The sequence below is a fragment of the Lissotriton helveticus genome, chromosome 10 (assembly GCF_964261635.1).
Source record: "Lissotriton helveticus chromosome 10, aLisHel1.1, whole genome shotgun sequence".
Lineage (NCBI taxonomy): Eukaryota > Metazoa > Chordata > Amphibia > Caudata > Salamandridae > Lissotriton > Lissotriton helveticus.
Window position 1 is genome coordinate 702,097,765 of NC_136071.1, and position 576,716 is coordinate 702,674,480.

Below are 576,716 nucleotides of genomic sequence, written 5' to 3' on the forward strand. Positions count from 1 at the left end.
GAGCACCTCGCGCCTGACTCATATTGACTCCACAGCTGACTAGAAAGCTGCCGCTGGCGAGGGTTTGTTCCTGCTCTCCCTGCCGCCATCGCCCAGGACTCAGGCCACGCCCATCTGGTTAGGCCACGCCCACCCCTCGCAATCTCGCCATATAGTGCGCGCTGACTGCTAGCACTGCTTGTTAAAATTGGAACCTCCTGAGGCTTGAGCCGGGAGTAGAGCTATTTGCATTTTAAACAACATATTGAACTGACTTGTGTTTTTAAAACTTCACTCACCTCCTGAGCACCTCGCGCCTGACTCATATTGACTCCACAGCTGACTAGAAAGCTGCCGCTGGCGAGGGTTTGTTCCTGCTCTCCCTGCCGCCATCGCCCAGGACTCAGGCCACGCCCATCTGGTTAGGCCACGCCCACCCCTCGCAATCTCGCCATATAGTGCGCGCTGACTGCTAGCGCTGCTTGTTAAAATTGGAACCTCCTGAGGCTTGAGCCGGGAGTAGAGCTATTTGCATTTTAAACAACATATTGAACTGACTTGTGTTTTTAAAACTTCACTCACCTCCTGAGCACCTCGCGCCTGACTCATATTGACTCCACAGCTGACTAGAAAGCTGCCGCTGGCGAGGGTTTGTTCCTGCTCTCCCTGCCGCCATCGCCCAGGACTCAGGCCACGCCCATCTGGGTAGGCCACGCCCACCCCTCGCAACTCCTGCCCCTATAAATCATGTGTCTATACAGGAAGCGCAGCGGACGATCGCAGCGGGCGCGACGATTGCACGCCGAAGGCGCGCTTAAGGCAAGCCCGTCTGCGCCCGTCCGCGCTCGACCGGGCTCAGGGCCAGAACCTATGCCAGATCCTTCTCCCACAAGGGTAAGCTATTCCCGTCGAGACCTTCTTAGTCTCAGACCTGCTAATGATAGCACTTGCAACTATGTACACGACCTAAACGGTCCTTTTACTAGCTGCAGTATCTGCAACCCAGTCCAGTTACAACTTCCCAAACTCCCAGTTCCCCCCCCGGGCCTTAAACTAGCCACATTAAACTGCAGGTCTCTACCCATGCATGCTATGCTCATTAATCATCTCATAGTAGACCACGACCTGGATATTCTGTTCCTTACAGAAACGTGGATCACCGACCACTCGGATTCGGATATAGTTATGGCCCTACCCCCGGGCTTCCTTATCCAGTCTCAACCACGCCCCTCCGGCAGAGGAGGTGGACTAGCCATCATCTTCCGGGATCACTTATTTTGTAGATCCAGCGATGCCCAAATCCTGGACTCCGAAAGCTGCTTCTTTACCATCCAGCTAGCCCCGACAAGTACTTTGTCTGGCCTATTGGTATATCGTCCCCCTGGCCATTTTGGCCCTTTTGTCGCTCTCCTTGAAACCATATCATCCATGGCCCATCTCACCTCCAATTTTTCCATTCTGGGAGACTTAAACATCCACTTCGACGACCCTCTGGACACAGGGGCATCGGACCTGATCAATGACCTGGCTGCCTATGGCCTCCATCTTATTAACTCCGGAGCCACGCACATTAAGGGACATTTGCTAGACCCAGTGTTCACTAACTTCCCTTCCCTACAAACCATAGAGTCCCTCCCCCTCCCGTGGACGGACCATTTCTTGGTCACTATCCACTTACCAGGGTCATTCAGGAAACCCCCAAAACCAGCCACCTATACCAGGGACAGGGCATGGGCCAGACTTTCGGCAGAGGACTGGACTAAAGCCCTAAACTCAACAACCCCTAGCCTTCCTGACGACCTGGCCACTGCCGACAAACAGTTCAGGGAATGGATTTCCACCTCCCTCGACTCCATCCTCCCTATAAAAACTCGGGTGGAGAAAAACAGGAAAATTGGCTCGGCACCCTGGTACAGCCCTGAACTCCGATCTCTCCGCAAAGAGTGTAAAAAAGCAGAGAGAGTATGGAGAAAGGACTGGCTCCATGCCAGTAAGGATGCCTACCGCAGGTCGGTGAGAATTTATAAATCCACCTTGAAGCTTACTAAAGCCGCCTACTATGACGCCAGAATACAAAATGCTACCAACTCGGCTAGAGAATCTTACCTTATCGCCAAAGAGCTGCTTAAAATACCAGGGCCATCGTCTTCGCACCCACCCCCACCGGACAGAAGTAACGAACTGGCATCCTACTTCGACTCCAAAATTGCCCGGATACTAGCCTCCCTTCCACCTCCTAGTCCATCCTACCACACAGACAAAGAGGCGGCCGCCATTCCTTTGGGCAACAACCTACATCCCCAGCTGTCCACTTTCAGAGCGATATCTCTGGACGAAGTAGTCTCAACACTGGCCAAGATGAAAAGCGGCTCTCCTCTTGACCCGGCCCCTGTGAGATTCCTAAAAACTGTGTCCCCTAGCATAGCTCCCACTATCAGGGAACTAATCAACATCTCTCTTTCACAGGGCTCTGTTCCCTCGAACTGGAAGAGCGCTGTTGTCAAGGCCCTGCTCAAAAAACCTCAACTGGACCCCGTGGACATGGCCAACTACAGACCGATCTCGCTTCTCCCTTGTATAAGCAAGATGGCTGAGAAGTTGGTTAATGTGCAACTTTCCCAGTACCTCGAAGTCAACAATCTACTGCGTCGGTCCCAAACTGGATTCCGACCCGGCCATGGCACGGACACCGCACTCCTCACTGTCATCGAGGAGGCAAGGTGCATTTTGGATTCAGGAGGGTCAGTGGCGGTGATCCTCCTGGACCTCAGTGCAGCCTTCGATACGGTAGACCACCGTGTCCTTCTCCAACGGCTGGCCATGGCAGGAATCGCGGGTACTGCGCTCGCTTGGATAGACTCATTTCTATCAGGCCGCTCATTTCAGGTTTGGGACGGCAACTCACACTCTGCCCCCCTTCCACTCTCTAGCGGAGTCCCCCAGGGGTCCTCGCTTAGTCCCACCCTGTTTAATGTCTACATGGCCCCCCTCGAGGATGTCGTTGCCCCCTACGGGATAAAAATAGTGAGCTATGCGGACGACACGCAATTGGTCGTCTCACTATCCCACCTTGACAACCACCCAGATAACCTGTTGAACTGCCTCCAGGACATTTACAACTGGATGAGCGAGTCCTCCCTGAAGCTCAACGGAGCGAAAACTGAAATAATGCTTATGGGCAAAAAATGGACAACCATCCCTCTTTCGGTCTGGCCAGACGTCCTCGGTGAGGTGCCAACCCCGAAAAAGGAAATCAAGACACTGGGAGTCTGGCTAGAACCCGAGTTGACCATGAAGACCCAAGCAGCCAAAACAGCAGGAATCTGCTTTGGGCTCATGCGATCCATCCGCAGGATCCTCCCACTTCTTCCTCCGTTATCAAGGAAACTACTGGTTCAAGGTCTTATTCTTGCCCGGCTTGACTACAGCAATGCCATCTATCTTGGGGCCCCTGAATCCACCTTGGCTAAACTCCAACGCATCCAAAATGCGGCGGCGCGGCTCATAATGGGCCTCCTCACCAGAGCATCGGCCAGACCTGCCCTCAAGGCTCTTCACTGGCTCCCAGTGCGGCAGAGGGTAGAATTCAAGGCCCTGTGCACTGCCCATAAACTCATCAATGGTGTTGGCCCAGCTGCCCTGAAGGATATGGTCACTCCCTACAAAGCGCCCAGACTCCTGCGCTCGGACAACGAACGCTTGGCCAGTGTCCCTAGATTCAGGAAGGTACGCACCGGTGGTCGACGCTTTTCGGTCAAAGCGTCCTCAGGATGGAACTCACTCCCCCGCAGCCTGCGCCTGGAACCCTGTTACCCCCTCTTCCGTAAAAGACTGAAAACTCTCCTTTTCCCCAAATAGTACCTCTCCTCATTACCTCCGGTCTCCATTAAGTTTCACAGCGCGGGGATGCCTCCGGGTCACCAGGCGCTCTATAAATCGCTAAATAATAAATAATAATAATAAATAAAAAACGAAGAAAACCAGACCGCTCGGCAAATCGGGCGAAATCCGGGCGTCTCCCGGTCAGACCGGGTTCCGCGGCTCCCTCCGTCTGGAAGATCCAGCAATCATGCACCGCCGCTTCGCCAGGATAGGCCACAGCCTCCGCACCTCCACCGAGAGGCCCGGTATGCCGCCGACCCCCAGTCGTTCGGGGAGCGCTCCTCCGCTCAGCGCTTCACAGGGCGGGAGAGGCGGCTCACCTGCGGTCGCAGCTCCAGATGTCCGCTACGGTGGGAAAAGGTGGGGGGGATATCCACAGGCGATGGTGCTTCTGCACTTCACCCCCACCTGCCGGCCCCCAGGCTTTGTTCCGACACCGGACACAGGCGAGCGTCCAACAGTGCGGCCCAGCTTCTCGTGGTCAGCCTTGGCGTGTCCCAGAGCGCCGCAGCCGGGTCTCTGCGCAGCCGGGCTCCAGGCTCCCTCCGGCGTAGTCGGGATCGGCGATAACTGCGGTCTCTCCCCACACAGCGGCTCCAAACTTGGAGCGAGTGTTGCAGTCACCTTCCTGCACCTTACACCGGACGTCTGGTACGGATCGTCACCCTGTGGCGAAGGATATTGGTAGGATAATTTGCCAAGGCGCGGGAGCTACCAGCCTAGGCAGCCATTCCACTTGTGCGCCCTCTAGCGCCCCACGATCAAGAATAGCTTTACGCAGGATCCAGGGGGTGGTTAAAAAATTGACCAAAACTTGTAAATCAATTGGTGAAAGGGTTACGGAAGTTGAGGCAAGAGTAATGACTACGGAAAATGAAACACAAGCAAACGTAGAGAAGATCAAACTCCAAGAAGCTGAGCTAATGGATATGAAATGGAAGCTTGAGGATTTTGAGAATCGTCAGCGCCGCAACAATCTACGTTTATTGAGAATTCCGGAAAAAATGGAGGGGGAGAATGTACGCGCATTTGTGATTAAACTATTCAAAGAGTCTATGCCCAATTTAACTAATTGGAACTGGGAACTTGAGATTCAACGAGCTCACAGGATGCCATTTAACCCCCCTGCTAAACCTGGCCCCTATCCACGTGCTATCCTAATTTACTTTGGGAACTTCTTATTGAGACAATTAGTGGCCGAGAAGGCTAGACCTGATCATAAACTTACATGGAATGAGGTTTCCTTTTTCACTAGACCTGACTTCTGCCATGCTACAGTGGAGAGTCGGTGGCGGCTGCGATCTTTAATTAAACCCTTTCAAGAAAAAGGGGCCCTGGCCTATTTAAATAACCCCGCCAAATTAAAGGTTGTATGGGCAGGGCAGGCTAAATTTTTCGTTTCAGAAATCAAAGCAAAGGCTTTCCTTGATAAGATTAATAGATAGGGGTTAGAAATGTTGTAAAAATCGAATATATAGTTTCTCGCTAAGCCACTACCATTGATTGATTATTGCTTGATTATTATTATTATTTTTTCTTTTTTTTCTTTTTGGTCTATTGTTTAGTATGCAACTCTTTATTCCTATAGGCTTAAACATGTACTATATTACTAAATGGATACGGTAGCTCAGACGCTGCACTGCTAGCATCACCAGGACTCTGGCAGAGTCCGATTGCTCATCAATTGTAGGGGGGGGGGTCCCTAGAGGGGGAGGGACCTGCAGGGGGGAAGGGGGGGGGGGTTTGTGGGGGAGCTGGAAAAAAGAAAAGAACCCAATCCAGAGGGTGAAATCTTGTTTTGTGTAGATTTTAAGAAGTGTATAAATAAAGTAAATAAAGTAAGCAGCTGCATGATAAGGAAATCAAAGATCCGTGATAATTACAATAAAAGAAATTGAGAGTTTTCTATAATTTAAAGTGTTGAAGTGTTTTGTTATTGGTGTGATGTCATAGGGTAGGATATGAAATAAATACATTTATGTATCAAGCAACTTTTTTGTTTGTAAATATTTTCTAGGTTAATTAATTATTTTTTTAAGTATTTTTTATTTATTTTTACATAATTTTAGGTATTTGGTATATGTAAGTATTGTTATAATATGTTTTCTTTTTATATATTTATTAGGTTTTTTCCAATTTTCTTAATAATATTTATTTATTTGTATAATTGTTCTTAATTATACATATATATATATATATAGAATAGAATTTTGCGGATTTCCTTTGGATAATAGGTCCTAACTATAACTACCTACTGGGAACCGCCAGTAGGTAATGTATATATATATATATATATATATATATATATATATATATATATATATATATATATATATATATATATGCTCACATAGTTCCATTTACTGGGGGCCCGACCCTGCAGGGTGGGCTCTTGTGGCAGGAATGGAGATCCTGTCAATGCAATACCTCACAAAAAACAACGGAGCCCAACTCCGAATTATGGATCAGCTGACTTTATTCGTCTTCAGGCGCTGCAGCACAAGTCACAGTCATAATATTCCTTATGCGTTTCAGCATGTCTCTGCCTTGTACACAGGTGAGTGTGTTTTATAGTTCCAAGTGGTCATGTGCCCATAGCCATTTGACTACAGGACCCAGCATGCACCAAGTAGGTCTTCTTTCACGTGCACTGGAGTGCGTTCTTTTCTGCTTAATAGCGTTTATTATTTCCAATGTCCTGAAATTCAAATCATCTTTTCACAGATATATATATATAACCTTGCTACTTGCTACTTAGCATTTCCTTTGTGGCTATGTTTCTACTATGTCTATGATTGCATTTTAGAAAAAACTCATACAGCTGTAAATGGTATGCAATCAACCGTTTTAATATATATACCCTCTTCTATGTCTGTCATGTGATCAAGCCTCTGTGGGAGGTGAAACGCGTCATGGCATTTTGCTGGCTGAACTATATGCACGGAATAAAGCACTGAAAATACTGCACGCATTTGTGGTTTCGTTCCGACGTTGTTTGCCCGAGTGGTAATGGAGCGTGATGGATGGCGTCTGTTGAGCATATATATATATATATATATATATATATATATATATATATATATATATATATTGTTGCTCCAAGTCCCACTACGTCAATCCGGGCACTCGCGGGTGGGTGCTGCCTGCGGCAGTAGGCCCCGCAAATATTACAGCTCCAGCTCCTAAACCATCTTTTAGGAAACGGCACTCGTAGACACGACGATGTACACACTCGTGTTTATTTTTCCACAGAGCAAACGAAAAGACGCGTTTCGGCTACAAGCCTTCGTCAGTTTCAATTACACCGCGCAAGCCAGACATAAGTTATAGACATTGCTGTGGAATAAACATTAACAACGGACTTTTAGCACCAATGCAACTGAGCGCGCCATTTTGAAATGAGTGAATCTCATTGATTTCAACATCATGTCGGTACTTGTATCAAATTCATTAAGTGCGCAAACAGCAATTTTGTGGAATTTAAATGTATTGCCGTGTATCAGCATATCACCCCAGATGTCAGTTAAATCGGGGGTTTCATTAGGATCGGGATTGTCGCGTGTGATTTCAGAACCCCACAATACACATAAAGATAAATTCAAAGTTTTTAGTTTTTGGAAACAATCTCAAGAGTGTGTGATGTGCTATGTATCCCAATTTTCACACACTTATCAAATTTGTATTATTTATGGGAATTCAGATATCTTGCCGTGTATCGACTTATGGCCCTCAGGTTGCAGTTCCATCGAGGGCATGTGTCATCGCAAGATCCCGCCCTAATTTTTCTTTCCATTATATTATCCACTAGGTGTCAAATCCCAGATTAGCCTATGTCCAATCTGATATGTATTTAAATACATATCCTCCACTTCAAACAATTTCATTTCTATCATATAACAATAATCCCTGGTATTAGAAAACATAGTTGCAATTCTTATATAAATCCTTTACACAATATATGTGGTCTAATAAAGGCCGGAATATCTCCTAAAAAGATCGGAAAGTTCAGGAGCCCATGAGCTATTCAAAGTTTAAATTATTCAGATTATTTCATGAAGTTACAAATTACTGAGACAACAAAAACCAAATTGATCAACGTTCTCCATATCAAATATCTAAGCACAGTTCAATATGTCAATATACACCGGTACATACTTTATCCAATCTTAACTTCAGTAATTTTGCTGGAAACTGCAAACGTTTTTGGTGACAGCAATAGTTGTTTCTATTGAGTTAGTTTCTCATTTTTTCACATTTTATATTATATTTTCACATTTTACAGTAAAGAGTGAAAAGTAGTGGTGATAGGATTCTATTTGCCTAGATGTACGGACAGCTCTTCCCCGCTGTTTAGCCCCAATGGTACCATTGTCATTAGGTCTATTATGTACCTGGACTCCAGACGTCTCAATTGTTTTAACCTATCTCCACCCCGGACACTTGCTGGAATACTGTCTAATCCAAAATATTGCAATTTACTTCTGTCCCTCTTGTGTACTTCCTCGAAGTGTCTTGCAACTGGATAAGATAGATCCACCTTTTCAATTGCTCTTTGGTGTTCCAGGACCCTTATCTTAAGTTGGTGGATTGTGCTGCCTATATATCTCAAACCGCATGGGCAGACAAGGCAGTATACCGCATATGGGGTACTGCATGTCAGAAACTTCCTTATAGGTTTTGTTATTTCTGCCCCTGGTATCCAGTAAGAGAGTACCCTTTTACTCCCTGCGCAAGCTTTACACTTGCCGCAGGGGTAGAAACCCCTCATTTCAGTCAACGTGCTTTGCTGATTTTAGGGTTTTTCTTTTTCAAAATGGCTTCTCACAAGTGAGTCCTTCAATGACCTTGCTTTACGAAAGGTAACCTGAGGTCTAGGCGGGATATCTTCCTTAATTGTTGAATCAGTTTGAAGGATATGCCAGTTTTTGGCAAATATCCTTTTAAACTTGCTGGATTTTGTACTGTATGTTGTTATCATACAGAATTTCCCCCCTGTATCATCTCTAGGTTCCTTTTGTTTAGTTTGTAGTAGACAGGTTCTAGGGACCTTCCTCACCCTCATCAAGGTTCTAGTAAGTGAGTGTATGTCGTACCCTCTCATAGTGAATCTCTCAATGCTGTCACTCGCTGCCAACTCAAAGTCCCCATCCATGCTGCTGTTTCTTTTTAATCTTAAAAGTTCCCCTTAGGGGATACTCTGTATGAGTTTTGGGGGATGGTTACTGTCTGCCCTTAAGATGGAATTCCCTGCAGTGGGTTTCCGGTATAGTGAGGTGTGAAGTCTGCCCTTCTCAACAAACACTCTCAGGTCCAGGTAGTCCACTGCCACTGGACTAACTGTACCCAAGAAGTGCAAGTTGCAGGTGTTGTTGTTCAAGACCTCGATATATTTCTGAGCCAACTCCATCGTCCCTTGCCATACAGTTGGTCATCAAACAGGAAAATGTTATTTGTCAGGCAAAATTCCACAAATTCCAGCAGCATGTAGTTATGTAAGGCGAATCTTGCTGGTCTCTTATTGAGAAAGTGTTCCACCGCAGTCACCCCCAACTCATGTCTGATGTTTCTTGTTTGATGACCAACTGTATGTATAGGTGTCTGGGAGTGCCATGGGTACCTGCTTCGCCCCCAGCTACGCAAACTTGTTCGTAGGCTGGTGGGAGGAGCGGGTGCTCCTTACAGACGAACAGGAGGAAGGCAGGGTAGTGAGGTGGTACCGGTATATAGAGGACCTCTTCATCGTGTGGCAAGGGACGATGGAGTTGGCTATTAAAGGATTGGTCACCTGTCTTTGTAGGGTACAATACAGACAATAAAGATGATGGTCACCCTTACTGTGAACTACGTGTTGAGCATGTTCCTTATTAGAATGTCAAGTGATTTATTCAAAGACATCAATTTCTTAATCAGAAAAATGCATGAGAAATCCAAGTAAGATTCAGGAAACATTTGGGTGGTTTAAACTTCACCCTTTATCAAACTGCTAAATGTATACATTCTTGGTTACAATCATGATAATAGAAAAGGAGCTCTTAGCTTCCGGACATATACTACCAGATGTTACAGTTCATAAATGGAAGAGACCACATTCACACTGTATGATCTTGGATACTATTAATGCACTAGTATGATGGGCAACTCCATGCTGATCTTCATTGACATAGTAGGAAATCAAACTTGCAAGATAAATTTAAATTCAATGTTTACAGAATTTGCATAACTATCCAGGCTGGGCCAACTCCATGAGGCCAGATCTACCGTACACCTTATTGAGTCTTTCCTCCTATGATCCCTAAGGTTTAAAAAATATCATCACTAGCCCCATCCAAACTTAATACAAAATGCAGTAGGAATGCGAAGTGGAATTACAGTTACTAAATAGGCCAATTGTTACTCAGATAAATGTTTACTTATATGGAAATTACCTTATGTTTTGAAAATCACCCACTTACTAACACATACTAGACTTCTGTCTACAGCTGCACCTTTTGAACTCTGGTGAGACTGAAAAAGTTAATCAGTGTCCCTACTGATAAATGCATAATTGTCAAGAAACAGGGATGAACTAAATGTAAAGAGGTTCATACTTTATGGGTCAAAATTACAAATGTATTATTGTTATGACTATGATCTCTGATATGAAATTGCTCAAGACCTGATTTCTGTCAGCTGGTGAGTTTTAATTTTTCAAATAGCTTGCTAATCTAGGTATTAATGATCTCATGTTAATCAGCTACTACTAACCATCAAGACAATCTTATCTAACAGTACAGCAGATAATATAATTTCCATGCACATTTGCCGGGCATGGATATGTGTCTTGCTTATTGTGCAGAATACTAAGGTGAACCAGTAAATGTTGCCTAATAACAGGAGATTGCAGACTAAGCTTGATCTCTCTTAAAAACAAACAATGTGATCCTCAAGATTCTAAGCTCTAGTTTATTTGGAACTCATATGCACTTGTGCTACCCTCAGAATATGTGGAATCTCTAAAAGGCTAATTGACCAATCTGTCAATATATACTATATGTTATAGGAAAAGCATTATTGCAGGAAACACGCGGTACCTGCCACATGGTGCAGGGAAATGTACGGGGCACCATAGGTGCCCCCCAGTGCATAAAAGAACCACCTCTGGTCAAGGGGGGCCCGCAACGGGCCCCCCTAAGTCCATCCCGCCAGCCTTTCGATCGCAGTTGAACCGCCATTGGAAGGCTGGCAGGAATCCAGCATCTTAATCTGGCAGACGGTGCCTGCTAGGCACAGCCACCATTTTAAGGATGCGGGTGGTCTGAAAGGCAATCGTAACGATTGCTTCTGTTGGACGCGTGGAAGTCGGGCTTTCCACCCACCAGCACACCGGCCACCATCACAATCTGGCGGGTGGAAAATGGCTGCACAATGGCGGTGAACACACCACCGGCAAGCTGCCGACGACGGGTTCACTGCCATCGTAATCAGCCCCAATCTTTGCTTGTCTATTGTCTCTTACACAACATGCATTGTTATTGATAACGGACTTCATAAGACTGTATACAAATTACTCAGAAAAACAGCAAAGTTGGGGTTCATCTTTATTATATTTTTGCATTTGTTCGATGAGGAAACATTGTTTTTAACGAAATAGGATATTTTATGCAGAGGACACAGCCTCAATTAACAAAGCCAAGTTTGCAAACAAGCATGCGCAAATTGCAATCCAACTAATTTTTGGGCCTGCACTTCTTTTTGTGATGCGACTGATGTACCAATCAGTTGTGTTGATGAAAGGGAATTCGCAGGAGGGTGCAAAACCTGCCTCTTATTGAACCCCTGTGAATGCACAGGTAAGGTGGGGGCCTGCAAGGGACAGTAGACATCCATTCCTGTATTCACATTCATTCAAAGTGAACATTTTTCTATAATGCATACTGTATCCCTTAAAGGAAAAGACTTCTTGATAAAAAGTTATATTAGATTGGGGAGCACACACTAATCCTCTCCACCTCTGTCTGCCCCCACTCACAAGTTTACCTGTTTTGATTCCCAGTGAGGAAGCTGTACCTGGAGACAGCTATCTCTTTACAAATTAGTTACCACTCTAGCTGTTGGTAACTGGTCATTGGTTTGCAACCTCGATTACATTTACAAACCACTGATACATTGCAGTCTGAATAGCATACATGAGGAGGCTCCTTGCATGCCTCATCTATCTGTGAATGGTTTACAAAAGTTACTGTGTGAGTCAGTTTGAGATGTCATCAGTGATGTCATGAGTGATGTCACTGACCATGTCATGAGTGATGTAATATGTGACGTCATCAGCAGTGCATTGCGGGCGCGCGAGTTATAGTTAGCTGAACTAACTATAACGGGGAAATTTCAAAGGTTTGTATGAGTGAAATGTCAAGGTAACTATAACATGTGTGGAACCTATGATTTTTTCAATGAATTTGCAAGGTTTTTTAAATGCTAATTCCTAACTATAACGTGTTTGAAACCTATGTTTTTTTCAGTGAATTTGCAAGGTTTTTTTAAATGCTAATTCCTAACTACAACGTGTGTGAAAGCTATGGTTTTTTCAGTGAATTTCAAAGGGTTTGTAAATGATAATTATTAAATGTATTTATTGTTATATTTTTTTATACCGATTTACTACATTATTTTAAACTATTTGTTTTGAGATATTTAATTTTTTAAATTACATTAAATATTTTTAATATAAATTGAAAAAAAATGTTTCTACAAATATTTAAAGTTTAATATATATTTTTTAATGTAATATTTTTTTAATTTATATATATTTTATATAGCAGGCAATGATATTCTATGGAAGAAAATTCAATTTACTGGTAATTACAGTTAAATTTACTTTTCAGGAATAGTAGTGAGCTAGATTGGGGAATTAATTCCTCTTCAATCCTGAGGTCCCCTGTGAGCCAACTAGCCCACTAGGTACCTCCGGTATGCGCCAAGCAGCTGTGTTGCAGAGAGGTGTTCAAAGGGCACTCCCCCTTTTTACAACACTCTGCAGCACAGCTCTGTGGCGCTTACTGGAGATACCTGTTGGACTAGTTGCCCCCTAGGGGACCTCTGGATTGAACAGGAATTAATTCCCCAATTTAACATGCACCTCAGGGCATGTTTGCACTCACACCACCTCAAGCCCCGCCCCCTACCTTCCCTACTGTGCTAACACGCCCTGTAGAGTGTTCTAAGTTGGGGGATTAAGCCCCCTTACATACTGGGGGTCCCTGGGGCCCAACTAGCCCACCGGGAACCTCCAGTATATGCCAGGAGGCTACGTTGCAGAGAGGTGTAATGAGGCCACGCCCCTTTTTACACCTCTCTGCAACGCAGCCCCCGGCCACGTTTGCAGAGGGAGAACTAATTCCCCTTGCATACTGGGGGTCCCTGGGGGCCAACTAGCCCACCAGGAAGCTCCAGTATGCGCCACGGGACTGCATTGCAGAGAGGTGTAATGAGACCACGCCCCTTTTTACACCTCTCTGCAACGCAGCCCTCTGGTGCGTTTGCAGAAGGGGAACCAATTCCCCTTGGAACCTCTAGTATGCGCCAGGGGGCTGCTTTGCTTTGCCGCGGGGGTGGCAGTCTCCGGGGCGTTGTGGGGAGGGTTGGGCCCCCCCCACACTTCTTTTTCACTATGCCCCCGCGATTTGGTCCCCCCGGGGGGTAATTTGATAAAAAGCAGACCGGGCTTTTTGAAATTTTTTTGGGGGCCTTGTGGGGCCGTGTGGGACCACCTGAGCAGGCCTAGAGGATCAGGGTGTTTCTACCCTTCCCCCTTTTTGCATTCTACATGTTTGTTTTTCTGCTTTGACCGTGACCGTCCTGACGCTCTCAGTAGCGGTCGCTCCCCCACGCTCCCTGCTCTCCTTTGGTATCGTTGGGCTGCGCTATTTGCTCTGATCTGCACATTTAAAAACTGCTGCCTGCTGTCTATCATAGCGCTGTAGTGCGATAAGCATTGTCGAGAATTTGAAATAATTATAGCGCTTTAGCTGACTTAAGCACTGTTTTATTCATTTGCGCTGTCCCAGTTGTAGCGCTCGCTGTGTTGCTTTGACTGGAAATTGCATTGCTTGTTGTGTGCATCGATATTTGTAGCGCTTTCATCACAGATTGTTTAAGTTCTTTAATTAGTCTTTGTGCCCCAGCCTGTTTCTAGTTTCACTTTTGCTGCCATTTTGTTGTGTTGGGCCTCGGAGCCCGTCCTCTACACCCCGCCCCCGCCTCCCAGCTGATCCCCCCTCGCCCCTCCCCCCTCCACCATCCACTTATGACAGATGCTTTTACGCGCAGCGTTCACGCGCAGCGTTCACGCGCAGCGGTCGCGCCCCATGCGCGCCGAAGGCGCGCCAAAGGTAAGCCCGTCTACGCCCGTCCGCGCCTGGACCGCGCCCAGCGCCCGTCCCCCTGGTCTTCGCAAATCCCAATCCACCCGCATAACGTATGACGCCGCCACCCTCCTTGCCCTTAACTCCGGACGCACATCACAATGCTGCGAAGCTGCCCCAGGACACACCCATGGACCCTTCGCCTGCCACTCCTGCAAGTTCGCCTGCATCAGGACCCACACCAAACCCACTAACTCCAAACACAGTTCCGACTCTAACCACCTGAAATGCATCCTGCTGAACACCCGCTCGGTCCACAGACATGCCACTGAACTCTGGGACCTACTCGACACTGCATCACCGGACGTCGCCTTCCTTACAAAAACCTGAATGAACTCCTCCTCAGCTCCAGACATCGCCATAGCCATCCGGACGGCTACAAGATCATCCGAAAAGACCGCACCAACCAAACAGGAGGAGGCATCGCCATCGTCCATAAGAACACCATCCGAATCACGACCAGCTCCTACGACAACCTCGCCACCGCCGAACACCTCCACTTCCAGAACCACACCGACCCCAGGACCACACTTAGAGGCACCCTCATCTATAGACCACCAGGAACCCGCACACAATTCAACGAAGACATCACTGACTTCATCAGCCCACATGCCCTCAACTCCGAGAACTACATCCTATTGAGAGACCTCAACTTCCACCTGGAAAAGAAAAACGACAGCAACACCACCACCCTTCTGGACAACCTGGCCAATCTCGGACTCAAACAACTTGTTGACACCCCCACCCACCTTGCCGGACACACGCTCGACCCTATCTTCACCTCCAGCAAACACATCTCCTTCGACCACACCACATCTCTCCATTGGACGGACCACAGATGCGTTCACTTCAACTACAAAAAGACCCCGCCCCACAACCCCCCACAACCTGCTCCTCGAAGAAACTGGAACAGAATCACTACCGACCAACTCTTCACATCGCTTAACCAAAACCCTCCTGCCATATCATCGGACCCAAACCAAGCTGCCACCAAACTCACACAATGGATCACCCACAGCGTTGACGAACTAGCACCCTTGAAAAACCACCAGATCAAACAAGGTAGCAAAAAGGCCCCCTGGTTCAACGATGACCTTAAGAAATCCAAGGCGTTATGTCGCACTCTCGAGAAAACCTGGAGAAAAAACCCAACCACTGACAACCTGACCACCTTCAAGGACGCCACCCGCAAACACTACCAATTGATCCGATCCACCAAGAAATCAGCATTCAAGGATTGACTCGACAACAACGCCTACAACAGCAAGGAACTATTCAACATCGTCAAAGAATTTACAAACCCCACCGCCAGCACAAACGACATCACTCCCTCCCAAGACCTCTGCGACTCTTTATCCTCTTTCTTCCACAACAAAATTGCCGACATACATAACAGCTTCGAAAGCCAGTCCGAAGAACAGTCCACTCCACCCACCTCCGAACCAAAACAGAACTCTCACAACCTTTGCGCCTGGAACCCAATAACTACTGAAGACACCATCCGCCTGATGAACTCCATCCACTCAGGATCGCCAACCGACCCATGTCCCCACCACATTTTCAACAAAGCAGACTCCATCATCGCACCCCATCTCCGCGATGTCATCAACTGTTCCCTCAACTCCGCTACCTTCCCAGAAAGCTGGGAACACGCCGAACTCAGCGCCCTTCTGAAGAAACCCACAGCAGACCCCTCTGAACTTAAAAACTACCACCCCATCTCACTCCTCCCATTCCCTGCCAAAGTCACTGAGAAAGCCGTCAATAGTCAGCTCGTCGCCTTCCTTGAATCCAACAATTCCCTCGACACCTCACAGTCCGGCTTCCGAGCCAAACACAGCACCGAAACCGCCCTCATCGCAGCTACAGACGATATCCGAACGCTACTGGACAACGGAGAAACAGTTGCCCTCATCCTACTTGACCTCTCCGCCGCCTTCGACACAGTCTGTCATAGCATCCTCATACAACGCCTCAGCAACGTCGGAATACAAGGAAAAGCTTTGAACTGGATCATCTCGTTCCTCGCCGGGAGAACCCAGAGAGTCCGCCTCCCCCCATTCAAATCAGAGGCCACCGAAGTCATCTGCGGAGTACCACGAGGATCATCACTCAGTCCCACCCTCTTCAACGTTTACATGAGTTCCCTCGCATCCATCGCGCGACAACACAACCTCAACATCATCTCCTACGCAGACGACACCCAACTGATCCTCTCCCTCACCAAAGACCCTAACACCGCCAAAACCAATCTACAAGAAGGAATGAAAGAAGTAGCCGAATGGATGAAGAACAGCCGTTTAAAACTAAACTCGGACAAAACGGAAGTCCTCATCGTAGGATCATCCCCCTCTGCCTGGGACGACTCATGGTGGCCACCGGCCCTGGGTACAGCACCCATACCTACAGACCACGCACGTAATCTGGGCTTCATCCTAGACTCCTCACTCTCGATGACCAGGCAAGTCAACCCCGTCTCATCCTCATGCTTCAACGTCCTTCGCATGCTCAAAAAAATCTTCCGTTGGATCCCCACCGAAACAAGAAAGACTGTCACCCACGCACTGGTCACTAGCCGACTGGACTACGGAAACACCCTCTACGCCGGAACAACAGCCAAACGACAGAAAAAACTCCAACGCATCCAAAATGCCTCAGCCAGACTCATATTGGACATCCCCCGTCAAGCTCACATTACCGGTCACCTGAAAGACCTTCACTGGCTCCCCGTCAACAAGAGAATAACGTTCCGTCTCCTCACCCACGCACACAAGGCCCTCTACAACCTAGGACCCGAATGCCTCAACACACGACTGTCCTTCTACACACCCACCCGCCAACTACGATCATCCAATCAAGCCCTCGCCGCAATTCCGCGCATCCATAGATCCACCATGGGAGGAAGATCCTTCTCCTACTTAGCGGCCAAAACCTGGAACTCTCTCCCCACTCACCTCCGCCTTACACAGAACCACCTATCCTTCAGAAAGCAGCTAAAAACCTGGCTATTCGATATGTAATGCACACACCCTCCCCCAAGCGCCTTGTGACCCTCCGGGTGAGTAGTGCGCTATACAAATTCCTGAACTTGAACTTGCTTTCTTGTGCCTTGGTCTACCGAGCACAAGATGGCTGCCAACACTTCCTGGTTTGGAGTGTTGAAAGCCAATGAGCATGCAGCTCGTGCTCGGAAAGGTACGCGTACAGTACCCGTACCCCGTGATTTAAAAAAAATAATAATTTGGGTGGGGTCTTGGGGTCCTTGTGGGACCCCCTAAGCAGGCCTAGGGGGTCAGGGTGCTTCTACCCTGCCCCCTTTTAGAGTTCTAAACGTTTGTTTTTCTGCTTTCTTGTGCCTCAGTCTACTGAGGCACAAGATGACTGCCAACAATTTCTGGTTAGGAGTGTTGACAGACAGTTGACAGCCAATCTGCATGCAGCTCGTGCTCGGGAAGGTACGCGTACTGTATGCGTACCATACACGTACTGTATGCGTACCATAGATATATATATTTCTTTTCTTTCGATTTTCTCAGGAACTACTGGAGGGATTTACACCATATGAGCAAAAGCGTGATCTGCGAATCAGACTCTAGCATTTTGCCAAATTTCTTGTAATTCCGTTCAGCCGTTCGGGCTGTAGCCGTGTCTAATCGTCTTTCGGAAAATAACATGGGGAAAACACGTTTTGGGACCCCCCTTTTTTCTCAGCCCCTACTTGACAAATCCCCCCAAATCTTTCAGGGAAGGAGCGGAGCGGAGCAGGCCATCTTCATTTAGAAATTCACGAAGATTTATTAACCGGCGCCAAAGTTATTCCCAATAGAATGTTGCTGATTTTCTATGGAAACTAGGTCCTAACTATAACTACCTACTGGCGACCGCCAGTAGGTAATATATATAAATAGATATATATATATATATATATATATATATATCTATATTACCTACTGGCGGTCGCCAGTAGGTATATATAGTTAGGATTTTTTCTCTATGGGATTTTTGAAAATTCTATGTCTAATAACTTTGGCGTTTGTGGACGGAATTGGCTGAAATTTTCAGGAAAATGGAACATTTTGTTTCTGAGCAGCCCTTGAAAATTTGGGGGGGGTTCGTCAAGGGGGGGCTGAGAAAAAAGGGGGGTCCCAAAACATGTTTTTAACATTGAGTTTTCCATAGGGCGGTTGGCCTCACTTTTAGCCCGAAGGGCTGAATGGATTTGCATGAAACTTGGCAAAATTGTAGGGACTGGTAGCCCGATGTGCCTTTTGTAGGTCTCAATATATGTGCTACAGTGGATTTTGAGAAATTAACGTTTAAAAAAAGATATATATCTGTAACAGCGGACCGGGCAGCGCTCCAGGACGCGTACTTTTCGCGCAACGGAGCTTTGTGAAGCGAAGCTGATTGGTTCTCCGGCGTCTGTCAACATTCCAAACAGTCCGTAGCGGCCGCCATCTTGTCTCTCGGTAGGATCGAGAGACAAGAGGAGGCCAAAGCGAAGGGGCAAATGACCATAAGGGGGAATAGTAGATCCTCGCTGACCCCGTAGGTTTGATGTGGAGGTTTTAAAAGTGCCCCGCGGGGCAAAAAAAAAAAATAATAATAATAATCGAACGGCTGAATGGATTTGCACGAAACTTGGCAAAATTGTAGGGACTGGTAGCCCGATGTGCCTTTGCTAGGTCCCAATATATGTGCTTCAGTGGATTTTGAGAAATTAACGTTCAAAAAAAGATATATATCTGTAACAGCGCAGCGCTTCGCGTACTTTTCGCGTTACGGAGCTTTGCGAAGCGAAGCTGATTGGCTCTCCGGTGTCTGTAAACATTCCAAACAGTACGTAGCGGCCGCCATCTTGTCTCTCGGTAGGATCGAGAGACAAGAGGAGGCCAAAGCGAAGGGGCAAATGACCATAAGGGGGCATAGTAGATCCTCGCTGACCTCCTAAGTTTGATGTGGAGGTTTTAAAAGGGCCCAGCGGGGCAAAAAAAAAAAATAATAATAATAATCGAACGGCTGAATGGATTTGCACGAAACTTGGTAAAATATTAGGGACTGGTAGCCCGATGTGCCTTTGCTAGGTCTCAATATATGTGCTTCAGTGCATTTTGAGAAATTAACGTTCAAAAACAAGATATATATCTGTAACAGCGCTCCGCTTCGCGGAGATAAAATTATATCTGTATTACCTAGCTGTTGCTAACACCAGTTAGCGACGGCTAGTAGGAGATAGCGACCATCTTGGGCCCCACTTTGCATGTGAGTGATGTTTATCACTAATGACATGCAAAGTGGGCATGCCAAGATGTTAGCGACTGGAAACAGTCGCTAACATCGCTATCTCCTATTATCAACTTTTGGAAATATTCGAGATAAGCGCGAATATCTCCAAAAAGTAACAGCTGCCCTGAGCAGTTCTTAGCCATGTTATCCAATGGGAGGTGGATAACATGGCTAAGAGCATTAGCTCGGTAATGCATGAATATCGCGGAGTTTTCAGCGATATTAATGCATTGCGGTCGTTTTTTATCGTATTTGCGATAAACCTTGATAATAGCAAGGTTTATCTGCGATAATTTCTGACGGTAAAAAAATCTTTGCAATGCATCGTTAGGGATAAATATCGTTTAACTTTGGTAATATGCCCAAACGTCTGTTAACGTTCGATTCGAAGGAAATCAGGAAGTGTTGAAAAACATTGTCTGCGCCATCTTGTCTTTTTTCAAATGCCACACTTTTGTCGTGCATGGCAGCCATTTTAGATGCCTTGACCAGACCCACTCTGTGCACGCTGTCGATCCTTAGCATGGCTCCCCACCCTCGCAAGCATCTCACCCAGGCAGTGGTCACCCCCGCTGTCTGTGTTATGCATGGGTAATAAACCTCCCCCCATCTGCGCTGCTCTTCCCTGAGAATCACACCCTGTGCCCGCCCGACACCTCCCTTTCGCCCTATTCACTACCGCACCCTCTGACACTCCTTTTCCTCTGTGTCCGATTGTCCAGGCCGGTCCTAGGCTATCAGCTAGCCCTGCAGATGTAGTTTATGGCCACAGCTATAAAGAATCACCCCTCTTCAAAGGAGTTATAGTAGATCAAGGTCCACACTCGATGAGATCCGTCACAGCAGAAGCGTTGCTATTATCTGAAAACCATCCTGTATTGTGATTGGGGAGGGGACCGAGCGTGAAGCGGAAGATTCCAGGGATGACTCTTTGTACATCAAAGTTTTTACAATTATGTGTCACATTAAAAATATATAGCACTCCGACAAAGTAGTAAGATTATAAAACTTTAATAATTTATAAATATATACAAGAAAACAAAAATAGTAATAACATATAAACATTTTTAGGGAAAAACAACGAAGTAGCGGTCGGCTGTGCGAATAGTCCCAACGCAGCACAACGTCCAGATTTCCGGCGTGGGGCGTCGCGGGGGGTGGGTCATCAGTAGCAAACTGTTGTGCGAATAGTTCCAAGGCAGCAGAACGCGCCGAAATCTAGATGACACGAAAGTGATGTCTAGTAAGTTGCCACCCAGCAAATAACGGCGTGGGGCGTCGCGGGGGGTGGGTCATCAGTAGCAAACTGTTGTGCGAATAGTTCCAAGGCAGCAGAACGATGGCACCAAGGTGATGTCCAGTAAGTTGCCGCACTGGTTTTGGTATCCTACAATGCTGCTCCGAATAACGGCGTGGGGCGCCCCGGGGGAGGCGGCGTGAACGGGCCTCTCCAGGTGGAGTCTCATCTGTTGTAGTGGGGCGCCCCTTTACCGTTTCAGTTGCCATTCCGTCCGTTTTTGGTCCACTGTGTCAAAAGCCGCAATTCAGCTGAGTTGCGCCCACTCTTGCGGTGCAGCGATAGGCGGCTGTCACAGGACTCTCAAAATGGCGGCAGGCTCTTTCCTTTTTGGGCCTGGTGCACTGAAATGGCCCTGGGACACCTTGGAAATCGGACGCTTGTCTGCTAGGTCTTGGACCCCATTCTCGAAAGCGTCCCCTCCGCCTTGAGAATTCATCAAAAGTTTTGGGGGCCCCGACTCCTGCAGGCTTCTGGTGGGGAGCGGCTGCCATGATTGCTCGCGGAATGACCACGACGGAGCTACGAGATGGTGGTGCTCTCATGCTGACGCCAGTTTAGTCTGAAACATCCAGAAACAAGGTGGGGCTTTCATCGTTTAGGGAAAAAAAAAAGTTTTCATCCAATGAAAAGTGTTGTTTTTAGGTCATATGATCAAGCCTTCCATCATTAGGAAACCAAAAGTAAAATGAACCAATGAAAAGTTTTATAAACAAGTCACATGACCTGTTATGCGGCATAGGGTATAAAATGCGGAGAAAATACGTTGGCACGTCAGGCGGCGTCAGTAGCGGACCGATGTGCGAATAGGCCGAAGGCAATACAACGCGTCAAGATCCGGATGGCACCGAGGTGGTGTCCAGCAAGTTGCAGCACTGGTGTGGCCATCCTATAATGCTGAAAGTCGGCGTGGGGCGCCCCGTTGGCCTGTGAGTTTGCGTCAGTAGCGGACCGATGTGCGAATAGGCCGAAGGCAGCACAACGCGCCAAGATCCGGATGGCACCGAGGTGGTGTCTAGTAAGTTGTCGCACTTCTGTGGCCATCCTACAATGTTGAAAGTCGGCGTGGGGCGACCCGTTGGCCTGTGAGATGGCGTCAGTAGCGGACCGATGTGCGAATGGGGCCAAAGGCAGCGCAACAATATTTTCTGACTGACACCACAAGGCGCTGAGATGCCAAGATCCGGATGGCACCGAGGTGGTGTCTAGCAAGTTGTGGCACTGGTGTGGCCATCCTACAATGGTAAAAGTCGGCGTGGGGCGCCCTGTTGGCCTGTGAGATGGTGTCAGTAGCGGACTGATGTGCGAATGGGGCCAAAGGCAGCGCAACAATATTTTCTACAATATTTTCGGAGTAGAAGACACCACAAGGCGCTGAGATGCCAAGATCCGGATGGCACCGAGGTGATGTCTAAGTTGCGGACTGATGTGCGAATGGGGCCAAAGGCAGCGTAACAATATTTTTTGTATGGAAGATACCACTAGGCGTTGAGATGCCAAGATTCGGATGGCACCGAGGTGATGTCTAGCAAGTTGCTGTACTTGTGTGGTCATCCTACAATGCTGAAACTCGGCGTGGGTCGCCCCATTAGCCTGTGAGATGGCGTCAGTAGCGGACCGATGTGCGAATAGGCCGAAGGCAGCACAACGCGCCAAGATCCGGATGTCACCGTGGTGGTTTCATAGTTGAGAGGCACTTCATCTGCAGTGGGGCGCCGAGATCCGGATGGCACCGAGGTGATGTCTAGCAAGTTGCTGTACTGGTGTGGTCATTCTACAATGCTGAAAGTCGGCGTGGGGCGCCCCATTAGCCTGTGAGATGGCGTCAGTAGCGGACTGATGTGCGAATGGGGCCAAAGGCAGCGCAACAATATTTTCTGAAGAGAAGACACCAAAAGGTGCTGACATTCCAAGATCCGGATGGCACCGAGGTGGTGTCTAGCAAGCTATGCAGTTGAGTTGTGTGCGCACTTGCGGAGAATAGGTCGAAGGCAGCATAACAATGTTTTCTGAATAGAAGACACCACAAGGCGTTGAGATTCGGTTACCACCGAGGTGATGTCTAGCAAGTTGCCGCACTGGTGTGGCCATCCTACAATACTGCTCCGAATAACGGCGTGGGGTGCCCGAAGGGGGGGGGAGCCGGCGTGAATGGGCCTTCCTAGGTGGAGGCTCGTCTGCTGTAGTGGGGCGCCCCTTTACCGTTTCAGTTAACATTCAGCTGAGTTTTGGCTGCTCTTGATGCTACAGCGACAGGCGGCTGCAAGAGGACTCTCAAAATGGCGGCCTGTTCTTTGGATTTGGGCCTGGTCCACTAAAATGGCCCTGGGACACCTTAGAACTCGGACGCTCGATTTTTTTTTCCTTTCCTGTACATGCAAAAAAAGGTAAATGCCCGGTACGTTACACGCTTCATCTGCCACGATGAACTCTCCAGAGGAACCGAAAAAAAATATAGTTGTGGTAACTATAACATGCATCGTCATATGGAGAGGTGGCACCAATTAATTATAGTGCTGCATAAAAGAGAGATTTGGAGGAGAACCCCTGACCTGCTAGTACATTCATCAAAGAAGTGGCACTGAGAGCTTCAGAGGCAAGGGAAACGGTCTCAAATATTTAGAAGAACTTTGGAAAGATTAAAATGACATGTTTAGATTGTGGCAAATTAATTTCATGTGGACAGATGAGTGTTACTCTAATAAATACAGCATATGAACATCATCATAGTCGATGGTTGGTAGAGACATTTTGACTATATCCTGGACCTGCCCGTCCTCGCCCAAAATGGCGCCTGGAATAAATGGGACTCGTAACTCCTTGTTGTGTACTGGTTGCAGAACCTTGAAATCACGAGATACGTATGCAGTTTTGAAGCACATGGCGGGCGGGGACGAGAATTGATTGAATATTTCGACATCCCTATTGATATTAAGTTCTGATGTGTTATTGATTACTGTACTGTTGAAAGTTCGAATTAACGTCACCCATGGTACTTGCCCGCAAATGTATATCTAGATAATTTTATTGTAACTGGCCCTGTTGTATTTTAATTACAAAATGTACGTCCACCGATTCCGTAACTGTTAGACACCTTAGTTCTTGCAACCTAATGGCCCGCCCGTTACGTTCCTCTACAGTATAAATGTCTATTCATCATATACGATTACAGTTTGCTCTGTGGCAGGCCCACGTGGTTATAGGCTCGTATTTGTATAATGAAATTTTCACAATAAATGTTTTTAAAAGAAAACATGGTAGTAGTATATACATTGGTAAAGTTTTTAATAATAGTGACTGTTTTAGAATCATTAAAAGGCAAGTGAAATAAAGCAGACCAATTACATGAAGGGTAAAAGGTATAATACGAAGGAACGCAGTAAAGATAAATGGTCAAGGGCTGTTGTGTTTTCTATTCCTGCAACATAAAGTGATCGATAAGAATCTCATATTCAGGCGTATCGGCGACTAAGACAGCAGGTCGACCCTCTTTTGCTCAACGGCTCCGTCATGGGACGAAGAAACGCTCTTTTTCTCGAAAAAAGAATATATTTTACTTGCAGGACAGTTGTAAAATTTCCGGGAAAGTACATTAGCCTGGAACATTATAACATATATTTAAGAAAAAATAATGTTCGGAAGTAATGAAAAGCGTAATTTTTAGGTCATATGACCAAGCCTTTTTATCATTACAATAAGAAAAGTAAAATGAACCAATGAAAAGTTTTATTAACAAGTCAAATGACTTGTTATGCTTACGTTACGCGCTGCCCGCCCCGGATGACTTCCGGATGCGCTAACGCGGCGCGTCATATGACGCATTACGCGACAACGCAGGTACAGAATATAGTCAAAATGTCTCCACCAACCAGCGGTCGGAACACAACCCCTTTCAGCAGGCTAAATAGTTCTGTTAAATGACAACAGAAGGGACAGGCAACAAGAACCATCAGTCAAAGAGGGGAGGGCTAGTTCTTCTCTACCGGGTTACATTGGGGCGCTACCGGAACTGATCGAATTGGTAGTCTACAGTGTTTCTGGATGTTTCAGACTGAAGCTGGGGTTAGCATGAGAGCAGCACCATTTTGTAGCTCCGTCGTGGTCATTCCGCAACCAATCATGGCAGCCGTTCTTTATCGTTATTTTGGGCGGGGTGGGTGGCGGAGCCGAGCTGTTTTGCAGCCATCATTGTGTGGAGTTCAGTTCATCTCACTAGTTTTGTATTTGTCATGAGGGGTTGTTCCTAATGTTTCTATTTTAGCGAGGTCAAAAAGAGATCCCATTAGTGGCCTACTGATTTTGCTCGATTCCTTTTCATTTTTTTTACACGATTTTTCGTTATCTGCAAAGACTAAACAGAGTATTGCGACTCTGTGTTTGTTTGTAAATAGAGAATGAACCAAAGAGAACTAATTCTAAAACAGTAAATACTTGGATAACAATCAATCAAATGGAGAGAGAGGCAGGCACGACGGATTACAACGGGGGCAAAGGCCTGCGTTAACTACCTTTCACTATCTGCAAAGAGAGAGTACTCCTAATAGAAATGAGGGGGGGGGGCACCATTCAAAGCAGATCAGTGTGCATAAACACGAAAATGTTTTCACTTACCACGTACTTGACATTCGACAGCTTATGATATTTGCTATTAAAAAACCATTGAAATTCACTGAAAAAACCATAGGTTATAGACCATATATAGTTAGGAATTAGCATTTACAAAACCTTGAAAATTCACTGAAAAAACCATAGGTTATAGACCATATATAGTTACGAATTAGCATTTAAAAAACCTTATTTTACTCACACAAAACCATTGAAATTCCATATATAGTTAGTTGCACTAACTATATATCGCGCACCCGCAATCCACTGCTGATCATGTCACATATTACATCATTCATGACATGGTCAGTGACATCACTGATGACATCTTAAATGACATCATTCTTGTGCTAATACGATAAACCTCTTCAGACTCTAATATAACCTTAGATACACTCAGTGTATACAGACACTCACACACTGCCACTCATCCATGGAGTTACTCACACACCCAGTCAGTCATGCAAAGAAACAATCTCACCTCCATTTCTTCAACTATACAGTTAAACACACCTTACTTATTGAAACATATACTAACACATATTTACTCTCTTATACAATCCCTGATACAAGTTCACAATGATCGATACAACCACTCACTCATTCAGTGGCTCTCATGCACAGTTATTTATATATGCCAACTCTCACATGTACTGTGTTTTACATATGTACTTACTATGACATGTAGCATTGAGATATCCATTCACTCATGCACACAGTCAACTGCCTATGTAGCTGTTTCCACATGCACTCTTGAACTCATACACCTAGTGAATAAACTGCTCACACATCTATGCATAGAGTCACACACCTTCCAGCCACCCCCACACAAACTCAATCTCCCATATAAATACTTGGGCAACCAATTAATAACACATATAGCCTCTCGTATAGCTAATGATCAACACATGCAGCAGTTTACAGAACAACAGACATAATGATGCACAAATTAAGACAGTTTAGTCACTAACCCATGCATTCAGTGAGACACATTTAATCACTCACTCATACAGTCAGTCACGCACCTACTAAATCCTTCATCCAGACACTTATACATCCACTCATTCTTCAATATGTAAGACATATTTTAACTTTACGGAAACATACAGTCACTGGATGTTGTCATCAGTGATGTCATCAGTGATGTCATTTGAGATGTCATCAGTGATGTCATCAGTGATGTCACTGACCATGTCATGAATGATGTAATATGTTACATGATCAGCAGTGGCTTGCGAGTGCGCGATATATAGTTAGTGCAACTAACTATATATGGAATTTCAATGGTTTTGTGTGAGTAAAATAAGGTTTTTTAAATGCTAATTCCTAACTATATATGGTCTATAACCTATGGTTTTTTCAGTGAATTTTCAAGGTTTTGTAAATGCTAATTCCTAACTATATATGGTCTATAACCTATGGTTTTTCAGTGAATATATATATAGATATATATATATATATTTATTTTTCACAAAAGATGCTCCTTCCGATTGCTCTTGGGCCCCGCGGGAATTGGCGCACACGCAAGCGGAGCACCCCGGAAATCAAAGTTTCCTACGAAGTCCCAAATAACGTACACTCTCAATAACGCAAGGAGACGCCAGCAGTAGTTTCAGGGTGTTTATTCCTCCAACAACATGTTTTGGCTGTAAAGCCTTGCTCATGTCAAAGGGATTGTGCAACAAACATACTGATAAAGCATTTCAAAGCCCCCTGTGTTCATAAACAAAAACATAGGACTGCAATCAAAACTTGTATTTACAAAAGGCAGCGGCAGACATCTTGTAATGTGCAAAAAATCATTATAAACTGTTCAAATACAAGCATATTTATGTATATTGATTCATGAAAATTCATTAGCCAAAAATACATTACGATTGGGGTATTCCAGCAATTCGTCCACCGGCGCCAAAGTCCCAATAGAATGTTGCGGATTTCCTATGGAAACTAGGTCCTAACTATAACTACCTACTGGCTATATATATATGGCGGAGGTGTGGGCGTTTCTGAAATAAACCTGCTTTGCACAGAATCTGGGTCTGCTTTTTCATCCTTTTGATGGTTAAAGTGGCGATAATCATTGTGGATATGTATATATATATATATATATATATATATATATATATATATATATATATATATATGTGTGTATATATATATATATATATATATGTGTATATATATCAAACACGCTGTCACCAGGGTGAGAACTCACAGGATTTACGCAGAGTTTCCAACAAAGGAGCCGTGGCCACAATTACAGCAGTGCAGAAGTTTATTCAGGCACGATGTCCAACGCGTTTCGGAGTTGTAGTCACTCCTTCATCACGGGCAATAAACAATGTTAAAGTGAGAGTAAATAAAGTGAAAAGTCACATGATCATGAATGTGGAAAACAGACTCCCTCACAGGGGATTTAACTGTGTTTGTCGTCTTGGTAGCGAAATTAAATTAAACATTCCATGTACATTGCAATACTGTAATTCATGATAAATATTGTAGTATAGTCGGAAATTATACATTACTAAGTTGGTAATAATCAAAAGAAAGTTAGTCACGTGATTTGGTTCTAAACGTGAAGTACAATGCAAAGGTTGCATATGTGATCTTATTCACACCCAAATAATTGTTTCAGGGTTTAAACATTAAATACCAAAATTAATCATATTGTTGAGTACTGGCAGTTTTACAAACAAAATTGAACCAGACTCGGGGCGCGAACTCTCGTGGCCTGTACAGTTCAAAAAATCATGCGCTCACAGTTCCCTTGCGCTATCGGCTTGCATGATAACCTCAGCACCTATTTCAGCACTGTAATACTCTCACTGTTGATAGAAGTGCTCAGCCTGTGCATACTCGATAAGTTGTGCAAAAAGTAAGGGTTGCATTGCCCAAGTGGGCTTGAAATAACTAACAACGGGCAATCGACTGTGTGATCTAAAGATGTGGATAGACATATTTATCACAACACCAATTCATAATGGTATGATTAATCAAGGGGATGTATTATTTCCAAATTATAATGAATCAAATACTGTTTGTATAGCCCCGGTGGGCATCAATCGAAATTGTTCGTGATCTTGTAGTTTTCCATTTGAGCCATTGTGACTAACCAAGTCTGACATTTTTTAAGGAATATGTGATGTACTCATATATTCCTCACAGTAGGAAGGGCAATTGTACATCTGTAAAAAACCAGAGACGAAACGTGAATTAAAACCAAGAAAGTGACTTAGTGCATGAAGTGCTCAGTTAACAAGTTTAAAAAACAACATCATGCGGAAGATATCATTTACAATGCAGCAATGTGACAACTAGATATATAAATGTGCTGACAATGCTTTGTCCTTGTTAAGACCATTAGGTGCCAAAGTATTGAAACTAATAATGAGCTTGGATTCTAGACATCTCAATTCAGCTAACCTGTTCCCTCCTCTGATGTTAGGGGGTATGCAATCGATGACTGCAAATTTTACTAAGTTAGGGTTGCTTTTGTGAAATTCCAGAAAATGTCTAGCCACCGGATACTTCTTGTCGTTCTTATTGATGGCTCGCAAGTGTTCAAGTACTCGTTTCTTGCCCTTGTGAATAATACTGCCAATGTAGTACTTCCCACAAGGACACTTCAGTGTATATATAGCAAACTCTCAAATTATGTGTATATATATATATATATATATATATATATATGTGTATATATATATATATGTGTGTATATATATATATATATATATATATATATATAGATATATATATAAATATATATATATATATATATATTTTTTTTTTCAAAGCTCCAAAGTTCCCCGCTGGTAAGGTCCCACTCTCCAGCGACTTGTCAGAAGCCTATGTCTCACAGCAGCTTTTCAGGGTAAAAGCAGCACTCCGTTCTTCTGTGATTACAGTCCTCGTGTTGGCAATATTGAATCCTGATGTGTTTCTGGGCTAATGACCTCTTCAGATGGTCGACAAGAGATTTGTGGAGTAGACACGCCCACACCTTTTATAATTAACCGCCCTCAGATGGGCTTCTCCCAAGTGAATTACCGCAATGTCTTATGGTCTATGTAGTGCGTGTCCGCCACGATAATTTCACTGTTGTAGGTACCCTGGATGGACCCAGAGGGGCGGGTCAGCCATAGATCCCCTGCTGCTGGTCCCTTAATGGATCTCAGAAGGTTCCGAGTTCCGTGGCCCCCTTTGACAGGGGGTGGTGCGCACCTTCACGGCCGGGTCGCAGCGTTAATATTCAAAGCTCCAAAGTTGCCCGCAGGCAAGGTTGCACTCTCCAGCTGCTTTTTATGAGCCTACAAATATATATATATATTTCGCACACAGGAGCGATGGAGGCTGCAGAGAACCACGGCTCTGCGTAGTCTCCCGTGACCTGAAGGCTGGACTCCACCCCCTAATGGCGATAGTGAGACGAGACGCTAGCTGAGCTCTCCCGCTCGAAAAAAACCCGCTCGTAATCCAGGCAGTGGCAGAGGGATTTGCCACATAAAATATCGGACATGGGTGAAAAGATGAACGCAACGCTGCTTTGTTAAGAGAAAATGCCGTGTTAAAGCGTCGATCCAGCCTCCAGCCATCTGTCATCAACCGGAGCTCCCAGGTTAAGGTCAGACAGAGTGACAGAGTGATTGATCTGCAAAAACGCTTTGGGGGCTTGGAGGAGGACTTGGAGGAGGTTAAAAAAAAAAAACAAAGTTGCTGCTGCAGCTTTTTCTTTTCCGGACTGTGGTCTATGGAGCAGCATTGTTTTTAAGCTATTAGCTTAAACTCGAGTACATTTTCTGTCTTCTGCCTCTGAAAATGAGCAGCTGTCTGAGGTGGTGGCTGGGGTGATTTTGTGGACTTGCTATGGTCAGCGGCTACTCCCAAACCGGCTAGACCACTTGATCTCTGGATCAGGACTAGAGTGCACCACCTGGGTTCAGCCAAAACCCGGCGAGGACTTTTTTTTCTCTAACCTGAAACAGAAATAACCTTGCAATCCTGCAGTGAAGGTAAAAAAGGGTGTAAGGAAGGTGTAAAGGAGAGACCACAATGGGCAAACCCATGAAAGAGGGAGAGGGAGAGGAGGTGGTTAAATTAAGCAAAGTCGAAATGGCCGCCCGCTCAAAGGCAAGGACACGACTAGCTAAAGCCAAGAAAGCCGCACGTAAGGCAGCCAAAGCTGAAGAGGAGAAAGGGAAAGATAAGATTAGAGAGGGTAACTCTGCTGAAGATACTACGCCGGAGTCCTCGGAGGGCGAACATACTTTCTCCTCCCCCTCCCTCCCTCCCTCCCACCCTCTCCCCCTCTCTCCCTCCCTCCATGATGAAGATCACTTGAGAGTAACCGTACAGGGGCGTAAAAGTCTGGGCTCTCTGGCGCAACCTCAGGCAGGGGCTCAAGAACAGAACCCCACCCCTACCCCCACCCAGGTCTTAGTCTCAATCTCAACACCATCGCAGCTAACGGAGGAAATAAGGAAGAGTGATAATGGTGCAAATGGAGCTAATGGAGCAAAGGAACTGAGACACTTCCCTCTTTTTGCCAAGAAGGTGTCCCCGGAATCTCTAGTGCCACCACCTCCTCCACAATCTTCTATTGTTTCTATTGACATTGCTGATTCTAGAGACTCTGCTCTATTGGAGGGGGGGGCCTAAGCTCTGAGGCTCTTTTGATATCTGGACCCCAAACCCCACAAACCCCCCACTTGGCAAGGGAGGAGTCAGCCATGGAAGGGGAGACCCCACAGAATGAAACATCAGGAGCAGAAGCGGCAGAAATTGCTAGTATACCCACGGAAGTAAGATATCAGCTAGATATCCGCGAAATGTTAAATCTGATCCTAGATGAAATTCGGGAAATAAAGAACAACCAGCAAACTGAGATAGCCGCTCTCCATGCTAGGATGGATAAATTTGAAGAGCTATACATGGTGCTCCCGAGCAGGATTCAAGAGGCAGAGGGGAGGATTTCTATCATCGAGGATCGTATGAATCTAGCCTCGGAGGGTGCCAAGGAAGCAGTAAAGAAGAGGATCATCATGGAGAACAAGCTCGAGGAGCTTGAAAATCACTCTCGAAGATCAAATCTGAGAATTGTGGGAGTTCCGGAAGGAACAGAAGGCTCTGATACTGTCCAGTGGGTCAACTCATTCATCCAGAAGTCAGTTCTACCCGATTTTGAAGGAGACCTGACCATAACTAGGGCCCATCGAGTTCCAGCTCAGAGGTTTGCAAACTCACCATTCCCAAGAACTATTCTACTGAACTTTGCAGACTACAGGATCAAGGAAAGGATTCTTTCGAAGGCCTATCAGCAACGCCAATTTGCAGTGACTGAGACTACAAAATGCAGGATCTTTTCCGATATGACAGCGGCAGCTGCAAAAAGAAGGAAAGAATTTGTAAAACTTTTACAGCTATTCAAAGCAAATGGGGCACAAGCCTCGATTGCTCAGCAATCGAAGCTGAAAGTTTTGGTCAGGGGGAAGTTTTTCTTATTTTCAGATTTAGATGAGGCACAGTCTCTCTTGAAAGAGATATCAGGGGGTAGGGAGTGAAATGGATCGAGAAGAATTTGCTTTCTTTCTTCTTTCTTTGGCGTTTTTTTTTTTTTTCCCCTTCCCCTCCTACCTCAATGGTTTTTCTCTCTCTTCGTCCTCTCTTGGAATCCTGTGGGCTCCGTGTAGGGAAGGAGGGGGCAAAAGGGTGAGCTAGCGTTTTATAAAAGGGGAAAACACATTTCTTGGGTAAAAAACAGGGTGGGTCCAGTCAGTCGGGTCACCCAGGGTGTAGGAAGAAGACACCCAGTTGAAAAGGAAGGGAGGGAGGAATGTGGTCAGCGTGGAAGTGCGGGGTGTTGCCACATTCCTGGGGTGGGGGGGAGCAGGGGGTGAGAAACGCAGTAAAAAGATACATAAGCAATGGATGTAATAGTTATTTTCTCAGTATTTGGTACTTGACAAGGATAAGATATTTCAGTTTAATGAATCATGATTTATGTAAGATACTGTCAATCAATGCTAATGGTATGCTGAACAAACAAAAGTATGGGGCTCTCTTAAAGTGGGTAATCTCACTAAATCCTCAAGTAGTATACTTTCAAGAGACACATCTGAAACCAACGACCCTAACTTATTTATTCCGAGATAATTTAGTCAAGCTGCTTTTTCATCTGCGGGAGTTGCCCAGAGAGGGGTAGCAATTTATTTCTCTAGGAATCTACCCTGGGAGTTTATTCAGACCAGAAGGGACTCCAAAGGAAGGTGGCTTTGGGTTAGAGTTAAACTTCACGGGAAGCCCTTAAACTTCGTGAACTACTACGGCCCAATTCTTGACGATGTTTCTTCTTTGAAAGAAATTCATGAGGTGTTAAGAGGTGTCCCAGGACAAATTATTTGTGGAGGGGATTTTAACTTTATTCAAGATCTGAAAAGGGATACTTCAAATAAAAATAAAAAACAGTTGAAGCCCAGAACTAAAGGCTTTCTCGGAACTTTTGTAGATGAATACCAACTTCGGGATCCCTGGCGCTCCAAGAATGTAGAGAGGGAGCTGTTCACATGCTATTCTCATCGTTTCCGGACTGCATCCAGAATAGATTTTTTCTTGATATCAAGATCTTTGCAGATCTCAAATAATCTAATTGGATGCAATCCTTTCTCCGACAATGGCAGAATTGAACTGGATCTTGTTTTGGGAGGGACCAATAGGGTGCGCCCAAGATGGCAGTTAGATCGCACTTTGCTTCAGGACCAAACCTGGGTATCTGGATTTAGATCATGGATTGTGGAATATTTCGAAATAAATCAAGACTCAGCTGAACCCTTCTCAGTTTGGGGTGGGTTTAAAGCAGCAGCACGGGGTAAGATAATCGCGTTCACAAGTGCTCAGGCGAAGGAAAGGAAACTAAAAATAGCTAAATTACAATCTACTGTCGAGGAGCAGTATTTATTACAGCTCCAGTCTCAACCAAACCACTTGGAGCAAGCTAAAGCATGTTTAAGGGATTTTTTTACTCTCGAAGAAATAAATAACTCAAAAACTTTCCAGCAAAGAATCTATGAAGATAGTCAGATGGTTGGGAAATTACTAGCCAACTCTGCAAAAAAAAACAGGAATCTTCCCATATACTTAAAATCCAGGATCCTCTGAGTGGGATCGAAGTGGTGGAAAATGAGAAGATCTCTGGGATTTTCCTAGATCACTTTGAGAGAATCTATTCCACAAACTACCAGGTAGAGGAAGAAAAGATTCACGAATATTTTGCGAATTTAGAGATTCCTAAAATCTCGGAATCCCGGAAGATACAAATAGATACAAATAGATAGGGAATTAACTGTATTAGAAATTCGTACAAGTATCAAGGCGACCTCTGGTGGAAAGGTCAGGATGGGTACCCTATAGAGTTCTACAAAGTATTTCTTGCTGAATTAGAACAACCTCTATTAAAATTATTTAACCATATAAAATTAGGAGGTTCGGTTCCTGGGGCTTTCAAAGAATCGACAATTATATGTTTTTTAAAAAAAGATTAAAAAAAAGGATGATGTAAATTCATACAGGCCAATTAGCCTCTTGAACTCTGATTACAAAATACTTATGAAAATATGGGCAGAAAGATTTGTTCTGGCAGCTCAGGAAGTAATCCATCATGACCAGACCGGGTTTATTGCAGGACGTTATATGGCCACAAATACGGAATACCTAATTCAGGCCTTGGACTATCTGAACACCAATTCGCTGCCAGCTTGTATTTTAATGGTTGATGCCGAAAAGGCATTCGACTTGGTAAATTGGGACACCCTATTTTATTCCCTTGGACAATTTGGATTCCCGGTTCAGATAATTAAGATGTTACATAATATATATTCTGGAGCCTCTGCTCAGGTAATAATTAATGCACAACAGGCCGGCAGGATTAATGTAACCAGGGGCACTAGGCAAGGCTGGCCTTTATCTCCCCTGCTTTTTACTTTTTTCATTGAGCCCTTGGTGGCAAGGATTAGGGATAATGTAGCTATCACACCCCCCATCCTCGGCATGTCTAAACTAAAACTTTTTGCTGACGACATTATTCTTTATCTTGCTCCTGAAAAGGGGGTGGTTGAGAACTTATTGAAAGAGTTTAAAGCTTATGAAAAGATAGGGGGATATAAGATAAATGCTAAAAAAACTGAAGTTCTTGCTTTAAATACAGATACAGGATTTCTCCCTAATTTCTTGCAAGCTCAAGCTGCAAAAAGAGACCCAATAAGATATCTGGGTATTTTTGTAACTGCAGAGTATGATAAGCTTCTAGAACTAAACTACATAAGAATGAAAAATAAAATCAAGCATATGTTAGATAAATGGCTCTTGTTACCCCTGACAGTGATTGGTAGGGTGTCAATGGTTAAAATGTCAGTTCTGCCTCTACTTATATTTTTGTTTACTAATGTACCGTTAAAAATTAATGTGTCTTTCTTTAAAGAATTAGAAACAATGTTAAGAGGATTTATTTGGGGTAATAAAACTCCTAGAGTTAAACTCCCGGTGGTGCAACTCACAATAGATCAAGGAGGGCTAGCGCTACCCCACTTAAAAACATACTATGAAGCTGCATTCTTTGATATAGTGGCAGGTCTTTTAAGGATGTATCAGACAAGAGACAATTTCTTTTTGGAGAAGATGGTCCAAGAAGCAGGGTCTCAAATCCCTATTTTTTTAAAGACCGCAAAACTCCCCAAAAAATCGAGGTATAAGACGCTGAAAGAATATACTACGCGCTTATTGCTGCTTTTTAAAAAACATGGTTCGGATGGTTCCCAATATCTAAGTTTGTTTGAATGTAGTAAAATAGGACTTCCGTTAAGTTTCTCGAAGATTAAAAAATGGGAATTGTGTGGGTTTCGGGAATTGAGAGACTTGCTAGTCCAAAATAGGGTTATTAGTTGGCAAGAGGCGATAACTAGATCCAACATTTTAAGGCGACTGTCCTTTTTTGAATATCTTCAGATCACTCATTTTATTAAAAAGGAAGGAAGTGGCTTGTTGAATACCCCTGATAATTTACTAAACAACCTTTATGGTAGGAAGAGCAGCGGGATAGGGCAGTGGTATAAATTGCTCCATGGCTCTGGCCAATCCCCACTCATTGTTAAACATCTGAACAAAGTAAGTCTCTCGACCCAGTGCTTTTTTTCCTTCAAAGATTGGGAGGCTCTCTGTTTACTGGGAAACAAATCCTTGCGTGCTGCCAACTATAAGAGGATGGCCTTTCTGTCTCGTTGGCTAGCCTATTATACGCCAGAGGCTTTGGAAAAAATGTTTCCTGGAACAGAAAATAAGTGTTTTAGATGTTTAGCACATGGCCAGGGGGGATGGTATCATATTTTTTTTGCCTGCCCGATGTTGGAGCCATTCTGGAAAGAGATATTCGCGCAAATTGAATTGGCCATTGGAAAACCATTTCCGCCAACGGTAGAAGTAGCCTTGTTTGGAATAAGCAAGGATAGAAGCAATATCAACAAATCGGAGGAGGTATTTATATTTATATCATGTGCGATTGCCCGCTCTTTAATATTACAAAACTGGAAATCAAGGGAAATTCCATCACTTATAAAATGGTTCAATAAGATGAGGAGAACCTGTCTTTTTGAAAAAGCATATGCGGGCAGAGTAGGTTCTATTAAGAGATTTGAAAGGAATTGGAAATATTTTGGGGATTTGGTTCAACTGAAGGAGGGATGAGCAGCAAAGGAAGAATAAAGATAAAGAAAGGGTTAGTACAATTAAAAGCACTCGCACTTTTTTTGGATATCGCTGTATCATAGTTTTTTGCACATGCAGTAGCACTTTATTGTAGGCTTTTGCACTTTTTTACAACGTCACTTTATAAATTGCGGATTTTGCACAGTCCCTTCTAGATTAAATCGTTATCTGCATTCCCTTTTTGCTGTGCTCGATGAATCTCTTCCCCTTTTCCTAATTCTCATGTCTGATATATATCTGTATATAGATGTCTTTCTTCTTTATTTATTTATTTAAAACTGTAAAGATGCATTGTACCACTGATTAACCATTGCTATGTTCAATAAAAAAAAAAAAAAAATATATATATATATATATATATATATATATATATATATATATATATATTATATATATATATATATATATATATATATATATATATATATATATATTAATATATATATATATATATATATATTAATATATATATATATATATTACCTACTGGCGGTCGCCAGTAGGTATATATAGTTAGGATTTTTTCTCTATGGGTTTTTTGAAAATTCTATGTCTAATAACTTTGGCGTTTGTGGACGGAATTGGCTGAAATTTTCAGGAAAATGGCACATTTTGTTTCTGAGCAGCCCCTGAAAATTTTGGGGGGGTTCGTCAAGGGGGGGCCGAGAAAAAAGGGGGGTCCCAAAACGCGTTTTTCCCATGTTAATTTCCATAGGGCGGTTGGCCTCACTTTTAGCCCGAACGGCTGAATGGATTTGCACGAAACTTGGCAAAATTGTAGGGACTGGTAGCCCGATGTGCCTTTTGTAGGTCTCAATATATGTGCTTCAGTGGATTTTGAGAAATTAATGTTCAAAAAAAGATATATATCTGTAGCAGCGGACTGGGCAGCGCTCCGCTACGCGTACTTTTCGCGCAACGGAGCTTTGTGAAGCGAAGCTGATTGGTTCTCCGGCGTCTGTCAACATTCCAAACAGTCCGTAGCGGCCGCCATCTTGTCTCTCGGTAGGATCGAGAGACAAGAGGAGGCCAAAGCGAAGGGGCAAATGACCATAAGGGGGCATAGTACATTGTCGCTCACCCCCTAGGTTTGATGTGGAGGTTTTAAAAGGGCCCCGCGGGGCAAAAAAAAATAAACATAATAATAATCGAACAGCTGAATGGATTTGCACGAAACTTGGCAAAATTGTAGGGACTGGTAGCCCGATGTGCCTTTGCTAGATCTCAATATATGTGCTTCAGTGGATTTTGAGAAATTAATGTTCAAAAAAAGGTATATATCTGTAACAGCGGACTGGGCAGCGCTCCGCTACGCGTACTTTTCGCGCAACGGAGCTTTGTGAAGCGAAGCTGATTGGTTCTCCGGCGTCTGTCAACATTCCAAACAGTCCGTAGCGGCCGCCATCTTGTCTCTCGGTAGGATCGAGAGACAAGAGGAGGCCAAAGCGAAGGGGCAAATGACCATAAGGGGGCATAGTACATTGTCGCTCACCCCCTAGGTTTGATGTGGAGGTTTTAAAAGGGCCCCGCGGGGCAAAAAAAAAATAAAAATAATAATAATCGAACAGCTGAATGGATTTGCACGAAACTTGGCAAAATTGTAGGGACTGGTAGCCCGATGTGCCTTTGCTAGATCTCAATATATGTGCTCCAGTGGATTTTGAGAAATTAACGTTCAAAAAAAGGTATATATCTGTAACAGCGCACCGCTTCGCGTACTTTTCGCGTTACGGAGCTTTGCGAAGCGAAGCTGATTGGCTCTCCGGTGTCTGTAAACATTCCAAACAGTCCGTAGCGGCCGCCATCTTGTCTCTCGGTAGGATCGAACAGCTGAATGGATTTGCACGAAACTTGGCAAAATTGTAGGGACTGGTAGCCCGATGTGCCTTTGCTAGGTCTCAATATATGTGCTTCAGTGCATTTTGAGAAATTAACGTTCAGAAACAAGATATATATCTGTAACAGCGCTCCGCTTCGCGGAGATAAAATTATATGTGTATTACCTAGCTGTTGCTAACACCAGTTAGCGACGGCTAGTAGAAGATAGCGACCATCTTGGGCCCCACTTTGCATGTGAGTGATATTTATCACTAATGACATGCAAAGTGGGCATGCCAAGATGTTAGCGACTGGAAACAGTCGCTAACATCGCTATCTCCTATTATCAACTTTTGGAAATATTCGAGATAAGGGCGAATATCTCCAAAAGCTACCACCTGCCCTGAGCAGTTCTTAGCCATGTTATCCAATGGGAGGTGGATAACATGGCTAAGAGCATTAGCTCGGTAATGCATGAATATCGCTGAGTTTTCAGCGATATTAATGCATTGCGGTCGTTTTTTATCGTATTTCCGATAAACCTTGATAATAGCAAGGTTTATCTGCGATAATTTCTGACGGTAAAAAAATCGTTGCTAAGCATCGTTAGGGATAAATATCACTTAACTTTGGTAATATGCCCCAACGTCTGTTAACGTTCGATTCGAAGGAAATCAGGAAGTGTTGAAAAACATTGTCTGCGCCATCTTGTCTTTTTTCAAATGCCACACTTTTGTCGTGCACGGCAGCCATTTTAGATGCCTTGACCAGACCCACTCTGTGAACGCTGTCGATCCTTAGCATGGCTCCCCACCCTCGCAAGCATCTCCCCCAGGCAGTGGTCACCCCCGCTCTCTGTCTTATGCATGGGTAATAAACCTCCCCCATCTGCGCTGCTGTTCCCTGAGAATCACACCCTGTGCCCGCCCGACACCTCCCTTTCGCCCTATTCACTACCGCACCCTCTGACACTCCTTTTCCTCTGTGTCCGATTGTCCAGGCTGGTCCTAGGGTATCAGCTAGCCCTGCAGATGTAGTTTATGGCCACAGCTGTAAAGAATCACCCCTCTTCAAAGGAGTTATAGTAGATCAAGGCCCACACTCGATGAGATCCGTCACAGCAGAAGCGTTGCTATTATCTGAAAACCATCCTGTATTGTGATTGGGGAGGGGACCGAGCCTGAAGCGGAAGATTCCAGGGATGACTGTTTGTACATCAAAGTTTTTACAATTATGTGTCACATTAAAAATATATAGCACTCCGACAAAGTAGTAAGATTATAAAACTTTAATAATTTATAAATATATACAAGAAAACAAAAATAGTAATAACATATAAACATTTTTAGGGAAAAACAACGAAGTAGCGGTCGGCTGTGCGAATAGTCCCAACGCAGCACAACGTCCAGATTTCCGGCGTGGGGCGTCGCGGGGGGTGGGTCATCAGTAGCAAACTGTTGTGCGAATAGTTCCAAGGCAGCAGAACGCGCCGAAATCTAGATGACACGAAAGTGATGTCTAGTAAGTTGCCACCCAGCAAATAACGGCATGGGGCGTCGCGGGGGGTGGGTCATCAGTAGCAAACTGTTGCGCGAATAGTTCCAAGGCAGCAGAACGATGGCACCAAGGTGATGTCCAGTAAGTTGCCGCACTGGTTTTGGTATCCTACAATGCTGCTCCGAATAACGGCGTGGAGCGCCCCGGGGGAGGCGGCGTGAACGGGCCTCTCCAGGTGGAGTGTCATCTGTTGTAGTGGGGCGCCCCTTTACCGTTTCAGTTGCCATTCCGTCCGTTTTTGGTCCACTGTGTCAAAAGCCGCAATTCAGCTGAGTTGCGCCCACTCTTGCGGTGCAGCGATAGGCGGCTGTCACAGGACTCTCAAAATGGCGGCAGGCTGTTTCCTTTTTGGGCCTGGTCCACTGAAATGGCCCTGGGACACCTTGGAAATCGGACGCTTGTCTGCTAGGTCTTGGACCCCATTCTCGAAAGCGTCCCCTCCGCCTTGAGAATTCATCAAAAGTTTTGGGGGCTCCGACTCCTGCAGGCTTCTGGTGGGGAGCGGCTGCCATGATTGCTCGCGGAATGACCACGACGGAGCCACGAGATGGTGGTGCTTTCATGCTGACGCCAGCTTCAGTCTGAAACATCCAGAAACAAGGTGGGGCTTTCATCGTTTGGGAAAAAAAAAGTTTTCATCCTATGAAAAGTGTTGTTTTTAGGTCACATGATCATGCCTTCCATCATTAGGAAACCAAAAGTAAAATGAACCAATGAAAAGTTTTATAAACAAGTCACATGACCTGTTATGCGGCATAGGGTATAAAATGCGGAGAAAATACGTTGGCACGTGAGGCGGCGTCAGTAGCGGACCGATGTGCGAATAGGCCGAAGGCAACACAACGCGCCAAGATCCGGATGGCACCGAGGTGGTGTCCAGCAAGTTGCAGCACTGGTGTGGCCATCCTACAATGCTGAAAGTCGGCGTGGGGCGCCCCGTTGGCCTGTGAGTTTGCGTCAGTAGCGGACCGATGTGCGAATAGGCCGAAGGCAGCACAACGCGCCAAGATCCGGATGGCACCGAGGTGGTGTCTAGTAAGTTGCCGCACTGGTGTGGCCATCCAACAATGCTGAAAGTCGGCGTGGGGCGCCCCGTTGGCCTGTGAGTTTGCGTCAGTAGCGGACCGATGTGCGAATAGGCCGAAGGCAGCACAACGCGCCAAGATCCGGATGGCACCGAGGTGGTGTCTAGTAAGTTGCCGCACTGGTGTGGCCATCCTACAATGCTGAAAGTCGGCGTGGGGCGCCCCGTTGGCCTGTGAGTTTGCGTCAGTAGCGGACCGATGTGCGAATAGGCCGAAGGCAGCACAACGCGCCAAGATCCGGATGGCACCGAGGTGGTGTCTAGTAAGTTGCTGCACTGGTGTGGCCATCCTACAATGCTGAAAGTCGGCGTGGGGCACCCCGTTGGCCTGTGAGATGGCGTCAGTAGCGGACCGATGTGCGAATGGGGCCAAAGGCAGCGCAACAATATTTTCTGATTTGAAGACACCACAAGGCGCTGAGATGCCAAGATCCGGATGGCACCGAGGTGGTGTCTAGCAAGTTGTGGCACTGGTGTGGCCATCGTACAATGGTAAAAGTCGGCGTGGGGCGCCCTGTTGGCCTGTGAGATGGTGTCAGTAGCGGACTGATGTGTGAATGGGGCCAAAGGCAGCGCAACAATATTTTCTACTATATTTTCGGAGTAGAAGACACCACAAGGCGCTGAGATGCCAAGATCCGGATGGCACCGAGGTGATGTGTAAGTTGCGGACCGATGTGCGAATGGGGCCAAAGGCAGCTCAACAATATTTTCTGAAGAGAATACACCACAAGGCGCTGAGATGCCAAGATCCGGATGGCACCGAGGTGATGTCTAGCAAGTTGTGCCACTGGTGTGGCCATCGTACAATGGTAAAAGTCGGCGTGGGGCGCCCTATTGGCCTGTGAGATGGTGTCAGTAGCGGACTGATGTGCGAATGGGGCCAAAGGCAGCGCAACAATATTTTCTGACTGACACCACAAGGCGCTGAGATGCCAAGATCCGGATGGCATCGAGGTGATGTCTAAGTTGCGGACTGATGTGCGAATGGGGCCAAAGGCAGCGTAACAATATTTTCTGTATGGAAGATACCACTAGGCGTTGAGATGCCAAGATTCAGATGGCACCGAGGTGATGTCTAGCAAGTTGGTGTGGTCATCCTACAATGCTGAAACTCGGCGTGGGTCACCCCATTAGCCTGTGAGATGGCGTCAGTAGCGGACCGATGTGCGAATAGGCCGAAGGCAGCACAACGCGCCAAGATCCGGATGTCACCGTGGTGGTTTCATAGTTGAGAGGCACTTCATCTGCAGTGGGGCGCCGAGATCCGGATGGCACCGAGGTGATGTCTAGCAAGTTGCTGTACTTGTGTGGTCATCCTACAATGCTGAAACTCGGCGTGGGTCGCCCCATTAGCCTGTGAGATGGCTGTTCTTTGGATTTGGGCCTGGTCCACTAAAATGGCCCTGGGACACCTTAGAACTCGGACGCTCGATTTTTTTTTCCTTTCCTGTACATGCAAAAAAAGGTAAATGCCCGGTATGTTACACGCTTCATCTGCCACGATGAACTCTCCAGAGGAACCGAAAAAAAATATAGTTGTGGTAACTATACCATGCATCGTCATATGGAGAGGTGGCACCAATTAATTATAGTGCTGCATAAAAGAGAGATTTGGAGGAGAACCCCTGACCTGCTAGTACATTCATTAAAGAAGTGGCACTGAGAGCTTCAGAGGCAAGGGAAACGGTCCCAAATATTTAGAAGAACTTTGGAAAGATTAAAATGACATGTTTAGATTGTGGTAAATTAATTTCATGTGGGCAGATGAGTGTTACTCTAATAAATACAGCATATGAACATCATCATAGTCGATGGTTGGTAGAGACATTTTGACTATATCCTGGACCTGCCCGTCCTCGCCCAAAATGGCGCCGGAATAAATGGGACTCGTAACTCCTTGTTGTGTACTGGTTGCACAACCTTGATATCACGAGATACGTATGCAGTTTTGAAGCACATGGCGGGCGGGGACGAGAATTGATTGAATATTTCGACATCCCTATTGATATTAAGTTCTGATGTGTTATTGATTACTGTACTGTTGAAAATTCGAATTAACGTCACCCATGGTACTTGCCCGCAAATGTATATCTAGATAATTTTATTGTAACTGGCCCTGTCGTATTTTAATTATAAAATGTACGTCCACCGATTCCGTAGCTGTTAGACACCTTAGTTTTTGCAACCTAATGGCCCGCCCGTTACGTTCCTCTACAGTGTAAATGTCTATTCATCATATACGATTACAGTTTGCTCCGTGGCAGGCCCACGTGGTTATAGGCTCGTATTTGTATAATGAAATTTTCACAATAAAGGTTTTTAAAAGAAAACATGGTAGTAGTGTATACATTGGTAAAGTTTTTAATAATAGTCACTGTTTTAGAATCATTAAAAGGCAAGTGAAATAAAGCAGACCAATTACATGAAGGGTAAAAGGTATAATACGAAGGAACGCAGTAAAGATAAATGGTCAAGGGCTGTTGTGTTTTCTATTCCTGCAACATAAAGTGATCGATAAGAATCTCATATTCAGGCGTATCGGCGACTAAGACAGCAGGTCGACCCTCTTTTGCTCAACGGCTCCGTCATGGGACGAAGAAACGCTCTTTTTCTCGAAAAAAGAATATATTTTACTTGCAGGACAGTTGTAAAATTTCCGGGAAAGTACATTAGCCTGGAACATTATAACATATATTTAAGAGAAAATAATGTTCGGAAGTAATTAAAAGCGTAATTTTTAGGTGATATGACCAAGGCTTTCATCATTAGAATAAGAAAAGTAAAATGAACCAATGAAAAGTTTTATTAACAAGTCACATGACTTGTTATGCTTACGTTACGCGCTGCGCGCCCCGGATGACTTCCGGATGCGCTAACGCGGCGCGTCATATGACGCATTACGCGACAACGCAGGTCCAGAATATAGTCAAAATGTCTCCACCAACCAGCGGTCGAAACACAACCCCTTTCAGCAGGCTAAATAGTTCTGTTAAATGACAACAGAAGGGACAGGCAACAAGAACCATCAGTCAAAGAGGGGAGGGCTAGTTCTTCTCTACCGGGTTACATTGGGGCGCTACCGGAACTGATCGAATTGGTAGTCTACAGTGTTTCTGGATGTTTCAGACCGAAGCTGGGGTTAGCATGAGAGCAGCACCATTTCGTAGCTCCGTTGTGGCCATTCCGCAACCAATCATGGCAGCCGCTCTTTATCGTTATTTTGGGCGGGGTGGGTGGCGGAGCCGAGCTGTTTTGCAGCCATCATTGTGTGGAGTTCAGTTCATCTCACTAGTTTTGTATTTGTCATGAGGGGTTGTTCCTAATGTTTCTATTTTAGCGAGGTCAAAAAGAGATCCCATTAGTGGCCTACTGATTTTGCTCGATTCCTTTTCTTTTTTTTTACACGATTTTTCGTTATCTGCAAAGACTAAACAGAGTATTGCGACTCTGTGTTTGTTTGTAAATAGAGAATGAACCAAAGAGAACTAATTCTAAAACAGTAAATACTTGGATAACAATCAATCAAATGGAGAGAGAAGCAGGCACGACGGATTACAACGGGGGCAAAGGCCTGCGTTAACTACCTTTCACTATCTGCAAAGAGAGAGTACTCCTAATAGAAATGAGGGGGGGGGGGCACCATTCAAAGCAGATCAGTGTGCATAAACACGAAAATGTTTTCACTTACCACGTACTTGACATTCGACAGCTTATGATATTTGCTATTAAAAAACCATTGAAATTCACTGAAAAAAACATAGGTTATAGACCATATATAGTTAGGAATTAGCATTTACAAAACCTTGAAAATTCACTGAAAAAACCATAGGTTATAGACCATATATAGTTAGGAATTAGCATTTAAAAAACCTTATTTTACTCACACAAAACCATTGAAATTCCATATATAGTTAGTTGCACTAACTATATATTGCGCACCCGCAATCCACTGCTGATCATGTCACATATTACATCATTCATGACATGGTCAGTGACATCACTGATGACATCACTGATGACATCTCAAATGACATCACTGATGACATCACTGATGACATCTCATTTGACATCAATGACCACATCACTGATGATATCATTCATGTGACAATACAATGCATCTCCTCACATTTTAATATAACCTCTGTTTCACCCAGTGTTAAATACAGAGTATAATTTTTGAAACCATTGACACACCAATACTAGTTACTACATACGTACTCACTGATTCCTACGTCTACACACACATTCACTCATTCACCCATACAATCATTCATACATACAATCACTCATCTTTACAACACTATCATATGCACTCATACACCTATACAGACACTCACACTCTGCCACTCATCCATGGAGTTACTCACACACCTAGTCAGTCCTGTAAAGAATCAATCACACTTCCATTTTCTTGTCTATACAGTTAAACATAGAGCACCTTACATTTTCAAACATATAGTAACACATACTTACTTTCTTATACAATCATTGATACAAGTACACATTGATCTGCACAGAGTCACACACCTCCCAGCCAGCCACACACACACTCAGTCTCCCATACAAATACTTGGACAATCAATCAATAACCCATATAGTTAATCATATAGCTACTGATCAACACATGCAGTAGTTTACAGAACAACAGACATAATGATGCACAAATTAAGACAGTTTAGTCACTAACCCATGCACTCAGTGAGACACATTTAATCACTCACTCATACATTCAGTCATGCACCTACTAAATCCTTCGTCCAGACAGTTATACATCTACTCATTCTTCAATATCTAAAACATATTTAAACTTTACAGAAACACACAGTCACTGGATGATGTCATCAGTGATGTCATCAGTGATGTCATTTGAGATGTCATCAGTGATGTCATCAGTGATGTCACTGACCATGTCATGAATGATGTAATATGTGACATGATCAGCAGTGGATTGCGGGTGCGCAATATATAGTTAGTGCAACTAACTATATATGGAATTTCAATGGTTTTGTGTGAGTAAAATAAGGTTTTTTAAATGCTAATTCCTAACTATATATGGTCTATAACCTATGGTTTTTTCAGTGAATATATATATATATATATATATATATATATATATATATATATATATATATATATATATATATATATATATATATATATCAAACCAAAGAGTTCCTCGGTAGAAGAAAACGTGCAACGACACACCAGGAATTGCTGTGCTGTAAAGGTTTATTCGGCAGCAAAAAACAACAAACAACGCGTTTCACCTCTCGGCTTGTTCACGTTTGCCGTGGACCCAAAACAATAGTCCTTTTACGTTCTCAGTGATTTGGTCTAAACATAGACAAAGGACTTTTTTGTGCACACCCTTTAGTGTCATAAGTGTAGCGGACATATTGGAGTGGAGATTTCAGCATATATCACGTACTTCATTAGTTAAATTCATGTCTGATCATGCACTTAGGTTATGGCAACAAATATCAAAAGTATTTGCGGTTTTTGTCTGAAGGATAGCTTTTTCAAAGCCAATCATTGTTTACATATATTAACATAAATTGTATATAAATGTGCACACCCCTCAACGACATCAGTATAACAAACTTGTTGGAAAAGAAATTTCAATGTATATCATATAGTCCATAAATTAAATCCATGTCTGATCAGACACTAAAATGTGGCAATAGGTTTCTGGAGTATTTACACAGTCTATATTATGATTGGCTTATTCATAGTAAATCACTATTAGCGTGTATTTACATTAATTGTGTGAAAAATGCATGAGACAACCAAACTTCAAAATAAATTGATATTACTCGATGCTACATTGATGTAATAGCTCTATTACTTCCATAGAGCGTCTTTTAGCTTATGCCCCAGTGGGCAGAGTGTCAATAGGCACAAAGAGACTAAGCAGGTCGGTGAAGTATCAAAGTCCAAAGTGGACACATTTCTATCACATAATTAGAGCCCAAGTGGGCATATAAACAACAGGAGATATACATGCCGATATATAGTCATCTACATTTAGTTGTGTCTCTGAAATATTGGTTTAGCCTCATTACGTCCCAAAGTCCATTAAGACTGTAGCATATCCATATTTGTTGGTTGCGTTTAAGTCTATAAAAACCATATCAAACGACAAGTTTCTTCTGTGCCACTCCAAATTAATTTTCTAATGAATTTTCTTGATCTCGTTCTCCAGTGTCCAAAAATTACAAAATCAGTTTCTGTGAATTAAAACATAAATGTACATTTTGTTTAAAAAAAGACGACTTCAAGTTATGACAGCTGACAATTTACATACAGATTCTCAATAGTCCCATTCTCGATATCATATGTTATTTGTTAAGATGAACTGACAATTCTTCATGGTTATTCAAACCCTGAGGGAACGTACATTCAAAGTCAATGATAAATCTAGATTCTAATTTGCGGAGGCATGATGTTCTATCGCCTCCACGTATTCCCATGTCTATTTTATCTAGCACCACCATTCTCAACAAATTTTCATTTTGGAAATGCTGTTCAAAGAAATGTCTAGCCACAGGGTATTGAGTGTTATTGTTTTTGATTGCTCGAAGATGTTGTAACACTCTATCCTTGGCTTTCAGAGTGGTGCTCCCCACATACCACTTATCACAGGGGCATATGAGTAGATAGACACAGTACATGGTATTACATGTTAAGGTCTTATTTATTGTGAAAACTTTTCCTGTACTAGGTACAGTTACTTCTTTGCAGTTGCTGCTGTTGCGGCATGCCTTACAAGACCTACAGCATCTAAAACCAGGTATATCCTTTGATTTGATAGAGCTTGTTACAGAATTAGGACTCAGTTCATCTCTAAGAGACCTGTTTTTCCTAAATGTCACTTGTGGAGTATGGTTTAAATGTGATTTCAAATGTTGGTCAGTCAGCAATACATGCCAATGTTTGTTTAAAATCTTCTTTACATCACTTGCTTGGCCTGAGAAGGTTGTAATGAATCTAATTTTGGATTCTGCATCTTTCTCCAAATTAGTATTCAATAGATCCTTCCTCTCTTTGGTGTCAGCTCTCACAATGGCCCCTTGTATGGTTTTGTTGTTATAGCCCCGTTGTTTAAATCTTTTGACCATTGTTTCTTTTTCACTTTCAAACGCCTCAGGTGTACTGCAGTTGCGTTTGGCCCGTAGCAGTTCCCCATAGGGGATGCTGTCTATCAGGTTTCTTGGGTGTGCACTTCTTGCATTAAGGAGGCTATTGCCAGCTGTGGCTTTTCTATGTAAGCTGGTGACCATCTCTGTCCCTTTTATTTCAATGACAACATCTAGAAATTCAATCCTGGACCTTTGTATGTGTTCAGTAAAACCAAGATTGAGTGAGTTGTCATTCAACTTATCTACGAATTGCTTCGCAGATTCCTCATCACCATCCCAGCTTTTCAAAAAATGTGTTGTATCTTTTAGATATGTAGGCAGAGATACCACAAATGGTCTCAGATAGTAATCGATATACTGTGAAGTTTTCTCCAAAAGTGCACCTATAGAAGACACTATAGGTCTCCCTGGTGGATCAGTGGCGTTCTTGTGTATTTTGGGGAGAAGTTATAAAATAGGGATTTTTGGATGATCACATTTAAGGAACAAATATTCCTCCCATGTGAGTAAGCCTTTGTCTCTATAATCCTGTAACTTGGTGTCAAATGTGTTTTTAGTTAGTCTTAGATCGGAAAAGGAGCTTGGTTCATAACAGTTGCAATCTCCCAACTGCCTACGCCCTTCTGCCAAATATCTCTCTTTGTCTAAGACCACAACATTTCCACCTTTGTCCGCATGGCGGATCACAATGTCATTATATTCTTTCAGATTTTTAATAGCTTTATGTTGTTCAAATGACAAGTTTTTCTTATTGTTAGGCATACGGGTTGATCTTAATTTCCTAAGATCCTGTAATACCCCCTTCTCAAAAACTTCCACTGCCTCACACACAACCTGAGGAATAAATCTCGATTTTTCTTTAAACTTACTTCCTGGGTTCAAGTGAGTATCAACCTCATCATCCATTAAATACTCATTACCATCAATAGTACCAGAGGAAATAATTTCCATTAGTTCAATATCATTCAAATCCAGATTACTTTCTTGAATGGTTCCCCGTGTAGGTGGAGGTTTCGGGGGATGGGTTTCAAACCATTTTTTTAGTTTAAGTTTTCGTGAAAAATAAAACAAGTCAATCCTTGTTTGGGCGTAATTTAGGTCATTAGAGGGGCAAAATGATAAACCCAAAGAGAGTACATCATGTTCATGAACAGTTAAAGATCTAGTGGATAGATTTATTACCGTCATAGTTGTGTCTTGCTGCCCCTTGTCATCATTCCCACGGGTTGTTTTGCGGCGTTGTTGCCTGATTTTGGCTTTCTTGTTCCTTTCGGTCTTCCCCGATTTCCTCTGCCGCGGCCTCTTTGACCTCCCTGGTCTTGTTGTTGTTCTGTCCTTCCCTGATTTAATACCTGGAACTGTAACAAAAAACGCTTCCTTATTTCTTCTTGGTCATCTACCGCAATTTGATTAAGATCAGTAGAAGACAGATCCTGCAGACTTCCATCAGAAACATCGCTTTCTTCAATTTCCAAAAGCACGGGCTTTGTTGCGTTTTTTGTTGGTTTTGGAGCTGATTTATCAAAGAGATGATCATATTTGCGGTGGAATGTTAGGGTACGGCCAGCCTGATAATCTTTGTAATCCCGCAAGAATTTACGCTGTTTTTTCGCGGTTATCTCCTCTTCCAGTTTTAGAATCTTGACCTCCAGATTTTTTGCATATTCGTCAAAGGCATCTTTCCCCATTATTGGGACTATTTCAGCAATTAATAGTTCAATCTGATCCAAAAGTTTTTTCCGGTCTTTCAGCGCATATTTCACCAGAATGCGCATCATTATTTCTGAACACGCAGCGCTGTTTTTTGACCACTCATCCAGCATGTCAGGATCCGGGTCCTCAAAAGTGGGGATGGTAAATACTCTAAGACCTCGCGGTACTCTTCCAACGTCAATGTAACGTTGAAGGGATTCTGCTTCCCACCATTTTCCAAGTTCTTTTTTGTACAATTTTTCTAATTTAGAAAGTAAGGTGTGAACATGTACTTCCTTGTTGATACTGACTGCTTGGGTCTTAGGATCAGTTGAAGTTATATCTTGCATAAAAAATAATTTGTCAGCTGTTGCTTTGCGTCTTGTATCCATTGCTGCCATTGTAGATGTATTGCAAAGGACGCCTCCTCTTTTTAATAGTCGGAGTTCATGCAACTTGGGTCTACAGGCAGTAAGACACTTCCTCAAATCTAGGTCTATCATGCACCTTGAACACTCTGAGATGTTGTTAGAACTAATCAACTTCTGTCTCGAACACAACTTTTTCATCTTTGATGAATTGGTATACCGACAGTCACAGGGCACGGCGATGGGCACCTGCTTCGCTCCCAGCTATGCCAACCTTTTCATGGGTTGGTGGGAGGAGCAGGTGTCCAACGAGATCGCCGAATTTAACAACCAGGTTGTCCTGTGGCTTAGGTATATCGATGATATCTTCCTAATCTGGGATGGTGATGAGGAATCTGCGAAGCAATTCGTAGATAAGTTGAATGACAACTCACTCAATCTTGGTTTTACTGAACACATACAAAGGTCCAGGATTGAATTTCTAGATGTTGTCATTGAAATAAAAGGGACAGAGATGGTCACCAGCTTACATAGAAAAGCCACAGCTGGCAATAGCCTCCTTAATGCAAGAAGTGCACACCCAAGAAACCTGATAGACAGCATCCCCTATGGGGAACTGCTACGGGCCAAACGCAACTGCAGTACACCTGAGGCGTTTGAAAGTGAAAAAGAAACAATGGTCAAAAGATTTAAACAACGGGGCTATAACAACAAAACCATACAAGGGGCCATTGTGAGAGCTGACACCAAAGAGAGGAAGGATCTATTGAATACTAATTTGGAGAAAGATGCAGAATCCAAAATTAGATTCATTACAACCTTCTCAGGCCAAGCAAGTGATGTAAAGAAGATTTTAAACAAACATTGGCATGTATTGCTGACTGACCAACATTTGAAATCACATTTAAACCATACTCCACAAGTGACATTTAGGAAAAACAGGTCTCTTAGAGATGAACTGAGTCCTAATTCTGTAACAAGCTCTATCAAATCAAAGGATATACCTGGTTTTAGATGCTGTAGGTCTTGTAAGGCATGCCGCAACAGCAGCAACTGCAAAGAAGTAACTGTACCTAGTACAGGAAAAGTTTTCACAATAAATAAGACCTTAACATGTAATACCATGTACTGTGTCTATCTACTCATATGCCCCTGTGATAAGTGGTATGTGGGGAGCACCACTCTGAAAGCCAAGGATAGAGTGTTACAACATCTTCGAGCAATCAAAAACAATAACACTCAATACCCTGTGGCTAGACATTTCTTTGAACAGCATTTCCAAAATGAAAATTTGTTGAGAATGGTGGTGCTAGATAAAATAGACATGGGAATACGTGGAGGCGATAGAACATCATGCCTCCGCAAATTAGAATCTAGATTTATCATTGACTTTGAATGTACGTTCCCTCAGGGTTTGAATAACCATGAAGAATTGTCAGTTCATCTTAACAAATAACATATGATATCGAGAATGGGACTATTGAGAATCTGTATGTAAATTGTCAGCTGTCATAACTTGAAGTCGTCTTTTTTTAAACAAAATGTACATTTATGTTTTAATTCACAGAAACTGATTTTGTAATTTTTGGACACTGGAGAACGAGATCAAGAAAATTCATTAGAAAATTAATTTGGAGTGGCACAGAAGAAACTTGTCGTTTGATATGGTTTTTATAGACTTAAACGCAACCAACAAATATGGATATGCTACAGTCTTAATGGACTTTGGGACGTAATGAGGCTAAACCAATATTTCAGAGACACAACTAAATGTAGATGACTATATATCGGCATGTATATCTCCTGTTGTTTATATGCCCACTTGGGCTCTAATTATGTGATAGAAATGTGTCCACTTTGGACTTTGATACTTCACCGACCTGCTTAGTCTCTTTGTGCCTATTGACACTCTGCCCACTGGGGCATAAGCTAAAAGACGCTCTATGGAAGTAATAGAGCTATTACATCAATGTAGCATCGAGTAATATCAATTTATTTTGAAGTTTGGTTGTCTCATGCATTTTTCACACAATTAATGTAAATACACGCTAATAGTGATTTACTATGAATAAGCCAATCATAATATAGACTGTGTAAATACTCCAGAAACCTATTGCCACATTTTAGTGTCTGATCAGACATGGATTTAATTTATGGACTATATGATATACATTGAAATTTCTTTTCCAACAAGTTTGTTATACTGATGTCGTTGAGGGGTGTGCACATTTATATACAATTTATGTTAATATATGTAAACAATGATTGGCTTTGAAAAAGCTATCCTTCAGACAAAAACCGCAAATACTTTTGATATTTGTTGCCATAACCTAAGTGCATGATCAGACATGAATTTAACTAATGAAGTACGTGATATATGCTGAAATCTCCACTCCAATATGTCCGCTACACTTATGACACTAAAGGGTGTGCACAAAAAAGTCCTTTGTCTATGTTTAGACCAAATCACTGAGAACGTAAAAGGACTATTGTTTTGGGTCCACGGCAAACGTGAACAAGCCGAGAGGTGAAACGCGTTGTTTGTTGTTTTTTGCTGCCGAATAAACCTTTACAGCACAGCAATTCCTGGTGTGTCGTTGCACGTTTTCTTCTACCGAGGAACTCTTTGGTTTGAAATATTGGGTTTCCGAGACCCTGACAACGACCCTTTTGTGAGCGGGTACTGGCTACAATACGGGAATCTGGTGTGTGTTTATATATATATATATATATATATATATATATATATACATATATATATATATATATATATTAACCAACATCTTCCTGGTAGAAAGAACTTAGCCGCACACCAGACAACGGAGCTTATATCTTTATTTCGGAATTTCAAGTCGGCAATCCTGACATGTTTCGTTCCTCCATGGAACTTTCTCAAAGGTGCGCCGATTGGTTTCTGTTGTTTGCAATTAGTGTAACCACGAGACTTGCACTTGTTTTAAAACGTTCGTCCTCGTTGGCACGCCCCAGTGGCCGCAATGTCTTTTGGTACTCGTGGTCCACTTATTTTTGAAGTTTGTTATTTGTTTTCAAACCTGCCAATAGGTCATATACAGAAATTGGTTATATTTGTCTATCCTTATTATCCAGATGTAAAGTCAGTTGTGCCGTAGGAAACCCATTTTCGAGGCTCCCCAAGGTCCAAACCAAAGACAGTCTATATAAATATATATATATATTCACAAGAAACAAAATGTGGCGAAACAGATTGCTCGAGCCCACACGATCAATTTCAGCAGGTAAGTTTATTTCTTTTGCAGATAAGGACGGCGTGTTTCGACCACGTCCTCGTCTAGGTCACGTGACCCCCACCTCCATTTAAAATCTTTTTAAAGGTGCAGTCTTAATTGTACAGTCATAGACATAAAGAAAAAAATTAATGTTTTATGTTAAATTTAAATTCAAATTAGTGTCAAAAAGTTTGCGTGCATTGGTAAAATTGACTGCAGACTGAGCAATATTGTGTGCATATTACATGTGTATTTCTACATGGTTTTAAAGGGTAGAATAAAACGTTTTGTGGCTGTTTTTTAAAGCGACATCATGAATATACTGGTGCTATTTTTTTGCCGTCTCTCAAGGATGAGAGTTGCATTTGAGGGTCAAGTGGCCATTTTGTTCTGTTTTTCAGTGTGGAGAGGTGGCGTGTTATCTATACAGCAGAAATGTACAGTGAAGGTATAGTACCCTATTGTGATGTGTTCAGCTATACAGGTGACTTGGAGTAGATTGGATTTCTACCCATGACTCCGGTGCTCATATTGTTAGCATTGATGTGACCTTTCGGTGATAAGCAGCACCTCTCTCCTAAAACAAAACACACAAAATTAGACATATGGCGATTGTCATCCAAGCTCCGTGTTCAACACATCTTGTATTCAACAAAAAAAGGCATCCTACATAATATTTTGCACAAGCCTGGAGTCTGCAGTTGTAATGGTTAAAATTAAACAAGGATGTGAATTGGTGACGGGGGAGGGGAATGGGTAGTAGAGCAAGGCAAATTAGTGCCTTGTTAAAGATGGCTGTACAGTTCCTCATCCTGATTGAGACCATATGGGAATTTGGTGCCTGCTAAGAGGATGAAGCGTGATTCTTGTTTGCGGAGGGCAGCAGTTCGGTTGCCTCCCCTAGGATTGGGGTTGACTGTATCCAGTCCAAAGAAGCTGGCTTTGGTCCAGTCAGCCCCATGTTCCTTGGCAAAGTGCCTGGCAGTACTGTAGTTTTGATCACCATTGGTGATTGCGTGCCAGTGCTCCAGTATTCGCTTCTTCACTGCAAATGTTGTGGACCCAATGTACCAGAGGCCACTTGGGCAGATAATGGCACACTCTGCATTCTCTGTATTGCAGGTAATCAAGTGGGGTATCTTCCATTTGGTTTTGGTCCTTTTTAGGATGGTTTCAGTGACGTTGTTGCAGTGTTTGCAGGCTTTACATTTACCACATTTATGGAAGCCCTTGGTTTGTCTGAGCCAATTGTTTTCTTAGGGATGGAGGTGGCTGTGCACAAGTATGTCCCTCAATGATGCATTTCTTTTGTATGTGATGGATGGGGATGTACTTATTTCATTATGTAGAATAGGGTCCTGTCTCAGAATGTCCCATCTATTCTTTATAATTCTACGTATTTGTTTGGAGTGACTACAGTACTTGGAGATGAATCTGGTAGGTTCCTATCCCCTGTCTTTGTGTGTTCCCTTGGTTTTACTCTTTTCTAGAATTTCTTCTCTACACTGTGTTTCCACTCATTTCTCAGCTTGGTGGAGTGCTTTTCTAGAATACCCTCTTTCCTTAAATCTCTCCTTCATTTCCTGCTTGGTTTGTATGTATGCTTCTTCAGTACTACAGTTGCGCTTGGCTCTTAGGAATTTGCTATAAGGAATTCCCCATCTGAAAATGGGAGGGTGAGATCTTGTGGAATGTAAGATGGAATTTCCTGCTGTGCTCTTTCTAAACAGATTAGTGCTTACTCTTCCATTCTCCACAGTCAACTTTAGGTCAAGAAATTCAATGGAACTTTGGCTGTAGTGTCTGGTGAATCTAAGGTTGACATCATCCATATTCAAACAATCAATGAATAAATTAAGGTCACTTTCGGTTCCTCTTCACACAAAGAAAATATCGTCAATATATCTCAACCATTTTGATACATTGTAGATCAAATGTCCAATTTATAGGTACACACACACACACATGTATATAATTCCTTATTCAAACTGTACATATGAACTATTTGGAATTTGATAAGAAAGGGTACTTCTCGGATGTACACTGGGGCTAAGATCAAACATTAAGTTTTAGAATATAATATTTTTTGTAATTTATGCAATTATATAATGTGGTGCCCCAGATTGTGATAGTTATTAGTACATGCAAGACTGGTATTCATTTCAACTATGAAACTCCTCAGAATTTGTGAACTCATCAAATTAGTGTTTGTTATGGGACTTCTGACAGTGAAACTGAATTAACCTTGGACAGAACTGGGCTCAGTCTGTCTTAAGGAAATTCAATAGTACGGATTTATAACATTATTATTTTTAATTGCACAATTAGCACTTTACCAACACTTTATGAAATTGTAGCACTACAGGTACTGGTTACAAGAATGAATAGATTGTACTGTCAGGTACATATTGGGATTTAACCCAGAATTGTTATTTTATCACCTTTTATTTGTGATAGTGAGGCAGATGAACTTGTGACTAATATGATCATTGTCACGTGTTTTTTTTACATTTTATCAGCGTTATTTGCATAAATGGTAAAGGTAAATAGGAATATGTTGCCAGAATTGACATGATGGTGATTCTGTGGATTTGTACCAAATTACAGAATATGTATATATATATATATATATATATATATATATATATATATATATATATACGGTTCAGCCTCTCCTCCTTACGGTGCAGAGGACCACAGGACACAGCAGGGTTTCTTTAGTTGTTTTATTCCTTGAGGCTTTGCATGACCGGTTTCGGCGCAGTGCCTTTTTCAAATGCGCTCTCAAGCAGGGTGTTTCCTCTTACAATTCTAAGTAAGCTGGCTCCTCCTTCCCAAGTGGTGGTTGGCCCACCTGCACCACGTTCGCCCAGCTTGCACAAATAATCTAGGGACTACCAGTCCCATGGTGCTGCAAGCTGCCAATCACGGTGCCGGTGAAAAGGAAAATCACATTGTTTTTAAATGAAGTTCATTTTCAATCCCTTTCTTTCGCCCATCATGCTCCGTGTGTGAACAATTGTTAGGATGCAGGTACACTCACGGCGCCCCTTTCCTCGGAGGTTAATGATGGTGGGTCAAGTCAAAAATCCGATACCTCGGCTACAACAAAAAAGTTCCCATGTTGCCTTGACCTACTTCTCTGAAAGGGTCCTGTGTGCGCGCCATAGGCAGCGCGATTTAATACGGTTCAGCCTCTCCTCCTTACGGTGCAGAGGACCACAGGACACAGCAGGGTTTCTTTAGTTGTTTTATTCCTTGAGGCTTTGCATGACCGGTTTCGGCGCAGTGCCTTTTTCAAATGCGCTCTCAAGCAGGGTGTTTCCTCTTACAATTCTAAGTAAGCTGGCTCCTCCTTCCCAAGTGGTGGTTGGCCCACCTGCACCACGTTCGCCCAGCTTGCACAAATAATCTAGGGACTACCAGTCCCATGGTGCTGCAAGCTGCCAATCACGGTGCCGGTGAAAAGGAAAATCACATTGTTTTTAAATGAAGTTCATTTTCAATCCCTTTCTTTCGCCCATCATGCTCCGTGTGTGAACAATTGTTAGGATGCAGGTACACTCACGGCGCCCCTTTCCTCGGAGGTTAATGATGGTGGGTCAAGTCAAAAATCCGATACCTCGGCTACAACAAAAAAGTTCCCATGTTGCCTTGACCTACTTCTCTGAAAGGGTCCTGTGTGCGCGCCATAGGCAGCGCGATTTAATACGGTTCAGCCTCTCCTCCTTACGGTGCAGAGGACCACAGGACACAGCAGGGTTTCTTTAGTTGTTTTATTCCTTGAGGCTTTGCATGACCGGTTTCGGCGCAGTGCCTTTTTCAAATGCGCTCTCAAGCAGGGTGTTCCCTCTTACAATTCTAAGTAAGCTGGATCCTCCTTCCCAAGTGGTGGTTGGCCCACCTGCACCACGTTCGCCCAGCTTGCACAAATAATCTAGGGACTACCAGTCCCATGGTGCTGCAAGCTGCCAATCACGGTGCCGGTGAAAAGGAAAATCACATTGTTTTTAAATGAAGTTCATTTTCAATCCCTTTCTTTCGCCCATCATGCTCCGTGTGTGAACAATTGTTAGGATGCAGGTACACTCACGGCGCCCCTTTCCTCGGAGGTTAATGATGGTGGGTCAAGTCAAAAATCCGATACCTCGGCTACAACAAAAAAGTTCCCATGTTGCCTTGACCTACTTCTCTGAAAGGGTCCTGTGTGCGCGCCATAGGCAGCGCGATTTAATACGTTCAGCCTCTCCTCCTTACGGTGCAGAGGACCACAGGACACAGCAGGGTTTCTTTAGTTGTTTTATTCCTTGAGGCTTTGCATGACCGGTTTCAGCGCAGTGCCTTTTTCAAATGCGCTCTCAAGCAGGGTGTTTCCTCTTACAATTCTAAGTAAGCTGGCTCCTCCTTCCCAAGTGGTGGTTGGCCCACCTGCACCACGTTCGCCCAGCTTGCACAAATAATCTAGGGACTACCAGTTCCATGGTGCTGCACCATATATAACGTCCTGCCGCGATGGATGCACCATCCCGGTAAAGTGGGGGCCACGAGACTTTTTGATACACGGGGTCTCCTTGTGGAACAGCACCTCGAGATAAGAGCGAAAACGGATGTCGGGGCTCATCCAGAGCCTTGAACGTACCAGCAGTATCAATTGTGCATCCATTAAAGGACCCTGGCACTACAAATCCCAACATGCCACGCGTCCTATCCAAGGGCGTGGTATTGACTGCTTAAAGAGTGGGTGTGTCAGGCTATGCACTTCCTGACCTGTCGGTGCCTCTGAGGAAGGAGTTTGACACTCTGAAACGCGTCAGGCAAGAACGACGGGAAAGCTGCCAAAAGGGACGACATGCCAGTTCTCGCCTGTACTCAATAAATACAGCTTTGTCTGCAGATACTGTTTGAGTGCATCTATGTTTGCATGGACAAACTGGGAGCTTGGATATATATAACTTTGTCCAGTATTAAGTATACTAACACAAAGTTCAAAACGAAATGGTATATATATCTTTTTAAATCTGTCTTTTAAGTTCATTCCATGTGACCTAATTAAATGGTAGCACTTGCACTTTAAATACTGAAAATGCACTGTGTCACGCTGTCATGTGATCAAGGCTCTACGTATCCGAAACGTTATGGCGGCAGCACTGAAATAAAAATTCGGCATCCAAATATCGTGGTCCGTGTCTGTTCCTGTTCGCTGCTGGGAGTTAATGCTACAGCGTGAGGGAGACGAAGTTTTTCATTCATAAATATATATATAAGTATATATATATATATATATATATATATATATATATATATATATATATATATATATATATATATATATATATACCTCAACGCACTTTCACCAGTCGTTGCTCCACTTTGTTACGGGTGCTTCGTCGGCGAGTGGTGAGACGCGCAGTTATACTCCCAACCCTGGTCTGTAATTCCAACACACCAATATACTCGAGTGCACGTAAAAAGCCATCCATCAGGGATTAAAGTAATTTTGATTTCTTTATTTCGCGCTTCTGCAGCCATATGTATAATTTATTTTTTTCGAACATCAAATAAGGAGCTTAACAAGACTACCCTGAGCGGCTAATCACCCAATAGGGTATCTAGGAGCAAGCAGGTCCCGGTGTCTCTTTTGAACAGTCAGGTCTTGAGGGCCCTTCTGAATTCTGGAAGTGAGATGATGGTCCGGAATTGCTTGGTGAGGCTCTTCCAGGCCTTTACTGCGATGCGAGAGAAGGAGCAGCCTCCATTTCTGCTTCGGTAGATGCAGGGAGTGTGGGCAAGTGAAAGGGAGGCAGTTGGTGGAAGTTCAGGCAGTGGTTAATGTAGGTGGGTCCTTGGTTGAGTAGAGCCTTGTGTGCATGGGTCAACAGCTTTAATTGGCCCATCTTCTGTGTGGGTAGCCAGTGGAGTTGCCTGAGGTGGGGTGTGATGTGGGTGCATTGGGGAAGGTTGAGGTTGAGTCTGCCTGCGGCGTTCTGTATGATCTAAAGTCTCTGAAGAAGGTGTGCAGTGATTCCTATGTAGAGAACATTACCACAGTACTGTAGGCTGGTGATGATGCACTGTGTCACAGAGTGTCTCATGTGCAGGGGTAGCCAGTTGAAGATCTTATGTACCATCGCAGCGTGAGGAAGCAGGCAGAGGACACTGTGGTGATCTGTAATTTCATGGAAAACATGTTGCCAATGATGATTCCAAGGTTGGCATGGTTGGAGGGAGTGGGTGAGGGTGAGGGTCCCAGGTCTGATGGCCACCTGGAGTTGCTCCAAGTGTTTCAGTTGTTGCTGAAGATCAGTACTTTCATCTTGTCCGTGTTCAGTTGCAGGCTGTTGTTCTTGACTCACATGAGAGCCTTCGCCCTACTAACACCTTTCTGTCACAAACAGTCATCATATAGACATATTCTAATATTCATCAAATTACAGAGCTACAGTAATAATCAAGAGAGAAATACGAGCTTTCACATGTAGGCGTGCCCATGAAGGTTCATTTCCAGCAGAAACGCCTCAAAAAGCACCAAAGTAATACAATGTAATAATTAATGTAATATTATTTGTAGCTTGAAATGTTACCTGAAATTGTTAGCTCTATTTTAGTGTTATTATCCTTGTTTATCTGGCAGGTGTCCTTTACTCGCACCCATTACCGTTGTAATACCCCTTGTCTGTTAGGACAGCCTTTTTAATCCTCCGTATACTCAGTTATGTCAACTGTAATTGGATAATGCGTGGAAACTGCACTTTTGAAGAGATGGATACAATCATGATCGATTACTTGATGTAGTAACATTTACTATTCAAATGTTAAATCTAATTTCACTTTCTTGTATAGTGTTATTATCTTTACATTTGTATTTTGAATCTTTATTGGCTGCGCCTTTGATTTAGATTTCTTTGCTTGGTTTGCAGTTTGTATTCATGTCGGCCTTGCATCCATTTTCTTGCCCACAGGGCTGTGCTTAATCATGCCTGCTACAGTCAGTTCTAATTCACTCCAGTACAGCAAGTGCCTGTCACACGAATATCCTATTAACACAAATCCAATATACTTCCTCAGTCCACTACACAAATCCACTTAGTTGTAGCTGAGCCACAACCGTGCCTAAACTGCTTTAGATTAGCACTGCTGTAAAAAATATATAGCCACGCAATTCTTTAAAGGTATCTAATTACATCGAGGGCTAGAAACTAAAAGGAAAAGAACAGTGTTATGATCCCCTGCACTTCCCCAGAGTGCTAAACCTATACAAGTATAAAAGTAACACCAAGAACCTGATTCTAACTTCATTGATTTATTTAATTGAATAATTTTGTGGTTTCCAAAACCCTAGAGGAGTCCTGGGATGGCGTCATAAAAGTGCACATTGATCCAGGTAGCACATGAAATGCATTATGTGATTTCACAGTAAAATAAATAAAACACGCTTTGGCAATATGTCTCGCCTTTGTCACCTATTGGCTTTGCCTCCGGCTTTTGGCGATGTGGTACACTATGGGCAAAATGCAGTACAGCAAGGCCAAAGGAGGAAAAAAAGAACAAGAAGGTAAAAACGAAACAGCCGCAATTGTGCACACGTGACATTATACATACTTGCCTACAAAAATGGCACAGGAATCGTTTTCTTTAGTTTACTCTAAAAAGATGGCTTGGTAACTAAAAAGGAAATTAAAAAAGAAGTAGCACAAAATAATTTCTCTTTTTAAGAAGAAGGGTCTGACACCAATGTGTCCTTCCTCAAAAACAATGCAAATGAAGGTGAAAGCAAAGGAGTGTTGGTGGGCCAGGAGAAAGAAACACACAAGGGAGAGCAACAAAGGGGATTGGAGAGAAGCAAACAAGTGAGAAAGCAACAGGGGGTAGGGAGGGATTTTGGTGGAGGAGAATCACATGAGAGAGTGAGACGTTGCAACATGAGGGAGACAGCAGCGCAGAGTGCAGGTGGCAGGTACTGGGCAAAGGAGAAGCACACGAAGGAGCAAGCTAGAAAACACCTGCACTTTCATGGAGCGAAAAGCAAAAAGAAACAAGCATTAGCAATGCAATGGGTCTCGCCTTTGTGGCCTTATAATCATTTAGCCAGGCAGCACATTTTTTACAGCTGGTTGGCCAGTAGCGTTTCCACCGGGAAGCATGGAAGGAAAACAGTGCTCTGAAACGGCCATGCTTTTTGTTTTTAATAGTCAAATAAAGAAAGGAAAATATGAAATGCAAGGCTGGAACAATGACAAGGGAGATGGATGAAATGTTTGAGTCTGCAGTGGAAAATCATCTGTCAAACCACAGGGGGGTCTACCAACCCATCCCTGATATCTGAAAAACAAAATAAATGTGTTAGCTACAAAAGTAGATTGAAAAGTTCACTAACCTGAATGTCTAATTGGCTTTACAGCAGTACAATATTGCATTCAATCTGCTTGCAGAACCTCTGCCAAAGCCATGCAGGGTGATTGTAAAGAAAACCTTGTAAATGCTACAGGCTGTAAATGAAGCTCGTTGACTCCAAATACCTCTGAACCATCTGTCTGGTGTTTCGTGAAAAGAACAGGGGCTTCAATAACGGTGGTCACAATTATTAACATTCTATGGAAGGATGGAAGGCTGTGCATTGGGCATATCTCCGTAGCAGGCACATAACCCGCTGAGCAGCCTTGCTACCCAGCCTATAAATCTGCAACAGTTACTTCCACCCACCTTCTCCTTTCCCAATGCGCACAAGGAGTCCAGAGGTGAGGCAGGCTCAGCCAATAGCTGTGGAGATATTTTTTTTAACAAACAAAAAAAAGTTAACATTTGCAACGCCAATTGCTCAAACATTCTCTAATGCGAGACCGATTGCATTGCAAATGCTTGTTGTTAAATGCGGAGCACATCCGCTCCAGCGTCTGGCCACTTGGCCTTGTGGCTAGGTTGAACTTGAAACTCTTATGCACTTCACAGGGGGCCCGTTTACCGTGAGGGTACTTCCACCCTCCGGTTACTCCTGTACGCTCTATTAACTCCATTAAAGGGGGCCCTTGCCCTGTGCCATTTACTGGCGTCATTGTGCACGTGCGGGGTGGCCAACCAGCCTAGAGAAAGCGTGACTCCCCACTCCCCCGCACCCATGCAGCCAACACGCTGTAACTGCCCCTGGAGTTCTGGGAGAGACCACTTTTTGCTCCCATTGGGCGACCCCATTCAAGAATGGCGCCGCCCTCTAAGGACCCAAAATGTACTGCTCACCAATCATGACCTTACTGCCTGACCAAGGAATAGCAATAAATACGATGATTGATGGCCTGTAAACAGGATAAAGTTCTAAGGAACAAAATGTATTAGTCCGACACTCCTGTCATCTATAAACATTTGTAACAAACCTGTGAAAACCTTCATAACACACAGTACCAATCATCTGCTTCAGGGGATGGTGGGTGGGGAAAAAGAATTACAGCCTCCTAGAGGCTGGAGGGGCAGGCCGTTGAGCGCGGAGTCAAAGAGGCAGACTCCCGCACTCCCCGGCCTTTTAACCCCTCATCCGCCAGGCCGGATCTAACCGGCCTTGCCTTCGTTCCATAGTCACCCGGAAGTGATTCAATCACTTCCGGGTCACTAGGAGACCCGGGGTCCAATCCATGTTGAGGCGAGCCCGCCGCGCCATGGTGACGCGATGGGGGCGTGCCCCACCTCCGAGAGCGGGTAGCGGGTGAGGGCCGGTGCGCCCCGCCATACCTGCGGCGGGGCCGATGTCGGCCCGCCTTTCTTTATAGCCAGGGACTGCCGGAGGCCCCCCCGTTCCGTTAACAAACATTATTAAAAGGACATGAGAGGGATTTCTTTTCTTTGGAGGCGGTGGTCGTCCAACCCCCGGCCGTATTTATTAAAACATAAAATTAAATTAAAATTGAAATAAACAATATTTACACAATTACGCAGAAAACGTTCCATAACATTTGATTACAATTGATATATACAGATATCAGATGGCTAACCTTAACATAATTCTAGTACAAGATATTTCCTATCCGAATCCAACGTATCAATCTCAATTATACAATATTTCTTTGCTGTGTATCCTATTTGGGCCTACGGCAAGGTCACTAACTGGTGTCAGATCCTTATGACTTAAACCACGCCCTCCTGTTGGAGTGCGCATGCGCAGAGGGCCCGGTTACCCCCATACACCCTATTAACCATGCCCTTCTGTCGAAGTGCGCATGCGCAGAGGGCCCGTTTACTGTGTGGGTACTTCCGCCCCCCGGTTACCCCCGTACGCTCTATTAACTCCATTATTAAAGGGGGCCCTTGCATCTCTGCGCCGTTTACTGGCGTCATTGTGCACGTGCAGGGTGGCCAACCATCCTAGAGAAAGCGTGACTCTCCCGCACCCATGTAGCCAACAGGCTGTAACTGCCCCTGGAGTTCTAGGAGAGACCACTTGTCCCTCCCCTTGGGCGACCCCATTCAAGAATGGCGCCGCCCTCTAAGGACCTTAAATTTACTGCTCACCAATCATGACCTTACAGCCACAGGCCAGCGTAGTTGACCGACTATCTGGCCCCTCTCCCCTCCTACACTGAAAGGTCATACCATGTCCTTAAACATCACTAGCCAAGCCCTTATATTTACTAGCCCGACTATGAGGCCCCCAAAAAACTCACTGAAAGCTTGGGTCCTGTCCCTATACACAACTAACTAGGCCAAAAGATTCTCTGCGAGGATTTCCTTCCCTGATTTGTACAAATGGACGCCGTCTTTTTAAGAATCACAACTCCCCTCAGCTGCACCCCTGGCCTATAGTCTGTAGGTGTGAAGCACTAGATTGCCTCACCAGTTTGTTACTAGTTATTTTCTGGGTGGCTTAATGGCCTCCCAGACTCACTTTCCTTTGGAATCTCTGGAGTCTCTGCGCCAGGGTGTACCCGGGCCCAGACATGTTGACCCGCCTTTCTACCCAGGCATACCCAGTAATTCCCTCTCCCCCCTTCCCAGTGTGGAATAGAGATGCTAGGGCTGTCTGACTCAGGGAAAATGGACATACCGTCTTGGGGCCACTATAGGGGCTCAATTGATGGCCTCACGCTGTGCCCGATAAAAACGTCGCCCCTGACACCGACACTCATTGCTGGTGCATTTTGAAGGCTACCCAGGAAACCACAGGCCCCAAGATCTCCCTTAAGCATATCAAGAAAACCGTGAACCACCTATACCTGACCACTATGTTCAAGGACATGCTCTGTGTATGCCTACCCCTACTACGGAATATACCAACCACGCAGCGAGGCACCGTAAAGGCAGAATACTGTTACCCGACAAGGGGTGTTGAGGTTTTGCCTACGCCTGTTACCCCTAAGTTTGGTCAAGCCGGCAATACATATACCTGTGAAGCGGCGTACTGCTAAATTACTACGGTTGGCAACACAAATGGTTAACACACCTATACACGACGATGACGCGTCCCCCCTTGGGACTCTCCAGCCTGCCGGCCACCGATCCTTGCCGACTCTCGTCCACCTCCTTACCAATCCAAGGCTGCACTCTACACAACGTAACCTGCAACAAAAATGAAAAATTACAGCCTCCTAGAGGCTGGAGGGGCAGGCCATGGAGCGCGGAGTCAAAGAGGCAGACTCCTGCGCACCCCGGCCTTTTAACCCCTCATCCGCCAGGCCGGATCTAACCGGCCTGGCCTTCGTTCCATAGTGACCCGGAAGTGATTCGATCACTTCCAGGTCACTAGGGGACCCGGGGTCCAATCCATGTTGAGGCACGCCCGCCGCATCATGGTGACGCGATGGGGGCGCGCCCCACCACCGAGAGCGGGTAGCGAGTGGGGGCTAGTGTGCCCCACGATATCTGCGGTGGGGCCAATGTCGGCCCCACCTTTCTCTGTATAATGCACATGTGTTTATTTAGAAAGCACCTGCTTTTGACCAGAATAAAAGTCACCGACATAGAAAGCCAGAAAAGTTGGCTAGTGATATCCAAAAGTTACTGGAGAAGCAAGAATCCGAAGCTTTACTTGGTATAATCGATTTCGGCTACTTTTATTATTCTGCTGGCCATGTCCCTGACAAAATTAGAGCTTTTTCCATTGCGTGAAAATACGTACTTGGAAAAACACTGCACATAATTTCAGCCATGTTTTTTTATTTATATATTTGTCATGAACAAGTAACTTTTTCCCATGGTAGGGCCTGTCAAAGGGTGGAATTCAGACATGTCTGCAACTGAAGAAGGACAGTGCATCCTGGGAGGGGTGTTCCTTTCAGACGCAGCTGACAAAGCCAAAGGTTTGGCGGCAGAAGGTAGGAGCTGGGTGACAGGCCCAGAGAGGTCGAAAGTGCACGAGGGGCTGCCCTGAGGTTTGGCAGGAGGAGCGGGGCTAGCTGCTGCGGCGCTATCATTATGTATTTGTGCAACAATTCCAATCGGGAGGCGGAGGAATGCAGGGCATGCCGTCTGGCCCATGCCGGGGTGGATGGAGTTCAAGATTGCCAGCTATTGCGCATCAGAGGTCCCCAGCGGAGGGTGAAGCCTGCAAACAGCAGGCACGTCCTAGGGCAGGTCAGGCAGGCGGGGAGGTCGGTATATTGCCTGAGTGCTTGGCGCTGCTGCAGCCGCTGCTCTTGGCCAGACTGGCCATAGCGGGCACCGGGCGTTTCCCCAGTGGGCCACCAGGGTGGGGGCCAGTTTTGTACCCCTGGGGGATCGTTCTTGTTACTGGGTCCGCAATATTGGCCACCTGTAACAAAATCGGCAGAAACTGGCACTTTCAGACAGCTCGGCTGCACCCCCCTGTCCCCCAGGGGTGCCGGCCGAGCAGTTGCCAGGGCCGATTTCGGTTTCCAGTCCGGCCCTGCTGCTGCTCACGCCAGTAGTGCCGTTTGTCATGCTGAACATGTATGAGGGCCGTAACGCGACCCCTGAGGTGCAGCCCAACACCCCCCAGGGGCCCCAAACTTTCACAGGTCCAATCTGGCAAAAGACCAATGATTTTCCGTCAGATATAGGAGACTCTTGGGCCCGCAAAACATTTTGTAAAGAAGAGGGAGCGGGTGGTCGGGAGGCTTATTTTTTCACGCTTTGCCCTTTCACGAGGAGACATTGGATTTGAAATGCTATAGAGACAAGCATTGGCAAACTCAGCAAGTCAAGTGGGCGCCTACTAAAATATTAGGCATGGCGCCCGGGATTCTAATGGTGACAGTTTAGCGCAATGCCCAGGGCCATGATGACAGCACTGAGATGAAAGCGGACGAGCTGCCAACCAAAAAAGAAGCGTAGGGGGCGGCCGCAAGCAGCGTGTGCGTCCTTGCTCACTCCCAAAGCAATACTCAAGGGGAGGGAACGCACGAAAAAAGGTGGGCCATGCAGCCACCATTAGCCATTTGCAGGCTACGTTTTTAAAGGACAACCAGACAAGACAATCCACAGCATGGGAGGAGTCAGACCCCACAAAGTAAAGATAGCAGATCGCCTACAGCGCTAGCGCTGTTTAGGCTCGACCAAAAAAGTAGTTTCCTAAAATTGAGCAGTAGAAGGGTAGAAGCAAGACAATCAAAGAGATGCTAGAGAGCCTATGCACCATTTGATGGTAAAAAAGAAGATGGACAATCTGGGACAAGTAAAGCTGTTGAATAAGAAGCAGGCAAAGGAAAGTCACAATAAAACCAACCAAAGGTAAGCAATGGGCATACTGTAGCCCCTGTAAGTTCTTGATAAACCAGCAATAGGTCATTTGCAATCAGAGAGCTTGTGCTGCCTGGTAGGGTCAACCTAATAAAACACCAACAAGCATCTCAATCTTTAGGGTTTTCATTCTTATCACATGGTACTAAGTCTACGGTTAAAGGGCTGTTTATGAGTGGCCTGGTAGCAAGGTGCACCAATACCTCACCTGGTATTTCCGATACGGGCAGCTTTATCTCTTTCTACTGGGGGGTTTTGACTTTTAACATCTGGAATGATGAATACCATGAGGAAAGTGGTATTTATCACATGTTTTTAGGCAATCTGCACAATTTTCAGTCACATTTGCAGATGCATTAATCAAATAGATATGTGACCAAAAATATTAGGTTACTCAAAATACTAGAGTTTTCACCTGTAAAACACTACACCTGGCCACTGTCGTCGGGCCACCAGTGTTCCGAATTAATGACACGTTTGTAGGTCTACCTTTTTAAGAAGAGGGGGGCATATATACAATCCTTATGTGCCACTGGAACACCCCTTTTTGTGCCCTTCTGTTGGTGCACAGGGCTTAGCCATATCTACAAGGCCATGCATAGCCAACCTGCGTGGTATTTCATGGCCATGTATGGATATATAGATATGGAGTCGCAGCCTTGCATTACTCTGCATGCAAGAGGCATTCCATGGGTGTTGCTGTGAGTGTTCCCACTCAACACTCGTGGAATTTGATGCTGCCCCAGATTTACAACATGAGGTAAACCTGGGTCAGCAGCAATAGCTTGTCCATTCCTAGAGCAGGTATAACAACATGAAATGTTTATATTTCTCCTCGTTTTTTCCTCTTACCACATGTGCTGTATTTTGCAGCACACATAGAAAGAGGAAAATACCTCTTGTGATTGTTTTTGTCCAGAAAGGTGCTCCTTCCTGCATAAAAACAATTGTGCCCGCAACACAGACACCCTTGCAACACCAACAGCAGCACCAATGGAACGCCTCTTTCATGCAGAGGCAAGGCAAGGCAAGGCAGCGACGTATTCCATATCTACATGGCCATGAAAATACATACAGGGTGGCTTTCCCTGGCCTTCTAGATATGGCTAACCCCTGTGGGCCACCAGAACATCACAGATAGTGAGGTACCAGTGGCGCACAGGTGTTGTAAATATGCCCCAGAGTTTCTTGCCATATCAGAAATACAGGAGATGCAGGAATACCTCACTCCTAGTTTCTTCCTGCCTAGATATTTCACCAGAAAAAATGGTGAAATATCCAGATGGCACAGATGCCAAAATGGAGGAATTCCATATAATTAGATCAAGTAATCCTGATTACCACTGTAACTGTTAATTTCTCAGGACTCAATTAAGGTTCTAATTGAAACAGGCAGGCGTCATCTGGATAGGAAATTATGAGTGATGGATTAGCACATTACATGAATTGGTGTCCAATGTGTCTATAGTGGTGGTAGTTGACATTGAAAAAAATGAGCAAACAGAACAATTGATGGACGGAATGCTGAACAAAACACCTTTCATCCCCAGTCATAGATCTAGGTTTAATCCATTGTTGTTTTGCTCACCATGACACTCCAGTTTGGACCCAGCTATATCCAATTCAGTCTTTACCCAGCTTATAGTGAGAACAATCCAGCCCGAACTACCAAGCCAGGTCCACTCTGGACCAGAAACAAGCATTCTGGGACTGGCGTTGGGGTATCATCCCCTCATCAGCCTGGTTATCTTGATTCCAGTGACACAGTGAGCATGGGACTCACGTCTTGGCATGCTGTTCCCATGTAGGGCGACAAAAGCAAAAAGAACAAATGGTGGACGGAATGCTGGATAAATTAAACACTCACCCCCAGTCACAGAACTGGGTTTACCTATCATATTTTTGCTCACAACGCCACGCCAGTTTGGGCCCAACAATATCCAAATCAGTCTTGACACAGCTTCCAGTGGGAACAGTCCAGCCTGAGCTGCCAAGCCATGTCGTCCTTGAACCTGAAACAAGTATCCTTGGACCCGTTTTGATGTCTCATCCCTCATCAGCCAGGCTAGCTTGAATCCAGTAACTCAGAGAGCAGAAGACACACACCAGTGATGTCACTGAGCATGTTATGAGTGATGTAATATGTGAGGTCATAGTTAAAATTAGCATAACTGCTAAATTTCACTGGTTTTGTATGAGTAAAATCTCAGCCTTACTATAATGCTCTGTAACCTTAGTTTTTTTCAGCGAATTGCTAAGTTTTTTAAAATTCCATTTCCTAACTATAGGATGCCTGTAAACTTTGATTTTTCAGTGATTTTCTACGTTTCTTTTAAACATTTTATTTCTTAACTATAACCTGTAAACTTTGAGAATGGGTGTGTGAGTGGCGGTATAGGTGAATGAGTGGGTGTATGAGTGGGTGTATGGGGCTGTAAGTTGGTGTGTGAGTGGCTGAATGGGTGTGTGGGTGGCAGTATTAGTCTGTGAGTGGGTGTGTGAGTGCCTTTGTGGATCTATGAATAGGTGTATGAATGCCTTTGTGGGTCTGTGAGTGGTACTATGGGTCTGTGAGTGGGTGTGTAAGTGCCTGTGTGTGTCTGTGAGTGGTTGTGTGTGTGCCTGTGTGGGTCTGTGAGTAGATTTGAGACTAGGTCTGTGAGTGGCACTATGGCTCTGTGAGTGGGTGTATGAGTGGTTGTGTGGGTCTGGGAGCGGCTGTGTGAGTGTCTGTGTGTGTCTGTGAGTGGCGATATGAATTTTGTGCATTTGCATATGTAGGGTATTCAAAAGGGAGAACCATGGACCATTGTCACCAGGAGACGACAGTAAAGAAACCTTGTCACAGTCACTACAGATCAGATTGAGCTCCATTAGATGAACGATGCATTCACCTCCATTAAGGATTTTAGACTGTTTTCCAATTTGGAATTCAAGAGGAAACACATTTGATTTGCCTTCACCAAGCCCAAGAAGTTATGCACATTTGTGCTTTACTGAAGTGGGTCTTCACCTGGGGCACCTGCTATGTTTATATTTATAAGTGCTTCAATTGAGGTTTAATTTCTGTGAAATGCACCCCAGGGCCAGGCTGGAATCTCATTTTTTTTCCAGTAGAGTCCCCAGTTTCTACCGAAAACGCCTACCCAACTGGAGTACTTTCATCTGGTTATTTAGTAAGTGCTTCCTCATTGGATAAATGTCTTGTGCATAATCTGCCTTACAGTTGTGTAAAGGACTACAGGGTGATTTTTCCAGTGAACTTGGGTGCAAGTAATTTCGGCAATGTGATTGTTTCCCGACCATCTTCATCCACAAATCTGTGATATTCTGAGCCATCGTCAAGAGATGACGATAAGACTACAAAGAGGTAAATATCCACCAAACAGGGGTAGTTCCCCTTAACTAAATGAAGTAGGTGATTCTTTGTTTGGTGGATGTCCTCATATTCTTCTGCATTAATAACTCGTCACCAAAATCAGCTGTAAACGTGCTTGAGGGCCTTTTGTTTAGCTGTCCATAAACATGTGAAAAGGGGGATACCTTTGCATGTTACTAATGAAAACGGGGAGGGGGCTGTGTGGCCTCCAATCCGATTTCGGCCCCGAGGACTCCATCATCTGGGGCATGGCCAAAATTGAATGGGAGGGGGAGCTGCACTGTGCCTCTCACTGAGGCAATTTCAACCCCCCAGCCACCGCTGACCTGGCGGGGGCAATCCGCCCGACATCTACTCCCAAATTCCCCCCCCGCCATATTAGTATGGCAGGGGGGACCGCGGCAGACAGAAAGACCGTCCGCTGCTTTTCCGCCCCGGTCGCCTTGCGGCCGGGGCAGAAAAGGATTAATATGGTGGCGGTGTCTAATAGACACCGCCAGCCATAATATGATGGGCCAAATGGGATGCCTTTCCGTGGCGGCTGGCATGCGGTCTTCACTCTGGGGGCCCCCTGCAGGCCCCCAGAGTAAAGGAGGGGTGGCGGGTGCACACAGGGTTTACCTGTGGTACCCCTCAGCATTTGCATAAACAAAGCGTCAGGCACCGCGTGGTGCCTGCTGCTTTGTTATGCAAATGCACGCATACATTTTTAACATTGTGGTGGGCGGTGCTCACTGCACCGCCCGCCCCATTTTTAAAAATGGGGGATGCGCCCGCCACACATCGGGAGTCCCGCCCTTGAGGTGGGCGGTTCCGTTTTCTGCAAGGGTGGCAGGCAGGCAATGTCAGGGTCTGACTAAGGTGCCTACCTAGGTGAGAGACTACATCTCCCAGAATGCCTAGCATGAAGGGGATGGCCTCAGAAGGCATATCTTCCCATGGATGCCTGCTATTGGTGCTTGTGATTTGTCCATTTGGAGCTGATGTCTGCGGACGCCCTGTCCCCGCGGAGTTGCTGGGGAGGTGTGGTTCGTTTTATTTGTATTTATTTTAATTTCTTCTATAGCGCAGGAATCAATCCCGTAAGGGTATCTCCGCTCTGTGCCAGCAATAGGAAACTCAGCCAGTAAGTAGGGGAAAATTAAATTAGTTTGGCAAAAATGCTTCTTGATAAAGGATGGTTTTTAGTATTTTCCTAAAGGATAGGTAGTTGGTGGTTGTTCTGGCATCAAGGGGCAGTCTGTTCCATAAGGCAGGTCCGACTGAGGAGAAGGCCCGGTCTCCTTGTCTGGACTTCTTTGTGGACGGCGGTTTTAGCAAGGCTTGACTGCTTGAGCGAAGGGACCTACTAGGCTGATATGGCACCAAAGATTGAGACAGGTATTTAGGACCTATGCCATAGATGCATCTATGGACCGTGCAGCAGATCTTAAAATCGATGCGCTGTCTTATTGGGAGCCAATGCAGCTCCCTCAGCAAGGGTTTAGAGGGGGTCCTAGCTGGTGCACCCATAACCAGTCTTGCTGCCGTGTTCTGGACCACCTGCAAGCGACCTACTGCGTCAGCGTTTGCTAATGTCAGCAGGCCGTTGCAGTAGTCCAGACGGCTGGTCACTAATGCCTGCACAAGTGTCTTCCTGTAAGAGGCAGGAAGATACGGAAAGACACGTCTAAGCAGGCCAATAGTGTGAAAGCACAATCCTGCAATGTGGTTGGTGTGCTCCTTCAAGGTCAGCTTTTGGTCCAATTTCACCCCAAGATTCTTCACATGATGTTTAGATGAAGGTACTGGGCCAAGATCTATTGGCCACCAGTCAGGGGACCAAAGAATACTTGCTTTGCCAAAAAGCATGACCTCAGTTTTTGTGACATTGCATTGGAGGCAGTTCTTCGCCATCCAATGTGACACCGCCCTCATACCCTCAGCAAAGTTCTCTTTGACTTTAGAGTCAAGGGAGCTGAAAGGGTAGAGGAGCTGGGTGTCATCAGCGTAGGAGATCGGTGTGAACCCATACTTCCGCACAATCTCAGCAAGGGGGGCCACATATACATTAAACAATGTAGGGCTAAGACATGAGCCCTGTGGCACCCCCTTCGTGAGCCCCCTAGAGATGGAACAGAAGGGGCCCAGGCTGACGGATTGTGATCTCCCGGAGAGGAAACTCTCCAACCATGATAGTGCTAAGCCTCCGATTCCTACTCCTTGCAACCGGCCGAGAAGGATGTTATGGGCCACGGTATCGAAGGCTGCAGACAGGTCCAGCAGCACTAGAATCATGGAGCCTCCTCTATCCTGCGACATTTTGATCTGATCCGTCACAGAAAGAAGGGCTGATTCCGTGCTGTGGTTGGGCCTGAACCCAGATTGTGATTGGTCCAGGCCCCCTGTCGCCTCGATAAAGTTGGAAAGAGTGGTATTTACATGCTTCTCTGCCAGTTTGCTGATGTAAGGAAGGAGAGAAATCGGGCGGAGGTTGGAGAGTTCAGACCAGGGCAGGGTGGAATTTTTGCGTATAGGGTTCACTACCGCTTTCTTCCAGGCTGATGGGAGCATGCCCTCAGCGTATGAAAGATTGAGCAAGTGCTGGATGGAAGGTCCTACTATGTCAGTTAGAGGGGAAATGAATTTAGCAGGTAGCAGGTCAGTGGGGGAACCAGTCTTTATTTGATTAATCAATATGGTCAGGTCCTCAGTAGTTATTTCTGGGATAGCCTGAAGAGTTATTTCAGAGGTCAGCATAGGGGATATTTCAGGAACTTCATTTCCCGGAGGGTCTGAGACAGCGGTGATTTTTTTATATATCCATTCTATTCTGTCTTCAAAATATTGGGAAATATCGTCACACAGAACCTGGGTAAAAGTGTTAGGGCTCTCGCACACCTCAGGGTTAGTGAAGGTCTGGATAATTTTAAAAAGTTCTCTTGTTGAATTGCCTGCCTCTTCTATTTGGGTTGTAAGGCTTATTTTCCTGGCCTTTTTTATGTTTTTATAATAGGAGGACATTACTTCCAGATAACGAATCTTATCTTCCTCCTTACCTGTTCGTCTCCAAAGTTTCTCTAATTTTCTGCATCCCTGCTTTTCAATTTTTAGGGCCTCAGTGTACCAGGCTTCCCTTTTAGCCATGGTAGATTTTTTAAAATTTTTCTGAGGGGCAAGAGTGTCAATAGCTGCCATCAGAGTGGAATTAAACTTGGAGAGAGCAGTGTCGATGCTGTCGGAGTTGGAAAGTATTGGCTGTTCCCATACGTGCACGAGCTTAGCAGAAGTTACTTTATGCCAAGGTCTGCGTTTAGTGTACTGGGTGGGCAGGTGGTTCAAGGGATAGGTTGTATGTGTAAAAGAGAAGTTTATCAATTTGTGATCAGACCAAAAGATGTGCTTAGGGGGGTAGCAATGAACATTTGGATGGGAGGTAAGAATCAAATCCAAGATGTGACCACCTGAGTGCGTAGGTTCATTATTTCTTGGGTGTAGACCTAAAAGAGCAAGGTCTGAAAGAAAAACTTCAGTATCCGGATGATCACTAATATCCACTAATTTGCTCTGTGGCTGTAGAGCAAGCTGTGTTCTATCGAGCAAAGACAGTTACCGGCTGGTACTGTCTAGTGTTTCTTCTCGCAAGACGCGTGAGACGCTTGGATTGCTCCCTCCGCGTTCTTGTGGTGCAGTTCTATCCTGGATGGTGAGTGAACAGGAGACGCTTGGATTTCCCCCTCGCTGTCACTCACGGGACGCGGCTCTCATCGGCGCTGTAGACACCGGCTGGTGCTGTGACTCATAGGTGGCATGGGAGACGCTGGATTTCACCCTCCGCGCTTTTGATTTCCTTTAGACTTTTCTTTTGTGTGTTCGTTGGAGACGCTTGGATTTCCCCCTCCACGCACACCAAGACTTAAACGGTGTTCTCGGCTGAGAACATTGTACAGGAGACACAGGATTGCACCCTCCTGTTGTTGGCTATCGACCTCGTGTCATTCCTCCCCTTTTGAGCAGGAAGAGCCGTCTGGCTACTTTTGGGTTTTCATTTCTTTTCTTTATAAAGAACAGTGGTTGCTGTCTTATCTAACGATAAGGTCCTGGGAGAGACATTGATCTACCAGACGCTTCTTAATGAACCATTTTCAGTTCCCCTTCTTTTGGCAACTAGTGAGTGAATGCGGGATGTGAAGGCGGGTGAATGTTTCACATGACACTAGTAGGTTGTAGAAAGGTTATAACGTGTATGTATTCTCCTTAGCCTGAGAAAGAACACAACAGAGGGAAGGGTCGTTTTCTCCTGAGTCTTATCAGGTGAGGGTCCATAATAGCCCTTATGATATGATCAAGGGATTTAGAGTGTTGTGGGCTAACTTGTCCCTTCTTGTCATTTCAGGTCCCTATCCCTGCTGTTCCTATCCCTACCCTGTTTTCCCTCGCCTGATTGCCTTTACACTCTGGACGTTAAACAGTCAGAGTGCGGGGACGTCAGGAGGTGGACCCCATTTGAGCATCGTTCCGACCCTGAGGAATTGCAGCCGTGACAGAATCACAAGCCCACGTATACACTCCTCCTGGTCGGAAAGAGGCTCAAACCATGGCATCTATGGATGACGTGATGCAGGCCCTGGTGTTAGTTCAACGGGAACTGGCAGCTTCTAAAGCAGAGACCACTGCTTTAAAGGAAAGGCTGGATCGGCAACAGGCCAATCCTTTTGACGCTGCAACAGGTGGCCGAGCTATCCAAGTAACCGTTCCTTCACCGATACCGTTAGCTAGCCCAGAGAGATATTCAGGCGACCCTCAGAAGATTCAAGCTTTTCTGACCCAAGTCACCCTTCATTTTTCGTGTAGGCCGGCGTCGTTCCCTAACAACAGTTCCCGAGTAGCGTTCGCCATCTCCTATCTATCAGGGGATGCGGCGAACTGGGCAGTTCCCTTTGTCAGAAATGACGATCCCATTTTGAATGACTGGACAGCTTTCCGCCGAGAGTTTGAACGGGTGTTCGACCGGAGAGCAACAACACTGAGCGCAGACAGGGAGTTGCTGGGACTCCGACAAGGGAGGAAAGATTTGGTTTCTTACATGACCACTTTTAATCGTCTTGTGGCCGAAACTGCATGGCCCGAAGAAAAAAGGATGGCGTTGTATTACCAAGGCCTGTCGGACGAGTTGAAAGACGTAATAGCTCAGATCGACCCACAACCGCAACCTGTGTTGATTTGATTAACCTCACGCTCCGCCTGGACCATCGTCTGGGAGAGCGAGGAGGCAATCGTAGAAAACATGACGGGCCTTCTGGAACCATGGGACAAGAACTTCCGTCCAGTCCACGGACCAGTGATAGTACTCCAGAACCAATGGATGTTGGAGCCATCAGGTCCCCCCTTACCAGAACATAAAGAGAAACCCGTCGCACACAGGGACTTTGTATGTATTGTGGGAAGAAGGGACACTATGTCAAGGAGTGTCCCTCTAAACCCAAAAGATCCAAGACCTTTTTCTCGGGAAAGAAAGTGGCTCTCACCACTGCCGATCCCGAAAGAAACGCTGAAAGCATTCCTTCCAGTAAAGGGCTGGAAATGAAGGAATGGAGGCTGACATCGTTGGCTTCGGTTGAGGGTGAAGCCCCTGTTACGCACGTTGCCTTGCCCACTTCCCTACAGTCTCAGGGCAAGGTACATGCCGTGTGGAGCATGGTGGATTCGGGGGCTACGGGGAATTTTGTGGACGAGGGCTTGGTGCGCCGTCTAGGGTTGGGAAGGGTGTCCATCGCCAACCCAGAAACCGTGTTGGCTGTGGATGGTACTCCTCTCAAATCCGGTCCCATCATTGAGCGTACGGAGGAATTGGTACTGGTGTTGGAGAACAGTACCATTACCCACGTTGAGAGCATAGTACTGAATATAATAGAGGCTCCACAATATGAGCTAATATTGGGTATCCCATGGTTGGAAAAGAACAACCCTTCTATCGATTGGAGGGAGAAAACATTAGCCTTTCGTTCTGATGAGTGTCGGAGCGTATGCTTACATACATCCACATCACACACTGTAGCTCTGACTCAGACAATGTACATAGCTACTGCGGTGGAAAAGGTAACCATCTTGCCTACAGAGTATCACAAGTACAGTGAGGTTTTCAGTGAAAGTCAGGCCGAGGTACTGCCACCACATCGGGAGTACGACTGCCGAATAGATCTGGTTGAAGGAGCCGTTGTTGAGTCTTGCAGAGTGTATGCCCTGTCTGAACCCGAATCCAAACACTTGCAAGAATATCTGGCTCATTTCAGTGCTATAGGCTTCATTAGGCCCTCCAGGTCCCCAGCAGCGTCCCCTCTGTTTTTTACGTCGAAGGCCAATGGGGAGCTGCGCACCCTCATTGACTATCGCCAGCTAAACAAACAGACTATACGGAACCGGTACCCTCTTCCACTCATCCCAGTGCTGTTGGACCAGGTGAAGGAGGCAGTGATCTATACACGGTTGGACCTCCGTGGTGCCTATCACTTGGTCAGAATTCGCAGCGGTGATGAGTGGAAGACAGCCTTCAAAACCAGATATGGCCTTTTCGAGTATCTGGTAATGCCGTTCGGGCTTTGTAATGCCCCGGCGGCATTCCAGTACTTTCTTAATGATGTACTGAAAGAGTACCTGGATCAGTTTGTCATCGTGTATATCGATGACATACTGGTCTACTCTGACACACGAAAACAACACGCCAGTCATGTCCTCCTGGTTTTACAGAAGTTGCTGGAGTACCGGCTCTACTGTAAACTCAGCAAATATGAGTTCAGTGTGGAGGAGGTGGAATTCCTGGGGGTTATCCTGACACCGAGAGGATTTCACATGGCGGAGAGAAAGATCGATGCGGTGCGTGCCTGGCCAGTGCCAACCTGTCTGAAAGAGGTGCAATGCTTCCTAGGCTTCGCCAACTACTATAGACGGTTTATCTCCCAATTCTCCTTGTTGGCCTCTCCCATCACTAAACTGCTGAGAAAAGGGGTTCCATTCCAGTGGAATACGGAAGCCATGGAGGCCTTTGAGTCACTGAAGGAAGCGTTTGTTACTGCCCCAATCCTGACACATCCTCAACTGGACCTGCCTTTCATAGTAGAGGCGGATGCCTCAGATACAGCAGTGGGGGCTGTTCTATCACAAAGAGACAGGGAGACAGGTCAAATGCATCCAGTTGCCTTTCTATCCTGGAAATTGAACTCTGCCGAGGCCAACTATACTATATCAGAAAAGGAACTGCTGGCCATTAAAACGAGCATTTCAAGAATGGAGACATTACCTGTGGGGATCACAACATCCTATAACTGTGTACTCCGACCATAGAAATCTGCTGTTTATGAAAACTGCTCGCCATCTGTCTCAACGACAAATGAGGTGGATGCTGTTTTCGCGGAATACAATTTCATCGTCACGTTCCGTCCCGGATCAGAAAATAAGAAAGCGGATTCCCTCTCTAGACAAGGGGGAGACATGGTGCCGGCGAAGGAGCAAACTAGAGCAATAATCGACCCTGAAAAGGTGGTGTGTCTGATAACTGCTGATCGTTTCATCGACCAAGTACAGAAAGACAGAGATCAGGTCCAATGGCGGAATTGGGCAAGCCAGAACAGTGTCCGAACCATCCACCATGGAGTACCCTTGCACGGTGGGAAGTTGTTTTTACCCTCTCATGACCTGCGTCTCCAGGCGTTCAACTGGTGCCATGGGGAAGCCTTGGCAGGACATCCTGGGGTGAGAAAGACTGTCCATCTCGTGAGACGCCATTTCTGGTGGGACACTCTGGCAAAGGACGTAGAGAGATGGATAGGACACTGTGACACCTGTGCAAGAGCGAAGGGGGATCATTCCATGAGTCGTGGGAAGCTCAGACCGTTGCCCACTCCATCTCGTCCCTGGCACACAATCAGCCTGGATTTTATCGTAGGGTTGCCCATGGACCAAGGGTACAACGCGATAATGGTAGTAGTGGACAGCTTGACAAAAATGGGGCACTTCATCCCATGCAAGAATCTTCCTACTGCCAGCCAAACCGCTCAATTGCTCTTAACACAAGTGGTTCGGATTCATGGCCTTCCGCGGGTGATTGTCTCTGACAGGGGGCCGCAGTTCGTGGCCAGGTTCTGGCACATGTGGTGTAAGGCACTGAGGGTGGAAGACGCTCTGTCCACCAGTTTTCACCCTCAGACAGATGGGCAGACAGAGCGGCTTAATCAAACACTCAAACAATATCTGAGGTGCTATTCAGAAGAAGCTAGTCGCTCATGGGTCTCTCTTCTCTGGTTGGCGGAGCTTTCGTACAATAATGCATGGCACTATTGCCATAGGAGAATCTCCGTTCAAGGCCAATACAGGCTTCCACGCCAACACCTTGCCTTTGACCATACCCGGTGATGTCCAGAATCAACCCAACATGGCTGCGCATGTGAAGGCTTTGTTGGAAACACATCAGCGGATTCAAAAGACCCTTGTTCATGCAAAAGGCTCGTACAAGAGGTGGGCAGACAAACATCGACAGGAGAGTCCTGTGTACGAGATAGGGGACAAGGTCTGGTTGTCCACCAAAAACATTCGGTTCAGATACCGCAGCATTTTCCATCCCCGCTTTATCGGTCCTTATGCCATCATCAAGAAAATCAACCCGGTGGCGTACAAACTGAAGCTGCCTATGTCTATGAGGATACACCCGGTGTTTCACAGCAGTTTGTTGAAGCCGGCTGGCTCAATGCGACGCAAGGCCGCTCCACCGGTTCTGAGGGATGGACAATTGGAGTTCGAGGTTCGGCGCATCGTGGACTCGAAGTTCCGGCGGGGGAAGCTGTGGTTTCTTGTTTCCTGGAAAGGCTATGGCTCTGAGGACGACTCGTGGGAGCCTAGCCGTGACGTCCACGCCCCGCGCCTGGTCCGCTCCTTCTTTGCCCGCAACCCGAGGAAGCCGGGCGCTAGGAGGCACAGGGCAGGGGGGCGTACTGTCAGGGTCTGACTAAGGTGCCTACCTAGGTGAGAGACTACATCTCCCAGAATGCCTAGCATGAAGGGGGATGGCTTCAGAAGGCATATCTTCCCATGGATGCCTGCTATTGGTGCTTGTGATTTGTCCATTTGGAGCTGATGTCTGCGGACGCCCTGTCCCCGCGGAGTTGCTGGGGAGGTGTGGTTCGTTTTGCTCTGTGGCTGTGGAGCAAGCTGTGTTCTATCGAGCAAAGACAGTTACCGGCTGGTACTGTCTAGTGTTTCTTCTCGCAAGACGCGTGAGACGCTTGGATTGCTCCCTCCACGTTCTTGTGGTGCAGTTCTATCCTGGATGGTGAGTGAACAGGAGACGCTTGGATTTCCCCCTCGCTGTCACTCACGGGACGCGGCTCTCATCCGCGCTGCAGACACCGGCTGGTGCTGTGACTCATAGGTGGCGTGGGAGACGCTGGATTTCACCCTCCGCGCTTTTGATTTCCTTTAGACTTTTCTTTTGTGTGTTCGTTGGAGACGCTTGGATTTCCCCCTCCACGCACACCAAGACTTAAACGGTGTTCTCGGCTGAGAACATTTTACAGGAGACGCAGGATTGCACCCTCCTGTTGTTGGCTATCGACCTCGTGTCATTCCTCCCCTTTTGAGCAGGAAGAGCCGTCTGGCTACTTTTGGGTTTTCATTTCTTTTCTTTATAAAGAACAGTGGTTGCTGTCTTATCTAACGATAAGGTCCTGGGAGAGACATTGATCTACCAGACGCTTCTTAATGAACCATTTTCAGTTCCCCTTCTTTTGGCAACTGGTGAGTGAATGCGGGATGTGAAGGCGGGTGAATGTTTCACATGACACTAGTAGGTTGTAGAAAGGTTATAACGTGTATGTATTCTCCTTAGCCTGAGAAAGAACACAACAGAGGGAAGGGTCGTTTTCTCCTGAGTCTTATCAGGTGAGGGTCCATAATAGCCCTTATGATATGATCAAGGGATTTAGAGTGTTGTGGGCTAACTTGTCCCTTCTTGTCATTTCAGGTACCTATCCCTGCTGTTCCTATCCCTACCCTGTTTTCCCTCGCCTGATTGCCTTTACACTCTGGACGTTAAACAGTCAGAGTGCGGGGACGTCAGGAGGTGGACCCCATTTGAGCATCGTTCCGACCCTGAGGAATTGCAGCCGTGACAGGCAAAACCCGCCCGCGATCCTAATGGGGGCCTATGTCTCCCTGGGTACCCTGGACCCACCCTAGGCACCCAGTGTGAAGACTGTGTGGGGAGTCTTAAGGCCCGATAACCCAGCCAGCTCCCTGCCACCTGCTGGAGTTATCATTGCTCTTGCACACAGGGAGCTGCTAGAAATGCAGCTTCCTGTATGTGAGAGCAGTGCAGGAGTAATACTTTCAACGCTCTCCCTGCCTGCATGTCCACATGGACCTCCTGCCAGTTTTTTAAGTTATTTGGTCCCGGGGAGGTGGTGGTTCCCGGTACCTGGAGGGTCCATGCAGCCCCCTGCACTAATGGTAATTTAGCCCAGAAGAGGTGGTGCTTACTTGGGCTTCAAACAGATAAGGAGGGGAGTCGATGCGCCCCCCTCCATCAATGAAATAAATCCCTGGGGAGGTGGTGGTTCCATGGGCTATTTTGAGCCCTTGGAGGGGGGCCCTGTTCGCCCCCTCCTTTTATTTTATATATATTAGTATGTCCTCTGGGCCGGGGGGATTTTTTTGAAAACAAGTGCAGAGACCACACTTTTTTTACTTTTTAAATTGCAGCAGATTCACAACCGCATTGTGATTTCACACCAATTTTTCTGAAACCATTTTTTTTTGCATTGTCAGGCTCAAGTTTTTGGGGTACCCAGCTGAAGCTGAGTTCAAAGATGGCTACCAACACTTCCGGTTTGAAGTGTTGGCAGCCAATCAGATTTCAGCATGAGGACTCTCGGATCCTTGGGAGATCTGCGTCCCTAGATATACCAATTTGGTTTTCCTTTAATATCTCAAAAACGACCAAACAGATTTACAGCAAATAACAAAAAGCAATCTTTTTGGACCTAGAGCTAATTTCTGCCAAATTTGGTGTAATTCCTTCCAGCAGTTTGGGCTGTAGTTGGGTCTAAAATCCCCATGGGAATGTACATGGAAAACAGACTTCCCCCCCCCCATCCCTTTTTCTCGCCCCCCTGCTTGACGGATCACCCCAAAATTTTCTATACACAACTAGAAGCAGTGGGGCACTCTTTGCGGGAAATTCCTGTGAAGGCCAATGGAGTTTTTAGGGTTTAGGGTAGGTGTGGGTTTTTGGTTGGTATAAGTATTTTAGGGTTTAGGGTGGATGTAGGTTTTTGGTGGGGAAGGGTATTTTTAGGGTTTAGGGGGATATAGGATTTTGCGTGGCAAGGGAACTTTTAGGATTTAGGGAGGGTACGGGTTTTTGGCAGGCAAGGGAATTGTTAGTGTTGAGTGTGGATATGGAATTTTGGTTTGCAAGGGGATTTTTAGGGTGGGTTGGAATCTTGGCTGACAAGGGAGTTTTTATGGTTTAGAGTGGGTAATGGCAAATGATAAACTTTTCATGACAAGCAGAACCTACCTTGACACTTTTTTGGGAAAATGTCATGAAGATTGGTAAAACAATGCCAAAGTTATAGCAAAGTCAAAAATGTGTTACCGCCAGTAGGTAATATATATTTCATTAGGGCAAACTCTGTGATGGATATGAGGCAGTTTGTTCAGCCGCGAGAGAGACCCACCGCATGAATGCGGGCCCGCGATGAAACCAAACAGCTTCAGGGGTTTAACAGGAGGAGATGTTTGACGGGACAACTGCTATTAGCTGCTGAAGGGTAGCTTTGTCTTTCATCAACCCACTGTCGTAACAAGAATTTTTTATGACTGCACATTGAACGGACTCACTTGAGAGGTATTGAATCCCTGCACTACATGGACCACAAGGCCATAGAAATGGCCCGCCCACTGTGGCTGGTTCCCGGATAAAAGATGGTGCAAGGTATGCTGTTTAATGATTGCGGTTGACGACGCCACTAAGGAAGAGTACTTGATTCCCGAAACGCGTCTGGCGTGGTAGTAACCTCCTGATGAACTTGAATGTGCCTTTGCCTACAGTAAGCTGTCCTGAATACATTTCGAAAATCTACACTTACCAGTGGCTTCTCTCATTGGGGCAAACTCTGTGATGGAGATGAAATGGCTTGTTCAGCCGCGAGAGAGGCCCACCGCATGAATGCGGGCCCGCGATTGAACCAAACAGCTTTATCGGTTTAATGGGAGGTGACGTTTGACGGGACAACTGCTATTAGCTGCTGAAGGGTAGCTTTGTTTTTCATCAACCCACTGTGGCAACAAGTATTTTTTATGACTGCACATTGAACGGACTCACTTGAGAGGTATTGAATCCCTGCACTACATGGACCACAAGGCCATAGAAATGGCCCCGCCCACTGTGGCAGGTTCCCGGATAAAAGATGGTGCAAGGTATGCTGTTTAATGATTGCGGTTGACGACGCCACTGAGGAAGGGAACTTGATTCCTGAAACGCATCTGGCGTGGCAGTAACCACCTGATGAACTTGAATGTGCCTTTGCCTGCAGTAAGCTATTCTGAATACATTTCTAAAATCTACACGTACCAGTGGCTTCTCTCATTGGGGCAATAGTGTTGTATCCCTTAACCTCCAGAGCTGCGAGAAAGAATGCTTGAACTCCTCTTGTATGTGCAATAAGATTTTTATTCTTTCCTCATCGTAGTCATGATGTGTTTCGGCCGGTAAAATGGCCTTGATTACATGTTTATATTTTTTTTAGGGTTTATACTAACCTCCTGTTCATTTTTTTACCACACATCTGTCTTTACCATGCATATTTTTACAACGGACAATTATTATTCCTGGCCGATGAACTCCGCTACTTTTGCGGAGTTTGGTAATTTTCTGTACTCCATGGAACCAACTAGCCCACATGTTATCTCCAGTAAGCCTCACACAGCTGGATTGCTGAGAGGTGATCAGCGGCCAGGCCTGAGGCCTCCTTTCTCCACTACTCTGCAAACGCACCTCCTGGTGTACTGCTGCTTGGGGGATGAGGTCCACAATAGTCCTGAGGCCCTCAGGAGGCAAGGTGACCTCATTCCCCCACCAGCTGTGTACCGAGAGGTGTGTTTACAGAGTGGTGTAAAAAGGGGCATGGCCTGCGACCACCTCTCAGCAATACCACTATGTGGGGCTTGCTGGAGGTAACAGACAGGCTAGTTGGCCTTTAAGAACCCTCAGCAACAAAGGGGACTTCATTCCCCAACCAAGAGCACGCAAGGAGACGTGTTTGCAGAGTAGTGGAGAAAGGGGGCGGACCTCTGGCAAGTTGCTGGCTTCCAATTTTTACATTTATCATTTCAGGAAGGGGGACTGTTTGACCCCCTTCCATTGACGCTTTTGTGACCCGGGGACCCCATCACCCAGGGCCTGAGCCATTAACCTATTAATGAAATTAAATGGTAGGGGGGCTGTGCGACCCCCTCCGAGGTCGATCTCGGCCCCAGGGACCCAATTCCCCGGGGCTAGGCCTATGATTTAATTGAATGTTTAGAGGGGAGGGGTTCGTGCGGCCCCCCTCTCCAGGTGATTTTGGCCCTGGGGCCCATCCACGGGGGCAAGGCCAGCTGGTCAGGGACCGCGGGAGAGCCTGAAGGTCTGCCTACAGGAAACGGCACTGCTTTTTACCACAAGGGAGCTGCAAAGTTCAATATTTCCCTGCCCTCTGTAATGAGCAGAAAGTAAATCATATATGTACTTCAACACAAAATTAGAGAGCATGTGGTGTGAAACAGAAGAATTTTAGTATCTATAGACTTCTATTGTGAGCTGTCAGTGAATAATGAAGCTGCAAAAGAAAAGTAAGGTTTAAAACATGTTGGCAATGGATTATTGTATATGCTAGTTCATATGAGTCTCTAGAAAGATACACTTGAAGTAGGCCATATAAATATAGGTGTCTGCTTTAAACGGAAAGTGCACTCTGTCAAGTTTGACTATCTGTTTGATATCATGTCTGAGGAATGTTTCTACTTCTTAATGTACTCTGACACATGTGGTGCTGCTGATGACCCTAACTTAAAAACTAGGTAGCTTATCATACAGCTGGACAAATGTTTTTAGTCCTACTACAGCATTCAGTCGCTGAAGTATAGATCCTTTACCTAGGTAGGCATCAAAAGAAGCACTGAATTAGAGTTAAAAATCTGCCTGCCCTGTATAATAAGCAAAACGTAATGCATTCACCTTCTTCTATACAAATTTACAGTAATTTGTCAAAGTTTTCTGCCAGAATTTCAACCATGTACAGCTTTCCTAATGTGAATAATGGGATATCCTACAGATTTATTCTTAATGGAGACAATGGCAATGTAATTGTAAATAACAGCTCATCGATTATTATGAATATTATTATTAATTTTAAAATTATTAATTGATGTAGGAAAGTATTAAAACTGTTCTTTGATTTTTAGATATTTACTTTAGTTGAAAAATTAAGATGGCAAGAAAACATGAAAAGAGAAGAGAAAAGAACAACAAAACAGTACTACTTAACGAAGAGTGAAAAGAAGAATTTAGATCATACGCACAATGTTATACAGAATAAAACTTCTGGTAAGAGATCTAAACAGTTTCTAAAAACACTTTTACGAAGAATGATGAATGTGGAAAATGTTGAAAAGAAAAGTTTAACAACAAATCACATCAAATCAGAGACAAAACAGAATGTGTCATGATGAAAGAACTTCAAATTATAGAAAAACAATGCATCTCACAAGACGGCAGAAAGAGTATAATGATATAAGAAGAAGAATGTTTAGAAGTAGAGTAATTTAAAATGTATTAAACATTAAAAAAAATAAAAGATCAGCAGCTTATAACAAAAAGCAACAGATTGAAAGTTTAGTACAGCTTTTAAATTGAAACAAAAATAATGTATATTAATATTGAAGAGAATGAGAACATTGGATAAAACAATGTTGTTTATGAAGGAGAAAAGCAAAAGTAAAAAACTTGTTAATAGAAGTACCTTTTGTACAACGTTTACAGGTGAATGGAAGTACACTTCCAGTACTTAGCCTTTCTTTAATGAAGAAATCTATTTTCAAGAGAACACATTAGTACATGTAGTTGATATTAGTGGTCGATGTTATGAGGTGAAAGATGGCTTTCCCATTCCAAAGGAAAAAATGGTTCCTATACTAAGTTGCAAAGTCATTCTCTAGCTTGTCTTTTAAAAAAAGTATGCCAAAATACTTTTCATCATTTAAGAATGTTAGCTGTATACCACTCTGAAATGCGGATGTTAGTAAGGAGACTTTACTATGTAAAAACTGTGTTATATTTAAGTGAAATAATTACAGCCATTTTGCATGGTTCTGTATCAGATGTATAGAAACTTTGTGATGATGTACAGTTTCAGTTGTTTTGGTTCTGAAGAGGAGTGAAGAGAAACTGAGAGTGTGATAAGTGTTGGCGTATTAGAACAGAAAAAAGAGATTAGTATTGATGATTTTGCAGGAGAAATTCCAAAGTTTAACACAGTTTCCTCTGAAATTCCAAACTAATGGGCCTATTATCATGGCGGGCGGATCGCCACCGCCCGAAAGGTGGTGGAGATCCGCCCGCCAAAACTCACCGCCGGACAGCCATTTACCCCTGCCACATTAGCATGGTGGGGGTACCATGGTGGCTGGAAAGTCCATCTGCCGCTTTTCCGCCCGCAGGCAATCGTCACGATTGCCTGCCGAGCAGAAAAGGCCCATAATCCATCCATATTATGATGGGTGCGGTAGAATGCCTTTCCATGGCAGAGACTCCGCCATGAAAAGGCATGCAGTCTTTGGCTTGGGGGCCCGTTGCGGGCCCCGGGGTGTTCAGTGTGAGGGGGTACATATGTGGGGAACCCATGGTACCCGCTTAATTGGCATGCACATGGTGGCAGACACCGCGCGGTGCCTGTCACGTTGTGCGGGCCAATGCACAACATGCCTTTGTAACATTGTGGCGGGAGCTGCTTACAGCACCGCCCGTCACAATGTTAAATATGAGGGATGTGACTTCCAGGTTGGCGGTCGTATACTAATAGGCACAGCGGGACTGCTGCACGTCTGGCGGTCGGTACCGTTTACCATTACGGTGGCAGGCAGACTTTGTCCGCCCACCATCGTAATAGGCCCCTAAGTTTGTAGTTATTGTTGATGTTCTCACTATAGAAGTCAAACTACAAATGTTAATTTCTATTTAAAAAGTGAAAAAGAGAACCATATTAAGTAGCCGCAATTGTGTTCTTTATTTATTTGTAGAAGGACAATTTGAGTTGTCTAGTAATCAAGTTATTTGTAAGTACTGTTAAAACAAATTAGAAGAAAACAAAATGCCAGCTAGAGCAGTACATAAACACTTAGAGTTGGTACTTATTCCTCAGGAACTGACAGATTTGAATGTATACAAGTCTATTCTTATTCAATCTGAACACCCATTTCAGGCCATAGTTCGTATGGAGCCTTAAATAGGTAAGCTGCCCCCAACAGATTTACAAAAAGGTCTCAAAGGAAGAGTTGTGTACTTACCTTTAGATTTTAAGAAAAACATTAAAACTGTTGGTTTAGAGAGAGATTAAAATGAGCCAATAGTTATTCTAGTAAATTGTGTACCAACAAAGAGTAGAAAAATCTGGCAAGAGATTGTAGATATTAATACACTTCAAAGTGCTACATTATTCCTGGTACAGAATACTATTTATTATAGGAATGAAAATGTTGATGAACAAGTAATATGCTTACAAGATGAAACAATAATCTCAACTGGCCAAATTGAAAAAGTGGACACATCCAGTAGTGAAGAGATTTATGAACATTATACAATACATCCTCTGCATTTGAAACAAATCATTGGAAACAGTATTTTATTATTTCAAATGAAAGAAGCAAAGAGAACCACCATGAGTGTATGGGAAAAAAGTTGAGAAGTGTGGCGGTTCAGAAGGAGGGACACGTACAACTGAATGGGGTAAATGAGGTTTTACTTGAATAAACGTTTTCTTTTTCCCTTGAGTTAGTCTTTCCCGTGCAAGGGTCGCCGGATTCAGGGACTCCGTCAGGCTCCGGGGTCTTCTGGGACTTGTTCCCCTTGGTCTATTCTCGGCGGGGTCCTCGTCCTTGGTATTCGCCCACCGCCACATGCAGGAAGGAAAAGAGAGCTCTTAATGTATTGTTCAGGTTGTCTGTACCCCAGGGGGACCAAGGACGTGAAGGCACCGGTGAGCTTTACAACTGTATCCGAGCGTGATGGACAAGTGCAAGGGACTAAGGTGAGGAAAGGAGGCAAGGGGGGGTTGAGGGGAAACCGGTAGGGAAAGAGATACGCTATTTACACTATCTACAAGGCGTTGCCACGCCTTGCAAGGCAGCCCGCCACACGTTGACGCACCTCAGTGAGCCACACTCCTCCGTGAGTGTGGCTGGGCGATTCGTGTAAACATTGGCCTCCTGGCACTGCTTCACCTCTCCTCCACTCCTCTGCCGTCTCCGCTCCTCGTCTCCGCTCCTCGTCTCCGCTCCTCCGCCGTCTCTGCTCTCGGTCCTTCCTCCTCATACCTCACACGCTCTCCACTCTTCTCCTCCCAGGTGTCGGGACACCCCGATCTCTCTGCTTCCGGGTTTTTGTCCACTCCTCTCATGCGTCACAGAGGGGCGTGACTACTTGCTCCATGCTGGATCCGCGGAGGCATACCAGCGCGTCACAGGGGGCGTGTCTTCTCTGTCTTCCTCTTTTGTATTAAAGGAACAGTCCTCCTTTCTTCTGTCCTGCCGGTTCCACCATTCTTCGTACTCCACTTCCCAGGAGTTCTGCAGCAGAGAAGGGGCGGGATGGTTATCAGGGTTCCACCAGTCGGTGTTGTTATTGATACCCTCCACCCTGCTACAAGAAGCTTGTTGTTTTTCACAGCTATTCCCCACTGGAGAAGGTGGATAATTTGATGAATGAGCTGTACGGTTTCCAGCATCAGAATACCAATCAACAAGATTGTATTGTGAAGATCCAAGATTTTGGCAGTGCATTCCACATATACTTTATCTTCTGTATGACAGTGATTTGCATGCCATTTCATATGCAGTAAACCATACATTAAAAGCAAATTCAAATGTTAAAATCATTAAACTGAAGACAGCTAAAAATCTCTATTCCTTGGATCCTGTAAATTTCTGCAGATATTTTAATCATAGGTTCCAAGGTATGATGTCATTTATCTGCAATAAAAAAATAAAAAATTCCATCTCTTGGAGAAGTAACTGATCTCTTTTGGTGAAAAAAGTACCGAGCCAGAGATGCTCCTCATATACATATGCTATTTTGCATAAAGAATGCACCAACATTTGGAACAGATAGTGATGAAGTTGTTCTGTCATTGAACAGTATGTTACATGTGCTTTTCCAAGACAAGGAGGAAACAAGAGATTGACACAGCAAGTTTTACAGTTTCAAAGTCATAGATGTGGGAAATACTGCTGACAGAAATATAAATGTAAAGGAAAATGTTATACAAAATATCATTTTGGATTCCCACAACCTATACATTTCTAAAGGAAGAGTAAATAGTTTCTTCTCAGCAGTAAAACATACAATAACTAAAAAATCTCACAAGAATACATACAACTTAGGAAGAACGGAAGCTTCAAACTACATTAATGTCTATAATCCAGTAATTTAAAAAAATATGAAATGCAAAGATGGATATTAAGTTTGTTGCCAACAATTCAATTGCTGTCGCTTGTTATGTCACATCATATATTACAAAATCTGAAAAGTCAGAGATGAAAAAAGTGTGAGAAGAAATTTCTGCAGAAAAGAGTCTTAGCAAGAAATGTTACAGCTTCAGCTTGAAAATGCTTTCCCATAGAGAGATAGGATCCTACGAATATTCGGAACGCTTGAGCTCATCCAGTTTGTATTCAAAGTCAAGAGGAATCATTTGGATACGTCTAGCTTCCACACGAAATAGAGTATTGAAATCTTTACAAGAAATCCAATACTTAGCACAGTCTGAGCCAGAAAGTACTGATATTATCAAAACTAATATGTTAGATACATACTATCTCAGAAGGAGCCCACATCTTGAAAACCTATGTCTGTATGAAATACTACAACATTAAAGGTTTAAAAAGAATGTTAGAGAAAATATAAAAGAAGAAAAATATGCAGTAATTGGATGTGATGGATATTTAGGGAAACATGTCAAAAGGAATCTTGTTAACCAAAGAAAACTGAGTTGTGAAACTGCAGATAAGAGATTTTTCTTTTTAGCACTTCTGCCACTATTCCAGCCTTGGCATAGGGAAACAGAATTACTTGGAGATTTTGACTGTTTTGAAAATTCTTTTAATGTAACTAAAGACGATTCAGTGTATGATTTTTTTAACGTACTTACAAATGTTAAATGATGAGATTGTACAAGGAGGAACTATTGCAGCTGAAATAGCTAGAGAAAGTTCACAAAGCAGTCAAAGCTCAGGTCAAATCAATGGGTCAACCAATTACTGAAAATGAAACAGCAATAGCCATGAAAGAGGTAGAAACTGCAATGCAGCAAGCACGACAGGATATTATTCAGTTTGAAAAGTTAGAGGAACAACTAAATATTGAACACAAATAAATATATCTACAAGTCACACAATAGGTAGAACATGGTTTCCTCCATGAAAAAAAGAATGCCAATTGTCATCATTTGAACCTATTCTATTGTACATTAATGGTCCAGCTGGAACAGGAAAAGGTTTCTTAATTCAAATTTTGACCAGTTATCTACACAAAGCTACAGAATCACATGTATTTTGTGTTGTAACAGCTCCAACTGGATTAGCCGCACATAACATTAAAGGTATTACTTAACATTGATTACTTATGCTACCTTTTGAACATGATAGTAAATTAGAATTTCAAAAGTTATCGGGAAAGGCTTGTTATGAAGTTTCAAGAGTACTAGAGAGACTAACGCTTTTAATCATTGATGAGGGGAGCATGGTCTCAAACTTAATGCTTGCATTTGTACATTTGCAAATGCAACATATTTAAAAAAAGAGTATGATGTTCTGTTTGGAAAAGACAATTTAATTGTATTTGGAGACCTACTGCAACTTACTCCTGATAAAGGACACCCTGGGCCTTATTTATGAAGGCCTTGCGCTACCGGTGCGTCACTTTTTCCCATTTTAAAAGTGACGCACCGGCGGCGCAAGGCCTTCATAAATAAGGCCCCCTGTATTTAAAACCCTTCTCCACAATGACACAAGGAAATCTTCGAGAAGTACTGGCAATGTAAATATTTGTTTAAACTTTGAATGTAAAGAACTTGTTAAGAACATGTGACAAGCAGGTAATGAAGATTATGGAAATATTCTTAAAGAGATAAGAATTGGTATGTTGACGGAACATGATAAATAAGCTTTAGAAAGTCGACTACTAAGGAACTTGATTACATCTGAAAAAAATAGGCTTGTAGAAAATAAATCTATAGTTTGCCTAATGCCTACTTTGCAAGAGCGTTCTACATATAATGAACAACTACTCAAACTGGAAAAACAACAAGTTCTGAAAATTAAAGCTATTGACAAGATTGAACAAGAGTGAGTAAAAATTCTTCTCACTGAGAAACTACAGGCTAAATTGGATTCTTTGGAAAATATTCTATCTAAAACTGCAGGATTAGAAAAGGGTTTACATGTATGTAAAAACTGTTGAGTAATTTTGCAGTGTAATTTGAATGTAGAAGAAGGATTAGTAAATGGAGCAATGGGAAAAGTTGTTGATATTGTAAGTTCTCAAAATAGAGATTGAATAGAATTTTTTATTATAAAATGTGACCAGATTGATGAGATAAGACAGATTGGGCTTTGTGTTGTACGTTTTTTGCTTGTAAAGGGCTTGTATGTTCGAAGACAACAGTTTGCTCTGTCTCTAGCATATGCAGTAACTATTCATAAATTTCAAGGTTTAAGTTTAGACAGAACTTTTGTAAATATTGGAAGTACTGTGTTCAAAGAGGGAATGACATATGTTGCATTGTCTCTAGTTAGAACCTTGTCTCGTTTTTATTTGATATATTTTGATGTGAAAAAGCATAGTGCTGATGCAAATTGTGCAAGAGAGTACAATCGTTTAAGAAGACTTTGTGCTCCTCATTTAGGTGAATATCCAAAACATGAAACCGTATACTTTGTCCCAAACAGAAATATATCATACATTCAACTATAGTTGAAAATAGGAAAACAATTGAAGAGAAAAGTTGAAGGCGTACAGAAAAAAAATGGAAAGTGATGATGACATTGTAGGATACCAGCTGGAAAACAGTTCAGGTATCAACTGTTATGCTAATGTGATTCAGAACGTAGTGTTTCATTTACCACATCTTCATCATGAAATCATGGAAAATCATGAAAAAAGATTCTGTTCTGCACTACATCATTTATTTCAACATTTGGTAAGTGACAGAAGTAAAATACATACTGCTTCTGGAATGCAACATCCTTTACCTATATGTACTGGTTAATTGACATTTACTCCAAGCATAGAAAATGATGCACAAACATTTCTAATGTTCATGTTTGGAGTATTAGAAGATGAAGGAATGCACATTGATAACATATTTGGACTAAGTTATAAATGGGACCATAAGTGTGAAGATTGCTTATTTACTTCTAACACTGAAATATGTCAAGAACAATTCTTTTACTTAACAGACTGTAAATCAGTACCTTTTAACAATCTGATTAAAATAGCAAATCAGGATATGACATGTTCACATTGTAGATCATACATTTTGTCTGCATTACATATAGAGAGATTAGGAAAACATGTAATTTCAATGTTACAATGCTGAAAGAAAATTGGAAACAAAAATTACAAATTTTAAAGGAAGTCAAATATCTATTTCAGGAAGAACTTATACAGCAGTGGCTATTATTTTACATGATGGACCTACTGCAACATCTGGACACTATGCTGTTTATTTAAAGTGTTACAAAGGATGGACACATTGCAATGATGCCATCTGGAATTCAAAGCTAGGTTGCCTTTTCAATTATCAAGTTCTTATATGTTATTTCTCCAGCCAAAGTTTTGAAAACATCATTCGGCCTATTGGGGAAGATGTTATTAGAAATCAGAAAGCACTCTATTAGTGTTTATAATTAGTGTTTTAAATATTGTTTTGCCTAAAAGACTTAACAGTTTGAAAATGGTGTTTGAAAAGTAAATAGTTTATATATCTCATGTCAATATTGTACCATATGTAAATGAAATTGTACATTTTTAAAAATGTATTTGTGATAAATAATAGATGAAAGAAGTGATAAACAAAGTGTAGATGGAAAAAATCATAGTTACACTGTTTGATAATGAAGTTCTATGCTGATTTGGATTTTTTGTACAATCAATTTGATTGTTTTTTCCCCGCTGTTCAATGATGAAGCTACATTCAAGTCACTGTGAATGGTGAAGTTATGTGCAATCTGAGAACAGCAAAAAAAGGGAAACTGAAAATGTTATCTAATTATAAAATATTGTTATGTTTCCAAAAAGGTAATATTATACATGATCTAATATATCATGGTTAAATAATAGTTTTTCTTTTTCTTCTTAATAGTAGGTACTGTTCAACATTTAATACTGTTTAGGACAATACTACTCTAAAACAGATTTACTGAATGAGGTATCTAAATTCCTTCAAAGGTAAGAATACATAATACAATATTCATGATAAACTGGAGAATCATTTAAGATATACGAATATGTTATTTGTGTCTAACATGAACAATCATCATTTAAGATGTACGAATATGTTATTTGTGTCTAACATGAACAATCTACTACTTTAAGACCATTTGAAAAGTTTCATCCTACTGAGAAGCAGTAACACACTCACTTTCGGAGAAAATGCAGATACCAATCAAAGTGGTATAATAATAGTTGGCCTTTTCTTTTGAGTTACACCTTCTGTTGCAAACTGCTTCTGTTTCAAGAAACAAGTATTGCTATGTGACTTTTAAAACATGTTGAAAACAGTATTTACCTCTATGGTAGCTTATATTATTCTCCACAAAGGTACACTTGAAGTAGTACATAGATTGAGATATCTATGCTTGAAACTGAAAGTGAATTTTGTTACATTTGAAAATTTGACAGTTTTCGAGTCCGACATATCTTCTCATTTGATAAAGGATTTTAACCTATATCATGGAGTTATTAGGCCTAACTTTAGAACTATAGAGGCTACTATATATGGCACAACCCATGCACTCATCCAATCACTCAGACGGTACCCATGGTCTCATTTGTTCGATAATACTGTATCCATGCCGTCATCCACTCATCCACTCACCCAAGTGCTGCACTTGCACTTGTCCAGTCACCCAGTCACTAACTATTTACTCATTCATTCACCCAGCTACTATCAATGCAGTCACCTAATTACCCAGGTACTGTCTATGCACTAATACATTCACTCAGGCACTACCCATGCACTCACCCAATCACCCAGGCACTATCCATGCACTCATCCATTCACTCAGGCACAACCCATACACTGATCAAATCACCTAGGCGATACTCTAGCACTCATTCTTTCAATGAGGTGCAACCCATACGCTCATCCATTCACTAAGCAACTACCCATGTACACATCCTTTCACATAGGCACTACCCATGCACTCATGCATTTACTCAGACACTAACTTTGCAGTCATCCATTCACTCAGCTTCTAACTGTGCACTCATCCGTTCACTTGGTTACTACCATTGCACTCATTCATTTACCCAGGCACTGCCCATGCACTCATTCATTCACCAAGGATCTGAATTTATTAACTTACCAAGAAAGCCTCCAAATATTACATTTGCTGACTTTGATGAGTGCACTTCGCCTGGGGGCAACTCTGTTGCACTGCTGTGGAACAATAACGTTTTTATGGCCGTCGTCTTACCTACTGAGGGGTTAATGGTTGTGACAACTACCTTCTAGTTGTGGGGTCCCACGTTTGCACCGTTCGGTTTCTTCTTTCTCTTCCTCCATTTCTACGGCAGTTCTGTTCTAAGCAGTGGCAGCCTCCGTCCTTTAAATGAATATTCGCTCAGTTGTGATCCCTCAGGATAGATCCGGCACTCTCTATATGGGTGGTGCCTATCTCCCGGCAACGTCAAGCTGGTAAATATTTTCTCTCGTCCTTGCACGGAGTGCGAATAGTGAGAACTCACTCACAGGAATGTTGCTGCAAAATACTTTCATTGTGAAAAGAACAGATACAGCACCCAACGCGTTTCGGTCCTCTCGTCAAACCTTGCTCACGGGTTAAGCAGCACTTAACAGGGGGCAATATTTATTTCCACTACTGCTCTAATTTCCTGTTACTCCGCACTGCATTTTGGAACATGTAGTTTGGAAATAATTAAAGTGACTGTGTACAGATTTTCAAAAGTGCCTAAACCATCAATATAAAGTGCCAGAGTACTAATGTGCAAAAATACTTTTTAAGAAATAAACTTTGTAAAATTGTTCTTTAAAAAGTTCATTTTTCTTTTTACCAATACTCGAGGCAAATCTCTATGGCCATAACAGTCTTTTGTGTACAATTGTACTTTTTTCATGGTGTAAATATAATTCCATTCTCTTTTTTCCCTCCTAGTGAGCCGAGTTATTTTTATTCCTCATTTAATCATTTAATTTTCTCCAATTTTGAAGTTTCATCACTGGTTCATCACTGGTTTCATTTACGTATTGCATGTTATGGTTATCAAAGTCATTCTTCCACATTCTTTTCAGCATTTCCATTCTTAGCTCTCCAGTGAGCATTGTTGTCCTCATTCAATCTGTGATAAGTTGATCTGGATTCTCTTTTAGTACATTAAAAATATCCAAGACCTTAACTATTTGACCTTGCTTTCATAGGTGCACATAACATTCCTCATCCTGGTTCAAGCCTTTTGGAGTGAGAATTCTCATTGATAGGATATATCTGGAATCCTTCTGTTGTAGAAGTTTTTCACAATTGCCACTTCTCTCTAAAACTGGTATTTGTTCAATTGCATAATACTGTAGGTCTTCCCATTTGCAGTAGTGATGTTCTACCACATGTTTTACAAGTGCATTGCTGCAGTCTTTGTTTATTGTAGCTGTAATGTGCTCCAATATTCTCTTTTTGATTTTACATCTAGTGCTTCCTATGTATTTCATTTTGAATGGACATTCCACTACATGAACTACGAATTTACTCTTGCATGTTATGTGCTGTTTTATTTTCCATTTGGTGCCATTTTCCAATGTCAATGCCTTTTTATGCATGGCTATCTTGCAAGCTTTGCAATGTTTACACAGCCAGAATCCACAAGGTTTTATCCACATATTTTGTTGTTTTTCTCTGAAGTGACTGGATCCACATGTTGCCTAGTATGTGCGCTCTTCTCAATGTTATATTTGGAGGATCTCCCATAATTGCTGCGAATGTGGAGTCCAACTTTCAAATCCCCCAATGTTTTCATATTATCTGAGTAAGTTAACTTGTTTCAGCAAAATAAGTTATCAATCTTATTTTTTTCTGACTTGTTTTTTTATTTTATTGTTTGTACCCTGTAAGCTTTGTGTTCGATTAACTGTTTTTGCTCTGTCAAGACCTCTTTCAATGATCTTCTTAGGATATTTATGATAATTGAAATGTTGTTGTGCCTCTTGATATGTTTTTCAAACTTAATATCAGATGAGCAATTTCTTTGGATTCTGAGAAATTCCCCATAGGTGATGCTCCACTTCAGGCTCTTCTAATGGAAATCCTATGCTTAAAGATTTTGCTGTAGAAATGGCAAAAGATATTGTCCCTTTCTATCTCAGCGTGGATGGCACTCTGCTGATCCTATGCTTACAAACTTTGTTAGAAAAGAGTGTCTCTGGTGTTGCAGGGTGCTCTATACAGGAGCTGCTCTTCGCCTAAACTTGAGAACTACCTAGAGTTTTTGCATAGTATATGTGGGACTCTATACCTGCAAGGGCATTGTTTTGATTGATATATATATATATGTATATATATATATATATATATATATATATATATATATATATATATATATATATATATATATATATATATATATTCACTGAAAAAACCATAGGTTATACACCATATATAGTTAGGAATTAGCATTTACAAAACCTTGAAAATTCACTGAAAAAACCATAGGTTATAGACCATATATAGTTAGGAATTAGCATTTAAAAAACCTTATTTTACTCACACAAAACCATTGAAATTCCATATATAGTTAGTTGCACTAACTATATATCGCGCACCCGCAATCCACTGCTGATCATGTCACATATTACATCATTCATGACATGGTCAGTGACATCACTGATGACATCACTGATGACATCTCAAATGACATCACTGATGACATCACTGATGACAACATCCAGTGACTGTATGTTTCTGTAAAGTTAAAATATGTCTTACATATTGAAGAATGAGTGGATGTATAAGTGTCTGGATGAAGGATTTAGTAGGTGCGTGACTGACTGTATGAGTGAGTGATTAAATGTGTCTCACTGAATGCATGGGTTAGTGACTAAACTGTCTTAATTTGTGCATCATTATGTCTGTTGTTCTGTAAACTGCTGCATGTGTTGATCATTAGCTATACGAGAGGCTATATGTGTTATTAATTGGTTGCCCAAGTATTTCTATGGGAGATTGAGTTTGTGTGGGGGTGGCTGGAAGGTGTGTGACTCTATGCATAGATGTGTGAGCAGTTTATTCACTAGGTGTATGAGTTCAAGAGTGCATGTGGAAACAGCTACATGGCAGTTGACTGTGTGCATGAGTGTATTGATGAGTGAATGGATATCTCAATGCTACATGTCATAGTAAGTACATATGTAAAACACAGTACATGTGAGAGTTGGCATATATAAATAACTGTGCATGAGAGCCACTGAATGAGTGAGTGGTTGTATCGATCATTGTGAACTTGTATCAGGGATTGTATAAGAGAGTAAATATGTGTTAGTATATGTTTCAATAAGTAAGGTGTGTTTAACTGTATAGTTGAAGAAATGGAGGTGAGATTGTTTCTTTGCATGACTGACTGGGTGTGTGAGTAACTCCATGGATGAGTGGCAGTGTGTGAGTGTCTGTATACACTGAGTGTATCTAAGGTTATATTAGAGTCTGAAGAGGTTTATCGTATCAGCACAAGAATGATGTCAAATGAGATGTCATCAGTGATGTCATCAGTGATGTCATTTGAGATGTCATCAGTGATGTCATCAGTGATGTCACTGACCATGTCATGAATGATGTAATATGTGACATGATCAGCAGTGGATTGCGGGTGCGCGATATATAGTTAGTGCAACTAACTATATATGGAATTTCAATGGTTTTGTGTGAGTAAAATAAGGTTTTTTAAATGCTAATTCCTAACTATATATGGTCTATAACCTATGGTTTTTTCAGTGAATTTTCAAGGTTTTGTAAATGCTAATTCCTAACTATATATGGTCTATAACCTATGGTTTTTTCAGTGAATTTCAATGGTTTTTTAATAGCAAATATCATAAGCTGTCGAATGTCAAGTACGTGGTAAGTGAAAACATTTTCGTGTTTATGCACACTGATCTGCTTTGAATGGTGCCCCCCCCCTCATTTCTATTAGGAGTACTCTCTCTTTGCAGATAGTGAAAGGTAGTTAACGCAGGCCTTTGCCCCCGTTGTAATCCGTCGTGCCTGCTTCTCTCTCCATTTGATTGATTGTTATCCAAGTATTTACTGTTTTAGAATTAGTTCTCTTTGGTTCATTCTCTATTTACAAACAAACACAGAGTCGCAATACTCTGTTTAGTCTTTGCAGATAACGAAAAATCGTGTAAAAAAAAAGAAAAGGAATCGAGCAAAATCAGTAGGCCACTAATGGGATCTCTTTTTGACCTCGCTAAAATAGAAACATTAGGAACAACCCCTCATGACAAATACAAAACTAGTGAGATGAACTGAACTCCACACAATGATGGCTGCAAAACAGCTCGGCTCCGCCACCCACCCCGCCCAAAATAACGATAAAGAACGGCTGCCATGATTGGTTGCGGAATGACCACGACGGAGCTACGAAATGGTGCTGCTCTCATGCTAACCCCAGCTTCAGTCTGAAACATCCAGAAACACTGTAGACTACCAATTCGATCAGTTCCGGTAGCGCCCCAATGTAACCCGGTAGAGAAGAACTAGCCCTCCCCTCTTTGACTGATGGTTCTTGTTGCCTGTCCCTTCTGTTGTCATTTAACAGAACTATTTAGCCTGCTGAAAGGGGTTGTGTTCCGACCGCTGGTTGGTGGAGACATTTTGACTATATTCTGTACCTGCGTTGTCGCGTAATGCGTCATATGACGCGCCGCGTTAGCGCATCCGGAAGTCATCCGGGGCGCGCAGCGCGTAACGTAAGCATAACAAGTCATGTGACTTGTTAATAAAACTTTTCATTGGTTCATTTTACTTTTCTTATTGTAATGATGAAAGGCTTGGTCATATGACCTAAAAATTACGCTTTTCATTACTTCCGAACATTATTTTTTCTTAAATATATGTTATAATGTTCCAGGCTAATGTACTTTCCCGGAAATTTTACAACTGTCCTGCAAGTAAAATATATTCTTTTTTCGAGAAAAAGAGCGTTTCTTCGTCCCATGACGGAGCCGTTGAGCAAAAGAGGGTCGACCTGCTGTCTTAGTCGCCGATACGCCTGAATATGAGATTCTTATCGATCACTTTATGTTGCAGGAATAGAAAACACAACAGCCCTTGACCATTTATCTTTACTGCGTTCCTTCGTATTATACCTTTTACCCTTCATGTAATTGGTCTGCTTTATTTCACTTGCCTTTTAATGATTCTAAAACAGTCACTATTATTAAAAACTTTACCAATGTATATACTACTACCATGTTTTCTTTTAAAAACCTTTATTGTGAAAATTTCATTATACAAATACGAGCCTATAACCACGTGGGCCTGCCACAGAGCAAACTGTAATCGTATATGATGAATAGACATTTACACTGTAGAGGAACGTAACGGGCGGGCCATTAGGTTGCAAGAACTAAGGTGTCTAACAGTTACGGAATCGGTGGACGTACATTTTATAATTAAAATACGACAGGGCCAGTTACAATAAAATTATCTAGATATACATTTGCGGGCAAGTACCATGGGTGACGTTAATTCGAACTTTCAACAGTACAGTAATCAATAACACATCAGAACTTAATATCAATAGGGATGTCGAAATAGTCAATCAATTCTCATCCCCGCCCGCCATGTGCTTCAAAACTGCATACGTATCTCGTGATTTCAAGGTTCTGCAACCAGTACACAACAAGGAATTACGAGTCCCATTTATTCCGGCGCCATTTTGGGCGAGGACGGGCAGGTCCAGGATATAGTCAAAATGTCTCTACCAACCATCGACTATGATGATGTTCATATGCTGTATTTATTAGAGTAACACTCATCTGTCCACATGAAATTAATTTGCCACAATCTAAACATGTCATTTTAATCTTTCCAAAGTTCTTCTAAATATTTGGGACCGTTTCCCTTGCCTCTGAAGCTCTCAGTGCCACTTCTTTGATGAATGTACTAGCAGGTCAGGGGTTCTCCTCCAAATCTCTCTTTTATGCAGCACTATAATTAATTGGTGCCACCTCTCCATATGACGATGGATGGTATAGTTACCACAACTATATTTTTTTTCGGTTCCTCTGGAGAGTTCATCGTGGCAGATGAAGCGTGTAACGTACCGGGCATTTACCTTTTTTTGCATGTACAGGAAAGGAAAAAAAATCGAGCGTCCGAGTTCTAAGGTGTCCCAGGGCCATTTTAGTGGACCAGGCCCAAATCCAAAGAACAGGCCGCCATTTTGAGAGTCCTCTTGCAGCCGCCTGTCGCTGTAGCATCAAGAGCAGCCGAAACTCAGCTGAATGGCAACTGAAACGGTAAAGGGGCGCCCCACTACAGCAGACGAGCCTCCACCTAGGAAGGCCCATTCACGCCGGCTCCCCCCCCCTTCGGGCACCCCACGCCGTTATTCGGAGCAGTATTGTAGGATGGCCACACCAGTGCGGCAACTTGCTAGACATCACCTCGGTGGTAACCGAATCTCAACGCCTTGTGGTGTCTTCTATTAAAAAAACATTGTTATGCTGCCTTCGACCTATTCGCCGCAAGTGCGCACACAACTCAACTGCATAGCTTGCTAGACACCACCTCGGTGCCATCCGGATCTTGGAATGTCAGCACCTTTTGGTGTCTTCTCTTCAGAAAATATTGTTGCGCTGCCTTTGGCCCCATTCGCACATCAGTCCGCTACTGACGCCATCTCACAGGCTAATGGGGCGCCCCACGCCGACTTTCAGCATTGTAGAATGACCACACCATTACAGCAACTTGCTAGACATCACCTCGGTGCCATCCGGATCTCGGCGCCCCACTGCAGATGAAGTGCCTCTCAACTATGAAACCACCACGGTGACATCCGGATCTTGGCGCGTTGTGCTGCCTTCGGCCTATTCGCACATCGGTCCGCTACTGACGCCATCTCACAGGCTAATGGGGCGACCCACGCCGAGTTTCAGCATTGTAGGATGACCACACCAGTACAGCAACTTGCTAGACATCACCTCGGTGCCATCCGAATCTTGGCATCTCAACGCCTAGTGGTATCTTCCATACAAAAAATATTGTTACGCTGCCTTTGGCCCCATTCGCACATCAGTCCGCAACTTAGACATCACCTCGGTGCCATCCGGATCTTGGCATCTCAGCGCCTTGTGGTGTCAGTCAGAAAATATTGTTGCGTTGCCTTTGGCCCCATTCGCACATCGGTCCGCTACTGACGCCATCTCACAGGCCAACGGGGCGCCCCACGCCGACTTTCAACATTGTAGGATGGCCACAGAAGTGCGACAACTTACTAGACACCACCTCGGTGCCATCCGGATCTTGGCGCGTTGTGCTGCCTTCGGCCTATTCGCACATCGGTCCGCTACTGACGCAAACTCACAGGCCAACGGGGCGCCCCACGCCGACTTTCAGCATTGTAGGATGGCCACACCAGTGCTGCAACTTGCTGGACACCACCTCGGTGCCATCCGGATCTTGGCGCGTTGTATTGCCTTCGGCCTATTCGCACATCGGTCCGCTACTGACGCCGCCTCACGTACCAACGTATTTTCTCCGCATTTTATACCCTATGCCGCATAACAGGTCATGTGACTTGTTTATAAAACTTTTCATTGGTTCATTTTACTTTTGGTTTCCTAATGATGGAAGGCTTGATCATATGACCTAAAAACAACACTTTTCATTGGATGAAAACTTTTTTTTTTTCCCAAACGATGAAAGCCCCACCTTGTTTCTGGATGTATCAGACTAAACTGGCGTCAGCATGAGAGCACCACCATCTCGTAGCTCCGTCGTGGTCATTCCGCGAGCAATCATGGCAGCCGCTCCCCACCAGAAGCCTGCAGGAGTCGGGGCCCCCAAAACTTTTGATGAATTCTGAAGGCGGAGGGGACGCTTTCGAGAATGGGGTCCAAGACCTAGCAGACAAGCGTCCGATTTCCAAGGTGTCCCAGGGCCATTTCAGTGGACCAGGCCCAAAAAGGAAAGAGCCTGCCGCCATTTTGAGAGTCCTGTGACAGCCGCCTATCGCTGCACCGCAAGAGTGGGCGCAACTCAGCTGAATTGCGGCTTTTGACACAGTGGACCAAAAACGGACGGAATGGCAACTGAAACGGTAAAGGGGCGCCCCACTACAACAGATGACACTCCACCTGGAGAGGCCCGTTCACGCCGCCTCCCCCGGGGCGCCCCACGCCGTTATTCGGAGCAGCATTGTGGGATACCAAAACCAGTGCGGCAACTTACTGGACATCACCTTGGTGCCATCGTTCTGCTGCCTTGGAACTATTCGCACAACAGTTTGCTACTGATGACCCACCCCCCGCGACGCCCCACGCCGTTATTTGCTGGGTGGCAACTTACTAGACATCACTTTCGTGTCATCTAGATTTCGGCGCGTTCTGCTGCCTTGGAACTATTCGCACAACAGTTTGCTACTGATGACCCACCCCCCGCGACGCCCCACGCCGGAAATCTGGACGTTGTGCTGCGTTGGGACTATTCGCACAGCCGACCGCTACTTCGTTGTTTTTCCCTAAAAATGTTTAAATGTTATTACTATTTTTGTTTTCTTGTATATATTTATAAATTATTAAAGTTTTATAATCTTACTACTTTGTCGGAGTGCTATATATTTTTAATGTGACACATAATTGTAAAAACTTTGATGTACAAAAAGTCATCCCTGGAATCTTCCGCTTCACGCTTGGTCCCCTCCCCAATCACAATACAGGATGGTTTTCAGATAATAGCAACGCTTCTGCTGTGACGGATCTCATCGAGTGTGGGCCTTGATCTACTATAACTCCTTTGAAGAGGGGTGATTCTTTACAGCTGTGGCCATAAACTACATCTGCAGGGCTAGCTGATAGCCTAGGACCGGCCTGGACAATCGGACACAGAGGAAAAGGAGTGTCAGAGGGTGCGGTAGTGAATAGGGCGAAAGGGAGGTGTCGGGCGGGCACAGGGTGTGATTCTCAGGGAAGAGCAGCGCAGATGGGGGGAGGTTTATTACCCATGCATAAGACAGAGAGCGGGGGTGACCACTGCCTGGGTGAGATGCTTGCGAGGGTGGGGAGCCATGCTAAGGATCGACAGCGTGCACAGAGTGGGTCTGGTCAAGGCATCTAAAATGGCTGCCGTGCACGACAAAAGTGTGGCATTTGAAAAAAGACAAGATGGCGCAGACAATGTTTTTCAACACTTCCTGATTTCCTTTGAATCGAACGTTAACAGACGTTGGGGCATATTACCAAAGTTAAGCGATATTTATCCCTAACGATGCATTGCAAAGATTTTTTTACCGTCAGAAATTATCGCAGATAAACCTTGCTATTATCAAGGTTTATCGCAAATACGATAAAAAACGACCGCAATGCATTAATATCGCTGAAAACTCAGCGATATTCATGCATTACCGAGCTAATGCTCTTAGCCATGTTATCCACCTCCCATTGGATAACATGGCTAAGAACTGCTCAGGGCAGCTGTTACTTTTTGGAGATATTCGCGCTTATCTCGAATATTTCCAAAAGTTGATAATAGGAGATAGCGATGTTAGCGACTGTTTCCAGTCGCTAACATCTTGGCATGCCCACTTTGCATGTCATTAGTGATAAATATCACTCACATGCAAAGTGGGGCCCAAGATGGTCGCTATCTCCTACTAGCCGTCGCTAACTGGTGTTAGCAACAGCTAGGTAATACAGATATAATTTTATCTCCGCGAAGCGGAGCGCTGTTACAGATATATATCTTGTTTTTGAACGTTAATTTCTCAAAATGCACTGAAGCACATATATTGAGACCTAGCAAAGGCACATCGGGCTACCAGTCCCTAATATTTTACCAAGTTTCGTGCAAATCCATTCAGCCGTTCGATTATTATTATTATTTTTTTTTTTTGCCCCGCGGGGCCCTTTTAAAACCTCCACATCAAACCTAGGGGGTCAGCGAGGATCTACTATGCCCCCTTATGGTCATTTGCCCCTTCGCTTTGGCCTCCTCTTGTCTCTCGATCCTACCGAGAGACAAGATGGCGGCCGCTACGTACTGTTTGGAATGTTTACAGACACCGGAGAGCCAATCAGCTTCGCTTCGCAAAGCTCCGTAACGCGAAAAGTACGCGAAGCGGTGCGCTGTTACAGATATATATCTTTTTTTGAACGTTAATTTCTCAAAATCCACGGAAGCACATATATTGAGACCTAGCAAAGGCACATCGGGCTACCAGTCCCTACAATTTTGCCAAGTTTCGTGCAAATCCATTCAGCCGTTCGATTATTATTATTATTTTTTTTTTTTGCCCCGCGGGGCCCTTTTAAAACCTCCACATCAAACCTAGGGGGTCAGCGAGGATCTACTATTCCCCCTTATGGTCATTTGCCCCTTCGCTTTGGCCTCCTCTTGTCTCTCGATCCTACCGAGAGACAAGATGGCGGCCGCTACGGACTGTTTGGAATGTTGACAGACGCCGGAGAACCAATCAGCTTCGCTTCACAAAGCTCCGTTGCGCGAAAAGTACGCGTCCTAGAGCGCTGCCCGGTCCGCTGTTACAGATATATATCTTTTTTTAAACGTTAATTTCTCAAAATCCACTGTAGCACATATATTGAGACCTACAAAAGGCACATCGGGCTACCAGTCCCTACAATTTTGCCAAGTTTCGTGCAAATCCATTCAGCCGTTCGGGCTAAAAGTGAGGCCAACCGCCCTATGGAAAACTCAATGTTAAAAACACGTTTTGGGACCCCCCTTTTTTCTCGACCCCCCCTGGACGAACCCCCCCCCAATTTTCAGGGGCTGCTCAGAAACAAAATGTGCCATTTTCCTGAAAATTTCAGCCAATTCCGTCCACAAACGCCAAAGTTATTAGACATAGAATTTTCAAAAAACCCATAGAGAAAAAATCCTAACTATATATACCTACTGGCGACCGCCAGTAGGTAATATATATATATATGTGTGTATATATATATATATATATATATATATATATATATATATATTCACTGAAAAAACCATAGGTTATAGACCATATATAGTTAGGAATTAGCATTTCCAAAACCTTGAAAATTCACTGAAAAAACCATAGGTTATAGACCATATATAGTTAGGAATTAGCATTTACAAAACCTTATTTTACTCACACAAAACCATTGAAATTCCATATATAGTTAGTTGCACTAACTATATATCGCGCACCCGCAATCCACTGCTGATGATGTCACATATTACATCATTCATGACATGGTCAGTGACATCACTGATGACATCACATGAGAAATATGAAACTAGTGAGAGGAACCGAGCTCGACGCCATGATGGCTTCAAGACAGCTCGGCTCCGCCGCCCACCCCGCCCAAAATAACGACAAACCCTATGCAAATATTATAAATATATACAACACACCAGCAAAGTAACAGGGTAAAACGTTTTATTAAATAACTATTTACATGGCAGCCTGCTGCAACATCGATCCAAATGCATGACGCTGTTCCTGTCCCTCCTTCCTTAAAGTAGCAATGTTGGGCTACTTTGGGCTACTTTTTAGTAGGATTTGGGCTTTAGAAAGTCTACAAAGGCCATCAGCCGGCGAGGTAGCATAGGTGGCGGCCTAGGGGTGGAGGACCGTTGTGCAAATAGCCCGGGGGCGACACCACGCGCCAAGGCTCGTCCCCAGTACATCCAGAGGTGATGTCCGACAAGTTGTGTGGGGGGATGCCTTGCTGATGCCGCCACCCCCCCCCACCTTCTTGTTGCCTGATCCGGCCAGCTCAATCGATCAAGCTTGAGACTCTCAAACCCAGGGTCGTAGGCCCGGCCATCTTGTGGGGTGCCCGCAGGAGAGACGGCGCGGACGGCCCCCTCTCCCCTCACCCCCAGGTGGAGCTGCAGCAGGGTGACCCTTAGCGTTTCACTCACCGGTCAGCTGAAGCAGGGCGACCCTTAGCGTTTCACTCGCCGGTCAGCTGAAGCAGGGCGACCCTTAGCGTTTCACTCGCCGGTCAGCTGAAGCAGGGCGACCCTTATTGTTTCACTCCCCGGTCAGCTGCACCAGGACTGCCATTGGCGTTCCACTCGGTTGGATGGCCGGGGACCCGCTCCGGTGGCCGGGGTGAAGAGCGGCTGTTGCTGCGGAACGCTCAAAATGGCGGCCGGCTCCCCGGATTTGGGCCTGGTCCACTAGAACGGCTCTGGACTACCCTGGAACTCGAATGCTTGCCTGCTCGGGCATGAGCCCCACTCTTGAAGACATCCTCTCAGTTTTAAAAGTTCTACGAGAGTCGTTGGCCCTCGACTCCCGCGGGCTTCCGATGGGGGCAACCGCCACTGTTGCTCGACTATCCCCCATGGATATACCGCTGTCACGGGTGTCCGCCGCCTTATCCACATCTGGTGCCGTGAGGGAGGCTGATTCAGTGCATCGGCGGAGGGATACGCCTGCTGTCCCGCTCTCCGGAAGTGGCCACAACATTGTCACAGGATGGTAGTGCTCTCATGCTGACGCCAGTTTTTGTCCGAATTACTAGGAGACACTGTAGACTGCCAACTTGATCAGCTCAGGTGGGACCTCAGCGTGACCCGGTAGGGAAGATTTTGCCTCCCTCGCATTTGAGTCATGGTTCATGCTGCCTGTTCTTGCTGTTGGCGCTAACGAACTTTTTGAACTGCCGAAAGGGATTCTGGTCCTGCCGCTAGTTATTGGAGACATTGAACTATACTCTGGACTGTAGAAGTTACAAGAAATTAAGAATATAAATAGGGAAATTGCTATAGTTTGAAGACAATTCTGAGGATTTTGTGATTATCAAACAATTTCAGGAATTAATGTAATTTATTGCTTTCCAGGATTAGTGGCAGAGCGTCCAAAATCCACAAAAAACACCACTGCCAACTCTTCAATAACTTCCATCACCCAGCACTGCATTTACAAAGAAACAGCTGTTCTGCTTGGGTTCTCAGATTAGATAGAACCAGCTCATCAGAGCCTCACTAACCCAGCCAGAACGTTACCCTCTGCCCCTCCCTAGGACCTATTCACAACAGGTATCTACCCCCTAAGGACAGGGAATTCCTAAGATGCATACCATGTACCTCCTATAATATTAGCAATCAGTGGCCTCGCGGTCCCATTCAAACCCAGACCTCTCTACCCAGACGGCAGTATCAGAATCGGCGATCTCGCGGTCCCATACGAACCCAGATCTCTCTACCCAGACGGCAGTATCAGAATCGGCGGCCTCGCGGTCCCATTCGAACCCAGGCCTCTCTACCCAGACGGCAGTATCAGAATCGGCGATCTCGTGGTCCCATACGAACCCAGATCTCTCTACCCAGACGGCAGTATCAGAATCGGCGGCCTCGCGGTCCCATTCGAACCCAGACCTCTCTACCCAGACGGCAGTATCAGAATCGGCGATCTCGCGGTCCCACACGAACCCAGATCTCTCTACCCAAACGGCAGTATCAGAATCGGCGATCTCGCGTTCCCATACGAACCCAGATCTCTCTACCCTGACGGCAGTATCAGAATCGGCGATCTCGTGGTCCCACACGAACCCAGATCTCTCTACCCAGACGGCAGTATCAGAATCGGCGATCTCGCGGTCCCATACGAACCCAGATCTCTCTACCCAGACGGCAGTATCAGAATCGGCGATCTCGCGGTCCCATACGAACCCAGATCTCTCTACCCAGACGGCAGTATCAGAATCGGCGATCTCGCGGTCCCACACGAACCCAGATCTCTCTACCCAGACGGCAGTATCAGAATCGGCGATCTCGCGGTCTCATACAGACCCAGACAACCTACCCAGACGGCAGCTTATCCTATGATTACCATTGTATAGAGGGATCGATCTCACTATTCATCAGGGTTATAGAACTACAATGTCCCGGATCACACAACAGTTGCCAATTTAGATAATGTGCAGTGGGGTCGTTAATTCAAGGGGCTCCTCTCTCCCTTATTCAGTTACCACTTACCTGATCAGGGTTAGCATCTGTTCACATAGCAGCATCTGACTAGAAGAATAGGTTACCCTCTCATACAAGAACACACGGCACATGTCGGTTCACTAAGAACTGGGGTACTTTATTTCCCATTATGCAAAACAAAAATATAACACCATACTACAACACATAGCCTGCAAAGAAAAGTAAAAGATTAGGTTGTACGCTCTACTAAGAAAGGGTCGACATCACCTTATTAATATGCAGTCCACACTCAACAGTCATCTAGGTTCCCCTCTCGTCTGGGGCTTGGCTCGTCTTGAAGTCACACCTCCGCAATCACGGGTACACGGCTGCACCGCTATGCGCTGTTCCCTTCACCCTTCTCCAAGCCCCTGGGACCTTCCTCTCATCGGCTACTCTCCTTCCCTGGCTGTTCTGCTAGGAGAGTATCTGTCTCTTGATTCTTCTCCGCTTTTAGAATGGTGTCTGTCTTCCCTGGAATAAGTAATAGGTTTGCTACTAACGGCTAGATGCCGCCTACGAACTGACTGCACAACTAGCTCGGGCTTTCACTAATATAGAAGCGTGTTTCTTCATGGAAAATTCCAGCCAGTAACCTGCCGCCCACCAAATTCTTGTACCTCCCCGTACCAAGGACACGTTCCCAGCCGGCCGGCCTGATGTTGTGTCTTCGGCATGAAGAAAAATACAATCCTTCGACAAGGGCCGGCCTGAACCGGTTCTCTCCAAGCGAACAACACCTCGTAACTAAAACATTACACTTGACCTAGAAGCATCCCAAGCTGCCGGGGCAGAAAGAAAGATGGAGTCTCTCCCGTTTGAGGCCTACCAGGCCCGAATCCAGCATAACTCCATGGAAAGTATAATAATACCCTAACTAAAGGACGGATTATCCCTGATACTAGCGAATCTATCCCCCAGCCTATAGGTATAAGCTCTAATCTAGGGAGGAGGATGCAGAATTACATCAAAGTGCCTCGTAAATAGGCTCTATCCACTACTCTGACCCTTGTACTGGAATGATAAGAGACTGAAGTCACCATCAATCACCTTTCCTCAAAAGAGGGCCGGGAAAATCGAGCAGAACATTTCACCCTTGACTTCAGTCTATTATACATTCATCAAACAGAACTAACATCTGTGGAAGAATAATAGGAAACAAAACTAACTGATCTATGTCTAGTACCAGGTTTGCAGTATTGAAGTAGAGAAGGAATACACTGAATAAAGCAACAGATAGCAATCAGAATGCTAATAGTAATTAAGATCCCCCCTAATATTTGACGCAACATATGTAAATCAGGTAGCCAATTAAAGAGCCAGTCAAACCAGCCCTGGTCAATGTGTTTTCTAACCTCTTCCGTCAAGTCATGAAGTTTGTCAATATGAGCCTGAATGGATTTTGTATGGTCAGACAGGTTAAAACAACAAAGACCCTCAAAATCAGAACAATCATGTCCATGTTTAAGCAAAAGATAATCAATAGCCGCCCGGTTCTGCAATATAGCTCTACGTTCACCCTGGGCATCTAATAGTATGTCAGACAAAATCGTAGAAGTATGATTAATGGATTTTACCATCCAGCAGGCCATTTTCCCAATAGACTTGGCATTATAGACCGCCAAGGCAGGAACACCAACAATTGAGAAAGCTAAGCTAAGGTATTCAGATTTGGAATATAAATGCATAGACGAATCACAGTCCTCCTGTAACATTACAGCATCTCGGATCACACGGGAATTAGCATGAGGATGTGAGGAGAACATCAACAAACTCAGTCTGGTAATGGCACAAGGGCCTCCGGAAATGTTCGCGGGAATATATGGCCAGGATGTATTACCACAAGAGAAGAGCCAACCAGATGGTAGCAGCATTGTACGGTAATGACTGGGGGTCACCACTAAACTCTTACAAGTCATATTATTTTGAACAGAAGTACATAATTTCGGTGATCTTCGAAAGCACAAAGTCCTTTCATGAGCCGTGAATGATGTAGCACCTTTCAATCTTAAACGCACACACTCAGAAATAGCATTAGGATCACAAGAAAGAAAGAAGCATAAATCACCCTGCGTGATATTATAAGTTATTATCTGGGATTGGATCAAGGGTGTTGAATCGGACAACTCAGTACATAAAGGGCAGTATTCATGTGTAGCAACGTCTCCCAAAAGGACATTAGGACGGGCATTCGATACATTGAAAATATGGGCCAAAGTCTCCAATGAAGCAGGGACAGCAACTAAACAAGTCGCTAGAATGTCAGTCACTGACCGCATCGGCGTTAAACAAAAATGAGGGGCATTGGTTACTCGCTTGGCCAAAGTAGTCCAAAAGTTCGATGATGAATCCCACGCAGCAAAGGAACGCGGCATCCGGGTTCTCAAATCAGCCCGGGTTGATGGGTTCCCTCCTTTCCCGTCGTAGCAGTCCAAAAGGAGTCCAACGCCGACACATCCTGCAGCAACAGTCCAGAGAATGATCTGAAAGAAAATCAAAGACAGGCATTATTCATTCTCGTAGGTAACATTTGTCAGCTGGGACAGCTTCCCAGCTATCTTTCCCTGGCCTCATGACTAGAACAGTATTATCATGACCGGTTGCGATAATCTCAGCTTGTTCAGGGGGATTCTTAGGCGATTGCACCCAAACTCTAGCTCCAGGATTATCCGTGGAGCCGAATCCTTTTTGTCCTCGTACAGTTAGCAACGTTGGGGCAGTGCCTTTTGTGATCTCACCACTGAAAACAGGCATTATCAATAATTGAGCAATTCGGTCAGTTTTATGAATCGGTAAATCAACCTCACTGCTATTCAGCAGGAGCACCTTAATCTCTCCCTGATAATCACTGTCAATGACTCCTCCGAGCACTTGAATACCTTTTACAGCCAGCCCCGATCTAGGGGCGATTAATCCAAAATTTCCAGTGGGTATACAGACACCAACACCGGTTTCAATGATGACTCGATCTTTACTTTTTATAATAGTATCATTCATGGCATGCAGGTCTAGACCTGCCGACCCCGGGGTCGCTCTGCATGGAGCCAGTGCTCCGGGGGTAATTTCCCAGTATATCACAGGGTCACCAATTTGATTGGGCTTTGCATCGACATTTGGAGGAAACAAACGCATCAATGGAGATTCAGCACTTAGAAAGGGACGATTATTCAAAATGAATAAGGCCTGAAATAAATAGTCCCTCCAATTCCTATAGCGGTCGCCGGTTAGCTTACACGGTTGATTTTTCAGCAAACCGTTCATCCTCTCAATAAGGCCCGAGGCCTGAGGATAATATGGTATATGAAACACCCATTCAATATTATTCTCCACACAAAATTCCTGAACCAATCTTCCACGAAAATGAGATGCATTATCAGATTGAATTTGGAAGGGGACACCATAATACAGCATAATCAATTCCAATGTCTTAATTGTATTCACTTGGGTAGCTTGTTTACAGGGGAGGGCCACTAACAGGCCACTGTATGTATCCACAATGGTGCAAATGTATTGACAGTTTTTACTCATAGGAAGTGGACCAATATAGTCAATTTGCCAAATTTGAGCGGGCAGTTTCCCGCGATGTAAATGACCTTTAACAATTTGAGGCACTTTCCGCTGTCTAGCATGCTGACAAATGGGACAATGCAAAATAATGTCTTTGATTAAATCTAAAGGAATATAAATTCCTCGATCAGCGGCCCACCTGCTAGTGGCTTTCTCTCCATAATGTCCTGCTTTCTGGTGGGCCCATTTCGCCAATCCTTCCATATCAGAATCCTGCATGTCCACCATTGCCTCAGCAATTTTAGATTGTTCATCTGCAATATTATGAAAAAATTTGTCAAGGGAGTCTATTGGGGTATGAGCATCCACGTGAAAGATTGTAACAGTACTTTGCGGGAGCATGTCCCAAATCTCTTGCCATAATTCTTTCCCCCACAGTTCTTTTGAATGCAATTCCCAATTATGGGAATGCCAAGTCGGTAACCAAACTGCCAATCCATTGGCAGTGGACCAGGAATCAGTAAAAATATGACATGTGCCAGGTAACTCTTGCTTCAGAACTTGATAGACAGCATAAAGTTCAGCAAATTGGCTGCTCTTTCCCTCACCAGTTGTACTCAGCAACTTTGTGTGATCGGATTATAGGACACTGCCTTCCAATGTCGTTTTGTCCCTATGAACCTTGCCGAACCATCAGTAAACCAAACATGGTTTCTGTCCTCCAGGGACAAATCATCAAATGGCTTACCCCACTTGACAGGGGATTCCTGTACTAAAGGTACGGAGCATTCACTTTCTGTCTCAACCGATGGCGCCCGCGCCACCTGCTCATGCAAGGATGCAACTCCCTTTGGTCCCACACGTGCCCTGTCCTGTATGTACCATTTCCATTTAATCACACTCGCCTCCTGAGCATGTCCAATTCTGTGAGTTTTCGGCGAACTCAAAACCCACTGCATGATAGGAATTTCAGGTCGCAGGACCACATCATGTCCCAAAGTTAATTGCTCGGTATCCACCAGAGCCCAATAACATGCAAGCAACTGTTTCTCAAAAGGTGTATAACGCTCACCAGCATCGGGTAACTTTTTAGTCCAAAAACCTAATGGTACTTTACTTCTGCCTTGTTTTTGCCACAAACTCCAATTTACATAAAGGCCTTGCACAGACACATTCAAATCCACATCACCATCTCACACAGGCCATAAATCCAAGGCATACTGAATCGCTTCTTTTGCCACACTAAACGCATCTTGCTGTGGTTTACCCCATTCAAACGCATTCTTTTTACGAGTGACTCGATACAAGGGGGCCAATATTTGACTCAAATGAGGAATATGCTGGCGCCAAAAACCAAATAAGCCGATGAAGCTTTGGGCTTCTTTCCTATTCCTCGGAACTGCAAAATCAAGAATCTTTTGTTTTACTTGTGGAATCACCTCTCTGTGACCTTCATGCCAATTAATACCCAAAAATGTTACAGTCTGGGAGGGACCTTGTAATTTATCCGGGTTGATTTCCCAACCTTTCTCACGCAAACACTCAAGGATTTTATCTAATTGGGTCTGAACTTCATCTTGTGTTTCACCTTGAATCAGAACATCATCAATATAATGACATATCTGAATTTTTGAATGTACAGGTACCTCAGCCAAATGCTCTGCCACCAGCCGGTGACATATCGTAGGACTATGCACATAGCCCTGGGGAAGACTTCTAAACGTCATTTGACGTCCGTTCCATGTAAAACTGAATTGTACCTGGCATTCAGGGGCAATCGGGATTGAAAAGAAAGCATTAGCAATATCAATGGACGCATACCATGTACCTGGATGCTTTTGGATTCTTTCAATTAAAGTAATGATATCCGGTACTGCGACAGTCAAAGGGGGCGTATACTTATTCAATTCTCGATAATCAACAGTCATGCGCCAGGAGTTATCACTCTTACGCACGGGCCAAACAGGATTATTCCAGGCAGAAGTAACCGGAGTTATAACTCCTGCATCCACCAAATCCTAAATAGTGGTACTAATTTCTTCATGACCACCTGGAATACGATACTGCTTCTGGCAAACCACTTTTGTCGCCTGGGGAATCTTTATGGGGGGCATTCTTAAACGACCAACCCGTACGGGTCTGGACGATATATTATGTTTAGTTCCAAATTGATAACATCCATCATCCAAATGTAAAGTCATTCCTTTCAAAATATCAATTCCAATGATATACTCTACGAGGGGCACAACTAATACAGAATATTCTTTTCTAGGAATTCTGCCTATTCTCATTTCAATTGTAGTTTGTACTGCGGGAGTTTCCTTCCCACCTAACCCAGTAATTGTAAAAAATTGGCCTTTAAATTTCTTTGATTTTCCATGAATAAGAGTGGCCTCCGCTCCTGTATCTACCAATTCTCGGGCCCTTTGAATATTACGATGTCTCCAAAAAATTTCAATATCTACATAGGGTCTATTATCTCGGTGAGCCCATCTGTGTACGGGAGCTTGACCTACTTCCTAGTCATTTTTACTGCGTTCTATCATCCAGGACAAATCAGGATAAAGGTTCTCACGTTTCTCAGGTATCAATATATCATGTTCATATCCATCTCCCTTACGAAATGCATTCCTGTCCTCCGCATTATACTGTGAATTTCGATCAGAAAATCTGTGTCGATCCTCCCTCCTCCTCAACTCAGGGGACTGATCTCTTTCATCTCTACGTCGGCTGTTACCATAATCATCTCTCCCCCTTTCTCTCTCCCCCTCTCTCTCTCTCTCTCTTCCATGACGAGGGGACGCATCACGTACATATTGTCGATCATCACGACGATCAGAACGCACACGTCGGTTGTCCTCACCGCTGTCATCAGAATACTCACGAGCACACTCATTCGTCCGCACACGCCGGGCACCCTCCTTTCGATCCAAACCGCGCTTGCGAAACAAGTCCCACAAACGAGAAGTAGTTTCACCATCAATATCCTCCTTCCTCACACCATCAGCCAAAAGTGCCATAAACATGTCACGTCTAGTAAGCTTATTGTCTCCAGGAGTACGAGTGTCAGGCCGAGACTGACGGTCAGGTTTAAACCAGTCACCCAGCTCACCGAGCTGGCGCACAGATTCCAGAACCATAGACAACGCATTACCAGTCTGATTGATCAATAAGGTCATCATGACCTGCTTATAAGCAACCGGGGAAGAACGAATAATACGATTCCGCACAGAAGACGTCAACAAACCATCAAGCAATCTGTCAGCAGTACTCAGAAAAATCGCAGTTTTCATCACCTCCTCTTTGAGACGTTGTGCAGCATCGCGCAATGTATACCACGGCTTGTCATTCACAGGCCAGTCAGATTCAGTAGGGTACTTTTGATTACACCCCTCAGTCGCCAACTGAAGCAAACTGATTTGACCACCACCATTATAATTACGAAAATGATCTTGTACAGTAGAATCCGAACTCAAGGAACAGAATTTCAAAGAATCGCCAGCATCCAACATAATGCCAGCAGCGCCCAGTTCATAAAGGCGCACCATCCACGTAAGCAAGGTCTCACCAGCGCGCTGTCGAAAACGCTGCAAAATATCACTAATTTCCTGTTGAGTAAAATCCTCCAAAGAATCCAAAGGAATACCGTTCGGATTACCGGGAGCCTGCTGCAACTTTCTACGAAAAACAGGATGTGCAGAGACCGCAGGAAGTGCACCAGAAGGAGCCTGAGCAGTAAACCTAGGGGAACAATCCGTGTGAGAAGTATCAACAGAATGCAAAGAGCGAACGCAGTCGCGGGACTCAACATCTGTAGCACAAGAAGCAGATTTAAAAGTCTGTCCGGAGCGAGAAGACTCGCGATTGTTAGACTCCTCATCCGAGGAACGAGAATCACTCGAATTCCAGATATTACCATCCCATTCATCAGGATTCCAATCCAGTCCGGCTTTCGCCACGACCAATCGCACTTTCCGTTTAGAAACGTGACCCCGACGAGTCTTGTATTTATAACGTGCAATCCGCACAGCCGCCCGTTCGGCGATAGTCTGATATGTCTCAAGCTTGTCGGCAAGCAATTTATTTTGACACCGCAACAAAGTACGATCATTCTGAATTTCAACAAACGTCCGTTCCATGTCTACATGCTCCTTCTGCAATGTCAACAACCTCTCATGTACAAGTCTGTACGCAGACAAGACAATCCAACCCCTGCGCCCCAAAATAGGAAGCTCATCACCCTTCGCAACTGGCGCCTTCTGCAAACAGGAAATCACATCATCCGGCTCCGCCAGCCCCAGACAAGAATTCCAATTTTCACTCAACCCAGTAGAATCAGCCCACTCGCGGGCCAAGGCCTCATAAGGCGTTGAATCCCAGCCGGGAATATCAACAGGCAACTTAAAAACAGATTTCGACTTTCTCAAAAACATTTCGACAAAACAAAACTACACACACAAAATAGAAAAAGAATACACAAACGAAAGCACGTACACGCCGAGGACAAATAGAAAGACAACAACGACGCACACAGGTTTCGTAAACGGTTCGTGACGCCAAATGTTCTGCTTGGGTTCTCAGATTAGATAGAACCAGCTCATCAGAGCCTCACTAACCCAGCCAGAACGTTACCCTCTGCCCCTCCCTAGGACCTATTCACAACAGGTATCTACCCCCTAAGGACAGGGAATTCCTAAGATGCATACCATGTACCTCCTATAATATTAGCAATCAGTGGCCTCGCGGTCCCATTCGAACCCAGACCTCTCTACCCAGACGGCAGTATCAGAATCAGCGATCTCGCGGTCCCATACGAACCCAGATCTCTCTACCCAGACGGCAGTATCAGAATCGGCGGCCTCGCGGTCCCATTCGAACCCAGACCTCTCTACCCAGACGGCAGTATCAGAATCGGCGATCTCGCGGTCCCATACGAACCCAGATCTCTCTACCCAGACGGCAGTATCAGAATCGGCGGCCTCGCGGTCCCATTTGAACCCAGACCTCTCTACCCAGACGGCAGTATCAGAATCGGTGATCTCGCGGTCCCACACGAACCCAGATCTCTCTACCCAAACGGCAGTATCAGAATCGGCGCTCTCGCGGTCCCATACGAACCCAGATCTCTCTACCCAGACGGCAGTATCAGAATCGGCGATCTCGCGGTCCCACACGAACCCAGATCTCTCTACCCAGACGGCAGTATCAGAATCGGCGATCTCGCGGTCCCATACGAACCCAGATCTCTCTACCCAGATGGCAGTATCAGAATCGGCGATCTCGCGGTCCCATACGAACCCAGATCTCTCTACCCAGACGGCAGTATCAGAATCGGCGATCTCGCGGTCCCACACGAACCCAGATCTCTCTACCCAGACGGCAGTATCAGAATCGGCGATCTCGCGGTCTCATACAGACCCAGACAACCTACCCAGACGGCAGCTTATCCTATGATTACCATTGTATAGAGGGATCGATCTCACTATTCATCAGGGTTATAGAACTACAATGTCCCGGATCACACAACAGTTGCCAATTTAGATAATGTGCAGCGGGGTCGTTAATTCAAGGGGCTCCTCTCTCCCTTATTCAGTTACCACTTACCTGATCAGGGTTAGCATCTGTTCACATAGCAGCATCTGACTAGAAGAATAGGTTACCCTCTCATACTAGAACACACGGCACATGTCGGTTCACTAAGAACTGGGGTACTATATTTCCCATTATGCAAAACAAACATATAACACCATACTACAACACATAGCCTGCAAAGAAAAGTAAAAGATTAGGTTGTACGCTCTACTAAGAAAGGGTCGACATCACCTTATTAATATGCAGTCCACACTCAGCAGTCATCTAGGTTCCCCTCTCGTCTGGGCCTTGGCTCGTCTTGAAGTCACACCTCCGCAATCATGGGTACACGGCTGCACCGCTATGCGCTGTTCCCTTCACCCTTCTCCAAGCCCCTGGGACCTTCCTCTCATCGGCTACTCTCCTTCCCTGGCTGTTCTGCTAGGAGAGTATCTGTCTCTTGATTCTTCTCCGCTTTTAGAATGGTGTCTGTCTTCCCTGGAATAAGTAATAGGTTTGCTACTAACGGCTAGATGCCGCCTACGAACTGACTGCACAACTAGCTCGGGCTTTCACTAATATAGAAGCGTGTTTCTTCATGGAAAATTCCAGCCAGTAACCTGCCGCCCACCAAATTCTTGTACCTCCCCGTACCAAGGACACGTTCCCAGCCGGCCGGCCTGATGTTGTGTCTTCGGCATGAAGAAAAATACAATCCTTCGACAAGGGCCGGCCTGAACCGGTTCTCTCCAAGCGAACAACACCTCATAACTAAAACATTACACTTGACCTAGAAGCATCCCAAGCTGCCGGGGCAGAAAGAAAGATGGAGTCTCTCCCGTTTGAGGCCTACCAGGCCCGAATCCAGCATAACTCCATGGAAAGTATAATAATACCCTAACTAAAGGACGGATTATCCCTGATACTAGCGAATCTATCCCCCAGCCTATAGGTATAAGCTCTAATCTAGGGAGGAGGATGCAGAATTACATCAAAGTGCCTCGTAAATAGGCTCTATCCACTACTCTGACCCTTGCACTGGAATGATAAGAGACTTAAGTCACCATCAATCACCTTTCCTCAAAAGAGGGCCGGGAAAATCGAGCAGAACAACAGCATAGCAAGCTTTCGTGGCCTTTAGAGTTTTCGGAAGCAGTTTCCCAAGACCATCACTGCAGCCATTGCAATCCAACAGAGGAACTTTTTCCAAGATCGGCATATTAACAGGGCTGCTGGTGTAATCGGGGCTCTTGCAGCCATTCAACTTAATTGAAGCTTTCACAATGACAGACCGACCACTGAACTTCGTGCCATGACATTTACTTATAACATTCTGCTGGGTCTTTGCCGAACTGAAGTCTACAAATGCAAAGCATTTCATTCCTCTTTGACATTTCTTGGCATGTAGTGGGTTGAAGTCTTTAAAGAGGTCCACAATTTGCTCCTCAGTCACATCACTTGAAAGATTCCCCAAGCCAGGCAGGTCCCACACCACTTGAAAGGACCTGCCTGGCCTCGACCAAAATGGCGCCAGTATGGGAGCGACTTGCAACTCCTTATGACGTTCTAGTTACTTAGCCGTGACGTTATGGGGGATGTATGCGGTCTTTGTGCACATGGCGGGCGGGGAAGGGTACTAACTGAGCATACGGACAACCCTATTGATGTCGGTTTTTCATTATTGATTATTGTATTATTAAAGCTTCGAAGTAATGTTACCCATGATACTCGCCCTTGGTGTGCGTATGGACGATTTTATTGTAACTGATCCTGTTATACTTTCAATTATAAAATCAACCTTCACTGATCCTGCAACCGTTTGTCACGTTTATTTTTTTCAATTAAATGGCTCGCTTGTTACATACTCCTATACCCCTGGCTTTTGACCCTTTCCTACGCGCGGTCTGTACTACCGCCCTCGGGCGATCTATGTAATGAACAGACTACCATTGCCGAGACACAAGGGAATGCATCTCAGAGAGATAAGTCAAGTACGTGGTAGATAAAAACATTTTCGTGTTTATGCACGCTGATGTGCTTTGAACGCTGCCCCCCCCCTCTTTTCTTTTTCTGCAGGTTACATTGGAATTTCAGCTGAAGTATGGAGAAGACCTAAACCGCACCGTGTTCCACGCGAGGAAAAATAGGCTAGCTCTGTGAGACGGTACATTAAATGTACGAGCTATCTCTGGGAGCGTGAAAGATTGTATGGTATGAATGTGCGCATGGGCCCTGATTTGTACGGTATGAATGCGTATGTGTGGCGCACGACTGGGTCAATAAAAGAATGCTTTTTGTATGACTGAGGCGTTGATCGAACGGTTAATGGAATGAGAAAAATAAGCCCGAACATGGTATCCGCATGTGAAGGACGAAAAAGAATATAGCACTTTCCTTACTTAGGAACAACTCTCTCTGGAGCTAGTGAATGGGAGAGTAGCCTACACCTGAAACTTGAAGGGTTATTTCAGTACGACGAACCCGACCCCAACCGATATCCCAAATCTACACCCAAAATAATGCGCACCAGTAAGTCAATTTATGTGCTGACTAAATAAGAGAAGTTAGCTCGGCTCCGCCGCCCACCCCGCCCAAAATAATGACAAACCCTATGCAAATATTATAAATATATACAACACACCAGCAAAGTAACAGGGTAAAACGTTTTATTAAATAACTATTTACATGGCAGCCTGCTGCAACATCGATCCAAATGCATGACGCTGTTCCTGTCGAGGTAGCATAGGTGGCGGCCTAGGGGTGGAGGACCGTTGTGCAAATAGCCCGGGGGCGACACCACGCGCCAAGGCCCGTCCCCGCGGTCAGCTGCAGCAGGGCGACCCTTAGCGTTTCACTCCCCGGTCAGCTGCACCAGGACTGCCATTGGCGTTCCACTCAGTTGGATGGCCGGGGACCCGCTCCGGTGGCCGGGGTGAAGAGCGGCTGTTGCTGCGGAACGCTCAAAATGGCGGCCGACTACCCGGATTTGGGCCTGGTCCACTAGAACGGCTCTGGACTACCCTGGAACTCGAATGCTTGCCTGCTCGGGCATGAGCCCCACTCTTGAAGACGTCCTCTCAGTTTTAAAGGTTCTACGAGAGTCGTTGGCCCTCGACTCCCGCGGGCTTCCGATGGGGGCAACCGCCACTGTTGCTCAACTATCCCCCATGGATATACCGCTGCCACGGGTGTCCGCCGCCTTATCCACATCTGGTGCCGTGAGGGAGGCTGATTCAGTGCATCGGCGGAGGGATACGCCTGCTGTCCCGCTCTCCGGAAGTGGCCACAACATTGTCACAGGATGGTAGTGCTCTCATGCTGACGCCAGTTTTTGTCCGAATTACTAAGAGACACTGTAGACTGCCAACTTGATCAGCTCCGGTGGGACCTCAGCGTGACCCGGTAGGGAAGATTTTGCCTCCCTCGCCTTTGAGTCATGGTTCATGCTGCCTGTTCTTTCTGTTGGCGATAACGAACTTTTCGAACTGCCGAAAGGGATTCTGGTCCTGCCGCTAGTTATTGGAGACATTGAACTATACTCTGGACCTGCCTGGCCTCGACCAAAATGGCGCCAGTATGGGAGCGACTTGCAACTCCTTATGACGTTCTAGTTACTTAGCCTTGACGTTATGGGGGATGTATGCGGTCTTTGTGCACATGGCGGGCGGGGAAGGGTACTGACTGGGCATACGGACAACCCTATTGATGTCGGTTTTTCATTATTGATTACTGTATTAATAAAGCTTTGAAGTAATGTTACCCATGATACTCGCCCATGGTGTGCGTATGGACGATTTTATTGTAACGGATCCTGTTATACTTTCAATTATAAAATCAACCTTCACTGATCCTGCAACCGTTTGTCACGTTTAGTTTTTTCAATTAAATGGCTCGCTTGTTACATACTCCTATACCCCTGGCTTTTGACCCTTTCCTACGCGCGGTCTGTACTACCGCCCTCGGGCGATCTATGTAATGAGCAGACTACCATTGCCGAGACACAAGGGAATGCATCTCAGAGAGATAAGTCAAGTACGTGGTAGATAAAAACATTTTCGTGTTTATGCACGCTGATGTGCTTTGAACGCTGCCCCCCCCCCCCTCATCATTTAGATTACCACCGCCCATTGCACAAAAGCGTACCGGGCGCTCCCCACGCAAAAATTTTTTTTTTTACAGTTTTTTTATTTTTATTTTTTATTTATTTGCCCCTCGGGGCCCTTTTAAAGCCTCCACATCAAACCTAGGGGGTCAGGGGGGATCTACTATGCCCCCTTATGGTCATTTCCCCCTTTGTTTTGGCCTCCTCTTGTCTCTTGATCCTACCGAGAGACAAGATGGCGGCCGCTCCGGACTGTTTAGAATGTTGACAGACACCGGAGAGCCAATCAGCTTCGCTTCGCGAAGTTCCGTTACGCGTCAAGTACGCGAACCGGAGCGCTACCCGGAGCGCTGTTACAGATACATATTTTTTTGGAACGTTAATTTATCAAAATCCACTGGAGCACATATATTGAGACCTAGCAAAGGCACATCGGGCTAACAGTCCCTACAATTTTGCCAAGTTTCATGCAAATCCATTCAGCCGTTCGGGCTAAAAGTGAGGCCAACCGCCCTATGGAAATTACCATGGGAAAAACGCGTTTTGGGACCCCCTTTTTCCTCGGCCCCCCCTTGACGAAGCCCCCCCAAATATACAGGGGCTGCCCAGAAACAAAATGTTCCATTTTCCTGAAAATTTCAGCCAATTCCATCCACAAACGCCAAAGTTATTAGACATAGAATTTTCAAAAATCCCATAGAGAAAAAATCCTAACTATATATACCTACTGGCGACCGCCAGTAGTTAATATATATATATATATATATATATATATATATATATATATATATATATATATATATATATATATATATATATATATATATATACATATATATATATATACACATATATATATATATATATCCATCACAAACTTCGTCCACAAAAGAAAGGGCCCACAGCAGGTAAATACACCTCAAACTCTTTTATTGAAGGTTGCTGTCTATAGAAACAGATTGCTGCTCAGCTGATTGTCTAGTACGCCCGACGCGTTTCATGCACAGCATTTCATCAGGGGCTCTTGGTTAACTGCAAAGCGGCAACATCGTTTTTGAAGACCTTTCATTAATTGTAATCCCCGCCCATGAGGGCGTCGCCATTCGCATGGCATCTTGGTATTTGGAGTGTTCCTCTGTTACCCCAGTGGGAAGTGCACCACAAGCAGTTCAATACAGGCAAATGTTACCCAGGTGGGTTGCGGCATGCAAGCATGTCTCTGTACCGGCACATTAATACCTTCATTGCCGGCTCCTGCTCCATTACCGTCACACCGGGTGGTGTAACAGCTGGTCCGTCACACAGCGGGGCTCCTTTCGCGGCCCAGGCGTGGCCGCTCCATATCCATCACAAACTTCGCCCACAAAAGAAAGGACCCACAGCAGGTAAATACAGCTCAAACTCTTTTATTGTAGGTTGCCGTCTATAGAAACAGATTGCTGCTCAGCTGATTGTCTAGTACGCCCGACGCGTTTCATGCACAGCATTTCATCAGGGGCTCTTGGTTAACAAACTGCAAAGCGGCAACATCATTTTTGAACACCTTTTATTAATTGTAACTCCACTCATGCTTCAACCCACTGGGGCTTTTATTACTTTTATCAGGAGGACCGGCGCCACCCACTTGGGGAAAACAGAAACTACAAAGACCAAGGGGCAATGGGCCTGAGTGCCGTGCCCAGGCCCAGAAGGGTGGAACTTTGAGAATAAGAAGACACGAGTCATTTGCTTCTGGTGTTCTCGTACTAGTGAGCCTGTGAACAAGGACGAGAGGCATCTGAAACGCGTTAGGCTGTGGATATCATGACGCGCGGATGGAAACTGACACGCTGCAGTCTTCAATAAAGAATGGAACTAATTCCCTGTGAGTGGCATTTTCATTGAGGGCGACCTTGAACTGTGTGGATGTTAGCGGCTGCCGAGCCGCGAAAACGCCCCGCTGCGAGTGCGGATCCGGCGAACCTAACCAGGTTACGCTATTGGAACAGGGAGTCCGCTTTTGAAGACATCATATTGTTAGTGTGCAGTAGCTCCACTCACGCTTCAACCCACTGGGGCTTTTATTACTTTTATCAGGAGGACCGGCGGCACCCACTTGGGGAAAACAGAAACTACAAAGACCAAGGGGCAATGCGCCTGAGTGCCGTGTCCACGCCCAGAAGGGTGGAACTTTGAGAATAAGAAGACACGAGTCATTTGCTGCTGGTGTTCTCGTACTAGTGAGCCTGTGAACAAGGACGGAGGCGTCTGAAACGCGTTAGGCTGTGGATATCATGACGCGTGGATGGAAACTGACACGCTGCAATCTTCAATAAAGAATAGAACTAATTCCCTGTGAGTGACGTTTTCATTAAGGGCGACCTTGAACTGTGTGGATATATATATATATACACACACACACACACACACATACATATACATATACACATAGATATATACATGTATAAAAAGTGTTTATTCATACCTGTAAAAGATTTATATTTTCGCTGTAAAGCCATGCATGGTAAAGGCATAGTTGTGGTAAAGATATATGTGGTAAAGAAGCATGGTAAAGGCACATGCATTGTAAAAATCGCATCTTAAAGGCATGCGTGGTAATGGCATGCATGGTTCCATCATACAACCAAGATTAAATATTGGAGCAATCAATGTTACCATAAAGTATTCCTACCATTACATTGTATACTACTTCACAAAATATTAGGGCAGGTACAGTCTGAAAGGCAGCCGCAGCTGGTCCATTGAGGCTGAGGGGCCACTTCCCGCCGCCACATTTTGCCCCTCATGATCAGTGTCTGTCAGGCTGAAAAAAGGTCAGCCTGACTGGCACTGCTCATTTTCCAGTCAGGCAGCTAGGAGCTAGACATGCGCTAAATTTGCAGGCTCCTGCCTGTGCTGAAATTTGCTGGGCTGAGGAAGTCACAACTCCTGGGGGTGTGAACTCCTCAGCTCAGCAAAGGTCCCTGAGGCCCTCCCCTCAGTGATGAGGGGTAGCATCACTGATTGCCTTGCACCTGCATGCTTCAGTTTTAAGCCCTGAAACACCCAGGGTCGAGTGTGAATCAGTGACACTTCGTCAAAGAGTGGGGTGGGGTCAGCAGTCTTGCTGACCCTATCCCACACTGTGATGACATTGGAACTGCCGCCTTCTCTGACCTTGGGTCATCCAATAAGGGAAGGCAGCAGTCCCAAGCCTCCTGCCTGGGACCTCCAAAGCAGAGCTGCAGGTAAGCCTGTGCTTTTAAATTAATGTTTTGCATGCAAACGTATATGTATGAATGTTTGGTAATGTGTGTTGTGAATGGATGTGTTTGTGTGTGTGTGCGCGTGTGTGAATGCATGGCTGTGAGTTTGTATGTGTATGTGTATGTGTATGTGTGCGTGTGTGTCCTGTCCGCCCCTCCCTCCTAAACTTACCCGCCGCCACCGCTGAAAGGCACACAGAATATCCGTAAGAACCTAACAATATACTAGGAACAGTTTGAATGCATTTCATGGGCTCTTACATTAACAAATATTTTTTGTAAAGTTACTTTTTTACAACTAATCCTCAGTATTAATATAAACCTACACCTCTCAAACAAACAGAAGGAAACATTCTTAGTAATTAGTTCTATAATGTTCATTAAAAAGGTCAAAAGATTTTGTGGCAGATTTACAAGCCCCTTGCGTCACTTTGTGTCTGTCAGGCTTTTAACTAGGTCCCATTCTTCCACCTCTAGCCTCATGTCTTTCATAGAAGCACCCCATGCGTGAAAGACATACTCATTGATTACCAAGTACTGCTCAAACAGACGCTCAAGCATGTAGAAGGTTGAGTTCCAACGTGTTGCCACCTCCTGGATGAGTCCTCTGACTGGCACTCTACGGTCACGTTGAATGAGCCTCAACTGCTTCCGGGCCTTAAAAGAATGGCTGAAATGTGTGCAGATTCTTCGGCAGGTGGTCAGTAACTTGCTGACTGTGTTTTCTTTTTTCAAGAAATCTTGAACAATAATGTTAATGCTGTGCGCCAAACACGGCACTCTGAAATAGCCACAATCAGCCATGGCCTTAACTATATTACTGCCATTATCCATGGAAACATAACCAATCATGCGCCTTCTTGGCTGCAGCCATTGAAAGACCTTACTGTTAAATTCCTCCAAAATGTTTACTGCAGTAAGAGATTTCTCCATGGCAAACATGGCTACTGTTGCATGTTTCCGAGTAGCTTGAAAAATTGTGACACTGTCAACACCTGCAGCTATCTTCTCTCTAACCCCCGCAAAAGAGACCCAGTGTGCAGTGATACACATGTAATCAATGGCTTGGCAACTGGTCCACATGTCTGTTATCAGGTGGATAGCACTCTCCTGCAAATCTGCCCCAATCACGTCCAGCACATCTTGATGTAGTGCTGGAACTGCAAGTCTGGCAAAATAGGACCGGCTAGGAACCTTCCATTTAGGGCAGACTGTTGCCACAAATTCTAGAAAACCCACCCCTTCCATGTAAGAAAAAGGGAGAAGGTCCAGCGCTAACATTTTAGCCAGCATTGCATTATACAGATGTGCTGTTGGGTGGTTGCGTTCAAATGGCGCCTCCGACCAAAACATGCTTTTAATGGTGGTCTGGACCATTTTCATATGTGATGATGATCCAGACTTCTTCAACCCAGTTAGGCTCATTGGTGTACTTTTGCGCATTGGTGTCTCTACCAGACTCTTACTGTGCCTCCTAGATGTTGCTGGGGTAGAGGGTGTGGGCGCCACCACTACAGTGCTGCTGCCAGGGGTACTGTGTGTACCAGAAAAAATGTCTCTCGCTTCTTCACCTCCCCCCTGCACGATCAGCTCTTCGTCATCAGATGCAATATCAAGGGTTACATTTGGATTTGTACTTTTGGCTTTCCGTGTGTTACTTAGGTGTGCCTCCCACTGGATGCTGTGGTGTTTTTGGAGATGACCTCTCTGGCCTCGGGTACCATAGTTGGTACCAAGCTTACCCCGACTAACTACTTGTTTACAAATCGAACAAATAACTTGGTTTTCCGCCTTTTTGCTAATACTAAAAAAGTCCCAAAGAGAGGAGTTGTGATTTCTGGTGGTGGTGGAGGTGCCACTTTCAATGCCAGATAAAGTGGAGGATGGGCGTGGCGGAATTTGACTCTGTTGTGCTCTTACACCACCACTACTTGAGGTAATGGAGGTCGAGCTGGATGGAGGTCTCTGCCGGCCCTTCTGAAGAGAAAATATGGAAGCTGTAGGTCGTGTTAGTGTAGTAGTTACCTGTGTTGGTGGTGGTACCAGTGCCATGCCGCCCACATCCCGCGCAGCATTTCGGGATAGGGTAAAAATGTCTGTCTGCTGCATACCCGCTAGGGCTGGAGTGACGACTGTGATGACTGGGTCGTCATCGTCAGACTCTTCATCAGCAGCAGAATACACCACTTCTACTTTTTCTACGTCAGACTCATCATCACCCATAACTGAAAGCCTTGCGGGAACCTTCCTTTTACCTAGCTTTGTCATCCCATGGCATGCCTCCCTCTCAGACTGAATTGGTGGGTGCCAATCAAGATCTATATCATCAGAAGGAAGGGGGCTTGAAGAAGAAGTTGTACTAGCCCTCCTTTTCCTTGCTGGGGATCTGGAAGACAATGCATCATCAGGAGTGGCTTGCTCAGCTGATACTTCCGCATGAATCTCGATTTCCTGATGTGCCGCTACTTCTGGAGGAACAAGTATTGTGGGCAGTTGTGCCTCTCCTCGTGCCTCTCCTTGTGCCTCTCCTTGCGCCTCCCCTTGGGCCTCTCCTTGCGCCTTTACATGCGCCTCTCCTTGCGCCTCTCCTTGCACCTCTCCTTGCGCCTCTACTTGCGCCTCTCCTTGCGCCTCTCCTTGCACCTCTCCTTGCGCCTCTCCTTGTTGCACCTGTGGTTGTCGTTACGGCTGTGGTTGAACACTCGTCAGATGAGTCACACCTTGCGTTGATTGGATTCTACTTTGCGATTAGTCAACGCCAACATCACTGGTCGATGGTGAAAGAGCAAATAAAGTGGCTGCCTCTGCGGCACTCATGGGTTTGGGCCTAACTTGGCGTGGTGGCACTAAGACCATTGAAGCGGAGGTGCTGCTACCAGCTTGGTCCCCGGCAGACACCGCTGCTGCAGGCATTAGTTTTTTATCCCAAAAAAAGTGTCGGTCGGCACACCAGTCTCCTTGGTAAGTGGCGCCACTTGCTTCTGCTGCTCCTTCTTACTGGCAGTGGCACTGGCAGCTGTCTTGGTAGAGGAGCTACGGCCATCTTTCTTTGGGCAGATCTTCTTCAGATGTCAGAACAGCAGGACGCAGTTGCACGAGTTGCAGAGTTGTCTGTGGCCATATGTGACGTCACGTGACGTTGTGCACACACTGCAGCAGGACTTCTTCCTGGCACTACAACAAGTGATGAGGATGATTCCTGGTTCTCAGTCTTTGTGCACATAAAAGCAAAGAAGCCAGAGGAACATCAGGTAAATAAATGTTGCATATGTCGTGCTTCAATTAATACTATTGTAACTAGGCATTTATTATTATTAACACAACACACCCAAAAACGGAAAGACCCAAAATAAAAATTGCAATTCTAATCAAAAATGAATGTTTAAATTATTAGAAGAGAGACCACACAGAGAGAGTTGCTTCATGCACCCATTCATAAACCTAGGCAAAAACTGCCTGGCCTCAATATGTACCCCTCCCCCACCCACATGGCCAGGCCCTGGACCAGGCCCCAAAAACACCCACAAAATCGAAATACACACAAAAATTACCCCAATTCAATGTCATCCATGCCCTAAATGATGTTTAAATCCAAAAGACCCCACAGAAAGACTTGGTCCATGCACCACTGAGTACACCTGGGCATAATGGATGAAAGCAAAGCAGACTGGGTGCAGCCCTATGGCACAAAGCACACTTTCTGGCTTCAAAATGGCCCCTAGACCCCCACCCACATGGCCAGGCCCTGGACCAGGCATCAAAATGGCCCCACCCACATGGCCAGGCCCTGGACCAGGCCCCAACAACATGTTTAAATTCAAGAGCCCCCACAGAAAGACTTGGTCCATGCACCACTAAGTACCCCTGGGCATAATGGATAAAAGCAAGGCAGAGTGGGTGCAGGCCTATGGCACAAAGCACACTGCCTGGCTTCAAAATGGCCCCTAGACCCCCACCCACATGGCCAGGCCCTGGACCAGGCCCCAACAACACCCAAAAAATCGAAATACACACAAAAATCACCCCAATCCAATGCCATCCATGCCCTAAATGATGTTTAAATTCAAGAGACCCCACAGAAAGACATGGTCCATGCACCACTGAGTACCCCTGGGCCTAATGGATGAAAGCAGGGCAGACTGGGTGCAGGCCTATGACACTTAGCACACAGCCTGGCTTCAAAATGGCCCTTAGACCCCAACCACATGGCCAGACCCTGGACCAGGCCCCAGCAACACCCAAAAAATCGAAATACACACAAAAATCACCGAAATCCAATGCCATCCATGCCCTAAATGATGTTTAAATTCAACAAAACTCACAGAAGCAGTTGTATCATGCACCCATGACTAACCCTGGGCATATCGGATACTGTGGCTACCCACAATATATATTTTTTAAAGTTGTGAAAAAGTTCCCGAGGTTGCCATCTGAACACGATAGACTCCTTTTAGATCTCATGCTCACACTTGCATGCAAAGTAGTTTTAAATAAATGGAAAAGTGCCTCCGAGATATCGTTCAAAATGTGGCAGGAATGGCTAACCTCTCTGAGGCGTGCTGACAATGATGCCCTACACTCGTCACCATGGTGGAAACCTCATACAAAACTATGGAGCTCACTTAACTCAAGGGAGACATGCTACGATCCGCCTTAGGCCAGTATGGGATACTATTCACTGTTTCACACCCTGTTTTGATCTACCAATTGTATAGCAATGGATTGCTTGACTTGGACAATTAGATGTTGCTAGGGACAAGTCTATGATATTCTGTTATGCTACTTCTGCACTCTGTAATCTATATTCCTCCTCTTTTCTTTTTCTTTTTCTTTTTCTTTTCTTTTTCTTTCTTTCTTCTTTCTCCTTTCTCATCCTATTCTTTCCTCATCTTATACCATATTGGTGTATTAGGAGTATGGAACCATATAAGGGAAATTATCTGACGTGTACCTAATGTGTATATTTTATGCCCACATGATGTGAACCGGAAAGATTATCGTCGGAAAACACCCTCTGTATCAAATTGTGTATTGTTTTCGGTCTCTTTCTCGTTTATTTTGTATTGATTTTGTATGCCTTTAAACCCTTAATTAAAAAGATTTGAAATAAAGTTGTGAAAAAGTTTATAAATTGTAGTTGCAGCAACTGCAATGCCCCAAACAAACAACACCAACTTACTTTTAAAATCTCAAATCCAAAAGGGATCCAAACAAAAAGTCCTCAAATACAAATATCCAGCACCAGCCACAAAGAGTAATCCTTCCAGCTCCAGATCCAAATGAAAAGTGACCAGGACATTGACAAAGCACTGGGAGGAGCCTGCTGGACAGGATCAGGAAGTTGGAGACTCTGGGGGCACTTCCTTCCTCCCACCCCCCAAATAATGGATTCCTTGCACAAAAAAGTGCAGCCAAATGTCAATCTGAGGAGTTATTCTGATCCAAGTGATCATTTTCAGAAGGTTTATGCTGCCAGCGATAGATTTCTTGTGCAGAATTGCAATTTTTGCTACTTCGGGAAAGCGAGCTGCAAGGGCATCTACATATTCGCTATTGTTTACTCTCGCGATGCATGATTGCGGGCCCTTATGACGTATTCGCGTTCTCAAAGTCTCGCAGTGCAAGATGGCGGGACTCCATGACAGACTCGCGGTCAAAAAGTCTTGCGCAATCACGCAGCCAGATCCAAAACTGCGCAGCGCACACAAACCGGGAGATTGTAGTTTTTGAAGGGGGACCAAGCAAAAAAAATTGCCAACTCGCGAATTGTGAATTGTTTGGCAATTTCGTGCGATTCGCGGACCGCGAAATTGCCAAATAGTCACAAATTCCGCTAGCGGAACGGATTTTCAGCCCATGCTTACTTGCGACACGACTCTAGCATTGCATGGCTTTTCCGTCAATAGATGCGCCAGAATTTCTGATACATCTGTCAATCCTTGTGCGATGGTGCACCGTATTGTAAATACGGCGCTTCCATGGTGACGCAAGGACTTTGCATGGTGGCGCAGGGATAGTGACGCATCTCTACAGATGCGTCACTTTCTTTTAAATCTGCTCCTTAATTTTTCCATTTCAAGTCACTTTTCAGCCATTCAAATTATAGAATCTCTTTGGAACTTTCGAGCAGTGTGAGCACCTTCATGATTAACTGCGAAGCAATGTTGTATTTTTAACTAGACCCATGCCTAATTTTATCTATGCTGGGGAAATGTGTGAAATATTCAAATTTCACTCTGCAATAAATTCACAGCTTTCATAATATGATATTTCACCTAGCTTTTAACTTTCGGGAGGCTGGTTCACGTAGAAAATTCATTTTGAAACGGTAAAACGGTTATGAAAGTTACTTTTTGTTTGAACTAGTGTCATGGAGTTATCTTGTGGGACTTTTGTATGTGCTATAAGCTATAAGCCGTGGCATAACATTTTCACTTGCGACATTGGCAAACTCATTTTTGTGTGATTGTTCATAGTTTTCAAATGTTGCGAAAAAAGGTATGCAACATCACTAACTCCCCTACGTTTAACCTGCACAACTTTTGAGTTTGTTCGTTTTATATTTATCCGTGATTTGAATATTTACACTCAACAATCTGGCAATTTATAGTTTCAGATTGAGTAGGAGTTTGTGCTTGCTGTACCATCCAGTGAGGTCTCGTGCCTCAAACAGAAATGAATAAAATACGTATTAAATCATACATACATCAAGGAGGCATCTTGTTGCTAAGGGAGTGGAAGGAGAAGAGGAGCAAAATATTTGCATTGTCTTACAGACTATTTGGAACCGATCTTAAGAGGTAAACTAAAAATTGTTTTTATGTTTAGACAAAAAGATAGGTTTATAATTTTTTGTGATAGACTTTGTAATGCACAATTGTTGTGAGGCCACTCTGTGGTTGGTTCAGCACCATAGTGGCTTGAACTGAAAAAGATTTTACTGAGTTAAATTATAGATTTGGGTCCAGTCAGAACATTTCACAAAGAAAGTCGCTTCCACCGCATACTGTGGCGTCAATTCATTTGTGATGTGCCTAAGGCCTTATTTGTTGCAATGGGTACTGTCGAAGAAAGTAATGTTCATGCTTGGAGAGCGAGTTAAGTGTAATTCCAAGTGTCAAACAGACCATCTGCAAGCACATGCGAATATAAATAGGGCTCATTTTCGTGTTCTTCTTTCATATTTAATGAACAATGTTAACATAAACTCACTGGGTTGATCGACAGTTATAGAACGTATATGCTCACTAAGAAGATTTAAAGTCACGAAAGAAATTACATTAAAACGCTGGGGTTGAAGGGTAATCTTTTAAATGTTATGACTTTTTTTTATTGCCGCAAAAGGATGACACTTTTACATCTTTTGGTGGAAGAAGTCCGAGCTCTGAATTGTTGCTCATTTTAAGCTTCTTACACTAAAAAGCTTCTTATATTTCTTTGATAAATTCCCGGACATAGAAGGCTGTGGTTACCTCGTGTTTCATGCCATTTTATATATGTCAATGTATTTGATTTACAAAGAAATAGAAACATCTTTGATAAACTCAGTCAATCAATCAATCATTTGTAAAGTGCAGCACTGTCACCCTGGGGGTATCATGGTGCTGTTTCTCTGTCGAAGAGCCAGGTCTTGAGTCTCTTCCTGAAGTCTGCCAGCGAGGAGGCTGTACAGAGGGGAAAGTTGTTCCATGTCTGGGCAGTGATGTAAGAGAAGGAGTGGCAACCACTGTGGCTGCGACAGATGCAGGGTGTGTGAGCAAGGGCAAGTGAAGAGGAGCAAAGGTGTCTGGAGAGCTGGTGGAAATTCAGTTGATGGTTGATGTAATCAGGTCCTATGTCATGGAGGGCTATATAGGCGTGCGTGAGGATCTTGGACTGACATCTCTTCTGGGTGGGGAGTCAGTGAAGGTCTCTCAGGTGGGAGGCGATGTGGGTTTGTTAAGAGAGGTCCAGGATGAGTCTGGCTGCAGTGTTCTGTATGGTCTCGAATCTTCTGAGGAGCTGGGTAGAGATGCCAGCGTAGAGGGTGTCGCCATAGTCAACGCGGCTGGTGACAAGGGCCTGAGTAACAGTCTTTCTGTGGTTGGTTGGGATCCATCTGAAGATTCTGCAGAGCATTCGAAGTGTGTGGAAGCAAGAGGAGGTGACTGCATTGACTTGTCATTTCATGGTCAGTTTGCTTTCGAGAATGTTTATGAGGTTACATGCATCGTCGGTTTGTCTGGGTGTGGGTCCGAGTTCTGCAGGCCACCACCTGTGGTCCCATGTGGAGGTATTCTTTCCAAAGATCCTCTGGGTTAAGTTAATCATTCTTTTGCTCACCATGCCACCCCAGTTTGGACCCAACCATATGCAAATCAGTCTTGAGCCTGCTACCCATGGGAACAGTCCGGCACGAACTGCCAGGTCAGGTCTTCCCTGGACCGGAAACAAGCATCTTGGGATGGGTTTTTGGGGTACCACCTCTTATCAGCCAGGCTAGCTTGAATCCAGTGGCACAGCGAGCAAGAAACCTACGATTCAGCACTCCATCCATCATCTTGTTGTGTATGCTATGTTTGTCCTAAGTGGCCAAGGGTATGCCCAGACATGGGTTCCTTGCTCGCTGTGCGACTGGATTCAGGCTAGCCTTGCTGATGAGGGGTGATACCCCGTAATCGGTCCAAGGATGCATGTTTCTGGTCCAGGGAGGAATGGTCCTGGCAGGTTCAGCTGGACTGTTCCCATGGGGAGCAGTGTCGAGACTGATGTGCATTTGGCCGGGTCCAAACTGAGGTGGCATAGTGAGCAAAGGAACGATGGATTAAACCCAGATCTCTTGACTGGGGGTGAGTGGTTGAAAAGCTTCAGCACTCCGTCCATCAGCTTGTTGTGTTTGGCATGTGTCTATTCACCAATTACTGCCAAAACAATGTCAAAAGTTTTTGTGTTTATTTTGGCTGTTTTAAATGGTAAAGTGTCTGTACGGTTATGTAATTTCTTGTATTCATGGTGTTTCAGTACATGCGCTTTCACTAGTTTTACTGGCTTGACAAATTGCATGCAGAAAAATTGCAAATAATGTGAAATAAAATCCGAGCTGTAAAATAAATACAGCAGGATTGGGAGAAGACTCCTAATCGAGCGATTTTTTTCAGGAACCACAAATGGTTTTACCAGCCTCTAAAGATAAAGCTACCACACATAAGTTTACCATCTGGCGTGCAATTAGGGCCTAAGTGTTTCACATGAAATTAGTAGGTAAAACCCTCCTATAGATTTTTCTTGCTGATTATGTGCTTTTGTTACAATGGTTGAAGCAACCCATTTTTGTGATTCATGCACTCTTTTTATTATTGCATTTGTTTTATCTTCAGTTTATAACCTATTTCCAGGGTGTAAATAAAAGGGACAAAGCAGTGTTACAGTTCACACGTAACTCACAATAGTGGCATATTTATCAAACATTGGCAAAGGCACCAGGTTTCACTTCTAAGGCAGACCTCTTGGATTTACCAGTGTATGGCAGCAGGATGAAAGGAGGCCACCAGGACCCTTGAAGACAGCAGCAGCCCGGAGAAAGGATGATGCGAAGGCACACTGAAAACCAGAAAGGGACGGCTCAAGCACCATTTCACTTCTAGATGTCACCCAAACAATATCTATCGTTTGTCACATAGTCGCTGAAGAAAATTGAGCCTATTAGCATAGTTCGGCAATGGAAAAATGCTGTCTGGTGACCAATTGGAACTCTTTAGCAATTTGATGCTTGCCACTAACTCTCAGCCCCCTTCTTTACAGGAATAAAGAGGATATGCATAAAGATAGTAAAATACCTTGCTAAAATAATGGACTTTGTTTGATTGGTTTAATGTGTGAATTTGAATTCCCTTTTTTATGAGAGCAACACCCAGACATGTATGTTTATTTTTTCTCCTACATTGGTACGCTATTTTTATTATAGATATATTCTCTCTTCAGAATTTTTTGCTAAAATAGCATTTTTAGTTTCTGCTTTGGGTAGATTTAGATGTATGCTAGAGCGCATGCCAACATAAAATGCAACACACAATATATAAATAGGGGATTTGAGTTAGCCTTCTTCAGTCACTTTCTCATGGGTGGGGTGTCCATAATGTTCTGATATAAGCACATGGCATCTCTTAGATTTTTAAACTTTCATTGGTACTGTCTGCATGGTGACTAGATTAAAATGTGTTTGTCTCTAGAATTGCTGTTGTCCCATGCATTTGGGCTTGTATTGGAGTGCAGGAGGACATACACCTGCTGATATTTTATTGCAGTGTCCGGTGGAGCAGAAGCCTGGTAGCAACTGCATGGAGTCACTGTCAAAAAGAGCACAAGAACTACAGTCCTGCATTTGCAGTTGGAAATACAATATTAGCACTGCTAATCAAAATAGTCACACTGCTAATCAAAATAAGACATTAGCCAACTGCGCAGAAAGAGTCCCTCGAAACACTTTTGAATAAGTTGTGTTTCTCATTTAAAACCACCAGAAACACCTTCTTGGGGCCAGGGTCACAAATCACCCTCATACTTTATTGCACATTGGGTATCCCACATTTGTCAGTGGGACATAATAGACCCCCCGGGTCATAAATCATCGGGGTAACATAAATCATTCTGCCACAATCAGCCATCATTTTGTTGTCATAAATCATCCTGCCTGATCATCATAAATAAGCAGCCATAAATTATGGGTCATAAATAATCGTGGTATCATAAATCATGCTGTCACAAACGGTTATAATTTTTGTCATCATAAATCATTCGGCATGATCATCATTAATCATCAGCCATAAATCATTGGCTGGTCATAAATCACTTGTTTGTCTTTGGCTCATTTGCATCTTTTAGGGTTGTAAATCACCCTGACAGTTCGTAGATTGTTCTTTGTTGTTTTCCACGTCCCTTTGCGTGTGAGGGTTAACCTTTCCCCTGGAGTTAGGCCCTAACTTTCTACCTTTCTTGTATCTTTGTGCCCTGCCATGTGGCAGGGCCTGGCCTGCAAGTGCCATCTCCCTTTGCTACCCCTTTTTTGCAGGCTTACTCACCCTGCAGTACGGCATCCCAGAGTGAGTGGCTGCACACCGTCCTATCGGTGTGTTTCCATAACCAAATCAATACACCTTTTGTTTCCACCACGCCACCAGGGAGGCTTCCGCCTACCTGCGGCTCCCCCTCCCTGTGCCTGTCGTTTTCACCTCCCGCTGGTCCTTCTGTGCAGCCTGCTGATGCCATAGTTTTTTTGGTTGCTTAGGGTACCAATCTTAGCAGTGGCTCCAGGAGGCCGGTGAGTGGTAGGCTCCAAAGAGATCATTCCCCAACTACCATGGTGCCCTCCGCTCCATTCTTGCAGTTATGTAGTGGCAAGCTTGTGTACTTTTTGCCTCTTCGTGTATTGTCCCCGCTCATCATGGGTCATACATGAAATCCCCCAAAAATTGGGAGACAGTAGGATACCGCTTCTTGAGGCGTGACACCGCATACAGTACCAAGTAACATTCTCTTGCTTTATGCACAGCTTAGGTGAAGTTACAACATGTATTGCAATAAAAAGGAGTCAGGCCTGTCTTTGTTTACACTCACTCCTCTCCTTTCAAGCTGGGTGAAAATTAATAGTATGCACCTTTGGAAATATTGCTTCCTTTCCATCCTGCACATAGGACCAAGTGCCCCCTGCGCCGGTCTATCGCTTAGCATGGATGCCCCAGAAGGCACTCTCGTCCCTGTCCCTTGGAAGCTGCCTTTGACCTTCCCTATTGAAATTGTAAATCATTTCCCTCTCTTAGGGTGCGCCTTGGCAAAGCCTTTTGCTAAATATTTGTGAGCGCGCGCATTCATATCTAATATTTTACAAAAATGTTGTGTCATTGTAGTGCTGTCAGCTTGGACAGTTATAATTTCCTTACCGTGCGACCCAACTGTACCTATTTTCTACTTGGGAGGGATGAATATCAGGAGTTGACCCTCCCTTGGTGCAGGAAAAATAGCATACGTATTGTTAACACGCCTGTGATCCCAAGGGAAACCTGGCGCTGGATAACCATTGTTTATTGTTACCCACTCAATTGTACCTATTTGGGGGGGCATTTATTGCAATAAAGTGAATCAGTGCTTGCACTTATGTTTGCACTGTGCTCACGCTGCCCATTTCTTCTCAACTGAGACTCTCCCAGGACTGACTGGAAAGCACACCCACCCACCAGCTGCAGCAGATAAGGAAGACGTGCAGGGCCTTAAAAAAGCCCCCAAAGAAGTCAAGCATTTGACATATGAGAATTGTTTACTCTCAAGGATGGACAACTAGGCTGGACCATGGGGCAGGAGTCCACTACTCCATCAGAACACCAAGCATGCAGGAAACATAAAGTCTAAGCACCCACCCAACCTGAATACACTAAATACTGTCAGGGAAGTGGTTACACCTCCCTGTGACAGGATGCCTATTGTTCTGCCTTCCCCTGCTCAAGCTTGGCTCAGCAGCAGGAGGGCCGAAATGTGTCTCCGGTCAACAGCAACCACTTTGTGCTGTCCGGGACTAGAAGGCTGGTACCGGGAACCCCAGAAGTCCCACGATGGATGCTTCTGAGGGGTGGAATCATACCTCCCATACCGGTTATCGGTGTGGGGAATGATTCCAACATGTTTGACACCGAACACGATAAGGTTTGTTTCAGCCATTTTAGAGTTGGTCGACACACGGTTGATTAATGCCCCTCTATATATAGTATATGGCTGTTTCACTGACAACCCGGGAGAATGGACTCCGTAGGCTGCAGGGGTGTCCTGCTCATGCAGGGGCACCCTCTCACTTAGAACCAAGCACCCTGCCCTCAAGATTGTAAAGACCTGCTATAGGGGTGACTTATAGGTTTTAAGTGCAGTGACCCTTAATTATAGTAAACCTATAACTTAAGTAAGTGGTGCACGCACTGACTTACACAGGCTGCAATGGCAGGCTTGTAGTTCCATTTTGAATGGTCTCCCATGGGTGGCATAATACATACTGCAGCCCATGGGGGACGTCTGGGGTACCTATGCCCTGGGTACATGTGTATCATATTCTAGGGACTGCCAAGGGCACCCCAGTATCCAATGCGGGGTGTACCTAAGTACATGCATAACAGTTTTAAGGAGAAAGCAGATAGACTGGGGTCCTGATTAGTAGGATCCCAGTCAGACTAGTCAAAAACAGCATCACATCAAGCAAAAGGTGGGTGTAACCATAAGAAGCTGATCCTACTTTCCTACAAAGGCCGTCCCAAGTCCCCCCATGAACTGCTTGCTTCTGTGATACATTCAAGCTTTTTTTATGATGGACCTAAATTCTATATGAAATGTTTCTATGAAACACTTTAATACCTCAACTCCTTAATGAGCTGCTTTCTATTTTAATACAATTAAGATCTTATGTATGACATAATAAACAAATACTATTACATGTTTTATATCTGCATACCTGCAATGGTTTTTACTAACTGTGCATTAACAATAAATAAATACTGGTGTTCTTCAGGCACGCTTGGCAATGTTATGCCCTCCTGCACCTCTGCACACGTTAACTGCCTCTGCTACCTGGTGTGATCCTGCTCATGCTTAGACGTTATGTTTCCTGCATGGTTGATGCTCTGATGGAGTAGTGGCCTCCTGCCCCATGGTCCATCTTAATTGTCCATCCTTGAGAGTTAACATTTCTCACATGTCAAATGCTTGACTTCTTTGCTGGCTTTTTTAAGACCCTGCACGTCTTCCTTATCTGCTGCAGCTTCACTCGATGGTGCATGCAGACTTGACTCTTTTGACTGTGCAGCAGATACGAAAAATGATTTCCAGAAACACCCTCTTAGGTCGCCTGCTTCTCACAAATGGGGCTACTGCCTCTAGTTGCCAGGAAGAAATATTGCCTACCTGATTCTGGCAGCCAATCAGAAAGGAGAGAGGCATTTCCCTTTTTTGTATTTTTATTAATCCATTCACACCCCTTCAAATTGCCATAGCCTTACTATACAGTTGCTATTAAAACTTATTATATGGTAAAGTGTTCACTTTTTTTCTTTAAATAATCACTCCCTGCAAAAAAACAAAAAAAATGCCATTTACAATGCCAATAGCTCCAATTCCAACAAATGTGAGACCTATTGCAATGCAATGCTTGTTTTAGTTTGGAATGCCGGCGGAGTGATCGAGAGCTGCTTTCCATTTGAAGTTGTGTCATCATTACACAGGAGAAATTCTGACTCTATCAGCAAGAATATTATTCACAATCACCAACGCATTCTGTTCTGCTTTCTCTGTTTTCGGCTCATCAGCATACAGGCTTTCCATTTTCAGAAAGGTGGTCACTGACTCGTCTGTGACAGGATATGGCATATTAAAACGCACAAACATATATCTTCATCAGAAACGTCATATAATTTGCACTTTTAATATTTTAATGAACGTTCTGAGAACTTAGGTTTTGGAGAGCTAACACAAAAGGAAAGGTGGAAATAGGGTAGGAAGGGAAATCTATGGTGTGGTTGTAAATCTTGCTTAAGGTCGTTTCACGCCTATTCTTAAAACAATGACGCCTAAATTAATCTCACTTTGTTTTATTCACAGACCGACGTTTCAAAATTAAAAACAATGTTTCCATAAGACATACATCATCATCATAAGGGGCTGTTCTGCTTGGGTTCTCAGATTAGATAGAACCAGCTCATCAGAGCCTTACTAACCCAGCCAGAACGTTACCCTCTGCCCCTCCCTAGGACCTATTCACAACAGGTATCTACCCCCTAAGGACAGGGAATTCCTAAGATGCATACCATGTACCTCCTATAATATTAGCAATCAGTGGCCTCGCGGTCCCATTCGAACCCAGACCTCTCTACCCAGACGGCAGTATCAGAATCGGCGGCCTCGCGGTCCCATTCGAACCCAGACCTCTCTACCCAGACGGCAGTATCAGAATCGGCGATCTCGCGGTCCCACACGAACCCAGATCTCTCTACCCAGACGGCAGTATCAGAATCGGCGGCCTCGCGGTCCCATTCGAACCCAGACCTCTCTACCCAGACGGCAGTATCAGAATCGGCGATCTCGCGGTCCCACACGAACCCAGATCTCTCTACCCAGACGGCAGTATCAGAATCGGCGGCCTCGCGGTCCCATTCGAACCCAGACCTCTCTACCCAGACGGCAGTATCAGAATCGGCGATCTCGCGGTCCCATGCGAACCCAGATCTCTCTACCCAGACGGCAGTATCAGAATCGGCGATCTCGCGGTCCCACACGAACCCAGATCTCTCTACCCAGACGGCAGTATCAGAATCGGCGATCTCGCGGTCCCATATGAACCCAGATCTCTCTACCCAGACGGCAGTATCAGAATCGGCGATCTCGCGGTCCCACACGAACCCAGATCTCTCTACCCAGACGGCAGTATCAGAATCGGAGATCTCGCGGTCTCATACAGACCCAGACAACCTACCCAGACGGCAGCTTATCCTATGATTACCATTATATAGAGGGATCGATCTCACTATTCATCAGGGTTATAGAACTACAATGTCCCGGATCACACAACGGTTGCCAATTTAGATAATGTGCAGCGGGGTCGTTAATTCAAGGGGCTCCTCTCTCCCTTATTCAGTTACCACTTACCTGATCAGGGTTAACATCTGTTCACATAGCAGCATCTGACTAGAAGAATAGGTTACCCTCTCATACAAGAACACACGGCACATGTCGGTTCACTAAGAACTGGGGTACTTTATTTCCCATTATGCAAAACAAACATATAACACCATACTACAACACATAGCCTGCAAAGAAAAGTAAAAGATTAGGTTGTACGCTCTACTAAGAAAGGGTCGACATCACCTTATTAATATGCAGTCCACACTCAGCAGTCATCTAGGTTCCCCTCTCGTCTGGGCCTTGGCTCGTCTTGAAGTCACACCTCCGCAATCACGGGTACACTGCTGCACCGCTATGCACTGTTCCCTTCACCCTTCTCCAAGCCCCTGGGACCTTCCTCTCATCGGCTACTCTCCTTCCCTGGCTGTTCTGCTAGGAGAGTATCTGTCTCTCGATTCTTCTCCGCTTTTAGAATGGTGTCTGTCTTCCCTGGAATAAGTAATAGGTTTGCTACTAACGGCTAGATGCCGCCTACGAACTGACTGCACAACTATCTCGGGCTTTCACTAATATAGAAGCGTGTTTCTTCATGGAAAATTCCAGCCAGTAACCTGCCGCCCACCAAATTCTTGTACCTCCCCGTACCAAGGACACGTTCCCAGCCGGCCGGCCTGATATTGTGTCTTCGGCATGAAGAAAAATACAATCCTTCGACAAGGGCCGGCCTAAACCGGTTCTCTCCAAGCGAACAACACCTCGTAACTAAAACATTACACTTGACCTAGAAGCATCCCAAGCTGCCGGGGCAGAAAGAAAGATGGAGTCTCTCCCGTTTGAGGCCTACCAGGCCCGATTTCAGAAAGTATAATAATACCCTAACTAAAGGACGGATTATCCCTGATACTAGCGAATCTATCCCCTAGCCTATAGGTATAAGCTCTAATCTAGGGAGGAGAATGCAGAATTATATCAAAGTGCCTCGTAAATAGGCTCTATCCACTACTCTAACCCTTGCACTGGAATGATAAGAGACTGAAGTCACCATCAATCACCTTTCCTCAAAAGAGGGCCGGGAAAATCGAGCAGAACATTTCACCCTTGACTTCAGTCTATTATACATTCATCAAGCAGAACTAACATCTGTGGTAGAATAATAGGAAACAAAACTAACTGATCTATGTCTAGTACCGGGTTTGCAGTATTGAAGTAGAGAAGGAATACACTGAATAAAGCAACAGATAGCAATCAGAATGCTAATAGTAATCAAAATCCCCCCTAATATTTGACGCAACATATGTAAATCAGGTAGCCAATTAAAGAGCCAGTCAAACCAGCCCTGGTCAATGTGTTTTCTAACCTCTTCCGTCAAGTCATGAAGTTTGTCAATATGAGCCTGAATGGATTTTGTATGGTCAGACAGGTTAAAACAACAAAGACCCTCAAAATCAGAACAATCATGTCCATGTTTAAGCAAAAGATAATCAATAGCCGCCCGGTTCTGCAAGATAGCTCTACGTTCACCCTGGGCGTCTAATAGTATGTCAGACAAAATCGTAGAAGTATGATTAATGGATTTTACCATCCAGCAGGCCATTTTCCCAATAGACTTGGCATTATAGACCGCCAAGGCAGGAACACCAACAATTGAGAAAGCTAAGCTAAGGTATTCAGATTTGGAATATAAATGCATAGACGAATCACAGTCCTCCTGTAACATTACAGCATCTCGGATCACACGGGAATTAGCATGAGGATGTGAGGAGAACATCAACAAACTCAGTCTGGTAATGGCACAAGGGCCTCCGGAAATGTTCGCGGGAATATATGGCCAGGATGTATTACCACAAGAGAAGAGCCAACCAGAGGGTAGCAGCATTGTACGGTAATGACTGGGAGTCACCACTAAACTCTTACAAGTCATATTATTTTGAACAGAAGCACATAATTTCGGTGATCTTCGGAAGCACAAAGTCCTTTCATGAGCTGTGAATGATGTAGCACCTTTCAATTTTAAACGCACACACTCAGAAATAGCATTAGGATCACAAGTAAGAAAGAAGCATAAATCACCCTGCGTGATATTATAAGTTATTATCTGGGACTGGATCAAGGGTGTTGAATCGGACAACTCAGTACATAAAGGGCAGTATTCATGTGTAGCAACGTCTCCCAAAAGGACATTAGGACGGGCATTCGATACATTGAAAATATGGGCCAAAGTCTCCAATGAAGCAGGGACAGCAACTAAACAAGTCGCTAGAATGTCAGTCACCGACCGCATCGGCGTTAAACAAAAATGAGGGGCATTAGTTACTCGCTTGGCCAAAGTAGTCCAAAAGTTCGATGATGAATGCCACGCAGCAAAGGAACGCGGCATCCGGGTTCTCAAATCAGCCCGGGTTGATGGGTTCCCTCCTCTCCCGTCGTAGCAGTCCAAAAGGAGTCCAACGCCGACACATCCTGCAGCAACAGTCCAAAGAATGATCTGAAAGAAAATCAAAGACAGGCATTATTCATTCTCGTAGGTAACATTTGTCAGCTGGGACAGCTTCCCAGCTATCTTTCCCTGGCCTCATGACTAGAACAGTATTATCATGACCGGTTGCAATAATCTCAGCTTGTTCAGGGGGATTCTTAGGCGATTGCACCCAAACTCTAGCTCCAGGATTATCCGTGGAGCCGAATCCTTTTTGTCCTCGTACAGTTAGCAACGTTGGGGCAGTGCCTTTTGTGATCTCACCACTGAAAACAGGCATTATCAACAATTGAGCAATTCGGTCTGTTTTATGAATCGGTACATCAACCTCACTGCTATTCAGCAGGAGCACCTTAATCTCTCCCTGATAGTCACTGTCAATGACTCCTCCGAGCACTTGAATACCTTTCACAGCCAGCCCCGATCTAGGGGCGATTAATCCAAAATTTCCAGTGGGTATACAGACACCAACACCGGTTTCGATGATGACTCGATCTTTACTTTTTATAATAGTATCATTCATGGCATGCAGGTCTAGACCTGCCGACCCCGGGGTCGCTCTGCATGGAGCCAGTGCTCCGGGGGTAATTTCCCAGTATATCACAGGGTCACCAATTTGATTGGGCTTTGCATCGACATTTGGAGGAAACAAACGTATCAATGGAGATTCAGCACTTAGAAAGGGACGATTATTCAAAATTAACAAGGCCTGAAATAAATAGTCCCTCCAATTCCTATAGCGGTCGCCGGTTAGCTTACACAGTTGATGTTTCAGCAAACCGTTCATCCGCTCAATGAGTCCCGAGGCCTGAGGATAATATGGTATATGAAACACCCATTCAATATTATTCTCCACACAAAATTCCTGTACCAATCTTCCACGAAAATGAGATGCATTATCAGATTGAATTTGGAAGGGGACACCATAATACAGCATAATCAATTCCAATGTCTTAATTGTATTCACTTGGGTAGCTTGTTTACAGGGGAGGGCCACTAACAGGCCACTGTATGTATCCACAATGGTGCAAATGTATTGACAGTTTTTACTCATAGGAAGTGGACCAATATAGTCAATTTGCCAAATTTGAGCGGGCAGTTTCCCGCGATGTAAATGACCTTTAACAATTTGAGGCACTTTCCGATGTCTAGCATGCTGACAAATGGGACAATGCAAAATAATGTCTTTGATTAAATCTAAAGGAATATAAATTCCTCGATCAGCGGCCCACCTGCTAGTGGCTTTCTCTCCATAATGTCCTGCTTTCTGGTGGGCCCATTTCGCCAATCCTTCCATATCAGAATCCTGCATGTCCACCATTGCCTCAGCAATTTTAGATTGTTCATCTGCAATATTATGAAAAAATTTGTCAAGGGAGTCTATTGGGGTATGAGCATCCACGTGAAAGATTGTAACAGTACTTTGCGGGAGCATGTCCCAAATCTCTTGCCATAATTCTTTCCCCCACAGTTCTTTTGAATGCAATTCCCAATTATGGGAATGCCAAGTCGGTAACCAAACTGCCAATCCATTGGCAGTGGACCAGGAATCAGTAAAAATATGACATGTGCCAGGTAACTCTTGCTTCAGAACTTGATAAACAGCATAAAGCTCAGCAAATTGGCTGCTCTTTCCCTCACCAGTTGTACTCAGCAACTTTTGTGTGATCGGATTATAGGACACTGCCTTCCAATGTCGTTTTGTCCCTATGAACCTTGCCGAACCATCAGTTAACCAAACGTGGTTTCTGTCCTCCAGGGACAAATCATCAAATGGCTTACCCCACTTGACAGGGGATTCCTGTACTAAAGGTACGGAGCATTCACTTTCTGTCTCAACCGATGGTGCCCGCGCCACCTGCTCATGCAAGGATGCAACTCCCTTTGGTCCCACACGTGCCCTGTCCTGTATGTACCATTTCCATTTAATCACACTCGCCTCCTGAGCATGTCCAATTCTGTGAGTTTTCGGCGAACTCAAAACCCACTGCATGATAGGAATTTCAGGTCGCAGGACCATATCATGTCCCAAAGTTAATTGCTCGGTATCCACCAGAGCCCAGTAACATGCAAGCAACTGTTTCTCAAAAGGTGTATAATGCTCACCAGCATCGGGTAACTTTTAAGTCCAAAAACCTAACAGTACTTTACTTCTGCCTTGTTTCTGCCACAAACTCCAATTTGCATAAAGGCCTTGTACAGACACATTCAAATCCACATCACCATCGCACACAGGCCATAAATCCAAGGCATACTGAATCGCTTCTTTTGCCAAACTAAACGCATCTTGCTGTGGTTTACCCCATTCAAACGCATTCTTTTTACGAGTGACTCGATACAAGGGGGCCAATATTTAACTCAAATGAGAAATATGCTGGCGCCAAAAACCAAATAGGCCGATGAAGCTTTGGGCTTCTTTCCTATTCCTCGGAACTGCAAAATCAAGAATCTTTTGTTTTACTTGTGGAATCACCTCTCTGTGACCTTCATGCCAATTAATACCCAAAAATTTTACAGTCTGGGATGGACCTTGTAATTTATCCGGGTTGATTTCCCAACCTTTCTCACGCAAACACTCAAGGATTTTATCTAATTGGGTCTGAACTTCATCTTGTGTTTCACCTTGAATCAGAACATCATCAATATAATGACATATCTGAATTTTCGAATGTACAGGTACCTCAGCCAAATGCTCTGCCACCAGCCGGTGACATATCGTAGGACTATGCACATAGCCCTGGGGAAGACTTCTAAACGTCATTTGACGTCCGTTCCATGTAAAACTGAATTGTTCCTGGCATTCAGGGGCAATCGGGATTGAAAAGAAAGCATTAGCAATATCAATGGACGCATACCATGTACCTGGATGCTTTTGAATTCTTTCAATTAAAGTAATGATATCCGGTACTGTGACAGTCAAAGGGGGCGTATACTTATTCAATTCTCGATAATCAACAGTCATGCGCCAGGAGTTATCACTCTTACGCACGGGCCAAACAGGATTATTCCAGGCAGAAGTAACCGGAGTTATAACTCCTGCATCCACCAAATCCTGAATAGTGGTACTAATTTCTTCATGACCACCTGGAATACTATACTGCTTCTGGCAAACCACTTTTGTCGCCTGGGGAATCTTTATGGGGGGCATTCTTAAACGACCAACCCGTACGGGTCTGGACGATATATAATGTTTAGTTCCAAATTGATAACATCCATCATCCAAATGTAAAGTCATCCCTTTCAAAATGTCAATTCCAATGATATACTCTACGAGGGGCACGACTAATACAGAATATTCTTTTCTAGGAATTCTGCCTATTCTCATTTCAATTGTACTTTGTACTGCGGGAGTTTCCTTCCCACCTAAACCAGTAATTGTAAAAAATTGGCCTTTAAATTTCTTTGATTTTCCATGAATAAGAGTGGCCTCCGCTCCTGTATCTACCAATGCTCGGGCCCTTTGAATATTACGATGTCTCCAAAAAATTTCAATATCTACATAGGGTCTATTATCTCGGTGAGCCCATCTGTGTACGGGAGCTTGACCTACTTCCTAGTCATTTTTACTGCGTTCTATCATCCAGGACAAATCAGGATAAAGGTTCTCACGTTTCTCAGGTATCAATATATCATGTTCATATCCATCTCCCTTACGAAATGGATTCCTGTCCTCCGCATTATACTGTGAATTTCGATCAGAAAATCTGTGTCGATCCTCCCTCCTCCTCAACTCAGGGGACTGATCTCTTTCATCTCTACGTCGGCTGTTACCATAATCATCTCTCCCCCTTTCTCTCTCCCCCTCTCTCTCTCTCTCTTCCATGACGAGGGGACGCATCACGTACATATCGTCGATCATCACGACGATCAGAACGCACACGTCGGTTGTCATCACCGCTGTCATCAGAATACTCACGATCACACTCATTCGTCCGCACACGCCGGGCACCCTCCTTTCGATCCAAACCGCGCTTGCGAAACAAGTTCCACAAACGAGAAGTAGTTTCACCATCAATATCCTCCTTCCTCACACCATCAGCCAAAAGTGCCATAAACATGTCACGTCTAGTAAGCTTATTGTCTCCAGGAGTACGAGTGTCAGGCCGAGATTGACGGTCAGGTTTAAACCAGTCACCCAGCTCACCGAGCTGGCGCACAAATTCCAGTACCATAGACAAGGCATTACCAGTCTGATTGATCAATAAGGTCATCATGACCTGCTTATAAGCAACTGGGGAGGAACGAATAATATGATTCCGCACAGAAGACGTCAACAAACCATCAAGCAATCTGTCAGCAGTACTCAGAAAAATCGCAGTTTTCATCACCTCCTCTTTGAGACGTTGTGCAGCATCGCGCAATGTATACCACGGCTTGTCATTCACAGGCCAGTCAGATTCAGTAGGGTACTTTTCGCCAACTGAAGCAAACTGATTTGACCACCACCATTATAATTACGAAAATGATCTTGTACAGTAGAATCCGAACTCAAGGAACAGAATTTCAAAGAATCGCCAGCATCCAACATAATGCCAGCAGCGCCTAGTTCATAAAGGCGCACCATCCACGTAAGCAAGGTCTCACCAGCGCGCTGTCGAAATCGCTGCAAAATATCACTAATTTCCTGTTGAGTAAAATCCTCCAAAGAATCCAAAGGAATACCGTTCGGATTACCGGGAGCCTGCTGCAACTTTCTACGAAAAACAGGATGTGCAGAGACCGCAGGAAGAGCACCAGAAGGAGCCTGAGCAGTAAACCCAGGGGAACAATCCGTGTGAGAAGTATCAACAGAATGCAAAGAGCGAACGCAGTCGCGGGACTCAACATCTGTAGCACAAGAGGCAGATTTAAAAGCCTGTCCGGAGCGAGAAGACTCGCGATTGTTAGACTCCTCATCCGAGGAACGAGAATCACTAGAATTCCAGATATTACCATCCCATTCATCAGGATTCCAATCCAGTCTGGCTTTCGCCACGACCAATCGCACTTTCCGTTTAGAAACGTGACCCCGACGAGTCTTGTATTTATAACATGCAATCCGCACAGCCGCCCTTTCGGCGATAGTCTGATATGTCTCAAGCTTGTCGGCAAGCAATTTATTTTTACACCGCAACAAAGTACGATCATTCGGAATTTCAACAAACGTCCGTTCCATGTCTACATGCTCCTTCTGCAATGTCAACAACCTCTCATGTACAAGTCTGTACGCAGACAAGACAATCCAACCCCTGCGTCCCAAAACAGGAAGCTCATCACCCTTCGCAACTGGCGCCTTCTGCAAACAGGAAATCACATCATCCGGCTCCGCCAGCCCCAGACAAGAATTCCAATTTTCACTCAACCCAGTAGAATCAGCCCACTCGCGGGCCAAGGCCTCATAAGGCGTTGAATCCCAGCCGGGGATATGAACAGGCAACTTAAAAACAGATTTCGACTTTCTCAAAAACATTTCGACAAAACAAAACTACACACACAAAACAGAAAAAGAATACACAAACGAAAGCACGTACACGCCGAGGACAAATAGAAAGACAACAACGACGCACACAGGTTTCGTAAACGGTTCGTGACGCCAAATGTTCTGCTTGGGTTTTCAGATTAGATAGAACCAGCTCATCAGAGCCTTACTAACCCAGCCAGAACGTTACCCTCTGCCCCTCCCTAGGACCTATTCACAACAGGTATCTACCCCCTAAGGACAGGGAATTCCTAAGATGCATACCATGTACCTCCTATAATATTAGCAATCAGTGGCCTTGCGGTCCCATTCGAACCCAGACCTCTCTACCCAGATGGCAGTATCAGAATCGGCGGCCTCGCGGTCCCATTCGAACCCAGACCTCTCTACCCAGACGGCAGTATCAGAATCGGCGATCTCGCGGTCCCACACGAACCCAGATCTCTCTACCCAGACGGCAGTATCAGAATCGGCGGCCTCGCGGTCCCATTCGAACCCAGACCTCTCTACCCAGACGGCAGTATCAGAATCGGCGATCTCGCGGTCCCACACGAACCCAGATCTCTCTACCCAGACGGCAGTATCAGAATCGGCGGCCTCGCGGTCCCATTCGAACCCAGACCTCTCTACCCAGACGGCAGTATCAGAATCGGCGATCTCGCGGTCCCACACGAACCCAGATCTCTCTACCCAGATGGCAGTATCAGAATCGGCGATCTCGCGGTCCCACACAAACCCAGATCTCTCTACCCAGACGGCAGTATCAGAATCGGCGATCTCGCGGTCCCACACGAACCCAGATCTCTCTACCCAGACGGCAGTATCAGAATCGGTGATCTCGCGGTCCCACATGAACCCAGATCTCTCTAACCAGACCGCAGTATCAGAATCGGCGATCTCGCGGTCCCATACGAACCCAGATCTCTCTACCCAGACGGCAGTATCAGAATCGGCGATCTCGCGGTCCCACACGAACCCAGATCTCTCTACCCAGACGGCAGTATCAGAATCGGCGATCTCGCGGTCTCATACAGACCCAGACAACCTACCCAGACGGCAGCTTATCCTATGATTACCATTATATAGAGGGATCGATCTCACTATTCATCAGGGTTATAGAACTACAATGTCCCGGATCACACAACGGTTGCCAATTTAGATAATGTGCAGCGGGGTCGTTAATTCAAGGGGCTCCTCTCTCCCTTATTCAGTTACCACTTACCTGATCAGGGTTAGCATCTGTTCACATAGCAGCATCTGACTAGAAGAATAGGTTACCCTCTCATACAAGAACACACGGCACATGTCGGTTCACTAAGAACTGGGGTACTTTATTTCCCATTATGCAAAACAAACATATAACACCATACTACAACACATAGCCTGCAAAGAAAAGTAAAAGATTACGTTGTACGCTCTACTAAGAAAGGGTCGACATCACCTTATTAATATGCAGTCCACACTCAGCAGTCATCTAGGTTCCCCTCTCGTCTGGGCCTTGGCTCGTCTTGAAGTCACACCTCCGCAATCACGGGTACACGGCTGCACCCTCAAAAGAGGGCCGGGAAAATCGAGCAGAACAGGGGCACATACTTAAATGTGTTCCTCCTATTACCCAAATATTTGCCTAGGGCATATGCCATATATGTAAGGGATAATAGAAATAAGATTGCATTAATAATGACAACTCGCCTTGCACCTTTGTGAAGGCACTGAACAGTAAACACTGTGAGGGACACTCCTATTTAACAAGAAGTTGATGCTCTCATCACTTACAGTAATCAATATTGAATGGATGTAAGCAGGGCTTTAAGTGGGCTGGGTCTCACCGGTGCTGAGCACCGGCAGTTTTTTTAAAGGGGGCCTCGAAACGGGTCTCTATCGGGCTCTGTTTTGTTCTCTGGCACAGGCGGTCGGTTTTTTTATGGACTGCAATGACAGCAGGCACATCGATGTGAGTGTGCTCACACTGCTCACTTCTCACTAGTGGAGAAGTTATGGCATGACCTCATGCCATGTGAGCAATGTAGGGGAAGGGAAATCCTTTAAAGAGAGTAATTTTCAAACTAAGACAGAGCAAGCTAAGAATAAGGTTGTTTGTATTGACCATAAAAACCCAGCGGAGAATGGGTCTGAAGAAGCCGTAATAAAACAAGAATTCCACACTTTTTTCTCAGATCTTTACAACGAGGACTGTAATCCCAAATTGGAAGAAATAAAACATTTTTTGGATCCCCTAATTCTTCCAACCTTATCAATAGAGTTGAGAGAAGAACTAAACTCAGAAATCTCGTCCCAGGAAGTAGAAGAGATATTAAAAAACCTTAAGAAAGGCAAAGCGGCAGGTCCAGATGCTCTACCTAACGAATTTTATACAAAACTAAAAGAAGCATTACTCTTACCCCTAACCACACTATTGAACAAAATATTTATAGGAAAAGAGGATCTTCCAGACTCATGGAATGAAGCGACAATTACCATCCTTCTAAAACAGGGAAAAAGCCCCAAAAAATGTGAATCCTACCGTCCAATCTCGATCTTGAATTGTGACTACAAGATCTATACACAGATTATGGCAAAGAGACACGGAAAAATAGCGGGACTTCTAATAAACAACAACCAGAAGGGCTTCATACCCAGAAGACAACTACAAGATCTAACGCAAGAACTATTCGCAGCTATAGATCTCGCCACCATCGAGAAAATCCCTCTATCAATAATCACCATCGACGCCGCCAAAGCGTTCGATAGAGTTAACTGGGTATATCTATGCGAAGCTCTGAAAAAATTTAATCTAGGGGTAAATATCCTGAACATGGTCACAAAAATATACTCCTCTCCTAGAGCTCATATCTTAATTAATGGAAGCCTTACCTCTAATATACAGATAAAGAGAGGAACGAGGCAGGGATGCCCCCTCTCCCCCCTGCTCTTCAACTTTTATATTGAGCCTATGGCGGAACATCTCAGAATTGATCCCTCTATATCTCCTTTTTCCTTCCAAAACTGGACTAAGAAGATTGCCCTATATGCAGACGACTTGATGATTTTCACAAACAACCTCAGTGGATCAATAACAACAGTCGAAGAGGCCTTAACCAGCTTTGGAAGTATTTCTGGTTATCAAATCAACCAAGATAAAACGGAAACTATGAGTTGGAATGATAGTTCAATTAGCCCTTACAATAAGGTTAAAATCAGATATCTTGGTATAGATTTAGTAAAAGACTTAGACAGGGTGACTCTCATTAACATACAAAGAATAGAAAAGGAAGTGAAAAGGTTACTGAAGGTATGGGAGGGACTCCCCTTGACCCTATTAGGTAAATCGAACTTAATAAAGATATCAATTCTACCAAAATTTACTTTTGCTTTTGGTGCCATCCCGCTGGAATTCAAGAAAGAAGTAATAAAAAGAATCCAGAGCGAAATCGCAAGTTTTATCTGGTCTTCAAAACCCCCCAGAATTGCCTGGAGCAAACTAAGAAGGAAAAAAGTGCAGGGGGGGATCGCAAGCCCTGATCTCTTTGAGTACTGCAGAGCTTTTCAATTTAAGTCAACCAGAAAGCTCCTCAATACATTTGAAACTTATCCGTCGTACCTTCAAACAATGACTAATAAAACCAGCCACTTCCTATATAAATTTGGGCATCCCAAATTTTTCAAAAAAATTAAACTTAAGACGCTGAAGTTTGCGGCCAAATCTTGGTTCGGTATAAGATGCACATTGAACATTCCTTACCACAGCGACTTGGCCCCCATATGGGACTCCCCTGGCACCCCAGAGTGTCTTAAAGACAAACTAGCACTCCCGATAAAATCAGCAGGAATAACCAAGTGGGGTCATCTAATGTCTGAAAAACATCCTTCTGGACTGGAACACCTTGTATTCAAAAACTAATGGCCTATTAGCAAAATTTAAGTTTTATCAACTATCTAGCTGGGCTAAATCTCTTAAAGAAGTTAAAGCGGGCAATCTAACCTTGGAAAAAGAAATGCAGAAAAATGAGACTATAAAAAAAGAAATTTCGCTTTGGTACTGGGCCTTGATTCTGGCAGGTGAAGAAGAATTTCGGATTCCGGAGAGAGTATGGGGGAAAGATCTGCCGACGCTGGAGTTGAACAACTAATGGCAAGTATCTATGAATAAATGCTGGACAATTGTAACATCAGCTGCATTAAAGAGAAACCATCTGTTCACTTCTCATAGAGCCTACTGGACCCCAAAAAAACTGTCGAAATTTGCTGGGACAGTAGTGAAAGTCTGCCCAAAATGTGGATTGGAAAGGGCCAACGACTTACATATGTTTCGGCAGTGCCCCCTTCTCGACGGATTCTGGAGTGATGTGGGTAAGACACTTGAGGGGGTCCTAGGAAGACATCTAAATGTAAGTATTGACTTAATTATATTTGGGGTAAGGAATCCAAATGTCTTAGAAAAACTTTCTATAGCACAGGAAAATTTACTTTTCATGTTAATACTGCTGGCAATGAGAGAAATCTGTGTGAATTGGGTAAACCCAGTCCCTCCATCCCATAGTGATTGGTTAACATCGATTTTAAGAATATACAAATTTGATAAAAGAAAAGCCCCAAGTAAAAAGCTTACATTTTGGGACATCTGGGAAAATTACCAGATAAGCCTAAGCTAATTTGTTTGATTAACTGTTCTTATATTTGTTTTGATATTGCTTCTAAGGCTGATACGGCGCATAGAGACCAATACAAAAGTCCAATGATTATGTGTAAGCAATAGAAAATCAGGAAGAAGGCCTGTTTGAGTAGCCAAAATGGCTAGCTCTCCCCCCTACACTAAATCCTTCTACAAAGTAATGGAAATAAGGGAATCCTCCTCTCTTTCAAACGCTCCAGGGGAACTGTCTAGATATATACACTCGGATATATGACGGTGAAGGCTAAAAATTAAAGAGAGTTTGGGGCCCCGACAACTCCTTACTAATAAAATTGCACTAATGAGGACTATGACTATGACTAAGAGAGTAATTTTCTCCCTGGATTTCCCTTCTCCTTCTGAAACTCAGAAGCAGCAACATCGTAGTGGTATCACCAGGGCTTTACGTGGAAGCTTTTTCAATATTATATACAAACCATAGTTGCTGATTATTTATCGTATGCAACTAACAACCAATGACAAAGCCAATAGTCCTGACTTGTAGGTATGATGTTATTTGTATCATATATCTGGATGCCATGACAGAAACAGCAAACTACAAGTCAGGCGGCACACTATGCTACGCACAGATGTTTGGCTTGCATGTTTTTAAGCCACGCCCTTCATTATATTGGCCACGGCCCTTTGAGAGACCCCCCCCCCCCAGTTTTTTCATCCCACTTAAAGCCCTGGAGGTAAAGCATACAGGTTTCACACATGGTCAGTCCCTTGATTAAGTACTTTGGACATTTGTGGACAGGGAGAGACACCATTTGAATCATGAGTAGTTCTCAATATTAGTATTCAAAACTGTTTGTAACTATAGGAAGGGTCCTCCACCCTTCTCCCTTCTCTCCTTAAAATGTGACACCTATATAAATAGGGGGAGTGAAATGACAATGAATGTATGAGATGTGAGGGACACATGGGTGTCCCTCACAATGTTCTGCGTGCAGTGATATTTCAAAGGTGTAAAGCATGTTTTGATTTTTTAACCATAGAAAAATTGCTTTAAGCAGTCTTATTTCTAATATCCCTTCTTTAAACGGCGGTAGGCATCAACTACAAGTGATATACCTTGCCAGACAAGATGAACTTGCATTTTGGTGTTGAATTGTATTAATCGAGTATAACCATGGATTCTTATCATTGTGTCCTAAAGAAATGGCTAAAATAAATTTCTGAAACATGTATACACTAATGTTTCTAGATGCAGGCAGATTAACTGTGTATGAAAACATCTGTTTTTTGACCTTTGAATCCCGTCTCAGCTAACCATTATAAAGAACTATAAGGGATAGACATAATGGAATTCTGAGCCTTATATACACATGAATATTGATCCGATCCCCCCCGTATGATATCTTGAACTTCCACATCTTTGGTTGAGCCAACTCCAGAAATAGTTTCCCTGTGGTGTGATAAAACTACTTATGGTGAAGCATGCCACGAAATGTGAGCTGAAGTAGCAATTAGTAGGCTTGGCAGTCTTGACTCAATTTACTGTTGGCCCCTTTTGTTTGTGATTTAGTAGTGTAGGGAGTGTAGGCTGCCTGGGGGACCATGGGGCATAGTGATGCTGTAAAAATCCAGGACCAGGAGCTGTAGGAGAAAGCAGTAGTGACCAAGGGCTGACACATGTGTGTTTAAACGGTTCCAGAATAACAGTGAATATTTTACCTGCCAGGAGACCTTAATTGTTCCCCCATGGACATAACCAAGAGAGGTGGGAAGGAGCCGGTATTCGAGTTTGAGATCACGTCTGGAAAGAACAATCCAGTTTTGCTGTTTACTGTTAGTGGAATATTTTGGTGAAAGCAATGGTTATATACGTGCATACATCTGGTACTATATTAACCCCTTCCATGCTCATGACGGAACGGTTCCGTCATCAGCGTCGGTGCTCCGGTGCTGATGACGGAACATTTCCGTCATGAGTCAATGTGATTTATGACCCTTCAGCACTGCAGCGAAATTCGCGCAGCACTGAAGGGGTTAAATGTATTTACATTAGTGAAAACTTTGACAACTGAAGGACTTACGTTCTATTTTTGATGTATATGAAGATATCCTGGACAAAGCCAGTAGGCTTGCCTTTATGTTAATGCATTCCAAAAATGTGTGTTAGCATTTCGTGATGGGGTATTGTATTTCTAGGTGTTAGGTCCTGCTGTTGCTCAAACTGCTAAAGACGCCTCTCGTGCAAGACGTCCAGTTTACACTTAAAGAGTTATTAGATCTGTCTCTTTCTGCTCTTTTTCTCTTGTTTTCCCTCTGCAGTTTATGATGCTCTTAAAAATGTGTCACCGTAAATATTTTCAGTTACCAGCTTGTACATAATTGGTAATTTGTGCATCACATTGCGTGTAATAAAGGATTCTAAAAAATATAAGGGAAAATTATAGACTGGATGACTCAACAGCATTTTATCAAGTACTGTTTGTTGTTTGCTGACTTTTGAGCCTCTAGACCAGGTCTCTTCCTCTGAGTAAGCCTTGGACTGCTCTTCCTCACTAGCCTCAAAGTGAAGTGCTTAAGGGTTTTTGGTTCCCAATTTGGGGGGCCTTAGTACAGGGGCCCCAGACACCGACAGAAAAAGTGTTCAGTTTTTAGGTCTCGCACCTGGCGATGCAGCGTGAAGCACTGTCGCCAGCAAGAACTATTGTTGCTGACTTGGCTCTCAGGGAGACAGGAGATGGGCATGCGCAGGCTGCATGCCGGACTGGAAATGTGGAGGCGCACGTGAACACGCGCTAGCATCCACTGTGAGCGTTGCTGTTAATTAAGTTTCAGTTTCATTGTTACAGCTTGCACGTGTTCGCTGGTACTTGTAAACGCACACACACACACATGTAGCAGCCGCCCCCAGGCAGTGCATGCCTACTCAATCACAAAAAACAAACACACGCACCAGCCCCCACGGTACAAGTAAGCCCCACTTACCGGGCTCTTTTGTCGCTGCTACAGGATTTCCCTGGTCTCATCTCCTCCGCATGACCTGGCACATGCGGGGCTTCCCTCATGCATGGAAGCCCCGCACTTGCATCGGCGGCCTCAGCCGCCACTTCTGACCCTCCTTACTTCTGCAGCCACAGCGGGGCTCTCCCTCAGGCATGGGAGGCCCGCGTCACCACTGCTCCTCTTGGCCAGCCACTCCGTGGGCTTCCCGCAGAAGGCGGAAGTCGTGCCCCACGACAGGCGTGCGCTCCCGAACTTCCATTTTTCGCACCGAATTGGGCAGGCGGCGGTGATATCTTCACTCCGAACTTAATGAAGGGTAGGCTCCCTCATTAATTACAGAATTGATTTGCCATTCAGCATAACAAAAGCTAAGTAGGTCAACACAATTGCAGGCAGATATGTGGGTTATTTGAGAAGAGGCACATGGGACACCTTGATTGCTGTGGTCACAGTCGTGCTCTGTCTCAGATTAAAGCGATCTCTCACTAAGGTTTGTAAAATAGTGTTCTCACGTGGTCATAAGAACCATGGGTGTGAGAGGCGTTGAAATACCAGAGCTCCCTGATATTTTGCGGGTGCTGGAAAGGATTATAGGTGTTTGTGAGTGGATGAGTGGGGGCATAGTATAGGGTGCTTCCTAGCTGTCAAAGTTGCATGCTTGTATGCAAGTGCATGCAAAAAGGATCAGTGCGCGTACAGGGCAAAAATCAGGAAACGAGGTAATTTGCACCAGCAAGGGGAGGAGTGATGGCACGATGACTGGTGGCACCTACATTTTGTGAGGAGCAAGGGTGTAAGCCTAGAACAGAGCACGTGGTGAGGCGATTGCACATGTGCGCCCTTTCATAATGACAAACCAGACTTTACACAATTGCATGATGCCCTACTATTACAATATAAGAGGAAATTGATCCATGTAATACACATGTTTTCCAGTTTAAAAAAAAATCGATAACATAATACAGTTTTTCCGAAATATTACTTTGTTTTGCTCATATTTCTGCCTCACTTTTGAGTGATATTTTTCTACTTTTTCTAATCTGTGAACTACAACTACATTGTTTTGTCATTAATGTATTTACTTGTTGCCAACAATGAGTTTCATTTAAAAATTGCATGCTCTCAACGGTGAGACATTTGGTGGCTCATATGAAATGATGCAAAAAAATTGCCAAAACTTTTCCCAGACCCATACTGCACATTATTACTTCTAGATGATCAACATTTTCACCTGTGAATCCAAAACCTAATTCTCTTTTAACAATATTTTCATTAGAAAATATTTCTCCTCCTTGCGCAATTTTTGCACTATTTGGAAGTGATTCTTCTGGCCTGACAGTATTTCTTTGGGCTGTGCCACTTGGATTCTCATTAGACAATCTTCCTTCTCTGCACAATCGTTAATGACCCTCGACAGTCTTCCTCCTTTAGAACAATCATTCTTGTCTTTGAACATTACTTATTGGCATGTATCTCTTTCCCTAAAAAGCAGCACCCCCTCTTTTTCGACAGCAGTTCTACTTTTGGTTTACTTTTAGGCTCCCAGTTTTATGATACTTATTTTTTGACGTTTCCATCTACATTTATCCACGTTTATGTTGTATCTATTTTATTTATATTTATCCACAAATATTTTTGTAGACAAAAGAGGAAGTTGCAGCTGATTTTTTCCACATTTATTTAAACATAAAATGGCTCTGTTGAATATGGACCCAACCTACCTACACTTTTCACCACAGCCCTTCAATGCAATAGGTCTCGCAGTGACGCAAGTTTATGCTATTGGCATTGTAAATTACAATGCCTTTTATTTATTTTTTTAAAAAGAAAACAAAAATAAAAGGCATTGGTATTTAGCAATGCCAATAGCTCAAACTCAGAGGAGTACGTGACACCCCGCAGCCCCTGCAGTGCCGGAGGGCCCCAGTCTTCTCTACATGAAGGCCGCCCCCCTGCAGCATGTCTCACTAAAGCAGCAGCAGTGTGCAATGGATCCTCAAAATGGTCAGCTTCCATGGTGTATTAAACAGAATGGAAGATTGGACAGCATTCTTTTGAGATTTTTTGACGAGTACGAGGTATTTTCCCTGTGTGAGCCTAAAAATACATACGTTCGGTTCATTGTTGGTAATGTCATTATACTACAAACCTATGATTACTGTCAAACATTCTTTCCCTCAGTTTCTATGTAATTCTTCATAATTGTGGGACGACAAGTCACCCCCATCACCGGGAATGTACCACCTCAGTTATTCCGAGGCTTTACCAACTCCCCCACTTTTCCGACACTTGCCCGCACTTGACATGGCCCAATATTAATGAACTTTTCAGATTGTTTATGATATACCCCCTCGCTTGCCCCCCTTTATGTGTGAACAGAACACAACTATTACATATACGGGTTAAAGCACCGATCCAATATGGATGACATTTTCTTTTCCTACTAACAAACACTTATGCTAGTTCTTCTTCCATTTTCTCAATTACATATGAGCTGCACGCGCAATCACTAATGCAACACCTTTGTGGTTGAGTACTCAGGCAACTTGCCACTAAATATTGGAGGTAAGACACATTAAGACTCTGTGAGCATGACTTTACTGAATTTTATGCTTGATTGTAAATAACACCATCACCCTTTCTATTTATTACCCTTTCTGTAGAACTAAAACATTTGGGATTGAACAGTATGGCTTATTAAGACTTCCTGGATGTTTGTACCATAACTTTGATGATCTCTTGCCAAAGAATCTGGAAATTGTTGTTGATATTTACTCGCCCCACTTCTGAGCTGTCCGTGTATAGGACCAGGTTAAACTTTGAGAAGTACGAGCACCATTTTGAACAATACCCTTGTTATGTATGTCTTTTTACATGTTGTAGGTTTCTTCTACTGATCGATAACCTTGATCCATTGTCAGTATGGGACATGCGTTACTTTTTCATTGTTAGTCTAGCGTAAATTGGCCTCCTCCACTTGATATTGACATCAGAGGTTCTCTAATAGAATTTCTCATGATCACCAATACTTGCTTTTACATGTGGTAGGGTCAAGCACACCGCTATTCCCACATTACGAGTTGTGGCTCACAATTTCCATAGTATATTTGTTGTGTTGACTTGCATGATGCATGGCTTGGTGTAGTGTTGATCTCGACATTCAATTTTTGCATGCACTTGCATGGCATGCAGAATTGCTTTTATATGGGCCTATGGGCCTACTCTTTCTGTGATGGAGCGCCACAGCGTAGCTACTGCTTGTAGATGCATGGTATTGTTTATTTCCACACTACTACTCAGTCCAGTGCTATTTTAGATCAGTTTCAGGATATTGCTCACTCGAACAGGCAAAATTAGCATATTCACACGTCACTCACGTATTACTACTCTTACATGCTATTGTTCTGAGGTATTCTTTAATTCCTTTTTTTTTACTAAGGTATTTATTTCTGTTGTCATGATGATGAACCTGTATTCATAATGAATCGCAATGTTGTTGACCTAAAAACACTCAGACCCTCTAAATGTGTACATATCATTCTTGAGTGCAGCAGTGTTCTGTTCTATGAATAAGTGATCTTTACTGTGTACATTATTGATGGTCAGACAATGTTCCTTGCCTGTTTTCTAAGTGGTGTTAACACTTGTTGAGAATTACCCCCAGTGGTGTTGATTTGTTATTGTTAAAAATTAAAATAAAATGTCCGATTGGTTAAATCCTGCATATTATGTTTTTCTTTCCAGAGTATTGGTTCTTATTTAATTGCTTAGGGATCGTTGTTCCTGAAACTATTGAATACGGTGTCAGGCGAAATATTAAAGCAACATGCAGTACATAAAGTGAAAAAAGAATTCACAAATATGTAGCAATAAACGCATAACATTGAAAAACAAAAGGGACCAGCTTTACTTAAATATTTCCAAGTGCTTTGTGTATTTTTTTTTTAAAACCAAAGTAGTCTACAAAGCTGATTTCCTTTCTGTTACATAAAAAGATTAAGGGCATTCAATATTTTTTGTGGTGGATCCCCACACATTTCACCACGCTCCTACCCTACATCCCTACGACCCTGATTTCTCACAGCACATAAAGAATTTTACGTTTTTAAATACATGCAGAAGCCACATTTCCATCCATCACAATTTTTCTCTGAAGCTCTGTTCTGACAACTCTTGAGAATATCTAATCGAGCGCATAAAGGTTTATTTATTGTTATAGTCATGACAGCTGTCTTTCACAATCCTAGAAGGGATTGAGTGTTCTCTGTCTTTGAACTAAACTTACTTGCACCTTTAGCTATGTTTTCTGTTGAAAGAAAAGTATAGTACAGGGACAATCAAAGTATGACTCAGAGGCAGCTTGCAGCTAACATTCGGAAAGCAGTAAAATCGGCAAGCATTAATGTACAGGTTTATGGAAGTAAAGGAAAAGTTGCAAAGAAGACTTTCTGCACCACATCTTTAAAAACACCTTCATCTTTAAAGAAATTGTGCAACAAATGAAAAAAAATGATAACATCTCTTACTCTTCAAAATAAAAAAACGGTATTTCATAAAAATGTAAAGGCATTTTACTATAGTATTTCAAAGTATATCACTGCATTGAAGGGCTTTTATTAAAAGTGTTAGTTTTTAAACATGAACATAAACATTCATGCCTTCTCTTTTTCTGACAATAATTCCTTACGTATCCAAAAGGCAAGGCATTTGGTATGTGCATCCTTCGGGTGGCTTTGGTTGTTAATATAAATGGAACCACATTATCTATACTACTATTATAAAGAGAGAACACAAACCTTTGAGCCAGGTAAACTCGGGTTTTCGAGTTTCACATTGTGCTATTCAGCCACTGGATGGGTATCTGTTTCCCGCTCTCATTTTACAAAAACAAGGTAATTATTTTTCTTATTTTTTTGGTGCAAGAAGTTTGAGAGTGGGTGACACAGAGAAGGCACATGAAGGCTCATCTCATTTTGGGTTTGAAGAGCCAAGAGAACCTTTATCTGTGCCAGAGTCATGGATCTGGCTGAGGCTTGGCTGGAATGTTCACTGGCTCTCCACCTCTATCACATAATGGTAATTAAAGGAAAAAAAGTGTAGGAAGGATATGATTTGACTATCAAAAACAATTTAGTGAAGCAACACCGTAGTGCAGGACTCCAGGTTTCAAGATTCATAAGTTTCTCACTACACCATATTTGTATAAAAGGGCTATGAGAGTGGGTGTTCTCTCACCATTGGTAAAATCAAATGATCATTGTGTTACAATCCTGTTTTTTCATCCTATACTTACTACCAGTGGTTAGTTTGAATTAAGTTTACCCTATCTCTGTCAAAAATATAGCTGAGTAATATATTCAGATAGGGATTACCCAAGAGTGCACCGTTTTTTACAAAGAGACACTGAGATTAATACAAATATGTCATACTTCCATAGTTTTCATTTTGCTCATTACACAGCAGTGGTGTGAGTGGTTCCAATGTGAAAATCAGGTACTACTCTCACCAAAGAAAAGCCACTATGTTGGGAGTACTGCACAGACTTTAAATACAGAGTTCATAACCAGCATATTGTGGCTAAATGGTAAAGGCAAGATTAAACGTCTAGTCTCATAGTGCTAGGTTAAAACGTTTCCACTGTCCCTTCTCTAGTAGTTGATGTTGCCTGTTTGAGTTTACCCAATTCGGTGACTTGCACACCTTGCTTGGGAGACATTGTTAATAATTTTGATAGCACTTGTTATCTTAACAGAGCCTATTTTTTTAAGCATACCTAATGCCAAATGTTTACAGTTAAGAGACTAAAGGAATACGAAGATTATGAGGCCTAAGATTCTTTTTCATTCTGATAGACCTGACAGCCATTGGTGTGGTCTTCATCCAAACATTCTGCCTTCTCTCCTACTTTTTGCTCATTTAGTTTTTGTATGCTTTAGAACTCTTTGCACTTTACCACTGCTAACCATGCTAAAGTGCATGTGCTCTCTGTCCTCCTGCCAACGAGGTAGCCCTGAGGATGCACAGAGTTCCAGAGGAGGATTGGGGCGGTAAGGTCTGTGGAAACACATATTGACAGTAAGGAGGTATATACTCCTTACACTACACATGGGGCACTAGATGAGGTATGCTCCCATGAAAGCCATTCTACTCACTAAGAGGGGGCTCACCTCAGAGAAATACCACATTAGGTTCAGGGACAGCCAGAATTTGCTAAATCAGTCTTGGGTAGATGTTGTGGATGACTCCAGCAAGGCACTGAGTGGTTGGGTGAGAGACAGTAAAGTAAATAATTTCAGTTGGCTGTATAACCTCATTTTGAGACAGCACATGCTCATTACTTGCTTTACAGAGTTACCCCAGCACCTCATTGACAACAACCTCACTTCACCTAGGGAGTTTGCCAAAGGGGCAGACATGTGGGTTACCACCACGGTATCCAAAAAGGTATCAGGGGACCACCAAAAGGGTGGATAGGGTCCCTAGCAGAAGAGAGTGGGGTGACAAAAATAAAAATAGGTAGTTCTTTAAAGATCCCCAAAATATTTCTCGGAGTAAGGAAATCCAGCTCCAAACTTACCAGAAAATGAATGGGTTTATTGAAAAGGAATCAGGGTAGATTGTCCCCAAGTGCTATAAGTGCGATAGGTGTGGCCTCTTGAAGGGAGATGTCAAGTGTCCCAAGAGGACCTGTCCCCCCACTTGTGGGCAGACACCAGGGTTGGCCCTTGTAGCACTTGGAAAGAAGATTTCCCCAGTAGCATGGGTGTAGAGAAGAGGTTATCTTAGTGTCACTGGGTGACACATAGATGGTGCCGAAATCCTGCATGACTTCAAATACTGCTAAGTACAGGGAGTGGGTCACCATCTTTAGGCAGAGGGTAGAGCCTCTGAGGGACACAGAAGCCGCTACGCTATGGCGTTGGTTCCTTTTACATGGGGGGATCTAAGGTTATCTAAAAGTAGCTGTGAGTCCTCTCATGCATATAGAGTGTCTGCTAAGGAATATTCTTAAAGCAAACCCTTTGGGAGGACATGGAGCTCCAATGTCACCAGGAGATATTAGGGTTAGCTGCGTGGGTGTGCCTGACCACATGTTCCATGGCAGTCCGAGAGGGTAGTCAGGATGACCCGGAGACAAAAAGAGTAGCCCAGTCAGCTGCCAAAAGAGAAAGGGCAAGGGGCATGGTAAACCAGCCAGTGAAACTCCCTCAGTCTGGGAGGTGGAGGAGCTTGAGACAGATGCCATGGACCTGACAGGGAAGAACATTGCTGGCCTGCGAGACCTGCCTGAACTAGCAGGATGACAAGCAGAGTGATGGCCAATAAGTAAGGAGTTCTGTAGAGCTAAAAGGGAGTGTCCCACACCTGAGGGCTTAAGGTAGCACGCTGAGGCCCAGGCAGCTGGTGACACCTCTAGAGATCACCTGATCAATTGGGAGAATGACCTCCTGTATAGTGAGTCTAAGGTTCCTGAGCATTGGGCAACCCTAGTGCTGGAGGCCATCCCTCTGAGGTCTGTAACTGCTCCTGCAATTGCCAGAGCCCTTACGGGTATTTTTACCCAGGTAGGGTTCCCCAAAGAAGTAGTTTCTGACAGGGACACAAACCTCATGTCTGCCTACATGAAGTATGGGGTGACTTACAAGTTCCTCTCACTCTATCACCCTTAGAACAATGGAATTGTTGAAAGATTCAAGAAGGCCCATAAGGGTATGATCATGTGTCTACCAGAGCTCATGAGGCAGGAGGCAGATGTCTCTAGCTATGCCTTGTTTTCACCTACAGGAAGGTAGCACGGAAATAAGTTGGTTCCAGTCCCTTTGAGCTCAAGTATGTCCACTCTGTTAGGAGACCTGTCAGTCTGGTGAAGTTTGGGTGGGAACAAGCTCCCAAGAATCCCCACCAAGATATAATTACCTACATGTTGGTTCAGAAATCAGATGCAGCACTTCTGTAAGAAGGCCTCTGATAAACTGGAAGCCAGCCAGGAGGTAATGAAGCCCTGGTATCATGAGATAGCAGCTCTGGTATGACCAGAAGCCACTCTGGTTGAGTTTCAGCCTGGTGAAAAAGTGTGAGTTAGGGAGCCAGTGGAGTGCATGGTCCTTCAAGATGGCTGGTCATAGTCTGAGGAGGTGAAGGAGAGATAGGAGGAGGTCACCTCAAGACCCTCAGGAACCCCGTAAGGGTCATCCATGTTAACTGCCTTAAATCCCACTATGAGAGTTCTGAGGGTAACATTCTCCTGGTGGCAGATGATGGGGTTGAGGAGGAGAGAGAACCTCACCCCGACCTCCTATCTCCCAACAAGCAGGATAGGTCAGTGGAAGGTGTCAGCCTCTCACCTACCTTAACGGCAGAGTTGCTGAGGGACTGTCACCAGTTACTGGGGCAGTTTTCCTCTCGGTTCTCCCTCTCCTGGGCTTCCACACTTATGTACCCATGATATTGATGTCCAAACCAATAACACGATGAGGGCAACGCACTTGTTTGCACAATGAGATGTTCCTAATAATCTCAGCAATCAATACCACTAACAACTTCCCTGGTGCTTAACTTCTTACAGCCCACCGTTAAAGCCACTAATACTAAAATTCAAACAAAAGTAGAAGGAGCGTCTAAGTAAACAATATTAACTAGCATCAAAATATACTGCAGTCCATGAAAAGTCAAAAAGTTCCATGCAAGCTTCCTTAGTACTTGTATTCTGTTCTTTTATTGAAGAAGGGTGCTCAATCAAAACAGTCTTTCTTGATGAAGGTATCAGACATGAAGATATTCAAAACATTGTACAACAAAGATTTTTTTTTAAATCCACAGCCTACGCATTTCCTCCCATCTGAGACATCATCAGGGCTCTATTCTATATCCACATCTTGATTTGATGGGCGATGTAGCTCCCTAATTCTTAGTCTTATCTCAATCCCAGTGCTTGTGATCAATGCCTCTCCTACTGTTCGACTATCAATAATATTTTTCCACTTTTATTTCCGGCGATTTCCACATTGTGCAAATTCCAAGGTTTACTATTTATTAAAACAAATATCTCCTCAACTTGCTTCTACTCCGCAAAAATCTATAGTCCATCTTCCTTAATTCCAATGCATCTGTATTCATTCCCTTATTCCTCCATTAATGCCTGTAGTATGTCTCTTATACACGGCAACAAGGCCCGATAAATCCTGCCCCTCCTAATCAGCAAAGACCACCATCCATCTTCCTGCAGTCAACTACGGAATTTATCGGGCCTAGCTGTTTTGGAGTCAGGACACACCACAGACACACCACAGAAGTTCATGGAGGAATAAGATAATTACTGCAGGATGACTGATGGTGGTCTGTGCTTTCATCATTTAGGTGCTATTTTATTTTATTTTTATTTGAAAAAATCATAATTCTGGTTCTACAGATTGGATTTAATTCATTTCAGTGTAATTATTTCATTACATTCTTCTCTATTTTTCTATATTTGTGTGGGACTTTTATTGTGTTGTGTTTTAACTTTATTACTGTTTGTGTGCTGATTAAAGGCTTAACACAGTGCCCCTAAACTAAGCTTGACTGCTTTTGTGCTAAACTACCAGAGGGTTAAGCACAGGTTGATTTAGTTACTTTTTTTTCAACCTGACAGGGATTGTGGTTGTTACTTGAGAAGGGTCTTCACCTACCACTATCAAAAACCCAATTTCCTCCATACTTCAGTTCACTATTCAAGTTACTTGCTTTGTACGCTTGTCTTGCCAAGGTAGCAAAAGGAAACAGAGAGGGTCTAACTCAAGGTGCAGCAAGGTAATAGCAAATCAGATACAGCATAATATAGTATTTTCGAAACTATGACTGTTCTAGTGACTTGGGATTTATTATAGAAGTTAGTGTGGAATGAAACCCACAAAATACCTCCATGTCTCACTGCTTTTCCTATGCCTATCTTTAACCGCCTGCCTGCCAGCCCCCATCCTCCTGGCATCAATTCCGCCCCCATACTTTTTGGTCCCTGAGAAAATATTGAGGATGGTATGATGAATTCCTGAAAACGTTGTCCCAAGTAATCATACAAAAAAATCAGCATCTAGACTGATCTCACTGCTGAACCAATGCAATACATTTTGTAATTGCAAAACCCAATGCATTATGAATCACTGTTGTTTCCAACCAGTGGGTGATGAATGATTCTTGCAACAACCAATAACTGAGATCATTGTCGTCCTTGTATAGATTACATGAACTCTGGCAAAGACCTAAAGCTGTCTGAGGCTAACATAATGTTACATTTCAAAAGGGAGTCTGACCACACTACACGATTTACACAATGTTTTTTAAGCTATACACATGGTTGTATGTCATCTACGGAAAAGCAACATTCTCATACACACCTCTTTCACATTCAGTGCATTCTTCCCCCATCCCTCATGTAGAATGGATGGGCAAGGCCCAGTGCAGGTGTTATTTGAGCAACAAATTCATTGGATGGGTGTCAAAAAGTCCATCTACGAAATACACTGATGCATGCTTATTTACTTGACCTCTTTTAAAAGTTCAATTGGATCAAAATGTATTATTTTTTGAGAATTACTACAGAAGGTAGTGTCTACATACAGACTGGTTAGCATTTAGACAGCGTTCTTGTTGTTTCAGCAGTGCTAACTAGGATCTGGTAGGGATTATGCTGGAAACAGCCATTACAAGGGGGTTGTTTACCCGCATGCCATTACATCGCAAGCGTTACAACACGTAGCCCTTACTATGCATTTTTTTACATCGCATACGCTTTTATAACACATGGGATGTAATGGTGATCCACCTTGTTGTGAGGAAACTGAGGCACTTCTGTGTTTCCTCACAGTGACGTGCACCGTGCACTGCCCATCAGCTGACGTTATGAGGAGAGAGGAACCACAAGGAGAGAGAGGTAAGGGGGATTGGGCCTGGGGTGGGGGTTACTTTTTAAAAGGTTTAGGGTAGTGTCGGGGAGTTCTGCAGGGTAATGTTTGAGTGTTCGGACCGGAGGTAGTGTTTTAGGGTTGAGGGTTCTGTTGTGGTGTGTGTGTAGTGCAGGGTAGTGTTTTTAGGGTTTGGGGTACTGTCGGGGGATCGTGCTAGGTAGTGTTTAGGTGTAGGGACCGGACTGGGGATCGGCAGGGGGGTTGTGTTGGGGGTAGTGTTTTAGGGTTTAGGGTAGTGTTGTGGTTTGAGTGTGTAGTGCAGGGTAGTGTTTTATGGTTTAGGGTTTATGGTTTAGGGTAGTGACAGGAGGTCGTACTAGGTAGTGTTTAAGTGTAGGGAGCGAACTGGCGGTTGGGGGACGGTCTTGCTGGTGGTAATGTTTTATGGTGTAGGGTAGTGTTGTGGTGTGTTTGTAGTGCAGAGCAGTGTTTTAGGGTTTAGGGTAGTGTCGGGGGTCATACTGGGAAGTGTTAATGTAGGGAGAGGACTGGGGGTCGGGGGAAGGACGTGCACGGGTACTAAATTAGGGTTTAGTGTAGGGTAGGGTAGTGTCACTTACATTTCAACTTTTACCATGAGTGTACCTTTACCACGCATGCCTTTGCATTGTAATGGCATGCGTGGTAAAGGGATACTCGTGGTAAAAGTTTGCGATGTAATGGCATCGTTGTAATTGACAGCACGTAGTAATACCCACGTTGTAATTGCACGCGTGTTATTGGTACGCGTTGTAATGAGACATATTCGCATCTTAGTGATGCTCAATGATGGAACTTTCCTTGGTCAATTAACATCCCCACTGCAACAAAAATTAAAACCATGCCGATTTAGATCTCATCTGCTGATATGCATCACAAGCGACCATAGAGAATTTACAAGCTGTGTACGTTAACATTTTTTTACTTACACTTCAGTGATCTTTGGGAAACGAAAGTTGAACCCTCAGGTGGCTGCACATACATTCAATAATTATAATTCTCTTGGCAATAAACTTGTCAATAAATGAATGATTCATTAATCGTGGTGAAATTATTATAATTACTGCTACAGTTCGCTATTGACTGTTTCGTTAACGACTATCACATCCAACATATATTCCTGTTTGTTGGGCATACGAAGGGCAGATGACAAGAGTATTTTTTCAGACAGAAGTGTCTCTTATTCCCGGAATAGATTGCAGTTACCACATGTGTCCCTCCAGCGTGACACACAAAGCACAGAAATATGCTTGCAGAGGCGCCATCGCCTCATGTATAAATTTTGCAGTCAACAATCAATTGCATACTTGTGAGTTCTCTGCTGATGTGTGTCGAAGTACATTTCCCCATGTGTCAGAGTGGTTAGGGAAATTCGTGGTTTAACATGTGAACTACCACACAATAACAACTTTTCACTTTTCACAAATAACTTGAGGTCCTTTTCTAAACGTATAAGGATATCTAACTGATCCTGTTTAAACAAAAGAGTGGAATGAGCATCAATATACTTCAATAATAATATTTTCATGAAGATCAAAAAGAAAAAAACACATTTCTCTGATTTCTTAATTGTACATATTTGTTAGCTGTGCGCTGCATAATCTCCACACATGTATTACTATGCACGTATGTTATGTGTGATCTTATGCATATTTAAGACCGATAGTTTTGTAAAGTATCCAGACAGCTGTAAATTATGACAATATGTTATGCAGATACGAAGTCATGAGTATTTTTGTGATTTAGGTCTTTACATCAGTGGATTTTAACCTTTCGACATATCTGGATGCTCACTTAGTCATTACTGAAATCAGGAGAACCCCACTGAATCTTTATTGCAAACTAGGGGACCTAGGGGCATATTACCAACGATTAGCGATGTTTATCGCTAACGAGGCTTAGCAACGAATTTTTTTACGCTAAGCATCGCCGGAAATTATCGCAGAGATAACTTGCTATTAGCAAGGTTTATCTCAGAAGTGATAAAAACTGCCAAATGAGAGATTATCGCTGGAAAACCAATGATAATCTCTCGAAGTTTGGCGTTAGCTTGATGATAGGGGCTCACAAACTTAGCCATGATATCCACCTTCCGTAGGATATCATGGCTAAGTCAGGAAAATACCAGGTGTAAAAAAACAGTGCTAACCGCGGTTAGTGCTGCTTTTTTTTATCACTAACAGGGTTAGCGAAATCCTTGATAATAGGAGAAATGTCGCTTAACAACATTTCTCCTATTATTTTTCTCTGGAACGCCCCCTTTGCAGCTCATTAGAGATGCAAGGGGAAGCGTAGAGAAAAAGGGTGCTAACATGCGAATTTGCATGTTAGCACCCTGTTGTTGATAGGGAGATAATTTTATCTCCGCTTTCTTGGCTTTTACAGCCAAAAAAGAGGAGATAAATCCCTTGATAATATGCCCCCTAGAGAGGGACGAGCCAACAAAAACACAGGGACAGCCAATACAAGGGTCTGGTTTAGCTACTAGAGCACATGCACGCCCCGAGCCCTGGAAATGTTTGCCATGTAAATCGAAAGAATGTCAATTCGCCTAAAGGCTAAGGTTAGTGGAAGAGACTTCACATGCCATTTGACCTGTATGCACACTCACACACACACATGCTTACTTATACACACACATACACACTCTTTCACATAAATACACTCTCACCTGCACACATGCTCTCAACATACATTTATAAGCATTTTTTGCTTACCTCAGCTGCTAGGGTGGGTCATATTCCAGTTGATTGCACTCCATTTTTATTACACTAATAGTGGATAACATATTATCATTCATTTTTAGTGTTATACAAATTGAAAAAAAGCAAGGAGGTTGAAGCCCTAACTAATCTCCATAAGGACAAATTGTACCTGTGTTTCTGGCACTGATATTGCCACCTCTGAGGCCAGTGGTTGCAAATGCAGTGCCAGTGGTTGGGATGGGCAAGCCTGGGTTCCCTGCAGCTACCTCTCACGACCCCTAAATGATGTCCATGGTAAATCATACCACAAGCATCACATGATATCTCTTGAAAAGTGAAAAAAAAAATTGTTTTATTTAACACATGGAAGCTTTGACATTAGTACTGCACGTTACAGCACCACACTGAGAAGTACTTCTTAAAAGTGATAGTTTATAGACATGAGCTTAGAATAATTCCTTCCCACACCCACCCTGTTGTGGATGCCATTAGGAAACTAAGAGGCAAGACAGTTGTCATGTGAACACTGTGGGGCCTATTACAATGCCGGTTGGAAAGCCCCCGATGATCGACACCTTCGGTTTAGATTCCGACCGCCTAATTACAATGTAGGCGGTCAGATTTGAAACCAGACGGTCATTCTGACTGGATTCCGATGGGCTCAAGAAGGCTGTCGGCCAGTCTGAGACCAGCCTGTAATAGCAATGTACGGTGTTTCTGCCATTGGTATTACGGTGCTCGGTTTCCGACTGGCTTTCCATGCTGGGCCTTCCGACAAGAAAAGCCTGTCATTAAGAGTGAGTTTGGGGGCCCCTAACAGGCCCCCCTTCTCCTTGCAGCCTCCAGTTGATCCCTGCACCATGTAGCAGGCACCGTGAGGTGCCTGCCAGGCGGTGCAGGGATGAACACAACCTCACATTTCTCTATGGGAGCTTGTGCTATGGCCTGTTTATGGCTATAGCACGAGCTCATATAGGGAAATGTGAGTATGCGACCGCACCATGTGCGCTTGCATCATGATTGGGCAGTTGGGACCACCAACCGGAGGTCGGTTGGTCCCAATTCCGCGATTATGTTGTTATGAGGCAAATTCGACCAACATCATAACTGACCGCTGTGTGTGGCCCAAATTGTTATAAATAGAGCAACAATATAGTCCAATAAATGAAACACAATAGTTTTTTGTATAGCTGGCAGGGCCGGACTGGGATCACAAACCAGCCCTTGCAATTGCGTTTGATCGGCCCGGGGGGATGGGCTGGGGGGGCTGTATGGCAACACTGTTGCTGCGCTTTTGTTACAAGGGGATGATGTTGCAGCACTGCTGCCAAACCAGCCCCAAGAAACAAAAACGTCTCCCACCCATTCCAAACCGACACCCACCTTTCCGGCACACCGGGGAAACGCCTGGTGCCCACAAATGCCAGTCCGGCCTTGATAGTTGGAATTCTGAAGGTGCTTTTCAGGTATTTGAAGGTGCTCTCATATGAAATAGTGTAGAAAAAGGAAGATTGGTGAACAAAATATATCCCTAAGATCATACAATTAACTAACTTAAGGGAAACACCACATTCAATCCAGGTTTTCTGGCTTCCCTTTGTATAAAGTGGCCACCAAATGGGTACATATTTATTTTATTTGTTGCTTTCCTGAAGACAATATTAACAAGGACAATATTAACCATCTCTGAAAGCAAAACATTAAACTTACACAGTGAAAAAGCCACCTAGTAAACACAAGAATTATATGGCCTCCTCGATGTCAGACAACTCATCTGCTTTATATTCTTTGCCTAATCACACCATTCAAACAGGACTTTACAATGTTAATTATATACAGTGTATTTACATAGATTGGCATTCTTCCTTCACATTCACAAGTGACAAGTGCATTGCAAGGACAACCATAGAAGCCTAACATGACGGTAGTACAGATTATTGCACTTTACCAAGTACAATGAGATAATGCAAGTCACATTAAAGGTCATAATACAGCCCTGAAAATTAGTTTTTCTTATTTTTTAAGGACACTGATTGACAACTACTTATGTGCTCGAATTTCAGCTCAGGCTGCTAAAAGTCAACCTTGGAATGCTGCAGGAAATGCGTTCCACTGCCAATAATTGTGATGAGCTTGTTCCAGCAGGTGCAAATGTGTGCAAGATTATGGCCCCGTTTTAAGATGGGTCACTGTGAAGGCGTTACAGAATTCCTTTGACTTGTGGGACACTTAGAGGAGTTTACTACAATCCACGGGTGTTCCATCACATCCTTTAAAGACAGCCTTTGGTATGGATTATGTTTCAACAGCTTTGAGATCAGGTCACGAGCGCCATCAGACACAGATGAAGGAAACTGATATTCAACCTTGGAAATGCGCCGGTAGGTTTCCTGATGCGAGTCAGCTTCAAAAGGTGACTTTCCAACAAGAAATTCATAGCACAGCACACCAAGGGGCCCATTACGATGTCAGGCGGATTGCCCCTGCCAGGCTGGTGGGGGCAATCCACCCGACATCGTTGCACTCAAGACTCCTCGCCATATTAGGATGGCGGGGGGACCTCGGCGGACGGAAAGACCGTCCGCCGCTTTTCCGCCCCGGTCGCCATGCGACCGCGGCGGAAAAGGAATAATATCTGATAGACACCTCCAGCCATATTAGGATGCCCTTCCTGACATGCTTTTCCGTGGCGGCAATGCCGCCACAGAAAGGCATGCAGAGACTCCCTGCGGGGGCCTGTTGCGGTCCCCCCGGGAGTCTGGGGGGTGGGAGGTGCACATGGGGGGGTACCATAGCCGCATTTCAAAGTGCAACATGGCGGGCACCGTGTGGTGCCTGTCATGTTGTGCTTTGAAATGCACAACGTGCATCTTTACCATTGCCGCGGGCGGCGCTTTCTACACCGCTTGTCGCAATGGTAAAAACACAGGATGCGCCCGCCTGTGTGGGGGGCGCATTCTAATGCTCAAGGCAGGACCGCCGCTCCTATGGCTGGCGGTCCCATTTTGCACGAGGATGGCGGGCAGGCAAAGTCCGCCCGCCATCCTAATGACCCCCCAAGACTCCAGAGATCCACTTTATCGTCATGCATTTTAGCTTCAATCATCTCAGGAGGCAGGTAGTCTAAAGTACCGCAAAGGGTACTTAACCGGGATGAGGGTGCATGCACAGACCAACCAAAGTCGTCAATCTTCAGCTCTCGATTTGAGCCAAGCAGTACGTTCTCAGGCTTGATGTCCCTGTGAATGACCTTCTTCGAGTGGCAGTAAGACAGTGCATCTGCCAGCTCTGTGATGTACGCAGCAGATCTTTGGTCATCAAACATCTTATTTTTCTGGAGCTCTCTGAATAGCTCTCCACGTGGTGCATATTCCAAAATAAGGTACACTCTGGTAGCATCATGGAAGTAACCATACAGCCTTAATATGTTGGGATGCCTTAAAGGAGACTGGATTTCAACTTCTCTCCTTAGCTGATGTTCAACTCCTGCCTTTTCCAGCTGAGATTTGAAGAGCACCTTCAATGCTAGAATGAATTTGCTTTGCTGCTCACTGGCAAGATACACATTGCCAAACTTTCCTTTACTCAATGGACGTCCTATTTCGAAATCTTCCAAACACCACTGTTTCTTTTTTTCCTGGTCACAATGATGGTCAGTGCCTTTCAGATCAGCCGATTTAGGATTCTGAGTAGGTTGTTGCTTTTCCTGTTCTGTTGTTTTTGAAGGCGGTCTACATGCTTGTGGATTTGGAGTAGTCAAGTGGGAAGGCTGAGGTCGCACTTGTGTTACTGGTTTGGTGTCCTGCTGACTTTGTGTCACTTTAGCCTGAACAGTAGGTTTCTGATTGACAGAGGCAGTTTTTTGAGTTTGTGGATAGGACACGCTGTGCACCATTTGATGAACATAAAATCCTCTGTGGTTGAAGCGCCCCACTATGGCCACTACTTTGAGGCTTGTGCGTCACAGGTACACGTTTTGCATCACCACCAGCTGGTGGCATATTCTCTGCAACTCCGGTAGATCCATTTTGATTTTCCTTGCCATGCCGGTCCATGTAAGCAGGCTACAACGTAACTTGCGGGAAATTAGAAGCCCGCGTCTTGATCAATATTTTAATCCAAAATTTAGAACACGGAAGATGGCCGCGCCTGGTCCGCTGCCTCTCTCTCTCAAGGCCGCACCAAGGGTACCTATTTGTCGCTTCTTTTTACCTCAAAAGTTAATACTTCATTTTTATCTCGTTGTGCATGGGGGTAGAGAGAGATTGGCATGCAAAATCCATATGAAATCTCCGCCCATTATGGGCTTGAGGCTCCAATTGGACCTTCGAGCTGAGAGCCAGACTTCAGGCTCAAAACTAGCTTAAGCTTTCAGCAGTTTGCCCACCAGTAAGGAGATTCCTCCTAAGTCATTATCGATATTTGGGGACCCCGTCCTAAGCAATTTCGATGATTTGACCAGCAAAACAATACACAAAAATATATATACACGCATTCAGCAAACAAATTATCAAATAGAAAAAATGTAAAATGTATATTTTAATGGGAAGGTTAGAGGGTTTTTAAATTCGATTGAGTCCATCCATCATTTTTATTATATTCTGTGTTATACTGAGGATACTAACTTCATTTTTAGTCTCCAATTTCAACTTCCTTCACATTTGCCATACTTTTTAAACTTTTCAATATAACATTTTGCTTTTTATTTATATACACTTTATTATTCTGTTAATATTATTTAATTTTCAAATCAGTCCCGGACCCCCTGAGTAGATGTCTGAGAATGCCAAAGATCCCTGGATCACAGGTTAAGAACCACTGCTTCAGATCAAAGTTTGATGTTGCTGACACGCAAGTTAATTATTATATTCTGTCAGTTTATCACACTCGTCCAAAGTAGGTGGTGAAAGCATGTTAATGTTATGAATCTATTGTGGTAAACTACGATCAGAGAATTAGGGCAGGATTACCATTTTGCTAGTGAAGCTTATATCCACCAGTGTGATGAAGATCGGCCTGCCACCACACCGGGAGTGGAAAATATGGCACATTTTGATTCCCCTGCAATCGAGGTAGAGGTTTGTCTAACAAAGTGCCTGTCTTTGGTGGATGAGTCACTTTGAGGGGTATACCTTTACTTAAAATTTCTGAAGTGCCATATAAGATGCTTGAATTTCCACTACCTAATGTGGGCACTTGTGACATACTCACAGAGTAGGGGTACATTATCAGTGGCCACACATCTTGTCTACCTAATATAGTGGTGTTTTTCCTAGCACATGGAGCGCTGTACACAACTTTTTGTGAACGTACACCATGCTATCCATGGTGATCTTTCACGGTGCTAACTCTGCCAAACTTGATGGGGGATTTGCCATTTTACTTGGGGTGGCTGTATCAGCATGACCTTCCATAGATTTAATAAAACAGCTAGTACTGAGCCAAATGTGATCCCTCATTTGGGGCAATTTCAATGAAAGGACCTCCTAATTGAGCAGGTAAGCCAGCAGAGTGGATGGAGGGCCCACCGTGTTTTTGTGGAATTTCAGTTACTGACCTCTTCTCAATCAAGCCATAAGCTTTTTTCAGTAAAATGTGACTGTGTCTACTTTACAGTCTTTCTATTTTAATACATCGGAGTTTCTAATATTCCTTTAGCCTCATTATATTTTAAGAAAAGGGACCAGGATTTTTACGCTTTTAATAAAATGGGATGGAATGAGAGAAAAGATTTCTGCTGTGTTAATATCACCACCCTTCACTTCACACTTCTTTATAATGTTTACTTCATGCCATTCATTTACATCCCATGGGTCTTGGCCCTTCATGACCTGCTGATTAACCCGAGCTCAAGGTAGAGCTGAGCCAAGTGCAGTTTCAATCAGGAGAAGGACAAAAAGCAGAACATTGCTGCATTGCTTGATACCTGACCCTCGAAATGCCAGCCATTAGCAAAGTTACTGCAGGATGGATTTAAGACGATAATATATTCTGACAGAAGTGATGACACGTTCGAAGGTGACGGTTTCTGTTATATTTTTCGCTAGATTGCATTTTGAAGCATTGAATAATATTGTTTCTTTCATAAAAAATAGTATAATAATGAATTTTTTGGCCATATACCATTAAATCACTTTGACACTTTTCACGCACTCTAGCAATGTCTGGTGACCTCTTGCTATCGGGTTATCTAAATGCATCAATCTTAGATTCTCCAATGTTTGAGAAGGTTATTTGCAAACAGCTTACTCTTTCATCAATTCTGAAGTTTTTTTAAGCATTGGCTCTGTCATATGGGAAATAAATCATCACGATTACTATTATACATCGATTGACATTGTTTTATGCTACTTTTGACCTTTTCGTTAGCCTTATTAAATTGTAACCTATATTTTGACCTTCATCGTCCTTCCTTGACGTCTTATTCTATATTTAGAGAGACTCAAGGTAATAGGATCCGATTCATTCGATATTGTTTTCCCTGCTCAATTGCCCCTGCTTTTGTAGAATGTTTAAACTAATGGTGTTCATACTTGTTCACGTCGTGGCACACATTGTAAAAATAAATAAGTGTGCCCCTTAGAATGACTAGCACATTTTCTCACAAGGTTTAGTTATGTCTTTTAGAAATGCAATTAAATACATGATTGCCCATGAGCTATTCGCAACCCAGACCCCCAAAAGTCTAACAGTATCCACAGTGGATGCTTTAGCCGACATGCCGAGAGGGACCTTGACTAATATTGGATCTCCGCTCCCACTCCCACTTTGACACCTACAGGACAAGAGTGACAAAACATTGCTGATGGCCCTTTAGAAAGTGTCTCCGTTTAACTCTGTTTTCTCTCACTGAAATACACCACTGCTTCCAGTAGGCGCTGGCCTTGACAAGCCCCCAGGGTATAGTAAATGCTCTTCTTGTCCAGAGCCCCTCCCCTGTGATCAATTCACTCCCACCCCTACCACCAAGGGAGGCCTTACCCACAGTTTGAAGGAGTTTGGTTTAAGGGCACTGAATTAGTGATTACCTACACAGAACTTGAAAGAAACTTGTGTACTAATAATATTGTAAATTCTCAGGCAACCTTCCTTATAATTCTGAGTACACAGGGAGAAAGCTGGGGCATCCTATGTACTCTGACCAAAGGAGAGTATTGTGTAACTGAAGAATATAGATTTGTATTCATGGTTTTTGTCTGAAAAATGTTAGGAAATTTGTGTCCAATAAGTGTGATTAGCTTGTGTAATTAGACTTCCAGTTTATAAACAACACATGTATCAACGATATTGGAAAATACGGATGTCTCACAGCTTTGATATTTTGGAAGAGTATGGGTTATGAGTGGTATGAATGAATGAATGGTATACGAATTTGGCATACATCTTTAATACATATATGCATATTTATGTTGTGGAGTTCATTAATAAAATGTATGAATTTTTGATAATTTCCCATATAATTATGTGAATTAAGCCTTACTATACCATCATACACAGAATTATAAGGATGTTGCCTGAGAATTTACAATATTATTGGTCTCTTTTCCTGTCTCAGGAACTGATCCTTGAGAGCAGGGGTCCCCTCTTATGTACATTAGCAACTTGTGTTCTTACTTTGGGGAAAAGTATCATCGTTTTTGCATTTTTAAAACACTATCCAATCCCATGTGGGCCAAAGTTAAAAAAGCACTCCTGACATGTTTCACTCTCATTAGACTTCAGCACGGGACAATAGCTAAGTCCAAACACAAGAAAGCACATTCAATGGCATTTGGTTTCAAACCGCATTTACAAAGATAGGAAATATTGACCACACTAAAAATTATATCCAGATGCCAATAACATCTGCATAACTATGATATGTTATAATAATCAGAGTGGCGAACAGAGAAATTCAGCTAACTTATTTCCCTCTAGCTTGACAAGTAATCAAAACTGACAATGTTGCCTTCCTGGCATCTGGAAAACCATCTGATGTATGTGCACTCAATAAGTAGAACATATCATAAAAAAACATAAGATAACATAACACAACCTGACATAACATAGCATATATTAAGGCTGATCAAATACAAATGTAGGAAAACATTGAAGGGGTAAGAAACAGTGGCAGTGTTATAGTACAAGCATGGGTATAGGTTCATCCAACATAGACTTGCAAATAGCTCAGGCAAGTATGGTAATCAAGGGCTTAGCTCTAATATGTGTAGTCAACTAGTAAATATAGCATAAGCTAAGGTGCATGTATACACAAACATAACTAAAATGCTGGGGTCAAGCACATAAACCTTGATTCTAGACTACAACCATAATCAGTCAAGCAGAGTTCACATGTTACTGTCGCTCAGCAAAATTCTCATAAATTTGTCCTAGTGGAATGTCTAACAATCAAAATCCTGGCCTCATGAAGGAGCCGGAAATGCTAAAAATTCAGGAATTCCCCACCTTACTGGAAAAGCCAGAATCCAATGTAAATATGTAAATAGCAACAGGATTTTGAGAAAAAAATCTTGTTTTCTGCTCTTTATATGTAAAGAGGTTTTTTATTCAAACTTTGTACTTCCATTTCTTTTTAATCAATTTGTTGTTATTCCAGTAACATGATGATTATACTGAGGCATACAAAGTGCTGTTCTCTTTAGGATTACATAGAGAATGCAGCTGTTTGCCTTATGGTTATATGAATTGCACTGAGCAACAAAGGAATTCCCCAAAGGAAATGTGTGAACTGTTTAACAACTCAATCAAGCACGAGTACAATCAAAAGATGAACGAGACAAATGGAGTGAAAAATAAACAAAAAACAAATCTGAAGGGTCATAAATCATGGTAACAGGAAAAGGTTCATTTTGGAAAGCGATGGTAAAAATCAAGAGAATGAAAATAACAAAGGGATATTGAAAAATAGTGAAAACATGGCAGACAGAACAAGTCTGGAAGCTGTATCCATACAGTGCTCATGAGTTGAATACATGTCATGGGAGCCTTTTGGTAAATGATAGGTATAAGATTAAAAGAAGGCTCAAAGAGGACCAATGGCTGGAGAGCGGCAGTGAGACTCGTGACCAGCCTGAATTTACTGAGTGCTCCTAGTCAAATGTTTGCCTTCAAACTTGAAACAAGTTGTAGAGCTTTATCTTATGAGGAGACTACAATTTGGCTTGGTAGGAAGCCTCAATGAACATCTTTTATTACTAAATTTGACAAGCTCTGAGCAGTGCAGGTCCATGTGATTATCTGACACTATCTTACCCTTGGTAGATGGACGATACTCATTCATTTAATTCCTCCAGAACCCAAAAATATGAAGCTTTTCTCCTACAAAAACACAATTCACAAAGTCATTTATCCTGCCAAAACTCATTTCACAAAGCAAATTCACAAAGCCACTTATAAGTGTGTGTAGTAGTACTCTAGAATGCTAGTACACATACTCATAAATGCAATCCATAAAGGGCAGTAATCTAAAAATACACCAATACTATCACTGATGTGCAGAGTTCTCTTACGAGAATATATAGAAAATAGTTCGATGTTTTATTTGTAAATGTGGATTGGCTCTGCAATTTAAAATCTTGTTAGGTATTCTGTAGTTTACTCTTCATGATTCTGACGTCCATTGAGGAACAGATTTTGCAACCATTGAATGTCACTAGTGCTTTGTGCTGCTTGGTGGTAAAATACCATATCTCCAGTTCCCCTTTTTGCATTTCTGTCATTTTGATGTCATTTTGTTTATGAAATGTTACTCTATTTTTCTAATTTTGTTTGATAATTTTATTATTTTGAATTTTGACTTAATTATTGTTATGGTACTACATAAAAACTTCACACATTGCTCTACAATAAGTCTGTCTACCCTATGCCATGGCTTCAAGGAGGTTGAGCTCAGGTGCATTTACAGATTTTAAAGGTTCACCCTAACAGTAAATGTGATTATTCCTTGAGATGGGAAGTTACCCACTAACCAAAAAATCCAGGTTCTTACAATCTGTAAGGTGTGGTACATTTCTTACAGCTACCTCTTTTAAAGAATAAAAAGTACTACCTTCTGTTGCTGCTTCGGAAAAAGCAGTAATGTAAAAAAGATGGATCGGTTGAATAACACTGGTAGGTGACAGCGGGAGTTGGAATCACTTTAATGATGTTGCTTTGGCAGGTAAATGAGCAGAAACACAGTAAGGATGTGTCATAGTTCGCAACAGGGAACCTTCATCGCCCTTCACTTTGAAATTATCCTGAGGGCTAAGAAACAGATATACTTACCATACAATACTCTGAAGGTACGCAGTTTTCTTATTTCCCTGCGGTTCAGAATATTTTCCTGGAAACTTTAATTGTGCATTTCAAAAGCACATATGTACGATTGTAAGCTATAATTGACTCCGCAGTAAGTCTTAAGTTATTTTAAGAATAATCCTGCACCTTGTTTGAGCGAAGGCCCGGGCAAGGTTTGAGGAGTTCTGGAAGCTAAAGATCAGACTTTCAGAGAATGGGACCAGTGGAAGGGAAGTAATAAGAACATTGGGCCTGATTTAGATTTTGGGGGGATATAAATCTCATTATGGGATATATTATATCCATAACCATTATAATGGAGTAAACCGTCCACCGATATCTAAATCAGGCCCATAGTTTTGTGTTATTATTTATCACACAAGCCATATTTGTTAAAACATTTGTTTCATTCGTGTGGTTAGCAAAAGTCAGGCTATGTCAAAAACACAATATTAATGAAGACGTTTTATGAGAGGCTATTTTACGGAAATCCAGATTGCCAGGATCCAGTAGGATCTACATCCGGCATGTTGGGTTTTGGTATTACAATCTTCATTTCTGTGGCCCATAAATGATGTTAAAATAGCTTGGGTCTGAGGTACAGCGATTCAGAATGGTAAGACTTCACTAGTTCACATGATAGGCAAAAAGCTTGAGATTAGAAAATGAAGTGAATCTACTGAACAGTAATATGTGCTTCTTCTGTGAGATAGAAGATAATTAACTATATATGCTGCATTTTCATGCTGCGTCGAAAGTTCTCTGTGTTTTTGTATCACGATGAACTCATACTTCTCACTGAATTCAATGGTTCTAAGGACAGGTTGAAGGTCATGCCTGAATTCACTTTAAAACATCATCATTCTTTGCGTTTTGTAATTATAGCGGAACCATATAATCTATACGATTATCCTGAATACTCTTGTCAAATAGACATGTCTAATTTGTATCTTTCAGCACTCTACATTTAGCACCATGCCTGGATATATGATAAAAGGGCTACCACTGTGGTGTAGCTGCCCCCCAACCCCCCGCAGAATGTGATGAGAAGACCTGTAGTCTACCATACCTCACGTATATTCATTGGTCTTGGTGCCACTGAGGGTCTGCTCAAGGGTTGGGGGCAGCTGCTGTACCGCAGGTGCTGCTGGGGGACTAGTTACACCCCCGTCATGGTCAATCAGAGACATAGGGTCCTTCTTTACACCCCTAGGCGACCAGTCAGTTATCTTTCTTATTAACAACCTGAAAATGTGTACCTCTAGAAGAAACAGGAGCCGTAAGTATTGGACCCAGTTAGGTTAAGGGACTGCGTTACGATGATGGATGAGGTGCTCCTTGAAGATTGGGTTTTAGTGCTATTATTCTAACTGCATGAACCATAGGCCATATGTTTATGCTGAGGAGAATTGGTAGTATTGTTGTGCTATGGTATATTTTATGGTTTTATCCTGTGCATGATCTTCTTATATGGCTTCATGATGCTGAAAAATAACTGATAACTAGAATCAAAGACAGTGGTGCCTAAACGATCAAAAAGTACATAATTGCTGAGAAGTAGCTTAAGGAAAAAGCAATGTTTAAAGTTTGTTTGTGAAGGGTGGTAGTTTGCTAGTTAGCTTTATTTCACGGGGGTGCATTTTCATAATTTGATTAGATATTGGAGAATACTCTATCACCTGATTTTGTAATCTAAAATGTCTTAATGACAAACAGGCAGGAACAATGTGAATGGAAAGTCCTGGGGAGATGGTAACATTGCACATAATCTGCCATAAATTGGAGAAATCTGATGTGCTGACGTAAGACTTTTGAAGTGGATATGTTAATGAAGACATAATAAAGGAGTAGTATGAGTCCTGGGTTCAGATTTAGAGGCTCATTAGGATGACGGGGGGACTTTGTCCGCCCGCATCCTGTCGGAATTCGGGACCACCCGCCATAAGGGCGGGGATCCCGTGGGGGGTATAAGAATGTGCCAGCCATAGTGGTGGGCACATCCTGCATTTTTAGCATTGTGGCGGGCGGTGCTCTCTGCACCGCCTGCCACAATGTTAAAAATGCATTGATGCATTTGCATAAACAAAGCGGCAGGCACCGCACTGTGCCTGCCGCTTTGTTTATGCAAATGAAGGGGGGTACCACAGGTTCCCCCGTGTTCACCCCTCACCTCTCCTTCTCTCTGGGGGCCCGCAGGGGGCCCCCAGAGTGAAGACTGCATGCCTTTCCGTGGCGGCATCGCCGACGCAGAAAGGCACCTAAAGACGCCCTTCATAATATGGCTGGCAGTGTCTATTAGACACCGCTACCATATTAAACCTTTTCCACCGCGGTCGCAAGCCAACCGGGGCGGAAAAGCGGCGGACGATCTTTCCGTCCGCCGCGGTCCCCCCCCCGCCATACTAATATGGCGGGGGGGAATCTAGGTGCGGATGGCGGGCGGATTGCCCCCTCCACGCTGGCGGTGGCTACCGCCAGCCTGGCGGGGGCTATCTGCCCGACATCCTAATGGGCCCCTTAGTTCCTAATCTTGAAACCAGCATTTAGTGAAGGATTTCTTGATGAGGCAGCAGTTGACAATGGCTTGCTATAGGGATTTTTTTTCCAGTCTGTCAATGTCTTGGCTACTTCTGTTGTGTTAGTCCAAAAAACATGCAGTTCACTAACAAAGGTGGAGTTTTGTTTACCTCTAGATATTATGGGGTATATTCACAAGAACATGTGATAACTACCGCAAGAGTAGCGTAAAGCAACTTTCAACATCGCAGCCTATCACGGGAAAATAACCCTGTGTCAACGTGGAATTCACAACATGGCAGTAGCATGCGATAGACACCAGATAATGTGGCAAATGTCCACATGAAAATCAACACCACGCCGCAAAAATGCGGTACGAGAACACAAAAAAACTTGCGATGAGGCCATTGCGGTACAAAAAGTAGCGAAAACCAGCCACAGGCCTGCAAATCCCACATGTTTGGCAGGACAATGCACCATAAAAGCCAAAGAAAAAATACACCAGAAACAAGCCAAAGCACATAACAACATGGATGCACCCTGACCCAGCGCAGAGGTGTACTCGAACCCCACAACCCCCACAGACTACCAGCAAGGAACAACTGGGTCGGGGAAGGCCAAGGAGAAGAGGGAGAGGAAGACGGGTGCAGACCGCAGGAAAACAAGACCAGAGTCACAGAGATGACAGAACACTACCAGCAACTTACCCACGAACAGACCACCTGGACTGCAGTCGGAGTGCAGAGGAGGCCAAACCAGGAGGCCAATAGGTGCCGGCATGACGTGACTACCTAAACCATGCACCAACCCGCTGCAAGAACGCAGCAACGGTGACAGGAGGTGGCAGTCCTGCACCACTGGAGTAGCAGGAGGAAACCCAGTCCACAGTCATCAGTGAGGAGACGGTGCAAGGAGTAGGGAGCATGGACACAGCTCGAGAGGACCTGACACAGCCTTAACAGGGAGTACAACAAACAGGGACTGGAGTGACGGGGAGATGGGCACAATGGCATACATGCACAACGAGGTGTAGCACACTGCACACCCACAATCACCCAGAATGATGTTCCAGATCCCCTTGGCACACTGCAGCACACACACATAGCACAAACAGCACACCCACATTGACGACAACGTGGAACAACGCGCATAGCCGACACTGCAGAACAGAGGACACAACTGGTTTCGCACATGCACAGAAACATGCCTACTACATCTGACAGAGCAGAGCCGGAAACTTTGAAATGGAAATGTACGTGTACAACCTCACATCCGTCATGTAGTCCAAATTTACGCTGTCCCGCAGAAGAATCCAGCACCCCCAAACAGTCACAATGTACATTGCCATATAGTCTGCATGCAAACCAGCATAATTCGCAAACATACATGTCAACACAAAGTCAACATGCACCTCCCCTTCACATCGCAGAGGGGCACATAACACCTTCAGCAGAGCGCAGAATGCAACACATCAGTGATGCCTGAGAGGACCACCACACCATCAACACCCACACCCTACAAAAGCCCATGGATATCTCACGCAACTCCCCACCAGGACCCGGCCAGGCAAGCTACTCAGGGGGGAACACTGAGCCTGCAACATACCACACAGCAGGAAGCACCCGCAAGCACAGCTGGCTCACCACACTTCACCCACCCACACATGGCACCAAAATGCCATGTGTCAGCACGCCAAAAGGTGGTCGCCCCGCAGGTGTGATCCGAACCCATGGCATGCCAACCAGGACACATACGTAGGTGTCTATCACCCTTCAGGGCCCACCCACACCCCACTAAGGAGACCCACACTGCCATAGAGATGCATGCAGATTCATATTCACAGTACGAACCACACCCAGGGGTGCTCAAATAGCAGTCACACACCCATGTTGGCTATGCATACAACGGCCTTAGCCACTCCCCTTACAAATTGAGTGGGTGACGACAAAAGCTACATGTCCAAGCTCCAACCCGCTGCCTGCAGTGACATGTCTGGGTCCAGGACCCTCAAGCATACAACAAAACCACAGGGACGCACGCAGATATCATGTTGAACTGACTACGGGCATATGCACCCGGCCCCTTTATTAGCAGGGCCACATGTACAGTGACACCTGTGCTGGATGTGTGTGGGGTGAGTGTAAGCCATTCCGCATGGAATGTCATGTGATGGCAAACACTTCAACATTGGACACCAGTGCAATGGAAACAGAAAACAAATGCATAACAGAGTAAACTGCTGAGCAACATGGAATGAGCCGGACAAAGTCCAGAAGACAGCCAACATGCAAACAGAAAAGCCCGTGAGTTTCAGTGCACTGGGGTTGGGACACTAGAGATGAGCGCGCTCATGTGAAGAAACGGTCTCGGCTGTGTCCCTTCGATATGTTCCTGATGCAGAAGCAGTGTGGTGTGTTAGACTTGGATCATCTTCCCCATCAACGTCTCAGGGGCCCCACACTGTTTGAGGTGACATAGCTGCGCATCAGCTCCACAGCGCAAAACACATCGCAACGGACAATGGCCTGTGGTGCACTGAGTCACTGGCACCTGGAGTGCTGAGCAGGGTATCAGGCTGATAATGGCATCCACGACAGGCCTGAACCACTCCGTAAGTCTGTCAGGACCACCTTTTCAACTCTGGCAGATGGCGGTTGGTGGTGGTCCTTGCGGTGATGTTATGTGCCTCCTGCAGTGATGCGACGTCTGGGTCGGTTTGGATTCGCTTTGGTGTGTGAGAACTGGTGGGACACATTTGGCCCCGGAGGCTGCGTACAGCACAAGGCCACAGAGAAATGTTGTTGATGACCCCAAGGCCTTCGCTTCAGGGGCCATCCAATGTCTCCGGAGAAGGGGTCCCGGACCTGACCAGCACAGAGTTAGCGGCTTCGGATGCACTGCAGCCGGCAAAGGCACCCCGCCACGAGACGCTGACATGCAGTGCAGTCAGATGGGCCATGCGACCTGAGCGGGTCACCATCAATGTCCGAGGTGTATGTTGCGGATGGTTGCGTGGGACAGAGGAAGGTGCCCTCCAGGCCATGATGCCGAAAGGTTTGATTTCATCTAAAAGCAGCAAATGGAGGAGTGAAATGTGACAGCCTCGTCGCCACCGCCAATTCAGTATCAGCTACATGAGGATAAAAACTGACCCCTAGTTCATAGACTCAGATGCCACCAAAGTTTGACCAGAGAGTGTACATGAATGTCGGGGAACAGACTTAGTGGTCCCAGGGATGAAAGGGGATACAGTCTGCAATGATGCCGTAACACTGATATGAATTCCACCATTAATACATCATGACTCTGTGACCTACTCGACCGCAGTGTAGGCCAGAGGCAGTGGTCAGCAGTGGCCCACAGCCATGTGTCGGTGGCTCGTGATGCACAGCGCTAGTGACACCAGGGCAATTGTCGGTAGTGTACGAACACCTACGTAACGGCAATCCTTTGCTCCTCGTCAAGATGCAAGGCATCATCCTCTGTTGCCTCTCCTTGCGTGCAATGGTATGTAATCTGCCTTTGCATACTCAAAGTTCCGTTTCTAAATCTGTGACCTACTAGAACGCAGCCTAAGCCGAGAACAGTGTAGACTGGAGGCAGCGGTCAACACAGCCATTCACCGAGTGTCACCGGCATAGGTTGGTGGCCCCACCGGCCTGTGTAGTTTAGGTTCAGTTGCACCACATGTTCGGTCACCTCTGTGACTGTGACCTGGCTTTTGTCTGGACTGAGCTGCATCTTCCTCTTACTCCTCTCCGTGCGACCACTGGTGTGGACTCTGCCATTTGTGATTCGTGACTAGGTGCTGGATGTGTGACCTACTGGTCTGCAGAGTAGTCCTGGTCCCTCGTCCATGTGTTGCCTGCTGGCATTGAACAGGGTTTGTGGCAGCATGTGTCGATGGCTGGCGTTGAATGGGGGTTTGTGGCGACATGTGTCGCTGGCTGGCGTTGAACAGGGTCTGTGGCAGCACATTTCGCTGACCAGCGTTGAACAGGGTTTGTGGCAGCACGTGTCACCGTCTGGCGTTACAGGGTTTGTGCCAGCACGTGTCACCGGCTGGCGTTGAACAGGGTTATTGGCACCACGTGTCGCAAGATGCCCATATGGAACTATGCCTCACGGATTGAAGGGAGTCTGGTGCTGTGGCAGCTGGCCCGGATTTGGGGTCACTGCCATTCATCCACTGTAGAATATGTCAATGAGGAAGGAGTAATGTGGCCCAGCGTTGGGGGGCCAGTGATGGTCTGAAAGGCTGGCAGGGTCGTGGGCCTCGGGCTTGGAGATTACACAGGCACGTGGTTGGCCCTCTTTGACACAAGCCAGTGTCGGCTGCTGATCAGTGTGACCTGGCTACACAGGGTTGGGCCTGACGGGTTTGTGGTCCAGCATCCCGGGGTATGGCAGGCGCACAGGATCTCAGGCAACTCTGCTAACAAGGACAGCATCAGCCTCATGGCGGGTTAGGAGGTGCCACTCTAGCAGAGACGTTGGGCATTTTGGAACAGGACCACGCCCAGGGCTACGTGCTTTTTATTCACACCCCTACACTGGCCTGGCGTACGCCGGGCCATCCCACTCTGCTCACGCTTATGGGGGCGTAACAGGCAACATTTATGCGAGGACCCCCACTGGCTGGGGTGACATGGTTGCTTCCACTGTCCACAACACTCCATACACCAGAGGTGTATGTCGGCCTGGATATGGGTGTGTTCTGCATACTTTGGTCTGTCCAGCACATCACCGCCACTCTTGGCATTGTGTACTTTCCTAATCATGGGTCTACTGCATCCTTCACACATACCTGGTTGCCACCTCTCCCCACATTCTGATATTGTGTGGCTGAGGTGCCATGCCGTTGTTTGGTCATGTTCACGGCTTGCCCAGGTTACCATTGTAAGTAGTACTATTGTGTCTGGTGGGTGGGCATGTTATTGTGCATGTTGGTTGTGAAGATCCCACAGTGTTGGGATGTTGCCTGCACATTGATGTGTGATGTGCGCTTCCTGTTGCGCTTATTGTGTGCTGTGTCACCAGGGGGCACAGGTGGAACATGTGTGCAGTGGATTTCCCCCAACACATACATGCATCCGGCTATGGTGTATGGTCCTTGCTTGGTCTCTGGCGGTTCATGTGCATTGTGTTGGACGTATGGGACCTGGAGTGCCAGGGTGATGGTGATGTTCAGGACAGGTGTGGGGGACTTGGATGTGGCTCGCTGTGAGAATCCTCTGACTCTGGCAGGTGTTGGTTGGGGTGTGCCAGGGGCCAACAAGTACAGCACAGCCAGCAGCTTGGTGTAGGGTGGGATGTTGGTTGCCTGCTGTGTTGGTGCCGTTGCCCTGCTGGGCAATGATGGCCAGTATGCATCGGATGGTTGTCCATTTCAGCCTGTAGTGGACAGTGACATTGTCAGATGTTGGGCCTGTGAGGCAGGTGCATTTCCTATGGGCCGCTGTCTTTGTCTGCCTACCTCTGTGGTGGTCCCGGGGGGGGTGCTGGGTGGGTGTTGTGGCCCTCTTGGGTGCCTCGGCTGCGTGATATGTGGCTCCATGGCATCTGTTGCCCTTCCGATTGCGCCCTGGGCTGTGCACCCTTTTGTGGTGCAGGCTGTGGTCCGACTTTACACCAGGTCATAGTAGGTGTTAATTTTCTGCTGCTAACGTGCCTTACCTCGTGTTTTGTGTTCTTATCGCCTATCTGGCTGGTCGTTGTGAATGTTGAGGTGTCGTGTATTCACGGCTTTTTGCACGGGAATGCTTACTCTGGACCTTATTAGCGATGGTTGAAGAGGTCCTCTGTGGCGATGGCTTTTGCGGCTGCTATCGTGGGAAAACTGGCGCTGTGGGCTTTTAGCATCAGCTTGTGAATGGTGTAGTACATTTATCACGACTTGGGCTGTGCTAAAGTGCCGTTAATTCTGCAATAGCTCCTTTTGAATATGCCTCTGTGTGTTTTAATAGTTGCCTGACAAACTATTGCCAGCAAAACCTTTGGCAACAAAAATATTGCCAAAGAAATAATGAGAACACAAATATTGGTTGGGTTGTTATTTGTGCCTGACATGAGGCCCGAGCAAGTAACAGGTCCGCAATTCTATCCTTTCTGGGACCAAGTACTCCATTGTAGCACTTAACTCTCTCAGGGTAGCAAAGCAGAGCAGAGCAAGGCCTACTCAGGGGAGGTTGTGTCGGCTAGTAAACCCATTGCTGCTACCAATGTAAGAATTTGAAGCATTAATTGTGGGGGTGAGAATGCACTCAAATATTAATCACAGTATTTGTCTGGGTGAACCACTGAAGTCACTAAATAAACCAGTACTTAGCCCCTTTGTACCTTGGCACAAGGCAGTCAAACTTAACTTAAAGGTAATGTGTAAAGTATTCATGCAGCACTCAAACAGTAATAAAATAAACACTCAACATAGGAACAATCCCAAACCATTTACGAACAATAGAGAACATGTTATAAATAAATTAACACCAGAATGACAATAACCCAATAAACAGAACTAAAGATATAGATGTTTAAAGTTTAAATTGAAAATAGCTCCAAAAAGCACAAAGCACCAACCACAGATATCTGGTTGTGCTAGACGAGATCAAATTGAAGAGTTGAGGCTGGCTGCGATGGAGAGCGGATCATATACAAGATCCAGGGTCATCCCAGTGCAAAGTTATTTCTATGACTTAGAAACGTTTATAGAGAAAAAATGTTTGTTGATGAGTCATCACAGGGGCAAACTTCAAGCTGGATCCAAAGTGGGCTTGATGACGGCGGGTTGGGGAGGTCAGTGACCAAGGGTGGAAAGCTCTGAATGGGTGAAGTTTGAAGTGTGAACCCAGAGTTGAGGCTGGCTGTGATGGAGAGCGGATCATATACAAGATCCAGGGTCATCCCAGTGCAAAGTTATTTCTATGACTTAGAAACGTTTATGGAGAAAAAATGTTTGTTGATGAGTTATCACAGGGGCAAACTTCAAGCTGGATCCAAAGTGAGCTTGATGACGGCGGGTTGGGGAGGTCAGTGACCAAGGGTGGAAAGCTCTGAATGGGTGAAGTTTGAAGTGTGAACCCAGGAAGGCCTCCATGGGTTTCTGCTCAGCGTTGATTTTGATTTAGCCCTATAGATTTGCACTTGGAAACTTTTCTAGGAGTCAGATTTCCTTCAGCAGAGCAAACCAACAAGCTGAGGTCTACCGGTGATTTGACTTCGACAGCAGTAAGTCTTGACAGCAATCCCGATCTCCGTTTGTTCTTCAGGGAGACAGTTGGCATAAAGTTTCTAAAACCCAGCTTATGCAGTGTCTAACACCAGCCATGGTTTCAGGGCCTGGGAGCCACCACTTGGAGGTTAGGACTCACTCCAATAAGAGACCAGTAGCAGGCGAGTTGGTACTGGTTAGCTTGGTAATTACAGTAAATGGGCCTCCAGAAGTCTGATGTGTCCTTGTAGCTCAAACAGAAGGGTAGTCAACTATCCCTTCAAGTCACTTCTGGACTCTCCAGTTCTAGGCAACCAAGTAGGCCCAGTCTTTCTTAAGGTTTTTCGGACAGCAGAAACAGTCCTTCTTCTGATTCATCATAGTTCCAGGCATGTTCTGATTATAGGTCTGTGGGGTGCAATTTTATGCCCAGTGATAGCCAATGGGTGGAGTGATGGCTGTAGTCCACCCCCTAAACAAGTTCTGGTCAGTTCCTCTACCCACAGTGGGTTTGGTGCAAGCTTGACTAGAGAGATAATAAACTGCTGTTTAGCGCCAAGATACCTTTCGGGGTGAACGTGCGCTTTACAAATACACATGTAATGTTATGTTAGAGATAACAGGGAGACAGGCCTAGGTATGAGCATTATCTGCCAGTGACAGGGTAGGAATCCTTTGAATTTCAGGAAGGGGATGGACAAAGAACTCAGGTGATCCTTTCAAGGGAGGAGTCTGCCTCCTAAACTCTACGGTCCCTTCATTGACTCTCTGTGAGAAATACACATCTCACCACAGAGGAGCTATCAGTGGCCACAAAACGGCTAGAGACTGTCAGGAAAGCCGTTTGGATTTAGGCGGGAAAATGAAAACCTGCTAATAGTGTTAATTCTAATACATTAATAGGTTCACCGATAAAATATCGATGACATAAATATTGATGTTCAGAATATCGAAAAATATATATAGTCTACAAAAATATTGACTCTCATACCTAAACAGGTAAGTACAAACATATCAAATCAAAAATATGGATGTAAAAAGCATAGATGTCAAAAATATGGATTTAAATATATATATAAAATACAATAATATATCTATATTAAATATTAATATTAATGTTAACAACATTATTTAAATTCAATATACATTTTAACAGAATATAACACATACAAATAATTTAAAAAGATAAACACACAAATGTAATAATTTATACATATCTATATATATTTACTTTAAAATTATGAATACACTATTATCGTTCATTTAGTTTAAAATCTTAAAATTATATATAAATACTATATATATATATATATATATATATATATATATATAAATCAATAATTTGAAATATATAAAAATTATTCTATGATAAATAAAAAAATTAACTACAAAAAAATATTTAAACATACATTTCCTAATACAATCAGTGCAACAGTAGGGAAAGTATTGCATAGCAAAATAATTAGATTTACTATTTCAACTCCAGTGAGTGCAACAGTAGGGAGAGTTTTGGATGGTGGATGGGTAAGAATTACTATTTCAACTCCAGTGAGAGGAAAAGTAGGCTAAGTGTTAGATAGCGGAGTGGAAAAAAATGCTATTCCCACTCACAAGAATGCAACAGTAGGTAAAGTGTTGGATAGCAGAGGAGTAAAAATTACTAGTTCCACTCCAAAGAGTGCAACAGTAGGGAAAGTGTTGGATAGCGGAGGGGTAAAACTTACTATTCCCACTCCAGTGAGTGCAACAGTAGAGAAAGTGTTGGATAGTAGAGGTATAAACATTACTATTTCCACTCCAGTGAGTGCAACATTAGGGAAACTGTTGGATAGTGGAGGAGTAAAAATTACTACTCCCACTCCAGTGAGTGCAACAGTAAGGAAAGTGTTGGATAGCGGAGGGGAAAAATTACTATTCCCACTCCAGTGAGTGCAACAGTAGGAAAAGTACAAGATAGCGGAGAGCTAAAAATAACTATTCGAACTCCAGTGAGTGCAACATTAGGGGAAGTGTTGGATAGCGAAGACACAAAAATTACAATTCACACTCAAACAATTAACACAAAAATAAAAACCAAAAAATTATTACAAAATCATGAAAATAAATAAACAATATTTAGAAATGAAAAATTAAATATATAACATCATAGTATAATATTAATTACATATAAAAAACCTACAAATAATAGATAACATCAAATATAAATATATGTATATAAAATCTTTTAAACTAGAAAATATTTGCAAACAAATAAATTAATTAATAAATACATTTATTTATTATATTTCCTACCCTATGACACCACACCAATCTCAAAATAATTCAACATTGTGTATAAATGTTCCCCCCAAAATTAACATAATTATTAATCAATTTAAAAAATATTATTAATTAACAAGTAAAATATTAATTGACTACACACACTTCAACTCTATGATAATCACAACAAACATCTAAAGTAAAATCTAAAATAATAAAACACAATAAAACGTATTTATAAATGTAAAATTATTACTATTAACAACTGAAGATAAACTAATTAAAATGTTTTTAATATCCACCCTTTACCCCTTTAAAAGTAAAAACAACAGGCAAAAAAAGAAACAATTACCTAAAATACGTATCAAATAATTAATATTAATTAACAACTATATATTAATTAATTAAATACAAATTACTTCCCACCCTTTACTCCTATAAACAACAAAACACACACCTAAAATGAATTACACAACTACCATAATTAAGTACCAATTATTAAAATGAATTAACATCCAATTATTAATTCATCAATTAAAAATGAATTACTTCCCACTCTTAACACCCATAAACACCACAACACCCACCTAAAATTAAATACACAATTACCATAATTAATTACCAATGAATTAATTAAAATTAATTAACAACCATGTATTAATTAATTAATAATAACTTTACACATTTAACACTATACATCTCAATTAAACAAATATTCATGAATAAAAAATAATAAATAAATGTAATATAATTAAATTACTTTCCACCCTATTCCCGTATAAACCCACAACCTACTACAGAACTAAAAACAGAAACATTCAAATAAAAAAAAGTAATAACCTCATAAAATTAACACTTACATTAACAATGCAAACAATTCTTATACAAAAAAACATACAACCCATATAAAATATATACTAAAATACATACCATTATTAAACAATCAATATTTTTAAAAACTATATTTTTGCAAACAATATTAAACACTTCGATATTACTTACCTTAAGTTGATAGTCTTGACCGCAATATTCTTGCCGTCGATTTTCTGACGCATGATATTTGCAACTCCATATTTGTGCAACCCGATATTTGTGATTCGATATTCTGTCTCTGCACCATACTAAAATAAAGTCACACTTGACCAATAGGATGGGAATTAAATTGCTATTAAAATGAGTCCCTAATCCATTTATTGAGTAGTTCCCAACCTTAATTTAGCAGGTATTGAAGGTAATTGTGTAACCAAACTATGAGTTACCCTTCCTTGACACAGGGAAAAAAAACGTTGTATGCTAGGACATTTAAAAAAAAATATATATACATCCTCCTATTTACATACCATGCACCATGCCCTATGAGTATTTTGGGTCTCGTTATGGAAGGTGTAACTTTAGGTCTGGCATAGGGTTTGTTTTTCCAGGTCAAAATAACAGTTTAAATCTGCACATCAAGGCTGCATTGGCAGGCCTGAAGACATGTTCTAGAGTGCTACTTTAGAGGGTGGCACAATTAATGCTGCAGTTCACTGGTGGCAGTTAGTTTACAGGCACTGCACACATGTAAAACCATGTTCTAGAGCTCTATAAGTACATTAAATGTGCCAATTAGGTATATGCCAGTTTTTTCCATGTTTCGAAGGGAAAGCACAAGCACTATACCACTGGTTAGCAGGAGTGAGCAGAGTCTTATGGCCAACAAAAATGGGTACAAAAAAGGACACACAAATATGGGGAATAACACACAGAGGAGTGCCATTATCAAAACACAATATTGTCCCACAATCTTGTCAAAAACTGGAAATTAGGTTTGATATACAATAGATTATCATTAAAACAAGCAGCTTACAGGGGGTCTCTCACACTGCAGTCCATGCAGCAGCGGTGCGCTTTTGGGCGAGGCAGCCTTTTAGTAGTGAATGTACAGTTCCACTGTGACCCTCTGCAGAAGGATAACGGACAATCCACCAGCTTGGTGCAAATCAGTTGTTTAATGCCATAACAGTGATTACCAGCCATATGGTACAAAGAAACACACCCAACGCATTTCAGCAAACCTGTCGGCTTGCTCACAGGTGAGAAGTTATTCTCTCTGTGGGAATTTTAAAGCATAACATGTGATAAACAGTGAAATCAACAGCAGGACATGCAGGTTGAACATACCTAACATATTACATGATGGCCATGTTAAGATGGTGATAATTGTGTACAGAGTATATCGCAATCCTCCTAATAGTCATGATAAAATGATACACCCATAGTGGGATGCAGAGAACAACATAAAGTAAACATAACATACAAATCTTAAAGTCTAATTACCATCATTGTCAAATTGAGCCCCAGTGAGCAATGCTGCGACCATCTTCCAGTGCCTAATCGATTGCCACATTGATGTACATGTGGTTTATTGCGTAAAGTATACTTTCTATGCCTTACATACTAAGACGGAACTCAAGGATCTGTGACCCTGTCATGTTAGCTCATACTGGCCCATAAAATTACGGTGTGGGCAGACGGTACATAGCACACAATAAGGAGATTACTGATTTTACAATATGTTGTTTTACTGTAGATTCATGGTGCAACCTTTGTCCTGATGATGGTCTCGTTTAATTGCGAAGTGTGAGACCGAAACGTCGACGAATCAACACTGTTTTGCGAACACCATCAGACTATGTATGGCATAAATGTATATAGTTGGTTAATAATGTATATATGGCATAAATTGTATATATTGTCCATATAACTTGCAAAAGTGTCAATCATTACTGCTCATACGAAGAATTGAAGTAGCAGTTTTTTTTTGTTTGAGTTGCCATTCATGAATTGTCATATGGATGTTTACCTATGCTGATTGAATAGGATATATTTGTGTATATATCTTATGTCATTATATAAATTCACTGATCATATAAACACATTCTCCGGTTGTTTATTGAATTATGTTCATTTCTATGACATCTATACAAGTTGTTAAATAATTTGAAATAATTCCTTCAGGAACTTTTTGGTTTATGTTATTGATAATACCCAGTTCCGTGGGAATATTGGGTTGCCCTATTCTGTTAGTCCATAAAATTACACATCCTGTATGGGTACATAATCATCTTGATACAGATCAAGAAAACGAGCAAGCGATTTTCCAGTAGCTAATAATGTAGGACTATATTATCAAAGAACGGCGATAACATGATCATCACTTTAGCGGCAGGAAACTGCTCCTAAAGCGACGATAAGAGGTTGATAATATGCCCTTGTGAGTTCCCATAGAAGCCCAGGTTCACACCAGAACCTGGGCTTCTAATAATCTCTGGCCTCATGTATTTAATTTTAAGGACTTGCTGAACCAGACTCTTTCTCGCAGACCCCAGCGTCCTAGACAAACGGGTGATGAAGGGTAAACACTAAGGGCTGGGTGCAATAGGCCGACGCTCTTTCTCCTCCTCCCTCTCTTTGTAATGATTTCCAGGCAGGTTCCGCAGGAGCGTCAGGGATCCGAAGATAAACCACAGCCTTCCCCTACGGCCTTACAATTCTATCAAACACTAGAGTATCGAGAGGCTCGCCAGGGGAAAACAGGGAGACAAAACAAGGAAAGGTTGGGAAGGGAAAAAGAAATCTTGACTGAAATCTTCTGCTTGGTCGTGCACACACTGTACGGAATTCTGATGGACGTAGGGCTGAAACAAATATACACGTTATGAAACAACAGTGTCTTATACTTATGTCTCTATGTTTCCCTGTGTCAATAGTACATACCATCAATGTTTTGTCTAAGCCTCAGAACAGATGTGTAGGAAGTGTGGAAGGTCGTCTTGAACTATGACTAGAGTGAATAAACAATAATTAATGTCAATTCTCCTACAACTTGAACATGTACTATTAAGCACCTAAACACAATGTTCTTACTTGGATTAATGTGCAAGATTGTCCAATGAATGTAGTAAATGAAATACACTTGGCGATAATCCAGAGCCACTTCCAATGCTGAGTATGCAAATCTATAATACGAAACACATGTATAAGGAAACTATAACCTTCAAACACTGTTACATAATCAAGTGGGCAGCGCACTGCGCTGTTACCGTAATTCTTTGATGTGTAGTTTCTGGTATTCTGCACCCCGATTAGAGTCCACGCAAGTTTTCCCAAACACGAACTTATGCTGGCTCAGAAAATAGAAGTAGAAGGAGCCAGTCGAATACAGCCAAGTCAGCAAGGAAAGGACCAACTAATGGAAAGGCGGAGAACAAGCCCGGCCCTAGAGCAGTATGTAAAACACAAGAATAATAAACCTAAATACCTAAAAGAGGGAAAGGGAGACACACACCACCCGGCCGGACGGCGGAGACCAAGCCCGGCCGTCGGGCGGAGCAGCGAACTGGTGGTGGAGTGAGTAGGGATGTGTAGCCCGGCCGGACGGCGGAGACCAAGCCCGGCCGTCGGGCGGAGCGAAGGGCAGGAACGGGTGCAAGAATAAGTGTGCCCGGCCGGACGGCGGAGCACAAACCCGGCCGTCGGGCAGAGCTATGGACGGGAGCAAGGGTCAAGGAAATAGTGCCCGGCCGGACAGCGGAGTGCAAACCCGGCCGTCGGGCGGAGCAGCAAAAGGCGCGAAGGCACCGGAGGAGATCCTGAGTAGAAGCCGTAAACAACACGGTAAACGCGAAGGACAGAGGACTCCGAACTCAGTCAGCAGACGGAAATAACCAAACAGGAAGTCAGGCAGAAGAGTTAAGACGGAACTAAGAGCCACGGAGCTAGACGCAAGAACGTAAAGCGTCGCTCCAAGGGCTCAGTCAGGATTTATAGTTGTAGGTCTTAAAGGGACAGTACTTGAGAATCTCGGGGCATGACAGTACACTCCCCCCACAAGTCCCCTCCCCTGGTTTGGGTTTGTCAGGATGCTTCTGATGGAATAAACGTATCAGACGGGGTGCATGGATATTAGACACAGGTTCCCACGTCCGTTCTTCTATTCCATAACCCTTCCAATGGATCAAATATTGAAGGTTCTTTCCTACTGTACGGGAATCCAGTATCGCCTCCACTTCATTCTCCTCCGAGTCTTGGAGAATCACAGGAGCAGGCTTATGGGGCAATTTGGTACCCGGTTCAACCGGCTTCAATAGCGAAACATGGAACACAGGGTGAATCTTAAATGAAGGGAGAAGTTCCAGTTTCATGGCCACAGGATTAATCATTTTCACCACCTTATACGGGCCAATGTATTTGGGGTTAAACTTGCGTGGACCCCCCAGAGCTATGTATTTTGTGGAGAGCCAAACCTCATCTCCTGGTGTGTAAATGGGTTCTAACCTCCTGTGTAAGTTAGCCCCTTCTGTGTACCTCACCTTTGCCATCTCAAGACAGTCTAATGCATCTTTATGTACCTTTTGTAATCTCTCTATTCTATCAGAGGCAGCGGGAGTGGAACAATCAGTAGGGGGTCCTGAAGGCAACAACTTGGGGTGATACCCATGAGAACAAAAGAATGGTGTGATGTTGGTAGATGAGTGTGGACTGTTATTGTAGGAGATTTCAGCTAGCCATACAAACTCATCCCAATCTTTCAGTGATTGCAATACTTGATTACGTATGTATTGTTCAAAACACTGGTTAACTCTTTCTGTTTGTCCGTCTGTCTGAGGGTGATGGCTTGAGGACAATCGGACCTCTATTTGGAATAAAGAACATAAACACTTCCAAAAACGTGACACAAATTGGGCACCTCTGTCAGAAACTAAGATGGAAGGAAACCCATGGAGTCGGATTATCTGTTGCATGAATACAGACGCTAGTTCTCCTGCTGAGGGTAATCCCTGTAAAGGCACGAAATGGGCCATCTTCGTGAACAGATCTACCACTACTAGCAGGGTGTTGTTCTTCATCTTAGTGAGAGGTAACTCTACTATGAAATCGAGAGACACGGTATGCCAAGGGCCAGGAGGGGAAGCTAGCAGCATGAGTAGGCCCACCAGATTAAGGTGTGATATCTTAGTCTGAGCACAAACAGGACAAGTCTTAACATAGGATTCGATATCCTTGAGCATGTCAGGCCACCAAAACCGGTCTCTCAAAGCCTTGGTGGTTTTCTTAATCCCTGGATGGCCTGCTATAGGATGAGAGTGGTACCACTGCATAGCCTGTTCCTGTAACTCTTTGGAGGGTAGAACCACTCCCTCCTGTACGCAAATCAAGCCTCCCCGTAAGGTCACTTCCCGGGAACCCACCAAGGATGTCATGTCCACCGCTTCCTGACTCTCCTGCACTCTAGTTAGAAAATCATCTTCAGTCGACATCCCTCCTATTATACTGGTTCTGGGGATGATGTAGGTTTGTTCTACCTTCTAACCGTGATAGTGCATCTGCCTTGCCATTTCTTCTCCCAGGCCTATATTGGACGGTGAAGTCATACTCGCTGAAGAATTGTGACCATCGCAATTGTCTCATTGAAAGAGCCTTGGCGGTTTTAATGTATTGCAGGTTGCGGTGATCTGTATACACCACAGCTGGATACCTGGCCCCCAGTAAATATTGCCTCCATTCTTCAAAAGCCTTCTTAATGGCTAGTAATTCCTTGTCCCCCACCGCGTAGTTATATTCAGCAGGGGTGAACTTATGTGAGTAGTATGCTACTGGATGACACTCGCCAGATTTCGTATCAATTTGGGACAGGACTCCTCCCACCGCCACTTGTGAAGCATCCACCTCCACCACAAAGGGCAAGGCAGGATCAGGGTGTCGCAGGACAGGGGCACTGGTGAAGGCCTTCTTCAGGTGACGGAAAGAGTCCTCAGCCTCTGGGGACCACACAAAAAGAACTCCTTTCCTCAACAAAGTGGTAATGGGCGCCACAAGGGTAGAAAAGTCACGGATGAACCGTCTGTAAAAGTTAGCCAGTCCCAAAAAGCTTTGGATATCTTTCACAGTACGAGGGGCTGGCCATGCCAATACCGCTTCCACCTTAGAGGAATCCATACGAAGACCCCAAGGAGAGATAACATACCCCAAAAAGGGAACTTCTTGAGTATGGAAGGTGCATTTCTCTAACTTACACTATAGGCGATTATTCAATAACCGTTCCAATACATTGCGTACGTGCTGTATGTGTTCCCCCATTGAAGAAGAGAATATCAAAAGATCATCTATGTAGGCAATGACATATATGTCCAGCATATCTTTCAACACTTCATTTATAAAAAATTGGAACGCTGCAGGAGCATTGCATAGCCCAAAGGGCATCACGAGATATTCAAAAAGACCGAATTTGGTACAAAAAGCGGTCTTCCATTCGTCCCCCTCCTTGACCCTCACAAGATGGTAAGCGCCACGTAGGTCTAGCTTGGTGAAGAATTGGGCATTGCGGATTCGGTCAAGGAGAGAGGCGATCAGAGGTAATGGATATCTATTCTTGATCGTGACTTCGTTCAGTTTCCTGTAGTCGATACAACAACGAAGACCCCCTTCCCTCTTGGGGACGAAAAAGAGAGATGATGAGGCTGGGGATCGGGAAGGTCTAATGAAGCTTTTTTCTAGCATGGTGTCCAAATATTCTCTTAAATATGCATTCTCCTTTTCTGTGAGAGCATATACTCTACTACAAGGGATTCTTGCCCCTGTCTCTAGGTCAATACGGCAGTCATAAACCCTATGTGGAGGGAGAATCTCGGCTTCTTTAACATCAAAAACTGCCTGCAAATCTTGATAGCAAGACGGTAGTTCTGAATCACTTTCCTGACTTGGAATAACAGAGGGTACCTTGTCAACTGCGGCTCCTACCACGTGAGCCCCTGTTGTCTGGGGAAGAGTGATCGTAGAGGTCTCCCAGTTTATTTCAGGATTTTGGGATCTTAACCACGGAATACCAAGGAGTACCGGGAATTGTGGAGAACAGATGAGATCAAACCTTATTTCTTCATGATGTTCTGGTTCTAACGTCATATGTAGTAATGTGGTATGATGAGTTACAGGACCTGAAACAAGTGAGCTGCCGTCTATAGTGGTAACATGACTGGCTATCTCTTTTTTAGTGTAAGGAATTATATTTTCTTTGGCCCACTCCTCATCCATGTAGTTCCCTGATGCACCGGAATCCACCATTACTAACACATGTATGCCATGCACTCCGTGGGACAGAAAGGCTGACACATAGAGGTGATTTGTGGGAGAGTGTTTGTAATCTGAGGAAGTGACTGTCAATCCAGACCTACCTGGAATCCTTGTCTCACAGGACTCCAGGCTTCCTAGTTTCCCGAATACTTAGGTTGTGCAGGCTTAACAGGACAATCCTTCAAAAAGTGACCCGCCTTCCCACAATACAAGCAAAGTCTAAGTGTTCGTCTTCTCTGTCTTTCTTCTGGCGTAAGGGGTCCCCTTACTATGCCTATCTGCATAGGCTCACTCTCATCACTGGTTTTGTCTGTGGCACTTTTCTTTTCTCTAAGAGGCAGAAACCTTGCTTCATGTTTGCCCCTCTCTTTCTTTCTTTCCTGGATGCGATGATCTATCTTAACCACTAGATCAATGAGATCAGTACAGGAAGTAGGTAAATCAACAATTTGTGAAAGAGCATCCTTTAAGTCTTCTCTTAAGCCTCTGTAAAACATTGTACTGTGCTTCTCTTCTGGCCAGTTGGATTCTACTACCAGTCTCCTGAAGGAGGTAATATAGGCTACAAGATCTTGATTACCCTGCTTCAGGCTCAGTAATTCCGTATCAGACGAATGGGTATAGACATGTCTATCGAACAATTTATGAAACTCCCTCCTGAATGCAGTGTAGCTATGTAAGAGCGGATCATCACGGTCAACTAACGGAATGGCCCAATCAGCAGCCGCCCCACTGAGATAGGAAATCACAAAGGCTACTTTTGCCTGCTCAGAAGGAAAACAATTAGCTTTACAGGAAAAATGAAGCTGACACTGACTAAGAAAAGCGGCACAACGGGCTGCGTCTCCTGCATATCTTTCGGGGGTGCTAGAGGTAGGGAAGGAGGTGTGGTAACCTGTACTACTGATGTACCTCCCCCCGTAGCCCCGGCAGCATGTTGACGTTGTAACGTGTCCACCCTAGAAATTAATGCCTGGGTCTCAACCTGCAAGTTCCCTAACATACTAGCTACATCAGAAAGGGAAACCGTTTCAAGATCCATGACGCTCAGGCAGAACGAACCACGTGAGCTTTACGTTCTGTAAAGATTTCCAGGCAGGTTCCGCAGGAGCGTCAGGGATCCGAAGATAAACCACAGCCTTCCCCTACGGCCTTCCGACTCTATCAAACACTAAAGTATTGAGAGGCTCGCCAGGGGAAAACAGGGAGACAAAACAAGGAAAGGTTGGGAAGGGAAAAAGAAATCTTGACTGTAATCTTCTGCTTGGTCGTGCACACACTGTACGGAATTCTGATGGACGTAGGGCTGAAACAAATATACACGTTATGAAACAACAGTGTCTTATACTTATGTCTCTATGTTTCCCTGTGTCAATAGTAAATACCATCAATGTTTTGTCTAAGCCTCAGAACAGATGTATAGGAAGCGTGGAAGGTCGTCTTGAACTATGACTAGAGTGAATAAACAATAATTAATGTCAATTCTCCTACAACTTGAACATGTACCATTTAGCACCTAAACACAATGTTCTTACTTGGATTAATGTGCAAGATTGTCCAATGAATGTAGTAAATGAAATACACTTGGCGATAATCCAGAGCCACTTCCAATGCTGAGTATGCAAATCTATAATACGAAACACATGTATAAGGAAACTATAACCTTCAAACACTGTTACATAATCAAGTGGGCATCGCACTGCGCTGTTACCGTAATTCTTTGATGTGTAGTCTCTGGTATTCTGCACCCCGATTAGAGTCCACGCAAGTTTTCTCAAACACGAACTTATGCTGGCTCAGAAAATAGAAGTAGAAGGAGCCAGTCGAATACAGCCAAGTCAGGAAGGAAAGGACCAACTAATGGAAAGGCGGAGAACAAGCCCGGCCTTTGAGCCGTTTGTAAAACACAAGAATAATAAACCTAAATACCTAAAAGAGGGAAAGGGAGACACACACCACCCTGCCGGACGGCGGAGACCAAGCCCGGCCGTCGGGCGGAGCAGTGAACTTGTGGTGGAGTGAGTAGGGACGTGTAGCCTGGCCGGACGGCGGAGACCAAGTCCGGCCGTCGGGCGGAGCGAAGGGCAGGAACGGGTGCAAGAATAAGTGTGCCCGGCCGGACGGCGGAGCACAAACCTGGCCGTCGGGCGGAGCTATGGACGGGAGCAAGGGTCAAGGAAATAGTGCCCGGCCGGACGGCGGAGTGCAAACCCGGCCGTCGGGTGGAGCAGCAAAAGGCGCGAAGGCACCGGAGGAGATCCTGAGTAGAAGCCGTGAACAACGCGGTAAACGCGAAGGACAGAGAACTCCGAACTCAGTCAGCAGACAAAAATAACCAAACAGGAAGTCAGGCAGAAGAGTCAAGACGGAACTAAGAGCCACGGAGCTAGACGCAAGAACGTAAAGCGTCGCTCCCAGGGCTCAGTCAGGATTTATAGTTGTAGGTCTTAAAGGGACAGTACTTGAGAATTTCGGGGCATGACACTCTTCTTTTGACTCTCCCTCCCCTTCTCTCTCTCCCTTCCACCCACTCCTCCTCCCTTCCATTCTCACTATGGTCCTTTCATTCGGCCTACTTTTCTTTAGCTCTTCCACATACCATACATACTTATGTTTCATTTTTGTCTTACAGCATTCCTACGCTGCTTCCACTGGAGTCCAATCCACTTTTTCTTTTATTATACTGTTCTATTAAAATTTAATTTCTATTTATTTCTGTTTTAATAAAGGTTACTTTTTTTCAAATAAATAACTGAGTGTATAGGTCTTCTTTTTCACTTGTCTATTATTTATTGTGAAAATCATCTGTTTATAGGAGATTTTAAGGACAACATTATTTAATATTAGAGTGCACCTACCAAACATAATCTAACTGACTATTAGACAAATGAAGCCTGGGTAATTGTACAACTGCAAGAGTTCTATGAGTGTATCACTTTATAACACTATAAATACTGCCCGTGTGATTACAGAACAAATAAGGCTCTGCCTAGGACCACCGAGGCTTCAGGTACTGCTGAGACCCAACCTGCATATTTAAATTAAAGACCCGGAGTGTGGCGATCCCCGGACTTTAATTGGCCTTGAACCCACGAACAATTAGTAAACAATACCCAGGAAGGTGGCGCTCCCCAAGGCTGAAAAATGACTCTGTGCCCTTCCGCGCCTAATATACATGTGACATTAAGATCCCCAGTCCTACAGAGACCCCACAATATAATAATTGGATTGGCCACGGAACATTTTCCATCAGGGGCCTCATAAAAAAGAACGGGTGAGACCCCGCTTTTTGTTGTTGTTGTTCTTTTCTCTCCATTTTTACCTACCGCATCCCCTCTATTACAGTGATACAAGGTTTTCCTCCTCTCGCTTCAAGTAGTCAAACAAGTATTTGCTATCACAGGGTGGAACCATGCACCACCCTCTAATAGCAAACACAAATGTCCCGCGAATGGACACCGAGGGACATTGTATGAGCTGCGCCTGAGAGGTCACCCTCCCTAGGACCATGATGCAGTTGTTAGTATAAACGCATACTAACACTACTTACACATGTGTAGTACAGCGACCAGATGACATAGTTCAATGAGCCGATGACCCTGGCATGAGTAGAAACAACTACATGAAGAAAACGGGTCTTCAGACCAATGCAAGCAATTTTGAAATATTGGTGAGTGGTGCCTTCTTTTTGCCTTCTCCCACTCGTTGCCTAATTCATGTAGTGAAGAGGCAGACAGCAGTGGATCCAATAAGTAGATTTATTACAAGAAAACAAGACACCTGAAACAACCACCAACACAAACTTAAAAAAAAATTTGAATTTAAAATAATTGGAAAAATATTCATTATAATGTCTAACGCTAAATATAAAAAAATCAACAGTATGTAAATATGTAATAAACAACTTACAAATTCAATAATACAAAAATTATAAATATATACAGGCAACAATGAATGTAAGCATTATTTAATCCTCGAATAGATCCCAAAAGAACTACACATGTTTAAAGATAGCCGCCATGGAAACTGACATTGTGATGACAAATGAATCCTTTTTTGATTTCACTGAAATTCCTGAATGTACTTTGTTAACTTTATTTAAACTAATTGAGAATGAATTGATACAATTGACATTGTGGAAGGCGACCGTGCCGAAATGCGTCAACCTGGTATGCTGTGAATTAAATACCATTGATCAAAATTGCTTATCCTAAAGTCTTTCCTCACCAGAAAAGAACAACGCTGAGTAAGCCCAGATTTGGTGAAAATCTTCAGTGATTTATTGTGCAAATCATTCGCCAGCCATCCGCCATGACGTGTTTCGCCTCCAAGTCGAGGATTGATCACATATATATATTCACAAAAAAAACGTAGGTTTTAGGGATGTTTTAGTTGGTTGAACATTTGACTCATATAAAACCAGATAAATTCGCCTGTTATTGTTAGTTGAGCTAACTATAACTTGCGTGCCCGCAATGCACTGCTGATGATGTCACATATTACATTATGATTTAATCAAAAAGAGACTAGCTCACGATTTACGAAAATTACAGGGAGTAAAAGACTCGAGTATGTTTCGTCATGGGGTGGGAACACCTGGTGAGTGTGTTCATAAAGCCCTCACCCACCAACCTAGTTGGTGTCATGCTTCATCATCGGACCCACCCAGTGACACCTAGCGTGTCCCGGGTGTGCTTCGACACCCGGGACACGCTTCGACGCCTGATTACAGCGGAGCAGGTATATTGCTGAGTGTGCAGTATATTGCTGAGTGTGCAGTGAAGGGTGTTATGAAAGTGATGTTAAAACGGCATGGCAGGGGACCCAGTACCCGAGGGTAAATTAGACTTTAATACCTGGGCCTCCGTCAGCGGTTAAAAATAAGGCTGTTGGATGTTAGAGGCGAGTTACGACCTCCCACATCCGGTGGGTCAACATGTTTCAGCCAGTGCCTTATGTATATGCTGGCTTTCTTCAGGACCTAGATAAAAAGGTGAGTGTAATTAAACTAGTGGGTGTGTAATTCAGACTATGTGTCTTCACGCCCTAAAGTGTTTATCTATGTGTGAGAGGGGGATTCCCTTCTCAAAACACGCTAGTTTTAGCAGGTTCGGACTTCAAGGTTGAGAGGTGGCAGGGGGTTGACCAGCTTTTCTGGGCAGAGCCTGCTCTGGACCTGTAGTGCCTCCTTCGCATACCGGTGAATATTACATTACTCATTACATGGTCAGTGACATCACTGATGACATCTCAAATGACCACTGATGACATCACTCATGACATCATCCAGTAAATGTGTGTTTCTGTAAAGTTTAAATATGTTTTATATATATATATTACCTACTGGCGGTCGCCAGTAGGTATATATAGTTAGGATTTTTTCTCTATGGGATTTTTGAAAATTCTATGTCTAATAACTTTGCCGTTTGTGGACGGAATTGGCTGAAATTTTCAGGAAAATGGCACATTTTGTTTCTGAGCAGCCTTTGAAAATTTGGGGGGGGTTCGTCAAGGGGGGGCCGAGAAAAAAGGGGGGTCCCAAAACGCGTTTTTCCCATGTTAATTTCCATAGGGCGGTTGGCCTCACTTTTAGCCCGAACGGCTGAATGGATTTGCACGAAACTTGGCAAAATTGTAGGGACTGGTAGCCCGATGTGCCTTTTGTAGGTCTCAATATATGTGCTCCAGTGGATTTTGAGAAATTAACGTTTAAAAAAAGATATATATCTGTAAGCGCGGACCGGGCAGCGGCCTAGGACGCGTACTTTTCGCGCAACGGAGCTTTGTGAAGCGAAGCTGATTGGTTCTCCGGCGTCTGTCAACATTCCAAACAGTCCGTAGTGGCCGCAAACAGTCCGTAGTGGCCGCCATCTTGTCTCTCGGTAGGATCGAGAGACAAGAGGAGGCCAAAGCGAAGGGGTAAATGACCATAAGGGGGAATAGTAGATCCTCGCTGACCCCCTAGGTTTGATGTGGAGGTTTTAAAAGGGCCCCGCGGGGCAAAAAAAAAAATATTATAATAATAATCTTACGGCTGAATGGATTTGCACGAAACTTGGCAAAATTGTAGGGACTGGTAGCCCGATGTGCCTTTGCTAGGTCTCAATATATGTGCTTCAGTGGATTTTGAGAAATTAACGTTCAAAAAAAGATATATATCTGTAACAGCGCACCGCTTCGCGTACTTTTCGCGTTACGGAGCTTTGCGAAGCGAAGCTGATTGGCTCTCCGGTGTCTGTAAACATTCCAAACAGTCCGTAGCGGCCGCCATCTTGTCTCTCGGTAGGATCGAGAGACAAGAGGAGGCCAAAGCGAAGGGGCAAATGACCATAAGGGGGCATAGTAGATCCTCGCTGATCCCCTAGGTTTGATGTGGAGGTTTTAAAAGGGCCCCGCGGGGCAAAAAAAATAAATATTAATAATAATAGAACGGCTGAATGGATTTGCACGAAACTTGGTAAAATATTAGGGACTGGTAGCCCGATGTGCCTTTGCTAGGTCTCAATATATGTGCTTCAGTGCATTTTGAGAAATTAACGTTCAAAAACAAGATATATATCTGTAACAGCGCTCCGCTTCGCGGAGATAAAATTATATCTGTATTACCTAGCTGTTGCTAACACCAGTTAGCGACGGCTAGTAGGAGATAGCGACCATCTTGGGCCCCACTTTGCATGTGAGTGATATTTATCACTAATGACATGCAAAGTGGGCATGCCAAGATGTTAGCGACTGGAAACAGTCGCTAACATCGCTATCTCCTATTATCAACTTTTGGAAATATTCGAGATAAGCGCGAATATCTCCAAAAAGTAACAGCTGCCCTGAGCAGTTCTTAGCCATGTTATCCTATGGGAGGTGGATAACATGGCTAAGAGGATAAGCTCGGTAATGCATGAATATCGCTGAGTTTTCAGCGATATTAATGCATTGCGGTCGGTTTTTATCGTATTTGCGATAAACTTTGATAATAGTAAGGTTTATCTGCGATAATTTCTGACGGTAAAAAAATCTTTGCAATGCATCGTTAGGGATAAATATCGCTTAACTTTGGTAATATGCCCCAACGTCTGTTAACGTTCGATTCGAAGGAAATCAGGAAGTGTTGAAAAACATTGTCTGCGCCATCTTGTCTTTTTTCAAATGCCACACTTTTGTCGTGCACGGCAGCCATTTTAGATGCCTTGACCAGACCCACTCTGTGCACGCTGTCGATCCTTAGCATGGCTCCCCACCCTCGCAAGCATCTCCCCCAGGCAGTGGTCACCCCCGCTCTCTGTCTTATGCATGGGTAATAAACCTCCCCCCATCTGCGCTGCTCTTTCCTGAGAATCACACCCTGTGCCCGCCCGACACCTCCCTTTCGCCCTATTCACTACTGCACCCTCTGACACTCCTTTTCCTCTGTGTCCGATTGTCCAGGCTGGTCCTAGGGTATCAGCTAGCCCTGCAGATGTAGTTTATGGCCACAGCTGTAAAGATTCACCCCTCTTCAAAGGAGTTATAGTAGATCAAGGCCCACACTCGATGAGATCCGTCACAGCAGAAGCGTTGCTATTATCTGAAAACCATCCTGTATTGTGATTGGGGAGGGGACCGAGCGTGAAGCGGAAGATTCCAGGGATGACTCTTTGTACATCAAAGTTTTTACAATTATGTGTCACATTAAAAATATATAGCACTCCGACAAAGTAGTAAGATTATAAAACTTTAATAATTTATAAATATATACAAGAAAACAAAAATAGTAATAACATATAAACATTTTTAGGGAAAAACAACGAAGTAGCGGTCGGCTGTGCGAATAGTCCCAACGCAGCACAACGTCCAGATTTCCGGCGTGGGGCGGGTCATCAGTAGCAAACTGTTGTGCGAATAGTTCCAAGGCAGCAGAACGCGCTGAAATCTAGATGACACGAAAGTGATGTCTAGTAAGTTGCCACCCAGCAAATAACGGCGTGGGGCGTCGCGGGGGGTGGGTCTTCAGTAGCAAACTGTTGTGCGAATAGTTCCAAGGCAGCAGAACGATGGCACCAAGGTGATGTCCAGTAAGTTGCCGCACTGGTTTTGGTATCCTACAATGCTGCTCCGAATAACGGCGTGGGGCGCCCCGGGGGAGGCGGCGTGAACGGGCCTCTCCAGGTGGAGTGTCATCTGTTGTAGTGGGGCGCCCCTTTACCGTTTCAGTTGCCATTCCGTCCGTTTTTGGTCCACTGTGTCAAAAGCCGCAATTCAGCTGAGTTGCGCCCACTCTTGCGGTGCAGCGATAGGCGGCTGTCACAGGACTCTCAAAATGGCGGCAGGCTCTTTCCTTTTTGGGCCTGGTCCACTGAAATGGCCCTGGGACACCTTGGAAATCGGACGCTTGTCTGCTAGGTCTTGGACCCCATTCTCGAAAGCGTCCCCTCCGCCTTGAGAATTCATCAAAAGTTTTGGGGGCCCCGACTCCTGCAGGCTTCTGGTGGGGAGCGGCTGCCATGATTGCTCGCGGAATGACTACGACGGAGCTACGAGATGGTGGTGCTCTCATGCTGACGCCAGCTTCAGTCTGAAACATCCAGAAACAAGGTGGGGCTTTCATCGTTTGGAAAAAAAAAAGTTTTCATCCAATGAAAAGTGTTGTTTTTAGGTCATATGATCAAGCCTTCCATCATTAGGAAACCAAAAGTAAAATGAACCAATGAAAAGTTTTATAAACAAGTCACATGACCTGTTATGCGGCATAGGGTATAAAATGCGGAGAAAATACGTTGGCACGTGAGGCGGCGTCAGTAGCGGACCGATGTGCGAATAGGCCGAAGGCAGCACAACGCGCCAAGATCCGGATGGCACCGAGGTGGTGTCCAGCAAGTTGCAGCACTGGTGTGGCCATCCTACAATGCTGAAAGTCGGCATGGGGCGCCCCGTTGGCCTGTGAGTTCGCGTCAGTAGCGGACCGATGTGCGAATAGGCCGAAGGCAGCACAACGCGCCAAGATCCGGATGGCACTGAGGTGGTGTCTAGTAAGTTGCCGCACTGGTGTGGCCATCCTACAATGCTGAAAGTCGGCGTGGGGCGCCCTGTTGGCCTGTGAGATGGTGTCAGTAGCGGACTGATGTGCGAATGGGGCCAAAGGCAGCGCAACAATATTTTCTGACGAGAAGACACCACAAGGCGCTGAGATGCCAAGATCCGGATGGCACCGAGGTGATGTCTAAGTTGCGGACTGATGTGCGAATGGGGCCAAAGGTAGCGTAACAATATTTTCTGTATGGAAGATACCACTAGGCGTTGAGATGCCAAGATTCGGATGGCACCGAGGTGATGTCTAGCAAGTTGGTGTGGTCATCCTACAATGCTGAAACTCGGCGTGGGTCGCCCCATTAGCCTGTGAGATGGCGTCAGTAGCGGACCGATGTGCGAATAGGCCGAAGGCAGCACAACGCGCCAAGATCCGGATGTCACAGTGGTGGTTTCATAGTTGAGAGGCACTTCATCTGCAGTGGGGCGCCGAGATCCGGATGGCACCGAGGTGATGTCTAGCAAGTTGCTGTACTGGTGTGGTCATCCTACAATGCTGAAAGTCGGCGTGGGGCGCCCCATTAGCCTGTGAGATGGCGTCAGTAGCGGACTGATGTGCGAATGGGGCCAAAGGCAGCACAACGCGCCAAGATCCGGATGGCACCGAGGTGGTGTCCAGCAACTTGCCGCACTGGTGTGGCCATCCTACAATGCTGCGCCGAAAGTCGGCGTGGGGCGCCCCGTTGGCCTGTGAGTTCGCGTCAGTCAGTGGGGGCTGTTTGAGGATCTGACTGCATTGGAAAGCAATGTGATGCTGTGCGTCGCCCCCAAGATGGAGGTTCCTCGGCTGCAGTGGGGCGCCCCTTGGTGTTTCACTCGCTATGCAGCTGAGTTGCGTGCGCACTTGTGGCGAATAGGCCGAAGGCAGCACAACGCGCCGAGATCTGGATGGCACCGAGGTGGTGTCCAGCAATTTGCCGCACTGGTGTGGCCATCCTACAATGCTGCGCCGAAAGTCGGCGTGGGGTGCCCCGTTGGCCTGTGAGGTGGCGTCAGTAGCGGACCGATGTGTGAATAGGCCGGAACCAGCACAAGGCGCCAAGATCCGGATGGCACCGAGGTGGTGTCATAGTTGAGAGTTCTGAGCAGCGCTTGTAACACTGTCTGAAGCTTATTTGCACCTGCTGCAGCTTCACTATTGCCCTGGTGTGGCCTAAGATCGCCCATGACATAGGCGGCCACCTCCCGGGGTCCGGCGGAACTTTTTTCCTTTTCCTTTCTGCATCTTGTCCCAAATTCGTTTGACCTGAAGACACGACCAGGTCCCTGAATGTGTGCAGGGGGACGCTATTGATTGAATCAAAATGGCGGCTTCACACAAAGCTGACTCAAGCGTTTTCTGGTGGTTTCATAGTTGAGAGGCACTTCATCTGCAGTGGGGCGCCGAGATCCGGATGGCACCGAGGTGATGTCTAGCAAGTTGCTGTACTTGTGTGGTCATCCTACAATGCTGAAACTCGGCGTGGGTCGCCCCATTAGCCTGTGAGATAGCTGTTCTTTGGATTTGGGCCTGGTCCACTAAAATGGCCCTGGGACACCTAAGAACTCGAACGCTCGATTTTTTTTTCCTTTCCTGTACATGCAAAAAAAGGTAAATGCCCGGTATGTTACACGCTTCATCTGCCACGATGAACTCTCCAGAGGAACCGAAAAAATATATAGTTGTGGTAACTATACCATGCATCGTCATATGGAGAGGTGGCACCAATTAATTATAGTGCTGCATAAAAGAGAGATTTGGAGGAGAACCCCTGACCTGCTAGTACATTCATCAAAGAAGTGGCACTGAGAGCTTCAGAGGCAAGGGAAACGGTCCCAAATATTTAGAAGAACTTTGGAAAGATTAAAATGACATGTTTAGATTGTGGTAAATTAATTTCATGTGGGCAGATGAGTGTTACTCTAATAAATACAGCATATGAACATCATCATAGTCGATGGTTGGTAGAGACATTTTGACTATATCCTGGACCTGCCCGTCCTCGCCCAAAATGGCGCCGGAATAAATGGGACTCGTAACTCCTTGTTGTGTACTGGTTGCAGAACCTTGAAATCACGAGATACGTATGCAGTTTTGAAGCACATGGCGGGCGGGGACGAGAATTGATTGAATATTTCGACATCCCTATTGATATTAAGTTCTGATGTGTTATTGATTACTGTACTGTTGAAAGTTCGAATTAACGTCACCCATGGTACTTGCCCGCAAATGTATATCTAGATAATTTTATTGTAACTGGCCCTGTCGTATTTTAATTATAAAATGTACGTCCACCGATTCCGTAACTGTTAGACACCTTAGTTCTTGCAACCTAATGGCCCGCCCGTTACGTTCCTCTACAGTGTAAATGTCTACTCATCACATACGATTACAGTTTGCTCCGTGGCCGGCCCACGTGGTTATAGGCTCGTATTTGTATAATGAAATTTTCACAATAAAGGTTTTTAAAAGAAAACATGGTAGTAGTATATACATTGGTAAAGTTTGTAATAATAGTCACTGTTTTAGAATCATTAAAAGGCAAGTGAAATAAAGCAGACCAATTACATGAAGGGTAAAAGGTATAATACGAAGGAACGCAGTAAAAATAAATGGTCAAGGGCTGTTGTGTTTTCTATTCCTGCAACATAAAGTGATCGATAAGAATCTCATATTCAGGCGTATCGGCGACTAAGACAGCAGGTCGACCCTCTTTTGCTCAACGGCTCCATCATGGGACGAAGAAACGCTCTTTTTCTCGAAAAAAGAATATATTTTACTTGCAGGACAGTTGTAAAATTTCCGGGAAAGTACATTAGCCTGGAACATTATAACATATATTTAAGAAAAAATAATGTTCGGAAGTAATGAAAAGCGTAATTTTTAGGTCATATGAGCAAGCCTTTCATCATTACAATAAGAAAAGTAAAATGAACCAATGAAAAGTTTTATTAACAAGTCACATGACTTGTTATGCTTACGTTACGCGCTGCGCGCCCCGGATGACTTCCGGATGCGCTAACGCGGCGCGTCATATGACGCATTACGCGACAACGCAGGTCCAGAATATAGTCAAAATGTCTCCACCAACCAGCGGTCGGAACACAACCCCTTTCAGCAGGCTAAATAGTTCTGTTAAATGTGAACAGAAGGGACAGGCAACAAGAACCATCAGTGAAAGAGGGGAGGGCTAGTTCTTCTCTACCGGGTTACATTGGGGCGCTACCGGAACTGATCGAATTGGTAGTCTACAGTGTTTCTGGATGTTTCAGACTGAAGCTGGGGTTAGCATGAGAGCAGCATCATTTCGTAGCTCCGTCGTGGCCATTCCGCAACCAATCATGGCAGCCGCTCTTTATCGTTATTTTGGGCGGGGTGGGTGGCGGAGCCGAGCTGTTTTGCAGCCATCATTGTGTGGAGTTCAGTTCATCTCACTAGTTTTGTATTTGTCATGAGGTGTTGTTCCTAATGTTTCTATTTTAGCGAGGTCAAAAAGAGATCCCATTAGTGGCCTACTGATTTTGCTCGATTCCTTTTCTTTTTTTTTACACGATTTTTCGTTATCTGCAAAGACTAAACAGAGTATTGCGACTCTGTGTTTGTTTGTAAATAGAGAATGAACCAAAGAGAACTAATTCTAAAACAGTAAATACTTGGATAACAATCAATCAAATGGAGAGAGAAGCAGGCACGACGGATTACAACGGGGGCAAAGGCCTGCGTTAACTACCTTTCACTATCTGCAAAGAGAGAGTACTCCTAATAGAAATGAGGGGGGGGGGGCACCATTCAAAGCAGATCAGTGTGCATAAACACGAAAATGTTTTCACTTACCACGTACTTGACATTCGACAGCTTATGATATTTGCTATTAAAAAACCATTGAAATTCACTGAAAAAACCATAGGTTATAGACCATATATAGTTAGGAATTAGCATTTACAAAACCTTGAAAATTCACTGAAAAAACCATAGGTTATAGACCATATATAGTTAGGAATTAGCATTTAAAAAACCTTATTTTACTCACACAAAACCATTGAAATTCCATATATAGTTAGTTGCACTAACTATATATCGCGCACCTGCAATCCACTGCTGATCATGTCACATATTACATCATTCATGACATGGTCAGTGACATCACTGATGACATCACTGATGACATCTCAAATGACATCACTGATGACATCACTGATGACAACATCCAGTGACTGTATGTTTCTGTAAAGTTAAAATATATCTTACATATTGAAGAATGAGTGGATGTATAAGTGTCTGGATGAAGGATTTAGTAGGTGCGTGACTGACTGTATGAGTGAGTGATTAAATGTGTCTCACTGAATGCATGGGTTAGTGACTAAACTGTCTTAATTTGTGCATCATTATGTCTGTTGTTCTGTAAACTGCTGCATGTGTTGATCATTAGCTATACGAGAGGCTATATGTGTTATTAATTGCTTGCCCAAGTATTTCTATGGGAGATTGAGTTTGTGTGGGGGTGGCTGGAAGGTGTGTGACTCTATGCATAGATGTGTGAACAGTTTATTCACTAGGTGTATGAGTTCAAGAGTGCATGTGGAAACAGCTACATGGGCAGTTGACTGTGTGCATGAGTGTATTGATGAGTGAATGGATATCTCAATGCTACATGTCATAGTAAGTACATATGTAAAACACAGTACATGTGAGAGTTGGCATATATAAATAACTGTGCATGAGAGCCACCGAATGAGTGAGTGGTTGTATCGATCATTGTGAACTTGTATCAGGGATTGTATAAGAGAGTAAATATGTGTTAGTATATGTTTCAATAAGTAAGGTGTGTATAACTGTATAGTTGAAGAAATGGAGGTGAGATTGTTTCTTTGCATGACTGACTGGGTGTGTGAGTAACTCCATGGATGAGTGGAAGTGTGTGAGTGTCTGTATACACTGAGTGTATCTAAGGTTATATTAGAGTCTGAAGAGGTTTATCGTATTAGCACAAGAATGATGTCAAATGAGATGTCATCAGTGATGTCATCAGTGATGTCATTTGAGATGTCATCAGTGATGTCATCAGTGATGTCACTGACCATGTCATGAATGATGTAATATGTGACATGATCAGCAGTGGATTGCAGGTGCGCGATATATAGTTAGTGCAACTAACTATATATGGAATTTCAATGGTTTTGTGTGAGTAAAATAAGGTTTTTTAAATGCTAATTCCTAACTATATATGGTCTATAACCTATGGTTTTTTCAGTGAATTTTCAAGGTTTTGTAAATGCTAATTCCTAACTATATATGGTCTATAACCTATGGTTTTTTCAGTGAATATATATATATATATATATATATATATATATATATTACCTACTGGCGGTCGCCAGTAGGTAGTTATAGTTAGGATTGGCTACCATAGGAAATCCGCAACATTCTATTGGGAATAACTCTGGCGCCGCGTAAGGAAATTGTGTGTAGTTTTCCAAAATTTTGGCCAGCTCCGCTCCGCTCCTTCCCTTGAAGTTTCGGGGGGATTCGTGAAGTGGGGGATGAGAAAAAAGGGGGGTCCCAAAACGTGTTTTCCCATGTTAATTTCCATAGGACGGTCTGACAAGTCTACAGCCCGAACCGCTGAACGGAATTACGCCAAACTTGGCAAAATTGTAGGGACTGGTACGCAGATGTGCCTTTGCTATATTTGGTGAAAAATGCTCCAGTGGTTTTTTTTTTATTAACTTCAAAAACACATATATATCTATAAGCGCTCTCCGAGCGCTCACAGGTGCGCGTACCGGGGAGCGCACCCGGCGTGCTACGGGAGTGCACGAGCGGAAAGCTGATTGGCTGTCGGGTGTCTGTCAACATTCTAAACAGCCCGGAGAGTCCCCCATCTTGTGTCTCGGTAGAATCGAGACACAAGAGGTGAAAAAGAAAGGGGGATATAATTAAAAGGGGGCAGAGTAGACACATCCTGACCCCCTAGGTTTTCTGAGGGGGGCCTAGAAGGATCCTGAAGGGCAAAAAACCTTTTTTTTAAAAACAAATTTCGCTGGGTAAGCGCTGGGTGCGTTCCCAGGTGCGGGCTCCAGTACGCGCACCCTGAGCGCACCACAGGGAAAAACAGTGTAAAAAATGATAGTAAAAAAAAGATTTAGAGTGCTTAGAGGTAGGGTAGCTCTGAAAAGAGCTGTTGTGTTATGTGGGTGTTTTTTTGTACCTACAAGTAGGTACCAATGCAGAGTCTTATATTCAAGAGGAAAACTCTATTCCCCTCATCTGTAAAATGCACACCATCTCTCCTATAGATGTCTTGCATGTTGTAACGCAAGTTGTTGTGGTAAATGGAACCCATACCATAGTCTCTGAGGAAAGCAGAAACAGAGTTATTCACATGTTTCCTTGCTTTCTCAATCTGTGGCCAAAATTGGTTGGACCAGTTCCATTTTGGCCTTTGGCATATATTAGAAAATACCAAGGCAGTTTTTGGAAAAAGTGACATCAATTGCCCAAAGATGTCCTTTAAAAGCATTTCCAGACCTCCCCCAGTCAAAGTGCCCAGGTCATTGCCACCACAGTGCACAATTATGAGGTCAGGGTGTGGTAGATGCATAAAGGATTTTACCAATGGTATCAATTGGTGACTTCTCAATCCTCTCTGTCCAATCCATACAATGTCCACATTTGGTAAATCAAGATTGTAAATACCTCTGTTAGCTGTGTATTTTTGACTCCGGTCGACAAAGCTATGACCCACAAACCAGACTTTTGGGATCTTGAAGGTAGATGTGCTTGTATTCAGATGAGTTGTGGAAATGAAATGGCAGTTTGAAAGTAGGAGTTATGTAAAAAAGTGGTTGAGATTCAGTGCACTTCAAAAACAAAAAATGATTGGTGCTTTCTTAACATGCTCCACTGAAAACAAGGGTGCAGGCTTTTATTTTTTTAAAGAAGTCATTTCAATGGTTGAGGAAAAGTCATTTCAAGAAACATTGCACATGATTAGCTGGTACATTGAGTGGTCAAACACCCTTGCTGCTTTTTTTTTGCAACATAGTATGATGAACTTCTGAACTGTGTGCTGGGTGAGGAGGGAGTTACCATGGTAACAGGGGAATGCGCACTGGGGGGATGGGTGAATGTTATGTGACTTTCAAAGTGTTCAAAACCAATTAAAATGTGCAGTTTCTTACTCCACTTCATTAACTCCTTCTCTTACTCCTTCTGTCCTCTTACTTCTACACTCCCCTTCCCTCATTCTCTCTCTGTTAGCCTCATTCTCTCCGTCCCCTTAGTCTCTCACTCCTTTTCTATCACGCTCACTCCCTATAACTCAGCCATACTCCCACACTCACCTTCTTTGAAACCTTCTCCTTTACTTCCCTTCCTCTCTCTTCCCATCCTTTGCTCCTTCACTCTTTTCCCTTCTCTTACTCCCCTTACTCCACATCAGTAACTCCTTTTCTCAATCCCTCTGTCCTCTAACTTACTCACTCACCTTTTCTCACTCTCTCTCTGTTACCCACATTCTCTCTGTCCTCTTAGTCTCTCACTCCTTTTCTATCACGCTCACTCCCTATAACTGAGCCGTACTCCCACACTCACCTTCTTTCAGACCTTCTCCTTCACTTTCCTTCCTCTCACTTCTCTTTCTTTACACCTTCACTGTTTTCCCTTCCCTTACTCTCCTTACTCCACTTCACTAATTCCTTATCTTACTCCATCTGTCCTCTTACTTCTACACTCACCTTCCCTCATGCTCTCTCTGTTAGCCTCATTGTCTCCGTCCCTTTAGTCTCTCACTCCTCTTCTGTCATGCTCACTCCCTATAACTCAGCCATACTCCCACACTCACCTTCTTTCAGACCTTAACCTTTACTTTCCTTCCTGTCTTTTTCCTTCTTTTGCTCCTTCACACTTTTCTCTTCCCTTACTCTCCTTACTCCACTTCACTAATTCCTTCTCTTACTCCCTCTGTCCTCTTAGTTCTACACTCCCCTTCCCTCTTTCCCTCTCTGTAAGCCTCATTCTCTCTGACCCCTTAGTCTGTCACTCCTCTTCTATCACGCTCACTCCCTATAACATGTTGCATTTCTATCTAGGACCCTAATTCAATATTCCTAATTTATGCCCTTGTATGGCTATAATATATAATATCCTTATAAAGGCATAATAATCATATCCATATTTAGTCGTAGCCCATGTAGTCCAAATAAAGCAAGGCTACTTCCCCAGACTCCTAGAGAGTACAACACGTTCTTTAAACAAAGCAAACCTCCAGCAACCTGGGAAATCCCCATGCTTCTGTTTTGATTTGTCCAAGAACTCCTGTGAGCACTGAAAGAACAGCCAGTTCTTACTGACATCTTTATTGACGTCTTATGTCCAACCTTACGTCTAACCCGGCATCTTTCAGGTATAAATATACCAACGTTGCTTTAAGCAAACACACGGTGGTTTGGAGCAGAGCGGCTATCTACTTGCCCGAGAGCCCAGCTGATGCGAGAGCCCACGGACGCCGCCCCTCCCTTTTGACGCACTGAGAGAGACGCTGTCTTTTCTCCAGCCGAGAAATCCAGCTCCGGTGTTTCCAGCCGCCCTTGCGGGTTGCTGGGATATCGAGTCCTGAGAGAGAGATACCAGACCTCCTGCTTTCTATTACCCAGGTATGGAGCAGACTAAACCCTTAAAGAGAATTCTTGATTCAGATTCTTGGCAAAACCAACTTAACTTAAACTGCTACTTACTTACTCCTTCCCACGTATTAGGCTTAGGTCAGGTACACCGGGGTAGGCGTATTTAGAAGCACCAGTTGAGTACGTTAGTCAATGTATTTATGTATGTATATGTTTTATCTATTTTAAAGTATCATATGGCTAAGAAAGCATATCAATGCTTTTACAGTATTATTTTATAATACTCCTTTTACTGTACGCATTTTACCTTATACTAAGTATTGCAATTGTGGCAATTAATTTCTCTTGCATGAGAAAGAAGACTGCTCAATAAATAACACCTTTTATTGAAAACGCCCGTCTCTCTATTCTCTGCACTCCGGTGAAACTAAGTATGCACGATTGACTGAGTAAAATAGCTGTCTATTGTTTTCACACGACTCTAGAGATACACTCTTATTCTGAGGGAGCAAAGTTGTCATGTTTTATGGTTGTCAGAAGCTAATCCCTTCTTGTCTATCCAGGGAAGTTAAACTCCTCCCTGTTTATTCGAGAAAGATTATAGTGACCTCCGAGCTAGCTGGCAAAACTAATTAAGTCTAATATAGTCAGTAGAGACCTAGTCGACCTCAGTCCTACGTCTACACTGCTGAATATATTATTCCAATGCGCAGAGCCTATTGGAAATATAGGAACTACACTACATGGCGCCCAATGTTTGGTAAGGCGATAATCTAACGCAAGACACTAAAGTAACTCAGTCGTGCTTTTTCACACAAACCCTTTTTTCCCGTAAATACTCCAAAAGACGTCTGGAGTGGGTAAAAGGTTCAAATCCGCCGGAACTTTGTAGGAAGAGATTCCTATGTATAGTTTTTGGTTTAGTCAACGTTGAAGGATACAGTGTTCCAAAATATTGTGCACCTAATCTTTGTTTCCTTGAAACTTGATCTGCAACAAAAAGCTTTCTGTTAGTAAAAATGACGGAAAGTGAAGACGAAAGGGAGACAGCTAGAATAGCAGCTCAACTCCTAGCGGATGACACAAGTCTCCAAGAAAATGACCCGAATGTTATACTCATTCCGGCAAATATAAGAAGAACTATAACTATTAAACTTATAGAAAATGGACTGACATCACGAGGTGGTACAGTCATATTCGTGGTAGAGGCCCATGAATATCGGCAGACAGAGGTATTCTATTCATGGATAAACTTTCCAGCAGCAAACGCTGTAACAAAAGAATTCCACTATTACAAAATAGAGGAACCTCCGGATGAATACACTCCTTTCGAGGATGTTGAAATCCCACTAAATTACCAAGAGCACCTGCTCTGGTTTAAAGGCGCCCTAAAACATCAAAATTACATCACCAGGCTCGGTCCACTAGGCAGACCAGGAGCCACATGGCCGGTTCTAGCCACCTACACTTCACATCCAGACATTGATAAAATGTCAGACCGAGAGCTCTTAGCTCAACTAAAACTGTTAATTAAAATACACAGACAATTGGTCCAATATGTCATGAGGACTTCAACAGTCCAACCGGCAATAACAATTCTAGAGACCACCCCTCACCAGGGGAACACCAATAAAACCACACCACAAAATATACAATCAGCCATTGGCAAAGTACCTAAAAAACTGGAACAAATTCCATTCTGGTTAGCTAAGAAAATCACTCAAATAGAGGCAGTATTTCCTGATACTACCCCTACTGAGAAACACAGAATTCTGACTATCTGTATTCCAATGGGGATCGCACCACATGTGGAGGACGGTGACACTTGGGGCACAGTCTTTGCTTCAATTTACACAAAAACACATGGTGTTCCGTCCATGGCGGTTATACCAGACGTACTAGGACAGATTCAAAATGAATACGGTCCAGAACCTCTTTTAACTCTGGGTATGAAATTACTGAAAGACTTCAAGCAGGTCTCGGCTATATTATTAGCCAACATAAAAGGAGAAGCAGCATCTGTGGCGATCCGCCAGAGATTGAAAGAAACAGATATAGCAGACCAACCATTTGAACTTGCCAGAATTATAGAAAAATCCTATGAAGAACTAGGTAGAGATAGTTTGGGAGAGAAACCAGTAAAACCCAAACTACTTGAAAATCCTGAAAAAACATTTATTAAAAGTAATCTAAACACTCCTAAAAAGAGTTGGGAAGGAAATAAACAATCCACTCCCAAAGAGAAACAATTCCAGTCCAGAGGAAGGTCTCCTCAATGGAGAGAAAGATCTCCAGACCGAGGAAACAAGTCTCCCCAGAGGGAGCCCTCTGAGAAAAGATACAACCTTAGAGATAGGGATAAATTGAGAAAACCTGACAGATATCAAGATATTGATACACGTCCCTCTCGATCTTTTCAGACTTCCTCGCAGAAATCGGAAAGAAGAGGACGGTCAGAACACAGGGAAGAGCACGTCAAGTCCAAAGACAAGGAACCTGCTCATCAAAGTAAAAAGTTACAATTTCCAAAAAAGAAGGTAGCCAGTATTAAAAATATTAAACATGCCGAGGATACTGAGGACACAACTGAAAAACAGAGAGTGGGCCCAGACAATGCTAGACAGCGCAGCAGAAGTGACCATAGCTCGCAAGATCTTGATGAAACTTCTGGAGACAGTGGACACGAATGAATACATTCAAGTGGAAACTGCAGATACCAGCGTTAGCAAACCTCATAAAATATACGAGATAACATTGCGTATAGAGGGAGATAAGACTAGGAAAGTAAGGGGTCTCTTTTGGGATAACCTTTCGAAAGGCTATGACATCCTTTTAGCTGAGAAAGACTGGCCACCAGAGTTTGTCAGGGAATTTGAATTTGAATTTAAACATATTTGTATAGCGCGCGTATACCAGACGGTTTCATGGCGCTGTGGAGGTGGCTCAAATTCAGATTACAGACTCAGAACCAGCTCAGGCTGGGAATGCCTGACGGAAAAGAAAAGTTTTAAGTCTCCCTCGAAACTCAATATAAGAGGCTGAGGAACGGATGGGTAAAGGTAAGGAATTCCAAAAGGAAGGGGCAAGGACAGCAAACTTGCATCCTCCCGACCTCTTCCTCCTAAAGCGGGGAACCACCAGGAGAGAGAGGGCGGAGGATCGCAGATGTCTGCTGGGAACATAAGGGTGAACAATGGATGTAATAAAGGCCGGAGCTGTTCCGGCCAGGGCTTGAAAAGTGAGGCAGCCAAGTTTGAACAAAGCTCTCTCTTTAATTGGGAGCCAGTGAAGGGAACACAGGGTGGGGGTGATGTGCTGGGATCTGGATAAACCAAGGACCAACCGGGCCGCTTGGTTTTGTACAAGCTGAAGTCGACGCAAGGCATAGTTGGGGATACCGTTATAGAGTGCATTACCATAGTCTAAACGTGAAAGGACCATTGCCATAAGAACAAGTTTGAGGGCTGACAAGGAAAAAAAACGTGAAATTTTGCGGATAGTGCGTAGAATAAAGAAACAAGCCGAAACCACCGTGCTCACATGTGAATGGAGAGTAAGATGTTGATTCAAAGTGATCCCCAAGGTTTTAACAGAAAAGGAAGGGAGAGGGGGAGGGCCAAGTGAGGGGGGCCAGAAAGCAGAGGACCAAGGGTTGAGTTGCCCACCAGTCAGGACAAGCTCGGTCTTGTCAGGGTTGAGTTTTAGATGATTAAAGTTCATCCAATCCCTGATGAATACCATCACTGACTGGAAGCTAGAAATAGAGAAAGAGGAGTGAGATAGATTAAAGATGAGCTGGAGGTCATCAGCGTAATTAAACACTGTGACCTCCATCTGCTGTAACGCAAAAATAAGAGGGAAAATGTAAAGATTAAAGAGGAGAGGGGAGAGAGAAGAGCCCTGGGGAACACCACATTGTACCTTGTGAGCTGTGGAGGAGAAATCCGCTAGATGAACAGCCTGGGTGCGGTCATTGAGAAACGATCTAACCCAGGACAGGGCTGAACCCCTGACGCCTGCCGCCTCGACACGGGAAAGAAGGATGGTATGATCAACCGTGTCGAAGGCGGCAGAGAGATCGAGAAGGATCAGCGCCTGAGGATCAGCGCCCTCATGGCGAAGAAATGATTATGCCTGCCTTCTCAAATCATATTTCAATTCATAAAAAATCCATATATGCGAGAAAATGGGCAGTAGCCCAAGCTCCTGCATTATATAAAAATCATGTAGGATGGGATGAGGACTCTCCTCCTCACAAAATCCAGTTAAAATGTCAACCCACTGCACAAAGGCAGTACCCAGTTAAACAAGAAGCTAAAAAGCAAGTCAGGGAAATCCTAGATCAACTTGAATACCAGGGGGTGATTGAAACATGCACCTCACAAATGAACAATCCTTTGTTTCCTGTCTCCAAACCAGACGATTCATATCGTCTAGTTTTGGACTACAGACACCTTAACTCATGTTGCAAAACATTTGCAGTACAAAACTCACACAGTGCAGCACTAATGAATAACATAATGTGCAAAAAATATAAAACGACACTAGATATCTCTAATGGATTCTTTTGTCAAAACATAGCACCTGAGAGCAGGTATTTGACCGCGTTCTCAATAATGGGGTCGCAAAAACACTTCTGTCGACTCCCACAGGGATTGAAGAATAGCCCAGGATTATTCTCAGCAAGGGTGACAGAGTTACTACAAATATATGATGATAAAGCATTATCGTATGTCGATGACATCTATCTCACAGATGATGACCTGGATACTCACTTAAAAAGAGTGAACACCATAATACTTGGGTTCGCAGCTGAAGGTTACAAATTCAACTTTAAAAAGTCACGAAATGCCCATCTTACTGTCCTGTTGTTAGGATATGAATTATCAAGTGAAGGCAAAAGCCTGGCTGACAACTTCTTAGAGAAGTGCGCTGTACTCCAAGCACCTAAAACGCTGAAGAACTTACAATCAATACTAGGTTTCCTGAATTTCGGAAGAACATACATTCTAAATTATGCAGAGAGAGTTAAACCTCTCTATGAATTAATAAAACCCGATTTCAAACCAATCAATTGGACTCAGAAACACACAGAAATTTTAAGATCATTGCAAACAGACATGTTAGCTAAAACAAAATTGCAAACACGAGAAAACATACGCAACCTTGTAATCCGAGTCATCCCACGAAGATGCGGATTTACGTACCTGACCTCTAATCAGGGAGAAACGGTACCATAGCTTACAAATCACACTTGTACACACAAGTTGAAATGAAATTCAGTTCTACTGAAAAAATTCTAATAGCGGTTCAAACTGCTGTAGCAAAAGAAAGAGCCCAAGCCCAAGGCAGAAGGCTAACTGTTTTAACAGCAGAATCAGCCCTTGAGGCATTAACGAGTCCACGCAATTTGACTACTGTGGCATTAGATCCAAAATGGATACAATGGGAAAATTCTCTTGCTACAGAAGACGTGAAGTACTATTTTGACCCAAAAATGAAAAAACTAGAAAATCTAGAATATGAAGAAGAATATCCTCTGCCAATCGGAATTCTGCCTCTCGAACAATACACATGTGTAATCTATAAGGACAGATTTGTACAACACTACGATGTAGAGAAAAAATCCTACAACGCAGCGTGCGCGATTGTTAAAGGTCGCTGGCGCTTGGGTAAATTCAGACCATTAATTACCAAAACTGAATCACTCAGAAACTGTTCAACTTAGCGAGCTGGAATAAGATCTTTAAAGATGGCGCTTGAAAATGCCGATCGCGAATTCCCCACACTAATAGTGTGCGATACGTAATACTGCGTCAAGTCTTACAATAATGACTTGCAGAATTGGGTTCAAAACGACTACAAAGATGACACAGGTGCCACAATAAAGCATAAAAAGCTTTGGGAACAGGTAGTTCTTTTGCAGAAAGAACTACAAAAGACTCACGTGATACATACACTGAGTTATCAACGTGATGGCGTTCACGTTGCAGGGAATTCATTGGCTCACAGAGCCACAGCGGACGCAGCTCAACCGGCTTCTGTAGCCACAAAAAAGCGTTCAGAAAAATACATAGACGGGGAAACAATGCTGGCGGTAAAAGTGACTTTGAAAGGCGACTGTGCAGCATTACCTGTGAACTATCCACTCAATTATACATACATAATTGATGCAAACTCCGTTCCTTTTGCTCAAATCCCTGGAGTGGGGGATAGAGTAATTCCAAACACGAACAGGAGAGTCTTTAATAGCAGACGCACACATGGGATTGGGTCTAAGCCACTGAGAGATCAAGGAATATCTGAAAGAATTACAATCAGAACACTGGAGGCCGGGGATGAGCCTACAACATAACACATTTGCAACGGGCTGTCCAAACTGCAACAGAGATCGCAGTCGTGAACCGACCGGGGTATTGCCAGGACCCTTCTTTTAGAAAGCATAAGGCTATCTATAGGCAGAAATCCAGTAGGAGAAATGCGTCCCATTTATGTTTAAGACTAGATTCACTTAAAATGTAGATACCAGCGCTCGGCTGACGCCAGAACTGTTATAAAAGATTTGCGAGTCTTTATCGACACATATGCAATTGGCATGCTACATTCTGACCAGGGTCCTGCTTTTAGCTCTCAAGCTTATAAGGAGGCCATGACCAGCATGGGCATTGCATTGCGGTAATCTTGTCCATTCCATCCTGAGGGAAATGCGGTAGTGGAAAGAAAAAACCGTGACATAAAGCAATCTATAACGGCGAGGGTATTAGGTGTCCTCGGGGACCTCAACTTCCACCTGGAGAACAACAATGACCGCAATAACACCACCCTGATTGACAACCTCGCCAACCTCGGACTCAAGCAGCTGGTGACCACCCCCACCCACCTCGCCGGACACACACTCGATGCCGTCTTCTCATCCAGCAAAGACATCGCCTTCAGCCACGCCACCGGACTCCACTGGACGGACCACAGCTGCGTCCACTTCAGCTTCAGAAGGACCACAATCCACCACCACCAGCAACAGGTTGCACGAAGAAGCTGGAACAAGATCACGGCCGACCAGCTCACCGCAGCCCTGAACCAGCACCCTCCCGCCAGCTCCGCGAACCCCAGCCAGGCCGCCGACAACCTCACGAAGTGGATCAGCAACTGCGCAGACGACCTCGCCCCACTGAGGACCCCGCCCAGCAGACCCGGCAGCAAGAAAGCATCTTGGTTCACCGACGAACTCAAGAGCTCCAAGAAGAACTGCAGAGCTCTCGAGAAAGCATGGAGAAGAGACCCAACACCGGACAACATGACCACCCTCAAGCTCGCCACTCGAAAACACCATCAACTGATTCGCGCCACCAAGAAAACAGCATTCAAGGAAAGACTGGACAACAACGAACACAACAGCAAGGAACTCTTCAACATCGTGAAAGAGCTCTCCAACCCCAACGCCGGAATCAACGACATCACCCCATCACAAGACCTCTGTAACTCCCTCGCCTCCTACTTCCACAACAAGATCGCTGACATACACAACAGCTTCAGCACACAACCAACGCTCCCCACGACCGCACCAACGCCCCCCACCACCACCCTCAGCGCCTGGACCCCTATCAACACCGAAGACACCATCCGCACAATGAACTCCATCCACTCCGGATCTCCAACCGACCCCTGCCCTCACCACATCTTCAACAAAGCCGACGCCGCCATCGCACCCCAGCTACGGGACATCATCAATGCCTCCTTCGACACCGCAACCTTCCCTGAGAGCTGGAAGCACGCTGAACTCAGCGCTCTACTAAAGAAACCAACAGCAGACCCCACCGAACTCAAGAACTACCGCCCCATCTCGCTCCTCCCGTTTCCAGCCAAAGTCATCGAGAAGACAGTCAACAAGCAGCTGGCCGCCTTCCTCGAGACAAATGGATCCCTCGACCCCTCACAGTCGGGCTTCAGGGCCAACCACAGCACCGAGACCGCCCTCATCGCTGCCACCGATGACATCCGTGCCCTGCTTGACAACGGAGAAACAGCGGCCCTCATCCTCCTAGACCTCTCCGCGGCATTCGACACTGTCTGCCACCGCACCCTAGTGCAACGCCTCAGGAACGTCGGAATCCAGGAGAAGGCACTGGAATGGATCATCTCCTTCCTCGCTGGAAGAACACAGAGAGTCCGCCTACCCCCGTTCAGGTCAGAGGCCACCGAAGTCATCTGCGGCGTTCCTCAAGGCTCCTCGCTCAGCCCCACCCTCTTCAATGTCTACATGAGCCCCCTTGCGGCCATCGCACGCCAACACAACCTCAACATCATCTCCTACGCCGACGACACACAGCTGATCCTCTCCCTGACCAACGACCCCGCCACCGCCAGAGCCGACCTACACGAAGGGATGAAACACGTAGCCGAATGGATGATGACTAGCCGCCTGAAACTGAACTCAGACAAGACGGAAGTTCTCATCCTGGGCTCCTCGCCCTCCGCCTGGGACGACTCCTGGTGGCCACCCACCCTGGGCTCCGCACCCAAACCAACAGACCACGCACGCAACCTGGGCTTCATCCTGGACTCCTCCCTCTCCATAACCAGACAAGTCAACCCCGTCTCCTCGTCTTGTTTCAACATCCTGCGCATGCTACGTAAGATCTTCCGGTGGATCCCCACCGAGACCAGGAAGACGGTCACCCAGGCCCTCGTCACCAGCCGTCTGGACTACGGCAACGCCCTCTACGCCGGAACCACCGCCAAGCTCCAGAAGAGACTCCAGCGAATCCAGAACGCCTCAGCAAGACTCATCCTCGACATCCCCAGACGAAGCCATATCTCCAGACACCTGAGAGACCTGCACTGGCTCCCAGTCAACAAGAGAATCACCTTCCGCCTCCTTACCCACGCACACAAAGCCCTGCACAACCAAGGCCCGAGTTACCTTAACAGCCGCCTCAACTTCTACGCTCCCACACGCCACCTTCGATCGACCAGCCACACCCTCGCCGCCGCCCCCCGCATCCGAAGAGCCACAACAGGAGGAAGATCCTTCTCCCACCTGGCCGCCAAGACTTGGAACTCCCTCCCTCCCGACCCACCTCCGCCTGACCCAAGACCACCCCGCCTTCAGGAAGCAGCTCAAGACCTGGCTGTTCGAGCAGTAGCGGACCCCCCCTCCCCAAGCACCTTGAGACCCTCCGGGTGAGTAGTGCGCTATACAAATGCTATGATTGATTGATTGATTGACAACACTTGTCTATTATTTATTGTGAAAATCATCTGTTTATAGGAGATTTTCAGGACAACATTATTTAACATTAGAGAGCACCTACCAAACATAATCTAACTGACTATTAGACAAATGAACCCTGTGTAATTGTACAACTGCAAGAGTTCTATGAGTGTATCACTTTATAACACCATAAGTACTGCCCGTGTGATTACAGAACGATTAAGGCACTGCCTAGGACCACCGAGGCTTCAGGGACTGCCGAGGTCCAGCCCGCATATTTAAATAAAGACCCGGAGTGTGGCGATCCCAGACTTTAGCTGGCCTTGAACCCCCCGAACAATTAGAAAACAATACCCAGGAAGGTGGAGCTCCCCTAGGCTGCAAAATGACTCTGTGCCCTTCCGCGCCTAATATACATGTGACATTAAGATCCCCAGTCCTACAGAGACCCCACAATACAATAATTGGATTGGCCACGGAACAATATCCACCAGAGGCCTAATAAAAAAGAACGGGTGAGACCCCGGTTTTTGTTCGTATTTTCTCTCCATTTTTACCTACTGCATCCCCTCTATTACAGCGATACAAGGTTTTCCTCCTCTCGCTGCAAGTAGTTGAACAATTATTTGCTATCACAGGGTGGAACCATGCTCCACCCCCTAATAGCAAACACAAATGTCCTACGAATGCACCCCCCGGGACATTGTATGAGCTGCGCCTGAGAGGTCGCCCTCCCTAGGACCATGATGCATTTGTTAGTATAAACGCATACTAACACTACTTACACACATGAAGTACAGCAACCATATGACATAGTTCAATGAGCCGATGACCCTGGCATGAGTAGAAACAGCTACATGAAGAAAACGGATCTTCAGCTCAACGCAAGCAATTTTGAAATATTGGTGAGTGGTGCCATCTTTTTGCCTACTCCCGCTCGTTGCCAAATTTATGTAGTGAAGAGGCAGACAGCAGTGGATCCAATTAGTAGATTTATTACAAGAAAACAAGACACCAGAAACAACCACCAACAGGAGCAGACAGCAAAGCAACCGTCTAATCCAGCACTGTGTACAAACTCTGCAAGGTTCCCCTTTTGACAGCATTACATTCTGACATTACATGCTGAGGGGCTCATTATCAAGGAACGGCGTTACAATTATAGTCGCTTTAGCAGCAGGAAACTGCTGCTAAACCGGCGATAAAGGGCTTGATAATATGCAGTTGAGAATTCCAAAAGAAGCCCATGTTCTGGTGTTAACATGGGCTTCTATTGGAATTCTCTATGGCATACTATCAAGCCCATTATCGCCGTAAGCGGTGATAATTTTAATGCTGTTCCTTGATAATATGCCCCTTAGATTCTAGTAGAATTACATACTAACGTTCTACTATGACTTACAATGGAATACTACACAGAGCACATGACTTTACAGCAATGAGGTCTTAGTTTCATCCGCGAGTCTTGAGACCGGTAGGGGTAAGTCTTTAACTTCCCACTCCCTGTATTGTATAAATGTAAACTAACACTTCTTCCACAGGTATGCTACAGCGCCCGGAGCACATCACTTTACAGCAATGAGCTCACAATTTAGGCTCAAGGTTTAATCCCCGAGTCTTCACACCAGTAGGGATGAGTAGTTTGCTTCCCACTCCCTATATACTATGAATGCATACTAATACTACTTACACACTTATGCTACAGCGGCTAGTATCCTACAGTGCCCAGAGCCCATCACTTTAAAGCAAACAGCTTGATTTCATCCCACGTCTTCACACCGGTAGGCGTATCTACTTTGCTTCCCACTTCCGGTATACTATCAACACACAGTAGCGGTCAGTAGTTCGCTTCCCACTCCCTGTATGGTATAAAAGTCTACTAACACTACTTGCAGACGTATGCTACAAACACCAGACCACGTCACTTTACAGCAATGACCTCGCGTTTTGGACTCTCGGTTTCATACCCGAGTATAGCACCATATCATATCACCACCATGCCTCTCTGAGCAACACCGCACTTTCAGACTGTTAACAGTGATAACTACCTACTGGCGACCGACAGTAGGTAATCAAGAACAAATTACAATAGTTCCTTGATTCTTTTAGCTTTGCAACTTCTCCCTATTACTGTCTTTTTACTTTTCCATATAAATAGTTTTTTAAATATTCAAGTACACTTCAAAGTCAGAAATGCAACGTATTCTATCAACACACTTTCTAGAACATTCTACAATACGTGGAGGATAAAAATTCATACATTTTCTAAAACCTAACAACATTTTTTTGCAACATTTTCTTGAACATTTAACGGCACGTGCAGGTTATAAGTTCACGATTGTTTTACGTTTGAACAGTGCCTTGCAAATGCAAGTAGCAGGTGTGGTTGAGTTAAGCAAATGTTATCCTATAATATGTACTCCACGTGCAAACTGCTTTTTCTTAACCAATCACCAAGATACTTTTCCACAAAACAAATGTGCACCCTACTTTAAAAAAAAAAAGCTTTTCATCTCCCAATCAGGTACCGTTTTGTATTTGAAAAGAAACTAGTTCCCATCTTTAAACATATCTCCTATTCTACGAAGGAACTGCATGAGCTACAGACATCTTTCCATACCTTCCAGCCATACCTTCAAAATGCTAGTGTGGATCGTAGGACATAGCTATGTTTTCTGGTGCAAGAGGTATGCAGAACAGAGACGTATTGACTTAGAACTAGGTTTACAAAATGTGGACATCAAATGGTTTGGACAGAGAGGATTGAAGTGGCACCAATTGTTACCAATTGTTACCTTTGGTTAAAACCTGTTTGCATCTCCAACACCCTGACCACATGATTGTGCACTGTGATGGAAACTACCTAGGTACCTTGACTGGGGTAGGTTTGGAAATGCTTATGAAGGACACCTTTGGACAATTGATGTGACTTTTGCCTCAAACTTTCTTTTTATATTCAAATATATGCCAAAGACAGAAGTGGAAATGGTCCAAACAATTTTGTCCTCAGATTGATAAATCTCAGAAAAAAGTCAACAAAGCTGTCTATGCATACCTCAGAGACCACAAAATGGGGCCCATATACAACAACAACATACATTTTGATATGGCAGATATATACAGAAGTGATGGAGTACACTTCATAGATCAGGGAAACCAAGTTTTCCTGAATAACCCATAGCAGCGCATCCGCACTTATAAGTAGCTCCAACTAATGAACACAAGGGCTTTTTTAAAGCCACCCTATTACTCACATCTTAGGCCCGCTATTTTAGGGCCATATAACGCCAACTCCTGCACCCTCGCCAACATTTATTCTCTACACAGCTGTGGTGCAGCATCCAGACCATCTCACTTTGCAGCACAGACCTCTCACTTTGATCCCCAGCTCTACTCACCCATAGTGGTTTGTAGTTTGCACTTTACAAATACCATATTGATTTACCTTTGCACTCCCTATACAACTCCACCTAAGCACCATACACAAGTTACAATGTTCTAAACAAAAGTTCATCCAAGTAGCCATAACTACATGCTGAAACTACTCGCACAGATGTGGCACAGTGGCCAGAGCACATGACTTCACAGCATAACACACACAGTTTGGGCTCACGCTTTAATCCCCGACTCCGGCAGCAGCTCAGCTTAGCAGCATGATACTTTAGACAATACCTCACCAGTATTCCGTTCCCCAGGACTTTCATACCAGTACAGGTCAGTAGTTCATGCTGGTAGTTATAAACACATCCGGACACTCCTTCCACAACTGTAGTGCGGCCACGGCACATGACTTCACAGCATAAGACACGCAATTTGGGTTCACGCTTTAATCCCCGAGTCAAGCACCAGCTCACCTTACCCGCATCAGATTCTACGCAATACCTCACTTAATTTCCATAGCCCACCACTTATAGATCGGTAGGGGTAAATACTTTGCTTCGCACCCCCTTCTATAGCACACGCTAAACACCCCACAGAGGTTACAGTGTTCCTACCCTCCTATTTCCCACTTTCTTCCCCCTTTTTTTACCTAACTCGCTTAAACGGAATCTCAAAATGGCGACCAACACTTCCTAGTTGCAACTGCTTGCACCAATCAGCAACACGCTTGTGCTCTTAACGCCTCAGCCAATCAGATGACAGAATTCCCAAACATCGATATCTGTAAATTTTGATATTTCTCAAAAACTACTGAATAAATTTACACCAAATAAACAAAAGCGTGATTTCTAGACCAAAACCCTTCTCCCTGCCAAATTTGGGGTAATTCCGTTCACCTGTTCGACCTGTAGCCTTGTCTAAAGTTTCCTATGGAAATTAACAAGGAGAAAACACGTTTTGGAACCCCCCTTTTTTCTCAGCCCCCCTTGCCGAATCACCCCCAAACTTTCAACATCTGAGCTGATCTCAACAAAGAATTAGTTTTGAAAATGTTGCCAAGATTCGTCAATCATCGCCAAAGGTATTGGGAATAGAATGTTGCGATTTTCCTATGGTAACTAGGTCCTAACTATAACTACCTACTGGTGACCGCCAGTAGGTAAAATATGTAAATATATATATACAGTTATTTTGCCAAGTTAAAGTGTGAGCTTCTTTTCGACCAAGCAACTAGAGAGAAAAAAACAAAAAATGGTGTTTACAGTTCAAAAATGCATTTATGCATAGTATTTATTGTGCAAGAATTTCAAATTGTTGTTTTATTACATAATTGCTTTTAATTTTGTGCAATATGGACATATAAAAACAACTACGCTTTCTGACATTGGACTCAGGCAAAAACAGTCTGTTGTTTGTGTTTGTAGGTCACTTGACCTTTCAGGAGGCGGGTAGTAGGCGGGGCAAAATGCATTTTAAATATCAATAAATTCAGCTACTCCTTGCATGTGAACAAGGGCTGCATAGCCCGAAACGCGTCATGGTTATTTGTACCACTAAGATCTGCAAATAAAAAATCAGTTACCTGAGAAGTTCGTGGTCTGTCTCCTGCTTCGCCGGTCCTGGGGGATTAGAGGTGGTAATGCGGAGTTTCAGCACATATATATATATATAGATATGCAGTTCCACAGGTTACCCCAAAGCAGGGCGCACTCACTCGTTGGCGCTACATCAGGACAAGGAAGAGTCGGGTACATCCAGCGTCCACAGCAACCTGACGCGTTTCGAGTATTGCACTCTTAATCATAGGTTTTCACTGCTGCTCACACAAACAAACTGCCTGCCAAAATGGTTTCCAGCAATCGCCCTTTATTAAACAATCAATCCATCTCAGGTGAGTAAAATTTTCAAATTGCATGCTGGGACTGGAAGTCCATATACTCATTCCCCAGTGGGCTGCAGGCAGTTTTTGCGTGAATATTAATGTCCATCACGGATGCGCCCGGACACACCCTTCCATAATAACCATGCGCCTGCAAGTTCTGAACCGCCGAATGCCAGCGTCAGAGCCGCCTGGTTTGCGGCGGTGCACCCCCCGGCCGGGTCGGCCGTTATGTATGCAGTTCCACAGGTTACCCCAAAGCAGGGCGCACTCACTCGTTGGCGCTACATCAGGACAAGGAAGAGTCAGGTACATCCAGCGTCCACAGCAACCTGACGCGTTTCGAGTATTGCACTCTTAATCATAGGTTTTCACTGCTGCTCACACAAACAAACTGCCTGCCAAAATGGTTTCCAGCAATCGCCCTTTATTAAACAATCAATCCATCTCAGGTGAGTAAAATTTTCAAATTGCATGCTGGGACTGGAAGTCCATATACTCATTCCCCAGTGGGCTGCAGGCAGTTTTTGCGTGAATATTAATGTCCATCACGGATGCGGCCGGACACACCCTTCCATAATAACCATGCGCCTGCAAGTTCTGAACCGCCGAATGCCAGCGTCAGAGCCGCCTGGTTTGCGGCGGTGCACCCCCCGGCCGGGTCGGCCGTTATGTATGCAGTTCCACAGGTTACCCCAAAGCAGGGCGCACTCACTCGTTGGCGCTACATCAGGACAAGGAAGAGTCAGGTACATCCAGCGTCCACAGCAACCTGACGCGTTTCGAGTATTGCACTCTTAATCATAGGTTTTCACTGCTGCTCACACAAACAAACTGCCTGCCAAAATGGTTTCCAGCAATCGCCCTTTATTAAACAATCAATCCATCTCAGGTGAGTAAAATTTTCAAATTGCATGCTGGGACTGGAAGTCCATATACTCATTCCCCAGTGGGCTGCAGGCAGTTTTTGCGTGAATATTAATGTCCATCACGGATGCGCCCGGACACACCCTTCCATAATAACCATGCACCTGCAAGTTCTGAACCGCCGAATGCCAGCGTCAGAGCCGCCTGGTTTGCGGCGGTGCACCCCCCGGCCGGGTCGGCCGTTATGTATGCAGTTCCACAGGTTACCCCAAAGCAGGGCGCACTCACTCGTTGGCGCTACATCAGGACAAGGAAGAGTCAGGTACATCCAGCGTCCACAGCAACCTGACGCGTTTCGAGTATTGCACTCTTAATCATAGGTTTTCACTGCTGCTCACACAAACAAACTGCCTGCCAAAATGGTTTCCAGCAATCGCCCTTTATTAAACAATCAATCCATCTCAGGTGAGTAAAATTTTCAAATTGCATGCTGGGACTGGAAGTCCATATACTCATTCCCCAGTGGGCTGCAGGCAGTTTTTGCGTGAATATTAATGTCCATCACGGATGCGCCCGGACACACCCTTCCATAATAACCATGCGCCTGCAAGTTCTGAACCGCCGAATGCCAGCGTCAGAGCCGCCTGGTTTGCGGCGGTGCACCCCCCGGCCGGGTCGGCCGTTATGTATGCAGTTCCACAGGTTACCCCAAAGCAGGGCGCACTAACTCGTTGGCGCTACATCAGGACAAGGAAGAGTCAGGTACATCCAGCATCCACAGCAACCTGACGCGTTTCGAGTATTGCACTCTTAATCATAGGTTTTCACTGCTGCTCACACAAACAAACTGCCTGCCAAAATGGTTTCCAGCAATCGCCCTTTATTAAACAATCAATCCATCTCAGGTGAGTAAAATTTTCAAATTGCATGCTGGGACTGGAAGTCCATATACTCATTCCCCAGTGGGCTGCAGGCAGTTTTTGCGTGAATATTAATGTCCATCACGGATGCGCCCGGACACACCCTTCCATAATAACCATGCGCCTGCAAGTTCTGAACCGCCGAATGCCAGCGTCAGAGCCGCCTGGTTTGCGGCGGTGCACCCCCCGGCCGGGTCGGCCGTTATGTATGCAGTTCCACAGGTTACCCCAAAGCAGGGCGCACTCACTCGTTGGCGCTACATCAGGACAAGGAAGAGTCAGGTACATCCAGCGTCCACAGCAACCTGACGCGTTTCGAGTATTGCACTCTTAATCATAGGTTTTCACTGCTGCTCACACAAACAAACTGCCTGCCAAAATGGTTTCCAGCAATCGCCCTTTATTAAACAATCAATCCATCTCAGGTGAGTAAAATTTTCAAATTGCATGCTGGGACTGGAAGTCCATATACTCATTCCCCAGTGGGCTGCAGGCAGTTTTTGCGTGAATATTAATGTCCATCACGGATGCGCCCGGACACACCCTTCCATAATAACCATGCGCCTGCAAGTTCTGAACCGCCGAATGCCAGCGTCAGAGCCGCCTGGTTTGCGGCGGTGCACCCCCCGGCCGGGTCGGCCGTTATGTATGCAGTTCCACAGGTTACCCCAAAGCAGGGCGCACTCACTCGTTGGCGCTACATCAGGACAAGGAAGAGTCAGGTACATCCAGCGTCCACAGCAACCTGACGCGTTTCGAGTATTGCACTCTTAATCATAGGTTTTCACTGCTGCTCACACAAACAAACTGCCTGCCAAAATGGTTTCCAGCAATCGCCCTTTATTAAACAATCAATCCATCTCAGGTGAGTAAAATTTTCAAATTGCACGCTGGGACTGGAAGTCCATATACTCATTCCCCAGTGGGCTGCAGTGAAAACCTATGATTAAGAGTGCAATACTCGAAACGCGTCAGGTTGCTGTGGACGCTGGATGTACCTGACTCTTCCTTGTCCTGATGTAGCGCCAACGAGTGAGTGCGCCCTGCTTTGGGGTAACCTGTGGAACTGCATACATAACGGCCGACCCGGCCGGGGGGTGCACCGCCGCAAACCAGGCGGCTCTGACGCTGGCATTCGGCGGTTCAGAACTTGCAGGCGCATGGTTATTATGGAAGGGTGTGTCCGGGCGCATCCGTGATGGACATTAATATTCACGCAAAAACTGCCTGCAGCCCACTGGGGAATGAGTATATGGACTTCCAGTCCCAGCATGCAATTTGAAAATTTTACTCACCTGAGATGGATTGATTGTTTAATAAAGGGCGATTGCTGGAAACCATTTTGGCAGGCAGTTTGTTTGTGTGAGCAGCAGTGAAAACCTATGATTAAGAGTGCAATACTCGAAACGCGTCAGGTTGCTGTGGACGCTGGATGTACCTGACTCTTCCTTGTCCTGATGTAGCGCCAACGAGTGAGTGCGCCCTGCTTTGGGGTAACCTGTGGAACTGCATACATAACGGCCGACCCGGCCGGGGGGTGCACCGCCGCAAACCAGGCGGCTCTGACGCTGGCATTCGGCGGTTCAGAACTTGCAGGCGCATGGTTATTATGGAAGGGTGTGTCCGGGCGCATCCGTGATGGACATTAATATTCACGCAAAAACTGCCTGCAGCCCACTGGGGAATGAGTATATGGACTTCCAGTCCCAGCATGCAATTTGAAAATTTTACTCACCTGAGATGGATTGATTGTTTAATAAAGAGCGATTGCTGGAAACCATTTTGGCAGGCAGTTTGTTTGTGTGAGCAGCAGTGAAAACCTATGATTAAGAGTGCAATACTCGAAACGCGTCAGGTTGCTGTGGACGCTGGATGTACCTGACTCTTCCTTGTCCTGATGTAGCGCCAACGAGTGAGTGCGCCCTGCTTTGGGGTAACCTGTGGAACTGCATACATAACGGCCGACCCGGCCGGGGGGTGCACCGCCGCAAACCAGGCGGCTCTGACGCTGGCATTCGGCGGTTCAGAACTTGCAGGCGCACGGTTATTATGGAAGGGTGTGTCCGGGCGCATCCGTGATGGACATTAATATTCACGCAAAAACTGCCTGCAGCCCACTGGGGAATGAGTATATGGACTTCCAGTCCCAGCATGCAATTTGAAAATTTTACTCACCTGAGATGGATTGATTGTTTAATAAAGGGCGATTGCTGGAAACCATTTTGGCAGGCAGTTTGTTTGTGTGAGCAGCAGTGAAAACCTATGATTAAGAGTGCAATACTCGAAACGCGTCAGGTTGCTGTGGACGCTGGATGTACCTGACTCTTCCTTGTCCTGATGTAGCGCCAACGAGTGAGTGCGCCCTGCTTTGGGGTAACCTGTGGAACTGCATACATAACGGCCGACCCGGCCGGGGGGTGCACCGCCGCAAACCAGGCGGCTCTGACGCTGGCATTCGGCGGTTCAGAACTTGCAGGCGCATGGTTATTATGGAAGGGTGTGTCCGGGCGCATCCGTGATGGACATTAATATTCACGCAAAAACTGCCTGCAGCCCACTGGGGAATGAGTATATGGACTTCCAGTCCCAGCATGCAATTTGAAAATTGTACTCACCTGAGATGGATTGATTGTTTAATAAAGGGCGATTGCTGGAAACCATTTTGGCAGGCAGTTTGTTTGTGTGAGCAGCAGTGAAAACCTATGATTAAGAGTGCAATACTCGAAACGCGTCAGGTTGCTGTGGACGCTGGATGTACCTGACTCTTCCTTGTCCTGATGTAGCGCCAACGAGTGAGTGCGCCCTGCTTTGGGGTAACCTGTGGAACTGCATACATAACGGCCGACCCGGCCGGGGGGTGCACCGCCGCAAACCAGGCGGCTCTGACGCTGGCATTCGGCGGTTCAGAACTTGCAGGCGCATGGTTATTATGGAAGGGTGTGTCCGGGCGCATCCGTGATGGACATTAATATTCACGCAAAAACTGCCTGCAGCCCACTGGGGAATGAGTATATGGACTTCCAGTCCCAGCATGCAATTTGAAAATTTTACTCACCTGAGATGGATTGATTGTTTAATAAAGGGCGATTGCTGGAAACCATTTTGGCAGGCAGTTTGTTTGTGTGAGCAGCAGTGAAAACCTATGATTAAGAGTGCAATACTCGAAACGCGTCAGGTTGCTGTGGACGCTGGATGTACCTGACTCTTCCTTGTCCTGATGTAGCGCCAACGAGTGAGTGCGCCCTGCTTTGGGGTAACCTGTGGAACTGCATATATATAGATATATATATATAACTACCTACTGGCGGTCGCCAGTAGGTAGTTATAGTTAGGATTGGCTACCATTGGAAATCCGCAACATTCTATTGGGAATAACTCTGGCGCCGCTTGAGGAATTTATGTGTAATTTTCCAAACTTTTGGCCAGCTCCACTCCGCTCCTTCCCTGGAAGTTTCGGGGGGATTCGTGAAGTGGGGGCTGAGAAAAAAGGGATGTCCCAAAACGTGTTTTCCCCATGGTGATTTCCATAGGACGGTCTGAGAAGTCTACAGCCCGAACCGCTGAACGGAATTACGCCAAACTTGGCAAAATTGTAGGGACTGGTACGCAGATGTGCCTTTGCTATATTTGCTGAAAATTGCTCCAGTGGTTTTTTGAAAATTAACTTCAAAAACACATATATCTATGAGCGCTCTCCGAGCGCTCACAGGTGCGCGTACCGGGGAGCGCACCCGGCGTGCTATGGGAGTGCGCGAGCGGAAAGCTGATTGGCTGTTGGGTGTCTGTCAACATTCTAAACAGTCCGGAGAGTCCGCCATCTTGTGTCTCGGTAGAATCGAGACACAAGAGGTGAAAAAGAAAGGGGGATATAATTAAAAGGGGGTAGAGTACACACATCCTGACCCCCTAGGTTTTCTGAGGGGGGCCTAGAAGGACCCTGAAGGGCAAAAAACTTTTATTTTTTTTTATTTTCATGGGGTAAGCGCTGGGTGCGTTCCCAGGTGCACGCTCCGGTACGCGCACCCTGAGCGCACCACAGGGAAAAACAGTGTAAAAGTTATAGTAAAAAAATAATTTAGAGTGCTTAGAGGTAGGGTAGCTCTGAAAAGAGCTGTTGTGTTATGTGGGTGTTTTTTGTACCTACAAATAGGTACCATTGCAGAGTCTTATATTCAAGAGGAAAACTCTATTCCCCTCATCTATAAAATGCACACCATCTCTCCTATAGATGTCTTGCATGAGCAAAGCAGAAACAGATTTATTCACATGTTTCCTTGCTTTCTCAATCTGTGGACAAAATTGGTTGGACCAGTTCCATTTTTGCCTTTGGCATATTTTAGAAAATACCAAGGCAGTTTTTGGAAAAAGTGACATCAATTGCTAATGATGTCATTTAAAAGCATTTCCAGACCTACCCCAGTCAAAGTGCCCAGGTCATTGCCACCACAGTGCACAATTATGAGGTCAGGGTGTGGTAGATGCATAAAGGATTTTACCAATGGTATCAATTGGTGACTTCTCAATCCTCTCTGTCCAATCCATACAATGTCCACATTTGGTAAATCAAGGTTGTAAATACCTCTGTTAGCTGCGTATTTTTGACTCCAGTGGACAAAGCTATGACCCACAAACCAGACTTTTGGGATCTTGAAGGTAGATGTGCTTGTATTCAGATGAGTTGTGGAAATGAAATGGCAGTTTGAAAGTAGGAGTTATGTAAAAAAGTGGTTGAGATTCAGTGCACTTGAAAAACAAAAAATGATTGGTGCTTTCTTAACATTCTCCACTGAAAACTAGGGTGCATGCTTTTATTTTTTGAAAGAAGGCATTTCAATGGTTGAGGAAAAGTCATTTCAAGAACCATTGCACATGATTAGCTGGTACATTGAGTGGTCAAACACCCTTGCTGCTTTTTTTGCAACATAGTATGATGAACTTCTGAACTGTGTGCTGGTGAGGGAGTTACCATGGTAACAGGGGAATGAGCACTAGGGGGTTGGGCGGGATGTTATGTGACTTTCAAAGTGTTCAAAAGTACAACTAATTAAAATGTGCAGTTTCTTACTCCACTTCATTAACTCCTTCTCTTACTCCTTCTGTCCTCTTACTTCTACACTCCCCTTCCCTCATTCTCTCTCTGTTAGCCTCATTCTCTCTGTCCCCTTAGTCTCTCACTCCTTTTCTATCACGCTCACTCCCTATAACTCAGCCATACTCCTACACTCACCTTCTTTCAGACCTTTTCCTTTACTTTCCTTCCTCTGTCTTCCCATCCTTCGCTCCTTCACTCTTTTCCCTTCCCTTGCTCCCCTTACTCCATTTCAGTAACTCCTTCTCTCAATCCCTCTGTCCTCTAACTTACTCACTCCCCTTCTCTCACTCTCTCTCTGTTACCCCCATTCTCTCCGTCCTCTTAGTCTCTCACTCCTCTTTTATCACACTCACTCCCGATAACTGAGCCATACTCCCACACTCACCTTCTTTCAGACCTTCTGCTTTATTTTCTTTCCTCTCTCTTCCCTTCCTTCACTCCTTCATTGTTTCCCTACCCTTACTCTCCTTACTCCACTTCACTAATTCCTTTTCCTACTCCCTCTGACCTCTTACTTCTACACTCCCCTTACCTCATTCTCTCTCTGTTAGCCTCATTCTCTCTGTCCCCTTAGTCTCTCACTCCTTTTCTATCACGCTCACTCCCTATAACTCAGCCATACTCCCACACTCACCTTCTTTGAAACCTTCTCCTTTACTTCCCTTCCTCTCTCTTCCCATCCTTTGCTCCTTCACTCTTTTCCCTTCTCTTACTCCCCTTAATCCACTTCAGTAACTCCTTCTGTCAATACCTCTGTCCTCTAGCTTACTCACTCCCCTTTTCTCACTCTCTCTCTGTTACCCACATTCTCTCCGTCCTCTTAGTCTCTTACTCCTTTTCTATCACGCTCACTCCCTATAACTGAGCCATACTCCCACACTCACCTTCTTTCAGACCTTCTCCTTTACTTTCCTTCCTCTTACTTCTCTTTCTTTACACCTTCACTGTTTTCCCTTCCCTTACTCTCCTTACTCCACTTCACTAATTCCTTCTCTTACTTCGTCTGTCCTCTTACTTCTACACACCCCTTCCCTCATTCTCTCTCTGTTATCCTCATTCTCTCTGACCCCTTAGTCTGTCACTCCTCTTCTATCACGCTCACTCCCTATAACACAGCCACACTCCCTCACTTATGTTTCTTTCCTCTCTCACTCAGAGCCTCATTTATGAGAAATGACGCATCGCTGCGTGAAAGCAGCGATGGGTCACTTCTCAGTGCGCTCTCCTTGCGACATTCCTGATGCGTCATATTTAATGTATGACGCCTCATGTCGCAAGGAGTTACAGATACGTCAGTATTTCTGACGTATCTGTAAGCGCAAAAGTGACGCATTGGTGGAGTGTGTCACAAAAGTGACGCAACTCCAGCAATGCATCCTTTCACATGGGGCAAGCCCCATGTGAAAGGGCCTGCGTAAGTCTTACACCTGCTGTGAGGCAGGTGCAAGATTTTGATGCAACGGTGTCCTAAAAGTGACGCACTGAAATCTCATAGATTTCACTGCGTCACTTCTACGACCCTTCCTTGCGTCAATACGCCCCCTTTGCATACATTATACCTGGCGCAGGTATAATGTGGCGCAGGGGTTTACAAAGTGACGCAGCTACCTAGATGTGTCACTTTGTAAATATGACTCAACAAGGTGCATTTTTTACACCACTGGTGCATCACAAAAAGTGACGCACCGGCGGCGTAAAAGTGACGCATGGCCTCATAAATGAGGCCCCCAGTCTTCTACTCTCACTTTTTCTTTCACTTTCTCTGTCTCTTCACTCCCTTACTCACCTTGTCTCACACTCTCTTGTCTTTATCCAGTCTGTATCTCCACTCTTTCCTAAACATCACTGCTCTTTCCTTACCCTTCCACACCCCCGTTCCTTTACTACATTTTCTTCACTTATCCTCATTCCCCATGTTCACTCTCCTTCTCCTCACTCTCCTTCCCCACACTCACCTTCTTTCAATCCCCCTACTATACTTCCCTTCCCCTCTCGTCCCTTTCTTTGCTTTCTCACTCATTTTCCTCTCCTCTCCTCACTCACTGCACTCCACTTCAGTTACTCTTATTCAATTTTTTAAGAATACAGCACTTTTTTGAGAATTGGAGGTAGTTCTAAAAAGAACTTTTTTTTTCTTCTTTTTTCGTTTTTTTCTCAACAAAAACAAAAACAGGGAATGTGAAACTGCTCAACAGGAGCAAAAAAAAAAATCAAAATTAGGGCTGGGGCCGGCAGCGGTGGTTCTCTATTGCTCGAACAATGTTCATAATACTTTGTTCCCCATAACAAAGTAGTGCATCACAATGTTTGCATTTGTTTGTGGCCTCATTAAAAACAGGCTGAATATTTGGTATTAGCTGTTCTGGTCGCCCCCTCACCGATGCAGTTGCTCCTCCAGTTGAAGTAGAAGCACCTTCCCCTGGAGCCTCTCGTGCCAGAGCACTGACACTCTCCGGGCATAATTCTGAGGGTATCTCATCTGGACGTGCCGAATCATGGTTGAATTTCCAAATGAATATTTTCTGGTAGGGTCACCCCGTGACAGAACAGTGTGACACATTCGGCACTCCACCTTTGGAGCATTTACTTTTTTTTTTGTCTGCAGGTATTGAAAAAAATTTCCATATGAAATGCTCCTTTACTCTAGGCTGAGGAGCCTCTTCCTCTATGAACCCATCTCAGTCCTCACTGCTACTGGTGGGTCTAGCAGCCATGATAATCCAAAAAAGATTAAGCAGGAAAAAGACAGGTCTTGCAGTCACAAAAGTGAAAGAAGAAGTGAAAGAAATGGGTGGGAACTTCATTCTTTGTAAAAAAAACTGTTAGCAACCAATGAAAAGTGTTATTTCAAGGTCACATGACTTGACACGCTTACGCTGCGCACACCAGAGTGCTTCCGGGGGTGCTTACTCGGCGCGAACGTAGGCGCTTCCGGGGGCACTTACGCGGCGCGCCTGAGTGACGTTTTCGTAGCTTTACGGAAATGCAAAATCATTTTCATTCAGAAAATCAAAAATACTGCATTTATAAATATGGTACTGGATGTCTTGCATTAATATTTAGTTTTCATACATTTTTTTTTACAAACGCAGAATTAGCGCTCTCGGGAGAGCTTACCGGTGAGCGCACCCTGAGCGCTCCAAGACAAAATGATACGGGTAAGCTTACCGGTGCGCACACCCTGAGCGCACCTGGAAAAAATGATAAAAAAATATATATATACATTGAACAAATAATTTAAAAAAAATATATATATAATTAATAGTTATATAGTTAGAAAAAACAGCTAATAAAAAAAATTGTAGGTTACAAAGTCGATATACAAAAGAATTAGCTTTTAAAAAAACTATGAAATTCACTGAAAAAACCATAGGTTTCACAAACGTTATAGTTAGGAATTAGCATTTAAAAAACCTTTGAAATTCACTAAAAAAACTATAGGTTTCACAATCGTTATAGTTAGGAATTAGCATTAAAAAAACTTTGAAATTCACTGAAAAAACCATAGGTTTCACACTCATTATAGTTAGGAATTAGCATTTAAAAAACCATTGAAATTCACTGAAAAAACCATAGGTTTCACACCAGTTATAGTTAGCTGAACATTTTACTCATACTAAACCATTGAAATTCCCACGTTACAGTTAGTTGGACTCACTATAACTCGCGCGCCCGCAATCCACTTTTGGCATTGAGGAGGATATCTGTTGGCGAGTTACACGTTTGAAGGACTTCCAATCCCAGAATGTTGTGCGGATATACTCACCTGAGTGGAATCTGCGAAATAAAAAGAGGAAAATATTAGTGCTTCCTTGTTATCATTTCCCTGCAGCTTACCTTTGACAAAGGGTGTCGGCCCGAAACGCGTCAGGACTGCTGAGGCGTGTTTCATCACGGAGCCCTCCCTGCTCTTAACTGTCTGACTGCGAGTGCATTCTATCCGGAGGGCAAACTCTTTCTTCTCATTCCACAGCGGCCGTGCCCAGCCGCGGGATACACCACCGCGTCACCGTGGATCTGTGACAGCTGATGGTAGGCTGTGTTATGCAGAGCAGAGATAGGCTGTGGGCATTGAGGAGGATATCTGTTGGCGAATTACAAGTTTGGAGAACAATCTACCATGGAAATGATTGCAGCCCACATGGGTTTGATGTTAAAAGGACTTCCAATCCCAGAATGTTGTGCAGGTATACTCACGTCGGCCCGAAACGCGTCAGGACTGCTGTGGCGTGTTTCATCACGGAGCCCTCCCTGCTCTTAACTGTCCCTCTGCGAGTGCATTCTATCCGGAGGGCAAACTCTTTCTTCTCATATATATTCTTCCAGCAAGGGATCACGCAGACACGGACCAGTTAAGTGCTAAAGTTTTTTATGTAGTGCAAGTTAGCCCCATGACGTTTCGGCTCAAAGGAGCCTTGTTCACATGACAGTGATCACAATCACGACGAGTTCTTTTAAAGTGCCAGTAATTGGTTCTTGCCTAGTCACGTGCAAGGGCTATAAGTAAACATGGTAGACATACTGGGGTCTTTATATCGTTCAACAGCGTTAAACTCACATCCAGTTGAAAACAGTATAAATTACATTTTGGTTTAAATGCAATAGAAAAATATGCTGATAATTTGGCTAATTGACAAAATACAAATCATGGTAAAATACCTATAGATTCTGCATATACGTGTATGTATTCGGTTTACACAGTTTGACATGGCAATATATAAATAATAATAGTTTGCCTATCCAATATTCATGTTGATAAAACCAAAGTGCTAGTGCTTGATATAAATGTGCAAAATACGCATTAGTGCAAATTTCAAAACTTCGGAAATGTGATTCCAAAAACATTTTTTGTGCAAAATACGCCTATGTGCAAAATAGAGTGTCAAACAATTAAACACCGAATACCTGATTTCATTATGAATAAGTATAATCATGTTAATGTCCATTTTATATATACATTGTCAATCACATCAAGTTAAGATTGTCCATAGTCGCATAATTACTGAAAATGTATACTGTACCATTGTAATGACCCCTAATTGGCAGACCTTGTAGTGTTTAAATAAATGAAATAAAATATAATTGAATTTGCATCATACAATCTGAGCATCAACTATTGGGGAATAAGGACCCTCCTAGTTTAAACAGATATGATGTGCCCTCATTGTGTACAAAAATGTCAAATCTTATAGCAACAGCTTCAGCAAAAAGTCCGACCTGTCTAATATAATTATTTTATCTGTGTTCCCAATCGTGGTGTTTCCCAGCCGGGCACAATCTCACGATGGGACATTGTTCCCATTGTGTGTAATTCAAGCTCAATATTGTGAATTAAATCGTTATTAAATGGCTCATGAGAGACAAGTGTAAATATCCTCTGTTACATTCAATCCACCTGGGGCCTTCGTGTCAAGTAAGAGAATGTAGCGAGTTTCCATGAATTTTCTTAGCTTTGCCTCTCTGTCACCGCCTCGTCTACTTGCATTTATCGTGTCTATCACAAAGTATTTAAGTGAAGTATTGATACTCTGGTGGTGGTCAGGAAAGTGTCTCGCCACCGGATAAGTATTATCCTCATTAGTGATAGCTCTCAAATGTTGGAGAAACGTATTTTAGTAGACAGGGGCATTGTAATACATAAATGGCATATTCAGTTTTACAGGTTAATACCTGTGTAATTGGATGTTGTACCTCACTAAAGCCATCAGTATAGGTTTTGGTATTGATTCCATGATTGCAGGCCTTGCAGGTCTTGCATTTGAAGAACTCCTTGTTATTTTGCCACCATGTGGTCTTCATGATGGGTTCAGGATTAGTTTCTACTAGTTGGTCTCTGAGGGAGGGTGCCCTGCTATATGTTAATGACACCCTTTTAGGTAGACCAGCACCAATAATAGGGTCACTTTTCACTATGGGCCAATGTCTGTTAACTATCCTGTAAATTTCACGGTGTTGTTTGCTGAAGCCAGTGATAATTCTAAAGTTCTTAGACTCCTCTGACTTCTTTTCACTCACATCTGGCTCAGTACCAGGTTGGTGTCTGATACTGTTAGTAAGGAGTTCCTCTCGGGTGAATTTCATGGATTTAACCCTGGCTTTTTCAATAGTCTGAACTGAATAGCCCCTTTAGAGGAAACGCTTTCTACTTTCCAATTGGGCTTTTTCCAGGTCTATAGGATTGCTGCACACACGTCTCATCCTTAGCATCTCCCCATAGGGGATGCTTGATATGAGATGCATGGGATGTGCACTGGCCGCATGTAAACTGCTGTTACCAGCAGTGGCATTGCAGAAAATCCTGGATTCAAGTAGATTTTTGTCAATATACAGCTCAGTGTCTAAAAATGTGACTGCACTCTGACTAAGTGTAGCAGTGAATTTGAGATTCAAATCATTCTGATTGATGTTATCAATAAAATTCAACGCTGCTTCCTCACTGCCTCTCCATATTACAAGTAAATCGTCAATAAAACGATACCAAGCGATCACATTATTTTCAACAGTTTGTTGGTGTGTAGCCCTGAGTACCAGCTCCTCCCAAGCTCCCATGTGCAAACATGCGAAGCTCGGGGAGAAGCTGGCCCCCATCGCCACCCCTTGTAATTGCCGGTACATTAGGTTGTTAAACATAAAAATGTTGTTTGTTAAACAAAATTCTAACATATCCAATAACATTTCATTATGATCTCCAAATATAGGGGCACGTCTTGATAGATAATGTTTTACCGCTGACAGTCCATGTATATGTGCAATACTGGTATATAGCGAAGTAACATCCAACGCTATTAACCAATCACCAGGTACCCAATCAGTGTGTTTCGTTTTCACCAAAAAATCACCCGTGTCTTGCACATAGGAATCAAGGGGCATATTATCAAGGGGGTTTATCTCTGCTTTTTTGGCTTTAAAAGCCAAGAAAGCGGAGATAATATTATCTCCCTATTACCTAGCTGTCGCTAACACCAGTTAGCGACAGCTAGTAGGAGATAGCGACCATCTTGGGCCCCGCTTTGCATGTCAGTGAACTTTATCATTAATGACATGCAAAGTGGGCGTGCCAAGATGTTAACGACTGGAAACAGTCGCTAACATCGCTATCTCCTATTACCAACTTTTGGAGATATTCGCGCTAAGCGCGAATATCTCCAAAAGCTAACACCTGCCCCTGAGCAGTTCTTAGCCATGTTATCCAATGGTAGGTGGATAACATGGCTAAGAGCATTTGCTCGGTAATGCATGAATATCGCTGACTTTACAGCGATATTCATGCATTTTGGCCGATTTTTATCGCTTAGGGGATAAACCTTGATAATAGCAAGGCTCCTAAGCAATAAAAATCGCCGCAGCTCGGCGATAAAAATATTGCCGCTAAGCCAACATAGCGATAATTATCGCCAGTTGTTGGTAATATGCCCCCAAGTTTTTGTACATAGACTTGTAAAAAGTAGTCCATGTATATCGATGTATGTTCAAGCAGGCTGCCTCTTGCAGAAATGATCGGCCTGCCAGGCGGATGTAATGGATTGCACTTTGGGGATAAAGTGCATGATGGGTGTAACTGGATTATCGACTTTAAGGTATTTGTACTCAGCATCACTGATTAGTTTTGTTGATTTCCATATATATATATAGATATATATATATATATATATATATTTTTTTTTTTCAGGCAGCGACCCGCGGCAACCACTCATCCACCAAGAACCCCAAAAGGAAAACGAGGAGGGGTAAGCGGGGGAGTGCAAGGCAGATCCACCCCAGTGGTGACGAGGAGTACTCGAGGCAAAAATTGGAAATAAGTGTAATGACGCCAAAAGAAAACACCATCATTAACTTATCAGATTGTAAATTGACAACCAAGGAGGAAGATTTATTACAATTAGGATTATCTTTTTGCCCAACTCCAACGTTTGATTATACACAGACACGGATAGATTTGTTTAGGTTTATCAGGAAAATGAAGCTACAGAAAATACACACCCTGAACCCGAAGACTGACACCAGACATACAGCAGGTGCAGTTGGTGAAAGTGATCCACTAGCAGTAATAACTGGGAAAGATTTACAAGCCATTGCTGTGGCTCAAACTCTGATTGGAACCAGTCATTCTCAAGATTGGGAGGTTCAACCCACACAAACATTGGAAGAGTGTGGAATAACGCAACAGGGCTGTAAAAGCGGAATGACAATCAAATCCAAGATCAATCCAAGGACACCTCATGATGGAATTGATACATTCCAAGAAATAGTCATTGAAGAACTCAAAAGTCTACAGACTGAAAAATTCAATTGGAAAAGAAGGAATCTGAGTAAGGATGATTGGGCCACTATTCAAAATCTCAGAGAGGATGAAAATATTATTTTTAAACCCAGCGACAAAGGTGGGAACATTGTTATTTTGAATCGCAGCCAATACGAGGATGAAGCATTCTCCCAATTGAATAAGAAGGAGCACTATATTGAGGTCAGAAGAGAGAAATACACTGAAAGTATAAAGGCCTTCAATGACATGATTGGAAACTGGAAAGACAAAGGGATCTTGGACCTGAAAGATTGGGAAAATCTCAAATGTGAATTCCCTCAAATCGCAACATTTTATCACCTACCGAAGGTTCACAAGAGCAAAATATGGCCTCCTGGTAGACCTATTGTGTCTGCGAAAGACAGCCTACTAGAAAAAACCTCAAGCTATATTGACAGTTTCATTGCCCCATTTGTGAAAGATCTCAGCTCGTATCTTAAAGATACGAAAGACTTTTTAAGGATCATACAGGATGTCAAATGGGAAGAGGACATGGTCTTGATAACATTGGACATTGCCAGCCTGTATACTTCCATTAAGCACGAAGATGGCCTGCTGGCAATGAGGAGTTTTCTGGATAATAGACCGATTAAATTTCGAAGCCATAACACCATGCTGTTAGAATTTACAGACTTCTGTTTACGAAATAACATTTTTTTGTTTGCAGGCAAATTGTATTTGCAACTCCAGTGGACCGCGATGGGCACGTGCTTCGCCCCCAGCTACGCGAATCTATTCGTGGGGTGGTGGGAGAAGCACGTGGCCTGGGCGGGGGAAAATGAAAAATGGATGAATAGCATCATTTTGTGGACCCGCTACATCGATGATCTTTTCTTGGTGTGGCGTGGTCCACAGTCTGAAGCTGAGGAATATATTGCGGAATTGAACAACAATAGTTTGAATTTAAAATTCACCAGCAATATTAGTAAGAGTGAGGTTTTCTACTTGGACCTTCGGGTCTATGTGGAGAATGGTTCTATTGAGACAGCGGTTTACAGGAAACCCACCGCGGGGAATACCATACTACACTCACGTAGCTATCATCCACGCAGCGTCATCAATAATATTCCCCTTGGGAAGTTCTTGCGTTTAAAACGCAATTGCTCAACTGCACAGGAGTTCCATACAGCAAAGGAGCAGTCGAGGGAGAGATTCTCACAGAGAGGCTATGGGAAAGGGATCTTGGATAGAGCCGCAATGAGAAGTGAGTTAGTGGGGAGGAAGGACCTATTAAGTGATAAGGTCAAATCCACAGATTCTAAGATCCGACTAATCACGGACTACTCAGACAAATCTCCAGAAATCTTTAATATATTGCGGAAGAATTGGAGGATTTTGAAATCAGACCCTGTAATCGGGAAATCTATATCAGATTATCCCCTTGTTACTTATAGGAAGGGAAATTCCTTTAAAGATTTTCTGGTGAATAGCCACTATGACAAGAAGAAAAAGAGGAAAATCACTGCTTCTGGCTTCTATCCTTGCATGAAGTGCAAGGCCTGTAGGAATTCACAAAAAGTAAAGGAATACTCAATTCCAGGCAAGAAAACAAAAAATAAGATCACGAAACTGCTTAACTGCAATTCTGACTATACAGTGTATTGCTTGATGTGTCCTTGCGGACACAAATATATAGGGAGCACAATTAAAGCTACTAAATTGAGGGTCCTTGAGCACATGAGGGCGATCACTACAAAAGACCCTAATTACCCTGTAGCACGCCACATCGAGCAAAAACACAACAGTAACAGCAATTTACTGACATACTTCATACTGGATCAGTTAGTCAGAACTGAGAGAGGGGGCAACTGGGTGAAAAAGTTGAGAACTCTGGAATCGAGATTCATCATCCAGCTACAGACTAAGACCCCGGGTGGGATGAATAATGAGGAAGAGATGTGGACACATATATGATTATCCCACCTCACTGTGTGTTGTTTTCTTAGGAACCTGGATCAAGAAATATGCATATATATTCAGAAATGTTTGCCCTTTTTCCCTTTACTTTGAATATATCGTGTGAATGAATTATTGGAATAACGTCTAGCCCATTCAGGGCGTGATAGCAGTATAGGTTGCACATATAGAATTTCAATTGTGAACCTTTCTTGAGAGAACTCATGTATGGAGTATTATGAGTTACTAGTTTTGAGGGCACTCGAGGCGCAATAAGACAAGAGTGTACGAGAATGTACATTATAAAGTACTGGGTAATTCTTTTGATTAAATTTGTAAATAGTGTGAATATAACTTTCACTTAACCCAAGCATTAACACTATATACCTGTATGTAATGCATTGTGAATATTGATTTACATTTCGTTTTTACCATTATAAGATGGCCGCCGTGTAATCACATTGAAAATAATATGTGCCTTCTTTTATGTCGTTGATTGGCAACACGTGACAGATGGTCACTATGTTGGTGTTTAAATAATGTTGAAAAGCCAACGCCCGCTTACACTGACGAAGGCGGTAACGCCGAAACGCGTTTGTAAGCTAACCTTATTTGCAGAGAATTAACTTTAATAAATCACTTGGCTAACCCACGATATACTGGCTCTGAGTGCTCTCAATTGTGGTTAATCCCGAGGATTGGGGGATTCCGGTGTTCGCAATATATATATATATATATATACCTCTTGTAAAATAAACTCTGGTGTTTCCAAGTGCGAGCACTTCTTTGAAGAAGATTGTTGTGCAACTTAAAATTTACCGGGAGACCTGCCTGGCGTACTCTAGCCACCTGTCCATGGACTTCAGAAAATGGGGTAATTTGTGCGTAAATTACCGAACGGCTGAACGGAATTACAAGAAACTTGGCAAAATGGTAGAGTCTGATTCGCAGATCACGCTTTTGCTCAAATGGGGTAAATCGATCCAGTAGTTCCTGAGAGAATCAAAAGAAAAATATATATATGTATCTATAAGCGCGCACCGTGCGCCCACCCGTGCGCGCATGGTGCGCGAATCGGGTGTGCGCGAGCGGAATTCTGATTTGCTGTTAGACGTCTGTCAACATTCCAATCGGTCGAAATCAGGAAGTGTTGGCCGCCATTTTGTGTCCGTGACAGAAGAGTGCCTAAAACAATAGTGGAAAACGTGAAAAGGGGGCAGGGTAGAGACTCCCTGACCCCCTAGGTCTTCTCAGGGGGTCCCTGAAGAAACCCATAGGCCAATTTGTTTTTAATTTTTTTGAAAAAATTGCGAGGTGCGCGCACGTTGCACGCACCCTCGAGGCAGAAGTGAGTCAAAAACAAAAGTGGAGAACATGAAAAGGGGGCAGGGTAGAGACTCCCTGACCCCCTAGGGCTTCTCAGGGAGTCCCTGAAGGACCCCGAAGGCCTAAAAAAACATTTTTTTTTATTAAATCACGAGATGCGCGCACGTTGCACGCAGGCTCAAGGCAAAATTTCGCGAGGTGCATGCACGTTGAGCGCACGTCAAAAAAAAAATAATACAGTTAAATAACAAGTTTGAGTGTTTAGATGTTGGTTGGCTCTAAATAGAGCTGTTGTGTTTATTGAGTGTTTTTGTACCTCCAAGTAAGTACCGATGCAGAGTCTTAAATTCAAGAGGAAGACTCTGTTTCCCTCATCTGTGAAATGTACACCGTCTCCTCTATAAATGCCTTGCATGTTGTAACGCAAGTTGTTGTGGTATATAGAACCCATACCATAGTCTCTGAGGAAAGCGGAAACAGACTTATTCACATGTTTCCTTGCTTTCTCAATCTGTGGACAATATTGGTTGGACCAGTTCCATTTTTGCCTTTGGCATATATTAGAATATACAAAGGCAGTTTGTGGAAAAAGTGGCATCAATTGCCCAAAGGTGTCCTTTAAAAGCATTTCCAGACCTACCCCAGTCAAAGTGCCTAGGTCATTGCCACCACAGTGCACAATTATGAGGTCAGGGTGTGGGAGATGCAACAAGGATTTTACCAATGGCATCAATTGGTGACATCTCAATCCTCTCTGGCCAATCCACATAATATCCACATTTAGTAAGTCAAGGTTGAGAAAGCATCTATTTGCTGCATACCTTTCACTCCAGAAAATATAGCTGTGTCCTACAATCCACACTCTAAGTATCTTGAAGGGAGATCTGGTTGTACTCAGATGGGCTCTGGAAACGAAATGGCAGTTTGAAAAGTTGGAGTTTAGAAAAAAATGTGGATCAGATTCAGTGCACTTGAAAAAGAATAAATGATTGGTGGTTTCTGTAAATTCAACATTGAAAACTAGGGTGCATGCTACTGTTTTTTTTAAGGAGAAATGCTAATGGCTGAGAGAAGGTGATTGAAAGGAACATTGCACAGGATTCGCTGCTGTTTTGAAAAGTCAAACACCCTTGCTGGTTTGCTTTGCAGATGAACTTTTCACCTGTGTGTTCAGTTAGGTGTTCTATGGAGTGTTACCATGGTAATGGGCAGAGAGAGCAGTGGGGAAAGGTGGAATATTATGTGAGATTGAAAGTGTTTCAATGTAGAACCAATTAAAATGTTAGTTTGGTTTTGAATTTGTGTGGGAAGATATTTGATTGGTGATCTACAAGAATATGAGTGTAAAATGAGAGGGAAGATATGTCATTCTATGATTCCAGTGACTGGTGCACAATTCAGAGATTCTGCTTAAGAAAATCTGTGTGTGTGAATGACACTGTTCTAAAACTACAAAAGCATTTTTAAAGGTGAGTTGTTAATTTGTAAGGGGATCTATGTTGTGCAGTTTAAGTTAAATTGAAAAATGTATTCTAATGTGGAAGCAGGAGTTTATTTGTACAGAGTCTGATTTTGAATTTGTCAGATTTGGGAAAAACATTGTGAAAGGAACATTTGGTATGTTGATGTGTTTGAGGAGATTTTTTTTGCAGTACAGTGCTGTTGTTAAAAATGATATAATAGTTTGCTTAGTTGATGTGTTTTAAAATATGTCAAAAGATGTAGTCATGGAGTGAGTCATTCCTTAGGACAGTTAGTGCTATAAAGTCCAAATCGTACACAAATAAAGGTGTAGGGTCCTGCAACTGACCAACCTGGACCTCAATATTTGAGAAACAGAACAAAATGGCTGATCAGGGTAATTGGAAACAAAGTATATAACCACACAACCAATGAGTTTCGTGCAGCCAAGGGTATAGATATTCCCAACAACTTAAGTATTTTTTTAAAAAGCTTTTGTATTACTCCATAAAAAATGGCATCAAATAAACACTCCGTCACAACAGTTCGTGCAAAAACACTGAAGAATATATACAAATATCTACAACAAATATATATACATTACATTGAAAGCAACATATGCATGAAAAAATGATGAATAACAATATAATACAATTATTGTGATGACACCAATTATAGTATACAATGTGAATTCAAAAGCACACGTTTGCAAATTGAACACTTTTTCTACAATTCAATAAAGAAATAAACCAGTCCTTTGGTAACAAAACATGTGAACAGGGCGGACACTGAGGTGGAATGGCCTGCCTGTCACACAACACCTGTGAATAGTAATTTTATAAGGAATTGCAGGTAGGGCCCACAGAAGTGGTATGAATTTATCCCTAGCTGCACCCTCCGTTCTTGACACAGGCTGGGGGTCAACGCGTTTCGAACCTTGTTTGTTCTAGGTTCTCCTCAGGACGAGGACTGGGTAAGGGATTACCTTCTCAGCCAACACGTTGACTGCGTGGAGAGAAGGGAGAACACCGGAATGAATCTGAGTATGGTGTCAAAGGTGCCGCTGTCTGGGGCACCAAGGGCGAGCTGTTTTTATCATCCTGGACTCACATCCTCCCTTATTGGTGTATTATTCAGACGGGGAGGGCTGCACGTAGTGCGATGTTCGAGGGAAAAGGCCCACAGTGAATTTTCAGGCTTGCGAGGCGGAATGAATCTCTCGCTGTCTATTCAAGCCTTGCTTGGATGAGTCCGCGATGTTCGTCTGCCGGTAGGGTCAGTGCCCCTACCGGCAGACGAACATCGCGGACTCATCCAAGCAAGGCTTGAATAGACAGCGAGAGATTGATTCCGCCTCGCAAGCCTGAAAATTCACTGTGGGCCTTTTCCCTCGAACATCGCACTACGTGTGCAGCCCTCCCCGTCTGAATAATACACCAATAAGGGAGGATGTGAGTCCAGGATGATAAAAACAGCTCGCCCTTGGTGCCCCAGACAGCGGCACCTTTGACACCATACTCAGATTCATTCCGGTGTTCTCCCTTCTCTCCACGCAGTCAACGTGTTGGCTGAGAAGGTAATCCCTTACCCAGTCCTCGTCCTGAGGAGAACCTAGAACAAACAAGGTTCGAAACGCGTTGACCCCCAGCCTGTGTCAAGAACGGAGGGTGCAGCTAGGGATAAATTCATACCACTTCTATGGGCCCTACCTGCAATTCCTTATAAAATTACTATTCACAGGTGTTGTGTGACAGGCAGGCCATTCCACCTCAGTGTCCGCCCTGTTCACATGTTTTGTTACCAAAGGACTGGTTTATTTCTTTATTGAATTGTAGAAAAAGTGTTCAATTTGCAAACGTGTGCTTTTGAATTCACATTGTATACTATAATTGGTGTCATCACAATAATTGTATTATATTGTTATTCATCATTTTTTCATGCATATGTTGCTTTCAATGTAATGTATATATATTTGTTGTAGATATTTGTATATATTCTTCAGTGTTTTTGCACGAACTGTTGTGACGGAGTGTTTATTTGATGCCATTTTTTATGGAGTAATACAAAAGCTTTTTAAAAAAATACTTAAGTTGTTGGGAATATCTATACCCTTGGCTGCACGAAACTCATTGGTTGTGTGGTTATATACTTTGTTTCCAATTACCCTGATCAGCCATAAAGTCCAAATCAGCATGTGTGTCAGGCCTCTGAATTCCCAAATAGTCTCCATGCTGTGTAATAAAGATCCTGGGTGTGCTGTAGAAATTGCATACCAACTTTTTCAGTAGCATGTAGAAATTATTTCAGTGACTTCTCATTTCTACATTCTCAGTCCCACCTTGAGCCCCTGCACTGCCTGTACACCACTGCACGGGAAACAACCTTTACAACGTAACTTTTACAACGCACTACCATTACAACAAAACTTTTACAACGCAACATCCATTGCATAGCATGCCATTACAACGCAACCATTACAACGCATGACACTACAACGCATATCATTACAATGCATGTCAATATAACGCAATCATTACAACGTATACCATTACAATGCATACCATTACCATCCAACACTTACCCTACTGTTGTACCCCCTGGAGTTAGAATATTAATTTTTACCCCTAGACTATCCAACACTTACCCTACTGTTGTACCCCCTGGAGTTAGAATAGTAATTTTTACCCCTACACTATCGAAAACTTACCATACATGCAATGTAATGCTATGCATTGTAATGGTATGCGTTGTAAAGGTAGTATGCTTTGTAATGAAATGCGTTGTAAAGGTAGATTTTAAAAACTTCATTGTAATGGTATGCGTTTTATTGAAATGAGTTGTAATGGATGTTTTGTTGTGAAAAATGCGTTGTAAATGTGTGCGTTGTAAAAGTATGCGTTGTAACGACATACAACCCCACTGCACTGTCCTAAAATCTAAAACAGCACTCTCAGCAAGACTTTCTTTCACTGTAGTAATCATTTTTACGGAAATGCAAGGCATACCTTCATGTGTCTAAGATCACAATGTGAGTCAGAATTCATTTCAGAAAAATGTGGCGGAATAATTTGCTTAGTTGATGTGTTCTTAAATTATGGTAATACATGTAGTCATGGAGTGAGTCAGTCCTTAGGACAGTTAGTGCTATAAAGTCCAAAGCAGCATGTGTGCCAGGCCTCTGAATTCCAAAATAGTCTCCATGTTGTGTAATAATGATCCTGGGTGTGCTGTAGAAATTGTATACCAAATCTCTCTGTAGCATGTAGAAAGCATTTCAGTGAATTCTTACTTGTACATTCTCAGTCCCATCTTGAGTCCCTATATTGCCTGAACACCACTGCATGGAAAACAACCTTAACAACGCAACTTTTACAACGCACTACCATTACAACAAAACTTTTACAACGCAACATCCATTACATAGTATGCCATTACAACGCAACTATTACAATGCATGACACTACAACGCATACCATTATAATGCTTGTCATTACAACGCAGTCATTACAAGGCATACCATTACAACGCATACCATTACCATCCAACACTTACCCTACTGTTGCACCCCCTGGAGGTAGAATATTCATTTTTACCCCTACACTATCCAACACTTACCCTACTGTTTCACCCCCTGGAGTTAGAATAGTCATTTTTACTCCTACACTATCCAATACTTACCATACATGCAATGTAATGTTATGCGTTGTAATGGTAAGCGTTGTAAAGGTAGTATGCGTTGTAATGGAATGCGTTGTAAAGGTAGTTTTTAAAAATTCATTGTAATGGTATGCGTTGTATTGAAATGAGTTGTAATGGATGTTGCATTGTAAAAAATGTGTTGTAAAGGTGTGCGTTGTAAAAGTATGCATTGTAACGTCATACAACCCCATTGCACTGTCCTAAAATCTGAAACAGCACTCCCAACAAGACTCTCTTTCACTGAAGTAATCATTTTACGGAATCGCAAGGCATACTGTCATGTGTCTAAGATCACAGTGTGAGTCAGAATTCATTTCAGAAAAATGTGGCAGAATAATTTTCTTAGTTGATGTGCTTTTAAATTATGGTAATACATGTAGTCATGGAGTGAGTCAGTCCTTAGGACAGTTAGTGCTATAAAATACAAAGCAGCATGTGTGCCAGTCCTCTGAATTCCCAAATAGTCTCCATGCTGTGTAATAATGATCCTGGGTGTGCTGTAGAAATTGCATACCAATTCTCTCTGTAGCATGTAGAAATCATTTCAGTGAATTCTCATTTGTACATTCTCAGTCCCATCTTGAGTCCCTATACTGCCTGAACACCACTACACGGGAAACAACCTTTACAACGCAACTTTTAAAACGCACTACCATTACAACGAAACTTTTACAACGCAACATATATTACATAGCATGCCATCACAACGGAAACATTACAACGCATGACACTACAGCGCATACCATTACAATGCATGTCATTACAACGTAGTCATTATAACGCATACCATTACAGCGCATACCATTACCATCCAACACTTACCCCACTGTTGCACCCACTGGACGTAGAATATTAATTTTTACCCCTACACTATCCAACACTTACCCTACTGTTGCACCCCCTGGAGTTAGAATAGTCATTTTTACTCCTACACTATCCAATACTTACCATACATGCAATGTAATGTTATACGTTGTAATGGTATGCGTTGTAAAGGTAGTATGCATTGTAATGGAATGCGTTGTAAAGGTATTTTTTTTTAAATCGTTGTAATGGTATGCGTTGTAATGAAATGATTTGTAATGGATGTTGTGTTGTAAAAAAATGCGTTGTAAAGGTGTGCGTTGTAAAAGTATGCGTTGTAACGTCATACAACCCCACTGCACTGTCCTAGAATCTGAAACAGCACTCCCAGCAAGACTCTCATTCACTGTAGTAATCATTTTACGGAATTGCAAGGCATACTGTCATGTGTCTAAGATCACAGTGTGAGTCAGAATTCATTTCAGAAAAATATGGCAGATTAATTTGCTTAGTTGATGTGTTTAAAAATATGGGAATACATGTACTCATGAAATTGATAAAACTAGTTTTGTATTATCTATTAGTAAAAATAATAAAATGAAATGTTTATATTTTTCTGCTAGGTACAGCAACATAATAAAATTTATTATGGATCAAAATCAGAAGAACATTGAAGTCACTTTTGAAATTTCTAATACTCTAATATAGGACTTAAATGTACCTTTTGTGGATAGCAGCAATGAAGAACAACCTATTGGTGCAGGGTATATAACCTGTGATTTTTTGGATGAAAGTTTAGATAATGAATTAATTGAAGCATTGGATGATATTGAGTTTAATGTGTCAAATTCAGAAGTTGATGAAGATGTTACTGAAATTGCTGATAACATCATGCTAGATGTTCTATTACAATATGAAATGTCACAAGAATAAATTTATGATTACAAATTAAAAATTATTTGAGAGAGTCTTCTTGTACAATTGTAATCTTTGAGCTAGTAGCCAAGTTCTTGCGGTATAAACTGAGTCTTACAGCATAGTTTTTATTTCCAGATGTATATTGTTTGACTTTTAGCAAAGTCTCTGTGATTGTTGATTTCCTATTGTACAGAGGTATTCAAGAGAATGTCTGTATGCACTGTGGTAAGAAAAATAAGACTATTTGTGATCTTAGACACATGACAGTATGCCTTGCAATTTAGTAAAATGATTACTACAGTGAAAGAGAGTCTTGCTGGGAGTGCTGTTTCTGGGTTTAAGAGTGTGCAGTGGTGTTCAGGCAGTGTAGAGGTTCAAGGTGAGACTGAGAATGTAGAAATTAGAATTCACTGAAATGATTACAACATGCTACAGAGACAGTTGCTATGCAATTTCAACAACACACCCAGGATTTTGATTACACAGCATGGAGACTATTTCGGTATTCAGAGGCCTGGCACACATGCTGCTTTGTAATTTGTAGCACTAATTGTCCTAAGGCCTGACTCATTCCATGAGTACACGTATTCCCATATTTTTAAACACATCAACTAAGTAAATTATTCTGCCACATTTTTCTGAAATGAATTCTGACTCACACTGTGATCTTAGACACATGATAATATCCCTTGCAATTCAGTAAAATGAGTACTACAGTGAAAGAGGGTTTTGCTGAGAGTGCTGTTTCAGATTTTAGGACAGTGCAGTAGTGTTGAAAGAGTTTAGCAGCTTTTGATAGGGATGGTGTATTAGGGTTTAGGACAGTGCAGTGCTGTTCAGGCAGTATAAGGGGTCAAGGTGGGACTGAGAATATAGAAATGAAAATACACTGACATGATTACTACATGCTACAGAGAGAGTTGCTATGGCATTTCTACAGAACACACAGGATCTCTATTACACAACATGGATATTATTTGGGAATTAAGAGGACTGACACACATGCTGCATAGATTTTTATGCAAAAAACACAGTTGATGGACAGAATGTAGAACAATGTCATACATTCACCCCAGTACAAGGATCTGGGCCTAAATCCATCGTTTTTTTGCACTCCACACCACCCTGGGTTAGACACTGGCGATATGCAAATCAGCTCTGACCCTGTGCCTCATGGGAACAGTCCAGTCCGAACTACCAAGCCATGTCTTTCCCAGACCGGAATCAATCATCCAAGGACCGGTTTCTGGCTATCAGCCTTCATTCAGCCTGGATAGCTTGACTCCAGTGGTATGGAGAGCCTGGGACTCACGTCTGAGCATACCCAACCCACTCTGGGTGAAAATTGCAAAAAACACAGTTGATGGACAGAATGTAGAACAATGTCATACATTCACCCCAGTACAAGGATCTGGGCCTAAATCCATCGTTTTTTTGCACTCCACACCACCCTGGGTTAGACACTGGCGATATGCAAATCAGCTCTGACCCTGTGCCTCATTGGAACAGTCCAGTCCGAACTACCAAGCCATGTCTTTCCCAGACCGGAATCAAGCATCCAAGGACCGGTTTCTGGGTATCAGCCTTCATTCAGCCTGGATAGCTTGACTCCAGTGGTATGGAGAGCCTGGGACTCACGTCTGAGCATACCCAGCCCACTCTGGGTGAAAATTGCAAAAAACACAGTTGATGGACAGAATGTAGAACAATGTCATACATTCACCCCAGTACAAGGATCTGGGCCTAAATCCATCGTTTTTTTGCACTCCACACCACCCTGGGTTAGACACTGGCGATATGCAAATCAGCTCTGACCCTGTGCCTCATGGGAACAGTCCAGTCCGAACTACCAAGCCATGTCTTTCCCAGACCGGAATCAAGCATCCAAGGACCGGTTTCTGGCTATCAGCCTTCATTCAGCCTGGATAGCTTGACTCCAGTGGTATGGAGAGCCTGGGACTCACGTCTGAGCATACCCAGCCCACTTTGGGTGAAAATTGCAAAAAACACAGTTGATGGACAGAATGTAGAACAATGTCATACATTCACCCCAGTACAAGGATCTGGGCCTAAATCCATCGCTTTTTTGCACTCCACACCACCCTGGGTTAGACACTGGCGATATGCAAATCAGCTCTGACCCTGTGCCTCATGGGAACAGTCCAGTCCGAACTACCAAGCCATGTCTTTCCCAGACCGGAATCAAGCATCCAAGGACCGGTTTCTGGGTATCAGCCTTCATTCAGCCTGGATAGCTTGACTCCAGTGGTATGGAGAGCCTGGGACTCACGTCTGAGCATACCCAGCCCACTCTGGGTGAAAATTGCAAAAAACACAGTTGATGGACAGAATGTAGAACAATGTCATACATTCACCCCAGTACAAGGATCTGGGCCTAAATCCATCGTTTTTTTGCACTCCACACCACCCTGGGTTAGACACTGGCGATATGCAAATCAGCTCTGACCCTGTGCCTCATGGGAACAGTCCAGTCCGAACTACCAAGCCATGTCTTTCCCAGACCGGAATCAAGCATCCAAGGACCGGTTTCTGGCTATCAGCCTTCATTTATGGGGAAGCTCGCTGAGAGATACGTAAATCAGCATTTGTCAAAGTTCATTGAACATGCAGGTGGGCTTGATCCCTCTCAGTCGGGCTTTAGGCCCAGGCACAGTACTGAGACCGCCTTGCTGTCCGTCGCTGACAATCTTCAGATGTTACAGGACAAGGGCTATTCCGTTGTCCTTGTACTCTTAGATTTGTCAGCGGCGTTTGACACTGTGTCACACGACATCATGACCGCCAGACTAGTTGACATCGGTCTGGAAGGCAAGGCCCTGGCCTGGCTAAGGAGTTTCTTCATCAAACGCACCCAAAGAGTCATTCTGGGACCATATCAATCTGAGGTGGTGGCGATCTCGAAGGGGGTGCCACAGGGCTCTTGTTTGAGCCCGACGTTATTTAACATCTACGTGGCACCCCTAGCTAACATCATGAGATCCCATGGGTTCATTCCAGTATCATACGCGGATGATACCCAACTCCTCTTCCCTTTTAAAACTATGACTCCTGAAGTGCGTGACTCCTTTGCCCGGGGGATGAAGGAGGTGGCATGCTGGATGGCAGCTAACTTCCTTCAGTGCAACGTCTCCAAGACCGAGGTTATGCTGTTCGGAGAAGCCAAACGCCTGTGGACTCCGGACTGGTGGCCTCAAGATCTTGGCCCCGTCCCTGAGCCCAAAATGGTGGTAAAAGACCTTGGAGTGAAATTGGATCATGAGCTTGCCCTAACACAGCAAACAAATCAAGTGGTAGGCTCATGTTTTCATGTCATTGGGCTTCTCAGGAGAGTATTCCCTCTGTTGCCGGATACAACCAGGAGAACGTTGGTCCAGTCACTGGTGCTAAGCAGGCTGGATTACTGCAATGGGTTGATGCTAGCTGCCAATGAGGGGATTTTTGCCAGATTGCAGGTGGTGCAAAATACTGCTGCGCGATTGGTTTTAAATGCCCCGCCTCGTACTCCCTCAAAACCGTTGCTGACTAAACTCCATTGGCTTCCAGTGAAGCAGAGGGTGATGTTTAAGATCTGTTGTATCATCCACAAATGCCTCACTGGAAAAGGTCCTAGTTACCTTACGGAAAAATTCACCCCTTATGTTCCATCTAGATCTCTAAGATCAGGAGATCAGGAATTGCTATGTGTTCCCAGGGCCTTTAAGGCAAGAAAGGGTGGAAGGGCTTTATCAGTAGCTGGCCCCAAGTTGTGGAACCAACTCCCAAAGGATATTAGAATATGCAGGGAACATTTCCCTTTTAGGAAAAAACTTAAAACCTTCCTATTTAATTTTTAGCTGGCCTTAGTGCTTACTCATTAAATCAGGACTAGTTTGCTGTCTTCAGATGCTGCCTAAGGCGCGGAGATACTCCTTCGGGAGTCGATTCCCAGCGCCATACAAACATGCAAATAAATAAATAAATAAAATTCAGCCTGGATAGCTTGACTCCAGTGGTATGGAGAGCCTGGGACTCACGTCTGAGCATACCCAGCCCACTCTGGGTGAAAAATGCAAAAAACACAGTTGATGGACAGAATGTAGAACAATGTCATACATTCACCCCAGTACAAGGATCTGGGCCTAAATCCATCGTTTTTTTGCACTCCACACCACCCTGGGTTAGACACTGGCAATATGCAAATCAGCTCTGAACCTGTGCCTCATGGGAACAGTCCAGTCCGAACTACCAAGCCATGTCTTTCCCAGACCGGAATCAAGCATCCAAGGACCGGTTTCTGGCTATCAGCTTTCATTCAGCCTGGATAGCTTGACTCCAGTGGTATGGAGAGCCTGGGACTCACGTCTGAGCATACCCAGCCCACTCTGGGTGAAAATTGCAAAAAACACAGTTGATGGACAGAATGTAGAACAATGTCATACATTCACCCCAGTACAAGGATCTGGGCCTAAATCCATCGTTTGTTTGCACTCCACACCACCCTGGGTTAGACACTGGCGATATGCAAATCAGCTCTGACCCTGTGCCTCATGGGAACAGTCCAGTCCGAACTACCAAGTCATGTCTTTCCCAGACCGGAATCAAGCATCCAAGGACCGGTTTCTGGCTATCAGCCTTCATTCAGCCTGGATAGCTTGACTCTAGTGAGATGGAGAGCCTGGGACTCACGTCTGAGCATACCCAGCCCACTCTGGGTGAAAATTGCAAAAAACACAGTTGATGGACAGAATGTAAAACAATGTCATACATTCACTCCAGTACAAGGATCTGGGCCTAAATCCATTGTTTTTTTGCACTCCACACCACCCTGGGTTAAACACTGGCGATATGCAAATCAGCTCTGACCCTGTGCCTCATGGGAACAGTCCAGTCAGAACTACCAAGCCATGTCTTTCCCAGACCGGAATCAAGCATCCAAGGACCGGTTTCTGGCTATCAGCTTTCATTCAGCCTGGATAGCTTGACTCCAGTGGTATGGAGAGCCTGGGACTCACGTCTGAGCATACCCAGCCAACTCTGAGTGAAAATTGCAAAAAACACAGTTGATGGACAGAATGTAGAACAATGTCATACATTCACCCTAGTACAAGGATCTGGGCCTAAATCCATCGTTTTTTTGCACTCCACACCACCCTGGGTTAGACACTGGCGATATGCAAATCAGCTCTGACCCTGTGCCTCATGGGAACAGTCCAGTCCGAACTACCAAGCAATGTCTTTCCCAGACCGGAATCAAGCATTCAAGGACCGGTTTCTGGCTATCAGATGCCTGTACTGGGGTGAATGTATGACATTGTTCTACATTCTGTCCATCAACTGTGTTTTTTGCAATTTTCACCCCGAGTGGGCTGGGTATGCTCAGACGTGAGTCCCAGGCTCTCCACACCACTGGAGTCAAGCTATCCAGGCTGATGAAGGCTGATAGCCAGAAACCGGTCCTTGGATGCTTGATTCCGGTCTGGGAAAGACATGGCTTGGTAGTTCGGACTGGACTGTTCCCATGAGGCACAGGGTCAGAGCTGATTTGCATATAGCCAGTGTCTAACCCAGGGTGGTGTGGAGTGCAAAAAAACAATGGATTTAGGCCCAGATCCTTGTACTGGGGTGAATGTATGTCATTGTTCTACATTCTGTCCATCAACTGTGTTTTTTGCAATTTTCACCCCGCGTGGGCTGGGTATGCTCAGACGTGAGTCCCAGGCTCTCCACTCCACTGGAGTCAAGATATCCAGGCTGATGAAGGCTGATAGCCAGAAACCGGTCCTTGGATGCTTGATTCCGGTCTGGGAAAGACATGGCTTGGTAGTTCGGACTGGACTGTTCCCATGAGGCACAGGGTCAGAGCTGATTTGCATTTAGCCAGTGTCTAACCCAGGGTGGTGTGGAGTGCAAAAAAACGATGGATTTAGGCCCAGATCCTTGTACTGGGGTGAATGTATGACATTGTTCTACATTCTGTCCATCAACTGTGTTTTTTGCAATTTTCACCCCGAGTGGGCTGGGTATGCTCAGACGTGAGTCCCAGGCTCTCCACACCACTGGAGTCAAGCTATCCAGGCTGATGAAGGCTGATAGCCAGAAACCGGTCCTTGGATGCTTGATTCCGGTCTGGGAAAGACATGGCTTGGTAGTTCGGACTGGACTGTTCCCATGAGGCACAGGGTCAGAGCTGATTTGCATATAGCCAGTGTCTAACCCAGGGTGGTGTGGAGTGCAAAAAAACAATGGATTTAGGCCCAGATCCTTGTACTGGGGTGAATGTATGTCATTGTTCTACATTCTGTCCATCAACTGTGTTTTTTGCAATTTTCACCCCGCGTGGGCTGGGTATGCTCAGACGTGAGTCCCAGGCTCTCCACTCCACTGGAGTCAAGATATCCAGGCTGATGAAGGCTGATAGCCAGAAACCGGTCCTTGGATGCTTGATTCCGGTCTGGGAAAGACATGGCTTGGTAGTTCGGACTGGACTGTTCCCATGAGGCACAGGGTCAGAGCTGATTTGCATTTAGCCAGTGTCTAACCCAGGGTGGTGTGGAGTGCAAAAAAACGATGGATTTAGGCCCAGATCCTTGTACTGGGGTGAATGTATGACATTGTTCTACATTCTGTCCATCAACTGTGTTTTTTGCAATTTTCACCCCGAGTGGGCTGGGTATGCTCAGACGTGAGTCCCAGGCTCTCCACACCACTGGAGTCAAGCTATCCAGGCTGATGAAGGCTGATAGCCAGAAACCGGTCCTTGGATGCTTGATTCCGGTCTGGGAAAGACATGGCTTGGTAGTTCGGACTGGACTGTTCCCATGAGGCACAGGGTCAGAGCTGATTTGCATATAGCCAGTGTCTAACCCAGGGTGGTGTGGAGTGCAAAAAAACGATGGATTTAGGCCCAGATCCTTGTACTGGGGTGAATGTATGACATTGTTCTACATTCTGTCCATCAACTGTGTTTTTTGCAATTTTCCCCCCGAGTGGCCTGGGTATGCTCAGACGTGAGTCCCAGGCTCTCCACACCACTGGAGTCAAGCTATCCAGGCTGATGAAGGCTGATAGCCAGAAACCGGTCCTTGGATGCTTGATTCCGGTCTGGGAAAGACATGGCTTGGTAGTTCGGACTGGACTGTTCCCATGAGGCACAGGGTCAGAGCTGATTTGCATATAGCCAGTGTCTAACCCAGGGTGGTGTGGAGTGCAAAAAAACGATGGATTTAGGCCCAGATCCTTGTACTGGGGTGAATGTATGACATTGTTCTACATTCTGTCCATCAACTGTGTTTTTTGCAATTTTCACCCCGAGTGGGCTGGGTATGCTCAGACGTGAGTCCCAGGCTCTCCACACCACTGGAGTCAAGCTATCCAGGCTGATGAAGGCTGATAGCCAGAAACCGGTACTTGGATGCTTGATTCCGGTCTGGGAAAGACATGGCTTGGTAGTTCGGACTAGACTGTTCCCATGAGGCACAGGGTCAGAGCTGATTTGCATATAGCCAGTGTCTAACCCAGGGTGGTGTGGAGTGCAAAAAAACGATGGATTTAGGCCCAGATCCTTGTACTGGGGTGAATGTATGACATTGTTCTAAATTCTGTCCATCAACTGTGTTTTTTGCAATTTTCACCCCGAGTGGGCTGGGTATGCTCAGACGTGAGTCCCAGGCTCTCCACACCACTGGAGTCAAGCTATCCAGGCTGATGAAGGCTGATAGCCAGAAACCGGTCCTTGGATGCTTGATTCCGGTCTGGGAAAGGCATGGCTTGGTAGTTCGGACTGGACTGTTCCCATGAGGCACAGGGTCAGAGCTGATTTGCATATAGCCAGTGTCTAACCCAGGGTGGTGTGGAGTGCAAAAAAACGATGGATTTAGGCCCAGATCCTTGTACTGGGGTGAATGTATGACATTGTTCTACATTCTGTCCATCAACTGTGTTTTTTGCAATTTTCACCCCGAGTGGGCTGGGTATGCTCAGACGTGAGTCCCAGGCTCTCCACACCACTGGAGTCAAGCTATCCAGGCTGATGAAGGCTGATAGCCAGAAACCGGTCCTTGGATGCTTGATTCCGGTCTGGGAAAGACATGGCTTGGTAGTTCGGACTGGACTGTTCCCATGAGGCACAGGGTCAGAGCTGATTTGCATATAGCCAGTGTCTAACCCAGGGTGGTGTGGAGTGCAAAAAAACGATGGATTTAGGCCCAGATCCTTGTACTGGGGTGAATGTATGACATTGTTCTACATTCTGTCCATCAACTGTGTTTTTTGCAATTTTCACCCCGAGTGGGCTGGGTATGCTCAGACGTGAGTCCCAGGCTCTCCACACCACTGGAGTCAAGCTATCCAGGCTGATGAAGGCTGATAGCCAGAAACCAGTCCTTGGATGCTTGATTCCGGTCTGGGAAAGACATGGCTTGGTAGTTCGGACTGGACTGTTCCCATGAGGCACAGGGTCAGAGCTGATTTTCATATATGCAGTGTCTAACCCAGGGTGGTGTGGAGTGCAAAAAAACGATGGATTTACGCCCAGATCCTTGTACTGGGGTGAATGTATGACATTTTTCTACATTCTGTCCATCAACTGTGTTTTTTGCATAGATTTTTATAGCACTACATGTCATAAAGTCTAACTCACTGCATAAATACATGTATTCCCATATTTTTAAACACATCAAGTAAGAAAATTATTCTGCCACAATTATCTGAAATGAATACTAACTCACAGTGTGACTTTAGACACATGACAGTATCCCTTACAATTCAGTAAAATTATTACTACAGTGAAAGGGGTTCTTGCAGGTAGTGCTGTTTCAGGGTTTAGGGCAGTGCAGTGGTGTTTGAACATTATAGTGGCATTCACTGAGGATGGTGATTCTGGATTTAAAGCAATGCAGTGGTGTTGAAAGAGTTTAGTAGGTTTTGCTAGGGATGGTATATCAGGGTTTAAGACAGTGCAGTGCAGTTCAGGCAGTGTAGGGGGTCAAGGTGGGACTGAGAATGTAGAAATGAAAATTTACTGAAATGATTAGTACATGCTACAAGAGAGTTGCTATGGCATTTCTACTGTACACTCAGGATCTTTATTTTATGTAGTGCTACAAAGTCCTATGCAGCATGAGTGTCAGGTTTCTTAATTCCCAAACATTCTCCATGCTGTGTGATAAAGATCCTGTATGTGCTCTAGAAATGCCATTGCAACTCTCTCTGTAGCATGCAGTAATCATTTCAGTGAATTGCATGGGATATTTTGATTTCTCTAGAATCAGAATGTGAGTCAGTGTGTTTTTGGGAATATTGTGATAGAATCACTTGCTCGATGCATGTGTTTGCAGATTTGAGAATACATGTACTCATGGAGTGAGTCCAGCTTTAGGACATACAGTGCTTTACACTCCCAGCCCTTACATGATACCATACACTGACCATGCACAACTGCATTGTTCTAAACTCAGAATTATCAGTCCCACCTTGAACCTCTACAGTGCCTGAACACCACTGCACTGTCCTAAACCCTGAAATACCATCCCTAGCAAAACCTGCCAAACTCTTTCAACACTACTGCACTGCTGTAAACCCTGAAACATAATTTTCAGCAAATGCCCCATATAATGTTCAAACACCACTGCACTGTCCTAAACCCTGAAACAGCACACCCTGCATGATCTCCTACACTGCTCGAATTCTGCTGCTGTGCCTTAAAATTACTTATGGAGTGAACCAGACTTAACAACATATAGTGCTTCTAATTGGTATGTAGTATGCTAGTAGTGGTCAACAATTGTAAAAAAAATAATTAAATATGTTGTTTTTTCTTCACAACAGATTTTAATAACTACAGAAAGAAAAAACAATTTGCCGTCTAAGAGTGAGAGAAGAAAAAGATATAAACAGGCTTACATTTCCAAGAAAAAAGAAGTACTAGATTTATCTAAAGAGCAATGTCTGGAAAAAACAAAGAAAGCTCCTGGTAAGTCAACAAAGGATTTTATAAGGAAAATTACACAATTTAAAAAGACTGTGGACAATCAGGAAAAAAATATATATATCTGTAACTACAAAGAAAAACCAGAAAAAAACGAAAAATGATGGGAAAATATGTGGGAAACCAAGGGGCAGATTTACAAGCTCCTTGCGCCTCTTTTGCGCCGATGTTGCATCACTTTTCTGACGCAGCGGTGGCGCAAAAGATGCACCATGGTGCGGGGTATTAACAACGTGTGACGCATCTGGGAGATACGTCACGTTGTAAAGCCCTGCGCCGTAAGGAGGCGTTCCTGCGCAGGGGGGCGTTCCTGCGCAGGAACGGCTCCTAAATGTGGCTGAGTGAAATCTACAAGATTTCACTCAGTCACTTCTAGGCCAATGCTGCGTCAAAACCCTGCGCCTGCTTGAAGCAGGCGTAAGGCTTGAGGCAGCATTGAAAGAATAGGCCCCCCCCCAGAGCATTGCTGGTGCTGTGTCGCGCTTGCCACGCAGCTCCAGCAATGCACCGCCTTCACGCCTTCACGGCACAGATGCGTGACACATCTTTGCCGTTTTGGCCCCGTGGTGCGCCGCATTGTAAATGCCGCGCATCATGAGTGACGGAGCTGTGGCGCACAATTACTGGCGCATTCCTGCTAATTTGCAGGGATGCGCCAGTAGTTGTAAATTTGCCCCATAGTCTTTATAGTAATAGGTGAAAAAATCAGTTTGTTGAGATTCAAAGTAAATGTTTCATAACAGAGTTGTTGTAAATGTATTAAAAAATTTTAAGAATTGTAAAAGAAAAACAGCTTTTTATAAGAAAAAAACATATACAGACAATTGTTGACAAAGCTTTTGAATTAAAAACAAAATTGTTTGTTTTAGTAATCAGTAGGATTCGAACACTAGATAAGCCAATCAATGTTATGAAGGTCAAAAGTAAGTGGAAAAGACTAATTAATAGAACTAATTTTTGTAATATTTTTTCTGGAGAATGGAAACATAGTTCAAGTTGTGAGCCGTTTTTTAATGAAGAGAGTTACTTTCAGAGTAATGATTTGTTGCATGCAGTTGACACCAGTGGTCGAGCTTATGAGGTTAAGAATGGTCCGATTGAAAAAGAGAAAATTGTCCCTAAAACGCAGAAGAGGTGTTAGCTGATGAAGTTTTAGGGAGACGTCCTAAGGCTCCAGTGTACACTTGGAATTGTAGTAGTATTTGTAGTGTACCACAGGATTCAATTGATTTTTTTCGGAATTAGTATACTAAGAAAAGTGTTAAACAGAAGATTAAGATGTTTCATGAATTAGACCCCTGCAGAGTGAGAGAAAAAACGGGTTTGCAAGGTCATTCTTTGGCTTGTCTTTCTAAAAAAGTATGTCAGAGTGTTTTTCACCATTTTAGGATGTTAGCAGTGCATCATACTGAAGTGAGGAAATTAGTGAGAAGGTTGTATTATGCAAAAAGTCCAGCACTAATGCTAAAAAAGTTGAACAGTGCTCTTTTGCGTGGATCTGTGTTAGATGTGATCAACATTTGTGTAGAAATTGAGGTTAGTGAATAGAAGGAAATGTGGAAGAAATTTACAGAATTTTCGTATAGAACATTTTGAGCAAGAAATTACAAGGTTTAAGGTCATTTCAGATGAAAAGCCAAACTTTTCTTGTATTTGTTGTAGACAAATTCATTATAAAAATCAGACCAGGTTAGTTAATCTATATTTAAAAAGTGGAAAGTAGAATAACAATGAGTGGAAGGAATTTGCAACTTATTTGTTGGTAGAGAATTGTTTTGATTTGGGTTCTGATCTACGTATTTGTAAATATTGTTATAATAAATTAGATGAGAATAAGATGGCTTCTAGAGCTGTTCATAATAATCTTGAGTTGGTAAATATTCCTTCTGAACTGATGGATTTAAATACTTATGAGTCTATTCTCATTCAATGTGTGCATCCATTTCAGGCTATTGTTTGCATGGAGCCTAAGACAGGGAAATTGCCTCTTTCAGATTTACAGAGAAGATTAAAGGGAAGAGTTGTTTATTTGCCTCTAGATTTAAAGAAAAATATTGAAACAATTGGTGTAGAAATTGTGGAAGAGGAACCTCTAGTTATTCTAGTTAATGGCGTTCCTACGAAGAGTAAGAACATCTGGCAAGAATTAGTGGATGTTAGGAAAGTGAAAAAGGCAACGTTGTATTTGGTAAAAAATAATCCATACTATAGAAATGTATATGTAGGAGAAGAGGAAACAACTGTAGAAGAGGACAATGATTTGCCAACTGGATAAATTGAAAAAGTGGATGTGTCCAGAACTGAAGAAATGTATGAACATTATAGTGTGCATCCACTTCACTCTTAAGAAGTGATGGGGAATGCTATTGAGTTATTTCAAATGAAAGAAGCGAAAGGAAGTTCCATTAGTGTATGGGAAGAAAGCTTGGAAGCTCGTTGTTTCCCTCAGGTATTTCCAACAGGCAAAGGTGGACGATATGATGAATGACCTGTGCAGATTCCTGCATCTGAATACCGGACTTCAAGATTATATGCAGAAGATCCAAGGTTTCGCCAATGTATTCCATATTTGTTTCATCTTCTGTTTGAGAGTGACTTGTCTGGACTTTCTTATGCAGTGAACCATATACTAAAAAGTTGAGTATATTTGCAAAATGTTTCGGCAAAGGACTTATGGATGAAGTGCTTCAGAAAAGGGGGTGGTGATGAACAGAGTGCCTGAATTAAGCAGACCACTCTTACCCAGTCCAAAGATCAGGGCTTGATCCATCACCGTTTTTTAGCTCACTGCACCATCCCAGCTCAGAACTTGGCTATATGCAAATTAGTCTGTTCCTGTCCCAGTGCATGATGGGAACAAGGCAAACCAAATTACCAAGCCAATTCTTGTACTGGGAAGGAAACAAGCTTCCGGGGACCGGTTTCTGCCATTTCAGGCGTCGTCGGCCCGGCTTGCTTGAATCCTGATGGTGCAATGAGCAAGGGACTCACATCTGAGTATACCCTTCCACGCTTATGGTGGACAAAATGATTCAGAAAAGGGGGTGGTGATGAACAGAGTGCCTGAATTAAGCAGACCACTCTTACCCAGTCCAAAGATCAGGGCTTGATCCATCACCGTTTTTTAGCTCACTGCACCATCCCAGCTCAGAACTTGGCTATATGCAAATTAGTCTGTTCCTGTCCCAGTGCATGATGGGAACAGGGCAAACCAAACTACCAAGCCAATTCTTGTACTGGGAAGGAAACAAGCTTCCGGGGACCGGTTTCTGCCATTTCAGGCGTCGTCGGCCTGGCTTGCTTGAATCCTGATGGTGCAATGAGCAAGGGACTCACATCTGTTCATCACCACCCCCTTTTCTGAATCGTTTTTGGCCACTATTGGATGTGGCAGGGTATACTCAGACATGAGTCCCTTGCTCACTGCTCCATCAGGATTCAAGCAAGCCGGGCCGACGAGGCTGAAATGCCAGAAACCGGTCTCTGGTAGCTTGTCTCCTTTCTGGAGAAGAATTGGCTTGGTAGTTTGGTCTGCCCTGTTCCCATGATGCACTGGGCCAGGGACAGACTAATTTGCATATAGCCAGGTTCTGAGCTGGGATGGGGCAGTGAGCTAAATAACGGTGATGGATCAAGCCCTGATCTTTGGACTGGGTAAGAGTGGTCTGCTTAATTCAGACACTCTGTTCATCACCACCCCCTTTTCTGAATCGTTATGGATGAAGTGCAGCAGAAAGATACTGTTTTGGAATCTCAGCTAATTATACTCATGGCAAGTCAGCGTGGTACTAATGAGGATTGGTACCGTCGTCATGGGGAATTTAAATCTATGCTAAGAAACTTAGGAACTCCTACATGGTTCCTTACTCTAAGCTGTGCAGAGTATGCTTAGGAAGATTGACTTCAATTTCTTCGAGAGGCAAATGCTAACATAGAAAATATAGAATACAAGACACCTGGAGAACTGTGCTCTTTGGATCCAGTATGCAGGTATTTCAATCATAGATTTGAAGCTATGATGTCTTTTATCACAAACAAAACAAATCCTCCTCTTGGAGAGGTTCTGGATTTCTTTTGGAGAAAGGAGTATCAAGCAAGAGGTTCTCCTCACATACATATGCTCCTATGGATCAAAGATGCCCCAAAATTTGGAACAGATTCAGATGACACAGTGATGAGTTTTATTGAACAATATTCTACATGTGCTGTACCCAAAAGTACAGTAGAAAACAATTTAAGACATCAAGTCTTACGGTTTCAAACCCATCGTTGTGGAAAATACTGTCGTTGAAAGTACAAATCTAAGGATAAGTTCTACACAAAATGTTGATTTGCATTTCCACGTCCAGTATTATCAAAAGGAAGAGTGAACAATTTTATGTCATCTTTGCGGCACACTCTCGCAAGAAAATCACTGAAAAATACCTACAACTTAAGAAGAAATGAAGAGTCAACATACAGAAATGACTATAACCCAGTCATTTTGTCCATGTGGAATGCTAACATGGATATTCAAAATGTTGCAGGCAACTCCATTGCTGTGGCTCGATATGTAACGTCTTACATTACTAAATCTGAAAAGACAGAACTAAAGGAAATGTGAGAGGAAATTTCTCATGAAAAGAGTCTAAGTAAGAAATTGTACAGCTACAGTTTGAAGATTTTGTCTCATCGAGAACTTGGAGAATATGAATGTTCAGATCATTTATCATCTGCAAGTCTTTACTCCAAATCTAGAACAATCATTTGGGTGAGTTTAGGTCTTGCAAGAACACGAAAACGAGTTTTGAAATCTGTACAAGAAATTGAGTATTTAGCAGAGAGAGAACCAGACAGTACATATATCTTGAAGACAAATATGTTGGATACATACTATCCAAATAGAAGTAATCATCTGTAGAGCGTTTGTCTCTATGAAGTACTGCAAAGCTATATTTTTAAGAGGAATATTACAGAAGATATCAATAAAGGAGTATATGCTGTGATTGGATCTGAAGGATGTTTAGTGAAACAAAGAAAAGGACATTTGATTAATCACCGAAAACTGAGTTGCGAAACTCCTGACAAAAGGGAATTTTACTATTTAGCTCTTTTGCAACTCTTTAAGCCATGGCGAACAGAACTGGAACTACTTGGAGATTTTGACTGTTATGAAGATTCATTCAACGCAACTAAAAATACTATAGAATGTCCTGCTTTTACCAATTATCTGAAAATGTTGAACGACGAAATACAGCAAGAAGCTACAATTGCAGCAGAGATTGCTAGAGACAGTTCTCAAGACAGTCAAAGTTCTCCTTCGTTGAGTCAGGATCCATTAGGAGAACCAATTATTCAAAATGAAGCAGCAACTGCCAAGGATGAGGTGGAAACAGTAATGCAACAAGCTCAAGAGGATATAATAAACTTAGAAGAATTGGAAAAACAACTAAATGTTGAGCAAAAACAAATATACGATCAAGTGACAGAACAGATTGAGCATGGTTTATATCATGAGAAAAAAGAGTGCTGATGTACGTCATTTAAACCTGTCCGACTGTACGTGAGTGGAGAAGCAGGAACTGGAAAAAGTTTTCTAATTAAAGGAACTGCAACTTATCTACAGAAAAGAACTGAGTCGTCATCGTTTTTGGAGATCTACTACAACTAACTCCTGTGAAAGGACAGCCAGTATTTAAAACAGTTACACATGAAGACACCAGAAAGTGCCTGGGAAGCATTGGAAATGTTAATATTTGGTCATATTTTGAATAATCAGAACTCATTACAAATATGCGACAGGCAAAGGACGCTGATTATAAAAGTATTTTTGAAGATATAAGAATTGGAAAAGTGAGTGAACACGGCAAAGAATCTTTACAGGCACGATTACTTACAGATTTGTTTCCAAACAAAAATATTCTCCCAGAGAATATATATAGACAAATTGCAGAAAAGAAATCAGTGATATGCGTGATGCCAACTCTGCAAGAATGTTCAAGATTCAATGAAAAAATGCTAAAGTTAGAAAATCAAGAAATTATAAAACTGGAAGCTATTGATAGAATAGAGCATGAAGGAGCTACTATTATTTTGTCAGAAAAGTAGAAGTCAAAATTGGATTCTTTAGAAAAATCAATATCTAAAACTGTTGGTTTAGAAAAGAATCTATATGCAAGTATAAATGTCGGATAATTTTATGACGCAATTTACATGTGGAAAGAGGTTTAGTAAATGGAGCAATGGGTAATGTTGTTGATTTTGTGAATTATCCAAATAGAGATGAAATTGAATTTTTGAAAATCAAATTTGATGAAATTGAAGAAGTACAACAATTGAGTCGTTGTTCAGCTCGATTTTTGCTTGTAAAAGATTTACATGTCCGCTGAAAACAGTATCTTGTATGTTTGGCATATGCAGTGACTATCCATAAATCTCAAGGTTTAAGTGTAGATTGTGCTTTGGTGAATATTGGAAGTACTGTGAGAGGGTAGGACATATGTTGCTTTATCTCGAGTCAGAACTTTATCTGGATTATACCTGATTGAATTTGATGACAATATGATTAGTGCAGATGTAAATTGTGTAAGAGAGTATAATAGGTTAAGAAGAGAACATGCTCCCAATTTACCTCAATATCCAGTATTTGAAAAGCGTGTGGTAAGTCGAAAAAGAGGATATGAGAAAAATTGTAGTGAGGTTGCAGATAAAAGAAAAAAACTAGATGAACCAGTGATAGTAAGCAAAAAGGAAAAAGGATTCTATTGAAGAGGTTGTTGGTTTTCAGTTTGAAAACAGTTCTGGTGTCAACTGCTATGCTAATGTAGTGGTTAATGTTGGTTTTTTTCTTGAAACATTACTACAACAAATTGTTGAAAATCGGGACAAAAGATTTTGTTGTTTGTTGAATTCTGTGTTTGAGAAATGTAGTAGTGATAAAACTAAAATAGAAAGTGTTTCTGATATTCGAAATGTTTTAGACATATGTTCTGGTTTAAATCAATTTTCACAGAATATTCAGCAAGATTGTCAGGAATTTTTAATGTATATGCTTGTTGTATTACAAGATGAAGGTATAGAAATTGAACATCTATTTGGCCTTTCTTATAAATGGCAACATGACTGTGACAATTGTTTGTTTTCAAGTAGTACTGAAATAGACACTGAAAGATTTATATATTTGACTTTAACAGACTGCAAATCAGTGTCTTTTAATAATCTAGTTAGAGAAGGAAATCAAAACATGGTCTGTACCCAATGTAACTCACAAATGTTATCAACATTATTTATACAAAGATATGGACAGTATGTAATTTTAATGCTGCAACAATGCAGACCTGATGGAAGAAAACTGACAACTTTAATTAAAAATGTTGTGGCTTCTCAACTATCAATATCAGGAAAAACTTTTGTAACTGTAGCAATTATTTTCCATGATGGTCCTTCTACAATATCAGGAGATTACACAGCTTATTTAAAATGTACGAAAGGCTGGACTCATTTTAATGATACTCAATCGATTTTTAAACAACGTTTGCCTTATGACTTACCAAATTCTTACTTGGGGGTCGATTCCGATCCGGTAAAAAATACGTCCGTATGAATCGTATCCGGAGCCCTCGCCGTACGACTCGTACACACGCCGTACGACCCGACGAGTACGATCCGGACCGGGGCATCAGGACGCGATCCGTACGGTCCACGTCAGGTAAGGGCGATTCGTACGGAAAAGCGCACAATCACATACACACCGTATGGTGTGTACCCCCATGATCGCAGGGGTATGCCCCGTACACCCAGCGTACATGGGGTACAGTGCGTACCCCCCATGATCGCAGGGGTACGCCCCGTACACCCAGCGTACATGGGGTACGGTGCGTACCCCTGCGATCATGGGGGGTACGCACCATACCCCATGTACACTGGGTGTACAGGGCATACCCCTGCAATCATGGGGGGTAAGCACCGTACCCAGGGGGGGTGTTTCATACCTGTTTCAGCACAAACTCTGCTTTTAAGACTGTTTTCAGCTCCCATAAAAAAAGGTCGTATGGTGCGTACCCGACACCTATCGTACTTGCTGGGTCATATAAACCAGCCGCGAGCCATAAAGATGTCGCGTACAGCGGGTTCCGACGGAGACTCGTACGGGTATTCGAGTCGTACGGTCTTTGTACGATTCGTACGGAGTCCGGCTCCTGGTAGGAATCGTACTTCGACGTACGAACGCGGGACGTTGCAGGGTATGATTCGTACGGGAAAAACGCTCCGAACAGCTATTCGGAGCGTTTTTTCCCGATTCAGAATCGAACCCCTAGTGTTTTTACAACTCAAATTTTATGGAAAATAATTGGCCTGGGAAAATTACTGCTGTTAAGAAAGGGTTGTCTGGTGTTGAAAAGTACTTTGAGAGTGAGGGTGATGAGGTTAAAAAATTCTTGTAGTTGACGTAGAGGTAGTGTAAGTGTATCAGATAGTGGGTGATGTGGCTATCACAGGAGATGTTAATCATCAGTGAGGCAGAGGTGTTTTAGATTTGTTGTAATTGTTGGAGATGTTGCTGACATTTTTCATTCCCTTGTAGAGGTTTCTTTTAATGGTATACAGCTCCTTGGTAAAATAAAGTATGAGCAGAGTGTGATCGGTATACCAGATGATGTAGAGGTTCTGATAGCATGCTAGTTGTTTAAGGTTCTGTGTACATGATAAATAGAATCGGGTGGAGGTATAACCATTGTTAGATGGTACAAAAGATGTTGGTGCTTTTGATTCAGAAGGTTGGGAAACGGACGCTTAAGAGTACTATTAAGTATGTTCCAAACTAAGGATTTCACACATACTATTTGGCCTTGAGGAATGGTATTTGAAACAAAAAATGACTATTTCGGGTAAATGTTGTTAGCATATGTTTGTACATTCCTTTCTTTAGAGTGTATAAAAAAGAAGTAATAATGTTTTGTTACTTTGTGATTGTTAGTGATATCCTTTACTTGCGCAAAAAATTGTGGTTTGAAAAAGACATTTAAGATATGTTTTTTTCAAATTGTTACATTCTTAATGAAAATGTTGAATGGGTTTTTTAAAGACAATCTTAATGATTGTCTTTTTTTTTGCCCGCTGTTATATGATGAGTGCTATTGAATTCAGTGAAATTCAATATATTCTGAGAACAGCAATATTAAATACATAAGATATTGTACAAATTATTTTGTATTGTGAAATATATATTATAACTCAATTGTTTCTTCTCTTCCTCAGATATTATATTTATTAAAAATAGATTATTAACTTTTCATTACTTATAAGGTGAGTATGACAAACAAAAAATACTTTCTCATCACTCTCTTACTTCTCTTTCCCTTTTTCACTTTCTTCACTTTGTCTCTTATTCCACTTCCTTTGCTCATGTTACTCTTTTTCCCTCACTCTCTTTACTCCTCTTAATTCACCTTTACACTCCTTCTCTCACCATCAGTACCCTTTCCCTTACCCTCACTTACCTTCTCCTGCTCCCTCTTTCCTCTCTGTGACCCTCACTTCTGTTTTCTTTCCTCCTCTATGACTACCCTTCTTTTGCTCTATCCCTCACTATTTTCTCTTTTTCCCCCCTTACTCTCTACCCTCTCACCATCCCTCACTCACTTTCAGTCACTCCCCTTCTCTTATTACTTCACTTCCTTTTGCTCACTCCCCTTCCTTTATTCCCTCGCTCACTCCCCTTTCCTCCATCTGTCTCTAAGTCTCTTCCTCTGTCTCAGTCACTATAACTGCCTCACTCTCTCACAGTCCCTCCCTCTCCCTCTCTTTCTCTCATGTTTCGCGCACCCGCAATCCACTGCTGATGATGTCATATATTACATCATTCATGACATGGTCAGTGACATCACTGATGACATCACTGATGACATCACCCAGTGAATGTGGTTTGCTTCGTTATTTAAATATGCATTATGTATATAGAAATTTGCATTGAAGAATGAGTGGCTATATAAAAAAAAATATTTGAATGGAGGATTTAGTAGCAGTGTAATTGACTGTTTACTTTAACAATTTATAGTGTCTCACTAAATATAGTGGATAGTGACTAAACTGTGTGAATATCTACATCACTTTGTTAGTTGTTGTATAAACTGGTTGTCCAGTTGGTTTCTTGCTATGTTTAAATCTATATTAGTTATTGATTAGTTAACTGAGTTTTTGTATGGGAGAGTGAATGTGTGTGTGGTTCGGTGGGGGGTGTGTGACTGCAAAAGATGAGTGAATAGTTGATTCAGCTAATTTCTAACTATATAAGGCCTGAAACCTATGGTTTTTTCAGTGAATTTCAAAGGTTTTTTAAATGCTAATTCCTAACTATATAAGGCCTGAAACCTATAGTTTTTTCATTGAATTTCAATGTTTTTTTAAATGCTAATTCTTAACTATATCTGGTCTGAAACCTATGTTTTTTCATTGAATTTTGAAGGTTTTTTCAAAGCTAATTCCTAACTATAACGTGTGTGAAACCTATGGTTTTTTCAGTGAATTTCAAAGATTTTTTAAATGCCAATCCCTAAATATAATGTGTGTGATTTCTATGGTTTTTTACATGATTATAAATACAACAGCTAAACACTCTAAGTTTTTTATTTTTTTTGTTTGTTTTTTGACGTGCGCGCACCTCGCGATTTTTTCAAAAACAAAAAATGATTTTTTTTGCCCGTTGGAGTTCTTCTGGGACCCCCTGAGAAGGTCTAGGGGGTCAGGGTGTCTCTACCTTGCCTCCTTTTCACGTTTTGAAACTTTTATGAAAATCGGGCAAAACGCCATTTTGAAGCGACGTGCGCGCCCGGGTGCGCGCACCGGAGCGCGCACGTCAAGTCATGTGATTTGAAAAAAACACTTTTTATTAGTCAAAAGTAGTTTCTGTTCTAGAACCTTCAAAAACCCAACCCACTTCCCTCACTATCTGTTTCACTCTCTTGGGAGAAGGAGCATTTCCAGCTTTACAGAGAAAAACAGTATTCTTGGCAGAAAATGGCAGAAAGATCGGATTCTTCTTCAGAATCAGATGACCTTGAAAATGAGATTCCACCTGCTGTGGCCAGCACATCAAGAGGAGCACTTAATGCCTCACCATCCACATCAGCGTTGGATATACGCCCGTTCCTCAGCAAAGTGACCATGAGATGCAATATCTGCAACAAGATCCTCTGCTACGGGGAGCAGAACCTCAACTTGATTGAAATTAGAATTATGCAGCACCAATGCTCCTAGAGGAGATTATTTTTTTTTATTTGATTTAATTTGTTCCCGTTTTTCATTTCCTGTTTCCTGTTCTTGAACAAAAAACACAAAAAAATATAAAACTTTCAACAACAAAAATATATATAAAAGAACAAAACAAAAAAAAAGTTATTTTCAGAACTAACTTCAGTTTTCCAAAAAGAGCTGTATTTCTTAAACACTGTGCCAGTCTTTTTTGAATGAATGTGTAGTGTATAAATAAATGACTGAAATGACTTAGTGAAGGGGAGGAAGGGACTGAGGGAATAAGTGAGGAAAGGAGGGTATGGTGAGTGAGAAAGGGGAATCAAAGAGTGACTGTAAAAAGGGGACTAAGGGTAGGGGAGTGAGTTAGGGAGAGTGAAAAAGTAAGGGACGGCCAGTAAGGAAAAGGGAGTGAGGGAGCCATAGTGAGAGAAGTGGAGCGAGGTCAGAGACAGGGAAAGGGAGTAAGGGACGGAGAGGGAGAAATAGAGTAGGGTAAGGTGAGTGAAGGTAAGACAAGTGGAGTGATGTTGACAGAAGGGGTATGAGGATGATAAAAGGGAGGTAAGTGAAAGTGAGAATTGGGGAGTGAGAGAGAGAGAAATTGAGTGAGGGAATGGAGGGACTTAGGAAAACGTAGTGAGGGAAGGGGACTGAGGATTTACATTAGTGTAGGAGAGTGAGGGAGAGTGAGGGATGAGGGAGAGTGAGGGAAAGAGAGTGGTAAAGAAAAGAGGGATAAGATAGAGACAGGAGGAAATGTAGTGGGGGAAGGGGAGTGACGGTGAGAAAAGGGCAATCACAGTTAGAGAAAGGGTATTGAATGTATTATGTAATATGAAACAGCACATGTATTTTTTATGATTTCTATGAAGTTGAACACTATACTCTACATCTTCAATCCACATGTAAACAGTTAATTTTTTATTTTATTTTTGTGTTTTTTTGACGTGCGCGTCCGGGTGTGCGCACCTCGCGATTTTTTATTTTTTTTGCCCATCGTGGTTCCTCTGGGACCCCCTGAGAAGGTCTAGGGGGTCAGGGGGTCTCTACCTTGCCTCCTTTTCACGTTTTGAAACTTTTATGAAAATCAGGCAAAACGCCATTTTTAAGCAACTTACGCACCCGGGTGCGCGCACCACGTGCGCGCACCACGTGCATGCACCCGAGCGCGCACGTCAAGTCATGTGACTTGAAAACAACACTTTTCATTGGTTCATAGTAGTTTCTATCCTAGAATCTTCAAAAACCCCACCCACTTCCCTCACTATCTGTTTCACTCTCGTGGGAGAAGGATCCTTTCCAGCTTTCCTGAGAATTTTCAGAAATGGCAGAAAGACAGGATTCATCTTCTGATTCTGAGGAAGAATATCGGCTACCTAAAAGAAAAGGGAAGGAATCATTCATTTGGAAATTTTTTACTATACCAGAAGGGCAAAAAAAAGTGAATGCCCCAAAAGTCACATGCACTATATGTGGCACTGTTCTCTCAAGGGGAAATCCTTCAAAAAAATACTCCTTCTCAATACACACAATGATAAGGCATGTTAGACAAGTGCACCCTGTGCAATTTGCACAGGCATCAACAAGAGCCCTGGCCACACAAATGCCACCAGCTGTGGCCAGCACATCATCAGCACGACCACCTGCATCTCCATCCACTGTAGAAATAGACTTAAGACCATTCTTCAGAAAAGTGCACATGAGATGCAACAAGTGCTTTGAAATATTTGTGTATGGAGAGCAGAGCCTCACTCTGATTGAGAGGAGAATTAATGAACACCAATGCTCCCAGAGAAGATGATTTTTTTAAAAAATTTTGATTTATTTTGTTCTTGTTGAACAGTTTTGTAGTTGAAGATTCCTGTTCCCGTTTGAAAATATATATATATAAAACTTTCAAAAAAGAAAAAGAAATATATAAAACAACAAAACAAAAAAAAAGTTATTTTCAGAACTAACTCACGTCTCCAAAAAGAGCTGTATTTCTAACACAATGTGTCATTATTTGTTTGAATGAATGTGTAGTGTATAAATGAATGACTGAAATGACTGAGTGTAGGGGAGGAAGGGACTGAGGGAATGAGTGAAGAAAGGAGAGTGTGGTGAGTAAGGAAAGGTGAGTCAAAGAGTGACTAAAAGAAAGGGACTAAGGGTAAGGGAGTGAGTTAAGGGGAGTGAAAAAGTAAGGGAAGGGCACTAAGAAAAAGAGAGTAAGGGAGGCGGAGTGAGAGAAGGAGAGCGGGGGCGGAGACAGGGAAGGAGTGTAAGGGACAGAGAGAGGGAAATAGAGTAGGGTAAGGGGAGTGAAGGTAAGAGAAGTGGAGTGGTGGTGAGGGAAGGGGTATGAGGATGATAAAAGGGAGGTAAGTGAAAGTGATAAGTGGGGAGTGAGGGAGACAGAAATTGAGTGAGGGAATGGAGGGACTTTGGAAAGCGTAGTGAGGCAATGTAACTGAGGATTTAAATGAGTGAAGGAGAGTGAGGGAGAGTCAGGGAAAGAGAGCAGAAAATACAACAGGGGTGACATAGAGACAGGAGGAAAGGTAGTAGGGGAATGGGAGTATGAGTGAATAAAGGGCAGTGACAGTTACAGAAAGGGTATGAGGGTGAGGGAAGGAGAATGAGGGAGAAAGAGAAGGAGAGCAAGTGAGTGAGAGAGAGTGAGGCAGTTAGACTGAGTGACACAGAGAGAGGGAGAGTTAAATGGAGTGAAGGGGAGTGGGGGACTAAACGAATGGAAGTTAGCAAAAGTGAATGAGGAAAATGAAGTAAGGGAAGAGGATTGACAGATGGAGTGAGGGAAAGAGAGTAATGGGGAGTGAGAGAATAGAAGCAGGTGAAAGAGAATAGGTGTGATGCACAGAGATAACAATATGAAGTAGGAGAAGATGAGTGAGAGTTAGTGAAGGGCAGTGACAGGGAGAGAAAAAGAAGCATATTAAGAGACAGGAAACAGTAGTGAGTAAGAGAGAAGGATTTATGGAAAGAGAGAGAAAAGAAAAGGAAGACTGGTGGAGAGAGAGGCAGGCAGTAAGAGAGACAAACAGAGAGACAGAAGAAGTGTGAAGGAGTAAATCAGTTATACTGACTGAGACAGAGGAAGAGACTTAGAGGCGGGTAAAGGAAAGGAGAATGAGGGAGAAAATAAAGGAAGGGGAGTGTGGAAAAGGTAGTGAAAGAGTGAGAGAAGTGGAGTGACTGAAGGTCAGTGAGGGATGATGTAATAGAAAGAGAGTAAGGGGGGAGTGAGAACAGATTGAGTGATACAGCAGCACAAGGTAGTGATTGAGGAAGATAGGAAAGAGAAGTGAGAGACAGGCAGTGGAAAAAGGGAGTTAGACAAGGTCAGTTATGGTGAAAGAAGAGAACTTTTGAAGAGAAAAGGAGTGTAGAGGTGAATAAAGGGCAGTAATGACAACAAGAAAAGGAGAGTAAGATCAGTAAAGGAAGGTTAGTAAGAGAGAGATTAAAGAACGTGAAAGAGAGAAAGAAAAGTAAGAGACTGATGAGTACGTATTTTTTGTTTGTCAAACTTACCTTATAAATAATGACAACTTTATAGAATATTTTTTACAAAAAATATACTATCTGTGGAAGAAAAGAAAAAATGTAGTTATAATAAATATATTACATAATATAAAAGAAAATAGGAGTGAAGGAAAGAGAAAGAGAAAGAGAGGAAGGGTGAGGGTGAGGGAGTAAGAAAGAGAGAGAGAGAGAGTGAGAGAGAAAGAGAGGGAGAGCAAGTGACTTACAAGAAATGAAGTGATTACACTAAGTGAGACAAAGGGAGAGAGGGAGAGAGAAATGAACTGACAGAAGTGAGAGAGTAAAAGAATAAAAATTAGCAAAAGAGGTTGAGGAAAGGGGAATAAGGGAAGGGGATTGACAGATGGAATGAGCAAATGAAAATGAGGGAAAGCTAGGAAATGGGTGCAGGAAAAAGGGAATGACAATGATGCACAGAGAGGAAAACATGAAATGGGAGAACACAACTCAGATTGAGTGAAGAGCAGTGAGAGTGAGAGAAGGGATATAAGTGTAATGGGAGGTCAGAAATTAAAAAAGAGACATTTTAAGAGAAAGGAAAAAGAAGTTAGTGAAAGACAAGTATTTATGTAAAGAGACAAAAGAAAAGGAAAAAATGAAGAGAGAGAGAGAAAGTGAAAGAGACAAACAGAAGGAGACTGAGGGAGTGTAAAAGAATAAAACAGTTATAGTGACTAAGACAGAGGACGAGATTTAGACATGGATGAGGAAAGGGGAGTGAAAGAGGGAATAAAGGAAGGGGAGTGAGCAAAAAGGAGTGAAGGAGTGTAAGAAGTAGAGTGACTAAAGGTCAGTGACAGATGATGTATTTGAAAGAGAGTAAGGGGGAGTGAGAACAGATTGAGCGATACACCAATACAAGGTAGTAATTGAGGAAGATAGGAAACAGAAGTGAGAGACAGTGGAAAGAGAGAGTTACACAAGGTCAGTTATGGTGAGCGAAGAGTACTTTTGGTGAGAAAAGGAGTGTAGAAGTGAATGAAAGGCACTAAACACAGCGAGAAAAGGTGAGTAACATGAGTAAAGGAAGGTTAGTAGGAGAGAGATTAAAGAATGGGAAAGACACAAAGAAAAGTAAGTGAGTGATGAAAAAGTATTTTTTATTTGTCAAACTTACCTTAAAAATAATATAATGACAACTTTATAGTATATTTTTAAAAAAAATATACTATCTGTGGAAGAAAAGAAAAAATGTAGGTATAATATATATTTCGTAATAGAAAAAAAGTAGAAGTCAAGGAAACAGAAACGGAAAGTGAGGAAGGGTGAGGGAGAGAGAAAGAGAGAGAGAAAGTGAAAGAGAAAGAGAAAGAGAAGGAGAGCAAGTGATTTACAGGAAATGAAGTGATTAGACTGAGTGAGACAAAGGGAGAGAGAGGGAGAGAAATGAAGTGAAAGAAGTGAGAGACTAAAAGAAAGGGAGTTAGCAAAAGTAATGAGGAAAGAGGAGTAAGCGAAAGGGACTGACGGATGAAGTGAGGGAAATAGAGTGAAAGAAGTAAAGAGACTGAAAGAGAGTGAGGGAAGATGAGTAACGGGAGAGTGAGAAAAGACTAATCAATACAGCAAGACAAGGGTATTGATGGAGGAAGATAGGAAAAAGAAGTGCGGGACAGAGAGGGGAAAGAGGGAGTTGGATAAGGTACTTCAGCGTGAAGGAAGAGTACTGATGGTGAGAGAAGGAATGTAAAGGTGAATATAGAGGAGTAAAGAAAATGATGGAAGAGGACTAACATAAACAAAAGGAAGGTGAGTAAGAGAGAGAGTGAAGAAAGGAAATAAGAGAAAAAGAAGTAATAGAGTGATGAAAAGATATTTTTTTGTCATACTTACCTTATAAATAATGGCAAATTATATTGTATCTGTGGAAGACAAGAAAAAATGGAGTTATAATATATATTTCACAATACAACAGAAAATAGGAGTGAAGGAAACAGAAAGTGAAAGAAAGTAAGGGTTAGGGAGAGAGAGAGAGGGATAGAGCGACAGAAAAAGAAAGGGAGAACAAGTGACTGACAGGAAATGAATAGGTTAGACCGAGTGAGACAAAGGGAGTGAGGGAGAGAGAAATGGAGTGAAAGGAGTAAGACACTAAAGGAATTAGAGTAAAGAAAAAAAGATTTAGGAAACGGAAATAAAAGAACTGGATTGACGAATGGAGTGAGCAAAAGAGATTGAGGGGGAGTGAGGGAATGGGAGCAGGACAAAAGGAATTAGAGTGCTGCAGAGAGAGGAGAACATGAAGTGGTGGAAAAGAACTATGATTGAATGAAGCACAGTGTCAGTGAGGGAAGGGATATAAGAGTGAGATAAGAGATACGATAAAAAAAACAAAATAAGAGAAAGTAAAAAGAAGTAATGATAGAGAACCATTTATGGTAAGAGAGAAAGAGGGAGACAGTAAAAAAGACAAACAAATGGAGATTGAGGGACTGTGAAGGACTAACTCTGTTATAGTGATTTAGTCAGAGGAATAGACTTAGAAACGGATGGAGGAAAGGGTAATGAGGGAGAAAAAAGGAGAAAGGGAATTAGCAAGAGGGAGTGAGGAAGTGAAAGGAGTGGAATAAGTGAAGGTGACTGAGGGATAATGTGAAGGAAAGAGAGTAAGAGGGCAATATAGCAAGGCAAGGGTAGTGATAGAGGAAGATAGAAAAGAGAAGTGAAGAGTAGACAGAGGAAAGAGGAAATAAGTAGAATAAGAGAAGAGGAGTACGTTGAGGAATGGTAAAGGAGTAAAAGAGAGAGTGAACAAAAAGAAAGAAAGAAAGAGAAGTAAGAGAGTGTTTTTTCTTTGACGTACTTACCTTATAAATATAATATCTGAGAAAGACAAGAAAGAATTGAGTTATAATCTATATTTCATAATACAAAATAATTTGTACAATATGTTATATATTTTATTTTGCTGTTCTCAGAATATATTGAATTTCACTAAAAACAGTGAGTCCAATACTATTCATCATATGACAGCTGGCAAAAAAAAAAACACAATCAAAAAGATTGTGTTTAAAAAACCCATACAACATTTCAAAAATTAATATGAATATTTGAAAAAAACATATCTAAAATGTTTTCTTTCAATCAGGAATTTCTTTCATAAGTACCCAATATCAACAACAATATTATTACTTCTCATTTATACTCTCTAAATAAAGTTATGTACAAACATATGCTAACAACATTTACCCGAGATAGTCACTTTTTCTTTCAAATACTTTTCCACATGGCCAAATAGTATGTGTGACATCCTTATTTGGAAGTTACTTAACAGTACTCTTTTCCGTCCATTTCCCAACCGTCGAAATCAAAAGCACCAACATCTTTTGTACTATCCAAAAATGGTTATCCCTGTTTTGTTTTTCAACTTGATCACCCTTACTCACAAAGTTATTCTCAACAGCAGATTAACCTTACTTAACAGGACTAAACTGCCTACATCAATTATTTCCTCAAAAATGTGGGTTTTAAAAACACTAGGTAAGAATTTGGTAAGTCAAAAGGCAAACGTTGTTTAAAAGTCAATTGAGTATGATTACATTGTGTCCAGCCTTTTGGAGATTTTAAATAAGCTGTGTAATGTCCTGATGTTGTAGAAGGACCATCATGGAAAATAATAGCTACAGTTACAAAAGTTCTTCCTGAAATTGATAGTGGAGAAGCCACAACATTTTTAATAAAAGTTGTCAATTTTGTTCCATCAGGTCTACATCGTTGGAGCATTAAAATTACATACTGTCCATATCTTCGTATAAATAATGTTGATAATATTTGTGAGTTACATTGGGTACAGACCATGTTTTGATTTGCTTCTCTAACTAGATTATTAAAAGACACTGATTTGCAGTCTGGTAACGTTAAATATATAAATCTTTAAGTGGCTATTTCTGTACTGCTTGAAAATGGACAATTGTCACAGTAATTTTGCCATTTATAAGAAAGACCAAAAAGATTTTCAATGTCTACACCTTCATCTTGCAATATAGCAAGTATATACATTAAAAATTCCTGACAATCTTGCTGAATATTAGAGACACTTTCTATTTTACTTTCATCACTGCTACATTTCTCAAAGACAGAATTCAACAAACTACAAAATCTTTGGTTCCGATTTTCAACAATCTGTTTTTGTAAACTTTCAAGAAAAAAAACAACATTAACCACTACATTAGCATAGCAGTTGACACCAGAAATGTTTTCAAACTGAAATCCAACAACCTCTTCAATAGTATCCTTTTTCTTTTTGCTTACAATTACAGGTTTATCTAGGTTGTTTCTTTTCTCTACAACCTCACTACATATTTTCTCATATCTTCTTTTTCGACATACCACAGGCTTTTCAAATAAAGGTTATTGAGGTAAATTTGGAGCATATTCTCTTCTTAACCTATTATACTCTTTCACACAATTTTGATCTGCACTAATCTTTGTTTCATCAAAATCAATCAAGTATAATCCAGATAAAGTTCTGACTCGAGATAAAGCAACATATGCCATACCCTCTTTGAACACAGTGCTTCCAATATTCACCAAAGAATTATCTACACTCAAACCTTGCGATTTATGAATAGTCACCACATATGCCAAACAAACAGGAAACTATTTTCGGCAGACATATAAATCTTTTACTAGCAAAAATCGAGTCAAACAAGGACTCAATTGTTCTACTTCTTCAATATCATCAAATTTGATTTTCAAAAATTCAATATCATCTCTATTTGGGTAATTCACAAAACCAACAACATGTCCCATTGCTCCATTTACTAAACCTCTTTCCACATGTAAATTTCGTCGTAAAATGATCCGACAATTTAAACATAGATATAGATTCTTTTCTAAACCAGCTATTTTAGATATTGATTTGTCTAAAGAATCCAATTTTGACTTCAACTTTTCTGAAAAAATAATAGTAGCTCCTTCATGCTCTAATCTATCAATAGCTTCCAATTTTATAATTTCTTCATTTTCTAACTTACACATTTTTTCATTGAAGACTGCACATTCTTGCAGAGTTGGCATTAAGCATATCACTGATTTATTTTCAGCAATTTTTCTATATATATTCTCTGCACCAACATTTTCCTTTGGAAACAAATTTGAAAGTAATCGTGCCTGTAAAGCTTCTTTGCCATGTTCACTCACTTTTAATTCTTATATCTTGAAGAATACTTTTATAATCAGCATCCTTTGCCTGTCGCATATTTTGAGTTAGTTCTGTATATTTGAAATATAACCATATATTAACATTTCCAATGCTTCCCAGGCACTTTCTGGTGTAACGGTTTTAAACACTGGTTGTCCTTTCACAGGAGTTAGCTGTAGTAGATCTCCAAAAACGATGATATGTTTGCCTCCAAATAACACATAATACGCTGTTTTAAGAATTTGTTGCTTTCTTAACCCCTTCCACGCTCATGACGAGCTGGGCTCGTCATGAGGTAGCCTCCTCGCACGCTCATGACGAGCCCAGCTCGTCACGTAACATGCGATTTAAAAAATCTCAGCGTGCGAGCGGAATTCCGCCCGCACGCATGCGGTTAAATGCACAAAGGCAAGCATTAAATTTGATACCATGCTTACCTCATCAATAATGAGAAGTTTCATTTTTTCAGGACTCTGGAAACTTCACAACAAGCTTCTCTAGATAGCTTGTGGTATTCTAATTTATTTCTGTGCTCTACTGACAGCATCAACAAACGTTGTAAAGTAATCCCTTTAATATTATGTGCTGCCAACCCAGCTGGAGCGGTAACAACACAAGAGAGTGACGACTCTGTTCTTTTCTGTAGATAAGATGCAATTTCTTTAATTAGAAAACTTTTTCCAGTTCCTGCTTGTCCACTCACGTACAGTCGGACAGGTTGAAATGACGTACACGAGCACTCTTTTTTTTCATGACTTAAACCATGCTCAATCTGCTCTGTCACTTCATCACATATTTGTTTTTGCTGAACATTTAGTTTTCTTTCCAATTCTTCTAAGTTCATTACATCCTCCTGAGCTTGTTCCATTACTCTTTCCACCTCATCCATGGCAGTGGCTGCTTCATTTTGGATAATTGGTCCTCCTAATGGATCCTGACTCAACGAAGCAGAACTTTGACTGTCTTGAGAATTGTCTCTAGCAATCTCTGCTGCAATTGTAGCTTCTTGCTGTATTTCCTTGTTCAACATTGCTAGATAATTGGTGAAAACAGGATATTCTATAGTATTTTTGGTTGCGTTGAATGAATCTTCATAACTGAGAAAATCTCCAAGTAGTTTCTCTTCTGTACGCCATGGTTTAAAGAGTTGCAAAAGAGCTAAATAGTAAAATACCCTTTTGTCAGAAGTTTCGCAACTCAGTTTTCGATGATTAATCAAATGTCCTTTTCTTTGTTTCACCAGACAACCTTCAGATCCAAGTACAGCATATACTCCTTTATTGATATCTTCTGTAATGGTCTTCTTAAAAGTATAGCTTTGCAGTACTTCATAGAGACAAACATTCTCAAGATGATTACTTCTATTTGGATAGTATGTATCCAACATATTTGTCTTCAAAATATCTGTACTGTTTGGTTCTCTCTGTGCAAAATACTCAATTTCTTGTACAGATTTCAAAACTCAGTTTTGTGTTCTTGCAAGACCTAAACTCACCCAAATGATTGTTCTAGATTTGGCATATAGACTTGCAGATGATAAGCGATCTGAACATTCATATGCTCCGATTTCTCGATGAGACAACATCTTCAAACTGTAGCTGTTCAATTTCTTGCTTCAACTCTTTTCATGAGAAATTTCTTCCCACATTTCCTTTAGTTCTGTCTTTTCAGATTTCGTAATGTAAGAAGTTACATATCGAGGCACAGCAATGGAGTTGTCTGCACCATATTGAATATCCATGTTTGCGTTCCACATGGACAAAATGACTGGGTTATAGTCATTTATGTACTTTGACTCTTCATTTCTTCTTAAGTTATAGGTATTTTTCGGTGATTTTCGTGTCACAGTATGTCGCAAAGATGACATAAAATTGTTCACTCTTCCTTTTGATGTTACTGATCGTGGAAATCCAAAATGACATTTTGTGTAGAACTTGTCCTTTGATTTGTACTGTCGACGACAGTATTTTCCACAACGATGGGTTTGAAACTGCAAGACTTGATGTTTTAAATTCTTTTGTTCTGTTTTTTTTGGAACAGCACATGTAGAATACAGTTCAATAAAACTCATCACTGTATCATCCGAATCTGTTCCAAATTTGGGGGCATCTTTGATCAATAGCAGCATATGTATGTGAGGGGCACCTCTTGCTTGATACTCCTTTCTCCAAAAGAAATCCAGAACCTCTCCAAGAGGAGGATTTTTTTTGTTTGTTGTAAAAGACATCATAGCTTCAAATCTATGATTGAAATACCTGCATACATTAACTGGATCCAAAGAGCACAATTCCCCAGGTGTCTTGTATTCTATATTTTCAATGTTTGCATTTGCCTCTCGAAGAAATTGAAGTAAATCTTCCCAAGCATACTCAGCACAGCTTAGAGTAGAGAACCATGTAGGAGTTCCTAAGTTTCTTAGCATACATTTCAATTCTCCATGACGACGGTACCAATACTCGTTAGTACCACACTGACATGCCATGAGATTAATTAGCTGAGATTCCAAAGCAGTGCCTTTCTCTTGGACTTTATTTATAAAGTCCCTTGCCGAAATATTCTGCAGATGTACTCCACTTTTTAGTATGTGCTTTACTGCATAATAAAGTCCAGACAAATCACTCTCAAACAGAAGGTGAAACAAATATAGAATACATTGTCGAAATCTTGGCTCTTCTGCATACAATCCTGATGTCCGGTATTCAGATGCTGGTATCTGCACAGGTCGGTCATCATATCGTCCACCTCGACCTGTTGGAAATAACTGAGGAAAACAATGAGCTTCCAAGCTTTTTTCCCATACACTAATAGGACTTCCTTTTGCCTCTTTCATTTAGAATAACTCAATAGCATTCCCCATTACTTCTTTGGAATGCAGTGGATGAACACTATAATGTTCATAAATTTGTTCACTTCAGGACACATCCACTTTTTCAATTTGTCCAGCTGACAAATAACTATCTTCTTCTATAGTTGTTTCCTCTTCTCCTACATATACATTTTTGTAGTATTGATTATTTGTTACCAAATACAACGTTGCCTTTTTGACTTTCCTAACATCCACTAACTCTTGCCAGATTTTCTTACTCTTTGTAGGTACGCCATTAACTAGAATAACTAGAGGTTCCTCTTCCACACTTTCAACACCAATTGTTTCAATATTTTTCTTTAAATTTAGAGGCAAATATACAACTCTTCCCTTTAATCCTCTCTGTAAATCTGAAGGAGGCAATTTCCCTGTCTTAGGCTCCATACGAACAATAGCCTGAAATGGATGCACACATTGAATCAGAATAGACTCATAAATATTTAAATCCATCAGTTCAGAAGGAATATTTACCTACTCAAGATTATTATGTACAGGTCTAGCTGGCATTTTGTTTTCATTTAATTTATTATAACAATATTTACAAATACGTTGATCACAACCCAAATCAAAACAATTCTCTACCCACAAATAAGTTGCAAATTCCTTCCACTCATTATTATTCTCCTTTTCACTTTTTAAATTTAGATCAACTAACCTGGTCTGATTTTTATAATGAATTCTTCTACAACAAATACAAGAAAAATTGGGCCTTTCTCCTGAAATGACCTTAAACCTTGTAATTTCTTGGTCATAATTTTCTGCACTAAAACATTGTACATTTTCTTCAACATTTCCTTCTATTACTGTATCAGTTTCTGCACTGCCCTCTTTTTCACAAAAGTAACTAACCTCAATTTCTTCACAAATGTTCTTTACATCTAATACAGATCCATGTAAAAGAGCACTGTTTAACTGTTTTAGCTTAAGTGCTGGACTTTTTTTGCATAATACATCCTTCTCACTAATTTCCTCACTTCAGTATGATGCACTGCTAACATCCTAAAAGGGTGAAAAACACTCTAGCATACTTTTTTAGAAAGACAAGCCAGAGAATGACCTTGCAAACCTGTTTTTTCTCTCACTTGGCAGGGGTCTAATTCTTGCAACATCTTAATCTTCTGCTTAATACTTTTCTTAGTATAGTTACGTAAGAAATTGTGGAAAAAATCAATTGAATCCTGTCGTACACTATAAATACTACCACAATTCCAAGTGTACACTGGACCCTTAGGATGTCTCCCTAAAACTTCATCAGCTAACACCTCTTCTGAATTCCTTGGGACAATTTTCTCTTTTTCAATCGGACAACCATCCTTCACCTCATATGCTCGACCACTGGTGTCAACTGAATGCAACAAATCATTAGTGTGAAAGTAAGCCTCTTCATTAAAAAATGGCTCAGAACTTGAACTATGCTTCCATTCTCCAGAAAAAACATTACAAAAATGAGTTCTATTAATTACTCTTTTCCACTTACTTTTCGCTTTCAAAACATTAATTGCCTTATCTAGTGTACGAAGTCTATTGATTACTAAAATAAACAATTTATTTTTTAATTCAAACACCTGATCAACAAAATTTTCTATTATTTTTTTTTTGCTTATAAAAAGCTGTTTTCCTTTTAGAAGTCTTTCCACTTTTCAATAAATTTAATACTACTCTGTTATAAAACATTCTCTTACGAATTTCAACAAACTGATTTCTGCGTCTATTACTAAAGCCATTTTCATCGCCAGACACTTTTGCAACATTTTTCTTTTTTAAGTCCTTCTTCTTTCCTCTTACGGATGATTTGTTAATCTTTTCCACATTATCCAGATTTCTTTTTCTTGCAGTTAATTTCCTAATAAAATCCTTTGTTGTCTTACCATGAGCATTCTTCTTTTTCTCTGTACAATGTTGTTTAGATACATCTTGCAATTGTGTTGTCTTGGAAAAGTAAGCCTGTTTATATTTTCTTCTTTTCGCATCCTTGGTAGGCATCTTGGTTTTTCTTTCTGTAGATAATAACAATCTATTATGAAGAAAAAAAACATGTTATAGACCACTACTAACATACTACATAGCAATTAGAACAACTATATGATGTAAACACTGATTCACTTAATAAGTAAGTTGAGGGTACAGCAACAGTGTCTGAGCAGAGTAGGAAATCATGCAGTGAGTGCTGTTTTTGAGTTTATAGAAGCGCAGTGGTGTTTTAAAATTGTAGGGTAATTTGCTAAGAATGGTGTTTCAGAGTTCAGAAGAGTGCAGTAGTTTTTAGACAGTGTAGAGAGTCATGGTGGGATAGATATTTCTGACTTTAGAGCAATACAGTTGTGCTTCGGCAGTGTATGGTATCATGCAAGGGATAGGATTATAAAGCACTGCATGTCCTAAAGTCTAACTCACTCCATGAGTACATGTATTCACATTTCTTAAAACACATACACCGAGGAAGTGAAATGATTACTACATGCTACGGAGAGAGTTGCTATGGCATTTCTACAACACAGTCAAGATCTTCAGTACACAGCATGGAGACTATTTGCAAATTAAGAGCCCTAACAGACATACTGCATAGCAGTTTCTACTACTACATACCGTAAACCATAACACACTTCATCAGAACATGTATTCCCATATTTTTTAAACGCATGCGTGCGGGCGGAATTCCGCTCGTACGCTGAGATTTTTAAAAGCGCATGTTACGTGACGAGCTGGGCTCGTCATCAGCGTGCGAGGAGGCTACGCCATGACGAGCCCAGCTCGTCATCAGCGTGGAAGGGGTTAAACACATCAACGATCCAAATGATTACATTAGTACAAAAAGACTCACTCGAATAATTTTTCATTATAAATTATACATTTATTCATCAAACTTTTCGTATTCCAATAAAACCCCCAACATCACTTCATCCGGTATTTCATTTTGATTTTCCTCAATTTCAAAATTTTGATCTTCAAATACAATATCTTCCACCGCTTCCAGAAATTCACTGTCCAAAGTCTCATCAAATAAATCTGTATTTTCTTTATTAATTTCCTCTGCAAATGGTCCATTTAACTCCTCTATTAATTCATTTGAGATGTCAAAATTTAAAGCAAAGTTCTCCTGATGCTGTTCCATTGCACCAATATGATAATTTTGTTGCACCTTGCAAAAAATATAAACACTTAATTATATCATTTTCACTAATAGATAATAAAAAAATACCTTTATCAATTTTATAAGTACATATATTCCCATATTTCTAAACACACTAACTACACAAATTATTCTGCCACATTCCTCTTAAATAAAAATAGTCTCACACTGTAAAATGATTACTATAATGAAAGGGAATCTTGCTGGAAATATTCTTTCAGAGTTAACAACACTGCAGTTGTGTTGCAAGAGTTTACAATATTTTTCTAGGAATGGAGTTTCAGGATTTAGGCCAATGAAGTGAATTTAAAGCAGTGTAGTGAGTCAAGGTGTGACTGAGAATGTACAAATGAAATTCACTGAAATGATTACTACATGCTACAGACACAGTTGCTTTTCCATTTTAACAGCACACCAAGCATCTAAATTGCACAGCATAAACACAATTTGAAAATTAAGAGGCCTGAAACACATACTGCATAGGACTTTCTACAACTACATCACCTCTGTGTCTCTACTTCAACTATTTCACCCTCTCTCTGCACCATCTTTTCTCTGACTGCACCACCTGTCCCTCTGCCTGCAGCCCTACACCATCTATCCTCTAATTGTAACAGTTTACTCTCTGCCTGCATTATCTAATTTTCAGTCTGCACCAACCCTCTCTCACTACCTGCACCCTCTCATATGCATCTACAGAGTCCTATTATGATATACCTGCTGGTATATATTACACAGCGACACCATATTAAATCTTTCCCTTCAATGCCTGTTGTGTCATACCTTGTCTGAGTCTGCTTGCACTATCTGTGTCACTTCTTGAACCATGTCACCCTCTCTCTGTACCATCTTTTCTGTGACTGCACCATCTGTCCCTCTGCCTGCAGCCCTACACCATCTATCCTCTGATTGTAACAGTTTAATCTCTGCCTGCATTATCTTATTTTTTGTCTACACTAACCCTCTCCCAGTGCCTGCACTCTCTCATCTAACATCTGCACGGGCCTATTAAGATATGGCTGCTGGTGTGTATTACACAACACTACCATGTTAAATCCTTTCCTTCTCTGCCTGTAGTCTCATACCCCCTGCATGTACCATTTCATCACTGTTTTCACTATCCCCCCTGTGTGCTCAATTAGACTCTGCATGTAACATTTCTCAAACTGTTTCCAGCATTTCTTCTCTGTTGGACAATTCTATCCTCTGTGTGTATCATGTCGGTGTATGCTTGCACTATCTGTGTCTCTGCTTGAACCATTTCACCCTCTCTCTGCACCGTCTTTTCTATGACTGCACAATCTCTCCCTCTGCCTGCAGTCCTACACCATCTACCCTCTGTATGTACCATGTTTGTGTCTGCTTGCACTATCTGTCCCTCTGCCTGCAGCCCTATACCACCTACCCTCTGTGTGTACCATGTCTGCTTCCACTATGTATATCTTTGCTTGAACCATCTCATCCTCTCTCTGCACCATCTTTTCTGTGACTGCACCATATGTGCCTCTGCCTGCAGCCCTACACCATCTGTCCTATGTATGTACCATGTCTGTGTCCGCTTTCACTATCTGTCCCTCTGCCTACAGACCTCCACCATCAAGAGTTTTGAATATTTTTCTAGGAATGGAGTTTCAGGATTTAGGACAATGAAGTGAACTTAAACCAGTGTAGTGAGTTAAGGAGAGACTGAGAATGTACAAATCAAATTTACTGAAATAATTACTACATGCTACATACACAGTTGCTTTAGCATCTCAACAGCACACCCAGCATCTAAATTGCACAGATTACACACAATTGGAAAATTAAGAGGCCTGAAACACATACTGCATAGGACTTTCTACAACTACATCACCTAAACCATGACTCAGTTCATGAATTAGGTGATTTAGCACACAGAGGGAGACAAAGTACAAACAGAGACAAAATGGTACCCACAGAGGGTGCAAGACTACATGCAGAGAAGGTAAAGATTTAACATGTAAGCGCTGTCTAACACACACCAGCAGCCATATCATAATAGCCTCTGCAGATGAACATGAAAGGATGCAGGCAGTGGGAGAGGGTTGGTGCAGACAGAAAATTCGATACTGCAGGCAGAGAGTAAACTGGTACAATCAAAGGATAGATGATGCAGGGCTACAGGCAAAGGAAGAGATGGTGCAGTCACAGAAAAGGTAGTGCAGAGAAACGGTGAGATGGTTCAAGCAGAGACACAGACAGTGCAAGCAGAAACAGACATGGTACACACAGAGGATGAAATGGTACAACAGAGAAGAAATACAGGAAACAATAAGAGAAATGTTACATGCAGAGACTAATTGGAACATATAAAATGTCCTCTCCACTGTTCTTCACTGGATAGACTGTACTATGATATCTGTGACATCATAGAATGCCTGTGTAACTCTCTGGCTCACAGTGTCTCTCTCTACCTGACTCTGGCAGTTGATCAACTCAGGCTGAGCTGCTAACAGCTGGCTCCTGGTGGGGTTTCACTTCTGTACTTCTTATCTATTTGTCTTGGAAGGAACTTACAATAAAGGATCTTAACTTACACAGTGGACTACACTTCTTTGTTTACCACAGTTTGGCGATGATTTAAAGAGGATGAACCTGCGTGTGCACTAAGGACAAAGGTCAACTAAGGATTTAAGCAACTACAAGTAAAGGAACTTAAACTTTAAATTTGAAACTAAAAGGTAATGCCCAGCTGACCCCACCAGGGTCCTGTTCCACCTGGACAGCCTGCAACCTGGGAGTGTATCTTCACTTTGAAGTTTGCTTGTGTCTGAACAGCATACAACCTGGTCGTGGGTGATTTTTGCTCTCTCTCATGTCATCTGGAAGATTTTTGGAGGGACCGATTGTGTGTAGGAATTGCTCCTGCCTGTGTCTGCCTTGTGTGTAAAAGCCGGCGTTTACTGGACTGAGCATCACATGTACCCCGCACATTGGTATATAGCATCGGTCTACTGAGAGACGTTACATCTGTTTCACTGCTCTGGCAGCACTATTCCAGGTGAGCGTTGTGAGCGCATTCAAGCGGGCGCTTACTGAAGGGAGTCTTGGAGCTGTGCCGTGCATTTTGGAGGAGGGCATCGGCTCTCTTTCTTACTGGTACGAACTTTGGCATATCGCTCTGTATGTGAGCTGTTTTGCATCTCGTTTAAAGTCGGACTGTATGTTCCCGGTGAGTGAGGGACATTTCGATGTGTTTTGCGCACTCGCAACGGGGTTTTGGCAGTGACAGTTAAACTGCTGCATTTTAAACGAGCCACTGTTCCTTGCAAAGTTCGTCAACTCACCTTCTGTTGTGTTTGTGACGGTTGGGCAGCAGAGCTCTTCTCAGTTCCCCTGCCAGCATCCAATTGATGACGGATCTGGAATTCATCTGGTTGTTAGTGAAGGTCTTTGCTCCTGTGACCCTTGTGACCTCTGAAGACATGTCGAGCTTGATTCTCACGCTGCTTACGCCGCTACGGTCGACGTGGCGGCCATTTTGTCTTCAGCTCAGTTACCACGACAACAGTTTATATGCCAGTCTCTTGACAGTTTCAGTGGCATGCGGAAGGGGAAGATTTTGTCTCAACGGAGGATGATTCGTTTGCCAGCGGCAAGCGTATGGTGAGAAATGGAACTCGTTGGTCCACTTCACAGTTTTTTTTGTGACTATTCAGTTTTTGAACACTTCAAGCCTTTGGTGTGCACTGCGCTTTTGGTGTTTGTCACTATCAAAAGAAGATGTCGATGGGAATCCGGATGAGAGATCGCTCACCGGAGCTAACATTATTAATGTATTTGTGTAGCAGTTTTCACTGCATATTATTTAACACAGTTTTTCTATGTTTACCACAGAGCACAGAGAGGGAGATAAAGTGAAGACAGAGATAAAACGAAACAGACACAGAGTACGAGAATACAGGCAGGAAAGGAAAAGATTTAACATGTAAGCGCGGTCTAACACACACCAATAGCCATATCATAATAGGCCTCTACAGAAGCACATCAGAGGATGCAGGCAGTGGGAGAGGGTTGGTGCAGACAGAAAATTAGATAAGCAGAGAGAGACAGACTGTGAGGAGAGACAGGGGAGATTATACAAAAATATGCAAATATAATTCTTTAATTTACACAGACACTCAGTGTGATCTTAGTCAAAAATGTTAAAATCATAGATTTCACCAAAACGCATATACCACAGAAAAAACTTTAAGAGACAGAACAGTATCCCTTCCAATTCAGTAAAATGAGTACTACAATGAAAGGGAGTCTTCCTGGGAATATTCTTTTAGGATTTACAACTCTGCAGTTGTGTTGCAAGAGTTTTGAATATTTCTCTAGGAATGGAGTTTCAGGATTTAGGACAATGAAGTGAACCTAAACCAGTGTAGTGAGTTAAGGTGAGACTGAGAATGTACAAATCAAATTCACTGAAATAATTACTACATGCTACAGACACAGTTGCTTTATCATCTCAACAGCACACCCAGCATCTAAATAACACAGCTTACACACAATTGGAAAATTAAGATGCCTAAAACACATACTGCATAGGACTATCTACAACTACATCACCTAAACCATGACTCAGTTCATGAATTAAGTGATTTAGCACACAGAGGGAGACAAAGTACAAACAGAGACAAAATGGTACCCACAGAGGGTGCAAGACTACATGCAGAGAAGGTAAAGATTTAACATGTAAGCGCTGTCTAACACACACCAGCAGCCATATCATAATAGCCTCTGCAGATGAACATGAAAGGATGCAGGCAGTGGAAGAGGGTTGGTGCAGACAGAAAATTAGATACTGCAGGCAGAGAGTAAACTGGTACAATCAAAGGATAGATGATGCAGGGCTACAGGCAAAGGAAGAGATGGTGCAGTCACAGAAAAGGTAGTGCAGAGAAACGGTGAGATGGTTCAAGCAGAGACACAGACAGTGCAAGCAGAAACAGACATGGTACACACAGAGGATGAAATGGTACAACAGAGAAGAAATACAGGAAACAATAAGAGAAATGTTACATGCAGTGACTAATTGGAACATATAAAATGTCCTCTCCACTGTTCTTCACTGGATAGACTGTACTATGATATCTGTGACATCATAGAATGCATGTGTAACTCTCTGGCTCACAGTGTCTCTCTCTACCTGACTCTGGCAGTTGATCAACTCAGGCTGAGCTGCTAACAGCTGGCTCCTGGTGGGGTTTCACTTCTGTACTTCTTATCTATTTGTCTTGGAAGGAACTTACAATAAAGGATCTTAACTTACACAGTGGACTACACTTCTTTGTTTACCACAGTTTGGCGACGATTTAAAGAGGATGAACCTGCGTGTGCACTAAGGACAAAGGTCAACTAAGGATTTAAGCAACTACAAGTAAAGGAACTTAAACTTTAAATTTGAAACTAAAAGGTAATGCCCAGCTGACCCCACCAGTGTCCTGTTCCACCTGGACAGCCTGCACCCTGGGAGTGTGTCTTCACTTTGAAGTTTGCTTGTGTCTGAACAGCCTACAACCTGGTCGTGGGTGATTTTTGCTCTCTCTCATGTTATCTGGAAGATTTTTTGAGGGACCGATTGTGTGTAGGAATTGCTCCTGCCTGTGTCTGCCTTGTGTGTAAAAGCCGGCGTTTACTGGACTGAGCATCACATGTACCCCGCACATTGGTATATAGCATCGGTCTACTGAGAGACGTTACATCTGTTTCACTGCTCTGGCAGCACTATTCCAGGTGAGCATTGTGAGCGCATTCAAGCGGGCGCTTACTGAAGGGAGTCTTGGAGCTGTGCCGTGCATTTTGGAGGAGGGCATCGGCTCTCTTTCTTACTGGTACGAACTTTGGCATATCGCTCTGTATGTGAGCTGTTTTGCATCTCGTTTAAAGTCGGACTGTATGTTCCCGGTGAGTGAGGGACATTTCGATGTGTTTTGCGCACTTGCAACGGGGTTTTGGCAGTGACAGTTAAACTGCTGCATTTTAAACGAGCCACTGTTCCTTGCAAAGTTCGTCAACTCACCTTCTGTTGTGTTTGTGACGGTTGGGCAGCAGAGCTCTTCTCAGTTCCCCTGCCAGCATCCAATTGATGACGGATCTGGAATTCATCTGGTTGTTAGTGAAGGTCTTTGCTCCTGTGACCCTTGTGACGTCTGAAGACATGTCGAGCTTGATTCTCACGCTGCTTACGCCGCTACGGTCGACGTGGCGGCCATTTTGTCTTCAGCTCAGTTACCACGACAACAGTTTATATGCCAGTCTCTTGACAGTTTCAGTGGCATGCGGAAGGGGAAGATTTTGTCTCAACGGAGGATGATTCGTTTGCCAGCGGCAAGCGTATGGTGAGAAATGGAACTCGTTGGTACACTTCACAGTTTTTTTTGTGACTATTCAGTTTTTGAACACTTCAAGCCTTTGGTGTGCACTGCGCTTTTGGTGTTTGTCACTATCAAAAGAAGATGTCGATGGGAATCCGGATGAGAGATCGCTCACCGGAGCTAACATTATTAATGTATTTGTGTAGCAGTTTTCACTGCATATTATTTAACACAGTTTTTCTATGTTTACCACAGAGCACAGAGAGGGAGATAAAGTGAAGACAGAGATAAAACGAAACACACAGAGTACGAGAATACAGGCAGGAAAGGAAAAGATTTAACATGTTAGTGCTGTCTAACACACACCAGCAGCCATATCATAATAGGCCTCTACGGAAGCACATCAGAGGATGCAGGCAGTGGGAGAGGGTTGGTGCAGACAGAAAATGAGATAAGCAGAGAGAGGCACACTGTGAGGAGAGACAGGGGAGATTATACAAAAAGGTGCAAATATAATTCTTTAATTTACACAGACACTCAGCGTGATCTTAGTCAAAAATGTTAAAACCATAGATTTCACCAAAACGCATATACCTCGGAAAAACCTTTGAGAGACAGAACAGTATCCCTTCCAATTCAGTAAAATGAGTACTACGATGAAAGGGAGTCTTACTGGGAATATTCTTTTAGGATTTACAACTCTGCAGTTGTGTTGCAAGAGTTTTGAATATTTTTCTAGGAATGGAGTTTTAGGATTTAGGATAATGAAGTGAACTTAAATCAGTGTAGTGAGTTAAGGTGAGACTGAGAATGTACAATTCAAATTCACTGAAATAATTTCTACATGCTACAGACACAGTTGCTTTAGCATCTCAACAGCACACCCAGCATCTAAATTGCACAGCTTACACACAATTGGAAAATTAAGAGGCCTGAAACACATACTGCACAGGACTTTTTACAACTACATCACCTAAACCATGACTTAGTTCATGATTTAGGTGATTTAGCACACAGAGGGAGACAATGTACAAACAGAGACAAAATGGTACACACAGAGGGTGCGAGACTACAGGTAGAGAAGGTCAAGATTTAACATGTAAGCGCTGTCTTACACACACCAGCAGCAATATAATAATAGGCCTCTGCAGATGCACATGAGAGGGTGCAGGCAGTGGGAGAGGGTTATTGCAGACAGAAAATTAGATACTGCAGGCAGAGAGTAAACTGGTACAATAAAAGGATAGATGATGCAGGGCTACAGGCAGAGGAAGAGATAGTGCAGTCACAGAAAAGGTGGTACAGAGAAAGGGTGAGATGGTTCAAGCAGAGACACAGACAGTGCAAGCAGACACAGACATGGTACACACAGAGGATAAAATGGTATAACAGAGAAGAAATACAGGAAACAGTAAAAGAAATGTTACATGCAGAGACTAATTGGAGCACAGAGAGGGAGAGATAGTGAAGACAGAGATAAAACGAAACACACAGAGAGCGCGAGACAACAGGCAGAGAAGGAAAAGATTTAACAAGTAAGCGCTGTCTAACACACACCAGCAGCCATATCATAATAGGCCTCTACAGAAGTACATCAGAGGATGCAGGCAGTGGGAGAGGGTTGCTGCAGACAGAAAATGAGATAAGCAGAGAGAGGCAGACTGTACGGAGAGACAGTGGAGATTTTACAAAAAGGTACAAATATAATTCTTTAATTTACACAGACACTCAGTGTGATCCTGGACAAAAACTTTAAAACCATACATTTTACTAAAACACATTTACCACACGAAAAAGAGACAGAACACAGCCTATCTATTTCTGAACTACAATACAGTGCAGAAACCTGAGTCATTATCAAAATACTTTTCCAATTTACAGCATTACTTTTTTGACAGCATTACATCCAAACATGAGACACAATTTCAGAAGAAAGAACACAGGATAAGCAGAGAGAGGTAAACTGTGAGGAGAGCCTTAGGAGATCATACAAAAAGGTGCAAATATAATCCTTTATTTTACACAGACACTCAGTGTGATCCTTGACAAAAACTTTAAAACCATACATTATACCAAAACACATTTACCACACAAAAAAGTTTAAGAGACAGAACACAGCCTATCTATTTCTGAACTACAATACAGTGCAGAAACCTGAGTCATTTTCAAAATACATTTCCAATTTACAGCATTACTTTTTGCCAGCATTACATCCACACATGAGACACAATATCAGAAGAAAGAACAACACAGTATAAGCAGAGAGAGGTAAACTGTGAGGAGAGCCGTAGGAGATTATACAAAAAGGTGCAAATATAATCCTTTATTTTACACAGACACTCAGTGTGATCCTTGACAAAAACTTTAAAACCATACATTATACCAAAACACATTTACCACACAAAAAAGTTTAAGAGACAGAACACAGCCTATCTATTTCTGAACTACAATACAGTGCAGAAACCTGAGTCATTTTCAAAATACATTTCCAATTTACAGCATTACTTTTTGCCAGCATTACATCCACACATGAGACACAATATCAGAAGAAAGAACAAAGTATAAGCAGAGAGAGGTACACTGTGAGGAGAGCCGTAGGAGATTATACAAAAAAGTGCAAATATAATTCTTTATTTTACACAGACACTCAGTGTGATCCTGGACAAAAACTTTAAAACCATACATTATACCAAAACACATTTACCACACAAAAAAGTTTAAGAGACAGAACACAGCCTATCTATTTCTGAACTACAATACAGTGCAGAAACCTGAGTCATTTTCAAAATACATTTCTTTTTTTTATGTTTGAAAGCTTTATTGAAGTAAAGTTGTCAATACAATAAGGTGACATCAGCAGAACAACAAGAGAAAGGGAAATTATGGGAGAGATGAAACATAAGCAGCCGTTAGCACAATGAAAACATCAAAGCATTTTTGAATTTTAAGGGGGGGGGGAGGAGAAGGGAAGGGAGGGAAATAAAACCATGATAATATAATACAAGAATGAAACAGAAATAAGCATAATGAATGTTGGCAATAAAGTACAGTAAATGCACAAATATCTAGCGAATATATGGAATAAGAACGTTAGAAAAACATGAATAAAGAAAAGAAACTGCATTAGTGAAATTTAAAACCTGTAACTACAAGCAGGAGTACAAATGTTCAAGGGGGCTTGAAATTATCAGAGGAAAATGGAGAGTATTTCTTTTTGGTGGATTGATCCAAATATAGGGTAAGAGGTAACCGAAAGAGTTCAACATTGCGAGAAGGTTTGCAGGAGGATGCAAAAGCAACATCAAGTCTATGGGAATGACATAGAAGGTTCCACCAGCAAATTAAGGAAAGTTTGGTCAGAGACTTCCAATTAGAAGCAATATGTTGTAGTGCAAGGGCTAGCATAAGGTCAAAAAGACCATGTGAATGTGGGGGGAGGTCAAAAGACTCTGAAAGGCTACCCAAAAGCACCAAAGAAGTAGAAAAAGGAATAGAGAGACTAAAAATACGGGAAATACGAGACCATATCTGTGTCCAGAAAAGTCGAACTGAGGGACAGAGGAAGAAAAGATGAAAGAGATCAGCATTGGGAGCATTACAGGTCCAGCAGTTAGCAGTAGAAGAAGAAAAAAAAATGAAAAAGAGAAAGGGGAGAAAGGTAGAGTCTATGGTAGAAGAAAAATAGGGATTGAGTGAGAGATGCAGTACGGGAAGTCTTCAAGGATTTAGCCCAGAGTTTGTCCCAAAGAGAAGTCGGCCAGGAGTGACCTAAGTCTTTTTCCCAAGAAAGTTCCAGTTTTGATTTGGGACGATCAGGAGCAGGAGTTGAGAAGTATCGATAAATAAGAGAAGCTTTAGGAATAGTAGAAAGAATGGTAAGTAGAGAGGAAGACGATGCGGGTAATTCATCAGAAATAAGAGAATAGTATCGATCAAGAACGATTTCCATAAGAATGAAGTATTTCTTTGCGAACGAGGAAGGACAGTGAAATTGGGATTGAAATTGAGGAAAGGAACAAGGAGATGAACCGTCAAAAAGATGGTGAACCCAGATGATACCCTTCGATCTCCACGAAGGCCAGGCAATAGATCTATTGCGTATTAAAATGAGTGAGTTATACCAAATGGGTAATAATAAGAAGGATTCCCGAGAAACAGAAACTGTGGATACCAAGGGCCGCAAAAGAGAAGAAGTGTGTTTGAATAATAGGGGATTAAGACATGGAGCCTTAGCGGTGAAGCGAGTTACCTCCTGAAAAGAGTAAGGGAGCAATAATTCATGCTCAACAGAAAGCCAAAGGGGAGAAAAAGGGGAGATATCTTGTGATAACCAGCGAGAAACTTGGCGAAGAGTGAAAGACTTATGATAAAGACGGAAGTCTGGAAAATTAACCCCACCATTTGATTTAGACTTACGAAGGGCTGAGAGAGATATACGTGCTTTTTTCTGCTTCCAGAGAAACTTAAATAAAACAGAGTCAATACGACGGAAGTAGAGAGCTGGGATATGAATTGGGAGCATGAAAAGTAAATAGATTAACATCGGAGCAATCATCATCTTGATGGAATCAAGACGACCCCACCAGGAAAGATAGAGAGGATTCCAAGAAGAGAGCAAATAATCTATTCTAGAGATGACTGCATTCATGTTAAGTTGGATAGAGGATGAGATAGAGTTAGAGAAAAGAACACCAAGATACTTTATTTTCTTACTATTCCAACCAAAGCCAGTGGAGGTAAAGAAATGTGGAAGGCAAAATTTAGTTATAGGAAGAATCTCCGTCTTGTCCGAATTTATTTTATATCCTGAAACCAGGGAAAATTTCTCAAATTCATCTAATAAGGAAGGAACAGAGGTAACTGGATCTGAAATGAATAAAAGTATGTCATCCGCATAGGCAGATAGTTTAAGATGATGATCGCCATACGGAAAACCAGAGATGGAGGGATTGTTACGAATAGAAGATATGAAGGGTTCAAGAGCCAAAATAAACAAAAGAGGTGAAAGAGGACAGCCCTGACGAATTCCACGTTTCAGTGTAAAAGGGGAAGTAAGTTGACCGTTGACGAGAACTGATGCCTTGGGCATAGAATATATTAAAGAAATATAAGAAATAAATTTAGGACCAAAGCCATGCCATTGCAGTGAAGCCATCAAAAAGGACCAGTCAACCCAATCAAAGGCTTTTTCAGCATCAACTGAGATAGCTGCAATGGGAATAGACAGAGAGGGGGCCTTACTTAAAACATGAAGGAGGAGTCTGGAGTTGTCTGAGGTGAGGCGGCCCTTAACAAAACCACATTGCTCTTTCCCAATGAGATGTGGCATGAGTGGGGCAAGGCAAAGAGCTAATAATTTTGCAAAAATCTTATAGTCTACATTAACCAGAGATATTGGCCGATAATTCTTACAAAATTTGGGATCCCGACCCTCTTTAGGGATGAGGCATATGGTAGCATCTTGAAATGATCCTTGGGCCAGACCGGCGGAACAAAAAGACTGAAAAAGAAAGAGAAGTTTGGGTAATAGGAGATCGGAAAAGTGTAAATAAAATTCAACTGGAAAGCCATCAGGCCCTGGAGTCTTGCCCTTGGTTAGAGAAGACAAAGCAGTGGATAACTCAGAAAGTGTAAGATCTGTATTAATGTCCGAGAAATTAAGTTGGGAAGTATCTGGTTTAGGCAAGTTCTCAAAATATGATTGGAGGAGATCTGGGGTAGGGGGATTTTCAGGAGAGTATAAAGACTCATAAAAAGATTGAAATTGCTCTAAAATTTCTTCATCTGTGTGTAAAAGGACATTAGAAGGGGAATAGATAGAGTCTATGATAGTTCGCTCTTTACGCGATTTTAGATAGCAAGTAATTTGCCCGATTTATTGCGACCTCCATAGTACCGTGCACTACTCCGAAGAAGAAAAGAAGAAGCTGTGTCCGTAGTGAGCTTGTTAAATGCAATTTTAGCTTGAAGAAGGTCAGGAGACATATGATTTGGAGAGGAAGTATAAAATTGATGTTCTAATGACTTAATATGCGCAAGAGCAACCTTACGTTTTTGAAGGAGCTTTTTCTTTTTTTAGAAACAAAGTCGATAATAAATCCGCGGGCTGTGGCCTTGAAAGAATCCCAAAGAACATGGGGAGGGGTATGAGGATCAGAATTGAGTTGGAAAAATTCAGAGGTGAAAGAGCGAAAAGAGGAAGAAAAAAGAGGATCGGTGAGAAGAGAAAAATTAAAGCGCCAGCGAGAAGATTTAGGAATAGGAGGAAGAAGATCAAAAACAGTGATAATAGGAGCATGATCAGAGATAACAATAGGTTCAATAGAAGAGGATAAAAGATTTTGAGATAAACAGGAGGAAAGAAAAATATAATCTAAACGAGAAAATGAAGAGTGTGGAGGAGAGAAAAAAGAAAAATCTATAGTGTCTGGGTGAGTGAGCCTCCATGAATCCACAAGATGAACCTGAGTAATAGTATCAAGAAACTGTTTATGGGGCTTGTGAGGGGTGAAACGAACAGAGGACTTACGATCTAAAAAAGGGTCGATAATCTGATTACAGTCTCCGCCTAATAAGAAAGAATCATCTTTGTGTTGGATACATTTTGCAGTAATCGAGGGTCAAAAAGAGGAGTCAAAGCATGTAGGGCCATAAACATTGAACAGAGTAATTGGGATAGCATTAATAAGCAATTTAGCTAGAATCCAACGACCCTCATCATCCTTTTCTTCAAGAATTACTTTACATTTGAGACGTTTGTGAATCAAAATAGCAACACCATTCTTTTTATGAGAAGCTGGAGAAAACAAGACAGTACCAACCCATAGTCTTTTTAGTTTCATAGATTCAATATCTGAAAGGTGGGTTTCCTGAATGAGAACAATATCAGGATTGTAAGAGGAGAGGTGTGAAAGTACTCTCTGCCGCTTAATAGGATGGTTAAATCCTTTCACATTCCATGAAACAACTTTGAAGATGAAAACATATTAAACTGTTCAAAATTGAAAAGTGCAAAAATATACTGTAAAAGCAATAAGTCAAACCGTAAAGAATTAGAAAATAAGCGAACCATTAAAAGATTAGAAGGAAGAATAGGAGGAAGGAGAAGAAAAAATGAGAGGGAAAGGAAAAAGAAGAAGGGAAAGGAAAGAGGGTCAGCAAAGGAAGGAGAAGAAAGAAAAGAAAGAAGGCATAGAAGACAGTACAAATCCGTAAGGATGACTGTAAGAGACATACCTGAAGGGGGAAATACACAAAGGGAGGTGGGGAAGTGGTGATGCATTACAAGACGGGTAGACCAGGAACAGAAGCACAACCGCACCGAGACCTCACAAAAATTACAAAGGGTGGAACATGATGATGAAGGGAACAACCGATATATATCTGCATGGGGAAGAAAGAAAATAATTAATACACCATGGAACATGTGACACAGCGCATATAACCAAAGACAGGATACAAATATAAAAGAAGTCAAAAATAAGAAGACCAGTTGAGAACCTGTTTCGAGGAGATACAAGAAAAAGAAGAAGGCCAAGTTGACAACGGGGAACCTTGAGCAGTAACAAAAGAATGAAAAAACCAAGAGAAGGATTAGATAGAAGTACAGAAGACCAGAGAAAACAATTAGAGATCATTACAAAAATACAACAATAACATTTCAGCCACTGTTTGAAGGAGAGGTTTCCATTCCCTCTTCACTCTGTAGAAGGAGGAAGTTTCATAGTTCACCAGGATCTTGAAATGACCATGTCTTATTCCGATGAGTAACTCGGAAGGTACACGGATGGAACAAGCCATATCGTGCTCCAAGGGAGCGCAAAGAAGGGCGGAGAGCTAGAAATTCCTTACGCCTGGAGGCAGTAGCATTAGAAACGTCTTGAGACAGGTAGACTCGTTGACCCAGCCAAGATATTTGTCTCTTGGACCTTGCTGCTGAAAGAATTGAGAGAAGATCTGTGAACTTCAAAAAGAGAATAATAACACCACGAGGTTTTGTAGATGAAGTTGTTCGTGCTCCCAGTCTATGAGCTCTTTGAATACTGATGGACGTAGAAGGGGGCATGTCTAGAAGTTTCGGGAGGAAGGAGGTAAAGAAATTCACTGGGTCCTCACCCTCAAGATTCTCTGGTAAACCATAAATACGAAGGTTGTTTCTTCTGTTGCGATTTTCCAAATCCTCCGTATGTTGCTGTAGAGAAAGGACAGTCTTTTCCAATGCTACAATGCGTTGCGTGTTGGATTGAACTTCAGGGATCTGTTGTTCAACTGAGGATATTCGAGCATCCATGGTCTCGCATTTATCTTTTAAAAGTTGCATATCCTTGCTTGTCTCCTCGATGAAAGGACGCATTGCACAAATTTCTTCCAAAATTTGATCAATGGAGGATGAAGAAGAGGATTTATCTGGTGTAGGAGACTCGTGTTTAGGTCGTTTGCTGGATGTAGCAGGAGGGGAGGATCTATTGGACGGCGATTGCCCCGAAGGGGAGCGCTGAGAAGATGGAGTCGCCATCTTGGAAGATTGAATAGATGTAGATGCACCAGTTGAAGAGCTCACAGGGGTAATCACAGAGGGAGTAAAAACAAACTTAGGTTTACGTAACCTCACCATAGGAAGTCTGCACTCTAATCCAGTGACTAATCTCAATGCTCTGAAAAACAGTCAAAAGTGCGCGGAAAGCACAAGCTCCTGTAAGTAAATTAAATGTGTCTCAGAGGATCATCCCAGTACAATTTGGGCCAATATTATTATACTGCAAGATGCTCCATAAACGTAACACACTTAAATATCCATGAACAACTCCAGCAGGAAGAGAAATGTCAGTGTGTAAAACCAGGAGTCCATAGCAGGGAGCACCAAAACACCTCCAGTGGGCCACAGGGATTGTGCGTGTCATGAGATCCGGCTGTGCATATATTGAAAATAAAGTACTTCAAGGTGCAGCAGCATGGGGTGCACGAAGTGTGTCAGGAATAATTATTGTTCCTCAGGATTCACTTGAAAGTTGCACCAGAACACCGCCAGTGGGCTGAATAGGTTGTACGCTAGGAGAGCCAGCAGCGCTGAATAGGCAGAGCGCTTAAAATGGCGGCAATGCGTGTAAATGCTGGGGATAGCGTATTATAAGGCGCGGTAGCGTGGGGCACCTGAGGCTTGGCGACATAAAACATTTAATCATCAGGAATCCATTACGAGTGGCACCAGAGCACCGTCGGTGAGCAGGAGGGCTTATAAGCTAGGAGAGTCTGTAGCGCTGAAGAGGCGGAGCCTCTAAAATGGTGATTTCTACACAGGCGGCGCCATGACGCAGATTCCAAGTAGCCCCTCCACAGAATAAACAGAGCAACAAAAGGCACAGGAAAAGTTAATGATATTCCCGGTTGCTCACCCCAAAGTCCGTTGATGCAGGATAACAAGCGTTGAAAGAAATGTATCCTGGCATGTCAGGGAGGCGGAGGTCCGGTAGCGTGAGGAGCGCTGAAGATGGCGGTTCAGTGAGGTGCGACATCCACGTCGCGAATTTAGATGAAATGCGGCACTCTGGAAGCCGCAAAGCCGCTCCGCTTGTTCCCCGCGAGTTCCGGTTATGAAATCCGGCAAAGAGGTGTAAGAACAGTACCCTTCACATCGGGAAAGCTACTCTGAGGCGATATGGTGCGGCGGAGTTCAGCACCTAGCCGGCCATCTTGCGCGGCACCCAAGCCACGCCCCCTTCAAAATACATTTCTAATTTACAGCATTACTTTTTTGCCAGCATTACATCCAAACATGAGACACAATATCAGAAGAAAGAACACAGTATAAGCAGAGAGAGGTACACTGTGAGGAGAGCCTTAGGAGATTATACAAAAAGGTGCAAGTATAATTCTTTATTTTACACAGACACTCAGTGTGATCCTGGACAAAAACTTTAAAACCATACATTATACCAAAACACATTTACCACACAAAAATGTTTAAGAGACAGAACACAGCCTATCTATTTCTGAACTACAATACAGTGCAGAAACCTGAGTCATCTTCAAAATACATTTCCAATTTACAGCATTACTTTTTTGACAGCATTACATCCAAACATGAGACACAATATCAGAAGAAAGAACACAGTATAAGCAGAGAGAGGTACACTGTGAGGAGAGCCTTAGAAGATTATACAAAAAGGTGCAAGTATAATTCTTTATTTTACACAGACACTCAGTGTGATCCTGGACAAAAACTTTAAAACCATACATTATACCAAAACACATTTACCACACAAAAATGTTTAAGAGACAGAACACAGCCTATCTATTTCTGAACTACAATACAGTGTAGAAACCTGAGTCATCTTCAAAATACATTTCCAATTTACAGCATTACTTTTTTGACAGCATTACATCCAAACATGAGACACAATATCAGAAGAAAGAACACAGTATAAGCAGCGAGAGGTACACTGTGAGGAGAGCCTTAGGAGATTATACAAAAAGGTGCAAATATAATTCTTTATTTTACACAGACACTCAGTGTGATCCTGGACAAAAACTTTAAAACCATGCATTATACCAAAACACATTTACCACACAAAAATGTTTAAGAGACAGAACACAGCCTATCTATTTCTGAACTACAATACAGTGCAGAAACCTGAGTCATTTTCAAAATACATTTCCAATTTACAGCATTACTTTTTTGACAGCATTACATCCACACATGAGACTCACACTGTGACCTTAGACACATAACAGAAATCCTTGCAATTCAGTTAAATGATTACTACAGTGAAAGGGGGGAGGAAGAGTGTAAGAGCAGGAGAGTGACTAACTTCCACATTGCAACTCATTTTTATAATTAACATAAAATGCACAATATATATCCCCTCACAAATTAATAACTCACCTTTAAAAATGCTTTTGAAGATTAAGAACAGTGTCAATCACACACCAGATTTTCTTAAGCAGAATCTCTGAAATGTACCTCAGACACTGCAACCACAAAAGGCCCTGATTCCCTCTCATTAAACACACATATCTCTGTACATGCCCAATGAATTTTCTTCCCACACAAATTCAAAACCAAACTAACATTTTAATTGGTTGTACATTTCAACACTTTCAAACTCACATAATGTTCAACCTTCCCCCACTGTTCTCTCTGCCTGTTACCATGGTAACTCTCCATACACCACCTAACTGAAGTCAAAAGGTGAAAAGTTCATCTCTCAATGTTGCAAACCAAAGCAGCAAGTGTGTTTGACTTCTCAATATTCCAACTTATCCTGTGCAATGTTCTTTTCAATGACTTTTTCTGAACCAATAGTATTATTCCTTTTAGAAATCAGTAGTATGCACCCTAGTTTTCAATGTTAATTAATCAGAAACCACCAATCATTTCTTGTTTTTCAAGTGCACTGAATCTCAACCACATTTTTTTCTAAACTCCTATTTTTCAAACTGCCATTTCATCTCCAGAGACCATCTGAGTACAACCAGATCTGCCTTCAAGATGCTTAGAGTATGGATTGTAGCACACAGTTATATTTTCGAGAGTGACAGGTATGCAGCAAATAGATGCTTTCTCAACCTTGATTTACCAAATGTGGATATTATGTGGATTGGCCAGAGAGGATTGAGATGCCACCAATTGATGCCATTGGTAAAATCCTTTTTGCATCTCCCACACCCTGACCTCATAATTGTGCACTGTGGTGGCAATGACCTAGGCACTTTCACTGGGGTAGGTCTGGAAATGCTTTTAAAGGACACCTTTGGGCAATTGATGTCACTTTTTCCACAAACTGCCTTGGTATATTCTAATATATGCCAAAGGCAAAAATGGAACTGGTCCAACCAATATTGTCCACAGATTGAGAAAGCAAGGAAACATGTGAATAAGTCCGTTTCTGCTTTCCTCAGAGACTATGGTATGGGTTCTATATATCACAACAACTTGCGTTACAACATGCAAGGCATTTATAGGAGAGACGGTGTACATTTCACAGATGAGGGGAATAGAGACTTCCTTTTAAACTTTAGACTCTGCATCAGTACTTACTTATAGGTACAAAAAACACTCAATGAACACAACAGCTCTTTTTAGAGCCAACCAACATCTAAACACTCTAACTTGTTATTTAACTGTATTTTTTTTAAAGTTTTTTTCTGACGTGCGCGCACCTAGCGATTTAAAAAAAAAAAGAAAAATGTTTGTTTTGCCCATCGGGGTCCTTCAGGGACCCCCTCAGAAGGCCTAGGGGGTCAGGGAGACTTTACCCTGCCCCCTTTTCACGTTCTCCACTTTTATTTGTCACTTTCTTTCAAAACTACTCAAAATAGCGGCTATAGAGTGCGAGCACCGTGCGCGCACCTCGCAATTTAAAAAAAAAAGAAAGTTTTTGGCCTTCATGGGTCCTTCCGGGACCCCCTCAGAAGGCCAAGGGGGTTAGGGAGACTCTACCCTGCCCCCTTTTCATGTTCTCCACTTTTATATGCCACTCTCTTTTAAAACTACACAAAATGACGGCTATAGGGTGCGAGCACCGTGCGCGGACCTCGGGATTTAAAAAAATAATAATATTAATTTTTGCCTTCAAGGGTCCTTTAGGGGCCCCCTCAGAAGGCCTAGGGGGTCAGGGAGACTCTACCCTGCCCCCTTTTCACACTTTCCACTTTTGGCCTCTGCCTCCGACAAAAAATGGTGGCCAACACTTCCTGATTGCGTCCGAATGGAATGTTGACAGACGTCTAACAGCAAATCAGAATTCTGCTTGCTACGGTGTCGTGGAGGGCCTTATGAGCATGGGTTAGCATCTTGAAAGTGACACTAGCTTCGATGGGGAGCCAGTGGAGTGTGCGCAGGTGCTCGGAGATGTGGCAGTGTCTTGGCAGGTTGAGGACCCGTCTTGCGGCAGTGTTTTGGATGTTCTGTAGCTTGCATGTGAGGTCTTTGTTTATTCCGGCATAGAGTGCATTGCCATAGTTGAGCTTGCTGGTGACCAGGGCATGAGTGACGGTCTTTCTGTGTTCGAGGGGGATCTATTTGAAGGTCTTATGTAGGAGGCGGAGGTTTTGGGAGCATGAGGATGAGACGGAGTTGATCTGGCGGTCCATTTTGAGCTCTGAGTCCAGGATGATTCCCAGGTTGCGTGCGTGGTCCGTGGGCGGGCTTCCGAGGGCAGGGGGCCACCAGGTGCCGTTACAGGCATCAGGGTAAGGGCCCATGATGAGTATTTCCATTTTGTTAGTGTTTAGTTGTAGGCAGCTAATTTTCATCCATATGGCGACAGCTTCCATGCCTTCTCGAAAGTTGTGTCTGGCGGTGTTGGGTACGTTGGATAGGGAGAGGATGAGTTGGGTGTCGTCTGTGTATGACACAATGTTGAGTCCTTAGGTTCTGATGATGGGGGTGAGCGGAGCCATGTAGATGTTGAAGAGCGTAGGGCTGAGAGACGACCCCTTGGGGACTCCGCAGGTGGTAGGTGTAGGGTCGGAGAGGAAAGGGGGGAGTCTGACCCGCTGCGTTCTGCCAGAGAGGAAGGATCAGATCCAGTCGAGGGCATTGTCTTGGATCCCTGCATCGTCGAGTCTGCGAATTAGGGTGCGGTGAGAGACTCTGTTGAACGCCACAGAGAGGGCGAGGAGGATGAGGGCTGCTGTTTCTCTCTTGTCCAGTAAGGTATGGATATTGTCTGTTGCGGCGAGGAGGGCAGTTTCCGGGCTTTTTTTTCTGAAGCCGGATTGGGAGGAGTCGAGGATGTTGTGCTCTTCGATCAATGTGGCAAATTGGCTGTTGATGACTTTCTCAATTACTTTTGCTGCGAACAGGAGCAGGGAAAGAGGTCTGTAGTTTTTGAGGTTGGTGGGGTCCGCTGAGGGTTTCTTCAGGAGGGGGTTGATCTCAGTGTGTTTCCACTTTCAGGGAATGAGGCAGTTGCCAGGGAGCAGTTGATGGTGTGGCAGAGCTTGGGTGAGATGGTGTCTGTGGCTCTGTTGAAAATGTGGTGGGGACAGGGGTCCGTGGGGGCCCCGGAGTGGATTGACTTTATTGTCTTCAGTGTGTCTTTATTGGTAGGGCTGTCCAGTTGTTGATCACTGGCTTCACGGTGTCAGGGTGGTCGGTGAGGGTTCAGTGTGTTGGTTGTCTTTGTTGAAGTTGTCATAGATGCTCTTGATTTTGTGGTGGAAAAAGATGCTGAGTTTGTTGCAGAGGTCAGGCGGAGGGTGAATTTGTGGACCATGTAAGAGCTAAGGAGGACTTTCTTCTCCTTGGAGATTTTAATATACACATGGATAATCCTGAAGATCATGAATCCATACAGTTAACAGCAGACCTGTCTAATCTCGGATTAGAGATAAAAAATAGGGGAGCAACGCATACAGCTGGTCATACCCTTGACTGTATTTTTACCAATTGCACCAAAATAAGGTGCCTCCCTGCTACAGAGATTTTCTGGACCGATCACTCCTTGATTAAGTTTTACTTGGCAAGATCCAGTAAACAACAATCTAGAATACCACCTCCCCCTATTTTACGACGCCAATGGTATAAAATATCAGCTGAAAATCTGCGCCAACATTGGCAACAACCCCAATTTTCCGAAGGTGATTCTGCTGAAGAAGCACTAGGAAAATATAATGAATCCCTTAAGTCTGCTATTGACTCTCTTGCCCCGCTAAAACTTCATAGACAGTTTCCTCCCACTAAACAAGAAAAGTGGTATACTCTTGACCTCAGGAAGGAAAAACAGAAATGTAGGAGGTTAGAAAAAACTTGGAGGAAATCAAAAAATGAGCAGGAAAGGAAAATGTTTTTAGAGGCCCAGGCAAATTATTATAAAAATATAAAGCTTGCTAGAAAAAATAATCTATCCTTACAGTTGGAAGAGGCAGGTAATTGCCCTAGGGAATTATTTAAAATCTTGCTAAGCTTTGTAAAGCCATCAGCTAGTGAGAGCCCTGATGAAGCCTCACAGACATTGTGTGAGGAGATCTCCAAGTTCTTTGAGGACAAAATAAACCTGATTTATGATAAAATCTTGGCCTCACAAGGCGCAGTAATAGTGTCCCACCCCCCATGTACACCTCCGGCACTGTCCAAAAACACCTTTCTTGCTATTCCACCAGTTAGTGATTTAGATCTTCCCCTCCTCATTAACCATATGAAAACTGGCTCCCCAAGCGATCACCTTCCTGCTAAAATGGTGGCCCCTCTTATTTCCATCTTGGGGCCTTCCATTCAGTCAGTTATGAACACCTCGCTGACGAAAGGACAAGTTCCGAGAGAATGGAAGATAGCGGTGGTAAACCCTATCAGGAAGAAGGCGGCCTCCCCCTGGACAGATCTGTCCAACCTTCGGCCTATTTCCCTCCTACCCTACATCGGAAAGATGACGGAGAAGCACGTAAACACCCACCTATCGAGCCATCTTGAAGCAGTAGAAGGCCTGGACCCCTCCCAATCTGGGTTCAGGCCAAATCACAGCACCGAATCAGCCCTACTGGAGGTCACCAATAACATCAGGTTGACACTAGACAGTGGGGGCTCTATGATTCTGGTGCTGTTGGATTTGTCTGCTGCTTTCGATACGGTGTCCCATGAAGTGCTTCTCGGTCGTCTGAGGGGTGTAGGGTTGGGAGGGACAGCCCTGTCTTGGGTGGAAAGCTTTCTTTCCTGCCGATCTCAAGAAGTCAGGCTGGGCTCCCACAAATCCATCTCCAGGGAGCTCACCAGGGGTGTGCCACAGGGCTCATGTCTTAGCCCCACATTATTTAATGTGTATGTGGCCCCCCTGGCCGACTTAGTGAGGCCATACGGGTTTACCCCGATATCCTACGCTGATGACACCCAGCTGATGTTCCCCTTCAAAATCTTCTCACCTGCCCTGCAAAAATCCTTCGCGGAGGGCATGAGGGCTGTGTCATGCTGGATGGCTGAGAATTGCCTACAATGCAATGTGGGCAAAACAGAGGTGTTACTGTTTGGGGAGGCAGCAAAACTCTGGTCTGGGGATTGGTGGCCCACAGAATTGGGTCCTGTTCCGGTCCCAAAGCAGACTGTCAAAAACTTGGGGGTGTTATTCGATCAAGCCTTGACTTTTAAACATCATGTCGACCAAGTTGCTGGCACCTGCTTTGGAGCCATTGGACTTCTGAAAAGGGTGTTTCCTCTTATACCGGATGGTCACAGGAAAACCCTTGTGCAGGCTCTGGTGATCAGTAGATTGGACTACTGTAATGGCCTTCTTTTGTCAACCAATGAAGGCCAATTAAAAAAACTACAAGTAGTCCAAAATACGGCGGCGAGGCTTGTTCTCAACCTTCCATCTAGAACTCCCTCCCGCCCTTTACTAGCTAAACTTCACTGGCTACCAGTGCGGCAACGCACAAAGTTCAAAATTCTGTGCACCATTCATAGGTCTCTGATAGGAAAGGGTCCTAAATACTTGACAAAAGCTTTTTTACCTTACGTCCCAGCCCGATCACTTCGATCGAGTGATTTGTACCTTTTACAGGTCCCTAAAATAAAAAAATCCCGCCAGGGAGGCCGTGCTCTGGCATACGCAGGTCCCACCCTTTGGAATTCCCTTCCCCTCCAACTCAAACTCATCACTAACCATTTATCATTTCGTAAAAACCTCAAAACCCATCTTTTCACCACCATTTAATCAGCTTGTGTCTTACCTCTCTGTTTATGATTAGCCCGGTGTTTGGCACGCTCGTTCCATCTTAAGCGCAGAGATATCCCTCCGGGGATCGATTCAGGCGCTATAGAAGCACATAAAATAAATAAATAAAATAAAATAAATAAAAATTGCGATTCCTCCTCTTGGGCAGGTGGGGCGCTCCTTCCTGGAGATCTTGTCTTCTTGGGGAATGGCAATGGCAATGTCCGGTCCCGAGGTTGTATTGGTCCAGGTTTCGGTGAAGAATGCTAACTCCGGGGTGGTGCTGTCGAGGAGGTCCCAGATTTCGGAGCCGTGTTTGTGAAGGGTTCGGACATTGAGGAGGATGCATTGCAGGGTCTTCGGTTTGGTTGTGTTCTTGTGGGTGGGTTGCACTGGGTCAGTGGTCTTGGCGGTGCTGCAGGTGTGCCAGCAGTGGTGACAGCTGAAGGGTCCGTGCTTGTCGGCTGGTGATGCTAGCGTGCAGTTGTTGCTGTGGCCTGGGTTGAGAGTGTGGAGTGCCGCTGGGTCATAGCATTGGCAGTGCAGAGATCCAGGGTTCCTGGTGCTGATTGAAGTCAGGTCTCAGATGGGCTTCCCTTTAGCGCGCCGGCGGCACGGCTGCAGCGCAGGCGCACAACGGCTGCCATTAAGTAGGGGTCGGGGAGGGCTGGACAGCTGGGAGGTGGGAGCGGGGAGGGGAGCAGGATTGGACTGGTCGCACTAGTCGTGCTGGGGGGAGGGGCAGCGAGGGCAGCAGCAGCGGGGAAAATGGGCTGAAAAAGGAAAAAGGCAAAAAGAGATTGAAAACTGCAAATAAGGCAGCAAAAGTGCAAGAAAGAGTGGAGTAAAGACACAGAGGACACATAAGGAGAGTGAAAGGGGGAAATTGAGATGAGGGTAAAAACGAGGGAAAAATGGAGGAAAGACACAGAAGAAGAGTGAAGGGGTGAGCTTGAAATGAGGGGAACAACAGAAAATGAAGGGGGAGATGGAAGTGAGGGAAAAAAGGAGTGAAAAAGGAGAGAAAAATCGGAGCGAGAGAATGGAGACAGAGGTCCACTGGACCACCAGGGATGAGATGCAGGTGAAACCTGCGGGTGGAGGAGGGCCTCAAACACCAACATTCGAGAGTGCAGGGGCTCGGGGAATGGTGGAGCTGCGAGGGAGGGAGAACAATTTCTCTGACAATGAGTCAGTGGTCTTGCTCGCCTGTCCCCGCAGCGGCTGCCATTGAGTAGGGGTCAGGGAGGGCTGGACAGCTGGGAGGCGGGAGCGGGGAGGGGAGATGGATTGGGCTGGTCGCACTGGTCTTGCTGGGGGGAGGAGCCGTGGGGGCAGTAGCGGCAGGGAAAAACTGACTGAAAATGGAAAAAGGCAAAAAGAGAGAGAAAAATGCAAATAAGGCAGCAAAAGTGCAAGAGAGATTGGAGGAGAGACACAGAGGACACAAAAGGAGAGGGAAAGGGGGAGATTGAGATGAGAGTAAAAAACTAGTGAAAAACTGAGGAAAGACACAGAAGAATAGTGAAGGGGGAGCTTGAAATGAGGGGAAAACAACAGAAAATGGAGGAAAGACCCAGAAGGAGAGTGAAGGGGGAGATAAAAGTGAGGGAAAAAAATGAGTGTAAAAGGAGAGAAAAAGCAGTGTGAGAGAATGGAGACAGAGGTCCACTGGACCACCAGGGATAAGGCGCAGGTGAAACCTGCGGGTGGAGGAAGGCCTTGAACACTAACACACGAATGTGCAGGGGCTCTGGGGAAGGCCTCACTTAATGGTGGAGCTGCGAGGGATGGAGAGCAATTTCACTGACAATGAGTCAGTGGTCTTGCTCCTCAGGAGCCCCAATGGACCCCTGCCCACCGCACATCTTCCAATGGGCTGATACTATCATCGCACCCGAACTGGGACGCACCATCAATGCCTCCCTCAGATCAGGCATCTGCCCAGACAACTGAAAATGGGTGAAGGTAAAACCCCTCCTCAAGAAACCAACGGCCTACCCAATGGGCCTGAAGATTTACTAGCCCATCTGTCTCCTCCTCTTTGCGGCCAAAGTCACGAGAGACTGGTAAACACCCAGCTGTCCACCTTCATAGAAGAGAACTCCATCCTTGATGCCTCCCAATCTGGATTCCGCAGCAACCACAGCACCTAACCGCCCTCCTCGCCGCCACCAATGACACCCCCATGCTACTAGATCAGGGACACACCGCGGCCCTCATCCTTCTAGACCTCTCCGCAGGCTTCGACACCATCTCACATCGCACGCTCGCAGCCAGTCTGCACAATGCGGGAATACAAAGAACCGCCCTTGACTGGATCCAATCCTTCCTCTCCAGCAGAACCCAGTTGATCCAACTCCCTCCCTTCCTCTCCAACCAACAGAAATCAACTGCAGAGTCCCACAGGGATCATCACTCAGCCCCAAGCTCTTCAACATCTACATGGCCCCCTCACTGCCATCGTCAGACAGCATGGGTTCAGCATCATATCCTATGCCGTCGACACCCAGCTCATCTTCTCGCTCATGAAGAATGCGGAAGACACCGGACTCTGTTTCCAGGAAGGAATGAAGAACATGGCAGCCTGGATGAAGGACAGCTGCCTGAAACTAAACTCAGAGAAGACCGAGGACCTCATCCTCGGTCTGTTGTATAGCGTTTTAGAAACCGAGCAAAATGTACTGATTCATGCCCTTATATAGGTACAATTCACATTGCCATTATATAGGCATAGAAATCATAACCATATTTAGACATAGCCCATGCAGTCCAAATACAGGTATGGCTACTTCCACTCGTTCCAAAAAGCCACACCGATTTCTTGGAAAACTCGGCTTAAGCAGTCAGGGACATCCCCTTGCTTGAATATTGATTTGACCAAGAAATAATGGAGTTTTCAAAGAACTACCATTCCCTTTCTTTGATGACGTTATTATGTCCAACTTTACGTCAAACTAGGCACCTTCCAGGTATAAATATGCCTACACTTGCCCTAGCAAACACACGGTGGTTCGGAGCAGCTCGACTATCTACTTGCCCGACGCAGCTCGCTACAGCAAGTGCCAAAGGAAGCCGACCCTCCAGCTGACGCACTGATCGAGAGGCTGCATTTCTCCAAGCGAGAATCCAGATCCAGTGTTTCCAAGCTCCCCTTGCAGGGTGTTGGGAAATCAAGTCCCGAGACCGAGATACCAGACCTCCTTCATTCTTAAACCAAGGTATGGAGCTGATTAGACCCTTAGAGAAATCTTGGTTAGATTCTTGGCAAAGAAAAACTAAACCTATGCTGCACCTCACTTACTTCTTCCCTCGTACTAGACTTAGGTTAGGTACATTGGGATAGGGGTATTTTAAAAGCACCATTTGAGTACTTTTAGCCTTTGTTATTTATGTATGGATTAATCTCTGGTTTAGAAACCATAAAATGCTCTTACAGTAATATTTTATAATACTCTTCCTACTGTACGCATTATACTTTGCAGCCAGTATTACGATTGTAGCAGTTCACTTTACTTGCATGAGAAAGAAGACTGTTCAATAAATCATTTTATTGAAAACACCCGTCTCTCTATTTCTCTGCACCTCTGATGAAACGAAGCATGCACGAATGACTGAGTAAAATATCTATCTATTGTTTCCATGACTCCGAAGATACGTTTATTCTTAGGGAAACAAAGTTGTCATGTTTATGCGGTTGCCAGAAACTAATCCCTTCTTGTGAATTCGAGAAAGTTTCTAGTGACCTCTGAGCTAGCTGGCACTCACAATTAAGTCTAATATATTCAATAGAGACCTAGTAGACCCAAGTCCTACGTCAAATCTATAGGATATATTATTCCAATGCGCAGAGCCTATTGGGAATATAGGAACTACACTACAGATCCCTGCACCTCCACCTGGGACAACACCTGGTGGCCCTTCACCCTCGGGAGCACACCCACCCCTACAGACCACGCTCAGAACCTCTGCATCATTCTTGACTCCTCCCTCTCCATGAACTGCCAGATCAATGGCGTTGCCTCCACTAGTTTCAACTGCCTTCACATCCTCCGTAAGATCTTCAAATGGATCCCCCCAACTGCAGAAGGACTGTCACCCACGCACTCATTACCAGCAGACTGGACTACGGCGATGCCCTCTATGCCGGACTCAACAAAACTCTTCTACACAAACTTCAAACAATCCAGAATACGGCAACCACAGCCAAACTCGTCCTCAGGACACCGCGCCACGAGCAAATGACCCAACATCTACGAGGCCTCCAATGGCTCCCCGTTGAGAAGAGGGTCACCTGCAAACTCGTCATCCATGTCTACAAATCCCTCAACAACATCAGACCGAAATACCTCAACGAGAGACTATCCTTCCACGTGGGACCTCCGCTCTGCCGACCTCGCCCTGGCACACATCCGCAGAAACAGAACTGGCGGGAGAGCTTTCTCCTACATCGCAGCCAAAACCTGGAACAAGCTACCGTGAACATCAGATGCTCCCCGACCCTGCACACATTCAGGAAGGACCTCAAGACCTGGCTCTTCAACTGATCCAGAGCCATCCCCCCAGCGCCTTGAGACCCTCACGGGTGAGTAGCGCGATATATAAACCCCTGATTGATTGATTGATTTCATTGTAAATATCAGACCCTATATGTGTTAATATGAGATATCAATCTCAAACAATAGAGAGTCTGTATAGTACCATCCAGCGATGGAAAAAATTTACATCTTTTTGGAAAATCTGTGTCACGATTTCTGAAATTGCAAACACAACAGTGATGGACAGAATGTGGATCAATGTCACAGATTCACCCCAGTCCAAAGATCTGGGCCCAAATCCATCGTTTTTCCACTCCACACCACCCTGGGTTAGACAATGGCGATATGCAAATCAGCGCTGACCCTGTGCCCCATGGGAACAGTCCAGTCCGAACTACAAAAGCCATGTCCTTCACAGAACAAAAACAAGCATCCGAGGACCGGCCCGGTTTCGAGGTAACACCTCTCATCAGCCCGGCTAGCTTGATTCCAGTGGTGTGGAGTGCCTGGGACTCACGTCTGAGCATCCCCAGTACACTTAGAGCGGTAATTGCAAACACAACAGTGATGGACAGAATGTGGATCAATGTCACACATTCACCCCAGTCCAAAGATCTGGGCCCAAATCCATCGTTTTTCCACTCCACACCACCCTGGGTTAGACAATGGCGATATGCAAATCAGCGCTGACCCTGTGCCCCATGGGAACAGTCCAGTCCGAACTACAAAAGCCATGTCCTTCACAGAAGGGAAACAAGCATCCGAGGACCGGCCCGGTTTCGAGGTAACACCTCTCATCAGCCCGGCTAGCTTGATTCCAGTGGTGTGGAGTGCCTGGGACTCACGTCTGAGCATCCCCAGTACACTTAGAGCGGTAATTGCAAACACAACAGTGATGGACAGAATGTGGATCAATGTCACACATTCACCCCAGTCCAAAGATCTGGGCCCAAATCCATCGTTTTTCCACTCCACACCACCCTGGGTTAGACAATGGCGATATGCAAATCAGCGCTGACCCTGTGCCCCATGGGAACAGTCCAGTCCGAACTACAAAAGCCATGTCCTTCACAGAACGGAAACAAGCATCCGAGGACCGGCCCCGTTTCGAGGTAACACCTCTCATCAGCCCGGCTAGCTTGATTCCAGTGGTGTGGAGTGCCTGGGACTCACGTCTGAGCATCCCCAGTACACTTAGAGCGGTAATTGCAAACACAACAGTGATGGACAGAATGTGGATCAATGTCACACATTCACCCCAGTCCAAAGATCTGGGCCCAAATCCATCGTTTTTCCACTCCACACCACCCTGGGTTAGACAATGGCGATATGCAAATCAGCGCTGACCCTGTGCCCCATGGGAACAGTCCAGTCCGAACTACAAAAGCCATGTCCTTCACAGAACGGAAACAAGCATCCGAGGACCGGCCCGGTTTCGAGGTAACACCTCTCATCAGCCCGGCTAGCTTGATTCCAGTGGTGTGGAGTGCCTGGGACTCACGTCTGAGCATCCCCAGTACACTTAGAGCGGTAATTGCAAACACAACAGTGATGGACAGAATGTGGATCAATGTCACACATTCACCCCAGTCCAAAGATCTGGGCCCAAATCCATCGTTTTTCCACTCCACACCACCCTGGGTTAGACAATGGCGATATGCAAATCAGCGCTGACCCTGTGCCCCATGGGAACAGTCCAGTCCGAACTACAAAAGCCATGTCCTTCACAGAACGGAAACAAGCATCCGAGGACCGGCTCGGTTTCGAGGTAACACCTCTCATCAGCCCGGCTAGCTTGATTCCAGTGGTGTGGAGTGCCTGGGACTCACGTCTGAGCATCCCCAGTATACTTAGAGCGGTAATTGCAAACACAACAGTGATGGACAGAATGTGGATCAATGTCACACATTCACCCCAGTCCAAAGATCTGGGCCCAAATCCATAGTTTTTCCACTCCACACCACCCTGGGTTAGACAATGGCGATATGCAAATCAGCGCTGACCCTGTGCCCCATGGGAACAGTCCAGTCCGAACTACAAAAGCCATGTCCTTCACAGAACGGAAACAAGCATCCGAGGACCGGCCCGGTTTCGAGGTAACACCTCTCATCAGCCCGGCTAGCTTGATTCCAGTGGTGTGGAGTGCCTGGGACTCACGTCTGAGCATCCCCAGTACACTTAGAGCGGTAATTGCAAACACAACAGTGATGGACAGAATGTGGATCAATGTCACACATTCACCCCAGTCCAAAGATCTGGGCCCAAATCCATCGTTTTTCCACTCCACACCACCCTGGGTTAGACAATGGCGATATGCAAATCAGCGCTGACCCTGTGCCCCATGGGAACAGTCCAGTCCGAACTACAAAAGCCATGTCCTTCACAGAACGGAAACAAGCATCCGAGGACCGGCCCGGTTTCGAGGTAACACCTCTCATCAGCCCGGCTAGCTTGATTCCAGTGGTGTGGAGTGCCTGGGACTCACGTCTGAGCATCCCCAGTACACTTAGAGCGGTAATTGCAAACACAATAGTGATGGACAGAATGTGGATCAATGTCACACATTCACCCCAGTCCAAAGATCTGGGCCCAAATCCATTGTTTTTCCACTACACACCACCCTGGGTTAGACAATGGCGATATGCAAATCAGCGCTGACCCTGTGCCCCATGGGAACAGTCCAGTCCGAACTACAAAGCCATGTCCTTCACAGAACGGAAACAAGCATCCGAGGACCGGCCCGGTTTCGAGGTAACACCTCTCATCAGCCCGGCTAGCTTGATTCCAGTGGTGTGGAGTGCCTGGGACTCACGTCTGAGCATCCCCAGTACACTTAGAGCGGTAATTGCAAACACAACAGTGATGGACAGAATGTGGATCAATGTCACACATTCACCCCAGTCCAAAGATCTGGGCCCAAATCCATCGTTTTTCCACTCCACACCACCCTGGGTTAGACAATGGCGATATGCAAATCAGCGCTGACCCTGTGCCCCATGGGAACAGTCCAGTCCGAACTACAAAAGCCATGTCCTTCACAGAACGGAAACAAGCATCCGAGGACCGGCCCGGTTTCGAGGTAACACCTCTCATCAGCCCGGCTAGCTTGATTCCAGTGGTGTGGAGTGCCTGGGACTCACGTCTGAGCATCCCCAGTACACTTAGAGCGGTAATTGCAAACACAACAGTGATGGACAGAATGTGGATCAATGTCACACATTCACCCCAGTCCAAAGATCTGGGCCCAAATCCATCGTTTTTCCACTCCACACCACCCTGGGTTAGACAATGGCGATATGCAAATCAGCGCTGACCCTGTGCCCCATGGGAACAGTCCAGTCCGAACTACAAAAGCCATGTCCTTCACAGAACGGAAACAAGCATCCGAGGACCGGCCCGGTTTCGAGGTAACACCTCTCATCAGCCCGGCTAGCTTGATTCCAGTGGTGTGGAGTGCCTGGGACTCACGTCTGAGCATCCCCAGTACACTTAGAGCGGTAATTGCAAACACAACAGTGATGGACAGAATGTGTCCTCGGATGCTTGTTTCCGTTCTGGGAAGGACATGGCTTTTGTAGTTCGGACTGGACTGTTCCCATGGGGCACAGGGTCAGCGCTGATTTGCATATCGCCATTGTCTAACCCAGGGTGGTGTGGAGTGGAAAAACGATGGATTTGGGCCCAGATCTTTGGACTGGGGTGAATGTGTGACATTGATCCACATTCTGTCCATCACTGTTGTGTTTGCAGTTACCGCTCTAAGTGTACTGGGGATGCTCAGACGTGAGTCCCAGGCACTCCACACCACTGGAATCAAGCTAGCCGGGCTGATGAGAGGTGTTACCTCGAAACCGGGCCGGTCCTCGGATGCTTGTTTCCGTTCTGGGAAGGACATGGCTTTTGTAGTTCGGACTGGACTGTTCCCATGGGGCACAGGGTCAGCGCTGATTTGCATATCGCCATTGTCTAACCCAGGGTGGTGTGGAGTGGAAAAACGATGGATTTGGGCCCAGATCTTTGGACTGGGGTGAATGTGTGACATTGATCCACATTCTGTCCATCACTGTTGTGTTTGCAGCACGATTTCTGAAATTGCACAGATTATATTAAATAAATGTCAACAGTATCTCAAGTAACAACTCTGCAATAGCATAGCTCACACAGAAAGTCAAATGAGATCCTGCAAGAGGAGGAAATGCCTCTTAGAGAGAGGTTTCTACTTGAATCGGTCGTCTATTGGCAAATATACCCTAACTTTAACAAAGTAATGACATTGTCACACATTTCGCTTAACCCTATATTCCCGAATTAGGCAAGATTAAGCTAGTGAACCAAATATTTCTCAATTGTTTAGCCCCATTTGTATATGTGGAAATATGTTAACTTTGCCCTAAAAAATAAGATTGTTTAATGATTCTGATTGTCTCCAGTGTTATTCAGGAGTTTAGTGGTATAATAATGTAACACTCTTTGGCCATATCACAAAGATGTGTAGGCCAATGAATACGCAATTAACAATTACATTGCACGGAGTACAGTGCCAGCATGCGCTTGTAAACTTCAAATGTGATCGCACAAGTGATATACTGAGTTCAAAGTCTTCATTTGATTCACTTCATAATTGTTGAGAGCCTGCAATCCTTGTTTAAAAGCTTGTCTCTAATGTCCTTATTACAGTCGTGTTGTGTCCTCTGTTGGCACCTTTAATATAGACATGACGTAACTGATCAGCTGTAATAAGTCAATATATTTTAAATTGTGCTGTCATAATGCATGCTGCCAGAACCAGCAGCCACGATGAAATACAGGGCGCAGAGCATAATTATAGCTGCAGTTTTAACTATGAAGGTATGGAGTCGGTTTTTCTAAATGCGCAGTGATCATCAGAAAGGATATATGTATGGCAACATGTTTACCTGTATGGCATTAGAAGAAAGACAGAATCTCTTTGACTATTTTTTACATACTTTGAGCTACTACGTTTTCTTATTTGACACGTTAACTTGATAATAACATATGTTTGCAACATATACCTAAATGCTTTTTGGTGTGTTTAATTTTGCACTAGAGTTAGCTTTTACTATTAATTTCTGCACCCATACTCTCTCTTTCATATAAAAGAACAAGACTCCTAGGATTTAGGTGGTTTGTGATAAGGACCATAGTGCGACCATGAATGACAAGAAATAAAATGTCGGATGTCCGCAGAGTTTCACGCCTCTGCCTAGGCTCCTGTGAGATCCTCGACCCATGGCCCCGCCCCTGTAATGGCGTATGCAGTGAATGCTGAGACGCTGAAGCGCTGATACTACCGCTGATACCGATACCGAGACCAAGAGCCAAGGCCGGAAAGGAGAAGGTGTAATGCGGCGCCGAGCTGAGCAGAGCAGAGGAATTCCGGCGGGCGTTAGAATGCGCCGAGAAAGATGACGATACCTCACGCTATCTCGCCGCTGCAGTAGCTGTTTTTTTTGATCCGCCAACCAGACAGACAGGGGCTCAGGAAAGCTCAATCCATACAGGTAATGCCGTTCATTTGTATTGCGGCCGCTCGTCTGTTCCTCCCCGAGGTGAGCACATCATTAATAGCGGACTAGTCAAGGAATCTTATACCGGTCTGCTTTAAGTGCATTTCTTTAGGCTGTGGGAGACACGGTCAATTACAGGACAGCTATGGAGTGATTCTACTCACAGACTTAACCATATTGGGCTGTGCTAATTCTAATTCTCCACGGAGGAGTAGCTGCATTGAAGTGCATTGCATTGTAGTGATTGAACACAAAAAATTCGCTGGGGGTTCCTGAATTCACTGGAACATTAAAAAAAAACTTTTCTCTTTATCAAAAAAATAAAAAAAGGGATAAAGGACAAGGGGAGTTTACTTCTTCTAAAAAAAAAAAAAAAAAGAAGAAAAAATGGGCAAACTTTTGAAAGATGATGACACGGTAAAACTCAGCAAAGTGGAAGCAGCGGCCCGCCAGAGAGGTAAGACTCGCCTCGCCCTAGCTCTTGCTAAAAAAGCTGCACGAAAAGCGGCTTGTGAAAAAAATAAAGACACCAATAAGGAGGAGGCAGGGTGCTTAATAACAGATGATACAACACCTGAATCCTCAGATATCGAGTCGCCCTCCTCCTCTACTTCCGTACAGCACAGCGAACAGCAAGAAGCGGCAGAGGAGGGAGATAAGATGAATGATGTTATTTCAGTAGACGTACTTACACAGCCACAAGCGGAAGTAGAAATCCACCCTCTAACTCTTAATCCCACCCCGGCACAGGCTATTACAGCGCCTCAGGTGGTAGAAGAAGGGGGAAACAGTGGGACGAGAGGAAAGGAGATGAGAGATTTTCCACTGTTTACAAAAAGAACTACTCCGAAATCTCCCCTCTCTAATTCTTCACAGCCCCTGCTGGTCTCTTGTACTCTGGATCCCCCAGCCTCGAATGTGTTAGCTACGGGCCCTGACTTGACTGCATCTCCATCCCCATCTCAAACTCAGTTTCCTTCAATAAATGTAACAAATTAAGTGGTTCAAGAAGGGGGGTGTATGCAAGACAAGACTCCCGGGAACGAAGAAACTCCAGGACTTGATTCTAGTCTCATCGATAAGGAAGCAAGATCTGAGGTAAAATTCCAGCTTGATATTCGCGAGATGCTCAATTTAATTCTCGATGAGATCCGTGAAATCAAAAACAACCAGCGAACGGAACTTGCTGCTATCCACGCTAGAATAGACAAGCTGGAGGAATTGACATTGGCGCTCCCCAATAGGGTCTCGGAAGCTGAGTCACGGATAGCTATCCTTGAAGATCAGATGAATCTGGTTTCAGGAGAGACTAAAGAGGCCTCGAAAAAGAGGATTTCTATGGAGAACAAACTCGAGGAGTTGGAAAACCACTCCCGTCGATCTAACCTGAGGATCGTAGGGGTTCCTGAAGGAACGGAAGGATCCGATACAGTGCAGTGGGTTAACTCTTTTATACAGAGGGCAGTTTTGCCAGACTTTGAAGGAGACTTGACAATAACAAGAGCCCACAGAGTACCGGCTCAGCGCTTTGCGAACTCTCCATTTCCTAGAACTATTTTATTAAATTTTGCGGATTTTAGAATCAAGGAACGTATACTCTCCAAGGCATATCAACAACGCCAGTTTTCTGTTTCTGAAACCACAAAATGCAGGATCTTCTCGGATATGACAGCAACTGCGGCTAAAAGAAGGAAAGAGTTTGTAAAGTTGCTGCAGTTATTCAAGGCTAATGGGGCACAGGCCTCGATTGCACAGCAATCAAAACTGAAGGTTCTCGTTAAGGGAAAAAAAATTCTGTTTACTGATTTAGAAGAGGCACAGACCCTTCTAAATGAAATATCAACAAGGGCCTAGACTTAGTGGTCTAACTATATTAATGTTGAATATGAGGAATCCATGTTACAATCCTGTGCTATAATTAAGAGAGGAAAAAGGAAAAAAAAAAAAATAATGAGAGTTTGAAAATATCCAGGCGGGGGCTCTTGGGTTCAGGGTCGCACCGGAGTCACACCGGGGTGTAATAAGAAGACACCCGAAGTAGAAGAAAGGGAGGGATGTGGGCAGCGTGGACAGGAACGGGGGTCCTGCATCCATGGGGGGGTTTTCGGTGGGGGGTGAATGCAGTAAAAAAATACAAGAGAAGTAGGTTTTCTGTTTTTAATATTGGTTGGTACAGAAGAGGTTTAGTACTTCATAGCCTTATCAATGACAATTGACTTATGTAATATCCTGTCCATTAACGCGAATGGGCTGTTAAATAAACAGAAATATGGAGCACTTTTGAAATGGGCAATTACTTTTAAACCCCACTTGGTCTTCCTTCAGGAGACGCACTGGAAATCAAACTCCCCAAAGTTGTTTCTTCCTAGATATTTTTCCCATGGGTTTTTTTCCTCTGCGGGTGTTGCCCAGAGGGGTGTTGCTATTTATTTTGCAAGAAATTTACCCTGGGAGATTCTACAAATGCAAAGAGACTCTAAAGGGAGATGGCTTTGGGTGGCAGTGAAATTGTTGGGGAAGATATTTAATTTTCTCCACTATTATGGCCCGATTTTTGATGACACCTCGGCCTTGACTGAAATTAGTGAAAAACTAAGGGGTACTGCAGGACAAATTATAGTAGGAGGTGATTTTAATTATATTCAAGATTTAAAGAAGGATACCTCCAATAAGAACAAGAAACAACTAAAACCAAAGACCAAAAGGGTATTGGAAAAAAAAAAAAAAAAAAACATTTTGCACATAATAATATTTGCAATTTTAAGCGTTGTTTTTTTTTTTTAATATACTCTTCGCTTAGCACTTTATAAACAGTATAGTATTATTATTACTGTGTTACTATACATTGGCACTTTATTGCATTAGTCACTTTATATAGGCTATATTTTGCACATAATGGTATCCTCTAGCGTTGGCTCTTCTTTTCTTGCATTTGCATTAGCACCTTAGTAACGATATAATAATATTATTCTTGATGCTGCCCAAACCAACTGCTGCTGTTTATAGGTTGGGCAATCTAATCTGTTTTGGAGTTATTATTTTGATTACGGTAATGATAATGATTTTCTTTCTCTTTGATATTATTATTGTATTATATCAATTGGTTTACATTTTGAAGTATAATATTGGTTATTTTCTTGTTATTACTGTGGCATTCTATTGTCTAGGTTTGTCTCTTGGAGTTTGTCATTTTCTGGGTTAATGTATGTCCAATTATGAAGAATTTAATGTACCAATGTATTTTTCTTACCTACGGCTTGTAATTAAAAAAATAAATAAAAAAAAGAAATAAAATGCCCTCTGACGTAAACTAAAAGGATATTGTAAGTCAACTTGGAGTTCCTTGACCTGATAAAGAAATCAGCCTTTCCCCTCATTCCTGTATATGTTCATGGAACTCCTTCCTCAGTGACGTGCATTATTCCTATATTGTATGGCATGGGGTATTTTAGCCCATAAATAACTAGGCAAATTTTGAAATCAATCATTAATTGCCAAATGTATTTTGCGGACAATGGTTGCTTCATGAGGACTTTGACACAATTTAATAATCAGTCAAATCAAATCAAATCATCTTTATTCGGTTTCCATAATTCGTAGAAAGCCATAAAACTACACATAAAACATATTTACAGTAAAAATCTTTAAAAAGTTACATGATTTGGTGTAAACTTAGATAATAGCAGCATTTAGTTAGAATTAAGATTGGGACGGTGGTTGACACAGAATTTAAAAAAACAAGCAATAGATTTAGCATATATTTAATTGTCCAACAATTGCAGTGCAAAAAAGGCGGGGTGGCAGGTTCGAAGTCCCATTATTCTTAGTATTGGAATGATCCAACGTCTACGTGGGATTTCGTTGAACTTGCAGAAGAGGAGTATGTGAATTGAAGATTGTCGGGAGTTATAATCACACGGACAAGGTGGTAAATTCTTAGACCAATCATTCTGTTTGGGGAAACAAAATCAACCGATGGAAAACATCTAATCTGAATTGAGTTAGCAAATATTTTTCAAACTGATTCAAGTTGTATATTAAATAGAGTTGGATCTAAAAGGTGGTTTGAATGGCTAACAGGTGTTGCACTGAACTTTTCCCTATTTCTTGGGTCAGTCGAAGTTCGCCTAAATGTAGAAGACACAATTTTTTTAACTCCTTTCTTGGCACTTCGGAAATAGTAAGTTGGTGAGTGAAATACCTCAAAACGCCCAAATCATCAAAGAAGGACTTTGCATAGGCTAACCATCTTATCTTTCGCATATTATCGAGTGCCATGCATTCCTCAATGAGACTGCAGGTTAACTCGCACTGTTTAGTGGTCCGGATACACCGCCATAACATTATTGGTTGAATCTTTAAGATGTCTGAAATGTTATCCAGCCCTAATTCTAAATGGCATCCGTATGTCGTAGTGCCTTGGGGGACTGGGAGAAGGTATTGCAAAAAAGAATTCTCTACTCTCTGTAGATCGTCCGTGTTTAAATGCCCCCATAAGCCTGAACCATAACTTGCAACACTGATGCATTTTGCTTGGAAAATCTTTAACATTTCTTGGGGAGATCTCTTTCCTAACTTTTGCGCAAATGCCACCAGTGCTGTTGTAGTCCTTAAAAATGCTAATTTCCTGGCTTGAATGGCCATTGTCCACTTAAGCTTATTATCTATTAGGATAACTAAATAGGGATAGGATGTCGTACACTCTAGGCTAGAATTATTAACAAATATGATTTTAATTTTTTTTTATCTCGGGCCAGCATGCATGGTGTATGTCTTTTTTATATTAACTTTGAGATTCAGGGAGCTCATAAAGTTACAATAGCTACTTAGAGATCACTGTAGCTGGACGGGGGTTCTTGCCAGGATGACAGCGTCGTCAGCATACAGTAATGCTGGAATTGGCCGACGACGTATTGCTGGCAGATCTTGACTGCCTTTCACCATCTCTAATTCCAGCCCGTTGGTGTATAGTGTAATTAGGAAGGGGGCCAGAACACACCCTTGTCTGATCCCCCCTCTCTATCCTAAAAGGCTCAGTGAGTTCTCCCCCTGCCCCGTGTCTCACTCTAGCCGAGGCTTCTGAATAGAGCTCCCGTACAAAGTTCACCAGCGGAGGATACACCCCATTGGCTAAAATAATTGCCCACAATTTAGAATGACTGACACAGTCAAAGGCTGCTGTCAAGTCTACATAGACCATATGCAAAAATCCTCCCTTCGCTGGTACATATTTCCCCATTAAATAAGAGAGGTTCAGAGCTTGGTCCACTGTGCCCAGACCCTCTCGGAAGCCATATTGTAGATCTGATATTATACTATTATCAGAAGCCCAGACCTGGAGACGATCAAAAAGGATTCGGCCGGCGACTTTACCGAGAGAATCCAGGAGCGATATGGGCCGATAGCAGGCCGGACAATGACGATCGCCTTTTTTAAAAATCGGCACCAGGATTGATGTGGACCAAGATTCAAATAATCCAATCTTACTGGCTGCTTCCAGAACTCTCATTAAAATAGGGGCCCATAAGTCTAATTTGTATTTGAAAAGGTCCACTGGAACCCCATCGGGGCCTGGTGCTTTTCCTGATTTTGATGTTTTGAGGGCGTTTATCACTTCTTTGTGGGCAAAATTTAGCTGAATGGGATAACTTGTTTGCTGCAGAGCCTCAACTGGACCCTGAATGCTATCTTATTCTTGCCTAAAAATATTTGAAAAGTGTTGAACCCAGGCATTTGCAAATACTGCTACCTCTAGTTTTGGAAGATCACTAACATCACAGAGAAAAGGTGATTTAACTATTCTCCAGAAAGTGGCTCTATCTTTCATGGAACAGCTCTCATGCAATTGCTTCAATAAAGTATCTTTAATCTGGGCTTTGCAGTTTTTTAGCGCTAAGTTGTAAGCTTTCCTTAGTTCAACTATTTCATTCCTATCCCTTATTTCCTTGGTCAGTGCTACTTTTAATTTTGTGTAGGATTTTGTGCAGTCAGTATTAAACCATCCCCTCCTAGTGGTCCCTTTCGGTTTGCTTTTACAGAATAGTTCATTTCTAATTGTTTTAGTAATGATAGCATAACTGGACAGAATTTTCTCAGGGGTGGCAGTGGAATCAAGACAGGTATACAAGGAAGGCAAATCTTGCTTTTTCACATTGCCCGTTACTAGGTCTTGGTTTACCTTGCCCCATTTAAAGGAAAAACCATTAAGTCTGTCCAGTTTCAGAGATTGTTGGTCCAAGAGGCTCCAATAAACTGTCTCAACCATGGTAGAAGGACTACCTATTGACATGCTATTAGGAAAATGGTCGCTAACTGCATTGACAATTGTCTCGAATTTACACATTATTGATGCAATACGCTTGGAAACAAGTATAAAATCAATTGTGCTGTTTAATCCTCTCCCATTAAAGGTAGTAGAAAAAGGGATCGGGGGACTAACTAATTCATTTGCAAACCCCAAATCTGTGGCAGCCATTATTTCATTCATACGATCGCACGCGGTCGTATGTGCAAAATGGGTTGAATTATCCCCACCATCGTCCTGAATACCGCAATTGTTAGTGCTACTTCCTTTGCACAATGACAAATTAAAATCACCACCCCAAATCAGTGCTACGGATTTGTTAATGTACTTCACATGTAAATCTTGCAATGAAAGGGAAACCTTAATTAAAACATCAATTAAATCAGTTAGTTTCAGATTATTATAAAAATGTATCATAATGTAAATTGACTCCTTGTTACGAACAAACATAAGTACCTGATAGTTGGTTTCTAATCTCAGGACTTCAATTTTATCAACCAACAGAACGTTGGATATATATATATATTAGACCCCCTTGGATCTTCCAGAGGGAGATGGAACGGCCTCTGAAAAATAGGTCTTATATCCCACCAGGTGAGCAGGGGTATGAAGCCATGTTTACTGTAAACCTATGATGTTATGTTTTGTTGTTTGTGCCAGCCAGTTATTATTTGTAATTTTAGTCTGCAATCCAGCCACATTCCAAAAGACGATATCAAGCATTGGGCCCTTAGTTTTTGTTTTAAAATAAGCATTAAAATTCTGCGGGAATGTGCTCTCTGGGTGTTCAAACTGGAATAGACCATTCGACTGCGCCCTTCCCGGGAATAAGCGCCGGGTCTGCATGTGATGTTGCACTGTTTATATCTTGAAAACAGGAAAAACCTGAGGTGAATTAACTCGAGTAACCCCAGTAGATGTTAAGTCCTGTTGAAAGGTTAAGTTCATTGGGCTTACTGGTGATGGGTCTACCGGCACCGAGTCCAGTCATTCAATGTCGTCTAAACCCGACAGTGCGCTGAACCTATTATAAGTAAGAAATACCTGTAATGGCCACTGAGGCTTATAGGGATTTCGCAGGGGCGTGGGGCGGCAGTTCGCACTCGGTGGAGGATAAAAAAAGTCTAATGGCAATATGTTGATCCCTTCCATAGTTGCAGTATGATTTTGCCCGATGTTCAAAATTTCCTTTACTAATCGTGGCGTTCAAAATGTCATGACTACACAATCCCCCATCAGATCCTTCTCCCTCACCCCTACCCATTGAACTCGTCTGACCATCTTGAGATGATGAAACAGTTGGCAGTTGGCTGTGGAGCCCTGTCCTGTTACTTAACCAGTGTAGAGACTTATTTTTTAATGCTGTCCAGGTTTCTTCTTTAGGGGGTTGATTAGCAGGTACATTTCCTAGGATGATGACATAGGGGGTGGCTTCTGGCGGAAGATGTAGGTGTGGGTCTGCAGTCCTTTGATCAGCAAGAAGAGGAGCAGGAATATGACCTTGGCTAAAATGCTGAGGACAGATAGGCATTGGTGCTTGAATTGTTTTTGCCTGTAAGTGTGGATTCAAATGTGTGTTAATGTGCCTTGATGACATGTGGGATGCCCCTTTTCCCATTTGGTTTGAATGCGCTTTCTCTGTCAGTACTGTAGGAGTATCTAGAGGGGCTGGCCTTTTCATTACATGCCTCCCAATATCCAATACGTTTTGATTCCCTGCCTGAGTGTTTAGTGATTATATTACCTGTGCGACTGGCTCTTTGTTTAGATTGATTTTTAGGGAGTTCTACTTGTTTCTTCTTAGATAGAACACTTTTCTGATGTTTAGGATCACTGGGGGAGGGATGGACTAAACCTGGGCCTGGATCTTTGTGAGAGTTTTGGACACCGGGGACTCCTGATCTAGGTTTCCTCTGCTTTTTTTGGGGGGGTTGAGTAGGTGACTCACTGCCGATAGACTGAATTTCGTCAGTACATGGTTGAATACAACTGTTTACTTTGATGACATTTCCCCCCCTGGATTTGATTGAGTTGAGTCTTCACTCCGGGGTATCGCCTGGCTTGACCCAGAAGACGAACCCACAATGGATTCTTCCACTGAGGGGATCTGTTTATCCAGGACATCGACTGCCCCAGTTAAATAACTCAGTAGAGTCTGCTGAGTATCAGAATTAGGCCTATTTCCCCTAGGGCTCGCTAGTTTCCTTTTACCCATTTCCCAGAAATATTACCTAAAATATCCAACCTGTTGGAATAATGCTTTCAATAGTTACACAAACAGGACGGCCCCCAAAGTATTGTTCACAGTAAGGAGATAAAAGAACACAAAACCAATAACTGGGCCCAGCCCAGCTTCTACCGGCCGATGACGGGCAAGGACGGGCCCGCCCTTGGCCCGCCCACGTCCCACGGTGTGGGAGGACGCGGTAGTTTTTAAAGGTCCCGGGGGGGCGAGGCAACTGCTGGGCGCCTTTCGTGAGACCGCGCTGCCCCCCTGGATGGTGTAGTCGGGGCAGCGGTCCGGGGGTCACACAGGGCGCAGATAGCAGGCAAACCCCCCCCCCCCTCTGGCAAGCAGTCAGTCCCTTTGATGCGGCAAGTATGGGCGGCAGCCAAAAAGGTTCAGGTACAGATTTGATTCCCAAAGCGTCAGTCAATATAAGAAGCTTAATTTGCACATATTTTGACCATGCAGAGAACTGTTTATCGTTATCACATGTCAGTTCTGTAGCATCAGGGTATATTGTTGTCAGTGATGCTAATCCAGTAAAAATAAATATCAGTATTTGAACTCACGGTAGTATACGAATTTCTTTACAGTGTCCACTGGTGATAGATCCACAGCAGCCATCTCAGTTTAATTTTGATTAAAATGGCGCACAGCCCCCCTGCAGCCGCCACCAGCCACGAAATAAGCTGCGGGTCTTCAAGATTCAGTCCCTGATGCGTTTTCTGCAGAAATATTAAGAAAGTGTTCTGTTTATGATTTGAATAAGTGCACCTCACGGAACATCCCCCCTGGACAATAACAACAACAAAAAAATAATCTATGTTAAAATATTTATCCTTTGGCAAACAGCAGTACAAAAACCATTTTCCAGGAACTATTAATTTCGTTGGACAATTTGAACATTTCGTTCACCGCGAAGTATAAATATATTTAATGTTAATAAATAAAAGAGTTGCTTGCTTCCGTTGGTGATGTATAAGTGAAACCAGCTTGATACAACCAAAACAGATCTGAGTGCTTCAGGGAATGTAACAAATTATTTATTGGAACTGGAAAGAGCAATTAGAGAGTAACAGTGAGGCAACATCTCTTTTGAATTAATGCACCTAACTATGCCATACGAGCTGCGTTCTCAGTACATGATGAATGTCTCGGCTATTTGCTCTTCCTATTTTACGTGGAAATAAGGGCTTTTTGATATTGAAGTTGACTGTAATTAAAAATCCATAACTAAATCTGCCATTACTTAAAATAATGTTATTGTAATGTTTAGAGGCCGGGAAAAGGTTTCCTGAAATGGAGGAGCAGGACTTTCTTTTGAAAGAAGCCGTGAAGAAAAGCAGTTCTTTCCTCTTTTGTCACAAAAGAAATCGAATTACAAGATAGCAGATCACCCGCATGTTAATAATATAGTTGAACCTACAAAAAAGGGAATAGCTGGCAATATGAAAATCTCCTGAATAAGGGGTAATTGCATATAACGTTCCTGTAGATTGCCGAAACAGCAGAAATGCCCAGCAAGGTTAGTGTAAACTTCTGCCGTTTTCTTGTCTTCTTAAAATCTCACATGTTGCCTTTTACCTTTTGCAGACCAACATTTTCCCTCAGTGTATTTAACATTCATATAGTCCCCTGAGGGAGCTTCATGTTTTCCACCAGAAGAGCACAACCATCTGAATCCTGTCCCCAAGCCCATATAAAGGCCCATCACCACCAAGGGGCCACAGATGCAGCTGCAGTGAGGGGCGTTGACCTTTTACCAGTATCTTTGGTAGATAATTCTACAACCATCTCAATGTAACTCCACTAAGTCACAATAATTGGAAGGCGCCATGTGCCCCTGCATGTATTGGATGAGTTGTGACATCTGCCATACTTACAAGTCTGGAATGGCCGTAGCAGACATCAGGTATTTCCCTGCCAGGCTGAAATGTTGGGGGGCTGGGTAGAATTTGCCCACCAAACTACACACCACACAATGTCCTGCCCATCTTAGCCCCGGTCCCAAATCACCCCACCCATACCCCCACAGTTATTTGTGCAGCCCCGAGTGATACTCCAGACTGTACATTCCGGCCCCTGATGAAATGTTTGTGAGTACCCCTGGTGTAAAGCATTGCCTGGCACACCACCTTCCCATAGTCGCTGTGATCATCCACCTACTTCTGATACTGGCAATACTATCAGAGGAGTAGCAACATGTGAACCTTATGGATCATTTACCACACCAGCCCCAGGGAACCGGAAGGCTGGTGCAAAGGCACAAATCTGCTAAGAGTAACTCCTGTGAAAGCTTCTCTTATTTTGTCATCTTAGAGGTAGAAAAGAGCCTGAACACAAAGTTGGGTACACAGGCGGTGTTTACAGAAAAATTGTCCTTGACAAGCTTGGGTTATATTTCATACTACTGTAGACATGCACATATCTTTTACTGAATTTCTGTGGTAGCCTCTCACGGAGTTAATTCTATCATAGAAGGCGGTGGGTCATTCAGACTAAATCCTGTATCCTGTTTTTCCTCTCTCATAATCAAATCATGAACTAGATTGAGCAGATGGCAAGGCTTGGCACATCACTTCCATGGTCAATAGGCCATGGATAGGACCCTGTATAGTTCAAATTGTCTTCAGCTTCTTGTTGCTAATAAATGCACAGAAGATGTGGCAGGATTCACATCAAGGGAATAATATAAAGAGTGCTCATACCTCCGTAGGTGCAGACAGGGAATCTGCCTTTTGCTGATGGATTCTGTGTTATTGCATCCTCTAAATCACGTGCTCACAAACTGGTTTACAGGTAGGGTTACGTTTTTACTATTTACCATTTTGAGGGACATACATACCCAGCCAAAGTTGCAGCTGAAAATCCACCACGTTTAGAATTGCCGGGTAAGATACTCCATCAAAGTGGCGGGATGTGTTTTAGGACTAATCATTTTGTCAGACAAACATGTTTGAGGGAAATACACCAGTATCCATAAATGCTGGTGAAAATTCCACCAACGAATGTAGACATAGCTTTTTCTACAATAAGAGGCACACATTCAGTGCTCACATTGTGGCCTTTCCATCGTGCAGTTGGTGATTTCAGCATGCTGGGAATACTATATTTACTTTTTTGGGAAGTTTGCAAATATTTCATTAGAGACCTTACATGCAGTTAACTCTTGGTGCTGGACCAGGAATCCTAGATTGTGTGGCTGTTCCATCACAATATCTGTGTGGGGCAACTTGAGACCATGGCAAAGTGGAGAGCAGAGCTGGGGTGTATTTAATGGCAGTATGAAACCCTCTTACTGTGCACTAAATAAGAAGGTCGTACAATTTTGTTTGCAGAATGATTAGCATCTATCTTTTGTAGATTGTGTATTTCCTCACTGCAAACAAAAGCTTTTCCTTTGGGTTTGGGAAGATTGGATGTTAGAAACTGAGTTGTTGGTTGACTGGGGTGTGAGCCCTGGGCATGGCAACAGCCACAATCCCTTGCAGGTTGAACCACAAAAAGTCACTGAATAAACCTGTGCTTAATCCTGGGTAGCTTGGCATAAAAAGCAGTCATGCTTATCTTAGAGGCAATGTGTAAAGTATACTTTAGCGCACAAACAGTAATAGAGTGAAAACACAACACTAGAAATATCCCAAAACAATTTAAAATAATAGAGTACATTTAAATAATTAAAATAACATTTTTATATTGTTTTTTTATAAACATGCAACATGACTCAGATTATCTGCCATATCATACACAGTTTGCTTAAGTACACCATTGAGCAGTCACGAGAAGGCGAAGGTAAACCCAATAGCCCACAAACACAGTTTCCACTAATGGCGTCTCCCCGGCCTGGTTTGTATGTTGTAGTCAGTATAATTAAGATCCCGCACACAACACATCCCCGCCATCCACCAGCGGCAAACCTAGTTCTACGACCAATAAGTATGTGTGGCCCGTTGCAGTGATCACCCTAACAGAGAGTTTAGACGGGTGTCCCATTACCTCTACTATCAGAATTAGGGCAATAAATATTGTATAATTCCCAAAAGTTTGTGGGCCTATTGCGTGGGGGAAGGAGCTCACTAAAAACCTCTGTCTGCATACTACAGTATGCCATGTCATTCTTCCATTGGGTAAGCGTACGGACCCCTGGACCAGTTGATAGCAATTCGGCGCTTGGCCATCAACATACCCATGTAAACCAATCTACGGGTCACCTTTGGAATGCTTTTAGAATAACCCAACAATGCAAGAGTAGGTTGTGGTTCTAGGGTAAGATTCGTGATCTGACCTATTTCCTTGAAGACTAAGCCCCAAAAGACAGCTATGCCTGGGCATGCCCAAGCCAGGAGTAAGAAGTCTGCAAACTGAGCATGGCACCTGGCACAGTTCTCGTCCCTACGTAGACCATACCTATGTAGCCTCTCCGGCATGTAGTACACCCTGTTGCGGTATTTGAAGTGTACCAAACGGTGCCTGCCGTTGAGTGAAATGCTCCATGTGTTGATGAAGCAATATGTCCACATGGTGTCTGTTATTTCTATGTCTAGGTCATGCTGCCACGTTAATCGTGCCTTAGTGTAATGATTGGCTCTGTATAACATGGACAACGCCTTATAAATAGTTGTCACTGTACGTTTGGAAGATTTTGTACATATAATGAGTGTTAGGGCCAGTAGTTCCGGTGGTTCTAGATATTCGCTCCCCCAGTAACTCCCTCAGTGCATGACGCGTTCTGTGGAATTGGTATCTCGTCAGTGCAGTTGGGACAGGATCAAAATTGCTAAATTCCTCCCATTTTCTAGCAACCCCACCATCATACAACTCCCCAACAGTGCTAACACCCAGGGTGCGAAGCGCTTGCGTGACCCCTTTTTCCCTACAGGGAGGCAACCACAAACACCAATCCAGCAAAGCTGCAGGGGAATAAAGAATCGCACCCGCCCGTAACTGCAGTAAATAGTTCTAGGCATGCGTTGTGGCATTAATAGAATCCAATATGCATGTCCGACGATCCGTGGCCTGACACAGCAACGAGGGGAGAGGCTGCGGGGCCGCCACCTCCGATTCAATGCGTAGGTGTGGTATGTCCGGGGAGCCATGCATCCAAAAATAGGCATGTGCACCCTGCGCAGCTCTGTAATATAAATTAAAATCTGGAGCTCCCAACCCACCCATGGAGTAAGGTAGTACCAATATCTGCCATTTTACCCGAGGTTGTTTACCAGCCCATGCCAATCTAACCATGAGAGACGTAAGGTGGTCAAAGAATACGCACGGGAGAACCATGGGTATTTTATTAAATAAAAACAGAAGGCGCGGGAACACAACCATTTTCATGATGGATATTCTACCAAGAAGGGAAAGCGGTAGCTTTATCCACTTCTCAAGGTCATCTTCTAGCTTGCTGAAAGATTTCCCATAATTCTCCCTGAAGACCATGTCGGAGTCTGTGTGCACTTCAATGCCCAAATATCGTACAGCCTCCGTATACCAGAGAAGAGGGTATTCCATTTCGAATTGGGGGGTGTTCGGAGTAAGAGGGAAGATAATGGACTTAGACAAATTGACATGCAGCCCCGAGAGACCACCGAAGCGCACCACTTCCTGTACGACTGCCGACAGATTAGATTCCAGGTGTCGAATATACAGGAGAGTGTCATTGGCATATGTGGAAACTATGATTTTATAATGCAGGAAGCATATACCCCCATGCTGATGGTATTCCCGTAGTGCACAAGCTAGGGGCTCTGCGACTAAAGCGTAAAGCAGCTGAGAGAATGGGCAGCCCTGTCTCGTGCCGCGGGTAATGGTAATAGGAGCAGTCACTACATTGCCTATTTTTATATGAGCCGTGGGCTTACTGTAGAGTGTGCCCATTAATTGTAAAAATACCAGACTAACTCCCATCCTGGTCAACACGTGTGTCATAAAAGACCACTCCACCGAATCAAATGCCATTTCTATATCTAGAAAGACCGCCACCGCTGGTGTCTCTGGCTTAACATGCTGCAGGTTTCCAAAAACAGTCTGCAAGTTATAATTTAAATAACGGCCGGGGACAAACCCCGCTTGTTCCGGAGCAACTAAAATTGGTACTAAAGGGACCAGGCGATAAGCTAGGATTTTAGCAAATATCTTTGTGTCCACATTAAGGAGGGACAATGAACGATATGAGGCACATTCCTCTGAGGGCTTTCCAGGTTTAAGGAGTGCAAATATCACTGCCTCGGACATGGAAGGTGGCATCCGTCCCGTAACACACATGCCGTCGAAAAGCGCAGCTAGTTGCGGGAGCAATAAATCCAAGAATCCACTGTAGAATGCAACCGTGAGACCGTCGGATCCTGGAGCACTCCCTGCCCTCATGCTTGTTAAAGCTAGAATAATTTTGTCTCTTTCTAGGGGCCTCATAAGAAATTCTCTATGTACATTAGAAAGCCAAGGGAGGCGTATATGTGCCAAGTAGTCCAGAATCTCTTCATCCGAGGCAAGCTTTCTGGAGGCATATAAAGCTGTATAGTATTGACGAAACCTCTCAGAAACTTCTGTGTTTTCAGTTAAGAGCACACCCTCAGCAGAGTTGACTGCCACCGTGAGCTGGACCTCCCTACGTTTCTTAAGCAATTGTGCTAAAACGGTCCCAGGTCTCTCACTCTCTCCATACGACCTAGCAGTGGCATATTTACCCAGATGTTTGATCTCATCATCAGCTGCTGTATTATATTCTCCCAGCAACACCGATAGCTGTACACTAGCCGAGCTGTCCGCATCAATGAAAAGGCTACGCTCAAGAATTTAGATTTTTCCCTCTAAGTCCTTCAGGCAATTTCTTATAGAGCGAAGAACCCACGAGTGCTTTGATATGGTGATCCCCCTGACATAGACCTTAAACGCTGCCCAGACAACTTGATAGTCATCCACAGAGCCCACATTCTTATCAAAAAAGGTCTCAATTGCTTCTGCTAATTCTTCTTTGAATACAGCGTCTAGAAGTGAATAGTGGGGAAAGTGCCAAGTGAATGTGGGTATACGCTTGCTGGGAGAAACCAATGACAAAAGGATCGGCGAATGATTGGAAAGTGTACGTGGGAGGACGTGGTACGACCGAACCTTGTCGCACAGAAAGCTAGCCGCAAGCCAGTTGTCTATACGTGTGGACAAGTTATGATATCATGCGTAGTGCGTGAAGCCCCCTAGATTAGGATGCCTCGAGCGCCACATATCTCTCAAATCAAACCAAATAAGTATACATTCCACCTCTCTGGCTGCAGCCATAATGTGTCTCATAGGACCCCTTAATCTATCTAAATTGGGGTCTCGTGCCAGATTGAAGTCGCCACCCCACAGCTGAATTGTGTCGTTCTGGTCCCTCACTCTGCGCGCTAGTGTAGAAAAAGCTCAGGGTTATCAAAATTTGGGCCATATACATTCACAATAACAAAAATCATGCCTTTCCCGCAGAACCTAGTTATTACATATCTGCCTTTGGCATCCGTGTGCAATGGATGAATGGTTAGCGCTGATTTAGGGTTAACCCATGTGAGCACACCCGCGCGTGTGGTGAAACCCGCAGCATGAACGTTTCCCAGCAAACCCTTACTGCTCAGCATGGGAGAAGTGAGAGGGAGGTGTGTTTTATGCAGGAGGGCCACGTCTATATTCACCCTAATCAGATAAGAAAGGACTTTTCTAACTTTCCTGTGGTCATTCAAACCCGAACATTCAACGTGAGAGCTCTAAGTGTGTTGATTGAAGGATTTTTCTCACACCCATGTAATTGCGGTTCAGAATCGTTCACATTCGCCATATTACATTAGTGCATGAATTTGTGATACCACATAGCAACTGTGATTGCTCGAGCTCAAGTACATATTAGCTTCTGAGTCTCAATAACCCCACACCCCCCACCCACATCAAGGCCCCCCCAACCAGGACCTGACGAAAAAGTACCCAAAACTCTTCCCGAAACTGAACATACATTAGATAGCAGTAAACAATAGAGAACAGTCCCGCCCACCTGTAAACTACTGATGCAGTGCCCCCCACTGCTTCAGTAGTTACCAACTATGCCCCGTCTGTTTACATAATCAACAATTAGCAACCCTCCACATTCTCACACGCAAATGTTTTGCATTAGCAAAGAACACACGCCCCTCCATGCACATCATGTAATAATAGAACTTAATACGCAGTCCAGTCCGCAACACCTTCTGTCATCAGAAGTTAAATACACTGAAGTATTCATTATAACGCAACAATTAATCAAGCAAGCACTCGTGAACAACAAATTGCTCTTAAAGGTGCAAGAGCAACTTGTTATTTTAACAATCCTGTTATTGTAGACAAATCACATAATCTCCGCATGCCTGAAAATTTACTGTAAATACGGTGCTCATGTAAACCGCTGAAATAGTTTTGGGTCGACTTCACGCTCCATAAATATGCTACAAAAAAAAACTGCAGCAATTGCAGACACTTATTCATTTACAATACACTTTGCTTGCAGTACTCTAATGATCCAGTTTCTACGTTTGTATTTGTAGAAGGAGCGAGAGAAAGTTACATAACCAAAGTTTTTCCTACTGCCAAAGGTAAGATGGTTGCATACGCTGTTTACAGCACAATGTAATGTGGTATGGCCCAGGGGCAGCATTTTACAGATATAATGAATACACAGACACAGATAGATAGTTGAAGTGGGTACGGGCACGTGCACTCGACTCCATTTTATTACCGGAGTCACATGTCCAGTGATGTTTGTGGTGGGCGAATGTCGGGTGAGTGTTAGCCAAGTACGATAGTAATCATCATATCATACACAGATATTCCATTTTTAACGGTTTATGACTTGTGCTGCACAAAGGTAGGAGCACTATATGTGAAATAATACACAACAGATTCTATTGTAAAGAGTTCATGACTTGTGGTGCGTTGTGGTAGGGGCGGCATGTGTGGTGCTTGCGATGATGCGTGGTCCGGGCAAGCTGCACTGGAAGCAATGTCTTTTACCTACTGAATTTTGCCTTAATAAGGCCACGTGGCAAATATTTATGGTGCACTGAGTCAGTGGTACGTCTGATGCTCAGCGTGCACGCAACATGCGACGATGCACGGTCCGAGCGGGCTGCACTGGAAGCATTGTTTGTTGCCTACTGGACTGCATCATCAGTAATCTCAATTCAAATAAAACATGAAACATGTATGGAAAACATTGTCGAAATATGTAGGTTTCAGGGACATTATAGTTCAAATTGTGAGCTGTGCTGTCCGCAGTGTAGACTGCCATTCAGTGTTCCTTTGGACTTGCAGGATGAAATTGTTTATTGTAGTAAACCTATAACTGATATAAAAGAAGTTCTTGAAGGAAGGATACTAAAGGTATCTTGTGTAGCTTTGAGGAACGCTATACTTAGTTTGGTACTACACTCAGCAAATAATGAATGAAGAGTCAATTTAATTGTGAGCTCTGATGACTGAAGTGTAGGCAGGAGGCAGCGGTTAGCAAGGGCCCACGACCACGTGGCATTGAGGAGAGCTGCACAGTATTGATAATTTAACGTGTGTGCAGCCAGCGATGATAACATTGAGTTAGTGGCACTTAAAGCAAGGTTCTGTGGAGCCTGAGATGATGCGTGGTCACGGCAGGCCACTCTGGTAGCAATGTTTTTTGCTTTGTGAATTCTGCCTTAATAGGGCCACGTGGCGATGATTTATGGTGCACTGACCTAGTAGTACCTTCGGTGCTTAACGTGTACGTACCTTGAGATGATGCGTGGTCCGGGGGGGACCGTACTTGGACCAATGTCTTTTGTCTATTGAATTCTGTCTGAATTTGATTTTTGAGTGGTAGTATGCGTCATTGCTGGCATAAAACTGTTCACTCTTCTTTGCGATGATTTATGGTGCACTGGGTAAGTGGTACCTCTGGTGCTCAGTGTGCTCACACCCTGTGATGATGCGTGGTCCGGGCAGGCAGCACAGGGAACAATGTCTTCTGTCTAAAGAAGTGTGCCTTAATAAGGGCACGTGGCAATAACTTGTGGTGCAGTGAGTTAGTGGTACCTGAAGAATTCAGCGTGTGCATACCCTGCGATGATGCGTGGTCCGGGCGGGCGGCACTGGTTCAATGTGTCTTGGTTACTGTACTGCACAGTTGGGGGACTAGGTACTCTCACGGTCTATAAACAAACTCCCCTAGGACCCTCCACCACTCCTTTTGTCTTTTTGTTTACTGTACTGCACAGACATTGAGGAATGCTTTTTGTCACATCCTTTAACAAAATCTGAGGACATAGAGTACAATTACCTCTGCATTAAATAAAGCAAGGCTGAATTCCGTGCTGTCCGTAGTGTAGATCCAAAGCTGAATTCAAGTTGTGAACCTTGCTGTCCACAGTGTAGATCGAAGGCAGTAGCCAGCACAGACATCGAAGAATACTTTTTGTCACATCCTTTAACAAAATCTGAAGACATATAGTATAATTGTCTCTGCATTAAATAAATCAAGGCTGAATTCCATGCTGTCCGTAGTGTAGATCCAAAGCTGAATTCAAGTTGAGAACCTTGCTGTCCGCAGTGTAGATCCAAAGCTGAATTCAAGTTGTGAACCTTGCTATCCGCAGTGTAGATCGAAGGCAGTAGTCAGCACAGACATCAAAGAATACTTTTTGTCACAGCCTTTAACAAAATCTGAGGACATAGAGTACAATTGTCTCTGCATTAAATAAATCAATGTTGTCTGTAGTGTAGATCCAAATCTGAATTCAAGTTGTGAACCCTGCTGTCTGCAGTGTAGATCGAAGGCAGTAGTCGATACAGACATAAGTCTGCGGTGCTGTGGTGCTGAGTTTGAAAGGGGCCTGTATCGAGGAGGCACGTGCTCATGGCGGCAGCCACATGGCAGGGTGAGGAACTTAGCTGTGGCAGAGTCTTTTTTCGTCGCACAAGTGCACCACGCCCAAGGTGTGGGCTATGTATTTATACACTTACGCTGGAGTTGCGTACGTTGGACCAGCCCACTCAGTTTCTGCTTCAAGGGGGGGGGGACAACACAGCTACATTACCAAGATATTCCCCAGTGTCTGAGATAATATGGTTGTGTCCACTGTGCAGTACAGTACACGTGTCAATACTATATCTACACACGGAAAAGTTTTTTGTTTGTATAGTGAGTTGTGTATAGCATATCACCGGTACTCTTGGGATTGTGTAAATTATTGTTGATGTGCGAGTTCCCTCCCTTATACATAGTTGGTTGCCACATCTCTGAACATTCAGCTAGTGTGCTGGTGAGGGGATACATTATTTTGGGAGGATCCATTGTCCTGTTTTGCGCTGCCTCTGAGGTAGTAGGGGGAGAGGGGTCAGGAGGGGTTGTTGTAGTGGTGGTGGCGCTAGGTGTTGTGATTTTGTTGGGTGTCAGAGGTGCATAATTGGTACCTCTATCACACATTCGTCTATAAATATGGGAGTGAGTTGGAGTTAATTCACCCAGAACATAGTCGACCTCCTTACACCAATTAAATGTTGGTGTTAATTTGTTAGTGGTAAGTGGTACCATCGCCTGTTTTCTTAGGTAGCATTGCAGATTTGGCTGGTTGATGACAATATGGGAAAGTGGTGTTTTTGTGTTTTTTTTCTACTGGAATGCCTAGTTTGTATATCATTAACATTAGTTGTGGTTCTGTTTGTGGCGATTTTGTTGGCGGAAGGAATCAGCTGAAGAGTGGTGATATTTGCAGTTTTTAGTAGGTTGAGAATGGGATGATGATTAAAAAAGATAGAAAAAACAGATATGCTTAATGAACATTATAATAAGAAATTAGCATTTAAAAAACCTTTGAAATTCACTGAAAAAAACATAGGTTTCAGGTATGTTATAGTTAGGAATTAGCATTTACAAAACCTTAGAAATTCACTGATGTCATCAGTGATGTCATCAGTGATGTCACTGACCATGTCATGAATGATGTAATATGTGACATCATCAGCAGTGGATTGCGGGCGCGCGAGTTACAGTTAGTACAACTAACTATAACGGAGGAATTTCAATGGTTTTGTGTGAGTGAAAAGTCCAGCTAACTATAACACACCTGAAATGTATGTTTTTTTCAGTGAATATATATATTTTTCTGTATATATATTCACTGAAAAAACCTTAGGTTTCAGGCACGGTATAGTTAGAAATTAGCATGTTCCGTTTTAAAAAACAAACGTGATGGCAGAGGTGTCATCTTTCGTGAGTGGCAGGACAATAAATTACTATGCACTACACAAAATTGATTTCCTTGAGGCAATGAGAGTAACATATTGACTAGCACAAACACAATGCACTTTGGATACTGTGTTCCACAAATGGTATGTCATTAAATTGGAGTGATTCTAAAAAAGTATCAGAATATCTCTACATTAATTAAGAACTATATATGAAAAATGAGTCACTGACCACAGATGCCTGCTTTAGAAATTTACTGTTAATAAATATACCTAGCATTATTTTGATGAATTTAATAATAAGGAACTCTTTCTTCAATATCTATGTATCAGGTGCGTAAAAAGACAATTGGTTAATACCATGCTCTTAGCAAATAATTAGGACCCAGGACAGTTGAAAGATGTTATGGCGCATCGTGCCTTGACTAAAATAAATTAAATTGCCTTATAAACAAACTTGTGGGCTGTCTGTGCTTCTGCAAGAAGAGTGTGGTTAATTTGCATTTTATATATATATATATATATATATATATATATATGTGTTCCACCAAAGTGCGCTCGCGCTCTGAAAGGTCACTCTTGACACCCCCGCTATCCAGCTTGCTTGCCTTGAGACAGCCAAAATGCCCTTTCTCCAGTTATACTTCTGATTCCCAACGCGTTTCAAAGCAACTCCGCTTCTTCCTCAGGGGACAAACACACGAGCACACTTGAGGCTCACTTTCACGTTTCACCTTTATTTCAGTAGAAACACCGCCCTCAGTGGGTGGGGCTTAGCGTTATGCACCGTCAAGCATGATGGTATACGTAGTCCATAGGTGAGCGCCCATTTACATATTCCTTCAGTAGGTTGCAAGCTCGTGTATTAAAGAGAATGCCCAATTTAAATCCTTTAGTAGGTAAGGAGAAACAGGGCAGGTTGGCCAGTCTTACATTCGGGATGTCGTGCCTTCGGAGAAAGACCCGTTCTTAAACCAAGGCATCTCTGCGTCGTAGTGGCGTATCAGCGAGCAGAGCGGTGCTCCATTCCACGGCCGGGCAGCCGTGCATCTATTAGTTCCACCAAAGTGCGCTCGCGCTCTCAAAGGTCACTCTTGACACCCCCGCTATCCAGCTTGCTTGCCTTGAGACAGCCAAAATGCCCTTTCTCCAGTTATACTTCTGATTCCCAACGCGTTTCAAAGCAACTCCGCTTCTTCCTCAGGGGACAAACACACGAGCACACTTGAGGCTCATTTCACGTTTCACCTTTATTTCAGTAGAAACACCGCCCTCAGTGGGTGGGGCTTAGCCTTATGCACCATCAAGCATGATGGTATACGTAGTCCATAGGTGAGCGCCCATTTACATATTCCTTCAGTAGGTTGCAAGCTTGTGTATTAAAGAGAATGTCCACAGACCACAGATGCCTGCTTTAGAAATTTACTGTTAATAAATATACCTAGCATTATTTTGATGAATTTAATAATAAGGAACTCTTTCTTCAATATCTATGTATCAGGTGCGTAAAAAGACAATTGGTTAATACCATGCTCTTAGCAAATAATTAAGACCCAGGACAGTTGAAAGATGTTATGGCGCATCGTGCCTTGACTAAAATAAATTAAATTGGCTTATAAACAAACTTGTGGGCTGTCTGTGCTTCTGCAAGAAGAGTGTGGTTAATTTGCATTATATATATATATATATATATATATATATATATATATATATATATATATATATATATATATATATATATATATATATATACATATATATATATATACATCAAAACAAGAGTTGCCCCTTTGGAAAAGCCACACAAAGGTAGGTATTTCTTTCGTTTATTTCAGGAAGTTCCCATATATTTGTATGGGAGACTGAGTGTGTGTGTGGCTGGCTGGGAGGTGTGTGACTCTGTGCAGATCAATGTGTACTTGTATCAATGATTGTATAAGAGAGTAAGTATGTGTTAGTATATGTTTCAAAATGTAAGGTGCTCTATGTTTAACTGTATAGATTAGAAAATGGAAGTGTGATTGATTCTTTACAGGACTGACTAGGTGTGTGAGTAACTCCATGGATGAGTGACAGAGTGTGAGTGTCTGTATAGGTGTATGAGTGCATATGATAGTGTTGTAAAGATGAGTGATTGTATGTATGAATGATTGTATGGGTGAATGAGTGAATGTGTGTGTAAACATAGGAATCAGTGAGTGCGTATCTAGTATTGGTGTGTCAATGGTTTCAAAAATTATACTCTGTATTTAACACTGGGTGTAACAGAGGTTATATTAAAGTGTGAGGAGATGCATTGTATTGTCACATGAATGATATCATCAGTGATGTGGTCATTGATGTCAAATGAGATGTCATCAGTGATGTCATCAGTGATGTCATTTGAGATGTCATCAGTGATGTCATTTGAGATGTTATCAGTGATGTCATTTGAGATGTCATCAGTGATGTCATTTGATATGTCATCAGTGATGTCATCAGTGATGTCATTTGAGATGTCATCAGTGATGTCATCAGTGATGTCACTGACCATGACATGAATGATGTAATATGTGACAGCATCAGCAGTGGATTGCGGGTGCGCGATATATAGTTAGTGCAACTAACTATATATGGAATTTCAATGGTTTTGTGTGAGTAAAATAAGGTTTTTTAAATGCTAATTCCTAACTATATATGGTCTATAACCTATGGTTTTTTCAGTGAATTTTCAAGGTTTTTTAAATGCTAATTCCTAACTATATATGGTCTCTAACCTATGGTTTTTTCAGTGAATTTCAATGGTTTTTTAATAGCAAATATCATAAGCTGTCGAATGTCAAGTACGTGGTAAGTAAAAACATTTTCGTGTTTATGCACACTGATCTGCTTTGAATGCTGCCCCCCCCCTCCCCCTCATTTCTATTAGGAGTACTCTCTCTTTGCAGATAGTGAAGGGTAGTTAACGCAGGCCTTTTCCCCCGTTGTAATCCGTCGTGCCTGCTTCTCTCTCCATTTGATTGATTGTTATCCAAGCATTTACTGTTTTAGAATTGGTTCTCTTTGGTTCATTCTCTATTTACAAACAAGCACAGAGTCGCAATACTCTGTTTAGTCTTTGCAGATAGTGAAAAATCGTGTAAAAAAACAAAAGGAATCGAGCAAAATCAGTAGGCCACTAATGGGATCTCTTTTTGACCTCGCTAAAATAGAAACATTAGGAACAACCCCTCATGAGAAATACGAAACTAGTGAGATGAACTGAGCTCCACACCATGATGGCTGCAAGACAGCTCGGCTCCGCCACCCACCCCGCCCAAAATAACGATAAACTCTATGCAAATATTACAAATATATACAACACACCAGCAAAGTAACAGGGTAAAACATTTTATTAAATAACTATTTACATAACTATTTTATACTTTTTGTTGCCCGATCCGGCTAGCTCAATCGATCGAGCATGAAACTCATGCACTCTGATAGTTCAAAGTTTTGAGGAGTGCTTGTAACACTGTCTGAAGCCTATTTGCACTTGCTACAGCTTCACTATTCTCAATGTAAGTGGGGGCTGTTTGAGGACGTGACTGCATTTGAAAACAATGAGATGCGGTGCCACCCTGAACCGCTTGACGGAGGCCCCCGAGGGACGGTGTGATGGCGCGGACTCGGAGGGGGCGCTTGGCTCCGGCCCCCTCCGCAAGTCGTGTTGCCCTGGTGTGGCCTGAGATCGCCCCCGACATAGGTGGCCGGCTCCCGGGGTCAAGCGGAACTTTTTGCCTTTTGGTGACTCTTCCATTCTTGACCTTGTCCCACAATCCGTTTCACCTAAAGACACACTGTAGTGGGGCGCCCCTTTACCGTTTCAGTTGCCATTCCGCCCGCTTTTGCTACACTGTGCCTCTTCCGCTATTCAGCTGTTTACCGCCCGCTCTTTCGACTACAGCGTCTCGCTCACCATGTACTTGAGTGGCTCCCGCTCTTGTGGTGCAGCGATAGGCGGCTGCCACAGGACTCTCAAAATGGCGGCCGGCTATTCAGATTTGGGCGTGGTCCACTAAAATGGCCCTGCGACACCTTGGAACTCGGACGCTTGTCTGCTAGAGCTTGGGCTCCATTCTCGAAAGCGTCCCCTCAGCCTTGAAGATTCTACAAAAGTCTTGGGGGCCCCCGACTCCCGCAGGCTTCTGGTGGGGAGCGGCTGCCATGATTGCTCGTGGAATGGCCACGACGGAGCTACAAAATGGTAGTGCTCTCATGCTAACGCCAGCTTCAGTCTGAAACATCCAGAAACACTGTAGACTACCAATTCGATCAGTTCCGGTAGCGCCCCAACGTGACCCGGTAGAGAAGAACTTGCCCTCCCCTCTTTGACTGATGGTTCTTGTTGCCTGTCCCTTCTGTTGTCATTTAACAGAACTATTTAGCCTGCTGAAAGGGGTTGTGTTCCGACCGCTGGTTGGTGGAGACATTTTGACTATATTCTGGACCTGCGTTGTCGCGTAATGCGTCATATGACGCGCCGCGTTAGCGCATCCGGAAGTGCTCCGGTGCGCGAAGCGCAGCTTCCCGGAAGCGATCCGGGGCGCGGCGCGCAGCGCGTTACGTAAGCATAACAGGTCATGTGACTTGTTAATAAAACTTTTCACTGGTTCATTTTACTTTTCTTATTCTAATGATGAAAGGCTTGGTCATATGACCTAAAAATTACGCTTTTTATTACTTTTGAACATTATTTTTTCTTAAACATATGTTATAATGTTCCAGGCTAATGTACTTTCCCAGAAAATTTACAACTGTCCTGCAAGTAAAATATATTCCTTTTTCGAGAAAAAGGGCATTTCTTCGTCCCATGACGGAGCCGTTGAGCAAAAGAGGCTCGGCCTGCTGTCTTAGTCGCCGATACGCCTGAATATCAGATTCTTATCGATCACTTTATGTTGCAGAAGTAGAAACACAACAGCCCTTGACCATTTATCTTTACTGCGTTCCTGCGTATTATACCTTTTACCCTTCATGTAATTGGACTGCTTTATTTCACTTGCCTTTTACTGATTCTAAAACAGTGACTATTATTAAAAACTTTACCAATGTAAATACTACTACCATGTTTTCTTTTAAAAACCTTTATTGTGAAAATGTCAGTATACAAATACGGGCCTATAACCACGTGGGCCGGCCACGGAGCAAACTGTAATCGTATATGATGAGTAGACATTTACACTGTAGAGGAACAAAACGGGCGGGCCATTAGGTTGCAAGAACTAAGGTGTCTAACAGTTGCGGAATCGGTGGACGTACATTTTCTAATTAAAATACGACAGAGCCAGTTACAATAAAATTATCTAGATATACATTTGCGGGCAAGTACCATGGGTGACGTTAATTCGAACTTTCGATAGTACAGTAATCAATAACACATCAGAACTTAATATCAATAGGGATGTCGAAATATTCAATCAATTCTCGTCCCCGCCCGCCATGTGCTTCAAAACTGCATACGTATCTCGTGATATCAAGGTTCTGCAACCAGTACACAACAAGGAGTTACGAGTCCCATTTATTCCGGCGCCATTTTGGGCGAGGACGGGCAGGTCCAGGATATAGTCAAAATGTCTCTACCAACCATCGACTATGATGATGTTCATATGCTGTATTTATTAGAGTAACACTCATCTGTCCACATGAAATTAATTTGCCACAATCTAAACATGTCATTTTAATCTTTCCAAAGTTCTTCTAAATATTTGGGACCGTTTCCCTTGCCTCTGATGCTGTCAGTGCCACTTCTTTGGTGAATGTACTGGCAGGTCGGGGGTTCTCCTCCAAATCTCTCTTTTGTGCAGCACTATAATTAATCGGTGCCACCTCTCCATATGACGATGCATGGTATAGTTACCATAACTATATTTTTTTTCGGTTCCTCTGGAGAGTACATCGTGGCAGATGAGGCAGGTAACGTACCGGGCATTTACCTTTTTTGCATGTAGAGGAAAGGAAAAAAAATTCGAGCGTCCGAGTTCTAAGGTGTCCCAGGGCCATTTTAGTGGACCAGGCCCAAATCTAAAGAACAGGCCGCCATTTTGAGAGTCCTGTTGCAGCCGCCTGTCGCTGTAGCATCAAGAGCGGCCGAAACTCAGCTGAATGGCAACTGAAACGGTAAAGGGGCGCCCCACTACAGCAGACGAGTCTCCACCTGGGAAGGCCCGTTCACGCCGCCTCCCCCCCCCCTTCGGGCACCCCACGCCGTTATTCGGAGCAGGATTGTAGGATGGCCACACCAGTGCGGCAACTTGCTAGACATCACCTCGTGCCAACCGAATCTCAGCGCCTTGTGGTGTCTTCTATTCAGAAAATATTGTTGTGCTGCCTTCGGCCTATTCGCCGCAAGTGCGCACGCAACTCAGCTGCATAGCGAGTGAAACACCAAGGGGCGCCCCACTGCAGCCGAGGAACCTTCATCTTGGGGGCGACGCACAGCATCACATTGCTTTCCAATGCAGTCAGATCCTCAAACAACCCCCACTGACTGACGCAAACTCACAGGCCAACGGAGCGCCCCACGCCGACTTTCGGTGCAGCATTGTAGGATGGCCACACCAGTGCGGCAACTTGCTAGACACCACCTCGGTGCCATCCGGATCTTGGCGCGCTGCGCTGCCTTTGGCCCTATTCGCACATCGGTCCGCTACTGACGCCACCTCACAGGCCAACGGGCGCCCCACGCCGACTTTCAGCATGGTAGGATGGCCACACCAGTGCGGCAACTTGCTAGACACCACCTCGGTGCCATCCGGATCTTGGCGCGTTGTGCTGCCTTCGGCCTATTCGCACATCGGTCCGCTACTGACGCGAACTCACAGGCCAACGGGGCGCCCCATGCCGACTTTCAGCATTGTAGGATGGCCACACCAGTGCGGCAACTTGCTAGACACCACCTCGGTGCCATCCGGATCTTGGCGCGTTGTGCTGCCTTCGGCCTATTCGCACATCGGTCCGCTACTGACGCGAACTCACAGGCCAACGGGGCGCCCCACGCCGACTTTCAGCATTGTAGGATGGCCACACCAGTGCGGCAACTTGCTAGACACCACCTCAGTGCCATCCGGATCTTGGCGCGTTGTGCTGCCTTCGGCCTATTCGCACATCGGTCCGCTACTGACGCCGCCTCACGTGCCAACGGATTTTCTACGCTTTTTATACCCTATGCCGCATAACAGGTCATGTGACTTGTTTATAAAACTTTTAATTGGTTCATTTTACTTTTGGTTTCCTAATGATGGAAGGCTTGATCATATGACCTAAAAATAACACTTTTCATTGGATGAAAACTTTTTTTTTCCCAAACGATGAAAGCCCCACCTTGTTTCTGGATGTTTCAGACTGAAGCTGGCGTCAGCATGAGAGCACCACCATCTCGTGGCTCCGTCGTGGTCATTCCGCGAGCAATCATGGCAGCCGCTCCCTACCGGAAGCCTGCAGGAGTCGGGGGCCCCCAAGACTTTTGTAGAATCCTCAAGGCTGAGGGGACGCTTTCGAGAATGGGGTCCAAGACCTAGCAGACAAGCGTCCGATTTCCAAGGTGTCCCAGGGCCATTTCAGTGGACCAGGCCCAAAAAGGAAAGAGCCTGCCGCCATTTTGAGAGTCCTGTGGCAGCTGCCTATCGCTGCACCGCAAGAGTGGGCGCAACTCAGCTGAATGGCGGATTTTGGCACAGTGTACCAAAAGCGGGCGGAATGGCAACTGAAACGGTAAAGGGGCGCCCCACTACAGCAGACGAGCCTCCACCTGGGGAGGCCCGTTCACGCCGCCCCCTCCCCACCCCCCCTCCCCGGGGCGCCCCACGCCGTTATTCGGAGCAGCATTGTAGGATACCAAAACCAGTGCGGCAACTTACTTGACATCACCTGGGTGCCATCCACATCTCAGCGCGTTCTGCTGCCTTGGGACTATTGCACAACAGACCGCTACTGACGAGCCACCCCCCGGGACGCCCCACGCCGTTATTCGGAGCAGCATTGTAGGATACCCAAAACCAGTGCGGCACCCAGGCAACATCACCTGGGTGCCATCCAGAACTCAGCACGTTGTGCTGCCTTGGGACTATTCGCACAACCGACCGCTACTGACCATTGTTGCTTCTTTTTTCCTAAAATTTTTTAAATGTTTTTACTGTTTTTGTTGCGTTGTATATATTTATAAGTTATTAAAATTTTATAATCCTACTACTTTGTTGGAGTGCTATATATTTTTAATGTGACACATAATTGTAAAAACTTTGATGTACAAAGAGGCATCCCTGGAATCTTCCGCTTCAGGCTCGGTCCCCTTCCCAATCACAATACAGGATGGTTTTCAGATAGTAGGAACGCGTGTGGTGTGACGGATCTCATCGGGTGGGGGCCTTGATCTACTGTAACTCCTTTGAAGAGGGGTGATTCTTTACAGCTGGGGTCATAAACTACATCTGCAGGGCTACCTGATAGCCTGGGACCGGCCTGGACAATCGGACACAGAGGAAGAGGAGTGTCAGAGGGTGCGGTAGTGAATAGGGCGAAAGGGAGGTGTCGGGCGGGCACAGGGTGTGATTCTCAGGGAAGAGCAGCGCAGATGGGGGGAGGTTTATTGCCCATGCATAAGACAGAGAGCGGGGGTGACCAGTGCCTGGGGGAGATGCTTGCGAGGGTGGGGAGCCATGCTAAGGATCGACAGCGTGCAGAGAGTGGGTCTGGTCAAGGCATCTAAAATGGCTGCCGTGCACGACAAAAGTGTGGCATTTGAAAAAATGCAAGATGGCGCAGACAATGTTTATCAACACTTCCTGATTTCCTTCGAATCGAACGTTAACAGACGTTATCTCTCCCACACTACCAGTCCCCCTGGGCTTAAACGCCGAGATGGTAGGGACTGCATCCCGTGGAGATAGGCCGAGACGTCACTCAGCAGAAAAAAAAGAAAAAAAAAAGTCTATAAACATACAATAAGTTAAAAGTCAATCATTCTTGTTTCCTTGTAGTACGCTCCCCAGTCCGCTTCCCGTTACGCTAACCGGGCGCACCCCACCAAAAAAAACGTTTTTTTTTTTTTTTGCCCCGCGGAGCCCTTTTAAAGCCTCCACATCAAACCTAGGGGGTCAGGGAGGATCTACTATGCCCCCTTATGGTCATTTGCCCCTTCGCTTTGGCCTCCTCTTGTCTCTCGATCCTACCAAGAGACAAGATGGCGGCCGCTCCGTACTGTTTGGAATGTTTACAAACACCGGAGTGCCAATCAGCTTCGCAAAGCTCCGTAATGCGAAAAGTATGCGAAACGGAGCGCTACCCGGGACGCTGTCACAGATATATATCTTTTTTTGAACGTTAATTTCTCAAAATCCACTGCAGCACATATATTGAGACCCAGCAAAGGCACATCGGGCTACCGGTCCCTACAATTTTGCCAAGTTTCATGCAAATCCATTCACCCATTCGATTTTTTTTTTTTTTTTTTTTTTTGCCCCGCGGGGCCCTTTTAAAACCTCCACATCAAACCTAGGGGGTCAGGGAGGATCTACTATGCCCCCTTATGGTCATTTGCCCCTTCGCTTTGGCCTCCTCTTGTCTCTCGATCCTACCGAGAGACAAGATGGCGGCCGCTCCGTACTGTTTGGAATGTTTACAGACACCGGAGAGCCAATCAGCTTCGCTTTGCAAAGCTCCGTAACGCGAAAAGTACGCGAAGCGGAGCGCAGCCCGGGACGCTGTCACAGATATATATCTTTTTTTGAACGTTAATTTCTCAAAATCCACTGGAGCACATATATTGAGACCTAGCAAAGGCACATCGGGCTACCAGTCCCTACAATTTTGCCAAGTTTCGTGCAAATCCATTCAGCCGTTCGGGCTAAAAGTGAGGCCAACCGCCCTATGGAAATTAACATGGGAAAAATGCGTTTTGGGACCCCCCTTTTTTCTCGGCCCCCCCTTGAACAAACCCCCCCAAATTTTCAGGGGCTGCTCAGAAACAAAATGTTCCATTTTCCTGAAAATTTCAGCAAATTCCGTCCACAAACGCCAAAGTTATTAGACATAGAATTTTCAAAAATCCCATAGAGAAAAAATCCTAACTATATATACCTACTGGCGACCGCCAGTAGGTAATATATATATATATATTTCTATTTTTTCGGTCTCAGATTATGCGAATACCCACACAGGGTGACAATATCAACAGTGTGCAATAATCATGTGGTATTGAACATGAATTATTTGACTGAAATGATTACTCATGGTTTGAGTGAATTGAAGATAACATGTTGTATATATGTATATATGTATATATGTATATAACCAATTGAAATTTGTGATTATCTATGCATCATCGCATCGAATGGTTGATGATGAATTACTTGAAAGACCTTCTAATATGGCCGCCATACTGATTTGAAAATAACATTTATTTTTGTCCGTCATTATGCTGTCATTTCTATGAACTGTGAAGTCCTCTCTTGATTTTTATGATTTGGTGCTTACATTTTCTTAATAAAGTTAAATCATTTTGAAATGAGTTTTGTGACATTGCGTAAGGCATATCCGAAACGCGTCTGTCCATACATTCGAGTAACTAAGAAATCTTTAAGAAGCTTACTGTGTCAGTGCGCGTCTCACCAACGTGGAGGAAGAAGCACCCGTGCAGAGTGGAGCGACCGAAGGTGAACGAGCAGGAATCAGATATTTCGGTCTGCCCCGCCGCTCACTGAGTTTGTGTGTAATTTCGAACGCCATTGGGAGTGAAGCATTGACAAGGAAACCAGACGGGGTGTACGAACCACGGGAGGACGCCGGAAGCTTCAGTCGGAGGACGCAAAGCGATCAACAGAGCAACGCGGGTGAGTACATGCCCATGAAGATATCCTTGTAAACTTTTGCGCAACAAGCGGCAGGCATGTAGACACGCACAGAGTGAAAATTACAAGAGTTACTCGTTTGCCAGGAATATCGAGTGATGTTTACAGATCGAGAGAGAGAGGAGGCAGTGGAGGGGTTATTTGTTAAAAGCAAACGCAATGTAAACACTGAGCCAAAGGGAGCCTCGGGGAGCTTATCAACAGACAACAACTTAAAAAAAACCCTCTTTAATAAATTGGAAAAAACATATGAAAAAGAAACAAGAAAGTGGTGGGAGGCAACCTCACTACAGAGGTACATTGACTGTGACCGCATTCCGAGGGGTTTGCTCATCTATACAACACCCTCCTACGAGCACCCTGACCTGCTGTTGCTATAAGAATGGGCAGAGTATACAGCGGAGTCAGCCAAGGGAATGGTTAAAATCCTCATTAAGTACGCCTGGAGCGATAGGCAGAAATTATTGGAGGAGATCAAGCAAATAGAAGCTTTGATAGCTTTGGATAATGACAGCAAGCTAAAAGAAGACCTACAACAACAGATGAAAAAGAGATTGGTGGATTATGAGGGCGTAATAAGACACAGAAAGCAAACAAAATTCTTACGCGATGAAGAGGACTATGAATCAGGCCGGATCCTAAAGTTTGCTGCAAAATATGATGTGCCAAGAAAGCAGCTGATGCTCCATTGTGGTGGTGATCCTCAACAAGGCCTACCAGTGCAAGGGGTTTGCCCTTCTCTGCACAAGTCCTCAGACCAATAGGATAGAAGTTAGCACAGAAACTGGAATAGAAAATACTAAGTTTATTAACCTCATGAGGTGGAACTACAGTGACATGACACCCTTCGGTAGTATATAAAGTAGCACACTGAATGGAAGGAGCTTGGTCCTTTTATACCCACACAGGGGCTCAAAAGAAGGCAGTACAAGTACAAGAAGTAGGTTTTAGGTACATATAAGGTCTTACAGAAAATGCACTGTCAACAAGTGGGAGGAGCTAACAGTTGCTAATCCTGGTGAACAAATCCTGACATTTACAGACTAACAGCAGCTGCATGGACAGCTGCAAGCTCAACTGAGCATGTGCAAAGTGGAAGAGGCTAAATATAACCTGTCTCTAGGCAGATTTCAAGAGCAGACAACAGCAAGGTAGGACAGAGCACATGGTAGCACATGGCAAACAAAATGCCTGCCAGAAATACAAAATGGATTCCGCAAAATGGACAAGATAGCCTCTAAATACAGGATGGCTTCTGCTAATGCTAACCCAATCTCTGCCAAATTACAACAGACGACCCTTTTAGCATTAGCTGAAGACATTCGTTCATCTGGGGTAATCTAGATATGCATCCTGTACATCGATGCTCATCAGTTCAGTGACCTCTTTATTTAGCGTGTGTTGGGCTTTCATTTCTGCAACATTTCTTTTAGCAGGTTTACAAGCAGTGATGCAAATAGAGCAAAGCATGGTCCCACATTGTATACATATAGAGCATGTACATAGTATCACCAATAGTATACATAGCATAGTCAGTAGCCTCCAGCCCTAAGTAATAAAGAGTGTCCACAACCAGTTCGAAAAAGTCCATGTACCAGTCTCTGGGTGAATCTCCGCAGCAATCTTATATAGTTTAGAGATGGCATCATATACTGAAGGCGAGTGATCTGGAATGAAAACACAACAGCTGCTGCCAATGATGCGACATGCACCACCTCAATCAGCCAAAATCACATCAAGTACCATGTGATTTTGGAGTGCTACAATCCTCGCCACTTGCAGCTCCTCTGTAATTTTCCCAAGTGCCATTGCTGTCTGAGTGGTAACAGCTTCCACAACACAAGTCAATCGCCTTATCTTTCTACTGTTCAATGCAGCACCCACGAAGAAAAATAAGCCCAAGTTAAAGTCGACATATTGTTGCAAAGCGGTGTCAGTTTGTTCAACTTCATCCATACTTAGTGTCCTCTTATTTCTATTCTTGGAAATATCATTGTAAAGTTTAAAGTTACGGTGATACGATGCAGGTGCCAGAAACACAGGGGGCAACAGAATGGACACATAGCAGACCCCTGACCACCCAACAGGTAGTTGATAATATCCCTTATTTCCGCACACGAAGTAAGTATTATGTGAAGACATAAAACTGCTGTCATTAGCAGCTTCAATGGTTAGAATTGCAGTACATTCACTTCTTCCCACTGGAATTCTCCCAACACTACTAATACATAATTCTGCGTTAGCTCTACTTACAGAAATTACAAAAGGTCCATTGTTCTTTTTAGTCCTTGTATTTGTAAAAATATGTGGCATGGAAATATTGTCAGGTTGGTACTCCTCCCATTCCCATTTAGTTCCTCTAGCTTGAGGGTAACCATTCTCATCAGGATAACACTCTTTATTAAGGTGATAATTGATTTGTCCTACTGTCATCTCTGTAATGTTGGCCCTTTCAGAGGCAAACAAAAGTGCAAACCAGGCTTGACAAGAACCATTATGTGAAAAAGGAAGAGGAATGAAAGGTGTTCCTCCTTTCTTTTGGTGTGCAGGTATCATCCCACACACCCAACAGTTGGTAGTATTCGTGGCATTATGAGTATGATGCAACATCTGGATGAACGTATTGTTTAGGTAGGATTGTCGATCCTTCTGCTCATGGTAGGGAAGCGTAAATTAGTGGTGTTCAACTGGTACTGGAGTAGTGGCGATCAAAAGCTCTCGAACAGGAGCCACTTTCTCAACATACCATGTCATTGCTGCCATAACCACCATAACACCAACAAATCCTACAGCACAAATGATTTTCTTATTGCAGATCTTAGCAACTTTTGATCTTTCAGCAGACATGATTATTTCGTCGTCCTCGTCGTAGTAAAAAAAAAACCCATTAGTTTGAGCTCTTATTCCTGGGCGGCCGTTGATTTCTTCACCGAGGGTCAAGAAGAGTGTCACTTCGCAGGGCTGATTTTCCCCCTTGCCACATCGGCACTCCGTTTCACCAACCCAGGGTGGTAGCTCAACCAGTCCTTTTCGACAATGCAGGCTCTTTCCTTGGTCTCAGTTGGTATCGCGATGCTCCAGAAATCGTGTGGTCCGGGAAGACTTCCTCAGATTCGTCAGGTGGGACAGCTTGGTTTTTCTCCGTATCCAGGATCTCTCGATGATCGGTCAGCACAGCAGGTTCCACCAAGGTAGGCGACAAACGCTTGCAGTGTGTGCTATGTATCCAGTTCTTTCTGTTCGACACTCAAACTGCTGTCCTCGTAGCCAAAAGCAGTTTTTCTAGTCCTCGCCACCTCGGCTCTAAGCTGTTTGACCTCTCAAAAATTCTAACCATAACCTGGTCACCAGGTCAGAGATCATGGACCTCACCTGTAGATCTGTCAGGAAGAGCTTCTCGAACCTGTTGATGAATAGAGATCAAACTGTTGGTTAACTGTGCCAGATAATAATTCATCAGAACACAAGGTACATCATGTATGGGGCGTGGCTTAGGAACTCCCCAAATGTTCATTGGTCTCCCAAATACCACTTCATATGATGTAAGCCCAGATCCTGAATGTGGCACCGATCTTATGGACAACAATGCCAAGGGTAGTGCGTCTGGCCATTTCAAAGACGTGGAAGCAAGTATTTTAGCTAATTTCAGCTTTAGTGTAGCGTTGTACCTCTCCACTAATCCTGCTGATTGTGGGTGGAAGACTGCATGGAATTTCTGTTTGATCCCTAATACTTTCAGGACATGCTCAACAACTTGCCCAATAAAATGAGGTCCGTTGTCACTCCACAAAAGTTTGCAAACACCATATCTAGGGAAAAACTCCTTTGGAAGCACCTTTGCTGTAGTGATAGCTGTATTATCCTTTGTAGGGTATGCCTCTATCCATTTACTGAAGGCACATACCACCACTAGGATCTACTTTAAGTTATTGCAGCGTTCAAGTTGGATGTAATCCATCTGCAAAACTTCAAAAGGTGCAGTCGGTGTAGCAAACTCTCCTGTAGGAGTTTGTGTCCCTTTACCAGGATTATACTGCCAACAGATCAAACAGGACTGTACTATTCTTTTAGCTGTATCAGCAATCTCTGGATGCTTCCAGACTACTGTGAGCAATTTCGTTATTGCTAGTGCTCCAACACGTGCCGGCCCATGTGCCATTTGAACCATAGGCTGTAAATAAGCAGCAGGCAATTTCCACTTATCCATTTCTTTGTTACGCCAACATCCCTCATCGTCTAACATTCCTTCTTTAGACCATTGCTCCAGCTCTTTCACAGAGGCAGATCTCTGTATATCTAATACTTCTTCTCTAGCATCATGCCAACGTTCAGCTTGTAATTTCACTACGTACATGGATGTAGTGCTTCGTTTCATTGCAGTCTCGCGATCTACGCGATCTGCAAAGGCGTTGCCTTGTTCTATCTTATCAATGACTTTCTTGTGTGCGCTACACTTAATAATAGCAATTTTCTTTGGATATGTAAGTGCAGTCAAAAGATTATGCACTAGTTCTCTGTGCATTATCTGCATCCCGTGGGATGTAAGAAAGCCTCTTTCCTTCCAGAGTAGGCCAAAATCATAGGCCACCCCAAAAGCATAGCGGCTGTCTGTATAGATGTTCACACACAAGTCAGTGCTAAGTTCACACGCTCGTGTTAAAGCTATTAGCTCAGCTGCTTGAGCCGACTTCTGTGGTATGCGAGCTGTCTCCACTACTGTCTTAAGTGTCGTAATTGCATATGCAGCTGAGGTCGTACCATCTGGTAACTTCAAACAGGACCCATCAACCCACGGTTCCCCATCTACATCGGAAAGGGGCGTATCTTGCAAGTCGAAGCAACCCTTTGTCTGTTCCTCAGTAAGGAAGATACAATCGTGATATTCTTGTGACTGAGCCTGAGTCGCTGGATATGGCAACAAAGTAGCTGGGTTCAGTGTTGCGCATCTCTTCAATGTAATGTGAGGGGCTAACAGTGTCAACTCGTATCCTGTTAAACGAGCACTAGTCAAATGTTGCGTCTTCGTCTGATTCAAAAGGGTATCAACTGAATGGGGTACTAGCACCAACAGTTTATGTGTCAAAACTATCCCTTCACTCTGACGTATGGACACAGCTGTTGCTGCAACTGAATGAAAGCACCCAGGCAATGCTCAACAACAGGATCTAGAACTGCTGAAAGTATGCACAAGGACGTTGCTTGTCACCGTGTGTCTGTACTAAAACGGACAATGCACACCCATCTTTCTCGTGTACATAGAGTGTAAAAGGCTTTGTGTGATCTGGAGTACCTAACACTGGTGCAGAACAAAGTGCTTAACGCAACTGACGAAAAGCATCCTGGCATTCATCTGTCCATGGAAGGGGCATTGGAGTGTCTTTAGTCAAATGCGCTAGCAGGGGTTTAACAATGTGTGAAACCCCTAATATCCATTGTCTGCAGAACGAAGTTAAACCAATGAATGGACGGACATCTTTCTGAGTAGAAGGTACTGGTGTATCTAAAATGGCGTGAATGCGATCTGGTGTAAGTGCACAGCCCTCCTTAGATAGAAGGTGACCTAAATAGGTTACCTTCGGTCTACAATATTGCAATTTCTTCTGTGACACTTTATGGTTGTGTGTAGCAAGAAAAGAAAGGAAGACAAAGTACATTTTTCACACTGCTCAGGCGTATCTGCTGCCAACAAGATGTCATCGACATATTGTATGAGAGCCATTCCTTCAAACAAAGTAAAGGAATCAAGTTGTTGTTTCAACGCTTGACTATAAATGCTCGGACTCTCAGTGTACCCTTGAGGAATCCTACAAAATCTGTACGATTTATTATTCAAAGAGAAACCGAACAAATATCGGCTATCAGGATGAATAGGAATCGATAAGAAAGCATTCTTTAAGTCAATCACAGTAAATGAAGTTGTTGTTGGAGGAACTAGGGTAAGCAATACCATTATATCCGAAACGACAGGGTACTGCGGTACTACAATCTTGTTGACTTCTCGCAAATCAATGATGAATCTGTAAATCCTAGTGCCGGTATCTTTTTTCAAGATAGGAAGAATAGGACTGTTGCAAACATTGTAAGGAACTTCTTCCACAACCCCCACTTTAATCAAATCATGAACAATACGTATAAGTGCTTCTTCTCCTTCTCGAGAAATTTTATATTGAGGTAATCGTGGCAATGAAGCACCCTCCTTGAACTAATATGAACTGGTGGAAAAACCATTTGCCCTACATCGGTGTCTGAAGTAGCCCAAAAGTACTAGGGAGTGAAGCTAATGCAATGTCCTCTTTAACAATTGAGGATCTCTCCATCACAGGGTAGTTGTCATTTAAAATAACTCGTACTCCTTCTGGAGAACATCGTATCGTAGCCCTGAAATGCTTGAGCATATCAAGTCCCACAATATTGTCTGGTGTATACAGAGAAAGCAAAAATTGACATGGAGCAGTAAACCTATCAACATGGAATGCAAGTGATTGTGATAACGGGCTAAGGGAAGGTGTTCCATCGAAACCTATCGATGTAATAGTTAAGCCAGACAGGCGAGCCCTTGGAACCAAGTGTTTAGATATGGCGTTACGAGTAGCTCCTGTATCAACCAGAAACTGATCAGTAGAACGAAAACATGTGCTGTAACATAGGGACCCTTCTGATCTACTGGAACTTCAACTGATTCCTTACCCCATCCTAGGCAATCCTATGCATAAGCAGAATCTTTCAAATCAGATGGCACATATTCAGACATTTGATATCGACTTTGTCTATCAAAAGTGTTAAACACATCCTGTCCACGTGTATTAGCATCAAACCTAGCAGATCATCCATGCTTCCTCTAGGCCCTGAATATCCTGAACGATTTCGCATTTGTCCCCGACCACGTGGATACTGCTGGGCACGTAGTGCCGGACAATTAGAAGCCCAATGTCCAAATTCCTTGCAATACGCACACTGATCAACCGACAAATTCGAACGAGTATAAAAGGAAAAGGACGAACCATAAGATCCATGTCCACCTCTATCAGTGCCTCTAGAAGGCGGACCACAAGCCTGAGCCAACATAACCTTTGTTTTGAATTCTTTAGTCTTTTTATCCTCATTGCCTTTCGCTTCTAATTTCTGTCGTTCGTAATACTGAGCAATAAAAGAGAAACCGGAGAAGAGGTAGTCCATGAACTCTTGTTGGCCTTTAGGCGACTAGCTATTCCTGGCAACAGATTTGCGACATATTTATCGTCGAACAGATGCCTGCCCGTGTCATCGGTCAATGACTGGCCACTAAAATCATGGAATGCCTCTTCAAAACGCGTGAAGAAGTCAGAAACCGATTCATCTGTCTTTTGCTTACAAGACGCTAATACATTCCAATCTATCTTTTTAGGGGGAATAATCGTTTTTAATTTTACTATAATAGCTGCTGGAAGATCTAGAATTAACCGACACGGTTTCTGCGCAGGTTCTCTTTCTTTATCTAATGGTTCTAAATCTTTCCATAATGCCCCAAAAGTCACACGATCATCAACTTTACGCACAGTTCTCCACATATCAGGGGGTAATATCAGACCGAAAAACAGGTCAATATCTGGTAAAGTCATAGTACAAGAGCTAATAGCCCCATCAACTTCCTCATAAAAGGCTGTTGGATTTTTGTGTGGATCAGGTAATGCAGTTTTAAGAGCCATAACATCCGCTCTATTCCAAGGACTGTAAACCCAATTATAAATAAAATAACCCTTTGCATCAGTAGAAGCCTTATCATCACTTGTACCCACTCCTTTAGGAAGAACATACACAGGTGCGGCTTCCCGCATAGGTTTCGTATGAGCTATCATAGTCTTATCTGTTCCGAAGATAGAAGCTTGGGCCACGCCGGTCTGAGATGTTTGTGCAGCTGCGTCTGCTGCCTTTTTCTCTTCCCGCAAACGGACTGTCTAAACACGTAATTTAACCAAACGCCTGATTTAGTTAGCCACCTGAAAAGAGGCAAAAAGACCATCACGCATTTGCTTACAATCATTTGCTATATCAACAGGCTCCAAATTATCAGAATGTTTCCTAAACCGTTCAATAAATTCTGCGGCAAACACCTCTGTAAAATATACTTGCTTCCTTTCCTGCCAATCCTTTATGTTATCTAAAAGTTCAAAAGCAGGAGCAATATTACGGGCGGCTTTACGAGCAGCAGATCTAAGCTGAGACGCACGCTCAGCGGACAACATAGAACAAGTTTCCCGTGCTTTCTCCTGGTCTGCAGGAGAGTCCTCATCTGAGTCATGAAGAGCAGAAGGAAGAGTATACGGAGGTGGAGAACTATCTAACAAGAGAGAATCATCTTGGGGTTTATTAAGAATGGGCTAAAGAGGTCTACGAACAGTGCATTGGCCATTTACCTGTAAATGAGGCTGCCTATCTTCTCTCTGTAAATGATGCTCCCTATCTTCTCTCTCTTTAAGTTCTTACATTTCTTTATTTTTCATTTCCAATGCTTTCACATGAATGCTCTTACGCAGTTCTTGCTCACGCTTCATTCGCTCACGCACTTCTTTCTCCCACATTCGTACACAGTCAAACATGTCTTGTCTAGCCTTTCGCTTAAACATTTGTTGTTCCACATACTGAATCTTTCACAAATCAAATGACCCATGCATAGTCCAACGCAACTCAGGATCCTTACGAGTATATTTATTCCATAACGTGCTGGACATTATAGAAGAAATACCATATTTAATATGCATGTCCCTATTATGGGTCCCCTCTGGGAGGGCCGGTTGTGCTTCATCGAGTCTCAAATTGGTACCGCTACAAAAGCAACAAATCCTACGGAGTGTACTAGAAACAGGAATGCCAAAAATAGTGCAGAATATGCAGTATTATAACCAAAGTAGAACTTAAGGTACTGTAGTAAGTTGTGCCGTTCAAATCAATTAAAAAACAGAGAAAATTCTCCTCATTACCTGCCTATATAAATTGCAATTTATATATCAATCCCATACAAATCCAAAGTTGGCCAACACAAATTCCAAAATTCCAAAGCCACAGTAAGCGCTACCAAACTACCTTACCAATCCCAAGCATCAAACCAACAGCAAGTGTTGCAGCACAACAACTCTCACTAATCACTTGGTGTCCATATTCCAACTGCCAAGTTCATAAATCAACCAAACGGTCACTGCACGGCGAATCAACAGAAGAGATCTCAGTGGAGGACCGGCACCACCTGGATGGTCAGATCAGAAAGAGAGGAAAAACGCTGTGGTTTGCCAAGACGCGGGCAATGATCCTCCATAGGGAGATTCCAATCCTTTGTTTCGACCACTCCTTCGGGCATCCGACTTCCCGATGAGCCCCACGTGTCGGGTGCCAATTTGTGGTGGTGAGCCTCAACAAGGCCTACCAGTGCAAGGGGTTTGCCCTTCTCTGCACAAGTCCTCAGACAAATAGGATAGAAGTTGGCACAGAAACTGGAATAGAAAATACAAAGTTTATTAACTTCATGAGGTGGAACTACATTCACACAACACCCTTCGGTAGTGTGTGAAGAAGCACGCTGAATGTAAGGAGCTTGGTCCTTTTATACCCACACAGGGGCTCAAAAGAAGGCGGTACAAGTACAAGAAGTAGGTTTAGGTACATATAAGGTTATACAGAAAATGCACAGTCAACAAGTGGGAGGAGGTAACAGTTGTTAATTCTGGTGAACACATCCTGACATTTACAGACTAACAGCAGCTGCATGGACAGCTGCAAGCTCAACTGAGCATGTGCAAAGTGGAAGAGGCTAAATATAACCTGTCTCTAGGCAGATTTCAAGAGCAGACAACAGCAAGGTAGGACAGAGCACATGGCACGCACGTGGTAGCACATGGCAAACAAAATGGCTGCCAGAAATACAAAATGGATTCCACAAAACGGACAAGATAGTCTCTAAATACCGGATGGCTTCTGCTAATGCTAACCCAATCGCTGCCAAATTACAACATCATCACATGACACATCTGAATCTGAAGTAGAGCTATCAGAGGGAGAGCAAACTGGTAGAAGAAAGGAAAAGAACACACAGGTTGCGAAAACTACAACCACTTTTTTTTCACGAATACCAACTCCTAATAGAGGCGAAACAGCGCCCATCCCCAAGGGCACATCCCCCAGAAAGAAGAAACGAAAAACCCAACGGGGAAGGAAAGGGAAAGGATTTGTCACCAGTGGGACGACGAACAAGGAGCAAACGGGGGGGAATGGAATTAGAACTAGAAGAAGGAATGGAAAGAAAAAGACAGTAATTAACCTCTCAAGTAGACCTATTACATCTGAAGAAATCAAGGTTTTAAAGTTGGGCCTTACATTCTGTCCGACCACGCAATTTAATTATACACAGGCCCAAATAGATCTATATAGATTCACCTGAAAATTGAAGCTCCCTAAAATACATACAATGCATTCAAAGAACTCACAAGAGGAAGGAAATATTATAAGTATGGAGGAAGGAGGTGCAGTCATTGGAACAGAACTAAATGCTCTAAGAGCAATGAGAGAACTGGAATTGGAATTGAGCAGCAGTCAAAATGACTCAATGGTGACAATTGACCTCCTAGAAGAAATGGGAATTACTCAAAAGGGAGCAACAAGCACCTTAAGAAAACGTTCATGCTTCATACCACAGATGGCACATGATGCCATTGACATGTTTCATGACCTGGTCAGAGAGGACCTCAGGAAGATGCAGGCGAGAGGCCCGAATCTGACAAAAGAAAATCTGACAACTCAACAAAAGAAAATTTTGAAGGACGTAGGCCATGATGACAACCTTGTAATAAAAGCTTTTGACAAAGGAGGAAACGTTGTCATTATGGACAAAATGACTTACTCGCAAGAAGCACGGAGACAATTATCTGACACTCAATGCTACACTGTATCTACAAGGGAGAACTATGAAAGGAGTATCCAAGAATTTTACAAACTGGCCAAGAAAAGGAGAGATAAAGGAATACTGAGGCAGGATGATTTCAAGTTTATCTATTGTGAGTCCCAAGAATTACCCACCTTTTATCATCTCTCAAAAGTCCACAAAAGTGACACAAATCCGCCGGGAAGGCCAATCGTATCATCCAAGAATAGCCTACTGGAGAACACTTCCATCTATATTGATTGTTTTCTGAAGCCACTAGTGGTCGACCTCTGCTCCTATGTCAAGGACACCAAAGAATTTTTGGGAATAATTGCCAACATTGAGTGGGAACCGGATATGCTACTACTGACCCTGGACATAACGAGCCTCTACACGAGTACAGTACATAGAAAAGGTGTAGAGGCTGTGGAGTTTTTTCTTAAAAAGAGAGAACTAAAATACTTTGAGCACAACGTTATGTCAATTGAATTGATCACATACTGCCTGGAGAATAACATATTTTTGTTCGCTGGTGAACTGTTTCAACAGCTTCAGGGCTCCGCGATGGGCACGTGCTTAGCTCCCAGCTACGCAAACTTGTTTGTTGGCTGGTGGGAGAAGCACGTGCCTGGGCGGGGGGGAATGAAATCTGGTTAGACAAAGTGATACTGTGGTCAAGATATATTGACGACGTCTTCATTATATGGAGAGGGTCAATGGAGGAGGTCAGAGAGTACATAGCAATACTTAACAACAATGAGGTCAACCTTAAATTTACTGAATCATTAAGTATAAATAGTGTGCCCTACCTAGATCTAATGGTGTTCATTGAAAAAAACATGATTGAGACCACACTGTATAGAAAGCCCACAGCGGGAAATAGTGTTTTGCAGGCAAACAGTTTCCACCCCAAAAGTGTAATCAATGGAATCCCTTACAGGGAACTGATTAGATTAAGACAGAACTGTTCACTTGATCAAGACTTCAAGACAGAGAATGAAAAAGCATTTGATCACTTTTACTAAGAGAGGGTACAAGAGAGGAACTCTCAAAAAAGCCAGTGATAAAATGAAACAAGTAGTGAGGGAAAATCTCATATCCACCACAGATGATATCAAGAAAACTGAAGTTACAGGACAAGTAAGGATGATAACTCAATACTCAACAGGGTCCACTGAGTTGTTCCAAATATTCCAAAGGAATTGGAAAGTTTTGAGAGCAGATCAGATCATAGGCTTGCTAATTTCAAAACCCCCCCTTGTCACCTACAGGAGAGGTCCAGCATTAAAAGACCAGCTGGTGAAAAGCCATTTTTCTAAAATAGCAAGGAGAAAAGATATGGTCACTGGCTTCTATCCCTGCATGGCCTGCAAGTCATGCAGGAATAGCGGTAAAGTGAAAGAATTCCCAGTATCGGGGAGGAAGAAAATGCCCAAGATCAACTAACTGATGAACTGTAATTCAGACCATACAATTTATTGTCTTATGTGCCCCTGCAATAGGAAATATGCGGGAAGCATGATTCATCCAACAAAAAAAAGATCCTGGAGCACATGCGTGCTATAAAAAATCATGACGCAGCATATCCTGTGGCAAGGCATTTCGAAGAGCAACACAAATCGAATGCCAATTTGCTCAAATTCTTGTGTTTGGATCAGGTCACCAAAAAAGAAAGAGGAGGGGATAGAGTCAGAGCATTGCGCAAACTCGAATCCCGGTATATCATTGAATTGCAAACTAAAGCCCCACGGGACCTGAACAATGACAAGGAGCTTTGGGTCCATGTAGAATAGAGATGAGAAACCAAAATTAACCCACAGGACCAATATCAGGACAGTAAAAAGAATAGGAAATAGGTCCCCAGGCGAAAGTGTGACCATGAAGCCTATTCAGGGCACAATTATGTAGAGGGACCATGATAGGTCTCAGATTATGCGAATACCCACACAGGGTGAAAATATCAATAATGTGCAATAATCATGTGGTATTGAACATGAATTATTTGACTGAAATGATTAAACATGGGTTGAGTGAATAGAATATAACGAGTTGTATATATGTATATATGTATATAACCAATTGAAATTTGTGTGTTAACGGTTCGCATGCAGCTTTGTGCTAAAACCACTTTAATTGTCTCTCTGGTTATAAGGGAGTCATGTATATTATCACTTATTCCCAAAATATTGTTTTCAGGTACCATATGTATATGAAAGTATTGTATATAGCCCTGTTGTTTACCTCGCTATGTTTTTTTCCGGTGGTTACATTTACCAATGCTTGTTGGGTTACACTGAGTCTTGCTGGTTCATTTTGTCTCCCTTGAAAGTCCTCACTTGGAGTACCCGCCTAACGGTATCGTCTACTCCACGTGAGATGCATGTAAATGAGAGTGCCAAAACTATAAAAGAAAATGCTCGACTCGTGACTGTGCTTCACTTTCCTGCACAGCGTCACCGCGAGCGTCCCTGACCTCTCCGACTCTGCCGAAGAAGACGCCTTGATTCCAGTGCCTATTTCCCTCAGCTTCGGCTCTCTTGTTTTCCTCGTTTCCCAACAACCCTCCGCCCATTAGAAAACCCTCACTTACCTGTTTTCAAGACTCCCGGTTTCCCTCCAGACGATCGTCTGACTCCGCTTCCAATTCCGGTTTCTTCTATTACAGGACATCCGGTTTGCTGCAGTCGACCAACGAGCTACAAAGAAAAGTAAGGATTATAAGTTGCTAAGCAACCACACACAGATTGTTTAAAAGGACTTGGGAACATTCGATGATTCAGTATTTTAGAGGATATAATTACGTTGTAAACTCTTGGAATTAGGAATGTAATTGACTATTGGAATTTGATTTTTGGACATTGAGTAGGCGATAATTGGCAAACAAACATTGCAAGGACAATAGAAAATAACCTGTAAACAAGCATTGCCAATAGAAATGTAAAGACAATTCAACAATCATTGAAAAAGCAATTATTCAATGGAGAATTTGAGAAACACTTGAACACTGTTAATTGAAGTAGATGTGTCATATATATTGTTCTTGTTGAATGAAGGATGAAACATTATAGAAGCCAGACTCATAAGTTGTGCAATGTTTCTTGTATTGTTCTCCTTTGAGTATCTTTTACAGATCAGAACCCCACATGAAGATTTCCACTTAAAGCTATCAGGTATGACCTCTTGACTGGGTTATGAGTTTTATTTACTGAACTTTACTAAACCTATTAACCAGTTGATCTTTTCAGTTGTTTACGTGTAAGAATATAACCTAATCTTCACAAATGTGCTAATATTGTTTTATGTTATTTAAGGTTTAATGATCAAAGTCAAGGATCAGATTTACCTGAAAACTGTGAAGTTATTGCATGGGCCTCCCAAAAAGTGGTATGTAAGAATATAATTGTGTGATTATTTAATCGTGATTACTCTGATGAAAGAGTGAAGGTTCCTTTCATTGTGTTAAAGTTAATACAAGTGAAGAAGACGCCGGCTGGCAGAATCTTCACAAGGCCCAGAGAACTTCAGTAAGAAAAACTCACATCTGGACCCACGAGACGAAGATCCAGTGTTTTGTCTTGTTTCTCTCTCCACTTCCCCTTTCCCTTGGAGACAAGCTGGTTCATCAAGTGTTACCTTCCTTGTTGACTAGCTGGTTGACAGGGGAATTGGAACCTTACAACATTAAGAAGGAAACAACCGGAACGCTGTGTGTGATTGCGTAACATTGTGATTATCTATGCATCATCGCATTGAATGAGGAATTACTTGAAAGACATTCTAATATGGCCGCCATACTGATTTGAAAATAAAAAAATGTTTGTCCCTCCTTTATGTTGCCATTTCTCTGAACTGTGAAGTCCTCTCTAGATTTTTATGATTTGGTGCTTACATTTTCTTTATAAAGTTACATCACTTTGAAATGAATTTTGGGACATTGAGGAAGGCGTAGCCGAAATGCGTCTGTCCATACATTTAAGTAACTAATAAATCTTTAAGGAGCTTACTGTGTCAGTGTGCGCCTCAATTGGTGACCATTGGATTTGATCACACTCTGGGAACATATATATATATAAATATATATAAATATATATATATATATATATTTTTTTTTTTTTTTTTCAGGGCGTAATGAAGACACTGTTGCACTTTAATGAATGAGAACAAATCAAAAATGAAAGAAATATATCTTCTTAGTGCTACTGAATTCAATATAGCAAAAAGTGATTCTCGCTGTGTGTATGAACTAAATGAATTATTGTACATAGAATGGTTAATCCATATGTTTTTAAACACGCACTATGCACTTTTCACTGCACTCGCCACTTTCGAGCCAATAATGTGAATGCGATTTGCACGTTACAAGATGGCCACTGTAATTCTGCAGAGTTGTTGTCCTTCTTTTATGTTGATCAATATGAACAGGACAATTGGCTTTATAAATGGCGACTTTAACCATACACTGTGTTACACTGACGGAGCCTGCGAAGGCGAAACGCGTCTGTAAGGGGTGAGGGGGGCTGGTGCTATTAAATTTTGTAAACCGGATTCCAGTGTGCCTGCCTTCTTATTTCTGCAACCCATAGGATTGGATACAGAAACGTGCATTTATATTCAGCGTCTCACCAGCGCTGGTGTGTGGCACCCGGGGAGCTGAGGAGCGACGGCGGTGAACCCAACGTGCTGCAAACTAATATGGCCGTTTGCCCCGAGGCATACTAAGTGAAGGAAGCAACGAAACATCGGACTAAAGAGTGGCGGTTGACACATCCGACCACACACGGAAGCGGGAACAAGCGGGTCTGCCCCGGGTGATTGGAGAACTCGTCGGCTGCGGTTCGGGCGACTGACGGTTACCAAGAACCGAAGGCGGAACCGGTGAGTGAACGCCGAATGCAAAACTTTATAAAAACGCTTAGCCTCATCCCCGAAGGTTCCGTAACCCAAGCACCTGACCCCCAACCATAGTGACTACGTCACCACCCCTGCTTGTAAATTGATGTACACAGCTAAAAACGGTTTAGACACGGGAATGGCCGACTTAGATGGTATCACGGGAGAGAGAGAGTCGGCGGCTAACTTTATGTTTAAGAGTTCCGCTACGAGAGCAACGCAACCTACCAAATCAGCAATTCGTAATGCCCCTGCAAGTACTTTGAAGATACTATTTACCAAACTTGAAAAGGCACAAGAACGCGAAGTCCGGAAATGGTGGGAGGCCACCTCATTAGAAAGATACATTGAGTGTGGCAGAATACCAAGAGGTCTACGCATTTACACAGTACCTTCTTATGAGAACCCAGATCCGGAACTGCTGAAAGACTGGGCTGAGTACACGGCAGAATCAGCAAAAGGAATGGTGCGTATGCTAATAAAATATGCATGGAGCGACAGAGATAGAAGTCTGAAAGATATAACGGACCTGGAAGAGCTAATAGCCAAAGAAAAAGACTCCAAAGACAAGGATGACCTAAGAGATACCATGAACAGAAGAATTAAAGATTACGAACTGACAATCAGGAAGAGGAAACAATCGAAATTCCTCAGAGACGAGCAAGATTACCTCACAGGGATAATATTAACATTCGCCAAAAAATTTGAGGTCACAAGAAAACGGATGGCCCAAACAAATCCAATGTCTGTGGAACAGGACACTGAGGAATCTGAAGTCTCTGAAGGTGAGCAAACCGACGGCACAAAAGAAAAAACAAAGGCAGCTGAGGTCCCTTTTTTAGACGAGTTCGAGGTGATCAAGTAGACTCGTCTACGCCCCCAACAGAGGAATCACCCTCCGGCGCCACAGCAAAATCAAAGAGGAGGACGCGGAGGGGCAAGAGGAGCAAGAGGTGTGGGACAACAAGCAATGAGCTCCCCGAGAGTCAACAGGAGCGGATTGAACCGCAAGAGACAATAGACAAACAAGAAAACAACATCATTAATCTTTCTAAGAGAATACTAACTGAGGAAGAAATGTCTATTTTGAAAAAAGGCCTAAGCTTTTGTCCAGCCAGTGACTTTGATCCTGTGAAAGTGCGAATCGACTTATTCAAGTACATTAGGAAACTTAAGTTCAAGAAAATTTTCCTTCAATCTGGGAAAAGGAATATCACTTCAGTGAACTCTAATGTTTCCAACGCAAGTCAAAATGAAACTCAAACATGCGAAGTACTGGCAGAATTTCTCTTAACGTCTACCCAAGAACTAAGTGGGAATATGCCAAATGCCGAGACACCATCACAGACCATCGTCACACAGAAACGTGACCCCAGCTCTATGAAAAATAAATCAAAAAAGTTGCCCATTACAAACTATGATGCTATTGATCTCTTCAATGAAGCAGTTCTGGAAGATCTGGACAGGATTTCATCAGAGACAAGAAAGAAAATAAGTCAAAAAACATCGAACATTTCAAAAAAAGAATGGCAAGCCATTAGGTCCTTGAAGGAAGACACAACAATTGAAATTAAACCTTCGGACAAAGGAGGCAATGTGGTTATTTTTGATCGTGAGCATTACCTAATGGAAGCGCATAGACAATTGAAGGACAGGGATTGCTACGCCCCCATACAAAGAGCGGAATATAATAAAAGCATCTTGTCTTTCCACACTATGTTAGAGAACTGGCAGAAGGAAGGTATGCTCACAATGGATGAATTTTTATTCTTGAGATGTGAAGCGCCAATTGTACCAACATTTTACCACCTGCCAAAGGTACATAAACATGCGAAAAGACCTCCCGGACGCCCAATAGTGTCCAGCATCGGTAGTCTTCTTGAAAACACATCCAGGTTTATAGACTCATATCTGGCACCCTTTGTTAAAGATCTTTCATCTTACCTCAAAGATACTCAAGATTTTTTGAGTGTCATGGACAGTATCACCTGGGACCCTGGAATGTTGTTGATCACACTTGATGTGGTCAACCTTTACACATGTATCGACCACGAACAGGGTCTGGTTGCCATCAAATGGTTCCTGGATCTCAAACCTGAACAATTTTTGAACCATAGTTCGATGATATTGTCTATGATTAGATTCTGTCTGTTCAATAACAATTTTTTATTTGATGGGACAATGTACAATCAGAAGAGAGGTACCTCCATGGGTTCGTGTTTCTCCCCCAGCTACGCGAATTTATTCGTAGGCTGGTGGGAGAAGCACGAGGCCTGGAAGGACTCTAACCAAAAATGGACCGAAAAAATCTTGATGTGGACTAGGTACATAGATGACCTGTTCATAATATGGCAGGGTGATCGTCAGTCAGCAGAAGAGTACATCACAATCTTGAACACAAACATTCTCAATTTAAGGTTTACCAGTACCATCAGTGCCACTAGCATTAACTATCTGGATTTGGAGGTGTTTGTACATAACAACATCTTACAGACCCGCCTGTATAGAAAACCTACGGCGGGGAATGCTGTTCTACACGCCAACTCTTATCACCCCAAAAGCTTAGTGAAAAATGTACCTTATGGCGAGTTTTTACGTCTAAAGAGAAATTGCTCTCTGGACCGTGATTACAGCCTCGCCATAAGGGAAGCACAAGAGAGGTTTGAGGATAGAGGGTACAACAAGGAACTCCTCAAACAAGCAAAAACAAAAGCCTCTGGGGTTAACAGGAGGGATCTCCTAACTCCGAAGGTGAAAGAGAAGGCAGCCGACGAGGTGCGAATGATTACGGAATTCAGCACCAAATCGTCAGAGGTAGTTAACATCTTCCAAAAACACTGGCACATACTAACTGCTGACAAAACGTTGAAAAATAGTCTGCCCAAGAGACCCCTGATAACCTACAGGAGATGTCCTTCGTTGGCAGACCACCTGGTCCACAGCCATTTCAAACCATCGGTCCAACCCATCAAGGTGACAAATATAGTTGGTTTCTTCCCGTGTCTAAAATGTAAGGCCTGCAAATTCAGTAGCAAAGCACAGGATTATCCCAATAGAACAGGGGAAAAAAGACCCAATATCAAAATCAAACAGTTGCTCAATTGTAACTCTGAGTATACTGTATACTGCCTGACCTGTCCCTGCAAGCTGCGATACATCGGCAGCACAATAAAACCGGCAAAACTAAGAATTCTTGAGCACATGCGGGCCATTACAAATAAAGATAAGTCTTATCCTGTTGCCCGCCATTTCGCTGAGTACCATCAAAGCAAATGGGAAAAACGTAGTTTTTATTGCATGGATCAGGTACCCAAATTAGAAAGAGGAGGAGATAGGGAAAAATCCCTTCGAGTACTAGAGTCAAAGTACATCATCAGTCTTAAAACCATGACTCCTTGGGGGCTTAACAACAATGAAGAACTTTGGGTGCACTTGTAAGTACGGTACTTTAGGTATCAGTAGAAAACATCCACTTGCTTTGCTAATCTGTATATAGAGAAGAAGTGTTTTCAAAAAAAGTGAATTTGTCCTTACTAGAAATGTTTCTATTGCTTATGGAATTGCCCATTCAGGGCGTAATGAAGACACTGTTGCACTTTAATGAATGAGAACAAATCAAAAATGAAAGAAATATATCTTCTTAGTGCTACTGAATTCAATATAGCAAAAAGTGATTCTCGCTGTGTGTATGAACTAAATGAATTATTGTACATAGAATGGTTAATCCATATGTTTTTAAACACGCACTATGCACTTTTCACTGCACTCGCCACTTTCGAGCCAATAATGTGAATGCGATTTGCACGTTACAAGATGGCCACTGTAATTCTGCAGAGTTGTTGTCCTTCTTTTATGTTGATCAATATGAACAGGACAATTGGCTTTATAAATGGCGACTTTAACCATACACTGTGTTACACTGACGAAGCCTGCGAAGGCGAAACGCGTCTGTAAGGGGTGAGGGGGGCTGGTGCTATTAAATTTTGTAAACCGGATTCCAGTGTGCCTGCCTTCTTATTTCTGCAACCCATAGGATTGGATACAGAAACGTGCATTTATATATATATATATGTATATATATATATATATATATATATATATATATATATATTCACTGAAAAAACAATAGGTTTCAGGGACGTTATAGTTAGTTGGACATTTCACTCATAGAAAACCATAGAAAATCCCCTGTTATAGTTAGTTGAGCTAACTATAACTCGCGACCCCGCCATGCACTGTTGATAATGTCACATATTACATCATTCATGACACGGTCAGTGACATCACTGATGACATCACTGATGACATCTCAAATGACATCACTGATGACATCATTGATGACATCATCCAGTGACTATGTGTTTCTATAAAATGTAAATATGTTTTATATATATGCCAAGGTGTATTGAAGAATGACTGGGTGTATAAGAGTCAAGATGGATGATTTAGTAGGTGTGTGACACAGTTTAGGTTGTCAGTTGGTGTGTAAGCGGTCGCATGGGTTGGTCAGAAGCTAAATTAGGATCTATATGGGCTATTGATTAGTTGTCTGAGTATCTGTATGGGTGCCTGAGTGTCTGTGTGGGTGTGTGGGGGGGGGGTGACTCCGTGCATAGATGTGTGAGTGGATGATTAACTGGGTGTATGTGTTCAAGACTATCTGTGAAGGGCTATATGGCTGGGTGAGTGTGTGTATGGGTGTGTTGGTGAGTGAATGGATGCCTCAGTGGTACATGTGTGAGTAACTGCATATGTGAAAGGCTGTATATGTGAGCGTTGGAGTGTATAAATGACAATATGTGAGAGTGAGTGATTGTGAGAGTGAATGTATGGATCAGTGTGTGCCTCTATTAGTTATTGTATTAGAGTGTAAGTATGTGTTAGTATATGTTTAAATAAGTGAGGTAGTATGTGTATAACTGTGCAGGTGACTAAATGAAAATGTGAATATTTCCATGACTGACTAGGTGTGTGAATAACTCTATAAATGAGGCGGCATGTGAGTGTCTGTATAGTTATGTGAGTGCATATGATGATGCTGTATTGATGGCTCACTGTATGTATGAGTGACTGTATGGGTGAATGAGTGGATATGTGTATAGAGCTAGGAATAAGTGAGTGGATATGTACTAACTGGTATTGGTGTGCTCATGGTTTTGAAAATGATAGTCTGTATTTTAGAGTGGGTGCATCAACTGTTATATTAGGGTGTGATGAGGTGCATCAGATTTTCATGTGGATGATGTAATCAGTGATGTCACCAGTGATGTCATTTGAAATGGCATCAGTGATGTCACTGACCATGTCATGAATGATGTAATATGTGAAGTCATCAGCAGTGCATTGCGGGGGCGCGAGTTATAGTTAGCTCAACTTACTATAACTGGAATTTCTATGGTTTTCTATGAGTGAAATGCCGAATAACGTCCCTGAAACTTATGGCTTTTTCAGTGAATTTCTAAGGTTTTTTAAATGCTAATTTCTATTTATAATGTTCATTTAACCTATCTTTTTTTCTGTGTTTTTTCATTATCATCCCATTCTCTACCTGGTGAAAACTGCTAATCTCACCACTTTTCCATCAATACCTTCCACCAATAAAATCGCCACAAACAAGAGCCACAACTAATGCTAATGATGTGCAAAGCAGGCGTTACCGTGCAAAAAAACCACGAAAACACCACTTCCCCATATGTTCAACGACCAGCCAAATCTGCAATGTGATCCAAAAAGCAGGCGATAAGCCGAGTTAGCAGTAACAAATTAACATCACCCTTTAACTGGTGTAAGGAGGTCAACTATCTACTGCATTAATTGGACCCAACTCACAGCCACATCCAAAGACCAACACGTGATAGAGCTACTGATTATGCAGCTCCAACACCCAACAAGACCACAACACCCAGCCCCACCACCACCAGAATCTCCCGCCCGGACCACCCCTCCCTACTACCACCGAGGCAGCGCAAAACAGGACAACAGACCTTCCCAAAACACCATGGCCCCGTAGCCGCACAGTAGTTCAATATTGGGAGATGTGGCAACCAACTATGTATGAAGGAGGCAAGTCACCCATCAATAATAATGCACACAATGCCAAGTGTAATGCTGATGTGCTGAACAGACCTCACTGTGCAAAGCACAAACCTCTCCATGTGGAGATATACTATTGATACTTGTAGTGTAGTGCACAGGGGACGCAACCATGTTACCTCAGGCAGTGGGGGAGATCTCAGTCATGTAGCTGTGTTGTCCTCCCCTGGAAGCGGAAGTAGAGTGGGCGGGTCCAACCTACGCCACTCCACCGTAGGAGTATGAATAAATAGGCCGGGCCCTGGGCATGGTTCACTTGTGGGAAGACCAACGAGTCTGCCAGAGCAGCAGCCCTCACCCTGGAACTTGGCAGCCGCCATGACCACGGGCCTCCTCCACACAAGCCCCCTGCGAACCCAGAGGCACAGCACCGCAGACTTATGTCTGTACCGACTACTGCCTTCTATCTACACTGCGGACAGCAGGGCTCACAATTCAGATGCAGCGGGGATTGCAGATGACGCAGTCCAGTATGCAAGATAGATTGCTCCCAGTGCGGCCTGCACAGACCACGCATGATCGCAGGCTGCGTACACGCTGTGTACTTTAGGTGCCACTAACTCACTGCACCATAAGTCATAGCCACGTGGCCTTATCACAGTAGAATTCATTAGACAAAAGACATTGCTCCCAGTGCGGCCCACCGGGACCACGTATCATCGGAGGGTGCGCACACGCTGAGAGCTTTAGGTGCCACTAACAATGCAGCTCAACTCCACGCCACGTGGCTGTGCGCCCATCCTGACTGCTGCCTTCGCTCTACACTGGTGTTAGCACGGTTCACAATGCTGCTCAAGTCAACGTCACATGGCTGTGTACCTTTGCTGACTGCTGCCTCCGGCCTACACTGTGGAAGACCGGTGACACGTGGTGCCATCTAACCCTGTTCAACACAAGCCGATCCTGCATGTGTAACTGTGTCCTGAGTCCTGAATGGCAGCGAGCCCAACTTTGTGGCAGCGACCATAGCACCAGACTTCCTTCAATCAGTGAGGGATATTTGCATATGGAAGACTGGCAACACGTGGTGCCACTGAACCTGCACTACGCAGGCCGGTGGGGCCACCAACGTATGCACGTGGCTGTGGGCCCTTGCTCGCCATTACCTCTGGCCTACAGTGTGGAAGACCGGTGACACATGGTGCCACCAACCGTCTTCAACACAAGCTGATCCCACATGCGGAACTGTGTCCTGAGTCCTGAACGGCAGTGACCCCAACTCCATGAGACAACCACAGCAGCAGACTCCCTTCGATCAGTGAGGCATATTTCCATATAGAAGTCCAGCGACACGTGCTGCCACTAACTCTGTTCAACACAAGCCGATCCCACATGTGTAACTGTCCTGAAAGGTAGTTACCCCAAGTCAGTGGCAGCGACCACAGCAACGGACTCCCTTCGATCAGTGAGGCATGTAGCCATATGCAAGGCCGGCGACATGTGGTGCCACTAACCCTGTTCAACACAAGCCGGTCCCACATGTGTAACTGTATCCTGAGTCCAGAATGGCAGTGACCCCAAGTCCGTGGCAGCGACTACAGCACCAGACTCCCTTCGATCAGTGAGGCATATTACCATATGCAAGATCGGTGACACGTGATGCCACTAACCCTGTACAACACAAGCCGATCCCACATGTGTAAATGTGTCCTGAGTCCTGAATGGCAGTGACCCCAAGTCCGTGGCAGCGACCACAGCACCAGACTCCCATCGATCAGTGAGGCATATTTCCATATGCAAGGCCAGCGACAGGTGGTGCTACTAACCCTGTAGAACACAAGCCGATCCCACATGTGGAACTGTGTCCTGAGTCCTGAATCGCGGTACCCCAAGTCCGTGCAGCAACCACAGCACTAGACTCCCTTCGATCAGTGAGGCATATTTGCATATGGAAGGCCGGTGACAAGTGGTTCCACTGAACCTACACTACTCAGGCCGGTAGGGCCAACAATGTATGAACGTGGCTGTGGGCCCTTGCTCACCGCTATCTCTGGCCTATCACTACAGTCAGCAGGCCTCACAATTCAGATAGAGTGCCTATTACACATGACGCAGTCCAGTAGGCAAGACACATTTCTCCCAGTTCGGCCCGTCCACACCAAGCATCATCACAGGCTCATACAGTCTCAATGCTTCTGGTGCCACTAACCATATTCAACACAAGCTAATCCCATATGTGTAACTGTGTCCTGAGTCCTGAATGGCAGTGACCCGAATTTCGTGGCAGAGACCGCAGCACCGGACTCCCTTCAGTTTTATTTCTTGTTGTTTTCTTTAAATATTTCTTTTTATATGTAAATCTATACATGACTAAGATTCTTCTTTGTCCAACCGCACAGGGACACTTCCAGGCCCAAGAAGGTTGTTGGGGGTATGTTGGTAATGTGGGAAGAGGGTGTGTTACCTGGTGATGTGGGGAGAGGGAGCGTCAAAGGGGTATCTCGCACAGAAAGAAATCCGATATGTTTTCACAAATGCCTCGGACAGATGCCAGCTGACGGACTGAATCACAAAATGATTTTTCAATACTTACGTAGCGTGAGTTATGAACAGTTCGCACCCAGGCTCGCAGAGGGAGAGCTGTGACCCATCCGCTCAACTCACATACGCATTACTACGAGCCGTCCGTATCATTGTGGCTATCTCTGCCCTGTTCCGCCGTACGCCACGCCACTCAAATTACGTTCCGTCGTTGGCCCCACATAGCTACCTGTCGCAGGCGTACTCGCTGTTGGTGTGCAGGTCAGTGATCTAGTTCTCAACATCTCACGGCCACTCCCTGAGGGCAGGTTTGCACACACACCACACCCATCCAGCACATGCCTCACAGGCCATGTGACCACGCAAATATAATGGATCGACAACATCACATCCTTTATTTCCGGTGCTGAATGAATGGCGGACGCTCCACGGGTCTCAATCATAAAGAGTCCATGAAAAGTTGCGCAGAAGATTAGTAGCACCCTGAGCTGTATGGCTGTCAGGGGCCTACCACCATGTGGCACGGACTTTAAATGCACAGGGTTAGTGCTACCCCAAGCTCATGTGGCCATCAGGGGCCAACCACCACGTGGCACGGAGTTGAGTTCTACAGGTTTAGTCACACCCTAAGTTCAATGGCCGTCAGTGGCCTACCACCACGTGGCACTGACTTGCATTGCAAAGGCTTAGCAGCACTAAAAGCTGATGTGGTCCCTGCCATTGATGACTCAGGACTCAGCAACATGTGTGAGATCTGCCGGGCTGTGGAGAAGCTGATGTGGTCTCCGCCACTGATGACTCAGGACTCAGCGACATGTGTGAGATCTGCCGGGCCGTGAAGAAGATGATGTGGTCTCCGCCATTCATGACTCAGGACTCAGCAACATCAGTATGGGCGAATTTTTGCGAACTTGCGGATTTTTTATTTTTGCATGTTTGCGGGATTTTTTTCAGCGCGGCTACCGCAAAGTTACCCATGCGGTTGTACATGGGCGCGGCCATCTTGTTTTTCAGTGTTCGCGTTGAGTATTTCCATTTCCGGGCGCTAGTTTCATGCTCGCATTGTGCATTCCCTGCGTGCGGGGCGCAATTGCATGTTCGCGTCCGTTTTTGCGTGCTCGCGGGGGAAATATCGCGCAAACTTACCCACGTGGTCGCAATGGGCTCGGCCATCTTGTTTTTCATTCATTACTATGGTTCTGGGCATTCTATTTCAATCCTCCTTCAATCTTTGTAATCCTTTCTTTGTTTGAACTTTTTGAAAATATTTTTTACTCATTATCTATCACTCTATTTTTGTACATCTATATTTTGTGTTTTTTTCAACGTTTTCGTTACTTTAAAACTACTTTTTTTTACTCTCTTTTCTTTTTTCTACTTTTTCCAATTCTTTCCAATTTTATTTTCCTTTCACTGTCCAGGACCACGGCAAAGGTAGCCGGCAAAAACCTGAAGGGGAAGGGTCCCGCACCCCGTAGCCGACTCCCTTGGAGGCACTTAAGGGGGGAGGCTGTAAGTCCCAGGGAGATCTTCAGCGCAGTGGAAGTGGCCACACTGGTCTTCTTCATGCAGCGACACCTCTCCAAGACCGTTGCGGCAGGCGGCAGGCTGGGTACCGGGTACGGCCTCCGGAAGCGTCGCCAGCCATAGGGGAAGGTGTGCCGGGCCATGTATCGGGAGTCTGGGTCCGGCGCACCTACAACCAGGTGACGCACCGGTGGTCGGACATACTGGACCGGGAACACGACCTGCTCGACCTGCTTGGCGTGGAGATCCCTGGGCTTGGTGAGTACTAGTAGCTATTTAATCACTACTTTGTTGTCTTCTGCTCAGTGTTATGATATTGCAAATATATTTTTTTTCCGAAGAGAAAGAATGCTGCCGATTAAATTGCAGGTAAATTATGTTTCAAAAGCTTCTGTGATTGCAGGTGCTCGCATGCTCACTGGCGATGCTACTATGCTTACTTGTTTTCAATTTTGTGCTCATTTGGCCTGAGTGATTATGTATGAGTGTACTTTACAGAACTTCGTAATGCTAGACACTAGAGATTACATTGCAGGTAAATTATGTTTCAAAAGCTTGAGTGATTATATATGAGTGTACTTTACAGAACTGCGTAATGCTAGAAACTAGATACTCAAGTCCAGTCCTTCCTTTGTACTCCTTCCACCAAATAGAGATAGTGGTGGTGGATTGATAGTTTGAGTATATTATGACTGGTTATTTAGTAGGAAACTTTTTAGTGGTCTGCAATCATGACGGACTGCGTCTGACACTTCGCATTCTGTGGAGTGCTGCCTGCCAGTCCTAGTAGAACCTTTTTGCAGTTGGTTTAGTGAGTTACATAACTTTCCAAGTAGACAGTCCATGAATCCAGCAATACTAATATCCTAATAGACCACATCAGATAGGTCAATAAATTTAGTGCATTTGTTGTCTATTCCCCGAAATAATTTGTTATTGTTTTTTTTAAATGTTTGATTTGATTGACAACAATCAAACATGTTTGTGTCTTTCTTTTATGTACATCAGCTCCTACCAGGGGCAAGAGGACAGAGGAGGTAGTGGGGCCGGCGGAACAGGAAGGCCAGGATCGGTCTGCCGAGAGCACCTCTGCTGACCCCTGTAAGTTTTTCTGTTAATATTAATAAATATACTTCCCTAACTTTTACAGCACCTATTTATTCCAAACGTTAATCATAATTCTATTTTTTCCTAAATCGTCTTTGATCTTCTTGTAGACTGTTTCTAAATTCTTATACTGCCTCTATTATGATTCTGTTATTAGTCTGTCTGTGTAGCTAGCTAAGCTTGCACAGTTGGCAAAAGGTGTTAAAACAAAACTCCTATTCCGCAATAGCTCTAGGCACTGAGTGCAGTCCTCTGGGTTGTCCATAATGTCTACTGAAGTCTTCTTAATGTTTATGCTTTGACAATTCCCAACAATAAAATGTCAATGGCCACCAAGAATAAGATACTAGTTACTTTTTGATTGGATAGGAGGACATACTACTACTGTTGCAGGGACTGTTCTGCACAAACAGAACTATGGACAAGAAATAGGGCATTAATGATAATAGGCGCAGTTAGACTTTCCACATACCTCAGTCATAACAGAAGTTGAACCCCCAATCTCCTTACTGACTAGCTAGTGTATCAGAGTCATTATTTAGTTCCCGAATGCAGCGATGATCCCCAATGATTATACAACCCAGAACATAAGACTACGGAGTCAGAGTCCCGACTAAGAGTCACAGACTCATGCTTGCAAATTGCAAACCCTTTCGCTCACTCACTCATGACCAAATACCACAGAGTCTATGAAAGTTTTAAAGCTTTATTAAAAGTAAAACAACTAGCTCTGTGTGTACTATATTAAATTTCAATTGTGTAATACATAAAAACATTTATTAAAATCAACTTCATATAAGATAAACAGTGAACCCTTGAAAACTCAACAGTGGCTTATTTTACACATTAATTGTGGGAGAGCCCTCACCTGGTTGGAACTTAAAGTCTTGGTGGTGATGATGACGACTCTGAGTAACATGTTGCTCTTGTTCGTAGAATGGAATCTTCTGTCTGTTATGAGAAAAATGGTGCATGTTAAAATGCAAGCATTCATCAGTTGCGGCAAAAAGTGTAGCATGTTTCATAAATAAAAAACACCCTCCCCTTACGAAAGGGGAATTTTCAGTTTAGACTAGAGAGTCACAAATAATTAAATTTGTTTATTTAGCAACATATTTTTTAATTCCTAGACAGAATAGGGAGCGGTGTATATGGCATCTAAAAATATTAAATGTATTTTCTAGGCGTAACACCATCAGCACAGCCCACCACCAGAGCCGGGGCCAGCGCGGAGGTGGTCACTCCAGGGGCAGATGCGGTGCCAGCAGGAACTGTTGTGGGGGATGCTACGGTAGTGGCGGGCAGTGGTAAGCTATTATATTCCTTACTGATTGAGATTGCAGAGTAGGCTGGTTGCAGGGGTGTATATGTTGTACAGTACAAGTACACTTTACTGTTAAGAAGACTTACAAATTTAGAACTAAGTTTTTGTCAACCAGGTAGAAGACAGTCACCCTTGACTTCGCATTAGCAATAGCATTAGCGGAGGGAGTTGACGAGTAACCAATGGCCTCCTCTAAATTTGACTTCAACTCAGCTGTGAAAGTTTTATCGAGAAGCAAAGTCAGATCGGAGATGAACTTGATAAATGGGATGAACAAAAAGGGAAAGAAGGGTGTAAGGAAGGATGAGCGAGTTAAATTAATGACTGGCAAAGTATGATACATGTTTTTGAATGCAGGCACAGGTGGCTGGGAATCTGATGCATGGCCGGTTGAAGGCTGAAGCAAGGATGGGTGGAAGGAGAAACAAAAGAGGACTGCTTGGGTGGGTGAAACAGAAACTGTATGTGTGCGCAATATATCCTTTAGTTCAAATTCAAATGCAAGTCAAGCATGGATGCATGGCTGGTGGTTTACAAAAGGGTTTTTTTTGGTGAGAAAAAGTAAGGTTTGTCCAGTTGAGACATTAAGAAGAATGATTGACATTTACTTTGAATGGATGGATGCCTGGATGGTATCTTCCTCATAGATAGCATAGGTGTATGTAGACAGAGTAGACTGTCACTGGATGAAGAGTGTTACTTTGAAGAGCATGTAACACCACACGTCCGTGCCAGAGTGGCAAAGCAGAGGAAATTAGAAGTTGGAATTTTTCAGAATACTCCCTTGACTAACAGTAGTTTTCAAGCACAGCATATATTGTGTATCTATATTGTATAGTTCACATTATCAAGTCAAGTCACAACTCACAAGTGCCTTCCTCCGGCGATTACGGTGACCACTCACTACCTCTGTTAATAATTTTTTTTCAACTGTCATTCATGTGTGGCCTATCAGTGTACTGTTCACTCAACCAATAAAAACAAAGCACCTAAAGTATCCCTTATATAAGCAAATATCCTGTGAAGGGATAGATGATCATATTATTTCTCTTCTTCATTTTCCTTTTGTAGTAGTCAGGGGCAGGGTGAAAGTTAAATTAATTGAACAGTAGCCCTTGTAACATAGTATGGCCAGTGCCACCCGTAATAGAAAAGTAAGAGCTTCACCACCTGCATGTACTGGACTGGTAACAGTAATGCAAGTCTGCGTCATCATGGCTTGCGTCTGTTTTTCTTGGGTGCAAACTGACTGCGCTGGCATTTTGCCGGCTTCCACAAGTTTACGTACTAATTTTGCTAAACAAGAGAGAAGAAGAAGACTGGTGTACTGTCTGAGTCTAATGTAGTGAGTCCATATAGTTCGAGTAGAATTCCTGAAACTCCCACTAATGTTAGAGCAGAGGCCGACAAAGTGGGAGGTTAGATAGATAGATGCCGCAAATGGTATATACTGTGCTTGCAAGTTGCTAGTGCTACTGTGACACAACTTTCTGTCGAATTATTTTGTGTTAATCTTAAAGAGTATTGGTTACAGTATGTTTTTCTTTCTTCATATAGATACTCCTTCTAAACTAACAAGGAAGGAGTTGGCTATCCGGGCCCAGCAAAGGAAGCTGGAGGCAATTGTCGCCGAATATCGGCGGATGGTGGCTCAGGAGGAGGAGGATGACTCGCAGTCGCAGTCAACATCCGCAAAAGCAGCATCCTCCTCCGCTGTCCCTGGTCAGTCAGCGCAATCCTCCAGCGGTACGCCGCCGTGGCCTGGCAGCCACCCGTCGCCGCCGAACAGCAAAAACAACAGCTGCCCCCCACAGTACCTGTAAGGCGCGTATGTACCGACTGACCCTGCGACTGGCCTACCTTGAGCAGGAGGTGGCAAGGCAGAAAGCCCTGCTCAAGGACCTCCGGAGAGAGTTGCGTGACCACCTGGCCACAGGAGGACGAAGTAGAGAGACTGTCCCTTGCCCCTTTTTAAAGTCTGGGGGGGGGAATTGGGCGCTGGGGTTTTTGGGCTTTTGGGACATTTGATTTCGTGGACATTGGTTGGGATTAGGGAGGGGGGTGGGTCGGGTCTTGGGGGATAATTTTTTTTTTTTTAGGGATCAAAATACGTATTTATTTTCTACTTAAACATAGCATACGTGTTTTTACTGTTTTGTTGGGCGGCAGGAGGGGTGTTAACTGTACATTTGTTTTCCTGAAACTTAACTGGCTGCTTGATTCATATTGTATAAATAATCGCCCAAATTTGGTCAAAAGGGCCACTGACAGAGTTAGTGAATTCAATTGTCCTACTACTTTACTAGTACTACCGTCAGTCTCTCCTCTCCTCCTGCTCCATTATTCTTCCTCCCCCAAAATGCTTATCTCACCTGTGATTCGTGTTTGAGAATAGGGCTAGGCACAGGGCTGGCTGCATGGCAAATGGCGATTAAGGTTGGCCATGGAATCCTGGACGGATGAAATGTCATCGTTGTGGTGGTAGTAGTAGTGGTACACACTGGCAGTAGCAGCATATGAAAAAAAACGAAATGAAACATTGAGTGGCCTGAGAGGAGCATTAGAACAGTACGATAGATAGTACAGTACACAAGAACAGTGCCATAAATTGCAGCCTAAGCAATGCTAAAGTACTAGTTGCGTGGAGTATGGCTGCTACAAGAAATAGTACTGAAGGTGAAGGACACAGCAGCGTAAGCATTCGTCACGTGTAGGAGGAGGATGTTGTTGATGATCAATCCACTTGATGGCGCACATGAAATTCTGATTTCATTTGCAAATACTCATGGGTGTGTGTCAAGCAGAAAAAGAATACGCAAATATCCTCGGATTCCTTCACCAGTCTTGAAATAGATTTTCTGTTGCTTTGACCTTATCCTCCCCAGCAAGTGTGTGGATTTATTGTTGTCCTTTAGTCACACCTCAATGAAAAGCACACAGCCCGGGGGAAGAGGGTTAGGGTTTGAAAATTGGATGGGAATGGGAGTTTTTGTGAAAGTTTTGTGGAGAGAGAAAAAAAACACAGCATGGACGAAATGAATAAAAACAAATCTTTGGATACAAAGATATCCATTAATATTTTAAGGGACATAAAGGAAGTGCATGCATGAAGTTGTTTGCTAAATGGATGGTTAGGTTACTGAAAAGTAGTACTTAAACTCACTAACTATGAATAAACAATTTGACAGTACAGGGCTGCAGTAATTACGCAATTTCACTTGCCTATCTGCCCTCAGAGAGAATAAACACTTATTAGTACATTAAATTAGCTTTGAAAATAGCAAAGAAACTTATCAAATAGCTGTAGGGATGAATTTGAAGCAGAGAGCAAACGCACAGAGTCGCACTGATAGAAGTTCACAACAATAACATTATTTAAAAGATAAGGAGAAGTGAAGAGGATACTGTAACTGTATGTTGTAGTTGTCCTGTCCCATTTGGGAAGTTGCATGCATCCAGCCATTCCTCTTAATCGCAGTACTCCTCCATTCCATTTGATGCTCCGTCAATCAATCTTGGTGACCACACTCTCCACTGCCTGCCTGGCGGATGCGGAATTATGGATTGCCTGAGTTTATGCTTTTCCCATCGCACAGGGTAAAAGCCGGCCTGTAATTGTCGATGGAAAAACAGGAAGGGATATTAAAACACCCCGGAGGAAAAATATAAGGTACGGTGTGTAGTGCAAAAATAACACTTTCACTTTCAGAGGCGACAGTATTACATACAAGCATCATTTCCAAAGTGCGTACTCTGAGTCTCCTTTTCAAGGATAATAATTAGCACACAGCAGGCCAGGGCCATGCAGACGGTCAAGGCAGGCACCACTGAGTAAACCAACCTCCATGTAGCATACCTCTTTGACACAGACAGACAAAGCAGATCTAATTTTATACAGCAAGCCGCATAGCCGCAATTTTACATGAACTGCTGTTTGGACTCTGGCATAACAACGCTACACTGGCTCGACCACTCCATAACATGACTAGACAGACATGTAGTTCGGCTGTGGTTGTTGTTGACTTGTTTACCTGTTTGCCACTCGCGAAATGGCCATAGTTCTTCCATAAACAGACGATGATGATCCATCCATCCCAGTGAGTGACTGTAAATATATTATGTAACTTTGATCAGATTCAAAACTCATCATCATCATCATGGTATTGGCAAACTCAATGTTGTTCATGCAGTCACAGTCTACACACAGTTAGTCCAAGGACATTTTCCATATTGAAAAATGCAACGTAGTGGCCCCTGCAGTAGAAGTACAATTTGTATTAAACAAGGTAAAAACAGAGTAGACTTGAGTTACATTTAGTGTGTAAAAGATTAAATAATAACAGAACACATAGGATTCATTTCATGCAAAACAAACAAACAGCAATTGCTTTCATCAGAGCCAGACAGCCAGTGTTGTCCACTCTGCATGCCCTCTTACATTCTCATCATTCATTACCTGTTCCACTTTTTGTCAGCATCTTATTCTTAAGTGAAGGGCCACAGGGCAGCCTGTCATGTCAATTTCAGAAGTAACAGTCAACATAGCGACAGTTTCTTGATTCTGCGTAATTCGGCCATCTGCCGTGAGGGAAACAAATGGTTAGGGGGGGTCTGGAGGAGGAGGATAGAGGAGCATGACTGAGTTGTGAACTTGTGAACTTCAGAAATGCAGACAGCGTCACCTTCAATATGGAAATAAGACGAAGACAGTGCTGCTGATGGATTTGTTGTGATTAGAGTGTTGTTGTGCTCAAAGTTGCAAAACAAAGAAAGACACACAGAAATAAAAGTGAATAAGGATGAAAAAAAAAGGTAAGTTTTAAGCCTAGGTGTCAGGGAAGTAGAGCTCGTCCTCAAACTCTGTGAATTTAACCTGGAGTAGGTCAGCTAACAGAGAAGAACTTCCGTCACCTAAGTCGGTGTCCTCTTCTTCCTGCGTGGATTCACGTATTTTGTAATATGGTGGTATGAAGTGCTGATTCATCTTGATCAGTGTTAACCTCTCCACATTTTTGGGCGAGAGGCAGGTCCTTTTTGAAGTTACAATGGCACCAGCAGCACTGAAAACACATTCAGAAGACACGCTTGCGAGTGGGCAAGCCAAATAATTTAGAGCCAGCTTGGTGATCAGTGGCCATTGAGGCCTTTTCCCATACCAATACACCAATGGGTTCTGATCAAAGAAGACCTCTGTTGGGTCATCCAGATAGGCATGCACCATCCACTCAAGGTCCTCCATGGGTGCTCCACTTTGCGTACCATCTGTTGCCTTTGCATCAACACTGGAACGAGCAAACCCACGATGAGTTATCCAATCCGCTTCCGACAATATTATGGCTGGGCTTGGTGCAGGTGATGAGGATGATACGGTTGCTGCTGTCGGTAACAGCTGTGAGGGAAAGTGACTGCCTTCAGCCACAGAAATGGACCTTGATACCGGATGGCCTGCTGCTTCATTAGTACTTGTGGTGGTTCCTTCAATTTCCTGCCTCTCTATTTCGAACCGAGTGGCTGACAGCGCTAGCCAATGTTTGTACTTGGAAACATCTGCTTCATAAAAAGGAATTAATGTATTGCTGGCAGGTGCCTTTTTGTACCGTGGATCCAGAATAGTGGCAAAAATGTGATGTTGTTCTGCATGTATTGCTTTAAGCCTTTCATTGTCAACTAGGCGGCTTAATAAGCTCTCCGTCAACCGATATGCGTCATGTTTTTAAGCATCAACTCGGAACGTTTAAGACACCGCCTTCAGTTGGTGCTCTAGCATGCGCAACAATGGGATAGCTTTGCCCAAGTACAGTCCTCTCAGCTGACTTCACGCGCTAACACCTCAAAAGGACGAAGCATGTCTGTCATTCTTTTAACTAGGTCCCATTCATCCAACGCTAGCCTCATGTCTTTCATAGAAGCACCCTGTGCATTAAAGACATACTCATTGATTACGAAGTACTGCTCAAACAGACGCTCAAGCATGTAGAAGGTTGAGTTCCAGCGTGTTGCCACCTCCTGGATGAGTCCTCTGACTGGCACTCTACGGTTACGTTGAATCATCCTCAGCTGCTTCCCGGCCTTAAAAGAATGGCTGAAATGTGTGCAGATTCTTCTGCAGGTGGTCAGTAACTTGCTGACTGTGTTTTCTTTTTTCAAGAAATCTTGAACAACAATGTTAATACTGTGCGCCAAACACGGCACTCTGAAATAGCCACCATCAGACATGCCCTTAACTATATTACTGCCATTATCCGTGGAGACATAACCAATCATGCGCTTTTTTGGCTGCAGCCATTCAAAGACCTTACTGTTAAACTCCTCCAAAATGTTTACTGCAGTATGAGATTTCTCCATGGCAAACATGGCTACTGTTGCATGTTTCCGAGTAGCTTGAAAAATTGTGACACTGTCAACACCTGCAGCTATCTTGTCTCTAACCCCCGCAAAAGAGACCCAGTGTGCAATGATGTACATGTAATCAACGGCTTGGCAACTGGTCCACATGTCTGTTGTCAGGTGGATAGTGTGAACAGCACTCTTCTGCAAAGCTTCCCCAATCACCTCCAGCACATCGTGATGTAGTGCTGGAACCGCAACTCTGGCAAAATAGGACCGGCTAGGAACCTTCCATTTAGGGCAGACTGTTGCCACAAATTCTCGAAAACCCACCCCTTCCATGAAAGACAAAGGGAGAAGGTCCAGCACTAACATTTTAGCCAGCATTGCAGTATACAGATGTTCCGTTTGGATGGTAGCGTCCAAATGGCTCCTCCGAACAAAACATGCTTTTAATGGTAGTCTGGACCGTTTTCATATGTGATGACGATCCAGACTTCTTCAACCCAGTTAGGCTCATTGATGTACTTTTTCGCATTGGTGTCTATACCAGACTACTGTGCCTCCTAGATATTGCTGGGGTAGAGGAGAGTGTGGGCGCTACCACTGCAGTGCTGCTGCCAGGGGTACTGTCTGTACCAGAAAAAATTTCTCTTGTTTCTTCACCTCCCCCCTGCACGATCAGCTCCTCATCATCAGATGCAATATCAATGGATACATTTGGATTTGTACTTTTGGCTTTCCGGATGTTACTTAGGTGCGCCTCCCACTGGATAATGCGGTGTTTTTTTTAGATGACCTCTTTGGCCTCTGGTACTATTGTTGGTACTAAGCTTACCCTGACTAACTACTTGTTTACAAATCCAACAAATGACTAGGATTTCAGACTTTTTGCTAATACTAAAGAAGTCCCAAACTGGGGAGGACAGGAGATTTCTGGTGGTGGTGGAGGTTCTACTTTCAGTTTCAATGCCAGATGAAGTGGAGGATGGGCGTGGTGGAATTTGACTCTATTGTGCACTTACAGCACCTCTACTTGAGGTAATGGAGGTCGAGCTGGATGGAGGTCCCTGCCGGTCCTTCTGATGAGAAAATATGGAAGCTGTAGGTCGTGTTGGTGTAGTAGTTAGTGTTACCTGTGTTGGTGGTGGTACCAGTGGTGCCACGCCGCACACATCCTGCACAACAGCATTTTTGGATTGGGTAAAAATGTCTGTCTGCTGCATGCCTGCTGGGGCTAGAGTGACGACTGTGATGACTGGGTCGTCATCGTCAGACTGTTCATCAGCAGCAGAATACACCACTTCTACTTCTTCTTCGTCATCACCCATAACTGAAAGCCTTGCGGGAACCTTCTTTATACCTAGCTTTGTCGGCTCATGGCGTGACTCCCTCTCAGACTGCATTGGTGGCTGCCAATCAAGATTTAGATCATCAGAAGGAAGGGGGCTTGAAGAAGAACTTGTACTAGCCCTCCTTGACCTTTTCCTTGCTGGGGATCTGGAAGACAATGGATCATCAGGAGGAGTGGCTAGTTCGGCTGATACCTCTGCATGAATCTCGATTTCCTGATGTGACCCTACTTCTGGAGGAACAAGCTTTGTGGGCAAATGTGCCTCTCCATGCGCCTCTCCATGCGCCTCTCCATGTGCCTCTCCTTGCGCCTCTCCTTGCGCCTCTCCTTGCGCCTCTCCTTGCACCTCTACTTGCGCCTCTACTTGCGCCTCTCCATGCTCCTCTCCTTGCGCCTCTCCTTATTGCACCGGTGGTTGTCGTTGCGGCTCTGGTTGAACACTCGTCAGATGAGTTACACCCTGCGTTGATTGGATGCTACTTTGCGATGAGTCAACATCACTGGTCGATGGTGAAAGAGCAATTAAAGTGGCTGCCTCTGCGGCACTCATGGGCTTGGGCCTAACTTGGCGTGGTGGCACTGAGACCAATGAAGCGGAGGTGCTGCTCCCAGCTTGGTCCCCGGCGGACACCGCTGCTGCAGGCGTAGTTTTTTTTCTCCCAAAAAAAGTGTCTATTGCCACAGCAGTCTCCTTGGTAAGTGGCGCCACTTGCTTCTTCTGCTCCTTCTTACTGGCAGTGGCACTGGCAACTTTCCTGGTAGAGGCGCTACAGCCACCTTTCTTTGGGCCCATCTTCTTCAGATGTTAGAACAGCAGGACGCAGTTGCACGAGTTGCAGAGTTGTCTGTGGCCACACGTGACGTCACGTGACGTTGTGCACACACCGCAGCAGGACTTCTTCCTGGCACTACAACAAGTGATGATGATGAGGATGATTCCTGCTTCTTCTCAGTCTTTGTGCACCTAAAAGCAAAGGAAGCCAGAGGAACATCAGCTAAACAAATGTTGCATATGTCGTGCTTCAATTAATATTTGCAACTAGGCATTCATTATTATTAACACAACACGCCCAAAAACGGAAAGACCCAAAATAAAAATTGCAATTCTAATCCAAAATGGATGTTTACATTAATAGAAGAGAGACCACACAGAGAGAGTTGTTTCATGCACCACTGAGTACCCCTGGGCATAATGGATGAAAGCAAGGCAGACTGGGTGCAGGCCTGTGGCACAAAGCACACTCTCTGGCTTCAAAATGGCCCCAGACCCCCACCCACATGGCCAGGCCTCAAAATGGCCCCCATCCACATGGCCAGGCCCTAGACCAGGCCCCAACAACACCCAAAACATCGAAATGCACCCAAAAATTACCCCAATCCAATGCCATCCATGCCCTAAATGATGTTTAAATTCAAGAGACCCCACAGAAAGACATGGCCCATGCACCACTGAGTACCCCTGGGCATAAAGGATGAAAGCAAGGCAGACTGGGTGCAGGCCTATGACACAAAGCACACTGCCTGGCTTCAAAATGGCCCCTAGACCCCCACCCACATGGCCAGGCCTAAAAATGGCCCCCTCCCACATGGCCAGGACCTGGACCAGGCCCCAACAACACCCAAACAAATCAGAATACACACAAAAATCACCCCAATCGAATGCCATCCATGCCCTAAATGATGTTTAAATTCAAGAGACCCCACAGAAAGACATGGCCCATGCACCACTGAGAACCCCTGGGCATAAAGGATGAAAGCAAGGCAGACTGGGTGCAGGCCTATGGCACAAAGCACACTGCCTGGCTTCAAAATGGCCCCTAGACCCCCACCCACACAGCCAGGCCTAAATATGCCCCCCACCCACATGGCCAGGCCCTGGACCAGGCCCCAACAACACCAAAAAAATCAAAATACACACAGAAATTACCCCAATCCAATGCCATCCATGCAATAAATGATGTTTAAATTCAAGAGACCCCAAAGAAAGACTTGGTCCATGCACCACTTACTACCCCTGGGCCTACTGGCTAGTGTGGCTTTAACACGCACCCCAAAATTTAAAAAAACTTCCGCATATAACAGTGAGCTATTCAATTCCATGCCATCCATGCCGTAAATGATATTTAAGTTCAACAAAACTCACAGAAACAGTTGTATCATGCACCCATGACTAACCCTGGGCCTACTGGATACTGTGGCTACCCACAATATATATTTTTTAAAGTTGCGAAAAAGTTTATAAATTGTAGTTGCAGCAAATGCAATGCCCCAAACAAACAACACCAACTTACTTGTAAAATCTCAAATCCAAAAGTGTTCCAAACAAAAAGTCCTCAAATACAAATATCCAGCAGCAGCCACAAAGAGTAATCCTTCCAGCTCCAGATTCAAATGAAAAGAGACCAGGACATGGACAAAGCACTGGGAGGACCCTGCTAGACAGGAACAGTAAGTTGGAGACTCTGGGGCACTTCCTTTCTCCCACCCCCCCAAAAATGGACTTCTTGCACAAAAAAGTGCAGCCAAATGTGAATCTGAGGTCCAAATCATCAATTTCAGAAGGTTTATGCTACTAGCAATAGATTTCTTGTGCAGAATTGCAATTTTTGCGATTTCGGGAAAGCGAGATGTTTAAATCTCCCGCCGTATGTCAGCTGCGCGACGCATCTACGTGTTCGCAATTGTTTACTCTCGCGATGCGTGATCGCGGGCCCTTATGACGTATTCGCGTTCTGAAAGTCTCGCATTTCAAGAGGCGGGACTCCATGACGTACTCGCGGTCGAATAGTCTTGCGCGATCACGCCATGATGTACTCGCGGTCGAAAAGTCTCGCGCGATCACGCAGCAAGATCGAAAATGGAGCAGCGCAGGCAAACCGGTAGGAAAACAACTCGGCGAACTCAGAATCACGGAAAGTCAAAGCAGCGCGCGCAAGATTGTATTTTTGAAGCACGACCAAGCAAAAAAATTCGGCCAACTCACGAATTGCGGATTCTTTGACAATTTTGCGCGATTCGCGGACCGCGAAATTGTCAAAAATACACAAATTCCGCGAGCGGAACGGATTTTCAGCCCATGCTTATGTGAGATCCACGGACAAGCTGATGTGGTCTACGCCATTCATGACTCAAGACTCAGCAACATTTCTGAGATCTGCGGAGTGCCCACTGCTGCACACTCCGGTGGCACCAGGTAATTATTTGCTCATGGATGCGCAGGGGGGGCAGTCTCCCTCTCTCTCTCTCTCTCTCTTTCTCTCTCTCTCTCTCTCTCTCTCTCTCTCTCTCTCTCGCTTCCCTCTCTTCACTCTCTCTCTCACTCTCTTCATTCCTTTCCTTCTATCTCTCTCTTCCTTCTTTATCCCTGTCTCACTCCCTTTCTTTTCTTCCCTCTCATTTTCTCTCTGGCTTTTTTTCCTTCTCTGTTTCTCTGTGTCTCACTCCTTTGATATGCGCATTACACACGTCCTTATTTTGTGCTTTATTTTCCAGGCTCTGTCGTCGACAAACATGATCCCCACAGGAGTGTTTCGCCTTGTTGTTTTGTATTTTTTTTGTTACATTTTCTTTATTTGTTTATCATTTATATATATATGTTTATAAAACAATAAAGTTTGAAAAAAATAACGTTTTTGGTTGTTTTCTTAACTGCTGGGTGACTCTTTCTTGTTCTTCTTACTGTTATTTGGTGGTGTCCTCCAAGGTGTTACATTTTGGGGCAGTTATCGCGGGAATACTTGTGATGTCTGCAGTTTGCACCAACCTCTGAATAGTGTGTTAGATTTATCTCAACTTTAGTTGCATTAAAGTGCTGATCATGCAATGCAGAGTAGCCGTTCCCGTGCAAAAAGATATGAGGTGCACCTTTACGATTTATTCTAAATACCAAAATCCTGTATTGAATTGCACTGTGGTAGTGGGTGCACCTACATTGTACACACAAAATCAATGAAGAAATCTCATTGTATTTATATTGATTGGGAATAGTGCATCAGGTGTTGGATCTTGACAGGATACACTGCCCAGTTTATTTATTGTTCTGCACATGAAAAAATCACAATAGCTCACTTAATTTCCTCGCCGGCCCCCAGCGCCTGAAGACCCATACGAGTGAGTAGTTTGCACTTTACAAATACCGGATGAAATGGCAGAATTGAACTTCATACTCCCTCTGTAGCACTCCCAATCACCCTACAGATGTCACACTGTTTAAAACAAAAGTTTCTCCTAGTATGTATGCACACATGCTGACACTACTTGGACATTTGTGCCGCAGGGGCCAGAAAACAAGGGGTCAGAACGCAGGGCTCACGGTTTAATCCCCTGTTCTGGCAGCAGCTCAGCTCAGCACCATGTGACTCTGGGCAAAAGCTCACTTAATAGCTCACATAATTTCCACGCCGGCCTCCAGGGCCTTCAGACCCATAGGGGTGAGTAGTTTGCGCTTTACAAATACTGTATTAATTTACCTTCGCACTCCCTGTATAACACCACCTGAGCACCATATACAAGTTCCCATGTGCCAAACAAAACTTTCTCCTACTACGTATAAAATATTGCTGACACTACTTGGACAGGTGTGGCACAGCGCCCAGAGCACATGACTTCACAGCATAGGACACACAGTTTGGGCTCACGGTTTCATCCCAGAGTCCAGCAGCAGCTCAATTTACCAGCATGACACTCTAGGCAATACCTCACTTAACTTCCGTACCCCGCACTTTCAGACCGGTAGGGGTCAGTAGTTCAGCGGCTTTATCCCCAAGTCCGGCAGCAGCTCAGCTGATAGCCCCAGTGCCATCAGACCCGTAGGAGTGAGTAGTTTGCACTTTACAAATAAAAAATTGATTTCATACGTGCGAATTTACCTTCGTACATCCTGTATAACACCCCTAAGCACCATACACACGTTACAATGTTCAAAACAAAAGTTCCTCCGAGTAGGTATAACTACATGCTGACACTACTTGGACAGATGTGGCACAGCGGCCAGAGCACGACTGCACAGCAAATGACACACAGTTTGGACTCACGCTTTCATCCCCGAGTCCGGCAGCAGCTCAGCTTAGCACCATGAGACTCTAGACAATACCTCACATATTTCCCATACCCAGGTCTTTCAGACCAGTGGGTATCAGTAGTTCGTCCTAGTAGGTATAAACACATGCTGACACTACTTCCACAGGTGTGGTGCGTGCAGTGTCCAGGGCACATGACTTCACAGCATAGGACACACAGATCGGGCTCACGCTTTAATCCCTGAGTCCCGCAGCAGCTCACCTTAGCAACATCAGACTCTAGGCAATACCTCACTTAATTTCCGTAGCCCAGCACTTTCAGACCGGTAGGTATGAGTAGTTCGCACCCCCTGTATAGCACACCCTAAACACCCCACAAAGGTTACAGTGCTCCTAACCTCCTCTTTCCTACTTTTTTCGCCCTTTTTTTCCATTACACACTTCAACAGAATCGCAAAATGGCTGCCAACACTTCCTAGTTGCAACCGCTCACACCACTCGCAGCCAATAGGCAGCAAGCTTGTGCTCCTAACGCCTCAGCCAATCAGATGGCAGAATTCCTAAATATCGATATCTGTATATTTCAATATTTCTCCAAAACTACTGAATGGATTTACACCAAATAAACAAAAGCGTGCTTTCTAGACCAAGACCCTTCTTCCTGCCAAATTTGGGGTAATTCCGTTCACCTGTTCGACCTGTAGCAGTGTCTAAAGTTTCCTATGAAAATTGCATGTAGAAAACACATTTTGAGACCCCCCCTAGACGAATCACCACTTTCAACATAGGAGCTGATATAAACAAAGAATTAGTTTGGCAACTTTCATGAAGATTCATTAATCGACGCCAAAGTTATAAGCAAAACAAAAAATGCTCTTCCTATGGAAACTTGGTCTTAACTACAACTACCTACTGGCGACCGCCAGTAGGTAAAATATATATTTATATATAGGTGTGTTAACAGCTGCACCGCAGCACAGCAAGCGGCTCCACAGCTGTTCTGGTGGATAGCGCGGCGGAACAAACAGGCGAGAGGCTGAATGAGGGAAGGGTGTTAGCAGTGTGCCCCCGATTGATGAACTTTATTTGCTTAAGAAATGCCACCAGCCCACTTGGGTGTTATTTGGACTTCCAATACCAGGATTCATTGCGTAGATACTCACCTGAGTATGATGCTTGATTAAAGGAAATATGTTGGAGAGTCACGTGTTGCCATTTCTGAGCGGCAGCTTATAACCTCTGAGGAAGGGCAGAGCCCAAAACATGTCAGGTTGCAGCAGGCATAGGGCATGTCTGCGACCTTCCCTGACCCGATGGACGCCGAGTGTGAGTGCGCCTTGCTGTTGTGGGGCAACTTGTGGACATTGTATAAATACGGTCGGCCCGGCCGGGAGGCGCACCACCGCACAGCAAGCGGCTCCGCAGCTGTTCTGGTGGATAGCGCAGTGGAACAAACAGGTGAGAGGCTGAATGAGGGAAGGGTGTTAGCAGTGTGCCCCTGATTGATGAACTTTATTTGCTTAAGAAATGCTGCCAGCCCACTTGGGTGTTATTTGGACTTCCAATACCAGGACTCATTGCGTAGATACTCACCTGAGTTTTATGCTTGATTAAAGGGAATATGTTGGAGATTCACGTGTTGGCATTTCTGAGCGGCAGCATATAACCTTTGAGGAAGGGCGGAGCCCGAAACATGTCAGGTTGCTGCAGGCATAGGGCACGTTTGCGACCTTCCCTGACCTGATGGACGCTGAGTGTGAGTGCGCCTTGCTCTTGTGGGGCAACTTGTGGACATTGTATGAATACGACCGGCCCGGCCAGGAGGCGCACCACCGCACTGCAAGCGGCTCCACAGCTGTTCTGGTGGATTGCGCAGCGGAACAAACAGGCGAGAGACTGAATGAGGGAAGTGTTTTAGCAGTGTGCCCCCGATTGATGAACTTTATTTGCTTAAGAAATGCTGCCAGCCCACTTGGGTGTTATTTGGACTTCCAATTCATTGCATAGATACTCACCTGAGTTTGATGCTTGATTAAAGGAAAAATGTTGGAGAGTCACGTGTTGGCATTTCTGAGCAGCAGGATATAACCTCTGAGAAAGGGCCGAGCCCGAAACATGTCAGGTCGCTGCAGGCATAGGGCATGTCTGCGACCTTCCCTGATCTGATGGACGTCGAGTGTGAGTGCGCCTCGCTCTTGTAGGGCAACTTGTGGACATTGTATAAATACGGCCTGCCCGGTCGGGTGGCACACCGCAGCACAGAAAGCGGCTCTGCCGCTGTTCTGGTGGATAGCGCGGCCGAACAAACAGGCTAGAGGCTGAATGAGGGAAGGGTGTTAGCAGTGTGCCCCCAATTGATGAACTTTATTTGCTTAAGAAATGCTGCCAGCCCACTTGGGTGTTATTTGGACTTCCAATACCAGGATTCATTGCATAGATACTCACCTCAGTTTGATGCTTGATTAAAGGAAATATGTTGGAGAGTCACGTGTTGGCATTTCTAAGCGGCAGCATATAACCTCTGAGGAAGGGCGGAGCCCGAAACATGTCAGGTCGCTGCAGGCATAGGGCATGTCTGCGACCTTCCCTGACCCAATGGACGCCAAGTGTGAGTGCACCTCGCTCTTGTGGGGAAACTCGTGGACATTGTATATATATATATATATACATATATATTATATATATTTCACTGTACACCAGTATCGTACATTCAGATGGTCTCAGAGCACTTGATTTTTATTTGGAAAATCCTTGAGAAACATGCCTAAACACAAACATACGGAAATGGTGGAATTTTGTCTGAACAATAATGTTTTTATGTTCAATAATCTCCTGTACAGACAGTTGCACGGTGTTGCCATGGGGGCCAACTTCTCCCCCAGCTACGCATGTCTTCACATGGGTTGGTGAGAGGAGCTGGTCCTCATGATGGAACACGCAGAAACAATAACTTCCAAGGTAAAAACTTGGCTTCGTTTCATAGACGATTTATTTGTAATATGGGACAGGAGCTTGGAGTCAGCAGAGAAATTTGTACAGGAAATCAATGTCAATAACCTTAACTTGCACTTTACTGCCAGTATAAGTTCTACAGCAGTAACTTTTTTAGATACTGAGGTTTTTATCGAAAAAATAAAATTGAGACAAGGCTCCACCGAAAATTAACTACAGGAAATTCCACACTCCATGCCAATAGCTCACATGTAAAACATTTGGTTAGCAGCATTCCATATGGAGAAATGTTGAGGTTGAAATGCATCCATAGCAGGGAATGTGACCTCATAATAGCCCAGGGAGAGAGTAAAAAGAGATTTAAAGAAAGAGGCTATTCTGACAAAATAATTGATGCTGCTATCTCCAAATCTATGCAAAAGAACATATATAGTTAGGACCTAGCTACCATAGGAAATCCGCAACATTCTATTGGGAATAACTTTGGCGCCGGTTGAGGAATTTGCGTGTAATTTTTCAACATTTTGGCCAGCTCCGCTGCGCTCCTTCCCTGAAAGTTTCGGGGAGATTCGTGAAGTGGGGGCTGGGAAAAAAGGGGGGTCCCAAAACATGTTTTCCCCATGTTAATTTCCATAGGACGTTCTGACAAGGCTACAGCCCGAACCGCTGAACGGAATTACACCAAACTTGGCAAAATTGTAGGGACTGGTATGCAGAAGTGCCTTTGCTATAGTTGAAGAAAATTGCTCCAGTGGTTTTTATGAAAATTAACTTCAAAAACACATATATATCTGGGCGGAGCCTAACCACACATCTCATCGTGAGATCTGATTGGCTGTCAGCACTTCATCCAAGAAGTGTTGGCAGCCATCTTGGGACCAATATACATGATAGCACCTCATTAAAAAGCATTGTAGTTAATAGAGGCTTTTAGGACTTTAGTTACATTATAAATCATTTGTTGATGGTACCATACTCATTTTAGGAATTGTGGTGTGTTCTAAGGTGATTTTACCATGTGAAAACGCCTTCTGCTGGGATATCATGAATCATATTTGAAAGAAAACTATTATCTCATGTTTTTCCCACAGTGGTTTGGAAGGGGATCTATAAGCTAAACTGAAAGCATATTTTCTGTAAATTCACATTATCTTTCTCAGTCATGTGAGAATGAAGTCTGACATTCTCAGTAAAACATGTACATCCAACAAGGACAGAGACTGTCAGTTGATTCCTTTGTGTTCTAAAGAACAACTAGAGCGCTAACAGTCCTACTTATTACAAAGGTATGGCACACATGAAGCCATCTTGATTGGAATAAAGTGGTAACTCTTAAAACATTTAATTTAAAAAGGAACAAAATTAGGGGGTATATTTTGCCATAGAAAGTATGATTAGTGCTGCAGAAAGAAAAATTAGGGCACATTTTGAGTGACTTCCCAAATCCTCTTCTATTTCATTAAAAAATTCTGACATGCAGTCTCCCAAGATGGCCACCAGAGACAAAAGAGCCCAAATGTAGCCCAAATATCACCCAGATGTAGCCCAAGTATAGCCCAATGACAGAATGTCCCAGAGTGTTCTAAAGAACAACTAGAGCGCTAACAGTCTTACTTATGACAAAAGTATGGCACACCAGAAGCCATCTTGATTGGAATGAAGTGGTAAGTCTGAAAACATTTAATTTAAAAAGGAACAAAATGAGGGGGTTCATTTTGCCATAGAAAGTATGATTAGCAGCAGACTTCCCTGGTGAGCAGTAGCTTTACTACAGTGATCTAATGAGCAACTAGAGTGCTAACATTCAGAATTTATGGCAAATGTGTGACACATCTGAATGCCTTCTTGATGGAACCAAAGTAAACAAGCATTGAAAATGCAATAGATCTCGCCCTCGTTTAAGTTAAAGCCATTCTGTTGGTAATGAGGTGGCTTTTTAGCTTTGCTTTTATTAGTGGTTTTAAAACTTTCATGTAAATAACAAGCATATGTGTGCATATATGTATATGTATGCATGCATTTATATTTGTATTTATATATATATGCAGATTATATATGTATGTATATATATATATACACATACATAAATGCATATGCATATATATGCATATATATGTGTATATGTGTGCGTGTAGAGAGAGGTAGAGAGGTAGAGGTGTAGAGGTAGAGTGGTAGAGGTAGAGAGGTAGAGACTAGTAGAGAAAGAAGTAGAGAGAGGTAGAGAGGTAGAGAGAAGAGAGTGAGTAATAGAGTAGAGAGTGAGTATTAGATAGTAGTAGAGAGAAGTAGAGAGAGTAGCAGAGAGTGAGTAGTAGAGAGTAGTAGATTGAATAGTAGAGTGAGTAGTAGAGAGTAGTAGAGAGTGAGTAGTAGTGAGTGAGTAGTAGAGAGTAGTAGAGAGTAAGTAGTAGAGTGAGTAGTAGAGAGCAGTAGAGAGTGAGTAGTAGAGAGTAGTAAAGAGTGAGCAGTAGAGAGTAGTAGCGAGTGAGTAGCAGAGAGAGAGAATAGTAGAGAGTAGTAGAGACTGAGTAGTAGAGAGTAGTAGAGAGTGAGTAGTAGAGAGTGAATAGTAGAGAGTAGTAGAGTGAGAGTAGTAGAGAGTGAGTAGTAGAGAGTAGTAGAGAGTGAGAAGTAGAGAGTGAGTAGTAGAGAGTAGTAGATAGTGAGTAGTAAAGAGTGAGTAGTAGAGAGAGAGTAGTAGAGAGTGAGTAGTAGAGAGTAGAGAGTAGTAGAGAGTGAGTAGTAGAGAGTTGTAGATAGTGAGTAGTAGGGAGTGAGTAGTAGAGAGAGAGTAGTAGAGAGTAGTAGAGTAGGAGAGAATGCGTAGTAGAGAGTGAGTATTAGAGAGTAGTGGAGTAGTAGAGAGTAAGTAGTAGAGAGTAGTGGAGAATATTCCAAAGTTTGGCACAACACCACTTGCACAATAAGTCCAATCAAATCATATCACTTAGAGTCCTTATTGAAGCGCTGAATCTTGGTGTATATTCAAATGCTTTTATTTTCCTTAAGTTTATGTACCACAGCCAGCTGACTCGTTTCGTTCTGTACAACAGAACTTCTTCAGGGCGTTCTTATTTCCTTCAAGTTATGTCGGTATCCTGTTGTCATATAACTAGATATTTCTTCCAAATCTTAGACGAGACGTAAGTACATTCTTATTCAAAGTGACTAGTTATCAATTTTACCCACACAATTCGGGCAGACTTGAGTAGTTTATAGCATCCTCAAAGTCAGTCTTTCAAAAATTCCAAAGTATAGGACATGATAATCCAAATCCAAATGTTTCTCAAGAAAAGTCATTTTCAATCGTTCGGAATTTCGGCGTTTGGGCAGATATGACCCAGGGACCCCCAGTATGCAAGGGGAATTAGTCCCCCCTCTGCAAACGTGCCAGTGGCCTGCATTGCAGAGAGGTGTAAAAAGAGGCATAGCCTCATTACACCTCTGTGCAATGCCGCCCCCTGGAGCATACTGGAGGTTCCAGGTGGGCTACTTGGCCCCCAGGGACCCCCAGTATGCAAGGGGAATTAGTTCCCCCTCTTCAAACATGCACGGGGGTTGCGTTGCAGAGAGGTGCAAAAAAGGGTGTGGCCTCATTACACCTCTCTGTAATGCAGCCACCTGGCGCATACTGGAGGCTCCTGGTGGGCTAGTTGGCCCCCAGGGACCCCCAGTATGCAAGGGGAATTTGTTCCCCCTCTGCAAACGCGCCAGGGGGCTGCGTTGCAGAGAGGTGCAAAAAAGGGTGTGGCCTCATTACACCTCTCTGCAATGCAGCCTCCTGGCGCATACTGGAGGTTCAAGGTGGGCTAGTTGGCCCCCAGGGGCCCCCAGTATGCAAGGGGAATTAGTTCCCCCTCTTCAAACATGCACGGGGGCTGCGTTGCAGAGAGGTGTAAAAAGGGGCGTGGTTTCATTACACCTCTCTGCAATGCAGTCCCCTGGCTCATACTGGAGATTCCTGGTGGGTTTTCAGGTCTTATATAGTTAGGAATTAGCATTAAAAAAACATTTGAAATTCACTGAAAAAAACATAGGTTTCAGGCCTTATATAGTTAGGAATTAGCATTTAAAAAACCTTGCAAATTCACTAAAATAAACATAGGTTTCAGGCCTTATATAGTTAGGAATTAGCATTTAAAAAACCTTTGAAATTCACTGAAAAAAACATAGGTTTCAGGCCTTATATAGTTAGGAATTAGCATTTAAAAAACCTTTAAAATTCACTCCAAAAACTATAAGTTTTAGGGGTGTTATAGTTAGCTGGACATTTCACTCATACAAAACCATTGAAATTGCTCCTATATAGTTAGTTGTACTAACTATATTTTGCGCACCCGCAATCCACTGCTGAAGATGTCACATATTACATAATTCATGACATGGTCAGTGACATCACTGATGACGTCTCAAATGACATCACTGATGACATCACTGATGACATCATCCACGTGACAATCACATACACCTTTTCATACACTAGTCAAATCTTTCATCACTCTTTGTAAAATACAGAGTATCATATTTGAATCCATTGCTACAGCAATACAAGTATCTAAAAACCCACTCAGTGATTCATAGATGTATACACACATCTAATCACTTACCTGTAGATTCACTCATACATGCTGTCAATGAACAATAGAACACTATCAAAAATACTTATACACCTAAATCGACATTACACACCAGCACACATCCTATTCACATATGAAGTCATCCTACTCACTTATGCAAACAATGGATCATACTTACATATTTACTTAGCTACACACTTATACAAACATACCTTCATCTATTCATTTAGATAGTAAGTCATACTTAGTGAATTATAAAATCATTATTACAAGTATAAAGTTATCCATACAGTCACTCACACAATCATTGAGTCTTATGTATACTTATTAATATACAACAACTGACACATACACTGCCTTTTATTTTTCTAGTTTGTTGGACATGTACCATTGAGAAATATATTTGCTCATCACCACACCCATAAAGATATTCACTCACCCAAACAACTGTTAGAACATATAGTTTTAACTTCATATATCTAGTGAATCAACTATTCACACATCTTTGGGCAGTCACACCCCCCCACCGAACCACACACACATTCACTCTCCCATACAAATACTCAGTTAACTAATCAATAACTAATACAGACTTTCACATAGCTAGTAACCAACTGGAGAACCAGTTTACACAACAACTGACAAAGTGATATAGATATTCAAACAGTTTAGTCACTATCCACTATATTTAGTGAGACACTATAAATTGGTCAAGTTAACAGTCAATTACACTGCTACTAAATCCTCCATCCAAATATTTATTTTTATATATCCACTCATTCTTCAATGCAGATTGCTATATATATAATGCATATTTAAATAACGAAGCAAACCACATTCACTGGATGATGTCATCAGTGATGTCATCAGTGATGTTATTTGAGATGTCATCAGTGATGTCACTGACCATGTCATGAATGATGTAATATGTGACATCATCCGCGGTGGATTGCGGGTGCGCAAAATATAGTTAGTATAACTAACTATATAGGAGCAATTTCAATGGTTTTGTATGAGTGAAATGTCCAGCTAACTATAACACCCCTAAAACTTATAGTTTTTTTAGTGAATTTTAAAGGTTTTTTAAATGCTAATTCCTAACTATATAAGGCCTGAAACCTATGTTTTTTTCAGTGAATATATATATATATATATATATATATATATATATATATATCCAACAAAGAAAGCTCCGAGCTTTTAAAGGCGCACTTCACAGAGACAGGTTTAACAAAACCTTTTAATGACAAAGCGGCATCATGTGGCCCAACCAATATTTATCCCTGACGCGTTTCTGTGCTACAAGCACCTTATTCATAGGGCGGCACCGTTTGGGAAGACATAAAATAAACTGCCATCAATTTTTCCTTTTGTTGCGTCCGCCTTCCAGTAAGCGGAATGCTGGGAGTGGAATTCCAATAAATATGCCGTCTTGGTACGGTTATGTACAACCCAAACCTTCGTTTCATGCTGATGTCAATGAAAGCTTTAAAGCCCTCCAGTGGGCCTCAGGTCACATCCCCGCTGTAAATCTTTCATGTCTCCAAAGACCAAAGTCCGGTTATGATGGCGGTGCGTCCTTCCACGGCCGGAGACGCCGTGTAATTATTCCAACAAAGATAGCTCCGAGCTTTTATATATATATTTATATATATATGCACTTAAACTCTTTTGATCTATCCCTGTTACACTTATGACATCATTGTCCAAACAACTACACCCACCTGCATCCATCCATCCACGTGTGTGTGTGTGTCTGTGTGTGTGTGTATGTGTGTGTAAGTATGCATGCATGCTTGCTTGTTGCAGGTGACTGTACGTATGTCTGAATGCATGCTTCTAATATGTTTCTGCGTGTCTTTATTTTCCCTACCCCCTGTTTTGAGAGGTTGTTGCTCTCTCTTGGTCTTCCGCAAGAAGCTGAAAACCTGTTTGTTTTCATTCTGGTAATGGGAGTAGCCCATGTTGTGATTATTGGTACCTCAATGTGGTGTATCATTGGGAAACCCTTTTGGGGTTTTCATGAGCTGTACAAATCTATATAATAACAAATAATAATAAAGCATTTGTTGTCTATGTACATAGGTGACAATATATGTGTTTTCTGTGTTTGCATGAGCATTTGAATTTCTTGTTTTCTCTGCATGTTGCTCTGTGTGGATCAGTGTCCCGATCAGCAGTGGCCGCGTGCAGGTAAGCAAGGTGGGGCAGGACTGGGGTGTTGTTGATAGATGACGGGATAGGTCAAATTAAATAAATAAATAAATACTATTCTGCCAACTGTCGACCCCCCCCCGCCACGCCCCACTGTGCTTACCTGCACCGGCCGCTGCTGGTCTCCATGCATCTTGCTCAATCCATTTGCTATTTTTTAGGTTTTCCATGGTATGGGTCTGGTCCTTTGGGTCGGCAGAGTGCTGTACCTGAATGGTCACTGGAAATACTGCTCCTATGTACTGTTGGTTCAAAGGAGGAAAGGGGACAAGCTGACAGACCAAAGTAACCTAGAACCGATTAAAAGTCATGTTTTAGATTTCTCTCATAAATATGGAAAAGGCACAAAGTAGATAAACGAGCTGACTATCAGAGCTGTGTAGAAAAATATAAGATAAACAATATTCAGCTCTAATTGTAGGCGGTTTGCTGTGTCTCCATGTACATACTTAAGGATGCATGTTTCGCTGTATGGAGTGCCTCGCTGTGTCATGCCTGGAGAAAATGAAAATCTACTGGATTTGCCAATGCTTTATTTCCGTTACTCACCTCCCCGCTCTCTTATAATGCAGTTCTTCTTTTCCTGTTTCAGGTTAATTGAAAATATATAAAAGCTATGGAAAGTATCCTTTGTATTTTTCCCCAGTGTCCATGATGATCATCCTGACCGGAAAAAAAACGTCATTTTCTTTTTTTTTTTTTAAATATCATGATCATAATAAAAGTGGTTCTGGGGAATCAAGCATCTAATCATGAATCGCTCACATTCTCACGCTGCGAATTAAAGCAATAAATGTCCTAACCCTAGAGAGACGCCAGATTGATTCATGGAAAGGCCCTCAAACAATTCGAGGACTTTAAACATCTTTCAGTGAGACACCCACATGAAGGCCATGTAGCACAGAGTGCTTTTAGCGCAGCTGTGCATGCGCTGGCATTTTTAAGACCTTACATTTTCAAATGTATTAAATATTGATTTCTACTTTGTGCAAGTTGCTGAACAGGCAATATGATATTGCTTTCTCTATCTGCGTTGTTCTTGTGTGTGTAGATTGAATGTCAGATACTGAAATGCGGCTCTTTTGTGGGTTGTCCGTTTCAGTAATTCATGTACCAGAAGATGCACATAACTCAATGTGTGAAATGCATCTCGCTGCTCTTTATTATGAAATGTTTTTGTAAATAGTAAAATGTCCAAATATATTCCTGCAGTCCTCTATCCCTTTTTTAATAGAATACAGCTTAAGCACATAAAACACCTGGGTTTTAGACATAAAAGCTGAGCAATTAGGCAAAACAGTCACTATAATTATAATAGAACATTTCAGTGTGTGAAACATAAGCAGTGGTTCATTTCTGAAGACGTCACGCAGTGCAGCAAGTCACCTTGCTGTGCTGCGCTGTGTAACAGGGAAAGGGCAGGAATGTGCCGTATTGGGGAAACATCCTTTACAACGAAACTTTTACAACGCACTGCTTTTACAACGCAGGTTTTACAACGAAAACCATTACAACGCATTGATTTAATTTACTATGCAACACCTTCCCTAGTGTCCACGGGGACTGGAGTTGGAATAGTAAATTAAACTATTCACTATCCAGCACTCCAAAGCGCTATGCGTTGTAATAGTATGCGTAGTAAAACCTGCGTTGTAACAGCATGCGTGGTAAAAGCATGCGTTGTAACGTCATACATCTGCCGTATTGAAGGCAATACAGCACATTCCTGCCCTTTCCATTTGCTGGAACCCTTTTGGCAGCCTGGCGTCAATGCTAACACTTAGCGTCAATGCAGGCACACTTGCACCATGGAGCAAGGGTGCCTGTGATGCATGTAGGATTATTTTTGTGCAGGAAGGGGTACATTCTTGCACAAAAACAATCCTGGGAGGCATATTCCTCTTTCTATGTGTGAAGCAGGATGTAGCACATATAGAAAGAGGAAGGAACAAGGAGAAATAGAGTTATTTCTCCTTGTTACGCCTCCCCTGGAATGGCATACATTTCTGGAACATTCCAAGGTTTACCAGTACTGGGTAAATCTGAGAATGTGTAAAAAACCATGGGAGCTGCATGGGTGCGCCAACGCAACTCACATGGAATGCCTTCCCAGGGCTGAGTAACATAATGTAGCAGTTTGTGCTGCGTTTTTAACTTTTTAAAGTGTTTTTTAGACATGGATTAAAACATTTATATGGTGGATATTATATTTAAAATTGGTTTTATCTGATGTTTTTTATATTTATAGTATTTGTATATCATATTTGAACGCTTTGAAAATGTAACTTTCAATTTTATGTGGATCTCCTTAGAGTTCCAAGATCATAAATAAAATAAACGTGAAAACTTATGCTGCGTTGTGTTACTCCAAAGTTAGGAAGCCAATCAGGGACACTCAAAGTGGCTTTGCATAGCATCATAAATCGTACTTTACGAGGTGCAAACACAACGCAAATTTCCTCATAAATAAGCCACTTAATCTTTTTGTAGCTGAACAGCAAGACAAGAGGCTGAAATTCATCTACCATGTTTTATTCAGTGTCATATCAAAATAGTAAACAATACAGTCATGTTTTTGTATTAGTACTAAATATGAAGAGAATTGCCAAATGTGATGATAACTTTACCTTCTGACATTGCCCATGATCTAGTTTTCCAACAATAAAAATGTAGAATGACACATGGGAGAATGTTGCTGCTTGTTTTTCACCTGCTTGTTGTACAGTTACCACTGGAGATAATGGTGGTAATGCCAAGGAATTTTAATGTCTGCAGTGAATAAAGCAGTGAAACCACACCGACGAAAGGTATTTTTGCTATGCTTTAAATAGGAAAAATGTGCAATAATAATTACTTCACTACAGGAATGCGTAGCTTTGACTCATAGGAATGAATATGACAGCGTAGCTCTCCGGCTCCGCTCCCAGAAGAATATATTATTTTTTGGAACAATGGTCCTTAGTAGAACTTGTATAAACGAAAACAAATACAATATAGGCTTTAATGGGTACTATATTTTTTCACTGCCCAGCCGGGCAGAGAATTTTAATTTTCAAATTAAGAGGAATTTATTTTACAATAAGAACACAAACAATATAACGGGACACAATCCTGCACCCGAAAATTTGAAAAAAACAATAAGCATACAATACAAAAGGACACAGGCAGCAGTTTGAGCAATGGGAGCTTGATTTAGTCATACAATGAAGCAAGCTAGCCCACATAGTAGCCACATTAATCATATGTAGAATAGAAATTAGTGGCACTACTCAATATGTCGACGGCGTTTCGATCCCATGCTCACAATAATAGGGATCATCATCAGGACTAAAACAATATTTTGCCTGGAAATTAAGAACAAAAAATTGCCTCGAGGGCTGTGTTGCAGACCCTTCAAGTAGAGAGCGGTATGACGGTTGGGTATCCGGTGATAAATCCGATCTTACACAACGAAGAAGGAACCTCGGAGATTGGGAGGGGTGTTTCCTTAAAGGTATGGAGGAACGCAGTGGTCCCAGAGTGCCGCGATCGGCAATTGAATTGAATCCGCGTTCGAGGTGGTGACGACGATGCATCCAGGGTTCCTTGCTGAGTGACCAATTCCTGCCACTCAGCAAGGAACCCTGGACGCAGATGGGGTGGTCTGTCCCAGTATTTACACTAATAATTTAAATAGCACTATTTTATTTCTTTTATAGCGCCACGTTGTGACGTCATGTGCTGTGATGGCATGCGTCATGAATCATGATGCCACTTGCATAGCGCCTAACTTGGTCAGTCCCCTCACTTCTTTTTATGGGACTTGTGCCCTGATGTAGGTTCTGAACTCCATTCGGCCGTAATCCCGAGTTTACTATCCCCCACCCCACTCCTGCCCTATTGCCCGCAGCACTCCCTCCAGGAGCCGCTACTCCCTCCGGGAGCCGCTACTGTGTATTAGTCTCTACACCTACACTCTACAACTACACCTGGAACACTTAGAGAGAATATAAGGCCAGGTCTCCCGACTATAAGAAATACCATGGCAAAAAAGAAAGCTAAGCGAGCCCATAAGATGCCAAAGGCTGACCCACCTAACCTGGAACCCCCAAATAATAATGCCACAAAAGACATCATTTTGAAAAAGCTTGCTGATGTGCATGACTTAGCTAGATCAACAAAGGCAAACACGGACGTAATACAAATTGACATCTCAGCAATCAGATCCGACATCAAAGTAATAAACAACAGAATTACCGAAGCAGAAGACATGATCAGTATCACGAAGACATCCAAACAAATGCCAAAAATGATATCACTATCATCGATAATATATCATCATCGATGATATATCTATTATCCCGGCTAATTCTGGCCTGGGATAATAGATATCGGACTATGTCTCCTGATGCACGTTATTTGTGTCACAGTGCTGTGTTTAGCAGCTCGTGAGTGGTGCTGAATACCACCTCGGCTTTTCCACACTCGGTCTGTCCTGGGTCCTCGTCTGGCAGTATAGTATGGCCAGACAACAAAGCTTCGTGTGAGTCAGATATAATTTATTCCACGTACAATGGGAGACATAATCCTATATCTATTATCCCAGGCCAGAATTAGCCGGGACGGAAGTACAACCGGCAGGAAGGCAGCTATAACTACACTACAGTGACACAGCCGTGAGGAAGTCGCAGGTGACACACCCATAGCGACAAAACACATGTTGGCGGGAGCTACTGGAATGAACATTAAACAAGCATCGCCAACTAATATTCCTTTGTTTGTTATAAATTTTGTGCACTGCGAAATGTGTATAAGGAACTCACTTGTTTATATGTGCTAGGGCTTGGCAGTATCTCCCAAGACAAGTCCTTCCTTGCTTCTCAGTACAAAAAAATATTGATATAACCAAATTTTAACCATGCGAGAAGGGATTTGGATTATTAAACAAAAGAGTCCCCAAGACTGTAGGACCCGAAAGAAGCTGCCATCCTACCTAAAATATAAGCACCAGAGGAACTGTATCATGGCAATCAAAGACAAGAATGCTCAAATCTGAACCAATCAAGCAAAGTGAATAGAGACCTTTAAAGAATATTATGAGGCAGTCTATTCCTCACCAAGGAGATTGCAGAGAGTGAGTGTGAACAATACATGAATAAACTGTACCTCCCCTCACTTAACAAAGAAGAAGCACACACAGTCGAATTCCCTCTTACCAACCAAGAAATTGTAAGTCATTAAATCCTTCAAAAGCAGTAAAGTCCCCAGCCCAGATAGCTTATCAGCTGTATTCTATTAAACTTTCTAAGAATCGCTATGCGGCCCAATGCTTCAATTGTGCACTCAGGGACACATTTATGACCCATTTTGCATCTCTCTTGCACCACGCAACATGGTGCAAGAACAACGCAACCACAAGACAAATTTTTTAAGTGACGCAAAGTCTCTTTTCATGACTCCGAGTGGCTCCAAAGATCTGGAGTAACACAACGCAGCGCAAAATGTTGCGTTGCATTACTCTACCCTGGAAAGGCATTCCATGGACGTTGCATGGGTGTTCCCATGCAACTCCCATGATTTTTGACTCATTCCCAGATTTACTAGAACTTAGCAACTTGGGAATGCGCCAAAATCTTACAGCTTCCCAGGGGAGGCGTAACAAGGAGAAATATCTCTATTTCTCCTTGTTTCTTACTATTTCTATGTGTGCTGCATTCTGCAGCACACATTAAAAGAGGACAATGCCACCCAGGATTGTTTCTGAGCAGGAAGGTGCCCCTTCCTGCACAAAAACAATCTTGCATGTAACGCAGGCCCTCTTGCATTATGGAGCAAGGGTGCCTGCGTTGGTGCTAGGCAGCCAAAAGCTGCCAGCACAGTATGGGAATGTGCTGTTTTGCCCAAAATACAGTGCATTCTGGCCCTTTCTGACTTGCTGCACTGCTTGACTTGCCCATAAATATGGTCCTTAAATTGCAGACTAGTACACGATCTCTGGCATCCACGCTGAAGCCATAATTGCTGTCAAAACCAAAGAAGGGAAAGGCCAAGTACTGACTAAAAATTATAGACCATTATCCCTGATTAGCATTGACTGAAAAATGTACTCTAAAATACCAGCATCAGAATCCAACAACACATGCCAAATTAATTCATCTTTCCCAAGTGGGCTTTCTAAAAATGTGTCTCTCCAGTGACAACACCAGACTACTTTGCCATGTGATCAACAATGTCCAAACTTTATTAACCGCAACAGCTGCCATTACATTAGACGGATACAAAAACATGGAAAAAGAGGACTGGAGATACATTAAACCAGTGTTACATAAGTTCAACCTTGGCACCTCTTTCATACCAATGGCAATGTCCTTGTACTCTAACACCAGTACCAGAGTCCGATAGGGCGGATTCCTCTCAGAGGCATTTTCACCGCGACAAGGCACTCAACAAGGCTGCCCATTGTCCCCTTCTCTTTTTCTTCTGACCCATGAACCCCTATTGTATAGAATTCATAATAATGAAGGAATAACAGGAATTAGATTTGAAAAGTTAACTGTGAAAACAGTGGCGTAAGCAGACAATATTTTGATCGTCATGGAGGAGGTGGACCAATCAATCTCGCAAACATTGACTTCCATTGCTGAATTTTCCCAAATCTCAGGATACTCTCTTGAGATAAATCTGAGGTCATCCTATTAAACAGCATAGGTACCAAAGAGTCATTGGGGGACACTGGACAAGCCTGCCAAACATATACCTTTAAATACCTCCGCTTAGAATTGTCCAGCAATATCATTGACTCGCTCAGACATAACGAAACGTTGAACTTCACGAAAATTACTGACTTTTTGGATGGCTGGCCATCTACATTTCTAACATGGAGGGGAAGGATAGAGACAGTGAATATGAGGACCGCACCCATAATAAATTATTTAGGCAGCATGTTACAACTCACACACTCTGATGACTTTTTAAGGAAAAGAGACAGGGCCCGATGTAGGTAAATGGCATTTGCCGATTCGTAAATACCGAATTTTACCGATTCGGTATTTACAAAGCGGTAAATGCTATGTAGGTATTTTTATTTGGAAGAAAAATAATTAGGAACTGGTTTGAAATAGAACATAAAAACGGACAAATGACAGCAAAAACTATTGTATAAACAAGGTGTGTGATACAAAAATATGGCTTTTATTTTATTTTTATTCAAATATTATTCTATACACAATATCGTTATTCTGTTACAAGTGAATTGTCCTGTGTATACCTCCACTATACATGTGACTATCAGTCTACATATACATCCTATACAGATTTCTAGTGATTGGTAAGGGCTTGGAGGTTATGTGGAAGATTCTTTCAACACACAATACATAAAAACATGGCTAGATATGACATCTACGCGCGTTTCGGCTGGGGGCCTTCATCAGGGAGCCATGTGTGTATCCCAATGGACCTATACAGATAAGGAAATAAGTAGTAACAGTGCTTGTCATTGTCCGTAATTTGTCTACAATATTTACATGTTAAAATACAACGAAAGAACATTATGATACATTTATACAATAATACATAGCATGACAATAGAGTCTATGAAGATTCTTGAACCTGTCCTATTATTTACAGTTATACATAGTGGGATGCCCATATGGGCTAATACATTGCTGGTATCATTATATTTCTATGCAGTAAACTACAACATAGGGGCGATGAAAGATACAGACTGAAACAGACTTTCCTATTATTTACAGTTATGTACAGTTGGATGCCCATATGGGCTAATACATTGCTGGTGTCATTATATTTCTATGTAGCAAACTACAACATAGGGGCGATGAAAAAATGAGGGGGTACACATGGGGAAATTGTCGACACCATATTTAAACAAATCTGGGTGCTAACTGCCCAAATGGGCATAAGACGATAATGTTGTACAGATAGCCATGAAAGAGGGAAGGGGAAGAGGAGTAGTGGAGGATAAAGAGAGTGTCAATGATGACACAAGGTCAAAGGGAAGGATTGAGACCCTGGAAGTCCAGGGGAAGAAAGGGGGGGCAGAGCAGGGGGGATAAGTGAGGAGCAATAGTTGTACCTGGTTAAATAAGAGAAGCTGGTTTTCCCAGGAGGATAGAGAAATTTGGACCTGTGATGGGTCTGACTCGGAGACGTGGGCGCTGCAGGGGGACATGGTTAAAAATGAGATGTTTAATAATTCAGAACAGATGGATTGTCAAAAGGAAAGTATCGCAAGGCAATAGAGAACTACCTGTAGATGGAGGAGACATGGGAAGGAATTATGTAAGTATCTCTTTTGACACACAGATAGCCAGCGCTATAAGAAATGCTCAACGATCCTTCCCAGAGCACTTATGACCTATAGCTACAGGTATTTATTACCATGATTGCCCATATCCTCCCCCCCTTGGATATGCATAACCCATAGTTTACCGATAATCAGGCTAACTATACCATATTTCCTCTGCACCTAGAGCGCTCTATTAAGCAACTGTACACAACCACCTGTACAGGCAACACCCCTGCTACGCTCCTTCAATTAAGCCTCCAGATAATAATTTGACTTACATAATTCCTTCCCATGTCTCCTCCATCTAACAGCTCCAAAGTCAAAGTCTGCCGCTAGATAGCAGGATATTGATTGAAAGAGAGATATAATACTCAACACGACTAACCATACAGGTAGTTCTCTATTGCCTTGCGATACTTTCCCTTTGACCTTGTGTCATCATTGACACTCTCTTTATCCTCCACTACTCCTCTTCCCCTTCCCTCTTTCATGGCTATCTGTACAACATTATCGTCTTATGCCCATTTGGGCAGTTAGCACCCAGATTTGTTTAAATATGGTGTCGACAATTTCCCCATGTGTACCCCCTCATTTTTTCATCGCCCCTATGTTGTAGTTTGCTACATAGAAATATAATGACACCAGCAATGTATTAGCCCATATGGGCATCCAACTGTACATAACTGTAAATAATAGGAAAGTCTGTTTCAGTCTGTATCTTTCATCGCCCCTATGTTGTAGTTTACTGCATAGAAATATAATGATACCAGCAATGTATTAGCCCATATGGGCATCCCACTATGTATAACTGTAAATAATAGGACAGGTTCAAGAATCTTCATAGACTCTATTGTCATGCTATGTATTATTGTATAAATGTATCATAATGTTCTTTCGTTGTATTTTAACATGTAAATATTGTAGACAAATTACGGACAATGACAAGCACTGTTACTACTTATTTCCTTATCTGTATAGGTCCATTGGGATACACACATGGCTCCCTGATGAAGGCCCCCAGCCGAAACGCGCGTAGATGTCATATCTAGCCATGTTTTTATGTATTGTGTGTTGAAAGAATCTTCCACATAACCTCCAAGCCCTTACCAATCACTAGAAATCTGTATAGGATGTATATGTAGACTGATAGTCACATGTATAGTGGAGGTATACACAGGACAATTCACTTGTAACAGAATAACGATATTGTGTATAGAATAATATTTGAATAAAAATAAAATAAAAGCCATATTTTTGTATCACACACCTTGTTTATACAATAGTTTTTGCTGTCATTTGTCCGTTTTTATGTTCTATTTCAAACCAGTTCCTAATTATTTTTCTTCCAAATAGTATACCTATCCCGAATTAGGAACTCTAGTCGGGGATACCCCTTTTTTCTTACACATGTAGGTATTTTTACCAAATTTTTTACCGAATCTGTAACATTCGGTAATTACCCATAGGAACCAATGTCAATTACCGAATCGATAAATACCAATTCGGTAAAATTGCCGAATTTACAAGGGGGACAGGGTGTCACTTTGACACCCTGTTGCACCCATGATTCAGGATTTTGTGCCATGTGACACACATACATGCCCTCAGGGCATGTATGTGTGCCACATGGCACAGGTGTACATGCACAGATGTGCATGTACACAGGAATTCGTTATTTACCATGCAATAGTATTACATGGTAAATAACGAATTCTTAGGGGCCTGTGGCACTGTTTCCAGTGCCACCTAAATATAGATTTACCGATTCGGTAAATTTACTGATTCTTTATTGTACAGAATCTGTAAATATACCGAATCGGTAAATTTACCGATTCTGTACAATATAGGCCCCCTACATCTCAATCACCAAATACCGGTCGGTAATGGACGAAATCAGCTGTTACTGACCGGTATTTGGTGACCTACATCTGGCCCGCAGTCTCATTAATAAATTCCTCTAGCAATGAAAAAAAAACTTTCTTTAAAAAACTAATAATGCCCAAAACTCTGGAAAGAGTTAACCTCCCATATTTTAAAACATACAAACAGTCTTCCTCTTTAAGCAAGGCATGCACTGGTTAATCTAAAGAGGGAAATTCACAACAGTATGGCTAGAAATCGGAGCTGCTATTATTCCCTTTGAGAAACTTATCTCATTTATTTCAATGAAAAAAGCGAACTCGGTACTCTCAAAATATATAAAGAAACAACACAAAAGAGGTCATACTGCAAATCGATTCTCTTATACATAACAAAATACGTACCTCTAATCTAGCTTCCATTTGGAACAACTCCAGGATCAAACTGGAAGGTCAAACAATCAGATGGCAGGACTGGGCATCTCTAGGAATTTTCACTATTAATCAACTGAGATCGAACAAACTCCCCTTAACCTTTGCTAATTTGTAACAAACGCATTCCTTCACTAATTTGAACTTGTATAACTTCTTGAAACTTAAGGCCTGTATTCGGAAACTAACCTATTTGGACAAAATCCCATTGCTGCCTCTTTTTGCTCACACCCGAACCAGAGCGGGACATGAAGTTTCCAAAATATATAAATACTTAAAGCATACTTCCTCTAAACTCCTAAAATCCACACATGATAAATGGGTAAGAGAGGCCCTGTCAACTTAGTGTAGCATGTTCTTGACTAAAATCCTACACTCTCCCTTCTTGTACAAAGTAACCCCAATTCTTGCCCAAATTAAATTCATCTTAATTCATAGATCATTTTAGCCCCCCATCCCATCTACACAAACTGAAACGTAGAGAAACACCGAACTGAAAGCAAGGTGTTGGTGACCTGCCACATATGATTTTTTTATTGCCCATCCTTGTCAAAATTCGGGAAAGACATTTCCGTGTTCATCAGTGCCCTCTTTCAAATCCACCCCAGTGAACAATTCCTGTTCCTAATAATGGGTCTCCTTGATCGAAGCTCGAAAAATGAGGATTAGAGATATTTACAAGATCTTTTACTCACACTAGCATGCAAAATCATTATTTAATAATTGGGAAAATACAGCTGCTCTTAAATCAACGATCTGGAGGAACTGGATTTCCTTCATCAGCTGAGCCGACAATATTTTGCTACCGCCTACCCCCTGGAAATCCCCCCCAGTCAAATCAATTTGGTCCATGCTAGACAATGTTATGGCTATCACAAAACCCCCGTGGATAACTCCCATCCCTGGTCAGCAGAGGTTGGTGAGCCCATCATAATGATTCTAGTGGTATTATTGATGCACACAACATTATTTGCTCCAGGTCTCCAACACCAATTCAACCCCTGCGTTCTACTGCTCCTGAGAAGGGTTTTTCATAAAGCACTTGGGGTGAATTTCAAAGAGGCCTCTCCTTTCACAGGCAAATGATAGCTGACAGATGGGCAGGGCCCTTCCTTTGTCCCGACAGCTAGGCAAGCTCCAATTAGAGTGGGCCTGATTTTGACGATGCAGTGCCAAAACCTGCTTGAATGTCAAATCCTGCTTAAGAGGTCTGCTGGGGATATATGTATATGTATGACCCTTGGGATGCAGTTCAAAGGGAAAAGACATGGGTGCTAAAACAGCTATTGTGAATCTATTTTCTGACAGCTATTGTGAATCTATTTTCTGATTGCTGAAAATCCTACTTTTTTTCTATCTGACTTCTGTCTCTGGATTTATTGTGGGTATTGTGGATGCTTCAAAATGGATTTTGGTGTTAGATGTGGGAAAGAACTAGGATTATCACAGAACACTCCCACACACCCACAGTCCCCAGAACCTAACTTTAATGTAGCTGATTCATTTTTGCCATGTTAATAATGCCCATGGTAGTTTAGCTTGGTCCAAGGAACTTTACCCTATTTGTTAGAAAATGCCCAAGAGTCATTCCCACAAACCAGCTCATTTCAGGCATACATGTTGCTTCCCCAGGCACCCACTTCAGAACACTCCTAGACCTGTGGAAGGTAAGCAGAGGGTTGAAACCTGCTGTATGAGAACTGCTCTCCCTCATGCACCCAGGACAAAGAAATGGGCTCCAAGGGTCATGTGGTTGGGCTTCTGTTAAAGATTCAGGTACACACAAGCTACAAGTGGCTTTTTCCTGCAACTGCCCAGCTGACCAGTCGCAACTGGACCTGGAATAGACCCAGCTGTTTTAGCTGTGTTTGATACCCAGTGAGTCTTAAAGTGCCCCTCGTTTAATGTATTGATGGCCATGGAATATTCTTACAGGAATTGGGACCCAACGGACAAAAGTCAGAAAGAGAAATATTTGACCAGGACGCACCTGGTTGGTATATCTTAACTGTGCTCCATCGCAGTCAGCATCAAATTGTGCTCAGGTCCTGGTCTACAGCAGACTATTGACTATCATTTTCATTTTGTGCCTCATGATTCTATTTTTACTTAAAACATTAGAAAGTAGCTGCTCTAGTTCCCTATATTGGATTTCTAAAATGTTGGTGTCATTTGGCTAATGACATTTTACTCTAAGTTAAGCTTGTCTGCTCTGTGCCATGGATATCAGGGGGCTGAGCTTTGTATTCATTTAGTGACTTTAAGGGTTCACTAATAAGGATTGTGATCGTTACTGTAGGTGGATGCTTACTCACCTCAACTACTACTCCAATGTCTTATAGTAATACTATACTGATTGTAGCAAATGTGGTGAATTCTAAAGTGATTTCGCTCTTTGAAAAATGCTGATTCTCTGCTGGCATTTGTTGAATCATGTTTGAGAGAAAAATGTTTTTCTCTCAAGGTTTGCTCACAGATATTACGGTTAGTACTACAGAAGCTTAAAAGAGAAAACTTTTTCTAGCAATTCACACATGCCTTCATCATCCGTGTGAGAAAAAAGTCTGACATGTCTGACATCCTTCCAACAGCCGAAGCAGCTGATTATTTGATTTTTCACTGTCCCACTGTAGCTTCACTGTAGGGTTCTAATGAACAGCTAGAATGCTAATATTCTATATTCATGCCAAAAGTGATGCACGCCTCATTGCCACGCTGCTGAAATAAAAGCGTAGAACTGAAAGCATTTTCAATGGAGGAAACATAAAATAAACACACTGTTGGGTTACAATTTTTATCAAAGAAATTGTGGTTGTTGTTCCAGAAAGCTATACAAGTTTCTATGCATTTTCAAATATATTCTTTATCCATGTGCGAAATGAATTTGGTATGCTGAGTGAAACATACTTCCATCAGCAGGGGCAGTCTAGCAATTGATTCCCACAGAGTTATATTGAATAACTAAAGTGCTAACATTCTTTTTTGATGGTACAAGTAAGACTTATTGCTGGAATACGATTTGTTGAATTTAAAACCTTTCCTATGGAGCTAGCAGAAGTCAATGACTATTAAAGGTAAAATGCACCTATTGAATTGGAGAAGTGTGGCTCAATGATTAGAGCGGCAGACCCTGATGCCGAGGTCTAGCCCGGACCAGGGTTCAATTCCCGCCTCTCGGGGCTTGGGTTCAATTTCCCCGGACCAGATAATTCTCGCCTCGGTGCCTATTCTAATCATGGGTCCCAGTCTGCAACTCTGGGCAATAGCTTGCTTAATCTCCACAACAGCGCTAGGATGCCTGGCTTCACCTTGGGGGTGCCCAGGAGTGGGCACTTCACAGGGAAAGGCCAGGAAGGGTTCCACAGTGGTATATGTACAGCGCCTTGAGACCCCTTCTACAATTAGCTGTTTTAAAACAAAATATGGTAGAAGTATGGTATTTAGTCAGCTATGGCATAATATGTTTTAAAGGGCTAGAATGAGTTAATGAGGGAGAACCCTAACTATGATCAGCATTAATTTCCAACGGAGGTTTCTTTTGAATATCTATTGTCATTTAATTCCTTAATTTGAAAATAGTAACATTTAGTTCAACCAAACATTTTTTTTAATCTTTCATATAAACACATGGGAGTAGATTCTTAGAGGTGCAGGATACTAATTGCAGATAAATCTCATAATTTAAACCGATATGTTTGTGCCCTTCTTGGTAATGAGGAATTCTGAATAAATTACAGTTTGAAAATGTTAGTTTTATTTTACTTTTCCACTTGCTTTTGTCAGTAGTTTCATGTCAGTGACATTCACTGACTTCAAATGTATTTGTTATTGTGACAAAAAAATAAGATAATGATAATATGTGTATACTTTTAGAGATGTTTCCTTTTGTAACTTATAAATACCTATATATTTAAATAAAATATGTCTTAAAATGGGATTCGCCAGGAGGGGCATAGCTGGCAACCAAGATGGCCGCGTAGGGAGCCAGCTCCGCCGACCGCCGTTCCCTGCCCGTATATCCTGCACAATATCCTGGACCCCGGCCCCACTCCCTGCATTGGGAGCAGAAGCGACGTCTAACGGTACGGCCACTGGCAATTTCCATGGCTCCGCCGTGCCGGAAAACCGCTCGTAAGCTTGAGGCCTGGTCCGGCGTGGAAGCCGGGGCCTCGAGTACAGTAGAGGCCGCCCAGGAGTGCATTAACAGTGGGGTCCCGAGGACCAGAAGTGAGGGCCCCCGGGACCCCTGGAACCAGCCGGCATTCTGAGGAGGCACAATCGCGGACGAGACACAGCGCAGTGGCCGCGGGTACGCTCCGTGGCTCCGCTGTGCCCGAACACTGCCAGCAAGTTTGAGGCCTGGGCCAGCGTGGAAGCCGGGGCCTCGAGTACTGCAGAGGCCGCCCAGAAGTGAGTCAATAGCGGGGGGCCGCGGACCAGTTGCCATCGGTCCGGCCCCATGCGCTTGGAGTGAAGGGCCCGGGACCCTTGATGCACATCGGCAACCTGAGGGGGCAAAATACTGACGGGGGTTGCAGGGGTTGATCCCCCAGCGCGCCCTTAAATATAGACTGGGCTTGTTGTGGAGCCGACACAGCCCCGGGGGACATCTATTCGGGCATGTGGAGGACCCGCTATTGTCCGGGCTGAGGAAAGGACACCATCCGGTGACATCTGGTGCCGATCATAAATAGGTGAGCAGCAGTGCAGAGGGGGAGAGTTGCTGGTGTCTTGTAGAGACTGCTGACTGAAGAATACGCCGTGTGATTGTGGCCCAGGAAATAGGGGAGGCATTGTCGACCAGCTACAGTTTAGATCGCTTAATGGTAAGTGGGGGCAGAGTTGGAGAGGAGGCCTGCCTGAGCCATGTTGGAGGGGGGCCTGCCTGGCTGCCAGTGACTGGAATGCGGCTGGGTGTCCCTGTGAATGACCGCTGGTGGCACTGTTTCTGTGCAATCGACTCTAGTGACTGCGACGCAGCCCCCGGTCAGCATGAAGGTCTTCGTGGGAATCATCCGCTGGACAGGGTTGTATCACTGGAAGCCTATTGAGGAGTACACGGGTCAAAACTGCGCCGATAGGGTTGGCATAGATGAACCATGGTGGGAACTGCTCGCACCGGATTCGTGTGGCCCTGGGATCAGAGGTGAGACTTTGAGAGGGTAGTGAAGCCCTTAGGCTGCTGTTCCGCTCCCCTGGAGCGGCAAAGATTGTTGGGCGTGATTTTGGCAAGGAAAATCGGACGTGCCTCGGTGGGGACCTGGGGGGGTTGAATCTAATTTCCCCCTCTGAGACTGGATTGGGACGGAGACTGGCTTCGGGGGAAAGGTGGTGAAATGGTGTCGAAAGCGGAGACGGACAAGCCCCTGCCCCGGTCCTCCAAAGGGGCCAGGAATATTCAATCAAACCGGCAGGACTGTTACACCTTCCCAAAGGGGTCCCCCGGGAGCAGAAGAAGACCCAATCCGGAAGTGAGGAAGCCACTCCTGCCCTCGCGGAGCCAACGCTGACAGATCTAATGGCGGCCATTAATGGGGTCCAAGCAACATTGGGCCAGAAAATGGAAACCCTGGACAATAAACTGAACACGGTTACGATCGAGATGGGATTGATGCGAGCGGATCTCACAAAGGCCAACGAAGACACTGGAGATCAAGACTGCCAGCTTGATTGACGATGTGAACTTGTTACAACAAGAAGTACGAGTCCTTAAGGCCTCAAGCGTCCTCATTGGTCGCAAGCTGGACAACTATGAGGGCAGGGCTAGGCGCAACAACGTCCGCATTCTTGGCGTGCCCGAGAAATCTGAAGTGCAAAACACCGGACCTTTTTGTTGGAAATATTGTCCTCAATCACCTCAAACCTAAAGGCCTTAGAAATGTTTTCACAGTCGAGCGTGCACACAGGGTCCCCGGAGGCAGGCCTTGCCCGGGGGCGCGCCCTATGATTACCAGGGTCCTGAACTTTCGTGACCGAGACGTGATTTTGCAGGCGGCTCGAGTTGGGCCCCCCTTCAAATTCGAGAATGTGACTCTCTCATTCTTCCCGGACTTTACCCAGCTGGTACAAAAGCAACGTCAGGGCTTCTTATCGGTGAAGAAGAAATTAAGAGACAAAGGACTAAAATATGCTATGATGTTTCCGGCCCGGCTCCGGGTGGAGCTCAATGGCAAGGCCTGGTTCTTCAACAACCCTGAGGTGGCTACAGACTGGTTGGACAGCAAACACGCGACGGAGGTGGGAAGCAGAGACCGGGGTGAAGCGGGCGATCAATAGACCAGTACATAATGGTGTTTGTTGGGTGTTACAGTAGTATGTTATTAACGTGGGTGGGGAGGGTTTGCCTTGCCTTGATTTGCCGCAATAGTAAGATATTATTCTAGCCTGATCTGCACATTGTAGCGGTGCCCAATGGGCAGGGCAGCAGGGAGGGGGGTGTTGGGGGGGCAATGTTTAATTTTTATGTTTATGGTTTTGTAGTTCACATCAGCACTGTGTATTGGCTTTATAGTCGAATTGTGGGGGTAAGCACGCAGTTTTGGGTTAGCGATGGGGGTAGCAAAATAAAAGTATTGAGTTGGAACGTAAACGGGTTGGGGGATAAGATCAAGCGGAGTGTTGTCCTTCAGTTTCTCAAACGACAGGCACCAGACGTGGTTTTGCTTCAGGAGACTCATTTAATTGGCAACTCATGTAATGCTCTGCATAGGATGGGATATAAATTGATTGCACACTCAAGGTTTACTTTAGGCTCTAGAGGGGTTGGGACTCTGGTCCACAAAGCGTTTCCGCTGGAAGTGGCCTCGACCTGGGAAGATGAGAGGGGCAGATATATTGGAGTCACGGGCTCTTGGGAAGGACATTGTGTAACCTTTCTTTTCATTTATGTCCCCCCCGGACTGCAGGGCACGACCTTGTTGGATTTGGGATCGGTCTTGCTCTCGCTCCCCGAGGGACTCTTACTCATGGGTGAAAACTTTAATGCCGTTGTCTCTGGTACTATGGATAGGCACCCCCCTAGAGAATTGGGTCGGTCGCTGCTATGGCTACTGGACTTTATGGAGGCAATGGGTCTTGTGGACTGCTGGAGACTATTTCATTCTGATCGGAAGCAATTTACTTTTCACTCTGGTGTGCATGATAGTCTCTCATGACTAGACTACTGTTTGGTCCCAGCTGCTCAAATGTCATGTGTTGCTGAGGTCGTCTACTTGGCTAAAGGTATATCAGACCATTCTCCACTGTGGATTCATGTAGTTGTGGGCCGTGGCTCGGCGGGCCGAGTGGCCCTGATAAGCCCATGGTATCTACGCAATCCCAAGGTTAGAAAGGACCTTATTGCCCGGTTGGAGGAATACTTTGTCACTGATGTGGGGTCGGTTTCCTCTTCAGTTTCTCCCTGGGAGGCTTTTAAAGCGGTCATTAGATGCAAAGCCCTGTCACTGATAGCGGGTTCTAAGAAGGAAAAGCAGAGGGAGGTCGTGACGTTGGAGACTGAAATCCGGAGTTTGAGGGAGACTTGGAACGGGATGTGACACCGGATAAGCTCCACCAGCTGTGCTTGAAGCATGAATTTAAGACTCTGGTCACGAAAAAGGGCCAAAGCACTTGTAGGGTGCAACAGGGTAGGCTTTATGACTTGGGAGATAAGGCAGGAAAGCTTATTGCTTGGTTGGACAAGAAGGAGTGGGCCTCCAGATTGGTTCCTGAGCTCCTGACGGAGGAAGGGGAAACACTCACTGATCCACAAGCGATTGTAAATGCATTCGCTAAATACTTCCGAACAGTGTACACTTCAGTCTCATCTTGCTCGGAACCTGACTCTTGTTTGATGCTCCGAGACATACAACTTCCGCATGGATAGTGAGCTGACGTCAGATGAGATTGCCGTAGCTATCTGCTCCTTAAACTCTGGCAAGGCATTAGGCCCCAACAGACTCCCTATAGAATTGTATAAGCTTAAGTCAGACCGTGTTGCACCTTATTTGAAGGAAATGTATTTGGAATCCAGAGAGAAAGGATCACTCCCCAGAGACCAGAGGGTGGTCGTTATACACAAGGAGGGCAAGATTAAAACCGATTGTGCCTCGTGCAGACCTATCTCTTTGCTTAATGCTGAGCCCAAGATTCTGGCCAAACTTTTGGCAAATAGGTTAATTAAGGTCATTACCGATCTATTACATCCCGGCCAGTCAGGCTTTATGCCCCATAGAAATACGGCATTAAATCTACATAGACTCCACGGTGTACTGGCCAGGGCTCAGACATTGCAGGAACCAGCTATAGTTGCGTCACTTGACGCAACAATGGCATTCGATACGATTGAATGGCCTTATTTATGGCCGGTTTTGGCTAAGTTTGGGTTTGGCCCTGGATTTATTGGTTGGATACGTCTGCTATACTTGGAGCTGCTCGCCCAAGTTGTAGTAAACAACAGAGTCTCTACCTCCTTCGTGTTGGGGCGGGGTACCCGACAGGGTTACCCGCTGTCCCCCATTCTCTTCTCTCTGTCTATAGAGACCCTTGCGGCTTGGTTGCATTGAGAGCCTTCGATTAGGGGTCTGCGGTAGTCTCATGCTTGGGAGGACCGCATTTCTCTATATGCTGATGATATTTTGCTTTATTTGGCCTCTCCCGCCAAGTCACTTATAGTGGTTTTTTACGTACTGGCATCCTTTGGGAGGAACTCCGGGATTTCAATTAACTGGAAGAAGTTGGTCCTGTTTGTCTTAAAGGGTGACCCCCCAGTACCTCCTAGAAACTGTCCCATACGGGTTAGTGCTGAGGGGTTTAAATACCTTGGAATTTTCGTGTCCCTAGAATCCTCCGTCAGATATTCTCGAAATCTTCTTCCCCCTCTTAGGCGGCTTGGGAGTGACGTTTCCAAATGGAAGAGGCTTCCTCTTTCGCTGCTGGGCAGAGCTGCCCTCTTTAAAAATGATGGCTCTACCATGTTTTCTCTACCCCCTACAAAATACCTTGGATGTAGTCCCGTCAAGTTAATTTCGTGAAATTGAGGGCCTACAGCGTGACTTGTTGTGGGAGGGTAGGCCGCGAATTGCACTACATAAACTGACCCCCTCTTGGTATGATGGAGGCATATCTCTCCCGGATATCAAGAGGTATTATTGGGCAGCCCACCTGGCAGCTATTAACCACTGCGCATATGGCCGAGTTGATGACCCGGGCTATGCCATGGATAAATGGCTTCTTCCGGCCAACAATTACAACAGAGCCTTATATTCTCGCCCGAGCAAGATACTGCTATCGGGTCCCACTGAACACCCTACACATATTTGGCATGTGGCCACGGGCTCCTTAGGCTGGAAAAATAGATTGACTATGGCAACCCCATTATGGGATTCCGAACAGCTTGGTAATTTATGGAAGACGAAGGGCTTTGATAGGTGGGAACTCATTGGCATCTCAACGGTTGGAGATATCTGGGGGAAAGGGGATATCAAATCGTTCGAGGAACTGCAGAAAGAATATAAACTCGCACACTCAGAGTACTTTCGGTATGGACAAATTCGGCATTCTCTCAGCTCGGCCCTGCCTGGTGAGGCAGAACCCTCAGAGGCTTCCCCTCTGGAGGATAGAATATTAGATGGGCACCTTCCTGTTAAAACAATGTCTTTAATCTACAGAAAACTGATCAATCACAGGTCTGACTCACTTCAAGCCTTACGAGATAAGTGGGTGCAGGACGGCTTAGAGCTGGATGAGGAAGACTGGCAGACAGCTGTGTCCTCACCTAGGGAGGTTGCAATTCCAGCTCGCCTCCGACTGGTGCAACTTAAGATTTTACACAGAATTGTCCTTACGGGACCCAGAATGGTGCACATGGGGCTATCAGATGCGGGACTATGTAAAAGGCAGTGTGGTCTGGTTGGTACCTTCATGCACATTATTTGGGAGTGTGAGCGGGTAACCACCTATTGGAGTAACATACATAACATTATACATGAAGTACTTGGAGTCTCCCTGTCTCCCGAGGCAAGGAGGTGTTTGCGTAACATATGGGAACCCACTGATTTAAACACTTTGCAGACACAATGGGTCACTCTATTCTATATGACTGCCAAGCGAAATATTGCCCAGTTGTGGGGAGCAGAGCAACCCCCTTCAGTGGAGGGGTGGGAAAGCAATTTGGATTGGTCTATGTTTAGGGAAAAAAAGGCATATCTGGCCAGGGGGCGCCCTCGGAAGTGGTCATTGGTGTGGGGGCCCTGGAACAGTTACAGGGGAGAGATTTGTACACCGCCCAGGATTGCCATGCCGGAGGATTCCCCCTCCCAGTGAGGTTCCAATGTAGATACGTGTTGTATCTCCTGTATCCAACGATGTATGCTCAGCTGCTGTGATTGACACTCTGTAATGTATACTATTGCTGATGCCTGTGTTAATAAAAAGAAATATATAAAAAAATAAAATGGGATTCGCTCACTTAATTGGCCAACAGTTAGGGAGCACATTTCCTTCAAGGTTTTGTACCTAGCCTTTGAGGCTCTACACTAGATAGACCCAGGCTAATCGAATGCACTGTTTCATTGGTACACTCCGAGCAGGCCACTTAAATCTTCATGCTGCAAAAAACTCATGATTCCCAGATTTTGGAAGACCAGATGGCGATGGCGTTCTTTCTCGTTTGCCGCCACCAAGTTATGGAACACACTGCATACCCACATTTCTGAAGCAGATTCCCTTATCCCTGATTTCTTGGCTGCTCTCCTCGTGTTGATCAATCTGTCCTGGTATAGTTCTTTGTCAATTGCGGGCTTTAATGCGCTTTATAAATTCTATCCTATCCTATCCTTAATTAAATAACATTGTAAATCATATCAAACAATGAAGTCCTTACTTCAAAACACAGTGAAAACAGTACAGAACCGCACAATTTTTACAAGATCTTGTTCAGCATTCTGTCTTCCAGTTTAGGCACATTACGTGAACTATGTGAACAATACAGTTCTTAAATGGAAATCAGTGATCTTCATAGCCAGTTGCGCAGGGAAGATGACATAGTGATATGTGGATTGATATAGTAATGAATCTTGTACTGGGTAGATAGAAAATGGCTAGTAGAAAATCAAAATACAGATTTGTTTCAATGTACAATTGTCTCATTTACAATTTATGATTTCAGACTTATCTTCATTAATTACTTCAGAGGTTATAAATTCCAGCACCTGACTATCAATAGCCACACGTAAGATCAACTATTCACTATCTTTCCCTGGACTCATTTTCCTAATAGATCAGAAGTTACCCCTCACAGTAACTTCCAACTTTTCTCAATGTTACTTTGTTGATTCTATAACAGCTTTCATTGAAAAATAGAGAAATATTTAGTCCTCTTCCCCAAGTTAACCTGTTCTCAAACAAACTGATGGTAGCCTGATTAGGCCTTACAAGCATTATCTCTCAGTATTGCTTCCCTCTTTTCCCCACCCCTAGAACGTCTGTGTGAGTGACCCTCCAGCATAGGATTACTAATAAGGTTCTATGTCCTATTACTTTTGTTCTATAAGTTGTGCATTTTAGTCATAATGTAAGTGCAACATGACTTAACATGGCCATATTCAAATGCATTACACAAGGCTGGTTCAGCTGCATGCATACCCTTCCCAGTTTCCAGGAATCTTTCACTTGCTACATTAATTTTTTGTACATAATTATAAATAAGTTGTGCAACAATGTACAATATACCTTTAGTCACAAATTGATGCATATATTCAATTTCACATAAAAGATCGGTACTAATCATCAGCACGGACCTTTGTAATGGGAATTGACAGCTTCTCTGGAACCGTGTGTGTAATACTTTATTCGATATTTTCATATCATAAAAGTGCAAACATACATTAATCATACAATCAATATACAAAAAAGTATCACATACATATTACAAATTGTCTAAAATCAAATTTTAAAAACACTTTTTGCAGTTAAATAGTTTAAAAAGTCTAAAATACATTTTCAATGGGAGAAATCAATCGAAAGGAAGTTCATATTTCTGTTTTTGTGGGGTCCAGCAACCTAGTCCTTATGAACCAAGCGCTAGAAATGTACTTTGCAATACCACAAACAATAAACGTAGAGGATTTGTCGGTTAGCACAATACGTAATGCGATCCTAAAATCTCTAACACCCACCTCTCTACACACAGGTTTTAACCACCTAGCTCGGGGTAACCTGTAGACCCTGCAGGCAAACAAAAAATGTGGTAAAGTCTCCGTTTTACATGAACAGCCTGGGCAGTTAGCATCATGATCTCTCACACCTTTCCATCCTGCTGTAAACTTTTTCAACGGCAAAGTACCATATCTCATTTTCAAATAAAGTGATCTATCTCTAGGAATTTGGATATAATCCAAAAGCGGCTCTAATTTCCTAGTTGTTTTAAATTCCAGAAATTGGTTGGTCAATGAACCATACTTTGTACTTTTCAATTCCTCGGCCTCCACCCACTCCCAGTAGATTTTTTTAACAATTTGTTTGTGAGGTGGTGATTGAGAGGCCCAAAATTCTTTCATTCCTAGATTCATCACCAACTGTTTTAATTTGTAAAGCCATTTTATTTTATTGGAGATATTCAAAGTGATTAGTTCATCCAACACCGAGGCGTAATTAGCCAAATCAGGTGTTCTTCTTAGACGCACCCAAAACAGCAAGGGGCGAAGTTGGAACCAACCCCGGATACCCCAGAGAGCAACTCATCAACAAGAAAATCTTATGCTGCCGATTACATTTCCAGCTCCTTCTTACGGGCCCAGTCATTAACAGCTTCTTTGTCTCCCACCCATGTCTTCCTGGCAAAAAAGTGGACTTGAACATCAGTATTTATCCCCATGCTCTACTGTAGGCAGGTGAAATGTGGGTTGAGAGTTGAATGAAAGGGTCGGTGGGCAAACTTCATGGGGCTTTCAAGGTTTTTTCAGTAGCTACAGCTTGGTGATCCCTTCCACACTGCACTTCTCAATTCATTCAATTAGGGGTCTATTAGGATGGCGGTCGGAAAACCACCCGACCGCCATGGTAGCGGAAATCAACTGTCCGCCAGCACCGCGGCAAAGCTGGCAGTTTGTTCAGGATCAACCACCCAAAAAATCCAACCGCGGCGGAACAAGGCCACCAAAGACTACCCGTATTGGGCGGAGCAGGCGAACATTTGTCCGCGGTGGTCGCATTTGTGGTGGAAACACACCAAACTGCCGCCTGGACAGTGGAGAGACCGCACGGAAAATTAGGATATCCCCGATGTGACTGCGGTATGTTCCTCTGTTTCCGACCCCCGCAGTCACAAACAGTGATGAACGGTTGATCCGGCGGAAGGGCTGTAGCATAGCCATCACTTCGGATGCTTCATGAAAAAAATGGCGGCTGACTAAAAAACAATCACAACAAGGCCACCAAGTGCACACAGCAAACTAGCCCTGCCCCCAAAAACACGTAACACATCCCATTCACACACCCCCATGGCAAATTCAAAAAGTACAAATCCCAGCACAACACACCTGACAGCAATACTTCATCTTGACACACCCACATAGCTGAGCATAAACCAGCCCCATCCCTGACCAGAATCTTTTGCAATACTCCACAACTGAAGAGCCCAACACCAAAGCACAAAGGAGAGGCAACCCTACACACATCACACCAGCACAACAACACCCTCACACACCACCTACACCACCCCCACCACCCTCACAACTGCACCCCAAAACATTAGCACATCACACACCCTGGCACCACAGAAAATGCCTACATTTACAGAGAGCGAGTTGTCAGTCATGGTAGATGAGATAATCAGAGTAGAACCACAAGTGTTTGGTAGCCTGGTCCAACACACACCATCAGCCGCAAGAGCACAAATGTTGACAAGGATAGTTGACAAGGTCAATGCAGTAGTGACCACCCCACGCTCCAAAAATGAAATCATGAAGCAGTGGCTTGACCTGAAGAGGCTTGTGAAACAGAAGAAGAACAAGAACCATGAGCTGGCTCAGAATACTGGCGGTGGCCCTGATGCAGCGGTTCTCCAGAAATAATTTCTAATACCATGTCACCTTTCCCTGAAGTCCAGAATTATACATCTAGTCATCAGTGGGGCCCATAACACTGTGAGTCACTTACAAGACACTTCCATCCAACTTCATGGATCGGTGAGATTCAAAGGAGAGCCGCTGTATCATAGTGGGGTGTCTAAACTAAAACTGGATATTTATATTATTCACACCTGCAGTTTAAATGAGTTTACCATGGTTTTCCTTAACAGGACATTTATTTAGACACACCACCACTGTGGTCGACGAATCTGCTAGTAAAAAATGCGGCGTAGGAAAACTCAAGACCAGCTTAATTCTCCATTTATCTAATTTTTATTAAAAGCAAATTTAACATGTCTAAAAGTTTATTCAGTTTATTTATTTCTTTATTCAAAACGACATTTTAAAAAGAATATAAGAATTTTATTTCAAACAGTTAATTTCTTTTCTTTAGGAAAATTCAGAAATATTATTTAATTTCCCTAATTAAAACACTCACCTAAAGTTCAGCCCTCATTCAGAAGAATAGGAAAATTATTCAAAGTCTTACATCTCAGGAAAAATCAGCATGCGGACAGCATCTCTAGAGGAATTCGAAAAGAAGTTTTTTCCTCACTAAAACCAGCACTTTTTATACCTTTTTTCACTCGCTCTATCTATCTAGAAGAGTAACTTTTAGCCTAAATTCAAGTTCTGATTGGACAATTTGGGCTGGATGAGCATCACCTAATCATTACAATATTTATTTTTCTTCCGTCAGCTAGATTTTTAAAAGGGTCATTGTTTTGGGCCATGTCCGGCCTAGTGCTGTTCTCAACTAGCAACTTCATGAGATCTTCTCACGTTCAGAACCATTGTGCTCATTCTTTTTGGCAGCCATATAGACTTCTAGGCCTCACCGTCCTTGAACTGCATTCACTCCATGCACCAGCAGCTCGCATTCGAACTCGGACTTTGGCTTGCGCATGCTCAGTTCATTTTCTATTCGCAGTTTAATAAGACAGACATCTTTTCACTAGGCCTCACAGGCCAGAATGGGAACTATCATAGAAACAAACACAAACAAACGTTAATTTTGGAAATTTAACCCTTCTGTTTACCTCCCCCTTACTAAGGTTTTCCCTATTAGTAGTTACCTAGCAAATAAGCAACATTCAAGCGTAATATACTCACCTGTTTTCACGTTTTGCCACAAAATACGTAACAAAAAGCACATTTATGCCGGATTTCATTACTTCAAAGCTGCTTATTAGTTTAGGACACGACAAAATCACATAATAAGTTAATTATGATTGCCACATAAGCAAAATTAGTAGTTCCCACGTGTACTTGTGTAGGTGTATTTCTTATTCTAAGTTGATTAATTACACACATCACTTACTTAGTTCAAGTTATGGTTATGGAAATGTGATTTTGCAAGGGGTACACAAAATTTTGTTTCTCCACCTTGTTCCATCAGCCCTCCCATCCCACCAAAAAAATTCACTGCATGGGAGGAGAAGGTGCTCGCCATGCTTCATCCAGAGAGTCTCACAGGAATAGCCGGGGGATTGCAGGTTGATAAGGTCAAACAAATGTAAACCATCACACTGCTATGTACTGTCTTGCACAACTATAAAGCAACACCCCCTAGGCCCAAGTACATTCATATGCACCACAATACCCAACATAGGTACCACAGATGTAACATCCACTCCATCTAAACACCCCAAAGGTAGCCTTCAACATTCCCAGGGTTGCATGTGTACAGGCATCCAGCACAACAACTCCCACCAGGCAGCCCTGTCCCACCCCTGAGCAGGATGGAGCAGCAGCCGTTGCATTGTTCACTTTAAACTAACAGGTAGGTATCCATTTTCCAAGGTTGTTCTGTTTGTGGGTGAGAGGCCTGCACTACTACTCCCTTCATGCCCCCTTGTTCCAAAGCTCATCAAATTGGAGCACTCCCTCACACCAAGATGCATGTGTCAGCCATTGCATTGTTCACTTCAAACTAACAGGTAGGTATCCATTTCCCATGGTTGTTCTGGTTGTGGGTGGGAGGCCTGCACTACCAATCCCACAATGCCCACTTGTTCCCCAGCTCATCAAGATGGAGCACACCCTCCCACCCAGATACATATGTCAGATATTGCATTGTTCCCTTCAAACTAACAGGTAAGTAGCCATTTTCCAAGGTTGTTCTGTTTATGGGTGGGAGGCCTGCACTACTACTCCCACCATGCCCCCTTGTCCCCAGCTCAGCAAGACGGAGCACTCCCTCCCACCCAGAAGCATGTGGCAGCCATTGTAATGTTCACCTTTACCTAACAGGTAGGTAGCCATCTTAACAGGGAGGTGTGTGTGTGTGTGTGTGTGTGTGTGTGTGTGTGTGTGTGTGAGGCCAGTACAACAACTCCCAACACTCCCCCTTGACCCACCCCTGAGCAGGATGGAGCACTCCCTCCTACCCAGAAGCATGTGGCATCCATTGTAATGTTCACCTCCACCTAACAGGTAGGTAACCATCTTAACAGGGAGGTGTGTGTGTGTGTGTGTGAGGCCAGCACAACAACTTCCAAAAGTCCCCCTTGACCCACCCCTGAGCAGGATGGAGCACTCCCTCTCACCCAGAAGCATGTGGCAGCCATTATAATGTTCACCTTTACAGGTAGGTAGCCATCTTATGCTCTCTTGTCCCACACCTGAGCAGGATGGAGCACCCCACCACACACACACACACACACACACACAGAGGTGTGTCACAAATTCCACCCAAATGTGACAGCAAAACAGGTAAGTAGACAGAGCATGCACCCAGCCATTCTTCTAAAAAAGCATGATGCCATATGACAACACCAGTCCTCTCATCCCACTAAAATTCACACAGATCCAAATGCCACTTACAATGTGGAGACAGCTAAGCAAATGTAACTTTCACAGCAACCAAAGTGTGACTCACTAATTCACATGTCGAAAAAAGTCTGTGCACAATCATGCACAGCACTAAATGCTATGTGTAAGTGCCATGTGGGCAGAGCATCAAGGACCATATGAAAACAAAGCAAGCATGGTCTGTAGTACACATTGAGATTTGCACATGACATGACAAAGGCATGCATGAGATAACAATGGCTAGTCCATGGTCAGATGTAACGTCTGCCAGGCAGAGTAATCAACAAAGATGCTTCACATAAATTCATTGTGGCGCTAGTCGTTAGATGACAGCATGTTCTTGTAATCACAAAATATGCACATGGCGCATGGTATGTATTGACATGTCACACCATGAACAAGTAATGCATGTACCTCCACATGATGTCATGATGCACAGTAGTGTGCAGACATGCAATGTGATAACTAGTAAACAGTGTGGTGTATAACCTGTGAATAAGATGCATCTAACATCAAACTTGAGGGGTGCACTTCAATGACCATTTCCCCTCTGTCCCACAGGTGACCAAGAACTGACTGCAGAGGACGACAACAGCAACCTACAGAGCCAGTCTCCCCCCTGCCCAGAATATGGACTCTCGGATGATGACTCCCTGCATTTAGAGGACAGGGAGCTCAAAGCCGGCCCATCTGGCGTGCCAAGGCGCAACATATCCCAGGACCCCTTTGCCCCCCCACCACATCTGCAGCAACACCAACATCTACGCAGACCCCTGCTGTAACGGCCTGATGCTTGTTTTCGGTCCAGGGAGGACCTAGGCCTGGCAGTTCGGTCTGGACTGTTCCCATGGGGCACAGGGTCAAGACTGATTTGCATATGGATGAGTCAAAACTGGGGTGGCGTAGTGGGCAAAAGAACAATGGTTTTAACCCAGATCTTTTGACTGGGGGAGAATGTTTGCATTGTCAGCATTCCGTCCATCATTTGTTTGCTGTAACAGCATGTGCGGCCTCCACCACCACCACCACCAGTGCTGACTGCAACACTCTCCCTGCCACAGAGGATGACCACCCCACCCCACCAACTGAGGAGGGCAGGGAGAGGAGGTGGGTGCCTACAGTGATGAGGCAACAGGTCCGTGACAGCAGGGCAGGTGGGAGGGCAATGGGTAGTCGAAGCCAACTGGACACTGGGACCGAAGCCCTGGACAACATCAACAGAGTTCTTGGGGCTGATGAAGGGCCCAGGGACAAACTGGCCAGGCTGAGGAAGATTCATGTGAGCTCAGCCTGCTGCTGAGGTCCATCGACACCCGCATGGGCCAAATTGTGGACCTCTTGAGCCAGCTAGTGGCGGTACTGAGGGACAGGCATGCGCCACAACCAACACCTCTACCTCCCTCGGGTGGCCCACAGGATGACAGTTCACCATCCTCCCCTGCGGCCACAGAGAGGGGGGAGTCCTCAGATCCCACTGGCCCGCAGCAGAGGCCCCCCTGCCAAACAATCATGGGGTCATCCTCAAAAAATCCCAGAGAGGATACTGTGGCAAAGCACCTGCCAAACGCCAGTCACGGAGCCAGCCATGATGGCAACCCTCTTCACTACTGCATTGACTTTTTGGACTGTCCTTCTCTACACTGCCTTGTGAATGGCATCGGTCTGTTGGACTGGGTCGCCACATCAATGTGGTGACTACTCGATTGTCTCATGTACCATCACTTACAACTCACTGCTTCACTACTCACCTTATTGTAAATATTCACGCCCTAGCACATGTCCCGATTGTAAATAAACACTCCTTACCCACACATGTCGCTGTGTCTGCTCCATGTTTATTCCTGGATGTGCAGTCTTCACCATGATTACAATGTACCTGGAGTATGGATTGTATGTAGGCAAGGAGAGGTTGAAGGGACCTAGGAAAACACAACAGAACAAGATTCACTAGTCAGGTGTTGGCATCACAGCCATCACACAACACTTGTCATCAAGGTACTCTTATCTGCACACATTACAATGATCAACAGTACTGATATAAACATCCTGTAGATGCGCCAAACTACCCTGTCCCAGAAACATTTGCAACCAGCACTGAGTCAACAACAGGCTGCAGTCACAAAACTCACATCAAACTTGTGGACAACAACGACATCAGGAGACAATGACTCCATTGTACATTGTCACTGACCTTCAAGTGAAGTAGCGGATGATGTGCTGTTAACGCAGGTCAACACCTGCCACCTCTCCACTATCCTCGTCACTGGAGATGGGTTGGTTTGCAGGCGGGGGCCTTGGCTGCTCATCAGCATCCAGGAGCAGGGGGATCTCCTTGTACAAGGCCAGGTTGTGGAGCATGCAGCATGCAACTACAATCTGCCACACCTTCTTGGGAGAGTACATCAGTGCACCTCCGGTCTTGTCCAAGCAATGGAAACGTGACTGCAGGAGATCGAAAGTACGCTCCACCAGACGACATGTCCTCCCATGAGCATCATTGTAGCTCACATCACTTGGGGTCCTGGGATTCCACAGTGGGCTCAGCAACCAAGGACAGTTAGAATATGCTGAATCACCTAGGTATGAGATACACAGAGCAACTTTGCAATGTAAATGTGGCAGAGGACAGCATGTCACACACATATTATGCTACTGGACTTGTTGTACTCACGCGCAATCCATGCATGCTCCGGAAGCAGATTATCCATCAGTTGTGGCACAATGCTGTTACGCATGATGTACGAGTCATGGGCCGATCCTGAGAATTTGGCACAGACGTGTGAGATGACCATATCCGCCTGGCACACCACTTGCACATTGATGGAATGGACATGCATCCTGTTCCTGTAGATGTGCTCACGTGCCTGTGGTGGAACCAGGCCAACATGTGTGCTGTTAACGGCACCAATAACATTGGGGATGTGCCCAAGTGCATAAAAATCTCCCTTCACAGCCGCCAATTCATGCCTCCTGGGGAAATTGATATCTCTGTCCTTGTAGATCATCAAAGCAGACAGGACATCACGTAGCACCATGCTGAACATAGGTTGCGACATCCCACCTGCGCTGGACACTGTGTACTGGAAAGATCCTGAAGCTAAAAAATGCAGGGCCACCATCACCTTGGACGTTGGTGTGAAAGCACCCGGATATGTCCTGCGAGGCTACAGGTGGGTCTCCAACATAGCACATAGGTCTTGTAGGGTTGCTCGATCCAGACAGAATTTCCTTATGACCTCCTCCATGTCTGCCAGCACTGTGAAGGGATGATGTACATTTGTCCTCCTCCTAGGTGAGATTGAAGTGGACAATAGTCAATGCAATCCACCAGGAGATATGTCCAACATTTTACGTTTTGACAGACACAACGCAGACAATGACTTGCATCACAGTTCAGCTTACGGCCCAACTTATATGTAGGGACACCCTTAGCTACACCATCCGTACACCTGTCTACTTTTCACACAGCTAGCACCTCTCAAACAATATCCGACTATGTGAATGCACAAAGGGATATGGCCACATCTTGCATTGGCAGCCCTGAGAGTAGTACCAACTGCATATGTGTGAAACTACCACACTACTGTCACCTACCTAGCTGCTGTACCTGCCACACCTTCTTGCGTAAGTCGAACCGTGCACACATCAACAACGAAATGAACCCAGTCTGTGTGTATACAACAAGTCTGGGCATGAGCCATGACAAGTAGACAGTCAAATATGCACAATGGCTGGTCAGACATTCATCACTGTGAGTTGCTCTGCTCCTTCACACATTAACATGTGTACCCATTGTAGAGTCCATCACAACAGGGTTCTGTGTACATGCCCAGCAATATCACTAGTGACATGTGAGGGAGTACATGCCAAGGTTTAAAATTATATACACAAACATGCCATGTGTAGTCATCAGTGGGGTAAATGATACATTGGCAGTGTGCACAATAATGTGCCATTAATCATGTGGCCACTGTGCACTGTTGAAAACTGCCCATTGGACATTGACACAGCATGATGTGTCCACAGGTGCTGTCAAAGTGCTCCACCACCTAAATTGTGTTCTTTCTCAGCAATGTATGCACCCATATCGAGGTAGCTACCGCCTGGCCCCTGCGGTGTGTCACTGGCAATGCTAAAGCCACACTCGCTGTAGTGATAGGCATATACCCATGGTCAAATTGCAGTCTGCATGCTCTGCCACCCAATTCACGGTCATTCTTAGCAATGGATGGCACACAAATCACGGTAGCTACTACCTGGCCCCTGCGGTGTGTCACTGCCAATGCCAAAGCCACACTCGCGGTAGTGATAGGCATATACGCATGTTCAAATGGTGGTTGGCATGCTCTGCCACCCAGATCATGGTCATTTTTAGCAATGTATGGCACCCATATTGCGGTAGCTACCGTCTGGCCCGTTCGGTGTGTCACTGCCAATGCCAAAGCCACACTTGCGGTAGTGATAGGCATATACCCATGGTAAAATGGTGGTTGGTATGCTCCGCCGCCCAGATCACGGTCATTCTTAGCAATGTATGGCACCCATATCGCAGTAGCTACACCCTGGCCCCTGTGGTGTGTCACCGCCAATGCCAAAGCCACACTTGTGGTAGTGCTAGGCATATACCCTTAGTCAATTGGCGGTTGGCATGCTCCGCCACCAAATCATGGTCATTCCCAGCAATGTATGGCACACATATCGTGGAAGCTACTGCCTGGCCCCAGCAGTGTGTCACCGCCAATGCCCTTGGCCTTACAGCCAATGGGAACCATAATCGCGATAGACTAATGACATTTTGAAAATTGCAGTAGGCGTGCTCTGCCAATGCGGAGCTGATCATTGGATGCAATTGAAATATGCACGATTGTGGTAGCGAGCGCCTGGCTCCTGCGGTGTGTCACCTCCAAGGCCCATGCCCTACAGCCAATGGGAACAGCAATCGCGGTAGACTAATACAATTTTGAAAATTGCGGTAGGCGTGTTCCGGCACGGCGGAGCAGGTCCGTGGATGCATTTAAAAAAGGCTGACCTGGAACACCAATTGCAGCAGCTTAGTACCACTGAAAGTGCCCCAGGGGGCTATTTATGTGTGGAAGAGAGCCTCACATTTCCACAGCCTGCTGCCTGACACCCCTCACCACCTCCTGCTGCTGTTGCTGCTCCTGTTTTCCGAGCCTGCTGCCTGACAACCCTCACCACCACCTGCTGCTGCTCCTGTCTCCAGAGCCTGCTGCCCGACACCCCTCACCACCACCTGCTGCTGCTGCTGCTCCTGTCTCCAGAGCCTGCTGCCTGAAACCCCTCACCACCACCTGCTGCTGCTCCTGTCTCCAGAGGCTGCTGCCTGATACCCTCAATACCACCTGCTGCTGCTCCTGTCTCCAGAGCCTGCTTCCTGACAACCCTCACTACCACCTGCTGCTGCTCCTGTCTCCTGGACCCAGTGATGTTGAGGATTGCGAAGATCCGTGCCCGTCCCTTCACCACCAAGGAGCTGGAGGTCCTGGTGGAAGAGGTGCTCACACAGTATGGGAGGCTATATGATGTTCCAAATGTCGTGGTAACTGTTTAAGAGTGGAAGTGAGAGTGCAGGGAGTGCAAACATGACGTTGCTCTGCTGCAGTATGTGCCTGTAAGTGTGGGGTTGTGTCATGCACTGCCTAGCATACTGTCTCCAGGGGAAAGGGGTGTGTAGCCTATTGCACACGTTTCCCTGCCGGTATATCAGAATGGGAGGGGCATGCATTCTTTCTTCAGCCATACAGTGACGCAGCCAGTTGGTAATCCAGGAGTCAGAACAGAAATTGCCTGTGTGAATGGATGCGTGGGTCCCTGGTGTTTTTCACAGGCTCATCTGTGGCCTTAGCAAGGGTTCACGTCCATAGGGTACTGATGGAATTGTGTCTGAGTCAAAATTTGCATCATGTATAGGTTAGCACTATGCTCAGGACTTTGATACCAGAGGGTGACACTCTTGGCGGTAAATCACCTATGACACAGCAGATTGTAGTACTTTGATGCACAGCCCATTCCATTTCCCCCAGCATGTGTACTGACTCACATGTGTAGGCACTGTTTGCGCTATCAATTTCTCCCTTCATGTGACATTTCTGATGCCCCACGTTGGACCTCAGTGTGAGCCCACCTGGCCTGCACAGTCACAGCCCAATCTGACAAGGACGCATCACTGAATGTACAGAGTGAAGCATGTGTGTTTTTTGCTAGACTATCCATCAAAGAGCCATCTCTGCCCTATAGATTGCACACAACAGGCCTTGTGAGGGGGTGTGAGTTTGTAAAATCATGTCCCTCAATGTGACCTCCACGCCACAGTGAGCCATTCACAGGGCAAGGGCATTGATGGCTGCGCAGTGTTGGGCACAGTGAGTCTGCCCATACACATGAATAGCAATGTGATGTATGTCTTGCTTACCCACAAACTGGATAGTAGATGTGGGCAGCCTACACATTGCTCTCTGTGCTGGCACCCTGCATGTGTATGAGATGGGCAGATACTGGTCCACCCTCCTACCTGCATGAATTTTCTTATTATCTTCCCATGCTAATGTACAATGTGAGATGCTCTATTGTCTCTGCTAGACATATCTGTGAAGTAGTGCTGAGTTAGTATCATGCTCCTGTATTGATAGATAGTGGTACATAGCCCAGTGTCACTGCAAGGTGCCGGCTCTGGGTGTCTCCAACAGACGGCGCACACACTGTCACAAGAGATGGGATGACATCTGCCGACTGAACAAGAAGATGGCAGAGATGACGCTGGGGCTGCTCCCTCAGACTGGCAGGTTGGCGGGCAGGAGCATGACACCACTAATGGCCCGCATCTTAGCTGTGACTCAGCCTGAGCTGAATGCACGTTTGAAGGAGCATCAGCAGCAAGCTGGGGGTGAGTATTCTGGGACGGGTGACTTTTGTTGTGAGTGACTGCATGTGTTCCACGCCTGGACCAGTGCTGAGCTCAGTGATGTTGCTAGTGTGATGCAATGGCTTACAAGTGGCCTCTGTGTTGGCGGCAGCTGACATGCATTTTTACTACTGGTACTTTCTCATGTCATTGGAGTACTGGCCCATGACATTACATTCTGAGTTGTGTCCTTCTGGCATCGTCTGCATTGGGCTAGTCAGGGACGTCCCATGGAAGGGAACTGCAGTGTGCATCATCTGAGTGTGCTTTCATCAATGTGTGGATTGTCTGACGTCGGACTTGAGAGAACTACACATCTGGCACCAATGTGCATCAGTAGTTGTGGCCCGCATGGTGGATGGCATGGGCTCATGGCCATTGCGGATTATGTTGTCCACTTCTGCTGCCTCAAGATGTGACAATGGCAACATGTTTGGAGGTACATCTTTTCCCCCCTCAGGGCCCTAGGTGTTCTCAGAGTGATCTGTGTGTCTGGTACACAGAGCCACCTGCAGGCTCTTTGGCTGTGTGGTCATCACATGGGTCGTTAATGTCATGTTTGCATTATAATGCGCAAAATTGAGGTTGCACAATGTTACTGCACAGCGTGATGTGCAACATGGGGATATCATCATCCTGTTTTGTGCTTTGTTTGTGTTAATACCACTGAACTAACCATACATCTCTATCTCAGCAGCATCTTCTGTGGGATCAGAAAGACAGGGGAGGGACACCAGTGGTGAGGCATCAAGCATGACTGCTACACACGAGCACAGTGACACTGATGTGACCAGCACCTCGGAGGGGGACATGAGTCTGCTTGAGGAATCGCAGCCAGAGACACCAACCTCAACAACATCTGATGCCAGTGGTGACGCATCTATGTTGGCGGGCACAGGGAGCGGGGATTCGGCCTCCTCTTCCACCACACAGTGTCCAGTGCCCACCCTCCCACCTACTTCCACTAGTGCTGCCCATGTTCGCACCAGTAAGAAGGGAAGAGTGTCCTTTATCCCAGGCACCGCTGCCCTTGCCCCTGTCATCCCTGCTGCCATCAGTGTTGAGTCAGTGGACCTTTTGCGCCAGCTGTGTTTGGGCCAGATAACTCTCATCAATGTCTTCATAGACCACGACAAGAAGTTGGCACAGGTCCTTGCTTTCATGGAGGGCATTCATTCAGACGTGGATGTGCTAAGCCGGACTGTCCAGTCTTTATCCTCTGCAGTGAAGGCAGCCATTCAACTGTCACAATTTCAGAGTCCAACTCCAGTCCCGTCGGCTAGCCCCTGCTAGTTGTCACATCTGACGATAGTGGCCACACACCCCTGGCCTCAGGCTCAAGATACAGCACACGCAGCACACAACTGCAGCAGCCCAAGTGGTCCAGAGTGCAGACACCATCCCCCCAAAAAAACAAAGCCACCCCAGAGAGCAAAGGCAAAAGCCCTTCAGGCGACACTCAGGGGCATAAAGCCAAGAAGCAGGCCTCAGGCTCACATGCCTCAGAGGCATCCCCTGCCAAGTACTCTCCTGAACCCAAAATAGTCTTGCAAAGACAAGCAGACAGTTGCCGTGCCCGCTGAGAGGTTGGTGCCTGCTAAGAGTCCACATAAAAAGAGCTCCAAGGCAGATTCACCCATAACCTCATCTCCCATCCACACCCCTGTGAAGCAGGGAAAGGAGGGCACTATAGGGGGGACACCTGGTAAACAGGGGATGGAGGGGCAAAGACAAGGCCAAGCCAAGCGTCCTGCTGGATCCAGCATGGCCCCAGAGGCAAGGCCACCGGCTGCACCTGATGCAGCTTTGGTGGGGAGTGTGCCAGTTGTGTCCGCCCCAGCTCCCACTTGTACCAAGATTGTAAGGCCATTTTGAATCCCCAAGAAGTGGAAAGGCACCCCTCCACATTCTCCCACCCACACTGTATCTCAGGGCAGCATGACTCCACCTCCATGTGCCCCAACACCACCCGGTCCAAGCAGCTCTCTGGCTTCCAAAGGCACTGATACCTCTACCTCACCCCGGTCCAGTCCTCCATCTGTCCCTACACTCAGCCACCTCCCAGTCCAACTGACAGCCAGTCTGAGTCAAAGTTTCCCTCACACTCCTGTCTCTCCCACTGTGGTGCCCAGACTGCCCATTGTCATCTCCCGAACTGTAGTGCTGACCATGGCAGGGTAAAGTCTCACCCATTCCCTGTGCGGGATCTCATGTACCAACTCTGTACCTTTGACTGGCCACAGGCCTTGTGTTCAATGCTGTTTGCCCCTTCCCTGTGCAGCTTCTCATGTACTTACTCTGTACCTTGGACTGGCCACTGGCATTGTGTTCATTGTTGTTTTCCCCTTCCCTGTGCAGGATCTCATGTACCTTCTCTGCACCTTGAACTGGCCACTCTCCTTGTGTTCACTGCTGTTTGTGGATTCCCTGTGCAGGATCTCATGTACCTCACTGTACCTTGTACTAGCCACCTGCCTTGATGTTCACTGCTGTTTGCCCCTTCCCTGTGCAGCTTCTGACGTATATCGACTTTTCAGGAACCTTTCCTGCGTAACGTATGCATCGCATGGAGCCGGATTCTGAGAGCTCATCTTTATCCCTTCATTTGAACATCGTTTTCAATCCTATGAAGAACGTCATGTTTTACACTTGAAAGAGAGACTTATTAAATCACCAGCTTGCTGCCACATTCGGCTAGTTATATCAGGAGTTCACCACCAGCTCGTTGTTTTTTTAAAAAAGCCAGTCCCATATATTTGACCATTAATTATCTCATGTACAGTCAAATTCAAGCACAACATATGCCTGACAGTCTGAATGAGGACACTATTTCATGATTAAAGGAAGTCCAGACCTTCAGTCATATTTTTCTTCAGTACTTCTAAAGATTTTAACTGAGACGGATCCCTGAAGAAGGCAAAGCCGAAACGTGCATAGTGTGTATATAATTGACCGCCAGTTCATGCAAATGTTTCTGTGTGTCATTAATTTTCAATCAAATTCTATTGTTAACTACGCTCAGATCAACTCAGTTTAAAACATTGTATACAGAGAAAAAGCAGAACAACAAAGCCTGCATTACTTGGTTAGCATTGTTATATAAACTTTATTAATGATTATCAATTCATGCCAAGAAATGTATTTTAAATATATACAGAAAAATGTTTATATAAAACATTTATGATTATTTTTTACAAATTAAATGATTGAATCTATCTTTGTATGTCATTGTTTACTGTATGTTTATAGCATTCTGTTTGTTCATGGTTTCTTTGTCCATAGTAGCTCTGGTCATCGCCTTGCCTTAGGCAACCTTTCCTTCATTGCAATTTTTCCCTGCAGTTAGGCACCCCCATCCTTCATGCAGGGGGCCCCGTCCTTTCCCAAACTTTTCAGCTTCTTATGCAACTCACTGCACTTTGTACTGGGCACTGGCCTTGCTCTTGTCTACTTTTGGTGCCTATGTGTTTAATATCTGAATAAAGGCAGTTGCTCCTGTTGTCTGCTTTGTCAGGGTCCTTGCTATATAAAGGGTTTTCTGTGTTAGTATGGTTTAATGTGACACCTGCAGTGTATGCCACTTCAACATTGCCAATGGCTTGTTCCACTTTTTCAGGGTTTTGCAGGGGTGACAGGCACTTCAGTTCTTATTGACATTGAGGCTTGTGGGTGCAATGATGGTGGTTTGTGATGAACTACTGTTGTCATGATCATTCTTTGGTCAGGTTGGCTAAATTGTACACATACTCTGATAGTTGTCTTGCACACAACCTGTAGTTAGACAATGTTTTTTGCAATTTTCCTAATTGTTTCACTTTTTATTGGGTGCTCCTGGAGGGACGTTTCCGTCCTATGAATAACGTCTTGGAACTTAAATCCAAAATTGTGCTCCAAAGAAACTTTGTTGCATCCCACTATGGGCACTCATTTAGTAATTCAAATTATAATCCTTTCATATTATATTCAATCACCACAATTCTTTTTAATAGTTTTTCAATTTTTCTTGATTTTATTTATTTAATTGAAATTCAACTTCATTTCAACTTCTCATTTTTCATCATGAAATTGCTTTCCCAAAATACATTAAAAATGTGTGTTGTACTCCAATGCATTTCGAGCGAAAAGCTCTTCATCAGGGAGGAAAATCTATAAATTAAATCATAATGCACTGAGAAAATATGAATCTATTCCATGTATAACAGTCTATACAGCATGCTCCCTATAAATGTTAAGAGCCATGTGATAGTGGCTGTACTACAAATTGTGATAGTGGCTGTACTAAATGTAAATGTTGTGTACAGTGAATTCGATTGAAAACGTGCTCAGAAAGTGAGGTCATTTGTGAGTTTTAAATTTGTCTACTCACGTTCTATATCATTTTGACTATGTCTCCAAGCATCCTGAAAGGTATAAAACATAGGTTTATAAAACAAAACGGTCCATAGCCTTTATTGCGGCTTGAACGAGATAAAACTAAATATAATTACGTGAGCGCTGTCCCTGTCGGGTGATCCCCACACGTCCCGTATGGATCGGCAATATATGCCGGCAGCAGTTAATTCGATCGGTTGTTACTTACAATGCTTCTATATAACATTTCAATATCACTTCCCGTGCACGCGTGTGCGTCGAAGGGTGCAAAGACAGTGAAAACGGACTAAACCAGCAAATATTTTATGGCGGCCATGTTGTAGTGTGTATTAGATGTGCAATATGTAAACTTTAAAGAGCGTTGGGCCTGTTACTTTCCCAAATTCCAAAATAAGAATGAATAAAAATGTATATTGATTAAAAATATAAAGAAGTAAAGACCTGTGTGTGTGAATAACCAGTATCATTCATAGTGATAGGTTCAATATAGGTAAACATTACAGTTCCCAAGGGCAGAAACATGTTACTAGAGGTAACATGTGAATTAAATACGTTCATTTAGACCATACGGCTTATAAAATTGCATCCTCATAATCCAATAATTTTCTCGCCTCAGCAGGTGTTTGTTGTTGTCTCTTCTTTCTATTTTTTCAATCACTTCCAATATCATGAATCTCAATTGTGATATATTGTGTTTCTCTTCTAAGAAATGGGTCGCAACAGATGACTTCAAATTCTGAGTTCTGATGTTCGACTTATGTTCATTGATCCTTATTCTCAATCTCTTATCAGTTTTTCCCACGTAAACCTTGCCACATGGGCATTTAAGTAAATATATGACATTACTGGTGTCACAAGTTGCTGTTACTTGGAGTTTGATTTCATGCCCTTTCATTGGATGATTACCAACTGTTCCACGAATAATGTTGTTACAATTATTGCAATTCATGCAAGGTTTCATTCCACTGTGCTTCTTTATTTGTATGTGTTTCTGTTTTAGTATCTCACCAATGTTTTTATTTCTTGTGTAAGCGAAAATTGGAGGCTGTACAAAGGAATTCTTAAAGTCTGGTTCCATGGTTAGCATTTGCCAATGTTTATTGATAATTTTTTTAAAGCTTTAATGGATGTGGAAAATCTTGACTCTACCACAGTCCTGGTATTTTCTTGTTTTCCTGATGGTTTTAAAGCAATTTTCCTGGTTGTGGTTTGGCATTTCTTTTTGGCGTTTTCCATGATCGGTGGAGGGTACCCTCTCTCTTTGAATCTCTCTGCCATTTACAAAATTCTCAAACCTGATTTCTGTTGATCAGATACTATTCTTTTTATTCTCATCATCTGAGATAGAGGCAAGTGAGTTTTCAAGGATGTCTGGATGGTGGATGGTGTCTGATGGTGGCTGCTGTAATGTTTTTACCGATAAATATCCGCCTCCAAACCTTTCTCCGTTTTGGTAATCAATACATCTAGGAATGTTATGTGTGTCTCTGAAATTTCACTTGTGAATTGTATATGTTCGTTTATAGTGTTCCATTTGTTTATCGCGGACTCAGCCTCATCATGTGTTCCTTCCCATAACATGAATATGTCATCAATGTATCTATAATACGCTTTTATATGATTCTTCCATTCTTGGTTTGACAGCATGTTTTCCTCTTCAAATCTCTCTATTACCAGATTTGCGTACGCAGGCGCCATACAATTGCCCATGGAAGTACCGCTCAGCTGGAGATACAACTCCTTTTTCCATTGGAAATAATTTTGATAGAGCGAGAAATAGACAAGTTCCATTAGGAAAATGTGCATGGGTGTTTCCAAATCCGGGTTTAGAAATGTGTGTTCTATGGACTCCAGTCCCATGTAGTGTTGGATTGATATGTAGAGTGGTTTTCAAAGTGGCTAGTATTCATCACCACTAGAGCTCCTCCTTTATCCGCTTTCTGAAATACTATATCCGGGTTATTCGCTAATTTAATGAGTGTATCCCTATCCTTCTGTGTGATGTTTTTTATACCCTTTTTGTTGAAATTTATGCGTGTAAGATCTTGTTTTATCAAGTTCTCAAATAGGTCCAAGGTTTTAAGGCTAGTAGGAGCCATGTATGTACCTTGGTACCTTAAGCCTTGTAATTCATCTTTATCTTCACCAATACGTTGATCCTGTACTACATTGTCAAAAAAAATTCGCAAGCAAAGTTTTCTCATTATTTGAAGACACTTATTTCTACTTCCAGCATGTCCGTGTTCGTTGTTGGAACAAAAGATGTTCCTTTCTGTAGCAAGTTCAGTTCCGCTGGTGTTAAAACTTGGTCAGAAATGTTCATGACTAGATTTCGGATGTATGACATTACAACGCGTGCTTTTACCACGCATGCCTTTACAACGCGGTTTTTACATCGCATACCATTACAACGCATAGTGCTTTTGGGTGTTGGATAGTGAATTATTTAATTTACTATTCCAACTCCAGTACCCGTGGATAGTAGGGAAGGTGTTGGATAGTAAATTAAATCTATTCCCTATCCTAGAGCGCCCCCCAGCGCAATGCGTTGTAATGGTTTGCGTTGTAAAAGTTGCGTCGTAAAGGCTGTTCACCCTAGGTTTCTTTTGACCCCTTCTTCTTGCCTCATTTCGATGTTGTGATGCTCATGGTATTCGGATGTTCTGTGTCTCTTTCTTTTTCCCCTCCTGGGTCTTCTGTTCCTGCTTGGCCTTTCTCTAAAAAAGATTGTCCAGAGGTCGACTGCTGTCGTATTTCATCATGGGGTTGTGATTCCAAAATGGTAACTGAGGTTGTACCCCTATGTGGGGCTTGTCGTGGTGGTCTTTCCATAGTTTCACTGCCTGAGGATGAAGTGTCCGTGTTTTGAGTGTAAGGACGGTTCCGACGTTTTTTGGCATATACTTCGGCCCATTTATATACTTCCCCTAGTTTATAATCCAGGGTATCCCTTTTCATATCTTCCGTTCATTGATTTCTTGGGAATGTTTTGAGATTTGTATATTTATGTCCTCAAGAATCTTAGACCATTCCTCCGCTGACATCATATTTGTTAATTTGTTAGTTACCTCCACAATTTCTTTTCACAACTCTTCTAGGATGTTGGACAATTCTTCCACAATCAGTAGTATTATATCAAGCGAACACATATTAAGGATCGCATACCAGCGTTCCTGGAATTTCTTGGCATTTTTACATAATGGCGGCTTTAGTGCGATACGTAAACCAAGGGGAATGCGTTGTGCTCGATGATACTTAATTAAAGTACTGGCATGTAGTCATTGGTTTATCTCCTGCTTGGAGAGATACATCAATTGTTTGATCGCCCGACAGGGACAGAGCTCACGTAAGTGCACTTACTCGAATTGAAGCGTCAGCGCGCCGAATGGGAACACCATTATATTTATTTTTATCTCATTCAAGCCGCGATTTTGGCAATGGACAGTTTTTTTCATAAACCTCTATTTTATACCTTTCAGGACGTTTGGAGACATCGTCGAAATTATATAGAAAGTGAGTAGACAAATTTAAAACTCACAAATGACCTCACTTTCTGAGCACTTTTTCAATCGAATTCACTTTACACAACATTCACATTTTGTAGTACAGCCACTATCACAATTTGTAGTACAGCCACTATCAGATGGCACTTAACATTTATAGGGAGCATGCTGTATAGACTGTTATACATGTAAAGGTTCATGGAATAGATTATTATTTTCTCAGTGCAATATGATTTAATTTATAGATTTTTCTCCCTGATGAAGAGCTTTTCGCTCGAAATGCATTGGAGTACAACAAGCATTTTGAATGTATTTTGGGAAAGCAATTTCATGATGAAAAATTAGAAGTTGAAATGAAGTTGAATTTCAATGAAATAAATAAAATCAAGAAAAACTGAAAAACTATTAAAAAGAATTGTGGTGATTGAATATAATATGAAAGGATTATTATTTGAATTACTAAAGGAGTGCCCGTAGGGGGATGCAACAAAGTTTCTTTGGAGCACAATTTTAAATTGTACACATGTCATGTTTGGATGCACTGCGAGCATGAAGTGGGATTCTATCTAAAGGATTGCAGGCAGGCTAGCCAGGGTCATCATATCTGTGTGTTCTTTCTTGATGTGTGAACAGCAGTGTTGGTGTATGGTCATCTGGTGATGGCCAGTCATCCTAGTCACATGGGTAAGTTTAAATATGTGCACTTGGGTGGTCAAGAAGTGTGCAGTGTGAAGGGGTTGACTTTGTCAGTTGTGTTGATGTGTGTGTGCCCCTGCAATGGCAACTGCACACATGTGTCACCCAGGAGTTTAGTGCCTGTACGTTTATTTAGTCAGCTCTGTGCTCGTAATTGTGTGCACATGTGGGAGTTGTAGGTTGTGCACTGTGCAGTGGGGTGGTGTGTCCTTGCACTCCTTGGGGACACCTATTTGTTGTTGGTGGCAATTGTGAGTTTGCAGAGTGTGTGACTGGCAAGTCAGTGTTGGGTATTGTTGATCAGCCATGTGTATTGATACTGTTTGTGCTCACTGTGCAGACCTGCTCAGCCACACTGACATTGTGGGTGTGTTTTCTCCTCATTGCCGACACTTGAGGCTTTTTTGGCTCCAGTATGGCATGTGGGTTGTGTAGTCATAACATCCCCTATCTGTGCTTCTAATGCATACCCATTGTGAGTGTGTGCTCCATCTATTTGTTTATGGGGCACTCCAGACCTGTCCACTACTGACGTACCCAACGCTTCACTCCCATGTCAGCTGTCCACTTGAGTTGCCAGTGTGTGTGCCTCCCCACCTCTTTATTTGTTACACTTTGCTTTGTGGTGCTGATCTATGCACAGGACCTTTGTGCCACTCAGAACAGTTTCCCAATTGGTTACATGTGATTTTCTTGTACTGTTTTGCAGTCATGGTTGTTCATCTGCAGTTCAACTGTTTGTGCTGCACAGCCCTCTGGTCAGGGTGTTTTTACCTGGGTGTCCCAGACTTGTGCGTCTGTGGGTGATGTGTAAGCTGTATTTGTGTTTGATGAGCTACTACTTCCCTTCCTGAGTGTGATGTTGTGTACTCCTGTTCTGTCTGGGCTCCCATTGCCTTTCCCTAGTTTTACTGCACAGGTCTGTGCTTGCTGTACTTCTGTGTATGTTGTTTGTGAGTTTTGTGTTTTGCTGTTGTTTTTGTGCCAGCATTGGTTCAGGCATCCCTGAGTCTGTGTGTGATGTTTGTGGATGCCCCCCAGGGAGTGTGATTGTTTGTCAGTGTATCGACTGGACATTCTTGGCACCATTCTGTGTGTTTGCCACTGGTGTTGAGTGCTGAAGGTGCAAGGTTGTTGGGGAGTATGTGTGAACGATCCAACTAATGTTTGACAGTCATGGTGTGTTACAATGGGCCCTGTGTGTTGTGCTGCTGACATACACCTGTCCAGTAGTTGGATAAAGATATGTGGCTGTACAATGTTTGTCTACAGAGACTTCCTTTCATCCCTGTGCCTATGCATGGGTTGTCTTGCCGTCTCCCTGTATTGTTGCACAGAGGTGACAGTGGTTTCATTTCACTCAATGTGCCAGCCATCTGTGATTTGATGGGCTAAGGTTGTTGTTAATGTTCCTTCTCTATCATGTGATGTACACATGCTTAGTGGCTAGCTCCTTGGGCCATCCATTTGTGCCACCTCACTTTAGGTTTCCCACTTCTTGTCCTCCATTGCTGCTGACATCTGGCCTGTCTATGTGGCAGTGTGTCAATGTGGGGTGTGTCTAGTTGTGTGATTGTTCCTATTCATTGTGAGTGTTAATTTTTTATTGTATTCAATTTGCTTGCCATGAGTGTAGTGTGGGTGTGGAGTGGGGTTGCCCTGGCCCTGGTCTTATGTGCTGTGTGTTCCTGTGCAGCACCACCTGCTGTGACTATCTCCCTGGTTGTTTGGTGTGTGGTGCTGGGTGTGGGTCCACCTGACAGGTTGTTTTGCATGGGGGTGCAGAGGAGGGGCACATAGCATGTCCCAAAATGGGGGGGCCAGGTGTATGGAGGGTGGAGGGTTGTCCCTGTGATCTTTGTGTGCTGCCCATGCCTGGCGCAAGCCCTGCCTTCTACATTGTAGCATGTTTTTCTCCACTGTGGTGACGTGACCTGGACATTGCATTTATATCGCGGTTGATGGGTGACATGGATGCGGAGTGGTGGTTTGGTGACAGGTAGGACATGTGTGGGTACACTTGTGGATGTGTTCCTGTCCCTACCAGGGTGTCTAGTGTGTGCCAGAACCGTATGTCAGCCCATGAGTTGTGTGTTGTGGTTGTGTGCGTAGTTGTGTGATTGTGTATCTGTGGCGTCGCCCGCGACGATGCATAACATGCTGGTAGTGTATCAGGTACAGCACTGGGAACACGTGTAGAGCTGGATCCATTGCGGTGTGGTCCGGACCGGCTGGTGTGGACCGGGAATCAGGATTGGCGCTCTGCAGTAGTGCTTCCGCCATCTTTGGTTGGGCGGTTCTCCACTGCGGTGTGACTGGCTGTTTGGGTCATCCTGATTTGTATGGCGGTCAGGACGTCTCCACTCTCCTTTGGCTCCCACCGCCGGCGCATTTTGATGGCAGTTTGTGTCGCACCGTGGCGGACGGGAAATGGGCTATGTTTGGCCATACTAATATGGCGGGTGTGAGGACCGCTGCTCGCGAGCGGAAAAGGGAATTTTCCTCCACCGCCAGCACTGCGGTGGTGCCTCCGCCCGCCATCATAATGGGCCCCTATGTCTTCAACAGAATCAGCCTTCACAAAGGCACCAGTTCACAAATCCTCAGGCTGCGGATGCAAACCATACTTGAAAAATATGCATCCATATGCAGCATGTTTTTACCTTGTCGCTTTGAGACAAATGTACTATTTTTTCATGCAATGCAGAGCAGCAACCTATGTTGCTGCACTACGTTGCATGGAGAGAGACAACAAGACAGTGCCATATCTATTAAGATATGGCAATGGTGCTGTCATCCCCAGTACTGGCACACTTTAGGCGCCGCTATGTGCCACACACACATTATGCACCATCGTGCAAATATCTGTACATGATGTCTAGCATAGGTTTTGTATTAGGAGTATATCCTTCAGTACAAAATATATGCTCAGTCATAGCTTAAATCATTTCTAACTTTGCATATGTGCTGTACAGTACACTACACAGGCAGAGTTAGAAAAGTTTATTTTCTAAAATGCTACCCGTCATGAGGAGCTGTACATTTTTTGCACTACTTACTATAGTTACTGCCATAGTAGGTAGGCTTTTGTGTCAAAATCAAAGGGTGGTTGCATTGGAAGGATCACCCATCGGAGACTCCCTCTATGAAAAGTAGCACAAGTAGCACTTTGTGCTACTCTGTGTTACCTTAGAGCTACTTTCTATTGCTAATTATGATTGGTGCTGAAAAGTAAATCCCAATTCAAGACTTTTGGCTGGTGTGTGCTACTTTTTCTGACCCTGCACTGGCACAAAGACTTTATAAATCTGGCTGCAGTAAAATTAAAAACACTGTGAGACATTTGACAGGTAACAAACACTCCCCATAGAATATTAATGGCCATTGAGCCCATAGATTTTAAAAGATTGTAGTCCATGGTGCATAAATGGAGCAAAACAGCTACTGTCTTTACTTAGTTATCGATAAAACTCCTCTATTATATGTTGTATTCCTAAAGCATGTGTCTAAAGAGTAGGCCTTGACAGCTTCAATGCGCTACTTCTCTGCAACTCTACTGGCAAAAACATTAGTAGCAAATGAATATACCTAACTAGAATCCTGTCTACTCACAATTGGCTACCTGAGGTGCCCAAGAGAAAGCTTTACTCAATGTAACATACCAGTGCTGCATACATTAAACAATGTGAACCGAGGACTGTACACCTCTATTAGAAATGTGGTATCCGGTTGTCAGAGTATGCACCCTGTACAAGACTGAGCCACCACACTAGTCAGGGTAAGCTAGATGCGCACTAAAAAATAACCTGTGCTCATCCTCTGGTAGCTTGGCACAGAGCAGTCAGGCTTATTTAAAGAAGCAATGTGTAAAGTATTTGTGCAGTACACACACACAGTAACATAATTAAAACACCACAAAAAAACTCCACTCAGGGTTAGGATAATAGATTATAATGTTATTAGTAAACTGAGACCAAAAGGACAAAAGTCCAAAAAAAAGAACCTGAGTTATAAATTTTACAAAAAATTAAATCAAATTATAGTGCTTACAGTCATAAAGTGCCATCCGGGGACATCTGGTTGCACTCTACTGGGGTAAATCCAAAGTTCAGCCCGACCACGATAAAGGGCAGGTCACCCACAGGACTCATGCAGGTCCTGCTGAAAATGTACCTTGGATGGAGGAAGCGTCGACGTCGAAGACACGATGCGAGGAACAGAGGAGGCGAGGCGTCGTCGTCGATCCTGAAGATGCAGCTGAGGCGTCGGGTCCCGTCCATGCAATCGATAAAGGCTTCATTGACAAGCCCCTTTATGATGCAGGTAATGCATCGTTATTTGAGCAGCACAGTCCGTCGATGTCTAGCCATGCAGTCTGTCGAAGCAATGTTGGCGAGCGGCAGTAGTTTCAGCATTGAAGGGCAATGCGCCAGTTCCGATCGGAGCAAAGTCGCTGCTGCGTCAGTTTTGATGGATCAGCATACCAGAAATCACCTTTCAAGGGACCAAGACTGGATTGGCACCACTTGGCAGAGCAGAACTCACAGAAGGCAGACTCCAGGTCCTGGTGCAGGGTTTAAGGAAGTCTTTGATAGCCCTGAGACTTTAATACAGCGTGTAAGCCAGCAAGCCCTTGAGTCACTCTAGGTTCAAGTGAGAAGGGTCCAGTCCTTGTCCTCAGCAGGGCAGAGATCAGCAAGCAGCAGGGCAGCACAGTATAGCAGAAAAGAAGTTCTTCCAGAGCAGCAGTCAAGCAGAGTGGTAATCTTTGTAGTACAGCAGTTTTTACTGTTGGCAGCGTTCTTCACAGGTCCAGTAGCATACTGTTTTACTAGCTTGAGAGCCCCAGCATTTATACCCAGGTGTGCCTTTGAAGTGAGGGGTGACTTCAAAGAAGTGTCTTTGAAGTGCACACAGGCCCTTTCTTCCCAGCCCTGGCACCAGACTCTCAGTAAGGGGTAATCAGCCATTTTTGTGGCAAACAAGGTCCTGACTATTCAGGTGTAAGTGTCAGCTTCCTCCTCTCTTCCTGCCCAGGGAGAGCTATCAGAATGCAGATTAGTGCAGATGTGTTCTCTTCCACACCTACCCTTCCTGTGTGAGTGGCTGCCCAGAGGGAATGCACAAAGTGTAGCTGTTACCCACCCCAGACATGTAGTGGGGACAGCCTGCAGACACACAGAGCAGTAAGGGCAGAGAAAGGCCCATTTTCCGAAAGTGAAATTTCTAACATAGTAATGTTACATCCAACTGTGTGATAAGAGGGGAGTTTAAGGCTTGGCAAGTAGTTTTAAATGTCAAGTCGAAGTGGCAGTAAACTGCACACACTGGCCTTGCAATGGCAGGCCTGAGACAGGCTTGAAAGGCTACTTGTGTGGGCGGCACAATCAGTGCTGCAGGCCCACTAGCAGCATTTCCGTTAGAGGCCCTGGGTATATTGTATTCCACTTTACTAGGTACTTGCATATAAACTAAATATGGCAGTTGTGTATAAACACTAATGTTACCATATTTAGGGGAGATGCATGTGCAGTTTAGCACTGGTCAGCAGTGTTAAAGTGCTCAGAGTACTAAGGCCAACAAAATGAATCAGCAAAATGAGAAGGAGGGAGGCAGAATATTTGGGGTGACCGTTCAGAGGGCCAATTTCCAGCAGCCTCCATTATTAAACTTGTGCATGCACTACATGTGTGTTAGGCCCGTTATTTACAGGATGGTGCATGCGTACACAAAACACATGCATCTTAAACCAATTTGTATGTCACAATATGTGGCCGTCTGTATTTTGCACCTATCTAGAGACACTTGCAGATCCAGCAACTGCCTTAATTAGCCGAGATGTGTTTGTGATTTGCAGTTTTTGAGCGATTGTGCAAGCATAACTTTGTGGCAAACAAAGTACACTTACTGTTTCCACTTTCGCGAATTGTGTCCTTTGTATTCTGTAAAAAATTCCTTGATGTGCAATAATCCTCCTACTTAGACCGTAAATTAACTTCCTGTTGGCTCTAGTGGGCGTTGAATCTATCTTGGACTCGCAAATTTTCAATCAACAGGGGAAGAAAGTGCTCATGGTCCGCCAATAATGAAAGTCAGATTTATTGGACAGATGCAGGTAAGGAAGATCCAGACTGCACTAACATACATATCTTTGTGACTCTGGTCCATAAATTACACCAGTCCCAGTAGCAGCTATAGGCAGTTAAAGTGGAATTTCAAGATATTTTAACCTGACACTGTAATACAGTCCATCCCTCCTCAGATCAGTTGGACGACATTCAAAGCCGTTAATCCATCGCCCAGAGCTGGGTTTTCACTTCAATTCTCTCTCTGGGGTGACATACTCTACCGGTGACAGCACGAGTGTCCCGAAGAGAGGAGTTATTCCGCAAAGAGATTTATCTAATTTGCATGAAAAACACACTGCTGTTTCCAAGTAAACTTCGAGGGAGAGAAATACGACTGAGGAGTTACCAAATTAAAGTATTTGCTGTCTGCACATAGTGAGCTGGAATGCATTTCCTTTATTATTACAATGAATTCAATTATATTTAAAAATCAGGGCTGATTAGAGACATTCGTTGGAGGGCTGAGACACACGTCAGCTGCCATTGTAAATGGAATGTTGTGGAGGGCTCTTCTGCGGAATAAATAGTCCTAATTGGGGAGAGAATGTGCCTAACGGGTAGGGGATCGACCTCCGAACTGGGGAACCGGGTTCGAGTCTGGCCAAAGACGCTCAACACTCTGCACTCTGTGATCCTGGGCAAATCACTTAATCTTCCCATGTCTAAAAAAATATGAATGTGTCCATCTGTAACGTAAATGGTGCTCATGTAAAGCGCTCTGATAACTATGGTCTCGTTCGCCCTATATAAAACTCCACCAAAAAATTGTCTTTCTGAGAACGAGCGCGTGTACAGCTCCCCTCTATGATGACTGTTGCCGATGAGGAATTCACAGTGTAACACATTAGAGAAAATTTCTTAGCATGAGTTCAGTCACAGAACAACTATCAATGATTTCCTCAGGGAAGGGCCCTGTCCTCTCAATAGCCAGCGGTCTGCATTTCAGTGACGTATCTATCAATGGTGGAACAGGCGCTGCAGCTCCAGGGCCCGGTGGATCGTGGGACCCGCAGAACACTAATTATTAATGTATTTTACGTTAAACCGGTGGCCAAGGTACCATTTTTTTGCTTGCACGAGGCCCAAGATGACCTTCTTACGCCAACGTGCACGTAATGGCTTTTTTACTTTTTCTTGATATTGAATCTTATTCAGGGCATTGTTTGCAGCGCTTGGGGGATGGATAGTAATTCAGCAGCGCACTTCACTCAAGCAGACAAGGAAATGCTCCCATAGCAACTGCAGCAGGAAAGTATAAATTGATGTGTCAGAAAAGTTTTCTCCTACCCACACAGGGATCGCGGTGTTCATTCTGAAGACTAAAGATTGCAGATAGAACTGCATATCTTGTTTTTGAATGTAGATGCTTATGTCACTCGCACACATTTGCAGTTCCTATATTTTATATACCTGCACTAAAGCAGTGGCAAAAATATAACTCCCCGAAAAATGAAGCGGGACTTTGGTCTGCCTATTGCTGGTACTATACTACTTTTTATAAAAACATGTAATAAAATCCTTTATTAGGCTATTAGTCGAGGTGTCCAATAACCACTGATCCATACATTAATGTCCCTAATCCTTTACACTCAGTGGCCGTAGCCCTGTTGTGAGAGGCGACTCAACACTCACACTACTAAGAATAGTGGTTCCACAAAGGTAAATTGGTTTCAAAGAAGAAAACCATTGTTGTCTTTTGGTAGCGGGGTTTGCCCACTAAGTCAAACAGGGCCATCTCTTCGGGGATGAATTAATAAAAGACATGACTATGTAAGTGTTTTTTTTTAGCTCAACGCAAAAATCCCAAAAAGGATTAAAAGGGTAATTCAGGAAAAGATTTTTGCCAGGGCCAGGAGAAGGAGGGATCAGTCCCTGGGTCGAGGTCAAACTTCAGCCAGTCCCTTAATGGAATGTGGCAAGTGGTTCACACAATCTAGGTTTGGTTCCTACCAAGGCTTATACCCTCAGAGGCAGAGATTCCACAGCAGGACCTCTAGAGAAGATCAGAGGCAGAGAGGATTTACACAGAAAAGAGTTTTGGGCGACCCTTCACCCAGGGCCGGACTGGATACCGGGCAGTTGTGTATGCTGCCGAGCAGGGCGATGATTTTGTTGATGGGGACCTGTGTGTGTAAAACAAAATATCGTTTTGCTTTTTTTATTTCAAAGCGCACACAGATCCCCATCAACGAAATAAGCCCACACCACAGAGAAATTAGCCCCCAGCTCGGCAGCACACACAACTGCCCAGTAGCCAGTCCGGCCCTGCCTTCACATACCCCTGCCCAGTTTTATGGAAATTGGATAATGGTGATGCAGGATCCATGGGACATAGATACTGTCACGGGAAACAAGCAGGAATTTATAGATACTCTGACTCAGATGAAAACACCCCAGGAAATAACATTTTCTCAAGAAGATTCAAAATTGGTGACACAAGAAGTAGAAGACTTACAGCAAATAGGGCTATCAGAGAGGCCTCCAGCCCTGGCAGCCGCGGCCCGTGTAGGTAAGAGCGGTAAGGCGGTGTGGCTGGGTGGGGGGAATTTTGACAGATGACATCAAGGGAACATTAATTATTTATTTAATTTTCCTTCTTGGTCGTCTGTCGAATCCCCCAAACCTGGCTCCCCGCCCACCGCTCTTACCTGCACGGGCTGCAGCTGCACTCTGTGATATGTTTTGTCAGCAGTATTTTCCTGGTTGAAAAAAAAGATTAAGGAATAAGGCCCATGATACCTTTGAAAGAACTAAACAAATGAGTGGTTTACCACCACTTCAAAATGGAGGGGCTATTCTCAGAAAGGGGGACTGGCTAACAAGATTAGACCTCAAAAATGCATATTTGACTATCCTGATTTGACTCCCACATCAGAGGTACCTCAAGTTCAATTGGAAGGGCAAGCTTTGGGAGTTTTGGAGGCTTCCCTTTGGTCTTTTCTCAGCACCTTGGTTCTTTACCAAAGTCCTACACCCAAAAGCATTTTGGCTCTGGGAGAGAGGATTAAGGATGATAATTTACCTGGACAATATTCTGATAATGGGGCAGACCAGGTGTCGTAATTTGGCAGCACCTGAGTTAGCATTTAGCTCAGCTACACGAACTTTCAACATGAACTTGACCAAACGTGCGGGGCCATTTTGTATTTATCGGCTTCCATTTTGTATGAACATGCTGCCTCGTGGTCAGCACGCCCTTTCGTCCTGTTTTTGTACCAATGAACCATTACCCTGCCCAGCAACAGGCTATTTTTAGCACTGGTCAATCTCGCACATGCGTACTCACACGATTGGACTAACGAGTGGTCACTTCTTAGGAATGTTCCCCAAACTGACCAGTGGCATCAAACTCCTCCCACATGTTGGCTGTGTTCCAAAAATGCCCTTATATGTACCTAAAACTGTTCAAACGTATACCGCCTTCCTTTTTATTACTGTTAAACTTGTATAAAAGAGGTCGCGCACCGATGTTCGGTGTGATACTTCTTGCATTGTCGAAGGGTGCTGTAGGAATGTACCACCACCCCATGGGGTCTTAATAAACTTGTGTTTAGCATTTTCCAGTTTCCGCAACTTCTATTTCATGGTGTTCGAGAGTTTTTGCAGAGTATGTAGACCTGACGAAACCCAATACCACAAATTGGCGACCACGAAGGGACTCATCGGCGACTTGGATGCCCGAAGGAGAGGTCGCGACGAAGGATTGGAAACTCGCCATGGACGCGTACGCTGCCACTGAGTGACCCGAGTCTTGGCACCCACGGTGTTTTTTCCTTTCCTTCTGATCTGACCTTCCAGGTGGCGCCGGTCCTCGACTGAGATCCTGATCGTTTGGATTGTCGTGTAGTGCCCGTTTGGCTGATTCGATTATGGAACTTGGCAGTTGGAATCTGGACGTTTTGAAAATATTTGGTAAGCTTGTGATTGGTAAGGTAGTCTACTGACACTTACTGTGCCTTTTTGAATTTGTTTGAGTTAGCTAACGTTTGGACCTATGATTTGAGTTATATGTGGAGTGCACCTCACATAGACAGGCATGTATAGATGTTTCTCTGACTTTGTATTTGGTTGAACGGCACACCGTGTGTTAAACATATTTAAGTGCCATTTTTGGTAATATCGCGTTTTCGTGATATTTTGACATGCCTGTTCTAAGCACACTTCAAGGAATGTGCTGTTTTGGAAATGGTACCAATTATCGATTAAATGAATCACAGCCGGCTCCCCCAGAGGGAACTCCTAATCGCGAAATGTACATAAAATTTGGCCTTCCTCCCATTATGTATAGTACATTATGGCACAAATATACCAAAACTGATCGTGAATTGCAATGGCCACTACATGGGTCGTTTGATCTGCGAAAGGTTCAGTATGTGGAGCAGTGTTTGTTTCAGCGTAGGTCTAGACAGGATATGTTTGATTGTGTGCGTATGTGGGAGAAAGCGGTGCGTGATCGAATGAAGCGTGAATAAGCCTTGGCGGACAAGGAGCAGCGAAAGGCTGCTCGTGATAAAGCTTTACAGTTGCAGGAAAAAGAATTGCAGGAACAGAAAGAGAAGGAGATTCGAGAACGTAATTTGCAAGTTAATGGTCAGTTTCCTATTCGACGTCCTCTTTATCCTGTCCTTACTAATGAGTCAGATGATTTTTCATTGCTAGATCGTTGCCCACCTCCGTATGTTCAGCCTACGGCCCCAAATGAGGACTCGAGCGAGGATGATCAGGATAATCAGCGTACGAGGTTAACTGCTGAGCGAGCTACGGAATTGCGCTCGTTTGCTCGTAAACTTAATACAAATTCAATAAATGTTTCAGAGATTGATGATCTTATGAGTAAGTGGTCTGAAAAGGAACGATTGTATTTTCTAGATCATTTTGCAGATGAAGTTGTTGAGCGGTTTAGGCGGTATTCTTCTGAGTTGGAACCCGAAGCTATATCAGTTGGTCGTGAGACTTTTCGCAAAGGTCTTTTTGTTCTTGCAGATGCGGATGAGTTTTTCCAGCGTTTGGTTCAGCTACAGGATGAGGCGACACGGCTGCGAGCGGCGAAAAAGGCATCAGGTCCGCCAGCATCTGGATCGACGGAAGTATCCAATGAGTGCCCTATCTTTGGAACAGATAAGAGCGCTGCAGTTAATGTTATGCCTATGCGAGAAGCTGCGCCTTTGTATGTCCCTCCAAAAGGGCAAGGCACGGACGATGATAAGATGTCTAAAGATGCGAAGGGTTATTTTGTATATAATTGGGTTTATACGCCATGGAATAGAGCAGATGTTATGGCACTCAAGAATGCTTTGCCTGATCCCCGTAAAAATCCAGCAGCTTTCTGTGAAGGAGTGGAAGGTGCTATTTCTTCGTGCGTTATGACATTAGTTGATATTGATCTTTTCTTTGGGTTGATACTGCCTCCTGATATGTGGAGGGCGATTCGTAAGTTTGATGATCGAACGATTCTAGGTGCAGATTGGAAGGATATAGCTCGAGCTGATCTAGATAGGGAACCCGCGTGCAAACCATGCCAGTTAATTTTAGATCTCCCAGAGGCTATATTGAATAAATTAAAAACGCTTGTTCCCCCTAAGAAAATTGATTGGACAATGTTGGCGTCTTGTAAACAGAAGCCGGACGAATCGGTCTCTGATTTCTTTTCCCGATTCGAGGAAGCATTCCATGATTACAGTGGGCAATCATTAACAGAAGATACAGGCAGGCATTTGTTCGTTGATAAATATGTGGCTAATCTCCTACCGGAGATTGCAAAACGTTTGAAGACTAGTGAGAGTTCATGGACCACTGCAACCCCTGCTTCTTTATTAACTATGGCTCAGTATTACGAACGACAGGAATTGGAGGCTAAAGAAAGTAGTGATAAGAAAGCGAAGGACTTAAAGACGAAGGTGATGTTGGCTCAGGTTTATGCTACGCAGTCGAGAGGAAATGATAGGGGTAGACGAGGATCGTATGTTACGTCTCCCCCCGTTCTGATATTTCCGAAGATCAGTGTGCATACTGTAAGCAGTTTGGACATTGGGCTTCGGATTGTCCGGTGCTTCGAGAACAGCGTAATCAGCGTGGTCGAGGAAGTGGAAGATCGCGGAATAGTTATTCAGGACCGAGGGGTGGAGCGAATGATCGTGGTAGGTTTGAAGCAAGAGGTCGTGGTCAGGGTGATCACAATACTTTTGATCGACGGAATCAGTATCAGATAGCTGAAGGAGAGAGTACTGAGTCTCAGGATAATATTTATGCATAGGATTGCGTAGGATGGGGTGTGGAATCGGTTGAAGTACCAGTCGATCAAAGGGGTCCATATATATCAGCACATGTTTTGGGTTCTACTGATCAGTTTCTGGTCGATACAGGAGCTACTCGTAGCGCCCTGTCCAAACACTTGGTTCCAAGGGCTCCCCTGTCTGGCGAAACAATTACTGCAATAGGGTTCGATGGAACACCTTCTCTAAGCCCATTGTCTCAACCCCTTCTATTTCACATTGATAAATTCACTGCCCCATGTCTGTTTCTGTTATCTCCAAACACACCAGATAATATTGTGGGACTTGACATGTTGAAACACTTTCGAGCAACCATACGTTGTGCCCCCAAAGGGGTGCGGGTTATTTTGAATGAGAACTACCCAGAGGTTGAGAGATCGTGTCTCATGCAGGAGGCCGATGCGTTAGCTTCTCTTCCAAGCACTTTATGGGCCACTTCTGATACTGATGTGGGGCAAATGATTATTCCTCCTGTACGTATTACTGTAAAGGAGGGAGCGTCTTTGCCTCATGTCCCACAGTACAAGATCTCCAGAGAAGGCGAAATAGCTTTGACCCACATTGTGAATGATTTGGTAATGGCAGGGGTGGTGGAGGAAGTTCCCTATAATGTTTGTAACAGCCCAATTCTTCCGATCCTAAAGAAAGACACAAACACTAAGATCTATCGTTTCATTATTGATTTGAGAGAAATTAATAAGATTGTTGTACCCCAGTATCCGGTGGTGTCTGATATTACCACTTTACCCACATCTACTACCTTCACGCTAATCGACTTGAAAAACGCTTTCTTCTCGATTCCCATTCACCCGGACAGCCGATATTTGTTCGGCTTCACATTAAATAACAAATCATATAGATTTTGTCGAGTTCCTCAAGGTTACACGGAAAGTCCTAACATTTACAGCCAGGCTTTAAAAAGACAGCTTGATTCCTTTGACTTACAGTCTGGGGTGGCTCTTATTCAATATGTTGACGACATTTTGCTTGCAGCAGACATGCAGGAGCAATGTGAGGAGCGTACTTTCTCCCTACTTTCTTTTCTTGCTAAAAACAATCACAAGGTTTCACGGAAGAAGTTGCAATATTGTAGACCAAAGGTGACCTACCTCGGTCATCTTTTGTCTAAGGAGGGGCGTGCATTGACATCAGACCGAATTCAAGCAATATTAGATACGCCAGTCCCTTGCACTCAGAAGGATGTTCGTGCCTTCATAGGTTTGACGTCCTTTTGTAGGCAATGGATATTAGGATCTTCGCACATTTCAAAACCTTTGTTACCGTTGTTGTCCAAAACTGCACCAATTCCCCTTGAATGGACAGATGAATGTCAGAATGCTTTTGAACAATTGAGACAAGCTCTTTGTTCTGCACCAGTGTTAGGGACACCAGATTATACAAAGCTTTTTACATTATATGTATATGAGAAGGATGGGTGCGCATTGTCAGTCTTAGTGCATTTACACGGAGATAAACAGAGACCTTGCGCTTATTTTTCGGCAGTACTCGATCCTGTGGCCTGAGGACTGCCTGGATGTTTTCGAGCAGTTGCAGCAACAGCAGTAGCTATACGGCAGAGTGAGGGAATAGTTCCGTCACACAAATTGTTGGTGTTAGTTCCTCATGCGGTAGATGCTTTATTGAACCAAACGAAAACACAGCATCTAACCAGTGCCCGTTTAACAGGATACGAGTTATCACTGTTGGCGCCACATATTACACTGAAGAGGTGCGCCACTCTGAACCCTGCTACTTTATTGCCATATCCTGTTACTGAGACCCAGAAGGACGAACAACATGATTGTGTCTTTCTGACCGAAGAACAAACAAAGGGTCGTATCAATTTACAGGATACACCACTTCCAGATGTAGATGGGGAACTGTGGGTTGATGGATCATGTTTAAGGTTGCCAGATGGTACGACTTCCGCAGCCTATGCGATCACGACACTTAAGACAGTGGTAGAAACAGCACGAATACCACAGAAATCGGCCCAAGCAGCTGAATTGATAGCCTTAACGAAAGCATGTGAGTTAAGTGCTGGTTTATGCGTGAATATCTACACTGATAGTCGTTACGCTTTTGGAGTAGTGCACGATTTTGGCCTACTCTGGAAGGAACAAGGGTTTTTGACTTCACATGGAGTACACATCATGCATGGAGAGCTGGTACGTGACCTCCTGAATGCACTACTATGTCCGAAGAAGGTAGCGATAATTAAATGTAGTGCACACAAAAGGGTGGCAGACAAAATAGGGCAAGGAAACGCTTTTGCAGACCGTATAGCGAAAGAGACTGCCATGTTACAAAATGTCTCCCCTATATATGTGGTGAGGTCACAGGCTGAGCGATGGCATGATGCTAGAGAGGAAATACTAGACATACAAAAATCAGCATCTGAAGCAGAACTTGCAACCTGGGCAACAGAGGGAGTGTTGGATGATGAGGGTTGTTGGCGTAGCAAAGATATGGAGAGATGGAAATTGCCTGCTGCTTATTTGCAAACAATGGTTCAAATGACACATGGGCTGGCACATGTTGGAGCTCTTGCAATTACTAAATTGCTTACACGAGTGTGGGAGCATCCTGAGATTGCCAGCACGGCCAAAAGAGTAGTGCAGACCTGTCTGATATGCCTACAGTACAATCCTGCTAAAGGGACTTATACTCCTAAAGGACTGCAAATGGATTACATCCAGCTTGAGCGCTGTAATAACCTCAAATATGTCCTAGTGGTGGTGTGTGCCTTCAGTAAATGGATTGAGGCTTACCCCACGAAGGATAATACAGCATTGACAACAGCTAAGGTGTTACTCAAAGAGTACTTCCCACGCTATGGTGTTTGTAAATTTTTGTGGAATGATAATGGTCCTCATTTGGTTGGGAAAGTAGTGGAGTATGTCCTGAAAGGATTGGGGATTAAGCAAAAATGTCACGCTGTATTCCACCCGCAGTCAGTAGGTCTAGTAGAAAGGTATAATGCGACTTTGAAGCTGAAGCTAGCAAAGATCGTGGCATCCACGTCTTTGAAATGGCTGGATGCTTTGCCTTTGGCATTACTGTCTATTAGACCAGTGCCACATTCCCGATCTGGCCTCACACCCTATGAGGTGGTGTTTGGAAGGCCGATGAACATCTGGGGAGTTCCAAAGCCTCGTTTGATACATGATGTGCCTTGTATAATGATGAATGATTATTTGGCACGATTAACAAATGATTTACTTTCTATTCATCAACAGGTTCGAGAAGCGCTCCCCGACAATTCCATTGGAGAGGCTCACGATCTTCGTCCTAGGGACCACGTTATGGTCCGCGTGTTCGAGAGAACCAGCAGTTTGGAGCCGAGGTGGCGTGGCCCTGAACAGGTACTGCTGGCAACTCGGACGGCTGTGCGAGTCACGAACAAGAAGCTGTGGATACATCCAACTCACTGCTGTCGTGTTTCCCCGGATCTGGTGAATCCTGCGGTGCTGTCTGATTATCGAGACATCTTGGATGCGGAGAAGAGCCCAGCTGTTACGCCTCGTGAGTCGGAGGGAGCCTTCCCGGACCACACTGCCTGTGGTAAAGTGAAATATAATCTACGGTCAAGAAAATAATTTTTCTTTTTGGTACAAGACTGGTTGAGTAACCGTTCCGAGGTTTGTGAAAACGGAAACCGGGAATATCAAGGGGGGGGGATCAGTTCTGGCCAGTGTAGCGACACCCGTCTTGAATCTCGGAGAAGACACCAGCGGCAGCCTCGGTTCTCAGCACTCAATTTTTATTTTTTAGTTGAAGATTTCTGTTTTGTGAACTATGGCACCTGCTACGACGAGAAACAAGAAAATTCTTGGTGCTGTGCTTTTTTTTACAACTATAGTGGTAATAGCAGTAATAGCTTGGACTATAGAACGATTGCTTCCTGCACGAGAATATTTACTGCCTACCACTCCAATTCCATCTGAACATTTCCATTTTACTTTGCCTTATCATGAAGAGAGACATAGACAGACTTACTTGAATAACAGTTTCATTCAAATTCGGCATCACACCGATAATATGACAAACATGTCGAACTGCTGGGTATGTGGAATGTTGCCTGGACATCAAAAGAGAGGAGGAACTCCTCTTATTCCTCTTCCATTTTCTCATAATGGTTCTTGTAATGCTTGGTACACTCTTCTTTTTACCCTAAGATGACCAACAAAAGGTTGACTACTCTTTCGATTGAATAAAGTCTGTTACAATGACAGATATGGTTATCCACAAGCAGAAGGAACTAAATTTGAGTGAGAACAATATCGACCGGACAATGTATCTACACCTCGTGTTTTCACTAATCAAAGACTTATAAATATGTCTAGTCTACATGTGATTACGGTTATTGATACTAAAGCTGATCTTTGTATAAGAAATAAAGGAACAATTCCGGTGGGGAGAAGTGAATGTAATACTACTCTCACATTTGATACACCAAATGGTATTACTTTTGTAGCCTCATGAAACACTTATTTTATCTGTGGGAATAAAGGATATCAATGTCTTCCTCTTGGATGGTTAGAAACCTGCTTTATATCTTTAGTACTACCCCCTGTGTTTATTGCTCCACCTATGTATCATAATGATTTTGTATTGTATCATGATTTTATATTAAATAGGGTTAAGAGAACATTTGAACTTGACAATGTTGACCAAACTGACACCTCACTACAGCAATATGTAGACTTTAATTTAGGCCTGTTTTCCTTTGTTGGTGCTGCTTTAAACAGCAGGAAAATAAGACGACTAGCACTTGTTGTAGAAGCTGTTGCAAATGAAACTGCTTCCGCCTTAGGGAACTTCACTGAAGAACTCCAGATTACGAGAATTGTTACGCTCCAGAACCGGATGGTTCTGGACGTAGTATTAGCTGATCGTGGGGATGCATGCCGCATTATCGGAAGTAGTTGTTGTGTTTATGTCCCTGATAATTCGCCTTCTGTGTATGATGCTATTTCTAAATTGCACAAAATTGCTGCTGAAATACACCCCGAGAATGGAACATGGACATTTTCTAGTTGATTTTGGACTTTGCTCAGTACTTGGGGTTGGAAGCTGTTAACGATTCTATGTGTGATTATTGGGATACTCTTCTTCTTTTGTTTATGTGTCCAATGTGGCCCTACTTTATGCTCTGTATGTATTACAGCTTGTATCCCATCCAAACGTGCTATTGCTAAAAATGAACAACTGAATAATGTTGAAGTGATGAAGATAATGATGATCGATATTGATGATGAACATCCTGACTATTTCCATTATGAGGTAGCTTCAGCTAAATGCTAAAAGGGCCGTCTGTCGTAATTTGGCAGCACCTGAGTTAGCATTTAGCTCAGCTACACGAACTTTCAACATTACCTTGACCAAACGTGCGGGGGCCATTTTGTATTTATCGGCTTCCATTTTGTATGAACATGCTGCCTCGTGGTCAGCACGCCCTTTCGTCCTGTTTTTGTACCAATGAACCATTACCCTGCCCAGCAACAGGCTATTTTTAGCACTGGTCAATCTCGCACATGCGTACTCACACGATTGGACTAACGAGTGGTCACTTCTTAGGAATGTTCCCCAAACTTACCAGTGGCATCAAACTCCTCCCTCATGTTGGCTGTGTTCCAAAAATGCCCTTATATGTACCTAAAACTGTTCAAACGTAACCGCCTACCTTTTTATTACTGTTAAACTTGTATAAAAGAGGTCGCGCACCGATGTTCGGTGTGATTTTTCTTGCATTGCCGAAGGGTGCTGTAGGAATGTACCACCACCCCATGGGGTCTTAATAAACTTGTCTTTTGCATTTTCCAGTTTCCGTGCCAACTTCTATTTCATGGTGTTCGAGAGTTTTTGCAGAGTATGTAGACCTGACGAAACCCAATACCACAAATGGAACTTGTGTTGAAACACACCAATTGGACAATTCAATTGCTACAGAAGCTAGGTTTTATAATAAATCTGAAGAAGTCTTGCTTAGTACCGAGCCAGGGAACACAGTTTCTGTGCTTTATTGTAGACACTGTTCAAGCAGACTGCGGCTACCAAAGGAAAAGTTTTAAATGTTGTGAAAAGAGTTAAAAAAGGTTCCAAAGAAACAGGGATGTTATTAAGGGTCTTAGCAGCCATTCTGGGCATGTTGTCTACCACCATTCAGGCAATATTCCCAGGTCTCCTGATTTACTGGGCCATCCAAAGACTCAAATCAAGGTGCCTTAGAACCAATCGGTCGTATTCGCAAATAAGGTCTTCAGATAAGGAGTCAAGGAAGGAGCTGTTGTGGTGGCTCAGGAATGTCGAAGCGTGGAATCGGGAGGGTCATCTTCGGGGAAGAACCTGACCTGGTGACAGAATGGAATGGAAGTTTATAAGGATCGGGAGGGAGGTGTTGGAGCTCTCCCACAGGGGGTCGATGCGCAGCTCAAGAGAGGTAGTTGCACATCAACTGCTTAGAATTGTTAGTAGGTTAACTCGCGGTACATTGTTTTACTCAAGGCATGATGAGATGCTGTGTGATGCTCCATATGGACAACGTGTCAGCAGTAAGGTGTCAGCAAGATGGGCGGATCTCATTCCAAGGGTCTTGCAGACTGAGCAAAGGATTTTCAGGGCTACCTTCTGAGCAGAGGAATATCTTTTCTAGCGGAACATATTCCTGGGTTACGCAATGGTGTAGCAGACTGGTTTTCACTGAATTTCAGGTACTCCAGCAATTGGAGATTGAACAGAGAGGTCTTTCTCAGTATTCTGGAGTGGTGAAGACACACTTAATGAATTTCTTCAACTAAAAACCAGACCCGCAGGCTTGTGGAATAGATGCTTTTCTGCAGGATTGAAAGAATCTAAGACCCATGCCTTCCCACTATTTGCCATGCTGCCAAGAGTTCTTCTGAAAACACGCAGATGCAGGGAAACTGTAGCAGTGATAACCCCACTTTGGAGATCACAGGCTTGGTTTCTGATATTGTTGGAAATGACAGCAGACTTTCCTATCCTGGTACCGACAATCAGGGATGTAATCCTAGGGCCAGGGGGAGAATTTCACTCTCTAGTGAAAACGGGCCCACTCGTACTGATGGCTTGGAGGATTTGAGGAGACAGTGGGAAATCCCAGGGCTTTCGGCTGTGCTTGCTGACTCATATCAGAGTCATAGACATCGGGAAAAACAAATGAATATTCACTGGCTTGGAAGTTGGAACAAATGGGCTTGGTAGTGTGTTCAACAGGACTTCAGTCCCGTTTCAAGTGATTTAGTGTATGTAATTAACTACATAACAGAGTTGGTTAGATCCGATTTGTCCTACAGAACCGTAAATGTCTGGAGATCAGCTATATCAGTGGGACACTGTTTGGTAGATGGCATATCTGTTGGCCGACACTTGCCTTAGTATGATTAATAGTACCGAGATTAACTTTTCTCTTCCTGCATGAAATTGAATTACCGTCCATTTTCTCCTTACCTGTATTTAGGTGAAGCAGATAATACATTGTTCTGTTGTTTACTTTGTTAATTTCTGGTTCTGAGGTGTCTTCAAATTTGTATCATAGTGAGTCACGCTGCAATTGGTGTCTTGTCACATTGAGCCATGCTGAGATTGTCCAGTTGTCTCTCTAGGTTGGACTGTAATTGGTAAGCCCTTGCAGTGACCCTGGTGTGATTGGGTAATTATTATTGTTTGTATCACGTGATTTGTGTAGTCAAATCAATTGAAAATAGATAATGCATTGAAAAACTTTATACTTCCTTTAGAAGATTCTCCCGGTTTTGACATGATATTACATTGTGGTTTCATACATGTATGTCAATAAAAGAAAAGAGCAAGATCACATCTGATGACAGGTATATTCAGTGGTCTTTGGAGGGTAAAATTAGCATGAGAAAGCCTGAATACTGGATGTGACTGATGTATGAGAGAAAACCAAACAACCTAGAATCAAACACTTTGAAGCATTGAATGAGTGGTGTTGTTTTGCTATTGAGAAGGAAGGAAAGGGAGTGGAGAATCAGATTAAGAATGCCATGAACTTAAATCAATCAATCAAATCTGTTTATTTTGGATTCATGCTCCATAAAACAATACAACATATAAATCATACTGTCTTTAAAAAAAGTTAAAAGTTTACATATATTAGATCACTATCAGAGTATTATAAAGATTTAAAGATTAGAACGCTTGATAGATCAGAATACTCTGCAAAAGAGCAAAATGCAGTGCCTCAATAAAGCATTTGTAAAACACAGTTTCTTGAAAGAGATGAAATTCATATAATACTAAATTGTGCTCATAATAATAATGTAAAAGTTTTGGAACAAAGTACATTGGTATATAATTTGGAGAAGTGGACAAGCCAGCAAAACACAGAACAATGACTTCCTCAGCTAAAGCTGATGAATAACTATAAGATAGCCTAGCTATGTTGAATAGAGCATCAAGGCAGGTTCCCGATAAAAATGTAGCCAACTATTAGGTAGCACTCATCATTGTATCAAACACTACTAGAGAAGCTGCTGGTAGCGCTCACAAAGTATCTTTGTCGTACAGCCATGCAGTGTGTAGGAATTTGGCAACACTAATGACAATCACACCTCTAGCATCGGAACTCAAAGTTGTTCGAGCATCATCATATTTTCTGAAGCCTAGCAATTGGCACACAGGTTTCATCCAGTTCCTGTGTGGTTATATGCACTACAAAATAAAAAAGGTAGTGCAAAGTTTCATGCTCCAACTTACATGCTTAACATAAGGTGCTCAAGCCGGTGTTATTTCTCCAGTTAGCAGTAAAACTATGAATAGGGAGGGTCTCATATATAAATTGTAAGTAGAGCTGCTTTGTTAAGAGACCTAAGATAGTGTTGAAGGATGCTTATATAGAGATGATGCGACCCCCTCTAATGGAGTTTCTTTAAGGTCAGGGAGAAGAGGGGAAAAGGCAACAAACACTATGAAATAGCTCCCTTGTGACATATCTATTTTATCAAGTGATTCAAACTCTGAATTCAAACATGGGCAAAGCCAAAAATTAAAAACATATACATTTTACTTTCTCATTTTCTTTTATTTTACAGATTTTTCATTAGTACCTTTTTAAATATCATTGTTTTCAACATAAAACTTTATCAAAAATACATGATTTCATCAAAGATCTACAATCAAAAATTCGTTTTCCACACTACAATCCATTCATTCCCAGGCAGAGAACTCACACAACCAAACCACTCATTCACACATACTTCTCTTTTATACCCATACACATCCCATTCACAAATCAATCTATCTGTACAACTTAACACGTTTAATTAGTTCTTGTCTATGACCCTGATCAGTCAATCAAGCTACTTACCTTGCATTTCTTGAGTCCTTTCCTCCGTAAATATTCTCTTAAACTTCTCTTGACCATTTACTAGAAAAACAGAAAGACAGTGGAACCTTGTTAGTATCAGCACCTAACCTGTAATAACTCTAATTGTAAAGTTCCCTTTCTATCAGCATAGGAAAATGTGTGCACACTGGTTGGCGCCCACCATCACAGTGCTAGTTCCTGCAGGAACTCAACAATATAAACAAAAGCACAGGTGCACCACAAAACACCAACAATAGAACAAATTCAAATCCATACGGCAGCCCAATTAGTGATCAACGCCCCACCCAGAGCAGCTTCACTTTCCCTACTCCGCAAACTACATTGGCTACCCATGTGGAAAAGGATTAAATACAAGATTTGCTGTATGGTCTTTAACGCCCTAAACAACATGGGGCCTAGATATTTGACAGACAAGCTGGTCAGATACACTCCCTCCAGGACCCTCCGCTCAGGGACAAAAGATCTCCTATACAAACCTCGCATAAAACAGGCAAGGTTGAGGGGCAAATCCTTTTCCTATTTAGCACCAGTACTTTGGAACCGACTGTCCATCCACCTACATCCCTGCACCAACTACCTATCCTTCAGAAAACAGTTAAAAACTTCACTGTTCTGATTTTTCCCATTTTTGTTGTCTAGGGCTGTTACAGCGGGGAGATACCCCGGTAGGGGTGATTCATGCACTCTACAAATGATATAAATAAATAAAATAAATTAGTGTGCCATAGGGAAAGGAATGCCTATTGTGCTACCCTCAGTGCTAAACTGATTCATCAGCCTTTCAGAGACTTTAATGGGTATGTTAATGAATTAGGCAAACCAAGTAATACATACGCTAGGAAGCAGGGTATCTGAGTGTTGAGAAATGTATCAATATCATCTAGCATCTTCTCCCAAAACAAGGCCAACTCGGAGAAGTTGCAAAGGAACTTGAGGACATTCTCAACAGCACTCCTCGCTAGGGTCAGGGTACCATTTTTGAATGCGGGCCGGAGTCAGATGCCAATTTGTCATATCTTGTTGGCTGCTTCTTTACTAGAAGCGTTCCGTAATGTGTAGTGTGTGTAATAGAAAATATGTTCCTTATCCTTGTATGAGAACGTCCATCATAGTTCTATTTCCCATGGTTTCTGTCCAACATTCTTCTCCCATGGATGAGGTTGTGCTAGTTCTCAAGTGACTGTCACCATTTTTCAAGAAGAATAATTTCTTAACACATGTAAGGACACTTTGTGAATGTGGTCTGATGGAGGGGTGGGAAACCCAATGGCAAACCTGAAGATAGTGTGTGCTCTGATTATGGTAGTCCATACTCAGATTTCAGTCTGTCAAATGGAATTATCCCTTCCACATAGAACAAGTGCCCAATTCTCTTGCAGCCAGCTTGCTGCCAATGTAGGTAGTGGTTTGACTGGAGGCCTGGGCTAAAGTCTGGATTATCGAAAATTGGTGTCATCGCGGGCTGGTGGGACATCAGCCCCATGCACTGCCACTCTATCCCAGACAGCCAACATGGTCCAAGTGTTATTGGAGGAGTAAAAACACCATGCCTTGTTTCTGGGAAACTTTGAAAAATGGGAGCCTAGTATTGCTACCTTCCCGGAAGCACTGCTTTTTATGCTTGTTGCAATGAATGTACCACAAATAAATTTGTTGTATTTCTTTTATTCAAATTAATCCAATGATTTAGCTCCATTTCCTTCAGTCACATGAATAGCCATTTTATGTATCACAACGAATTTAATTGTTGTACATTCATTGAACAAGCATAACAAGCAGTGCTTCCGGGAAGGTAGCAATACTAGGCTCCCATTTTTCAAAGTTGATCAATCATTCCACGTGGTAGGAGGGCGAACCACGGACCCGGGATGCACGCAAAAACTAAACAAAATTGAAGAGAATACAAACGGTATAAAACAGGAGTGCACTCGGCTACCCAATTGTGTGATGAACTTTTTTCAGCCTTACTTCGAGGTAGCACCCACGGATTAAATGGCTACAAAGGTAAAAAGAAAAAAGAAATCGGATGGTCACATGTTAAACCATTTCTCCTCTCAGGAGGGAGTTAAATTGAACTGCTCCCATGTTCACGGACATGGCGGATGAAATATCAGCATATTGAACTAATTGTACAGCATACGGTTTTTCACCGTGGGGTAGATGTATCAAGATTCCATTTTGCGATTTCTATATAGCGATTTTTAAGGAATCGCTATTTAGAAATCGCAAAATGGAATGTATGTAGAAAATCGCTATTTTTTAGCGATTTCTTAGTCTTCCTTATTTGCGAATTCGCAAATTGCAATTTCGCAATTAAGGAATAATTTCCCATGCATTCCTATGGGCCAGAAGGCCCATAGGAATGATTGTGAAATATTTCTTAATTTGCGAATCGCAATTTGCGAATTCGCAAATTGAGAATAATTTCAAGGGTGCAGGGGTGTCTCAAAGACACCCTGCTGCACCCCTGAAATTTAGATGTGTGTGCATATGGCGCACATACATGCCCTATGGCATGTATGTGCGTCACATGCCACCTTCACAAATGCAAAATAGGGCATTTTTAAATTAAATCGCAAATTACCACCAACTACAAGTTGGTGGTAATTTGCGATTTCTTAACACAAATTCGCAATTTCTAAAACCCACATACATCGCATTTAAGGAATCGCAAAATTTGCAATTCCTTAAATGCTTAAGCAAAATAAGGAATCGCAAATTTTTGTGATTCCTTATTTTGCGATTTTGTGATCCATTTAAAAAAATTTAAAAAGCCTTTTGCGATTCGCAAAGGCCAAAATTCGCTGAATTTAGGCCTTTGCGAATCGCAAAAGGCTTGATACATCTACCCCTATATGTTTACATGTTTTGGCAATTATAACAAATGCAAATTCTTGAGATTTGCTCAATTATATGTTTGATGTAACGGCGTAGGCATTAACATCGTTGGGGTGGGCGGAGTAATGTAGTTGATGGAAGCTTCAGTGTAATGTTCATCCATTGAGGTGAATTATGGGTCTTGTAGTAATATGGTTGACCAGTGACTAAACAAGGGGAGGAGTTATATTTGACGCAGTTAAAAGGCTAACAGGAGTTAGTGAGTGAACAGACAGTTTAACAAACTAGGAATGAGGCCACTACACGCAAGACAGGTATGAGGGCAGTTTTACAAGGTTGGTTTTGAGGGGCACCATACAATCTACGAACCGAATGAATGGGGTAACAGTCTAATGATTTTTTATGAATCGGTGCTTTGAAATAAGGAGGGTGAGCCATTTCACTTGAGTTCTACGGTGATTAGTTAGAGGGAAAACGCCGCTTGAAGCATTTCTTAAAAAACAAACATATAAATGAATGATTTTTTAGACAATATAATTCATGTCCGCTTAAAAATACAGTCTAATGTTTACATTTACATTTGTAGTGAATCCCTGATGAAGGGCAAGAACACGGCCCGAAATGCATTGGAAATTATTCACTATCGAGGATGAATTATGTATAGTTCCTGCTTTAGAAGATAAAAGTCCGGAGTGACACGTCTACTGCATTTGAATCGCAAATACATAAAATGGCTATTCATGTGACTGAAGGAAATGGAGCTAAATTTTGAAAACATTGGATTCATTTGAATAAAAGAAATGCAACGAATTTAATTGTGGTACATTCATTGCAACCAGCATAACAAGCAGTACTTCCGGGAAGGTTGCAATACTAGGCTCCCATTTTTCAAAGTTGATCAATCATTCCACGTGGTAGGAGGGCGAACCATGGACCCAGGATGCACGCAAAGACTAAACAAAATTGAACTTAAAATTCTTGGAGCATCATCATATTTTCTGAAGCCTAGCAATTGGCACACAGGTTTCATCCAGTTCCTTTGTGGTGATTTATATGCACTACAAAATAAAAAATGTAGTGCAAAGTTTCATGCTCCAACTTACATGCTTAACATAAGGTGCTCAAGCCGGTGTTATTTCGCCAGTTAGCAGTAAAACTATGAATAGGGAGGGTCTCATATATAAATTGTAAGTACAGCTGCTTTGTTAAGGGACCTAAGATAGTGTTGAAGGATGCTTCAGATGCAGTGGTGTTTTTATGGTCTATAAATCAGTCAATCAAGCTACTTACCTTGCATTTCTTGAGTCCTTTCCTCCGTAAATATTCTCTTAAACTTCTCTTGACCATTTACTAGAAAAACAGAAAGACAGTGGAACCTTGTTAGTATCAGTACCTAACCTGTTATAACTCTAATAGTAAAGTTCCCTTTCTATCAGCATAGGGAAATGTGTGCACACTGGTTGGCACCCACCATCACAGTGCTAGTTCCTGCAGGAACTCAACAATATAAACAAAAGCACAGGTTCACCACAAAACACCAACAATAGAACAAATTCAAATCCATACGGCAGCCCAATTAGTGATGAACGCCCCACCCAGAGCAGCTTCACTTTCCCTACTCCGCAAACTACATTGGCTACCCATGTGCAAAAGGATTAAATACAAGATTTGCTGTATGGTCTTTAACGCCCTAAACAACATGGGGTCTAGATATTTGACAGACAAGCTGGTCAGATACACTGCCTCCAGGACCCTCCGCTCAGGGACAAAAGATCTCCTATACAAACCTCGCATAAAACAGGCAAGGTTGAGGGGCAAATCCTTTTCCTGTTTGGCACCAGTACTGTGGACCCGACTGCCCATCCACCTACATCCCTGCACCAACTACCTATCCTTCAGAAAACAGTTAAAAACTTCACTGTTCTGATTTTTCCCATTTTGGTTGTCTAGGGCTGTTACAGCGGGGAAATACCCCGGTAGGGGTGATTCATGCACTCTACAAATGATATAAATAAATAAAATAAATTAGTGTGCCATAGGGAAAGGAATGCCTATTGTTCTACCCTCAGTGCTAAACTGATTCATCAGCCTTTCAGAGACTTTAATGGGTATGTTAATGAATTAGGCAAACCAAGTAATACATACGCTAAGAAGCAGGGTATCTGAGTGTTGAGAAATTTATCAATATCATCTAGCATCTTCTCCCAAAACCAGGCCAACTCGGAGAAGTTGCAAAGGAACTTGAGGACATTCTCAACAGCACTCCTCGCTAGGGTCAGGGTACCATTTTTGAATGCGGGCCGGAGTCAGATGCCAATTTGTCATATCTTGTTGGCTGCTTCTTTACTAGAAGCGTTCCGTAATGTGTGGTGTGTGTGATAGAAAATATGTTCCTCATCCTTGTATGAGAACGTCCATCATAGTTCTGTTTCCCATGGTTTCTGTCCAACATTCTTCTCCCATGGATGAGGTTGTGCTAGTTCTCAAGTGACTGTCCCCATTTTTCAAGAAGAATCATTTCTTAACACATGTAAGCACACTTTGTGCATGTGGTCTGATGGAGGGGTGGGAAACCCAATGGCAAACCTGAAGATAGTGTGTGCTCTGATTATGGTAGTCGATACTCAGATTTCAGTCTGTCAAATGGAATTATCCCTTCCACATAGAACAAGTGCCCAATTCTCTTGCAGCCAGCTTGCTGCAAATGTAGGTAGTGGTTTGACTGGAGGCCTGGGCTAAAGTCTGGATTATCGAAAATTGGTGTCATTGCGGGCTGGTGGGACATCAGCCCCATGCACTGCCACTCTATCCCAGACAGCCAACATGGTCCAAGTGTTATTGGAGGAGCAAAAACACCATGCCTTGTTTCTGGGAAACTTTGAAAAATGGGAGCCTAGTATTGCTACCTTCCCGGAAGCACTGCTTGTTATGCTTGTTGCAATGAATGTACTACAATTAAATTTGTTGTATTTCTTTTATTCAAATTAATCCAATGTTTTCAAAATTTAGCTCCATTTCCTTCAGTCACATGAATAGCCATTTTATGTATTACAACGAATTTAATTGTGGTACATTCATTGCAACAAGCATAACAAGCAGTGCTTCCGGGAAGGTAGCAATACTAGGCTCCCATTTTTCAAAGTTGATCAATCATTCCACGTGTTAGGAGGGCGAACCATGGACCCGGGATGCACGCAAAAACTAAACAAAATTGAAGAGAATACAAACGGTATAAAACAGGAGTGCACTCGGCTACCCAATTGTGTGATGAACTTTTTTCAGCCTTACTTCGAAGTAGCACCCACGGATTAAATGGCTACAAAGGAAAAAAGAAAAAAGAAATCGGATGGTCACATGTTAAACCATTTCTCCTCTCAGGAGGGAGTTAAATTGAACTGCTCCCATGTTCACGGGCATGGCGGATGAAATATCAGCATATTGAACTAATTGTACAGCATACGATTTTTCACTGTGGGGAATATGTATCAAGATTAAATTTTGCGATTTCTATATAGCGATTTTTAAGGAATCGCTATTTAGAAATCGCAAAATGGAATGTATGTAGAAAATCGCTATTTTTTAGCGATTTCTTAGTCTTCCTTATTTGCGAATTCGCAAATTGCCATTTCGCAAATAAGGAATAATTTCCCATGCATTCCTATGGGCCAGAAGGCCCATAGGAATGATTGTGAAATATTTCTTCATTTGCGAATCGCAATTTGCGAACTCGCAAATTGAGAATAATTTCAAGGGTGCAGGGGTGTCTTAAAGACACCCTGCTGCACCCCTGAAATGTACATGTGTGTGCCTATGGCGCACATACATGCCCTATGGGCATGTATGTGCGTCACATGCCACCTTCACAAATGCAAAATAGGTCATTTTTAAATTAAATCGCAAATTACCACCAACTACAAGTTGGTGGTAATTTGCGATTTCTTAACACAAATTCACAATTTCTAAAACCCACATACATCGCATTTAAGGAATCTCAAAATTTGCAATTCCTTAAATGCTTAAGCAAAAAAAGGAATAGCAAATTTTTGCAATTACTTATTTTGCGATTTTGTGATACATTTAAAAAAATTCAAAAAAGCCTTTTGCAATTCGCAAAGGCCGAAATTCGCTGAATTTCGGCCTTTGCGAATTGCGAATTGTGAATTGATAGATCTACCCCTATATGTTTACATGTTTTGGCAATTATAACAAACGCAAATTCTTGAGATTTGCTCAATTATATGTTTGATGTAACGGCGTAGGCATTAACATCGTAAGGGTGGGCGGAGTAATGTAGTTGATGGAAGCTTCAGTGTAATATTCATCCATTGAGGTGAATTATGGGTCTTGTAGTAATATGGTTGACCAGTGACTAAACAAGGGGAGGAGTTATTTTGGACACAGTTAAAAGGCTAACAGGAGTTAGTGAGTGAACAGACAGTTTAACAAACTAGGAATGAGGCCACTACACGCAAGACAGGTATGAGGGCAGTTTTACAAGGTTGGTTTTGAGGGGCACCATACAATCTATGAACCGAATGAATGGGGGTAACAGTCTAATGATTTTTTATGAATCGGTGCTTTGAAATAAGGAGGGTGAGCCATTTCACTTGAGTTCTATGGTGATTAGTTAGAAGGAAAACGCTGCGTGAAGCATTTCTTAAAAAACAAACATATAAATGAATGATTTTTTAGACAATATAATTCATGTCCGCTTAAAAATACAGTCTAATGTTTACATTTACATTTGTAGTGAATCCCTGATGAAGGGCAAAAACACGGCCCGAAATGCATTGGAAATTATTCACTATCGAGGATGAATTATGTATAGTTCCTGCTTTAGAAGATAAAAGTCCGGATGGACACGTCTACTGCATTAGAATCGCAAATACATAAAATGGCTATTCATGTGACTGAAGGAAATGGAGCTAAAATTTGAAAACATTGGATTCATTTGAATAAAAGAAATACAACGAATTTAATTGTGGTACATTCATTGCAACAAGCATAACAAGCAGTGCTTCCGGGAAGGTAGCAATACTAGGCTCCCATTTTTCAAAGTTGATCAATCATTCCACGTGGTAGGAGGGCGAACCACGGACCCGGGATGCACGCAAAAACTAAACAAAATTGAAGAGACTACAAACGGAATAAAACAGGAGTGCACTCGGCTACCCAATTGTTTCTGGGAAAGCCATGGAACTTAAGTACCCACTATTGCCTGGTCCATGAATCAATAGTGCCTTTCAGATTCTGTGCAGCCCCATTCCACCACGTAGCACAGTTGTATTGCTTGGTAATACTGAGTAAGACTGGGCACACCCAGTTCCACATCAGCAGGTGTCTATAAAGAGGTTTATGATGCAAATGTGACATTCACCCAAAACCATTCAAACCAAATAATTGCAGTCTGTAGTGTCTTCATAGTGTTGGGTAGGGGCATCAGTGGAAGAGCCTCTCCTTTCAACAGAAATGTGTGGACCAGGGGATCACGTGAAGAGATGCAGTCTATTCCTCCATACCCCTTCCTACGGTAGGCATCATGAGAAACGTCTGCACTTAACGGCCCTCCCTACACATGCGATTTTCCTTTTCCCCCCTCCCCAGCGCCCAAGCACCATCACACCATTACGTGCGCCGCACCGATCGCTGCCTACACGACTTCCACATCCCGATAGGCACATGCTACATGCCTGGCTGTTTCACAATATTGTGCACATCGCCCTCTCCACGCCCACGTCCCCACACACCCAACTATAATTGGGAGTCCTGCCGGGACTTAACTTACAGGCGGACCACACACTATAGTCTCCAGCCCACCTACACACTCAACCGCTACTGACACACTGGCACTGCACTTCCCTCCCTGAACGCATGGCTACATCCACCTGCGCTCCCCCCCCTTTTAAAGTATACTCCCCCAGTTATTGTTTTGCAGTTTATTGGCGCGATGGTCCTGTGCCCCCTTTTGACCAAGTTCTTCGAAGCAAGTTACAGTATACAATGCAACTTGGGACCTTTGAGAATAGTAGCCATAGCCGAGGTGATCCTAGCTGAACTCCGCTACAGACATTCGCCACTCACGTTAGGAAAGATAAGCTGTGTAGGTACTCACTCACAGACACACCCGGGATGCCGTGCAGCCTCATCTCCCACCACCGCTGCCCCACGCCCTCTTGGAGGGCAGAACTAGTTGACACTTTTCCGCAAGACACACATATGTGAAACCGGGCCACTATCCATCTGACGAAGTTGATGAGTGCTATACTAATGCTGTACTTACGAGTTCACATACAAAAGAGAAAACCTCACAGACCTATACCTCAGCTTTACTGAATGTTTGGATTATTGTGAAGTGCTAAAATGGATTAATCACGCCGCCGAACCTCAGGGTTGTCAGCCTTAAGGCTGTGTTTGTTTACTTATAATTATGCAGTTACAGATATATGCGTCTGGCCCCGATGGGTTGTAAGCCGAATGCTGTGTATAATACACGTTGATGAATAAAGGTCTTTAAAAAAAAAAAAAAAAGTGGAAGAGCCTGAAATAGAAATAACACATTAGTCATGGTTAGGGCCGCAATACAACCAACCACAAGAGTTTGTTCTGGCGCCACAAGGATAAGTCAGATTTCAAGCAGTAGAGGAGGGAACGATAACTAATTATCACAGTTTCTGTAGTGTCAGTCTGTACACCTACATATAAGATAGACGTGGCACCCCTGTTAATTGGGTATGAGGCATCTAGCTGAGATTGGCAGCCTGAGGGGATGGTGAGATTAAGGGCCGGGGATTTTTGTAGGTTAACTCTAAAGCCTGAAACAGCCCTGAATTCTTGGAGTTCATCTGTCAGGGTAGGGAGTGCAATGATGATATCATCAGGGTAGAGGCTGCTTGTGTGGGTGCCGGCCAGAGAAACGCAACCCTGTGATCAATGGGTCATTCCCTACAAGCTAGGATTTAGTATTGGACCGAAGCAGGAGGTGACCCCTTTCACCCACACCACAGCCCTGGGGAGCTGTTGCCACATAGAATCAGTTGGCATAATTTATCTCCAGAGTGGTTCTGGATAGCAATTAAATATGGACAATGAACCCTATCGAACACTATTTTTTGTGTCAATAGCAAGCAACATCACCTCTCTCTGAAATCCTTCATTTCATATTGTCAATGAGATGCAATATTTATTTAGTGTTGTCCCCACAGTTTGGCTTTAGAATTAACCCTGCCTGGTTCGGATCTATCAGTGAGTGCATGTGGAGGTTCAGTATAGAAGCAAGTATACTAGTGAAAAGCTTCACACCAATGTTGATTAGCAAAATAGGTCAGTATAAACTGAATAGTCAGTTATGCTTCACTGGCTTGGGGATTACTTTTATGGACAATAAAGTTCCTTTGTATATGAAGGTGCTAAAAAGTCTAGTAATGACTAGTCCTCAAGGACTGACGAAAGGTTTTATACTACAGTGGGGTGAAGCTGTCTGGGCCAGGGGACTAAAGAGGTTTCAACCTCGCTATGGAAGAAATGACCTCAAATCTGATTGGTTTCTCAAGGTTATCACCATGCGTTGGTGGAAGGTTAGCCACTTTGTCACTCTGCAAATACGCATCCATACCATTGTCATGTATACCTTGGGATGAGCAAAGGGTTTGGTAACAGTCCCTAAATTTGTAGCTATATACTCATCTCCAGTAATATCCACCCCCTGTATTTAAGCTGGTCAATATTCATCGATTGTTTTGTTTAAAGTGCAACTTTTGCACCAACAATTTACCATATTTGTCTTCCCCATATATATAATTTAAGTTGTAAATGGAGTAAAGCCTATTCCATCCTATCAGATTCCAATTGCTTTGGTTGTGTTCGTCCCGCCTCTAAGTTACATAAGACCCTTATTTCCCCAGAGAGTGTATAGATGGTCTCTAGTTCATTCACACACCCCTCCAGCTCTTCCTTTTTCTCCCATTGGAGTTAGTTTTCAGTTGCTGATATAGCTATAGTGTCTCTATCGGGACTTACCCAGTGTCATTATCCTTCATAAGATTAGAGGTAGCTTTAGTGATTGCCATCACTTTATCTGACTGTTGAATTATGTTATCTCTCACATTGAGGATGATTGTTTTAACATCAATATTGGCATACAATTTTTCTCTAAGACATTATCAGAGGCCCATGAGATAAGGTCAGGCACAGGGTAGGAAACTATCAAGCGTTGACGGTGACCTAAGGGAAAATAAAAAACCACATGGTTGCAGTGTGGGGCCTAACCAGCCGTGTCAGTGTAGCTGTGAACCCTAAAAATCCCCCAATATAGAACATGAACAGTGAAACAGTCAAAAGGTACACTCACCATGGTTAACAGAGAGTTGTGTCCTATGGTCTGCACCCGGATTAGGGTTAGACCATCATCCATCATAAACGAACCAAAATACTTTTTCTCCCTCCGCACCATAAACATCTCTTCTTGAGGCAAGGGGCTCGGCCCATGAACAAACCCAACTTTTGAGGTTTCCTAGGCAGATATTGGGGTCATCCTTTCTTTTTTGTGTGATCATGACAGGGTCAGGACGCAGTTCCTTTGGCGATCACAATGTTAGCTTCCAGTATGCCCTGTGTAGCCTTTGGGACCTCTTAAGAGAGGTGTGTGGAGCATTCAGCTGGAGATCTAAAACCCAGTGGGCTTTGGAGAGCATCATAATCTGGTGCAGCATGCTGTTCCAAAGAAACATTATGTGGAATGGGTGAACCCAGCCATAGGTGATATTTTTGCTCCTGACGTGATCTGTGATGGGCTTGAAGTCTATACATTTTTTGTGAGTAAGCAATGAGAGCTCCTGGAATATCACTAGTCTAGGTCTTGAAAAATGAAAGAAGATGCACCACAGGCTTTGTGAAGTATTTTCTCTTTAATCTAAAAATGATTGAAGCAAGCTAGAATATCAGGCAACTTTCCGTTGTTCACCCAGGACATCCCACTCTATGGATACTGTCCAACTCAATGTTTACCTCCTCATCCTCTGCCTAAATCTGAAGAAATAGGGCCTTTGTGAAGCCAGTAATGTCCGTTCCCTCTGCGGGGGTTAGAACACCTCTTATTCGATATTATTCCTACGTGAGTGGTTTTTAAATCCTCAGGTACTCTCGATGGGATCAAAAAGGGACTCCATAAACACTTGGGAAAGTGGAGTGGAATCATCCCTTGAAATGGTAGATGGACCCTTCTGTGCAGCCAGGTCTTCTTTGATGGCAGAATTAGCTGAGCAAGTGAACACGTCCCTCACCTTAAGGTCTTTATTCCGTTCGACATGGACATGCTTACCACTACCTTTTGAGAGAACAGCCAGCTGGGCCCGTGGTTGTGTTAGTTTCCCTTTTCACTCTGTGTGGTCCAGGGTCTGCTTTGTCGTTGCTGCTGGGGGCGCCATAGTGCCTGGACCAGTGAAATAAGCAAAAGCGGCATGTGCCACATTGTAGTGGTTGAAATCCACCAGGCAGCACACTTGTACTGGTGAGCACTATGCTAGTCTAACATGAGGGCCCAATCAGCAGGCATGACCAAAGTTAGAGCACTTCTGTGCCGGTAAGCGAACTTTGTTAGAGGGTGCAGGCCCTGGTGACCACATCCTGTAGTCAGCCATGTACAATGAGCAGCCCACCTCACTGCCACATCACAGCACAGGCCAGATCCACCATGTTTCACTCAAACCAATGCGGAATGTGAAGAAGTTGTGTGTGACCAATTCAAATCATCCCACCACTGAGAGCAATACCTCGGGCTGGATGCCTGCATCTTAGTGGATGACCCAGCAGGCATCGGCTCCCACAGCATCAGCTCAGATACGTGTCCCAGATGTCCCAGGCGTGAGAGTTGCAGGCGAGGGTGAGCATCCAGGGCCTGAGGTGCCGTGTCACAGTAAAAACCTCCTTGTTGTCCAAGAACCTCAGGTCATGAAGTAGATGCTGTGGAGCAGCTGGCCACAGGACACAAATGGGGACTCAATCTCTGGAATCAAAACAGAGGCCTCACTCTGACATTGCAACCAAATTCAGGCTCCATTTCTTCCGTAGTTCCACTGCCTCCATTGCAGCAGCCATATTGGATACTGTGCGGCCCATGGAGCGATGCGCCAGGTATCAGTGAGCGGCTGCGCAGTCCTTTCCTGGCTTGAAACTCACTTCAAAGGCACCCAAACTTATTCACACTCCTCGAATGCTATTTTCTGGCCCAAGAAAACCCAGGTGTTATTCAATTTTATTGGTGGGCTTGTTGAGGAGCACAGGAAACCTCTCATGCTTTCACCATCTTGACCACGCTCCCTAAACTGATTTTTAAAAGAGGAATAAGTAAAAAATTAAATAATTAAAATATAAAGTGACATGTAATCAACAATTATTACAAATGCATAGAAAAAATCTAAATAATGGTATACATTAATAAAATGTGTCTTAAATGATAAATTATGAATTATAATAAAGTTAGTATACAATTATATAAATCATTCTTAAATAAAAAATGACATTATATTAATTTATGTTTAATAAGAAAAATAATATAAACATATTATTATTCATAAGTACATTATTAAATACTCAACATATTTTTTAAACACGTTAAAGAATGTGTAACAAAAATTAATCATATTATTTAGATAATTAGGAGAACAAAAAAACCTATCTAACAGTATTTAATTTTCTCCAGCTAAGCAAATAGTAGGGAAAATGCATATATTGGGGAGTGACAATTACTATTATAACACATACTGGGGAAAGTGTACATTATTTTGCAGGGGTAAATTGCAATATTAACTCCAATCGCTGGGAAAAGTGCAGCTATTGGAGGGTCAGATTTGCTATTCTAAGTCCCCTTTAGCAAACATTTGGATACATTGGGGGAGCCGGAATTGTCATTCTAACTTCAGTCTGACAGACATTGGAAAAAGTGTACATGTGGAGAGCAGATTTACTACTGAATCCACAATCTGATAAATATTGGGGACAGCGCATACTTTGAGGACATGAGAATGAATATTATAACTCCAGTCTGACATGCAATGGGTAAGTGTATATTTTTTTGATGAGGGGGCTTTTTCATAGTAGCTCCAATCTAACAAAAAGTGCATATATGGTGAGATTAGTTTTACTATTGTAACTAAAAATCTAGCTCCCATTGGGGAAAATCAATACACAGGTGAGTGGGCACATTTACTAATCTTACATCAGCTTAACAAACATTATGGCAAGTGCATACATTGGGAGTGGGTGGTATAAAATAGCTATTTTGAATAGTATTTCCAAAATAGCAGTATGCCTCAAACACACAAACACAAAAAATCTATAATCTGCAATAAAATGGAAAACATCTATTTTTCCAACACAAACCTAGTTTACAATGTTGAAATTCAATGTTTTACTTTTTCTTCATTATAGTTTGATAATATGTTTTAATAAACTCTACATATCCATTCCACCAGTATATCAGCACATAATAAAAATGCAATACATGTTGCTAAATTGAACATATGATTAAATAATTTGATTTCTTTGAACATAATGAACATGTTAAATTAAAGAAATCAGTTGAAAAATAATATAATTAATAGACAAATCAATTATTAAAAATTAATCTGCAGTTTAATTTAAAGACTACCCACCAGATCCCCCAATAAAAACCGTGATTTAAAAATAAAAATAACCAATAGAAAATTATAAAAGGTAAACAATTCATTTAAATTGTTAAACTTTACAGTTAAAATGTTTATATAATTACCAATAATTAACATATGCTTTACAAATATCAGACTCATCAAACCCTTAACACAGGTCAAGCCCATTAAAAAAGAATGATAATAATCTATTATTTCATAATTTAAAAATAATTGAGCATATGCAAATAATTTCAGCTAAACTAATTTGCATAATTACTACATCAATCAATCAGTAAATCAAAATATGTTTATTTCAGAAAATGACCCCATTAAGCACATAGTAAAAATAAAATTACTGTTATACAAAATAAAAATTAATCAAAAGAATGGGTTCATGTACATAATATATTAAAAACCTAACATATTCTTTTAAAAGCATCAGTTAAGCTGACTATTTTCTAAAACCGTATAAGAGATTTGAGTAACATGAGCCATAGCACATGTGTATTCCCTGATACTTTAGAATAAAAAGAGTAGTTTAATATAACGAATTGCTAGATAGGGAGTTCTTAATAGTTTGTTTTCACAGCACACTGCCAAAGTTATCTTAATTCTTCCTTATCATCCTACAAGAGCGTAACATTGTACTTACACCAAAAACAATATGTCCAGTTCAATAATTCTATATGTGGCTTGGTAATGCCTTAAGCCAAGGTTTAAGCATAAAGGACTCATCCACTTGTGCCTTGGTCTAAGGTAGGTAGGGCAGAAAAATAGCATGTGCTAAATGTTTTCAATAACATTACCACAATAGTCACAAAAAGAAGTGACATCTGAATTAGAATGCCATTTCGCAGAAAAAGTTTTCACAGATAAAGTCCTAAATCTAAATTTGTCATAAAGACTTTTTGCAGATGATATACAAAGCTTATCTAAAACTTTTCCATACTTTGGAAAGGGCTTATGGCTCAGAAACTGATCTGCCAAACTTCTCCTCATGGTTGAGTTTAACTGCTGATCCACCACAAAAGCCCAGTATCTTACATAGAATGGTTTTAGATGATTTCATTATGGAAGAAGGGTGTTACCAAAATGAATGAACTCCAAGTTTCATGATCCATGTTTTTGCATGCTGTATCTATGGAGTGCTAAGGTTAGTATCTAGTTTCAGTATATCAGTAATTTCAGCTCTATATGGTTTCAACTTGTGATTGGACCAGAACCTTTGCCAAAAAAGAAGCAGCTTTAAGGCAGGTAGATGCTCTTTACATTTAGACCGGAGTCAAATAGCAATGGTAGAGTTGCTGTGCTTTGCAGAAGATTCAATAAAGGTTTATGGAAGATATTCTACTTCATGAGTAGAGCTTTGAAATTAGAAGTGCCCCAGATTTCAGCCCTATATAGAGCTGCTGACAATATGGAGGGCCGGAAAAAGGAATTTTGACTGCATGAACATAAACTTTTTCTGACTCGCAGCCGCTCAGTGCAAAATTATTCAGCTGCTTGTTTGGATCTGAGTTCTCTATGAGAGGGAGCACGCCACTCTAACTCCGAGGTAGTCAAAGGTTTCTACATTCTTAGGGGGCTCAATCCCTAGCTTTGATTTCCCCCAATAACCTTTGTGTGGATTGTAAACCATATATTTAGATTTTGGAGTGTTAATATCCAGTCCTCTAAGCCTGCAAAATTCATCAAACTTGTGTAGGAGATTTTGCAGGCCTCAGTGTGTTTGAGATAAGAGAAGCGTGTCATCAGCAAAACGGAGAGCTTGGATCTTTGTACCATTCAATTTTGGTCTAGCTATAAATAACCTATGAGTCCATTGATGTACATAGAAAACCTTGTGGGAGCCAGGATACAACTCTTGCAACCCCCCCTGCGGATTGCTACTGCGGTGGTCAGCTCACCCCCTCCGCTCTATCTGCCTTCGGCATAATTTGTATGATGGAGCCTAATTATGGTATTTATTATGTGAAATGGCATGCCCATAAATTAAAGGACCTCCCAAATCTTACTTCTAGGGACCATATTGAATGTTGGCCTTTAGGTCCACAAAGGCTACATATAAGTGATTTGTAGCAATGTAATATATATTTCATGTTGTGAGGGAGAATTGAAAAGTTTGATCTATGGTGCTAACACTAGGGTGGAGCCCAGCCTAGAGCAGAGATTTTGTCTTCTGTACCAACCATACATCCCTGTAGCTTGTCCAGAAGTTCCTTACCGAAGATATTTTCGGGTTATCTAAGCAGTTTATGGGTCTATGTTTTCCAGGTGCTCTTGTGTCACTTTTTTTTCAAATAGGGGTGATGTGCACTCCAGCCCAGGTATCAGGTATACCTGCACCATCCAGAATCATGTTGGACAATATGTTGATGTAGGGGACCCAGATATCAGCCTCTAATCTATATATGTCCCCAAGGATCATATCAGGGCCAGAAGCCTTGCCCTGATGAACAACAGCTTTAAAGGTATATAAAAGTGAACAAGCCACAGGCTCTTCCACAAGAATTGCCTTAGATAGATCGGCAATTTTCAAATCCGGTTGATCTGTTTCATGATGATCAAAATGTGAATAAAGTTTAGAAAAGCGATCTATCCACAGTTTTGGTTGAACTTAATGGCCTGTCGTTGTATTCTGACTAGACTACTGTGGGTAACAATATGCCAGAAAACATCATGGCTCTTTATTTGGAAGACCTCCAAAATATCATGCCAGTTACCCTCACTCTAATCACATTTCTATTCACCAATAAATGATTCAATAAAGATAAAGCATTTCTCATAGCTTCACGGTTTGAGATTGTATGTCACGGGTAAAATGCAATTTAGCCTTACTACAATCGCAGGAGTACCATCAACAAGCCATGGGCTTACTCTTGAAGGCTGCCTTTATGGGTCTGGAAAACAACCCTTTGAGTAGAAGAAATAATTTCTCTTGGGGGCTGACTGTTGGTATGTAGTCAGAAGGAAGATGTTCAATAGGAGAAAATACATTAATGAAGGAGTAATAGATGTTTGATCGTGAGATGGAGTTAGTTTCTAAGCTTTGCCGCTTGACTCCTCTGATATTATTGCAGACACTAGGCTCCAGATTGTTGGACAACTGATGAGCGACCGAATCCTCAAATATTTCTTTGTTTAAAGTTACACACTAGGGTGTAGTGGTCTCTATCTGGCCTAGAGATAACCTTAAAATCAACAAATTTGTCCCGGAGTTTAAAATAAATGAGAACATCATTAATTCTACTTTTATGATTTCCTCTACCAAAAGTGTGAGGTTGATATACCATTGCATGCCCTCAGACCATGAGAAACTATCAAGGAACTTAGTTGCAAGCCAGCCAAAGACTGAGGGGCATATTCACGAGGAGCTATCGCCGAATTAACGGCACTTTATCGCAGCCAAAGTCGTGATAAATGTACACCTCCATTCACAAGCTTGTGTTAACAGCCCACAGCACCAGTTTTCCTGCAATAGCAGCCACAAAAAACATCACCACAGTGGACCCCGCAACTATCGCTAATGAGTTGCAGAGTAGGCATTCCGGTGCAAAAAGCTGCGACAACACAACACGTCAACATTCGCAACGACCATCCAGATAGGCGATAAGAACACAAAACATACGATAAGGCACGCTAGGAGCAGGAATTTGACACCTGCTCTGACCTGTAAAGTCGGACCACAACCTTCACCAAAAAAGCGAGCGCAGCCCACAGTCACACCTGAAGACAAACAGATGTCATGGAGAAGTGTGGCTCAATGATTAGAGCGGCAGACCCTGAAGCAGAGGTCTGGCCCGGGACCAGGGTTCAATTCCCGATGCGGCGGGGTATTTGGCTCAATGTCCGCGGACTCGATAAATCTCACCTCGGTGCCTACTCTAATTATGGGTCCCACTCTGCAACTCTGGGCAATAGCTTGCTTAAACTCCACAATGTCCCCAACAACGCTAGGATGCCTGGCTTCACCTTGGGGGTGCCCAGGAGTGGGAACTTCACAGGGAAAGCCAGGAAGGGTTCCACAGCGGTATGCGTACAGCGCCTTGAGACCCCTGTAGGGGTGATAAGTGCGCTATACAAGTACAAAATAATAATAATAATAATAATAATAATAATAATAATAATAATAACTGAACATGCAGCATGGACACCCAAGAGTGCCACAACACCCACTGACACCAACCTCAGGACCACCCCTCCCTGGCACCCCCGACCAAAGACATGCCACATCAGCTACACCTAAACATGTACGAAATAATCCGCCTGATGTCGCACAATCTGGTGACATGCATGTGTCGTCACAGAAAATGAGCATCACACATTCACTTGTGAAGCAAACAATGAAACTTTATTAAAATGAACACTGAAATGAAATGAAGATACATGGCGGCTCCCCTCGGGACAATCTGTAGGTCACTGCCTGCAAAACAAAATACATGATGAGAAGGTGTGTCCTGCACACATCAAAGGACAGAGAGAGAGCGAAGGAGAGAGAGAGAAGAAGAGAGGGGAGAGAGAGAGAGAGAAGAGAGGGGGACACACAGAGAGAGAGAGAGAGAGAGAGAGAGAAAGAGAGGAGCAGAGAGAGAAGAAGAGAGGGGGCGAGAGAGAGAGAAGAAGAGAGGGGAGAGAGTGAAGAGAAGAGGGGAGAGAAAGAGAGAGAGAGAAAAAGAGAGGGGTAGAGAGAGAGAGAGGAAGAGAGGGAGAGAAGAAGAGAGGTGGAGAGAGAGAGAAGTGGTGAGGTGGAGAGAGAGAGAAGAGGAGAGGGGTAGAGAGAGAGAGAAGAAGATAGGGGGAGCGAGTGAGAGAGAGACAGAAGAAGAGAGGGAGAGAGAGAGTGAGAGAGAGAGAGAGAGAGAGAGAAAGAGAGGGGCAGAGAGAGAAGAAGAGAGGGGGAGAGAGAGAGAAGAAGAGAGGGGAGAGAGTGAAGAAGAGAGGAGGAGAGAGAGAGAGAAAAGAAGAGAGGGGGAGAGAGAGAGAGAGAGAGAGAGAGAGAGAGAGGAAGAGATGGAGAGAAGAAGACAGGTGGAGAGAGAGAGAAGAGGAGAGGTGGAGAGAGAGAAGAAGAGAGGGGTAAAGAGAGAGAGAAGAAGATATGGGGAAAGAGTGAGAGACAGAAGAAGAGATGGAGAGAGAGAGTGAGAGAGAGAGAGAGAGAGAGAGAGAGAGAGAGAGAGAGAGAGACGACCCTGCGCACCCAGGCCAGACTGCTCACCTGCTGCCACTGGTGTGTCTCCAACCACTTACCGGTATGTATAGCAGTACACCAGGTCACACATCAGAGTCAGAGCCGTCATCTGAAACAGAGCCCAGATACATGACTGGCAAAGTACACACACTTGCACAAGACAACATCGCCCGCCCCCCCATGCACACCCAGGCAGAGGCATCCCAGCCCCTCCCACTGCGCATCGGAGCATGCCCGCCCATTCACACCAGGGCTTCATTGCTCACTTTCCACCACCGGCTTGTATACAGCAGGTCCCACCACGTGCCGCAGCAAGACACAAGCCCGGGTCTCGCGGACATGGCACCCTCCATTCCATGCAGCCACACTGCGCAGGCTACCAGGTCTCACGTCTGGTGCTGGGTCTTGATTAAACCATGGCATAGGACATACCAGGGCACCTGGCAACATGGCAGACTGCACAGACGCTCAGCCCAATGGGTGCCACTAACTCTGTGATCCTGGAAGCGAGGCCACGTGGTCGTAGGCCCACGCAGGCCGCTTGCTCGGCCTACACTGCTGTCCAGCAAGGCACACAAATCCTGAGCAGTCAGGGCCACCGGGACGGGGTATCATCGCAGACTGCACACCCGCTCAGCAGCTTAAGGTGCCTATGACTCAGTGCACCCAAGTCAGCCTCCCGTGGTGGGTGCCGCTGCCGGCCACAATGCAGCATGTGCCACAAACCCTGTTCATCCTCACTCAGTGTCCCATGGTGGTAGGGCCGTGCCGGCCTCGAGGCAGCGTGTGCCACAAACCATGTTCAACCCCAGTCAGCGCCATGTGGTGGCCTCGGGTCTGTCATCCAGTCACCACAGGCAGAGGAGTATGTGAAGTCGTCAGCCCCTTATATTAGCGGGGTCCCATGGCCTGTGACGCCTGTGCCAGATGGGTGTGGTGTGTGTGCAAACCTGCTCTCAGGGAGTGGCTGTGACATGCTGACAACTAGACCAGTGACCTGCACACCACCAGCGGGTACGCTGGCGACAGGTAGCAATGAGGCCACCCCCTGGGAGCGTTAGCGGAGTGATATGGCCTGCCATACACCCGAACAGGCCAGGGCTTGCAAAAATGACTTGTGGGCACTGGGTGTGGTTAAGTCCATGTCATGACAATATAGTGGCTGATGCGTGTGTCCCTTTTGTGGTGTCCACGGGACCCGTGACCCGTGACCCGTGACACAAATTGCTATGTAGAACCCTCTGACTGGCATCCCACAGGATGAGCATCATTGACACAAGGGAAATCACTGTCCCTACATTCATCCACACATACATACATGAATGATGAAAGACATGACACAGCAGTGTGTCACAGAATGTTTATTGCACATCCAGTGCAGTTCTGCAGCTGGAGCGATACAGGGCACTGCCGAACACACTACACAATATCGGCCTGTGGAGGGCCAGCCAGAGTCCATCCGGGGATGACAAATACTGCGGAAGAGGAGGGGTGCAGTCCGCAGTCTGGTCGCCGTGTCATTAACAATCAAACAGGATGTGGCAGTCCATGTCGTTGTCCAAGGTGAGTGCATCTGAGTGAATCGGGGGAGGGTGGAAGGTCATGAGGCCACGTGCTGGACCAAGCAGGAACAGGTCAGGTGGCGGAAATGGATGCTACTGAGTCCTTCTGATCACAGGCACATCCACGTCCTCTGTGCTCACCTGTGGGTGTTGCTGTACCGGGTGCAGCACTGAGTGCCACTGACATTTCAGGGGCCGGAGGTGTATTGTCGGCCGCACTGTGTGCCACTGACACTTCAGGGGCTGGAGGTGAATTGTCGGCCCCACTGTGTGCCACTGACACATCAGGTGTCGGAGTGGTTAGGCCTGCCGCACTGGGGGGCAGAGACACACAAGGGGCGGAGATGTGGCTGGTGTGGTGGCAGCAGCATTCATCATTGCCACGCCTTGTGGCAGGAATGCCATGATGAGGATCTGCAGGGCATGGTAGATCCCAGCTACATTTTGCTGATGTGTAGTGGTGGCTGCCGTCCTTTCCGCCTCCATCCACACCATGTCTTTCATGAGCCTCCGCATGTGTGCCAGCTCACGGCTGTTATCGCTGGAGCCACTCTGAGCGGACACATGTTCTTCTCTCCACGTCACGACTCCAGCGATGTCAGTCAGGGCTCGTTGGAGACCATGGAGCGGGCCTACACACCCAAGGATGGTGTCAACTTTGGTTGACATGATGCCGAATCCCAACCGCACCTGCTCTGCGGTCTCCCTCTGGCACACCAGCACACGGCATTGGAAGGCCATGTGTTGTTCCTGGGAGACTTGGGGGAGTGCCGGGCTGTGGGTGCCTCCTGCTGAGTGCTTTGGGTAGTGGGTGGGGTCCCTTCGATGTAGCTGGGCTGCCCTGATCCTGGAGATGAAAGGCGGATGAGGTCAATGATGTCTTGGATAGTTTGGGTGTCAATGCTGACGATGTCCTCCTCGTCACCAGTGAAGAGTGGCTGGGACTGATCAGCAGGAGGTGTTGATGGTGCCCCTGCAATGTGAAGGGGAGATGGTGTATTACAATGTGTCCACATACATGGAGCCGCATGGTACATGTTGACATTCAGAGAGCATGGCATTGTACATTGTGACAGTCTGTAGATCTGGGCGAGGACCCAGAGTCATTGTGGGTGTGCACTGTGCTCTGATTGTGCATGTGTGCCATTGTGCCCATCTCCACCCATCCCCCCAGTACCTGGTGGTCACTCACCCTGTTGCGGTTGTGTTGTGTCCTGTTGAGCTGTGTCCGATACCCCGACTCCGGCCACAGTCTCCACACTAATCACTGTCGACACCAGCTCCTACATGTCATCCAGCTCGAGCTGTGGCGCTGGGCACCCACCTCCAGTCTGCGTTGCTGCCTTCTGGTTGGCAGAGAGTTTCTCCTTGGTCTTCGCTTGATGTGATTCCATCGCCTCTTGACCTTGTCCATTGTCCTCTTGTGCTCCCTGACAGCATTCACCTTGTCCACGATGTCCTGCCAGATTCCATTTTTGGTGCCCAATGACACGTTAAAGGTGACGAACAGTTGTTGACGGTGTTCCATCACCTCTGTGACTATGATCTTGTTTGCCTGCAGACTGAACTTGGTCTTCCTCTTCTTCTTGTCCTTGCCCTTCCCTGTCCCCGAGGTCCCGGGCTGGTTGTCCGGGGTGCTTGTGGGGTTGCGCTCGTCCTCTGCGACTATTCCGGTTGCCTCCATGGTGCTTGGGTGTTGGTCAGTTTGTGTTTAGGTGTTTTTTCTACTTTTATGGTGATTTTTCCCATCTGCCAGGTGTGTTGCAGGCCTGGCACTGCTTATCACTGATTTTCTTATCGCGCTTTGGCCCATCGCAGGTTTTTTGATGTTATGGTTTGACTATTGCATGCTACCGCCGTGTTGTGAATTCCACGTTGTCACTGGGCTGTTTTCCCGCGATGGGCTGCGATGTTGAAAGTTGCGTCACGCTACTCTTGCAGTAGTTATCACACGTTCTTGTGAATATAGCCCCAAGATTTAAAAGGTTCTGCCTCTGAGGAGTAAATGCGTAAGGATTTGTCTTTCCAGACCGTAAAGTCATTTGTGCAGGTGAGAGGTTTATACATGCTATTAAAATTGGCTGAGGTCTGCATAGAACCAAAAGTTATATGTTATGTTATAGTAATCAATTAATACCATTTTAAATATGTTTCATTTAAAACATTACCTTCCCAATTGCAAATTCATGTAACACATTATCTTCTCACTTGCCGAATGAAGCTCACATCTTGCAATTAAAATGCACTTCAGAGTAATTACATATGTAACAAATTAATTTATAATTAAAAAATACACAACCCACCCAATACCAAATAAATCAAAAATTCCTCACAAACAATATACATTAAAAGTCATCATTATTTTGAAAAAAATAATTTTTAATTATCTCACATTAACACAGCTAATTAAACACAAATAATACAACAGAATAAAACAACATAAGAAACAACAATAGCATATTTAAGAATATTTAAACTGTTGATATAATCAAAAAGTAAAAATTCAATAATGAATTAATACATTTAAAAATAACTTACATTACAAACAAATAAGGGCACTCATTTCAGTGAAAATTGTAATAAGCACTCATGCCAGAGAAAATCGTATAGGCTTCCAATTTTCACTGACTGGAATAACGTTAAATATATAGCGTTTACATATAATACCAACACATCAAAAGGAATGTTTTGGGGCACTCGTCTATTTCAAGAACTTGTAGCAGCAAAGATAAGATATATTTTCTTGTACATAGTCAGTTTTCTCTGCAGGAGAATAAATTATTCTAATGATGCTTTCTGCAACAGCATGTCTCCCAGTGCAGGCTCATTTTGTGAGCTGTGTGAAGAATCTAGTTGTCTATTAGAATTCTGTAATCTTCACAGTCAGCTGTAATAGGAAGAAGTCACAGTGAAATGTGGATTGAAACCGTAATGAGGCAGCGTTCGAGTATTAGCTACGAATCGTCTTGGTAGATATTATCTGTGAAGGAGCCAATCAAAATATAACATTTTTGGTGGTGTATAGCTGTCTGATTTGCAATAAACATGTCATAATGTATAGGCGTTGCTGCAATGTTCCTATTTTACAACCATACATGCGCTTGGCTTGTGCACAATGCATTGTTGCATCTTTAAATTTACCAAAATAGAACGTTTACAAAAGTATTGTAAAATATATTTGCTGACTGTGCATGGTACGCTTTCCTGCACACATCTAGTAAAGATGGATCAAAGTGCTGCACGTTGTCACGGCTTACGCACAACTTCTGCTAGGAATTTAAGGTGTGCGTTAGATGTATCTACAAATATCCGAGATAAAATGCGTGTACTGTATGTGCCATTGAATTTTGCCTTCTGTAGCAGTTTTACATTCCAAGAATACAGTGTGTTGCTGCCTCGACCATCTTCCTTCTCACAGTCCTTACTCAGTGCAGTACCTTTTTACAATAGATGCAGGCTATGCTTTTGAACCCCATGAGGTGTTCTTCCCTAAGAACTGTCGGCTCCCAATAGCTTTGCCCTCTCTCTTGTAAGCTTTATCCCATTTGAATACAAAACATGCCTCAGGCTTTCCCCTTCCTGTTTGTTCTGTATCAATCAATACCCGAGCCACATTATTTCCTACCACTGCATGAAAAGGTTGGAAAGACCATACATCATACAATATCATTTTAAGTGTTTCGTTTGTCAGTCCAGTGCTTCGCAAAGAGAGTAAGGGTAGCATCTCTCGCCTAGCCGCCCCTTTGGTGTGCTTGAACCAGACAAGGGCTGGTTGTAACCAGAGGGATATTTGGCATTAGAACTACCTCCTGCTCTGCCTCCAACACATTTATTTATGTCTTCTTCCTTCAGCTGAAGCGCTGTGTGAGGCTATATGGTTTTCAATTCTAATTCTTTAATTATGATATTGATTTACAAAACCCTATACGGACACATTTAAATAGTTCTAGTGACTCACAACTATATTACACATAGCTATTGTAAATTCACAAAAAATGTCTCCAATTTATAAGCTAGTAAAATTCAACCAAACACAATTCCGAATCACATATGTACATATGTATTTTTAATAGTAAGTAAACATTCTACATTCAATAAAAAATCTATCACTAAAATTCGAAATAAGTATTTATTCTAGTTTGCCATTGTGTGCAATTCACGAAGTTGATTCATCTATACACTGTTTCGAAAAGTAAACTCCGTAAGACTCCTTAATTCATTTGTTTTCTACTATACACAATCGCATCCTCATTGATGTGCGAATTTGCACAGTACTCACTTAAAGTTGGTGCTAAACAAAATGCCTAAGCACACCTCATGGAGGGCGACAGAAAGGTTTGGGTCCTGTCTCTGACTGGCTTGGACCACTCCAATATACTAAACAGAACAACAAGTAGCCAAACAGGTTTACTTTTTTAACATTTAATCACACCCAGCCCACCAGTTCTGGGTGGTCAACTATTTTATTTTAGTCTTTTTATCTTTTTTTGTAGAAAAGCTTTTTCCATTGAATTGTTACATGACATCAAAAGAACAATTATCAAACAATAAAGAATACATTCAGAAAAATGTGCAATATATACAAGTGTTCAATATGTACAAAATCAATACTGTGAATTTGAGTAACACCAAAAACACATTCATACAATGCCTAAAAATAATTTTTTACTAGGCACCAGTCCTTCATATTCTATACAAGAAGACAGGCGGACAACACAGTTCATAGGTACTGCCTGCTTGTCTTACTGAGCCGGAGACTAGATAAATGCTTCTGGGGTTGCACTCCTAGGGATGAAAAGTGTGGTACTATTTTATAGCCCTAGCTGCACCCTTCTTCTTTTTCCCAGGCTCGGGGTCAACGCGTTTCGAACCACAGTGTAGTTATGGGTTCTCCTCAGGACACGGACTGGAGGAAGCCAATACTGTAAACAATAATCATAACGGGATTTGGTGTCAGTATTGTGTTCACATTTTGAATAAACTCTCAGACTCTATAGGTGGTATATATAAATACCTGTATGTAGAACTCTAGACCACTTCAGTTGGAAACTTGCCTCGCAAGTACAGAATTTCTGCAGAAAAACATGGATGTAAATGAACATGGATGTAAATAAGACCTGTTGCTGTGGCTCACGCTAAAACGTGCTTCAATTATGGTTGTAGGTCACCACTAACTACGAGCCTACCTTAAACTTGGGTGAGGTGGCATGTAGAATGGAGAAGCGCCGGCCGTGCATCGGTCCGGACCTCTTTTAGAGGCGTTTGTAGTTCAATCCGATTTAGCCTAACCAAAGGTATCAAAGAGTGCATTAGACTTCCTTTCTTTCATTTTGGGTTCGGGTAAATATGGACTGTACTGAACGTTTCTGCTTACTCGTTCGTTCAGTGAACTGCTCCGCTTGTTCGCATACGGCGTCTGGCGTTTACGCGCCGCGAGTAGGCTTGGATAATTTAAAGGGACCGCATGTTTCCGCCCGGCAGGGAAGATGGTACTTGTAGTCAATTATTGGAGCGAGATAGCACCGCCATACCAGGGACCAGTCACAGACAATAGCGCCAGGAAAGGATTATTTTTGGAGAGAGAACTAAAACTAAGCACACCTCATGGCATAGCTACAAGGGAATGGCACAGTGCAGCGGCAAGTTTTGCAGCACTGCTCTGCATCATTTAGAAACCACAGGGATGCGCCATACTTTCAACATTATGGCGCACCCCTGTGTTTTCCCTTGCACTGCCGCTAAAAATAGCTGCCTAGTGCCAACACATACACCCTTGTGCCATAGTGCAAGTGTGCCTGCTTTGCAGGGAATGATTGTTTATGTGCAGGAAAGTGTACCACACAAAAACAATCAATAATGGTGTTTTGCTCGTTCTATGTGTGCTGCAGAATGCACCACACAGAAAAACAAAAATGAGGAGAAATAAAATTATTTCTTCTCATCACGCCAATCTAACAGCTGCTTTTACATGGCATTAATCTTTAGCGTTGCCTCAGATTTATGTATCCTTGTAAATTTAGGGTAGCATCAAAAACCTCCCTTTTATGCCGCTACATAAGTGAAAGGGTAACATATTTACAAAGCTGAGCTAAGCCACGCAAAGTGGCTTAATGCCACTTTGTAAATATGGTGTAGAGCATTGCTCCACCGGAATATCACAAAAAGTGACATTCCGGGGGCCCAACACTCTTGTAAATATGCCCCCCTTTTCTACATATCACAAAATGGCAGCTGTGGGGTATATTTTGGATCATGCCAACAAGCTTCTGCAATATTTGGACCCTCAATGGCTTCATCAGATTTACTATTTATTGCAAACCGAACTGAGGTACAGGGCAGGTAGCATCCCACACACCTTCACCATATTGTGGTAGTTGATATTCTGGTTGAGATATGTTTGTATAATTGTCATTTAACCCGCGATTATCTGGCAGAGTCCAAACGCAGATTGTGTGTATACTGCAAATGACAGCTAGTCAAAAAGGCAAATTAACAATCAATCAACCAATCAGGGTTTTGTAAAGCGCACTACTCACCCTTGGGGATCTCAAGGCGCTGAGGGTGGGTGTGAGCAGCTCCATTGGCCAATGACCTTTTATCCTTCTGTTTTAACAAAACATATAATCTGTGTTGGGATTCCCCAACATTCTCTCCTCCAAGGAAGCTCAAAGCAGCCAGTTCACATAGTGAATAGAAATGTTTTATCTCTTAGTCTTCTTAATTACTGCATACTCTTTCGGTTCGTTTTCACTCTTTTCAGCCGTGAAATTTCTCAAATAGAACAATCCGTCCGTTTTACAGTCAAAAATGCATGCGCGAATAAATTAAAGATGTTAGTTGTTTAGCATATATTACATAAATCACCCCTTTCCTTCTCTATTTAAACGACTAGCTCGCCCACAGGCGTGTGGGGCATTCATTAGCAAACTGACTGCAGTAAAGATGAATGCCACCAGAAGCTTGAAAGGGGTGCAGAATGTGTGTCCTGCTGTGTCACACCATTAAAATAAGAATATTCTCCCCTAAACTAATTGTGTCTGGCTTTTGGTTTCCACAACCCTCCAAGGCCAATCTGTTTTAAATTTCCTGGAATTGGAGTGTATGGCTCTCCGGTAAAAATAATATTCATATTATAAAATCATGCAATTATTTGGGGCATTGAATAAAGAAGTTTTATTAAAAATAATTGGTTGGTGCAGCAGAATTTGCATTTAGACCCATGGAAATTTGAAATGTTTACTTAGCCAATGGGTGTGTTGCCGTACCAAGGTCAGATTAGCAATGTTGGCTCATATTTAATCAATTAGGTGGCAGTTAATAATTTTGCATATTTGGCCGCTGCTAAATTAAATTCAGCTCATGTACAGGTATCCATTTTTGTTGCATGTCACTCAGGGACGGATTAGAAACCAAAACCAGCCCTGGAAAAAATGCTTAAACCAGCCACACAAAGCAGAAAAATGTAAGTAGAAGGAGAACTTGTGGGTCTGTTTGGGTTATGATAGCCCAACCTGTTCAGAAAGCAGCCCCCCAGCCTGCAGTCAAGAAAGGCAGTTGCCGAATGGTCCGTCCGGCCCCGGCACCATTATTTTATTTCGTTTCTGGCAGCATAAGTTTTTATGAAACTTTCATGAATGCTACATTAATGACTGTTTACAGGGAACTGGTTCAAATGAATCCCAAATATATCATCCACTTTCACTCCTGGCAACGTACTAGCAAATATTCAATTGGCCACGGAATACCCAAACCAAACTGCTATGGCTTGGCATGGTTTTTGAAAAACAAAAATCAGTGCGTGTGACTCGCAGAGAAGGTTCTTTGAGAGAATCAGGCACATGTCCTTTTTAGGTTTAGAAACAGTTTTAAATGTCTTAACTAGTTCAAGTTAAAAAAAGAACCAACATTAAAAGGTACTTGCAGCCCTTTTTATTCATTGGTCTATTCAAGTGTTATTCATATTTTGCTTCCTCCCACACCAGCATAGAGCATAGGCTCTGGGTCAGTCCAATTCAGTCGTTGGCTAGCTCACTCTGAGCCAAGGCACTTTGCTTTGCACTTGTACTCATCTATCTGAAAAGTAGCTCATTTCAGCGCCAGGGCTAGTGAGTCAAAATCTGTTTCCAGAACTCTTTTTTATTATTTTTCATATGTGTATTTACTTGTTTTCTTTTTTGTAAACGTACACGTCAGCTTTAAATGGCTGGATGTTTAATTTTTATTACTTTGAGCATTTTATCCCTATTGCATTTGTTTAAAATAAAATATTTAAAAATCCAAACCATTGCAGGTTTGCCTAGGTGCGATGCACTGGCTTAGCCATTGCTTGATTTTTATGCTTGTCATCCTGTGAAAGTCAGTGACAGGCAGCAAAGAATTTCAACAATGGTGTTGGGAGGTGTGTGGCTCACATAGGGCTGCACGCTGACATCATTCTTGCTGTTGGCTCTCTGGCAGTCACAGTGTCTTGAAAATAGAGCCTGCTGAGGCACCACATGTTGGGGGAAATCAGGTTCTCTGCTTCTTAATGAGTCAGGAAAACCACGAGGTGGGTGTTCAGAAAATCCACAGATGTTTGGTGAACTTCCTGTTACCGCCCATTTTTTAGGATTTTATGCCACAAAACAAATTAATTTGAGTGGTAAATCTCTAAAAAGAAATGCACTTCCTTCATAATTCCAAAATAAATCCTAAATGAGACTGTTTTAGTAATTACATACTAAAGCCATCAAGATTCAAATACACTTAGCAATGTCAAAGATGTGTTGGTGCTTAAAAAATACTATTGCTTCTTGCACATTATTGCCATGTGGTGTAGAAAGTAGTTGGCGGTCCATTTACTTACCACGTGTAAAACTGCAAACCTTTTTGCAAGGAATTAAATCGACCACCAATGCCACGCATGGTCAAACTTACCTCCATCATGGGTCAGTAAATGCAATATGAAAAATCCAACATTGTACAAAATTAGGTTACTTGTTGAGAGGGGTGAAACCCAGCCGCAGCCCCTACAGGCAAGAGCGGTGTGGCCAGCTGGGGTGGGGTGGGGCGGGGAATTACGAGAGATGACCCCAAGGGAAAATAAAATAATACATTTTCCTTTGTGGTCGTCTCTCGAAATCTCCCCCCCAGCCGGCCCCACCACCCCACCGCTCTTACCTACAGCGAACGTGGCTGGTGAAACCCTACGCAAGCAGGAACCCCAATCCTTGTCAGGGTGAAGTCGCAAGCAAACACTAAATTAACCTGTGCTCAACCCTCAGGTGGCTTGGCACAAAATAGTCAAGCTTAAATTAGAGGCAATTTGTAAACTATTTGGTCAACAATCCAACCAGTAACACAATAAAAATACACCACAAAAGGATTCCACACTGTTGTAAACGAATCTAGGACCCTAGTGTAACTTTTCCTGATTCATGCCCTTATATAGGTATACTTTACCCTATTCTTATATAGGCATAGAAATCATTACCATATTTGGCCTGAGCCTTACAGCCCAAATACGGCAAAGCTACTTCCACTAAGTTTGGAAAAACCCGCCTTCAGCAGCTAGGATCTTCCCCCTGCTTGAATATTAAGTTATCCAAGAAATCCTGGAGTATTCTGGGAATTGAACCTTTGAGTGACGTTATTAAGTCCGATCATGCGTCAAACTCGGCACCTTCATGGTATAAATATGCCTACATTTTCCCAAACTAACACACGGTGGTTCTTGGAGCAGATCGACAACTACTTGCCCGACGCCCTGCAGCAGCAATGCCGAAGGAAGCCGACCCTCCAGCAGACGCACTGAGAGACGCTGTTTCTTCTCTTGCCGAGAAATCCAGCTCCAGTGTTTCCAGCTTACCCTTGCGGGTATCTGGGAGATCGAGTCCTGAGAGAGAGATACAAGACCTCCTTCTTTCTAAACCAAGGTACGGAGCTGATTAGACTCTTGGCAGATTCTAGGCGAAGAATACTAAACTTAAAACTACTCTTAAACTTATTTCTTCCCTTGTGCTAGGCTTAGGTCAGGTACATCAGGGTAGGCGTATTTTAGAAGCACCAGTTGAGTACTTTTAGCCATCTCTTTTATCATTGTATGTATTTTATGCATTTTATCTATTTAAAGCAACTTATGGCTTAGAAACCATATCATGCTTTTACAGTACTACTTTATAATACTGTTTGTATTATATGCCTTGTACTTTATAACCAGCATTACTATTGTAGCTGTACATTTCTCATGCTTGAGATAGAAGACTGTTCAATAAATACCTTTTATTGAAAACGCCCGTCTCTCTAATTTCTCAGCAACTCTGGTGAAAGTAAGCATACACGATTGACTGAGTAAAATAGTCATCTATTGTTTCCACGACTCTGAAGATTGATTTCTTATTCTTGGGAAACAAAGTTGTCATGTTATATGGTTGTCAGAAACTAATCCCTTCTTGTACTTTCGTGAACGTTTCTAGTGACCTCTGAGCTAGCTGGCACACACATAATTAAGTCTAATATATTCGGCAGAGACCTAGTTGACCTTAGTCCTACGTCTAAGCTGCAGTATATATTATTCCAATGCGCAGAGCCTATTGGGAATATAGGAACTACACTACAACACTGGGGTACACAAAAGAGTAGTTTTTAATAAGCAGAACAAGACCAAAAAAATAAAAATTCAATCAGTAGACCCAGTGTTCTACAGGGTTAAATATTTCAGTAAAAATGGTGCCAAAAAGCATAAAGTGCAGCCGCGGCCGGTAGTGGGAGTACCTGTCGGACGGTGACGTGAGGAGGGGGAGGGGCAGGGTGGGTGGTAGTAATGTATGGATTAAGGACCTTAACAGGTAAGTAAACAAATACATAAATAAACCAAATTTCGTTGCACGCACTGCATCGCATTAGGATGTTGCAGTGCACGCAACAAAATTCGTTTTATTTATTTGTATGTTTACTTACCTGTTAAGGTCTGTAATCCATACATTACTACCCCCACCCTGCCCCTCCCCCTTCCCACGTCACCGCCCGGCAGGTAATCTCACTACCGGCCGCAGCTGATAAAGTGCCAGCTGTGGTTATATGATCACACCAGACTGGGACAGAGTTACAAGTTGAGGTTGACCACAATGAGGCACGGGCTGGTTGCAGGGACCCAGGTATGCCCGCTGAACAAAGTACCTTAAACCCTGGTTTGTGATACACTGCAAGCGTCTGCGACGAAGATGCATATGTAGGAATGTATTACTTTTGCAATGGTTACCCACCCACCTTTTGCCTGCCTCTGCTGCATCTTTGACTGAGCACTGGGTTCTGCTAACCAGGTTCCCAGTGCCTTTGTTTTTTGCCCAAAACTGTACCTTTTTTTCCACAATTGGCACACCTCTGGCTCACATATAATTCTCTTGTAAAAGGTACCAGTGGTACCAAGTGTCTTGTGACCAGAGACGGTCAAAAAGGGCTACTGCCTGTATTGTGCCACCCTAAGAGACCCCTCACCAAACACAGGCATACTGCCACTGCAGCCTGCATGTTTTGGTGCTGTTAAAGTGAAGAGTCAATCTGGCTCACATTCCTGTGTGCCATGCTTACCAGCACTGCAAGAGGCATAGGTAAGTCACTCCTGCAGTTGGCCTTAAAGCCCAAGGCATGGTGCACTATACCTCATGTGAGGGCATAACTGCATGAGCAGATATGCCCCTATAATGTCTAAGTCCATTCTTACGCTTTATAAGGCACAGTGAAGCCATACTGGGTACATGGGCTGGGAGTTCGTAACTACAAGTTCCACAGCTCGACGATGGCTGCACCAAACTCTAAGATGTTTGTTACCAAACATCTCAGCTTAATAAACTCACACCGATGCTAGTGTTGGATGCATTAAGAAATGCACCTAGAGGGTACCTCAGAGGTGCCCCTGAAATCCTACCATCTTGCTAGTGTGTGTCTGACTGGTCCCCACCAGCCTGCTACCAACAGACATGTTTCTGACCCCCTGAGGTGGGAGCCTTTTGCTCTTGTGGATCAGAAATAAAACTTGCTCTAGGTAGAGGTGCTTCACACCTACCCCGAAGCAGGAATAGCATAGAAAGGCGTGAGTCTCAAAGACTTCCTATTCTTTGGTATGCTGACCAGGGCCTCTCCAGCTATCGGAGATGCCGTCCCCCTGACCAAGCCCCATTTTTGGAGGCAAGGTAGGCAGGAAAATTAGTCAGCAATATAAGTGAAGTGCCCCCCTTTCCTTTGAGAATCCTTCATATTGTTTTGGAGGACTCTAGTTAATAGGGTTAGGAGTATGACCCTCCCCAGAGGGAATGGACATACAAAGGGTGTAGGCTCCCTAAAGGTAAGTAGCCCATTGGCTACTACCTTCTGCCCCTTGTAACACTTCCAAAATTTAGTATTTAGGGGCACCCCTGAACATTAATCCGCAGATTACTGATAACCTATGAAGAAGAGGTCAAAGAAGAGCCGATCCCTGCACGAAAAGATCTTCAGCTCTGCAAGCCTATTTGCAAAGTTCAAATTTTGCAGCTCCAGCTACTCGTTCCGCAGACCAGCAACCTCCAAAACCCAGAGAAGACTCCCTACCTTGCATAAATACTCCTGATCGCCTGTGGACAACAAACCTATCCAAAAGAAAATGAACTTTAAAGACCAAAGCTTTGACTGCAGAAGTGCAAAACCAACTACCTCTGCACCCAATGCCCACAGCCCGAGTTTCAGTGGCCCATTGGTCCAGCAAAGTTTTCAGTTCCCAGTTCTCCTGAACAAAAGTCCCCTGTTGGCTGACCCCTGCCAAACTCCACGTCGATGACGGCAGCATCTGCACAGTTAACCCACAACCACTACCTGCACCAGAAAACTGCTTAATGACACCAAAGGACACCCCTGCACCGGAGCCCTTAGGCCTTCGGGAGGACCGACCAACAGTGTCCCAGTGCTCCAGTACACTCCTACTTACCTGTGCAGCTGTAGGTCTCCTCTGATTTGCTTCCACTGCTGAGCCAGCACTCTTTTTCCGACTGGGATTCCCCATTGGTTTGCATCGGGCACCCGAAGATGTGTTGGCACTCTGCACCAGGCTGCCCCTGTGCCTCTGGAGGTGTAATTATGATGCTACCTTGTGGCCCACCTGTGCTTACCTTAACCCCTGGAGACTGGGTTACCAAACTGTGCTGCTTACTTGTAAGTAGTACCACTTTGATTGGCCCCTTTCTCAGTTGGATAACATTAGCACCAGAAACTGAGTTTGACCTCTGCACCTGGCTGTTCCAGTGCTACTGGTGGTGCAATTATGTCACTTACCTGAACCTTACCTTGTACTCATTCTTTATCCAGAAACTCAATATCATACATTGGGTACTTACCTGCCTATTGCTGATTGTGTTTCTTCCGATAGGAAAACACTGTATTTTTGAAAAATGCACAGTGTCCACTTTTTCCATTGAAAAGCATTGATATTGCAAAACTTATTTATGTGCAACAAAGTATCTTTGGTTCCATAAAATAAATATACTAAAAGTAACATTTTTACAAACCATTAGTTCTGGATTTAGTCATTGAGTGTGTGTAATCATTTCTTGCCTGTGTGTATACAACAAATGCTTAGTACTGCCCTCTGATAAGCCTAACTGCTCGCCCACACTACCACAAAAGAGAGCACTAGCATTTTCGACTTGAGCATCTGTAAAGCCTCTGGGGATCCACTTGACTGTCTGCACACTGTACTTCTTTTCGGTATAGTATGTACAGAGGCAGCTAACTCCAGAAAACACATGCAGTTTAGCACTCGTAAGCCGAAGTAAAGTATGCAGACTACTAAGGCCTGCAAAAACCGGATCAACAAAAATGGAGGAGGAACGCAAAAGATTTGGGGGGGAAGGCCATCCTAATGCTGCCAGGTCTAATAAACATCTTTGCAAATAAACATTGACAAAACATATAGGTCCAGCTATTGAAAGTTGAAAGTTCTTCATTGACTGACAAATTGATTGATTTGTGTGTGTGTATGTGTGTGTGCGTGTGTGTGTGTATATGTATATATACATACATATATATATTCATATATTACACAGAGGCAGTCCCACCTGTGTAGTTATACTTAGGGCAAACATTCCATTGGAAGTGCATTTTTTGACTCCTTCCTAGAAATTTCTGGGGTGATTCATCAAGCAAAGGTTGAAAAAGAGGTCCCAAAATGCATTTTCCCTGTTCAATTACCGTAGGGAATTTTAATGAGTGCTGGCCCCTAAACTCCCATGAGGGTCCCAAGAGAGCCAGTACTGCCCCCACGACTCCCGCAGGATTGGGAAAGCAATTTAAAGAAAAAGAGGGGTCGGTGTACAATGGAGTTGAGGAGGGTTGACCATCTCGTTTTAAACAAACAAAACCACAAAAATTCACCAGTTATAATTATCTCAAGTAACTCTATTTCAGCCCTAAAGTAAGTATAACTCACCCCCTAACATGCACAGTGTTGCCATCAATGTGTAGGTACAGATAGGAGTAGGCAAACATCAGCAACAATTAACATGATTGAATTGTTCATCTTTTTTATCATTCTAATGATGCTGATTACAGTAACATGTCTCATCGTTCCCATAATCACAGCTCACTTTTTTATGCGAGAATACAATCATTTCAATAAATGTTTGAAAATGCATTATCATATCTTTCTTGTTTTGGCCTTGGGTGCTAGAGTGACAAATTAAAGCATCAGATCTGTTTCCATAGATTCTTTAGGAATCAGAGTATCATGTTTGAGGTTGCCAAAAACATCTGTTACCCTGTTTAGCTTAGGGGTTAGATGTGGTACTGTGAGCTAGTCGGAAACCCATCAACACTTATTGATGATATATGTGAACTGAGTCCCTATATTCTGAAGTTCGCGTTGGTCTAATACACAGTCCTGCTATGTTTGTAGAAACTGTATAACATGGCGCCACAAATGTTTTAGGTCAGGTATTTATTTAGTGGGTCTCCTGAGTAGTTTTCCAGCTTATGCCCAAGGCTTCTTTTCACCTCTACATGGAGATGTCCATGATGAAAAGGATCTATCCTGCCAGCTTAATAGGAAGCACCAACTTTTGTCTGTAGATTGTTCAAGCTTGAACCTTTAAAAGGATCACCCCACTGTAGTGTTTAACTTAATTCCATTCATTAAAAAGGCGATAGCAGTCAATATTCATGTAAATTATACACAGGCAATCCCTGCACACTTAACCTTACATGGGCTAGTTAATATGGGTGCAGAAGTTACAGTCGTGGTTGAGGCACCGGAATCTTGCAAATGTTAAGTTTAGTATTCCTGGTAAATCTTCCCTGCAGTCGATGCTCAAACACGACAACTTAATACATACACTGAAGCAGCAGCTCCGCCTGCATATAGACCTTATGAATACTTTGAAATTCCACACACATATCACGTGCACCAAAAATTGGTATCAAAGCGCCCTCCCACAAATACCACAAAATATATGACTGTGTCCACTCAGTTATGAAGGGGCGACCTGGATAGTCTTAGCCAGCTACACACTATTTCCAAATACAGCAGCAATGAATATTGGCGAAGCACGTGCTTTAGATGTCTAATGCAGTATGTTATGCGCACATTAACAACTGCCCCAGCAAGGGCTGTCCAAGTTGGGCAGCTCCATTCAGCTGTGCCAGCAATTAGTCCAGTTACTATTAATGCCATTATGGATAAGTTACCCACCGAAGGGAGACAATTCTGTTTTGGATTTCACAAATGACAAATTAGCTTGAAGCAGTGACCAAAAGATAAATATAGAGTCCTTAGGACGACTTTGTCCGCCCGCAATCCTATCGGTAAACAGGACCGCCCGCCATAAGGGCGGGGGTCCCGTGGGGGGAATTAGGATGCTGTAATTTTAACAATTTTGAATGCACCGCCCACCGCAATGTCAAAAATACATGTTGTGCATTTCAAAGCACAACATGACGGGCACCACGCAGTGCCTGCCACATTGTCCTTTGAAATGCAGGGGGTACCATAGGTACCCCCCCATGTGCACCCCCCACCCACCCTGAAGTCCTTGGGGGCAGCAAAGGGCCCCCATAGACACCGCCACCATATAAACCGCAAGGCGACCGGGGCAGAAAAGCGGCGGACGGTCTTTCCATCCGCCGCGGACCCCCCAGCCATACTAATATGGCGCGGGGGTCATTCCGGCAAAGATGGCGAGCGGATCGCCCCGCCAGGCCGGAGGTGGCTACGGCCGGCCTGGCAGGGGCGATCTGCCCGCCATCCTAATGGGCCCCTATGTATCTTGTCCTTGGTATGGTTTCACCAATTGGAGATTGCATGACATGGGGTACTGTTTTTCCTGCCACATATACAATAACACACAGCAGTCCATCAGTTGCTGTTTTGCCTGAAGTGCTAAAATACATTCTAATTAATATGGGGCAGCCCCTGTCATGGACTTGGGTATGAAATTAATTGGCAAATTTGCCACAGATCCCTCAATGATTTATAATAATATTAAATAGATGGCAGCAGTGATGGCAGTATGCCAACACCTAGCAACTGATCCTGCAGCAAATCAGGAATGCAAGCTATCAAAAATTGTTTCTTAGACCTATGCTTCCATAGATCATGACAATTTGGAAAACAGGCCTGATGAGGCAAAACTTACAACTAAATCTGATTTAGATACTACCAATCAGAATACGAAGTCTACTGAAAAACGCTGGGATAAAAATATGAAAAATATAAACAGAAAACAGGGAATACACTGAAAAATGCTATCATTTATGTAACCATGATACAATTAAACAGCTTGAGAGGTATCAGTATTCTGATACGTGCCCCTCTCGTTCCTTTCAGGACTCTTCAGACAGACAGTCACAGAGAGTGGGACGAGGCGAACAAAGACAAGAACGGTATGTGAAAACAAAAAACACATTTTAAATAGAAGAAATTGGCTGGACTTTCTGCTAAAAATGCCACAAATACTCAGGATGCTTCTCCTGAACAAGACATGGGCAAAAACCCTGCTCTACAGCGCAGCAGAGGTCATGATAGTACGCCAAAATCTTCAAGAGTTTCTGGTGGTGAGACTGACTAATGAATGTATTCAAGTTGAAATGCCAGATCAGCAGCTTAGCCCTCCAGACAGACTTTATGATTTGGACAGCCAAATTGAGGGCAGCATGATTACAATTGAAGTAATATTCTGTTAAAATGTAACAAATGCTGATGACATTTTCTTGGCAGAGGTAGATTGGCATCCTGAGTTTGTTAGAAGGTCCCACAATGGGAGGAGCTAATACTACTATCCTTTTCAGTTCTTGTTGCCTCTGGAAGTAGAAGAAGTGTATGCCACAGAATGGGCTCTTGCACAAGCTCCTGCGTTATAGTGCAATGAAGTTGGCTGGGATAAGGACTCAACTTATCTTATGATAGCCATAAGGTCCAGCCCGCAAGTACAACCCCAATACCCTATTAAGCATGAAGCTAGACAACCTGTTAGAGAAATTCTAACACAACTAGAATATCAAGGCATACCTGCGCCATGCATCTTTACTATGAATAATCCTCTATTTCCTGTAGCCGAACCGGATCATTCCTATCGGATAGCCTTAGACTATAGGAATTTAAACAGTCGTACATGCACCTTTCCAATACAAAATTCACATAGCACAGATTTGATAAACAACATTGTCTGTAAAAAATGCAAAACTACATTTGCCATTTCCAGTGTTTTTTGCTGCCAAAACATAGCACCTGAAAGCAAAGATTTGATGGCCATTACCACTTTAGGGGCACAAAGAAATTGTTGTTGACTCCCGCAAGGGTATAAGATCAGTCCTGGTCTGTTGGCTGCCCATATACCCCCAATTTTACAAGAAATTGATTCAGAAGCATGATGTGTTATTGACATTGACCTCACAGATGACAGCTGATGATTTAAACATGCACTTGGCTAGAGTGGATTGCATAATTTTAGGATTTTTTCAACATGGTTACAAATTAAATAAAAAAAATCTAAGTTTGCATTCGTTAGTGTCCTATTTTTAAGATATGAATTATCAAATGAAGGCAGAAGCCTTGTTGTGTTCTTCTTAAAGAAGAGTGCTCTTCTCTAGCCATGGAACACATTCAAAAAAGCTACAATCACTTTTATGCTTCTTAACTTTGGTAGTTGCAAACACAACAATGATGGACAGAATGTGGATCAATGTCACACATTCACCCCAGTCCAAAGATCTGGGCCCAAATCCATCGTTTTTCCACTCCACACCACCCTGGGTTAGACAATGGCGATATGCAAATCAGCGCTGACCCTGTGCCCCATGGGAACAGTCCAGTCCGAACTACAAAAGCCATGTCCTTCCCAGAACGGAAACAAGCATCCGAGGACCGGCCCGGTTTCGAGGTAACACCTCTCATCAGCCCGGCTAGCTTGATTCCAGTGGTGTGGAGTGCCTGGGACTCACGTCTGAGCATCCCCAGTACACTTAGAGCGGTAATTGCAAACACAACAATGATGGACAGAATGTGGATCAATGTCACACATTCACCCCAGTCCAAAGATCTGGGCCCAAATCCATCGTTTTTCCACTCCACACCACCCTGGGTTAGACAATGGCGATATGCAAATCAGCGCTGACCCTGTGCCCCATGGGAACAGTCCAGTCCGAACTACAAAAGCCATGTCCCTCCCAGAACGGAAACAAGCATCCGAGGACCGGCCCGGTTTCGAGGTAACACCTCTCATCAGCCCGGCTAGCTTGATTCCAGTGGTGTGGAGTGCCTGGGACTCACGTCTGAGCATCCCCAGTACACTTAGAGCGGTAATTGCAAACACAACAATGATGGACAGAATGTGGATCAATGTCACACATTCACCCCAGTCCAAAGATCTGGGCCCAAATCCATCGTTTTTCCACTCCACACCACCCTGGGTTAGACAATGGCGATATGCAAATCAGCGCTGACCCTGTGCCCCATGGGAACAGTCCAGTCCGAACTACAAAAGCCATGTCCTTCCCAGAACGGAAACAAGCATCCGAGGACCGGCCCGGTTTCGAGGTAACACCTCTCATCAGCCCGGCTAGCTTGATTCCAGTGGTGTGGAGTGCCTGGGACTCATGTCTGAGCATCCCCAGTACACTTAGAGCGGTAATTGCAAACACAACAATGATGGACAGAATGTGGATCAATGTCACACATTCACCCCAGTCCAAAGATCTGGGCCCAAATCCATCGTTTTTCCACTCCACACCACCCTGGGTTAGACAATGGCGATATGCAAATCAGCGCTGACCCTGTGCCCCATGGGAACAGTCCAGTCCGAACTACAAAAGCCATGTCCTTCCCAGAACGGAAACAAGCATCCGAGGACCGGCCCGGTTTTGAGGTAACACCTCTCATCAGCCCGGCTAGCTTGATTCCAGTGGTGTGGAGTGCCTGGGACTCACGTCTGAGCATCCCCAGTACACTTAGAGCGGTAATTGCAAACACAACAATGATGGACAGAATGTGGATCAATGTCACACATTCACCCCAGTCCAAAGATCTGGGCCCAAATCCATCGTTTTTCCACTCCACACCACCCTGGGTTAGACAATGGCGATATGCAAATCAGCGCTGACCCTGTGCCCCATGGGAACAGTCCAGTCTGAACTACAAAAGCCATGTCCTTCCCAGAACGGAAACAAGCATCCGAGGACCGGCCCGGTTTCGAATTAACACCTCTCATCAGCCCGGCTGTCCATCATTGTTGTGTTTGCAGTCTTAACTTTGGTAGAACATTCATACCAGATTTACGCACAATGGGTTAAACCGCTGTACGATTTAATATTGTCAAACACTGGATTTCAGGACATATTACTGTTCTCAAATCATTGCAAACAGACATTTTTGCATCCAAACACTTGCACACTTTTGTAAACAAAACTAATTTAGTGATCTGCATCATTGCAGATCTACAGGCTATACATAAGTCACCTTTAATTAAGGACAAACAGTGACGATTACATATAAATTGCATTTGTATTCTAGTGCAGAAATGCATTTTGGATTGATAGAAAAATTCTGACTGCACTTCAAATGGCTGTCCTTAAGGAGCATATATTGGCTGAGGGGAAATGCGAAATTGTGGTTTCTCCCATTTCCACCTTAGAGGCTGTGACAAAAGCAAGCATTCCTAACACTAAAACCCTACATTCAAGATGGATCCAGTGGGTCACCTCCTTGACATCTACTGATGTAGATTATGTATTTGACCCTACATTAGGAAGACAGGAATTTCTCCAGTATGAACAAGAATACCCCATGTCGTAGACCAGTATGATTTTATAATCTAAACTGATGATTCAGCCCAGCCTGCGGTTACTACTAACCATATTTATTCAGCAGCATGTGCTGCCATTATGGGTGTCATAAAGATGGTGATGTTCAGGCACAAAATAATACAAAACATTTAGGGAACAGTACCGCTCAACTGGCTAAACTGAAAACTTTGGTTCTGCCACTGCAGAATATGAGTTCTGAATTCCCGACACTTATAGCATATAATTCCTATTACTGTGTCCAGACCTATAATAATAATTTGCACTATTGGCATGTGCATGCATTCAGAGACTCTAAATGTAACACTACAAGCATAAGTTGCTTTAGGGAAAGGTGATAGCTCTTAAAAATGCTCTACAAAGGCCTTATGTTATTCACACATAGGGCTATCAATGAGTTGGGAATTCATTGGCTGATGAAGCTGCCAAAACAGCAGTTCAGACAGTCTTAGTGGCTGCAAATACTCATTCATATATGAGAAGAGATGAGAACAATAAGGATGCAGTCACTGCTTTGGTTCGTGGCGCACCCCTATGTAAAACTTTCCCAAAAAATACTTCTATCTGTTGGGTGACCAAAACATTCTATTTGCCTGTAATCCCAGGGTGGGTAATTAAATAATACCCAACCTGGACCGCAGGTTATAGCTAATACCTGGTGAACATGAAGGCTTAGCATCCACCCATTCTGGTGTGGTGGCTACAGTTTCTTTGCTTCAGAAATGCTACAGGTGGCAGGGTCTCTATAAACATACTAAACAATATGGCCTGTGATATTTATCAACACATAAAAAGTTCCACTGTTGCTTGCCCACCACAGACAACTAAATTATATCTATTTGGACCACTGCAAACCACTGAATTCCGATATTTTATTGGCTGTTGATATATGTTCTTGATTCCTATTGGTGTTGTCACAACGATCGGCTGATGCTCGAATGGTTATTAAAGATGTTCAAGTCTTCATATAAACATATGCAGTAGCAGCATTCCACTCGGATCAGGGACTGGCGTTTGCCTTTAACGCTTACCGGGATACAATGTGAACTCTGAGTGTTGCTGTGCATTATTCCTTTTGCCATCATCCTGTGGGAAATTCAATAGTGGAGCAGATAAACCTTGACATAAATCAATTCTGAACAGCTAGAGTATTAGGTTCAATTCGTAGTTGGATTCATCACCTGTATGGAGATGCACACTTCGACATCAATGAATATTTTGCTATCTTACAGGAAAGACTTACTTCTGAGAGGACCTCTAGAATGTGAATACTAAACGTTCTGCTAATGATGAATTGAAGGAGCAACCAGCGACTTCTGACTGAATGCCCAAAGTTTGGGATCTAGTCCGGGAGAAGATTACAGAAAGAAGTGAATTCAGACCATCTTACTGTGCCCCGTTATCTGTGCTTGCTGTTCAATGTACTTGAACTGTGATTTTGCCACTGCTTGCTGGTTGTAAACAGAAACAAAAAGTTTCAATTGAGTTGAATAAGCTACATCATGTGGCTAGTCTAACACAGTAGGCCACGGGGATATCTGGGTAGTTCATTATCTTCCCTGCCTACTCTGCAAGAGATCCCTCAATATTCAGAAAGCAGTCCAAATGTAAGTACTTCTTGGAAGGGGACTTCTGATGTTGAAAATACACTTTTGTCTGTTTCTACTGCGGCATCAAACAATGATATTCTATATTATCAACCACCTTTGGAGTTACCAACATGCACTACTTTGCCCAATGAGGTTCCTGTTTTTGTTCAACCTGCCTCCTGTAACTTTGCCGACATTGATGAGTTTCCTTCTAACTCTTCAAACTCTACCTTGCATAGTACACATGAACTGTTTTCTTGGTTTAAACAGCGTTATCCAGTTTTTCCATGGTACTACCTTTGGATTTTCCTTTCCTTGGTTTTCTTTGTCATCTGGATTGGATTTGTTACAGTATTTTTTCTGCTGCTAAATGGACACTATTTCCCAGTGTGTTGCTCTCCAGAACTGGTAGCTGAAGTACTTGCACCCCATTCCTCCTCACATAAGGTCAGAAGAGACTTGGCCTTGTAAATATCACCGTATTCCTGTCTATGATGGTATAACTTGGGATAAGCTCCTTCATGACATTTTTGGTCCCACAGAAACTTTACAAATTCTATATGTTTTTAAAGTTGCTATGGTCGATAAAATAACCCCAGGTTCAATACCTGCGGAATGAGATGTTGTGACTGTGCCCAACATGTTATCCGAATTAAAATGCTATACATTATTTGAAAACAAGGATTTGTATTTAAATTTGGCAAACTATGTTGAAATGTTTTGCTGCCATTGTTATGCTCATCACTACATACACATACCTAATTGCTGTTTTTAACTATACACAATGGGAACACTGTCTGACACCACTTCTAGGGAGCCCTCAACAGTATTTTAAAAAGTTTCCTTACTTCCTTACTTTACTAGTCATGTTTCCGCATTATCTCTTTATTTCAAGGTTTGGTAAAGTGAGTGCGGAGATGGAATTGGAAATAGCAGTATACTTGTGGGCGATTGTGCAATGGTCTAGTTCTATGGTCTCCGGTCTAGTTCTATGGTCTCCGGCCCAGTTCCCCAAAACAAGACATAGATAGAAGAGAGTCATCCCATCAGGATATTTGGCAAAATGAGGGCAACAAAATAAAGTCATGTCTCCGCAGACCTAGCTTCATTTTATTTCCAACTTAGCTCTTCTCAAGCAAGGAAAAACATGCTGACGCAAACAAAATTAATCTATTCGGATTATTTTGTTTCCAGATGGACTGTCTAAGGTTATGATTATTGGAAAAACAATATCAATTTGAAATCCATTTGCGGTACAAGACATTGGCAGGCCCATGGCATTGATGCCTTAATTGCAGCTTGTTATATCCCAAGACAAATGATGTTTTTTAATAAAACGGTTGTTAGACTTGGCTTTTTCAGCTGGTTTACCCCCAGACATTTTTGTGTTTTGGCCTGTTGGCTTTGACCCTATTTTGTTGGTTTTAGAACTCTGGGCACTTTATCACTGCTATTCAGTGCTTAAGTCCATATGCTTTCTGTGTGAATTGTTATTATGGATTGGTGTTTCCATAATTGGCTTATTTGATTTACTACTAAGTCCCTAGTACAGTGCAGTGTGTGTGTCCAGGGCCTGTAAATCATATACTGCTAGTGGGCCTGAGGCACTGATTGTGCCACCCACACAAGCACCTTTTCAAAGGGTTCTCAGACCTGCCATTGCAGTGTCTGTGCGCAGTTGTGACTGCCATGTTACCGTGACAAGTGCACCCACTTGCCAGGCTCTAACCTTACCTTTTCTTACATGTAAGACATCCCTAAGGTAGATCCAAGTTACCCCTGTGACAGGGTGCCTTGTATTTGAAAGGTAGGACATGTACTGGTGTGTGTGACATGTCCTGATAGTGAAATACAGTGTAGTTTGTTTTTCACTACCATAGGACAGAATGGAAGTTTACTTATAACATCTCATATTTATAACTGCCCTTTGGGACAAGATAGGAAGAAGGAGTTTAGTATGCCAGGACTAATAATATAAAAATGCATCTTTTAGTAAAGATAATTTTTATATTGTGTGTTTGAAAATACCAATTTTAGAAAGTGGGTATTTTCTTGCATAACCATTCTGTGTGCCTCTGCTGGTTTGTGGATTGACTGTCTGGCTTTGGAGTGGCTGGGGCTGGGAATATTCATTCTCTCAGACAACCACTGGGGGGTTGATGTGTGTCCTGCCATTCCTGCGTGAGTCAAAGCTAGGCTGAATAGACCTGGCTTGCATTCTGAGTTGTGGGGGAGTTTTCACTAGCACCTGGTCTGCATTTAGAGTGGTGGGAGGAAATTTCCCTTGCACCTAAATAGGCCCTTTCTTCCTTGGATAATGCTGTCTCCACCTCCTGCTGGGAAGCTGGACAAGAGAAGACAGAACTAGGTTGGACTGAGCACAGACAGTCACTGCCCAAAAGAACAAAGAGAATCTGAGTATAAATTTTGGGGCCCAGACCCCAGAACCTGAGATTATTGCTGAACTAAGGAACCTGCCAGGAAGAAGAGCTGTAAACTGCTGTCAGGAGGAACTGTCACTTTGCTGTGTGCTCTGCTGTATTGGCCTGCTACTTGGTGCTTCTGCCTTGGACAAGGAAAGGACTGGATTGCACTTTCATTATCCTGCTGTTAGAGGTTTCTCCAAGGGCTTGAAGTAGAGCTTGCCTCCTTTTGGAAGTCTCAGGGAGATAAAAGACTTCAAAGAACTTGCTGGAATCAAGGAACCTGCCAAGAAGAAGAGCTGGAAGAGCTGCCAGGAGGACTTCCACCGCTTTGCTGTGTTGTTGCTTTGTTGGGTTGGCCTGCAGTTACTTCTTCTGCCATGGGCAGCGAGCGGACTGGACTGAACTTTCTTTACTTGTGCTGAGTATCTCTAAAGGTTTAAAGTAGAGCTTGCCTCCTGTTCTGAAGTCTCATGGACTGCAAAGACTTCACCAACCTCTTGGTACCTCTTCTGCATTCGATGTTTCAGTTGCTACAAAAAACGGAAAAGCAACCAACTCCGTCACTGGCTCCATGTCCTGAAGGCACTGCAGAGGGCATCGCTGCATCTCGCACCACAACCCTCGTCTCACTGACAACGACCGTCACTGCCACCGCCGAGCCACCGCTTGCACCATGCCCTGTGGGCACTGCACTCTGCACTGCCTCCCTTCACTGTGCCACCCTGGTCTCACCAATGCTGTCGCTGCCTGCTGACTTCAACACCCATGACTGCATCATGGCTGGAGGCACTGTTCGTAAGATTCATGATGCACCGCCTCATCCCACACGGCAGTCTGGGCTAACCGACACTAGCTATGGCTAACCGGCTCTGTGATTTGCACTGTCACCTGCCAGCACCGCAATTACCACTGCCTCACTCTGCATCATAGCCCTAGTCTCACTGACGCCGCTGAACAACCATCACTGTTTCACTTCCCCTTGCAACCGCGACGGTTGCCGGAACCAGCTAGCACCATGTCGGTCGCAACGCAAATGGTACTGTTTACGAGTCTGCTGACACACCCAACTGACAGGGTTAGATGGAACTGTTGGATTCTGTTGCTTTCAGTATCGCGGTAGCCCCGGACGGAGCTACCGACTCAGAAGAACTGAGTTTTGGAGACATTTCTGCCATTTTAAAGGATATCTTGTAAAGTATATATTTTTAAGTACTATATGTTGTACTCTTATCATTTGGTCTTGTTTTAAAATATGGAAAGTATTGGATATTTTTCTAAAACTGGTGTGTTGTCCTCTTGTAGTTTTTTCATTGTATTACTGTTGGTTATGTCCAAATGATTAAAACAATGCCTCTAAGATAAGCCTGACTCCTTGTGCAAAGCTACCAAGGGGGTGAGCAAGGGTTATTTTAGGAGTGTAACACCCTTACCCTGACTAGAAAGAATAGTCCCTACTTGGACAAAGGTGCAGACGATTGCCAACTAGAGACTCCCTTTTCTAACAATGGTACAACAAAGTATGAACAAGATTAGGATGCTGGAGGTTGGACTGGCGACAGCCATTGCCACAGTCAGGAGATCGCCCGATGACCATGCAACAGTCAGACTAATGTATTGCGATAAAACTGCCAGGTTCACAGTCCAAAGTTTTCAGTACAATGGTGCAGCATTCCACTGCTCTGCAGGACCTCCTGAACATCCGTGCACTCTGTGCCATGCGCCATGTTGTGCATGGCACATGGGGAAAGGAGATCAGTATCACTGAAGGGGGTATCACAAGCACCCTCAGGAACACTTTTACAGGGGCTCCGATGGCCGGGCCCTGTTTGAGGCCCCTTTGCCTCCTTTCCTACAACCTTTCTATGGCAGAGTTCCTGGCAGGAAAAGGTTGTCTGAAATGGACATTGTAATACTGATGGTGGTGCCTTCCTTGGCACTGTCACCATTCCCTGGCACTCATCCAACCACTACACCATCTGGATCCAGTATCCTGAAGTGGTGGTGGTGTGGCTTCGGGCTGATGTTGGACCTACTTCCACCACCCAAATATAGAGGTAAGACCGAGGAACTGTCAGCAGTCGGACCACCACCAGGGTAATATCGGCGGCCCTACCCCAAGCATCATAATCAGGCCCTATGTGTATTGGACAAGCTAATGCTAAGAATTTAAATACACCTAGAATTCCCCAGGGTGCACGATTTAAAAATTAGCAACAACACATTAACTGTACAGAGCAGCTACTTGATGAGATGGGGCGGAATGGAGCATGAAACTCTTCACTTTACGGTTCAAATAGGTAGTTTCTGTGGCCCCTTGGCACTAATGAATGTAATGCACATTTCTAAACTCCTCTAAGGGTTTTAAAACTAGCAGATCAGACCTCAGATACATCCAGTCACAACATTCAGGTGTAGTAACTACCTATACTGTATGTAAGTTATACCAGTAATGGCTAGAATAATCCACATTGTCTGCTGTTAAGCAACATTTAATCCATCTTTCAGACAATATGAACTTGCAGAATTTTTTATTAGGCCCTAGATCTCCCAGTTCCAAACTTTTCATATATGCTAGATATAATGAACTTTGGAAGATTTCACAGCAAGAAGCTGCGAAAAGGCTGTAAGCCAATTGTTACTTTGTAAACAGATAACCCTGCATGGAGTGTGCAATGATTCTATGGCCAATTTGGTGTGTTATTTGAAGGAAGCTCCTGTTTCCAGGATCAAGACAGTTTTTGTGTTACTTTTAAGTGGAAGTTACTTGATTCTGACTGACCAAGGTTGTGGAGTGAAGTCATGTGTCCCCTACATTTTAACAATTTCCAAGGTTGTGACTCGCTGTATGAATGTATTATATCCACCCACAAACACGGCTGGGAAACTTGCCTTATTGCCAAAAGGCCCAATTACATTTGCTAACTTTGATTCACTAAGCAGATTCAATGTCTTATTGTTTCAAAGGGACTTTGCACTGACATCTGGCTGAGAAACGTTTGATCTCCAAGTTGCAAGATACTCCTCTGTACACTCATTTTGTGCACTAATTTGCTGCTACATTTTAGTGAACTGTATTATCAATGTTTCCAACACTGCTGGTGTTTTTAACTGATAGGTTCTGAATTTGTTTCAGCATTCCAGACTGTCCTTGGAGTGATTCCGTCCTTTATCCATTCGTTCTTTTCAATTGTTTTTGGCTTTGGCGGTAATCCTTTGGTTTTGTTTGCTCTTATTTTAATTGCTGTTTTTGTTCTATTTGTGTTGCTCTGCAATGCATGTTGCAGAGCAAGTTTAAATGTTAGTAGAATAGTGAAACATCAATCTGTGCCGTGAACACATGGTGCAGTACTTTGGATTGTCTCTGTTACTGGAATTAAATGACAACTTGTCTTGGTCTTTCCGGCCTGTGTGGTTTCAGAGTGTACAGCCTGTGTTTACCTGCCTGTGGCGCTCTTTTGTATGTGCACTTTATATATGCCTTGTTACACAATTGGCACAAACTATGGACATGTATCCGCTCATGTATCCAATGAGGATACATCTCCAGTGCTGTTCTTTGTTGCTACCATTGTTGCAAAATGCTTGTTATAAGGTGCCTCTGCTAGATTGGACAGGTGCTTCTGCTTCAGGGTCCTTGGGCATCTGGTTCCTCGTCTGAGGCTACACTTCTAGCACTCCCCCCTTTGGCCTTTGCTGATGGGACTGGTACTGACCAAGCTGGTTCTTTGGAACTTTCTATTCAGGCTAAGGTGGATCTGTCGTCTGCGGATACGGGTTCCTTCCAGGACCCAAATTACTTTCTGGACAAGGAGGACATTTCCAGGCTACTGTCCTGTAATATGGATGCCTCAGAAGACCTTTTTTAATTCTGCCTTTTTCTATGAATTGTTTTTATTGTTTTGTAAGTAGTTTGCATGAATCTTTTCATTTACATTTTTAATGGCTTTAGTGTGCTTGCATTATGAAGCTTTTATGGTATATGATATTAAGCCTGTTAAATGCTTTACCTTGATAGCTTTTAGTGAGTATGTCTCCTTCACAACCAAGGGGAGACAAAGCTAACATTCTTTGAGAGGAGCATTTCCATATTGGGAATTATCACTTAACCACTGCAGACTGTGCCTGAGATGCACCCTGCTGACTCCGACCTCCATCCTGCTAAGGAAGATAACCTGTGCACTGCGACCAGCTTCATGACACTTAAGACCAAGGTATGGGGGTTAGAGTATCCCAACTGATGTGGCGGAATATTGGTAATGCTATGCTCTCTTAGTATAGTGTAGGTACAGATAGGAGGAGGCAAACATTAGAAACAATTAACATGATTGAAATGTTCATCCTGTTTACCATTCTGGCAATGCTGATTATGGTAACATATCTCATCTTTCTGATAATTGCAGCTCAAGATTGTTATGCAAGAATATGATCATTTCAATAAATGTTTGAAAATGCATTGTGGCATTTTTCTTGTTCTCACCTTGTGTATGCACATGTGACAAGCACCAGGGCTACATCTGTTTCCACGGATTCCTTACAAATCAGATTTTCATGTTTGAGGTTGCCACCAACATCTGTTACCCTCTTTGGTTTATGGGTTACATGGTGTACTATGAGATACTTCTAAACCCACCAACCCTCACTGATGATATCTGTGGACTGTCTTCCTATATTCTGAAGTTTGTTTTGGTCTAATTCACAGTCCTGCTATATTTGTAGAAACCATTTAACATGCGATCATCGTCGAGGCACTGATGATAAATGTGGACTGAGTCCCTATTTCTAAAGTTCATGTTGATCTAATTCAAAGTCCTGCTATATTTGTAGGAACCATATAACACACTGTCAAGGCCGCCGGCGACTTGGGATGTGAGACCCTGCGGCAAGGATGCATCACGCAGTGGTAGTTCTGAATGTGATATGGGCTGCAGTGGCAATGCGAACCTTAGCAATGTCCAATCCACGCAGGAGTAGTGATGCATCAGTTTTACACGTGGTTATCAGTGCAGCAGAGGAGATGCGTCATTACTGCTGGTACCACAGAGGCTGGCAGATCATGTTAGGCCCACTTCCAATGGCCCAGGACTGGGTGGTACCACTTGGCAGGAAGAAATCACAGATGGCAGAGTCCAGGTACAGATGCAAGGTTGGAGTAAGCCTGTTATGTTCCTGAGTCTTCATATAAGGTGGCCAGTCACTCTGGGTTCTGGGTTCAAGTGATGCAGGTCCAGTCCTTGTCACCCAGGCAAGAGGGTCAGCCCAGCAAGGAAGAAGTCCACACAGAAACACACAGCTGCACATCAGTCCTTCTTCTTGGCAAAGTATCCACAAGTCCAGAAGTGTACTGAAGTAGTGGTGTCTGAGATTCATCTTTTATACCCTGGTGCCCTAGTTCTGGAAGATGGGAGAAGATTCTAGACAGTTGCTTAGAAGGGCAAGGAATTCCCTGCCTCCCTGCCCTAGCTCCAAGCTGGCGGGAGTGACACTTCAGGTTCATTAGGCCCTTTGTGTGGATCAGTCTATTCAGTTGTAAGTGTGACTGTGTCCAGCTCCTCCCTCCCATCCTGCCAGCTATGGCCCTTCTAGTCACACCTGAAATCCCATTGCGTGTGGTTGTCTACGATGACAACTATAACCAGTCATGTGACCAAATGGCTGAGGCAGGAAAATGCCAGCTTTCTAAAAGTATAAAAACGACAAGACAGCTGGGTTGCACTCAGAGTAGACTAGTTTTCTAAAGTGTGCACCCTGTGAGGAGGCTCTGCCCAGCCACACTGTTCAAAATGAAAGAGAAAACTAATACTAGTGTCCTAGACATAGGATGCACTACTGACATTCGCTGAAGTAGTGTAAACCATTTAATTGAATTGGTAAACAAATTTCAACACTGTGTGACAATGGACTAAATACAGAAGCAACAATCACAATGCAAAATGTCCATCATGCAATCATCACTGGAGCGCTGAATGTTGCTAAATAGTTTTTATTGAGCAAACACAAGTCCATCACAAGTAAAAGCTGTTCTGCATAGACTGAATGGTGGTTTAACAATTCCCACGATAGTTAAACAAATTCCAAATGAATTTCAGGCATTTACAGTTGCCCTTCGTCAAGGGAATCCACAAACAAAAATTGCTACAATCAGACAAACATAATAGGTTTGTGTCATAAATTCTGAAATGACCGAACAACACCGTAAGTAGGACATCAAAAAGTAGATAAAGAGTGTCAAAAATTAGATAGAGCGTCACAATATGCAGGGCCCAATGAGGGCAAAACAGCAGCAATGTCAGCCAACAGTAAAGAGCAAAGAGTGAAACACAAGAAGAGTGAAACAAACCATGAGAGAAACAAAGAACACCATCTCCATGGAAAACAAATGTGCGTAAAACCAAAAAAACTGTAGTCGTATGTAAGGGTTACATAAAAGCTGTAAAAGTGCCAAAATGAATAAGCATCTGAAATGTGCATATGAACATGCCATGCATGAAAAATGAAGCAACCCGTACAACAAAAAAATGAGTAAGGAAATAAACTACAACCGATTCCTCCGAATGGCACGGTCGGATGACAACCGGTCCAGCTATCAGGAACAGAGATCTCCAAAAGCGTGAAGTCTGTTAGTAAACAAGTGCGGGAAGGAACGAAGTCAGAAATAAATAAAAATGATCATCAATGTCAGAAAAACAAAGGGAACGTGAGTGCTTAACTCACCGTATCCGTCTGCCCAAACCAGCAAAGAAACAAGGTAATCCGCATCCTCGAATGGATGCCACGCTGATTTTAAAAAGCACGGAAATTATGTAAGAAAGCCACCTTGTGACTACAAAACATTAAAAGAGGACTGGTGCAAGACTGTTTAAACTACGAACAATAAAGTTAGACAGTGAGAGAGACAAAAAGTAACCCACCAAAGAAAAACAAAGTGAAACAATGTGGCAAACCAAAAAAGACACACTGTATCACTTCAGCTAGGTTTAAAATTATAAACAGTACTGACAACGCTTGTTACACTGTATGTGGACATGTAAAAACAATCCACAATAAAGTGGAAACATGTAATGCGGAAATGTACAACTTAAGGAATGTGAATAACTCACAGCAAAAAGAAAAATGGTTAGCAGCGATGATGCAGTCTATGTGTACATCTTACACTACACCCATATGCAATGGTTAAACTGTACACAGTGGACCACTGAATGGAGTATACTTAAAACACAATACAAGAACATAAACGATCAAAACAATAATAAACAAGATAATGAATTTGTGCTGACCCATTGTGTCCTCAACGTGTCAGATAATACAAGAATCATTAAACAGATTGTTACATTGTACATGGAAAAAACAATCCATACTGAAATTGAAACACATAACGGAGAAATGTGCATAACTTACAGCACAAAAATGGTTAACAATAATGATGCAAATGGGAAAAGGTCCATCTTATACTGCAAACATACTAGATGGAGTATGCATAAAACACAATACAAAAACATTATCAATCGAAACAATAAAAAACAAAATAATGAGTGTGTGCTAACCCATCCTGTCCTCAAAATTAAATAGTTGCTTCTGTATTTAGTCCATGGTCACACAGTGTTGAAATTTGTTTACCAATTCAATCTAAATGGTTTACACTACTTCAGTCAATGTCAGTAGTGCATCCTGTGTCTAGGACACTTGTCTTAGTTTTCTTTTTCATTCAGCTTTCTAAAAGTGGCATTTTCAGAATTGTAATTTAAAATCCTACTTCATCATAAGTTAGGATTTAAAATTAGAATTCCAGAGACACCAAAAATTAACTGTTTTTCTCTTTCTATTTGTAAATTACACTTTAATAATGTAATAAGGCAACTCCAATGTTACCCTATGGGAGAGATAGGTCTGCTGTAGTGAAAAGCAAATGTAAGAGTTTTTTTATAAACATGACGTGTACAAAATACCCGCCACTCTGCAATCTGGGCTGTCCAGGGACTCTCCTAGAAGTGACTTACATGTATTAAAGAGAAGGTTTGGGCCTAGCAAAAGGTTAATTTTGCCAGGTCAAAATGGCAGAGCGGCAGGCATAAGACATGGTTAAAGGGCTACTTAAGTGGGTGACACAATGGGAGGGGGGCTTGGCTTAGCCGGCTGCCAGATGGGCTCTGCCGGCCAAGCCTGTAATCCTTCACCATCCGGCAGACTCATTGCACATTACTATCTGAGACCCCACTACTGCGACTCACCTCTGCTTGGGCCATCTTTTGGGCTGCACATCGCTGTTTTTAGACCTGGCTGTGCCTGAGTTCGGTGCCTCGTGGAGACCAGGCCCTAGATACTGCTTGCTTATCGGGCCCGGCCTGTGCTGCCTGCTTCACGTCGCGTGGAGTCCGGACACTCACAACCCTGCCCTGCGGCCACTAAACCGACATCCCAGCCGGTGAGTCCTTCTGCTCGGGGGCGCTCCACGATACCAAAGGGGATGATGGATGGAGCGCTTGAGCAAATCAAACACCCACCCCCAGTCAATTGATCTGGGTTTAATCCATCATCATTCTTTAGCTCACTCCACCACCCCAGTTCAGACATGGCCATATGCAAATCAGTCTGACACTGTGCCTCATGGGAAGAGTTAAGCCCGAACTGCCAAGCCATGTCTTCCCTGGCCCGGAAACAAGCATCCTGGGACCGGTTTCGGGTTCATAACCCTCATCAGCCAGGCTATCTTGAATCCAGTGGCAAAGTGAGCAAGGCACCCACGTCTGGGCATACCCTGCCAACTTAGGGCGAACAAAGCGATACCAAAGGGGATGATGGACAGAGCGCTTGAGCAAATCAAACACCCACCCCCAGTCAACTGATCTGGGTTTAATCCATCATCATTCTTTAGCTCACTCCACCACCCCAGTTCAGACATGGCCATTTATTTATTTATTTATTTTCGGTTTTATAGAGCGCATAGCTGCCCCAGCGGCGAGGCGTCCCAGCGCTATCAGAAACCCCAAGGACCGGAGCCAGTAGTGAATACCCGCAGATAGGCTACTTACAGGGAAAAAGCCAGGTTTTTAAGGTTTTGCGAAAAGCCAGATGATTCGATGTGACTCTCATGGGAAAACGGAGTGAGTTCCAGAGTTTTGCGGCCAGGTAGCCAAAGGAACGACCACCGGCCCTCGCTCTCCAGATGCGTGGGACACGGACCAATGCAAGATCGGCAGAACGCAGTGGACGGCTCGGCGCACAGTACTCCAGCAGATGGAGTAGCCAGAATCCTCTGGGAGTAACACAGTGCTTTAAACTCGATGCGACAATCGACTGGCAGCCAATGTAGCCTCGGAAGCACATGAGCAACCGAATGTGATCTTGGCAGAGCAGATCTTGGTTCACTCCACCACCCCAGTTCAGACATGCAAATCATTCTGACCCTGTGCCTCATGGGAATAGTCCAGCCCCAACTGCCAAGCCATGTCTTTTTAGTGTAGTTCCTATATTCCCAATATGCTCTGCACATTGGACTAACATAAACAGCAGTTTAGACGTAGGACTGACAATTGCAATACTTATCATGAAGTAAAGTGTGTACAGTAAAAGTAGTATTATGAAATAATACTGTAAAAGCATTGATATGGTTTCTGAGCCATATGATACTTTAAAACGGATAAAATATATACATACATAAAATCATTGACTAAACTTACTCAACTGGTGCTTCTGAGATACGCCTACCCCGGTGTACCTGACCTAAGCCTAACACGTGGAAGGAGTAAGTAAGTTGCAGTTTAAGTTAAGTTGGTTTTTGCCAAGAATCTGAATCAAGAATTCTCTTAAGGTTTTAATCAGCTCCGTACCTTGGTTCTAGAGTGAAGGAGGTCTTGTATCTCTCTCTCTCAGGACTCGATCTCCCAGCAACCCGCAAGGGTGACTGGAAACACCGGAGCTGGATTTCTCGGCAAGAGAAAAGACAGCGTTTCTCTCAGTGCGTCAAATGGGAGGGTCGGCTTCCTTCAGCACACGCATCAGCTGGGCGTCGGGCAAGTAGATAGCCGCTTCGCTCCAAACCACCGTGTGTTTGCTTAAGGCAACGTCGGTATATTTATACCTGGAAGGTGCCGGGTTTGACGTAAGGTTGGACATAAGACGTCACTAAGAACTTACAGTTCTTTCTGGACTCCAGGAGTTCTTGTGCAAATCAAAACAAAAGCAGGGGGAATTCCCGGGCTGCTGGAAGTTGTTGTTTAAAGAACGCGTTGTACTTTCTAGGAGTCTATGGGAGTAGCCTTGCCGTATTTGGACTGCATGGGCTATGACTAAATATGGACATGATTCTTATGCCTTTATAAGGATATGTTTTGTTATAACCACATAAGGGCATGAATCAGGGATATTTAAATAGGGTACTAGATACATTCCCAACACCCACTCCACGTATTAATGTCTATCATTACTATATACTAAGCAATACTAAACATATAACGATGCATGTGTGTTTTCCAACCCACCCCAAAATACATAGATAGCATTTGAAATGGTATATGGTAAATACACGAAAATGAGTATTTATACTGTACGTTTTTCAAGCAGTTGTATCATTCAGATAATGCATATATAAATATCGGCTGAATGAATTGCGAAAATTACATTTATGAAATGGCTCTTAATACAGAAAAGAAGGTCGAGACCATTTCATCACATATTTACAAAATACTGTACATGTGCTAGAGGCTGAGGTAAAATATTGTCTCTAGAGTCTCCAAAAATAGAAGTTCTGTTCTCTAAGAATAGTTCTACTTTAAGCAGAGTACCATGTGCCAAAAAAAGGTAATTATTTTGGAAGTGGAAAAAATAATTTCGCTTTCAGGGGAAAAAATTGTTCCAATTGTTTTCAGTAGTGTTGTTTATCAAAAACTGATGGCCGAATTCAGAGTTCAGGGAACGCTATGTGCTCGTTGGTTTTTAAAAGTTATTCTCGTTGTTAGGAGAGAACATCATATCAGACAGGGTTGCGAAAAATTGGTCTACAACAGTAGGTGAGAGTTTGACCAAGTTCGAAAAAGCTGCAATAGTGCATATGTGAGAATCATTGCCATCATCGATGTCGGGATCAGCAATGCTCACAGAAGGTTGTACCTGTGTGGTGCTGCTTTCATCTCGTACTTCACCGCCACCTAATCGTAATGGTGAAGTCTCAACGAATGCCGTCATCAGAATAGGTAGCCGCTGGGGACAACACGATGCATGAGCCGTTACCGAACCAAGCAAAGTATCGATATCCATAGGTACTGCTGATGGTAGTGTAAGACAGACGTCCAACACGCATTCTTCTCCGCATAGCTGATATCGAAGCACAGGTAAGATGCAATCTTGCCAGATTGGTCTGAATGAAAGAAAACAGGTTGCACTCAGATCTCTTAGCCGGGCAAAGCCGAGAACTCTAGTGATTCGGTCTCGGTAGCGTATTGCTAGAATCGTTTCTTCCATTGTAGCTGGAATTTTGTCTGTGGCTTGGCTTGCCATATCAGAGCAGAAGGATCAGAAATAAAATTCCTGCTACGAGTCCCAAAAGAAGAGGCAGGCCGCCGAATAGAGAATGCACAAAATTCGGGAAAATGCCCAGAACTGTTTCAAAGGGTGCTAACAGTCCCGAAAAAATTGTCTTAAATACATGTGCGATGCCACTGGTATCAGACATGTTTAAGATTTGACCTAACATTTCTACGAAATGCACGGGGCAATTTGTCGATAATAGGGAATGTATCTCTGCCGCTGTCCTTGCAACTTGCAGATCATACGTCTCTTTGGACGAGGTTAAAGGCACAGTTGTCTGTAAAAGAATAGACTTCATTCTGCTTAAAGTATCAATTTGAAAAGAAGAGATATTCAAAGAAGGCCATATTGCCGCCTCCATGTCTGGATTGCTGTTTGGATACAATACTTGCATACAGCAAATGACCCTGGAAGTAACGGTTACGAGATAGGCTTTTCCTGGCACCATGCCACAACAGCTGTGGTCACTTATTAGAACATAACTGCCGTTGGAAAGCTGTCTGAAAAAAGGCTCTATCTGTGTTGCAGGAGTGCTGTGCAGGTGACATGAAAGGTTATTTGATTAACCTTCGCAGGCTCCATGCAAGTTAACACCTTGACACAGAAGTGTACCTCTTAGTGATTTTTTACAATTGTTACCACTAAGAAATACTTCTTTTTTTCCTTCACTATAACATTTATGTGTGTAAGGTAAATTCCAGGTCGATTTGATGTATCCTTTACCCAACCTTTCATACAGGCCTGCTGGTATAAACTTTTGGCAATACTGAAACTGAAAAGTTGTTATGGGAATTGTAATTATTCCATGTATTATCCATTCAATGACAGGTCTCTCTGACATTGTCAATGGTAATCTCTCAAGTTTTTCAATGCTCAGAATCGTATAGTCTGCTCCATTTTGTGCCAAACTGATTTGTGTATCAGTAAGGTTAAAGATAGAAAATAATGACATTATGTTGATTAGACGCCATGGCACGTAGCCTGAACGCCGATTTTGCAACGTCCAGCCAAGCTGTACAATAGAACGTAATTGGGACTGACCAGGTAGTAACATTAGCAAGTCCTGTATATCAATAGCAGATGATACAATGCTGTCCAGTGAATAAATTCTGGAGGACAGAGTCGTTAACCCATTGTCCACTACAGAAAGTGATTTTTCCAAATTTATACGATCAATTTCTCGTATTTTTTCAGCAGTTTCAATTTGCATTACTTTCCGAGCCTCGTTGTAAGCAGCGTATATACCGGCGTATATGAAACGTTTTTGACGCTGTTTGCGAGGTCCCAGTATGAACTCTCGCAAGTCAGCACCGTCTTTAAGTAAAGTCAAGTGTTGCTTAATTTCAGCCAATGTGGATTTTTGTAGCCACTCAAGGCATAGCTTCCCTGCACTGTATGTTGTAACTATCCCTGGATGTTGTCTCTGGGAATATCTTGGGTCTGGCCTGTTATGCTTTAACCCCTGTATTTTGTTCAGGAATCTATCTTGACAGTTATTTGTGTCTGTGGGCCAGATCAACCATTTTTTTCCAATCAGGATTTGTTCTGTTTTGGTGTAAAATATGGGATACGTCTATTTCCACATCTGTACTGCTATTACTATCAGGTATGGGCTTTGGAATAGACGGTGTGTTTAAGTCTTTTATCTTGGCTAAACCAAGACAGGCTGTTAGTTGAATGGTGTCATTCAGGAATATTATCTGTTCTGGGATCATGCAGGCTCTAAATAATGATTCTAAACCTTGTACCTGCCAGTCTTTTGTACCCCAGATGGTTTTTGTTTCAATGTTGTTTTTACAAAATTCAAAACTAAATGTAGACATTTTATCATAACATTTTTCAGAATAAATCAATTTAGTATTTGTCAACATTGTTTTCATTCCTGTCTTATTTAACATTTTAAAATAAAACGTTTCTGCATCACTTGTGTTAAACCCTGAGGATTTTAACAACATTTTTCATAAAATGTTTTCGAGCTGCCTTTTGGCGGTGTTGGACAATGTTCCCATTGGTTATAGGTAAAAACATTTCTAGGTTGAGCAGATTAATGCAAATATTGATGACCATAATGATTATAACAGTACATTTCTCTATAGTTTGATGAACCCTGCAAATAATCATGTTGTGTGAATTTAGCTGACATTACTAAATCTGACATCATATTATTAATATTTTCAAAGTCCCAATCATCAGAGAAAGTACTTGGTGTCACAAAGTCACTTAAGGAAACCTTGAATTGATGTGGATATTTCAAGAGCTCAGTCGGGCCATAGATTTCATAATCCGTTTTGTCCCATGCTACCCCACCGGGTATTGGATTGGCTGTGATGTTCACTGATGACAGTTCTCTTTTTTCGATGTGAGAGGATCTGTGAGGCTTTAGGACCAAGTTGATGTTCTGACTTGCTGTGTCCATTGTACTATATTTTCCATCAATAAATCTACCCAAACATAAAACCATGATGAGCCAAAGCAGGAGGAAAAGTACACCTAACACAATCCAAAATTCAATCCATGGTGAAATCAGATATGTTTCTTTGAGTTGATGAAAGAGTTCAGTTACTTTTTCTTTGAAAGTTTTTGTTGCTGGCGTTTCTTCATGTTCACTTGGATCATCAGAAAAGTCATCGAAATTGATGAAGTAGCCAGATGCAGTTCTGTCAATTGTTGGACTTGCTTCCGGATTTTCTTTAGTCTTTGGATCTTTCTTTGGGACATTAGTATAGTCCGATGCTACATCATTGTAGACAGGTGTTTCTTGACGAACTGTTGCAATTTGGGTTTCAAGAGGCACAAGTTCCATGGCTTTGTTGCACAGTCCTTTTTTGTTTACTGCAGGTTTATCAAAAGTGATTAGTCTCTCAGTTTGAACCTCTTGAATTGTTGCAAGGTTTGGTCTTCTGCTACTTCTTGGGAGTCCACTGGGCCTACTACATATTATTGGCCACATGATTGTGGTTTTACCAGGTCGATGGATACAACTCTGTTCTCCTTTTTACCAACAAGGGGCGGTAGTACTACTGATCTTATTCCGCTGACAGCTAAGACAGGTACTGCTTTTCTGTAAGAAGGCCCAAATTCCTTCTTCACCGCGATCTTCTCTCTGACCAGATCCCCAATCTTTGGAATCCAGACAGGTCTTGCTGGGACAGGTGGTTTTTCTTCAGTGGCTGTTGGCTTTAACTTTATGTTACTTAGACTTCTTCTTGTTTCATTTAAGTCCTGTAAAACAGCCAAACGATCTTTGATATCAAAGGTTTTTTCTTTTACCACTGAAGTCTGACAATCTAAGTCCTGGATTTTCATTCTAGTACCGAACAATAGTTTGTATGGATACCTCTTAGAGAATTTCTTGGCAGAATGTTAAGACTACGTTAGACACTTGTTAGATGTTTGACCCACCCATCACCCGAACCTAATACCCTCGCCGTTATAGATTGCTTTATGTCACGGTTTTTTCTTTCCACTACCGCATTACCCTCAGGATGGAAGGGGGAAGAGTACCGCAATGCAATACCCATGCTAGCCATGGCCTCCTTGTAAGCTCGAGAGCTAAACGCAGGACCCTGGTCAGAATGTAGCATGCCAATTGCGTATGTGCCGATAAAGACTCGCAAATCTTTGTATAACAGTTCTGGCGTCAGCCGAGCGCTGGGGCCTACATCTAAATGAATCTTGTCCTAATAGTTATGGGATCGCCTTTTTCCTTCTGGATTTTTGCATATAGATCGCCTAATGCTTTCTAATAAAGGTATCTGGGCTGGTGTCTCGTCTGGTTCACCACTGCAATCTCTATTGCAGTTCTGACAATTCGTTGCAAAGTTGTAAATTTGCACGTTCATCCCCGCCACCAGTATTGTGATTGTAATTGTAATTCTATTTCAGATTTCAAGATCTATTGGTGCCTCAGACCCTGTCCCATGTGTGCTTCTTGAATCAAGTAAGCCCTCTAGTTCGTGTTTGGAATTACTCTATCCCCCACTCCAGGGATTTGAGCAAAAGGAACAGAGTTCGCATCAATTATGTATTTATTTCCGAGTGAATAATTTAGAGGTAACGCTGCATAGTTGCCTTTCATTGAGGCTCTTACTGCTAGTAGTGTTTCACCGTCTATTTGTTTTTTTGTACGCTTTTTTGTAGCTACGGAAGCCGGTTGAACCGCTGCCACTGTTGCTCTGTTAGCCAATGAATTCCCTGCAACGTGAGCGCCATCACGTTGATGACTCAGTGTATGTATCACGTGAGTCTTTTGTAGTTCTTTCTGTAAAAGAACTACTTGTTCCCAAAGTTTTCTTTGCTTTATTGTGGCACCAGTTCATCTTTGTAACCGTTTTTGATCCATGTCTGCATGTCATTATTGTAAGACTTGACGCAGTAATGCGAATCGCACACTATTAGTGTGGGGAATTCGCGATCGGCATTTTCAAGCGCCATCTTTAAAGATCTTATTTCAGCTCGCTGAGCTGTACAGTTTCTGAGTGATTCAGTTTTGGTGATTATCGGTCTGAATTTACCAAAGCGCCAGCGACCTTTAACAATCGTGCACGCTGCATTGTAAGACTTTTTATCCACAACGTAGTGTTGTGCAAATCTGTCCGTTTAGATTACACAGGTGTACTGTTCTAGAGGCAGAATTTCGATTGGCAGAGGATATTCATGTTCGTATTCTAGATATTTTAGTTTTTTTCATTTTTGGATCAAATGCATGTTTCATGTCTTCTGCAGCAAGAGAAGTTTCCCATTGTATCCATTTTGGATCTAATGCCACTGCATTTGGAATGCGTGGTCTTGTTACTGCCTCGAGGGCTGATTCTGCTGTTAAAACAGATATGTTTCTCCCTTGGACTAGGGCTCTTTCTTTTGCTACAGCAGTTTGAACCGCAGTCAGAATCTTTTCAGTAGAACTGAATTCCATTTTAGCTTGTGTGTACAAGTGTGATTTATAAGCTATTGGTACCGTTTCTCCCTCATTAGAGGTCAGGTACGTGAATCCGCATCTTCCTGGGATGACTCGGATTACAAGGTTGCGTTTGTTTGAGCGTGTTTGCAGTTTTGTTTTAGTTAACATGTCTGTTTGTAATGATCTTAAAATTTCTGTGTGTTTCTGAGTGTTTCTGAAATCAGGTTTTATTAATTCGTAGAGAAGTTTAACCCTCTCTGCATAATTTAGAATGTATGTTCTTCGGAAATTCAGGAAACCTAGTATTGATTGTAAGTTCTTCAGCGTTTTTGGTGCTTGGAGTACTGCACACTTCTCTAAGAAGTTGTCTGCTAGGCTTTTGCCTTCACTTGATAATTCATATCCTAAAAACAGGACAGTTAGATGAGCAATTCATGACTTTTTAAAGTTGAATTTGTACCCTTCAGCTGCGAACCCAAGTATTATGGTGTTCACTCTTTTCAAGTGTGTCTCCAGGTCGTCGTCTGTAAGATAGATGTCATCGACATAGGATAATGCCTCATCATCATACATTTGTTGTAACTCTGTTACCATTGCTTAGAATAATCCTGGGCTCTTCTTGAATCCCTGTGGGAGTCGACAGAATTTTTTTTGCACTCCCATTGTTGAGAAAGCGGTCAATTAACTGCTTTCAGGTGCAATGTTTTGACAAAAGAAACCATTTGAGATATCTAATGTTGTTTTATATTTTTAGCGCACAATGTTATTCATTAGTGCTGCACTGTGTGAGTTTTGTACTGCAAATGATTTGCAGCAAGAGTTTAGGTGTCTGTAGTCCAAAACTAGACAATATGAATCGTCTGGCTTGGAGACAGGAAACAAAGGATTGTTCATTTGTGAGGTGCATGTTTCAATCACCCCATGATATTCAAGTTGATCTAAGATCTCCCTGACTTGCTTTTTAGCTTCTTGCTTAACAGGATACTGCCTCTGTGCAGTAGGTTGATTTTTTAACTGGATTTTATGGTGAGGGGAATCCTCATCCCATCCTACATTATTTTTATATAATGCAGGAGCTTGGGCTACTGCCCATTTTCTTGCAAATGTGTATTTTTTATGAATTGGAATATGATTTGAGAAGGCAGGCATAATCATTTCTTCGTCATGTGGGCACTCCCTGACAAACTCTGGTGGCCAGTCTCTCTCAGCTAGAAGGATATCATAGCCTTTCGAAAGGTTATCCCAAAAGAGACCCTTTATTTTCCTAGTTTTGTCCCCCTCTATACGCAATGTTATTTCATATAATTTATGGGGTTTGCTAACTATGGTATCTGCAGTTTCCACTTGAATGTATTCATTTGTGTCCACTGTCTCCAGAAGATTCATAAGGATCTTGCGAGCTATGGTTACTTCTGCTGCGCTGTCTAGCCTTGTCTGGGCCCACTCTCCGTTTTTCAGTTGTGTCCCCAGAATCCTCTGCATGTTTTATTTTAATACTAGCTACCTTCTTTCTTGGAAATTGTAATTTTTTACTTTGATGAGCAGGTTCCTTGTCTTTGGACTTGACGTGCTCTTCCTTGGGTTCTGACCGTCCTCTTCTTTCCGATTTCTGTGAGGAAGTCTGAAAAGATTGAGAGGGACGTGTATCAATATCTTGATATCTGTCAGGTTTTCTCAATTTATCCCTATCTCTAAGGTTGTATCTTTTCTCAGAGGGCTCCCTCTGGTGAGATTTGCCTCCTCTTTCTGGAGATCTATTTCTCCTTTGAGGAGACCTTCCTCTGGACTGAAACCCTTTTTCTCTGGGAGTGGATTGTTTATTACCCTCCCAACTCTTTTTTGGAGTGTTGAGATTATTTTTAATAAAAGTTTTTTCAGGATTTTCAGTTAGTTGTGGTTTTAATGGTTTCCCACCCAAACTATCTCTTCCTAGTTCTTCATAGGATTTTTCTATGATTCTGGCAATTTCAAAAGGTTGTTCTGCTAGATCTGTTTCTTTCAATTTCTGGCGCATCCCCACAGATGCTGCTTCTCCTTTTATGTTGGCTAATAATAGAGCCGAGACCTGCTTGAAGTCTTTCAGTAATTTCATACCTAGAGTTAAAGCAGGTTCTGGACCGTATTCCTTTTGAATCTGTCTTAGTACGTCTGGTATAACTGCCATGGACGGAACACCATGTGTTTTTGTGTATATTGAAGCAAAGACTGTGCCCCAAGTGTCACAGTCCTCCACATGTGGTGCGATCCCCATTGGAAGGCAGATAGTCAGAATTCTGTGTTTCTCATGAGGTGTAGTATCAGGAAATACTGCCTCTATTTGAGTGATTTTTTGAGCTAACCAGAATGGAATTTGGTCCCGTTTTGCGGGTATTTTGCCAATGGCTGATTGTATATTCTGTGGTGTGATTTTATTTGTGTTCCCCTGGTGAGGGGTGTGCTGTGGAATTTTTATTGCTGGTTGGACTGTTGAAGTCCGCATGACATATTGGACCAATTGTCTATGTATTTTAATTAGTAGCTTTAGCTGAGCTAAAAGTTCCCGGTCTGACATTTTTTCAATGTCGGGATGTGGTGTGTAGCTGGCTAGAACCGGCCATGTGGCTACTGGTCTACCTAGTGGACCGAGCCTGGTGATATGAGTTTGATGTTTTAGGGCGCCATTAAACCAGAGCAGGTGCTCTTGGTATGTTAGTGGAATTTCAACGTCCTCGCAAGGAGGGTATTCATCCGGAGGTTCCTCTATTTTGTAATAGTGGAAATCTTGTGTCACAGCGTGTGCTGCTGGAAAATGTATCCATGAATAGAATACCTCTGTCTGCCGATATTCATGGGCCTCTACCACAAATATGACTGTACCACCTCTCGATGATAGTCCATTTTCTATAAGTTTAAGAGTTATAGTTCTTCTTACATTTACCGGAATGATTATAGCATTCGGGTCTTCATCTCAGAGACTTGTGTCATCCGCTAGGAGTTGAGCTGCTATTCTAGCTTTCTCCCTTTCATCGTCACTTTCCGCCATTTGCTGACTGAAAGTTTTGTTGCAGAGCAAGTTTCAAGGAAACAAAGATTAGATGCACAATATTTTGAAACACTGTATCCTTCAATGTTGACTAAACCAAAAAACTATACATAGGAATCTCTTCCTACTAAGTTCCGGCGGATATTAACCTTTTACCCACTACAGACGTCTTTTGGAGTTTTTACGGGAAAAGGGGTCTGTGTGAAAAGCACAACTGAGTTACTCTAGTATCTTGCGTTTGATTATCGCCTTACAAAACGTTGGGCGCCATGTAGTGTAGTTCCTATATTCCCAATAGGCTCTGCGCATTGGAATAACATAAACAGCAGTTTAGACGTAGGACTGAGGTCATCTAGGTCTCTACTGACTATGTTAGACTTAATTAGCTAGCTCAGAGGTCACTAGAAACTTTCTCGAATGAACAGGAAGGAGTTAACTTTCCTGATTAGACAAGAAGGGATTTGTTTCTGACAACCGCATAAACATGACAACTTTGCTCCCTGAGAATAAAGAGTATATCTCTAGAGTCGTGTGAAAACAAGAGACAGCTATTTCACTCAGTCAATCGTGCATGCTTAATTTCACCAGAGTGCAGAGAAATAGAGAGACGGGCGTTTTCAATAAAAGTTGTTATTTATTGAGCAGTCCTCTTTCTCATGCAAGAGAAGTGAGTTGCCACAATTGCAATACTTATCATGAAGTAAAGTGCGTACAGTAAAAGTAGTATTATGAAATAATACTGTAAAAGCATTGATATGGTTTCTGAGCCATATGATACTTTAAAACGGATAAAATATATACATACATAAAATCATTGACTAAACGTACTCAACTGGTGGTTCTAAGATACGCCTACCCCGGTGTACCTGACCTAAGCCTCATACGTGGGAAGGAGTAAGTAACTAAGTTGCAGTTTAAGTTAAGTTGGTTTTTGCCAAGAATCTGAATCAAGAATTCTCTTAAGGTTTTAATCAGCTCCGTACCTTGGTTCTAGAGTGAAGGAGGTCTTGTATCTCTCTCTCAGTACTCGATCTCCCAGCAACCCGCAAGGGTGACTGGAAACACCGGAGCTGGATTTCTCGGCAAGAGAAAAGACAGTGTCTCTCTCAGTGCGTCAAATGGGAGGGTCGGCTTCCTTCGGCACTCGCATCATCTGGGCGTCGGGCAAGTAGACAGCCGCTCTGCTCCAAACCACCGTGTGTTTGCTTAAGGTATATTTATACCTGGAAGGTGCCGGGTTTGACGTAAGGTTGGACATAAGACGTCAATAAGAACTTACAGTTCTTTCTGGACTCCAGGAGTTCTTGTGCAAATCAAAACAAAAGCAGGGAGAATTCCCGGGCTGCTGGAGGCTTGGTTTGTTTAAAGAACGTGTTGTACTTTCTAGGAGTCTATTGGAGTAGCCTTGCCGTATTTGGACTGCATTGGCTATGACTAAATATGGACATGATTCTTATGCCTTTATAAGGATATGTTTTGTTATAACCACATAAGGGCATGAATCGGGGATATTTAATTAGGGTCCTAGATACATTCACAACATCTTCCCTGGACTGGAAACCAGCATCCTGGGACCGGTTTCGGGTTCATAAACCTCATCAGCCAGGCTATCTTGAATCCAGTGGCAAAGTGAGCAAGGGACCCACGGCTGGGCATACCCTGCCAACTTAGGGCGAACAAAGCGATACCAAAGAGGATGATGGACGGAGCGCTTGAGCAAATCAAACACCCAGCCCCAGTCAACTGATCTGGGTTTAATCCATCATCATTCTTTAGCTCATTCCACCACCCCAGTTCAGACATGGCCATATCCAAATCAGTCTGACCCTGTGCCTCATGGGAACAGTCCAGCCTGAACTGCCGAGCCATGTCTTCCTTGCCCAGTCTGACCCCTTGAGGGCACCCAGCTTGGTTTCTTCATTTGCGTTAGTGGGCCGGGCGAGGCGGGCTGCGCAATCACCGCGTCTCTCCACTGCCGGCTGCTTCTCTCCCGTGACTCTGGGCTGTGTCCGCCTACTACCGCTGAGCCTCTGGCAGCCCCGTAGCTGCTCCTCCCGCCAGAGTGATTGCCGGAGGCTCGCGGGTGAATGCTGAGGGTGCCTGCGGCTGGTGTCGCGTCATCTTGCAGTCTACGGCACTTCGCCAGCCCTCTTCTCCAGCTTGACTCCGGGGTAGCTTGCTGGGGGCCTGCGTCCTTGGCCGTGCTCCCCGCTCCCTCTACTGGCTGCTGGATCCTTTCCTGCTTTGCTGCTACGGACTGCTTACTTCGCCGCAGCTCCTCCGCGCGCTGCCTGCCTCAGCTCACCCTACTACCACCTCCTCAGCCATCAGGCCCTCCTGCCCACACGGAGCACTTTGCTGCTGCGGCCTTCCACCCTGCCACAGACCTAGGCCTGCTGATGGACACACTTTTCACTGTACCTATGCTTTGATATGACACGGCCTGAACTACACCCTGACACGGGCCCCAGGGCAGGGCCTCTTGTACAAACCGCGCCTACTTGTGTGAGTGTAGTCTTGTTTGAATCGGTGGTATCATTAATAGGATGTAGGCGCCTATAGGTAATTACACCAATTATTTTGAAAGGAATCTTATTAGCAACAGTGCTCAAGGGTTAGAGAGAACCACCTGCCTCCCTAGGTTCTGTTGCAAAAGCAGCAAGGCATCATGATTTGTAAACCCAAGCACACGAAAAATTACAACTGGTAGTTCCAGTAGTTGCTTACACATAACACAGACTAAATCAATCTGTTTTCCTCTTTTTCTTGTTCTCTTCATGTTTTCAATAAGTGAACAGCTCCCAAGCCAACAAGTGTTTTGTTGCCCCAGTATGCTTGTACATGCGACTTGTTCACGGCTGAACAGATTCACTCTATTGGATTCTTAAGTGCGGCGATAATTCCAAGCCACACTACTCCTGTGGAATAAGGCGAAGTCCTATTGGTGGCTGCTCGATTGATTCCCGGCAAAAACATCCTATTCAATTTAGCAGCAGTCTAAATATCCCGTTCTGTGGTTTCCAGATGAGAGCCGCTTACACCGGACTCCAAATGTGAGTGACTGACCAGGGGCCTAGATTTTTTGGCCTCCACTGTCACCCCTGTGGCCTAGTGCCTTGCACAAGCTGCATATTGGCCTCGGGTGAGGGGTGCCTTTCGCCCCCGTGCCCTCGCCACCTCTGCCCATTTCAGCTGCATTCGGTTCCTGGACCTGTCCGAGCTGAGCGGGGGGTTCTACCACCGTTCTCCTCGCCTCCTGTCTCATCTCCAGTGGCGGTGTCTCCCTGACCACTCCTTTGTGGTGCTGGGCACTGCAGGCACTCTGGACACTCCCTGCTCCTGGTGACCACCATGGGTAAGGCTGACCCTAAACAGCCTAGGCTCACTTTGAACAATGGAGGCAGACGTGCCAGGAGGGCACCCCCTCTGACGGGAGTGACCAGCCTGCCTCCATTGAAATGTCAGCCGCACGTGAAGACTACCTTAAAGCCATTATGTTGGAAGTAAAGTCTGCTGTGTCCAGGATCGCCACTCAGCTGGAGAAGCTGAGCTCCCGCCTGGACGTGGTCAAGTCCGGGCTGGACTCACATGATAACCGACTACTTCACGTCGAATCCGGAGTGTCGGGCGTAGAAGACTCCGCCACCCAAGACCGTCAAAATTGACTCCAAATGGATAAAATCTTCGACCTTATTCGCTCCAAGAACAAAGATTTGGAGGCCCGCTCCCGTAGGAGTAACCTCCGCATCACATGTGTGACGGAGTCCACCAACATAGCCAAGATGGAGGATTATGTAGAACAGCTGTTACGAGAACTGTTTGGTGATGATGCGCTGTCCCAGGTCTTTATCGTGGAGAGAGTACACTATTCCCTTGGACCTCAGCCTGCCCCTGGACTGCGTACTCATCCGATTATTGTCAAACTTCAAATTTTCCGGGACCGAGTTGCTGTCCTCCAGGCTGCCAGGAAGAGGGTCAAGATCCAGCATCAAGGTAACACTTTATCTTTCTGCAACAACTACAGCCTGGCTGCGCAGGCTGCTCGCCGAGAATTCCTGCCCGCAAAACGCATTTTGCAAAAACACAAAGTGTCATACTCTTTAGCTTACCCAGCCAAGCTACGGGTCAGACAGGGTTCAAAAACACTGGTGTTCCCTGATCCGAAAGGAGCCCTCGCTTTTGCAAAACAGTTGGACTGTTCTCATCATACCACTCCAGCTAGTTCTCAAGACCCTGATGTAGCCAACATGAGTGACAATGACTAAAATGGATGAGTTAATTGCTCTTGGGTCTACACTTTTCCTGTGCACGGTTGTAGAGCACACTGTGGGTCTTCTTTTTTTTCTCTATGGCTGACACCAGACTGTTTTAATTGCCTGTTGTTCATTGTTGCGTAAATTCACTGGGCGTACTGGCTATTCCTTGGGTGTAATGCTTTAACTTTTCTGATGTCTGCTAATAGTTCTGGCTTGGCCACCCTATCGTATTCAGCAGGGGTGTATGCTGGGCACTGCCATGCCCCCATGGGATGATTCCCACCTCTGTTGATGATTCCTCCCTTCCCGGTTGGGGTTCCCCGGGGTGGGCGTGGGTGGATGCTTGACCTGTTTGGGGGTTTGAGTGGGTGGTGGGGGGATGGGTTTGGGGTTGTTTTGTCCTCCTTCATAGGAGCTTTTGTGGTATATTGTGCTTCTTTTGTACTTATTCCCCATTATAGTCTCTTCCCTTCCGAGTTGGTCTCCCCTGGGGTGGTTGCGGGTGGTGGCATGACCTGTTTGGTGGGTTGTTGTGGGAGATGGGTGGTTGGGCCCTGGATTGCAGAGTCCTCATTTTGTGACGTTCATGTGGTTGACTGCACTTCTTCTGCTGTTACAATGCTTGAAACGTATTTCCATGCTGCTTTTTTCGTGGTGGTTTGGGGTAGTTTCAGGTTTTCTCGTCATTGTATTGCAATGTTCTTGTTCACGTGTCTTCAATTTCCGCAACTCCTCAGTGTGCTTCCCTGCACTGCTAGACTGACTCATTATATTGTGTTTGTACACAGCACTTTTTCCTCCATCAGAGTGTCTCCTTCTGGAACAGCACCACTTATCTTCCCTTTTGTTCCTGCTCACATGTGGTCTCCCCTGTTCAGGAAGTTCATACTCGCAGGTACCTGCTGGATCTGTTGTATGATTTTTGCGACCGCCACTTTCCTTCCCCTCCAGGTTTGCTGTCCCAGCGCACACATTACCTTCCTGCTACGGTCTGGCCTCACTGCCCTGTGCCCCACTCTTTCCTGGTCCTAACTTAACATGACTGACACCATATGTTGGACCTGGAACATCCGCAACCTCAATGATTACCTTAAAGCCAGGCTTATCCACTCCCACCTATTCAGGCATAAAGTCGACATTTGCCTTCTACAAGAAACTCACCTATTGCCTGCAACCTCCACTAGACTTCAGTCACGCTATTGGGGCGAATCGCATCTTCTTTCTATTCCTCCTATTCTAGGGGAGTGTCCATTCTGATAAGGAGGGGGCTTCCCTGGCACACCACTCAGGTATTCACTGACCCTGATGGACGGTATGTAATTTTGCATGGCTCCCTCTTGTCTCAACCCTTGATGATTGCGGCTGTGTACGGCCGTAAATTGGACGACCCTGATCTATTCACTAATATATGGCACCTCATTTCTACTCTGGGCCCGGCCGCTCTTCTCTGGGGGGGATTTTAATATTACACGTTCTGCAGTCTTGGACCGCTCTGGCCCCCACTAATCCCACCCTCGCTCCACTGCTCTCCTTCAGTCAATACTCACTGACACTTTGTTATATGATGCCCGGCATCACATGTGACCTGAGGCCCGTGAAGGTACTTGGGTCAACCGCATATGCGGCTGCTGATCCCGTATTGATCCTCCTCGGATGTCCTTACTTGGCTCTCCTCCGCTGCTCATATGGCACGCACTTTCTCAGATCATGCGCCAGTCCGGCTTTGTCTTCGCCTTCCTCACTTTCCACAGCATACATTCACTTGCCGGCTTCCTCTAAACGCCCTCTGCGATTCTGTCTTCTGTGACGAGATCCAAACAGCTATATCCAATCACTTCGATTTAAATGTCGGCTCAGTGGACTCAGCGTCCATCCTGTGGGAGGGTTGTAAGACAGTGATACGTGGCGAGTGTATCTCTAAAAAGCGGGCGTCATCCGCTCCATCCGCGCCGCGTTAGACAAGCTCAAATCTGAGATCAAGGCTTTGGACAACGCTCATGCAGCCCACCCCAGTTCTGAGATCCTTGCACGCCTGCATGAAAAGCATACGGAATTCGCTTAGGAGGCAGACAGGGAACTCTCCTTTTTAGGCAGAGAGGCCCGAGCTTGTCGCTTCGGTGAGGGCGATCGATCTGGCAGGATCCTGGCCAACCTCCTTCGCCCCCGTGCTGTGTCATATGTAGCGGTTCTCTGGGATGGCGGTCCGACTAGAACCCCCTCCCCCGACGAAATTAAGGCTCATTTTATGGACTATTGATTGATTTATTTATTTATTGCTCAGTTAATTAAAACCATAACAATATTACAAACACTAATTTTTGTTAAAGGAGCAAAATTTCATAAAAGTTACATATCTCTAAAACATCTTAAAATTTATGTAAATATAAAATATACTTTATGTTTTATCATTGTTCATAATTACCTTTTAGTGCTAGTTCATGAGTACGTAAAAATCTAATCAGTTTACAGTTCATTTGGGGGTCAGTAGAGACCAGTCCTCTTATGATAGCTGTTCTGCACGACTTTATTCCTCTATCCAGAAATGCTCGCCGTAATATTGTGATTCATGCTGGTTGCAGTATCTTGCAATGACATACAAGATGAATCAGATCTTCCTTCTTATAGCCACAATGCTGGCAATTCTAATGTTCCTTATGTTTCCAATGAGGGGCTTCTGCAAGAGTGGGGAGCTGTCCAAACCTTAATATTATTAATTTCCTCTTTATATAAATGGAGTAAGTGGGGTCCAAATAGGCCACTTGTTTCAGTGTTTTATAAGTGTTGATCACTGACCATGAATGACTGATTGTTGAAAAAAGGTCTTTATCAACCAGTAGCGAGTGGAACTTTGCAGCCTTGTTTAGTGTTAATTTGAATGCTTGGCAGGACATTTGTTTATTCACAACTCACTTGTTCAGGTAGCCTTTATTGCATGTTCAAAAAATCTGTATGCTGGTGAGTGTTTATCTTGTTCCATTTCCTGCCACAGAAATTCGATAAGACTGTTTTCCTCTACGTTTAGTTTTATTTGGTACCATCGTTTTATGGACTATTATTTGCAGCTCTACACCGCCGCCCCCCCCTTCGCGCGAGGCCTTCGAACAATATTTAGATACGCTTGCGTTGGTCTGGCTAGAGGACTACCATTGCAAATTCTTGCATGAGCCCTGCTCTAAAGAATAATTACTTACTGCCATAAATAGTTTACCTAGTGATAAAGCCCCTGGACTAGACTGACTGCCCGTCTCTTTCTATAAGACCTTTTCTTCGCTTCTTGTGCCGCATCTGGCTGCCATGTATAAGTATTCCTTTGATAATGGTCTGTTCCCGCAATCGCTTGACGAGGCGATGATAATGCTTTTACTCAAGCCAGACAAACCAGCTGATTGCCGCGATTCCTATCACCCCTTCTCTCTAATCAACATTGATAATAACATTTTTGTTACTGGCCTCCCAACTTATCCTCCTCATGCCCCTCAACGCCCTCCCCGACCCGTCCCATTTCATCCCTGGCCATGCCACGTCTCATAACCTCCAGACCATTTTTGTGGTCCTTCATCAGATTAATCCTAGTATCCCTGCTGTGGCCGCCCTACTTGATGCCACCAAGCCATTCGATACATAGGAGTGACCCTTTTTATTTTTTATTTTTCCGCGCCTTGGCTTCAGTAACATTTTCATCCGTAAGATATCACTTCTCTATACTTGCCCCTCTGCCCGACTTCGGATCAACGGTCAGGTGTCAGATTCCATTCTGATTGAGCGCGGTACTCGGCAGGGATGCCCGCTCTCCCCTATGCTCTTCGCCATTGCAATGGAGCCTCTCGCTGCCAGACTCCGGCAACACCATACACAGAGGGGCATCGGCTTTTCGGTTTGCGCAATCCTGGTCTCCATGTATGTGGATGATATTACATTGTATGTTCGCCACCCCCAAGATAACCTCAGTCCTCTTGTGCGTGAGATAATACTGTTTGGTGGATTGTCCGGCATTCAGGTGAACTGGAGAAAATCAGTGCTGTTCCCTCTTATTGGCCATTCACCCCGGACTTTCCCTTTGTTTGGGCCTCCGGCCCCACTCGCTACCTAGGTATTTGGCTGAGCAGGGACTTGGATGACCTCTGGAGGGCCAACTTTGGACGCTCGGCGGACTGGCTCGAATCCAAAATACCCTATTTGAACCCGCTCCCCTTGTCCCTGGCTGGTCGCATAGCTATTGCCAAGATGGTGTTCCTCTTGAAATTCCTTTACCCCTTTCTGAATATCCCCAAACCTCTTACTGCCCATGTCTTTCATAAGACTTGCTCTCTGATCATATCTCTTGTTTGGACTGGCAAACAGCCCAGGATTGCATATGATATCCTTACTCTCTCTATGTCGGTTGGCGGTATGGGCGCGCCCACTGTTAAACATTATGCCTTAAGTGCCCAGGCCAGTTTTTTACATTTCTGGATTCACTCCACCCCTTATTAGCCACATGTCACGGTTGAGGCTGACTTTGCAACCCCTTGGACGCTGAACACTGCCCTGTTTGCCCAGGCCAGCCGCCCACGAGCCGAGGTGGACACGGTCGAGACCTTGGGCTGGGCCTGGTTGGAATTGTGCCCCCTTTCCAACGCTCCGACGTTATCGGCTAATACTATGCCGATTGTACGTCATCGTGCCTTACCTCCTCTCCAACCAACTTGCAAGTCTAAACCCGCTGCCCACCTGGGGCTGGCAACATTGGCTGATTCCTGCCCTGGAAACAAGTTTTATTCTCCTCCTGCTTCCTCTGGCCCTATAGACACATTTCTCTTTTATCAGCTGTGAGCCTTCTGTAGAGAACTACATCCAACCTCCATCTTCAATGCCCGCCCTTGTTTTCATATATACGTCCCTCACCCCCGCAAGCTGGTGACTAAAATATAATTCCTTATACGGTCGACCCCTTCCATCTCTACTGATTGCGCACGTGTGGCGTGGAGCGAAGATCTCGGTGTGGACATTTCCTAGGCTGATTGGCTCTATTGTTGCAATAAGATGAAGAAACTATCTCCTAACTACCGTCTCCATCTCATACATTTCAAATATCGGCACAGACTATACCTACCCCTGTTCAGCTACAAAAACGGGACTCATACCAAGCGATAGGTGCTTGCGCTGTTCTGCCCCCGCCGCGGATTTTACTCACCTTGCATGGTTATGCCCAAGGCTATCGGATTTCTTGCTGGAGGTTTGTGCAGCTATTTCTGAGAAAACCTCTGTATCGGTTGAGCCCGACCCACCGTTGTACCACCTAGACTTTGTCAAGTTTTGTCCTTGCGTGGCGTAGGGTTGCCATGTGTTGGGGTTGTAGACAGCGCCTAAGTTTGCCCAGTGGCTTGAAGATGCTTCAAGATACCTGACCCTACTATCTGAATTCTGGGACCTTATGCCTGCAAGATCTCGCCCACCTGACATTTGGGTTCCCCTAGTGACATATCTTCATTCCCGACCACACACAAGCCAGACTGCCTCTCCCGCGCTCCCCACCGGCACTCCACCTGCAGCGGCCGCTGGTGCTGGTCAGTAACTGCCTCTCCCCCTGTCCCCCTCTTCCCCCTCGGCCGGGCCTGCTCCTTCCCCTGCAGACGCTCCATGAGTACATGCTAAGGGCCACATAACTTTTTTAATTGCTACAGCTAATCTTTAGTATCGCCACTTCACAGTATTTTTCCATGTCCTAAATACTTCCTGCTAACTACAGACAGCTGCTCAGTCACTGCTGAGTCACACTATCTTTTTAAACTATTTTAATTGCGCTGCATAAATCTTTTGGCCTGTTCTACTTACCTGTGCTTAGCTGCCTCAGTCCCTGGTCCATCACGACGTATGCCGGTTGAACAGAGGGACAACGTTAGGTTAAAGACACTACTTCTGGTCCGCCGACCGGAAGCTGCATTTGGCACTCTAGCACTGGAAGTGAGCTCTACCCTACATAAAGCGGGGCAGGGCGCGGACGCGCACAGTAGACGCTCCGTGAGTACATGCTAAGGGCCACGTAACATTTTTCATTGCTACAGCTAATCTTTAGTATTGCCACTTCACAGTGTTTGTCCATGCACTGGAAGTGAGCTCTACCCTACATGAAGCGGGGCAGGGCGCGGACGCGCACAGTAGACGCTCCGAGAGTACATGCTAAGGGCCACGTAACTTTTTTCATTGCTACAGCTAAGCTTTAGTATTGCCACTTCACAGTGTTTGTCCATGTCCTAAATACTTCCTGCTAACTACAGACAGCTGCTCAATCGCTGTTGAGTCACACTATCTTTTTAAACTATTTTAATTGCGCCGCATAAATCTTTTGGCCTGTTCTGTATACCTGTGCTTAGCTGCCTCAGTCCCCAGTCCGTCACAGCATGTGCCGGTTGAATGGAGGGACGACGTAGGTTAAAGACACTACTTTTGGTCCACCGACCTAGCACTGGAAGTGAGCTCTTCCCTACATAAAGCGGGGCAGGAGGAGAACGTGTGCAGTGGCGCGCTGATGGCAAGCCTGTCTACGCCCGTCCGCGCCTGACCGCAGCCAGCTGCCAGGACCCCTGCACAATTCTCCCCTGCCTGGGTTCTGTTTTTTTCAGTGCACCTATTGGTGAGTAACTAATATGGCACAAATAAAATATTCCAGCCAAGAACAAAAAAATCTAAACAACCCCTCCCTTAGTCCTCCAGTTACTCTAGATATTGAAATCAAAAGAGTACAAGATATATCATGCCCATTGAAATTCATGCTACCGAATAGAGATCAGCCACCCCGAGTTCCAAACAGTATTTTAATTTCTAATCCAATCAAGGCTATTTACTTTAATGTGCGTTCCATACCGAAACACTCAGTGGAGATTTGAGCCTCATTAATATGGAGGCACCAGATATTTGCTTTATCTCAGAATCCTGGTTGCACGAGTACGCCTCCACGGATGTGCATATAGCCTTTCCACCACAATACACTAAAACTAGAGAGTGGACAGAAAGGAGACAAGAAGAGGAGGGTTACTGATTGCCACTATCTCTGTACTTAACATTACCTCCCTAGAAACCACTAATACCGGCCAATTTGAGCTATGTATCTTCAGGATAGAAGAGACTAGCCAAGGGCACAGGGAGGGGAGCCTTAATTTACGGTCCCCTGGTCCTAAAAATGATTTTCCAGACAAACTATTTGAGATTATTGCTCCTCATGTACTGGCCTCTGACTTTTTTCTCTTAATTGGTGATTTCAACTATCATGCTGAGAAATTACAGAACTCTGACACCGATCGGCTTATCACTAGTATGAATACACTAGAGGGGTCATTAGGATGGCGGGTGAACTTTGTCCGCCCCCCACCCTATCGGGAAAGGGGACCGCCCGCCATGAGGGCAGGGGTCCCGTGGGGGCAATTAGGATGCACCCACCACAGTGGTGGCCGCATCCTGCATTCCTGTCATTGTGGCGGGCGGTGCACTCAGCATCGCCCGCCACAATGCAAGGAAGGCATGTTGCGCACTTCCATGCACAACATGGCAGGCACCGTGCGGTGCCTGCCATGTTGTGCATGGAACTGCAGGGGGGCACCATAGGTACCCTCCATGTGCACCCCCCAGAGTCCCGGGGGGCCTGCAACGGGCTCCCGCAGTCTATTCCCGCATACCTTTCCGTAGCGGCAATGCTGCCACGGAAAGGCATGTTACCACACCTATGCTAATATGGCTGGCGGTGTCTAACAGACATCGTCACCATATTAATCCCTTTTCCGCCCGGTCAAGTCGTTGACCAGGCGGAAAAGCGGCGGACGATCTTTCCGTCCGCCGCGGTCCCCCCGCCATAGTAATATGATGGGGGAAATGGGTGGCGGGCAGGGTCGGATCACGCGCGGATCACCACCGCCACCACCGTGCGGGCGGTGGCGAGCCGCCTGTGATCCTAATGGGCCCCTAGGACTAGTTCAACTAATCAGAGGCCCCACCCACATTGCAGGGCATATGCTAAACCTCCTTTTTTACAAACTCCTTAGACATCACAGTGGAATCTCCAATTCCACTGTTATGGACTGATCACTATCTACTAAAATTCGTCATCTCAAGAAAATATGATTAAAGATAATCCTAGAAATGAATGAATATGGCGAAGATCATGGCGCAAAGTCACTCCATCTCTCTTTTCAAAACACTTCAGCCTTCCCCACTCTAGCCAGGAGCTAGACATCAATCAGATAGCAACCTCCTTTGATAAAGCAATAACAGCTGCATTAGACCAAATTGTCCCTCTCACCAGGGTTAAAATCAAATCCAGGACTGCCCCTTGGTTTATGGGGCAATTAAAGATAGCGAAACAATCCTGCAGAACTGCAGAGCAGAAATGGAGAAACAAAGGAGACTTAAACAATCGCGAATTATACAAAAATACTTACCGTAGATATATGGAGGACATCAGGCAAGCAAAACATTTTTTTTTCTAAATAGAAGAGATAAGGCGGCAAATTCGAGTAAGGAGCTCTATCAAATTCTAAGAGAATTTACAACACCTCCCACCCAGTCACTGACCTTTAATTTCCAGGATTGGATGGACTCTCTTTCCAAATTCTTTGAAGATAAAATTATTGCCATCCATAACTCCTTCCCACCCCAAGTAAATAACAACCACTCGGAGAATACGCTCAGTGTACCTTCTGCCCCCTCTACATCTTGACTGATTTTTACGAGTGTAACATAGAAGGAGTGGGTAAAGGTATGCAAAAAATAAAATCTGGCACTCCCACCAATTCAGTGGCATCACAATTCTTTCCAGTCACCGCACCGGTGCTGTTGAATAGTTTAACTGACCTATTTAACAGATCACTACTGCTGGCTGAGTTCCCAAAAGCATGGAAAGCTGCCAGGGTTAGGCCAATTTTGAAAAAACCCTCTGCCGATCCCAAACTTCTCCGAAACTATCGCCCCATTTCATTGCTCCCCTACTTTGGAAAGATGCTGGAATCTCTAGTTAACCAACAGCTCGTCATTTATCTTAAAGGCCATGGACTATTGGACCCCTCTTAGTCGGGTTTCAGGGCTGCCCACAGCACGGAGACGGCACTAGTCGAGGTAAATGATAACATCAGGTTAGCCTTGGATAAAGGTCAATCATCAATCCTGGTCCTGCTTGACCTAGCCGCCACCTTTGACACCACCTCCCACAGCATTTTAGAACATCGGCTCTGGGAGATAGGTGTCAGGGGGAATGCCTTAAAATGGCTCAAGAGCTACTTAGCTGACCGAACTACAGCAGTTCAAGTGGGAAACACGGTCTCTTGTGATAGACTCGTAAAGATGGGAGTACCACAGGGCTCTATTCTCAGCCCCACTCTCTTCAATCTTTACATAACAACATTGGCCAAGGTGATCAGATTCTACGGCTTTGACGTTGTGTCGTACGCTGACGATACACAGATCCTGGTCACTCTTGGCCCAGTTCCATCTGAAATAAAACTGCGTTTCAAAGAGTGAATGTCCCGCATAGATAGATGGATGAGTACAAACCACCTCCAATTAAATGGCGGAAAGACCGAGATCATACTCTTCGACAAAGCCCAGGAACACTGGTCTCACGACTTATGGCCCCCTAACCTGAGTCCCTGTCCGACCCCGGTTTGGAACCTGCCGTTCCATATGGACAACAAACTATCAATGCATAGTCAGATCAACCATCTAGTAGGAACCTGCTTTGGAACAATGCGTAGCCTACGAAAAGTATTCAAATGGATCCCGATCGAGGCTAGGAAAACATTAGTCCAAGGACTAATAATTACCCATTTGGACTCTGGAAATGCTTTGTTGTCCTCAATCAATGAAGACCTTCTCACCCAGTTTCAGACCATACAGAACACCGCGGTTAGGTTGGTCCTCAATCTTCCGCCCAGATCTCCTTCGGCACCCAGCTTAAGATATCTACACTGGCTTCCCATCAGAAAGCGGATTCAATTTAAACTGCTCTGATTAGTACATAAAAACATGTACGGTGTCGTATCGCAACTGCCTGACCCCTGTCTGCGACAGGACAGGCAGAGCAGGAAGGGGCGTGGGGAGGAAGTAGATGGGAGGAGAAAGGGAAGTTAGTATGGGGTAGGAGACGTAAGAATAAAGACGTCTGAATAGTAACTCCCGGCTCCTGTGGTATGTACAAGGGGGGGCGCGACACTGGCGACGAGGGTGGGATAACTATCGAAGCCCACACTGCCCAGACCCCTGCCGTACGTATACGGCCCAACCCAGAGAGCCTGCAGCTCGTGTGAGCATAACGCGGAGGAGCGCGAAAACAGGACGCTCTGCATGCCGCGTTCGAGTGCTGGCTGCACCACCACCCAGAAAAGTCACAAGAAGCTGCCTGCACGGCTGGAGTGCCAAGTGAAGCACCCCAAGTCGAGAGGCCACAGCCGGAAGCGGAAAAACGACGCGAAACGGTGCAAAACCAGCACACAGACCCAAGAGTGCCTGGGAGCAGCCCGCCAAGATCGACAGACAGAGGGTGAGTCCCAAAGAGCTGTGGACCTGCTAGAAAGCCGTACTAAACAAAAACAGTGAATGCAGAGACATTGTGTGTGCAAAATTGCATGAGGCCATGTGTCCCGAGCGGCGGCCATCTTGAAGTCAGGCACTGTCCATAGACAGCCATCAGAATTTTGGTGTCGGACATTTTAAAGTCAGGCATCGCCAAAGAATAAGAACTTTGCATAAGTTTCCCTGCGGACTGGAGAAGCTGAAACACAGATTCAAACTACAGCAGCAATTGAGTTAACCTACAAACAAAATGTCGGTTGTTAGCTCAACAGGTGCCACAGGAGGAGCACCGGCAGCCCCAGGCAACCCAGCCCCGGGTAACCCACCATTGCCTGCACCAACCCCTCAGGCATTCATGGGAGTGCCATACTTGTGGCCTTTGGACCCCCTGGAACTGACGTCCGGCAACAGCATGGGACCCAAGTGGAAGAGCTGGGCCGAGGATTTTGAAGACTACATGACAGGGTCTCAGGTACAAGACCCCAAGCAGAAGTTAATAGCCTTGCGAAACTTGGTGGGGAAGGACATTGCGCAGATCATCAAAGAACTGCCGAACGCAGCCACCGCCTCATATGACGATGTCAAAGGAGCCCTCGACCGAAGATTCCTACACAAGCGCAATTTAGATTACGAACGTTACACATTCAACCAAGCCACTCAAGAGAGAGACGAGCGCATGTGCGACTTCATCGTGCGCATCAGACGGCTAGCTCGCCATTGCGACTTCGACAACTTCAATACCGAGGATGCATTGCAGCTCCGCATAATTGAAGACTGCCACTCTGAGTCACTACGTCGGAGACTACTGAAGATGCACTATGATCTCGGAGAAATTGAAGAAATGACACGAATCAACGACCAGGCGGAAGATCACGCAAAGAAGATGGAAACGAATAAAACGAATAGGAAAGAGCAAGCATTCAGAATGCAAGCACACCAGGAAAAGAAACATCGGACTGACCGCCACAAACCGAACAAGCCAACACACGTCAAGTCTTCACGGAGACCGTCGTCACGACATGAATCGCGACACACCAAATCTAACAGATCTGCACCTGGGTGTTACAGATGTGGCCAGGACTATCCTCATTCAGGACAATGCCCAGCCATTGGCCAAAGATGCCACCGCTGTGGCAGGGAAAATCATTTTGAAAATGTCTGTCAGACCCAACGCTCAGGGCGAAGTTCCACAAAAACTCACCCAGCATCACGCACATGCAATGAAAGGGAGGGAAGAACATTCCTCCAGCTCCTCCCGATCAACTTTCCGATCTGTGAGCTCACACCGATCACGGAGATCAACATCCAGCGAATCATCCCGCACGCGTGTGTCGCAAGACAGTGACGAATATATCTGTATGGTATCTGACCTGAATCGATTAAAAAAATATCCGAAGCTAGACATCCGGATAGGAGAACATCCAGTCAGTTTGTTCTAGACTCAGGAGCCTCACTAAACTACATCTGAGCACTGGAATATCAGAGCATGAACCCACGACCCAAACTAGAACCTGCGGCTGTCAGGATACTCACGTGGATGTCCAGGAAGCCACTACCATGCCTAGGCCGCTTCCACACGACGTTGTCATACAAGGACCGTCGGATCCCAGCTTATATCCACGTTGTCGAAGGCCCAGATGTAGCTGATTGTCTGCTCAGCTTGCCGACAGCTGAAAGATTGAGGCTCGTGGAACTTCTTTACATGACGGAAGATGCCCCGGACATTGTTGCAAAATTCCCAAATCTCTTTAAAGGGCTAGGAAAACTAAATCAATTCAAGGTGAAACTACACATTGATGAGCGAGTAACTCCGGTGGCGCAACACCACAGGAAGGTACCATTCCACCTACAGCAGGCTGTCGATGATGAACTCCTGGACCTGCTACAGACAGACATCATTGAGCGCACCTCGGGACCAACTCCATGGGTGTCACCCGTAGTGGTTGTACCGAAGAAGGGGCAGGATAACAAAGTGCGCCTGTGCGTAGACATGCGGGCACCCAATGTAGCCATTGAGAGAGAACGCCACCCTGGGCCACACATCAGTGACATGATCGCTCACCTCAACGGAGCCACGGTATTCTCTAAACTCGACCTCAACAAGGGGTACCATCAGCTAGAGCTGCACGACAAGTCACGCTACATTACCACCTTTACAACACATCAAGGGCTCTTCCGCTACAAGCGTCTGAACTTTGGCATCTCGTCAGCGGCCGAAATATTTCAAGAAGCAATCAGGCGTGTGATCCAAGGAATCCCCAATGCATTTAATTACAGTGACGATCTGCTAGTATTCAGAAAAGACCAGACCGAACACGACACAACTCCAGACAGAGTATGCCACGCACTATTGAACGATTCAAAAAGGGGGGTGGTGATGGACAGAGTATCTGAATTAAGCAGAACACTCCTACCCAGTCAAAAGATCAGGGCTTGATCCATCACCGTTTTTTAGCTCACTGCACCATCCCAGTTCAGAACCTGGCTACATGCAAATTAGTCTGTCCCTGGCCCAGTGCATCATGGGAACAGGGCAGACCAAACTACCAAGCCAATTCTTTACTGGAAAGGAAACAAGCTTCCGGGGACCGGTTTCTGGCATTACAGCCGTCTTCGGCCCGGCTTGCTTGAATCCTGATGGTGCAGTGAGCAAGGGACTCACATCTGAGCATACCCTTCCACGCTTGTGGTGGCCAAAACGATTCAAAAAGGGGGGTGGTGATGGACAGAGTATCTGAATTAAGCAGAACACCCCTACCCAGTCAAAAGATCAGGGCTTGATCCATCACCGTTTTTTAGCTCACTGCACCATCCCAGTTCAGAACCTGGCTACATGCAAATTAGTCTGTCCCTGGCCCAGTGCATCATGGGAACAGGGCAGACCAAACTACCAAGCCAATTCTTTACTGAAAAGGAAACAAGCTTCCGGGGACCGGTTTCTGGCATTACAGCCGTCTTCGGCCCGGCTTGCTTGAATCCTGATGGTGCAGTGAGCAAGGGACTCACATCTGAGCATACCCTTCCATGCTTTGGTGGCCAAAACGATTCAAAAAGGGGGGTGGTGATGGACAGAGTATCTGAATTAAGCAGAACACTCCTACCCAGTCAAAAGATCAGGGCTTGATCCATCACGGTTTTTTAGCTCACTGCACCATCCCAGTTCAGAACCTGGCTACATGCAAATTAGTCTGTCCCTGGCCCAGTGCATCATGGGAACAGGGCAGACCAAACTACTAAGCCAATTCTTTACTGGAAAGGAAACAAGCTTCCGGGGACCTGTTTCTGGCATTACAGCCGTCTTCGGCCCGGCTTGCTTGAATCCTGATGGTGCAGTGAGCAAGGGACTCACATCTGAGCATACCCTTCCACGCTTGTGGTGGCCAAAACGATTCAAATCTTTCTGAATCGTTTTGGCCACTATAGGAGTGGCAGGGTATGCTCAGACATGAGTCCCTTGCTCACTGCACCATCAGGATTCAAGCAAGCTGGGCCGAAGACGGCTGCAATGCCAGAAACCAGTCCCCGGAAGCTTGTTTCCTTTCCAGTAAAGAATTGGCTTGGTAGTTTGGTCTGCCCTGTTCCCATGATGCACTGGGCCAGGCACAGACTAATTTGCATGTAGCCAGGTTCTGAACTGGGATGGTGCAGTGAGCTAAAAAACGGTGATGGATCAAGCCCTGATCTTTTGACTGGGTATGAGTGTTCTGTTTAATTCAGATGCTCTGTCCATCACCACCCCCTTTTCTGAATCGTTTTGGCCACTATAGGAGTGGCAGGGTATGCTCAGACATGAGTCCCTTGCTCACTGCACCATCAGGATTCAAGCAAGCCGGGCCGAAGACGGCTGCAATGCCAGAAACCGGTCCCCGGAAGCTTGTTTCCTTTCCAGTAAAGAATTGGCTTGGTAGTTTGGTCTGCCCTGTTCCCATGATGCACTGGGCCAGGTACAGACTAATTTGCATGTAGCCAGGTTCTGAACTGGGATGGTGCAGTGAGCTAAAAAACGGTGATGGATCAAGCCCTGATCTTTTGACTGGGTATGAGTGTTCTGTTTAATTCAGATTCTCTGTCCATCACCACCCCCTTTTCTGAAACGCACTATTGAAGGCAAACCTGACTTTAAATGCAGCAAAATGCGAGTTTCACAGGTCAACTTTGAAATTCTACGGACATATCTTTTCTAAAGATGGCATGAAGCCGGATCCAGACAAAGTGTCTGCCCTCGAGGATACACCAACACTGCGTGATGTCAGTGACCTCTGTTCTTTCCTTGGAATGGCAAGCTACTGTGCAAGATATATTCAGTACTTCGCCACCATCAGCCACCCCCTTAGGGAACTCACTCGTCAGGGTCAACCTTTTACAGCTGCTTGCGAACACTCCTTTCACAAAATCAAGCATGCCGTTGGTTCCGCCATCAACCTGGCCTACTTTGATGCAAAGAAACGAACTGAAGTCACTGTCGACGCCAGCCCAGTGGGCCTTGGCGCCATCCTGGCGCAGTATCAGGAGGACAACGCCACATCGTTGCCTATGCCAGTCGCAGTCTCACCAACACTGAGAAATGATACTCTCAACCGGAGAAAAGAGAGTCTGGCGGTGGTATGGGCCTGCGAACACTTCCACCTTTTCGTCTACGGCAAACACTTTACCATCATCACAGATCACCAAGCTCTCGTCACCATCTTTGGTAATCCAAAAGCCAAGATGCCTCCGCGCATTGAAAGATGGGGACTGCGACTCCAAGACTACATATACACCATTGTCCACAAGCAGGGGAAGTCGGAAAACCCAGCGGACTACATGTCCCGACACCCTAGGACAACTACCAGTGGGGAGCGCTCACTAGCTGAGGACTATATCCACTTTGTCATTGACACGGCATGTCCGCCCACAGTTCCCCTAGCGGCAATCCAGGAAGCATCCGCCCAGGATCCCATCCTTCAAGATGTCACAGATCGCATATGTAACAACGCATGGCGACACGTGAAAGACACGTCTCAGGACTCTGGCCACAAAAGCCCAGGAACTGTCCGCATTCAAACACATTCATGAGGAACATTCCGTCAGTGAAGACGGTTTGATCTTGAGAGGGGGGAGAATTGTCATTCCCCAAAGACTAAGGCAAGGAGTAATCAACCTCGCTCACGAGGGCCACAGAGGGATAAGTGCCACGAAAAAGGCTTTACAAGAACGTGTCTGGTTTCCGACACTCGACCAGATGGTAGAAGCCACGCTCAAAGACTGTGTTTCATGCCAACTAGTAAGCCGTGAGGAACCACCCGCTCCTCTACAAATGTCAGAACTACCAGAAGGAGTATGGCAGCAGGTCGCAGTCGACTTCTTCGGCCCTCTAAAATCTAGCCAATACATTATCGTCATCATGGACGAATACTCCCGGTTTCCCTTCGCGCACCTGATATCATCTACCCAAGCAACTGCAGTAATTCCAGTTCTCGATGAAACATTCGCAGCATGGGGCATACCATTGCGAGTCAAATCGGACAACGGACCACCATTCAATGGACACGAATTCGCAGAATTCGCAAAACACCTTAACTTCAAACATCAAAAGATCACACCCCTATGGCCCCAAGCCAATGGCATGGTAGAACGCTTCATGAGGACACTGAAGAAAGCTGTGCAACAAGCGGAACTGAATCACAGGGACATCCAACAAGCCCTGAATGAAGTGTTAAGAGCATACCGCACCACGCCTCATAACACAACCAACCGATGTCCAGCCACTTTGATGCTGGGAAGAGTACCACGCACTCGGCTGCCCACCCTGGACAATGCACTACGACCAAAAGTCACAAACATTGATCACGAGACACTAGTCAAAATAGATTACGACAAGAAACTACAAATGAAGACATATGCCGATCAACGCAGACATGCAAAAGACACCGACATCCAAGAAGGAGACTGGGTGATGGTCCGACGTGACCGAAAAACCAAAGCGGACAGCCACTATCTCGATCACCCCTTGAAGGTTAGCCGCCGGAAAGGAACCATGATCACAGCAGAAGGTGATCACAAACGGATCACTCGAAATATTTCACATTTCAAGAAATGCAATCCTCATGGACGCCATGAAAGTCAATACTGGGAGTCCACCACTGACTCAGAAAGCAGAAGCAGTGATCAAAGTCATCTCAGCCCGGCAAGACAAGACGACAGCGTGCGCCGCCGAACCAGGACACCAGAACAAGCTGACCGCCCCAGGCAACAGACCAGATGGCCGGTGAGCCTCATTGAAGTGATATAAGAAGCAGTAAGACTTTGTACAAAAGGGGGAGATGTCGTATCGCAACTGCCTGACCCCTGTCTGCGACAGGACAGGCAGAGCAGGAAGGGGCGTGGGGAGGAAGTAGATGGGAGGAGAAAGGGAAGTTAGTATGGGGTAGGAGACGTTAGAATAAAGAAGTCTGAATAGTAACTCCCGGCTCCTGTGGTATGTACAAGGGGGGGCGCAACATACGGTATCGGCCGGCTTATTGGTTAAAAAACTATGCTAGTACCGGCCCGGTAGGTCACTTAGATCTAGTAACGAATCATTACTCACACCTCTCAGAATTCGCGCCGTCAGAAGCGGAGGAAGATCTTACTCCTTTCTTGCCCACACTTTTTGGAACAAACTTCCTAGAAATCTGCGCACAATCACCGATCATAACTGCTTTCGCAATAAGCTAAAAACATGGCTATTTGACAACTAATCAAGCAATCTCTTAGAGCTGTCTGCAAGCGCCATGAGACTTTCGAGTGATTTGCACGCTGTACAAATAGCCCTGATTTGATTTGATTTGAGTGCTGTTACCATTTCCCATAGTTATGTGCTGTTTGTGGTGCTGTAGCTGTGTTGTACAAGATGGTACTTCTGCCTGATTGATAATTCCCTATTTTCATTGTATTCCGTCAATGGTCTGATATGCACAATGCTCTGATTTGATGCAAAAGTGTATTTTGGTAATGCTGAATTTGTCAATAAAGGTTTTGAAAAAAAAATGAAAAAAGTGGGTGACACAATCATTGCTGCAGCCCCACTAGTGGAATTTAATTAACAGGCCCCGGGCAGAGGAAGGGCCACTTTACTGGAGACTTATAAGGAAATTAAATATACCAATTAGGGATAAACCAATATTGCCATATTCAGAGCAGAGAGCAAACGTACTTTAGCACTGGCTGGCAATGGTAAAGTGTGCAGAGTCCTAATACCCGTGAAAACAAGGTCAGCTAAAGTGGACGAGGAAGCCAAAAAGCTGGGGGGAAGACCACCCTAAGGCGGACAGGTCTAACAGTGATGTAATATGAGAGGTAATTAGCAGTGCAGGGCAAGGGCGCAAGTTGTATAGTTAGGTTAGGGCACATGTTACAATTACTTTATGTAACTATTACCACTGGATTTCAATGGTTTTGTTTACTTAAAACGGTATGTATTAACTGACATTTTCATCTATCTATAATGTCCTTTAACCATTAGTTTTTTATCAGTGAATGTTTAAGTTTTCTTTTAATGCCAAAGTAATATATTATTACCACAACTAACTATAATGGCACTTTAAACTATGGTTTTTACAGTGAATTTCTAGTGTTTTTTAAGATAAAGTATTATTTTATTATCATACATAATATCAACCCCACACTACACTTGGCCAAATACTGTGCATCCGACCCCTTGCGAGTAACTCACCCTGCCCTGCACATCCTTCGGCTGTGAATAGGTTGAGGTTAGCCACTGAGCCTGCCTCATGTTGTGCACAGCCTCTGGCAAAAATGGGATTGGCTGGAGGGCCTGCCCTCCTGCCAGGCCCTGAGTCTACTCCCTCACTGGAAGCCATTCCCACATGGTGCACTGCCTTCAGCTATATGCAGAATAGGGTTGGCCATGACCCAGGCCCTGCACGCAACTCCTCCTGTTGGTGCCCAACACCCCCCGCTGCGCACGAGCCATGTACACCCCAACCAATGGGGATGAACATGGCTGAATATAAGGAGTTTTTTTTTTTAAATAAGGCAAAGCTACTGTCTTTGTCAATAGTCAACAACACCAAAATGTAAAAAGTGGTCTTATTGGCTCTAGTGGTAGGAGTTTATTGTGATGATTATTTAAAATCTTACAACATTACACATCTAAAAGAAAAAACTTAAAATATATATTCCAGCATAAAATCACATAAAATGTCATTGCGTGACCTTTACAAACAATTAAGTATTTGCAATAATTACGTCTCCGAGTTTCCTTTTAACTAACAGTAGGAATTTTACAAAGGAAGCGTTTAAAACAATATCATTTGAGACCATACACTTAATCACGGCCTGCCTGCATGTCCGTATGCCGAGTGACTTGAGAGGAACCTTAAGCAATGTTTTTCTCTCTCGAAGGAGTTCAGGGCAGGTACACAAAAGATGTTGAATGTCTTCCTCGCCCCTGTTACATAGTCTGCATTTCGTTTGGGTTTCTTGAAATTCCGATGGTGGGAGATGACATAGCCCTGGCATGGATCCAAATCTCGCTTTAAGGAGCACCTGCTTGTTTTTTTCCGTCAACGGGGTTTTCAGAAATTGTTGTATCTACTTCTTTTTATAGCCATTTAGCACAGTCCAGGCGTGTTTTCTCTTGATAAGGGTAGCCTTATCCTTTAGAATGGATAGGTGGTCTGCGGTTTTATTAATGATTTTCTTAAATGATGACTTGGTTATATTCGTTTTCCATATAGACATGACCCCAAACTTATTAATTGCATCTCTAAGATAAAGAGCTGCACTAGAGTTAGTGTCCTTCTTTATTTCTCTCCATAAGAGCAGCGAGATCTCATTTTGGTGGTCACTTTTTATTTGGTTCCAGACTTTAATAAAATGGCCTTGCCTTGCGAGCTGTTGATTGGTTAGGCCAAACTCCAACCTTACTTGCGCCGGGGAAGCGTTCGCTGGGAGATGGAATAGCGCTCGGTATACTCTGGTTATGATTTTGTTCAAAGTATCACTATCTTTACCCATTAAAGCTTCACTACCATATGTGATAGTGGGTAAGAGTTTTGCACCAACAATGCTCAGGAGAGGACCATAGGTCAGGCTGGGAAGAGACTTCTGCACAGTTCTAAATGCAGCAGTTAATGCGTTCGCTTTTCTTTGAGCGTCAATTTTTTGTAGATGGTAATTGCCCTTTGCATCAAATAAGAGGCCTAGGTATTTATAGACCTCTACTTGTTCAAGCTCAATTTTACCCATGAACCATTGGCTTTTATGTTTCATCTTAGCGTTTTTGGCAACTACCATAATCTTAGTTTTGGTCTCGTTTATAGCCATTCCATTCTATTTTGAGTAGGTATAGGTCCTTCTCATTAGGCGCTGAAGGCCCACTTTTGTGTGGCTCATAAGTATGACGTCGTCCGCATACATCAAACTTGTGAGCCACTTGTCAGCTAGTTTTGGTGGATGTGCGTTTTCTTTGTCCAATATTCCTGGTAAGTCAGCAAGAAACAAATTAAAAAGAAGAGGGGCTAAAACACAGCCCTGCTTCAAACCTTCGTTTGCTGGAATCTCTCTGGATAGTGTGTGCCCGTCACCCATCCTCACCCTCACCCATGTCTCTGAGTATAGAAGGCGAATTAGCTTAAGTAGGGAAACTAGAATTCTCTTTTTTTTTTACTTTTCCCAAAGTGATTTTCGGTTGACGCAATCGAATGCAGATTTAAAATCTATAAAACAAAGATACAAGGGTTGCTTTAATCGAAGCGATTTGTTCATAAATAGGGCGAGAACCAGTATATTAGTGGTATTTCCTAGTCCTCGTATAAAGCCTGTTTGGTTTAAGGGCATTCTTTTTTCTTCCGTCTCCCAGTCAGTTAGTTTAGTTAATATTATTCTGGCAAATAGCTTGGCGTCCGAGTCTTGCAGTGTGATCAACCTATAGTTTTCTGGCAGTGCCCAATTTCCTTTTTTAAAGATTGGGGTTATTAGTGATCCGCGCCATGACTTGGGTACCTTTCCTGTCAGCACGACTTCTAAATACAATTTCTCTAGGATTGTTGCCCATAATTCTGGATTTTCTTTCAAGAGCGCAAACGGAATCCCATTTGGTCCCAGAGCACCGTTCTTCTGATGTTTTATAAGTTTAATTATCTCTTCTTTTTCTATGGGAAATTGCATATCCGTATCACTATCTTGATAAGTAATGTCATTTTCATATTCGGATTTACGCCCCTGTTGAATTTCCAGTGAAGTTGTGTGTAGAGAGTCTTGATTCACATGTCTCCTCAGGAACTTGTCCCATTCTTGCTCAGTTAAAGGTGATGAGACTGCTTGCTTGTTGGGTCTAGCAAGACCATTGATAATGTACCAGAAGTCTCTTGAATTCTTCTAGTTACTGGCATGGAATATTTTTGCCCAAATAGCTTGTTTCGCTTTGTTTTTCTCACCCCATAATAATTTTTTCAAATTCTGATTTAATAACTTTAGTTTTCCAAGGTTTTCCGCTTTTACCTCCGGTTTCTTCCTTAGTCTGATAATCCTATTTCGTTCTTTTTTCAGTAACCTTATTGTATGCGGCAGGTTTAAATTAGCTTCGTTTTCCTTTTTAGGTTCATTCACATATTTAAACTTATTTATTTTTGTTTGCCCTTCTGTTTTAGTCAACATCCAAGTCAGATTTTCCCATTGTTCAATTGCTGTTTTTGATTCAGTGTCTTTCAGGCATTTTACCAAGATCTTTTCCACTTGATCATTCATAACATCTTTGTTACCAATGTTCCAGATCAGTTTTTTATAATTAATAGTACCAAAATGCCCTTGGACCATCTGGTAAGTCTTTTTCATAGTTATTCCAATATCCATTAGTATTGACTGCTGGGCATGATCACTTTCGTTTACTTTCATTAGTTGGTATGAGGTGATGTTATGGAACATATATAATGTTGTCATAGTGTAGTCAATCCTGGAGTTTGCCTTGTGCCTGAAGTAACTGTATCTTGGTGGAACATCCGTTTTTACTCTACCATTAAGTATTCGAAGACCCATTGCTTCCATATCCTTTAGGATTTTCTGTCCCGTTTTATTTTTGTTGTAGTTATTATCAATCCCTAGATCCTGCTCAGGTATTAACCATTGGTGGTTTTGAAGTTGTATGGTTTCATCTCTTAAGTGTGATGACATTAGATTAAGGTTGAAATCCCCGGTAATCAGAAAATCTGCTATTGGATCCTCAAGCGTTTTATCAATTAGTACATTGTTCAGGATTCCACATATTATCTCCCTACACTTGTTAGTGGGCAGTATGTAAACAGTAATAAAATATAGTGTTCTAGGATTTTGATTGTTTATTTTGTAGCTAAGTTTAACCATCAGAATGTTCGGATCATCTATCTCCACTTGCTCATGATCGATGTGCAACGCATTAGAAATTAATATTGCCTGCCCCCCACTGGCTCGCCCGAACCTTTGCTCTTTCTTTGCGTTTTCATAGTAACCGTCATAACCGTGTAGCATAAATGGATTAAGTTCCCATGTTTCCTGCAACACTACGATGTCTGGGTTTCCCACTATAATGTCTATATGTGCATTGTGAATTTTCCCCCTCAAACCATTAATGTTCCATGAACATAGTCTTATTGTTTCTTTGTTTTTGCTATTAGCTCCTATTTGTAATGGACTACCATATCATTGTGTCTGGTTACTATGGAGTGCCATGTTGATCCATTTTTCATTTATTTCTAGATTTCTTTCTACCGCGTTTTGCGGTGTGGGACACACATTTTTTACTGGTGATCTACCAAGTGCATTTTTTAAGACTGATACAATCTTTGTCCCTATCATTTTTTGTTTCAGTGATGATTCAACTTCTATAAAAGGGGTAGGGTAAACCTCTGGGATTTGTTTGGTAAGTGTTTTGCCCCAGGTTTTGAATGTCATTTGCTCCTTCATTATCTGTTCAGCTATGGATAATGATGTTATTGAGATTAAGGTTAGAGTCTGGGTACTCTGTTCATCCTCCATAAATTGTACAGATATAATGTCCTCACTTACAATGTTATTCAGTGAGGGTATGAATTTAAAAAGTCGAAGTAAATTCCCTCGATTAAGAATGTCGTGTCTACCTCTAGAACGGAATTCTGGTGTAAATTTAGGTTTCTCACTAGTTTTAGGACTGTGTCGAATAGCGACCTCGTTTTTCTCAGTTTGTTTAGTTGTGTAGCTGATTGTTTTATTTCCATCCCTACTTTTAATCTGCAAATGGTCCCGTTCAGGTATTATTTCAGGGCAGCTTTCTGCCCTCCGCACTATAAGGACGCTGTCTTTTTTTGTATCTTCCTTCGTGTCAGCCTTGAGGTGGGGAATCATTATTCCATTCGTTTTGTCAGAATTGTAAGTAATTAGCTCTCTTTCTTTTTTAATTTGATTTCCATCTCGGTTAGGTACTATTTGCAGACTCTCTGGCATACTATTCATTACTTGCACTTCCAGTACTCTGGTATCTTCCCATACCGGAATTTGTGGTTCATTTATTTTATCAGATTTTATTAAAATTGGGTCATTTAATGGTTTTCTTCCGAAAATAGGGAAGAAGTTGTTTTCATCTTTCTTTTTAAATCCTGAGGTAGGTAGTGGGTGATCCTCAGCTAGGTTACTTGTGATATTCAGCTTCGGTTTCTCATTTTTTCTTGCTTTACGGAGTTTTTTCTTTTGGCGTTTTGACATCGTAGAGAAACCATCTGACTCAGTATTGCTGTGATTTTGGTCATTTTTGGAGACTTTACACATAGTTTCAGGCATAGTTTTGTTTTCCAATGGATCCTTTGCCTGGGGGATTGGTAGACTAACTATTTCGCCGGGTTATCCTATTAACTGTTGGGGTTCTTTGAGTTTTGGGTTGTCCAGACCAACCCCAGGTGTAGTTATTTCCATTCCCTTCATACTAGCGATGTTCGTTTTAGAATTATCCTTGCTGTGTTGGATGTTTCTTTTAGCGTCTTCTATTATGCTTGTTAGTACTGCAGGTAGGGCTGTTAGCTTGTCCATGATAGGCACATAAATGCAGTCAGAGGTTGTTTTTCATTTTCTCTTTGTGCTCTGATTATCAGATCATTTAATTGGGCCAGTTTGTTGTCAATTCCCGCCACATTGTTTGCCATCATTTTTAAAAGTTCAATTTGTATGTCCATTTTGTGTGATTGGTAATGAAGGGCTTCTAACGTAAGGGTTGATGTTTGATAGAAGATATTCCAGGGTTTCACTGCATCCTGTTGTTTAACTCCTAGTTCTATTGTTTGGGCAGATTCACGCTTGGATTGCTCAGCTCCCCCGGAGTCTATAAGTTTCTCCCTGGTATTAACAGTCTTGATAGCATTGTCAGTCGTATTTGAGGCTGGGTTATTAATTCCCTGAGGTCTTTCTGAGTTTTCTCCTTGGGTCCTAGTATCATTTGTTCTTTCCTTGAGTGTGTTGTTAGTCTTAGCACTCAATTATTGGCTCTAGGAAGGGGGTCAACATGTCAACATAAGGAAAGCATATCGATTTTATTCGTCAAAAAATCACCAATATTTACAACTGAATGTTATGTTTTATTATATCACACAGTACAATCTATACTACTATTATAAAGAGAGAACTGTGTCCTTTGAGCCAGGTAAACTCGAAAAGTACACCACCAATCACAACACCCAATACAGCGTTGGAAAGGGAAGGTCCAGGAGATGGACATAGGCTATACATTTGGGCAACATATACATTGCAAAGTGAAAACAATATTCGGGGTAAAGTAGTTCCTTGTGGGCGTTCTTCTGCTGTTAGGGAGTAGCATGGGCGTGTCAAACTTAACCTGTGGGCAGCAACATTGGCAGAGGGGCATGGCCCATACAACGTCACTCGCTTCCAGGGGGCTGCGAGCTTCAGGCACACAAAGCGCAGCAGACACACACAAAACACCGCGAGTTCAGTAACACAGAAACTCGCTGCATGAAGACAGAAACTCGCTGCAACATTGAAGCATCTATAGAAGTAAGCGATAGTGACAGTGGGCACATAAAGAGCGTGGGCGTGGGCGGGTATAACTTACTGAGGGAGGTGACATAAACAGCGTGGGCGGGGGTTTGAGGGATGTCGCCATGTGTAAGTAGACGGAAAAAACGTTCACATATGCCATGAATGTAGAAGTTGATGTGTATTCACTTCAGGCAGACACACTCGCCGCATCAGTTCTGTAACTATGCCTTATAAGGGGCGTGGCTTCCATCAACGGCGCGGCTTCCATCAACAAGGCGCGTTACGTAGGAACGCTACATTCATGGCCCGCCTATTGCTATTACATACGTCACAGCCTTCACGACGCTACGCAAAGGGTTCCCTAAGGAAAACAGACACCGACTCGACACTCCTGCTGTTCCCGCTACTGGCCACTCTGCTGAGCGTCTCCTGCAGCGGTGCTGCCCCCAGCCCCCTTCTGCCCCGGACAACGTCGGGACGGGCTGCTAGTGTTTAATAAAAGAGATTGTCTTAAAACTTTCAATCATTTTTATTTAACAAATAGTCAACATGTTTATGAGTCAATTTTAAGAGTTGTCAGGCTACAAAATGCAGTATTAGGATGAAGCACAAGGAAGCTCTGTACTCCAGTATAGAGCTCCAGCTAGGAGTGCTTTAAAAACATGGTAAGCTCTTCTTGGATCATAAATTTGATGACCTAGGAGACTTTCTGGTTTTTTTTAATGTTGCTCTCTGCCTGTTGCACTCCCTGCAGCCCCCACTACACTAATAAAGGCTAGGTGGTTCCCCTCCTTCATCTAGTGATCCAGCGGCCTATAGAAAATATATCATAAACAATGCTACCCAACTTCATAACCTATAAACAAAATTCTACACTAACTTATGGACCCATTTATAAACATGACATATTTGGGCCTACTGAATCAGGTGGTCAGATTAAATCTATATACACATTATCTACAAACTATATACAATTTTATACATCTGTGGAAAGAATATTGTCATTAGAATAAATCCTAACCATTTAAACGACCACCATTGGCGATGGAATCTAGCTAATAGTAACCTGCACTTCTGAATAACCAAGACCAGCTTGTTTGTCAAAAGTAAGATTTTATTTACTAAATTATGGTATTTCAAAATGAAATTTTATAAATGCATTTTTATTAGCATTAAAGTAAGCATGTTTTATAGGTTTCATAAGAAAATTACAGTTTAAGTAAGAAATTCAAAGTTTAAGTAAGATATTAGCAGTTTAGCATTTCTAAAGCCTAAGTCCCTAGCTAAGCTAAATAAATGGAAAATATAGTAAAGTTCTTTGAGGATTCTTACGTGCTCCACGCAAAGTCCAGCAGCACTTCACCCTCATCGGAAAGTCAGAAAGCAGCAGCCAGCCCATCCCTATGGGCATGACTTTTTATACCTTTCTATGCTAGCTAAACTGAGCAAAGGAAAGTTTTCAAAAATCCTCGAAGTCCCATTGGCTGAGAGTGACAAGTGACATGTCACCCATTTTTCAAAAGTTCCATTAGGTCACGTTTCTTAAAGACCATTGTCTTTTTCGAATGCAACCAGGAGCTTCCTTGGTTTGCAACAATTGTAAATCAATATTCTCACAGTGTTCATTTCGTTTCCGCGGGTGCCAAGTTAGAGCTGACAAAATTGTCCTTTATCACATATTCGACCTTGGCCACGTCCGACAGAATGATGACAGCACATCAGTTTTTGCTTTGTGAATGCAGCTTTGACGAACACTTTTTTCAGAATGGGCTTCTCGTGACTTGTGCAGAAGTAAAATTCAGCTTTTAGCAAACTCGAGTAAACTAGGCCCAAAAGCAGTCAACTTATGCTTTCTAGTAATAAACAAAAACAAGAAAAGTATTAATTAAAGAAATAATGTTGTTTCTGTATCCACCCTAGGTTTACTAATTAATTAACCCTCCCGATTAAACTAATGTTACCTAGCAAAATGCAAACAAATAAAGCAGCGTTTATATCTACCAGTCTTCATTAATCCATGAGACTTATATGCACCTAGAATAGTAGAAATGACATCACATAGACAAGGAAAAGCAAAATAAGCACATGCTTCTTTAAGTTTGCTGCAGTTAGTAATGACAAAAACGAAAACGACAAATTATTTTTATTATTTTGCACGAACAAAAAGATGCAACATATATGCACGTTTATGAGCACACATGTTAGTCCCCCCCATGTGTAAGGTTTAATCTAGGTTGTATTAATACAATACATCACAAATCATTAATATTATTATTCATGTTATGGAAATGTGACTTTGCGAGTTTAAACAAAATTTTATTTTCTATCTCGCTCCATCAACTCCCTCATCTGGTGATTAACAAATCACCACACCAACACCCAAAATTTTGGTAATTTAGATTTCCGAGAAATCGATTCAAATTCATTTGTATCAGTAATCCTAAAAGTCTGTTTCTGCATAATCTTTGGAATTAGCATAACGCTCTCTATGTAACTCCTGTAATTCAATCTCCCTTTCTTCTTCTTTTCTAAGTTTATAGATTCTTTTCTTTTCTTTCAACTGCTTCTTTCTCTTATGCAACAAACAACCTATTTTTGTCAAAATAAAAATGAATACTATTATAATCAAAGGTGCCAAAATCTTGCCAAGAATTGAACTACCAATATCATGAAACCAATTTTTAATTGCTTGGAACCTTTTTGAAAGTTTCCCTGTAAAATCATCTTCTTCTAAAGGAATTATCTCTGAATGCATTTGTGTGATGTTTTTAATGTACATCTCTATATTCTTACTTTCATCAGGTATATATGTGCAACAATGTTGTACATGTAAAATGCCACAGACTCCTCCCTCTTTTGCTAGGAGTATGTCTAAAGCAAGACGATCTTGAATCACCATAGATCTGATTGCAACTACTTCAACATTCACTAATTGGAATCCATCAGCAGTATCTGTTGACAATCTGTCAACAATTGTGGACAATTTTCTAATTCTCCCTGCATTTAGGGTTATACCAACAAAAGGTATCACTGCTTGAAAAATATCTCCCAGAACTTCTGTAAAAGTTTCTCTTTTGACTCTATTTACATAATTATGAATTTTGAACAATCCTTCTGAATCTCTATCAACATGAAACACTTTAGGAAAAACAATTCCCACATAACAAGTTCCATACCAATGGTCTGGAAGGTTGTAGTAGGCTTTGTCACCACAAACAAAATAAATCCCAGGGAAGATTGGATCTTTTCCACCTTTGAATCCCCAACCTCCCAAAATCTGATAAGTATCTTCACAGTTACTTGCACCTACAAAATAATTATCAAAAAGTGTATTATCTCTTCTAATGCAAAGCTTTCCACTAACTGGTTTATCTATGTGAATTGCAACATTTTCAAGCATTTTGCCATTTAATTTCTCATCCTCTTTTTGCCAGAATTTAGACTTAGTCTGCTTGACTAATTCATTTCTTTTGTAAATTGCTCTTCTCTCTTCAACCATATTCAAAAATGTCTTTCCCTCAGCACTCAATTTGCATGTTAGATTATTCTTGTAAGCATACTCATAAGTGAGTTCGTTAGTAACAAGGAAAAATTCTCTCATTTGTTTTGCTTTCTTGTGCTTATTTAAAGCACCATCAATCTTTATATTTGCAAAAATCTCGTCAAAATCTGAATAGTAATATTCTAAGCGTCCAGTTTGATAAAATAAGCTAGTTAACACACTACATGTTACACCATATGTGAGAGGAAGCATATTGTATGTCACTCCCTCAGAAACAGAAGCAGGTAACTTGACGCAGACATAGCAGTCTTTAGCATCCATTACCTTGACATATTCACTCAAAAGTTTTGTGAATGTATTACTTGAAAAATCACTAATAGATTTATCTTGATGAAAGTTAGGTTGATGATCAATAACTTTAGCAGATGCACTATGTTTAGTTTGACTAACTAAAGCTTTGCTTGTCATGTTAACTTTGTGTAATTCTCTATTCATCTCTAATGGGATGATCACAGCTAAAACTAACCAGAGCAGAATTAAAATGAGCAGACACACCAGAGTCATCTTACAGCATCTCTTAAAAACAGAACACTTTGAAGTGCTCTCCTTAACATAAGGCATTTTTGGTTAGTTTTAGTTTTGCCACAAAATTAAAAAGAAAATTAATTTTAAAATTGACTTAAACTATTTATACCCCCCTTTTAAAATAATTTTATTTTTAAAACCCTATACAAGTTTTCTTCGACCTTATGTCATACATAAGATTTCTTCAACTAAACAGTTTTTCTTCGACCTTATGTCAGCTAACAAAATTTCTTCAGCCTTTTGCCAAATTAAAATTTCTGTACTTCAATCATTGTCACTAATTTCTTCTATTTCGTTTTCTTCTTCACTACTACCATAAATGTCAATAACGGGTGGAATTACTAAATAAGTCCACTCAGGAGACTTGTATTTCTGGTTTGGTCTCACTATTCTTTTTCCTTTTCTCGACACCACTTCAATTTTCCTTCCAACTCCCACTTCCTTTCCAGGACTCTTTTGACTACTGATTTCTTCGACTTGCTCTTTAGGTTTCTTGATTAACCTGACTCTCAATCTTCCACCAGGCCAGTAGTCTGTTTTTCTCACGTATTTCTTCTTTGGTTCAGAAGCATTTGATTCTGACTTCCAAGCCCTTTTCTTTCTGTTTTCACTTGCACCATCCACGTCACTTTCTTCAGATTCGTTGTCTGAAATTTCAATTGACTCAGGAACTTCTCTATTTGGCAGTTTTACTCCTTCAGGAACACTTCTTTGATTTCCAATACTGGTACTTGGTAATTCGTCTTCTTCCTCTTCTTCAATTACCTCCAACTTCCCAGACTTTGGATTTCTGTTCCTTACTTCAGAGCTTGTTCTCTGCTTTTCGATACTCTCCTGGTCTGAAACTTCTTTTTGTTTCGCTTCTCTGTCTTCAATAGTAATAACTGAATCTTCAGTTATCTTTCCTTTTAACAGATTCTCTTCACCTTCAGAATCGATTTCAATAATTTCCAAGTCTTTTCTTGTTGAATTTTCATTCACAGATACAGGTTCCAGATGTCGACCTTCTTGTCGATCTTCAAGATCTGGATTTATTTCACCTTCTGCTTCAGAATCAGAATCATCTGTAGTATCACTTTCAACATCAGAACTTTCAGGAGTCGGTACTGGAATAGTATGACTAGGATGAATCCAACGTTTCAATCCTTTGCATTTTACAGCATTAGTAGTGATCAAAATTATTTGCCTAGGCTTCTGCCATCTAGGAGCCAGACAATTTCTTCTCCGATGTACTTTTGTTCTGACCCAGTCACCAGGTCTCAGGTCATGTGTCAAAACTTTCTCATTTGATTGTGCTTCAGTTCCCACCTGATTAGACACAGAAGTCACTATATCAGATAACCTTTTACAGTAATCCAAAATAGCACTGTCATTTATGCTCAACAGTTTACCTACAGGTACAAAAGCTTGTTTCATAACTCTTCCCATTAAAATTTCATGAGGACTCAAACCTGTCTTTTTATCTGGTGTACTTCTTAATGACATCAAAACAAGTGGAAGAGCATCTGTCCACTTTACACCTGTTTCAAGACACATTTTTCCAATTCTGTTTTTAATTGTTCCATTAATCTGTTCAACTACCCCTGATGCCTCTGGTCTGTATGCACAGTGTATTTTCTGCTCAATGCTCAAAGCTTCACAAATTAACTTCATCAGTTTGTTATCGAAATGGCTTCCTCCATCACTCTCAATAGTGACTGGAAAACCGTACCTTGGGATAATTTCTCTGAGCAGTAGTTTCGCTACTGTAATTGAATCACAATGTCTTGTAGGAAATGCTTCTACCCATCTTGAAAATAAACAAACGATTACAAGAACATACTTTAAGCAATTGTGTAAGGGCATTTCAATGAAATCCATCTGTAACCTGGTAAAAGGACCACCCTCTCGACCAATTATTCCTGTCCCCACCAATGATTTTCTGTTTGGATTCATTTGTTGGCAAGACAAACACCTTTGACAAAAAGATTCTGCAATTGTTCTGAATTTAGTATTGAACCAAGTTTCTCTGAAAAGTCTAATCATAGAATCTCTTCCAAGATGTGCTGGTCCATGGTATAATCTGGCCATATCTGCAATTAAACAATTTGGTAAGACTATTCTGCCATCTTTGTAAACCCACACTCCATCTTCTTCACGTGGTCTACAATCTGATCTTAACCACAGATCTTTTTCCTCATTATCTGCTTCATTTTGTAATTCTCTAATCTCATTCCATGTTTCTACAACTGTTGTTAGCATTAATGAATTTGAATCAGTTTCTTTGCTCCTTTCCCGATTGTAATAATAACCCTTTCTTGCGCAGTATTTTGCCGTTTCATCTGCAAATGCATTGCCTTTTGAGATATAATCGACTCCTTTAGTGTGCGCTGCACACTTGACAATTGCGATTTCTTTCGCCAATTGTATTGCTTCAATTAATCTCCTTATGAAAACTGCATTTTTAATCGGAGATCCTGCTGATGTCATATATCCTCTCTGAGACCAGAGTTGTCCATAATCATGTACAACTCCATACCCATACTGACTATCAGTAATGATGGTAACTCTTATATCCTTTGATACTTCACAAGCACGAATTAAAGCAATCAATTCAGCCACTTGTGCTGATCGAACTCCTTCAAGACATGATGCTTCTTCAACCTCTTTAACTGTACAGACTGAATATGAGGCTTTCAAGACACCTCCTTCTGATCTTAAACAAGAGCCATCCACAAAGTAGACAAAATCTGATTCAGGTAGGGGTCTATCTTTGATACATGTCTTGGTTTCGTGCAGAATTCCATAACATCTAAACATTCATGTTCTGTTTCGATGTTATCAATGATCTCAGAATCAGGCAGTAATGTAGAAGGGTTCAGATTCAAACATCTTGAAATTGAAACATTATCTGCTCCTAGTATGATTTTCTCATACTTTGTCAATCTGCTACTTGTCAGATGCTGAGTTTTACCTCTTGTCAGCAATATTTCGACTGAATGAGGCACAAAAACTTTCACAGGAAATCCCATAATGATTCCTTCACTTTGCTCAAGACTAACACTTGTAGCTGCAACTGCTTTCAAGCAGCCTGGTAATGCTTTTGCAATGGGATCAAGAACTGCAGAGAAGTATGCAATAGGCTTCTTTAAATTCCCATGTCTCTGAATCAATACAGACAATGCACATCCTTCTCTCTCACTGCAATACAGTTCAAAATCTTTCTCATAATTCGGCATACCTAAAGCAGGAGCTTGGCATAAGCTCTTTTTCAGGTTCTCAAAAGATTCCATCTCAGCATCATTGAGAATAATTGGATCTTTTACATCTGATTTTGTCAGTCTTTGTAGTGGTTTTGCAATTACTGAGAATCCACTTATCCATTGTCGACAGTAACCAACCATTCCTAAGAACATTCTGACCTGTCTCTGTGTTCTTGGAGGTAACATTGCTTGTATCATTTTTATTCTCTCAATTGTTACTTGTCTTTTTCCCTTTGCTATTCTGTGACCAAGATATTTTACTTCTTGTTTGCAAAATTGTAATTTTGCTGGAGACACTTTATGTCCCTCTTCTGCAAGGCGATTTAACAGTATTATTGTGTCTGTCACACAATTTTCTCTTGTCTTTGCAGCTATCAACAAGTCGTCAATATACTGCACTAACGTAGACCTACCTGGTAAGTCCAAGTTTTCCAAAGATCTTTTTAACAACTCGTTAAAGATTGAAGGACTTTCTGTATAGCCCTGTGGGATTCTTGACCATCCGAGGGTCTTACCTTGGAATCTGAAAGCAAAGATTTCATAACTGTCTGGATGCAAGGGAACAGTAAAGAATGCATTGCAAAGATCAATGACAGTATACCATTCAGCATCATGTGGAATCTGGTACAGAATTACTGCTGGATTTGGAACCACAGGACAACATGGAACAACTATTTGATTAATCTTTCTCAAATCTTGTACGATTCTAAATGTTCCATTAGACTTTTTAACTCCCATAATTGGTGAATTACAAGGACTACTCTCCATTTCTTTTAATACACCTTGTTTGATTAATTTTTCAATTATAGGTGTAATACCTTCGATTGTTTCTGCTTTCATTTTATACTGTGGAATGTTAGGAAATTCTATTCCGTGTTTCAATGTAATTTTTACTGGATCTACGTTTTTCATCAGACCCATCTCGTTTCCAGTAAAATCCCATATATCAGATTTCACTGTTTCTTTGAGCTCTTCAGGCAAATCTTTTTCTTCAAATGCAGGAAACAATTTTGTTTCTTCTGCTTCCATCATCATCATTGTCATTCTGTACAAACCATCTTCCTCTATTGTTTGTAACTCAACTCCATCAGGAGAACAATATATTCTGCAATTCATTTTACACAGAATATCTCTGCCTAGTAAATTTACTGGACTACTATTACAAACCACAAATCTGTGTTTGTCTCTATAATTTCCAATTTCAACTGGAACTGGATCAGTTAAATCAGTTTTAATTTGTTGATTGCTTACTCCAACAACTTGGATGGTATCCCCAGAGAGAGGTAGGTTTTCAATTTCCACTGATCTAACAGTAGAACGGGTAGCACCAGTGTCCACTAGAAAAGTGATGTCTACATCGTTAACTTTCCCATTTACAAATGGACCGGACTGGTCAACCTCAAGAGTGGCTCCAACAACACACTCTTCCTCCTCTCTCGGGCACCGTCAGCAATAATCATCAGAATCACTGTCTTGGCTTTCTGTTAACAAAAATTGTTGTGAAGCATTTTGCATTTGCACTCTTTGTTGTTTTTGCTGTTTTTGTGGTCTTATTACCTGCTCATTTCCCTGAAATCCCACGTTTGGATTATATTTTTGAACTCCCCCACAATTTGGAAATGGTGGTTGTGGCAATTGATCCTGGCAGTTATTCACCTGTTGTTGTTGCTGTCGCTGAATGTTTAACTCGTTTAATCCCTGTTGCATCTGTAGCTGTTGCTGCAGGTCAACACCATTCTGCATCTGTGGATTTAATAAGGGATTCTTTAAGTTTCTAGGAGGTTTAGGACACTCGTCTCTCCAATGTCCAATTTCGCCACAATTAAAACAAGGTAATCTTTGTTTCAACTCCTCGATCTTTGGGCTAAATTTTCTTGGAAAAATATTATTTTTAAGCTTTCCTTGTATCTGGTTCGTATTTCCAGTTTGAACAAAATTTGTGTTCTTATTACCCATGCTGGCAATTTGTTGCTCAGCTACCTTTACCTGAGCCCACATGGCTTTCTCCTTGAGCTTCTTTTGTCTTACTTCTAACTCATCACTGCAATATTTAGCTTTTCTTAGAATATCGTCCACAGAAAGTGATTGCCATCCTACAATGCTATTCCTAATCATATCTGCAATTTCAGGTTTTAGTCCATAAACGAATCTATAAATAAAATGACTCATGTCCTTTTCATCTAATTTTTCATAGCCACTGTATTGTTTAAAAATTAACAGTAACCTCTCATAAAAGGAATGAACTGATTCTTTTGTTTCCTGATTTGTCCTTTCTATTTTAACCCAATCAACTTCTTTGGGTGGAATTTTGTTTTTCATCCAAACGATCACTTTTTCGTAAAAATCCATTACAAGAGGATTTGGGGCACCTGTTTCTTTGATTCGTTCAGGTTCTGTTTTTGGCCAACTTATTGATATTTTACATTCTGTCCAAAGATCTGATGGTACGACAATGTCGAAAAATCCATCTAAATCAATCCACAGAACTTTTGACACTTTGATAAATCTATCCACTTGTCTATACCACTCTACCGGTTTCTCCCTCAATTTTGGAAAGTCATTTGTGAATAGCAGTATGTCCTGTCTCGACCAAGGGACATGAACATATCCTCCACCTGCAATCTCTCTCATTGGAAATTGTTTTGACAATTTTTCCAATCTTTC

At 43.7% G+C, this 576,716-nt stretch overlaps 1 protein-coding gene and 1 pseudogene across 3 annotated transcripts; both read right to left on the reverse strand.

The window, feature by feature from the left end:
* Positions 1-140,025: 140,025 nt before the first annotated feature.
* Positions 140,026-389,969, reverse strand: LOC144784466 (uncharacterized). Of its 3 annotated transcripts, XM_078663250.1 has the most exons (7): positions 389,788-389,969; positions 388,129-389,365; positions 385,301-385,383; positions 370,925-371,030; positions 334,941-335,096; positions 178,360-178,425; positions 140,026-142,398 (listed from the first exon to the last, which is right to left on the reverse strand). In XM_078663250.1, the coding sequence occupies exons 2-5, from the start codon at positions 388,173-388,175 to the stop codon at positions 335,078-335,080; spliced, it is 255 nt and encodes an 84-aa protein (XP_078519376.1). In that variant the 5' UTR covers positions 388,176-389,365; positions 389,788-389,969; the 3' UTR covers positions 140,026-142,398; positions 178,360-178,425; positions 334,941-335,077. The 3 variants fall into 3 exon arrangements, 1 of the variants encoding a protein (XP_078519376.1); XR_013601645.1 differs by lacking the exon at positions 178,360-178,425 and having other exon boundaries at positions 140,497-142,398; XR_013601646.1 differs by lacking the exons at positions 140,026-142,398; positions 178,360-178,425 and adding an exon at positions 306,376-306,511.
* Positions 171,294-173,162, reverse strand: LOC144785256 (aurora kinase C pseudogene; annotated as a pseudogene).
* Positions 389,970-576,716: the final 186,747 nt, after the last annotated feature.

Coding starts and splice junctions, on each gene's coding strand:
- LOC144784466 (XM_078663250.1), bottom strand. CDS start 388,175: ATGCAGCCAGCCCTGTGCCTAGCCCTATTCTCAAACACGAATCACAG. Junction 385,384..388,128: donor TTCTCAAACACGAATCACAG/GTGAGATAAGCA, acceptor TTCTCATAACAG/ACAGAAGATTCCATTCTACG. Junction 371,031..385,300: donor AGACTTTAAGTTCCAACCAG/GTGAGGGCTCTC, acceptor TTTTCTTTGTAG/CTCGTTGGTCGACTGCAGCA.